Below are 487587 nucleotides of genomic sequence, written 5' to 3'. Positions count from 1 at the left end.
TAGTATATAAATAAAGCATGTTATCCCTCCTCCAGTCCGTTCTCTGCATGCATGTCCAGTCTAAACAAGAATGTTGTCCTCTGCCACTCCCAATTAGAGCTGAGTGTTTTCTGGGCATGTATTCTGTGAATGCACAGGCATCTGTTGGTGCAGAACTTTCAGAGTAGTTTTTCATATGCAGGCGGTCAGGTGTTTTGCTTCCTTGTTGTTCTTGTTTATTATTCAAACTGTATGAATATAAATGGTTCCTTTTCCCTAGTTTTCTGCCTTTGGTCAGACCTGTATTGGTGTGACCTTCATTGTTTGCTTTTTCTTTTGCTTTCAGTTATCTTGGAGGAGAGACGAAGACTCTTCCATACTCTTATCCTTGGATTCCAGCTGACTTGCTAGAATAATGCCTGAGAGCCCAAGTGACTGAGTTGGAACACTCTGTGTGGTCAGCCAGCCCTTTCTCATTTATTCAGGTAAGTGCCAGACTTGATGCAAGTGTCATCATGCAGGGCAGTGGTTTTCTTCCACCTGGGTGAAAATATCTGCAGTGTCAGACAGAAGGCAAAGAAATGGATCAGAAAGGGCTCTGGCTGTAAAGATCCTGGCTTTATACAAGGTTAGCAAGATGAAAGCAAAACAGGCTGTTAGACTAATTGGACCTTCGGGCTGATCCAGCAGTTCCTAAAACTTTTTCTTTGTTCCTAAAACTTATTGTGCGAACTTTGTAACTGTCTCATAGTTTTAATTCAAGTCTAATTTCCGGGGAAGGAAGGAGAGAAAAGGACACCAATGCAGCTATAGCTTTTACTGTTGGAACTTCGCTCTTATGGCCCATTAAATATGTTCCACTAGAAACAAAATGTCTGGAGTTCAGCTCCAGGCTTCTCTGGATAACTAGTGACCAGTCCCATTTCATAGCTTCTGTTTCTTATTTTAAAACTAGGAGTGCTGAAAATGGGTCTGGAAACATGTTGGGTAGCAAATGTTCCATGAAAGAGGTGTCCTTTTCTTTCCTTCTTCACCCCCCCCCCCCCAGGGAAGCCACATCAGTGCCTTCAGGCTGCATGTTGTAGATGAGAAGAAGAATGTCACCTGCTCCCCAAATGTTACCAGCTCACTTTGGTTCTTCCAGCTCCTTAACCAACAACTTTTTAAGCCAAATAATAATTAATCAAAAAGCTATATAAGGAAGAATGATGACACAGCATAGGGAGGGAGTATGGAGCATGTTGCATAGTTAAAGAAATGCAGAAACTGCGTACGTAGAGGGACTATTTGGGAGCCGATAGGCAAGGGCTGTGCTGCATTCTGGGGCCTTCTCCAAACTCCTTTGTAGCCTAATAAACACTCTTCAGTATTCACAGTCATTTCTCACATCATCCATATCAGAGACTCCAGAAAGACCTAGTAAGAGCAGCAGAGATGCAGTGGACCCACCTGTCTCCAGGAGATAATGGTCTGGAGATATGCCCATTTCAGAGGGGGGACTTGTACAAGTCCACAATTGCCAAGTAGATTGTTTCTTTGGATTGCACTAGCGTCAATGGGGAGGGATCCAGAGCACAAGTCATTGTCGTTGTGCTTTACCGAAGTGCCCTCTGCTCCTGTAGGAGAGACAAGCTGTGTGAAAACAACACCTCATAGAAGATCCCACCACTGTTTCAACTTGCATTGCTGCCATTTCCTCCTCCCGCAGAGCAAGTGCAAAAGGATGGTGCTATTTTTACAGCAGTGGAGGGAGGTACAGCTGTAGCTTTCTGACATTCCAGGTAATCTGACTTTTTTCCACGATCATCTGTTTTATAAAATACCAGAGTGGTGAGGGGTGGAGATGTGAGGAAGCCGACAGCTCCTCGTAAGCTGACTCTGAAGTAGCACAGTGATTGAGGGCACATGTGGACATTGGTCAAAGCTTTGGGATTCTCAAAACACAACACCAGAGTATTTTTTTTAAATCCTTAAAGACAGAGCTGGTGTCATAGAAGCTAAAAGCCTGCCTCTTGTGTGGGGAGGGAAAGATCCCTATGGCAACTCATGTGGTGAGGGTGTTGACTGAGGGTGTGTGGTGCAGCCACCTTGCTGAAACTGAGCATGTCTGTACCTGGATAGGAGAGCACCTGAGAATCAGGTGCAGGTCAGTTTGAGCTCCTGAAAGGAAATGTGGGGTCCAGATATTAGGAAGATTATGTATTTATCTTGCATTGTGCTCCTACTTCAGTCTAAATCATTTGGCTCTATCCTGGCTGCTGCTTTTGTTCATGGAAGAAGTGCACTTTGTGCCAGGTGCAAGGGTCTGTTTTTGCCTTTTTCCTTCTTGAGCCACTGCTACCCCTGGTTTGCTCCTACCCCCTCCCAGACATCAGGGATATGGTTTTGTGTGGCACGGAGAGGGGGGATGCAGAGGGAAGGGGAGATCAGCAAACATAACCTTTCCTCCCGTGCACAAAGGGAATTTTATCCACAAATAGAAGATACAACCCATTTGTTTGGTATTTTTTTATTTAGTTGATTCTTTATGAATATTATTATTAACAGTATTTATATACCGCTTTTCAGTGGAAAGTTCACAAAGCAGTTTACAGAGAAAATAAAACAAACAGCTAATGGCTCCACTCCACATACATTGAAAACATTGTATTTATCAGTGTTTTAAAATGTAAGTGTCTATATACAATAAATATTCTGACATATGAAAAATTTTAAAACCCAGCATATTCCAGTGTCAATGATTTCTAGTTATGAAAGAAAAGTCAACATACAATGTTACAATTCTACATTCCTTGCTGCCAAAGCAGTCTTTTTGTCCTTTTAAAATTAGTCTCCAGATAGTTTTGAGCTTATGTGTTTGTATTTAATTGTACAAGATGGAAAAGGTATAGGTCCACACCTATGTCCTTTTGAAATATATATATATTTTTTATCTTGCTATGCTATTCAAAGGACCAGTGCAGAAACTATGAGAGTTGCATGGTTTTCTTATCAGGTTTTTTTTTTAATTATTAAAGCAGAGGTTAAACCAAAACGTGAATAGAAATATTAAATGTTTACTTAAAACATTTATTTGCTGCCTTTCAGTCTCATTTAAGGAGTCAGAAGGCAGTTTACAAATAACGATAAAAAACAAACCATTAAAGCCATAGACACTGAAAAGCAAATCAAACTGGAGTGAACAGGTAACAACTACCAATAAGAAAAATGACTGTGATTCAGCTAACAGAAGGCCAAGCAGAAGAGAAACACCCAACTCTCCTCTTAAAAGGGTGTAATTTAGGAGGCACCATAAGTTGCAGATTGCAAAGAGTGGGGTAAGGTCTCTTTGAACCCAATCGTATGCATGTCTACTCAGAAGTAAATTCCATTCTAGTCAATGGGGCTTATTCCCAGGTAATTGTGGATAGAGTAAGAAGAGTAACAAGGGCTGTCATTGGTTGGCAACCTTCAGTCTCGGATCTTGGATCTCGAGTGTGGATAGGATTGCAGCCTTTATCACGTAGCTCTTCTCTGTTTCCTGAGTTGCTTTCTTTCTTCAAGTTGGTTTAATGCTGATCATTAAACACCTGGCGTACACTAGAACAGAGGCTGCAGCCGTGTCAGGCCTCGGACACTGAGAAAAATCGTTCAGTACATGACTCTAGGTGAACTGAGGAATACAAACACATGTGGGAAAGGACTGAGGTGTCTCTGTGGTCCGTAATCTGAGCCTGGGCCTGCAGTGTCATGCAGCTGCAAAACAAGTGAGTGCAGTGCTAGGGTGCTTTAACGAGATTAAATCCAGATCACAAAAAATAATAATTCCACTCTTTTCTGCATTCATCAGACCTTTCTTGGAATACAGGTTCCCATTGATTCAGCAGGGATTTGGTTCCAGGACCCCGCATGGATACAAAAAACCTTGGATACTCCGCTTTTGAATTGGTATAAAATTGTGTTGATCTGTATTCTGTACAGCAGTGTTTCTCAAACTGTGGGTCAGGACCCACTAGGTGGGTCGCAATCCAGTTTCTGGTGGATCCCCACTCATGTCAATATTTTATTTTTATCTATTAAGAACATAAGAACCGCCCCACTGGATCAGGCCATAGGCCCATCTAGTACAGATTCCTGTATCTCACAGCGGCCCACCAAATGCCCCAGGGAGCACACCAGATAACAAGAGACCTGCATCCTGGTACCCTCCCTTGCATCTGACATAGCCCATTTCTAAAATCAGGAGGTTGTACATGCACATCATGGCTTGTAACCCGTAATGGATTTTTCCTCCAGAAACCTTTTAAAGAAATCCCCTTTTAAAGGCATCCAGGCCAGATGCCGTCACTACATCCTGTGGCAAGGAGTTCCACAGACCAACCACACACTGAGTAAAGAAATATTTTCTTTTGTCTGTCCTAACTCTCCCAACACTTAATTTTAGTGGATGTCCCCTGGTTTTGGTGTTATGTGAGAGTGTAAAGAGCATCTCCCTATCCACTCTGTCCACCCCCTGCATAATTTTGTATGTCTCAATCATGTCCCCTCTCAGGCGTCTCTTTTCTAGGCTGTAGAGGCCCAAACACCGCAGCCTTTCCGCATAAGGAAGGTGCCCCAGCCCCGTAATCATCTTAGTCGCTTTCTTTTGCACCTTTTCCATTTCCAATATGTCCTTTTTGAGATGTGGCGACCAGAACTGGACACAATACTCCAGGTGTGGCCTTACCATAGATTTGTACAACAGCATTATAATATTAGCCGTTTTGTTCTCAATACCCTTCCTAATGATCCCAAGCATAGAATTGGCCTTCTTCACTGCCGCCGCACATTGGGTCGACACTTTCATCGAGCTGTCCACCACCACCCCAAGATCTCTCTCCTGATCACAGACAGCTCAGAACACATCAGCCTATATGTGAAGGTTTAATTTTTTGCCCCAGTGTGCATGACTTTACACTTACCGACATTGAAGCGCATTCTGCCATTTGCTGCCCATTCTGCCAGTCTGGAGAGATCCTTCTGGAGCTCCTCACAATGACTTCTGCTTTTCACTACTCAGAAAAGCTTGGTGCCGTCTGCAAACTTAGCCGTCTCACTGCTCAACCCTGTTTCCAGGTCATTTATGAAGAGGTTGAAAAGTACCGGTCTCAGGACAGATCCTTGGGGTACACCACTTTTCACCTCTCTCCATTGTGAAAATTGCCCACTGACACCCACTCTCTGTTTCCTGGTCTTCAGCCAGGTCTCAGTCCAGGAGAGACCTGCCCTCCATTCCCTGACTGTGGAGTTTTTTCAGTAGCCTTTGGTGAGGGACCATGTGGAACGCCTTCTGAAAGTCCAGATATATAATGTCTACGGGTTCTCCCGCATCCACATGCCTGTTGACCTGATGCTCCCATGGTATGTGACTGCATTGGGGGAAATGTTACAGACCTGTACTTTTAACAAGTTACTATGTATATGCTTTTAGCAATGACAGTCAATGAGACATACTCCTGGGTAGGATTGCAGCCTAGGATTGTGAAAAATTTTCCTGCTGGATGATGTCACTTCCGGTCATGACATCACTTCCGGTGGGTCCTGACAGATTCTCATTCTAAAAAGTGGGTCCTGGCGCTAAATGTATGAGAACCACTGCTGTCAGTATTCATCTTAGAACAGCCAGAAGTGCATGTGGCAGTGTATAACATGAGACGCTTGGTGCTGTAGGTAAGCGGTGAGATAAGGGTAATCTGAGTGCAGATGTCAACACTTCAGAGGAGGCTCATTACAGTTGAGCTTCAGCATCCGCGGGGTTTTTACTAATACTAATGTCAGGATCTGTGGAGGTTGAGGACTGAGGACATTTTTGTGGAGTAACATACCAGTGCAGTTTTCTCCAAAGCGAAACTTGTAAATTTTTTTAAAGTGCTGTTCACTTTCCTTGGGGTATTTTGCCACTAGATGGCACTATTTGCAAATGCTGGGTACCTCTTGGCCACATCTTAGGATCATATATTTGATGCATGTTCCATTGACATTGTTTGTTGGCAACCTTCAGTCTCGAGGGACTATGGTATCGCGCTCTGAAAGGTGGATTTGGAACATCGTCTAGTGTGGCTGAAAAGGCCAATTCGGGAGTGACAATCCCTTCCACAACGGGAGCAAGTGCAGTCTGTCCCTGGTCTGTCTCCCTGGCTATGGGCCTTCCTTCTTTGCCTCTTAGCCTCAGACTGTTGGCCAAGTGTCTCTTCAAACTGGGAAAGGCCATGCTGCACAGCCTGCCTCCAAGCGGGCCGCTCAGAGGCCAGGGTTTCCCACTTGTTGAGGTCCACTCCTAAGGCCTTCAGATCCCTCTTGCAGATGTCCTTGTATCGCAGCTGTGGTCTACCTGTAGGGCGCCTTCCTTGCACGAGTGCTCCATAGAGGAGATCCTTTGGGATCCGTCCATCATCATTCTCACAACATGACCGAGCCAACGCAGGCGTCTCTGTTTCAGCAGTGCATACATGCTAGGGATTCCAGCACGTTCCAGGACTGTGTTGTTAGGAACTTTGTCCTGCCAGTGATGCTGAGAATGCGTCGGAGGCAGCGCATGTGGAAAGCGTTCAGTTTCCTCTCCTGTTGTGAACGAAGAGTCCATGACTCGCTGCAGTACAGAAGTGTACTCAGGATGCAAGCTCTGTAGACCTGGATCTTGGTATGTTCCGTCAGCTTCTTGTTGGACCAGACTCTCTTTGTGAGTCTGGAAAACGTGGTAGCTGCTTTACCGATGCATTCGGAGGTGAGTCCACATCCTGAACCATGACCTGTGTTTTCTTCAGGCTGATCGTCAGTCCAAAATCTTGGCAGGCCTTGCTAAAACAAACCATGAGCTGCTGGAGATCTTTGGCAGAGTGGGTAGTGACAGCTGCATCGTCGCAAAGAGGAAGTCACGCAGACATTTCAGCTGGACTTTGGACTTTGCTCTCAGTCTGGAGAGGTTGAAGAGCTTTCCATCTGATCTGGTCCGGAGATAGATGCCTTCTGTTGCGGTTCCAAAGGCATGCTTCAGCAGGACAGCGAAGAAAATCCCAAACAAGGTTGGTGCAAGAACACAGCCCTGCTTCACGCCGCTTCGGATGTCGAAGGGGTCTGTTGTGGAGCCATCGAAGTCAACAGTGCCCTTCATGTCCTTGTGGAAGGATCAAAGAAGAACAAAGGTGACAGGGGTGACTGCAATAACTACCGTGGCATCTCTCTCCTTAGCGTTGTAGGAAAGTTGTTTGCCCGAGTTGCACTAAAGAGGCTCCAGGTACTTGCAGAGAGCGTTTATCTGGAATCACAGTGCGGATTCCGAGCCAACAGGTCCACCACTGATATGGTATTCTCCCTTAGACAACTGCAGGAGAAATGCAGGGAACAGCGACAGCCACTCTTTATAGCCTTCATAGATCTCACGAAGGCCTTCGACCTGGTCAGCAGGGATGGCCTTTTCAAGATTCTCCCCAAGATTGGATGTCCACCCAGGCTCCTCAGCATCATCCGATCCTTCCATTGACATTATGTCTAGTTGAACATGTTTAGGATCAGAATGCAAGGAATTACGTCACTAAATGAAAACACCTGGACCAAGTGTTTCAAAATCGTATTTCTTATGAGTTTTTCAAGTTGAATGGAGAATGCGCATAAGCAGAGGTGATGGGGCCCAGATTGACAGCATCCAGAGTGGATTCCATCATGTATTGTCACTATGCAGAGCTTCAAAGGGATGCTGAAGAGCATGTGCATCCAGTGACACTTAGGCTGCAACCTTAAACGCACTTACTTGGGAGTGAGCGAGTCCCATTGCACTCAGGGAGGCTTACTTCTGAGTAGGTGGGCACAGGATTATGTTGCAAGCAGGTGTTGCATTAACTAGAAAATGTACAGAATCCTTCAGATGAATTAACCATACCATTGCAATATCAGCTGGGGATCATGAATACTGAAGGCCAATTCTATGCTTGGGGTCATTAGAAATGGTATCGAGAACAAAACAGCTAATATTATAATGCTGTTGTACAAATCGATGGTGTGGCCACACCTGGAGTATTGCGTCCAGTTCTGGTTGCCACATCTCAAAAAGGGCAGAGTGGAAATGGAAAAGGTGCAAAAGGGAGCGACAAAGATGATTACTGGGCTGGGTCACCTTCCTTGTGAGGAAAGGCTACAGCGTTTGGGCCTCTTCAACCTAGAAAAGAGGCGCCTGATGGGGGACATGATTGAGACACAAAATTATGCAGGGGATGGACAGAGTGGATAGAGAGATGCTTTTTTAACCTCTCACACAACACCAGAACCAGGGGTCATCCACTAAAATTGAGTGTTGGGAGAGTTAGGACAGACAAAAGAAAATATTTCTTTACTTAGCATGTAGTTGGTCTGTGGTACTCCTTGCCACAGCATGTGGTGATGGCATCTGGCCTGAATACCTTTAAGAGAGGATTGGACAAGTTTCTGGAGAAAAAATCCATTACGGTTACAAGCCATGATGTGTATGTGCGACCTCCTGATTTTAGAAATGGGCTATGTCAGATGCAAGAGAGGGCACCAGGATGCAGTTCTCTTGTCTTGTGTGCTCCCTGAGACATTTGGTGGGCCACTGAGATATAGGAAGCTGGACTAATGGGCCTATGGCCTGATCCAGCAGGGCTGTTCTTATGTTCTTGCTGACTCAGTAATGCAAGGGAGTTCTTGTTTACATTTTCAAGTTGTGTACATTTTCCAAGTCTTCGTAATAAAATTGAAGAACTGAGATTTCCCAAGATCTCAGCTCCTGAAGCCCATCAGACCTGCTGGTTTCTCAGGTTTAGTTCTTGGGTAGTTGGTGCAGGGTCATCTCAGTGGTGGCTCAGATCTCAGCCCATCTGACCTGCTGGTTTCTCAGGTTTAGTTCTTGGGTAGTTGGTGCAGGGTCATCTCAGTGGTGGCTCCATGACTGTGTAATTGGCTACCTAGGGAGGCGTGCCATGCCCCGGACCCTGTTTTCAAGTGGACTGGAACATCTGCTCTTCAGATTGGCCCCTTTTGTGTTAATATTGTAGTGTGTTGTTATGTAAGGGGAATGCATCTTATCCTATGCATGTTTATTCAGATGCAAGTCCCAGTGGTTTTGGTGGGGATTTACTCCCAGGTGTGTTGCATACTGCTGCACTAGTTGAAGATGTTGAAGTTCTACTGTGGAGATGTTATAAAAGGGAATGTCTTTGAGTTGAGGCTTCTGTAATTCTGGTCTGTCACATACAGTCTAGGAGGTGACCTAGATTTGACTAGCTCCATTGTAATGTAATTACGCTGCTGAGCAATATCTGATACCCTGGAAGAAAGAGGTAAAGTTTATTTTTAAAGGTTATGGATTTGGTTGAGTCACATCATTGTGTAGCACACAGGACAGGAATCTGCAGAAGTCTCTGCTGATAGGCAGGCAGGTATCAACGGACACGTTCAGGCTTCAAGGAGCAGAGTTAAGTTCAAGGCAGGGAAAGGGAATGTTTTGACATTTGTCAGAGTGATTGAACAAAACAACTTAGAGTTTCGTTGAAATAGTACCTTTTCCTTGTTCGGTTTGTCTTTGATGGATGAAATAAATGTGAGCTTCTTATATGAATATGATTAGTTTGCAGAGATTAGCCTTATGGATTCTCCTCCCCCCTGCATTTGTACTTTGTCAGATTGCACAACAGCTCTAATAGGCAGGACTTAAGAGCAGTTTTCAAAAAAATAAAAAAATTTTTAAAAACACACAGGAAAACCTGCTGGCTGAACTGCTGCAAGAAGCTATGTTATATAAATGCTGGTCCTGACTAATTGCAAGGAAGAGGCACAAAGGTTCTCCAGGGAGCAGCAAAGGGTAGCAGGCACCTTCAAAAATACTTTTTTAACCCCTGTTGCTGTATCAGTAGGAGTAGAAATTGGAAGTAGAAGCATGATGGAGTGTGATAGCCCATCAAGCAAGGCTAAAGGAGCAAATCAAGCAGCCCATCTTAGGGGACTTCATATAAAAGTGCTTTTATGCTAATTCCTGAAGTCTCTGAGCAAAGTTGGGAGATCTGGAATGTTTGGTGGCTAGGGAAAGCATTGATATAGTGGGAATAACAGAAACATGGTAAAGTGTGAACCACCAGTGGGATACCGCAATCCCAGGCTATAAACTCTATAGGAGGGACAGAGTGGTGGTGGGGTGGCCATCTGTGTTAAAGAAGGGGTGGAATCCAGCAAAGAAGAGGTTGAAGGCCGGTCTGACTCCACCTTAGAATTGCTGTGGGTTAAATTATCAGGTTTGAGGAGTGATGTAATAGTGGGGACATGCTACTGTCCTCCGGACCAGAAACCAGAAGGGGACCTTGAAATGAGGAAACAGATCAGGGAGGTGTTGAGGAGGGACAGGGTTGTAATCATGGGGGATGTCAGTTATCCTCACATGGACTGGGTCAATTCATACTCTGGTCATGAAAGAGAGACCGGTTTTCTTGACATGCTAAATGACTGCGCTTTAGAGCAAATAGTCATGGAGCCCACCAGAGGACAAGTGACTCTGGATTTAATATTCTGTGGTACTCAAGACCTGGTTAGAGATGTAATGTTACTGAGCCATTGCAGAACAGTGACCATGCTGCAATTAGTTTCACGATGCACATCGGGGGAAGAGTGTCAAACAAATCTAATACCAAAACCTGAAGGGCGAACTTCCCTCACATGAGGAGGCTAGTTAAGGAGAAGTTGAAAGGGAAGGTTAAAAGAGTCCAATCTCTCCAGAGTGCATGGAGGCTGTTTAAAACAACAGTAATAGAGGCCCAGAAGTGTATACCGCAAAGGAAGAAGGGCTTGACTAAGTCCAGGTGGGTGCCCGCTTGGCTAACGAGCCAAGCTAGAGAGGCTATGAAGGGCAAGGAAGCTTCCTTTCATAAATGGAAGTCTTGCCCTAATGAGAAGAATGAAAAGGAACATAAACTGTGCCAAAAGAAATGTAAGAAAGTGATATGGGAGACGAAGAAAGACTATGAGGGATATGTGGCTAGCAACATTAAGGGGAATAATAAAAGCTTCTTCAAATATGTTAGAAGCAGGAAACCCGCCAGTTGGCCCTCTGGATGGTGAGGGAGGGAAAGGGGAGATAAAAGGAAACTTAGGGTGCAATCCTAACCTCTTATGTCAGTGCTTTCCAGCACTGGTGTAGCGGTGCCAATGAGCCGTGTGCTGCATCCTGCAGTTGGGTGTCACTCATGGAGGCCTCCTCAAAGTAAAGGAATGTTTGTTCCCTTACCTCAGAGCTGCATTGCCCTTATGTCAGTGCTGATATAAGGGGTTAAGATTGCGCCCTTAGAAATGGAAGAGAAATTAAATGAGTTCTTTGCATCTGTCTTCATGGCAGAAGACCTTGGACAGATACCAATACCCTAATGACCTTTCTTGACCTAGAAATTAAGTCAGATAGAGGTTAAAAGAAAAGACATTACAGACCTAATGGACAAATTAAAGATCAGTAAGTCACCAGGCCCAGATGGCATCCACCCAAGGGTTATTAAGGAACTGAAGAATGAAGTAGGCGATCTCTTGACTAAAATATACAACTTGTCCCTTAAAACGGTCATGGTGCCAGAGGATTGGAGGATAGCAAATATTACACTGATTTTTAAAAAAGGAAGGAGACCCGGGAAATATAGGCCACTCAGCCTAGCATCTGTTCCAGATAATATGGTGGAATGTCTCATCAAAGATAAAATCTTAAAACACGTAGACGAACAAGCCCTGCTAAAGGAGAATCGGCATGGCTTCTAAGAACATAAGAACATAAGAAGAGGCCCGCTGGATCAGACCAAAGGCCCGCCTAGTTCAGTTTCCTGTATCTCACAGTGTCCCACCAAATGCTTCAGGGAACACGAGAGACAACAGACACAACCTGCGCCCTGGTGGCCTCCCCTGCATCTGGCAATCAGAGGCAGCCTGCTTCTAAAACTAAGAGCTTGCACATACCTACTATGACTTGTTACCCATAATAAACTTTTCCTCCAGAAATTTGTCCAACCCCCTCTTAAAGGCATCCAGGCAAGATGCCATTACTACTTCCGGTGGCAAAGAGTTCCACAGACTGATTACACGCTGGGTAAAGAAATGTTTTCTTCTGTTTGCCCTAACTCTCCCAACACTCAACTTTAGTGGATGTCCCCTGGTTCTGGTGTTATATGAGAGGGAAAAGAGCGGCTCTCTATCCACTCTGTCCATCCCCTGCATAATTTTGTATGTCTCAATCATGTCCCTCCTCAGGCGCCTCTTTTCTAGACTGAAGAACCACAAACGCTGTAGTATTTCCTTGTAAGGGAGATGCCCCAGCCCCGTAATCATCTTAGTCGCTCTCTTCTGCACCTTTTCCATTTCCACTATGTCCTATTTGAGATGTGGCGACCAGAACTGGACACAATACTCCAGGTGTGGCCTTACCACCAATTTGTACAATGGCGTTATAATATTAGCCGTCTTATTCTCAATGCCTTTTCTAATGATCCCAGGCATGGAATTAGCCCTCTTCACTGCCACCGTACATTGGGTCGACACTTTCATTCCACAAGCACCTCGAGATCTCTCTCCTGATCTGTCCCAGACAGCTCAGAACTCATTGGCCCACTGATTCTCAAATGTTTAGCACTGGGACCCACTTTTTAGAATGAGAATCTGTCAAGACCCACTGGACATTATGTCATGACCAGAAATGACGTCGTCAAGCAGGAAAATTTTTGATAATCCTAGGTTGACCTACCCTAGGTCAACCTACCTACTGGGGAGAAGGGCGGGATAGAAATAAAGTTTTATTATTTATTATTATTTAAAAGTCCCATTTACTATCATTGTTAAAAGCATATATTGAGTAACCTGTAAAAGTATGGATGTGTATCAATTCCCCAATGCAGTCACATGCCATGGTAGCATCAAGTCTAATATATTAAAAATAAAATATTGAAATGAATGGGGACCCACCTGAAATTGGCTCACGTCCCAGGTAGTGGGTCCCAACCCACAGTTTGAGAAACACTGTATTAGCCTGTATGTAAAGTTTCAATTCTTTGCCCCAACGTGCATGACTTTACACTTACTTACATTGAAATGCACCTGTCATTTTGCTGATTCTCCCAGTTCGGAGAGATCCTTCTGGAGCTCTTCACAATAACTTCTGGTCTTCACCACTCAGAGAAGGTTGGTGTCATCCGCAAACTTGGCCACCTTGCTGCTTAACCCTGTCTCTAGGTCATTTATGAACAGGTTGAAAAGCATCAGTCCCAGGACAGATCCTTGGGGCACTCCACTTTCCACCTCTCTCGATTGTGAAAATTGCCCATTGACACCCACTCTCTGCTTCCTGGACCTCAACGGGTTCCTAATCCCCGCCTCAGAACTTGGGCCCTAAAAAGAGTGGGGCAAATGTAGTCTCATATGTTCCCTTTTTAGGGATCAGATTAGAACTTAGAAAACTTTTCAGAACTTTCAAAGAATCAGGGGCTTCAGTTCTACCTCCATGCTATTTTGAACTAAATAGTCAACTTAGAGAAGCTATTGAATTTGCACATCAACAGTTCTCTCTTGCAAGGTGGAATTTACTCCATAGAGCCATTTTGTCTAAGAATTCTAAACAATTTTGGCATATTACTTCAGGTTTCTTCCATAATTATGTTTCCCTAGTTTTTCCAATCTCATCATTTATTTGGGAAAATTATATTAAATTAACCTTTTATGATGATTATAAAGTCACTTCTTCTGTACCACTGGCTTCATTCTCTGAAGTACATAGTTGGCCTCCTGTATCTGAGTCTGAAGTAAAGCAACTTCTTCTTTTGAAACCTGGGAAGGCTGCGGGCCCAGACGTCCTTCCCCTTGATATATTCAAGGTTGACCCAGATTGATGGGCACCACTATTGGCAGACCTGTTCACAGTTGTAAATAATACTGGCATTATGCCCAACTCATGGACCCAGTCAATCATTATGCCCATTTATTAAAAAGGGGATAGAAAGCACCCAGGGAGCTATCGCCCCATCTCTTTGCTATCCTCTCTGGGCAATATTTACGCAAAATACCTTTTGGACAGGCTCACCAAGTGGCTGAAAGAAAATAACGTTATTGGCCCAGAACAAACAGGCTTCTTACCTGGTAAATCTATTTTGGATAACTGTTTAGCCCTATCCCATTTAGTGACTAAGTATGCCAAATCTAAAAATTTCCATCTTTATGCTGCCTTCCTGGATTTAAAAGGCGCATTTGACACGGTTGACAGGGAGCTACTTTGGCTAAAACTGGACAATTTAGGTCTGGACAAGAGACTCCTTCTCTTAATCAGGAAGCTCTACTTGGAGACTAGCTGCTGTGTTAAATTAACACCTTGTGGGAAACTTTCGGCCCCAATTCCTACTAATTTAGGAGTCAAACAAGGATGTGTCTTAGCCCCTATGCTGTTCAACATATTTATTAATGATCTGGCTCCTCATTTGTCCTTAGCTGATGCCCATCCTCCTAAATTAGGTAATTTACCGTTCCCCCTTCTGTTGTATGCAGACAATATGCTGCTATTGTCCTGTACGAAAATTGGCTTGAAGCGTTTAATCAACTCGTGTATTAAATACCTAACTTCCAATAAATTGCAATTAAACTTTGAGAAGTCTAAAATAGTGGTTTTCGGTTCCCAATGGAAGCCTACCTCTTGGGCCTTTGGTGGGAAGGTAATCGAACAGGTTAAAGTTTTCAAGTACCTTGGAATTCTGTTTCATCATAGGCGTACTTGGTCACCCCATTGCCAGGCTGCTATTAACTCAAGCAATTTATTAGTTCAAGCTACTTTGCAGGTTTTTTTTACACCTGGGGCAATTCTTATATCCCAGCAGCAGTGCAGATCTTTAAGTCCAAGGTTCTGGCACAATTGCTGTTTGGTACCCCTATCTGGATTTCAGCCATTTCCACTCTAGTAGAACGTGTTCAATCCAGATTCCTCTGTAAGATCTTTGCGGTACCTCACTGCGTCCCTTACGCAGCATTGTGCCTTGAAGCTGGTCTGCATAAAATTGAAACACTGGCCTGGCTGAAATTCTTGAGATTTTGGCTAAGAGTTGGTTTCGAGGCAAATCAGAACATCATGCTCTCTAATATTCTTGCTGATGTTTCTTTTTCCTCTGGTCTAACCTTATTTCACAAAAGACTCCAGCTCCTAGGTTTATCAACTGATGTGATAGGAGGATTACCCATGTCTGCAGCTTACAATCTTATTCAGACCCGATTATTTGATATAGAGAAACAGGATTTGCAAGCTGCAGCCCGTAAGTTTTGTTCGCCTCTATATATTGGTCTTTCAGGGCCCTCTGATTTGGGTTCAAGCTATCTGTCGTTCATGTGTTCACCTCAGATTCGTAGAGCCTTTACACTGGGTAGGTTTAATATCTTACTTACAAATGTACTAAGAGCAAGATTTAATAGACCATTGGAAAGTCCCCAGTCATGTTCTTGCGACCTGATCTCAAAAGAGTCCTTGACCCATGTACTTCTGTACTGTACCCACTATATTGATTTACGCCATCGATTTCTATATCCATTTCTGGAAAGCTTGCATGGTTCAGATACAGACTTGGTCCAGTACTTGTTAGACAGGAGAAATGAGTACCACTCATCAAATGTAGCAAAATATATATTTAAGGCACTGTCAAGGCGTAAATTCCTCTGCATTTCTTTGCCTGATCAATGATTTGTGGCTACCCTGAATGTTTTAATTTTGTTTTCTTGTTGGATTGTTTATGCCAATAAAGGTGGAATGAATGAATGAATGAATGAATGAATGAATGAACAGTTCCTAATCCAGGAAAGGACCTGCCCTCTAATTCCCTGACTGTGGAGTTTCCTCAGTACCCTTTGGTGAGGGACCATGTCAAATGCAGCCTGAAAGTCCAGATATATAATATCCAGTTGGGAAGGGGATGGCTTCTCCAGCCAGCATGCTGGAAACCCACCTTCTCTTGACTGTAGCTGACATGGTACAGTCCATTCTGCTACCTTTTGCTGCTGCATATCTAGACCATGTTTTGGTCATTAACCAATGTCTGTTGGATGAACTCAGTTGCATATATGATGCCTATACAATCAGTTCAGTAATTTGCATATACTTGTCCTCAAACCTGTGTCATCTTTGACTGTATATTTTGGCTTGGATCTCATCAGTGAGGACCAGAATTTCATGAACAGAATGGGAATTTCCCACAATTCCCTTCCGTCCACAGACTGCTCTGCCCTCTGAAAAACTGCTTCTGAGAGTTGAGGAATTACTGGAATGGCATGGGGTGTGACATGGGGGTGCTGCAGGTAGAAAGGGATTTGGCATCATAAGAACATAAGAACAGCCCCACTGGATCAGGCCATAGGCCCATCTAGTCCAGCTTCCTGTATCTCACAGCGGCCCACCAAATGCCCCAGGGAGCACACCAGATAACAAGAGACCTCATCCTGGTGCTCTCCCCTACATCTGGCATTCTGACTTAACCCATTCCTAAAATCAGGAGGTTGCGCATACACATCATGGCTTGTACCCCATAATGGATTTTTCCTCCAGAAACTCGTCCAATCCCCTTTTAAAGGCGTCTAGGCTAGACGCCAGCACCACATCCTGTGGCAAGGAGTTCTACAGACCGACCACGCGCTGAGTAAAGAAATATTTTCTTTTGTCTGTCCTAACCCGCCCAACACTCAATTTTAGTGGATGTCCCCTGGTTCTGGTATTATGTGAGAGTGTAAAGAGCATCTCCCTATCCACTCTGTCCATCCCCTGCATAATTTTGTATGTCTCAATCATGTCCCCCCTCAAGCGTCTCTTTTCTAGGCTGAAGAGGCCCAAACGCCGTAGCCTTTCCTCATAAGGAAGGTGCCCCAGCCCCGTAATCATCTTAGTCGCTCTCTTTTGCACCTTTTCCATTTCCACTATGTCTTTTTTGAGATGCGGCGACCAGAACTGGACACAATACTCCAGGTGTGGCCTTACCATAGATTTGTACAACGGCATTATAATACTAACCGTTTTGTTCTCAATACCCTTCCTAATGATCCCAAGCATAGAATTGGCCTTCTTCACTGCTGCCGCACATTGGGTCGACACTTTCATCGACCTGTCCACCACCACCCCAAGATCTCTCTCCTGATCTGTCACAGACAGCTCAGAACCCATCAGCCTATATCTAAAGTTTTGATTTTTTGCCCCAATGTGCATGACTTTACACTTACTGACATTGAAGCGCATCTGCCATTTTGCTGCCCATTCTGCCAGTCTGGAGAGATCCTTCTGGAGCTCCTCACAATCACTTCTGGTCTTTACCACTCGGAAAAGTTTGGTGTCATCTGCAAACTTAGCCACTTCACTGCTCAACCCTGTCTCCAGGTCATTTATGAAGAGGTTGAAAAGCACCGGTCCCAGGACAGATCCTTGGGGCACACCGCTTTTCACCTCTCTCCATTGTGAAAATTGCCCATTGACACCCACTCTCTGCTTCCTGGCCTCCAACCAGTTCTCAATCCAGGAGAGGACCTGTCCTCTAATTCCCTGACTGTGGAGTTTTTTCAGTAGCCTTTGGTGAGGGACCGTGTCAAACGCCTTCTGAAAGTCCAGATATATAATGTCCACGGGTTCTCCCGCATCCACATGCCTGTTGACCTTTTCAAAGAATTCTATAAGGTTTGTGAGGCAAGACTTACCCTTACAGAAGCCATGCTGACTCTCCCTCAGCAAGGCCTGTTCGTCTATGTGTTTTGAGATCCTATCTTTGATGAGGCATTCCACCATCTTACCCGGTATAGATGTTAGGCTGACCGGCCTATAGTTTCCCGGGTCCCCCCTCTTTCCCTTTTTAAAAATAGGCGTGACATTTGCTATCCTCCAATCTTCTGGTACCGTGGCCGTTTTGAGGGACAAGTTGCATACCTTAGTCAAGAGATCTGCAACTTCATTCTTCAATTCCTTAATAACCCTTGGGTGTATGCCATCAGGGCCCGGTGACTTATTGATCTTTAATTTATCAATGAGGTCTGAAACATCTTCTCTTTTAACCTCTATCTGACTTAACTCCTTGGTTAGGAGGGGCCGTTCGGGCAGCGGTATCTGCCCGAGGTCTTCTGCTGTGAAGACAGATGCAAAGAACTCATTTAATTTCTCTGCCATCTCTAAGTCTCCTTTTATCTCCCCTTTCCCTCCCTCACCATCCAGAGGGCCAACCGCTTCTCTGGCGGGTTTCCTGCTTCTAACATATTTGAAGAAGCTTTTATTATTCCCCTTAATGTTGCTGGCCATGCGTTCCTCATAGTCTCGCTTGGCCTCCCCTATCACCTTCTTACATTTCTTTTGCCACAGTTTATGTTCCTTTTTATTCTCTTCATTAGGGCAAGACTTCCATTTACGGAAGGAAGCTTCCTTGCCCTTCACAGCCTCTCTAACTTGGCTGGTTAGCCATGCGGGCACTCTCCTGGATTTAGTGGAACCCTTCTTTCTTTGCGGTATACACCTCTGCTGGGCCTCTATTACTGTTGTTTTAAGCAGCCTCCATGCACTCTGGAGAGACTGGACTCTTTTTACCCTCCCTTTCAACCTCCTTCTAATCAGCCTCCTCATTTGAGGGAAGTCCGCCCGTCGGAAGTCAAGGGTTTTTGTTAGAGATTTGCCTGGTATTCTTCCCCCAACGTGCACGTCAAAACGGATCGCAGCATGATCACTGTTCCCCAATGGCTCAGTAACGTTTACATCTCTAACCAGGTCCTGCGTACCGCACAAAATTAAATCCAGAGTCACCTGTCCTCTGGTGGGCTCCGTGACTAGCTGATCTAAGCCACAGTCATTTAGCACGTCAAGAAATCCGGTTTCCTTATTGTGACCAGAACACAAATTGACCCAGTCAATATGAGGATAATTGAAGTCCCCCATGATTACAACCCTGTCCTTCCTTGTCACCTCCCTGATCTGTTTCCTCATTTCAAGGTCCCCAGTTAGGGCCCATCTTCCTTGTGTGAGTGGAAGCATCTTCTGTCTATTGCCTGATGAACCCAGCAGCATGTCGTTTGTCTGCCATTTCTTGGCCAAGCGGAGGGAGTAATAATAACCTAATCTGGTTTTTCATTCAGGTTTAAAAAAGCAGTTGGCAACCAGTGAGTCCAAGCAATTCTTTTGCAACTACTGTTTGGTCTCTCCTAAGCACCTTGTGTGTAGCCTGTGGACAGAGTGGTTCATTTCTTTGTGTGTCATTGTATCCCGAGTCAGATATATTGTAGCCATATTCTCTAACACAAAACTATTCTGTCCCCCTTTCCTTGTTGCTGGGAGGTGATATTGTGCGGCCCAAACAGGACAATAGTTTCTTCTAAAGCGAACAGTGTTGGATTGAATTGCAGAGTTAAAGTTAAAAAAAAAATCCTGCAAAAAAACCACCCATTGCTCAGTATGTTTGCCAATATCAGTTAAAGGATATGTGAATGTTGGAAGTCTAGAGCAACCAAGCACATTTCTAATGTTTAGTTCCCCCTATGTCTGTATATATTTCAGCACCTCTTTCTTGTTGGGTGTCTGAGAGAGACTGCCACCCATCTCCCTGTCTGGCAGGGACTAAGGTTGCAGTCTTATGCACACTTACCTAGGAGTAAGCCCCATTTACTTCTTACTAAGCACACTTAGGGTTGCACTGTACAGTGCAAGTGGTTCCTTTATAGAAACACATAGGCAGCCACTATTATGGCACAAGGTTGTCCCCTTGGAGTTTCTTGTTGCAAGACTTGTTGCTTTTCCATGGAATTAAGCCATTTTTGCCCAATGTTGCATATATGCAACAGGGACCAAATGTGTACACCTGTGGGCTGGGCAAAAATGGGTTAATGTTGAAAAATAAATAACCACTAAATAAATAACCAATACATTCAAATAAAGTTTGAATTATTAGCACAGAGAGGAGATTAGGGTGCCTGCTTTTGTAATAGTTAAAAGGCAACAATTGGAGCAACGCTGCTGTCTGAACAAGCTATAGTAAGATTGTACTGCGAAAAGCTTTAGTGGGTTCAAGCTGTTGGAAAAAATTGCTTTCAGTACATCCTAGTCAAGATCCGTTTAGAACAGGTGACGCTCTGTCATGTGCAGCAACGCGTCTGTCATCGGCTCCATTCTCACTCTCTAAGCTGAACAATTTCATTCAAGCTTGTAGCTTGTTTTGTCAAGAAACCAAGAGCCTCATAACTTTGCCATCAAGCGTACAATACCCCAGCTGCCCATAAATTGTTGTGAAGCTGTGTTTTGGTTTTAACTGTTTCTCCAGTTAACTATTGTGTGTCTTTCATATATTTTAGAGGAACTACTGCCACAAAGCTGAGGACATTTCTGCCTAGTTCTGTGATCTGGCCTGGAATCAAGGATACACAAACAGTCCAGTGATTCCTGTATAACATTGCCACCCTGGTACCGTTATTCATTCATTCATTTCATTCATTCATTTTGTACCCTGCCTTTCTCTCTGGAGGGCACCCAAGGCAGCTAACAAGTTAAAAGTACATGAAAACTATAAAATAAAAATAAAACTATAAAATAGACAATAAAAGCCAAACAGCAACTGGTTCCAGAGATACATTTAGCTACATCAGCAAAAGGCATGGTTTGCATTGACTTATTGTCAATTAAGAATAGTAAGAATAATTGTGTACCACTTTTCTACAAGAGCAGCTCACAAAGCAGTTTATATAGGAAAATGAATCAATAAATGGACTTAGCTGGTGCTGGGCAAATGTCATGCAATGCCTCCTGTTACTGACCCTTTTCAAAGGAATTGGTATTATCAGGCAACAACAATTGTGCTGATATGTACAACAGTCAAGATGAGTCCAGAATGGAGTATTGGGAAGTAAATCCCAAAACGTCCTTGCCGGAACTCCCCTTGCACTAGTGCTGTGCCTTGAACTGTCAACACAATCCCATTCATGTCTACTCTGAAGGAAACCCCATTGTGTACAATGAGATTTATACCCAGGAAAGTGGATAAGTGGAGCAGAGCAGTGGTGATGGACATGGGACTTGTTGCTGCCAAAGTTCAATGTGTTTCAGGTTTTATTGGTGTCAGTGGGACAGCTGAGCCTGGGCAGAAATTCCGCTCATTGACATGAATGGGATTATGGCTGGGATGGCACCTGTGGGTTTTCCAGGTGCCTTTGTGATTCTTTGGTGTTTGTGCCCAACACTACATATCTTTTGGTGTCATGGCTCACAAGGTCATACACTAGTTCTAACTTTAAACTGATATCAGGAGACTCCTATGTTCTTTTTTGTTTTTTAAAAGTGCTTGGAATAAATATAAAAAAGTCTATTCTTTCCCAGAATGAGAACTTAACATTTCACTGATTGTGTAACTTTATTCTGAAAAAGCAGAAAGCCAACTGCCTAGACTGATTACCAATGAGTATATCTTCAAAAGATGCAAAATTAACTGTGTGTAATTAAATGCAAGTGCACAAGCTATCACCAAAGTCTACTGAAAAAACTCCACAGTCAGGGAATTAGAGGGCAGGTCTTCTCCTGGATTGAGACCTGGTTGAAGACCAGGAAATAGAGAGTGGGTGTCAATGGGCAATTTTCACAATGGAGAGAAGTGAAAAGCAGTGTGCCCCAAGGATCTGTCCTGGGACCGGTGCTTTTCAACCTGTTCGTAAATGACCTGGAGACGGGTGAGCATTGAGGTGGCTAAGTTTTCAGACGACACCAAACTTTTCCAAGTGGTGAAGACCAGAAGTGATTGTGAGGAGCTCCAGAAGAATCTCTCCAGACTGGCAGAATGGGCAGCAAATTAGCAGATGCGTTTCAATGTCAGAAAGTCTAAAGTCATGCACATTGGAGCAAAAAATCAAAACTTTAGATATAGGCTGATGGGTTCTGAGCTGTCTGTGACAGATCAGGAGAGAGATCTTGGGGTGGTAATGAACAGGTCGATGAAAGTGTCTTTCATCGACCTGTTCATCATTAAGGGTCCATTTCATCATTAAGGGTAAGTCTTGCCTTACTAACCTTATAGAATTCTTTGAAAAGGTCAACAGGCATGTGGATGCTGGAGAACCCGTGGACATTATATATCTGGACTTTCAGAAGGCGTTCGACACGGTCTCTCACCAAAGGCTACTGAAATTACTCCGCAGTCAGGGAATTAGAGGACAGGTCCTCTCATGGATTGAGAACTGGTTGGAGGCCAGGAAGCAGAGAGTGGGTGTCAATGGGCAATTTTCACAATGGAGAGAGGTGAAAAGCGGTGTGCCCCAAGGATCTGTCCTGGGACCGGCGCTTTTCAAATTCTTCATAAATGACTTGGAGACAGGGGTGAGCAGTGAGGTTGCAAAGTTTGCAGATGACACCAAACTTTTCTGAGTGGTGAAGACCAGAAGTGATTGTGAGGAGCTCCAGAAGGATCTCTCCAGACTGGCAGAATGGGCAACAAAATGGCAGATGCGCTTCAATGTCAGTAAGTGTAAAGTCATGCACATTGGGCAAAAAATCAAAACTTTAGATATAGGCTGATGGGTTCTGAGCTGTCTGTGACAGATCAGGAGCGAGACCTTGGAGTGGTGGTGGACAGGTCGATGAAAGTGTCGACCCAAGTGTCGAGTGGTGGAGGACAGGTCGATGAAAGTGTCGACCCAATGTGCGGCGGCAGTGAAGAAGGCCAATTCTATGCTTGGGATCATTAGGAAAGGTATTGAGAACAAAAAGGCTAATATTATAATGCCGTTGTAAAAATCTATGGTAAGGCCACACCTGGAGTAGTGTCCAGTTCTGGTCGCCGCATCTCAAAAAAGACATCGTGGAAATGGAAAAGGCGCAAAAGAGAGCGACTAAGATGATTACGGGGCTGGGGCACCTTCCTTATGAGGAAAGGCTACGGCGTTTGGGCCTCTTCAGCCTAGAAAAGAGACGCCTTAGGGGGGACATGATTGAGACAAACAAAATTATGCAGGGGATGGACAGAGTGGATAGGTAGATGCTCTTTACACTCTCACATAACACCAGAACCAGGGGACAGCCACTAAAATTGAGTGTTGGGAGAGTTAGGACAGACAAGAGAAAATATTTCTTTACTCAGCGTGTGGTTGGTCTGTGGAACTCCTTGCCACAGGATGTGGTGACGGCATCTGGCCTGGATGCCTTTAAAAGGGGATTGGACAAGTTTCTGGAGGAAAAATCCATTACGGGGTACAAGCCATGATGTGTATGCACAACCTCCTGATTTTAGAAATGTGCAATGTCAGAAGGCCAGATGCAAGGGAGGGCACCAGGATGAGGTCTCTTGTTATCTGGTGTGCTCCCTGGGGCACTTGGTAGGCCACTGTGAGATACAGGAAGCTGGACTAGATAGGCCTATGGCCTGATCCAGTGGGGCTGTTCTTATGTTCTTATGACCCAGTGTGCGGCGGCAGTGAAGAAGGCCAATTCTATGCTTGGGATCATTAGGAAAGGTATTGAGAACAAAACGGCTAATATTATAATGCCGTTGTACAAATTGATGGTAAGGCCACACCTGGAGTATTGTGTCCAGTTTTGGACACCACATCTCAAAAAGGTTATAGTCAGAGCTTTTTTTCTAATGGAACGTGGGGGGACGGAGTTCCGGCACCTTTTTTCAGGGGTCCCTCCCCTTTGGAGGCATTCCAGGAGGGGGGGAGCAAAATAGAGGCATTCGCTGGGTGGGTGCTGGGGGGTGCAGGGTGGGTGGGCACCTGGCCCCTGCCTTACCACACAATGACCCCCTCCTGTCCCCAGCTCCAAGCTCTCGCCTGAGCCCAGCCTGCCTCCCCTCCCCCCACGCTCTGCTTCCCAGTGCAGCTTCCAAGCCAGTGGAGGGCGCGGGGGAAATGCGCCGACGCCGAAGAGGAGAATGGATAGCCAGGCAGCCAGGCAGCCAGGGAGATGGGCTGCGGCACCCACGGAACGCCCAGGTACTGGCTTGGCGGAGGAGGAGGGGAAGGAAGCTGGCTGGTGCAGCCCCATGCCAATCTGCAACACGAGCCTAGGCGTGTCTACTCAGAAGTATGTCTCATTGTGCTCAATGGGGCTTGCTCCTGGGAAAGGGTGCATAGCCTTGCAGCCTGAGAGCCCAAGCATGTCTACTCAGAAGTAAGTTCCATTGTGTTCAATGGGGCTTAATCCCAGGAAAGTGTCATAGCCTTGCAGCCTGAGTAGACAGGCAGAGGAGGGGCTCTGAGGCTGCAGTCCCCTCCACACTTTCCTGGGAGGAAGCCCCACTGCCTCTAGTGGGACTGACTTCTGAGTAGACAGGCACAGGAGGGGTTCTGAGGCTGCAGTCCTGTCCACACCTTCCTGGGAGGAAGCCCCATGGACTCTAATGGGACTGACTTCTGAGTAGACAGGCACAGGATTGGGCCCTGAGGCTGCCATCCTATCCACAGTAAGCCCCATTCACTAAAGTGGACTTCTGAGTAGACATGCATAGGATTGGGCTCTTAGGCTGCAATCTTAGGCACTTTCCTGGGAGTAAGCTCCATTGACTAAAACAAGACTTACTTCAGAGTAGACACACCTAGGATTGGGCTCTTAATCCTGGCAGAGATATATATCTGCACCCGTTTTCACATGCTAAGGGCAGGTGAAAAGGGATTATACGTGTGTACAACGTGCTGTCCAGCCTTGCCAGAGATCTTCCTCGTCCTTCCCCCACAAGCATGCCCTCCGCCAGCCAGCATTTGCAGCTCCTGTCCAGCAATGCACAGCAGCTGCTCAGGGCAGCAGAGAACATACAATTGCATGCCGAGTGCCTTCCCAAAGACACAGAGTATTCTGATACCTGAATTAAACCATATTTAATTGCTTGTTTGCAAACGTAGCTGTTTCTATGTGCACCTAAGGACCCCTCTCGTGTAAGAATTCCTTTTTTGTTCTTACTCCCACAGTTGCTTAGAGTAATTTTATTACATGGAACTCATGTAAGCCATTTTCCGGAATCCATCCACTGCTTCCTCTCCTCGAAGTAGTGCCACACTGCATACTACACGCTACAAGTGCACCTGTACAGTATTTTTCCCATGTGTAGAAAAAATAGCTAGGGGGAAGGGGATGTGGAGATTGACAGCCCAATCCTATGCATGTCTACTCAGAAGTAAGTTCATCTTTAGGGGGGAAGCACATAAAAAAATTATTTTATTTCTCCAATAATAAATAAATAAATAAATAAATAAATAAAAGATTAACAAGTTGTGAGTTCCTGCACCTTTTTATTTACAAAAAAAGCACTGGTTATAGTGGAAATGGAAAAGGTGCAAAAGAGTGTGACTAAGATGATTACTGGGCTGGGGCACCTTCCTTATGAGGAAAGGCTACGGCGTTTGGGCCTCTTCAGCCTAGAAAAGAGGCGCCTGAGGGGGGACATGATTGAGACATTCAAAATTATGCATGGGAAGGATAAAGTGAATCGAGAGATGCTCTTTACGCTCTCACATAACACCAGAACCAGGGGACAGCCACTAAAATTGAGTGTTGGGAGAGTTAGCACAGACAAAAGAAAATATTTTTTTACTCAACGTGTGGTTGGTCTGTGGAACTCCTTGCCGCAGGATGTGGTGATGGCGTCTGGCCTGGACACCTTTAAAAGGGGATTGGACAAGTTTCTGGAGGAAAAATCCATTACGGGGTACAAGCCATGATGTGTATGGACAACCTCCTGATTTTAGAAATGGGTTATGTCAGAATGCCAGATGCAAGGGAGGGCACCAGGACGAGGTCTCTTGCTGTGCTCCCTGGGGCATTTGGTGGGCCGCTGTGAGATATAGGATGCTGGACTAGATGGGCCTATGGCCTGATCCAGTGACGCTGTTCTTATGTTCTTAAGCAAGACACAGATGCACCTATTTCTTCGGTGTAGGTTACCTATGTAGAACAATCTGCTGTGACTTTTCAAAAGGGTGATTAGTGCTCTTGATAACTTTTTTCCTCTAAATTAAATGCATTCTGAATTACGTTACAGACCTGCAGTGCTAAGGAGAGTTCCTTCTCTCCCACTCTATTTGCCAGCCTCAGTGTTCCTATCCAGTGAGAGGGATGCAGCTTTGTGGCTACAGCTCACGTGTTGTGTTCAGTTCCTGGAACCTCGGGGGGGGGGGGTCTTGGAAAGGCCCCTCCCTCAGACCCTGGAGAGCCAGTGCAAGTCATAGCTGAGAAGGCTGAGTGAGACAGATGAGAGCTGTGGCTCTCTGTGAGGCAGGCATCTATGTTCCATCCATGTTCCTGTACCACGGTGGCCAGTCTCCCTTGAGAGATGTGGGTTCATGCTCTGGTAGCTGCTCTAGGTCCAGCACAGTCTTGCTGCTCTAGGTCCAGCACAGACGGAGCACAGATGGGTGAAACTCTATATTGTCAACTATAACATCCAGTTCTTGTTTCTTTTTAAAATGAAGTTCTTTTTCTCTTCCATTGCACCAGCTTGTTAAATAAAATGAGAGGAATAAGGAGCAGGTACTCATTTAATCAACTAAAGACCTCTCAAAATACTGTACAGATGAGATATGAATTGCTCCAAATGCCGGATAGACTGGAGCAGTGGCGTTGTCAGAGGAACATCCTAAGACCAGTAGGGTCTCGTGGATCTTGTTGCATTGAAAATTGACAATAAAAGTTTGCATCCCTCTTAACTGACTGGCTAGGGATTGGTTGCTGTGTTTCAGCAAAATCTATTTCTCAGAAGTTTAAGAGAGAAAATATATTTGGTAAATAAAATACAGAGAAGGAATCAAATCTTTGGTTTATATGCTTTCAACTGCAAAATGCTGATCCATAAATGCTCTAAATCATGCATGCTTCAGGGGGAGAGCTTGCTTGCTGAAAAATAAGCACAGGGCTGGAGTGGCCGCAGGGTCAAAGGCAGAGAGACCCATGCTCATTAGGAAGGGGATGGGAAGAGATTTAGGGACTGCTGACTTCTGCTCAAAACAACCAGATGTGGAAGTGACACCTGGGCAACCATAAATCCGTGGCAAACATTATGGCCCACTAAACCGGATTCACTGCAGCCAAAATCAGAAGCACACCCAGGTCTCCGTTTTGCACTGTCACTTTCCCCTTCAACATTCTTCATTCTGCCTGCAGCCTCCATTTCATTACACAAGATACAGTACTTTGGTGTGTAAATGGGGAATGCGTTTCTTTGACAACTGTATTTGTTACATCGCTATTCTGAGAAAGTGCCCAACGCATGGCTAAAAATCAGCTGTGAGGGACTGAAGCCTTAGATCAAGTTAAATCCTGGGTATATAAAAAAAAATTGTTAAAATATCAAGATAATGAGAAGTCAGAAAACAAATTATAGCTGTTATTAATTTTGAATTGTATTCAAACATAGCCCTGATTACAGAGAGATAAAATTCAATTTTATTCTAGGATAATTGATTTATGTATTTTACATTTATTTATAAGATTAGGTAACGGCTGGGAATTCTCAATATAAATCACAGTATGTTCCCGATGGATGCCAAGGTCAGAGCACAAACAGTCCTTCTCTTAGAAAACACATTACTTTTGAGGGAAGAATTGAGTGAATAAAATGAGACCGCAATCCATGGCTGCCCTCATAATATGCACTTAAATTTTATTACAATCTGTGGAATGAAGCAGGTGGAGTATTGCAGAGATGAAATAAAGTCCCTCTGCTGTGACAGTAGGGGTTGTTCATGGCATTTTAACAAAAGAAAGAAGGCTGGTAAAATTTGCAGAATGTGGTGCGACTTTCTTTCTGATGAGTCTTGCAAAAATTAGGCTGGCTATGCAGAAGTGTCTTGTCATGAACAAAATTTGCTGCTGTCCCGAACATATAAATCTGCTTTGGAGTAGTTTGACATTATTTTTAAAAGGCTGCTGCGGTAGATTCATTGATGATTTTGTGTAGCTGAAAACGGGAGAGTTTTCTTCTGTTGAGAGATATGGTATGATACAACTGGATGATCGTGTGTGCAGGCAGCTAAGTTACAGTTGTAGAACTGCTCTGTTTGTGTCACTTGGTACACAAGAAGAAAATTAAAAGGTTCAGAGGTGCTATCCAGAGTAAATAAAGTGACTGAAGACCAGTAAATGCCTTCTTAGGGCGCAATCTTAATGAACTTTCCAGCTGCAATGCAGCCCCAAGGTAAGGTAACAAACATGCCCTTACCTTGAGGATGCCTCCTTGACAGCCTCCCCATTGCAGGATGCTTTGCATGCCACATTGGCACAACTGTGTCAGTGCTGGAAAGTTGGTTAGGATTGTGCCATAAATCTCCAGTTAGCACCCTACCTTAAAGCAGTTGTATTAATAGATTTTGTTATTCCTTCCTTGCAGTTATGATTGGCTTTTATCCGTTATATGTGGTGCTTTGCCATTTTCGTTATAGTCTGTAAGTGGGCGACTTGGCTTATTGTACAGAGATGTTCAGATAGCAGCAAGGCCATTTTTAGGGATAGTTGACTGTTACCTTCCACTGAGAGGTTTTTTGGAGATTATCTTTTTATTGAAGTGGGAGGAAGTGTGTTGGTTCATAGGCAGAATACATAATATCAGCTAAATATAATGAGGGGGTGAATTACACAATAGAATCTAAAACTATGCAAAAAAATAAATAATGCATGTCAGCTATACAATTTACTGTCCCAAATTTTTCTATCTCGTTGTTCCAGCTATGTAATTTGGATGTAGGGATAGGGCCAAAGTTTGAAACAGAGAAGTTCAGAGTTTTTAATGGCTCAGAAAGACTGTCTCCTCAAAACTAAGCAAGCACAAGCCCTTCAGCATTTTCTCCTGAGCTTGATTTGCATCATATTGCAATTCACCCACCAGAACCAGTGACATCCACTATAATTGAGTGTCTGGGAGTTGAAACAGACAAAAGAAAACATGTCTCAATCATCCTTTAATTAGTCTGTGGAACTCCTTGCCATAGGATGTGGTGATGGTATCTGGCCTAGATGGCTTTAAAAGAGGATTGGATAGATTTCTGGAGGAAAAATCGATCACAAGTTGCAAGTCATGATAGGTACGTGTGACCTCCTGGCTTTTAGAAGTAGGCTACCTGAAAGTGCAAGGGTGTCTATTGTGTTACCTGAAAGTGCAAGATGCAAGCCTCTTGTGGTCTTGATTGCTTCCTGAGGCATCTGGTGGGCTACTCAGAGATACAGGAAGCTGGACTAGATGGGCCTTTGGCTGATCTAGCGGGGCTCTACTTACATTTTTATGTCCCACAGCCCTTTTCCTTCTTCCAACCCTACTTGGTTGGAAGACCTACTGGTCCTGACCTTTAGTGATGCCCCAGCATGCTTCAGAGGCAGGCTGCAAATTTAGACTGCAATGTCTTTTTCAGTGCTTTCTTGTGAGGTATCTCTGTCTACAAATCCCCCAGTCCCCTCCCGCACAGCAAAGAATATGCATATCCCAAGAGGGGAATCAGCGAAGGCCTCCCTTGTTGCCTTAGAAACAAACAACCACCAGCACTCCTCTTCTGAACACATTTTGGAAAATTGGTCACCTTGAGGCTGCTAGCCTGCCAGGCTCGCTTTTCTGTCCAAAGGGTGAAGCTCCAAGTCTGCCTGTTTGGCATCTGATGTTTTGTGTGAAGTTGTGTTTTGCTGTCCTCGCACAGCCACCTAGTGCGCCCTGAAATCAAACAGCATTTGGAGATAGCTGCTTTGAGGACCTTGAAGGGGTTTTATTGGCATTTTTGTGTATTTCAGATGATTGTGCAATATGTGAAGCATTTGACATCAACCCAATCGATGAAGTAGCATCTTTAACGTTCTGATTTCAGTCTCCATCTTGGTATCTGCCATGATTTCAGAACCCCTCACCTGCAAGATACCTTAGAGTTCTGAGGTGATGTCCAAGACCGGGATAAGCCATGCATCTCTGGGCCGTCATAACAGCCTGTCGTGAGGGAAACCATTTCCCATTTCTGAGTCACATGAAAAAACTATACATAATAGTGGGATGTAACTGCTACTCCCACCTTTCAGTGAAGGTGACTTCTCTGTGAAGGCTTGAGGTAGTGCTAATTAAAATACAGTTTTCTCCTTGAAATGTAATTTGATCCATTCCTTTGCCATCCTGGTAAGGCTAATATTTGTCTCTAGCCTGTTTTTAAGGATTTGAAGAGGTATTATAGCCTCTGAAGGTTACTAAATAATGGGAGAATTAGGATTCTGTTCATATATAGATAAATGAAAATATATATATTTCAGATTCCAAAAAAGCTTTGTGTGCAATGGCAGATTCTTTCTCATGTTTATACAGAGGTGCCTGGGCCATTGCAGTGGTCACGTCACAGAATGATCTTTCAAGATGCGTTCCAGTTAGGACTTCTGCTCTACAAAAGTTGTCATGGTTGATAGTTGTGCCTGTTTTTGCTTGACCTTTGCTTTCCATGTCATCCTTGGAAGTTGAATATCTATTCCACAAACTAGAGTTTACCTGTGTCCTTTTAAAAAAAATACAAACACATACACATGTTGTTATCATCATTATCATTATTAACAGTATTTATATACTGCTTTTAAATGAAGAGTTTACAAAGCTGTTTACAGAGAAAATCAAATAACTAATGACTTCCTGTCCCAAAAGGGCTAACAATCTAAAAAAAGATGCAAAAGAACACCAGCAGACAGCCACTAGAAAAGACACTGCTGGGCTGAAGAGGTTACTCTCCCCCTGTTAAATAAAAGAGGAGCACCCGCTTGAAAAAGTATCTCTTACCCAGTTAGCAGGTTACACTTACATACGTTGTACGTTATAAATATACATTTATATACTGGTGGGCACTTTCCGTCTGAGGGTTCGGAACCCATGGCTTTGGGTTCCAAACCTGCACTGGAAGTTCGCACCTGACCTCCCGGACATGACCAGAAGCACTTTCCAGTCACATCTGGGAGGCTTTCTGAGGCTTAGGGAAGCCACATGCAGTTTCTTCAGGCCTCAGAACACCTCCTGGAGGCGTGGAAAGGCACTTTCAGTTTTTGCGAAAACTGGAAATTTCTTTCCAACACTTCTGGGGGCTTTCTGAAGTCCAAAGAGGCTGAGTGTGGGCTCCTCGTTCCTCAAAACAGCTCCAGATGCAGCCAGAAGACACTTCCAGTCGCGTCCAGAGATCCTCTGTGACCTGGCCCCGTGGATTTGATTACCTGTGGCTTTGATAATGAGGGCCCACTGTACATATTTGTAGAATTACATACATAAAATACATTTAATGTAATGTACACTATTGTTGTTGGCAACCTTCAGTCTCGAAAGACTCTGGTATCGCGCTCTGAATGGTGGTTCTGGAACAGCGTCTAGTGTGGCTGAAAAGGCCAATTCGGGAGTGAATATACACTATATTAATATACACTATATTAATGAAATATTAATATTTCTGCTTTCATAAATGATGTCTAAGGAAGATTTCTTTCTCTGATCAATAGTGGCAAAAATATCACTTATAAAAGTTTAAAATGTTGGTTGCTTTTTAAAAATTGTTTCTGATGGCCATAGTGAATGTCTGTAGTGGCACTTAATCTGGAATATTAAAAGCATTACGGTGACATCATCACTGTATTTGAAATGCGTAGAATGATTGGACTCTGTGCAGTGCACACACATACGCAGGCTTGTCCTTCCCGGTTGGTCTCCAGACTCCACAACTGCCCAAGTTTCTGGCATGGTTTTTATCCAATCCAGCACCCTGTATTTGCTGCTAGTGAACCTGTGCTAAGGTCAGATAGAAACCCCTTGTAGATGGCAAGATCCCCAAACTCAAGATAGGATTGGGCTGCCTGAAAAACACCTTGTTTTGACACACGATGCCATTGTGGATCATAAGAAACAGAAACATTAGATCCTGTCTTACTTCCCTACTGAACAGTGCAAAAGTTTAATAGATTCACTGGCCACTTTGTTCCCAGGCAGATCTCCCAGTTTCCATCTTTTTTCATGTTGTCTCAGATATGAAACAAGGCAGTTGCAGAATCCACAAGCAAATGTTTAGCATTTGGACTAGAGCAAATACGTACGAATGAAGTGATCGATGTTTGTATGTACTGGTGTTTACATCTTTTCTGCATCTAGCAATTCATAATCTTTATTGTAGAAGTTTTTTCACTGTGTTCTGAGGTTCTATTGACAGTGTTAATAAACTGTTGTTATAAACTGCTAATTCCCAATGAAGCTTTTTAAAAACACTTCTGGATTTTGCGTGTAACGTATCAGAGCTGTAACTTACATGAAAAGTTAAGTGGAAAAATTTTATTTGTCAACATGAAGTTTTCTGATGAATCATTAGCTTACAAGTTCTAGATATATATTACCCTGCCTTATATAGTGATCACAATGTGATATATAACATTGTGGTTAGATATATTAAATACTTAAATAGTTCAACTGAATTGCTGAGCTATATGTGATGCACTCCATGTCCCACTGGGGACACTTGTTATAGTTGCTGAGCAGGTTGTGATTGCTTTTGTTGCAGAGATCTATTTTGGGAATTAATAAACTGCAGATAAGACATTTCTTGGCAATGGGGACCTCAGGTTGACCTCAGTTCCACCCATGTAGGCGTTCTGCAAAGGACAGCTTTGCAACGCCATTATTTCAGTGAATGCTGATTTTTGCTCTCACATCTTGTCCAAGTAATACAATACGTCTTATGTCACATTCATTGTTTGCGTAAAACCTTGCAACTCATTTTTCATTATGCTATGGAACAAAGTCCATAAATTAATCTTCATGACGCAGGTAGCAACGTCCTACATAAAGTAGACATATAACATACTAGAAAATTCTTCATATAGATAGATGTAAGAATTCTTTACCTTTATAGTACCAATTATTTTTTATGGGGAGAATCTTGAAGAGACCATCCCTGCTGACCAGGTCAAAAGCCTTCGTGAGATCTATGAAGGCTATAAAGAGTGGCTGTCGTTGTTCCCTGCATTTCTCCTGCAGTTGTCTACCATATCAGTGGCGGACCTGTTGGCTCGGAATCCGCACTGCGATTCTGGATAAATGCTCTCTGCAAGTATCTGGAGCCTCTTTAGTGCAACTCGGGCAAACAACTTTCCTACAACACTAAGGAGAGAGATGCCACGGTAGTTGTTGCAGTCACCTCTGTCGCCTTTGTTCTTGTACAGCGTGATGATGTTTGCATCCCTCATGTCTTGAGGTACTCCACCTTCTCTCCAGCAGAGACAGAGGATTTCATGCAGCTCAGTAGCAATGATCTCTTTGCAGCACTTTAGGACTTCAGCAGGGATGCTGTCTTTTCCAGGTGCCTTGCCAAAGGCAAGGGAGTCCAGGGCCACGTGAAGTTCTTCCAGGGTTGGTTCACTGTCAAGCTCCTCCAGCACAGGCAGGCACTCAATGTTGTTCAGCGCTTCTTCGGTGACTACATTTTCTCTGGAATATAGCTCAGAGTAGTGCTGCACCCAGCGTTCCATCTGCTGCGCCCGATCCTGGATGACCTGGATGACTGGATGACTGGATGATCCTGGATGACCTGGATGACTATTTTTAAAAAGGGAAAGAGGGGGGACCCGGGAAACTATAGGCCGGTCAGCCTAACATCTATACCGGGTAAGATGGTGGAATGCCTCATCAAAGATAGGATCTCAAAACACATAGACGAACAGGCCTTGCTGAGGGAGAGTCAGCATGGCTTCTGTAAGGGTAAGTCTTGCCTCACAAACCTTATAGAATTCTTTGAAAAGGTCAACAGGCATGTGGATGCGGGAGAACCCGTGGACATTATATATCTGGACTTTCAGAAGGCGTTTGACACGGTCCCTCACCAAAGGTTACTGAAAAAACTCCACAGTCAGGGAATTAGAGGACAGGTCCTCTCCTGGATTGAGAACTGGTTGGAGGCCAGGAAGCAGAGAGTGGGTGTCAATGGGCAATTTTCACAATGGAGAGAGGTGAAAAGCGGTGTGCCCCAAGGATCTGTCCTGGGACCGGTGCTTTTCAACCTCTTCATAAATGACCTGGAGACAGGGTTGAGCAGTGAAGTGGCTAAGTTTGCAGACGACACCAAACTTTTCCGAGTGGTAAAGACCAGAAGTGATTGTGAGGAGCTCCAGAAGGATCTCTCCAGACTGGCAGAATGGGCAGCAAAATGGCAGATGCGCTTCAATGTCAGTAAGTGTAAAGTCATGCACATTGGGGCAAAAATTCAAAACTTCACATATAGGCTGATGGGTTCTGAGCTGTCTGTGACAGATCAGGAGAGAGATCTTGGGGTGGTGGTGGACAGGTCGATGAAAGTGTCGACCCAATGTGCGGCAGCAGTGAAGAAGGCCAATTCTATGCTTGGGATCATTAGGAAGGGTATTGAGAACAAAACGGTTAGTATTATAATGCCGTTGTACAAATCTATGGTAAGGCCACACCTGGAGTCTTGTGTCCAGTTCTGGTCGCCGCATCTCAAAAAAGACATAGTGGAAATGGAAAAGGTGCAAAAGAGAGCGACTAAGATGATTACGGGGCTGGGGCACCTTCCTTATGAGGAAAGGCTACGGCGTTTGGGCCTCTTCAGCCTAGAAAAGAGACGCTTGAGAGGGGACATGATTGAGACATACAAAATTATGCAGGGGATGGACAGAGTGGATAGGGAGATGCTCTTTACACTCTCACATAATACCAGAACCAGGGGACATCCACTAAAATTGAGTGTTGGGCGGGTTAGGACAGACAAAAGAAAATATTTCTTTACTCAGCGCGTGGTCGGTCTGTGGAACTCCTTGCCACAGGATGTGGTGCTGGCGTCTAGCCTAGGCGCCTTTAAAAGGGGATTGGACGAGTTTCTGGAGGAAAAATCCATTATGGGGTACAAGCCATGATGTGTATGCGCAACCTCCTGATTTTAGGAATGGGTTAAGTCAGAATGCCAGATGTAGGGGAGAGCACCAGGATGAGGTCTCTTGTTATCTGGTGTGCTCCCTGGGGCATTTGGTGGGCCGCTGTGAGATACAGGAAGCTGGACTAGATGGGCCTATGGCCTGATCCAGTGGGGCTGTTCTTATGTTCTTATGTTCTTATGACCTCGCCTGCAGCAGACTTCAGAGGGGCAATTTTCTTCTGTGTTGGACCTAGGGCCTGCTTGATACCGTCATACATCCCCTTGATGTTGCCCGTGTCAGCTGCTATCTGTATCTGGGAGCAGAGTTGGAGCCAGTAGTCATTAGCACATCTCCTGGCAGTCTGCTGGACTTTGCTGCGAGCAGGCAGGGCTGTGTTCTTGCACCAACCTTGTTTGAGATTTTCTTCGCTGTCCTGCTAAAGCATGACTTTGGAACTGCAACAGAAGGCATCTATCTCCGGACCAGATCAGACGGAAAGCTCTTCAACCTCTCCAGACTGAGAGCAAAGTCCAGCTGAAATGTCTGCATGACTTCCTCTTTGCCGACGATGCAGCTATCACTACCCACTCTGCCAAAGATCTCCAGCAGCTCATGAATTGTTTTAGCAAGGCCTGCCAAGATTTTGGACTGACGATCAGCCTGAAGAAAACACAGGCCATGGTTCAGGATGTGGACTCACCTCCCTGCATTACAATCTCTGCGCATGAACTGGAGGTTGTCCATGACTTTGTATACCTTGGCTCAACGATCTCCGACACTCTTTCTCTTGATACCGAGCTAAACAAATGCATCGGTAAAGCAGCTGCCACGTTTTCCAGACACACAAAGAGAGTCTGGTCCAACAAGAAGCTAACGGAACATACCAAGATCCAGGTCTACAGAGCTTGCGTCCTGAGTACACTTCTGTACTGCAGCGAGTCATGGACTCTTCCCTCACAACAGGAGAGGAAACTGAACGCTTTCCACATGAGCTGCCTCTGACGCATTCTCGGCATCACCTGGCAGGACAAAGTTCCAAACGACACAGTCCTGGAATGTTCTGGAATCCCTAGCATGTATCCACTGCTGAAACAGAGACGCCTGCGTTGGCTCGGTCATGTTGTGAGAATGGATGATGGCCGGATCCCAAAGGATCTCCTCTATGGAGAACTCGTGCAAGGAAAGCGCCCTACAGGTAGACCACAGCTGTGATACAAGGACATCTGCAAGAGGGATCTGAAGGCCTTAGGAGTGGACCTCAGCAGGTGGGAAACCTTGGCCTCTGAGCGTCGCGCTTGGAGGCAGGCTGTGCAGCATGGCCTTTCCCAGTTTGAAGAGACACTTTGCCAACAGTCTGAGGCAAAGAAGGAAGGCCCATAGCCAGGGAGACAGACCAGGGACAGACTGCACTTGCTCCCAGTGTGGAAGGGATTGTCACTCCCGAATCGGCCTTTTCAGCCACACTAGACGCTGTTCCAGAACCACCTTTCAGAGCGCGATACCAGAGTCTTTCGAGACTGAAGGTTGCCAACTGCATATTTTTTATGACTGTTTTAAAAATCTTAATTCATGAACATCCATTTCACATGACCTTAAGATACAGTTATTTATATTTATGGAAGTATTGGGTGCTTTTGACAGCCTCTTAAAAACACTTTGCGCACTTAGACACTTCTAGTGAAGCAGTTTTGATTCTATAGTTAGGCAGATGTCACCACCAGCTGCTTGTTGGACTCTTAATGAGACTCTGTGAACTGGCTTCCAGATAGGTGGTGCCTTTTGGTAGTCATCCAACGCCTTGAGTTGTGCACTTCTTTGCACAATGGGGATGGAGGAAGAAAGTGCCAGGACCAAAGGAATGAATCTGCTCCCAGCAAAGCGTTGCCCTGCAATTTCTTTCTACTTCCAAAATGCCAGAGTGAGATACTCTGCAGAACAAGAGTTCTTGGAGAGTTCTCAGCGTAAACTGTTAGTGGATCAGAAGGAACCTTTCCAGTTTTGCTGGGATCCTGTGTGGAGCCAGTGCAATGAGGAGGACAGGGTTTTATGCTCTGGTTCACTCCTGTTGCTGCCACTGCATGAGGCATGCATTTCTCTGCTTCCTAGTATTCCCTTCTTGTTGCCCATGTTGTCTTAGTCCTATTTATGTCCTGAAGAATCCTCACTGAAGAGAATTCATGCATTGTCTGGCATTGGGCCTTAAGAAGCTGTTCAGAAAATTAACTGCATAATTCTGAGAGAGATTTATTGAAGTGCCAAGGCCAGTATTCTCAGTTTCTTCTGAATGCACTGAAGTAAACATGTAAAGCTACGATAAAAGGACATCTGCAAGAGGGATCCAAAGGCCTTAGGAATGGACCTCAACAGGTGGGAAACCTTGGCCTCTGAGCGTCCCACTTGGAGGCAGGCTGCGCAGCATGGCCTCTCCCAGCCTGAAGAGACACTTGCCCAACAGACTGAGGCAAAGAGGCAAAGAAGGAAGGCCCACAGCCAGGGAAACACACCAGGAACAGACTACATTTGCTCCCAGTGTGGAAGTGATTGTCACTCCTGAATTGGCCTCTTCAGCCACACTAGACGCTGTTCCAGAACCACTTTTCAGAGCACGATACCAGTCTTCTGATACTGAAGGATGCCAATGACTGACTGTTGGAGAAGACTTTTGAGAGTCCCCTGGACTGCAAGGAGATCGAATCAGTCGATCCTACAAGAAATCAACCCTGACTGTTCATTGGAAGGACAGATGCTGAAACCGAAGCTTAAATACTTTGGTAATCTCTTGAGAAGGGATAACTCTTTAGAAAAGACCCTGATGCTGGGAAAAAATTGAAGGCAAAAGGAGAAGGGGACGCAGAGGATGAGATGGGTAGATAGTGTCACGGAGGCAATGAACATGAATTTGGGCACACTCTCTAAGTTAGTGGTAGACAGGGGGGCTGGCGTGCTGTGGTCCATGGGGTCACAAAGAGTCAGACACGACTTAACAACTGAAGAACAACAATCTGCAGAGTCTCCTGGGACTTTAGATGAGTAAAAAGTTGACTGAAGGGTGTCTTTACATAAACGTGATGTATCTTAATTGATACAGTATTCTCTTCAGTTAAGGAAGGCTGCTCAGATATTACTTGCAAAGGTGTTTGCTTTGAAACATGATGATGACAATGGAATTTGGACTCTTAAAAGCTCAGCATCCCACCTGTGAATGAAGCGGGGACAGCTCGCAACGGGAGGGCTGAGTACAGAGCAGAGGAGGGGGAGGCAAAGGAGCGGAGCGGAAGGGGATTCATAACAGCTGTCTTAGTTTCCTTTCAGCCCCAAGTGTCAGGCTGTATTCTGTGTAAGGCTGACCTGCGCTGTAAACTTAAAATTGGAATTTCTTAGTCCAGTGTTTCTCAAACTGTGGGTCGGGACCCACTAGGTGGGTCATGAGCCAATTTCTGGCAGGTCCCCATTCATTTCAATATTTTATTTTTTTTATATTAGAGTTCATGCTCCCATGGTATGTGACTGCATCTGGAGAAATGTTACAGGCCTGTACTTTTAACAAGCTACTATGTATGTGCTTTGAACAATGATAGTCAGTGGGATAGTCAGTGGAAGAGGAAACTGAGCGCTTTCCACATGCGCCGCCTCCGACGCATCCTCGGCATCACCTGGCAGGACAAAGTTCCAAACAACACAGTCCTGGAACGAGCTGGAATCCCTAGCATGTATGCACTGCTGAAACAAAGACACCTGCGTTGGCTCAGTCATGTCGTGAGAATGGATGATGGCTGGATCCCAAAGGATCTCCTCTATGGAGAACTCGTGCAAGGAAAGTGCCCTACAGGTAGACCACAGCTGCGATACAAGGACATCTGCAAGAGGGATCTGAAGGCCTTAGGGATGGACCTCAACAAGTGGGAAACCCTGGCCTCTGAGCGGCCCGCTTGGAGGCAGGCTGTGCAGCATGGCCTTTCCCAGTTTGAAGAGACACTTTGCCAACAGTCTGAGGCTAAGAGGCAAAGAAGGAAGGCCCATAGCCAGGGAGACAGACCAGGGACAGACTGCACTTGCTCCCGGTGTGGAAGGGATTGTCACTCCCGGATTGGCCTTTTCAGCCACACTAGACGCTGTTCCAGAACCACCATTCAGAGCGCGATACCAGAGTCTTCCGAGACTGAAGGTTGCCAACACACAGTCAGTGGGACTTACTCCTGGGTAAATGTGGGTAGGATCACGGCCTAGGTTTGCTAAAAATTTTCCTGCTTGATGATGTCACTTCTATTCATGACATCACTTCCAGTGGGTCCTGACAGATTCTCATTCGAAAAAGTGGTTCCCGATACGAAGTGTGTGAGAACCACTGCCTTAGTGTGTAGCATTATCCTAGAAATAAGTCAACATTTCTATTCTGAAGCTGTGTTTCTTACCGCAGACAATGCCAGGAATAGCTGGGAGCTGCCAGAGCAGCTGTGGGCTGTCGCAAGCGCACACGGGCAGACATTCCCCAGCCAAATCCCTTAGAGCTACTCCAACAAACCTCCAGAATTATATGCCCCCTCATGCACTGCGTAGTGCATGGGGTGAAAATCCACACAATTCCTGGGCCAAAGTCCTGCCCCAACATCAAGCATCTTTTTATTCACCTCTCATTCGGAGGAGCTCAAAGATGACTTACTTAATTTCTTAATTTAAAATATTTACTTAACCTACTTAATTTCTTGATTTAAAATATTTTTAACTCACCTTCCTTTTCCCAGAGAGTACTTGTAAGGTGGTTTCAGTAAGATAAAAATAGGTGAAACAATAATCAGATTAAGCAAAATAACGCACACAGGATAAAAATATCAGTGGAGGGTCAGAGCAGCCAAGCCTAAATGGAAGCCAAACTCCCCAAGGAGGACAAATATTTTTGATTGACACTGCAATACTGGCAGAGGCGGTGCCTACCTGATACAAGGAGGGGTTTCCACGTGTGGGGTGCTGCTGTGGAGAAGGTCCTCTCCTGTGTTACCGCCAACTAAACTTTGGCTATTGGTGGAGTATGCAGGAGGCCTATTACGTGGTCAGCATTTTATCTGCTTTCTGTTTACTTCAAGATGTGCAAGATCCTGTGCACCTGGTGCTTAGCGCCTGCCTGGAGGGCAGCGGGCCAGACCAGTAACGTGTCTGTTTGCGGGACTGGGGAGGGGAGCCACAGGTCCAAAGGCCAGGATGGCTGCGCTTTCCATTGGTGCCCTGTCATCACTCCCCCATATTAATTAATCCACGGAGCCGAATGCCCCACCTTTGAATTGAGATCTAACGTAAATGTAAATCTTCAATGTAAATGGAGTTCTCTTATCTCCAGAATACAGACAATGCTGTATCCAGCTCCAAATCGGGCTACAGTGGCATATTTGATGTCTTGCGACTCTAGCCTGAGTTTGGAGGGAAAAGAAGCTTTGTGAAACCAAGTGAAAGCTCCATCCCATCAATGGTCCTCAGCCCCCCCACAATTAAGTGCAATCTAGGAAAAAACCCAACAGCCATCCAAGTTTCTAGTTACTGCAAGATCAGCTGTGTAAGAAAATGAAGGTAGAATCCTGCAGCATTTCTTGACTAGAACAGAGAATCTCCTGATTGATTTACACCACCTAAGAATCCAAAACCTTTGGTTTTAGAGTTTGGTTTTTTTGCATTCAACTGGGCATCTTGTTCATTGTTTATTCTTTCCTGCCTGGCTATCCCTTCTGAATTGTAAACCCGCCTGTGCTGAGTTAAGTCACCCTATTCCAGCCATCATTGATGAACCACTCTATCAGCTGTAATTCAGGATCAAACCCACAACCCCCTTTCCTTTTTTGGCCTTCTTCCATCCTCCAGAGAGCTACCACAGTGGCTGAAGTTAGCTTGGGCCGGTCAGCAAGCTACTCTTTTGGACCTCATCCTTTTCTCCAGGCGCCCTTCCTTCCTTCCTTCCTTCCTTCCTTCCTTCCTAGAAAGGCCAGCTGATTCCGTTGCCCTGCTCCCTTCCAGGTTGCTGCCTTAGCACGTGCTAAGGGCTGCTCTGTAGCCCTCCCTTCTTGCCCAGGGAGACTTTGGCCAGTTGGCCCTTTGCTACCACAACCCCGCCACAATCTGTAACAGGCCAAACACCATCATCATGAGCAGATGAACCAACATGGAGATTCCCAGTTCACACTTTTAGCTGCTTTGCTGCACCAGCTTTTCAGGTATACCTTATTCAGGATTATTACCAGGCTATAATGAATGTGGCCACATCAGCTGTTACGACTATTAACCTATATACAAAACTGACACCCACTTATCCAAGTGTTTTTCACTTCTGCAATGAACACTGTGTATCCAGCGCCAAAAAGAAAATTGGAAAAAACAGACAAAAGTAAATAATACAATATATTAATATAATTAGATGACTGTCACAAATGGTGGCAGCAGGAGGGGGAATTTTTCAAGTTCAAACGTACAGGGCTCGAAGTATAATATACTCAATAGCAAGTGGAGACTTTGGGCAGTTGTTTCTGATATGAAGCTATCAATAGAGCTGTGTCAAAACCACAGTTTCAATAGTGAGGTTCAACAGTAAGTAGAACTGTATTCAGACACGTTTGAAATACATAGCTTTATGCTTTAAGATAATGTTAACTCTAACCTTTTGTCCTTTTTGGGGAGAAGGCTTCTCATAGCACCTGCTCAACACTAAGTTGAGCTTTATTCAATTATAATTTCTGACCTTTTGATTTACCAGTAAAATTTTCTTGTTCTGTGAAAATGCAAGTCCTTTTGTGGAAGGGTTTGTCATGACATCAAAACTTGGCATGAATATGAGTGCTAAGAAAACAGGCTGTTTGTTCCCTGGGGAAACTATTCTATAAACTAACTTTGCTTTTATATGCAGTACCCTCCTAGATTAAGTGATTTAGTTTAGCTTGGCCTAGGGCAAAACGTTTCAGGATATTTTAAAAGATCCTGGTCTCTGATTAACACTAGGAAACTGCAGGTAGATTTTTTTTTTCAGTCTTGGCTTCCTTATCAGTTGACTCTGTTATCTCCATTATTCTCTATTATTTCAAAATCCCTTTCATGTGTACACAATCCAGTATGGAAGAAAGAGGGGGAAAGATTGGGCTATGTGCTAGATGTTGGTAAATCGTAATTTCCATTTGTTCTAATCATAGAATCACAGAGCTGAAAAAGGCCTTCAAGACCATTCAGTTCGAACTTCTGCTTCGAATCAGGAAAATCCTTTCTAGAGCATCTCCAAAGGGGGTTGATTACTGGGTTGATTAACAAAATGATTACTGAGCTGGGGCACCTCCCTTATGAGGAATGGCTACAGCGCTTGGGGCTCTTCAGTCTAGAAAAAAAGGCACCTCAGTAGAAACATGAATGAGGCATTCAAAACAATGCAGGGAATGGATAGAGTAGTTAGGGGGATGTTCTTTTCCCTGTCACACAACACCAGAACCAGGGGGCATCCACTAAAATTGATTGTTGGGAAGAGTTAGTACAGACAAAAGAAAATATTTCTTTACGCAGGGTGTAATTACTCTGTGGAATGCCTTGCCACAGGATGTTGTGATGGCATCTGGCCTAGATGCCTTTAAAGGGTGATTGGAGGAAAAGTCCATCACAGGTTGCAAGCAATGATTCAACCTCCTGATTTTTGAAGTAGGGTACCTCAAAAGACCAAGATTTTTTATTCCTAGCGGTTGTACATCCCAAAGATCTCCTACCTAGGAGAAAAGAAATGAATAGTACAGTGGCAACTATCTGAGTTTGGCGCCAGTGGAATAACTGGTTAACCTGTCCCTGATCATGAGTAGTAGAAGCAATGGAAATTCAGGGTAGACGTAATTTCAATTGATTTTCAAAGTGACTCTAGTGCAGACTCTGGAGTTAGGGCAATATGTCCCTTTATACAGTGATGTCTGTTAATGTGATGGAAAGATAATGTGACTGACAGACATAAAAAAGATGAGCTGTTTACAAAATATGAGATACAGTTTTTGCTTCACCCCAAGATACTTGTACATCAGTGCATTGACTTATGAACATTTGTTGTGTCTGGTGTTCAGAATGTTGGACTTTTCATTAGGAGATGTGTGAGGAAAAAAGAGTTCATTTCTCCATCAATTACTACTTTTAGTGATTCAGAACTAATCATTAGTTTTCAGAGCTCATGTTCATTTTCATGTTGATCTGGATTTCAGTGGGAGACCCAGCAAGGCTTCTGCTACGTTTATGCTTTTCTGTCCAAATAATTCAAAGGGTTAACGTGTCAACCATTCGACTCTCTTCAAGGCATCAAACCTGCCAGATTTATTTTCAGTTGCTTTTGGAAGACTAGAACAGATGCGTTTAAATTTCAACAAGGGAGATTTTGACTAAATTTTTGGGAAGAACAGTGTACCTTGGAGGTTGGTAGATTATCTGTCATTGGAGGTCTTTGAGCAGAGGCTGGAAAGCCATTAATCAAGAATGTTGTAGTTGTGGATGACTCACACTGGCAGGGAGTTGGACTCGATAAACTTACCCAAGAAGAACTCTGCTGAACCAGGCTAAAGGACCATCTAGTTCAACTTCCTGGAGCCAGAATCTGGGCTTGCTAGGAAGCACATCTTTCAGTGCAAGGCTTGGCTCTCAAAAGCATGGCATGACCAAAGCATGAACTGTTGTTGGCATCCTTCAGTCTCGGAAGACTATGGTATCACGCTCTGAATGGTGGTTCTGGAACAGAGTGTCCTTTCCAGTGTGCAAAGCCTGGGTAAAGTAGATATGGAGGATATACTGTTTCCCATGCAGCAAATCCCCCCTCTCCACGTCGCTGAAATGGTCCAATGGAAAGGCAGAGGCCAATACGGTTGGTTCCAGCGGCGTCGCAGGAGTTGCCAGAACGTGACTGTGTTCAGCCATGAACTGCCTCAGGGACTCTGGCTCCAGATTTTGCCTCGAAGTTGACTCCTGAAGCCTTTTCCACAACTGGATATAGCCACAAGGCAGTGGAAGTTTGAGGTCAGAGTTTCCTTCTCTCAGATGAGCTGCCTTCCTAGGCTAACGAGTCCCATCTGAACATAAGAACATAAAAAGAGCCCTGCTGGATCAGGCAATAGGCCAATCTAGTCCAGCTTCCTGTATCTCACGTGGCTCGCCAGATGCCTCAGGGAGTACACAAGACAGCAAGATACAACCTGCATCCTGGTACCCTCCCTTGCACCTGGCGTTCCGAGGTAGCCCACCTCTAAAATTAGGAGGTTGCACATACACATCATGGCTTGTAACCCATAATGAATTTTTCCTCCAGAAACTTGTCCAATCCCCTTTTAAAGGCATCCAGGCCAGATGCCGTCACCACATCCTGTGGCAAGGAGTTCCACAGACTAACTACACACTGAGTAAAGAAATATTTTCTTTTGTCTGCCTTAACTCTCCCAACACTCAATTTTATTGGATGTCCCTTGGTTTTGGTGTTATGCGAGAGGGAAAAGAGCATCTCTCTCTATCCTCTCTGTTCATCCCCTGCATAATTTTGTATGTCTCAATCATGTTCCCCCTCGGATGTCTCTTTTCTTGACTGAAGAGCCCCAAACTCTGTAACCTTTCTTTGTAAGGGAGGAGCCCCAGCCCAGTAATCATTTTGGTTGCTCTCTTCTGCACCTTTTCCATTTCCACTATGTCCTTTTTGAGATGTGGCGGCCAGAACTGGACGCAATACTCCGGGTGTGGCCTTACCATCGATTTGTACAATGGCATTATAACTATACCTGTCTTATTCTCAATACCTTTTCTAATGATGGGGAAGGAGACAGGCAAGAGAACACCAGTGGGAACAGGACCTCCCCTCTCCCTTCCAGGCGGATTCCTAGTAAACCTGTACACCTCTTAGGCGTACACCTTAGCCCTTAATATAAATTATCACACATAAATTAAACCCTTTAAATTAAGTAATTAGTTAAACTGCATTAAACTTCCACTGGAACATTATGAGAATGTTAGTTTGCAAAGGCTTTTGTCCAAAAGCAATGAAGAAGAGATCAAACTGCAGACAACCGAGGATAAATGCAGCTTTTTTTGGATGCCGAAGCAACCAATCCTATGAAGCCAACTGCACATGTCAGAGTTGTGCTAAGACCCTAAGTTACATACTGGTTCTGTTCTGGAGATTTGTCTGGAAGTAGAAACATACGGAAGTCAGAACAGCCAAGGCACCCATTGTGCCTGCACAAAAAAGCTCCACAGTGGACTTTTTTGCCTGTGCAAAAATTATGTCCTCAGGTAGGCAGTGATGGCATTAAACAGGTCATAACCAGAAGTAAGCACTTTTTTCTCAGTTAGGAACTCATTGGCTGCAAAAGACAGAAGAGAAAATATGCAAATCTTGATCATGTTTGAAGATATGGGAAAGCCCAATGACGAAGTGGCCCCCTTTCAGCAGTGCTGGCTCAGCCCTGCTCAGCAGCTGAGAGCTTGAGGGCCAGATGTAAAGCTTCAGCAGGCCATATCCAGCCCCTGGGCCCTACGTGGGACCCCTCTGTTGTCTAAAGTAGCTTAATTGACAAAGGGAAATGAAGATCCACCTCCAGGGAAGGGGGTGGAGCCTAGCGCAAGAAACAATGCAAGTTGCTTTGCAATGCCTCTGCTTTCATTTAGCAGTCCTTTTGGGTCTAATGGCCTGAGAGCCTCCACAGCTGTACCAATGTATTTAAATAATATGTCTAAAGTAACAAGGCACTGCGCGTATAAGATTAACTCCCTTTGAGCTTACATCAAAATTGTAATTTAATCCGTTCAAATACAAGTGTTCATCATTAGTCTTAATATTTTAGCAGTATGATCTTAATTTTTGTTCCCTTCTCTCTTCCTTGTTGGCTTCCATGTGTTTGCCTTAGTTTGTGCACCTCCACTTCTTAAAGGTAGCCTTAAGAACATAAGAACAGCCCTGCTGGATCAGATCATAGACTCATCTAGTCCAGCTTCCTGTATCTCACAGTGGTCCACAGAATGCCTCAGGGAGCACACAAGACAACAGGAGACCTGCAGCCTCGTGCCCTGCCTTGTATCTGGCATTCTGAGGTAGCCTACTTCTAAATCAGGACTTTGCACATACACATCATGGCTTGTAACCCATGATAGACTTTTTCTCCAAAAATTTGTCTAATCCCCTTTTAAAGGCATCTAGGCCAGTTGCCATCACCACATCTTGTGACCTTATAGAGCTTCCTGGCCTCTGCTCATTAGCCAAGCAGCATTCTGTAGTATGGACTGGATGGTGTCATTCCTATTCTGTAGCCTACATTGTGGCTGATGTGCTGTAGTTGTTTTAAATGACTTCCAGCCAGTTTGGAGAGATTTGACTCTTCCTTTCAACTTCCTGTTCACTAACTATGTTTATATTTGAGAAGTTTCATCTTTTGAAATCAAATGTGACACGTTGGACTCTCTGGGCAACCCTCTACTTACCTGTACGATAGCGCTGTAGTCACTACCCCAACTGGTTCAGCATCTAACATAACCTTGCATGAGGTTCAGGGCACCACTCCGGAGGAAGTCTAGGGTCCTCTTTGGTCAGTTTCAAGGCAGTCATGCTCTACAGCTCATTTCTTTTCTGATTGCTTTGAGCAGGTGAAGAATGCAGTACTATAGTGTCACCCATTCTGCATCTTTCACATCTCGTTCAGTTTAGTTCCATAGAGGAATGTAGACTTACAGGACGTCGTTACCTGAATGATGTATTCCTAGTAGACATACTTTCAGTGGAGTAATTGCCCCATTCAAATGAGTAATACTTATTTTCAAGTAAATGCGTTAAGGGTTGGGATGGAAACCTTAAAACCTATACATTATTATGTCTAAGTATGTAACAACAGTAAGTCTGCTCATGCAGAAAGAGATCAGTAAATAATGGTTGCTAACTACTATTTAATGTCATTTGATAAACGATATATATACAAATATATGTCTTTTTATAGCAACTGTCATTTTTGAGTCACATTTCCATATGTATATACGCAGACGCCTTCGCTGCATATCGCTGTGTATGTAACTTCAAATTCCTATGAATTAACATAGTATAATCTGTTGTTTAAGGTGAAAGTAAGGACAAGAATTAGTATTTTATAACAGGTGTCCAGTCCTTTGTTGTGGAAAATGCTGGAGTTTCCATTAGTATTAAAATATGTTTTGTATTTACAAAAATCCTGAAACCTTAAGATGTCGATGTGTCTCTTTTAATTGTTTGAATTATGAGAAAATCTCATTTTTGTTTCGGAATACACAAAGGTACTGTTAGATATGTTTTTAAAGATTTCTTCCAGTATAATGTCTGAATCCAAATTCATAAAGAGTTGGAAAAATGAGATGTCTGAGCTATAGGATTCACAGGGATTTCATACGAAGCCTCTTTAATCAGGATAGCACTGTTATTAATATTCATAAAGTCAGCTGGAACACAAATGATAGACCATGGGGCCTGGAAATTTTTGCTTGGTGAATTTATTAAAAGCAGCTTAAAAAATTAATGGAATTCAAGTAAAGTTGGTGAAAATGAAAATCTTATGTTAGCTGAAAAAAATCTTTATTAGAACTTTCTTTAAGACCATCTTGCATTGATATCTTTGGCAGACTTCTTTGGCACTTAGAGGAGGAGGATGCATGAATGGTCATTTAAAAGGATTTAAGCACATTGGCACATTAATTTTTACATGAATAATAAGCAGTTTCCAGAAGCAATTAACTTACAGTGTACAAGATTTGAATAGAAAAATAAGACCATGACATTAAAGGGCAAAGAAAATGTGCTGTACATTTTAAAATTAGTAATATGACTTCTAATAAAATAATTGAATTCATATCTACCAGGAGATATAGTCCTGATGCAGATATTTATCCAATCTGTTTGCTTATTAAAACGTATATTAATATTTTAATAAGAGTAATGCATTTTGTTGCCAGAGACCATGTCCGTGAAGAGGGACTGATTGCAAATGTTCACATTTGTGGTTAAAGCTCTATATTATTATTTGTTAAAATAACAATTTGTTTATCTTCTCTGTGTCTGGGTAGAATGGTGTAGATTTTTCCAGTCTGTTTATGTCTTTGTTCTGCCTAAAATTTCTGGAAATTCTGTTGCACTAAGAGAAGAGGCATATGTGATTTTGCAGTTGTGCAAAGCTTGTTTCCTTCACAATACTGCAATGTTAGTGCTGAGTATAGCTGTTGTTTTGAAGTATATAATGGAAGCTATAAACATTCTCTTTTAGTTGGGTTAAGTTAACCAACTAAGTTTTAAATTTATACATAACCCCAATCCCACTTGAGTAACAGCCCATTCCTGTGCATTCCTACTCAGAAGTTTGTTCCATCATTGTCAATGGACCCTATTCCCAGGTGAGCGTGCATAGGATTGCAGCCTTAATTACTTATGACCCATTGAAATCAGTGAGATACGTTAGTCGTGACTAACTTAAGCTCCATTAATCTCATTATGACTTACTTCTCGTACCAATTTGATTGGGTCTAAAGCGTGACTGACTTGAGCTATATTGTCACATTGTGAATAAAGTAATTGTAGTTATGCTCGTTAAAGTTCTTGTGATATGTGCGTGCCTCTCTCACATAGATAATACTTTACTGGATACCTTCCTACATATGTTTTTATTATACAAAATTAATTTTAGTAATGATGTTATTATCTATATATTTTTTATAAATAATTTTTTTTTACCTTTTCTGTAGGTGTTACTGGTTTTCTAGTTGTCAAATCTACACTGTGATTTTTGTCTTTTCTTTCAAATACTGATCGTATTTTAAGGAATAAGTTGAGACATGTACATAGTCCTATTTTATTACATTCTATTCTAACTGTCAGGCTGATTCTTTGAACAAGCATAAATCTTTCAGAGGATATTTCGGATATTTCCTACCTTTTGGATAGAAAAAAAACTATGTACAAAACGTCTACATACTCATATACTTGCCATAGGTGACTTGATATTTCCATGGGTTTTGGGAAACCATTTCTTAATATGGCCGCACTCTGTAAAGAGGAGTGTTGCACGGTCTTCATGTATGACAGAGAAAATGGTTTTCCTTGTGCAACTGTGTAGGAAGAATTTTGCAAGTTGAAGAGTCCTCCTTAGCCCTTTTTGGATCAGTCAGACTCATTCCCTTGCAAGTCATTGAGCACTAAAGTCTTGGAATGAAGCTTATTCATGCCAGCAATTTAGGAAGGCTGTTGCAATTCATGGTTGTGTTTGTGTATGCAAAAGACAAGTGTGGCTTTTAACCTCCAAAGGTTCTACTGTGTGCTCACCTTGCCGTTTGCCGTTCTTCAAATTAGCGTGCCTGTTTGAATGGCTATTCACAGTAGATATCCAGGAGAGGGCAGCATTTTCCTGTACCAGGTGTATAAAAGAGCATGCCCTGCATAGACTGCCAATGTTTCTTGTAATTACTCCCAGTATATTTGTTGCTTGCTTATGAATTAACTTGCATTTATGGAACTAAATCATTCCAATCATTTAATTACACCTGAGGAGCTGAACTATAATTGCTTGCTTCCAAGTAGGATCTGATATGGCTTGAGCAGTATTAATTTAGTGTTTACTTTTCTGAGTGCTAAAAGCATTAAACTGATTGTGCAGTGGGATTACATTTTACTAATTGCTGGCATTCATTAGCTGGGTAAATGGGGAGGAACTATGACTGTATTCTGTGAAGGGATAAAACTGTAGTTTTAAATAGTATATTACTAGGCACATTAAGGCCCTAAGACATGTTTTAAAAATACTCCAGAGGTTATTAAAGACTGTATTTTCCTCATATCTTGCTATATGAATACCTTATTAAAAGTGCAATTATTATGGACCTTTTTGTGCAATATGTAGGGAAAAGGCTTCATTGACTTAAACACATTTCTTTGATATTAATAATAACCTTCTATATTTTCAGCTAATCCAAAAGTAAATGAGGAACTTAGGAAAAAATTGCCAACTCCAAATCAGCACAGTTACACAGAATTGAAAAAAAGCAAAGTTATAGCTTTATTTGAGGACTTTTGTAAGGAACTCAGACTGCTGAATAAGAGGTAAATATTTTTTTCCCTTGAGAAAGAAGCCCCTTAAAAATACGTGTCTGCTATCTTCATGTATTCTTAAAGTTGAAACAGTAGCAGGCTGCAGAAGCTATAAATTCTTGACTAATAAAATGTAAAATGATTTAATTTGTGCAAAGTGAACTTATTTTGAACTTATTAACCTTTTCAGTGTTCACCCAACTTATGAATGCACTCGTGTTCATTTCATTTCGTTACCTTTCAGGTTCATGAAAATGGCAAAGAGCATACTTCTTAAATTAACAGTGTCAGTGCAGCAACACTGGGTCGAATCCATCTTGCGGACGGGGGTGAGGTGGGGGTGTAGCCTGGTTTTCAACCATTCTGCTTCATTCTCCAGCCCCTTTTGTAGCATATGACAATTTTGTTTGTGAGGGTCCCCAAACCCTCACTAACAGAAATTTGGAGAATGGAGGGGTCTATAGAGGAAAGGGAGAATTGCTGATCATACCCCCCCGCCGCATGGGTGGGAGACAGCGCTTGCACAAGACAAGGTTTAGCTCTGACCCATTACCAGGAATTCTACGTTGACTCCAATAAAATGTTTACATAATTCACCATGTTAACATGATGGATTATGTAACTTAACATAATGAAGAGCTTAAAAATATGAAAACATTTCTTCATGCTACCTGCATATACAGCATATATAAGAATTTTACAGTTCAAAACCCACAGGGTAACCTAATCCTGCAAACATTTGGTATTGCCAGGAACACAGAGTGAGAAGAAGGAATCATATTTGCTTTAGTAGACCTACTTGTTCTGTTCTGTAGTAGTAGTTTTTTGGACCAGGCTTTATTAATACATTTTTAAAAACCATGATTAAATGCAGCAAAGTGCAGAATAAATCACTATATAAACTGGAAAGTGTGAACAAAAAAAATTACTGTGAAAGTCATTTTAGTGTCAACTGTTAAAATAAACAGGGTTTATTGTCCTACTATAAACATTTTTTTGAGTCATTTGTCTTGTAAATTCTCTGACAAATAAGGGCAAGGTATAGGTGTGTTCTGATATATTGTTTTACGTTTATTTATCTAGACTTGGCTTTATTTTAGCTCTGAAGTCTTGGAGCAAGACGCGGTGTCCCTGCCAGATCAAACAAGCTCCAAAATACAAATGGAGGCCTGGTCAAAAGGTAAGAACTTAGGAGGCACTGATACATAACCTCAGGGATTGTGCAATATGAAGCACTGCCTGGAATGCTCTTGTTCATGCTGGTAGGTAAAAGTGGCTTTGGGCAAAATTGTGTGTGTGTTGTATAAACTGCACACCTGTTTGTTTGATTCCAAGCCAGATTTTTCACTTTTCTGTTGAGACTATATATGTAACCCAATCCGTATTTGTTCTGCAGGTCCCCCTCCCTGACCCCTGCCTGCTGCAAATGTATTGGATTCACAGATTTTGGCTACTTGGTACTAACATGCAATGCTGTGTTCTTGCTGAGACGGGAATAAAACTTGGGTCCAGCTGTGCATGTGTGGTATCCTGATAGAAAATGAGTTGCGGCACTGCTCAACCGGAGAGATCAAACAGAACACACTGACCCCATTCCCCCTCCCAGTCAGCTGGAAGGAGCCACTGCCGCGGAGGGATCTCTGGCAGGCAGCTGAGAAGGACAGACAGTAACAATGAGCCAATCCAGTTAACCAGAGTCTACAACTAGGGAAAGAAGCAGAAGGGACGAAGGTTTGAGACGTTCCCTGTAGGTGCAGCAGGGAATGAGCTGGAGACTAGAAACTTGGGGTTTGGGGCAAGAGAACTGTGTTTTGAGGGTTAGCCATGATTCAAGCCAGGATTTTCTGTATTTGTCATCTGGGGCCACTGGAGGAGGCAGGGGCTATGTGAAGCCTGCCTTGGCAGATCAGAAGGCGCTTACTCTGAATGGTAGCCAGCCTGTTGTGGCTCCACACCCTGGGCACGCTGTTCACTTCTCCTGAAGTGGGCTGGTTGTGAATATTTCCCTGTCAAGCCCTGGATTGCTGCCTGGGCAACAGCTGGACTCTGTCTTGGTTCCTGTGCCTTCCTAACCCTGCTTCAGGTCCTTCAGTGTGCTTGTGTCTCCATTGTTTCCTTGGTCCTGCCCTTATACTTGTCAGTGCACTGCCCTTGTCTGTCAGCGTTCCAACCACTTGCCTCCTTTGTTGTCTGCTTAACCCTTTTGTACCAGTCACCTTATGGAGAGATTTCTTCGTTCAGACCTTGACTTTCAAATAATTCTGCTTCTGTATTAACTCTCCTGTGAGGAGGATTAAGCATTTTAACATCTTTAACTTGTTTAACGTTTCTTGACCCCTGTGGACACTGGCCTAGCTGTCCCCTCTGCAAACTGGGCCTGTTCCTCAAGATGTTGTCCCCCTTGCCTGACCCAGAAGTAATTGAGGTGACGTAATGACATCACAGCAATTAATTCTGGTACGCTTAGAGCAGTTGCACACTGCCCTGAGTGGTCACCTGCTTTTTTGTTTGGAAAGAATCATTCAGCCGCTCAGAGTGGCTCACAACTGCTGCTTGTGGCTGCAAGGGGAGCAGGAGAAGGTCTTGCAGCGACGAGGCCCCCTTGCCACTGCAGTACCCTCTCCTGCACCCAAAGCCGCACTGTGCAGCTGCCCACTCTTTCCTCTGTTTTCCCTGCTTGGAATAAAATTGAAAGAAGTGGGCAGCCACTCAAAGCGGTGTGCAGCCGTTCTGAGTGGCTGCGAGGGGAGCAGATGAAGGCATTGTAGTGACGAGGCCTTCGTGCACTGTATCCAATGCAGGATTGTGACCAGCAGCGACTTAGCCAGAGGCAAGGGGAAACTTTTCCCCTTACCCCTGGGGTAAGGGCTTCTGGTGCCTATGGGTCTCCTCGGACTTGCGCCACCTTCTGAGGTGGAAGAGGTTCTCCCCGGGGACGGGGGTTGGGATCCGGCATAACATAATCTGTTTTAACCTGAGCTGACTGTTCTGTATTTAGTAACAGAACTGGATGTTAGAATGTTCACAAGTGAGGTCTTTTCGGTGTCTAGTTTCTCCACAAATGGTCACTCTCCATACTCAACTCTCACATGGAACAAAATTGTTCCACAATTTCCAGATAAATTATTAACACATGGTTCAAGAAAAACTAGGCCCCCTTAATCCCCCAAAATGCAAAGGTGTGCTCGGCCTTCCCTTTTTCTAGCCAATGGCAGAGGCTTCTTCATGCAACTGTGTTTTGGAACCTTTGCAACCAGTTCAACTTTAGTACCTTTAGGGGTCACTATACCCCTAAGAAAGGTTCAAAAGGTTAACATTTCAAAGAGGCCAACTACAAGCATGTCATTTGAATATCCAGTGGAAAATATCTGCCATATTGCAATAAATTTTTATTTTCTTGGCTTGCGCAATCTTTGGACACAGGAGGCCAAGTTGTCAGGTGACCCGTGTGAAGGAAACGTTTTTGATTCTAAAACAGTAAAGTTTCAATGGAAGGAATATTTTCTATACATTGGTTGTGTAGTACAGATCTGAAATTACCTTGGTGTAAGAGACAGTATTTTCCCAATTGTTCACATCCCAAAATCTGTAATCAGTCTGGGAATCAATCACTAATTCCAAATATCCTTTGGACTTCCAAGAAGTGTCCTTTAGAACGTAATATCATATTGTTTTTATATTCTAATTCCCTGAAGACTATTTCTTCTCCCAGATTGGATTCAGCATTGCTGTTGGTCAGAAATAATGAGTGTTGGCAACCTTCACTCTCGAAAGACGATGGTATCGCGCTCTGAATGGTGGTTCTGGCACAGCGTCTAGTGTGGCTGAAAAGACCAATCCAGGAGTGACAATCGCTTCCACACTGCGAGCAAGTGCAGTCTGTCCCTGGTCTGTCTCCCTGGCTATGGGCCTTCCTTCTTTGCCTCTTTGCCTCAGTCTGTTGGCCAAGTGTCTCTTCAAGGTGGAAGAGGCCATGCTGCACAGCCTGCCTCCAAGCGGGACGCTCAGAGTCCAGGGTTTCCCACCTGCTGAGGTCCATCCCTAAGGCCTTCAGATCCCTCTTGCAGATGTCCTTGTATTGCAGCTGTGGTCTACCTGTAGGGCGCTTTCTTTGCACGAGTTCTCCATAGAGGAGATCCTTTGGGATCCAGCCATCATCCATTCTCATGACATGACTGAGCCAACGCAGGCATCTCTGTTTCAGCAGTGCATACATGCTAAGGATTCCAGCTCGTTCCAGGACTGTGTTGTTAGGAACTTTGTCCTGCCAGGTGATGCTGAGAATGCATCGGAGGCAGCGCATGTGGAAAGCGTTCAGTTTCCTCTCCTGTTGTGAGCGAAGAGTCCATGACTCGCTGCAGTACAGAAGTGTACTCAGGACGCAAGCTCTGTAGACCTGGATCTTGGTATGTTCTGTCAGCTTCTTGTTGGACCAGACTCTCTTTGTGAGTCTGGAAAACGTGGTAGCTGCTTTACCGATGCGCTTGTTTAGCTTGGTATCGAGAGAAAGAGTGTCGGAGATCGTTGAGCCAAGGTACACAAAGTCATGGACAACCTCCAGTTCATGTGCAGAGATTGTAATGCAGAGAGGTGAGTCCACATCCTGAACCACGACCTGTGTTTTCTTCAGGCTGATTGTCAGTCCAAAATCTTGGCAGGCCTTGCTAAAACGATCCATGAGCTGCTGGAGATCTTTGGCAGAGTGGGCGGTGACAGCTGCATCGTCGGCAAAGAGGAAGTCATGCAGACATTTCAGCTGGACTTTGGACTTTGCTCTCAGTCTGGAGAGGTTCTCCGTCTGATCTGGTCCGGAGATAGATGCCTTCTGTTGCAGTTCCAAAGGCCTGCTTCAGCAGGACAGCGAAGAAAATCCCAATCGAAATTGGGATAGAAATCCCAGTCAGAAATAATAGGCTGGTACAAAGAATTGTGCTCATAATGTCCTGCTGCTTCTGCTGTCCTAGGACCATTTAGCATTGCTGAGGCTGTGCTTTCCTGTAATCAACTGTAGACAGAATTTAAAACAGTAGTGGCACACAGGACAATATAGTGCAGTTCTCCAAGTGAAGGAAATGCAGGGGGGAGGTAACTATTGGAAAATAAGAGAAGGGTGGAGGGCAGGTTTTGCCAGACCTGGGGTCAGGAACCATTTGGAGGAGGCAACTCTGAAGAGTGGAGAAGGGGCAGAAGCAGGATTAACTCTTGCACTCTCAGAAATGTCAGCATTTCTTTGGTGCAGAGAAGTTCATGCCCTATAACACAATACATCAAGTCCTGGTGAGGGGAGGTTTTTCATGGTCCCAAACACTGAAGAGGTGAGGCTGTCAGAATTGGGAGATGTGTCTCACTGTTCTGCAGAGCTTTCTAAGACCGCCTATAAGCGAGAGGGATTTGCCTCTCCTCCTGGGCTTTCTCTGACTTGGGTGAGAAACTCCATGAGCTTGACAGTCACATAGTTTCTGACTGCGGTACAAGTTTTGTGGCTCTGCGTAAGTTGGAAATCTGAACTGGGGAGGGGGGGGTGATGTGGTCCATCTGTAAAGAGATCAACACCTTTAAAGAGGCTTGTCACCTGAAGCCTCTTTCTGCCACTGCCCCCAAAGTCAGGTCTTCTGACCTGGAGAAAAGGAAGCAAAGAGAGTCACATAGTCAGGGACCACTGCCCCACCCAGAGTGTTGTGGTCCAGGATGAAAGATCACAATCAGCCTCCCCAGAATTTCCCCATGGGTTTCATGGCGTCTGTCTCTCCACATCCTCTCTTTCAGATATCCCCCTTATTCCTGTTCTCTTACTTTTGTGAAAAACAGGAAATGAGATTTATTTTTTTAAATTAGGGAAAGATGCAACACTGCAGGCATCTCAATAGCACTCTGCTTGTTCACCTGGGACAGGTAAGTGCATTCAGTCAGAGCATTTTCTACCACTCAGGTATGGAAAAAAGAAAAACCTTTAGAGGGGAATGTTAGTTGTTGTTGGCAACCTTCAGTCTCGAAAGACTATGGTATCGCACTCTGAAAGGTGATTCTGGAACAGCGTCTAGTGTGGCTGAAAAGGCCGATTCAGGAGTGACAATCCCTTCCACACCGGGAGCAAGTGCAGTCTGTCCCTGGTCTGTCTCCCTGGCTAGGGGCGTTCCTTCTTTGCCTCTTAGCCTCAGTCTGTTGGCCAAGTGTCTCTTCAAACTGGGAAAGGCCATGCTGCACAGCCTGCCTCCAAGCGGGCCGCTCAGAGGCCAGGGTTTCCCACCTGTTGAGGTCCACTCCTAAGGCCTTCAGATCCCTCTTGCAGATGTCCTTGTATCGCAGCTGTGGTCTACCTGTAGGGTGCTTTCCTTGCACGAGTTCTCCATAGAGGGGAATGTAGAAACATTGAAATCAATGATTTGGAAGCGTTATGTGGATGCTCTTTAGAATGCAAATGAATAGAGGGTGGCAGCTGCAGAGAGAAGAGCGGGTGTGGGAGCACCCCATGTCTAGTAGTAAGTACGACCCAGTGATCAGTAGAACTCTGTTGGCTGTTGCTTGCAGTTTTTGAATGTTGCAGAATTCTAGTGTTATGTATTTGACAAACTTGACATGGTATATTCTAGTGATGGCAAACCTTTTGGGCACAGCTTGTCAAAAATTTAGAAGATGCCTAACTTGACTCTGCCAGCATGTCACCTCCCCCCCAAAACAATTATTTACATATTCATTTATTTAAAAAACAAACTGTCCAATCGTATGTGGTGCTCTGCTTTATATAAAGAAACATCAAATAGTTACAAAAATGAAATATAAGTAAAACAAACTCAGTTGTCAGGTTTCGGTGAATGCTGACGTGACACCCAAAATGTCGTGGTGTGTCACCTTGGACATGCATGTCATAGGTTTGCCATCACTGGCATGGTCTTGTCTTGGTGTTGTCCACAGGCTGACAACCAGCTAATTCCATATAACTTCCTCCAGCTGGATATCTTGCTGCCGGGCGCCTGATTCCTTTGTTCCAATAATATCTCTGTCACCTCCTTCTTGTCAGAATTCCAGCACACAACTCCTTATGCATACAGAATCATGTTCTGTAGCACCCTCGCTCATTACCTACTTGTATACCCATCTTTCTACAGCTGCCTCAGCCCTGACATCAGGTTTGGCACTCCAGCATCACTCTTTGTTGACTTGTAGAAATTCAGATCACACCCTCTCGCACCCTGCTCTGTAGCAATTTAGGATTTTTGGACCTGAGAGGTCCAAAGCATTTCTTACTCTTTTGCAGTAACCTTGTACTTACTTGTCTGCACAGATCAGGTCTTTCAGAACTGCATCTTAATTAGATGGTTTGGGTTTATCCCAATGTCTGTGTTAGTAAGTAGAAAATCATGGTCAGAGCTAGAGCACATCATGATGGCATCAATCCATTTTTTAATTGAAATAAGAACTTTTCTTACTGCTCTTGGTAGAGGTGAAATCTGCAGCTCCTTCCACTTGCATCCAAGTTCACTGTGGCCATGTAGGGGCAGATAATTCAATCACCATTGGAAGAAGAAGGGGCATTTTCTATTTTCATTTATGGTTAGTGAATATGGCTCCCATCTGTTTTTTTCTTTCTTTCTATTTCTTTTTCTTTTTTAACAGAGAAGGGGTGAAGGGCAAAAGCACTGTAAAGAACTACAGGAGAGAGCAAGACTCTGGAAGAAAATCGAGCATGACATGTCCCTTAATTTGGCCCAAAGATGTAATGGGGAAAATGGTAGAAGACTGTGAAACAGGCTTCCCAGAAGAAGTGCTTGGAAGTGGCTAAATAGGTTAAGAAAAAACATGCCTTTGGGGTGTCGGTTATGTTTATCATAAGGCTGACTGTGTGTGTTAGTAAAAACAAAGGAAGCTTGCACGGCATCTGAACGTTTCACTGCAATCCTGTTCATATTTACTCAGAAGTAAGTTCCTCTGTGTTCAGTGGAGCTTAATTCCCAGTAAGTGTGTTTATGATTGCAGCTGAAGACTTCCGTTGTGGTGTGTGCTTTTGTTAACTAGAGATTCCTTCATCAGTTGCATGAAATACTATAGTATTAAATCAGTATTTCTGCTTTCAGAAATTTCAGTATTAAAGAAGTAAATCTGCTAGCCTTTAAGGAACCATGAAGCTCCCTTTCAGATTATATTTAGAATCTTTTGGTTAAAACTCAACCTTCCCCCCCTTTATAATCTTCCATCCAGTATGTCTTTTTAATTTTTTTTTACTTTTTCCTCCTCCAGATCAAAGTTTTTATTATAAACCATATTGGGAGGTGTAGAAAGAATTCAGCATCCCATGTATAACTTCCATCCATACCAAAACTGTGCAATACCAAACTCATGGATGTTTTTTGAAATATGTTGAAAATCTGTTAAAAGTGGGTGCTATATTACTGCTAAGTACTATACGTAGATACTCACATATAGTATGTCAAATTTTTGCCAAGTAATCAAGCTCCAGTTCTCACTTTGCCTGATCTCTGGGTCAGTCAGAGGGCATAAGAACATAAGAACAGCCCCACTGGATCAGGCCATAGGCCCATCTAGTCCAGCTTCCTGTATCTCACAGCGGCCCACCAAATGCCCCAGGGAGCACACCAGATAACAAGAGACCTGCAAGGCCTCCTGGGAATTGTAGTTAAGAACATAAGAAGAGCCCCACTGGATCAGGCCATAGGCCCATCTAGTCCAGCTTCCTGTATCTCACAGCGGCCCACCAAATGCCCCAGGGAGCACACCAGATAACAAGAGACCTGCAAGGCCTCCTGGGAATTGTAGTTAAGAACATAAGAACAGCCCCACTGGATCAGGCCATAGGCCCATCTAGTCCAGCTTCCTGTATCTCACAGCGGCCCACCAAATGCCCCAGGGAGCACACCAGATAACAAGAGACCTGCAAGGCCTCCTGGGAATTGTAGTTAAGAACATAAGAAGAGCCCCACTGGATCAGGCCATAGGCCCATCTAGTCCAGCTTCCTGTATCTCACAGCGGCCCAACAAATGCCCCAGGGAGCACACCAGATAACAAGAGACCTGCAAGGCCTCCTGGGAATTGTAGTTAAGAACATAAGAAGAGCCCCACTGGATCAGGCCATAGGCCCATCTAGTCCAGCTTCCTGTATCTCACAGCGGCCCACCAAATGCCCCAGGGAGCACACCAGATAACAAGAGACCTCATCCTGGTGCCCTCCCTTGCGTCTGGCATTCTGACATAACCCATTTCTAAAATCAGGAGGTTGCACATACACATCATGGCTTGTACCCCATAATGAATTTTTCCTCCAGAAACTTGTCCAATCCCCCTTTAAAGGCGTCTAGGCTAGACGCCAGCACCACATCCTGTGGCAAGGAGTTCCTCAGTCCGACCACACGCTGAGTAAAGAAATATTTTCTTTTGTCTGTCCTAACCCGCCCAACACTCAATTTTAGTGGAAGTCCCCTGGTTCTGGTGTTATGTGAGAGTGTAAAGAGCATCTCCCTATCCACTCTATCCATCCCCTGCATAATTTTGTATGTCTCAATCATGTCCCCCCTCAGGCGTCTCTTTTCTAGGCTGAAGAGGCCCAAACGCCGTAGCCTTTCCTCATAAGGAAGGTGCCCCAGCCCCGTAATCATCTTAGTCGCTCTCTTTTGCACCTTTTCCATTTCCACTATGTCTTTTTTGAGATGTGGCGACCAGAACTGGACACAATACTCCAGGTGTGGCCTTACCATCGATTTGTACAACGGCATTATAATACTAGCCGTTTTGTTCTCAATACCCTTCCTAATGATCCCAAGCATAGAATTGGCCTTCTTCACTGCTGCTGCACATTGGGTCGACACTTTCATCGACCTGTCCACCACCACCCCAAGATCTCTCTCCTGATCTGTCACAGACAGCTCAGAACCCATCAGCCTATAGGTGAAGTTTTGATTTTTTGCCCCAATGTGCATGACTTTACACTTACTGACATTGAAGCGCATCTGCCATTTTGCTGCCCAATTGACATTGAAGCGCACTGCCATTTTGCTGAAAGGGCAGAGCCTTTCAACTCTGAACAGTTTCCTTTCTCAGCTCAGCTCAGGCAGGCACCTCCTTAGTTGCTCTAGTTCCTTTCCAGGGACATTCCAGCCAAAGTTAACCTTTTCTTCTCCTTCCCTCTGCTGCAGCCTGGTTCTGCTTGGCAAATGCTTGCAAAGCAGGTCTGTTTTTTGAAACACCAGGATGGGACCCTCCTTCCCAGGCTACAATTCAGTGCACCATTACTTAAGAATAACACCCATGGAAAGCAGTGGGTCTACTTCTGAGTAACAAGGGTTGCAAATATCTCATCTCTCTGCTATGAATTGAATTGCACACTCTCAGTTATGTGTTATGGGTTGTATGTTGTACATAGAGATTCTGGCTTAACACACCAGACACCTTAAAAGGTGTCTTTGATTCATGGTTCTCCTCATGTCCACCTTAAAGGTGGATTTAATTCATGGATCTCCTGCAGTGATTCCCAATCTTTTTCACTTGCTTATCGCTTGACAGCCCATTTCCATAAATTGTACCCTTCATATTAGCAAAATGTTTGTAATTAATAATACAAGCCTTCATCTTCTCCATATGAAAGCCCAGACTTCATGTACTCATCACATATTTTCTCTTTTCATCTGTTTGAAGACCTGAAGTCTCGGCCTTTGCACTGTTTTGCACCAAAAGTGTGCTGAGAAATTCTGGGTGATTGATCACGTTCCATATTATGTTTCAGCTTTTTTACTGGGCTGGTTTTCAATCACTGGTTCATAAATGAACTGATGACCAAAAACTAGCTCTTGGTGGGGCTTTCCCAGCCAACTACCTCCCTTCCTGCCTTGCTGGTCCTTGAAAGGCATTCCTGCCTTGCAAGGCATTCTGGAGCACAACCTGCCTTTTTCTGCCATTATTCCATTCTTTTTCAAGTACCCCTAAAGGTCCTGTTGAGTGTCCCTGGGAGTACATGAATAACAGGTTGGGAACCACTGTTTTACTGGTATGTAGTTTACAGTGCACTTACTCTGATAGTGTTTACAAAACGGTGGTGAAGACCAGAATTTAAAAAGAATAAAAATGTATCTTATGATCTTTTACTATGTTTTTAATAAACTGGAGGCTACAGTTCTTAGGTAACAATTAGTGGTAGGTTATTTTTCAGGATCTGGCCTGGGGTAAAATAAGACAAAACTATAGTCAGACACCCCCCTAAGTTTAACTCCCGACTTATCCGAGGGTCATAGAAAATTCCATGGTTGTTGGCTCAAAACCTGCCGTTGGCTTATCTGTGGGATCGACTTATGGGCGAATGTCTTCGGTGCTTGTCTCTGGGCTCAGGCAAATTGGTATCCTTCAGTGCTTTGTCCACTTTCATTTGATTTGGTATTATGGACAATTTGGACTCCATGGCTCTCAGACTTCTGTCTTTTGGGAGGTATCATTTAGTATGTGTACTTCCAGACAAGGGTTAAGACAAGGGTTAGAAAAATGGCCACATGTTATCTGCACAAATGGGGTGGTTGCATGTCTTATAAACCTGCACTGCAAGTATTTTATTATTAAGGAATATAAAACTTAAATTTAGATCAGGCCGGTCTTAATACAGGTAAGATGAGCAAAGACATAACAAATTTTTCATTAAAACCCAGTTCATGTCCCCTGGGCAGATGCATCAGAGCTGAGATTATTTCGCCTGCATGTTTAATAGACTGTTTTCTCCACAATGACATTTATTGGCTCATTACTGCCTAAAGTAGCCCTAACTTTATTATTAGTATTTTATGGTGCACGTTTCAAAACAAAAACAAAATGCTTTTAAGGTAGAATATATAAAAATAGGATGCTTCTGGGGTGTATTTGTCCTGTTTTATGTTTTCTTTTTTTACATTTCTAAATATGGTAGAATTTATCATATCAAAATGTTAATATATGAATAAATTTGGGTGACAGACAGGATTTCTGTTTAATTAAAGTGTGTCCAGAGACATAACCCTGTTCCAAATTTTTTTTTAAAAAAAGATAATTAAGATTTAGATAATTGATGAGGGCAAATATAATAAGAGTGTGATTATCACAGTAACAAAAGAGTGGGGAAAATTTGGTGTAAGAGCTGCTTTCCTCTCTTCATGTTGGTTTTGATACGTAGGTACTAGTTTGCCAAAGTAAGACTCTACCAGCTACTGTGTTTGGAAATTATGTAATAAATACATATAGATTGTAATGATATCCTGAACCCCTGTATTTAAACTAACCTGAATTACAGTGAGAGATAAACAGAATATTTACTCATCCCTTATGAGCTGCTGCTGATATGTAAATTTATTCTTCTACTTTGCACAAATACACTTTTGAGCTACTGCTTAAACACTTCAAGGTCCTTAGCCAAACAGTTTTAATGATGCCTCCAATATTATGAAAGTGTGACATTTGATGAATACCTTTGTAGTTGTGATACCTGTGGGGGAAATGTAAACAAAACAAGCCAAAAAAGCCCTGCACATCAAGCCATGGTGCAACATCTAGAGATGATTTATAATTTTACTGTTTATATCCATCTTGACATTTTTTATCTGCCAAAGGCAGGTTTCATTTGGATTCTTAATCTGAGATTTATTTGGTGGATCTGGAAGTCATAGCTAGAGTTCCCACAGGAAATGGTCCATCTACCAACAGATTAAATGGCAGTCCTGCAGTTGTTAAGGGAGCTCTGCATTTAACACACATGCAGACTCATTCAGCCAGCACTGTGGAGAAAAATTAAAGTAGTAACCCAGGTTTAGGAACAATGTAGCTAAAAAGTCCCATATTTGCTGAATGACAAAGGGTTATATAGCAGCATTTTCATTTTATTATTCGTGCTTGAATTTCTTGTTTGCTTTGTTGAGTCTGCTGACGAATACTAATAAATGCCTGCAACAATCCAGACGGGAGATGCCTGGCAACAAAGCTATGCGGTGGACCTCCCTGATCTTCTCCAGTTCACAACCTGACCTTTTGAAAAATTGCCTGGGCTAAGCTGCAGAATTTGGGTGTAATGGTTATTGTTAACTCCAGCTTTAGGATTTATTAATTTGTGTGATCAAGACTTACCTATACTTCAAAGTTTCAAAAGACCAAACACAATCATCCGTCCATTAGAACTAACATTGTGTTCCACTGAATTTTCCCCTCCCCCCTTCCCCTTTACCATCTGTCTAGCAATAGTCCTGTTTTGGGGCTGTGTGTGTACATGCACCTATGCATAATCTCAACAATACCTTTTAAAGCATAGGCTAAAAGATCTGTCTAAGAAAAAAAATGATTTATTTCCCAAAATCTAATGCTGGAAAATAATGTGTTAATGAATTGCAAAACTTTAAACAAATACCTAAGGAAGCCAGTGAAATTTACGCAATAACGATTCATGATCACAGTTGACATTCAGTGCTACAGTTATGATTAACCAGCTATGTGAAGAGGTTATCTAGAGCTCTTTCCATCAAACTGGGGAAAAATAATAAAATTTGTGTTCCTGGAATGGAGGAAATAGAACTACTTAATCACATATAAGCCCCATTGAGTTTAATAGGGCTTAGTCCCAAGTTAGTGTTTATAGAATTGCACCCATGATGCCCTGAAGATATTTTTCTATTGTCTTTCTACCAGAACCCGACAGCTCTCTTCATTTCTGTCTCTTCCATGGGCGAAATATTTTATCGGGTGTGTGCATCACAATCTGTGATCATGGTGTTTTATCAAGTAACAAAAATAGGTCTCTTCTTAAAGGAACCTGAAAAATGGGTCTGACAAACAGGGTGGGAAGAGAGGGGATGAGTGTGAGAAAATGCAGTGGCAAGTACTTCGGATTTATTTCTGATGTGAGTGATGAGGCTTCATAGTGAGCAGGGGCCATATGTAGCACCACATTTCAGTGGTTTTTCAGAGAATGAATCCAGAAGCTATTGAAATACTAACTTATAACGCAGAGATGTCGTGCAGCCTTCTCGAGGGACCGTGTAATTCAGACACGTGGGGATGGAGTGCTTGAAAAGGTCCCTTGGTCAGATTGCCTCACATCGACCTAGTAAAACTGTCTCTGCACTGTGAAGACAGATTCTGATGTAGGAGAATTTCAGACAAACAAACCCCATTGGTGCAGTTCCTGGACAGCACCAGTGGTGAAAGTGGTCAGTAATAGATTAATGGATGTGATTTTTATTTATGTGTTGATGCAGTTTTGCAATATGGGGGGAGGGGTGTAAGTGACTTTGTGTCTGAGCAGTTAATCCACAAGGGAGCTGTGCTAGATGCTTCTCTAACATTTCAGTTGGCTCTCAGTTTTTGTTGCATGGATCATCAGCATTGTTCTAAATGTCTCTCTGAATCTGTCTCCAGCTTTCAAAAAGAGAAACTTTGGGAATACAGCACTACACAGTAGTATTTTGGCACACTTGTGTATGCCTACAGGAGACTTTTCTCTCTTTGTCTCCTTCACTCTCTGCTCAAAACTGATTATGTATGACCTTAAGGGCACAAGCCTAACCCCTTCTGTCAGTGCTTTCCAGCACTGGCATAGCAGTGCCGATGGGACGTGTGCTGCATCCTGCAATTGGGTGTCGCTCACGGAGGCCTCCTCAAAGGAAGGAAATGTTTGTTCCCTTACCTCAGAGTTGCATTGCCCTTATGTCAGTGCTGGAAAGCACTGACATAAGGGGTTAGGATTGCACCCTAAGTAAATTAATTGCTATGGCAGCTTTTCCCCCCTTGTAATAAACATGGGTACATTTAGGCATTGTGTCTGAATGCCATCAATAAATCTCAAATAGGAACTTTCCAGGTCCCTTTTATGTTTTTCTTGATCTTCTGGCTGACTCAATATATGTATTGATCAGCCCTCGTCTACAGATACTTGTATTTCTTATTACTTAGGTAAACCCAGGGCTTATCTTATAACACGGAGGCCAAAAAGTGTTGAGTAGTGAGGGAGAATCATGGTGCATAAAGCACTTCTGTGACTGAGAGGACTTGCTAATCATTGATTAGCAGCTGTGGAAAGAGAGAGCTTCATGAAACTGCAACTGTAATACCCTTAATGAGCAGATTGTTCTTCAAGTTTGATGGGAAGAATATTGCAGTCCTTGATCTCTGATCACTCCTGAGTGCTCCATTCAGTACCAGGAAGAGACTTGGATAAAAAGTAGAACCAAGATGTGTCTGTAGTTTACTGGTGAGGGAGGACTGCATGGACTACACCAGTTCATGGTGTTATTTTCTACTATGTGATTCTGGGAGTGTGTACTTTATTCTTGGTGGAACAGGAACAAAAACCATGGGGAACCCAGGTGGATTCTTGACACAAAGTACAAGTATCCACAGTTAGGCTGAGCATCTGTGCAAATGGATCTAATGTTTGCAATGATGAGTGGCAGCAGAATGTCAGTGGAACACACGTACACACTCCACCCATGATGGGCTTGGTGAAGCTTGGCTTGAGGCAACAAGCTCCTCCGTAGCACTGGAGCAGTATTAGCAGCAACTGAATGTGTGTCATTGTTATTTCTCCCTCAGGAAAAAGGATATTGCCACAATTTCAAATAGATTTTGCAGGAACTGACTTCATCTGAGTGTTCTTGGATTAGTCTCTGATTGTCTGCTTTACGTGCAGAACACCTCCTGGCATTATTTCATGGGTACCTTAAAGGTTATACTTAAACTAGCATCAGTGAATGGATAATATTGTTGTGTATTTGCTTAGTGTAACTGAAACAATGAGTTATATCAAAACATTCATAGAATAATAGTTTCATTAAAACACACAGGTAGAATGGGAGATACATGTCTTGGCAGCACTACATGTGAGCGGGATCTTGGAGTTGTGGTGGATCACAGGATGAACATGAGTCAGCAGTGTGATCAGGCTGCAAAGACAGCAAATGCAGTTTTAGCTGCATTAACAGAACCACCGCTTCCAGGTCACAGGAAGTTGTGGTTCTGCTTTACTCTGCACTGGTCAGACCTCACCTGGAGTATTGTGTCCAATTCTGGGCACCCCACTTTAAGAAAGATGCAGCCAAACTGGAGCAGGTTCAGAGGAGAACAACAAGGATGATCAGGGGGCTGGAGGATGAGCCCCATGAGGAAAGGTTGAGGGAACTTGGCATGTTCAGCCTGGAGAAGAGAAGGCTGAGAGGGGATATGGGAGCTCTCTTCAGATACCTAAAGGGCTGTCAGATGGAAGAAGGGAATCATTTATTCTCAGCTGTCTCTGAAAGTAGAACTAGAACCAATGGGTCCAAACTGCAAGAGAGGAGATTTCGATTAGACGTCAGGAAAACATTCAGGGTGGTCCGGCTGTGGGACAGACTGAGAGAGGTGGTGGACTCTCCCTCGCTGGAGATGTTCCAGCAGAGGCTCAACAAGCACCTGCTGGAGATGCTCTAAGGCAGGGGTGTCAAACTCATTTCATACAGAGGGCCAAACAACATTCATGATGCCTGCTGAGGCCGGAAGTGATGTAATTAGCCAGGAAGTGATGTCGTGAAACAGGTCATAACCAAAATCAAGCGTTTTTCTTACTTAAGAACTCATTAGCTGCAAATAACAGAAGAGAAAATATGCAAATCTTGATCATATTTTAAGATATGGCAGAGCCCATTTTCATGCGGGCTGCCCTTTCAGCAGGAACACCTCAGCACTGCTCAGCAGCTGAGAGCCTGAAGGCCAGATGAAAAGCTTCCAAGGGCTGCATCCAGCCCCCGGGCCTTATGTTTGACCCCCTGCTCTAAGAGAATTTCCTGCTCTAAGAGAATGTTCTGCCTAAGACAGGGGGTTGGACTGGATGACCTATTAAGCCCCTTCCAGTTCTGTGATTCACACACAACATTTTCCTTGAACATGTTTAGCATTTCAAGGAATGTTTAGAAGCACCAATCCTTGGGTGTAAATGTAGAACTAATAACCATTCCCTTTCCACAGGAAATCTGGGGGACTGTATGTAGTTCTGTGGTAGTGAGATGTCCAACAATGACTTCTTGGCATCTTCGTCAAACCACATGTTTGAGATTGTTTTGAGGGAAGCCATGTCAGTTGAAACTGTGATTTTAAATGGTTCACCCAAAATCCGTATTTCTTACCTTGGAAGTCTAAATTTGGGGTGCCTGTAATACTTTTCTTTAATTCAAGGTCCACATGCTGGTCCTGAAAGTTCTCCTTCAGCTCAAATTTTCATCTGAGAAGGCCTCCCAACCCGCTAGCTTATGTTCTGTGTTGCTAGAGCAGTGGTTCCCAACCTTTACAAGCCCGCAGACCACTGAGGCAAAAATTGGAATTGTCATGAACCACTTGTGACTGTGGAGAGTCTGGTCTCCGCCCTCTCTGGTGGTCCATCACCCAAGCGTTCCCCCATGGACTGTCAGAGAGGACAGAGAATGGCCTGCCCGTAACCACCACGGCTGCCACTTCAATGGTTGTGTCTGTGGGCAGTCCATTCTCTGCCCTCTTTGGTGGTCCATGGGAGATTGCTTGCATTGCGAGACACTGGAAGTGATCAAAGGTGGGGTTTTTCTTCCTCATGGACCACTTCTCAGAGTCTCATGGACCACCTGCAGTTCCCGGAGCACATGTTGGGAAATGGTGTTCTAGAGCAATGGGAATGAAAGGAAAAAGGTCTTTTCCCCCTTTCTCCCACAATAGTATGTCAAGTGTCCGAAGGAAGGTGGTGGTGGAGGAAAAGAGGGTTCTTTGTTTTCCTGCCACTGGAGCTAAAACAAAGGCATGTGGTGGAGCCTGGAGGCTCTGGTTGGAGGAATCGGCCTGTTTCATGCCTGCTGTTGTTAATGGGGTTGTTATGGAAGGGTTTGAGTAAACCATGCTATTTCAGAGTTGTTTCTGTGCCCAACTGAGGGCATTCTATCTCACCAATTCAAAACTAATTCACATTTGTGGTGTTGGTGTTAGTGCTTGTACTTTGAATTGTCAATATTAAGCAATATTAAATTATTGCTTTATATTGTGTGGTATTTAATTAAATAGTAAAATGTTGCTGTTTTCCAAACAGAAATGTTAGACGTGGAGCAGAATTCTGAGCAAGAGAAAGACAATTACCTGCCTTTTCAAAGTAGTTCATCAAGATTGCAGCAAAGAGGAGAACTGGCCACTCAGACAAACAGTGAGCAAATAGAGCCTCCTGATCAGCCAGCAACTAGTCTGAGCTCTGTGCAAACTGCTTGTTCCCAAGTTTCGCATCTAAATATTGTCGCTGCCTTTTGCACTGACGAAAGGTCAAGGTAAGCAACGAAGTCATTCCAGATTATATTTTAATCATTTTCTTTCAATAGCATGGACAAGATTTTTCGGTGTAAGCCATTGGAAAATGAGTGACTGTTTACAGTTTTTTATTGGAAGAAGACTGCCAGGCCTGTCCCATCCAGCTGAGGCAGGTGCCTGCCTTGGTCACACCTCCACTGCTCCTTCACCTTCTATTCTCTGGATACAAATAGAGAGAGGAGCTTGGAGAGGAATGTAGAAGAATGTTGTGGGCTGGAGCACCAGGGGGGGAGTACCGTCTGATTCTCCACTAAGGGAGCAGCATTTGGTACACTGCTTCAGGTGCCAGGAGTTCATAGATCAGTCTGGAAGACTGGTTGTACAGTGGTCAAGATTGTTTTTAAACAGGAACAGTGAGCACATTCTCAGTTTCTAGTGATACGAAGGGATTAGGATTTAAAAAGGAAAAAACCAAGAATTTTTAATTATCACAGTACAGGTGTTTACCGCTTTGCAATCTTCTGGCTGGGATTACATACATGGTCATGTGGTTGTCAGGAGGCACACATCCCAACCCTCCGAAAGCAAGGGGAGCTCCACTGCCCCCCAGAAGCTCAGACTAAGGGAAACTGTGTCTCTTGCGCAATTTCTAGTTTTCTCCATGAAACCAAAAGTCACGCAAGAGATACGATTTTCCTTCTTCTGAGCTCCACAGAGGCAGCATGCAGATGCGCACTGCCTCTGGGAAGCTCAGAGGGGAGGGGAGCACCCCCTTCCTTGCGGAGGGTCCAGATTGCGCCAAGCTCCACTTGATGACAGGGATCGCAGTCCCAAAGATGATCTATAAAATTAGGAGTGCACTTGCAATGGAAGTCAAAAGAATATTGAGAGTGTTTCAGTGACAGGAGCAAGATAAGGCCATTCTTGGGTAATTGAGTGTTGATTTCAATATTTGTTTTAAAATGTTTGTGTCCCCATTTGTCTGTCACTTATAGTGCACAGCACCTAACAGTATTAAAATCAATCAAGAAATCACACACACAAAACATTACTATTAAGAATACTTACATACTGCTTTTCAACAAGAGTAGTTCACTAAGTGGTTTCCATAGTAAAATACAGGTTGTCCCTCGTTAACCAGTGGGGTTCCATTCTGGATTTTAAAAATCTGGATTAAAAAACAGTGGAAAAATAGATTTAAAGACCCACTTCCATGTTTCTTGCCCCTCCATTGCTCCAAATGAATTAAGGTCTTGCCTCAACATCCTCAGGGATTTGATTCTGGGACTCCCTGCTGATACCATAAAATGTGTTAAATGTGTCCCTTTGCAACTGTGGTTTAAAAACAGGTTTTCTTACTGTTGTAGAAAGGCGGTCAGCAGTTAAAAATGCAAAAGACCCCCTGCCTTTGCCTGGCTCAACTGAAGAATGGAATGACCACTTGCATGACTGTCTATCTACAACAGTAAGAAAAGCAGTTTTTTTTAAACTGTAATTTTAAAGGCATGCATTTTTTCCCTTCTCCAGGGATCAGCACATTCCTTCTCATTTGTGGTGGCCATTTGTACTGAGTTAAATCCATGTATAAAAAATTCATGTATAACAAGGTTGGACCTGTAAGTCAGTAAATGGTTCCCTGTCCCCAAAGAGCTCCCAATCTTTAAAAAACAAACAAACAAAAAGGACAGGAAGCAAATCCTCTGAGCTCTGTAGCTCAGCATTCTCTTTACGTTTTGTCTTCTCCTCTTCCTTTCTCTTCATCCCTTTTCTCACCCTGTCTCCCTAGTCAGGGCTTGCCCCTCACACAGGCAAAGGAGGGAGATCTGTTATAAATACTGTTAATAATAATAATAATAATAATAATAATCTCGGTAGGCTTTCTACAACCATTGCTGTGACCTGAAAGAGCCTTTTCCCCTGTGCTACTGCATGAGGGAGGCCTGAGGCCTTCCTACCAACTTGGGCCTGGCAGACCTTCCCCCCAGTGCTAATGTATGGTGGTGGCCTAGCCTCTCAGCCATGCAGGGTACTGTTAGGGTCCGCTTCTGCTGACCCCCCCCCCCAACTGGAGAACATAGGGTAGCATTAACCCCCTGTGCAACCCTTCAGGGCAGCAGGCTCCCCGTGCCTTACCTACACTATTGTGCACACGTGGCTGCTGCCTCCATTCAGGCTGCCTGACTCACGCAGGCGAGCCACATTTTGAATTTCACGCCCAAGTGTGCCTGGAGCGCCTCGCCCCCCATGCAGCTGGGTGCAGAAGACAAGCCTGCGAGTGCTCCGGATGCCTCAGGCCTCCAGAGCTGCCTTGTCCCCAGCCACACAGGAGATGCGGAGCCCAGTCCTCCTGCCCAGTTGGGCCCTCTCCTCCATGCAGCAGACGGCTGCCATCTTGGACTTAGCATACAAGGTGTGCAAAAAGCTTGACACACACCCCCCGCCGAATATGGGCCTTGGAGGCAGGCTTGCAGTCACAGCAGAGGCTGCAGAGCCGCTCGAGCCTCCTTCCCATGTACCCAGGAGAAGCAAGAGGAGGACGAGGAGAGCTGGGACGCCTCAGCCCCTACTGGCAACTCTGTCCTCACTGCGGTGGCGGCCGCCATTTTGGAGGTGCATATAGCTGCCCAGGGCCAAGAGGCCACAAGCCAGTGCTCATCAGAGCCTCGGTGAGTTCCCCACCGTGCCCAGCCCTGGCGGACGCCCCCCATGGCGAATTCCACCAAGGCCCCAGAGATGCTTGACCCTCGCACAGGGCTTAGCTCCCTGGATTGGGGGGGAGCTCACCAATGCCATCAGGGATATTGTCTAGGCCAGCATCTGCACTGCCATGGAGACCTACCAGAGTCCTGGAGGAGCTCCACCCCCCCCAGCCCTTTCCACTGATCTCCCAGCTGCCTCTCCCTGGATGAGACTGAGGTGGTTCCCCCCCAAAAGGCAGAGGGGACCCAGCGCCCATTGCTCTGAATCAGAGCACACCCCAAGCCCAAAGGACCAAGACCTGGGTGAGGTGGGCTCCAAGACCCTGATGAGGAGGGCAAGATCTCAGGTGAGGAACAGGAGCCCCAGGGAACACACCTCTTCTCAGAGCAGTTCCACAGGCTAATATCTGGGGTGATCCAAGTCCTAGACCTCCGAACTGACCAGGCCCCAGTTGAGGCCCAGGGGTCCAAGACCAAGTGAGGGTCCCCGGCAGTCTTCCCAAGCCAACAGGAGACCCCCCCAGTGGTTCGCAATGCCCCCCACCTTCCAACAGCTGATCAACAAGTGGTGGGCCAACCCTACCAGGGCTCAGGACACAAGCAAATCATCCACAAGTTTCTACAACCTCCCACTCGAGGTCATGGCAGTCCCCCCTTGTGGATACACCATTAGCAGACCTGGGCACCTCTGTCTCCTACCTTCAGACAGCGATGGTTTCCCCAAGGAGACCCAAGGCATGCGGATGCAGGAAAACCCATGGACATAATATATAACTGGACTTTCAGAAGGCGTTTGACACGGTCGCTCATCAAAGGCTACTGAAAAAACTCCACAGTCAGGGAATTAGAGGACAGGTCCTCTCATGGATTGAGAACTGGTTGGAGGCCAGGAAGCAGAGAGTGGGTGTCAATGGGCAATTTTCACAATGGAGAGAGGTGAAAAGCGGTGTGCCCCAAGGAACTGTCCTGGGACCGGTGCTTTTCAACCTCTTCATAAATGACCTGGAGACAGGGGTGAGCAGTGAAGTGGCTAGGTTTGCAGACACCAGTTCCCACTAGTTTGCTGTAAACAATCAAACAGGAGTAGAAGCTGTAAGGAGGTTTGAAATAAAAATTACTTTACTTACTGTTTTAGAAACATGTTTATCCCTGTTGCTAGTACTGGTCCTAGACTTTGGCACAGGGAATCCTATGCTGTCCCCTTTGCATGGTCATGTGCATGTTCATGACATGCTCAAACCCATGCAGTTGAGAGCTCCTGTGTGCTGGAAAGAAGGAAACAAGGATAGAGATGCACCTCCACGGGACAGAGAACCAAAATAAAGGTCTGAGACAGGTAGCCTCTGAGTCATCTGCCTTTTGGACAGTACACTGCACCCCTTTGTCCTGCAGATGGCAATGTGCCCATTTCCCAACAAACTGCACATTGTGTCCCAAACAGAGTGTAACCAGTGTGGAGTGAAGAGGTGGTGTAGCCTAGGGGTTGAGAAACTGAGCTGTGAATTGGGAATTCCCTGGTTCAAATCTCCTCTCAATGTAAGGTTGATAATACTTGCCTCACATTAGTGTTGTAAGGATGTATATTAACAAAATCATTGTGCAGTACTTTACACTTGGATCACTCTCGTGAAATGCTAAGTGGTGGTATGTCCTGTCACTGTCACAGACACAAATATATTATTTTTACACCAGTGTTAATTCGTACTCACAATGAAAGGAAAGCATTCAATCCATTCAGGGACCTTCTGAAGCCTGCAGAGTCTACCTGCGTCTACCCACGGCCTCTGCAGGTTTCAGAATGGCTCTGTAGTGCTAAAAAATGCTGCTTCCATTTTCCCTTGGGAAAATAGAAGTGATGTTTTTATGACTTAAGGCAGGGGTCTCTAAACTTTTTGACCAAAGGACCGCTTCAAACATCTGGCACAGTGTCGAGGGCCAGAAAAAAAAATTAAATATAAAATTTAAATAAATACATTAGAGATGGAAGTTAGATAAATGAATAAATGGGCCTAAATGTCCAGGATTTCTCCAAACACCAACACAGTCCAAAGCACAAACTTAAATGGACCCCCATTCCCCCACCCCACAAGCACAGCTCTGGTTGTGTTTGGTCAACTGGGCCAGAGGCTCTCAGGTTCAGAGGCTTGCCGCGGGCCGCATCTGGCCCCTGGCCCAGGTTTTGGAGACCCCTGTTTTAATGCATTCTGAGGCCTGGGGAGGGCTTCTAAGAACGAATCCTTCACAGATACTGAGACCCCATCTGTAGTTCATGTTTGAAATCCTGGCTGCATCACAGCATTTTAACTGATGAAGCCAGTGAGTGAATCTGGGACCTTCTGTATGGAAAGAATGCACTTTAGCGTTGCGCCCTTGTCCTCCTCTGAAAGTAGCAAATGTCTGGTTGAATGAGAGAACCTTTTGTTTTTAAAAATTTTATTTTATTACAGTTCTACTGCAAACCAAGGAGGAAACGTTAAGCCTGACTTCATGAATTCTTTTCATGTCACTGCGGATATGGACAGAGAAAAGGATGTTGCACTCCTGTTAAAAGAGTTGGACATTCTAAGGTCACGTAACAAAAAGGTACAATAGAAATATTATAAAGCAGCTGTTTAACCAACCCTAATTTTTACTTTTATTGACAAGATAGAGCTCTCTTTTGTAGCAGCAATGGTCTATATTATTTGATTGGTTAATGTTGGTATTTTTATTTGCCCTGACCTTTTTAATTGGTGGCATCAGGAATATATTGGCATAAGTACAAGTGTCCTCTCCTTTCTTGTGCAGTTCTCTCTGGCTCAGGGCTTTTTGGAAATTAGGGAAGGAAGGCAAAACTCATTCAGAACCTTCTGTGGTTTAATTAAACACTCTGAATAACCTCAGTCGGCTTTCGGCCAAGACTGATCAGGAGATAACCCCGTATAACAATAGAACCTCTCTAGTTTGCATTGTTGAAGAAGAGATCCATTGTAGATCACAGAATTTTACATATCAGCAATATTTGTTCCACTTCTCAAAGCAGTCAATCTGGACAACCTCTTTGAAGTAAATAGATCAGATAGCATTTCCCACAAATGTGCTTAGTTATGCTAGGAAAATCTAATTTTCATAATTTTTAAATAGTACTGACAAAATCTGTAGTGAATTGTTTTACAGATATAATGATGCTTTATAATCTAATTGCAGAGTGACTGTTGAACCTCTAAATGAGATAAATTCATTAAGCCCTATGGGTAACAGGAGGAATAAAAATCTCTGTTTTAGACCCCACTACTCAAAAGATACGTGGATTATGCCCAACTGAAACAGGTCTTTGAAGTTAATTCTTTGGGTCCGGTGCAGTGTTGCTAAAGATTTTTTTAAAAATAGTTTGCTTTTTGTTCAGTTTATTAACTGCTTCCTTTTCTATGCAGCAATAATCTCCATATGCTGGCTGAGTTGTCTCACTAATATTTACCATGTGTGGCCATGATCCAGCAATGCGATTGTGGGTATAAAAAATTGGGCATGTGACCCAGTGCATGGGCACTGTTGTTTTCTTTCAAAATTGTGTCTGCCAAAGGGTACACTCTGTGCAATGTGCGAATTTCAAAAGCAGTTTATAAAGCAGCATCAGGGACAGCTGTTTTCTCAGGGATGGGAAAATCCTATTAGGTATATAGATTTGGCCTGTCATTTTGATTTGCTACTTTCATTGGGGAGAGGATTCTTATTCTGGAACTGCTATTCCAATATCTGACATCATACAAAAGTTTATCTAGCAGAGCTGCTACTAAGTAGAATATGTAATTGTGCTCCTATTTTACACTGTGTTTTGAAAATTGCCATGGCCATTTGTGGAGACAAGTTGATGTCCAATCTCTCTGCATTGGTTGGCAACCTTCAGTCTGGAAAGACTATGGTAGAAGCCTACAGCACCCGGTATTCCCAGGTGGTCTCCCATCCAAGTACTAACCAGGCCTGACCTTGCTTAGCTTCTGAGATCAGACATGTGCAGGGTCTCTTGGCTATGCCGCCATCATGTAAGAGCAGGCAGTCCCTAAGGCACCCAGGGCCATTTAGGGATTTAAAGGCAGCACCCTACAGCATGAATTGCACTCAGGAAGACACTGTGCAACTTGAATCCTCTGCCTCAACTTCTCAAGGATGTTTGTTGCTGCTATAATGTTTTGTTCTGCTATTGTCCCTGAATCCCACAGCCAACCAATTCTTCCTGGCCCCTACAGCAATTCATAAGCTGCATTTCCCACACACATCCCCAGTGAAGTGATGACCACACACCACAGTTTATTGGGACAACTCTTCTGCTGACATTAATGGAGCTTTAAAGAGCTTAACTTTGTTGGACTTTGTTAATGTGTGAAATATCAAAATGGGTAGGACTTCCATTTTTGATGGTCTTTCTAGAATAACTTGAACTCAGTCTGTTCTGTTTATTTACTAGCATCCTGATTTTCTTGTCTTAAATGCATTATCAGTGTGTCTTTTAATTAAAGTAATTAAGTAACAGTAATTAAAGAGAAATTGTCATACTCTGTGTGCCAGGAAGATCTTGGTCATCCAAGGTCATCTTGCCCAATCCCCTTCCTGTAGCAGGAAATCCTCCTAGAGTATCTCCAGCAGGTGCCTGTCAGCCTCTGCTTGAAAATCTCCAATGAGGAATTTGATAGCACCTACTTGGGAAGTGGAATTATTCCTTCACTGGCAACACAAGCTATCCAGTTGGGCGCTTTATGAAACCAGCACAAGATATTAAACTTCTTGATGAGACAATGGTAGCTGCAACTGCCAACTTAATGTAAATGTTTTTTGAATTTGGATTACAAGCATTAATAATAATAAAATTATATACCTTCTTTCAACAAAAACATCACAGAGTGGTTTAAAATAGATAGATGGCTAAATAAATAAGTGGCTCCTTGTCGCAAAAGGACTCACAATCTAAAAAAGATGCAGAAAAAGCAGAAGGAGGCAGGCATTCGGAAAAGTGAAATGCTGGGTTGATGAGGGACAGGTGCTCTTCTTCAGCTACATATGAAGAGGTACCTCATTGCCCAATTAGCAGCAAAATAATTTTAAGCTATGCATAATTTTATAGTTATGTGTGCCCGTTGGGCAAAAAGGCGGGGTATAAATTAATAAAATAATAAAAAATAATAATAATAATATAATTTCTTCTTTTTCTAAAGTGATCAGGAAATTGTACTGTAAACAGTGTTTGTTTTAAAAAAATATGTACATAACTACACAAAGAGAACAGATGCAAAAAGCCAGCACTCCTTAGTGCATGGCTTCTCAGACTGGGGAGTCACGATGCCCCAGCCTGTGGGCCCTGGACTCTGCCCCCTTAAGGGACAGGGTCAGAGGGAAGGCAGTGACACGATCCCCAGGATCGCATTGCGCAGGGACTGGCATGCACTTACTGGAGGTGCAGGGAGCCCTGCGCAATGCTCTGCAGGGCTTCCCATGTCTTAGAAAGTGAAAGTGGAGTGTTGGCGCTCCACTTCTGGTTCATAATTACAAACCAGGGGCGGAGCGTGATTGCTCCGCTTTCACTTTCTGAAGCTTGGGGAGCCCTGCCTTCCCCTGCCCCCGCCCCCACTGCCTTCCCCACTCCCCCACAAGGACTTACTGCGGTCCTCAAACTCCCTGCAAGTTTGAGAATCGCTGCCTTCATGTCTTGCTTGTTTTAGCCAGCAAACCAGATTGCTATGCAGGACTGCAGAGAGATTTGGTGGGACCTGGGGAAGATTTGTAGCAGGAGCCCTTTCCGGCATCCGTGCACCATGTCTTCCACTCTCCTGCCCTCTCCTGTTGCCTTGGCAACTGGGATGTGCTTTGGAGCATTTGGGAGCTGTATAGGTTGATTCCAATCAGTTCCCATAGGGTATGCCTGCTCCTGCACACCATTGAAGACTGGGTGATAACCCTACTTGGGGCCCCATTTAACTTGAGGGACCTGGAGAATTATGCCCCACCTCTGCTCTCTCCTGTGGCCCCGCTACTGTGAAAAATTGTTATCCATAATCCAAAGTGCAGGTTGGGGTTTTTGACTTTTTCTTCTTGAACTGCAAACCCCTTGCCAAACCATAACCTTTCTCTGAAAATCTCTTTGGTGTCAAACGTGCTTTGTCATTTCTTATTGGGTGAGGCTGGGGAAACTGCTTCTTCAGAACCGCAAATCTGAGCGTCTCCGAGTTCATGGAACTTGCTGCTCTCAACTTAAACACACAGGCCAGGATGTCGGTCTCTTCTTTGCTGTTTTCCCTGTATGTGAGAGTTCATCCGGGAAACACTCAGAAGTAATTTCAGAATGTGTGAAATTAAACAGGGCATAGCCTTTATAGCCAGACTGCAGCCTGGTTCAGGCCGGGGGGGGGGGGTAGGGAGGGGAAAGGAACCTTTCCTCCCCTTTCCCATTCCCTTGAAGGCCTCCCTTGGCCTTTTCTATAGCAATGGATGGTGAGGATAGCCTGCCAGCCCCAGACGGAAGCATCTGATTGCTGTATAATAGTGGGGGCGGGAGATGGAAGCTGGGAAAGGTCCTCTTTCAGTTCCTCCTGAAACATCCCTTCCCAGTTCAGGGATGGGAGTTGAACCTCATGACAGGTGCATCCACCTCAGCAACATACTTATAACCTGTTGTGGGCTCCTCCCCTCCCACCTTTCATTGTTGTGTTATTGTGTGTGTGTGTTTTAACCTACACTGTACCGTTTCGTGTCTGTCAGGTGCTGTATGCCTTCAGCTTTCTGTAACGAAAGCACAGGCCCAGGGTTTCTTCTTAATTTGCAGATGTCTACATTTCTCTGTACTTAATGGATCCGAACGGTTTCCTGAGGGCTTTGGGGGATTTTCCTGCTGCTAAGGCCAGTGACTCATCTGAGGCTCTGGTTGCCCTCTGGAATAGGGAGTTGGCCAGGGTCGTGGATGAGATTGCTCCTAAGCAGCGTCCGCCATGTAGCAGAGTCAACGTAGCTCCTCGTAGCTCCAAAGTAGTGGCCTAGGGCCCACTATAGGGCCTACTTTGTGGCGATGATGGCAGCGAAGCGTTCCTTCTTCTCTGCCACCATCGCATCTGCATAGAGCCGACCAGCGGAACTGTTCCATGTTGTACGGGGTCTTCTCCATCAGATCCCACCAACTAATCAAGAGGAACACACAGACGTTCGCTGTGACATGTTTGCCAGGCACTTTGTGAATAAAATAGCTCAGATTCACCACAACTTGGACTCCATGTTGACAATGTCTAGTGATGTCCCCATGGCACCTGTCAGTCCTGTTTTGTGGGATTCTTTTCAGCTTGTAGAACCTGAGGATGTGGACAGGATCCTTTGGAGTGTGAGGCTGTCCACCTGCCCGCTGGATCTGTGCCCAGCATGGCTGATTAGATCTGCCCAGGAGGGACTGGCCGAGTGGACAGAGAGGGTAGTAAATTCACCTTTGAATGAGGGGGTGCTACCTCTGGCATTAAAGCAAGCAGTGGTTCGCCCCCTCCTGAAAAAGCCCTCTCTGGACCCCTCTATATTGGATAATTATTGGCCAGTCTCGAACCTCCCGTTTCTGGGCAAAGTGATCGAGCTGGTGGCCTCTCAGCTCCAGAGGATCCTGGATGAAGCAGATTTTCTGCATCCCTTTCAATCTGGCTTCAGACCTGACTTTGGGACGGAGATGGCCTTGTTCGCCTTGGTGGATGACCTACGCCAAGGGCTGGATGGAGGGAGTGCATCCTTGCTAATCCTTTTGGACCTCTCAGCGGCTTTCGACACCATTGACTGTGGTCTCCTGGGACGGTTGGCCGAGGTGGGGATCGTGGGCACTGTTTTGCAGTGGTTCTAGTCCTTCTTGGCCGACAGATCCCAGATGGTGGTACTGGGGGACTCCTGTTTGGCACCCTGGCCCTTGAGGTGTGGGGTGCCGCAAGGTTCTATATTGTTCCCCATGTTGTTTTGCATCTACTTGAAACCACTGGGGGAGGTCATCCGGGGATTTGGAGTTGGGTGCCATCAGTATGCTGATGACACTCAGCTCTATCTCTCCTTCCCACCAGACTCCAGGGTGGCTGTCTCTTTCCTGGAGCGTTACCTGGAGGCATTTGGGATCTGGATGAGGGCGAACAAGCTGAGATTAAATCCGGACAAGACAGAGGTCCTCCTGGTGCAGAAATCCACGATGCGGGTGCTGGACGATCACCTTACTCTGAATGGGGTTGCACTCTCCCTGAAAGATCAGGTTCATAGCTTGGGGGTTCTCCTGGACTCGCAGCTCCTCCTGGATGTCCAGGTGTCAGCTGTGGCCAGGGGTGTCTTTGCCCAGCTTCGGCAGGTGTGCCAGCTGCGGCCGTACCTGTCTCAGGCGGATCTGGCCACGGTGGTCCATGCCATGGTGACATCAAGATTAGATTATTGTAACGCGCTCTACGTGGGGCTGCCTCTGAAGATGGTCTGGAAGCTACAGCTAGTGCAGAATGCAGCGGCTCGTGTCGTTGCTGGAGGTCGGCAGTTTGACTCTGTCATGCCGCTGCTCCAGCGGCTGCACTGGCTGCCGATTTGTTTCCAGGCTGAATTCATGGCACTGGTTTTGACCTTTAAAGCCCTAAACGGCTTGGAACCAGCTTATTTGAGAGACCGCCTTCTTCAGTAGTCTGGTTTGTTCTCTGAGGTCATCAGAGCGGGCCCTGTTGGTTGTGCCGCCATTAAGAGAGATGAAGGGGATGGCGACCAGAAACAGGGCCTTCTCGGTGGTGGCACCTGCACTATGGAATTCCCTCCCCTTTGAATTGAGGGCAGCTTCCTCGTTAGTAACGTTCTGGCAGGGCCTGAAGACTTCTTTATTCAGGAAAGCCTTTGAGGCACCATAAGGGCTGTTTTTATAAATTATGTCTTTTACTGCGTACTTTTAATCTGCTGCAGATATATATTTTATCTTGTTTTAATTGTTTTTAATTTTTTTATTTTAATGTTTATTTGTATTTTACTTTGTTTTGTATTTTAAATGTGATTGTTAGCCACCTTGGGTGCCCTTTGGGGAGAAAGGCGGTATACAAATCTAATAATTAAATAAAATAATAAATACTTAGGGAGATGCCCCTGTGTGCTGAAACTCTTGCCTTATTTTTGGCTGACCTCATTTCCATGCTGAAGGCACTCAGAGCCCGATCCTGTGGTCTGCGGCGTGCCTCCGCGGCACGGACCACAGTTGCAAATGTGGCTTACCGTTGCAAATGTGGCTTACCGCCGGGCTCCCGCCAGAGCTGGCTCAACTCCAGCTGGTGCTGAGCCAGCGTGCGGTGGGCGCCCGGGTTCCATGGCTCAGCGGTGTCCGTGACCACCAGGCTATGGAACGGGAATTGGAGGCGTGGTTGGGGGCATGGGGGAGGCATTCTGGGGAGGGAGGAGACATGGTTGGGGGCGTGGGAGAGGCGTGTTGGGGGCGGGGGAGAAGCGGATCCGCGGAGCCAAGCTCCGCAGGATCCAGGGCGCTCGGGTAGGGCTGCTCGCCCTACATGAGTGCCTTCACTTTAGCGGCAACCAAACAGTCGCCGCTAAAGTGAGTAAACCTATTGCGGAACTGCTTCCCTTACTCGGGGGGACGAGCGTCTCCTTCTCCTGAGGAGCCTCCCGTGGTAGCACGGGAGGTGCTGGATCCGGCGGGAGCCCTCCGTGGAGCCGCCAGGTCCCACAGCTCAGGATTGGCTGCCCATCCTCTGAACTTGCTTTTAGAGGGAATGCTAAACACATGTTCAGGCAGTGGTCATTTCTGGTCTTTTATGAGGACCATCCCTATGGCTTTTCAAGTGTTTTCTGCTGGACTCATGAGGCTACCTGCAATTTTTAAGCTTGCGTGTATCCTTTTTGTTATATTTTAACATAGTGGCCATACTGTTGACCTGGAGATAACCATCTTATCCTCTGTTCAATTCAGCTCCAGGACAACCTGTCGGAAAAGGACAAGGAGCTGAAGGCCCTAAAGCTGAACTTGGAGCTGCACGAGAGAGCCACAGAAGCCAGGATTGCAGAACAGGCTGCAGGTACGGCAGGCAAATGTCTAACAGATGGCCGTGTGGGCCTTGCAGCCTGCGTGGCTGCTGTGTGACATGGCCTAATGAACGTTGCGTCTGTTTGCTAAAGGAGGGGTGGTTTGGCTTTTTTTATACAAGGCTGTTTAAAGTTGCTTAGAAAATAGGTGGATTTAACATCCTGGTACTGGTATTAGTGAGAGCTTTACCTGTAGTCATACTGATTTGGGTATTAAATGCATTGTTAACACCATGTCAATCCAATCACAAAAAGGTTGTTTGTTTTGTTGGAAGGTCCTGAACAAACAAGGGAAATAATGATTACCACTGCCACTACCTTTCAACCGGCAGTTCAAATACCCACTTATTGTTTTCACTTGCTCTATAAAGTTCCCCGCCACACACACCTTTGTATGGGTGACGCTCATGTATTCACCCAGACCTGTTTGATGGGGCAAGAAATCTTGGTTTTTAATGATTGATTTATTAATGATTGAAATTATGTGTTCCAATAACTAATTCCCACCTACCAAGTCTTACAAAATTTTCCAGAAAGTTATCAATGAAATTGGAAATCAACTAATAATTTCCCTGTGGTTTAAGTGATGCTTCCTTTCAATTTTTTTTTTTAAATTATTGCTTTCTTTTACAATTTGGTGGGCTGTTATGAGTTTCATGGTTTTAGAATATTTTGAAGCTGTAATGCTGACAGCACTGAGTTTTGTTTTTTGGTTGTTTTTTCATTTAAAAGGAAATGCTGATATCATAAATTCTCACCAGTTTAATTTCTGAAAAAGTTGTAAAACATTACTGACAATTCCTCTCATTTATATTATTATGTTTAGTACTAGTTGCTTTGTATCATGGTAAACTTTTACATGAATTGTGCAGTGGATCTGGCTGGGTAAGATACACTGTCTACAGGTCATCGGCGATGGTAATGGAATGGAAACAAAATAGAGTAAATTCTTCAGTTATAAAAACATATGGTTGACTTTCTGCAGTGTCACTAATCTTCAATAATTTTGCACACATTTGCTGTGTGTGTGAGTGAGAGAGCATCATAAAATAGGCTAGTCATTCTAAAAAAACACATTAGCAGAATATTTACACCTTAATATTTACACTACAAATTTTAAAAAGTATTTTTAAAGTAGCGCTATGGACTAAAAAAAAAAAAAAAGACCACCATAAAACACTCACCTAGATCATGGTTACGTCTTGATTATCTACCAACTAAACATTTACAGTATGTGAACTGTTTGGATTAAATTCCAAGTTATATGTTTGTTTTGGGGATGTTTGCACAGTGTTTTACCTATGTGTCTATAATAGAGAAATAATTTATTCAACATAGACTTTCCTTGCTCACTGAAGTCCATGGATTCCCCCCCCCCACCCATGAATTTAAAAAAAGTGTCTTGACCAAGAGAGGCTGGGCATCTTGCATTGCCCCCCCCCCCAAACCGGCTCTTATGTGCTGCTGGGGATCTCCGTGTCCTGCCCTTGAAATGGCACTTGGTGCCCTTTCTAGTATGAGGGATGTGTGCTGACATTATACAGAGTATTCTAGCCTTAAAATTCTCAATAGTAGCTTTATCCTACATATACTTGAATTAATTTAGTCTTTTTTTTCTTCGAAAGGAGAATAAAGATGTTTATCATATATTCTATTGTCCAGATTTGATATTCCAGACAAATATTTATAGATTTTTTAAAGATAAAATTTATTGCAATATATCATAAAAAACTTTGAGAGAAGAGCAGTATAAACAATTAAAGTGAGATTTATTTTTGCAATATGACTTTTGCAAATATTAGCTCTCTGCTCCTGTAATAGTTATAATATTTAGCGTTTATATATCAGAGCACTTTACATGTGTTACCTTGTTGGCCTGACAACAACATTATAAGGCGTAAGTAAGAATTAATGTCACCGTATTGCAGATGCAGGGAGTTGCTGAGGCTGAACGAGTGGCTTGTCAGATATGTATGCAAGAAAAGCGTCCCTGGCTTTGAGCATCTGCGTCTGATGTGCCTCTCACAGGTACAGAAGAGAATGTTCTTGTAAGCTGACCATTTGTCTAGCCACTAGAGGCCGCTGTACTTGCTTGTTGTTTGGAGGTCACCTCTCTCAGTTGTGTTTCATACTTCTCATTGTAGAAGGGAAGTCTGCATTGTTGTAGGTAGATCAGGCCCAGGAAGGGGGGTTGATATGGAGTGTCCCGGCATTGCCAGTCTCCCTCCCTCCGAGGCCCATTTCACCTTCCCCTTGCCCCATCCAACCCCCTCCCCCATCCCGCAGTGGACTTGCCTGCTCCAATGGGCCTCCTAGTGACCACTGGCACCAGAGGGAAGGCTCCTAGGTCTTGTGCTGTTGCAGAGAACTTTATGGCACTTTTGTGATAGCACACACTGTTGGAACGCGCATTCCTCTGGCGCAGACCCCCGTTAGGATTGGGCCCCAAGTTTCCAAGATATTAGGCTTCTCTTGTAATGTATACCTCCCTGCAGAGTGAAGACCTGCCTAATAATATGAAGAACTATGCACTGGAATTCAAGCAAATAAAAGCAATCATGTAATGAATACTTGGAGAAAACAGAACCATAAAGTGTGTGTTGTGCCATAATTTAGAATTAATAATCATAATGTCCAGTGAATGAATGGCACTGGCTGTAGATGCCTGCTGCCTTTTTTCTTCTAACATCAGGACTTAAGTATAGCACTGGAAGTGTCTGCTTTGTCAGGAATAGTAAGTAACCTGATCTTCTTGAGCCTACAGATGGCTCGCTGAAGACCAGCACCCTCTTCTGTAGAGCCAGCACCAGTGTTGAACCAATGAATGCACTTTGGCCTCTGTCAGGTGGCACAAGTTCAAATCCCTGTCTCAGCTGACCATCTCTGAAAAAGAAACAATATGAAAAGCGCTACTTTTTGATAGTTTTTTGTGCAGTGAAAAGTTGGGCAGTTGTTTGATACTTTTGCGTTGCCTTGTAAGCAAGTACACTGTGCAAAAAGACTGTGTTCATAAATTTGTTGATTTTATTATTGCCATTGTTAGTGGTATCAACATTTATTTGGCACTTTAAAGTTCATAGAGCATTCTGCATATATCACCTCAGTTCCCCTTACAATGCCATTTAAAGATTATTCCCATCTTGCAAACAAGAAGCTGAGAGTTGGTGACATGCGTCAGCTTATTTGCGAAGATCGTGGCAGAGACAGAATTTGAACCTAGGGCTTCTTGGTTCACATCCCAATCTCTTAGCTACTTTTCTATTAGCTATGTAAACAAATTTAACTTTAACCTTTTTGCTTTCTGTGGCTCAAAATATAATCACTCTGCTGTTGTTTTTTTACCAAGTCCTATATTACCTCCAGCCAGCCAGCTAAAATTGACATGTGTGAACCATGAACCTCCTTTGCAAGTACTAACTTGTTGTGGTTCAGTACTCTTTTATTAGCCCAAGATATAATTGGCTAATTACAAGCCATTGCAAGGATATAATGACGAGGTTCAGACTGTAACTTGATTTGATAACAAATGTGGGGAGGCTTGAGACTACTTGACCTCCTTCCCCATGACCCTTCTCTTGCAAATTGTGGTTTGATGTCCTGGTTAGCTCTAACTCTAGCTAGTTAACCAACCCCAGTTCCCTGTTGCATGCAACATTTGCTGCTTGGAACTACCATTTGTTACTTTTAAAGCGAACACAAACACTTTTACTCTCCTTTTGTGTGCAAAGGAGGAAGAGAGAATGAGAATGTTCAAACCTGCAGCTCTCATAGTCAGAAACCATGATTTCCTATTGCAGGCGCACACCACCAACCCCCCCCCCACCCATGCAAGATACATTCCCGCTTCTCCCGCAGATACTAAAACTGCAGATAAAAGTAAACCCTATACTTACTGTAGCACCAAGTGCTCTTTCTCATGTCTCTTTCTTTGCAGCGCTCCTCATTTGCAACCCTTCCTGTTACAGGCAGCACTCAGCCAGAAGGCTAGAGGAGGAAGACGGCCAGAATGCTAACAGGAAATGGACAGCTTCTTTCTTCCTGTTTAGCATTCTGACTATTTCTCTATTCTACCGTTTTGGCTGACTGCTTCTCATGTTCCTCCTCTAGTGTTGTGTAACAGGAAGGGCTGCAAACAAAGAGCACTGCAAAGGAAGACTGATAAGTAATTACCATGTGGGGGCAGAGAACTGCAGATAAGTGAAACCGTGGATATGGGATCTGCAAGTGTGGAGGATGCCTGTATCTATTTAAAACATTTAGATACAGCCTTTCCTCTTGAAAACTAAGATGGCTCACAATCAGTAAAACACAGTACAATAAATAAAATACAAGAGATAAAATGCAACAAAAATAAGGGATACAAGAGTGAGGTCCCCCCATGACCACATAAACCAATGCATTCTGCACTAAAATGGTCTTCAAGGGCAGCCCTGTGTAGAGTGCATTACAGTAATCAAGTCTTACTGTCACCAGTGTGTGGACCCCTGTGGTCAACTCTAATCAACTCAGGTAAGGTACATGAGCCAGAGCTGGGAGAGTGTCCCCCTAGCCATTGCCACCCCCTGATTATCCGGGAGCAACAGCAGTCTAGGAGGACAATCAAACTGCACGCCTGTTCCTACAAAAGGAGTGCAACCCCATTCAGAACAGGCTGGTAGCCCAGTAGCTGCATCGTAGTTCTCTGGCCCATGAAGACCTCTGTTTTGCCAAATGTGGAGGCCAAGCCTAGGCATGTCTACTCAGAAGTAAGCCCCATTGTAGTCAATGGGTCTTACTCCCGGGTAAGAGTGGATAGGATTGCAGACTTAATGATAGCAATCATAGCACATAAAGATTGCAAACTCACATCAAGCCCAGTCTTTCACTGTTCCCCAATGGCTCTCATTTTCATCTTCATCTTTAAAAGCAGCAATGCAATGAGCTTTGCTGTTCGTTATTACAGTTTTCCTGGGCTGGTGCTGTCATACATGCCTGTTCCTCACCCTCATATATCCCCATGTTGATGAGGCAGGTCATCTTGAGAAAGCATGTCTATCACAAGGTCACCCAGTGGAGATTTGAACCTGGCACTCTCCAGTCCTGCATGGGACCTTTACCCACTGCATCACACTGGCCTTCCTACTTCACTCTTGGGTTGCTAGAGGTTCTCTCATCTATTGCTCCCACATAGCAGCTTTCCATGGCAAAGTGAGAGGCGAAGTTGGGTGCATTTAATGCAGGAAGAGCATGTGGGTGTGGAGTCTTGACCTCCTGCTCTCATCTTGCCCTTCCCCACATATGCTTCATTGAAGCTGAACTTCTTTGCAGTAATTGAGGTCCATCTGGGGGAGGAGATGATCCTGGGTGATGGACTGAAGAAGTGGGAGTTTAGCACCCACTAGTTGTGCACCCTTCTGTATCTTGAATCACACCCTGACACTTGGGTAGGTGCCAGAGGTGGCCGGAGTCTTCTGTCTGCTGCCACTGTGCATAACTTGTTCTGAGGCTCTGTTCTATACCGAGAGTCTGAGCGTTCGGACCTTTGCCATTTGGAACACCCCCTTTCCTAATCCTCATAAGACAGAGATGCGCGTCTCAAACCTCTCGGAGGGCCACCTTCCTATTTGACCAACTCAAGAGGATGGCACTGCTTAGGTTAACCAAGGAGAAGCATTTTTGCTACAATCTCCCTTCAGTTGGGGTGTTTCTCTCTTCCCCTCCCAGGCCCACTTTGTCTCTTGTTACCACAAACTATGTGCTTTCTCCTCTCTGCACCACTGCAGGTTTTCATCCCACAGCAAGCCCTCTTGTCTCTGCACCATCACAGGTCTTGCCCTCAGCTTTTCTTAACCCTGACCTTTCCTCTGCAACTCCATGCCTCAGTCCATCGCTTCTTTTCTGTCTCCTCTCCTTGTTCCCTCTAGGATTTCTCTTTGCTCCCCTCTCTCCATTGTCTCTTGTTGCTCTGCTTTCACGGCCCATTTTTGCTGTTTCTCAGTCTCTTCTCCACTGCATTATTGCTACGTTCAGCATTCATAGCACATAGCGATTTTCCTCTCCCAGCAATCCTACAGCATGATGGTGCACCTCTGAATCCAGAGAGGGAAGAAACCATTAAGCCGTAGTGACACCAGCATTCTTCCAACCCATCCCTGCTTTTGGTGCACTGTGGGTCTTAGAGACGTGGGAAAGGGCTACCTGTAGAGGTGGAGGCACTATTCATTCCAGGGCTTTTCGATTTTGCAGGCTGGGCCTGTGGGGTAACTCAGACCCTGCCCTGCCTTAAAAGGAGTTTTAAGCGTCAGAGCTTTTAGCCAGCTCACTCTATGGGAGGAGTGTTCCAGATAAGTGTTGCCAGACAGTTAATATTTATTGTTTTTCTTAAGATTCCTGGCTGTTGTCCATGTTGTAATTGACAAATCTTTCATTTTAAAAGACTGATAATTGCTACTGTTGTAAATAGGAATTTATTCCTGTTGGAGGAATAATTTTAAACTATACTTTAAAAGCTTTTTCTTCATTGTGTAAAAATTACCTCTATTGCTGAGCCAGCAGGTGATTTGAATATCAATGTTAGAATAGGTGTAAAACATTATTGAACAGTAATCTTAAATTCACAGAAAATCTGGTTAGAGAAACAGAATAACAGCACAATCCTATGCATGTTTACTCAGAAGTAAATCCTTCTGTGCCCAGTGGGCCTTACAATCAAATGTGTATAAGGTTGAAGCCTCAGTAAAAGACTGCTTGCCTACTCAGAAGTAAGCCCATTGAGTCCAATGGTACTTACTGCCAGATGACTATATATAGGATTGCAGCCTAAGAGACTGTGAAAGAGCACATGGTCTAATTTACTGATTGATGCAGAACTCACGTTCTGGAACTCAGGATTTTGACTGAAAATAAAACTTTAATCACGCCACTCTTGTGAGATTAAAATAAAGTAGTATCTAGAAGATATGCATGTATGAAATATGCATGTTGTAGCAGCTCTGCAAGACTTTGTGCAAGTGATGACATTCTGGGATTTTGAAAACGTGAAATTCCTTGAGATGTGTCAGGTGATGATGATCTTTAATAAGAAAATGTGACGTTGGCTGTATTTATGATTTAATGACATAGTAGTTCTCCTAAAGGATGCTTGCTTATCTCTATCAAAGACCGAAGAGGACTTTTCTAATGCCTTGTTTGTCATGAGTTCATAGCTTTCAGGGTTCTGGTGGCAGTATGGTGGTAATTTAGAGGGCAGGCAAAGTTTTAACAATTCCCAGCCTGTTTTTTGTATAGTGTGTGTTTCACATCTCTGTACCTTGACAGACTTTCTTAAATGCCCCTTCAAAATTCTAATTGTGCCTGGAGCTTTTCCTTGAAATACTTGAAGTGGATTAATATAAAAATGGATAAAATGTGGTATGCATTAAGAATGTCAGAAGAGCCCCGCTGGATCAGGCCAAAAGCCCACCTAGACCAGTTTCCTGTATCTCACAGTGGCCCCATCAGATGGCTCAGGAAGCACACAAGGCAACAAGAGACCTGCATCCTGGTGCCCCGCTTTTGTTCTTAAATATTCTTAAAGAACAAATGCATTGTTCTTAAATGGAATGAAAATAGAATGTTATAATAATGATAAATAGGAAACTATTTGAATTGTACTTGAAAGACAAAATAATCCAGTCAGAATCAGGGAGTAAACATTTATTTAGCATTGGTTATTTCCTCTTCCCGTTAAAAGGGCTCTTTTTAATTTAAGGTGTTCATCATGGAAGGGAGACTCCAACAATTTCTTTTAAGCACTTTGGAGACTACTTTTTAGATGCCATTTATTTTTCTTTCTTGCATGTCATCCATTAAAGATTAGCTGTGGAAGGTTGGAGCATGGAGAGATTATGAATGACAGAGCAACTCCTGTGGAATAATAATCAGTTTTTGATATTTAATGCTGTTTGACTTTTGCAGACACATTTCTTATTAACCTTTGATACAAAGAGAAATCCAGGTTCCTGATATCTCATGGAGAAGATGAATTTGAGATCCTCTTCCAATTAAACTGAAATAAGGCCAGTATTGGGCTTTAGCCAAAAGATCTCAATAGTTCCCAACCCCTGTGTTTATAAATCTAAATATGTGTGACATTCTATTTTTAAAAGTATGTAATGAACATAGTTTTACTAATAATTTGGTTCTAAAATAATTCTTTCTATATACAATATGTACTTAGCCTTAGTTTTGTTGTAAGATTGTTACTTTATGCAAATATATTTTCAAAATCTTTCATTAAACAGTGCCTTGATAAATTCAGAACCTTTATTACACTGTAGGTGCTGTTCAGTTCTACAAAAATCAGTTGGGGTTTTGCATGGACTTCTGTGAAAGGTGAATCGTGTCCTGCCGTTGCTAAACTTTCAGTGTGATGATATATTGACGCAAAGAAGTTTTGGCTTGAATTTTTCCGGTATTTATACTAGGAATATGTGTTGGATGGAAATTGTTGTTTCAATTTTTCTTCTCAAAGTTTATGGATACTTTTGTGAATTGTTGAACTTGTCTCATGAATGCAGAGTTGCAAACGTTGATTACATGGAATAGTTCAATGATTCAGTCGTTGATGTGGCTGTGATACCTATGGGTATTTCAATCTAGCACTTAATTACTTATGTTTCTGCTTATAAAGCACACTCCCATATACCCAAAAGAATCCCAGTGTCATCCAGAAAAAATCTAGGCTCTTGGGAAGATCTGTCCACTCACAGCACAATTCAGAATTTTTAAATGTGGTGACAATTGTTTGATGTGTGTGTAAATGGTTGAGCAAATCTCATCAAAAACTGCTGTTGCTAAACAATATTGTACTGTTGTTGATTTTGGAAAGTCATTTGTGCAAAAATTACTCTTTTGAAGCAGGAAAGGTGTGTTTAGTGTTGAACAAGGAGCAGTTTTGACCCAAAAAACCAGTTAGGGGAATGTGGCAGAGAGCAGTGCATATAGTCTCACTTGCATGTTCTCGCTCTCTCTCGCTTTCGTTTTCTTTACATGAATCTGGGTAAACAAGAACACTGCAGTGAAGAGTTTTTCCACTTGCTTATTATTAAACAGTTCAGGTCCTTGGGTAAAATCAGTGTACTTAACCACAACACACAAAGAAATTTAGGAGCAGATGAGTACCTTCAACCAAATATGTACCACAAACACAAAGTAAGAAAGGTGTCCGAATATTCTATCTGTGTTTGGACACATTGCAGATAAAGCAGAGGCACATTTATATGTAAAGAGGTTTTAGTCTATAACTCCTATTAGTGACCAGTTAAAAGTGCTCTATTTGTATTTATTTGTGCATCTCTATAATGCTTCTATTTTTCAGCATGCTCTACTGACATCAGAACAAGGTCTTTACATATTTTTTGTAGGTGTCTTGGGATCTGAAATGACAGTCATTTTAATGCGACCATGATTCAGGTTTTGGGCTTAGTCTGTTTCTGAGAATTATCAGCATTTTGCAATAGGATGTGTGTACAAGCTGATAAGTAACAACGTGTTGTAGTGACACTTGCATTTGTGCATTCAATCTATTTTAGTTTGTGTGTTATTAAGGTACATATCTAAAGGTGATGTCACACATTGCGTGGCACTCCGGGTCAGTACAGTTGTTAAATACTGGAAAAAGCAAAGCAATTTATTCTCTGTGGAACTTTTTCCTCACCTAATTCTTACATAAGAAAATGATTAGTGTGAAATAATTTTAAGCAGATTCATCTTGAAATGAACTAGAAAACAAATACAAGCAAGCAACTTGTTAGAGGAATCTTATGTTCATTGCTTGACCAAACAACCCTTATTTTCCTCCCCTTTTCTTTAAAATAGGGAGCAAAGTGAGGGGTAAAAGGACTTTTTCCCTCCATCTTCTTCTCCCATGACATGAAACTCTCTTATTAGTTTGGAAAAGCTTTATGTTTACTAGAGATATCTAAATATAAAATGTGTCGTCTTGTCTTTCGTGTTTACCATTGTGGGGAGAAGACATCTGTGCAGAGCCATTAGAAAGTGCAGTGATCCACCATCTCTAAGGAAAATCCTCGGTCACACAGAGTTCAACAGCCACTAATCCTGAATACTAAGTCCCAAATCACAAAAAACTCACAATAGCTCATTATTGCAGTAAAGTTTTTTTGTTTCTTTGTTCTGTTTTTTTAAATGTTGTTTGCTAAAGATACCTGAGAAATTATTGAGAACCAAAGTAGTGAGAAACTATCAAAAATGTGCGCACTTTGAAGAAAAAAAATCAAGGTACACAATAGGAAGGTATCAAAATTTTGTTATGTGTGTGCATTTGTGTTTTGATTTTGCTCTCCTGGAGTGGAGAATGGTAGGTATGTTTTTCCATTTAAAAAATGTAAGGGAGAAGCACTTCAGAATATTGTTGAAAAATTTGTAACAAGATAATTTTCAGAGCTTCACATCACACTGTAATTAGTACAAAGCAGAATACAGAGCTATACATAATCATCTTGTTTTAGTGTAGATAGGTCTTACACGGTCTTAAGTTTTTACTTTCTTCGTATGCTTAACATGAGTTCCATAGTAGACATTTAAAAATCCTTACAATTTCTTCTGTGACTCATTTGCGATTCCCTTTCTATATTTACACAGATGACCTCCAGGAAGCCGGCAAACAGTCGTCTTTTCTGGGAAATGTCCTCTCTCTCTCTCTCTCTCTCGCTCACTCACTCCCCTCCCCTCCAAGGTTCTGTTGTTTGGAGAATCCTGAACCAATGTTTATCCTAGAATCCCTCTCTTGCTAGTACTGTATTTTAAAGGTAGTCTAAAAGTGTGGCCACAAGGTTTGCCAACAGAATCAGGTTTAACTAAGAAAATATGTACACTGCTTTGACTCAGTAAACTCATACCCCGAATGGTTCGGCTTCTTCATATTTGCTTTATCCCATATTAGAAAACAATTAGCTTACTAAACAAATTTGAGTATTTGGGGGTGAAAAAATCTACTTTGAGTCTCTCTCATTTGACTAAGAATTACAGGATATCTGATAAGCTTGTTTAAAAATGGACATATCCAAATATTATCGTAAACACCCAATGATTTGTTTTACCTGCAATATAAGTATTTTACTTAGTTGGCTTACATAGTAGCTAATAATATTTGTTAATGTAATTTAACTGCTGTGAACCTTTGCTGAACAAATATTGAAATTTATACAAGTCAAAGAATGAGGATCTCTAATGACTTTTGTAAAGACTTCCGTTTAATAGTTAAAGAGAAAAGTTTATATGACATAGCCAATGTAATTAACAGCAGGTTTTACATTTAATAAAAAGAAAGAAGCATATGTATTTGCTTTATTCATTTCAGCATAATTTGCATTACAGTTATGGGTATTTAATAAGCAAATTCCAGCTAAAATGCTATGTTGATTTTCTAAGTGAACTTTGAAATAGCTGTGTACCTTCCAAAAACTGTCTGTTTACAATTATTATCTGTCTGAAAACTACAAGTGTTTAAGACTTGATGGGTTTAGAGACCATTATCTTTCTGGAAGGGGAAAAGAGAGATTTTGTGTAGTCCTGGTGTTGGTATTGGCTCTAACTGTAGATGTGATATTCAACTGCTATCAGACTCGTAATAACAAGTCATCTAACTGCAGTTCCTGAGCATGCTTATCTGAGAGTAAATCTCATGGAGCTCAGTGAGAATGAATTCTAAGTACACATGCCTGGGATTAAGTTGTAAATGTTTTAGAGGTGGAAATATATATTGTTGAAATCATTTATGAAGCAAAAATGTATATTCAGTAAATTGGTTTGCAGGAGCAGTAGTCATGCTTAACTTTTTCATGGAGAAAGTTTTAATCTGCTTTGGTTGTTCCTTATCATCTTCCCCCCTTTCATATCGTAGCACCTGATGTTGAATAGAGACACATTTTATTCAGTCAGCGTCACATTTCAGCTAAAATGTCACTTTCAAAACAGTCTGCTGGGTTGAGACATTGAAGTAAATCGAGGTGTTCCAGGAGTTGCCAAGATAAACCTCGTTGTTCCAGGAACAACAAGGTGACTTTGTCGCAGGAGTCCTGGACGCTTTTGCCAGCAGTTCCGTTGGGCTGCACAGGACAACTTACAAACCCTTGTTTTAAAGACAGCATCTGGTGGTCTCTGTTGTGTTGAGGGTTGTTGATTGGACCGAAATGGGTTTCTGTGGAATTGTAAGGAGTCCATGCTGTGGTTTCTTGAGAACCTGTGCAGGGGGGTGGAAGGTGTCTCTTGTCTCTTTGCGGAAGCAGCCTCAGCACCTTTGGGACTGCAGCACAGCCAGGTGCACAGATTCCCTCTGGCACTCAGATCTGTGAAAAGACATTTCCATACTGCAGCCCACATTTTTCTTTAACTTTGGGATTCATGACTCTGATCATGGCCCACTTTGCCTCAGCAACCCCCCTGTCATTGGATCCTGAGAGACATCTTGGGCTGATTTAGAGGCAGTGCCAAGCCATGCTTGCAAGGCTTGGGCTCGCTTTTCTGCCTCCCCTTTCATCCTCCCTGGTTCCTGATTTTGCAGCAAGTCCTAGTTTGGCGTGGTATCTGAACTGCCTCTGTCCATGCTTATTTGTCTTCTTGGTGCAGTGCCTCTTAAAAATGAGACCGTCCCAATGAGTTAAAACCAAGAACTACATATGATTAATAAAAAGGAATTGGACTAGAAAAAAACTGGTTGTGTGGAAACAAAATGCAGTTGCTAAACTGCCACTTGAACACAAGAATTTAAAACTATACCAGGACCAAACCAGAGTCTTTAAAACAACAAAAGTCCTCGAAATTGGAGAAATCTGCTGCCAGTTGGCAAGATCCTACATGACAAACACAATGTGGGGCATTTTATGAACTACACAGGAGTTTGTCTGCATGATATCCCCTTCCATAAAATATCATCTATTACTTTGCAGTTCTCATGTTATGAAGTTATTCCTATGTGCAACTTAAAACAGTTAGTTCTTGTCCCACCTTCAGTGGTTTGGGTCAGCCTTTTCCATCTGATGTACTTTTATTACACTAGGTAGTCATAGCATGCTCTGCGTACTTAAGACTTTCTTCATACTCTGATTTCTAGCTTCTTCTTCTATGTCACGCTCCTCCAAATCTTTTCTGACTTGTCATTGTCCTTGCCAGGAAGTGAACAAAAAAGTATTCTTTTTTGTAGTCTTAATTAGTCTTAATTAGTCTTAATTAGTGCTATGCAATTGCAATGTTACTTTGGAGACTTAGAAATAATACTTTTTTTGTTGAAATAGCTTATTTATTGCATTTTTTTTCCAGGGCGCTCAGTGTGTCAATTTTTAGGCAAAGTAGGTTAGGTTGAAAGTGAGCGACTGATATCCTTCATGTCTGAGTAGGAGTTTGAATAGGGTCCAGAATTGTATTTGCTATTCCAAAATAGCTCAAAGAGGGGTCTTGACCACATGAAGCTGCCCTATCCTGGATCAGACCACAGGTCTATCACATTCCGTTTTGACTCTGCAGATTGCTTCTCCATGTAGGCCTTTCCCCAGCACTGCCTGGAGCTTCGGATTGTACCTGCAACCTTCTGCATACACAAAGCTCCTGCACCACTATAATCCCTCCCTGGGAGTGCTTCAGCATTGCATTTTTTACTTGTGATCAGTGTTACCCTTATAGCTGCTTAGTCTTTTCTTCTGCTGCTTCCTAGCCACTTATCATTGTCTTGTCATGGATATGCAGTCAGCCTCCTGCATATGTTGCTTGGATTTCAGAAAAATTCCTGGAGGAATATGGTATAGGACAGTTATAGAGACAAATATTGAAGGGTGGATATATTGTAGTGGTGAAGTGTCTGAATTGTGATTGGAATGTCCTTGGTTTGAGCTTCTGCCATGAATTCACTTGGATTACAACGAAATAATTGAAGTAAAGTGCTTTAAACTCTCAAAAGTGCTCTACAAATGCTAACTGCAGCTATTAAATTTACAGTGTGTATCACATTTCATTGGCAAAGGATCATACAGAATTCTATTGCTTGCTCCACATACCTTACGCTAATCTTAATGCCTTGGTTTTTTGTTGTTTTTTTTTTAAACTTCAGCCCTTTATGCCACATAGCATGACAATTTTCAAGTTTAGGTCAAACTTTTTCTTACAATTCTGTCCCATCCTTCCTGCAAGGTGTCCTTTGTCATTGTCTAGACTGAGAGATGGTATCTGGCCCAAGCTCATCACAGTGGGGGTTTCACAACTGATTGGGAAACTGAACTTGGATCTTCCTGCAATGCAGTCTGACTACTACACCACAGTAGTATTATGCCAAACTACATGAGGATGCTGTCATTACCCACTGTCCCCATTATATATCTCCCTAGAAGGCCTGTGATATGATATTATTCCCCACCCCCTATAAACAACAACTAATGAAGTGGAACAAGATTGGAGGAACTAAGTGCAAGTCATGTCACAAGTTGTCTTTTAGGAGACATTACCAGAAAGGGGGGGATGCAGCTGGCGGCCACATGTCTTTCGTACCATTTAGTTTGGCCCTTAGATGATGCCATATAGGAACTTCTGTTTAAAGAATGAACATACGATTGGATGCTTCACAGCAAAATCCTAACTTGCCCTGGAGCAGGCAGGTTAGCAGGCCTGCGCTGCATCCAGCACAAGTTTGGGGCCAGATGCGGTGCAATTTGAGGCAAGGGGAAAACTTTTCCCTTACCCCGTGTCACGCTACACTGGCCCCAGTGGGTCTACTGCTCCGTGTCGCCCAGTAACAGGGTCAGGATCCGGCATAACCAGAAGATCCTGGCCCTGCCTCCCGCACCCGCCCGTATGTTCAACCTCCTGATTGTAGAAATGGGCTATGTCAGATGCAAGGGAGGGCACCAGGATGCAGGTCTCTTGTTATCAGGTGTGTTCCCTGAGGCATTTGGTGGGCCGCTGTGAGATACAGGAAGCTGGACTAGATGGGCCTATGGCCTGATCCAGTGGGGCTGTTCTTATGTTTGTGACACCCCCGGATCAGCACAAATGACTTGTGCAGGCCTAACCCAGGGGTTAGGATTGTGCCCTCAGTGCCATAGGTTAAATATGTCTAAAAGTCTCTCTAGATTGCACTAGAGACTGTGTTTAGTTCTGGTAAGTGGTAGCAATAGCTTTCTCTCTACAGTAGGGAAGAATTTATCTTGCCTTTGTCATGATCAGTATACAAAACTTGATTATCTCCCCTTTTCACATTTCTGTGTTTAAAATACTTGCTCTATTGCAGCTCTAGTAGAAGAAATTCATTCTGCTCAACGGGAACGTGATGAAGCCATCATGGCCAGACTGAAGTTGGCCAGTGACGAGAGAGATGATGCACAGAAACGAGTAAAGCAATTGGAACAGTTTTTTGAGACGTACGTACACATTTCTTTCTATGTGTTAACTTGTTTAAGTGCACTGAGGATTTGGCAACTACTCTGCAAATAACCAATGAACATGCACATATGTACCAAAAGATGTTTCATGCTTCAGCCACTGTGGATCTGCTCAGTCTTGAAGACCAAGGCCACCAGATCTTATAGCTAACAATTACCCTTTTGTAGGGTTGTGCGTTCCTTCTTCGGTGTAACAGTACAGCCTGAACCGGAAAGGGCAAAATGGCTGGCCAGAGACCTTTTGGGAGATGGGATGAACTGACCATGCAGGGAGTGCTCTGTTGCCTTGTTAATATCTGGATGCTTTTGTTAGCTGAGCCTGTGAGGTGAGAGTTACTTTCATGCTGCTCTAGAAAACAAGAGTCCTACGCAGGCAATTGGCTTATTTGTTGCAGGGTTTATTATGGACTGAGGTCATTTTTACTCCCAAGACAAAAACGAAGTGAATGACTAGGGCTATAAGGGGACAATCCAGCATTGATTTTATTTGGGAATAAATCAGGGAAATGTGACATTCTATACAGGGGTCCTATGCTTGGGCTGTGAGGTTGTCGGTCAGAAGTTTCACTGTATAGAAAATCGATCAAGCCCTTGATGACACTTTCCATCACAGAAGGAGCAATAATCAAACCACGCACTTCATCACCCCCTGCATCTGCTGTGATGTAAAGGTTTCCTTTTTGGGGAGAAAAAGATATTAAAATGGAATAAATTTTTTTTAATGACTGTGTCTGATTTCTTTTGCTGCCTCCACAAGAAGAAGACTTGTTGTATGCTTAAAATGGTGCAACTGCAAATGGCACATCTCCACCCAAAGCATGCCATTTCTCATTCTTCATGCAGACCTGCCACCCTGATTCCCTGATGCGACGGATGCTAAAGATATTCAAGCTTCAGTCAGTTAGAGCTTGAAAACAAATATTAAAAGGCCAGAAATAGAGCTTGCTTCTCCATTAGCCTTATTTATCTAAAAACATCTATACACTACCTTTTCAAGCCTAATGGGAAGCTAAAGGCAGCTTACAGGAATAAACATAATTGGTAAGGCAGTGTCAGAAAACAAAAATCCAGTCATGATCATCAATCGAAACATCAGCTCAGTAACTTTGAATCAGCTAAAGAAAAAAGGCAACCAAAGGCTCAGCAGAACACAAAAGTTTAACTCCCCTGTGGAAGGCCAGCAAAGGGAGAGTAAATTTGGGTCTCAATTTAGGGTGAGTTCTACATGCCGGGCTCTATAACTGATGTCGCCCTGTCATGTGTTGTCACCTACTGTGTATCTAAGGATTGATGGCACCTGCAATTTTTAGCAAGGGGAGAGTAACTGGCCCACCTCACCCCTGCAGTGTCTTTTCTAGTGGCTGTCTGCTGGCGTTGCATCTTTTTAGATTGTGAGCCCTTTTGGGACAGGGAGCCATTTAGTTATTTGATTTTTCTCTGTAAACCGCTTTGGGAACTTTTTGTTGCAAAGCGGTATATAAATACTGTTAATAATAATCATCATAATAAATAGGCAAACTCCTATGGGGAGAGATTGTCATAAAAACATAAAAACTTAAGAAGAGCCCCACTGGATCAGGTCACAGGCCCATCTAGTCCAGCTTCCTGTATCTCACAGTGGCCCGCCAGATGCTCCAGGGAGCACACAAGACAACAAGAGACCTGCATCCTGGTGCCCTCCCCTGCATCTGGCATTCTGATGTAGCCTACTTCTAAAATCAGGAGGTTGCACATACCCGTCACAGCTTGTAACCAGTGATGCACTTTTCCTCCAGAAAGTTGTCCAGTCTCTTTTTAAAGGCATCCAGGGCGGATGCCATCACCAGATCATGTGGCAGGGAGTTCCACACACTAACTACATGCTGAGTAAAGAAATATTTTCTTTTGTCTGTCCTAACTCTCCCAACACTCAATTTTCGCAGATGTCCCCTGGTTTTGGTGTTGTGTGAAAGGGAAAAGAGCATCTCTTTATCCACTCTATCCTTCTTGTGCATAATTTTGTATGTCTCAATTATGTTCCCCCTCAGGTGCCTTTTTCTAGACCGAAGAGCCCCAAATGCTGTAGTCTTTCCTCATAAGGGAAGTGCCCCAGCCCAGTAATTTTTTTGGTTGCTCTCTTTTGCACTTTTTTGATCATGGATCTTCTGATTTCTTTTCCACTTCCCTGTAGAAAGTCAGCAAAAGGTTGCATCCCACTTTTGGCCACATCCCACTTTTTCACAGACGACTCTACTTGGAAGTAAGTTCCATTAAAGGCTATTGAACTTACTTCCAAGTAAATATGTTTAGGATGGGTGTGCCAGTTTTGTTTCATTTAGGGCTGCAGCAAACAAAACTAAAATTGTATAATGTCTGGTAAAAGTTGTGGGTACGTAAATAAATAAATAAATAAATAAGAGCATCTGTGTGCCTGTCACTGGGGAACTTTCTTCATCTAAGCACATATGAACAATTGATCCTTGTAGTCATATATAGCAGTAAACATTAATAACTTAACATTCGGAAGTCGGTGCCAAAGATATGGTGCATTATTGAAAGATGGAATCGAGCAGGTGGCACTTTAATATGTTCAGTGTCATGGTTGACTCTAAAGACTAGTAGAATGAAATTACTTGAGGTTCTAAAGATTTAAAAAGCGAACTCATTTTGCTGCACTCAGGAAATGCTACTGATCAAGCTTTCTGTGTCCCTTTTTCCTAGGCTAGAAAATATTAACCCTGCAGAAAATGACATGGTAAGCCATTCTCTGAGGAGATTTCTGGATGTCAGTCTTGTATCTTAGAGGCTTAAGTTCAATTGAGTGGGTTTCAGGAACTAAGATGTGGGAAAAAGAAGAATTGACACACTAATAATGTACATCTTTGCTGCAGTATGAAAATTCAATAACTTCACTCAGTCAATTTACAATTCGCATGTGCCTATTAATTAAAACCCTATATTAAATAAAATATATTAAAACTTCTTGTCTGACTAACATATAATGCTGTTGGTAGACATTACAGGAATTACTGAACAGAATAAACAATGCAGACACCAGCATGGCTATACGGAGGAGTGGAGCTATAATTGTCGATCGAATATACAGGACCCAGGAACGGAAAAAGAAAATAATCGCTGAAGAAATGAATGCAGTGATTGTGGAGCGAGATGCTGCGTTGGCTCAAGTAAGTCCACATTATTTTATAAAGGATCCGTTGGCATTCCCCTTCTCCTCGTGACTGGGAAAATGAATTGTTTTCCTGGTGAACATTTAGCTTGGTAAAAAACCTTCTCTCACACAAAGCCGTGCTCAAAATTACTTTGGTGGAGGAGGCATAATAAATCATGGGGAGCTTGAATGCTTCCAAGCCGCTTTCCAAAATAATAATATATGAAATTGCTGGGGGGAAAACTGTGCTAACTTTAGGTTATATGAAACTGAGAGAGACAAACTCCAAACACCAAAGGATGAGATTAACATCCAGTATGACCTTGATAAATTCCAGGTCGGATATATAAAGAATAAAATGAAACTTAGCATGGACAGTTGTAAAGTAAAGCACATCAAGAGGAAGGGAATTAAGAAAGAATAACGGTGTATGTAAAAATTATATAAATATAAACTATGTGAAAATAGTTCAAGTGCTGTTATGGGTGAAGGTGTGGTGTTAGAGGTGTATTATAGGACACCACGATGAATCAGCAAGGCTGCACACGCACACATGTAAAAGGGCAACCTTACTGAAGAAGAGTCTCTGCTGCCCTTGTCTCCCCCTCCATTCCAGCGTGAAAAGAAATAGAGTAGAAAGCCGTCTAAGCACGAATGCCTAATTCAGAGGCTGCACTTACTTTATGATGGTATTGATATGATGGGATTGTTCCACTGTGTGGTGGGAAAAGCCTGGGGAGTTATTAGTAGGCACAGTTTTCAGAATGTTCTCAGTTGGATGTGTCAAAAATTGCTCACAGAGGACAGAAAGATATGGAGTAGAGAGGTAGGGGGGTCTGGGGGTCACAGCTGGCAAGCACCCCTAATGTGCATCCTCTTGCAATTTGGTTGGAGATAAGGGAGCCAGTAGTTCCCATGTAGCCTGTACTGACCTCCTTTGTAAATGGGGGTGAGTGGCTGCTAAAGGAAGGATGTGCTGGATGGAATCTGGAGCACTGCAGCAGAACAGGAAGGGGACATGCTTAACAGACCAATGGAAAGAAGGAAAATCCTCCGTGGCTGCCAGAGCCTTGACTGAGGCCTTCCTTATCTCCAGGCTGGGCTTCTGGACTGAAGTATTCAAATTTAAAATTCGAATTTGAAACTGTTAAAATTTGGAAAAAAAGTGCTTATTAATATTATGATGAATAATTATATACCATTTTCCCAAAAGAATAGTTTACAAAGTAAAATAAATCAGTACATGGTCCCCTATACTCAAAGGTCTCACAGTCTAAAATCTGTGTGCAACCAGCATCTTTTAATCCTACTTGCTTGTCTTTGAACCCTTATTCAAAATGTGTTTTTTTAAAAAACATTTTTTTATAGGATAGAACTTAGGCCAGAATCCTAAAACTAGCTCTGTGGGCCCAAAGGGGTGGGTGGAGTTTTTGATCTGCCCACCCCCAAACAGCAGCTTTTCACACCACATAGTAAACTGCTTTTGAAACCAGGCATGAGAATCTGTGGCTTAAAGGAAATAAGTCAACAGTTCCACTGGGTTAGCACCATGAAAAAGACAAATTCAGTGTTAGGAACTGTCAGGGAAAGATTTGAAATAAAATAGCAATGATCATAATCAGGAAATACCCTGATTTTAATTCTAAAGGTAAACCTGTCTTTACAGTACTGGTACTATTCTAGTTACAGGTGGAGACTGAAATTATCCAAGGATTCTACATCCATAGATCTGGCTCAAAACTGGTCCCCCGGACACATGTTGGACCAGACTTGGCCCCACCTGAACCCTCCGAGGGGGTTTCTGAGCCCTCCAGAGGACTTTCTGCAGCCTGCAGATGCAGCATGAATCTGCCTGCTGTCTCTGTGGGCTTCAGACTGGCTCGTAGAGCCAAAATAACCCAAGGGAAACAATGTTTTAATGATTTTTAAGGCAACCATTTTCAACCACTGTACCATGGCACATTGGTGTGCAGCGAATGGTTTGCAGGTGTGCCTTGGGAGTTTGAGGGAGGGCACAATTATTAATAGGGTCATTGGGGGAAGTGAGCCCCTCATCAACAGCATGTTGGGGCTTGTCATTGTCAAAAGACTAGTGGTGTGCCTTGACAATTTTAGTACCTTATCAGTGTGCCGTGAGACAAAAAAGCTTGAAAATCACTGTTTTAAGGTATTCTGAGGCCCAGGGAAGCCCAGGGGAAACTGGAATTCACACAACACAGAAAAGAATTAATTTACATTTCAAATTTGAATAAACTTGAATAAATTTACATAAATGAAATGAGAAAGGGAGTAAAGCCTTTCTAAATGCCTGGTGAGAGACTGATTGATGGATTGTCTGGTTAATGACTGTTTTACATCACAAAAGTCAGCAAGGCTCTTTTTAAATCACTTATCAAAGGGACATTGTTTTTAAAATGGATTTGTTTCAATATGATTTTTGCCATTCCCCTGAGTTTTGGGAAACGGAATCCTCACGAATAATGAGGCTCAACCTGTACTCAAAGCAGTGCACAACACTGAAATAAAACATGCTAACATATTATTAAAGTAGGAGTAGTATCTTAATATAAGTGGGGTGCTGTCGGAAGGTCCTCCTTGTTAGGGCTTTGCTGCATGCAGAACCCATAGATGAAAATGTAGTGCAGTGGACTGCTGGCTCCAGGTGTGCTCCAGGAAAGGCCCAGGAAGAAATAACACAGACAAGGCGGGTGTCCACCACCAAGCTGTATTTACAAAATGTACAGATAAGCAGTCTCTCCAGCAGGAAAACAGCAAGCGTATTTACAGCACAGTTCTCCAACCCTCCGACACAGACTCTTGCTCTTTCCAGCTCTACACAACAACCCACGAAGGTAGGCTGTGCCTACCTCTCTTTTTTATTTCTGAGCACCAATCAGGTTGAGGATGACCTCATCCCATTACCTCATCCTCTCGTGACTGATTGCATCAGCCTCCCAGAGTGCACCTGTCCCACCTTTACATTGACTTGCTTTGTGCTTGCAGTCGCTGTGACTCAACATTTGCCCATGCATATGATTGGTCAGATCAGAGTCACATGGTATACAGTGAGTTACACAGGTTCATACACTTTTGCATGGACTTACAAACACAGGCCCAGACATCAAGGCCTTGCCCTATTCAGACAGCAAATTTTAGGCTTATTGGACCAAATAATCCTGACACTCTGGTCCTGAAAGTTCCTTTTAGAAGGACCCTTTATGTGAGTGGGAGTATCCAATGACAGCCTGCACTGTGCCAGAGAAAAAAAGATGCAGCCCCAAATCTCTAAGAATGACCTACTCTTTAGAAAACTTGGTGGAAAAGGGAGTGGTGACTTGCCTGCCTGGTGCGAAGGTTGCGGACATCACTTCTTGTCTAGACAGGCTAGTAGACAGTGCTGGGGGAGAGATAGCGGCTGTGGTGTATGTTGGCACCAACGACGTGGGCAAGTGTAGCTGGGAGGTCCTGGAGGCCAAATTTAGGCTTTTAGGCAGGAAGCTGAAAGCCAGGACCTCAAAGGTAGCGTTCTCTGAAGTGCTACCTGTTCCACGCGCAGGGCCAGCTAGGCAGGCGGAGATCAGGGGTCTCAATGCGTGGATGAGACGGTGGTGTAGGGAGGAGGGGTTTAGATTCGTTAGGCACTGGGGAACGTTTTGGGACAAGCGGGGCCTGTACAAGAGGGACGGGCTCCATTTGAACCAGAATGGAACCAGACTGCTGGCGCATAACATTAAAAAGGTGGCAGAGCAGCTTTTAAACTGATCCCTGGGGGAAGGCCGACAGGAGCCGAGGGGCATCCGGTTCGGGACTCCTCATTCCTATGGGATGAGGATGGGGAGGTTAGAGAACAACAAGACAAAGGCAGGGTAGGAGAAGAAATTGGGAAAGGTAGGGAGATGGGATGTGATAGACGGTTTGGCACAATGAGAGGATGCGGGGACAAAGGAGCGAATAAGCAGCCCATCCTGGGGCATTCCGTGTATAAATGCTTTTATGCGAATGCCCGAAGTCTACGAGCAAAGGTGGGAGAACTGGAATGTCTGGTGACAAGGGAAAATATTGACATAGTGGGCATAACGGAAACCTGGTGGAATGCGGAGAATTAGTGGGATACCGCAATCCCAGGCTATAAACTCTACAGGAGGGACAGGCAGGGGCGAGTTGGAGGTGGGGTGGCCGTTTATGTTAAGGAAGGGATAGAATCCAGCAAAGTAGAGATTGAAGGTGGGTCCGACTCCACCATAGAATCTCTGTGGGTTAAATTACCAGGCTTGTGCAGCGATGTAATACTGGGGGCGTGCTATCGTCCTCCAGACCAGAAATCGGATGGGGACCTTGAAATGAGGAAACAGATCAGGGAGGTGACAAGGAGGGACAGGGTTGTAATCATGGGGGACTTCAATTATCCTCATATTGACTGGGTCAATTTGTGTTCCGATCATGAAAAGGAGACCGGATTCCTTGACGTGCTAAATGACTGTGCCTTAGAGCAGCTAGTCATGGAGCCCACCAGAGGACAGGTGACTCTGGATTTAATATTGTGCGGTACGCAGGACCTGGTTAGAGATGTAAACGTTACTGAGCCATTGGGGAACAGTGATCATGCTGCGATCCGTTTTGACGTGAACGTTGGGGGAAGAATACCAGGCAAATCTCTAACAAAAACCCTTGACTTCCGACGGGCGGACTTCCCTCAAATGAGGAGGCTGATGAGAAGGAGGTTGAAAGGGAGGGTAAAAAGAGTCCAATCTCTCCAGAGTGCATGGAGGCTGCTTAAAACAACAGTAATAGAGGCCCAGCAGAGGTGTATACCGCAAAGAAAGTTCCACTATATCCAGGAGGGTGCCCGCATGGCTAACCAGCCAAGTTAGAGAGGCTGTGAAGGGCAAGGAAGCTTCCTTCCGTAAATGGAAGTCTTGCCCTAATGAGGAGAATAAAAAGGAACATAAACTGTGTAAGAAGGTGATACTGGAGGCCAAGGGAGATTATGAGGAACGCATGGCCAGCAACATTAAGGGGAATAATAAAAGCTTCTTCAAATATGTTAGAAGCAGGAAACCCGCCAGAGAAGCGGTTGGCCCTCTGGATGGTGAGGGAGGGAAAGGGGAGATAAAAGGAGACTTAGAGATGGCAGAGAAATTAAATGAGTTCTTTGCATCTGTCTTCACGGCAGATACCGCTGCCCGAATGGCCCCTCCTGACCGAGGAGTTAAGTCAGATAGAGGTTAAAAGAGAAGATGTTTCAGACCTCATTGTTAAATTAAAGATCAATAAGTCACCGGGCCCTGATGGCATCCACCCAAGAGTTATTAAGGAATTGAAGAATGAAGTTGCAGACCTCTTGACTAAGGTATGCAACTTGTCCCTCAAAACGGCCATGGTGCCAGAAGATTGGAGGATAGCAAATGTCACGCCTATTTTTAAAAAGGGAAAGAGGGGGGACCCGGGAAACTATAGGCCGGTCAGCCTAACATCCATACCGGGTAAGATGGTGGAATGCCTCATCAAAGATAGGATCTCAAAACACATAGACGAACAGGCCTTGCTGAGGGAGAGTCAGCATGGCTTCTGTAAGGGTAAGTCTTGCCTCACGAACCTTATAGAATTCTTTGAAAAGGTCAACAGGCATGTGGATGCGGGAAAACCCGTGGACATTATATATCTGGACTTTCAGAAGGCGTTTGACACGGTCCCTCACCAAAGACTACTGAAAAAACTCCACAGTCAGGGAATTAGAGGACAGGTCCTCTCGTGGATTGAGAACTGGTTGGAGGCCAGGAAGCAGAGAGTGGGTGTCAATGGGCAATTTTCACAATGGAGAGAGGTGAAAAGCGGTGTGCCCCAAGGATCTGTCCTGGGACCGGTGCTTTTCAACCTCTTCATAAATGACCTGGAGACAGGGTTGAGCAGTGAAGTGGCTAAGTTTGCAGACGACACCAAACTTTTCCGAGTGGTGAAGACCAGAAGTGATTGTGAGGAGCTCCAGAAGGATCTCTCCAGAATGGCAGAATGGGCAGCAAAATGGCAGATGCGCTTCAATGTCAGTAAGTGTAAAGTCATGCACATTGGGGCAAAAAATCAAAACTTTAGATATAGGCTGATGGGTTCTGAGCTGTCTGTGACAGATCAGGAGAGAGATCTTGGGGTGGTGGTGGACAGGTCGATGAAAGTGTTGACCCAATGTGTGGCGGCAGTGAAGAAGGCCAATTCTATGCTTGGGATCATTAGGAAGGGTATTGAGAACAAAACGGCTAGTATTATAATGCCGTTGTACAAATCTATGGTAAGGCCACACCTGGAGTATTGTGTCCAGTTCTGGTCGCCGCATCTCAAAAAAGACATCGTGGAAATGGAAAAGGTGCAAAAGAGAGCAACTAAGATGATTACTGGGCTGGGGCACCTTCCTTATGAGGAAAGGCTACGGCGTTTGGGCCTCTTCAGCCTAGAAAAGAGACGCTTGAGGGGGGACATGATTGAGACATACAAAATTATGCAGGGAATGGACAGAGTGGATAGAGAGATGCTCTTTACACTCTCACATAACACCAGAACCAGGGGACGTCCACTAAAATTGAGTGTTGGGCGGGTTAGGACAGACAAAAGAAAATATTTCTTTACTCAGCGTGTGGTTGGTCTGTGGAACTCCTTGCCACAGGATGTGGTCCTGGCGTCTACCCTAGATGCCTTTAAAAGGGGATTGGACAAGTTTCTGGAGGAAAAATCCATTATGGGGTACAAGCCATGATGTGTACGCGCAACCTCCTGATTTTGGAAATGGGTTAAGTCAGAATGCCAGATGTAGGGGAGGGCACCAGGATGAGGTTTCTTGTTATCTGGTGTGCTCCCTGGGGCATTTGGTGGGCCGCTGTGAGATACAGGAAGCTGGACTAGATGGGCCTATGGCCTGATGCAGTGGGGCTGTTCTTATGGAGTGCTGGAAGTTTGTAACATTGCTAAAGGCTGAGAACTTGCACTCTGCATACACTGATGTGGGGGCTGCTCCTGAAAACTTTCTCTTTTGAGGTTTGTGAGAGCAGAAGGGCTCAGGCCTGAGCAGACCTGCCCACTTTCCAGATTGGTGCACCTCTCCCGTGGTCGTGCCTTACTCCCCTGTATAAGGCCCAGTTCAGCCGCTGTGTCTGTTCTCAAAGGCAATCACACAGTAACTGCAACCAGCCTAATGTTTAGTTTGGCCCTCAGTGACCCCAAACACCTTGACAGGCATTCTCGATATATTCAGTGTATTTCTTCATTGCCAGGCATTTAGGACGGATACAAGGAAGAGTGTACTATGTTTAATAAACGTGCAGAATTCATTACCACAGCATATGGGGATGTGCACTACTTCAGGTAGGTAGACTCTGTCAGTGATACAGTTGTGCAGTGAAACCTCCACGTTCACACATGATGTCTCAGAGGCTGAGGATTCAGTGTGGAATGGCCATCATTGGGAACGTCCAGTGCACCTGACTGGCAACTGTTGAGAACACAGTCGGGCATTAAAAAACACACAGTTTGATCTGATCCATTCAGGCCTTTCTTCCAGCTTGCTCAAATGACGCTGCTGCGTGAGTGCCTACAGTTTCCACCTGCATGGAGGGAAGGGATCATCCCTGGTTCCCAGTCCCCCTTGTCAGAACTCTGGGTGGTTAGAGGATGTTCCTGCGCAGCTTTTCAGGGTGCTGCACATTGGCAGTGCCCGGGGCAGAGGCAGGGTCAGGCAGAACCATGCAAGTGGAAGGGCTGCTGGCTCAGGCCGGAGACTCCTGCAGTCCGACTCCTGCGGCTCTTCTGTCATTTGGAGCTCTCTCTTACAATCCCTCCAGGCTTTGATTTCTGTCCGGCTTGCTGTTTGAAAATGAAGGCTGCTACTTGTTGCTGTCTCTTTTGCGTGGAGGCATCTCTTAAATTACAGAAAAGTTTGTGATTGTGAAGTCGCCATGGGAGGTTTTTGTTGTTTTTGTGTTTAACTTTGCCTTCCACATTTTTTTTTAACACAGAACACTAAAACTGAGCAAAGATGCCGGCAACAGAAGTGGGAATTTTTGCATTGGGTTTGTGGCAGTCCTGGTTTGTTCTCCCTTTTTTCACAGTACGTTCTCTGGGAAGGAAGGGCTGGCATTCCTACTGCTGGGATGCCCCTCGTCCTGGGAGGCAGGGTGGGAACCTCTGCCAGTTCTGAATACTCCTCCCTTGGTGGGGCATCTCTTCTGTTCTCCAGTTTCAGTCCTGCCTTCCAGGACAGACCTCTGTTCAGCCCAGCACGCAACTAAGGGAAAAAACAAAAAAGCACAAGGACGTTGCAGCAAGATAGGGGGAAGGAGAAGCACCCCCACCACCCCCACAACCAGGCTGCACACAGCAGCAGTAGCCCCTGCTTGGATTCAGGCAGAGCGCAACCCCACACCCGCCTCACCAGCGCCAGGGGGGTTGGGTGCCCAGAGAGAGGGCTCCCCAGCACGTTGAGAGCCAGCATGGGCAGCCTCAGCCTCCTCAGGTGCCTGCAGAGGAGCAGTGCGGCGGTGGCGCCATCTCCAGCTTGCCACAAGCAGCTGGCAAGCTAGAAAAGAGACGCCTGAGGGGGGACATGATTGAGGCATACAAAATTATGCATGGGAAGGATAAAGTGGATAGAGAGATGCTCTTTACACTCTCACATAACACTAGAACCAGGGGACATCCACTAACATTGAGTGTTGGGAGAGTTAGGACAGACAAAAGAAAATATTTCTATACTCAGCATGTGGTTGGTCTGTGGAACTCCTTGCCACAGGATGTGGTGACGGCATCTGGCCTGGATGCTGGATTGGACAAGTTTCTGGAAGAAAAACCCATTATGGGTTATAAGCCATGAGGTGTATATGCAACCTCCTGATTTTAGAAATGGGCTCTGTCAGATGCAAGGGAGGGCACCAGGATGAGGTCTCTTGTGATCTGGTGTGCTCCCTGGGGCATTTGGTGGGCCGCTGTGAGATACAGGAAGCTGGACTAGATGGGCCTATGGCCTGATCCAGTGGGGCTGTTCTTATGAGAAATGGTCTCTTGGGCTGCATGTGTGACCGCTATCTGACATCAGACCTTATTGGATGATGCCTGTCCTTGTCTCTGTGCCCTAGGTATGGGAGGGAGTAAGAGCGCATATTTTCTCCCTCCTTGCTCTGGGTCCAGTATCATCAGACAAGGGCTTGTGTGTGAAATCTGCATAAGATCATACAGTGGCTTCCCAGATTTTACCACAATATCACTGCACACAGTGAATTGGATTTTGTGCTCACAGCCCATACTGGCATGCTATGGTCCCATGTTGGCATCTGGTGATGTTGACTGTAGTGAAGGTGTTTGGAGAAAAATAATACACACTTTAAACATCTTTCTCACAAAATTCAGATCTATAAATATGCACATTTAATAAAGTATATTTACTAAACCATCCTGTCGATTCAGCAGAGGTTTCTCAAAATAATGCCCAGTATTGATACCAGTGATATTTCCCTTCTGTTGAGTGATCAGCCCTGTCAGAGAAATTCCCCTGCATCCCTGGGATGCAGACGTGAGCTGGCCCCTGTAGGTAAGTGGGTTCTTGCAGATCACAGGAGGTGATAATGGGGCTGCATGGGGCAAGAACCAAGGCTATGGCTGCGGTTGGCTGATGGTGCCCAGCCTTAGGCAGCAAAGTGCCAGATCGCTGGGCTGCTAGTGAGAAAATGTAGGAGCTAACAAGCTACACAGCTTCTAAGGTACTTTATTTCAGTGGACGGTTTCTACAGTTCCTTCTTACTGGCTTCATACTGTGTCTTCTGTGAGTCTCCAGTTAGAGCCTAGTCTGTATTTGAGCTTGTCTTTCAGGTGCGTTTTGGCACCACATTGCTATGTAATGTAGTAACATTTTAATTAGCCTATAATAAACTTGCAGTTGTGCACTGAATGTGTCTGAAATAGGGTGTTTTGTTGCACTTTGCTCTACTGGCAGACTTGTGAATTCTTTGGCAAGAGGATTGTGGAGTTCTGAGTCCCAGATTTCTCTGTATTTATCTGTTATGCAAGATTTTAACTGCAAGCTCAACACCTTGATAGTGTGATGGGCATTATCATCACTGGGGTTGAATGGAACATGTGTCTATAATCTGAGATCATTCTCTGGATTGCTGAGCAAATATACAAACTACTTTTTCTGTGTGCAAAAACAGATAGAATGGTATAAACTCAAATATTTGATACTACTTTTCGTATGCATTTTCAGGCTACTCAAAAACAAACTACAAAGGCATAGCTAAACATTGACAGCAGTTTCCCTTTTGACTCTTGGACTTTAAAAAGAACAAAGACCCAAAACTCTGAACCACTTACTTTCAGTGGCCAATATTGGTCAATAAAGTGATGTTGTATTGTCCTGTGGAACCTGTTTTACTTTTCTTTGTTGTGCAAAAGAAATGATACATTTGTGAAATGTAGAGCATAAACAAGGGGGTTGTTATGCATCATTTGGTTTCATTGTTTAACCCGTCAATGGAAATATCCCCAAAGTAACTGGGGATCCCCCTTAATTAAAGCCCATGTTCTTAAGAAATTGGTTTGCCAGCAGTGGGCAGTGTGATGAAATATCTCAGAGCTGGTACTGGCCCCCTGCCATTTACACCTTCTGGACAGGAATGTTTAACGTGAGAGAGACTTGGCAGCTGAAACTGGGTAGTGGAGGAAGGGACGCCCAAGGCTCTTTTCTGCGTTTGGGGACTGGGAGACAGCTATCTCCCCTTGCCACATGGGCTTTAAGCAATCTCTTTTGAGCTGCACTTAGTGTGCAGCCTGCCAAAGGGAATCTGTTGTCAGAGAAAACCAATCACTTCATGGCCAGAGTGGCACTGTCTGTTTCATGCTCGCCACTGAAGCAAGAGCGTAATTGGCAAGCAAACCTGGTTTTCCTGCTCTAAGTAGTTTGATCACATCCTGCTTTGCAGGAACTTGCTTTGGACTATTCATGAGCAGAACTGGCACTGGCCCAGCTGCTCATCTGAAACGAACTTGAGTCCCTTTCTTCTGCTCGTGCCACCACTTGTCAACAGCCCTGCTGTTGCTCAGTCACTGCGAGTGCCCAGATTTAGAGCCATGCACTTGACTGCCTGTCTTTGTCGCTTGCAGCTGGCCAGTGAGAACTAGTGAGCGTCAACAGGGCCAGCTTCAGAACAGTCTCTTCTGCCACTCGATTGACCGAAGGGAGGCATCAACAGAGCTCTTTTCTGCCTTTCAGAAAGTGCTCAAGCGTTCTTGCCACAGGCCAGTGAGCATTTCTCATTTGAGAACTACGCCCCTGAGGTGCAGCAAGGGATTTTTCTTTAAAAGCTATTAGGCAAAAAAAATAGAAGACCGCCTCCCCTGGATTTAGGAATCTGTGTGCTGACATGCCGTGGCATTGCCTCACTATCAGGAAATTATTAAAACAAAAAAACAGCCGCCTGATGCTGTTAAGATCTGAACTTGGAGAAGGTTGTCTGCAACTTCACTTTAGTATTTCATTTCTGTAACCTTTTGCAGCTCCTGGACAAATGGTGTGGGTTGGGATAAAGATCTTAAAGTGGACACAAAATGTTTAGCACTTTGTAAAAGGCTTTGAACATCCCCCTCCCCATTCATTAGTAAAGGGTGAGGTCCATGCACAACCCTATTCTATTGTTTGTTCCTTTGCTCAGTTCTTGTATGTGAAGTTATCCTATTTTATCTTCACAACAATCCTTTGGCGTAGTCATGCTGGAAAAACATAGCAAATGCCACAGCTAAACAGATGTATTTGAGTTCAGGCTTCACAGTCCAAGTTCCAAAATATTGGCCACTGTGCCCCAAGTAGTTCTTGGGTTGATGGATATCTGTAAAGGGGAAGATGAAGATCCCATAATCCATCAGTGGCTACCAGTAATAAGGGGAGCGTTTTCCTAAGGAGCGTCTCTATTAATCAGGCTGGACAGCGTGGAACCAGACAAGGTGCGGGAATCGCTGAGTGATTCTCATGCTTGACTGAAAGGGAGCAGCAGGATCCAGATTTAACTGGAACTGACTCCCCACTACTGCCCAATGCTGTTGCCCAAGTTGCTCCCCAAAGCCACTGTTATGCTTAGGTAATGTTTATACTCAGAAATGTCATGGAGTGAAGGGTTAACACACACACCCCCGCAGTGTGGCTATTCTGGAAAAATAGACAAATTCAGAGTTTCCATACTTCCCCCGTTACTGCCTTTAGGTTTTAAAAAATCAAGCGACCCAGTTACAGATCTCCTGTGGGCTTTCCTTCTTCCCCATGACCTGATCCATGAGATGGACTATCTCTTCCCTTTACCTGTACTGCACCTGTCAGTTATTACCTAAATATAGACGGGAGTAAAAAATTCCTATTCAACCCCCGAACAGGCAACCAGGAAATCCCCTCCCCCTGCGCTGTTCGGGGGAGGAAGGGTAGGCTGCTGAGTATGCCTGAATGTGAGGGCGCTGAGTGGGGAGACCCCCAATAGCTGCATAGCTCCTCCCCCCATATCCTTTCATTCAACTTAATGCCCCTCACCTTGTGATTCCTTGGAGATGTGGCAACCTCCAAGCTTGAGGAACGAGTGACCAATTGAACATACAAGGATTCAGCAAAGATTATGAACCTGAAACAACTTGTGTTAAATTTGCTGCTATATAATCTGTGCATTAATTTAAAGAAAAATCATGTTAAAAGTTGCAGAATTGAATTTTTTCAGTAAGCACAAGTGTTGCTTATTTGTTTTAATAAATATTTAAATCAAAGACAATAACACATTTTAACATTGTTACCTATTTTGAGCACCTAGGATGAAATGGGCTAAAAATAGGGAGAAATATTTTGCTGTTCTCCAGACTCTCTGACCAGTTTATTTGACATGACTTTACAGCATCAGCAAAATCTCCTTTCCCTGCTTTATTGTTAATAGTTTTTGAGGCTGATATTAAACAAGAGGAAGCAGAGCCTCATTTGCATTGGAGGGTCAATGCAGTAGATCAAAACCCAGGATTAGCTCAACGGCATTTCCCTAAGAAGGCCCCTCCTTGTCTGGTCGTCCAATGAGTCATTCCTGCCCTTCAAGATGAATAAAGGTGAAGGGGAAATAACTGCAGAATTAAAATCCATTTGGACTGGGTGCTGAAGCCTTCCTTGGAACTGGTGGTGCAGGGCAACTGCCTGCCAGGTGGTATTATTCTTGAAAATGGCAGGAGGGAAGCCATCTTCTTGCTCCATATGAAAGACAAGCCAGGAAGCCTTGACAGGCTGGTGTCTATTAGACTCCTTCATAGAAAATGTCCAGTCTCTAAGTGTGTTGTTAAAAAGATTGATCACGAATATCTTGGGAGAATGAGCAATTTAGCCCGTGTTGAATGCAGTCACCTTGTGCCTTGATTGTGGGGCTTTGGGGATGGAGCTTCTTGTGCTCCCTCACCTGCAAGCATTGCCCCATTCCTTCACAGGCAGGGACGTGCTATTCCCATTGAAATGAAGCAGTGACTGGCACACGAATAACTGTTGTGCATGCATTATTAGACTCAAGCCTGGATCATTTACATTGTCATAGTGTCGGAGCCATTTTGCATTTCTTGACCTACTCTAAATGTATATAGGCACACTGTTTACTTATAGAGAGTCACACCGTTGGCCTACCTAGCTCAGTACTGGCTACTACTCCAATGAAGCAGCTGTCCAAAAGGCCTCCTTGAGCAAAAGTCCGTCATCCAGTTGGACAACAGTAACTGAGGTCCTGTAACTGGAGAGGTCAGGGTCTGAGTTTAGAAACTTGTATCATATTTATCATTTTGAGCTTACCTATAAAGCAAAGTTCATCTGATAAGATGTGAAGCTGTGTCTTACTACAATAAGTACTTGAAGCAATATGTTCAACAGTACAGTTGTGCGTTGCTTAACAACAAAGATGTTTTCCCGCACCCCTGTTGTCAAGTAAAGCCTGACGTTAAGCGAAGCTGAGGGGAGCTGCACTTCCCTCACTTCCAGAGGCACTCACGTCTGCCCACTGCCTCTACAAGGCTCAGGACGGCCAAAACCGGCAAAAAGACGCGACTTCTGGTTTCCCAATAGGATCCAGAAGTGATCTTTTTTGCTTTATAAGGAATGTGGAGGTCCAGGGAAGCCCAGGCCTCTGAATGCCGTATAAGGCAAACAAAGGCATTTCTGGTTTCCCGAAGAAACCGGAAGTTGTGTCTTTTTGCCAGTTTCAGCCATTCTGTGCCTCGCAGAGGCAGCATGCGGATGCTCACTGCCTCTGCGGAGCTCAGAAAAGCCCCCGGAGGTGAGGGGAGTGCAGCTTCCCTCAGCTTCAGAGGCTTGGGGGGTGAACAGGGACCAGCAGCAGCTATTGCATATGCAGCCCGTCACCTTTTGGAATGTCACTAAGCGACATGCAGCTGTATTATAATAGTTTTTTAATGTCACTGGTAGATAAGTTTAACACATAAAACAGTTGCAGTTGTCGTAAGGAACAAGGTACAGAGGAGATATTCATTTATTGGACCAGCTTATTGCAAGGAGGGACATAGCATACAGGTTGCACAGAATTTTCCTTCAAGCATAATTAGTGATTTAAATCAAATTTCACTAGATCAATTTAATTTCAAGAACGTTTTTGAACATTTGAAAAGAACTCTTTTTAAACTCAAGCCTAATCCAAATTGAGTCCTGTTACACTTCCTTATTGTAACCCTGTAATAGAACACAAAACCCCACCATTCCCTTCGCTTCCTCAGACTTACCCCAGTGGGCCAAGGCTACCCAAATTCATAGGACAGAGGTTCCCAAACTGGGGTGTTGTGACACCCCAGCCAGGGGATTTCTGTGGCTGCCCCCTTAAGGGGTGGGGTGACGGCAGCGATGTGATCATCACTATCATCACTGCAACAGGCAAGTGTTAGGAGCCTCTCACAAGCCAAGCAATTAGCAGGTCTGTAAACCCATCAACCCTCTAATTAGCCTGACTGGCTTCTGATTACTGCAAATTGCTCTCTCAATGCAGGGAGCTCACAGGCCATACAACAGGTCCATTTGCAAATGCCCTTGAACAACCTTGGCTTCCAGCTGGAGTCCCCACTCAGCTTGAAACAGGGAGCCAGGCACAACTTACTGAGTGCCAGGGTAGTGCAAGACCAAGTCACTGGGCTACATTCACAACCACTTCCCCCTTTTGTGATCCCAATAATCCACACTGCTGTACATAGATAGGATTTATTAAAGAATAAGAATAACAGAAGACAAGCACTTCCTTCAGGCATCGATTGAGGAATCTTTAAAAAGGGAAAGAGGGGGAACCCGGGAAACTATAGGCCGGTCAGCCTAACTTCTATACCGGGTAAGATGGTGGAATGCCTCATCAAAGATAGGATCTCAAAACACATAGTCGAACAGGCCTTGCTGAGGGAGAGTCAGCATGGCTTCTGTAAGGGTAAGTCTTGCCTCACGAACCTTATAGAATTCTTTGAAAAGGTCAATAGGCATGTGGATGTGGGAGAATCCGTGGACATTATATATCTGGACTTTCAGAAGGCGTTTGACATGGTCCCTCACCAAAGGCTACTGAAAAAACTCCACAGTCAGGGAATGAGAGGACAGGTCCTCTCGTGGATTGAGAACTGGTTGGAGGCCAGGAAGCAGAGAGTGGGTGTCAATGGGTCACCACATCTCATAAAGGACATAGTGGAAATGGAAAAGGTGCAAAAGAGAGCGACTAAGATGACTGCTGGGCTGGGGCACCTTCCTTATGAGGAAAGGCTACGGCGTTTGGGCCTCTTCAGCCTAGAAAAGAGGCACCTGAGGGGGGACATGATTGAGACATACAAAATTATACAGGGGATGGACAGAGTGGATAGGGAGATGCTCTTTACACTCTCACATCACACCAGAACCAGGGGACATCCACTAAAATTGAGTGTTGGGAGAGTCAGAACAGACAAAAGAAAATATTTCTTTACTCAGCATGTGGTTGGTCTGTGGAACTCCTTGCCACAGGATGCGGTGATGGCGTCTGGCCTGGACGCCTTTAAAAGGGGATTGGACAAGTTTCTGGAGGAAAAATCCATTACGGGTTAAAAGCCATGATGTGCATGTGCAACCTCCTGATTTGAGAAATGGGTTAAGTCAGAATGCCAGATGCAAGGGAGGGCACCTTGAGGTCTCTTGTTATCTGGTGTGCTCCCTGGGGCATTTGGTGGGGCTGCTGTGAGATACAGGAAGCTGGACTAGATGGGCCTCTGCCCTGATCCAGTGGGGCTGTTCTTATGTTCTTAACTACAATTCCCAGGAAGCCTTGCAGGTCTCTTGCTATCTGGTGTGCTCCCTGGGGCATTTGGTGGGCCGCTGCGAGATACAGGAAGCTGGACTGGATGGGCCTGTGGCCTGATCCAGTGGGGCTGTTCTTATGTTCTTATTTTCTTTAATTTAAAGATAGCATAAAATGCACAACGAATTAAAATAATAAAAGCTAATTCCTAACACTATCATTCCTCTAAGTCTCACATCAGTAAATCTCAGTCCATAAACCAGCCTTGCCATGGTCAGGGTAGTCCATCTTGGAACAAAGTGGTCAAAGTTGAGGCCCCACAGACCAGAGAAGGACTAAGACAAAGGGACTTTCCAAAAGGTGGTTCTTATAGCAAACTTGAACATAAGAACATAAGAACATAAGAACAGCCCCACTGGATCAGGCCATAGGCCCATCTAGTCCAGCTTCCTGTATCTCACAGCGGCCCACCAAATGCCCCAGGGAGCACACCAGATAACAAGAGACCTCATCCTGGTGCTCTCCCCTACATCTGGCATTCTGACTTAACCCATTCCTAAAATCAGGAGGTTGCGCATACACATCATGGCTTGTACCCCATAATGGATTTTTCCTCCAGAAACTTGTCCAATCCCCTTTTAAAGGCGTCTAGGCTAGACGCCAGCACCACATCCTGTGGCAAGGAGTTCCACAGACCGACCACACGCTGAGTAAAGAAATATTTTCTTTTGTCTGTCCTAACTCGCCCAACACTCAATTTTAGTGGATGTCCCCTGGTTCTGGTATTATGTGAGAGTGTAAAGAGCATCTCCCTATCCACTCTGTCCATCCCCTGCATAATTTTGTATGTCTCAATCATGTCCCCCCTCAAGCGTCTCTTTTCTAGGCTGAAGAGGCCCAAACGCCGTAGCCTTTCCTCATAAGGAAGGTGCCCCAGCCCCGTAATCATCTTAGTCGCTCTCTTTTGCACCTTTTCCATTTCCACTATGTCTTTTTTGAGATGCGGCGACCAGAACTGGACACAATACTCCAGGTGTGGCCTTACCATCGATTTGTACAACGGCATTATAATACTACCCGTTTTGTTCTCAATACCCTTCCTAATGATCCCAAGCATAGAATTGGCCTTCTTCACTGCCGCCGCACATTGGGTCGACACTTTCATCGACCTGTCCACCACCACCCCAAGATCTCTCTCCTGATCTGTCACAGACAGCTCAGAACCCATCAGCCTATATCTAAAGTTTTGATTTTTTGCCCCAATGTGCATGACTTTACACTTACTGACATTGAAGCGCATCTGCCATTTTGCTGCCCATTCTGCCAGTCTGGAGAGATCCTTCTGGAGCTCCTCACAATCGCTTCTGGTCTTTACCACTCGGAAAAGTTTGGTGTCGTCTGCAAACTTAGCCACTTCACTGCTCAACCCTGTCTCCAGGTCATTTATGAAGAGGTTGAAAAGCACCGGTCCCAGGACAGATCCTTGGGGCACACCGCTTTTCACCTCTCTCCATTGTGAAAATTGCCCATTGACACCCACTCTCTGCTTCCTGGCCTCCAACCAGTTCTCAATCCACGAGAGGACCTGTCCTCTAATTCCCTGACTGTGGAGTTTTTTCAGTAGCCTTTGGTGAGGGACTGTGTCAAACGCCTTCTGAAAGTCCAGATATATAATGTCCACGGGTTCTCCCGCATCCACATGCCTGTTGACCTTTTCAAAGAATTCTATAAGGTTCGTGAGGCAAGACTTACCCTTACAGAAGCCATGCTGACTCTCCCTCAGCAAGGCCTGTTCGTCTATGTGTTTTGAGATCCTATCTTTGATGAGGCATTCCACCATCTTACCCGGTATAGATGTTAGGCTGACCGGCCTATAGTTTCCCGGGTCCCCCCTCTTTCCCTTTTTAAAAATAGGCGTGACATTTGCTATCCTCCAATCTTCTGGTACCGTGGCCGTTTTGAGGGACAAGTTGCATACCTTAGTCAAGAGATCTGCAACTTCATTCTTCAATTCCTTAATAACCCTTGGGTGTATGCCATCAGGGCCCGGTGACTTATTGATCTTTAATTTATCAATGAGGTCTGAAACATCTTCTCTTTTAACCTCTATCTGACTTAACTCCTCGGTCAGGAGGGGCCGTTCGGGCAGCGGTATCTGCCCAAGGTCTTCTGCCGTGAAGACAGATGCAAAGAACTCATTTAATTTCTCTGCCATCTCTAAGTCTCCTTTTATCTCCCCTTTCCCTCCCTCACCATCCAGAGGGCCAACCGCTTCTCTGGCGGGTTTCCTGCTTCTAACATATTTGAAGAAGCTTTTATTATTCCCCTTAATGTTGCTGGCCATGCGTTCCTCATAGTCTCGCTTGGCCTCCCCTATCACCTTCTTACATTTCTTTTGCCACAGTTTATGTTCCTTTTTATTCTCTTCATTAGGGCAAGACTTCCATTTACGGAAGGAAGCTTCCTTGCCCTTCACAGCCTCTCTAACTTGGCTGGTTAGCCATGCGGGCACCCTCCTGGATTTAGTGGAACCCTTCTTTCTTTGCGGTATACACCTCTGCTGGGCCTCTATTACTGTTGTTTTAAGCAGCCTCCATGCACTCTGGAGAGACTGGACTCTTTTTACCCTCCCTTTCAACCTCCTTCTAACCAGCCTCCTCATTTGAGGGAAGTCCGCCCGTCGGAAGTCAAGGGTTTTTGTTAGAGATTTGCCTGGTATTCTTCCCCCAACGTGCACGTCAAAACGGATCGCAGCATGATCACTGTTCCCCAATGGCTCAGTAACGTTTACATCTCTAACCAGGTCCTGCGTACCGCACAAAATTAAATCCAGAGTCACCTGTCCTCTGGTGGGCTCCGTGACTAGCTGATCTAAGCCACAGTCATTTAGCACGTCAAGAAATCCGGTTTCCTTATCGTGACCAGAACACAAATTGACCCAGTCAATATGAGGATAATTGAAGTCCCCCATGATTACAACCCTGTCCTTCCTTGTCACCTCCCTGATCTGTTTCTTCATTTCAAGGTCCCCATCAGATTTCTGGTCTGGAGGACGATAGCACGCCCCCAGTATTACATCGCTGCACAAGCCTGGTAATTTAACCCACAGAGATTCTACGGTGGAGTCGGACCCACCTTCAATCTCTACTTTGCTGGATTCTATCCCTTCCTTAACATAAAGGGCCACCCCACCTCCAACACGCCCCTGCCTGTCCCTCCTGTAGAGTTTATAGCCCGGGATTGCGGTATCCCACTGATTCTCCGCATTCCACCAGGTTTCCGTTATGCCCACTATGTCAATATTTTCCCTTGTCACCAGACATTCCAGTTCTCCCACCTTTGCTCGTAGACTTCGGGCATTCGCATAAAAGCATTTATACACGGAATGCCCCAGGATGGGCTGCTTATTCGCTCCTTTGTCCCCGCATCCTCTCATTGTGCCAAACCGTCTATCACATCCCATCTCCCTACCTTTCCCAATTTCTTCTCCTACCCTGCCTTTGTCTTGTTGTTCTCTAACCTCCCCATCCTCATCCCATAGGAATGAGGAGTCCCGAACCGGATGCCCCTCGGCTCCTGTCGGCCTTCCCCCAGGGATCAGTTTAAAAGCTGCTCTGCCACCTTTTTAATGTTATGCGCCAGCAGTCTGGTTCCATTCTGGTTCAAATGGAGCCCGTCCCTCTTGTACAGGCCCCGCTTGTCCCAAAACGTTCCCCAGTGCCTAACGAATCTAAACCCCTCCTCCCTACACCACCGTCTCATCCACGCATTGAGACCCCTGATCTCCGCCTGCCTAGCTGGCCCTGCGCGTGGAACAGGTAGCACTTCAGAGAACGCTACCTTTGAGGTCCTGGCTTTCAGCTTCCTGCCTAAAAGCCTAAATTTGGCCTCCAGGACCTCCCAGCTACACTTGCCCACGTCGTTGGTGCCGACATGCACCACAGCCGCTACCTCTCCCCCAGCACTGTCTACCAGCCTGTCTAGACGAGAAGTGATGTCCGCAACCTTCGCACCAGGCAGGCAAGTCACCATGCGGTCCTCACATCTGTCGCAAACCCCCCTCTCTATGTTTCTAATAATCGAATCCCCCACTACAAGAAGCCCCCGACCCCCCTCCCACCGAGGAGTATCCCGAGTGCGCTCGGATCCGGGCCCATCCCCTGGAGAAGGAACCCAGCAGCCAACCAGAAATCGGAACCAGCCGAACTTTCCAGTAGCTCCGTCATTCCCAGTTGCTCCCTCGTGGTGGTCCCCCATCCAACCTGGAAACCTGCAGCTGGAAGAAATTCCTAATCAAGGTGTCTTTGGCCAATCAACCATTCTGGGAACTGCTATTGCCAGAGATGAGGGCAAGCTGCTCCCCCGTATCTCCAGGAAGCAAGCTCCTTTGATCTGCTCTAGTGAGCGGTTTTCCCACAGCTCTCCAACACACATGGCTTCAGGCAGAAGCCTACACTTTGCATTGACCCAACTTTGACCTTTCTGTCACAATCACGCTGCAGAGAACTAAAGGGCTTTTTAAAACTTACCTGGGGGTCACTACGGCTCTCTGGAGGGTTCGTTCTGCTGCTCTGAAGGGTTTGCTGTTTACTCCTGAAAATGGGGGGGGAGCCACTCCCTGTTTCCATTGTGTTTCCAGTGCCTTTTCACTGTTCACAGGTGTTTGGAGGCACGGAGAGGACTGCAGAGGGGTTTGCAGGCTGCCTAGTCCCTCTGAAGAACCAAGTGACCCCAAGGCAAATTTAAAAGAAGCCCTTTTGTTCCTTTTGCATGAAGATGGTGACAGTCTTGTTACTAGCTGTCCCCTCCCCTGCAAACACAGCATTCCAATCTCTTCCTGACAGTTTGGGAACTGCTGCCATAGGGACTCCATTTAGCATGGTTCCATTTATCATGGGCATTGCTGTGCCTACTCAAGCCGGTATACAGACCCTAATTCAGTGTGGTAGGTGGGCCAAAATGAGCCCCTTCTTCAATCTGGGCTTGACTCTAAAGCAGGGGTGTCCAAACTTTTTGGCAGGAGGGCCACACCATCTCTCTGATACAATGTCGGGGGCTGGGGGAAAAAATTAATTAACATTTCAAATTTGATTAAATTTATATAAATGAATATATTAGAGATGGAACTTATATGAACGAATGAAGGTCTTGCAATAGCTCAAGGCCTGTGAAAGACCTTGCACAAAGCAAGGCCAACCTTTCTTTGCTGCCACTCCTGCAACACAGATGTGAAGCAGGAAACAGTGGAGGATCCCTCGTCCCACAGCTTACACAAAAGGTCGAACAGTTGAGTTCTTTGCATCTGTCTTCACGGCAAAAGACCTCAGGCAGATACCGCTTCCGTAATGGCAAAAGGGAATCCCCTTTTAAAGGCATCTAGGCCAGATGCCATCACCACATGCTGTGGCAATGAGTTCCACAAACCAACCACACGTTGAGTAAAGAAATATTTCTTTAATCTGCCCTAACACTCCCAACACTCTGTTTTAGTGGATGTCCCCTGGTTCTGGTGTTCGATGATAAGGCCACACCTGGAGTATTACGTACAGTACTGGTCGCCACATCTCAAAAAGGACATAGTGGAAATGGAAAAGGTGCAAAAGAGAGCAAATAAGATGCTTACAGGGCTGGGGCACCTTCGTTATGAGGAAAGGCTACAGCGTTTGGGCCTCTTCAGTCTAGAAAAGAGGCACTTGAGGGGGGCCATGATTGAGACATACGAAATTATGCAGGGGATGGACAGAGTGGATAGGGAGATGTTCTTTACACTCTCACATAACACCAGAACCAGGAGAAATGCGCTAAAGTTGAGTGTTGGGAGAGTTAGGTCAGACAGAAGAAAACATTTCTTTACCCAGCGTGTAATTAGTTTGTGGAACTCTTTGCCACAGGAAGTAGTGATGGCATCTGGCCTGGATGCCTTTAAGAGGGGATTGGACAAATTTCTGGAGGAAAAGTTCATTATGGGTTACAAGTCATAGTAGGTATGTGCAAGCCCTTGGTTTTAGAGGCAGGCTGCCTCTGATTGCCAGATGCAGGGGAGAGGACTGGGACGCAGACTGTTTCTGTTGTCTTGTGTGCTTCCTGGGGCATTTGGTGGGCCGCTGTGAGATACAGGAAGCTGGACTAGATGGGCCTTTGGCCTGATCCAGCGGGGCTCTTCTTATGTTCTTATATGAGAACATAAGAACAGCCCCACTGGATCAGGCCATAGGCCCATCTAGTCCAACTTCCTGTATCTCACAGCGGCCCACCAAATGCCCCAGGGAGCACACCAGATAACAAGAGACCTCATCCTGGTGCCCTCCCCTACATCTGGCATTCTGACTTAACCCATTTCCAAAATCAGGAGGTTGCGCATACACATCATGGCTTGTAACCCGTAATGGATTTTTCCTCCAGAAACTTGTCCAATCCCCTTTTAAAGGCGTCTAGGCTAGACGCCAGCACCACATCCTGTGGCAAGGAGTTCCACAGACCGACCACACACTGAGTAAAGAAATATTTTCTTTTGTCTGTCCTAACCCGCCCAACACTCAATTTTAGTGGATGTCCCCTGGTTCTGGTATTATGTGAGAGTGTAAAGAGCATCTCCCTATCCACTCTGTCCATTCCCTGCATAACTTTGTATGTCTCAATCATGTCCCCCCTCAAGCGTCTCTTTTCTAGGCTGAAGAGGCCCAAACGCCGTAGCCTTTCCTCATAAGGAAGGTGCCCCAGCCCCGTAATCATCTTAGTCGCTCTCTTTTGCACCTTTTCCATTTCCACTATGTCTTTTTTGAGATGCGGCGACCAGAACTGGACACAAGACTCCAGGTGTGGCCTTACCATAGATTTGTACAACGGCATTATAATACTAGCCGTTTTGTTCTCAATACCCTTCCTAATGATCCCAAGCATAGAATTGGCCTTCTTCACTGCCGCCGCACATTGGGTCGACACTTTCATCGACCTGTCCACCACCACCCCAAGATCTCTCTCCTGATCTGTCACAGACAGCTCAGAACCCATCAGCCTATATCTAAAGTTTTGATTTTTTGCCCCAATGTGCATGACTTTACACTTACTGACATTGAAGCGCATCTGCCATTTTGCTGCTCATTCTGCCAATCTGGAGAGATCCTTCTGGAGCTCCTCACAATCACTTCTGGTCTTCACCACTTGGAAAAGTTTGGTGTCGTCTGCAAACTTAGCCACCTCACTGCTCAACCCTGTCTCCAGGTCATTTATGAAGAGGTTGAAAAGCACCGGTCCCAGGACAGATCCTTGGGGCACACCGCTTTTCACCTCTCTCCATTGTGAAAATTGCCCATTGACACCCACTCTCTGCTTCCTGGCCTCCAACCAGTTCTCAATCCAGGAGAGGACCTGTCCTCTAATTCCCTGACTGTGGAGTTTTTTCAGTAGTCTTTGGTGAGGGACCGTGTCAAACGCCTTCTGAAAATCCAGATATATAATGTCCACGGGTTTTCCCGCATCCACATGCCTGTTGACCTTTTCAAAGAATTCTATAAGGTTCGTGAGGCAAGACTTACCCTTACAGAAGCCATGCTGACTCTCCCTCAGCAAGGTCTGTTCGTCTATGTGTTTTGAGATCCTATCTTTGATGAGGCATTCCACCATCTTACCCGGTATGGATGTTAGGCTGACCGGCCTATAGTTTCCTGGGTCCTCCCTCTTTCCCTTTTTAAAAATAGGCGTGACATTTGCTATCCTCCAATCTTCTGGCACCATGGCCGTTTTGAGGGACAAGTTGCATACCTTAGTCAAGAGATCTGCAACTTCATTCTTCAATTCCTTAATAACTCTTGGGTGGATGCCATCAGGGCCCGGTGACTTATTGATCTTTAATTTATCAATGAGGTCTGAAACATCTTCTCTTTTAACCTCTATCTGACTTAACTCCTCAGTCAGGAGGGGCCGTTCAGGCAGTGGTATCTGCCCGAGGTCTTCTGCCGTGAAGACAGATGCAAAGAACTAATTTAATTTCTCTGCCATCTCTAAGTCTCCTTTTATCTCCCCTTTCCCTCCCTCACCATCCAGAGGGCCAACCGCTTCTCTGGCTTCTAACATATTTGAAGAAGCTTTTATTATTCCCCTTAATGTTGCTGGCCATGTGTTCCTCATAGTCTCGCTTGGCCTCCCATATCACCTTCTTACATTTCTTTTGCCACAGTTTATGTTCCTTTTTATTCTCCTCATTAGGGCAAGACTTCCATTTATGGAAGGAAGCTTCCTTGCCCTCCACAGCCTCTCTAACTTGGCTGGTTAGCCATGCGGGCACCCTCCTGGATTTAGTGGAACCCTTCTTTCTTTGCGGTATACACCTCTGCTGGGCCTCCATTACTGTTGTTTTAAGCAGCCTCCATGGACTCTGGAGAGACTGGACTCTTTTTACCCTCCCTTTCAACCTCCTTCAACCTCTTATGAAGAGCCTTCCACAGTCCTTGACAATTAATGCAAAGACCCTGCTTCTGGCCACAGCCACTCTTATCTCTCAGGGCAATGGATGCAGGTTGTATTGTATGCTCCCTGGGGCATTTGGTAGGCCACTATACAGGAAGATACAGGAAGCTGGACTAGATTGGCCTTTGGCCTGATCTAGTGGGGCTCTTTTTATGTTCTTATTAGTTTATTCTACTGATTGAAAGAAAAAAAAATTATTATTGGCAAAATGCATCACAAATCCTGGAAAACTTTTTCCCTTTCCTTTTTATTGGTTAGATGTTTTGATGCAGCTAGTGAATAAATATTAAAATATGCAGGTTTTAACTCTTTTTTTAATGTTGTGAGCACATTCTTAATGAAACTTTCATTTAAAGCCATGAATTGTGACAAATTTCTGCCCTGATATTTCTGCCTATATTGCAAAATCACCTGTTGTGCTTGTTCAAACACTAGTGTTGTGGTAAACTTGCAAAATCCATGTCTGTGTTGCATTTGAGCGCACAATGAAGAGCTGTATCTTCATTTCAAATTTCAGTTTTTAATATGGAAGATGCCTCTCACCTTGAGGGCTGCTCCCCTTTTGAGAGTGACTTTCGGTACCATCCCTAAATTTGCATGAAAGCCTGTTAGATTAATGGTTGTTTGACTCTTCTGTGAAGGTGCTAAGTTCTAAGTTAGTGCTAAGCTCTCCGCTGGTTCAGAGCAGACTCCCTAACCCAGTGGTTCTCAAACTGGTGGGTCGCAACCCTTTAAGGGGCAGGGGAAGGGGAAGCAGCAACACTATCCCCAGGATCGCGTCGCTAAGGGTGGCACTGGGGTGCTTGTGACTTACTTTTTACAGTGTAGGGCTGCAGCAGGCTGCAGGAGATGCGGGGAGCCCTGCGCAACCCTCTGCAGCACTCCCCGACACTTGGAATCTGCAATCAAAGCTGGCGCAAAGCACCTCCTGCAAAACGGAAGTGCTTTGCGCCCGCTTCAGTTGCAGGTTCCAAGCATTGGAGAGGGCTGTGCAGGGCTCCCCACACCTCATGCAGCCCTGTCTTCATAAAGTAAGTCGCAAGCACCCCCCCTCGCCCCCCCTTAGCAGTGCGATCTTGAAATGACCACCCAACATTTCAGATGGAACTTCCTGGTCTGGTCTCCCTTCTGGCCTCCAGTTGCCTCCCACGCAGGCTGACAAGCAGCTCCTTCATCTCTCCCTTGAAGGGCAGCCAAGAGGCTTCTTCGCTCACATCAAAGAGCAGGTGGAATAACTCAGCTCAGCTTGTCAGCTGCTTCAAGGTCTCGCCATTCACGGAGCTGCCGGTGGCCTCAAACTGGCGACCTTCTGATGTTATCTGCGGGCTAACGGAGGCTCTACCCTCTAGACCAGACCTCCTGCCCAATAATAATTATCCTCAAAGTTTGAGATCCACTGCCCTAGCCAATTTTGGGAATGAATTTAAATACTGAACTTTGGGAGAAGAACTTTGGGTGAAAACAGAAATCTTCTTACAATGCCATTATCCACAAAGTGAGCAACAGCACACATGCAGCACATTAAAGCTCAGAGCAAATACATGTTGTTGTTTAATCCTGAATGCAACTAGAAAGGAAATGTTGTTGTTTTACCAGTTGCATGCAAGAGCCCCAAAGCCATATGCCGAGCTCCTGGGTTGAGATACCTCCTTGCTTAGGCAGAGCTCCATGCTCTGTTGAACAAATGAGGAATCCATCAAGCAGTGCAAATTGCACAATGATCTGCCAGGGAAATTGGTGATGGTCTCATATGCTTCCTTGATGCCTTTAAAAATCACATTGACCTTTAATACCTTTACTTAGTTGATGTAAAGGTTGACGCAGTTCTGCTTGGGGAAAAAAGGACCACATTCTTGGAGAAAACCACCTTTTCTTTTCTCATTTAAATGAGGTGGAGAAACAATTTACTTGAAAGCAGTTTCACGCTCACATTTCCTCCTTGGAGTTGCTCATAGATCACCCGTTTGAATGACTGCTTTGTTTTATAACTTCCAGTTTTGCTGTTTTTGTTACATTCTGTGCTGTATGTCTTCATAAGAGGAAACTTGTTAAAAGCATTTCATCCTGGGCAAAAGGGTACAGAAGGGTGAGGAGCTTTGTTTTTTATCTCTCTGATATGCTCAAGTCTCAATGGCCAAGGATTTTTCAAGCAGGCATCGCGAAACCCACTTGCAGATTTCAGTCACATTCAGGCTCTGAGGTCTCCCTGCAGGGCACTGGGCAGAGATGTGCTCCCAGCTGCCGCCCTAGTCAGCTGTGCTGCTGTGCTCTTCTTGTGTTTAGTGCTGCCTTCAGTGCAGAAGGTGGGGATGGGTCCTCCCTGCCGCTGAGGTCCTGGAGTGTTCCAAAGTCTCCCAGTTGTGGAGAGTAACCTCTCCGTGTTCAGCATTTTCCGGCAAACATGTGGCAGGTGGGTGGTTGTGTGATCCCTCTGAACTCCTCCTGTGGCTGATCTTCATGGAGAACAGGATGCTCGAAGAAGGCCTTCCACTATTCAGAATGTGTCAGCATTCAAGTGCTATGGACAGTGGATGAATTGAGTCAGGGTTTGTCCCTTACTACTTTTTCAACTTGTAGGCCCATTTGAACTTGAGTGAAGCAATGTCTACCAGATTCCAAAGAGTTATTAGAGAGGACTTGCCCGCCCCCCAAAAAACTGCTTTATCTGTACACCGAAAAGTGTTATCACAAACTGCTTAAAACCTTCCCCAGCACCACAACAGGTTTGCCACCTGGCACGGGAGGAGCCTGTTGTTTTGAGGGTTGCTAAGAGATGCAAAAGGAAACCTGCCTAAACCCTTGACTCCAAGCTCTCCCCCTTCAGCTTGTGCTTCTACAAGACAGCAGCCTTGGCCCAAGACCTCCTGGCGTCTGAGGCAAAGTGCTGCCACCCATATCTGGTGATGGGCCAGCCTCTGCTCCTTCCAGGCCCCGGATTGGAGAAGGAAGATGGGGCTGGAGCAGAAAAGGAAGTGTGGAGGAGCAGCGCTTATCCAACACTGCCCCCCTCCAGTCTGTACTTCCTGTCTAGTTTCGTCCCTCTTCCTTTTCCAGTCTAGGGATTGAGAGGAGCAGTAACCCTGGTGGTGAGTGGGTGGGCAGAGGAGGGCACCCCTCACCAGTCTGCTGCCTGAGGCAACTGTCTCAGTCAGCCTCATTAGGGGGCTGGCCCTGGCAGAGGGGGTGGCAGAAGATGTTCAGCTGCTTCCCCCTTCCCTCTCTAGAGTTTCCAGAAAATCTGCTCCAGAAAACCTCAGCGACAAGATAATGCCCTGAGGTGGGGAGGATGTAGTGGAAAGAGGGACGTTCTCATATTCTGTCCCCCTCCTTGACATGAGGCAGCACAAGCCAAGAAGACGGGTTGGGTCTGGGCCCCGGCCCAGCTGTTAAAACAATATCATCTCCTAGAAAGGGCTGCTTTGCAACTGCTGCCGCATTTCGAGCTTTACTTAGCTCAGGGCAACAGGGCTCGGAATCCTGCATTGCAAGGCTCATCCAAGTCTTCCTGGCCTCAAATTTGGCTGGCAGGACAGTCCCCTCTCACCATGATTCTGTTATGCCCACTGCCTCTAAACCGTCTGTCAGGGAGGAACCAGCAGCCTAATGACCATTTGTAAGTGTTGTGGTCTCCAAAAATAGGATTTGGACACCTTAAAAGGCAGTAGTCTTGCTGAGCAGGTGAGGATAATTGTGTTATACTACACAATAGCACCTGTACTTCCTTGTTATCCACAATTTAACTTTTTCTAAAGCCATGGTGGAAAGAGAATGTGAATTAAAACAACCACTTATGAACAATGTTCTTGTCATGAACAATAAAGGAAGTGCAACTGTACTGTCAATGGTATGCAGAGTTGCTCACCCCTGAGATAGTATAACCATAACCCAGACAGATGGACATGCACATGCAACTGTTCTAGCTAAAAGGCTATGTAGGAAATGTACCATTGTATATATACCTATGTGTATTTGTGCCAGCACAGATGACTCAGTGGTGGAATTTTAGACGCCCAGACTACAAGGAAGAAAAAGACTGTGGAATCCAAACCCCTTCTGCAAGGCAGGAATTCATGCCTGTATCAAACCACACAATTCTTATCAATGCCACAGTCAGAAAACAGGTGCTCCACCACAAGGTTCCTACAAAGCCAGTGGCTCTAACTGACTGTGACCTAGAAGTGCTTCAGTGTGCATTGCAGAGGCTGGGCCTAGAGAAGTTGTTCGTTTTATTGTTATGTATGTTGTGGTGTTTTATGATAGTGTTTAGAGAATCTGAATTTGTTACCCACTTTGAGCTCTGGAAAAGCAGGATATAAACATTTTAAGGAAGTAATAAGCTACAAGTGACCAACTCAATCTCACAAGTGGCAATCAGACCCTATGCAGTTGTGTGGTTCATCCGTGGACGGTAACCCAAGTGGAGAGCTGCATGCTAGCAAAGACTTATGTGGCATAAACAGCACTTACTGTTTCACAGGGGAGCCTCCATAAAGCACATCCATGTGTCCCCATTCTTCCCTGCATCCAACTGCTTTTGCCTGGAAATCTGGGTACAAGGCCTGTTGGGGTGTCAGAAGCTGGAAGTGGATGGATGTTGGGAAGAATGGGGGGGGGGCTAGCTATTACCAACACTACTGTTGGCACCCTTCAGTCTCAGAAGACTCTGGTATCGCGCTCTGAAAGGTGGTTCTGGAACAGCATCTAGTGTGGCTGAAAAGGCTGATTCGGGAGTGACAATCCCTTCCACACCGGGAGCAAGTGCAGTCTGTCCCTGGCCTGTCTCCCTGGCTGTGGGCCTTTCTTCTTTGCCTCTAAAGAGGCAGACACTAAAACTAAACACTAAACACTAAACTAAAACTAAACACTAAAACTAAGTTAAAAACTGAAGTTTTTTAGTTTTCAGTTTTTAACTTAGTTTTAGTGTTGGTAACAGCTACCCCCCCTCTTTCAGGATTGGTTTAGGCTCATTAGACAAAAAAGCTAGACCACGGCGCCTAGCCCAAAAAAGTTCAGTTAAGTTCAGTATGGATTCCAGCCCTGAAAGCCTTAGCATGTTTATCAATCATTTTTGCCGTTGTGAGGGCATAGAGTTATTTATTTATTGAATTTGTATTCTGCCTTTCTCCCTGAAGGGCACCCAAGGTGGCTAACAATCAAGTTAAAAAATACAAGGCAGATAAACATTAAAAGTACAACACACTTAAAAACCATTAAAAACATATAAAATACATGGCAGCAGTCTGAAAGCACACAGTAAAAGACATAAGTTATAAATGCCTCAAAGGCTTTCCTGAATAAAGAAGTCTTCAGGCCCTGCCAGAACGTTACTAACGAGGAAGGTCCTCAATTCAAAGGGGAGGGAATTCCATAGTGCAGGTGCCACCACCGAGAAGGCCCTGTTTCTGGTCGCCATCCCCTTCATCTCTCTTAATGGCGGCACAACCAACAGGGCCCGCTCTGATGACCTCAGAGAACAAACCAGACTACTGAAGAAGGCGGTCTCTCAAATAAGCTGGTTCCAAGCTGTTTAGGGCTTTAAAGGTCAAAACCAGCACCGTGAATTCAGCCTGGAAACAAATCGGCAGCCAGTGCAGCCGCTGGAGCAGCGGCATGACAGAGTCAAACTGCCGACCTCCAGCAACGACACGAGCCGCTGCATTCTGCACTAGCTGTAGCTTCCGGACCATCTTCAGAGGCAGCCCCATGTAGAGCGCGTTACAATAATCTAATCTTGATGTCACCATGGCATGGACCACCGTGGCCAGATCCGCCTGAGACAGGTACGGCCGCAGCTGGCACACCTGCCGAAGCTGGGCAAAGACACCCCTGGCCACAGCTGACACCTGGACATCCAGGAGGAGCTGCGAGTCCAGGAGAACCCCCAAGCTATGAACCTGATCTTTCAGGGAGAGTGCAACCCCATTCAGAGTAAGGTGATCGTCCAGCACCCGCATCGTGGATTTCTGCACCAGGAGGACCTCTGTCTTGTCCAGATTTAATTTCAGCTTGTTCGCCCTCATCCAGATCCCAAATGCCTCCAGGCAACGCTCCAGGACAGAGACAGCCACCCTGGAGTCTGGTGGGAAGGAGAGATAGAGCTGAGTGTCATCAGCATACTGATGGCACCCAACTCCAAATCCCTGGATGACCTCTCCCAGCAGTTTCAAGTAGATGCTGAACAACATGGGCAACAATATAGAACCTTGCGATACCCCACACCTCATGGGCTAGGGTGCCGAACAGGAGTCCCCCAGTACCACCATCTGGGATCCGTCAGCCAAGAAGGACTGCAAAGCAGTGCCCCCGATCCCCACCTTGGCCAACCGTCCCAGAAGGACACCATGGTCAATGGTGTCAAAAGCCACCAAGAGGTTCAAAAGGACTAGCAAGGATGCACTCCCTCCGTCCAGCCGTCGGCGTAGGTCATCCACCTAGTCAACCAAGGCCGTCTCCTTGAAGTCGAAGCCAGGCCTGAAGCCAGATTGAAAGGGATGCAGATAATCCGCTTCATCCAGGATCCTCTGGAGCTGCGACGCCACCACCCACTCGATCACTTTGCCCAGAAACGAGCTAAATGGCTTAGAACAGTGATTTTCAACCTTTTTCATCTCGCGGCACACCGAAAGGACAATAAAATGTTCAAGGCACACCATCAGTGTTTGAACCATTGACAAGGCACACCATGCCGTTGGTGGGGGTGGGCTCACATCCCCCAATGGCTCTACTAATAAACGACCCTCTCCCAAATTCCCGCAGCACATCTGGGGACCATTTGCAGCACACCAGTGTGCCACGGCACAGTGGTTGAAAATGGCTGGCTTAGAATATACAGGGCAACAGTTTTTTTCCCCATTTCCATTGAAAAGACCAATAAACTAGTGCATAGATCAAGTCAAGCTTCCTGGGTGACCTTGGGCCAGTCACTTTCTCTCAGCCTCACCTACCTTACAGGGTTGTTGTGAGGAAAACAGGAGGGGAGCATCTGCGTACACCACCCTGAGCTCTTTGGAGGAAGGGTGGTATAAAAATGTAATAAATAAATAAATCCGGCAGAGATGCTGTTCCTGAAGCATCCCGCTTCAGGTTTATCTTCATCTAAAACTCAAAATTAGCATTCTAGGGCCAAGAGTTCCACTCAACCTTCTTCCTGTGATATATTTAAGTATGTAAGACATTTTTGAGAGGGGAGCATTCAAACATTAAAAAAAAAACCAAACAAACCTACCCTACCATAGTGGGCCGTTCCCTGTTCTAGGAACATTTTTTAACACCTGGTTATATTCATATGAACTACAAAATCGGCAGTGGTTGCACTGTGCAAGTTGAAAACGTTTAGTTCATAGGAAGTTCTGTTGAGACCAGTTATAAGAGTTGATGATTATAATAAAGGCTTTACCGGTCACATTTGTTTGAAGAGTGCATCATTCCAAAATAACTGCACTTGTTACTCATTCCCATTCTGTTTGTGTCCATATTTATCAAAGCTTTTCAGCAGAGGGTGTGCTGTTTCTTGTGGTCTATCTACTTTAGAGTAGCTTTGCTAGGATTTAAAGATGTTTGGAGAATGCGTATTACACACCAAGAAAATCAAGAAGCGACATTTCAGCTGTTGACTGCTCAATGAGCAGTACAGTATGTAAAAAGCAAACAAATAACTTGTGTACCATGTGGCAGCACCTGCAAAGTCTCAAAAAAATAACTGCAGGAGAAGATTAATAAATAATTTGCTAGTGGCTCTGGTGATCCATGGTGCTTATTTCCTGAATGGCTATGATGATATTTTGCAAAGGACAAGAGACGTCCCTGTCCTTTTGTGCTGTAACTGTCAACTTAACATTTAGGCAATAGTCTTGTTTGCATATGGATTTCAGGAAAATCCATTGCAGCTTATTTGAAAACCAGCTCATTAGAATGACATATTGTTTACAGAATTTTGTTTTCCTGTCCATCTACTTGCATTCAACCAAGCAAGAGTTACAGTTATTTTTATTTAAAAAAAAAAAAAAGCTGCCTGTGTTCGCAGCAGGCTCTTCTGCATTAATCAAAGGTTCTTCTGTTTTACCGCTAAGGAATGGTTTGGCAAGAACCAGATTAAGCTATAAATATTTGCTCTGAAATTACAGTAGACAAAAGCGCAGAATACCTATTCTTTACCCAGAATTGATCAAACATACACACACTGCCCCAAATTCTGCCCAGAGAACAAATTGTGCTAATCATTCACATGCAAATAATTCAGCTTAATATGCCCCACTTTGTTGCAAGTTATTTGGGATATTTTTTAAGAAAGTAAAATGAGGAGAAAGTGCATACCACTGGCTGATGAGAGGAAATGGATGTTCACAGAAGTCCTGGCTCATAAAGGTTGTGGAAAGTCTGCCTAGATCTTCAGGGCACAATCCGATCCAACTTTCCAGCACTGACCTAGCCACAATGCAGCCCCAAGGTAAGGTAACAAACATGCACTTGCCTTGAGGAGGCCCCCTTGACTGCCTCCCCACTGCAGGATGCAGAGAATGCCACACTGGCACAGCTATGTCAGTGCTGGAAAGTTGGTTAGCATTGCGCCCTCAGTTTCACATCTGCAGAAGATGCTGAGTTTTGCAAACCTTTTCCTGAGCTTCAGAAGAGCGAAGAACGTGCTTTCAGAACACCTGAGGAACTGTGACCTCATTCACAGTGCCCAGTCCCACCTTGTCATGTAGTTGTGGTTGCAGCCCTTGCATGCTGAGTGCTTTGCTTGCAGTAATTACAAGGACACAATTGCTGCTCATTTCACAGCTCACTATGGCTGCATTAGTTTTTCAGCTTCTAGCACTAGAAGTGCTCGAGAGCAGAGTTCTTCCTCCTCCTTGCATTCTAGGCTTGTGTTCATTTTTCACCACCTAGCATGCTTGCCGTATTAGGCATCTTTCCTGCAACTCAGTGCTAGAAAACATGGTCTCCTCCACTGTACTGATTCTGTGTGGAGGTGGTGTCTCTCTAACCACTGCATCTCTACAGTCTACATAACACACACCATGTGTATACCTTTGAATTTGACACCATTTTCTGTGTAGTTTGACAATTGTTTTTGAATCACACTTCTAGCATGCGAGTGACTTCCCTCGAAAAGTGAACGGCCGCCACAGCATCCAGCGCGCCCTGGGCAGCCCCCACCGCCCAGTAAAGGAAGTAGCCTGCTGCTCAGTTCTCTGGCAGCGCTGGAGCCCAACACGGGACTCAGGATCTGGTGGAGCAGAGCTCTGCTACTCCCTCCCCCAACACGCCTCCGCCTACCCTCCAACACCTCCCTTGCCCCACCTCCCCCCATGCCCCTACTCACATCTCTGCCACCCAGCGGTCCGGGTGACCACCAAGTGATGGACTGTCGGCCTTCTGCTGGCACTGGCCCAGCAAATGGTCACGCTGGGCTAACTCTGGTACTGGGCCAACTCTAAACGCCACGCACATGTCTTACAGCATGTTTGCAACCGTGTGTGCCAGTGGTGAGCTGCCACGCAGAGCTCAGGATTGGGCTCTGAGATCCCCCTGGACATGCACCAGGTTCTCATTCTTCTGACGATTGTCTTCTTGACGGTGTCTGTTGTACAGGGGGGCATCTTGGGAGGAGGATCAGAGGCTCCTGCAGCTGTGAGCGATGCTGCACTCCCTACCGCAGATGAGGAGAGTGGTGCGGCCCAGCTTTGCCACAGAAGGAATTACCAGGATCGTTCTCCAAGCATAAGAGACACAAAATAGTCCAGACAATACCTCTGCGCTCTACCTCTGTCAGCGGTAAATGTCAGGACCTTGCCTTGGTAGTCAGACACCTGTAAGCCCCGTTAGCCGATGACTCTCCTCATATAGCTCATCACTGGAAAGGAGGGAAACACGTCCAGTCCCGGGCTTGAGGGAGGCCCTCTGAAGGCTGGGCCTGGTGGGCTTTCCGTGTTGCAGGTGGGAACAATTGCGGTCCTCTCAGCACTGTTCCAACTTGATCTGCTGCTGATTTCCCCACAAAACCTCCCACTGCATTCCAGACAATCTGGGGGAATAAAAATGGTGGCTCAAGCTTCCTGGCAAGAAGGAAGAAAAAGAATGTAAAGAAAACAATTCCTGATGGTCAGGGAAGTTTGGCAATGCAACGGATTGCCAAGGGAAGTGGCGGATTCTCCCTCACTGGAGGTCTTCAAGCAGAGGCTCGACAAGCGCCACTGGAGATGCTCTAGGAGGATTTCCTGCTACAGGCGTTGGACTAGACGACCTTTTAGGTCCCTTCCAACTCTATGATTCTGTGAATGTAAAGAATTCAGTGGCACTGCAACATCGCATCAGTGGGGCTTTCTTTGCTGCTTGACCCCCCAGTTTGCTGATGAGAATGTTGTGTGCTGACACCAGCCCTGGTGTGTACAATGTGTATGTGCTGTGAAAGTGGAAATCACTGTGTGATGTTCTGAACCTTCTGGAGTCCATTGCACTCCATTGGTCTCCTGTTGTTTGAACAACTCAGCAAAGGTGCGTTATCTGGGGTTTGTAAAGTGTGCATGAGCATACTGAACTACTCTCTGGAGTCCTCTTTATCGTCTTACATGCTTTGTTTATAAATAATTTATTTGAATAAGAGGCATGAAATTAGAAAATTGAATGAATAATAGGACCTCAGTGTAAAACAGCGTTCTTATTTTATATATGAGATGCATTTAAAAAATCCTGGATACGTTTTTTGTTTTTTTTAAGTCTGGTATGGAATTGCACACAAATGTCTGATCCAGATTAAAGAGTAATTAGAATTTTGTTCTGCGGAGAGAAGTGAAATGAAAATAACAGAGGAGACAGAGGAAAATCCTGCAACCGCAATAGAAAACTGAGGGGTGTACATGAAAATGCACATAAATGTGTGCTCTGAGCCACCTAAATAGTTTTTTTCCCCCACCAGAAACACCAATCAACCAAATGCTTATTTTTAATATTGCATATAATATCTCCATATGATTGATCTTTATGAAGGTGCCGTAGCAATACTTGCTAATCAATGTCAGCCAGTGAGGAGGGAGTGGGGCATATATCCTGAGCTCATGGCTGTTTACTATCCCCGAGCAATGGAACTGGTTGTGGATAATGGACTGTTTTCAAGGAATCCTCCTAGCCTCTTTGAATTAGGCTACAGCAGGGGTGTCCAAACATTTTGGCAGGAGGCTCACATCATCTCTCTGTGTCAGGGGCCAGGAAAAAAAAAGAATTTATTTACATTTAAAATTTGAATAGATTTACATTAATGAATTTATTAGAGATGGAACTTATATGAATATGGCCTTGCAATATGAAGGCCTTGCAATAGCTCAAGGTCTATAAAAGGTCTTGCACAAAGCAAGACTGACCTTTCTTTTGCTGCCACTGCTGCATCACAGATATGAAACAGCAAGCAGTGGCGGGAACCCTCGTCCCACAGCTCATGCAAGCGTCAAACAGTCGCCCTCACACTGACAGCAGGTGTGTCGGGCCAGCATGGGCTCCAGCCAGTCTTCAGAGGACCAGAGGCTCATTGGAGACTGGGGGCTCCCCATGGACCAGATTGGGCACCCCCCAGGGCCGCAAGTGGCCCCAGGGCCGGGGTTTGGGCACCTCTGGGCTACAGCAACACTGATGTGAAAGTAACCTTGGGAGGGGGGTTCACTGGGAAAATGGGAGAGAGTCGAACTAGATCCAATATCCCAGGTCCATTAGGTCTGTTTGGCCCAACTCTTGACATGCAAAATACTGATCTTTCTAGAGTAAAAAATGCAGGTGCAACAGACACTATCTATGAGTAGAATACCCTTTGAGATTTTTTTTAACCTTGCTTTTGTTGTCCTTGACATACATTTGCCTTCCCTTTTGACATATACATCTGATCCACTTGCTTGTTTTTGAGGAATGAGGCCACCTATGATGGCATAGTTACTGTCACTTCACTAAAAAAAAAAAAAAAAAAAACACTTGAAGAGATGTATACCCCCTTCATTCTCAGAGTGATCTAAGGCGGCTTACAATATAGTTTAAAATACATTACACTACAAATACACTACAAATACAATACCCCAGCAGAAACTCCTGGCTGCCTGCTAGTTACCTTTTCTCCTCCTCCCTCCCCCCCCCCGATGTCTTACCCAATGGTTGTAGAGCTCCCCCTGTGGAACAAATGTGAGGAGGGCCTGGAACCCACTAAAGGGTTTGCGTAGAATCACCTAATGAGAGAACCAGCTCCATTAAGCTTTGTGCAGATTGTATTCTATTTAATGGGATTTGTACTTCTCAAGTGAGCGTTGCATCAAAAACCTCACCTTTGACTTATCCTAATGAGGTTTGCTTTGTGCTTTTCTTTATCCTGTTCATAAATAGATGTTTATTAGGAGAGAACCAAACATACTGAACAAGAACTGATTCAGCAGTACTTCTATGACTTCTGATTGGCAGGACTTTGAAACTACACTGCAACTTTTTTTCAGCAAGCCAAAATGTTTCTTTTGCTAATCAAATAAAAATTTCTAAAAATGCAGATGTTCTAGGGGCCTAATCCTAACCAAAGATTCCCCCCACTCCGTAAATCTAGGAGGTTTAAAATGGCTAGGCATTAAAAAAAATAATCAGTTCCACAGTCTTGTTGACTGTTTGCCAGAATTCTACAGCAAAGATTTTACATTTCAAAGGAAGAAACTTTAATTTAAAATTCTGGAATAATTAAATAAATCCATGAAGATCATAATTTAAGAGAGGAAAAGAAAATTAATTCTTTTAAATGGAAAAGAAAAGGATAAAATCAATTTAGATAAATATAAGTGCCTTCCAAACATCTGCTGTTCAAAGTACATAATTCACATTGACACCAAAGGTTGGTTTGTGTTTTGACTGGAAGAGTTTGATATTATTTTTGTCTGCAGCGGAAGGAGTTGTGTAGCATCCAAGTGGTGAGATATTTGCCGCCAGCAATCATGATGACTTTGGGACAAGAGGGAAACTGTTTTTTAAAAAAAATCTTGCTTTCCTGTAGGAATCTTTGGGTTGGGAGCTATCCTCATGTACAGATCTTTCAAAAGAAAATAAAGAAAAGGGGAACAGAATAATAAAACAAGTTGGAAATCTGTTAAACTGTTTTTGTCTGGAGCATATGAATGTATTCAGATATGTCTGCTGAGCTTCAGTTTTGATAGAGAGGTAGGATATATATTTGAGAAATAAAATCTACGTGATGACTAGAAGACTACAGCTAAAAGACAGCTCTGGGATCAGCACGCCAAATAAACATGACCATTTTATTCTGCTCATTTGTTATTGAACATAGTCCCTTTCACTCATGGCCTGAACCTGTGTGCATTTAAAAATGGTCCATCCCATTGGGCTGAAGAGGACTTGCCACCTTTGCATGCCTGTTATCAGATGTTTACAGCCCTTCCCAAGTGCAAGAGAGTTTTCCGTGTGGGAAGGGTATCAGTGCAGATGATTTGTACCAGCTGTAGCTTCCAAACGATCAAAATCTTATGTGCAGATTGGTAGGTGCAGGATAGAGAAGGAAGAAAGTGATGAGCTCTGACCCTCAGTTTCATAAGATTCCAGGTCTAATACATTGGGTGTAAGCCCCTTTGAACACTCTCGCTGTTAAGAATATTTATTTAGAATAGTAATTCACCAAGTGCTCATATAGCTAAATAAATCAATAAATTTTTCCTTGTCTCATAAGAGCAGCCCCCTGGATCAGGTCATAACCCTGTCCCTCCCAAAACTCCCCCTCCCCTCTCCCTCCTTGCCCGCAGCATGCCCCATCCACCAACTTACTGGCGCTGGCGGAGCCTTGGGGAGCTGCTGCCACATACTCTATGCCTCTCTGAACATAAGAACAGCCCCGCTGGATCAGGCCATAGGCCCATCTAGTCCAGCTTCCTGTATCTCACAGCGGCCCACCAAATGCCCCAGGGAGCACACCAGATAACAAGAGACCTGCAAGGCTTCCTGGGAATTGTAGTTAAGAACATAAGAACAGCCCCGCTGGATCAGGCCATAGGCCCATCTAGTCCAGCTTCCTGTATCTCACAGCGGCCCACCAAATGCCCCAAGGAGCACACCTGATAACAAGAGACCTGCATCCTGGTGCCCTCTCCTGCATCTGGCCAGTAGCTGGAGGGGGGGCGTTGATGGATCGTGGGCATCATGTATCTGGTCTTTTCAGGGATTACTTATGTTGCAATTTCAAATTGATAGTCAGTGGCAAAAGAAGGGAATACTGTACTTACAAAAAAAGACCAGAGTTTAAATACGCATATTTAAACACATCCACTAAAATTGAGTGTTGGGCAGGTTAGGACAGATAAAAGAAAATATTTCTTTACTCAGCGTGTGGTCGGTCTGTGGAACTCCTTGCCACAGGATGTGGTGCTGGCGTCTGGCCTGGACGCCTTTAAAAGGGGATTGGACAAGTTTCTGGAGGAAAAATCCATTACGGGGTACAAGCCATGATGTCTATGCGCAACCTCCTGATTTTAGAAATGGGTTATGTCAGAATACCAGATGCAGGGGAGGGCACCAGGATGAGGTCTCTTGTTATCTGGTCTGCTCCCTGAGGAATTTGGTGAGCCACTGTGAGATACAGGAAGCTGGACTGGATGGGCCTATGGTCTGATCCAGTGGGGCTGTTCTTATGTTCTTATATATCCTAAGTGTCCATCTGATCAGACACAGGTTTCCTAAGTGGCATGATTAGTTCTTGACACATCCTTTAATGGGTGATTCATCATCTTTAGACTGTTAGGTAGGAAGCTTAAAGTCAGGACCCCAATGGTAGCGTTATCGGAAGTGCTACCTGTTCAGAGCGCAGGGCCAGCTGGGCAGGCAGAGCTCAGGGGTTTCAATGTGTGGATGAGATGGTGGTGCAGGGAGGAGGGGTTTAGATTTGTTAGGCACTGGGGAATGTTTTGGGACAAGTGAGGCCTGTACAAGAGGGATGGGCTCCACTTGAACCAGAATGGAACCAGACTGCTGGCGCATGACATTAAAAAGTTGGCAGAGCAGCTTTTAAACTGACCCCTGGGGGGAAGCTGATGAGCCAAGGGGCATCTGGTTTGGGACTCCTCATCCCTATGGAACGAGGATGGGGAGGTAAAGAACAAGGTAGTAAGAGAGAAGAAGAAATTGGGGGTGGAAGTGTGATGGGGTGCAATAGACCCATCATCTCTCTGACAGTATGTTGGGGGCCAGAAAAAAAGAATTAATTTACATTTCAAATTTGAATAAATTTACATAAACGAATACATTAGAGATGGAACTTATATGAATGAATGAATTTTACTGAGCTTGTTTATAATATACATGAGAACTATAATACAGGCATTTAGAACCACATGAGAACTATGAACTGTTTTGCCACACACCACTTGCACAGTGAAAACATGCAGACCAAGCCAGAAACACATGGAGACACAAGCAGTCACAGGCCAGAGGCTCACTGGAGACTGGGGGCTCCCTGCAGGCCGGATTGAGGTTCCCCAAGGGCTGCAAATGGCCCCTGTGTAAGAGTTTGCCCACCCCTGGTCTAGAGAAAAGGCTCCTGAAGGGGGGACATGATTGAGACATATAAAATTATGCAGGGGATGGACAGAGTGGATAGGGAGATGCTCTTTTTCCTCTCGCATAACACCAGAACCAGGGGACATCCACGAAACTTGAGTTTTGGGAGAGTTGGGGCAGACAAAAGAAGATATTTCTTTACTTAGTGTGTAGTTTGTCTGTGGAACTCCCTGCCACAGGATGTGGTGATGGCATCTGGCCTAGATGCCTTTAAGAGAGGTTTGGACAAATTTCTGCAGGAAAAGTCCATCATGCGTTACAAGCCATGATGTGTATGTGCAACCTCCTGATTTTAGGTTACCTCAGAATGCCAGATGCAAGGGAGGGCACCAGGATGCAGGTTTCTTGTTGTCTGGTGTGCTCCCTGGGGCATTGGATGGGCCGCTGTGAGATACAGGAAGCTAAACTAGATGGGCCTATGGCCCGATCCAGTGGGGCTGTTCTTATGTTCTTAACTACAATTCCCAGGAGGCCTTGCAGGTCTCTTGTTCTCTGGTGTGCTCCCTGGGGCATTTGGTGGGCTGCTGTGAGATACAGGAAGCTGGACTAGGTGGGCCATGGCCTGATCCAGTGGGGCTGCTCTTATGTTCTTATTAGCCACTTTCACAGTGTTTGAAGAAATCAACACAATCTAATTCTGTTTGGTGTTCAGATTCTTTGTCGTGTGAGTGCTGTCATTCGCTCATGTAGGAGAGGAAGGTGATTTTGGTGATTCCCCTTTCCTTCTCTAACCCCCTGCCCCACCCCCAAATCTACTCCAGGGGAACTGGAGAGGGAAAGAAGAATTGCCAAAAACCAACCCCTCCTGCTCTTATGTGAGCACTTGAGCAAGCAAATGCTGGGATACAACTCTGAATTATTCATCATCACTTGATTGAAAAGGTAACATTATTAAGCATTCAGGCATAGCTGTAGCGCATGATCTGCTTTCCAACTCTTATCTGATGTTTGCAAATGTCCAGCTTTTTCTTGGAATTAAGGGCCAATGTACAGTTTAAGGCCACCATGCTTAAAATCCCACTGCATGGCTTCTGTCACCAAATTCTGAGATGTTTGTGTGCAGTGAATCCAAGAATGGCTCAATATAAAGGTCTGTGTCCCTGTGAAGAACTTGGCCCATGCTTCCGTCAGGAGCTTTGGAAAATATGTTGTTAGCCATTCTGGAAACCCTCAGGCTGAAGAGCATAAATGCTGGAAGTAACTGGCAAAAATTCTGGAGAGTATTTCCATCAAGAATTCCTGAGCCTCAAAGAACATAACCAGGTACGATTTTTGCTGTGGCTTGTATAATTAGGCTGGAGAAATGAGTTTGGAGCGCATGTTCTATGGCAGAAGAACCAGGCTTGCACATCAGGATGACGTCAATAAGGTCTTCTATTTATCTAAGGAGAAAAAGTGATCTGAACATTTCCTGAAAGTTACAGTGGAGGATATTTGAAAAGATCAGTTTTCCGTTGTTTACCAGGTTTTTGTACCAACTTACAGACATCAGCAAAAATAATAAAAATACTCCCTTAATGTTGGGTTGAGTAGTGTTTGCTTATTTGCGTTTTGTTTGTGTTACAACAATGCTGCGTTGCTTGTATTTATCACCTTTCCCTGGACACGGTTTGTATTTACAATGAATTCAGCGCTGACCCTGTTCAGGTTTTTCACTGACTTCCTCACAAGTTTTCCAATTTTAAAATCTGTTTCTTGCAGTTCTTTAAATTTCCCCACATAAGTTAATATCTTATAATAAGATATCATAAGTTAATACTAACTAATAATAAGTTAGTGTTATTAACAGTGGGAGTGAAAACTGTACTATTTTATTTCTGTGGCATTTCTGGAATGCAAAGCACTTCACAGTACTTTTCCCACCTGACTTCATGCTTTCAGAGATGCCGTTCTCTCCTTTTCCTATCAGTAGAGGCGAGACCCCTTTAAGGTGTCGCCAGGCTCTGCTGATTTTGCTAAACACATTGCGGATCTTAGGTCTTAAATTCTTCTGTTTTTATTAGTCATCCATCCCCCTCCCCCCGCTGTCAATTCTGCCCTTAAGCCAGGATAGCCATGAATTGCACTTCATGGCCTTCTTGAAAATTGGTATGGTGACGATTGGACTACATTCAGCAACTTGTCCTCCATATTGGTTATTGAGTTCTTTGAAAGACACTCTCTCTTGGACACAACATTAACCATTGTTTCCTCACTACTAAATTAGAATTGCTAGTACAAATGCTTGCTGCTTTCAAATATATTGTTAAATGGGGTCAGATCAGTTCTGCAGTGAGTGTGACCTGTGCAGCATTGTGGGCTTTTGGCTTGTCTGTTTTGGCATTTTCTGAAGCAGTGCACAATCTTGTGCCTTCTTCGTATCTTCTGAATGGGTGTTTTAAGATACAAGTGCACTTTTCTTCAGTATATTTAACTATTTAATGCTCAAATTTCTCTTTGCACTTATTTTTGTCAATAATTCATATAATTTAAATATTGTGTATTGCTGCTGGATCATTATATTTGCATTTTTGTCCATGCCAGGGGGGAGAATGAATTAAACCAAGACCCCCGTTATTGCCTCTTCTGGACCACAATGTGTTTAACTCTGATGTCTGATTGACTGCAATGTGTTGCATCAGAGCTAAACTATATATGGTGGTCTTATTTACATTAATTCATTGGGCTTGTTGGGAGGAAAAAAGAAACTGCGCTGCCTCAGCTCCTCTCCTTAATGGGATTCTTGCCTCGTTGCAGTGCAAACGGCTGGAGCAGGAGCTTCATCATATGAAAGAGCAGAACCAGACTTCTGCAAACAACACGAGACATCTGACTGCTGAAAATAATCAGGAACGTGCTCTGAAGGTAAATCTCCATTCCTTCTTGCAGGCAAATTAAGGTTGTAAGCCCTGGGTGCCAGCTTTCGGGGCTGCATATATCAGTTGTGTACATTTCGGCAGAAGTGAGCTGCGCTGTTTGCCAACAACCCCTTCTTTAAACACAGATACAGCACCCTTCTGTTATGGTATTATTTTGTGGTGTCTGTGAGCACCACAAGATAAAAACAGCCCAGCCATGTTATGGTAACGAGCCTCAAATGCTCACGGCTTCTCTTTTGGCAGCATTCTAGTTTTGCAGCATTTGGGAAACTGTCACTGTTTGCCAAATGGTAACTGTACAAAATGAATATTCTTCAACAGTGTGTATTTGATATGCTTTAGGCAGTGTGTGCTTTATTAATAAGACTGTTGACCTATCCTAGTAGTGACCACGTAGCTGATACTGCTGTTTGCAAAAGGGCCATTATTATTCCTCTCCCTGGCTCTAGGTGAAAAAAAGTCTTGTCAGAAAGGAAAAAAGGGAGGAGACAGGCACAGGAGAATATGCGAGAGGGCTTCAGACTTCCGTTTTAGAAAGGACCTGTCATGGTGTCTCTGGACATCTCCCCTTAGATACCAGAAGACATCCTTGATCAAAAGAATGCTGAAAAATATCCATGTTCTTTCACTTTACTCATGTGTAAAGAAGACAGAAGAGACGTCTCTGTCTGGTATATTAGTTGCAGCTTGTTTTTGCGTTTCCACTTTTTATGTTGTTTCGTCTTTATTCATGCAGTAAGTGCTTAGGAACAAAATATCTATGGTCTTCATTGGTTGCTTTGAGATGTGAAAGCAGTCGTCACCCTTAATGAAACAGACTCCACCCAACTGTCTGAGCTGGGTTACTGTTTTCATTTCCCTAGTCTTAACTTGTCAAGGGAGTGCACAGTCGACCCTGTTGGACACAACAGGACAAAATTGAGGAAAAAATGGATAGAATTGCACTGTGAAGGTGCATTCAGACCCAGGGCGAAAACATGCTTGGTCCTTATGTGTTGGTCTCCGCCTGCTTAAAAACCTCTGCTATGCTATGACGTCTGAATTAGCAAACCATTGATTATCAAGTTCCGGCTTTTGCCCTACCTCAAAAGCCTGCCGTGCCAGGGAGATGGGAGTGAATTTATGAGACTGAGTAATGAACAGATGGAAAATAAAAGCAGACAAGTGGCTGGAAACCAGGGCTTGCCATGTCCAGATTGGACTCAAAGACATACATGTGCATTTGTGTGTTGATATATTTGAATGCACAGCTATTCAAAGTTTGAACATGTATAAAAACAGAGCATGAACACACAAGTCCACTTTTTTATTCTTCTAAGGAAAATGGTATCCTGTTTACAGTGCATATGTCTGGATCAGAAGATACCCCTTTGCTCATGGAAAACTCATGGCTGTATCTTTCTTTTCTTAAACAAAGGTTTTGTTCTGGAAGTGACTTTTGTGACTTAGTAGAAGAAGCCATGCAGGTGATTGAACTAGCCTGCCACTTTGTACTGAGAGATTTTGATTTTACAGATATTTCCACACAAGGTTATCTTTACACAGGCAGCACTATTGACTGAATTAAAATTATAAGAATAATTTTAATTGTGTGCCTAAGCTTCTGTTTCATTGGAGATGGAAGCACATGTTAATAGTATTCTTTAGATTGTTGCTTATGACAAATGGATTAAAGCAGAAGAATCTCAGTCCTTGTGGTCAGGAAGAGATACTTGATCAAGGAAGGTATCTTTCCAGAAGTGAAACAGATGGTGTAAGTGCTGAGTTAATATGTGCTCACCACATGTTGATGACTGAAGTAAGGAAATGTTTAATGAAAGGTTAAGAATAGGTAGCAAGTTCAGATATACAAGGAATCCTACCAGTCTGTCAATTTCAAGTTGATAGAGACCCGTGTCAGTGCTTTAAGATACTAGCCCTAGCTTGGGTTTTCATTTTGTTTGTTTGTTTGTTTGTTTGTTTGTTTGTTTGTTTGTTTGTTTGTTTGTTTGTTTAACATACTCTGTGACTGCAACTATCCTGCACTGTGGATAAGTTTGATAGCCTTTTTTCAAACTTCTAGTTAAAGACAAGAACGGTTTGTAGATGTGAAGAGGTCAATCTGCTTACGTATTTATCAAAAGAACATACTATCCACTACCCTCCATTATACTGTTGTGGCTCTCATAACATCTGTATGAAACCAGTATTTTAGAAAATAGGAGTGTCACTCAAATAGAAGTATAAATCAGTGTCCGTGCTGCATTATTTGTTAGGAAAAAAAAATAAGATGATTTTTTTGGGGGAGGGGGGGGAACCTGATAGTCAACAGGTGGGATATAAATCTAATAAATTTATTCCTCGGCTGTAGATTACAAGAGGTGAAATGTTAAATGTCCTCTTTCCTTTGAAGTGCAGTTTGATGCAACTTTCTTGATTTATCAGATTTCAGTTTCAGAGTCAAGGTTGACCACCTTTTGTCTTTTAAAACTGGATCTGAAAAATACAAAGCAATACATTATATAGTACACATAGTAATGCATACTATACTATAGTATACATAAGTATTAAAGAGTATAAACTCTCTTTAATATCACACTAGTGTGCAGTTATATATCTGGGGCTCTAAAAGGGCTTTTAGAAAGAATAGTGACCAGTAAGTTACCAGTAACCGAATGGAGTTGTACACAGTTGCCTAAGTTATGACAAGCTTAATGAAATGAGACCTTCTCTGCTGTGGCTCCACAGCTGCAGAATTTGTTTCTTAAGGGATGTGCCTGGCTTTCATCTCTAAATAGTATTAGATTATTATTAGTTCTGGGCAAACTGCAGACCATACTCAAAAGTGCGCAGTGAAGTCCCAGAGGCAGTTTTTTGTGAAGGGGGAGAGCAACTTCAGGAGTTCTTTTCAATGAAAGAAAGAAAACCATTGACATACACATCATGGCTTGTAACATGTGATGGATTTTTCCTCCAGAAATTTGTTCAATCCCCTTTTAAAGGCATCCAGGCCAGAAACCATCACCATATCCTGAGGCAAGGAGTTCTACAAACTAATTAAATGCTGGGTAAAGAAATACAGGTGGAGCCTGTTTATCCACGAATTATGTATCCATGGATCTCGCTCAATGCGGGTCCCCTGGACCCACATTGAGCAAAACTTGGCTCCACCTGAGCCTTCTGAAGGGGATCGGAGCTGTGCTCCAGTCCCCTCTGGAGGGCTTTCTGAAGCCTGGACAGACAAAAAAAATGTCACTTCCCAGTTTCACCTTTTAAGGCATTCTGTACCTTAAAAGGTAAAAATATGTCAGCGTTAAAAACAGCGTTTTTAGAAACGCTCCAGAAAACCCTCCAGAAAGGACCGGAGCACAACTCCAGTTCCCTTTGGAGTGGTTAATGGAGCGAAGATCGCAAATTTGAGTATCTGCAAAAGTTGGTATCAGTGGGGGGTCCAAGAACAGATCTCCCGCAGATACTGTGGCCCCACATATATTTTATTTTGTCTATCCAAACTCTCCCAAAATATCCCCAACATACATCAATTTTAGTAGATGTCCCCTGGTTCTAGAGTTATGTGAGAGGTTCTCTCTTATCTCTAGCTCTCTAAAAGAGCTTCTCTCTATCCATTCTATCCATCCCCTGTATAATTTTATACATCTTAATCATATCCCCCTTCAGGCAATTTTTTTCTAGACTGAGGAGCCCCAATCACTGTAGCCTTTCCTCATAAGGAAGGTGCCCCAGCCCAGGAATCATCTTAGTCTCTCTCTTTTGCACCTTTTTCATTTCCACTATATCCTTTTTGGGATGTGGCAAGCAGAACTGGACACAATACTCCAGGTGAGGCCTTACCATCGATTTATACAACGGCATTATAATATTAGCCATTTTATTCTCAATACCTTTTCTAATGATCCCAAGCATGGAATTAGCCTTGTTCGCTGTCACTGCACATTGGGTCGATGCTTTCATTGAGCTGTCCACCAGTACTCCAAAATCTCTGTCCTGACCTGTCAGACAGCTCAGAACCCATTAGCCTATATGTGAAATTTTGACTTTTTGCCCCAATGTGCATGACTTTACACTTACTGACATTGAAACGCATCTTCCATTTTGCTGCCCATTATCCCACTTTGGAGAGATCCTTCAGGAGCTCTTTACAATCCCTTCTGGTCTTCACCACTCAAAAATTTTAGTGTCATCCACAAACTTGGCCACCTCGCTGCTTAACCCTGTCTCCAGGTCATTTATGAACAGGTTGAAAAGCACCAGTTCAGGACAGATCATTGAGACAAGTCACTTTACACCTGTCTCCACTGTGAAAATTGCTCATTGACACCTACCGTCTGTTTCCTGGTCCTCAACCAGTTCCTAATCCATGAAATGCTGAGTTCTGGAAGGGGTTAGGTGAGAAACCACCCATGTAACATACTCTAATGGACTATAAATTGTCTTCAACCACCTAGAGAAAGAGTCTTGGGGTCTCATTCATTGAAAATATTGCCTGAAAGTGCTGCAGCAGTGTCAAAGTCAAACTCAGTAGCAGAAATTATTGGGAGAGGGGTTGAAAATAAAAGCCTACGTATAGCAAAAAAAAAAAAAATTCAGTTAGATTTTCCGTTTTCACTCTGTGTGCCTAGTGGGACACTGTTGTTTGTTCTACAGTACAGTTGTATAAAAGGTGTTGCCCTGAACTCTCCACCCCCAACATGAGCTGCCAGGGTCTTTTCTGTGACCCCTGCAAAACCTCCTTATCTGTAACACTGCTCCAAGTTAATAAACTCCACCTCTGGTCTGCTGTAGACTCCTAGGAGCTTAGGTGGGGCGTGGTGTGCATACGTATTTCTCAAGGTACCAGGCTCTCTCTGCCTGAAAATGTTCAGCTCTTTTGTGGGCCTTGAAGGCTGCAGCTGACAGAAATGGGTGATTGTTCTCCTGAAGAGGAGATCAAAGCAGGCCTGAATGCAGGGACGGCCATAGGAGTTGTGGGGTCCCATTTGGAACGTTTTTGGTGGGGCCCCAGGTTCACAGCCAAGGTCTGTAGAATCTTAGGGATATAAATAGCGTTTATGATAAACTTTATATCTCAATGGCAGAATGAAAAGCAATCAAAATCCTGTGAACTAATGGACCACATTGATCTAAACTCATTTTAATATAAAATTGCATACATGATATTGGCAACCTTCAGTCTCGAAAGACTATGGTATCGCGCTCTGAAAGGTGGTTCTGGCACAGCGTCTAGTGTGGCTGAAAAGGCCAATCCGGGAGTGACAATCCCTTCCACACCGGGAGCAAGTGCAGTCTGTCCCTGGTCTGTCTCCCTGGCTATGGGCCTTCCTTCTTTGCCTCTTAGCCTCAGACTGTTGGCAAAGTGTCTCTTCAAGCTGGGAAAGGCCATGCTGCACAGCCTGCCTCCAAGCGGGCCGCTCAGAGGCCAGGGTTTCCCACTTGTTGAGGTCCATCCCTAAGGCCTTCAGATCCCTCTTGCAGATGTCCTTGTATCGCAGCTGTGGTCTACCTGTAGGGCGCTTTCCTTGCACGAGTTCTCCATAGAGGAGATCCTTTGGGATCCGGCCATCATCCATTCTCACAACATGACCAAGCCAACGCAGGCGTCTCTGTTTCAGCAGTGAATACATGCTAGGGATTCCAGCACGTTCCAGGACTGTGTTGTTTGGAACTTTGTCCTGCCAGGTGATGCCGAGGATGCGTCGGAGGCAGCGCATGTGGAAAGCGCTCAGTTTCCTCTCCTGTTGTGAGCGAAGAGTCCATGACGCGCTGCAGTACAGAAGTGTACTCAGGACGCAAGCTCTGTAGACCTGGATCTTGGTATGTTCCGTCAGCTTCTTGTTGGACCAGACTCTCTTTGTGAGTCTGGAAAACGTGGTAGCTGCTTTACCGATGCGCTTGTTTAGCTCGGTATCGAGAGAATGAGTGTCGGAGATCGTTGAGCCAAGGTACACAAAGTCATGGACAACCTCCAGTTCATGCTCAGAGATTGTAATGCAGGGAGGTGAGTCCACATCCTGAACCATGACCTGTGTTTTCTTCAGGCTGATTGTCAGTCCAAAATCTTGGCAGGCCTTGCTAAAATGATCCATGAGCTGCTGGAGATCTTTGGCAGAGTGGGTAGTGACAGCTGTATCGTTGGCAAAGAGGAAGTCACGCAGACATTTCAGCTGGACTTTGGATTTTGCTCTCAGTCTGGAGAGGTTGAAGAGCTTTCCGTCTGATCTGGTCCGGAGATAGATGCCTTCTGTTGCAGTTCTGTTGCATACATGAACGCCTACACAAAATGTGTAGATTGCCTTTGAAAAGTAAATGGTTATAAAACCACTTGTTTTTGTGACTGTGAAATTATTTTGTAAAAATAATGATTTTATTTTTTGTTTTTACTCTAGTGCAGGGCCCAGTTGGGAGCAGTTGGTCCAGTTGGCTTAAAACTAGACCTACCTTAATGTGTTTGTACCACTGCAAACTCGCCAAGGCTCTAAAGGTTGAACATAATTATCAGCAGATTTTGCATCCAAGGTTTTGACTCAACGCAAATGTCAAGTTGCTTAAAAAAGTCCCTTTAAATGTTTTTCAACAAGAAATAAGTGTGTGTGGGGGCGTCCATTAGCTCACGTGGCCAGCTGGTGGGCAGTCCAAGGGCACTTAAGGAAGCTATTTCCAGATCCTGTTGCCCCCCCCATCACCCTCCATTGTGGAAGCTGCTCGACAACTCACAGCATGGCCACCCCGGTTCCTGCTGGTCTCTCTCTCTCTCTCTCTCTCTCTCTCTCTCTCTCTCACACACACACACACACACACACACACACACAGAGGCTGTGCTTTCCTAAAGCCCTGCAGTCCTCTTTCCCCCTCCCTTCTGCTTCTGCTCCTGCTGTCACTCTGCACCCCATGGGGTGCGCCCCCTCCTCACAAGCCAGTCTTGGCTCAGAGGAGAATTTAAAGAGACATCTTCGGGATGTTTCTGCAAAACGACTGGCTGAGATCGCCAGTCTTCTCAGCTACCTGCCTGCTTTGGGGCTCGCTCATGTCCCTTAAGAACAATGAAGCAAGGGGAGAAAGTTTTGGCTTCTGCATCTTCGTGTGTTGGGAGTCAAGAGAAGCTTTGCGGCTGGCCGGCTGGCTGGCTGGCCCTTCATCTTATGGGTGAGGAGGAACCGGAGCCGGGTGAAGCCTCCTTGCTTCAGTGTTCTTAAAGGACGTGAGCGAGCCCCAAAGCAAGCCTTTCTGTTTCTTGTTTTTAGCAGAAACCGGCAAAACATTTGTAGATTTTTCTCTGTAACCATGAAGGCAAACACTTACTAAGGATCAATTCAGAGATCATACTGAACCGTGGTTGTGGCCTTTCATCTTGAAATTAGAGTGCTTTGAGGATTTTCTTCATCCCCAGAAGTGGATGCAACCTGAGGATCCTGGAGCTGATCTTAAAATGGTTGGGCAGATAGATGGGAAAAACTTGTACAAATTAGAAGCAGCACGATATTGCTGCTTCCCCCACCAATGCACATCCAGGGGTATAATTATTATTATTTGTTATTATTCACTTCATTTGTACCCCACCTTTCCCCCCTGAAGAGACCCGAGGCGGCTTACAATGATCAATTAAAAACACAATTAAAAACATGAATTAAAAACAAGATTAAAAAACACCTTATTTTGGATCTGTTGTGCAAGTGACCCCATTGGCATCAGACCCAGAATTCCTTGTCTGGTGCTGGTTTTTGTCTGACGGTTTGGCATTACGCTAATTCTGTCTGGACCTGCAGGCCCCCAGGCTGTATCCTCTCTCTTCCTTCTGCCTTCACACGTGGCAGTTCCCGGTCTCTTTCCTCATCTGGGGCAAACCATGGTTGCGTGAGCGGACAAACTGAGGTTTGCACATGCCTCAAAGGTGGAAAAGCATCTGGGAGTCACCAGATGAGGGATGGGGAGTCCAAGGGAAAAGCTGGACTTGCATTTGTGACAGCAAGCCATGGCTTTCCATTGCATTTCAGCCAGCTCAATATACCTTTCACAAAGACTTGCCAGCTTCGGTGTCAATTGGTCTTTATTTTCAGTGGCTTTGAACTGTATTGAAACAGCTGAAAATAAATACTTTCTGGCATGTTGTTCCTGGCAGTGACTTTTTGTGAAATGTCATTGCTCTGTAGGCCTGCTGAGTGCTGGCAGTTGGCAAAGTTTCCATTCCACACATCTTTACTTTACAGGTTCTAGGTGTTTTTGTACCATTCCTCCAGCCAGTGCACCCATTGTGGTCGTGGCTGAACAGCCAGAAAGGAGCACAGTTTCCCTGTGACTTCTCCCCATGCATTTTCACCACTGTCTGAATGACTGCATGATGCAGGGTGGACAAGTATACACGCCCTTCCCACCTGATCCCTGTGAACCTGAGCAATGCCATCCTGCCGTTGGAGTCTGGTTCAGACATTTTGCAAGCCAGCATGAGTCTGTGGTTGAGGAAGAGCAGGTGTACCTCCTACCCTCCATCGCACACCACATGATGTCAAGCAGTTCATGAGCGCTCCATGTGGGCATCCAGTTGTATAGATTTACAGTCCTTCCCTCTTTCTCAATTTTGTATTAGTATATCATTAATGTTCCATTCCTGTGTTTCTCATTCTGCTACCCCAGAGGTTACAAGACAGCCAAGACACAAGGCCATCCTTATTTCTCGCCCCCAACATCTCAGGGACCTCAGGTGTGATGTTTTCTAAGCTTTTGCCAGTGAAATATGTGCCATAGCAACAGATGGCTCACTGTCATTAAGTGATCCAATAACAGGTGTCTGGACAGTTGTCCCAATGATATTATGTTACTAGGTTTAGCAGGATCTCATTTCCAATAACATAGTTTATCCACTGCACAAGATGAGTCCAAAATTGCTAAACCTTAATGCCTATTTCTTTGAGGGGGATGATTGTCACAACTGGGCCCCCGTATAGTACATGTAGGGTAACCTTTTCCCATCAAATCTACCCACGTGCTGAGGTCACTGAGGAAGGCACTCCTCTGAGTCACGCTGATCATAGTTAGGTTGGTGGGTACCCAGGACAGGGCCTTCTTAGGTAGCCGAGGGCGCAAGCCTGAGTCACCTGTTGGGCCTGCGCAAGTCCCTTGAGCCAACCTGGAGATGTCGCAAAAGTGCAGGGGTCTGGGGAGAGTGAAATGGGGACATTCTGGGACGAGGGAAGGGCGAGCAGCGGGTGGGCCCATGGCTGGTTGGGCCAGTGAGGGGGATGGAGCCAGGATCTGGCACTTAGGCCACATCCCAAACACACTCTTTAGATGGCACAGATCCGAGAAGCCCCACTGGGGCTGCTGCTGTGTTATCCAAGGTAAGGGGAGTCAACTGTCCTTGCCCCAGTCTGAGCCGCAGCCAGCCCCAACCCGTGCTGGATATGGGGCAGGCAACTGGCCTGCCTGTTCCAGTATGGGTTAGGACTGGGCTGCAAATCTCTTCCTTGTCTCAGAGTCAAGACTGATGATTGCATCACAGCCTCAAGACTCTGAGTCTGGCAGAACAGAGAACCTGTCACTAGTTGGCATTAGGAGGAAACTAAAAATCAGCTTGGGTTATTTGAGGAAACCTTTGATATTGTAAGAGTTACTTGGTCGAGCAGAAATATTTCAGTATCCACTCCGCTTTTTCCATCTGCAGACTATTTTTCATCACACATCCTTGACTGAAGTGTTCACCCAAAATCTCCAGATGACCTCTCAAGGAAGAGTGAAACTTACTTGCTGCCATCTCTGCTTTTTCTCCACAGGAGACCAACAGCTCTGTCATTTTAGAACATTTGAAGTGCTGTATTTACAGATAAGCAACCTGTCCCTATGCACAGTACATTGATTGTACATATCCACAAAGACCTCTGCCTGTACAGAGATCAGTGGCTCAGAGTTTGAGGCATTCCCTCACTTGCTGGGAGATCTACCATCTAACCAATAAAAAGGAAAGGGAAAAAGTTTTTCAGGATTTGTGGTGCTTTTGTCCAATAATAATATTTTTTTTTTCTTTCAATCAGTAGAATACACTCATAAGAACATAAGAAGAGCCCTGCTAGATCAGGTCAAAGGCCCATCTAGTCCAGCTTCGTGTATCTCACAGTGGCCCATCAAATGCCCCAGGGAGCACACAAGACAACAGACACAATCTGCGTCCCAGTCTCCTCCCCTGCATCTGGCAAGCAGAGGCAGCCTGCCTCTAAAGCCAAGAGCCTGCACAGACCTATCATGACTTATAACCCGTAATGAACTTTTCCTCCAGAAATTTTAAAGGCATCCAGACCAGATGCCAACTACTTCCTGTGGCAAACAGTTCCACAAATTAATTACACTCTGGGTAAATAAATATTTTCTTCTGTCTGGCCTAACTCTCCCAACACTCAACTTTTGTGGATGCCCCCTGGTTCTGGTGTTATATGAGAGGGAAAAGAGCATCTCTCAATCCACTCTGTCCATTCCCTGCATGATTTTGTATGTCTCAATCATGTCCCCCCTCAGGCGCCTCATTTCTAGACTGAAAAGGCCCAAACGCTGTAACCTTTCCTCATAGGGAAGGTGCCCCAGCCCAGTAATCATTTTGGTTGCTCTCTTTTGCACCTTTTCCATCTCTGCTATATCCTTTTTGAGATGTGGCAACCAGAATTGGACGCAATACTCCAGGTGTGGCCTTACCATCGATTTGTACAACGGCATTACAGTATTAGCTGTCTTAATGCCTTTCCTAATTATCCCAAGCATTGAATTAGCCCTCTTCACTGCCGCCGCGCATTGGGTCGACATGTTCATCGAGCTGTCCAGAAGGACCCCAAGATCTCTCTCCTGATCTGTCTCAGACAGCTCAGAACCCATTAGCCTATATGTAAAGTTTTTATTCTTTGCCCCAATGTGCATAACTTTACACTTACTTACATTGAAATGCATCCGCCATTTTGCTGGCCATCTCCCAGTTTGGAGAGATCCTTCTGGAGCTCTTCACAGTCTATTCTTCACCAATCTTCACAAAAATTTGGTGTCATCCGCAAACTTGGTCACCTTGCTGCTTAACCCTGTCTCCAGGTCATTTATGAACAGGTTGAAAAGTACAGGTCCCATGAAAGATCCTTGGGGCGCTCCACTTTCCATCTCTCTCCATTGTGAAAATTGCCCATTGACACCCACTCTTTGCTTCCTGGACCTCAACCAGTTCCTAATCCAGGAGAGGACCTGCCCTCTAATTCCCTGACTGGAGTTTTCTCAGTACCCTTTGGTGAGGGACCGTGTCAAATGCCTTCTGAAAGGCCAGGTATATAACGTCCATGGGTTCTCCCGCATCCACATGCCTGCGGACCTTTTCAAATAATTCTATAAGGTTTGTGAGGCAAGACTTACCCTTACAGAAGCCATGCTGATTCTCCCTCAGAAAGGCTTGTTCGTCAGTGTGTTTTGAGATTCTATCTTTGATGAGGCATTCCACCATCTTACGCGGTATGGATGTTAGGCTGACCGGCCTATAGTTTCCCAGGTCCCCCCTCTTTCCCTTTTTAAAAATCAGTGTGACGTTTGCCATCCTCCAATCCTCTGGCACTGTGGCTGTTTTAAGGGAACAGTTGCATATTTTAGTCAAGAGATCCGCAACTTCATTCTTCAGTTCCTTAATAACTCTTGGGTGGATGCCATCAGGGCCCAGTGACCTATTGATCTTTAATTTGTCAATTAGATATGAAACATTTTCCCTCTTAACCTCTATCTGACTTAATTCCTTGGTCAGAGGGGCCATTCAGGCTGCAGTATCTGCCTGAGGTCTTCTGCCATGAAGACAGATGCAAAGAACTCATTTAATTTCTTTGCCGTCTCTAAGTCTCCTTTTATCTCCACTTTCCCTCCCTGACCATTCAGAGGGCCAACCTCTTCTCTGGTGGGTTTCCTGCTTGTAACGTATTTGAAGAAGTTTTTATTATTCCCCTTAATGTTGCTGGCCATGCGTTCCTCATAGTCTCTCTTGGCCTCCCGTATCACCTTCTTACATTTCTTTTGCCACAGTTTATGTTCCTTTTTATTCTCCTCATTAGGGCCAGACTTCCATTTACGGAAGGAAGCTTCCTTGCCCTTTACGGCCTCTCTCACTTGGCTCCTTAGCCATGCGGGCACCTCCTGGATTTAGTGGAGCCCTTCTTCCTTTGCAGTATACCCCTCTGCTGGGCCTTTATTACTGTTGTTTTAAACAGCTTCCACCCATTCTGAAGAGGTTGGACCCTCTTTACCTTCCCTTTCAACTTCTTCCTAACTGGCCTCCCCATTTGAGGGATGTTCGCCTGTTAGGCTGTAAAAGTCACTGAAGGTTTTATCAATATTCAAGACCGGGGAAAAAAATCACTGAACAGGATTATATCCAAAGATATAAGTACCATTGCAACCAATGAGATAAGTTAACAGTGAGTAACCTAAGGCTGCAGCCCTATACACACTTACAGGGAAATACGTCCCATTGAAAAAATGGGATTTACTTCCATGTGAAGGCTTGTGCCCCCTTTTTGATTTCAATGGCAGTTAGACTTGACTATAAAGCAACTGCACAGACCTTGTATCTCCTTTGTGATTTGTTATTTTGTCTCAGTGAACTATGTTGTGTGAGGAAAGAGAAGCTCTCAGTTCATGTTGGTCTTCCATAAGGGTCTGTGCACAGATACAAACCATGCCTCCTTTCCCACAATTCAGACCGAATGCAGTCCCACTGTGTGGAAGATATTAAAGTCATGCAAATACTTGGCGATCTCAGCAGAGACTATATGAGGCTGTGTCGTCCTTGCAGAACCTGATTGCTCACTCCTGGCGTGTGCTTTGATTTGAGTATTTAATTATACTTATACAAAAATGAATTATTCAGGAGGAAGCAATAAGCTCAGAGAAGTTCTTCTCCTCTGATCGCTATAAATGCAGTGCCCCGGCATTCCCAGCAAAGAGTTCAAGCTCCACTAATTTGAATATTCACTTAGCAATATTGTGATTCCCAAACTTTTATCTACCATTAGAGAATAATTTAAATGTAGCTAATAGAAAAAGCATTAAGAATATTATAGTATTGTATTGGCAACCTTCAGTCTCGAAAGACTATGGTATCGCGCTCTGAAAGGTGGTTCTGGCACAGCGTCTAGTGTGGCTGAAAAGGCCAATCCGGGAGTGACAATCCCTTCCACACCGGGAGCAAGTGCAGTCTGTCCCTGGTCTATTAAGAATATTAACACTGTGAATAAACTAAAGATAGTTCAGGATGGCAGCAGAATTAACTGAACATGCTTGTTCAAAGTCTTCTAGTTATGACACTTCGTCATGAACACCGTCTGTTCCCGTCCTAGTCCCAAATTTGCAATTAAAAGCCCAATCCAGGAACTGGTTAACCTGATGCATGGGGTTTTTGAAGTAGACTTTATTCCATAATCAGTATGGGGGAAACAAAAGTTGAATTAACTCACTTCAGTATTACAGGATGTGGGATTGGGCTGCAGCATTATAAATTAAGCAGTGAAGCATGGTAAGTAGAAAGATAAGAGTGCAAAGTCAAGGCCAATTCATGAAGCCAGAGTTGATCGGGAACCCTTAGGAATAGATTTGGAGGGGGACACGAGGAAAAGGGATATTGGCAGAAACTACCTGTTCCCCCCTTGAATAAACAGAAGATGCTGTTAGGATAAACTCATGGAAGAGCAGCATGCACATCTTAAAAACAAGTAAGCAAATCTGCACAAATAGCAGCATGTAAGTTCCTTCTTCTAAATAACTACAGTTTGAGCTATACTTTGCATCTGATCACCCTATCAATGATTGCCCCTGCAACCCTCCTCCTATGGGCAGGAGGTCTGGTCTAGAGGGTAGAGCCTCCGTCTGCCTGAAGATAACATCCACAAGGTCGCCAGTTCGAGGCCACCAGCACTGTGCGACCTTGGAGCAGCTGACAAGCTGAAGCCGAGCAATTCCATCTGCTCTGAGCGTGGGAGGATGGAGGCCAGAATGTGAAGCCAGATCAGAATGAAACACCTGAATGTAGCAGTTCTTGAAAGAAAGAACCTTCTTTCAATTGTAAAAATCCCTATTAAATAAGGATTTATTAAGGATCCCTATTTAATAAGCCTGCCTATGTAAACCGCCTTGAATAAAGTCTTGAATAAAGACCAAGAAAGGCGGTATATAAATACCTGTTGTTGTTGTTGTTGTTGTTGTTATTGTTATTGTTATTGTTATTATTATTATACCTACTTCGCAAGGAACATTCCCACTGAAATCAAGCTTAAATTATAAATTATTATGTTTCAGCTTTTTTACTGTGCTGGTTTTCAATCACTGATTCATACATGAATTGATGACCAAAAACTAGCTATTGGTGGGGCTTTCACAACCAACTACCTGCTTCCCTTCCAGCCTTGCTGGCTCTGCAAGGGATTCTAGAGCAGTACCTGCCTTTTTCTGCTATGATTCTAATCTTTTTCAAGTACCCCCAAAAGTTCTGTTGGGTGCCCCTGGGGGTACATGAACACCAGGTTGGGAACCACTGTTTTACTGGTATGTTGTTTACAGTGCGCTTACTCTGATAGTTTTACAAAAAGGCGGTGAAGACCAGAATTTAAAAAGTTAAAGAATAAAATGCATCTTATGATCTTTTACTGTGTTTTTAATATATTAGAGATGTACAGTTCTTAGGTAACAAATACTGGTAGGTTATTTTTCAGGATCTGGCGGGTAAAATCAGACAAAACTATAGTCAGACACCCCCCTAACCCCCATCTTATTCAAGGGTCATATAAAATTCCATGATTTTTTGCTCAAAACCTGCCCTTGACTTATCTGTGAGATCACTTATAGGCGAGTCTCTTTGGTGATTTAGCTTACTTCTACGTAGAATGCATAGGATTGCACTCTAGAGTAAGGTTTAGTAAACTGAGGGCCCAATCCTGTCAAACCTTCCAGCACTGATGCAGCCATGCCTACAGGGTCTGTGCTGCATCCTGCGGGGGTGGGGGTCAAGGTGGCCTCAAGATAAAGGAAGATTTGTTCCCTTACCTCAGGGATGCATTGCTGCTGCATTGGGGCTGGAAATTTGGATAGGATTGGGCCCTTAGTGGAATTACCTCTGAGTAAACACTCATAAGCTCGCATGGTACAAAACTCTAAGAATCAGAAGTGACCTGAATACACTTTGGATCACAGCCTTAGTTGTAAGGTACATAGTTGTTAAGTCCTGAAATCTAGTGACTGTAAACATGGAGTGTTTGATGGTTCAGACATTCATGCTGTAAATCTACACAGAATATAAAAATGATTGTGTTTTTGTGTGTTGCCTGGTTTTTGTTCTTTTGTTGGAGTATTAAAAATAGATATTAAATTTTATCATTAATGCAGTGCATGGTCTCTCTTCAAATCCCCTTAATTACAGATTGACTTCAAGGATTAGGCAGCATGGATTTTAATTTTAACTGAAACAAAAAAGGAAAGCTCCTTAAAAATTGTTCTGGCAGATCCATTGTCAAGCCACAAAACAATTTAAATGTCTTTTGACATGTGAGCCTGTCAAATTCAAAACATTAAAACAAAGTTAAGTGAACCTTTAAACCTAAATTGTGTCATGTCGTCTTCCAAATGTTTTATTAGCTATGACCTTGCCGAGGAATGTCTGCCGCTCTCAGCCTTTTGTTTTTTCAGTTTTTCTTCTGGAAAATAGATTCACACTCTTGCTGGGTTTTGTTTACATTGTGAGGAAGATGACATCAGCCCTTCTTGGTTCCTCTCTTTGGTCGCTGGAGAAAAAACTTGCCTGGCAGAGCTGACTTTATAGTAGCACCAGAAGCCACTGAAGTCACTCTTGCTTCCAGCCAGCAGGACTTGAAGACATAGCTGTGCAGGCTTCATTCCAGGCTGCCATGGAGCAGATGTGAGGCCAGAAAAAACATTTTTAACACACAGATGCTGAAATGCAGGTTTTCTTGTTCAGTTTCTAAAGAAAATCCTCCAAGCCTGCAAGTGTGATGCATTTGTCAAAAATAAAATTAGCCTGTCTTCTTAATTCCTCTTAGTAACAAGTTCTTATATGCTGCTCCTGCTGCTACCATTACTGATAGTATTTCTGTTCAGTCTGACAGGCATGTATAATGCTCAACGAACATGTGGAAATACCACGTTTGTACCAAAAATGTTCACAGATTTAACAAATAAGCATTTTATTAAATTTGAAGTTACGAATGTTCTAAAAGCTGAAGGAATGAGGTAAACCAAGAAAGAAACAGAGTATTTCTTTATACCGAGGGCATTATAGGAGTGCTAAAGACTACAATTCTGAAACTGGCTATTCCAGAGCAAATATACTCAAGTCAACCTGATTACTAAATATCTGGTAGTTTCACGCGTATAAAGAGAAGTTTGCTGTCTTGCTAGATGGAAAGTGCGATTTCAGTGCTTTGCGCAGTTCCAAGGATGGCTGGGCCAGGGTGGTCTATTTTGTCATCATTTAGCAAGAGATCTGTGTAGTTGCCATAATCTTAGGTAGTCATTTGGAGTTGACATCAGGGATGCAATCTGATAGCTCCTGAAAACTGAGGTGAAATCACCAGGTGTCAGGAATTGTTGATCAGCCAGCTGAAATCAGAATAGAAGGAGTCCCAAGGTGGATTTCAAGGTCACCAGTGTCTGAATAATGACATAAGAACATAACTTAACCAATGAAATCCATGTTTAGATTCTGGACACCTTGTACGTCATCCAGAGATGGCGGCTGCATTTCAGCTACTATGCATACAACCCTACTACCCTCAGCCACTACACATACAACCCTGACAGACAGTTCTACAGCTTTCTTGATTTCTGGCATTGTTATAAATGTAGAAGGTTCTTATAGATATGAAGGCTCACTGGGCTTCCTGACAATGGAAGTGAATGCCTGGCTCTTTCCCAGGCTGTTTTAATGCAGAGTTGTATACTTGAGGGATCAAACTCTATGTGTGAAGAACCTTGTTACTGGCCCTTAAGGGGCGGGGCGGGGAGGGGGAGGGGGAGAAGGCAGCAACACGGTCTCCAGGATCATGCCGCTGCTGGGAATGGGGGGAATTTCAACTTACCTCCCCCTGTGCCGGCCTCCGGAGAGGGTGGTAGGGGAGCTCTACAGATGCCTCTGCAATGCTCCCCAAGCTTTAGAAAAGTTAAAAAATACGAATCAGAAACCACTTCTGGTTTCCAAATTGGAAACCACTTCCAAAAGAGACTTCCAAATAAACACCAATGCAATTATAGATAAAACAATACTAGTGCATAAAAACAATTTAAACATAGCAGTCTCCAGTGGCTCACAATTAAAATTACATGTCATAAAAAATCCAACCCCCAATGTCAGCAGTCAAAGGTTTCCCTCAATAAGATGGTCTTAGGACATTTACCAACATATTGGCAGCATCTTTTGTTTTCGCCTAATAATGCACAAATAAGTAGAGAGCGTAAGTAGATGAGTAGAGAGCATTTGGGTTGCAACACCAACAGAGCCCAAGCAGTGTGCTAGTTGGTCAGGTTTTGGTTCCTCCTTCCTCTCACCAGTTAGCACACCCCTGAATAATGCACTGATGTTGCTACTCAGCCTGGAAATGGAAGTTTTTCTGACTTTGTTGCAAGTAAACAGTAGCATCTTCTGTCATTTAGCACATGAATGTGCAGCTTATTTTAAGACATGAAGCCATTCAACTGCATAATCTTCTAACTAGTGATGTCTGCCTGTATCCTTCTGTTACAAGGATCTCAGAACAAGTTCACGCTACTGTTCTAGTTAACCTGTTAACCTGGTCCTAAAGGCGCACGAAGCTCCATGCCTGGGGCATTTGCTCCATGAAATGAATGGGAGGTCCGCCACGGAGTGCAGTTTAAGAATGCTTCCCCTTCACAGTTCTAAACTTAGGGCCCAATCCTATTCTGGTGTTTGATATATTCCCTCTAGCTAGCTTTAGCAGCTCATACCGGTTCTTGAGAAGGGCATACTATTTCTTACAGTACACTACCATAAAACAGATATTTGTTCAATATTCCCTCTCTTCTTGCACAAGAACCAACACACTCAGGGCCCAATCCTATGGTCCTCACCGCGCCTCCACAGCGCAGACCACAGTCTCAAACATGCTGTAAGTCACGTTTGCGGGGCTTACCACGGGCGCCCGGGTTCTGCGGGCTGTGGAACAACAAACGGAGCAGGGACAGGGGTGTTCCGGGAAGGGGGGAGTCCAGCATGACGTGGGGAGGGGGGCATGCCAGAGGCGTGCCTGGAGCGGGCAGGAGGAGGAACCGCGGAGCTCCGCTCCCCAGGATCCTCGGCGCTCGTGGAGGCTGCGTGCATTACATGAGTGCCTTCATTTTAGTGGTGCCCTTTGGGCGCTGCTAAAGTGAGTAGCCCCATTGTGGGGCTGCCTCCCTTACCCGGGGGAAGGGGACGAACGTCCCCTACTCCCGAGGTGCCTCTCGCGGTAGCGCGGTAGGCGCTGGATTCGGCAGCAGCCCTCGTGGTGCTGTTGAGCGGGGGCTCCCTGGGCGGCTCAGGATTGGGCTGCCCATTAGGATTGGACAGTCAATTCTTTATCTTATCTTCTTTTATCTTTTGGAGTTTGTCGGCCACTGCAAAATTCCCTTCCTTGCATTTTATAGCTACATTTGAAATAGAGTGCAGGTGTATAAGTAATTAAGGGAACTGGGGAAGGCAAGACTGCTCTGATGCCAGAGACCTTAACTGACAACTTCAAGAAGTAGCTGTGTGAGGGCCCAATCCTAGCCAACTTTCCAGCCCCGGTGCAGCCACAATGCAGCCCTGGGGTAAGGGAATAAATGTTCCCATACCTTGAGGAGTCCTCTGTGAATGCCTCCCCACCACAGGATGCAGTGCACACCCCCATTGGCGTGGCTGCACTGGCACTTGAAAATTGGGTAGGATTGGACCCTTAGTTTGTTGTGGCAAAACCAGCAAAGAAACTTGTGGTACCTTAAAGACAATCAAATGTATTGCGGCCTCTGCTTTCATAGCCTAGAGTCCATTTTATCAGATGTGTGAGGTCTTATCCTCAGTTCCTCTATACATGGGTAAAGGAGGAAAAATGTAAATTCAGTCTATAGAATTCTCAGGGACTGTACTATTTGCATTTTATGACCATCTTTCCCCACAGTTCAGAGGCAGAGGCACTCACACTAGCACTGAGGATAGTGCTTTATGCAACAAGCAAGACAGGCCTCCTGCCACAATAAACTGCTTTGTCTGTACAGTGCCACAAAACTGTTCTTTTGTCTTTAAAGAGAGGAAAGTATTTTTGCACACCTCCTGGAACCCTCTTTGCCCTCACACGTGTAACTCCCCAGGCCTCAAAGGGGGCGGCCATGAATTAAAGAGGCCTGGCGTTTGGAAAGGAAAAGGCGTCAATACGTCCACTGGGTTCAAGGGGTTCGCTGAGTGGGGCTCTTGCTGGTGACCTCTGTGCCTCAGAACTGGAGTGCTTTCCAAGAAATTTGTGCTCCAGATAAAGTAGTTGCCCTCCAAAAAATTTACATGACTAATTCTAAGTTGGCTACATTTGAAAAGAAACTTTTAACAAAGAATTATTTGCTTGAGATTTCCTAGACAATACTTTAAGCCCCAAGTTATTTTGAGGTGTTGAAAGGTGAAACATTTGACATTTTCTTCCTAAGCTCTCCTTTTAAAAAGAGAGGGCGGGAAAGAGGCCCAGCCACGCTGGAGCGCAGGCTGTTTGTGGTTGTCCCTGACAGCGGCTCCCCTTGTAAAACACCTGTGTTTGCTCTCCAGCTTTTCTCAATCTGCCTGGAAGTGGCCAAAGAATGACACGGGCAGAACTGCCTGGTGGCTGCCTTGTCTCTGCAGCCTGAGAGAGAGAGGCAGAAATCCCGCAGCTAATCATTAACAGCGCTTCTGACCCCAGCCTGAAATATTTTGAACTTTTCTGTTTGGTGAACAGTAAACGTCCTTCTCCCCATATGCTCCGTCCCAGTTTAAAGTACATGTAGAATTCTTGGAGGGGAAAAAAATGAAATTTCAGTTGAAATACTTTTAACATTTTTTAGCAAAGAGAAGAGTATCCATTAAAACAAACATGATTCAGATGCTTTTAAATATTTACAGTTTTGAAAAATCATGTTTTTGTTCAGTTGCACTTTGGTTACAAAACTGCAGCCCTGCCTAGTCATGAGGTCATTTTTCTTTGCAATCATCTGCATCATATTAATTCTCCAGTGAGCCTGAAATTCAGTTTATTGTGAGCCACTGTGGTTTTTGTGCGGATCTTCTTGTTTCTTGTTCCTCCCTTTCATACTCAGTTAAAATGTTTTGCTTAAACGCTGGTTTTATAAAATGTTAAAGGAAGTCCAATAGAAGTGTATTTGCATCCTGTTTTCTGCTCAGCCAAGAACTTGTCATCACGCCAGAGGAAAGGCCATTTTTGTCAGTTCCCCCCTTACCCACAAAGCCAACCACCACCATTTTCCTGAGGGTTCCTCAACAATTAGCAGCAGATTTTCAAAGTTGTAGGAGGCTGGAGAGGGAAAGGGGAGACTAATGAAAATTGCCCCCATCTTCTGTGACTGAAGTTTCTTCTAGGAACAAAGACCAAGATTGGTATACATCCCAATAAATATAATCTTGGCTTCAGGACACGGACGTTATATTTTGTCTTAACATCTCTTATAATTTATTTGTTTACTATTTTTATGGAAAAGCCATTGCTTTGATTTTATGTATTTGGTTATTTTAAAAAACTTATTCTGCACCTTTCCACCCACATGGATCTTTAGAGCAACTTACTTACCAGCTAAAATCACAATAAAACCACAATTTAAAAAACCAAAGCAATGTAAGGGAGTGATTGAGAGCTCAGATTTTTCATGGTGAAGGGGTCCTACCAGCACTCCTCACCAGTCCCTCCCTTGCCCAAGGCTTACCCTTGAGTAGGAGAGATCAGTAATTGCGGGTTGATAACAGAGACCCAATTCTGAAGATGCAAATCCTTCATTGGTGCTTCATCTTTAAGACAGTGGATTATTATCCTGAATATACTTGAGAATGTATTTTGCCCTTCAGGATCAAAGGATGTTGGTCCAATCTGTAAGCTACACTCTCCATACTCTTCAGTACAGGCAGATGCTCTGCACTAATAGCCACACTTGTCTATTGTGAGGGGTCTCATGCTGGCTTGAATGGTCCCATCAATAGTTCGCTCCTTTGTGACAGTACATTTGGGGAAGGCAACGACTGCAGGCGGAAAGACTAACTGGGGCTAGTCAAGCCTGCTGTGAGCTGGGCCCAACCTTTGGAGATGTTTTGATCTCAGCTCATGACAGCTTTGTGTCTTCCAAGAAATAAGAGCCCTTCCTTTCCTTACTCCTCCCTGCAAATGTTCAAGAGTGAATGGACAGGGAGCACACTTTGTGCAGACCTTCTGCTTCTGACTTTTGAGTTTTTCCACAATGCCTGTTTGTGTTCGTTGTTTAAGAAAAAGTAATAATAATGTTAAAGTATTGAACACAACAACCTGCTGCACAAGGAATCCAAGAAAAGTCAGACTCTGGTTTTAGGCCTGGAAGTAAGAACCTGTTGCAATTGTTGCAGTTCATTGCATGTGTGAATGAAACCATGAATGAAATTCACCAGACAGTACAATCCTCTGCATATCTACTCAGAAGTAAGTCCCATTGAGTTCCATGGGGCTTTCTCCCAAGAAAGAGATTGGATTACAGCCCAAGTCTAAAATTCTCTCCTTTAATTGAGTCTCTGCTTCATCCCCAATTGACATCTCCTGCCCCTTTCTTCCCAGGGGTGTCAAACATAAGGCTGCAGGTGGATACAAATGCACAAGCTCTGTATCTGGCTGCCGTGATGATTGCGCTCTCCCAACACCACCCTCAGCTGTTCTCAATTGCTAAGCTGCAAAATGAGGCATTGGCAGAGGTGAAGCTGCAAAAAGGCAGCACTGGGGGAGCCCAGTTATCACCACGGCCACCCTTTCAGCAGCAGCACTTCTGCCGAGGCCCTGGCAGGGAGCGATGGAAGGAGGCCTTCAAAGGCAAGGAATGTAAGGAAAAGCGGCAGACCAAGAGAGGTGGCAAAGGGGAAGCTGCTGAGGCTCTGGGAGAGCCCAAGTGTCATCTGGGATGCCTTTTCAGCAGCACTGCTTTGGCCGAGCTGAAAAGGGACACCTTGACTGAAGCAGCACTGCTAGGACGGCACTCAAGGTAGCTGGGGTCTCCCAGATCTTCAAAATATGATCAAGTTTCACAGATTTGCTCTGCTATCATTTGCAGCTAATGAGTTCCTAAGCGAAATTAGTATTGTAATTAGTCTGTGGAACTTCTTGCCACAGGATGGGGTGTTAGTGTCTGGCCTGAATGCCTCAAAAGGAGATTGGACAAATTTCTGGAAGAAAAGTGCATCACAGGTGACAAGCCGTGATAGGTATGTGCAACCTCCTGGTGTTAGAAATAGGCAACCTGAGAATGCCAGATGCAAGGGAGGGCACCAGGGTGCAGGTCTCTTGTGGGCTCCGTGAGGCATCTGGTGGGCCACTGTGAGATACGGGAAACTGGACTAGATGGGCCTATGGCCTGATCCAGTGGGTCTGTTCTTATGAAAAAAGAAGTGCTTATTTCTGGTCATCATCTGCTTGATGATATCACTTCCTGCTTAATGACAGCACTTCCTACTGTAGCATGTGCAATGAATTCTGCTTGACCTACGGTATGAAACAGGTTTGACATCCCTGGTATACCCTATTTGTGTTCTTCTGAGTTGCTGCACTTCAGACAATCATTTAAAAAGTGGTCACTTGTCATGTAACTGTTGTTTGATCAGCTGGTTGTCTGTAACCTCCAGCTGTTTTGGAGAATCTTGGTCTGTAGTAGCAAGTCAGTGGCAAAATTCTTCTTAACATTTCACAGAGGACCAGATCATTAATAGACTGGAGTGCTGACATGCACATCGTCCCGTGGTGAGTTTCTGCTTGGCAAGTGACTACCTGTGTCCACCTTGTGTGTCATTTGCGATTGTCCTGAATGACGATGTCAAATGTTCACTTTTTTCTTTCTTTTTAATCCATTTCCTCATGGTCTGGCAGGAACTTCTTCTGTTCCAATAATGCAATATGGTTATTACTCTGATAAGGAGATTACCCCAGTTGATAAAGAATAGCTGCTCACTTGAATGAACTGAAGAGTCTGAGATAAGTTGTGTATAATAGGCAATGCCTGATGACTGTTGGTTGTTAAACAGTCAAGGAACTGATATTGTGTTTCATAATTCAAACTGAAACAAATATAGGGAATGATGGTAAACCGCTGGGTTAATCAGTTTGCATCCAGTTCTTGATACAGCTATCCAGTTCCATAAAGCATCTGTTTAGTGAATTGGCTGTTACATTTTTAACTAATATATTTCTTTAGAGATTCAGGAAAAGATCAGATGAATGTAAAGTATAAAACTGATGGAAAAGGGTTACATTCTGAAAGGTGTGTGTTTGTGTCCTACCAAGATGAGACAGACTACATTTTTTTTTGTGCACAATTCATAAGAACATAAGAATGCTGGATCAGGCCATAGACCCATCTAGTCCAGCTTCCTGTATCTCACAGTGGCCCACCAAATGCCCTAGGGAGCACACAAGACAACAAGAGACCTGCATCCTGGTGCGCTCCCTTGCATCTGGCATTCTGACATAGCCCATTTCTAAAATCAGGAGGTTGCACATACACATCATGGCTTGTAATCCATGATGGATTTTTCCTCCAGAAATTTGTCCAATCCCCTTTTAAAGGCATCTAGGCCAGATGCCATCACCACATCCTGTGGCAAGGAGTTCCACAGACCAACTCGTATTCATATTCAGGGACTGTTGGAATGTTCAGCAGGGAATATTTTCACACCAATTTAGTTTGAATAGTTTTAGGACCACCTCAGTGGATGCAGGAACTATTTCATACATTTCAATTAAAACAATGAATTAACATGGTTGAGACATGCAGCATACGTTTATGCAAGAGCATGTTTATGCAAGAAATAAATCCCACTCGATTCAGCAGCGTTTGCGTCCAGTAAATGTGCTTCGGATTGTAGCCAGTGTTCAGCATATTCAAGTCGTGTTGATTTCAGTAACAGTGTTAGGGATGTAAAATCACTGGACTTGAAAATACTCAACAGCTGGATCACACCCCTCTGATGAGTCACTCCAACCGCCTCACCAATGAGGCTTGTTTTTCATGCTGACTGGTGGCTTCAGTGTTTGCCATAGCTTGTTTTCAAATCCTAGCATGTCGTGCTTGGGCTGTAATCCTAAAAATAACTGCAGCCTAATCCTATTGGGCAGTGGTCTTCAATTTTTTCATGCCATGACCGGAATGAATGAGACTGGGAACCCCCGTCAATCCCGGTCCCCCTTCTGGGATCCTATCTGCCCACCCCTGCCCATGTTACACCCTCCCAACACTGTTCACTATAGCCAAATATTCACATTGGAGAGAGCAGAAAAAGTTACTATGAAACCTAGCACTAGTAAAAACTATTTTTGCACAAATGCTAAGAACCAGAGCAGGACTAAGACACCAGTTTGTGGTATCTGAAGGGTACACCACATGCCTCCTGCTTTGCGTGGTGGTGCTCCAGTCCAGCAGTCTTCAACCTTTTTCATTTCTATAAGTTGCTGTGACCCCCCACAACTGAGGCTTCCTGACCCGAAGGTTGAAGAACACTGCCATTGGACATTTGCAAAAATGGATCTCGTTACCTGCCACTATAAGAGTGACTGACATTGTGAACATCATGCCACTGTTGTGTCTGTTGGAGATCCAGGCGCAAATGGCCAGAGCCCACCAGAGACCGACCCAAACCAGAGCAGAGAAGGTACATAAGAACATAAGAACAGCCCTGCTGGCTAAGACCCTTGGCCCATCTGGCCCAGCTTCCTGTATCTCACAAAGGCCCACCACCAGTGGCGTCACTAGGGTTCGTGTCACCCACTGCAGGATGCCCCCCATGCAGTGGGTGGGCAACACCCCAGGTGGTGGGCGTGGTGATGTACCATCACTGTGCCCCCACTGGTTTTTTGGCTGTACCTTTTGATAGAACAAAGATAGAACACCTTCTGCATGAAATTACGCATTGATTGATGTATAACCTAATGGTATTATTCCTCCAAACTATTATTCCCAGAAACTTTGATTTTAGTGATTTTGGTCACTAGTGGTGTCATACACTCCCCCCCCCCCCCGGTTGTCAGCTTACTAGCACCTTATTATAGCAGTTCTCAAACTTTTAGCAATGGGACCCACTTTTTAGAATGACAGTCTGACCAAGTCCCACCAGAAGTGATGTCATGGTGGAAGTGACATCATCAGGCAAATTAAAATAAATAAGTATAAATAATTTAAGTAAAACAAATAATTAAATAAGCAGAAACCAGCCCTGGTCCACCAAGTGAATTTCCTCTGTAGCCTGCCTGCAATAATCCCCCCCCCCCAAACCAGTAAGGTTTTCAGCCCTACCCAGTGCCCAGTTCAATTGAAGAACTTTGTTTAAACCAGATCTCTGTCAGGATCCACCTGGCTTTGCAAGTCTCAAAAAGGTTCACCTTATCAGTTGAAGCCTCCGTTTTGATCCTTTTAGTGGGGGGAGGGAGGCTGCCTTCTGGAGCATTTGTTGAGCTCCAGTTCCATCAGATCAGGACCATTCTGGTGGCTTCACATTCCCCTTTGCCTGGCCTGACCACCAGCCAGGCTTACTCATGAGTAAATGCGACTTTCTCGTTTAACTTTGCTTTCCATAGGGCTCAATATAGTCATCTGCTTGGAGGTGAGCTGGCACATGGAGGCAACCCAACCTCCGTGGTGTCTTGCACAGAGAGCCTTGCGTTGGCCCAGCTGGGCTGACACAAAGCTCTGGGGTGGGCAGGGAGGAGGTGGGAGGGAGGCATTCCAGGATGGGGGGAGGGTGAGTGGTGGGCGGCCCTGGGGGTAAGTGGGTGGGAAGCAGGAGGTGGGGCTGGGTCCCAGCAGTTATGCTGGATCCCAACCCCCATTCCTGGAGCGTTCGGAGTGGCTTCAAGCCACTCCCTTCCCCTTAGACTTTTGCCACCTCAGGAGGTGGCGCAAATCTGAGGAGACCCATAGGGGACAGAGTGGCTTACCCAGAGGTAAGGGAAAAAGTTTCCCCTTACCTTTGATTTAACCACTTTGGGCACCTATCCTTGCACTGGACACAGTGCAAGCCTCTTGTCTTGCCTGTTCCAGCGCAGGATAGGATTGCGCCCTTACTTACACTAAAATGCATCTGCCATTTTGCTGCCCATTCTCTCAGTTTGGAGAGATCCTTCTGGAGCTTCTCACCCTCTCTTTTGGTCTTCACCCCTCGGAAAAGTTTGGTGTCGTCTGCAAACTTAGCCACTTAACTGCTCAACCCTGTCTCCAGGTCATTTATGAAGAGGTTGAAAAGCACCGGTCCCAGGACAGATCCTTGGGGCACACCGCTTTTCACCTCTCTCCATTGTGAAAATTGCCCATTGACACCCACTCTCTGCTTCCTGGTCCTCAACCAGTTCCCAATGCAGGAGAGGTCCTGCCCTCTAATTCCATGACTGCGGAGTTTCCTCAGCTGGTGAGACTGAGAAGGTGCTAGCAGTGGTGGTCAGGAGAGGAAGGGGTGGCAAGTGGGGAGGTCAGGGGACAATTCAGGGTCATGAAAGGCTGCATTTCCGTGGCAGAAGCACAAGCCAGATCCTATCCTGCTCTTCCCGCCCATTCTGCCCCTGCTTCTCCTCAGACTTACACCAACAAAAGAGCTGGTGTCGGTCGAAAGAGAGCAGCATATGGACAGGTAAGTAAAAATTATTTTCACTTGCCTCTTCCAGGCCGCCTGGTGACCTCCCCTCCCCCCACAGCATGTAGCCCACCTTCCTGGCTGCATAGCATAAAATGGCAAGGAACAGGATTGGGCTGCCCGTCCTGCGGAACACTTTGGGCCACTGCACGACCCCCAGATTCTCAGCACAATTACTTTAAAGTGCAGTCCACGGAAATAAAGAGGTTCAGGATTGAGGTGGTGCAGAATAATCGTTACTTATTAGTATTAAAGTTAGTTCAGTGATATTGAGAGACTTTTTCAGAACTTCCAGTGCGATATCTGACTGAGGCAAATGACGCCAGGCATATGGTTTGAAACAATCTGTATTGTCTTGGGATAGAATATATTTCAAATCACACACCCAGTATCATTTAAATTACCTCATATTCTGGGCATACCTTGAGGTGTCACAAACTCTACCAAATGAGAAATGACCCTTTTAGTCTGGAAGTTTTGCTCATCAACTAGTTATTATTTAAAGTGACCATTGGCTGTCTTGCTTACTCAGTTGGGAAAGAAACATGTAAATATTCCCTTACAGCAGTCCAAATTTAATGTTTGAAAACTAGTTTTGAAAGGGGGTTGTGGGTGCAACTTATAGATTTGCTTTCCTATGGCTCATAAGTTATTGATATTAAAATGACCAGAGCTCAGTTTTAGAGTTATGTAAAACTTAGAAATTGCTTCTCTGAAATAAACAATTGCAATGTTATCATAATTATTGCAGCCTTTACTCTGGCCAAGATGTTGTTGTATTTGTTCTTTCTTTCATCATGAGATACCAATAAAGGATCCTCAATAGAAATGTGAGGCTCGTACTGAAACATGATTCTTAAGTACAGATAGTGAGAAGTGGTTGTGAATCAAACAGTAATTCTATGTTTCTACCTGTAAGAAGCAAGCAGGAAAATATTTCTAGGAGTGGTATATTGTATAGGCCACTCCAATAAACACTAAAAGTACAATCCTATGCATGTCTTCTCAGAATAATATCCACGGAATTCAGTGGAACTTACTCCCAGGTAAATGTGTATAGAATTGCAGCCTTGGTCCTAGGGAACTGTATATGGCAGTGATTATAAGGACTAATTTTTGAGTAGACGTACACAGAACTGTACTACAGGTTGAGTATCCCTTATCCAAAATTCTGCAATCTGAAATGCTCAAAAATCCTAAAACCTTACCACCCTGTGGGTGCAGTTCCCACCTCAACACCCTTGAGTGGAGCTAATTTTCCTGCACCCAGCTGAGCAAAACCATGCCTCAGCATGCAGCGTCCATCTGATGAAGGAAGAAACAAAAGGGTGGTGCTATTCCAGAGAGGGGAGAAAAGTTCAGCTGCTTCAGGAACTTGCATGAAGGCAACCACGAAAGTGGACAGCAGAAAGTGAAGTTTGACACGTCTGGGCACTGTTGCTTGACAGTCAGTCTTGTGGATGTTGGAGGGGCTTCTTTCCAGGGGAGGTGCACACCACAAAACTGCAGCTTATACAAGCTTCCAGAATCCACCCAAAACCTGAAACACTTGTGGTCCCACACATTTCAGATAATGGACACTCAACCTGTAGTAAGTGCTGCTAAGGGTTTTTGGTGATAACTAGTCTAATATAATTAATCAGCTCAAGTTTAACATCCCCAGATATATCGATCCACTTTTGTAAAAATTAAGTTTTTAAATTGATCTCTCTCTCAGTTTTTGCATTTAAAAAGTCACATCAAGTAGGAGAAAATTAGGTTCTGGAAAGTGGTTACATTAGTGCAGTGGTTCCAGTGGCGTAGCTAACGGGGTGCAGGGTAGCAGTTGCATGGGGCGTCAAGCATTGGGGGGGGGCAACAAGCTGAGCTTGACTCTAGTGACCAAAATTGTGAAAATCTTGGTATGTATGATGAATACATAAGAACATAAGAACAGCCCCACTGGATCAGGCCATAGGCCCATCTAGTCCAGCTTCCTGTATCTCACAGCGGCCCACCAAATGCCCCAGGGAGCACACCAGATAACAAAAGACCTCATCCTGGTGCCCTCCCTTGCATCTGGCATTCTGACATAACCCATTTCTAAAATCAGGAGGTTGCGCATACACATCATGGCTTATACCCCGTAATGGATTTTTCCTCCAGAAACTTGTCCAATCCCCTTTTAAAGGCATCTAGGCTAGACGCCAGCACCACATCCTGTGGCAAGGAGTTCCACAGACCGACCACACGCTGAGTAAAGAAATATTTTCTTTTGTCTGTCCTAACCCGCCCAACACTCAATTTTAATGGATGTCCCCTGGTTCTGGTATTATGTGAAAGTGTAAAGAGCATCTCCCTATCCACTCTGTCCATCCCCTGCATAATTTTGTATGTCTCAATCATGTACCCCCTCAGGCGTCTCTTTTCTAGGCTGAAGAGGCCCAAACGCAGTAGCCTTTCCTCATAAGGAAGGTGCCCCAGCCCCGTAATCATCTTAGTCGCTCTCTTTTGCACCTTTTCCATTTCCACTATGTCTTTTTTGAGATGCGGCGACCAGAACTGGACACAAGACTCCAGGTGTGGCCTTACCATAGATTTGTACAACGGCATTATAATACTAGCCGTTTTGTTCTCAATACCCTTCCTAATGATCCCAAGCATAGAATTGGCCTTCTTCACTGCCGCCGCACATTGGGTCGACACTTTCATCGACCTGTCCACCACCACCCCAAGATCTCTCTCCTGATCTGTCACAGACAGCTCAGAACCCATCAGCCTATATCTAAAGTTTTGATTTTTTGCCCCAGTGTGCATGACTTTACACTTACTGACATTGAAGCGCATCTGCCATTTTGCTGCCCATTCTGCCAGTCTGGAGAGATCCTTCTGGAGCTCCTCACAATCACTTCTGGTCTTCACCACTTGGAAAAGTTTGGTGTCATCTGCAAACTTAGCCACTTCTCTGCTCAACCCTGTCTCCAGGTCATTTATGAAGAGGTTGAAAAGCACTGGTCCCAGGACAGATCCTTGGGGCACACCGCTTTTCACCTCTCTCCATTGTGAAAATTGCCCATTGACACCCGCTCTCTGCTTCCTGGCCTCCAACCAGTTCTCAATCCACGAGAGGACCTGTCCTCTAATTCCCTGACTGTGGAGTTTTTTCAGTAGCCTTTGGTGAGGGACCGTGTCAAACACCTTCTGAAAGTCCAGATATATAATGTCCATGGGTTCTGCCACATCCACATGCCTGTTGACCTTTTCAAAGAATTCTGTAAGGTTCGTGAGGCAAGACTTACCCTTACAGAAGCCATGCTGACTCTCCCTCAGCAAGGCCTGTTCATCTATGTGTTTTGAGATCCTATCTTTGATTAGGCATTTCACCATCTTACCCGGTATGGATGTTAGGCTGACCGGCCTATAGTTTCCCGGGTCCCCCCTCTTTCCCTTTTTAGAAATAGGCGTGACATTTGCTATCCTCCAATCTTCTGGCACTGTGGCCGTTTTGAGGGACAAGTTGCATACCTTAGTCAAGAGATCTGCAACTTCATTCTTCAATTCCTTAATAACTCTTGGGTGGATGCCATCAGGGCCCGGTGACTTATTGATCTTTAATTTATCAATGAGGTCTGAAACATCTTCTCTTTTAACCTCTATCTGACTTAACTCCTTGGTCAGGAGGGGCCGTTCGGGCAGTGGTATCTGCCCGAGGTCTTCTGCCGTGAAGACAGATGCAAAGAACTCATTTAATTTCTCTGCCATCTCTAAGTCTCCTTTTATCTCCCCTTTCCCTCCCTCACCATCCAGAGGGCCAACCGCTTCTCTGGCGGGTTTCCTGCTTCTAACATATTTGAAGAAGTTTTTATTATTCCCCTTAATGTTGCTGGCCATGCGTTCCTCATAGTCTCACTTGGCCTCCCATATCACCTTCTTACATTTCTTTTGCCACAGTTTATGTTCCTTTTTATTCTCCTCATTAGGGCAAGACTTCCATTTACGGAAGGAAGCTTCCTTGCCCTTCACAGCCTCTCTAACTTGGCTGGTTAGCCATGCGGGCACTCTCCTGGATTTAGTGGAACCCTTCTTTCTTTGCGGTATACACCCCTGCTGGGCCTCTGTTACTGTTGTTTTAAACAGCCTCCATGCACTCTGGAGAGATTGGACTCTTTTTACCCTCCCTTTCAACCTCCTTCTAACCAGCCTCCTCATTTGGGGGAAGTCTGCCCGTCGGAAGTCAAGGGTTTTTGTTAGAGATTTGCCTGGTATTCTTCCCCCAACGTGCATGTCAAAACGGATCGCAGCATGATCACTGTTCCCCAATGGCTTAGTAACATTGACATCTCTAACCAGGTCCTGAGTACCACACAATATTAAATCCAGAGTCACCTGTCCTCTGGTGGGCTCCATGACTAGCTGCTCTAAGGCACAGTCATTTAGCACGTCAAGGAATCCGGTCTCCTTTTCATGATCGGAACACAAATTGACCCAGTCAATATGAGGATAATTGAAGTCCCCCATGATTACAACCCTGTCCCTCCTTGTCACCTCCCTGATCTGTTTCCTCATTTCAAGGTCCCCATCCGATTTCTGGTCTGGAGGACGATAGCACGCCCCCAGTATTACATCGCTGCACAATCCTGGTATTTTAACCCACAGAGATTCTACAGTGGAGTCGGACCCGCCTTCAATCTCTACTGGATTCTATCCCTTCCTTAACATAAAGGGCCACCCCACCTCCAACACGTCATGTTATATACCATCATGTTATATATCATTGGAAAGGTAATTTAATGCTGAATGCAGTGCAACAAGCTGCACCAGAACTTCTGTATTCCATCAAAACATATGGCCAATTCACCAGAAAATGAAAACACAACTGGCTTATGGAACAAAAAGTGGATTTGCTTAACTCCAATCTGACCTATAAGACTGATTGCTCTGAGTGCCAATGTTATTATGACACCACATGGAACCAATAACTTTTTATTTATTTACTTAATTAAATTTGATTTTATCATGCACAAAATCTTCTTTGACCCGAGGTAGTAGATAGATGCCTTAGCTATGCCACTGACTGGGGGGAGGCAGCAGAGCAAGTGGGTGGTGAGCTGCTGGGGGGAGGGGGTGAGTTCTTCCCAATTGTTACTTTTTAAAAAGCCCAAGTGTGACGTCACTTCCGGTTGTAACCACTTCCGGGGCAACATTTTGAACTTGGCACCTGGCTACACAATTATTAGCTATGCCACTGAGTGTTTCTCACACATTTAGCACTGGAACCCACTTTTTAGAATGAGAATCTGTTCAGGACCCACCGGAAGTGATGAAAAAAATTACGGAACCAAAGAAACCAGCTACATAGCACATTCTTTGTAAACAGGAGTAACAGAATATCTGTAGGTATGCAGTTTTATTTGGCTATAGGGGAAGGGGTACTTTTAATGTCCAATGTATCTAGAGGTTTGAATTCTCAAAGCCCAGCTCTGGCAAATAACAGAGGCAGTTTGAAGCCATGATTTGGATATTATCATTAATGATACAGACCATGCATTTCATTCTAATATTCCACAGTTTTTACAGTTCCAAGAAAAAATATGTACTGCTAACTTTAATGTGATGTATTTAACTTTGCCTTTGCAATGACATAGGGGGGAAAAACAGTAATTAGAACCTTGGAAATGAATCTTTTTGTGTATTTATGTACAAGAGAAACAGACTCATTACTGGCAGCATCCCATACCTGGTTCAGTTTTTCTTGAGTGTAGTTTTGGCTTTTTTAGGCGTGGTGGTGGTTGTGGTGCTGGTGGGGCGTGTGTGTGTCTTTAAGAATCCTGCACTGCAGTGCTACTAGTAATAGTAGTCATGGCTGTTAACACAACAGCAACATTCACCCCAGGCTGTTGATAAGTCATGCAAATCACATTAATCTAAACACTGTCACCAAGATCTTTTTCTTCCTTTAGAAAGGAGTGACTTTTGATAGATTGATTTAAATCCAGTAACCCACTGCTGATTCCCATTTTAACCTTTAAACTGTGATTCAACTGTGACTTTTATTTCCTTAGGAACACGGAACAGTCAGTGCTACTGTTCTGGCAGCACCGTATGTTTCTTGATCACGTCAATTGAGAGAAGAAACAAATTAGTGCATGTTTCCCCCTGAAATTCTTCCTTTCCTATTCTGACCTTGAAATTCAAAATTTGGGTATTGATGTCTCCTTGTACTATGATAAAAAGATGGCAAGAAGAAAACAATGAATCTGCTTATATTTAGCGATGACACTTCAGCAAACCCCTTTCAGCCTCCAGTTGATGGATTACCTCCTGGGATCCGTTTATACTAAAATCTTGCCTTTGTCCTCTTTATCCCTTGCTCACCATTTCATTCTTTGCATGTCAATTATTAACACTGTGACGTTGCTTGTTGCTGCAGTAACTTTGTTTCAATGCAACTGTTGCCCGGTGAATTTTGTTGAGAGCTTGATTGGCTCATATGCCAGCATTGTATGAAATCCATCAGGAAAGAACCATAAATGGACAGCCAGCAGTCGCTTAGAGTTTTATTAGACTTCTGTTCTTATTCTATATTGTACTTACCATTTCCAAACCCTCATATGCCCCTTGGGTCCTGTCAGCATGCCTTGGTACAGTGAAGATTTGCGTATTAGGGGTGTTGGGGGTAGAGAGGGCGTGTGTATGGCATGAATGGGGCAAATATTTTAAGTGTAATCATAACGTTTTCCAGACTCACAAAGAGAGTCTGGTCCAACAAGAAGCTGACGGAACATACCAAGATCCAGGTCTACAGAGCTTGCGTCCTGAGTACACTTCTGTACTGCAGCGAGTCATGGACTCTTCGCCCACAACAGGAGAGGAAACTGAGCGCTTTCCACATGCGCTGCCTCCGACGCATCCTCGGCATCACCTGGCAGGACAAAGTTCCAAACAACACAGTCCTGGAACGTGCTGGAATCCCTAGCATGTATTCACTGCTGAAACAGAGACGCCTGCGTTGGCTTGGTCATGTCGTGAGAATGGATGATGGCCGGATCCCAAAGGATCTCCTCTATGGAGAACTCGTGCAAGGAAAGCGCCCTACAGGTAGACCACAGCTGCGATACAAGGACATCTGCAAGAGGGATCTGAAGGCCTTAGGGATGGACCTCAACAAGTGGGAAACCCTGGCCTCTGAGCGGCCCGCTTGGAGGCAGGCTGTGCAGCATGGCCTTTCCCAGTTTGAAGAGACACTTTGCCAACAGTCTGAGGCTAAGAGGCAAAGAAGGAAGGCCCATAGCCAGGGAGACAGACCAGGGACAGACTGCACTTGCTCCCGGTGTGGAAGGGATTGTCACTCCCGGATTGGCCTTTTCAGCCACACTAGACGCTGTGCCAGAACCACCTTTCAGAGCGCGATACCATAGTCTTTCGAGACTGAAGGTTGCCAATATAATATATATAATCCATAACCACTGGGACCTTTTCCATTGACTTCCATGATTGTGTCATATGTAATACAAGCAATGCAGCACCATACTGGAAGAAAACCAAGGTCTGAATCCCCCCTCCCACACACACACACACACACGTCTCCATAAGACTATGTAGTAAATATTACTTAACTGAAGTAGTTAGGGGACATACGTTCATATTATGTTCTAATTGCTAGAATGTGGGGAATTATCTGCTTGCATTGCCATTTCATTCCCCAGGAGTACTTGACAACATGTGAGAATAGACTATGCAATATATCCATCCAGTGTATGCATTTAGGATATTTAGCCATTTGTTTTATACACTTTTAAAGGAGGCTTATCCAGAACCAGGTGACATCCACTAAAATTGAATGTTGAGAGGGTTAGGACAGACAAAAGAAAGTATTTCTTTACTGAGCGTGTGGTTGGTCTGTGGAACTCCTTGCCACAGGATGTGGTGACAGCGTCCGGCCTGGACGCCTTTAAAAGGGTATTGGAAAGTTTCTGGAGGAAAAATCCATTACAGGGTACAAGCCACGATGTGTATGCACAACCTCCTGATTTTAGAAATGGGCTATGTCAGAATGCCAGATGCAAGGGAGGGCACCAGAATGAGGTCTCTTGTTATCTGGTGTGCTCCCTGGGGCATTTGGTGGGCCGCTGTGAGATACAGGAAGCTGGACTAGATGGGCCTATGGCCTGATCCGGTGGGGCTGTTCTGATGTTCCCTCAGTGGCAGACCTCCCCAGCCCCACGCCCCAGGGCAAAGGTCCTTGATGGTGACCCCCCACAGTATGTTGCCGTCCCCCAGCTTGCAAATCCGCCCCCCCTTACCTGAGGCTTACAGAGCCTCGTGCGACCACAGACTGCATCGGGGAAGCTTCCTGAGGCTTCTCCAAGGCTTTAAACTGCTTCTGGAAAAACAGTTAAGAGCATAAGAACATAAGAACAGCCCCGCTGGATCAGGCCATAGGCCCATCTAGTCCAGCTTCCTGTATCTCACAGCGGCCCACCAAATGCCCCAGGGAGCACACCAGATCACAAGAGACCTCATCCTGGTGCCCTCTCTTGCAGCTGGCATTCTGACATAACCCGTTTCTAAAATCAGGAGATTGCGCATACACATCATGGCTTGTACCCCGTAATGAATTTTTCCTCCAGGAACTTGTCCAGTCCCCTTTTAAAGGCGCCCAGGCCAGACGCTGTCACCACATCCTGTGGCAAGGAGTTCCACAGACCGACCACGCGCTGAGTAAAGAAATATTTTCTCTTGTCTGTTCTAACTCTCCCAACACTCAACTTTAGTGGATGTCCCCTGGTTCTGGTGTTATGTGAGAGTGTAAAGAGCATCTCCCTATCCACTCTGTCCATCCCCTGCATAATTTTGTATGTCTCAATCATGTTCCCCCTCAGGCACCTTTTTCTCGGCTGAAGAGGCCCAAACGCTGTAGCCTTTCCTCATAAGGAAGGGTTACCAACCCCATCGGAAACCTCAGAGAGGCTTCTGCAGGGTCCTAAAGGCTCCTGCCCAGGGTATTCGCCCCATCATCTACAGTGGGAAGTCTGCCACTGGCTTCCCTCATTCCCTTGGTCTAAGTCCAGTGTATTCACACAGCAGTGAGAGCTCATAGTTTTTATTAGTCAATCAGTGACCGTCAGCTGTGGGTTGCCCAAGAAGTTGCTACACACCTTGCTGGACCAAAGTCCAGGAGTTTTCACAAGTCCAATTAATACAGGAATCCATGTGCGTGTCATGATTGTGTGAGGCTGGCTTTGACCTGGGTCGCAAGGTGACAAAAAATGAAATCATGGACCAAAACAGAGACCCAAATCTTTTACTCTATTTGCTCTGCTCTGAATATTGGCACCCCCCCCCTTGCTTTACAATTACAGGTGACAGCATAGATCAGAATCATGGCTATTAAAAAAAAATAACTCAGGCAAAGAAAGATAGGAGGGAGGTGAACCTCTCGGTTATCACTCTTTACCGGTGTGATTTTTATATGTAAAAGGGTAGCTGAAATGTGTTATTGATTAGCTAATCCAACTATTTTATATATACCAGCCTTATACCAAGTAGGTTTCTCCCTACTACAGTGTTTCTCAAACTGTGTGTCAGGACCCACGAGGTGTGTTACAAGCCAATTTCAGGTGGATCCCCATTTATTTTGATGTGTATTTTATTTTTAATATGTTAGACTTGATGCTATCATGGTATGTGACTGCATGTGGGGAAGTGTTACAGGCTTGTGCTTTTAACAGGCTACTATGTATATGCTTTTAACAATGATAGCCAATGGGGCTTACTCCCAGGTAAGTGTGCCTAGGTTTGCAGCTTTTGGGATGTTTGGGGAATTTTTCTTTTAACAGTTCAGCGACTGCTTCGGAGAGTTAGGAGGGTTCTTCTTTATTTTAAATAAATTTTTGAACGTACACTTACTGCAAATTTTTAGTATACTTAATTTGTTTTTTTCTGTATTGAAGGTGTTAAAAATTTTCCTGCTTGATGTCACTTCTGGCCATGACATCACTTCCAGGTTAATGTCATCACTTTTGGTGGGTCCCCACAGATTGTCAATCTAAAAAGTGGGTCTTGGTGCTAAAAAGTTTGAGAACCACTGCCTACTATATTTTCTTCTCAGCTATGTACACAACCATGTTGTTGCTCAGAAGCATCAAAGACAATTTGGGAAGGTTTGCATTTTGTATTTAGCTGCATGTAAAGCCGAGAAACCTATGCACTGAATTTTTATCATCTCAAGTTGTATTACGTGTTAATGTAAACTTCTGATTAGGCTCATGTTATTGTATTTTAAACAAGGTCTTTTGGTTTACCAGTGGAAGAGGGGAGGAAGTTTTGGGGGGAAGAGCATCATTTCTAAAATAGAAGTCTGATATAAATCCTACATTTAGGTTGTGTTTTACTTTTATGCTGTGAATTTACTTCATGTTTTCTTATATTCTTAATAATAATATTTAACACATAATAATGATGCAACAACAAATCAGCCATTTAATTGTTTTACATTACAGTTTACAGTTTGGAGATGGGTGTGTGTTTCCTTTACGATTTTGCGAGCTGTAATGAGCTTTGTTTTGAATAGTAATTATGTAAGTAGTTCAAAGCACAGCACAGTGTTAAAAAACCACTTTCATGGCTGCTTTGTGGGCTGCTGTGCATGTTGGGTTTATGATTGCTTTCCTTGTCCTGTAACGTCTCTTAATTGAATTGATCTTGTCCTTCCTAATGAACACTGAACTTGCTGTCAAGTTTATCTGCTTGAAAGCTGACTGAACAGGCTGTTTATGATGAGTCTGCAGAGACTTAAAGATGCGGGGGACATGGAAGGGTGACTATTCAGCCTGCCTTAATCCTTGTTTTCACTTAGATGGTGCCTTTAAGTGTGATTTAATTAGAGAATAGACTTAGATTCCTGTAGATGTGTTCTTTGTTGAAATAGTATGAACTGAGGTGTGTATATAAAGAAATTAAAATTTCTTTTTTATATATATTTTTAAATGAATCTTAATAAGACAAAACAGTATGAATTAAAATGGGATCCAGTGAAAATAAAGCATTTTACAGTACTGTGTTCATGCAGTATGATACATTCTGGGATATTTCTAACAACATTCGTAGCCCCTCAAAATGTAACCTGGATGTTGCAGTAAAAGTAAAAAATGTGATGAGCTAACATTTGCACGAGAAATTTGGCACTCGCAGGCAAATTTTGTGAATGCCTGAAAACTTGGATGTACTGATTAATGATAAGAATCACCTAAATGTGACTGTCGGTATCCGCCCTGCGTATATGGAAAAAGTGGGGCTTTCTCTTCCTTCCCCTTCCAGGCATTCACCAGATTCATCTGGGATTATCAGCTTTTTCATAGGTCATCTGGCACTAAATTTTGAACATTCACAGTCACAAGGATGAAAGATTATTTTAAAAGTTCTATTTAACATTTTTTGGTTAATCTTAAAAATGTGTTGTAATAATTTTTCTTTTTCTATCAATTTTTGTTCAGAAATGCCCAATTTAATTAGAGAAAACAAGAAAGAATGTTATAGCTTCTTAGCAACTAAGAGATTTATTGTAACATAAAGTTTCAGGGACTAGTGCCTAGCTTCAGAAATCATGAATGACAATAAATTTCTTAAGCTGCAGTCCTTTACATATTTATGTGGAAATAAGTCTCATTGAACTCAATTTGGTTTACATCTAAGTTGACATGACTAGGTTTGCATTATAAATCTATAAGGTGTCATAAAACTTTTGTTTTTGCTGCAACAGATAAACATGATTACCTCCTTTTAATTTTGGAAATATGTCAAAAAAAAAAGCTCATTAAAATAAACATTGGATAATGTAAGAAATCTCATTAAAATAAACATTGAATAATGTATTTAGATTCAATTACAGTATAATTTAATCCCATGCATGTCTCCTCAGAAATCAGTCCCAGTTATTTCGATGGGACTTACTTACATCTGCAGTTCTATATAGGATTGCAGCCCCAATGTGCTTAAGCAGTGACCTGCTGGCTCACTCGTAGCCACTAAAGCACAGGCCACTGAAGCACCACTGCTGGCTCACTGGTAGCTGGCTAAAGCAAGAGGCACTTGCCCCGCCTCCAGTTTATATTTCATTCCTTTCATATTGTGCAGTCAAGCTCTGCAGTGGTGTGAATTCATTTTGCTGAACACAAATGTTGTAGAGCAGGTGACTTTATGTATAACTGTAGTGGCAGGCATCCAGTTGCAGAACTGCCTGAAAGAGCAGGTTGCAGAATCATTGATAAACTGTCAGGCCAGTTTTGCCCTGAAGAGACCCCTAGCCAAATACAGCATTAGATGTAGTTTACTGAAACATGCCATGGCTGTCTAAAGCATGCGCAGCATTCCAGATACAAAGAGCTCTTCCTCAGAATTTTGTGGAACTCGTGACTTGAATCATGTTGTGCAAACGTTAAATATAGTTCAATCAAAGTGGTTTTGCATCTTACATTCTTTGCACCAGCAAAGCACTGTCTAGAAGAAGCCACTTTTGTACACTGCTGTTAATGCTTGCTTGACATTTTGACCCATTCCAAGGCCCGCTCCCCAGCATGTAAATCTTTAGGGTGGGCTATTCGAAGGGCCATATTAGTGCAACATGGTAAACCTTGCAGGTAGGTAGCCAGCACAAATATTTAGAATGGGGCGGTCTGGCACTCAAAATGAAGATAAAGGCTATTTCTTGAATATGCAGTGAACTGTGCTTTGGTTATTGAAACCCAGAGATGGATGTTTTCCTGCCTTTGTCACCTGTATTTTTGATAGGAGATAATTACTGCAAAACAGCTGGCTGTTGGTTTTAGGGAGCATCAATTGTTCTCCTGCCCCAGCTGTGGGCTCTAATAAGGACTGTCAACACATCTGTTTCAACAGCTGGTAATTAACAAAAGCCTAATTGCTGCAACTCTTTTAACATCCAGTCCATGAAAAGAGTAAAGATGCGGAGGAATATTATTGACTTTGTCCTCGGCACTTTTCTAGGAGCAGCTCTCTTTCTTTCTCCTCTCCTTCCTTCCTTTCTCCCTTTTGCTTTGAACACCACAGCCTTTGTCTGTGGCATTGAATGGCAGGAGAACACAATATGGTAATCCAGAGCTTAAGATTTTCAGATCTTTGTTGGTGTTTCTTATTGCAACACTTCTTTGCTAAGTTGCAAGATAAAATGGATCAAAAGCATTTTGTGCAGTTCCTTGCCATAGTCCAAATCCACCGCAGTGGGCCTTCCGCAAGAGACTGCCCTGCTAGAAACTGCCCTGGTCTCTGAACAGAAGACGGATGATGTGTGTCTCCATCGTGATAGATTTGGACCCCTCCCAAAAGGAATTAAGTCACTCGGGAGTTGGCCTGTCAGTAATTCCTCTAGCTGTCCCAGGCACTTCAGGACAGTTTGCCAGAAGTTTTCAACTTATAAAGCTAATTGATTTTTAATATAAAATAAGTGTGACCTGGGAAATTCACAAAACATTTCATCCCACTGATCAGTTCATAGGAAGTACTCACTTTTTTGTACAAATTCCTTTCAGCAGCACACAAGCAATGAGTGACGTGTGACCTCTAATTTTCCATGCAAACGTTCTGAATCTACTTACGCAATGAGCATCCATCAGGTGTCATTCCAAAGCCCATCGTTTACAGGGAACACTGATATATGGTATGATTTACCACCACCACCACCCCCAAGGTTCATTGATCTTAGAATGCAAACTCCAAGCCTCTTGCACAGTTTCCTGCACCTTCTCCATTTATCTGATCAGGCGTGGCTTCAGATTCCATTGCCCTGAGAGATGAGAGTGGCTGTGGCCAGAAGCAGGCTCTTTGCATTAGACCCTGCAGTAGCAGGACTGTGGAAGGCTCTTCATAAGAACATAAGACGATCCCCACTGGATCAGGCCAAAGGCCCATCTAGTCCAGCTTCCTGTATCTCACAGTGGCCCACCAGATGCCCCAGGGAGCACACAAGGCAACAGACACAACCTGCGTCCCGGTGCCCTCCCCTGCATCTGGCAATCAGAGGCAGCCTGCTTCTAAAACTAAGAGCTTGCACATACCTACTATGACTTGTAACCCGTAATGAACTTTTCCTCCAGAAATTTGTCCCATCCCCTCTTAAAGCCCTCCAGGCAAAATGCCTCACTACTTCCTGTGGCAAAGAGTTCCACAGACTAATTACACACTGGGTAAAGAAATATTTTTCTTTAAAAAGAGGGGATTACTCAGCAATAAGGAGGAGATTCAGTGGTGTAGCTAATGATCGTGTAGCCAGATGGAAGCTTAAAATGATGTCCTGGAAGTGTTGTCACAACCGGAAGTGATGCCATACCCAGGCTTTTAAAAAAGTGACAATTGGGGGCACCCCTGCCTCCTCCCCAAAGAAGCTGGCCACCCTCTTACTCTGCTGCCTCCCCCAGCCAGTGGCATAGCTAAGGTATCTGTCTGCTACCTTGGGTCAAAGAGGATTTTGTAGCCCCTCCCCACGGCAAAATCAAATTTATTTAAGTAAATAATTGTGCCCCTTATTGGTTAGAGATGCTGTGCAGGGGTGAAGAGGGATAGTTATTCTCCCCCTGCTAAATATAAGAGAAGCGCCAATTTTAAAAGTGCCTCTTTACCCAGTTAGCAGGGGTAACTATATTGTGATACATGTAAATGAGAGTTGACTCATATTAACACCTTACTGGTTCCGTGCTGTATCATAGTAACATCTCATTGGCTGACAGAACAATCAGTCTCATAGGTCAGTTTTGAGTTAAGAAATTCATTTTTTGTTCCATAAGGCAGTTGTGTTTTCATTTTCTGGTTAATTGGCCATAACTTTTGATAGAATACAGATATTCCAATGAGGTTTGTTTCATTGCATTCTGCATTAAATTACCTTTCCAATGATATATAACCTGATGGTATTATTCGTACATACCAATTTTTTTCACAATTTTGGCCACTAGTGTCAAGCTCAGCTTGTTGCCCAGTGCAACCACTACCCCTTACATCCCCTTAGCTGTGTCACTTCACCTTCCTTCTAGTACTCCTGGCTGTCTTTTCAGAAAGGGTGTAAAATGCACCTTTCTCCACCTTCAGTGGGTTGCTGTGAGAGGGGTGCATGCCACTTGGGGCCCAATTCCATTTTGGCCCCAAGGAAAGAGGGGTAGAAACAAAGGGAGGGGGTTGTGGCCCAACAACTGCGATCCTCCAACCAGGCCTCAGAATTCAGCAATAAGGAAGGGGTTGTTGCCCTTTTCCCATTCTTCCTCCACCTCCACCTGTCTCCTGATGGAGCCCCAGGGGAGCAAACACAGAACTCCCCTCAGGGTGGCCTGTCCAGAGACCTCTCATCAGCAGCTCTGAATGCCTTATGACACCCTGCACCTTTCCCTCCCTGAACTGTTTCTCTCCCCACATTCAACTTTACCTGGTCCAGCTGCGGTGTTAAAGGTCAGCACTGCCCCTCTTCCTTTCCCAATCCAGGGGGTGGGAGGAGGAGGAGCAGTGATGGAGGTGAGTGGGTGGACAGTGGGGGGTGCCGCCCTGCCAATCCGCTGCCTGAGGCAACACTCAGCCTTGTGGGTCCCCTGCCTACACCTGATATCATTGGCTGGTAGTCAGGGGGTGGTGAGACACAGTGACATCAGACTACATGTTGTGATGCATGTTACATTTCACATGAGAGATGTTACAAGGGGGAGTGAGTGAGAGAGAGAGAGAGTTTGCACGCAGACTCTGGGATTCTTACGACATCTGGTCTAGTCCTGAATTCACTTCATTGGCCAGGCACTGGTTCAGACTCATAATTGGGCTTTAGGTCAAACTGACATGGATCTGATACTACAGTAAAACTCAGGTCTCAGTCTTCTGTTGAGTACCTACCCAGAAATTGCACAGATCCCAGTCATTTCCCTCAGTGAACTTCACGGCTATTAAGGCATCATGAGAGCCTCTGTATGAGAGCTGATGGCTTCTTCCACTTTCATCAACTGGGCAATGTAATGACATAGTTTCCATTTAGCAATATTGCAGTTAAATCTAGCAAATTATGTTTTAATGCCTTCATTTTGTTTTTGCCAGAAATCCATTCATTCTTTGCTGCTCATGATGACTTGATGAAACTTGCTTCACTGACACTTCAGCTGGCAAATGTTTTTGGTGCAGTCGGTTCTCGGTTGTCTATCAGTTATGTCGAAATATAGAGGAAACTCTACCTGGTGCTTGCCACTCACTGAATGGAGATTGCCCAACTTTGGAGACGTTTCTGGCGTGCTGCGTTCCCTTCAGCAGGTGTTCAGGAGCTGAACGGGAAGGTAGTCACAGTGACAGCAGGCGAGAACCTTTGAACAAACAAAAACAAAGGGTTGGCAACAACTCCAACTACAGGAGGGCATCGGCATGTAGGGGAAAGTTGACTCTTGGATTTTAACAGGCTGTAAGTTTGCTTTGAAGGCTTTGGTCTGGAAAGGCAGATTTCAGCGCAGAAGCACTTTTCAAGCATTCTGCCAAAAATTTTTTAAAAGGGGTGGAAAATTTGAGAATATCCTTGAAAGAGCTCTTAGGTTTTGTTTTGTTTTGTTTTGTTTTTTCTCATAGGTTTTCCTCATTGGTCCCTAAGGCTCTGGTGGGCCACTGTGAGATCCAGGAAGCTGGACTAGATTGGCCTAATCCAGCTGGGTTCTTTTTCTGCTTCTTTTCAAGGCCTTGAAAAGAAGGGTACCTCCATACACAGCCACTGCTCCCCTGTACAGTTACAGACAATGTCCCAACAATTCCATCCAGCACATTCATAATTTGCATCTATGTGACCAGCTTTTTTGCTTTATTCTTAACTTCAAAACATTTCAATCAGCTGTCTCCAAACAGAGCGAGTTCTGCCTGGAGCATGTTCTGGAGGGCTCAAACTCACTCAGACCTGCTTCGCCACCAAGACAGGAGGTCCACCCCCCCACCCCCCCCACCCCCGTGATGGAGAATGTGATGTGTACGTGGAAGGCCTCTGGTTAAAAGGATCTAAAAGGAAAGGCTTCACTGATATCAAGTGTGGCCTTTCCAGGTGGTCTTACAGGAGAACAATATTTATTGTTGCTGGAACTTTCAGGCTGTTTCAGCTCAAGTGCCAAGATATTCTAGCCAGGTTTAGACAGAGTCCACTGAAGTGGCAGGCCTGCATGTGGAGAGCAGCTTAGGGCTGAGCTGATGTGCTCCTCCACACATAGGAAACCAGCTTTCTGGGAGAAAGATTCTAACCTAACACTCAGTCTGGCATGCAGAGGATTGTGTGTGTTTGTACATGCGCATGGACATACATGTGTGAGTTATATCTGGACTTTCAGAAGGCGTTTGACACGGTCCCTCACCAAAGGCTACAGGAAAAACTCCACAGTCAGGGAATTAGAGGACAGGTCCTCTCATGGATTGAGAACTGGTTGAAGACCAGGAAACAGAGAGTGGGTGTCAATGGGCAATTTTCACAATGGAGAGAGGTGAAAAGCGGTGTGCCCCAAGGATCTGTCCTGGGACCGGTGCTTTTCAACCTCTTCATAAATGACCTGGAGACAGGGTTGAGCAGTGAAGTGGCTAAGTTTGCAGACAACACCAAACTTTTCCGAGTGGTGAAGACCAGAAGTGATTGTGAGGAGCTCCAGAAGGATCTCTCCAGACTGGCAGAATGGGCAGCAAAATGGCAGATGCACTTCAATGTCAGTAAGTGTAAAGTCATGCACACTGGGGCAAAAAATCAAAACTTTAGATATAGGCTGATGGGTTCTGAGCTGTCTGTGACAGATCATGAGAGAGATCTTGGGGGTGGTGGTGGACAGATCGATGAAAGTGTCGACCCAATGTGCGGCGGCAGTGAAGAAGGCCAATTCTATGCTTGGGATCATTAGGAAGGGTATTGAGAACAAAACGGCTAGTATTATAATGCCGTTGTACAAATCGTTGTACAGGTAGACCACAGCTGCGATACAAGGACATCTGCAAGAGGGATCTGAAGGCCTTAGGAATGGACCTCAACAAGTGGGAAACCCTGGCCTCTGAGCGGCCTGCTTGGAGGCAGGCTGTGCAGCATGGCCTTTCCCAGTTTGAAGAGACACTTGGCCAACAGTCTGAGGCTAAGAGGCAAAGAAGGAAGGCCCATAGCCAGGGAGACAGACCAGGGACAGACTGCACTTGCTCCCGATGTGGAAGGGATTGTCACTCCCGAATCGGCCTTTTCAGCCACACTAGACGCTGTGCCAGAACCACCTTTCAGAGCGCGATACCATAGTCTTTCGAGACTGAAGGTTGCCAATATATAATATATATATATATATACAAATCGATGGTAAGGCCACGCCTGGAGTATTGTGTCCAGTTCTGGTCGCCGCATCTCAAAAAACATAGTGGAAATGGAAGAGGTGCAAAAGAGAGCGATTAAGATGATTACGGGGCTGGGGCACCTTCCTTATGAGGAAAGGCTACGGCGTTTGGGCCTCTTCAGCCTAGAAAAGAGACACCTGAGGGGGGACATGATTGAGACATACAAAATTATGCAGGGGATGGACAGAGTGGATAGGGAGATGCTCTTTACACTTTCACATAATACCAGAACCAGGGGACATCCACTAAAATTGAGTATTGGGCGGGTTAGGACAGACAAAAGAAAATATTTCTTTACTCAGCGTGTGGTCGGTCTGTGGAACTCCTTGCCACAGGATGTGGTGCTGGCGTCTTGCCTAGACGCCTTTAAAAGGGGATTGGACAAGTTTCTGGAGGAAAAATCCATTACGGGTTACAAGCCATGATGTGTATATGCAACTTCCTGATTTTAGAAATGGGTTATGTCAGAATGCCAGATGCAAGGGAGGGCACCAGGTTGAGGTCTCTTGTTATCTGGTGTGCTCCCTGGGGCATTGGGTGGGCCGCTGTGAGATACAGGAAGCTGGACTAGATGGGCCTATGGCCTGATCCAGTGGGGCTGTTCTTATGTTCTTATGAGTGTTTTAACATTCAACCACGTGAACCCGCAACTGCCCTGTCTGAAGTGGAGCAACCAGACACAGGTGTATCATCTTCATGAGAAGGAGACCTTAATCACAGGCAACTTGCACCCACATCTGCGGCTGGGAATGTGTGCTGACATCTCTGCTTCATCAGGATTTCACCTGCATTCTACACATTACATTGAGGAGATTAGCTGCAAGCCTAAGGCTGCAATCCTATCCATGCTTTCCTGAGAGTAAGCCACATCATATTGGCAACCTTCAGTCTCGAAAGACTATGGTATCGCGCTCTGAAAGGTGGTTCTGGCACAGCGTCTAGTGTGGCTGAAAAGGCCAATCCGGGAGTGACAATCCCTTCCACACCGGGAGCAAGTGCAGTCTGTCCCTGGTCTGTCTCCCTGGCTATGGGCCTTCCTTCTTTGCCTCTTAGCCTCAGACTGTTGGCAAAGTGTCTCTTCAAACTGGGAAAGGCCATGCTGCACAGCCTGCCTCCAAGCGGGCCGCTCAGAGGCCAGAGTTTCCCACTTGTTGAGGTCCATCGCTAAGGCCTTCAGATCCCTCTTGCAGATGTCCTTGTATCGCAGCTGTGGTCTACCTGTAGGGCGCTTTCCTTGCACGAGTTCTCCATAGAGGAGATCCTTTGGGATCCGGCCATCATCCATTCTCACGACATGACCAAGCCAACGCAGGCGTCTCTGTTTCAGCAGTGAATACATGCTAGGGATTCCAGCACGTTCCAGGACTGTGTTGTTTGGAACTTTGTCCTGCCAGGTGATGCCGAGGATGCGTCGGAGGCAGCGCATGTGGAAAGCGCTCAGTTTCCTCTCCTGTTGTGAGCGAAGAGTCCATGACTCGCTGCAGTACAGAAGTGTACTCAGGACGCAAGCTCTGTAGACCTGGATCTTGGTATGTTCCGTCAGCTTCTTGTTGGACCAGACTCTCTTTGTGAGTCTGGAAAACGTGGTAGCTGCTTTACCGATGCGCTTGTTTAGCTCGGTATCGAGAGAAAGAGTGTCGGAGATCGTTGAGCCAAGGTACACAAAGTCAAGGTACACAAGCCACATCAAACACAATAGAACTTACTACTGAGTAGACATGCATAGGATTGTGCCCTATTTTTGTTTTCTGTCTATTGTTGTAGCTGATTGGCTTAAATCCACTTACTCCAATTCTCTTCTCTCTTCCATTGCCATGAATTAGGAGCTATTCTTGTGCAATGATGCCAGGCCAGCATGTCTGTAAGTGAAAGGATAGTCCGGACCTTTGCCTGCTGACCTTTATCCTAAAAGGATATCAGGTGTGACACCTCTCTGAAGAATCCTGCTGGTAATCTGGTGGGGAGTGGGTGTGTCTGCCACCAGCATTTCCTTCCAGCCTACCCTTTCAATTGCACTTCACATGATACTGAAAATTGTCCAGGATGTTAATTATTGGCCTCTTGAACAACCCACCTATATTGGGATTGCAGCCTGCTTTTCCCAATCTTGAAGACCCACAGTCTTCACCAACAGTACAGTATAATTATAGAACGTGCCTTGATTTGGCTGACATTCTTGAGTTCTGTGGCTTCTATTTGAAAGTCTGTGAGCAGCACTGAGTTCAGGCCGTAATGGCTCAACCAGCAAACAGAGGGTTTTAACTGCAAAGAATGCAGGTTTTTCTGTTCAGAACACCAGACACCGCAGAACCTCGCGTTTAAAACAAGCCAACTTAGGGAGAAAACTCAGGGTGGCCTCCTTACTTCTGTCTTCCACCAGGCACTCCGTCTGCAAATGAGAAGGATTCCTCTCATGCAAGGACCGCTTGCAGGGTCAGGGCACAACTTCAGTGGAGGGAGTTGCCATTTGCAGAGGGAAAACCCAGCAAAGGGAATGCTGATTGGGGTACTACCTGCTACCCCTTAGGTTTAAAGTGAACTTGAAGGTGCAAGGAAATGTAGAATGCAGGCGTTTTGTTGTCTCAGTGCTTCCCAGTGGGCCACTGTGAGATGGAGGGAGCGGGACGAGACGGGCCCTGGACCTCACCCAGCAGGGCTCCTCTTGTGTTCTTGTGAGCTCTGTGAACTCGATACTGCCTACTTTGTAGTGTGCCTTCCTCTGCCTACTGTGGTGTGGGTTCACACCTCTCAGGCGATTTGCAACCCGATCACCTTCTCTTGTATTAGAAATGCCTTCCGTGGACCTGGACGGGGAAGTGTTGAAAAAGGTTGTGATCCTACAGGAGCTAACAGACATCGTCACGTTGGCTCTCTGAATGGATCACGACGGAGAGTCCCATCTCTCTGAGGATTTCCCTGAATCAGACTCCTCTGGGAGTCATGCCTATTATAAAAATTATTTCTTTAACTAATATTTTTTCTTTAGTATTTACTTACCACTATTATTTTTTATTTCCACGTTAGGAATTATGAACTTGCAAGCAGTGATGTTGTAAATTAATCATGCTTTAGATATTTAAGTGGAGCACAGTTCAAGCTAGCATTCATAAAATGCCGTAGATACTTGTCTATAGGGTGAGAAATTTCTGCTGATAAATTAAGCTTGGATCGTCTCCTGGCCTTACCTGTGTGTCACTCAGGGCCAGGCCTATTCAGGCAGGCAGGGGGGAGCAGGAGGACAATGCAAGAACTCGCTGCTAAGCTGCCACTGGGTCCCCTAAGCGCCTGCCAGCCCCTGCCCAGGCAAGCAGCATTAACAGCAGCAGGGGCTCCCACATCTTGTCCGCTGAGCTGCCACAGGTTCCGCTGATGGCAGGCGCTGCAGCAGCCCAAGGCGAGCCAAAGGGAGAGCCAGGCAGGGAGGGAGGGAAGTTTGCGTGCAACGTTTTATTCCCCACTGCTGCCAACTGCAGGCTTTTGGCAGCATCCCCCTCGCCCCTCCGTTCACCTTTGGTCTCTCTTGCAGTCATCACTCCTTCTCCTGCCCCCTCCCTTCCAGGGCACCAGTGTGTGTGAAAGTGTGCAACTAAGATGATTGCTGGGCTGGGGCACCTTCCTTATGAGGAAAGGCTTCGGCGTTTGGGCTTCTTCAGCCTAGAAAAGAGACGCCTGAGGGGGGACATGATTGAGACATACAAAATTATGCAGGGGATGGACAGAGTGGATAGGGAGATGCTCTTTACACTCTCGCATAACACCAGAACCAGGGGACATCCACTAAAATTGAGTGTTGGGCGGGTTAGGACAGACAAAAGAAAATATTTCTTTACTCAGCGTGTGGTCGGTCTGTGGAACTCCTTGCCACAGGATGTGGTGACGGCGTCTAGCCTGTATGCCTTTAAAAGGGGATTGGACAAGTTTCTGGAGGAAAAATCCATTACGGGGTACAAGCCATGATGTGTATGTGCAACCTCCTGATTTTAGGAATGGGCTATGCCAGATGCAAGGGAGGGCACCAGGATGAGGTCTCTTGTGATCTGGTGTGCTCCCTGGGGCATTTGGTGGGCCGCTGTGAGATACAGGAAGCTGGACTAGATGGGCCTGTGGCCTGATCCAGCGGGGCTGTTCTTATGATCTTAACTACAATTCCCAGGAAGCCTTGCAGGTCTCTTGTTACCTGGTGTGCTCCCTGGGGCATTTGGTGGGCCACTGTGAGATACAGGAAGCTGGACTAGATGGGCCTGTGGCCTGCTCCAGTGGGGCTGTTCTTATGTTCTTAACTACAATTCCCAGGAAGCCTTGCAGGTCTCTTGTTACCTGGTGTGCTCCCTGGGGCATTTGGTGGGCCACTGTGAGATACAGGAAGCTGGACTAGATGGGCCTCTGGCCTGCTCCAGTGGGGCTGTTCTTATGTTCTTAACTACAATTCCCAGGAAGCCTTGCAGGTCTCTTGTTACCTGGTGTGCTCCCTGGGCATTTGGTGGGCCGCTGTGAGATACAGGAAGCTGGACTAGATGGGCCTATGGCCTGATCCAGTGGGGCCGTTCTCATGTTCTTAACTACAATTCCCAGGAAGCCTTGCAGGTCTCTTGTTACCTGGTGTGCTCCTTGGGGCATTTGGGGGGCCGCTATGAGATACAGGAAGCTGGACTAGATGGGCCTATGGCCTGATCCAGTGGGGCTGTTCTTATGTTCTTAACTACAATTCCCAGGAAGCCTTGCAGGTCTCTTGTTACCTGGTGTGCTCCCTGGGCATTTGGTGGGCCGCTGTGAGATACAGGAAGCTGGACTAGATGGGCCTATGGCCTGATCCAGCGGGGCTGTTCTTATGTCCTTAACTACAATTCCCAGGAGGCCTTGCAGGTCTCTTGTTATCTGGTGTGCTCCCTGGGGCATTTGGTGGGCCGCTGTGAGATACAGGAAGCTGGACTAGATGGGCCTATGGCCTGATCCAGTGGGGCTGTTCTTATGTTCTTAACTACAATTCCCAGGAAGCCTTGCAGGTCTCTTGTTATCTGGTGTGCTCCCTGGGGCATTTGGTGGGCCGCTGTGAGATACAGGAAGCTGGACTAGATGGGCCTGTGGCCTGATCCAGTGGGGCTGTTCTTCTGTTCACGTGTGAAAGTGCCCGAGGGGACACAGGGAGCATGTGGACCACCAGGAGCCCCCCCCCCATGTCTGGTCAGCACACCCACGACCCTTCTCCAGGCTGCAGCTGGTGCTCAGGAGTCTGCAATGAGGCACAAAGGGCTCCGTGAAGCCTGGGCTCCCTCTGAGGAATGCCTGCCCTGCCTCCCCAAATGGGACTGGGGGGGGGGAGCTCTGCCAGCTGTGTCACTGACCTGCCGCCTCTCCCGTTGCTATTTCAGCCATTGATACCCCCCTGGGGGCCCCTCCTCACACCCACCCCCCAGTTCTGCAGAGCAGGGGGGCAACAGAGCGCTTCCCACTTTGGGAGAAGCAGAGGCAAGGCCCTCCCCTCCCTCCCGTCCACTTTGGGGAAGGGATGGGGATGAGAGACCAGACCCCAGGTGGCCAGAATGGATAAGGTGACAGGTGTGTTTTAGAAGGCTGTGCGATGATTGGTGGTGGTGTGAAGGTATATGGGAGAATTTTGTGCCTAAACAGCTTTGCTAAAACTGGTTTGAGGGCAGTTTTGGTGTAATGGAGTGTCTGGTTCAACAGGACCCTTTTCTCTCATGTTCTTTCTGACTACCACCCCCCTCCCCCCAGCGACTGTGGGATATGCCAGGAAGAGTTAAGGAATGTGGTCTAGTGAGAGGTTGCCACGGAAAGGGACTGGAGGGAGAGAGAGAGAGAGAGAGAGAATGAATACACACACACACACACATTCCACTTTTGTAAGAAAATAGCACAGTACGCACTGCCCATGTGAGTGTGTAATGGATTAACTGTGCCATGGAGTTGGAATAGGAAGTCGTAGCTCATGACACTGCGTCTAAAACCAGCGTTTATTTTGGGCACTCTGCAAAGAACCACCACTGGAGCAGTGCAGGTCCCCCATCCTGGCATTTCCTTTCCTGCCCTAGCATCTCCTCCTGATGGCAGTGCTGCTTAGCTAGGCTCAGCTGCAATCCTATCCACATTCACCTGAGAGTAATCCCACTGGATTTACTTCTGAGTAGGCATGCATAGGATTGGGCTCTCATTCAGCCATTTTTTTTTTTTTTTTTTTTTTGCTTGCTTGTGGGGAAGTCTCTGCAGCCTGGGTTTACTAGCTCTTTCTGATACAATAAACTTGCCAGATACACTGAAAGGTGACCCTTGTTTTTTTTTCTAACACGTCTCCTTAACTGTATTTCAACCCCATGGAACACAAGCCCTGCTCTTTTCAGCACCACCACCCCCCATAAATTGCAGATATCTCTGTGCTGTCTCTTATTTGAATGTTTGCATCTGACATAATGTGGGTTTTAGAGGGTTTTAGAGGTCATGTGATTTCATTTATTTTTTAAGAGGGTGTGCAGACACCTGCCTTCTCCGTCCCATTGTTTACAGTGCACTTACTCTGATAGTGTTTACAAAATGTTATGAAGACCAGAATTTAAAAATGAATAAAAATGTATCTTATGATCTTTTACTATATTTTTAATAAATTAGAGACTGTACAATTCTTAGGTAACAATTACTGGTAAATTATTTTTCAGGATCTGGCCTTGGGTAAAATCAGACAAAATTGTAGTTAGATACCTCCTCCCAAGTTTAACCCCCATCTTATCTGAGGGTCATAGAAAATTCCTTCCCTCGACCTGTGAGATTATCTGCAGTAATACATGTTTTCTGTTGTTCTGGATGAACCAAGGGAAAAAATTGAGCAACTTTTTAAGATGTCTGGGTGGGAAGAGCATAGTGAAGGATTAAAATCTATATTGTTAAAAAGATCCAAAAAGGTCCAACGGTTCATTCTATAACTTTGTCAGGGAAGGAGCCGGGTGGGACACGTTGCTAGAGAGGTCAGAAAGAGCTGGAAAGATGCAGCTGTTAACTGCTTTTTCCTCTCTACGCTCGTTCCCTGACAAAGTTCTGAAAAAGTTACAGAATGAAACGTTGGGCATGGCACGTTAAACTGTTAGATTATTGCTGACCATGAAAATCTACAAACAGTCATAAACTGACCAACTGTGTATTTGTAGGGGAAATTGCTGGCAATGCAACAAGAAAGAGAGATGGCTGTTCAGCAATACAAAAAACTAGAAGAGGAGATCCAGACACTTCGGGTTTATTATAGGTAAGTTGTAATATCGAATAGTGTGATCATATTTTTCAATTGAATTATGATTCCAAAGTGCTTAAAAATGTGCAGTTCAAAGAAGAGCTAATAATATCTCTGCATTCCAGTGCACTTTATCAGATACATTATTTTCCATTAATAATTTCCGTCGTAACATGCTTCAAACCTATATGACAGAACAGAAAGTTGCAACATTATTAATACTGTTATTTCTGAGGGCAAGACTTGGTTGCTGTGGGATTAGAATCAAACACATGATCCATGTGGATCACTGACAGTGTGAAAGCAAACTGTTCTAGAAAATTGCCCATTGTTATGATGGGTGAGATATATATAGAGAGAAGTCTTGGATATTGCAAGGATCCCAAGGGAGGATCCAGGGCAACTGCCCCCTCACACCGCACCATCTCCTACACTGGAATCCCTGTCAGGGGGTAGAGCAAAGGTTTTTGCTCTTGTTGCAAAAGTACCCCAAGTGCTGTGCTTTCCTTTTCTCTATAAGAGTACATGAGAATCATTTGCTTCTATGGAAGCAAATAAAAGAATGGATTCTTTTGCATGCTGTTGGAGGATAAACCTGAGAATTCGCTATTGCAAAAGTGGAAGTGGGTCACGGTCACTGAAGAAAGGAGTTTGGAGCATCAGGGAAACCCGCAGAGGGGGCTGTGAGCCCCTCAGACCCTTCAGATGGCTGGTGCTACCCCCCAAGCCCCCCCAAGTATGTTTACAAGCTCCTTGATTGTGGGATAGCTTGATTGCTATGGTTCCTTTGCTGCAGTCATTTCTGGGCTGCTTGCCTTAAAGGGAAATGGCCCTCTTCTGGTGGGTTGTGACCCACTAGTTTGAAAACCACTGGCCTAGACAATAATTCATGTCTCTAGGCAGATTTCCCAGTTTGCCTTCTACTGAACCTGATGCTTCTTCTTGGCTAAAATCCTTCAAAAATCATTCCAAAGGCAGCATAATGAGGTCACCTCTCCTGCTGTAGGAAAAGTCCACGAGCTCTGCTCCCCTTTGATTGTACTGCTGGGCAGGCAAAGAGATTTGAGATTGGGAAGGAGGGAGGGTCGTTTATTGTGTCCATCTTCAACTCAAACCCATTGTAGAAAAAACTGCCACATTCTGATAGATTCATTCCAGGCTGGCAGCCCAATCCTATCCACACTTTCCTGGGAGTAAGCCCATTGACTCTAATGGGACTTACTTCTGAGTAAACATGCATAGGATTGGGCTCGTAGTCACAGTGGCAAGTGAAGGTACTGAAGGAACAGGAAAAGCTAAGAAACTGAATGTTCCTCTTTGTGCCCATGTGAGTTCTTGGAAGGGGACTGGACACATCCAAGGAGGAGGAGCCTGCTGGCAGCTGTGGGGTCTCCCTTTTCAGTGCAAAAGAGTTCCAGTCAGCAGCACCTGGGAAGCATTTTCAGTCTGCTCCACACTGTTCCCTCCACTCCCCTGCTAGTCACCTATAAATATGAACACTGGTGCTGTGACAGTTGGCAGTTGCCAAGTCAAAGGTGCTGCAGCCCATTTGCGTCAGGAGGCGTTCCAGTGAAAATGGCCACATTCCAGAATATGGTTTTATCTGGAGATTCCTGCCATTAAATTTGATTCCACCTTTCTTGGAAAAACAAAAAATGTTTATAAAATTAACAAGAGCCTATTTTATGTAAGGCAAGAGGAGTGTAGAGGAAAAAAATAGCCAGGAATTAGCTCAGCCCCATAAGCCAAGAAAAAGTTGGCAAAGAATGAAGAAAGGCAAGTTTTTTCTTTGAACTGTGACTCAGGAGAGGTGGCCATTTATCCTCATTCAGTGCTTGAAAATCATTCCTGAAACAAATTTTGCATAACAGTTAGAAGTTACAGTGTTGCCAGTTTAACTACTCTAATTCTCTAACTGCTGCATTCCCTGGATGGTGATTAATGCAAATCATAAAACCCTCGATAATATGCAAAGGTGGTATTAGTATTAGAATAATCCACTCTGCTGTGGAATGAAACCACTAAAGCTACAATGACATCCATAGTGCATCAAAAGAGGGTTTCTTAATAACAGGGTATACAACTTTAGTTTAGCTTTAATAACTTCCAAATACCACATTGTTCAATCATATACGTTATGATTGTCATACATTCACATTTCCTAATTAAGGGCCTGATCCAGAGCTGGCACGCACTGTTGCAAACAGACCATAAGACACATTTGGAGCCTTACCAAGGGCCCAGCACCAGAACTAGCCAGCTTCTGCTCTGGGCCCGCGTTCCACTGCCTGCTGGCTTGCCCAAATCGCCAGGCGACAGAGAGGTGAGTAGGGTTTTGGGGGGAGGCGTTCCAGGGTGGGGGGAGCTGGGGAAGGCAGGGAGTAGGGAGTGGGGCGGGAGGGGGTTGAGACCAGTGGAGCGCAGCTCAGCGCGGTCCAACGCTGGACTCCTTGATTCTGTGCCAGCTAAAGAACCATTGCAGAATCAAGTTGCCCCATCATGGGGCTACGTACCTTACTCGGGGGAAGGGACAAAAGTCCCCTTCCCCTGAAGAGCTGCTGCAGTCTGCCCAGCACACGTTGGATGCTTCAGTAGCCAATTTGGCACCATAGCAGCCTCACACACCAGGCAGTTCAGGATTGGGCTGCCCACCTTATAGAACAGGGGTGTCCAAACTTTTTGGCAGGAGGGCCACATCATGTCTCTGACATGGTGTCAGGGGCCAGGGGGGAAAAAGAATTAATTTGACTATATTTACATAAATTTACATAAATGAATACATTAAAGATGGAACTTATATGAAAGAATGAATTCTACTGAGCTTATTGATAATACAAATATTTCTAGGCAGAGACATGTCTTAGCGTGGCAAGGACACAAGAGGAAAATATTTCTAGGCAGAAACTCATTCCAGCAAGGTAGAAACACAGGAGGAAAGGTTTTCCACCAACCCTCCCCCCCAGCACTTTACAAAAATGCACAGAACCAAGCATCTCAGAACCAACAGAGTCCCACCATTTGTGGACTGCAGGAGGCACACACTTGCCCAGATACAGCAGGACACAGAAGTTAACCCAGAATAAAGATCTCACAAGCAACAGACAGAAAGGGGGGGAGGACGTTTCTGACTTGCAGGAGACACACACCAGGAGTAATTTAACCCAGAATAAGGATCTCACAAGCAACAGAGGGAAAGGGGGGATATTACTGACTTGCAGGGGTGGGTGGATATTACTCCACCCACACCAGGAGTAAGTCAACATGGAATAAGGATCTCACAGGCTTCTCCCTCCCACGCAGCACTGCCCTCACCCACCAAAGCAAGCCAAGCCAAGCCAGCATGTCACCCCGTTGCAACGCCCTCCCACTCAGCAGCCCCCCACCGCACCAGGCTAACAAACCCTCAACTTCTTCCCTCAGGTCCTGCCCACTCCACTCCCCACACAGAGCAAACCAAGCAGCACACTCAAACACGGTGATTCCTCAGCCCCCCATCCCAAGTGCAGCCTCAGCCCTGGCCTCCCCACTGGTAGGTGTGTGGTGGATGGGCGGGGCTTCTGCTGGACTCTCCTGCACGCAGGAGAGCTCTGCAGCCAGCAGTCCCCTCGCTACCGCTGCAACCAGCAGTCGTATCGGGCCAGCAAGGGCTCTGGCGGGTCTCCAGAGGGCCGAGTGCCTGTTGGAGATGGGGAGCTCCCTGGGGGGCTGGATTGGGGCCCCCTGCGGGCCACAAGGGGGCCGGGGTTTGGGCAGCCCTGTTATAGAATATAGCAGAATTGTTGTTTGCGGTTGTTCTCTTGAAATGAAGCACTTCAGATTTAATTTCATTTGAGTGCCTTGTGTTTTCATTACACAATAATTAAGTGCATATGGCCTTGTTTGTCCTTGAGTGTTTTGTTGTGTTATATGACCACACCATCTATTGAGATACGTTTGAGTTTGAGTTTAACACTGTTCTACATAAACACTGAGTTGGATCCCAAGGGATGCTGGCATGAAGAGAAAGTACTTTTCCTCAGGCAAAGAGAGACTCGCTGGTAGCAGTGGCATCACTAGGGAGTGCGGGGGGTGCAGGCCGCACCGGGTGACACTCACAGGGGGGTGACATGCACTGGGGGTGACGCTAAATCACAGTGGTGAGGAATAATCCCATCGTGTCCTAAACCGCTGGATGCGGAATGTCCAGTGGAAGGCAGTGCAAAAAACGGGAGTGAAATATCTCCTTTCCATCAGACGTTATGGCCAAAAAACTGGAAAACCAAAAATACATGGAGCCCTATAGAAAGTGAAACTGAGCCGTATCGCACGTTTACTCGCGAGTAGGCAAACTTGCCTTAGTCCGTCAGAAAGGACAGGCTGAGAGGAATCCAACGACACCAGAATGTTCCTGACCCAATGAATGCAGCCCCCAAAAACACCTGAGAAGGAAGCCCCTCCCTCCAATCAGACAAATGTATTGAGCCCTATGGAAAGCAAACCTAAGCCAAGCGGTCATGTTTACTCATGAGTAAGCAAACATGCCTTGGCTCTGGTCAAGTCAAGAAAAGGGGAATGTGAGGCCACCAGAATGATTCTGATCTAATGAAATTGGAGCTCAGCAGATGCTCCAGAAGGCAACTTCCCTCCCCCTCCCACTAAAAAGGATCAAAACAGAGGCCTCAGCTGATAAGGTGAACTTTTTTGAGACTTGTAAAGCCAGGTGGATCCTGACAGTGATCTGGTTTAAACAGAATATCTTAAATTAAACTGGGTACTGGGTAGGGCTGAAAAACTTACTGATTTTTTTTTTGGGGGGGGGGGGATATTGCAGGCAGTCTTCAGAGGAAATTCACTTTGTGGAACAGGGCTGGCTAATTATTTGTTGTACTTTAATTACACAGGCTTACAAAATTGAGGATCAGAAAAGTTTTTCCCCAACTTTGTGGTGGTTTGATATGAATTTGGGGTGCCGATTCCAAAATTGACATCTGTTTTGCCCTATCACGTCTAGTTTTGCAGATCTAATATAGCCTCATTAGTGAATGGTTCAAGCAGCTTCCTCATGAGGAAGCTGCTTCAACCATTCACTAAAGAGGCTATGCCGTGTCTCCAAAACTAGACATGATAGGGCAAAAAAGATGCCATTTTTGGGATCAGAACCCCAAATATACCCAGGAATTGGTGTAACGTTTAAGGAAGCAAAATGTGTGTTGACCTGTGTTATTTATAATTATTTATTTTAATTTGCTTGATGATGTCTCCTCTACCATGACATCACTTCTGGTGGGTCATGAACAGACTGTCATTCTAGAAAGTGGGTCCTAGTGCTAAAAGTTTGAGAACCGCTGCAATAAGGTGTTAGTAAATTGACAACCAGGGGTGTGTGTGTGACACCACTAGTGACCTAAATCACTAAAATCACAGTTTGGAAGAATAATACCATCATGTTGTGTATCAATCAATGTGTAATTTAATGCAGAATGTGTTCTATCTTTGTTCTGTCAAAAGGTACAGCCAAAAAATCAGTGGGGGGCAGAGCAATGGTACATCACCACCACCACCCCCTGGGGTGTTGCCCCACCTACTGCATGGGGGTGACTCACTGGCCTCCCGCAGCGGGTGACATGAACCCGAGTGACGCCACTGGCTGATAGTTCCACTGACTCCCCTAACTCCTCTCTGCCGCCTGCACCACAATCCATACTGTTTCCCAGAGTTGGTCCCCAGGGGGTTCCCTTCACAGATCCAGGCCCCCTCTCCCCAATATAAAATGTAGTTCTTTGATTTCCAATCCGTTCCATAGTAATAAATATATGCTATGAGTGTTCAAATCAATACATTTAAAAATTCTTCTCCATTTTATATAGTAAAATGATTCCCTAATGATGATTGTGAAGGCCTTGTTTAGACAAGCCAATTGCTCATCTTTATGATAAGCAGTAGAGATGAGTAAGTAGAGGAAGGGTCTCTCACATTCATAGTTGCTGCAAGGCGGCAGGGGTGTGCAAGCGCATCTCTGCGCCCCTCGTCTCTGGGAGGAGGGACAGGTTCCCAATGATGTGCCAAAGTGGAGAGGAAAAAGAACGCTTCCGGCTTCATGTATTCTGGACAGAGGTGCACTCACGGTGGAGGCCGTAGAATAGGAGATCTTCAGAACCAAAAAGCAAGGCCGTAAGAGGCTTTGCTGTTCAAGACATTTGGCTGGCTCTCTGACCTTCAAACCAGGCCTGCTAAACTGGTTGGCATATCTGATGGATGGTTGTCCAGACCCATTGAGGCCACAACTGCAGCCTTTAGCAAGCAGGTGCCTCCTAGTCCCGCCTCCCCTGTCTTGCCTTTGGCTGTCCTTCAGCTTCTCCTCCGATCACTGACTTGCTTTCACAACTCCATCTGAAAGCTCAGCTTCTGCCATTCAGTAGTCAGAGTCGTTCAGATCCTGCATTCTGACCCAGGTGCCTCAGACCTCCTGAGAATGGAGAACAGAACTTGTGTACACAGGTGCCACCTTGCACTTCTTTCGCACGGCCAGTCCAGAGCTCACAGTGGCAGATTGCAAGATCCGCCACCATAAGCCTTTGCTAGAACTGGGCTGTTCATGGCCTGATGTTTCATACATTGTAAAACTGCCAGGCTTTATAAAAATATCATCTCTCTAGCTCTCTTTTTGTCCTTGTTTTTTATCCAAACATTGGAGATTAAAGCCAAGTAAAGGAGAATGTATGTCCATGAATGTCTGGGAGAGACAGGGGAATGCCTGAAGAAGACAGAGGGGAGTCTGAGGGAAGACAGAGGGGAGCCTGAAGAAGATGAGGGGAGTGGGTGGCAGCCCCTGCGAGCCAGGCCCAGAGGAGAGGGGATGTGGGAGAGCCACGCTTCCTTCCCTTTCCATGGGTCACTTGATGCAACTCTTGCCTAGGAGTCCCTTCTGTTTCCCTGGTGCCTGCCAACCAGATTCTTGGCCCTGAACTTGTGCTGTTCCCAGACTAACTACTGTAAGTCTATTCTGTCAAGGAAGGGAGGCTATTGCTCTGGCCTGGACGCCTTTAAAAGGGGATTGGACAAATTTCTGGGAGAAAAATCCATCTTGGGTTACAAGCCATGATGTGTACGTGCAACCTCCTGATTTTAGAAATGGGCTATGTCGGAATGCCAGATGCAGAATGTCTGCCAGATGCAGGGGAGGCGATGTCTGCCAGATGTAGAATTCAGAATGCTAGATGCAGGGGAGGGCACCGGGATGCAGGTCTCTTGTTGTCTTGTGTACTCCCTGGGGCATCTGGTGGGCCGCTGTGAGAGACAGGAAGCTGGACTAGATGGGCCTTTGGCCTGATCCAGCGGGGCTGTTCTTATGTTCTTAACTACAATTCCCAGGAAGCCTTGCAGGTCTCTTGTTATCTGGTGTGCTCCCTGGGGCATTTGGGGGCCACTGTGAGATACAGGAAGCTGGACTAGATGGGCCTTTGGCCTGATCCAGCGGGGCTGTTCTTATGTTCTTAACTACAATTCCCAGGAAGCCTTGCAGGTCTCTTGTTATCTGGTGTGCTCCCTGGGACATTTGGGGGCCACTGTGAGATACAGGAAGCTGGACTAGATGGGCCTCTGGCCTTATCCAGCGGGGCTGTTCTTATGTTCTTAACTACAATTCCCAGGAAGCCTTGCAGGTCTCTTGTTATCTGGTGTGCTCCCTGGGGCATTTGGTGGGCCGCTGTGAGATACAGGAAGCTGGACTAGATGGGCCTTTGGCCTGATCCAGTGGGGCTGTTCTTATGTTCTTAACTACAATTCCCAGGAAGCCTTGCAGGTCTCTTGTTCTCTGGTGTGCTCCCTGGGACATTTGGGGGCCGCTGTGAGATACAGGAAGCTGGACTAGATGGGCCTATGGCCTGATCCAGAGGGGCTGTTCTTATGTTCTTAACTACAATTCCCAGGAAGCCTTGCAGGTCTCTTGTTATCTGGTGTGCTCCCTGGGGCATTTGGTGGGCCGCTGTGAGATACAGGAAGCTGGACTAGATGGGCCTATGGCCTGATCCAGTGGGGCTGTTCTTATGTTCTTAAACTACAATTCCCAGGAGGCCTTGCAGGTCTCTTGTTATCTGGTGTGCTCCCTGGGGCATTTGGTGGGCCGCTGTGAGATACAGGAAGCTGGACTAGATGGGCCTATGGCCTGATCCAGTGGGGCTGTTCTTATGTTCTTAAACTACAATTCCCAGGAGGCCTTGCAGGTCTCTTGTTATCTGGTGTGCTCCCTGGGGCATTTGGTGGGCCGCTGTGAGATACAGGAAGCTGGACTAGATGGGCCTGTGGCCTGATCCAGTGGGGCTGTTCTTAGTTCTTATGTACCTAGGCAAGGACCTCGGGGGCAACAGGAAGGCCATAAGAACAGCCCCGCTGGATCAGGCCGTGGGCCCATCTAGTCCATCTTCCTGTATCGCACAGTGGCCCACCAGATACAGGAACCTCAACTAGATGGGCCTATGGCCTGATCCAGCAGGGCTGTTCTTATGTTCAGTTGCTGTCCTCTTAAGCGTATGAGGGCATAAACCTAATCCCCGGGTTAGGCCGGCACAAGTTCTTGCACCAACCCAGTGGTGTTGCAAACATGCCTTAAGGCATGTTTGCGTTGACTCAGGAGTTGGGGAGATCCATGCCACATCCAGCCCCAGGGGGTAGTTTTGCATCGGCTGAGCTCTGCCAGCTCAGGGGTCTGAGGGAGGCATGGGGAGGGCAGGAGGAGGTGTTTTGGGGTGGGGGGAGGGTGGGCGGCGGGAGTTCCCAGGGTGGAGAGTGGGAGGTGGGGCCTGTCAGATCCTGGCCCCGCCTCCCACTCTCCACCCTGGGACAGCACCTGAATGGATCTGACAGTTATGCCAGATCCGGACCCCTTCTCGGGCGGTGAGGAGTGGCCCCTGGTCACTCTGTTCTGCTTGGATCTGCACCACTCATCAAGTGGCACAGAACAATTGGGGCCAGTGTAGCACAACACGGGGTAAGGGGCACATTTTCCCCTTAGCTCAGGTTGCGCCGCTTCTGGTCTCAAACTTGCACTGGTGCAGCGCAGGCCTGCTGACCTGCCTGCTCCAGTGCAAGTTAGGATTGTTCTGCATGTTGCTGACTTTCAGGCAGCCAGTGGGCACACGCTTGCAAAACGCTGGTCCTGTTTGCAGTTAGAATGGAAGAGCAGGATCTATGCTCAGTTTACTGGCAATGATCACTTTGCGGCGTATTTCATGAATTATGCCTCTGAAGTAGAGTAGACTCCATCAGGGAGCAGTAGCATATACATGACTGGGCAATGCTGACTGCAATTCCATCATTCTTTGCATCCCACCTTTCTTAGGTTTTGTGCATATCACAGAGTGCAATCCAGGTGTAGCTAATGATCATGTAGCCCGGTGCCAAGCTCAAAATGCTGCCCTGGAAGTGATGTCGCAACTGGAAGTGACATCACGCCCAGGCTTTTTTAAAAGTGAAAATTGGGAGGAACCCACCTCCTCCCCCCAGCAGCTTGCCACTTAATTGCTCTGCTGCCTCCCCCCAGTCATAGCTAAGGCATCTATCTGCTATCTGGGGTCAAAGAAGATTTGTAGCCCCCTTCCCCCCCCCCCCGAAAAAATCAAATTAATTAAGTAAATAAATAAAAAGTGTGCCCCTGAAAGGTTCAAGGCACTGTGCTGGGGTGAAGAGGGATGGTTATTCTCCCCTTGCTAAATATAAGCAGGGCACCACTTGAAAAAGCGCCTTTTATCAATTTAGCATGGTAACTGTATTATGATACATGGAAATGAAAACTGACTAATTTTAACACCTTATTGATTTCCTGCTGTCTCATGGTAACATGTCATTGCATCCAGGCCTGGGAGGGGAGGTGGAGCCAGGATCCAGCACTCATGCCAGATCCTCGCTCCCTATCCCAGCTGGCCTGGCCTTACCCCCAGCTGCTCAGATCTGTGACACCTCTTTAGGTGGCGCAGATCCAAGTAGCCACATGGGCAGCTGCCACATGACACGGAGTAAAGGAAGTACCCAGCCCTGCTCTGGATGCAGCGCAGGTCAGCCAACCTGCTTGCTCCAGAGTATGTTAGGATTAGGCTGCCCATCATAGTCTACAAGTAGTCAAAAGCTTTGTCCTACTTGACAGATGCCTTTCTATCACTAATCAAATTACAAAGCTCTGCATGACTGGCTTCTTGCAACCGGTGAAGGAGTGGGAAGGAGGCACAGCCTGAATCCTGAGAATCTGGACTGGGCTTCCTGTGGTCAGAAGTGACAATGTCTTTGCTTTGCAGAGCTTCCTACCTGATACCCTGCAGTGCCTGTCTCTTAATTTTAGTACAGTGATTTTCAACCTTTTTCATTTCACAGCACACTGACAAGGCAATAAAATTGTCAAGGCACACCATCAGTTTTTTGACAATTGACAAGACACACTGCGCTGCCAGCTCACATCCCCCAATGGCCCTACTAATAAATGACCCTCTCCCAAACTCCCATGGCACACCTGTAGACCATTTGTGGCACACCAATGTGCCAAGGCACATTGTTGATCATCGCTACTTTAGTTGTTCCCTTATTGCCTTGCTGAGGCCTTCCCTTCCATCCTCCCAGTCCTTGGCCACGAAGCCAACTATTACAGTCAGGTGGTGCAAATTTTATACTACTTCTAAACAGAGAAGTTGGACATATTTTTTAACGAAACCAAACCATCACATAAGTCACGCAGCCCTGCTCATTAGCATTGCTCTAAATCGTTCTAAATTAGCTTTTGTTGCCTGTCGTAAATTTTTATTTCTACAATGCAAAATGTTTTGTATCTAATCCCAAACTCTATCCCTTTAGTAGATATCCCTTTAAATTTTGATCTGCACATTTTATATTGACATGAGATAAGGAAGCATACTTAAAGATAGTATTTTCAAGTTAGTATTTTGAATAGACTGTTTATTTCTCCTGTCCTTTCATGTCTGCAGACCTATTCTATATATTTTGGAAGAATTATAGGTAAAAGAAAATATGCATGTCTGCACCCAGACAGAGCAAAGTTTCAACCCTGATAATGTAGCTGTTCAGATTTCATTTAATACCATACAGTTTGTTGAATATTAAGATTATTTTCTTTGTTCATACCGTTTTGGGGATGTGTTTGAAGTATACAAATGAGATTTGCTTGCTGCAATAGATATATATTTTTTTCTACTAGCTCTCAGTACAAAAATTGTGTGTGTGCGTATATTTCTTTTAATTTTTTTTTTACTAGCACTCAGAATAGAAAAGGTATGCAAGCTTGACATTCTCATTTTTATTCTTCAGATTGCCTGCTCCACAAAAGAACCATCAAGTGTGTACAGGGTGGGAGGCTAGAGGCGGGGAAGGAATTATCTTTTCCTGCCTTGCCATAACGAAGAGGTCTTTGTTTACCTACTCTGTGCCGTGGGACACAATGTGATATGTCTCGATTTATTCTCTTCGTATGAAAGAACCTAACCCAGTGTAACTTGATATGGTGCAACTCAAGTGGGGCAGAGAAAAAGTAAGGAAACGCCAAGTGTGCTGTTTGTACTTCATTATTAAAAAGAAAAACCAGAGACTGCTTAGGATGCCCTTCTAGTTACCTGAGTTTCCAGAGTGTTCCAAAAGGGAGAAAAGTGAGTTTGGGTCTTTATAGTTTTGGGTTCTCTTCATTTCTCCATGTGCTTTCACTAAAACCCTAATTTAGTACCTGCTAATGCACAAAACAGACATTAAAAGACATATTTAGACATTTCATGATTGCCAAAGGGGAGAGGTGCAGGGAAGAGGACTCTTAGCACAATACAAAGCAGCCTCTGCACCGGTACAACGCGCTGTTGCAAAAGTGCCCTAAAGCACTTTACTTACTTACTGCCCAATCCTGATCTGCCCAGAGCGCAGCACAGCCGCTGTGCCGAAAATAGCTGCCGTGGCATCCTGAGCCCCACCGGGCAGCCGCCGGTGGCAGACTGAGGCAGCAGACCTGACATGGAGGCTCATGATCCGGTGGAGTGGAACTCCAGCAGCCCATGCCTCCCTCCTGTCTCGCTCCCTCCTTTGGCATGCCTCCTCCCCACCCTCTCCAACCCTCCCTCCTCCTCCCCCTGCCCCAAAACACCTCCTCCCTGCCACCACTCACTTTTTTGCTGCCCGGCAGTCCACATGGCTGCCGAGCCACGGAGCACCAGTAATCCACCGGCACTAGTCCAGCGCCGGCCGGCACTGAGCTATCACCTGTGCTGGACCAGTTCTGAGAACTGCAAACGTGCTTTACGGTATGTTTGCAACACCGCCAGCAGAGCGCCAGTGGTGCAAACTCAGGATTTGGCTCTAACTTACTTACATCTTGCTTTATGTCCCTGGTGGGCATTCAAAGCCTCCAGAAAGTCAATAAAAACATTATAATATAAAAAATATAAACATTAAGATTTCCTGAAAAACAGTATGCAATCTAAGAATCTCATTAAAAGCTAGGAACAAAGAGCAGAAAACCAACAGAAAACACTAAAAAGAACATAAGGCCATAAAACTAATGCATAAAACCTTTATCAGTGTTAAAAAGCCCAAAACTCGGAAGGCGAGAGTAAAAAGAAATGTCTTTTAAGCCCTGCCGGAAAACCTCTAAAGAGGGAGCAGCAGAGGGAGACCAGCACACACTGGATGTGGTAAGTGGGGAGGGATGTGAAGGTGGCGATAGGGGTGGGAAATGAGCAGATCCCCCTTCTCAGGCCCAAACCATTGACATGGCGCAACAGGGAGTCGCACCAGCTATGTAGCCCGTGCAGGTAGAAGTTGCCCTTTGTGGCTACTGGGGCTTTCCCCAGGGCAGGGGGACAAATGTCGCCTTACCTTGCGGAGACCTCATGCAAAATTTCCCTGCTGGGTGCAGTGTAAGCTGCAGTGGCACCGCTCCGTTAGTGCAGGGGAACTGGGCTAGGATTGGGCTGTCACTCTTCTTCTGACCACTGTAGACAAGAGCACATTTTTGATTACTGAGGGGTGTGTGTGTGTGTGTCTATTCCCTCATCCACTGCTCTTCCCCTCTAAACCCCTCCCAACCATTTCTAATTCCTGACCTCTCTAGGTGGGCTTGGAAGCCACACGCTCGCTTGGTTGGGGGGAAATGGCTTTGAGCGAAACAGTTTCAGTTTCCCATCTTTTGGAACCGTGTTTGAAACCCCTGAGCCCACCTTTCGTCAGAGTTTTTCCCAAGAAAATTTTCTGCAGAAAAGCTGTCTGCTCCAGTAAGCAGGGGTCAAAGTCATTCCCTTGACATCACTTCTTCAATGTTCTCCTTCAATGTTCATCTGATGTTCTGTCCTGACTGGATGAGTAACATCACATTTGGCTCCCATCCCATCCCAGATGCCTGAAGGACTCTCGCCTCCTGCCCTGCCCTGCCTTGTGCTGCCACCACTAAGGTCCAGGGCAGACCTGACATTTTATTTAACAACTACCCCATCTTGACTCTTGCTAAAAGAAGAATAAATATGAGGACCAGAACTCACTCTAGAACTAATGAAGGAACATATTCAGCGGCCTGATTCATGAGATTGCTGCTGTTGTTTGATTTTTCTTCCTTCTTCAGTTCATGGACGTGGCAGTGGGACAAGCGTGTTGGTCACAAACACCATGTGGAAGCTCAACAAATCTCGCAACTCTTTTCCTCTCTTGTCTCCTACATTACCGGTCATGCTGCATTGTATATTCATGATATTTACTGTTTGCTGGCATTGATGTGACATGGATATTCATTAGCTGGTCAAAAATAATATTCTGAGGTGCCTGAAGGACATTTTTTTTGTAAACCAGGACATGAAAAAACCTATTGAAAATACTGGTTGTATCTTTCCTTGACATGTTTAATGGATCTGAAATTTGACCGTGTCTCTTGCAGAGTCTTTTGCTAAATTTAACCATGTGGACAATTAACAAATTATGCGGTATCTACCACAGATTGCTGGCTGGTTTTACTCCTTGTTCCCGTATGTGGGGAATCTGTTTTTAATGGCATATTACAAGGTTGGAACCTCAGATTTGTCCAGACTGTGTTATGTGTTATTTCATTTACTTGCATCAGAAGAAGCTTCTTTGAGGTCTTTAGCCTATTCTTTGAGAGGATAATAGTAAGAAAGAAGAGCAGTGTTTAGAGGCAGGCCAGTGTGAAGTCACAATGGGGTGCCCACTGTTCGAAGATAGAAGAGAACAATCGTATCTCACAAGCTTATCTGTGTTTCACCACTACTGGTATTAAAGCCCATGATGTTGTGGATAATGCGAGTAATCTTATCAGATCTTTAGATTTCCATGGCGGAGCGCTGTGACCCCAGGTTTCTTACAGAATGGCCTTTCCGAAATGTGGTGTTCCACAGGATTTTAATTTAGTCACCTGAGCCAGACTGACCAAATCCTAAAGGAGAATATGCTGGCTTGGGATACATCTTCATGCAGATGTAGTGTGGAAAGGGAGGCTGGCAGAGCACTGGGTGTAGGAATTGCATTGCTTGACATTCACAGGGTGGGGGTATGGTTTTTTCACCTGATGGGGTTTGGGTTGTCTTTCATGGTGTGTCACGTGAGATGCTCTGGCAGGGAGCTGTAGCCAGTGGTGGCCTCTTGCTTCCTGTGCCATTCCCTGCACCCATTTCTGATTTTCAGTGATTTTCCTTCCAGAGGTCCCCCCCCCCCCCGCATCTCTCAGGAGAGGCTTTTGGGGAGATGCAGGTGGAAGGAGGGAATGGGAAATCCCCTTGGCCCTAGGGGGCTTCCCGAGGTCCAACTCAGTGATGCACCAAGACTGCCATATTTATACAAATGATAAATAAGAAGCTGGTTATAGTTGCACAAGAACTTTGTTGTGTAAAAACCAGTGCAAGTATTTTCTTCATTTGAGTGCAGTTTATGAGTGGAGAAAGTGGTCAGGACTTGGACAAGCAGAGAACTCTGGGAAACCCTTTTCACCCGTGTTTGGCTCAGAATGTAAAATCTCAGCACCACATTGTGAGAGTTCTAGTAAATCCTGCAATGAACATTTGTCTTTGCAAGTACACTGAGGCCATGACCCCAACTACACCTAGTAGTAAGTTGGTCCCCTCAGTTGGAATTACTTTCAGGCGAATTTCCATTAGGCTGCAAACATGATCTCAGTTCTTTTTGGAGTTCTTCTATCAGCGACGACGTCTTTCACTGGAGCCTTCAAACGGCTTTTCAGGCTCGGAGGCGTTTGAGCTCAGGTGCTGAGCTGAGAGCTGGTGAAAGAGCCTCCTGCCTCCATGGGGCCTGCCCCATTTTTTCAGAAAGTTGCTTTGTGTCCTACAACTTTTAAAGTATGTGCCTGTATTTAAATGCCTCACAATTCTCTAAACCTGTCATGGCCGACTGCTAGTGAATGTGCAAATAAAAGAAACGACCTAAAATAACATTCGCGTTTTGACATCTGCCCAGAGATGCTCTGGGAGTCAGAGTGATCCCATTAGCTCAATGTGATCCCATTAGTTGAATGGCTCTGTCTGCGTCCTTTCATCTCAGGAGCAGTTCTCACATTCCATTTGTCAGTACTTGATGAGGCAGGCAGGCTGCTGGAATTCTTCTCCTCGAGACAACAGTCACTCACCCTGGTCTGTTTTTAACACCCGCCCCCCAGATCTCCACAGCGAGCTCTTCTTCAGCAGACCCCAAAGGTGTGTTGCATTTCAGACCTACATGATGTATTATCATAGTGGCTATTCTTTGTGCTTGTGTTTGTGCGAGCGTGTGTCCTTCCCAGAGCTTTGTACAGCTTTTAACAACCTTATTGTTTGTGCTGCCTTGACAAAGAACGCCTTTCATCCCCAAAACGTATCTTGGGTTGACAGTTGTTCAGTCTCTGTCCTTTGGACTCTCCCCTTTTCTTTGCAGAATGACTTTCTTACTTCTCTTTCAGAAGAGAAATGCCAAGTCTGTATTAAGGATTGCCTTCTGAGGAACAGCCAGCTTGCGTCAGGGACCAGGCAGTTTTTAAAAAGTTCAGTGCCCAGTCATGGTTCCCCCCAAATAGTGCATCTCAACATCCGCCTCTTAAATTCCTTTCCAAAACATTTGTTTACATGAAGCACAAATGCATTGGGTGGAAATCTTTTCATTGAGAACTGTGGAGTGATAAAATTCAGAGGAAACAAACCAAGTGTGTGAAATAAAACTAGAATTGAAATGTGAGAAAGCAAACAGCACCCTCAGCTACATCTAACACTGGTGTTTCTAAGCTCCTGCGTACAAAAAGGCTGCCTTCCATTTTTCAGTTAATGAAAAAATTAAAATGTTACTTTTCTACCAGTCAAGGCACATGTAAATTGTTTATTTCAGAGAATCCATAATTATTTATTCTTACCTTGAGAATGTGCATCTCTCTTATGTTAAATTTGGTTGTGACAGGTCTGCTGCAGGAAATACTATGAAGATTAAGGGTGCAATCCTAAAGCGTCCTCGGGCCAATGCAAGTGTCTTCCACCAGCCCAGGAGGGTCACAAACGTACCATAAAGCACATTTGTGCCTCCTCTAGAGTCGGAATCCAGCCTCCTCATCAACTCTGACAGGGAGGGTTGTGTCGGCTGAGCTCAGCCCACACAAGGGTCTGGGGCTGGCGAGAGGGAGGCATTCCAGGGTGTGGGGAGGGTGGTCCTAGGGGCAGGCGGGCAAGGCTGGGACCTGGCAGTTATGCCGGATCCAACCCCATTTCCTGATTAGTGCGGAATGGCTGCAAGCTTCTCCTCTCTGCGCGAACTTATGCCGCATCCAGAGGTGGCGCAAGCCCAAAGAGACCCATTGGGCTTACCAGTGACATACCTGAGGGTAAGACCCAGTGGCTTACCCAGAGGTAAGGGGAAGAGTTTCTGGCGGAGCTGCTTTGGGCCCCTATCTTGTGCTGCATACAGCACAGGCCTCCTGGCCTGCCTGTTTCATTGTGCTGTAAATTATCTTTGAGAGCACTAATATCAAAAACATGCTGCCAACCAAAGAATACATTGCCATGCAACCTCAGCAGGATGAGGAACTTTGGCCAGTAGTGGTGTCACCCCCCTGTGCACCTGGCGGCCCGCACCCCCCTGGTGATGCCACTGCCGCCCACCCATGTTTGAAAGTATCTGGTTGGCTGAAGACACCGGCTCCAGGCCAGGCTCAGAGCTTGGTCTCTTTTCAGTGGAACGATAGTGTTTCCTTGGGTACAGTCGCTGCCTTAGAGCCCAATCCTGTGGTCCGTGCCGTACCTCCATGGCGCGGACCACAGTCACAAACGTGGAAACATCTGCGGGGCTTACTGCCAGGCTCCCGCCAGAGGTGGCTCAGCTCCAGCTGGCACTGAGCCACCGCCTGGTGGGCACCTGCATTCCGCATTTCGGCGGTGCCTGCCACCACCAGGCTACGGAACAGGGAATGGGGCGTTCCTGGGGGCATGGGGGAGGCGTTCCAGGGAGGGGGGAGGTGTGGTTGGGGGCGTTCCCGGGGCAGGGGAGAGACGGGTCCATGGAGACGAGCTCCGCAGGATCCAGGGCGCTTGGGTAGGGCTGCTCGCCCTACACGGGCATGTTAACTTTAGTGGCAACCAAACAGTCGTCTGCTAAAGTGAGTAGTCCCATTGTAGGACTGCTTCCCTTACTCAGGGGAAGAGGATGAACGTCCCCTTCTCCTGAGGAGCCTCCCGCGGTAGCACGGGAGGGTCTGGATCCAGTGGGAGCCCTTTGTGTAGCCCTGGGTCCCACAGCTCCAGGCAGCTCAGGATTGGGCTGGAGGTCTGGTCTAGAGGGTAGAGCCTCCATCTGCCTGAAGATAACATCCACAAGGTCGCCAGTTCGAGGCCACCGGCACCGTGCGACCTTGAAGCAGCTGACAAGCTGAGTCGAGCTATTCCATCTGCTCTGAGCGTGGGAGGATGGAGGCCAGAATGTGAAACCAGATCAGAAAGAAACACCTGAATGTTGTGGTTCTTGAAAGATAGAACCTTCTTTCAATTGTAAAAATCCCTATTTAATAAGGGATTTAATAAAGCCTGCCTATGTAAACCGCCTTGAATAAAGTCTTGAATAAAGACCAAGAAAGGCGGTATATAAATACCTGTTGTTATTATTATTATTACCGGAGCTTCCTCCCCAGGCTGGTTATTCCTGTGAAGACAGCACCATTCTTGTGGTCAGGGGGTCTCTCACTTCAGGACCTCGTCAGTCCAAGTCTTGTCGAGGATACGCGGCCATTCCCTGGGACAGCAGGCATTAGTCATATCACCCCAGATTTGGAAGCGGAGGAGAGGCAGCCTGCTTGACAAGGCCCTTCATGGTGGGTACAGAACTTGGGTCTTTGCAGGACATTGGGGTCTCTCGACACTGAGAAGCGGAGGGGTAGGGGCTGTAGCTAAGTGCTGGAGTGCAGGCTTTGATTTCAGAAGGTTCCTGATTCAGTCCTTGGCGGAACTGGGAAAGATTCCTTTCTTCGCCCCTGGAGAGCTGCTGGTGCTCAGTGAGGAGCCCACTGAACTGGATGGGCCAGTGGCAGTTCCATGTAGGGCACATTCACCATGCCGGGTACTCTGGAGGATTGTTTGCAAGTGGCAGCTGGAGCATGGCCAGGGGAGGGAAGAGCCATGTGGGGAGCCCTGCTACCTGGGCCAAGAGGCACCTTTCAAAGGGGTGCTCCTCTTCTGGTTCGCTGCGGGAGAGCAACGGTTCCTCTTTGCCCAAGAAGGGTGTCTTTTCCAGTGGCCGTTTGCTGGTGTCCCTTCTGCGTCTTTTTAGATTTTGAGCTCTTTGGGGACAGGAAACCATTTCTTGATTTATTTTGCTATGGAAACTACTTTGTGAACTACTCCTGTTTGAAAAACGGCATATCAATAGATATAAATGATAATTTATATTAACATATAATATTTTTAAATGATAATTTTAAAAATGTGTCCAGGAAACCAGCTGAGTATAGAGTCATATGTAAAATGAGCAGGTGCCTACCCTTAAGAACATAAGGAGAGCCCGCGGAATCAGGCCATAGGCCCATCCAGTCCAGCTTCCTGTATCTCACAGCGGCCCACCAAAAGCCCCAGGGAGCACACCAGATAACAAGAGACCTGCAAGGCTTCCTGGGAATTGTAGTTAAGAACGTAAGAACAGCCCCACTGGATCAGGCCATAGGCCCATCTAGTCCAGCTTCCTGTATCTCACAGCGGCCCACCAAATGCCCCAGGGAGCACACCAGATAACAGGAGACCTGCAAGGCCTCCTGGGAATTGTAGTTTAAGAACATAAGAACAACCCCACTGGATCAGGCCATAGGCCCATCTAGTCCAGTTTCCTGTATCTCCCAGCGGCCTACCAAATGCCCCAGGGAGCACACCAGGTAACAAGAGACCTGCAAGGCTTCCTGGGAATTGTAGTTAAGAACATGAGAACAGCCCCACTGAATAAGGCCATAGGCCCATCTAGTCCAGCTTCCTGTATCTCACAGCGGCCCACCAAATGCCCCAGGGAGCACACCGGATAACAAGAGACCTGCAAGGCCTCCTGGGAATTGTAGTTTAGAACATAAGAACAGCCCCGCTGGATCAGGCCATAGGCCCATCTAGTCCAGCTTCCTGTATCTCACAGCGGCCCACCAAATGCCCCAGGGAGCACACCAGATAACAAGAGACCTGCTAGGCTTCCTGGGAATTGTAGTTAAGAACATAAGAACAGCCCCACTGGTTCAGGCCACAGGCCCACCTAGTCCAGCTTCCTGCATCTCACAGCGGCCAACCAAATGCCCCAGGGAGCACACCAGATAACAAGAGACCTGCAAGGCTTCCTGGGAATTGTAGTTAAGAACATGAGAACAGCCCCACTGGATAAGGCCATAGGCCCATCTAGTCCAGCTTCCTGTATCTCACAGCGGCCCACCAAATGCCCCAAGGAGCACACCAGATAACAAGAGACCTCATCCTGGTGCCCTCCCTTGCATCTGGCATTCTGACATAGCCCATTTCTAAAATCAGGAGGTTGCGCATACACATCATGGCCTGTAACCCATGATGGACTTTTCCTTCAGAAACTTGTCCAATCTCCTTTTAAAGGCGTCCAGGCCAGACGCCATCACCACATGCTGTGGCAAGCAGTTCCACAGACCAACCACACACTGAATAAAGAAATATTTCCTTTTGTCTGTCCTAACCCGCCCAACACTCAATTTTAGTGGATGTCCCCTGGTTCTGGTGTTATGTGAGAGTGTAAAGAGCATCTCCCTATCCACTCTGTCCATCCCCTGCATAATTTTGTATGTCTCAATCATGTCCCCCCTCAGGCGCCTTTTTTCCTGCCTGAAGAGCCCCAAGCACTGTAGCCTTTCCTTTTGTTATGTTACTCTTTTAATGAAATCAGTGTAGACAACAAACATAATTAACACTAAGGAAGTAAGTCACAGCCTGGCTGGAGTTATTCCAACTGTGCCTTCCCTGCCCCAGAAACGCTTCTCTAGGGGCATCATCCAGGGTTCTGAATGCTGCTTTTGTCTTCCTGGAAGCCTTTGCCTTGCAACAGCTCTTAGTGCAAGTTATTACAATTCTTTTTGCATAAAGCGGGTCATTCAGAGTTCATCTGGAGGTGGGGCAGGCAAGGCAGGTTGGGGGACAGTCCGAATAGATCCATTTCAATAATTAAGTCATGCATTTTTTTTCTCAACAAAACCTGTATGTCGGGTTTGGCCAGGTGGGAACTGTTTTCATGCCTGTTATCTTTGTCAAAAGGAATATTATGAAAATAAGGAATTGCTGTATGTATGTTAACTCTTGAGTAAGCAGAGGGCTGACGCCAGGATTGCTACTGTCGATGGAACAGTAACTTAGGGGCCTGTTATCCAAATATGGACTGGAGTATCTCTTGATTACCTGCCTGTTAACCCTGTACAAGGTGATTGTAGAAAATTAATCTTAGAAATTATCTAGTCCAAATATGGACTTCTGTAACTTCTCAAATTACAGAAAAATCAGGGGGAAAGGAAGCACCAAACACAGGCCTGTTGTGGCTGGGAAACAGCTCTAAGAGACTAACCTGCATGTAACAAAACCTAAGACCCAGATAGGGATTTTCAGCAGAGAAACAACAAGGTTTCACTCTTTCCACCACTTCATTCCAAAGCACTCTCCCCCCCCCCAGGCACTTTTCCCCTTGTGTTGGGGTCATGTGGCCCATAGAAGTTGTGAGCCAGAACAGGGTTTGGCACCTCTCTCCACTTCTCCTCTCAAAATCCCCCCCTGCTTTCTCCAAAGGAAAGCAGACGTTGGGCTTTTGTTACAAATGTTCATGTGCAAAGCAATTGTGAGGCTCCTTCAGAGGTGTCACCAATAGGAGAAAGTTGCTGCTCTCTTCCTCCTCATAAACCTCCGGCAACTTTCCAGAAGACTTTCTGATGTGACACAGAACTCTATTGTTCCAAGGAAAGGAAACAAGACAGACCCACAGGGCACATGCAAACCCCTAAGCATGCTTCCAAATTACAACAAGTTTGTAAGGCTTCCATGCAGGGGCCATGTCCCCTTTAAATTCCATTAAGTACATGGTGGTGGTAAATAAATAAATAAATATTTATTTATTTAATTATATATATATATATATATATATATATATATATATATATATATATATATATATATATATATATATATATAAAGCCATCTTAACATTGTCAAAACTTAGTGGATTCAGATGCCAATTTCCTGACTGTTGAATTCATGCAACTTGCAGTTACTCCTCTAGTTAAAATGCTTTGGGCAGTCTTCAAAAGTTAGCCAGTGGCTATAAATCCAAAGATTACTTGAAACACTTCCAATGGCCCTGGTCCTTTGGATCCTTCCATACAGTGAATTCAAAAAAACAAGAAAACACTCAAACCCTACACGTTCTAATCATCTGTCCCTGGAACGCCAAATCCCTTCATTTCAGTTACAGTTTTCATTGACAAACTTAAGAGCATAAGAAAAGCCCTGCTGGGTCAGGTCGAAGGCCCACCCATAGAGTCCCACCAGCAGCCTCCAGGGAGCCCCAAGCAAAAGAGAAAGGCCACGATTGCTCCCCTACACCTGGTGTAAAAGTTTGCATTCTGCACTAAATTACATGAGGAACAGCAACCAAAGGCCCAAACTCCAGCAGTTGGCACAGTAGATTGTCAAGATGAGAAGAGAGTGACAATGCGCATTTACCTGGAACTAGTTCCATTGAACTCAGTGATACTTACTTCTGAGTAGACGTACCTAGGATTGCACTGCAAACTGCACTTTGCGTTGAACTAGGATATACAGCCACAGTATAACTAGAATAATAGCTGTATTGTTATTCTCTGGAAGAAAAGATTTATTTCATCCTAGGGTGCTGAAAAGGACTTAGGACCCAATCCTGTCCAATTTCCCAGTGCCGGTGCAGCTGTGCTCATGAGGTGTGCACTGCCTCCTGTGGTGGGGAGGCAGTCACAGTGGCCTCCTCAACGTATGGGAACATTTGTTCCCTTACCTCGTGGCTGCATTGCAGCTGCACCAGTGCTAGAAAGTTAGACAGGATTGGGCCCTAAAACAGGAAAGACCCAAAGGGCCCAATTGGGCATTGGCGGTTTCGCCAAGTACTTGGAGGATCCTGGGCCCCGTCCCCCTGACCCCTACCACAGCTGTGAGCCCCAGAAGGTCATGTTTTGGGCAGGCTGGTGTACCTGTGCTGCAGGTGCCTTCAGATGTTTTCTGAACAAGTTTCTGAGAAAGATGCAGCAAAGGTGACTAAAATGCTAAGAAAATGAATTGAAAAAGGCTTCAACAAGTAGGGAAGGTCAGCGTAGACAAAAATAACTGAAAACAGGCATAATGGATCTGTCTAAAGCAAGCGTGACGGGAATGATGTTGAATGAGGAGACTTCCCAGCATCTCAAAGAAACATTCTGAAGGACTACAGATGTCTGACAACCAATTCAAGTGCTTTTTCACTTAACACATAATTGACGTTGCAATGGCTAACTACTTCAAAAAGTTTAAAAACTTCCCCCATCCCTTTAAGGGGTGGGAAAAGGGGGAGGCAGAGACACGATCCCCAGGATCCCCTTAGGTTCGTGTCGCTAAGGACAACAGCAGGAGGTGCGGGGATCCCATGCAGCCTTCCAGAGGGCTTCCCAAGGCTTGGAATCTTCACAAATAGCAAGCGCAGGCCACTTCCGGTTTACAAGCGCAGCCAGGGGGTGGCTTGCGCTTGCTCTTTCTGAATATTCCAAGCCTCAGGGAGCCCTGCAGAAGGTTGCGCTGTGCTCCCCACACCTCCTACCGCTTGCTCTAACACACAGTAAGTAAAAGCACCCCCCTTCACCCCTTCTCCACAAACACTTACTTTGGGAGTAAAGCTCCTAAAAAGTTTGAGAACCACTGATATAGGGGATACAGCCACCAGTGGCCCCACAAACCAGTGCCTTGTTTTTGAACATCTATGAACCATTTAACTTGACACAGTAGAAAACCTGGAGGTAGATGACCTAGGAAAGGAAGAGCACAGCAGTTGCTTGGCTGTTTTGACATGGAACTTTTTGCCGTCCTGGACAAGCGCACAAAGATGCTCCGGACTCTCTCTCTCTCTCTTCCCCTCCCCCTCCCTCCTTCCCAGCCACTTATTCTTGCCACATCTGACCCTGCTATGACTGCAGCTTCCATGCTTTGGCGTGCTCTTGCGCATAAACAATGCCACTGTGTCTCCTGCCATCCGAGTGCCATTTTGGCAACTCAGGCTACCTTGTCAGCAGGGCAAGAACAGCCCCAGCACTGTTGCTGGAGGAGCGTGGAATGCGGGAAACTGCAAGCAGGGAAAGCAGCCAGTTTGGAACGACACTTCGTATTGTTCGCTCTTATAGAAGCATCTGTGCAACCCAGTTCATTTGACTGCAGAGTCAGACTCTGATGTGTTGTCTTCCCATCCTGTTAATTCAGATCAGCTTCAACTGATTTGGTTGCCCATCAGTGTGGAGGCTGCACTTGGACCTGCATGAGAGATCAGCTGGAAGTTGGGTCTGTGTCCTACCTGGCCAGTGCAGACCAGGCACGGCTGTCTTGATTCTGGCCAGAATTGCTATTGTCTTGAGAGGGCAGGATGCCAGGTTTCATTCTCTAAATCAGGGGTGCCCAAACCCTGGTCCTGGGGCCACTTGCGGCCCTCGAGGCCTCTGAATGCAGCCCTCAGGGAGCCCCCAGACTCCAATGAGCCTCTGGCCCTCAGGAGATTTGTTGGATTTGTTGATAACCCGATGCAACTGCTCTCAGCTTGAGGGAGACTGACCTCTCGTGTGAGCTGTAGGATGAGGGCTTCCTCTACTGCTTGTTGTTTCACGTCTGTGATGCAGTAGCAGCAGCAAAGGACAGGCCAGCCTTGCTTTGTGCAAGGCCTTTTATAGGCCTTGAGCTATTGCAAGACCTTCATTCATTCATATAAGTTCATCTTTAATATATTCATTTATGTAAACTTATGTAGATTTATTCGAATTTTAAATTTAAATTAATTCTTTTTCCCCCGGCCCCCAACACAATGTCTGAGAGACAATGTGGCCCTCCTGCCAAAAACTTTGGACACCCCTGCTCTAAATGACTGGCACTGTTTCCAGAACTGTTATCCAAATGATATTCTTGCCATAGCCTTGGGCACACTGAAATGTTCCTAGTCTCCTGACATGCAACTTGACTGTCAGATTTATATCATGCTTCAGGTTTGCTTATGACCTTGAAACCAGTGTCTGTGCTAGAGATTGACAGGAAAAGGCCTGCCCTGCTGAGACTCCTGGATCCTGTGCTTTTCCCTGATGGAACCAATTTGAGTTGAGGACTGTGGGTCTGTGGAGAGCCTGAATGGGACTGCGCTTCAGTAGGTCTGTGGTCAGTCTTTTGGAGTAATTCCAGACAGCAGTACTAAAGGGCTGCGGCTCGCCATCTGTCTACTGCATTTCCTATTGAGCTGTGATGGTTTCATCTTCCATGTGATGTGTCTGTGCAATCAGGAACTGTTACCCTGCACATGCCCAATCTTGTCTGATCTTGGAAGCTAAGCAGGGTCAGGCCTGGTTAGTACTTGGATGGGAGACCGCTTGGGAATACCGGGTGCTGTAGGCTTCTACCATAGTCTTTCCAGACTGAAGGTTGCCAACCATTCATTCATGCAATAGTATGTTAGCAGGATCACTCAGAAACTGTGCCTTGATCACAGTCTGATGCATGTGGTGATGAGTTACACACTCCTTGCATCCAGAAAGGGGCTGCAAAAATGAATAATTTGAAAATGCTTCTAAAAATATGTGAAAATAATACATTTCAGTTTACGGGACCATTTCAAATGAAGGTTTTGCTGCGCCCCAGTTCATAACAACACGTGGAGGCCTTGGTGTCCTGCTATGTTCTTGACAGCATAACAGAGTTCAAGGGCCCTCACCTCTTCTGCTGGGAGTCCCCCCCATCTTATCCCCCTCCTTTTTCCTGGCAGCAGTGGCAGTGGGGGGGGGGGTCATTAAGGGGTATCTATTATGACCTCCATACCCATATGCCCCATAGTTTTGGGTTGCCCTGCACAGCTCTGAGCTGCATACACAGTAATATCCAGTCTCGAATGGAGACCATCAGGTAAGTTTGGAAATAAGAAAGAAGAGACACTGGGAGCAGGCAGGGGGAGGGACCAGCTCATGCCAGTCTGGGCTCAGCTATGGTGGGGTTAAGGCTCAACTTGTCTACAGCAGTGTTTTGGAAATCTCCAGTATGTTGAGTGCCATTACAAAGCAGCTCCACCTCTGCTCGCCGTCCCAGAATAGTCCTGCTCTCCCTGTCCAAACATGTTATCAGACTGTGGTTGAAGACTGGATGTTGCTGAATTAGTTTAATGGAACCAAAGTACCATAGAACAGACCTAGCAAGATATTAGCTGCGTGCAATATGCTGGGAATGCAGGAGCCCTGTTGGGTCAGGCCAAGATCCATCTAGTCTGGTGCTCTTTTTAACAACAGTAGTCAGCTAGGTGCTCCTGGGAAGCATACCATGAAGACAGCAACCCTCGTCTGTAAGAAGGTGATACGGGAGGCCAAGCGAGACTATGAGGAACGCATGGCCAGCAACATTAAGGGGAATAATAAAAGCTTCTTCAAATATGTTAGTAGCAAGAAACCCGCCAGAGAAGCGGTTGGCCCTCTGGATGGTGAGGGAGGGAAAGGGGAGATAAAAGGAGACTTCGATATGGTAGAAAAATTAAATGAGTTCTTTGCATCTGTCTTCATGGCAGAAGACCTCGGGCAGATACCGCTGCCCGAACGGCCCCTCCTGACCGAGGACTTAAGTCAGATAGAGGTTAAAAGAGAAGATGTTTCAGACCTCATTGATAAGTTAAAGATCAATAAGTCACCGGGCCCTGATGGCATCCACCCAAGAGTTATTAAGGAATTGAAGAATGAAGTTGCAGACCTCTTGACTAAGGTATGCAACTTGTCCCTCAAAACGGCCATGGTGCCAGAAGATTGGAGGATAGCAAATGTCATGCCTATCTTTAAAAAGGGAAAGAGGGGGGACCCGGGAAACTATAGGCCGGTCAGCCTAACATCCATACCGGGTAAGATGGTGGAATGCCTCATCAAAGATAGGATCTCAAAACACATAGATGAACAGGCCTTGCTGAGGGAGAATCAGCATGGCTTCTGTAAGGGTAAGTCTTGCCTCACGAACCTTATAGAATTCTTTGAAAAGGTCAACAGGCATGTGGACGCAGGAGAACCTGTGAACATTATATATCTGGACTTTCAGAAGGTGTTCAACACAGTCCCTCACCAAAGGCTACTGAAAAAACTCCACAGTCAGGGAATTAGAGGACAGGTCCTCTTGTGGATTGAGAACTGGTTGAAGGCCAGGAAACAGAGAGTGGGTGTCAATGGGCAATTTTCACTATGGAGAGAAGTGAAAAGTGGTGTACCCCAAGGATCTGTCCTGGGACCGGTGCTTTTCAACCTCTTCATAAATGACCTGGAGACAGGGTTGAGCAGTGAGGTGGCTAAGTTTGCAGACGACACCAAACTTTTCCGAGTGGTGAAGACCAGAAGTGATTGTGAGGAGATCCAGAAGGATCTCTCCAGACTGGCAGAATGGGCAGCAAAATGGCAGATGCGTTTCAATGTAAGTAAGTGTAAAGTCATGCACATTGGGGCAAAAAATCAAAACTTTAGATATAGGCTGATGGGTTCTGAGCTGTCTGTGACAGATCAGGAGAGAGATCTTGGGGTGGTGGTGGACAGGTCGATGAAAGTGTCGACCCAATGTGCGGCGGCAGTGAAGAAGGCCAATTCTATGCTTGGGATCATTAGGAAGGGTATTGAGAACAAAACAGCTAATACTATAATGCCGTTGTACAAATCAATGGTAAGGCCACATCTGGAGTATTGTGTCCAGTTCTGGTCGCCGCATCTCAAAAAAGACATAGTGGAAATGGAAAAGGTGCAAAAGAGAGCGACTAAGATGATTCCTGGGCTGGGGCACCTTCCTTATGAGGAAAGGCTATGGCGTTTGGGCCTCTTCAGCCTAGAAAAGAGGCACCTGAGGGGGGACATGATTGAGACATACAAAATTATGCAGGGGATGGACAGAGTGGATAGAGAGATGCTCTTTACACTCTCACATAACACCAGAACCAGGGGACAGCCACTAAAATTGAGTGTTGGGAGAGTTAGAACAGACAAAAGAAAATATTTCTTTACTCAGCGTGTGGTTGGTCTGTGGAACTCCTTGCCACAGGAAGTGGTGATGGCATCTGGCTCGGCGCCTTTAAAAGGGGATTGGACAAGTTTCTGGAGGAAACATCCATTATGGGTTACAAGCCATGATGTGCATGTACAACCTCCTGATTTTAGAAATGGGCCATGTCAGAATGCCAGATGTAGGGGAGAGCACCAGGATGAGGTCTCTTGTTATCTGGTGTGCTCCCTGGGGCATTTGGTGGGCCGCTGTGAGATACAGGAAGCTGGACTAGATGGGCCTATGGCCTGATCCAGTGGGGCTGTTCTCATGTTCTTAACTACAATTCCCAGGAAGCCTTGCAGGTCTCTTGTTATCCGGTGTGCTCCCTGGGGCATTTGGTGGGCCGCTGTGAGATACAGGAAGCTGGACTAGGTGGGCCTATGGCCTGATCCAGTGGGACTGTTCTGATGTTCTTATGTCCCATTGCTTCCTCCCCCCCCCCCCCCGCAACTGGTGTGCAGATGGAGGCAGGCAGTGTCTGAACAAGGAGGTTCTGTTTAGGTTCCATGGCCATCCCTAGACCAGTCCCTCATGCATTTGTCTCACCACTTTTTAAAGACATTTGAGCCAAGTGGCCATCACCATACCTGGTGGCTAGAAATTCCAGTGGTTAATAATTTATGCCCTGTGTGAAGGAAGACTTATTTTTGTCTGTCCTGTATGTGCTGCCAGGCCATTTCAGGGGTTCGGCCCAAAGTCTTGTCTCAGGAGAGCGGAAAACAGAGTATCTCCCTTTCCACTTTCTCTGCCCCATTCACAGTGTTTTAAACCTCTATGGTCTGCCACCCCATTGCCTCAACAAAAAAACCCCTAACGTGCCACTCCTTGAATGCTCTGTGTTGGTGCATTCCTCACCCAGGAAATTTGGGCTTTTAAACAAAAGCATCTTCATTCATTTATAATTGGGCCATTTTCACTCACAGAAGTAAATATCTTCCATCCAAAAGATGAATTGAAATGCATTCCTTTAAGCAGTTGGCATCAGGGCAGTATAATGTCTGAACAAATTATGCAGATAGAGAGAAGATAAAGTTTCTTTTAAGAGTCCTTTAACATATCAGTTTGATAACCACCAAAACACCTTTACTGCCATTAAATATTTACCAAGACTTGGCTTTTGAGAGAGGGGCAGTTCAGAGCAGTGCGCTTGGCTCCATGCAACGCTATTGATTAGCTATCAGAAGGACATCGTTAATGAATAACTGTGGGCATTACTGAACATTCCACATTCCTGTCCAACCTTTTTCTCTTTCTTACCTGAAGATAAGTAGGCTGGAACTGAGACCCTGCCACAGATTACCCAAGAATACCTATGTGAAGAACAAAAGTTGCAGAGACAAATCCATTGATCAGTGCTGAAGTGGCCTGTTCTAGTGGCTGTTGTCCTCACTGCTGGACTTTAGAACCCTGCATGTTTGCATTTAATTAGAAATAACACACCATTTACAGCTCACGGTAGCTATCAATATCACATTGGAATTGATTTCCGCTCCGTATCCCAAATCACTCTTTCCTTCAAACTCATTTTTAAAAAAAGCAGCCTGCAAAATGAGTCATATAAATTTTAAAGCAGAGTAAACATATTCCCTAGAGATAATGAAAGTAAAGCATGTGTGCCTGCATGTGTGTGTGTGGGAGAGAGAGAGAGAGACGTGATTGTAGCATGTAATGTGCTGTTGTCAAAGGGGTGTTACTTTTAGCAAAGTGGATGCATCATTGAATTCTTTACTTTGCAGAAATAATACAAATCCACTCACCTTTATGCTGTATGAAGGAGATGGCAGGTATTTTCATTTCAAAAAACAAAAAGAAAAAACATTTTATCTGCCTCAAATAAGAATTTGGTATTCTGCTGAATCTGTAATCATCTGTCACAAATTTGTAATGAATGTCAGGTAAACTGTCTTTGGAGTATACATCCCTGTGCATGTTTAGTTGAAGTCCTGTTGTGCTTAATGGTGCTTACTCCCAAGAAAGTGTGCATATGGTGCACGCCAGATGTAATGTAATACTTTCCTGGGAATAATGGCGGTTACTCTCAGGAAAGTATGCATATGATTGAAACCCTAAAGATGGTGCATACAAGCCTCTGCTCTGGATGCATTCAGTGCAAGCAAGAGCAGTGGGGGGGGGGGGGGGAGAGACTGACACAATCACAAGCCTTGTTGCCACTGACATTCTTTGTCCACATGATGGACTTCTAGAGGCAAAGTCCATCACGGGTTACAAGTCGTGATAGGTCTGTGCAGGCTCCTAAGCACCACAGACACCTGCTTATAAGTCAATCTCACAGATAAGTCAAGGGCAGGTTTCTGAACCAAAATCATGGAATTTTCAAGGACCCCTGATAAGTCAGGGGTTAAACTTGGGGGGGGGGGTCTGACTACAGTTTTGTCTGATTTTACCTGAGGCCAGATCCTGAAAAATAACCTACCAGTAATTGTTACCTAAGAACTGTACAGTCTCTAATTTATTAAAAATATAGTACAAGATCATAAGATGCATTTTTATTTTTAAATTCTGGTATTCACTACCTTTTTGTAAACACTATCAGAGTGAGTGCACTATAAACAACATACCAGTAGAACCGTGGTTCCCAGCCTGGGGTACATGTACCCTCAGGGGCACTCAACAGTATTTTTAGGAGTGCTTGAAAAAAAATTGAATAATGGCAGAAAAAGGCAAGTAGTGTTCCAGAATGCCTTGCAGAGCCAGCAAGGCAGGAAGGGAGGTAGCTAGATGGCTGTGAAAGGCTGTGAAACTTAGAACACATAATAGTTAATTTTTGATAATCAATTCATGTATGAATCAGTGATTGAAAACCATAACAGTAAAAAAGCTGAAACATGTTTTGGAAAGTAGTCAATCACCAAGAATTTCTCAAGACACTTCTGGTGCAAAACAGTGCAAAGGCAGAGTCTTCAGTTCTTTAAACAGATAAAAAGAAAAACTATGATTAATACATGACGTATGAGTTTTCATATGAAGGAGATGAGGGCTTATATTAATATTAATTACAAACATTCAGCTAATATGAGTGGTTCAATTTATGGAAATGGGTTGCCAAAGGTGAATAAGGTTGGGAACTACTGAAGGAGAACCATGAATCAGATTCTTCTTTAAGGTGCCTAATGTGTTAAGCCAGAGGCTCAACATATAACATACAACTTAGAACGCATAACTGGGAGTGTACAATTCAGTTCATAGCAGAGAGACAAGCAACAAAGAATTACTGTAAGTGCAGCTGCACATAAGTGCAACCCTATTTACTCAGAAGTAGACCCACTGCTTTCTATGGGTGTTATTCTTCAGTGATGGTGCACTGAATTGTAGCCTGGGACTTTGTTTCAAATGGAAATGAGAATGACATCTTGTTGTTTAAAAAAACAGACCTCTGCAAAATGCAAGCATTTGCAAATTGGAAGGAGGCTGCAGCAGAGTCTTCTAAAGAGAAGGAGGCTGGCTTCCAGTGGAAGTCTCAAGAGCAGTGAAAAGGTTAACTTTGGCTGCAGCTTTCCAGGGGTTGCCTTGGAGATTAACAATCCTAGAATTATCTCTGCATTGCCTGTGCCCCTTGAAGAGCAATGCTGCTTGGAAAGCAACTTTTTCCAAGTTGCTTGAAAAGCTCTGCCCCCCCCCCCCCGAGTGACGTGATTATCAAGGCTTGATTTATTGGTAAAAATTTCTCACCCTGTAAGCAAGTATCTACGTAGTCTACCTCAGAATGCCAGATGCGGGGGAGGGCACCAGGACACAGATTGTGTCTTGTTGTGTACTCCCTGAAGCATTTGGTGGGCCACTGTGACATACAGGAAGCTGGTCTAGATGAGCCTTTGGCCTGACCCAGAGGGGCTCTTCTTATGTTCACATCTACAGTATTCATGAGCAAATTGTTGATTATCAGACATGTAGATGCAACAAGATGAGTGGCTGTAGTTCTTTTTGGAAATTAGAGAAGCGAACTGTGGCACTCCAGTCTGTGGGTGGAGGATCACATTCTTTACGGTTCTTCTTCATCTCAGAAATTCCTTGCAAGTAGAAAACTAACCCCAACAGCCCAATCCTAGCTGGGGCTGTGTTGTCATATCAACAGCAGAACATGGTTTCTGGCACTGCACTGTGAGCACCACCGGCAAATAGCGACAATACCACAGGCTTGCCACTGAACCCAGCTGCTCCTGTCACTGATGGTAAGCCAGGGCAGGAGCAGAACACAGTGAGAACTGGGGCATGGTGGGGACCGGCAGATGGCTGGGATCAGCAGCAATGGTGCCCCCCCCCCCCGGTCTTTACCCAGACTAGTGGCAGCAAAAGAGCTGGTGCAAATCCGAGTAGACCCATAAGGGTCTATGGCCTGGCAGAGTAAGGCAAGAAAAAGTTTGTTTTGCTTACCTCTACCCCACATGGTCCTGTTGCTAACAGGATGCAGCAGAGCCTGTGCCCCAGGACTGGGCCTGGAGTGGGGTGTCTATCTCAGTAAAGCCTATGAGTGACAAAGCAGTAACTGCTCTCCGAGACGGAGGGCTGCAGCCAAAGCCAAATTTGGTGTGACCTTTTGTGTGCTTTTGGAAAGGAGGTCTGGTCTAGAGGGTAGAGCCTCCGTCTGCCTGAAGATAACATCCACAAGGTCGCCAGTTCGAGGCCACCGGCACCGTGCGACCTTGGAGCAGCTGACAAGCTGAAGCCGAGCAATTCCATCTGCTCTGAGCGTGGGAGGATGGAGGCCAGAATGTGAAGCCAGATCGGAATGAAACACCTGAATGTAGTGGTTCTTGAAAGAAAGAACCTTCTTTCTATTGTAGAAATCCCTACGGGGATTTAAATAGCCTGCCTATGTAAACTGCTTTGAATAAAGTCTTGAATAAAGACCAGGCAAGGTGGTATATAAATACCTGTATTATTATTATTATTATTATTATTATTATTATTATTATTATTATTATTAAAGCAAAAATTGCCAAGAAAGACCGGCCTGAAGCCTCTCTTGAGTGTTCTGAAAATCACTGTTCACAGTCATTGCCAAATGGTGGATAAGAAGCCTGATCCTGTACTGGTTTTCTCAGTAGTAAATCCCACCGTGACTGCGACTGTAACATTCAGAACACAACTGCAGGCACCATGGAATTAACAACTGAGAAGACCTGCCTAGGATCGGACATCACCGACCCTTAGGTCTCCCCGGGTGCCTTAAAGATGGGCTAGTGACACCTTCTGCTTCCTGCTTTGAGTATTATTTTGAAATGCTGGAGTATTTATTCTTCCCTTTTTTGTGAAATGTAAGTCAATATATTTTTATCTGCTACTCTCCCAATGATTTTTGAGTGCCTCTGTTCTGTGTATTCTTCATGTCTCTTTATACATTATTTATAGTTTCAAAATGTCTTTATTTAATTGAAAAGGAACTTCACACCATTTTCAAACAACCTCAGGTGGTCGGTGTAATGACATACCACTACTCTGACCTTTAACTTTTAGATTTCTATTAAATCAGCCTCATTTTACTTATGCATGTGGGTGGGTTTTAATTTCTGTATGATATAGTGATATAGTTATGTGGTCCTGTTTTCTGCAGCAGAGAGAAAGGGAAAGAACTGTAAAGCCAATACTCTTTATGCAGAGTTTGTGGCTAATTCGCTGCCTGCTTTTCGAATCTCAAAATAGGCAAACAATTCCTTGCTTGCACAGTCATCATCTGGACATGCGCCTTCCAATCACCTTGTCAGCTGTGACCTAAAATTTGCAAACAAACAAAAATTTGAAAAAGAGCAGTGTAGGATATAGTGTTTATAATCTAATTATAATGATTCTAATTCTGATTATTAGAATTTAATTTAAGAAAAAATCTTAATACAAGTTTGTTAATACAAAATCCCAGTTTCGCTCTTAAGCTTAGTTGGTAGCCTTGGGCAAGCTGCACTTTCTCAGTTTGGCCTATCCCACAGGGTGGTTATGAGGAAAGAACAGGATAACATGTCAAGTTTAATAGCAAGTTTCTAGAAGAGAAATGAAATTTCACAGGGAATTTCTGCATGTCTGATTGGCTTTGGACACTCCTCCAAACTGGCAACACAGGAAAATAAAGCTTGTTTCCTACTCCCTGCCCTTTGGAGTTGCTTCTTCAGGGGGTGGGCTGGTGGAGGAATGCCCAATCTGCATCATGAGGACATCTGTCTCACCAGTGGTGTTATAAGAGATCCGGGAACACAGAAAGAAAAAGTGCAAATCACTTGTGCTTCCTTTGTCTCTTTTCACGGGAGTGTCCTCAACTGTACAATGGAAAGAAGAGTGATTTCCACCTCAGGGTTGCAGTGAGGGAAATGGATAAGATACAGTTAAGATTTTTGCACATTAAAAAAGCAACAATTGATTGTTGGATGATTTTGGTTCAGCTTTGTGATAATTCAATTTTTCAACCATTTGCAACAATATTTCCATCTTCTTGGGTTGTATTTCATGAAGCTCATTTTGGCCATGAAATATTTTAACATATCTAAAAACAATTCTTCTGCATGCCGGACTTCAGGGCTGAAATCTCAGAGCGCCAGTTGCCTATCACTAAAACTCCTGCCTTTTCTCCTCAGCCTGCACCAGTCTTTGTCTCAAGAAGTGAATCTTAAGGAACAGTTCAACTCCACTCTTATGACATACGAGAAAGCTCTGAAAAACAGAGAGGAGATTGTGTCCCTGCTGCTTCTTCAAAATGAGGAGCTCTCGGCCCAGGTTCAGCAAGCCGGGGAAGAGAGAGCAAACAGAGAATTAAAGTTGCAGCAAGCTTTAGAGACTTCACAAGAGGCCAGTGAAAAGCTTCAAAAGTGAGTCTGTTCCCTTTGTTTTCCAGAAATGCCGTATGTAAACTGAAGGGGGGGATTCCTTTTCCCGTGACACAAACCAGAGGTGGAAGTAAAAGGAGAAAAATCCCTAAACTTTCTAAAAGTGGGTCCAGTCTTGTTCAAACAATTCCCAGGCTCCATATCAGAGCCACGTCTGTTTTTTCTAACTTCTTTTTAACTTTGAACAACAAAAACAATGATTGCTTGTTTGTATAACAGTAATCCAATACTATAATCCAACATAGTATATTACCATACTATCTTCAGAAGAGCAAGGATCCATATATATATTATCCTTTACTAAATAGTTTAATATAGGCAGGGCCCCGTATCTGTAGGGTTACACAAAAAATACTATAATGGGTGTGCAGAGGGGTCTGGATCCTCGGATCACTAAATTAGCAGATACTGGATCTGCCGGTATGGGGCCGGTATTTGCTTTTTTAAAATTTAAAAAAAAAAAAGCACATGAAATGGACAAAAATCACAGTGGGGGACAGGGGATCTCACAGTCCTTGCCGTAACTTGTGCTGTTGGAGGAAGGAAGGGTAAAGAAGGCAACTTGTTCAGCCCTACCCTTCTCCTCTCCTCCCATGAATGTCTCCCTGCCGCCAAGTGGAGGTTTGTTATATGGCTGCCTGTACTATAACAGTGTGATGCCTTGGGAAACCTTCCAGTTGGATCCCGGATACTTTCTCAATACTGCATGGAATGGGATTGGTTAACAGAAGTGGGGTAGAAGCCCCCCAAACTCTGAGAAGCCGTGGTTGATGAACAACAGGAATAAATGTGTAATAGAAATCTGAAAAAAATTCGCTGGTTAACCAGCTGCCAGTTAATGAAAACACCCACTATCTAAACCGCCCCCACAATGCAGCTGCAACAACACAACATACACTGCATCCTCTGGGGTGGGTCACAGAAGCCTCCTTGAGTTCTCTTACCTGGGGCAAGCCTCTGCCGCCCCAGTGGGTCTCCTTGGATCTGTGCAGTGGTGCAGCTAATGAACATGCAGCCCGGTGCAGAGCTCAGAATGATGCCCTGTAAGTGATGTCACAACTGGAAGTAACATCAGATCTGGGCTTTTTTAAAGTGCAAATTGGGGGGAAACTTTTTTCCTCCCCCCAGCAATTCACAACCCACTTGATCTGCCACCTCCCCCCAGCTAGTGGCATAGCTAAGGCATCTAAGAACATAAGAACAGCCCCACTGGATCAGGCCATAGGCCCATCTAGTCCAGCTTCCTGTATCTCACAGCGGCCCACCAAATACCTCAGGGAGCACACCAGATAACAAGAGACCTCATCCTGGTGCCCTCCCCTACATCTGGCATTCTGACATAACCCATTCCTAAAATCAGGAGGTTGCGCATACACATCATGGCTTGTACCCCATAATGGATTTTTCCTCCAGAAACTTGTCCAATCCCCTTTTAAAGGCGTCTAGGCTAGACGCCATCACCACATCCTGTGGCAAGGTGTTCCACAGACCGACCACACGCTGAGTAAAGAAATATTTTCTTTTGTCTGTCCTAACCCGCCCAACACTCAATTTTAGTGGATGTCCCCTGGTTCTGGTGTTATGTGAGAGTGTAAAAAGCATCTCCCTATCCACTCTGTCCATCCCCTGCATAATTTTGTATGTCTCAATCATGTCCCCCCTCAGGCGCCTCTTTTCTAGGCTGAAGAGGCCCAAACGCCGTAACCTTTCCTCATAAGGAAGGTGCCCCAGCCCCGTAATCATCTTAGTCGCTCTCTTTTGCACCTTTTCCATTTCTCTTTTGCACCTTTTCCATTTCCATCTATATGCTACCTGGGATCAAAGAAGATTTTGTAGCTCCCCCGCCCGACAAAATCAAATTTAATTTATTAAATAAATGAAATGTATGCCCCTTATTGGTTAGAGTGCTGGGCAGAAGAGGGACAGTTATTTTCTCCATGCTAACATAAGAGGAGCCCCACTTAAGAAAGTGCCTCTTTACCAGTTAGCAGGAGTAGCTGTATTATATGGAAATGAGAGCTGACTCATATTAACACCTTATTGGTTCTGCGTTGTGTCATAATTACATCTCATTGGCTCCCAGAACAATCAGTCTCATAGATCAGTTTTGAGTTAAAGATATCCACTTTTTATTCCATAAGGCAGTTGCATTTTCATTTTCTGGCCATAACTTTTGAAAGAATACAGATATTCCAGTGAGGTTTGTTTCACTGCATTCTGCATTAAATTACCTTTCCAATGACATATAACATGATGGTATTATTCCTACATACCAATTTTTTTTCACAATTTTGGCCACTAGTGTGAAGCTCAGCTTGTTGTCCCCCTAAAGCTTGTTGCCCAGTGCAACGGCCGCCGTCTGCACCCCCTTAGCATTTTGCTGTCACAGAACCGAGGACAGCAAGGGAAGGGAGAGGAAAGAGAAATGGGAATAGGATCCTGGCACACACCAGTGCTGCTGGGACCCACCCTCTTTCACTTCTTGTGCCTCCTTTCTACCCCCTCCCCACTCTGACACTTCCCTGGCTGCACAATGAGTGCATTGCATTACATTGTGATGGCACTTTCAGAATGGCCGCTGGCAGCGCACTGCATGTGCCGCCATATGGCCATTGGCAACATTGGAATGTTTGTTCCACTATTGTAAAGAACAGTCAGGATCAGGCTGAGAGTGTCCTCCATGCTGCCTCTCTTCCCTCCTTCCTTCATGAGGACGTGTTGGAATGGCGACGCTCCACTTCCTGCCACACAAGGCCCCCTTAAGTGAGGAAGCAGAACATGAGTTGGGAAGGAGAGTCATTGTGGAGGAGGCCCTGTTGGGTAAGAAGGGAGCAGAGGAAGCCCAAGGGTGGGAAAATCTTGGTTAACTGGCTCATGGTTGGTTGGCAACCTTCAGTCTCGAAAGACTATGGTATAAGCCTACAGCACCCGGTATTCCCAGGCGGTCTCCCTTCCACAGTCAGGCAGAATCCCTTGTTCCCTGTGCATGCTGGAGGCCACAGTTTTTGCTGTACTGGGAAAAACAAAGTCAGAGCAATTTTTAAAGTTGTTTGGGGAAAGAAGAGAGGCTGGGATAAGTGTGCCCTCACTAGATAAGCCAGTCCTCACCAGACACACTCCCTAGTATGGCCAGATTCCAGGCTAAGGCAATACTCAGCTGTGAGTCCAGCTTCTTGTTCATTTGCAGCAGTTCCATCTGGGACGAGCCTATTTGTCCCGGTTCTCCCTTTTTCAGGCAACTGCAGCAGCAGCTCCTAAGCTCTGACTCAGTGCTGCTTTCTCCCAAATGTCAGCCAGTCAGGTGCTCGGTTTTAAGTTGCATTTCTCCAAAGCAGAATTTTTAGACTGCCATTTTCCCAAAGCTCTTTTTCTGATCAATACTTTGATCTTGTATTTCATGGACTGACATCATAACTTTCTTTTTTAAAGCTAAACTGATTGGTCCCTTAGAGTGCATTTCTACTAAGAAGTAAGCCCCATAATCAAAGGGGCTTACTCCCAGGCAATCTTGGCTAGGACTGCAGCCTCACTTTCATGTATACATGTTGTGCCTCGTTATCCACTGGTTTGGCATCCATTGATTTGACTCTCCACTGATACTGGAGTCCACTATTAACTGCCTTGTAACAAGGAGAAAAGCGCCAAAATCCCATTTCCTACCTTCGTGCTGCACTGCACTGGTTGCAAGCTTCTCAGGGTTAAAGATAGCTTTAAAGACCCACTGCTGGGTTTCTTGCCCCTCCATTGTTGCCCCAGAATGCATCAGTATAGAGCAAGAAACCTTGAAGTGAGTCTTTAAAGCTATTTTTCCACTAAGTTGTTATCCACTGATTATCTTATTTTAAAGGGTAAGTGAAATAGATAGTGCTCCTGGGTGGTTCTCTCACTGCAAAAAGTCACGGTTTCCCACATGATGCTACTGCAGTGGTTAAGTGTACATGACTTGCTGTTCCATCAGATTATTTTGCCCTTGTTTACCACACACAGACACACACCAGGACATACCTTTCCAGTCTTCTGTTTGCCATCACCTCTTACCTTGTTAACTTGATGTATATTCTCCAGCATTGCAGATGGAATTTGCTCCAACAAACTAAGACTGGCTTTGGACATTCAGGGGAACAAGAGGAGCATTATTCTGCCTTGTGCTTTGTGCAACTTATGATTCTCTGTCACATCTAGAAGAGACTTTATTTGATGTCCGTCTTCTGATGTGAGGGGCATCAAGTGCCTCCCTCTAGAGGGAAGTGGATGCTTGACAGAGAGCATCTTAGAAGCATTTGCGTTTCCTGCTCCTCATATCTTTGGACACCCAAAGCCTTCTGACACAGCTGCCTTTCTGGAACCAAAAGAGACACAGTTATATGGTTTTGCTAGCTATTAAGCTCTGCCAATCCTGTTGTCTGGATCATTAGTAAAAACAACCCTGGCCAGCAGCCTCTCCACAGTTCTTGCTGAGTTGCGCCTCGCGTCTTTGCCTTTTTTGCTCCCTCCACCACAGGTTGCCCTTCTTAGTACACAGTATGAATTTTTATGACATCTCCAATGTTCTTTCACTTTTTGTAGAGCCAAACTAGCTGAAACATTGTGATTAATGGCAGAAAACCCTTGTGCCTTCTAACAGTTTCCATGCACAGAGTCTCTCATTGTTCTGCTCCTTAGAAGCCAACTCCTACTGCCAAAAGGGCAGCCATGGGGCAGCCCAATCCTGAGCTGCCCGGGGCCCCCAGGCTCAGCAGCCGGATACTGTGCGCCCTGGGCTACCGTGGGAGGCGCCACTGGGTAAGGTAAGCAACCCTGCAATGGAGCTACTCACTTTACAGTCAGGTAAAGGTAAAGCAGCCCTGCAATGGGGCTACTCACTTTATGGTAAGGTCGGCGGTAAGGTAAAGGTGCTTGTGTAGGGCGCGGAGCCCTCCACAAACAGCTTGGATCCTGCAGAGCGGAGCTTCGCAGTCCCACCTCCCTCCCTACCCCCGGAACACCTCCCACCTGCCTCCCACCCGCCCACCCCGCCTCCCCGTCACGCCTCCCCCGCCCTCTCTCCACCCCCTGCTGGCCTCCTCCTCCCCAGAACACCTCCTCCCTGTCCCCACCCCCGCTTACCGCAGCTTGGTGGTCCATGAGACAGCCGAGCAGCGGAGGTTGGGTGACTGCTCCGCACCGGCCAGTGCTGGGCTAGCACGGTGGGACCCCGGCGGAGAGGCTCGCAAACGTGCCTTAGGGCACATTTGCAACAGTGTTCGGTGGCGTGAAGCCATGGCCGCAGCACAGGATTGGGTTCTTAGTCTGTTGCAGCAAAAACAGGGTGGAGTCCTATGGCATGTGCATTAGGTCTCTGCTGAGGCAAAGGACTCTTTGTGGTTGTGTTTCTCTATTGCTGTAGTTTTTTTTTCTTTGCAATTTTTTCTTTAAAGTTCAAATTCTTAAATTTGAATTTTGTGAAATATTTCATTTGAGGCATGCCCATTTTTCACACAGAATTAACCATTCTATATTACTGATTAATTTCTATCCCAGAACAAGTCCTGTTGAACTCTGGCATTCTGCAAGGTGAAAAGGGCACGGTGTGGTCAGTTCTGCTCTTCCGGGGCATAAGGAATGTCTTAAAAAGAAAGGGTCTAGCAGAAGATGGAGCATCTTTACAGAGTGCCGCTTGTGCTCTGCTGAGTGTTCCCAGCACCTGACGGAGGCTAAAGGAGCTCTCCAGGGCAAATGCAGGGCCTGGCTGCAGCTCTGTGGTGTGGCCCACCCAGCACTCCTGCCTTCTCACCCAAGGTATTCTGGCAACTGACAAGCCCTCCCTTTTTCAGGATACAAAACTGACAAGCCCCCCCCCCCCCCTTGAGGAAGTCAGGATACTTTCAGACCTGGAGCTGCACTTGGAAGCCTGTTCTTTGTTCCCTTTCCTTTTGAAATGACACTACCAACACCATTCCTTGTTTCACATAACAGCTCATCAGGAAAGAGATATATGGCTGGCAGGAAAAACTACACAGGAGTTCTACCTAATCACAGGGTGACTGTACGCGCTATAAATGTGGACATACATCCAAGAGCAAATAAGTGTTGTCAGAGTTAAGTTGGCAACCTTCAGTCTTGAAAGACTCTGGTATCGCGCTCTGAATGGTGGTTCTGGCACAGCGTCTAGTATGGCTGAAAAGGCCAATTCAGGAGTGACAATCCCTTCCACACTGGGAGCAAGTGCAGTCTGTCCCTGGTCTGTCTCCCTGGCTATGGGCCTTCCTTCTTTGCCTCTTTGCCTCAGTCTGTTGGCCAAGTGTCTCTTCAAACTGGGAAAGGCCATGCTGCACAGCCTGCCTCCAAGCGGGACACTCAGAGGTCAAGGTTTCCCACTTGTTGAGGTCCATTCCTAAGGCCTTCAGATCCCTCTTGCAGATGTCCTTGTATCGCAGCTGTGGTCTACCTGTAGGGCGCTTTCCCTGCACGAGTTCTCCATAGAGGAGATCCTTTGGGATCCGACCATCGCCCATTCTCACGACATGACCAAGCCAGCGCAGGCGTCTCTGTTTCAGCAGTGCATACATGCTGGGGATTCCAGCTCATTCCAGAACTGTGTTGTTTGGAACTTTGTCCTGCCAGGTAATACTGAGGATGCGTCAGAGGCAGCGCATGTGGAAAGCATTCAGTTTCCTCTCCTGTTGTGAGCGAAGAGTCCATGACTCGCTGCAGTACAGAAGTGTACTCAGGATGCAAGCTCTGTAGACCTGGATCTTGGTATGTTCCGTCAGCTTCTTGTTGGACCAGACTCTGTTTGCGAGTCCGGAAAACGTGGTAGCTGCTTTGCCGATGTGTTTGTTTAGCTCGGTATTGAGAGAAAGAGTGTCAGAGATTGTTGAGTCAAGGTACACAAAGTCATGGACAACCTCCAGTTCGTGTGCAGAGATTGTAATGCAGGGAGGTGAGTCCACATCCTGAACCATGATCTGTTTTCTTAAGGCTGATCGTCAGTCCAAAATCTTGGCAGGCCTTGCTAAAACGAACCATGAGCTGCTGGAGATCTTTGGCAGAGTGGGTAGTGACAGCTGCATCGTCGGCAAAGAGGAAGTCACACAGACATTTCAGCTGGACTTTGGACTTTGCTCTCAGTTTGGAGAGGTTGAAGAGCTTTCCGTCTGATCTGGTCCGGAGATAGATGCCTTCTGTTGCAGTTCCAAAGGCCTGCTTCAGCAGGACAGCGAAGAAAATCCCAAACAAGGTTGTCGCAAGAACACAGCCCTGCTTCGCTCCGCTTCGGATGTCAAAGGGGTCTGATGTGGAGCCATCAAAGACAACAGTGCCCTTCATGTCCTTGTGGAAAGATCTGATGATGCTGAGGAGCCTGGGTGGACATCCGATCTTGGGGAGAATCTTGAAGAGGCCGTCCCTGCTGACCAGGTCGAAAGCCTTCGTGAGATCTATGAAGGCTATAAAGAGTGGCTGTCGTTGTTTCTCCTGCAGCTGTCTAAGGGAGAATACCATATCAGTGGTGGACCTGTTGGCTCAGAATCCGCACTGTGATTCTGGATAGACGTTCTCTGCAAGTACCTGGAGCCTCTTTAGTGCAACTCGGGCAAACAGCTTGTCAGAGTTGTTGTCAGAGTAGTGGGCATCTTATGTTGCCCTAGAGGTCAGTGGCAATGATTTCCAGAAAAGTCTTGCCTGCCACCTGCCTTGCCCCTGTTCAGACCTGGACTTGCAGCTACCACACCTGCCAGTGCAGCAGTTGCCTCCCACAGCAGCAAGCAGGAGGTGCTGCATTGCGTACGGGCCCTGTCAGATGACAAACGGTTATTCTATAATGAGGCCATTATGCCGTGACTGTCATTTAGATATCACTTAATTCCTAGTGACAGTCAGCTGCTTATTGACTCATTTTAGAACAATGACAGCAAAGGTCTTTTTGAGCAGGTCACAGAGCCTTGTGTGATATTCTTTCTTTTTCATTTGTTTTAGCAACTGTTGTGAAACTGCTTTCTCAGTTCAGTTTAGCTCTGGTATGTCGTGCGTGGGGCATTCCTCTGCATTTTGACCGAGTGCTTGGTAGGTTTCCCTCTGCTCAGTGGGAATGGGCTTATTGCAGCCAGCCCATTAATGGTGGAATGACCATCTAGGCCAGAGATTTGGAAGAGGGATTGAGGGATTGTCTGTCACGCCCCCCCCCCCACACCACTGGCTGACTGCTTGTGCCTTTCCTCGTCCCCACGGCAGAACTTTTGTCAACCCCTCCCATATTCCTGGGCAGTGTGGCAGCAGCCGTAGGGCAGGCAAGGAGAAGATGAGTATGGGGGTGGGTGGGAGGCAGAAGGCTGAAAAAGGACAGGGGCAGGAGGAGGCTGGCAGGAGGGGAAAGTCAAGGGAGAGGAGGAGGAGCGTTGCAAGTGGGAGGGGAACTGGGGAAGATGGAAGGGGCCAAGTGAGCATGCCGTGTCCTCCATCTCACTTGACCACCCAGTGTCCCGGGGGGCAGGGGCTTGATCGGGATCTAGGACTTACTCTCAAGTAAGTGTGCATGGGGTTGTGGCCTTGATGCTACACATTTTCTATCTTTTCAAGTCAGAGAATGAGCACACAATTGAGGGTACACTGTGGCCTCCTTGGAGAATACCTTCAAGCACATGTCTGGACCAGTGTATGGATCTGCAGGAGTGTCAGTGTTGCACTTGCCAACTGAGGAGCTGTCAGGGGAGAAGGCGTTTTGTCAGGCTCCAGCGGAGGCTGTAATGTTTAAAGGAGCCCAAGACCCCCTGAGGGAGGGGAGGCTCCGTCAGATGGAAGGGACCAAAATCTGAGGTGTGAGTGAGGCACAGCCTTGGGTTCCTTTTCTTTATGGAAGACGTGGGGTTTGGAGGTGAACCTGGGTTTTCTAGTCATTCTGGAACAGCTTCAGCCCAGTTTCACCTGTGGCTCAGTCTCTCCACCAGCTGGGATAAAGACTTTGGCAGCCTCTGTACAGTATTTCCCCTTGTCCTGGAATGGTGGAAAAGGCCCCAGAGCACTTCTCTGCATTTCCCTTTCCAAGAATAATCTTCTGGAAACCACAGCTTTGTTACACAGGATTGGACTAGCCTGTCCATGGAGCTTAGAGCTCAGACTAGGAGCCGTCCCTGAGAGAGTAACTAGAATGCCAGGTGTGTGGGTCTTGTGTGCTCCTGGAGGCAACTGGTGGGCCGCTGCAAGATACAGGAAGCTGAACTAGATGGGCCCATGGCCTGATCCAAAGACAACTTCTTTGCAAGGGTACAGAAGTGTCATCTTGGAAGTGAGATTCAGTGATGCAGCACAGGATCTCTACTGGACACCCCCAATAGCCCTGCCCTGCCCCCTCTTTCTCCTTGCATTCTTTCAGCACCCCTCTCACCACTCTGGTCCCTCTTACCCCGCAACCCTGGCAGCCTGCTGCCAAGCTCCCCTGCCCCCTCCCCGTCTGTCACTGCCACAATCATCTTCAACCCCTCGGGCTCACTACCATGAAGCTCCCTCAGCACCTGCCACTCCCTGCCCTCCAATAACCTTAGCAACCCCCCACCCCCTCCTTTCACCACTGTTGTCATCCTCCCAGATGGTGTTGTCTGCTGCCATTTTAAATGGCAGAAAGAGTGCAAGGATGAAGGGGAAGGAGGACCCTCTAGGCCTCCGGTCTCCGCCCTCCTCTCCCCTCTCACATTCTCTACCTTTTGAAATGGTGAGAGGGAGCAGAGGGCACCAGGAGGGGGGTGAAAGTGGTGGTCAGTAGTGGTGTCCTGCCTGGAGCTCCAGAAGAATTAGGAGTGCCATCTTGATCTGTTCCCCCTACACTCCTGGTGAGGCTTCTTTTGGTTTTCACTAAGTCAAGGGAACCATCTTATATGGCAAGTCTCCAAAGAACTACAAAGACAAAGAAGACTGAAGAAGCCAGCTCTCCTCTGCCCCCTGCACCTCAGAGCTCCCCTCACAGAGAGTGCCTCTACTCATCTCGCCCTCCATCTCGCCCTGACCCTCACAAGTGACTTTGGGGGGAGACACTGGGTGCTGCTGTGAGAAGAAGGGGCAAGGAGGGAGCCTCTTGTCAACTTTCTTACACTCAGAGTTCTTTGGATGCAAAACTCAGGAGTTGCACATACAAGGACAAGATACAGGCGTGCCCCTATATCCACGGCGTTCCATTCTGGAATGCCCCGTGGTTAAGTGAAACTGCAGATACAGGCAAAAGCCCCCCCCACACACACACACACACCTTCCAGAGGCGAGGGGATCTCCTCTCCCCTCACCTCCAGAGGGTTTTCTGAGCCCAGAAGCGTCTGCGCACATCTGTCCATGGCCTCTGCTGGGCTCAAACTGACACTTAGGGTGCAATCCTAGCCTGCACTGGAACAGGTATGCCAAGAGGCTTGCGCTGTATCCAGTGCAGGATAGGGACCCAAAGTGGCTCAGCCAGAGGTAAGGGAAGACTTTCCCCCTTACCTCCAGGATAGGCACCCTGGCCGCTTAAGGTCTCCTCGGACTTGCGACACCTCCGGAGGTGGCACAAGTTCAAGGAGAGTGGAGCAGCTTCAAGATGCTCCAAACTCCCAGGGAACAGGGGTTGGTTTCCAGCATAACTGCCGGGTTCCAGCCATGCCTTCCTCTGCCCACCCACCCACCCCTGGGGCTGCCCACCCACCTTCCCCCGTCCCGTTTAAAAAAAAAATAACAGAAGTGATGTTTTTAATGCCTTATAAGGCACTAGGAGGCCTGAAAGCTTTCCCCGGGCCTCCTAATGCCTTATAAGATATTAAAAACATCACTTCTGGTTTTTTGAAAGAACCAGAATACACGTACACGTATATGACTCTGAAGAGTCAGTCTGAGCCCAGAAGAGGCTGCGGATGGACATGCACGGCCTTTGCTGGGCTCAGAAGTCCCTCTGGGGAGCAGAGCAGAGTAGGAGCACTGCTCTGACCAGAGAGCGCTGCATCTGGGTTAATGACTGCATAGCCACTCTTAGGGAAGCACCCGATTTCTGCTCTTGTGAACGGGTGTTAGAACAATTTGCTGTTATGATGAGTAGTCATGTATAGACCAGGTTATCTCAGGGGAACCGTTCTTGCTTTGCTGTAATCCTCCCAAACCAGGAATGCCATAATGAACCTGAAGATGTTCCCAGAATCATGCTCTTTTGTTCCTAGCATCAACTTTTCTGAAAAGAATTAATTCAATCTGACATGCTTAACTACTTGGGAAAATGTCTGCCAGGTTAGTTAATGCTTGAGTCAGCCTTCTGAGCCCATAGAAAAATTAAGCAGCTGGGCAGTCTTCTGACAACAGCAGCCTGACCTTTTTCTCCAGGAATGGTGGAAATGCTCTTCCTGCATCTTCCCAGCACCCACAGGCAGCCACCCCAGCTTATAATGCAAACTGAAAACAGATTAAACAGCTGAGTTTGTGGACAGTAGGTTTACTTGGAGCTGAAAACCCTTCTGTGGCACTGTAGAGGTTCCATGGACACCTCTGGGAAGGCCACAGCAAGCAGGTCTGACTCATCAGCAGGGAGGCCAGACTGAGGACTCGCCATTTATGTGTAGCCTCAACAAATTTGTATGAATAGTATTTTGCAATTAACCATGAACTACTTTTGTCAGTCTTTATTAACAAGACAGGGAGAATATAAAATATCCTGCATTTTAAAAAAAAAGAACCTGGAGTATTGTGTCCAGTTCTGGTCGCCACATCTCAAAAAGGACGTAGTGGAAATGGAAAAGGTGCAAAAGAGAGCGACTAAGATGATTACGGGGCTGGGGCACCTTCCTTATGAGGAAAGGCTACGGCGTTTGGGCCTCTTCAGCCTAGAAAAGAGACGCCTGAGGGGGGACATGATTGAGACATACAAAATTATGCAGGGAATGGACAGAGTGGATAGGGAGATGCTCTTTACATTGTCACATAACACCAGAACCAGGGGACATCCACTAAAATTGAGTGTTGGGAGAGTTAGAACAGACAAAAGAAAATATTTCTTTACTCAGCGTGTGGTTGGTCTGTGGAACTCCTTGCCACAGGATGTGGTGACGGCATCTGACCTGGATGCCTTTAAAAGTGGATTGGACAAATATCCAGAGGAAAAGTTCATCACAGCTTACAAGCCATGATGTGTATGTGCAGCCTCCTGATTTTAGAAGCAGGCTATGTCAGATGCAAGGGAGGGCACCAAGATGCAGGTCTCTTGTGGTCTTGTATGCTCCCTGGGGCATTTGGTGGGCTGCTGTGAGATACAGGAAGCTGGACTTGATGGGCCTATGGCCTGATCCAGTGGGGCTGTTCTTATGTTCTTATGATTGCTGTACTTAAAGGCTTCCTTTTGTCCCTATTCCCTTCCCATTGTGTTTTTTTTTTGGGGGGGGGGGGGGTTTTCTGGGTAGGTTTTGTTTGTGGGTTGTTTTTTTCTTCCCTGAGAAGATTGCTATTTTTATTTGTGTTGGGAAACCATGTCTCTGTGCCCAGGTATAAATCCAAAGTGTATTGTTTGCATAAGACAAATATGAAAAGCAATGTGAGCAGAGAGCATTTCCTGGTGTTCCTGGTTTTCTGCTGCTTTTAGCTATTAACAGTGAAATGGCCCAAGAAACTTTTCAAGGAATGACACATACATTTGAGAGCAAGCACTTCCTTCTTTTATATTGCTCATCAGTTTAAACGCAGCGATAAATGATCGCTGATGATGATCCTTTGAGGTTCCTTTGATGATCCTTGCAATAATTATTCTATAAATCTTTAAACACTGGATGGTTTTGCAAGAAAGTCGGACAGCAAAAGTTCAGTAACGGCCATATCTATTGTTTCAGGACATAACAATAATTTTGTTCTGATTCATGCAACCTCTGGGCTCCTTGCAGCCACTTTTGTCCTGACCGTTCCATCTTCTTTGGAAGAAGTCAGAAACGTGAAAGTGTGTGTAGCACTGCCATCGCCTAGGAGTGGTTTGCAGGAGTGCATGACACTCCAGTTTATGGTCAGGTGTTTTCTTCATGCACAAGAGGCCCAGCAAGGGCTGATGAGGACAGTGGCCACTGGGAGAGATGAGATGAATCAGCCTCCACTCTGTCCATTCGTTCATCTGCCTCCCTGTTAATTTGCTTAACTGTCAAATGTTATGGGCAACAGGTGGTCATCCTGTGGTGGAAACAAAGGCATTTTGCTGTTGCAACAGGAGCCATCTGAGGAGGTCACTTCTGGCTCCGTAGTGCTCATGAACCTTGGTCCTCCATGGTCCTTCTGCAAGATTGTTGCTGCTAGTCTGGGCCTCTAAGTCATGCAGCTTCTGTGAATCTCCCAGTTCACTCTTACACATGTATAGGTACTTTCTGATAAGACTTGGGAATGGCACTGCCAACTCTAAGAACAACCCCACTGGATCAGGCCATAGGCCCATCCAGTCCAGCTTCCTGTATCTCACAGCGGCCCACCAAATGCCCCAGGAAGCACACCAGATAACAAGAGACCTCATCCTGGTGCCCTCACTTGCATCTGGCATTCTGACATAACCCATTTCTAAAATCAGGAGGTTGCGCATACACATCATGGCTTGTACCCCGTAATGGATTTTTCCTCCAGAAACTTGTCCAATCCCCTTTTAAAGGCGTCTAGGCTAGACGCCAGCACCACATCCTGTGGCAAGGAGTTCCACAGACCGACCACACGCTGAGTAAAGAAATATTTTCTTTTGTCTGTCCTAACCCGCCCAACACTCAATTTTAGTGGATGTCCCCTAGTTCTGGTATTATGTGAGAGTGTAAAGAGCATCTCCCTATCCACTCTGTCCATCCCCTGCATAATTTTGTACGTCTCAATCATGTCCCCCCTCAGGCGTCTCTTTTCTAGGCTGAAGAGGCCCAAACACCGTAGCCTTTCCTCATAAGGAAGGTGTCCCAGCCCCGTAATCATCTTAGTCGCTCTCTTTTGCACCTTTTCCATTTCCACTATGTCTTTTTTGAGATGCGGCGACCAGAACTGGACACAATACTCCAGGTGTGGCCTTAACTCTGACTGAAGCTACTGTGTACCTGGAGATGATTTTTTCCCAAAATGACATAATGTCATTAAACAGCTCCAGAATAGCCTCAGTGCCTGGAGATTGATGCTGATTCCTAGAGACTGCAGGCAATCTCTGAGGGTTGGCAACCCTATCTGAGAGCCCTACTTCTCCAGTTCTATAAATTAAGCTGTTCATATTCATTTCAGTAAGTTAAATCTTGCATCTACTATATGTAACAGAGGAGGGGTTGTGCATTGTGTACGCATCAGAAAGGCATTATAGGAATTATTTTAATTTTTAAAGATTCAGTTCTGGAGGTTTTCGGTGCATGCAGGTTGAGACTAATTATTCATAAGGGTTCCATTCCAAGCACTCACCTGGATGGCAAAAATCGCAAATCAGTTTAAAAAACAATTTAGCAAATCAATTTAAAAAACAAAGTTCCTTTGCTCCAGTGATTTAAAAACAGCCTTGCTGACCTTTGTGATGTAAGAGAAGAGTCTTTAAGAAGACAATCCATCAGCGCTTCACTCAGCCCCTCCCTTCACCAATGCAAAATGATCACCTTTCTTTCACATGCTCAGGGGGAAGGGAGGGGTCCGCTGGAGAGAGAAGGATTGATGAATTGTCAGCCAGCTGCCCTCTCTCTCTCTCTCTCTCTCATTAACGAGACTATTGTTAAAGGACTGTTCAGTTTTTAAAACTGATTTTAAAGGGGTGCATTTTCCCCTTCTCCAGGGATCAGCACATTCCTTCTCATCTGCAGGGACCATTTGTGTTGAGTCAAATCCATGAATAAATAGGCTGGACCTGTATGTGTATCTGCTTTTGCACCGGGAAATTGCTTGGATACTGAAGGAAAAGCTGTTGCTTTTCTGGACATGGACTCAAAAATTGTGCTTAATGCATGTGTTAAACTGGGATGCCAGTTTAATCACTGAAGCTGGTTGCAAATGTTTCTTCAAACAGTTGTGGTTTACCTATCATGAGTCTGTGTTCCTAGAGGTACTTTGAAATACCATCTGAATAAGCAAAAACCATTTATAAAGTAATTGCCCACTAGCCTGTTTTGAAACATTAAGTACAATCTATATTTAGAATTATGAATACTCCTGATTGCTTCTTCTTTTTTTAATGCTGGCAGAAATAAATGTCCTTGGTAATTACCAGGTGAACCAGAATGACTTTGAACTGAATGATAATAGTCCATCAGGAATTTGTCACCAATTGTCAAAGCACATTTAGTTTGTATCAATGGGACTTTGTTCCTTTTCTGATACCAGTAATATGGTACTTGTGTTTCTTTAAATCATTCATTCATTTTCATTTCCTCCTTTGAGCGACTGACAAAATGTCATCTATGAGTAGAGGTGCTTGTTTCCGATGAGTAAAATAGGATTACAGCCTAAGGGCCCAGTCCTATCCAACTTTCTGCTCTGGTATAGCTACAGTGCAGCCCCATAGTATGGGAATACATGTTCCCATGCCTTGAGAAGCCCCCGGTGACTGCTTCTCCACCACAGGATGCAGAGCACACCCCACTGACACATCGTCACCAGTACTGGAAAATTGGATAGGATTGGGACCCAAGTCTAACTGAACATAATTGGCTTAATTCTGAGCAAGGTAACTTTCAAACACATTTATAAGTATTGGGGTATCTGGAGTCAAATAGCCAGTCCCAGATGGGGGGACCTGAAAGACACTTTAGTTTTAGTGCTGGCTTTGTCAGGAAGGTGGGGTACAAGTCTCTTTTGTGTGGTGCTGCCACAGGTATAGTGGAAATGGAAAAAGTGCAGAAGAGAGCAACCAAATGATTACTGGGCTGGGGCAGCATCCTTACCAGGAAACGCTGCAGCATTTGGGGCTTTCCAATCTCGAAAGATGCACCTGAGGGGGGACATGATTGAGACATACAAAATCGTGCAGGGGATGGACAGAGTGGAGAGAGAGATGCTCTTTTCCCTCTCGCATAACACCAGAACCAGGGGACATCCACGAAAGTTGAGTGTTGGGCGAGTTAGAACAGACAGACGAAAATATTTCTTTCCCCAGCGTGTAATTAGTCTGCGGAACTCCTTGCCACAGGAAGTGGTGATGGCATCTTGCCTGAATGCCTTTAAGAGGGGTTGGGCGAATTTCTGGAGGAAAATTCATTACGGGTTACAAGTCATGGTAGGTACAAGTCATGCAAGGTAGAGGCAGGCTGCCTCTGATTGCCAGCTGCAGGGGGCACCAGGACGCAGGTTGTATCTTGTTGTCTTGTGTGCTCCCTGAAACACTTGGTGGGCCTGTGGGTCACTGAAGACCCACTATGTCTCACAAGGCAGCAGCTGGGGCCCAGAGGGTCTCCAGCTCCTGTAGCAATCAGCTGGCCCCAAGTTGCCTCAGAAGGGTATGTGGGGGAAGGGGGTTGCTCCACCCAGTTCCTTCTCCCCACAAGCAGAGGCTTCCCAGCTGGTTGGTCACCAGCAGCCTGGCTTCCCTGCAGCAAGCTGTCTCTGCTCTCCTCCCTCCCTGGGCCAGCTTTTATGCCTGGAACTGGCCCTCCCTTCCCCAGGGTGTTAAAGGAGCAGTCCCAGGCCCTTCCCTCCCTGTTCTCCAGGCCCTGGGCCTGAAGGCAGGTCTGTGCAAGCCTCCCCAAAGGGAAGGAGGTCGCCCTGGGGCTGCTGCTTGTCCCTTTCGGGTCTACACCCTCAAGCCACCAGCAGGTAAGTCAGGGGTCCCTGACAAGGCCACTGTGAGATACAGGAAGCTGGACTGGATGGGCCTTTGTCCTGAGACTCTTCTTCTGGGATGAGAGTGGAAGCCAGGTCATGTCCTGAGGAAGTGGTCAAGAGTCATGTGATGTTCCACAGAATACGGAGCTAACCTTGAATTCGGATTATTTAGGCTTCAGTCCCCTTCCTGAGATTATAATAAAAACATTAGAATTGCCTGGTCTTTGTGCATTGCATTCCATAGGTTCTAATGCAACTTTATTTCCAAGTCGATGTGCTGGGATTGTGACATTATGTGGGTATGTGATTATATGCGTTGGCTCGGTCATGTCGTGAAAATGGATGATGGTGGATCCCAAAGGATCTCCTCTATGGTGAATTCGTGCAAGGAAAGCGCCCTACAGGTAGACCACAGCTGCGATACAAGGACATCTGCAAGAGGGATCTGAAGGCCTTAAGGATGGACCTCAACAAGTGGGAAACCCTGACCTCTGAGCGGCCCGCTTGGAGGCAGGCTGTGCAGCATGGCCTTTCCCAGTTTGAAGAGACACTTGGCCAACAGTCTGAGGCTAAGAGGCAAAGAAGGAAGGCCCATAGCCAGGGAGACAGACCAGGGACAGACTGCACTTGCTCCCGTTGTGGAAGGGATTGTCACTCCCGAATCGGCCTTTTCAGCCACACTAGACGCTGTTCCAGAACCACCTTTCAGAGCGCGATACCATAGTCTTTCGAGACTGAAGGTTGCCAACATGATGATGACATTCAGGTAGAATGTATATAATCCAAAATCCAAACTAATCCAAAGGCCAGACGTTTTTGCCCAAGACTTTTTTTCAAGTGCAGAAAGTGCCAAGTGCGGGCCGAGCGGGAATCCCCTTGTCAGCTGCAGAAGGAGCACCTGTGAATTCAAGGAGCACCTGTGCAGGGTTTTCCATAGTATGAATGTTAGGTTTTGTGCTCATTCCCACGTACAGTGCAGGTACAGGCTGTAAGTTTTGTTCTTCGTGGTGTGTACCTGTACAGATGTGTCAAGCAGACATTCGTATGGCTACCAGTGAAAGAGCAAGAGGAAGCATTTCTCATATTTATGCAGCTATTCCAAAATCCAGACACCTTCCCATCCCAAGCAGTGATACCGAATGTGGGTGTGGGTGTGTGATGTTGCATTCCTTTGCATAGCTACACATATAAAAAGTTATGTTGTGTGATTTTAAAATATCAGGAAAATTAGGGACCCAACAGAAATTGTAGAGTTTGTCTAAAATTATTTACATAAAATATTTCCCTGCTTTAAATGCACAACCTCATTTTAGTAAAAGTTAAGCTTTCATTTTACCAAGAAATGCAATGCTGGTCAGGTTCAATAGACATTTTTAGGTTCAGAACAAGGTTAACATCATTTCACATTTAACAGATATCGTTACTGCCACATTGCCACTTTTACACTTTTAACATGAAGACTCAACACTCTTGTATCGTGTTTCAGAATCTGTTTTATTTCATATTTATGCTAATGAGCTGTTTAGAAATCCTTATTTTTTTATGTGGCCTTGCTGTCGCATGAAATGTGCATGTGAAATTGCACCGGAGTTCGGTCTTTCCAGAGAGGTCAGCATCTTCTTCCTCTGAGAGTAAAACTAATCTGCCTTCTGAGGAGAGGAATTGTGTGCGTTTCACACCCCTGTCCAAGACATTCCCCAGCACCCACTGGAGGGTATAATCTTCCCCAGAGTAATCTGAGCAGTGCAGTTCAAGAACAAGAATGAGCCTTGGAATAATCGCCCCACAATGTGAGGTGACCCTCAGGCAGGGGACTGACCGGTTGCCCATATGGGTTTGGGGAGAGGCGCTCTGAAGTTCTTTTTTGACACAGCTGTGAGAAGAATGTGGCTCAGACCCAGTGGTCTTGCTGGAGTAGAGTTGGCAGAGGAAGCCAGGAGGGGAAGGGAATTTCGCACCCGGGTGTCAGAGCTGCAGCCTCATGGAGTCGAGCTGAGGGGAATGCCTAATGACTGGAAGAATCAACCTTGGCCATGAAAACACAAAGCCCTTTTCATCAATTCAAACTCGCACTCTAAAGCTGCAGATGGTCACCTCCAGCATTGCCTATTCAGGGGGAGGTTTTATCAAATGGCACTTGGCTGAATACTAATAGATCAAAACAAAGATTTAATTACATAAAGATGGGTTGTTCATTTTTAAATGAGGATACAGGTCAGTGTCTCAGAAAAGGATCATAGGAGTATCTTTTATATGTAGGTCTAAAGTCTTTCTGAGATTTTTAACTGCAAACATATTAAAAGTACAGAGTGTATTCAGTAGAGCACAATGTCTGTTAAATAGGAAACAGGCTCAAAACTGGGTTAGTGAATACTGATGCTGGTTCTCTTTTAAAACAAAAAACAGAAAAACACTATGTAATTCTAATACAAAATTATGCAGGGGATGAATAGAGTGGATAGAGAGAAGCTCTTTTCCCTCTCACATAACACCAGAACCAGGGGACATCCACGAAAGTTGAGGGTTGAGAGAGTTAGGACAGACAAAACAAAATATTTCTTTACCCAGCATGTAATTAGTCTGTGGAACTCCTTGCCACAGGAAGTAGTGAGGACAACTTGCCTGGATGCTTTTAAGAGGGAATTGGACAAATTTCTGGAAGAAAAGTTCATCACGGGTTACAAGTCATGGAAGGTATGTGCAAGCTCCTGGTTTTAGAGGTAGGCTGCCTCTGACTGCTAGATGCAGGGGAAGGCACCAGGATGCAAGTTGTATCTGTTGTCTTGAGTGCTCCCTGAAGCATTTGGTGGGCCACTGTGAGAAACAGGAAGCTGGACTAGATGGGCCTTCAGCCTGGTCCACCAGGGCTTTTCTTATGTTCTTACGTGAATTTGCTTCTGGCTGCTGTTCTTCAAAACATGATGCAGCTTAAATATGTTATCAAATGCAATTTATGCCCTTAATTTATTCATAATGGGCCTGGTTGATAAATTATATGTCATTCCTTTACAGAGATAAAACTATGCAAAGGAAGTGCTATGAATTTTGCTTTCAGAAAATGACTGAAATCTGAGAACTCCTTTTTAAAAAAAAAATTGCAGGAATAAATGATTCTATTTTACACCCTTTAGTTTTCCTCAGTATTATGTCAGTGCCATTTCATTGAGTTCTCTGGCTTTACATTGGATATGTCAGTTTAATATTTAAGGTTAATGTGGAAGTTCAGTTGGAACTAAATTGTCCACTGGCTAATTAAAGACTGTTCCATGGATGTCAATACAAGGAGTTTGGGTCTTCACAACAAGGCCGTTCCTGGGCTTCTCAGAAGCCATTCTGATGCCCACTTAGTCTGGCGTGTGACCTGCAACCCCTCCCCACCCACTACTGGCCAGTTCACTCAGTCCACTGTCCAACCCTCTGCTCACACACTTGGAGGACAGAGATGGGAGGACTGGCCTCCTCCTCACTGCTTCTAGTAAAGGGGCTGAAGCAGAGACTGCTGGGGGGAGAGGTCCTGCCCCCAGAATTCTTCCTGTCAAGCCATGTTACAGAAACACAACATGACAAGGAAGGCAGTAACGATGGGAGCAGGTGAGTGTGTGCAATAGTAGTGAGTACGCAAATGTGTATGTGTGTGCTGGTGGGTGAAGGAATGTCGGGGTGGGCAGCGAGTGTTGGCAGCTGTGGGTGTGGACTGCAGATTGCCAGGGGCTGCCACTGCTCCCCCAGTATCCCATGGCACTCAATGAGGGAAGAGAGCTCAGTTTCAAACGGGGGTGACTGCCTAGCTTCCAGTCCACTGCGGAAGGCAGCCAGCTGACTCAGCCGCCGTAGAACGCTTGCGCTTTGGCCTGGTTGCTTCTTCTGTTTGGATGAAAGAGAAGGCCTGGGTACGTGGGGCACAAAATGTGTGTTGTGCACAGGGGATCAAGTTCCTGAGGAGTTTTCTGACTGTGAAAAAGCTTTTGTGACATACTTGAGATCAAATCAAACCATTCCTTAGCTGGGGAATTTGGCACCCGTTCCTTTCACCAGTTCTTGGTCTCAAGACTAGTTTATGTTTCACAGTGAGGATTTTAAGCGCGACATATTCCAGGGGCACTGTTTGTGTGATTATCCCTTCTTGTGGACTTTTGCAAGTATCATATGACCTTGCTGGGCAGGTGCCCTTTCTCCAGACTGCAGCAAAGTACTGTGAAACTGCAGGGTGCAATACTGGTGATGCAGGAACAGGAAAAAGTCTGAAACTGAAGAAAGGAAGGTTCCCAACACACAAGGTGGAGAGATTGTCTTTAATTGGCAGATAAGCTATGGAATATGTGCATAAAGGGCATGGTAAAGTCACTGGATTTTGTGGCGGTGGGTGTGCAAACTCAGTCTGCCTTGGGGATTAAGGGTTGTGTAGAATTAAGACTAATTGCAATGTATAAAGGAGGTTGTGTGTGATCCAACTGAGAACTTACAAAGTTTATTTAGGTATTTAAGACTGATTGCACACATCGCAGTTGTTTTAAACCCTTCAGTAATCCCAGTTATTACTCCACTCTTGAAAATTCATTTGTACAGAAAGGGCTTTTTTCAGGAACTGTCATGTGCAGCGTAGTAGTAAGTTATAAAGAAAGTCAACCATCTACTAGATCAATTATCACGGGGGTACAGCTCAGGCCATGGGCTCTGTTGGGCTCACCAATAGATTTTCATAGTAGGTCTGCTGATTTAAAGACATGTTCTTAAGAGTTGTTATGGCCTGCCTGCTAGCAGAGTCTCAGTGAAAGACATGCAGTAACCAGTCATGAGCACTGAGTCATGTTTAAGAAATAATCTGTACAAACTCATCACTGTAACCTTCCTGTCCCACCGTTTGGATCAAAACAAATTAACAACCACCTTAAAAATGACTATATGAAGCTGCCTTAGCCCACAGGTCCATTTAGCCCAGTACTGACTGACACGTGTTGTCTCTGGTCTCGAGAAGGCATTTTCTTCAGCCTGGCTACTTTTTAACTGAAGGCACCAGGAACTGCAACCTCCAGCAAAGGTTGTGTGCTACCACTGAACTGTGGATCCTTGACTATCTGTGAAGGTCTTTTCCTCCAGACATTGCCAAGACCTCATCCTGAGTATCCCTTCGGAGTATAATGACCTGACTCAGGCTGGACTTCAGTGATGGGAGGTGCTGAGATCCAGCTTTCTCGTATTTATTTGTTTTCAGTGAGACGCTTCACGTAATTGTTAATGTGTCGCTGTTGTTTGTTTGAAGTCTTTTGAAATAGGGCCATCTAGAAATGCAAGTAAGAAATCCTTCTGAATTTGTCTCAGGATGCTTCCAGATTTTATTCAGAACCACCTCCAGTGTGGCTAGTTCACAAACTCTTCTTGAGCAATACAGTGAAAATATTACATTCAGAAAACGTTTACAGTGTACAGCTTTTCCAGCTTACATGAAAGATGAAAAGACAAAGCAGGAATTCTCTTACTGTTTCCTCAAATTGTTATTTTAGTTGCTGTAGTTACCTGAAGAGGTCAAGAAGGAGTGATCCTTCCAGATGTAGAGCTTAAGCACATTCCTGACTGAAAATACCAATTCAGGCCCTTGATATCATGAACTTTCACATTGTATCCAGATAAAAATGCATGCACAGATGGAGACTAGAGTAAGAGATTAATAGCACAATCCTATGCATGTTTACATGGAAGTAGATTCCACTGTGTGGAATCAATGGGATATGGGATGTGTGCTTCAGATAGTAGTTGAAATCAACTGCTTTTAGACAACCTTAATAATGTCATTCCCCAACTTCCTGGTCACTGATGTTTGTGGTGAATCTTGCATCCTGGTGATGGATCTCTCTCCATTTTAACAAGAACTTATGAAGGTTTGACTTGTGCCACTCAAACATCAGAATCAATCTTTAAAAATGGACTGAACGTATGAATTGTGCAATCCCAGATTCAGACCTCAGTCTCAGTCTCTCATTAGACTGAGAGACCTCAGTCTCTCGTTAAACTAGTAGCTGCAACTCTCAGAATTAGCCGGGGCTCCAGGAGAAGTCCCAGAGCTGCAAACCTGTTCTCTAAAAGGGAGTGTGACTCTGTCAAGGATAGACTGGAATTTCAAGTGGATGCCCCAGTGGTGGCACTTTCTTCCTCTGCAGTCCTTCCTTCCTAAGGGGAGGGAGGGCCTAAGACCCAGGCAACAAGTGTGTGAAAACCATACTGAGGATTAATGTTGTGTCCATTTCCCACGCACTGTGCGCCTCAGCAGCCAACTCTGTCATGGCAGGAGCTGCCTATTTATGGACAGGATTACTGGCCACTTCTGACCCAGGCGTGTCTGAGACCACCAAGAACAGACTCAAGAAGATTGTTCTGGTGGCAGCTTTTGCTGCCAACTCCTCTGTAGACGTCATGCACTTTAATGCCAGGGCAATCCCGTCCAACATCATCGCCTGGCACAACATATGGTTACGGCAGTGAGAGGTGCGTCCCAGCTCACAGACTCAGCTTGTGAGTGTTCCCATCACAGGTTCTAAGCTTTTTGGATGGGCCTTGGAGCCCCTCTTGGTCAAGGGTAAGGACAAATGTCAGACCCTCCCAGATGGAAGGAAGGCAGCAACAACAAGTCATTCCCTTTCAGCCCTTCCGACAAAGCTCTTAACCTGTGACCAAAGTAAGCCCAGAAACACGTTGAACAAGAGCAAGGTGTTTTCCATGCACAGGTCTCCAGGGGAGCTGCTCCCTCACAACCAAAAGCAACAAAGACAAATGCAATACCTGATGCCAGACCCATCAGCGTACCCCACAGGCCATCAAGGGGCATCTCGCCATCGGGGGCTGTCTCCTTGGGTTCGCAGGTTGGTGGCAGGCCACCACCACCACCAGTACACGGGTCCTGGAGAGAGTAACCAGGGGATATGCCCTGGAGTTTGCCAAAATGCCCAGGAGCAGATTTGGGAAGGTGCCAGTGTCCGGGGATCCCCTGCAAACACAGGCAGAAGCTTTTGTTCATCCAGCACTTTCTTGATACTTGGGGGCCAGAGCCAGTCCCATTGAGGCAACAAGGCTGGGGAACCTGCTTTATGTTCTCTTTGGTCCCCAGAAAGAATGGGAACATGAGGGTGATCCTGGATTTAAAGTGATTTCTCAGAAAACGCAAATTCAGGGTGGCGATCTGGAGATCCATCACCACAGTCTTGGAAGTCGGCAGCTTTATGGCCTCAAAAGATCTCTCAGGAGCCACGCCCCAATTCTCCCAGTACACGCCCAGTACATGGGTCCTGGAGAGAGTAACCAGGGGATATGCCCCAATTCTCCCACTGAGCCACTGCCACTTCCTGAGGTTCTGCTACAGGGTGCGTCATTTCCAATATCAGGTGCTTCCCTTTGAGCTGACAGTGGCACCACGGGTGTTCACAAAAGTCCTGGTCGCACTGGTGGCACGCCTGCACCAGCAGGGGATCTTCTTGTACCCTTACCTGAACAACACCTTGATAAAGTCCCTCTCCAGAATGCAGGCAGTCCATGACATTCGTCTCACAATGGACTGTCTGAATAGCCATAGGTTCAGGGACAGGGAAAAGAGCTGCAGCTTCCAGATCTCCCTGTCCAAAGACAAACCACGAAGTCTCACAGCTCCTACAGGTCAAACAAGCAGATTGACTGGACATCGTGTCCTGGGGCTGATGGGATCGTGCCAGGACGTGGTGTGGTGGGCCCAGTTCAACATATGTCCACTACACCACCTGTTACTTCCCTTTCAATGCAAAATAGAAACATAAGAAAATAAGAAGGGTCCCACTGGATCAGGCCTATCTAGTCCCGCTTCCTGTGTTTCACTGTATTTCACAAGTTTCATTTTTCACAATTGAGTGGACTATTTTAAATCCATTCTATATTAACCTTGTTGGGAAATGTCTTGTATATCTGTTAAGACGCCACTTTGTGCAGTGGGATTAAACATGCTGCTAGGTGATTCATCAAGCCTTTAAATAAGATGCAGATTAAAGAGTTCTGTTGCATAAAACACTCTCAATTTCACTGGGGAAGGTCTGGGGCTTGGTGGAAAAGCCCATACCTGGTGTGCAGAAGCCCCCTGGGATAGTTTGTGGCACCTGCAGGCAGGGCTGTGAAAAGGCACCTGAGGAGCCTCTGGAGAACCCACATCTGCCCGTCAGTGTTGCTCAGCACTTCTCAAAATGTGCACCTTGACTTGGTGTGACCCCTGCAGGGCTCCACCAGCCAACCACCATCTGCTCAGTGCTGCGTCACTCTGCCTTGCATCAGCTCTCTGGGGCTCCCCCAGACTCCACTTAGGAACATGAAGGGCTCCAGAGGCTGAAGAAGAACTGCTGGTGCAGTTTATCTTGGGGTGGAGCGTTCGAGGTCTTTCAGTTCCTCTGTGATGTGTGCTGAGCAATACGTCACCTTCTCCAAGGACACACCATCATCTCCTGGTTTTGTGTACATAAAACTCTTCTGTCCAGTTTTCCCCCCCGCACAGAAGACTTTCATGCACAGGCGGCCAGGATTTGCTGCTCCTGCCGAAGAAGAGCTACTTTGCTTTGTTAGGCACAATAAGGAGCCTTGGAGTGTTTTTAAAACAGACATTTTTTTTCCAGCAGTGGGAGACACACTGGCTTCCCAAGGCCTACAAGCAGAAGACTGTCTCAGGTTTTTCTTCTTCAAGAAGTCAAGGACCTCAGCAAGATTCCCACTTTCTCCTAGCACTTTGCCAACCTCCTCTAAATAGTGGCTGTCCCAGAGAAAAGAGCATTCAGTGTTATACATATATACAGCATTGAGCTGCAGGTCAAAACCACATGCCAATTTAGTGTCTAGACAGCTTCTAGGGTATAATGTACAGAAACTCAGATTGATTACAGAACAGTCCCTTTTGAACTTTTCATTGGTCCCAGGTTCTCTGGAAAACGATAAGTCATTGCAAATGAAGAGAGGAAATGGTAACATCTTCCTACCTATAAACCAATTTTTCACTGTATTGCAGGTTGCACAACAATAATAAAATCTTCTGATAAGACTACAGGTCCAGCCTATTTATACACGGATTTTTTATACACGGATTTGACTCCCCATGAATGGCCCCTGCAAATGAGAAGGAACATGCTGCTCCCAGGAGAAGGGGAAAATGCATCCCTTTAAAATCCCAGTTTAAAAAACTTCTTTTTACTGTTGTAGAGAGATAGTCATGCAAGTGATTACAGGTATAAACTAATTATCCACTGATTTTTTTCCGGGGGGAGTGTCCCGTCCAAATATTCCGTCTCCCTTCTAATGCCCGCTTTTTGGCTAATTAGCACCCTCTTTTTATCTCTAGAAACAACAGCTGTGGTGTACAAAGAAACAAACACAACTCTTTATTGGTTTGAGCAATTAACAAGAATTTATTGCTACAAACACATACACTCCCTGCGCTTCCTCTTGTTCAGAGGCTTTCTCCTCCCCAAAACTCCACTTCACTTAGTGGGTAAAGGTCTGAAGCCTCCAGTCCAAGTCCAATCCAATCTCCCAAAGCACAGTCCAGTCTTCTGCAGCAGAGTCCCTCCTCTGGGTCCTCTCCAGCAGAGTGTCTCCTTCAGCAGGGTCCTGGCAGTCCTCTCTTCTGTGTCCTCTAGCAGAGTCCCATAGGTCAGGGGTCCTGTAGGTCTGGGACAGGGGGTACCACAGGTCCGGGTCCTGTAGGTCTGGGTCTCTCTCGGTCAGGTCCCTCTGGGTCAGGTGTAGCTCTTTGCTCCTTCTGAAGCTGCCTTTTATCCTGAAGCCCCCTTGTTAAGTCCAAATTAGGCTCAGGTGAGCCATCTCTTCAGTCCATGCCCATTCAAAGTTCCATCAAGGTCAAATGAAGCTCAGGTGTTCATCAGAGTCTCCATTGGCCTTGATTGATTACAGTTGTGGAGCCAGCCCTGCCCTGCCCAGAGCTGTCAACCAGCTGTCAGAACATGGGAATCACTGTCAACACCACTTCATCCACCTGATGATCTTCTGATCTTCCATTACAGGGGGGAATCCACAGATTTTTCTATCTCAAAAGGGAAACGGTCCTTTAATAATGCGGCTGACAATTCATCAATCATTCTCTCTGCATTCTCTCTGAAAGAAGGCTAAATGGCAGTGATTATCACCTCTGGGGCTTCTGGTGAAGGGAGGGATTGCTGCCTCCTAGTGAAGCCAAAGCGCCTGGAGAGAGACAAATTGCCTCTGTGTGCATTTCAAAAGGTCAGCAAATCACCAGAGCAAAGAGACTTAAAATTGTTTTTAAAATTGATTTGCTTTAGTGCGTTTTTTGCCATCCACGTGAGTCCTGGGAACGGAACCCTTGAGAATAATGAGGCGCAACCTGTTTTGAGCACAAGATATCGCCAGTTGTTTTGCATTTGTAGTACATAAGTCGATACATCTTTCAAGGTTACATGTATGTTGTGATGCTGTTGCATTTTCCTGAAAATCCAAGTGGAATGTTTTGTCAAAAGGAAAGTTCAGTTTCTGAACTTTCTGTGCTACTCTTTGCTACAGGACCTGGTGATGGCACCTGATCTAGATGCCTTTAAAAGGGGATTGGACAGATTTCCAGAAGGAAAGTCTACCTCAGGTTACAAGCCGTGATGGGTATCTGCAACCTCCTGGTTTTAGAAGCAGGCTACCTCAGAATTCCAGCTGCACCAGACTGCAGGAACCTTGTTTTCTTGTGTGCTTCTGGAGGTGTCTAGTGGGCCTCTGTGAGATTTAGGAAGCTGGACTAGATGGCCTTCGGCTTGATCCAGCAGAGCTCTTTTGATGCTCTCTCCATTTTCAACCTTAGAATAATATGTGTGTTCCTTACATGTCTGGACTCACTTCCTGCACCACTGGGTAGAATGTTTCTGTGCAAGTGTGCCAGGCCTTTGTTGAACCATAAGCCAAGGCCCAAAGGAGGAGGAGGATGCAGTATATTTCTTATGCATTCCAGCATGGGTGTCCCGGCCTGGGAGGAATTGATGCAACCTGCAGCATATGATGAAGAAGCTTGACTATTCTGGCCCACAGCAACCTGCTGATGGGCCAGGACTGCAGAGCCTTGTGCTGAGAGATGCTGTGGCTGAAGAGGGTTTTCCAAGGATTGCCCCAGAAGACCGAGAGAGAGTGTGTGTTTGGAAACCTGAGATAAGAAGTTCCAGATACATTCAATATCCTGACTAGTTTGCTCACCAGTCAGTCCCATCTATCCAATGCATACTAAAAGTATGTTTTCTCTTCACAAATTAATTTCTCAGTTTTCTCCCAACTTATTACTACTTATTACTTATTGTTCCCCAACTCTTTATCTCTCCAACACATTAATTTTCTCCCCAATCCCTCCAAATAATTTCCTTCAATTTTTTCCCCCAAAATAGTGATTCTGTACATATTCCTCCTTTCAAAATCAGTTCTCCCAAAATTCTCCTCTTCAAAATCCATTCCCCCTCTTCTTGTACAAATCAATTTTGCCTTCTGCTGTCCCAAATCCTTTTTCAAAATGCATTCCCTCCTCTTCCATCTCTAATGTATTAATTTATTATTTACTATTTAAATTTATTGATTTTCTGGCCCTCAGCCCTCTGTCAATTATATGATGTGGCCCTTGTGCTGAAAAGTTTGGATACCCTTGCTTTACAGACATGAACTATGTCTGTGGACTAGAACTCATCTGTAAATTCTTGTTCATGGTCAACTCCTGGATAGCCTTTTCTTTTGAGTAGAGGTGTTTTGCTTGTTTTTTCTTAAAAATACATAAAAACACAAAACACTGCCATTTTTTGTTTAAAATATCCAAATAAAAACACAAAACACCACATTTTGGTGTTTACTATATTTTCCGGAAATTAAAATAGATTACAAGCATACTAAGGTTTTCATGGCTGAGTGGATTTAAAACCTAATTTAACATGTTGCTTGAGTCTTTAAGCCACAGATTCAAACACATTATAGGATCAGGTCCCAAGTTTTACTTTCAGCTGTTTTCACAATCACAAAATGAAACGTTGGGACTAGATCCCTTAGCTTGTTTTAATCTGTGGGTTAAAGACTCAAGCAACATGTTAAATTAGGTTTTTTAATAGATTACTTTTCAAGTTAGAAATAATACTATCGCTGCATCTGCTGACACAATTCCCTATATTCACCTACCTAGTACACTTTGAAAGTATTTAAAATTAATAAAAATGAGAACTTGAAATAAACACACACAACACCACTTCCTGCCTTTCAAATCACAGAATCTGCAAAAAAGGAAAACCATTTCCAAAAACCCCATTTCCAAAAACTAGTGAACTTTGGGGGAGTATGTGTTGGATTGTGCAAGGGACATCAAGCATGACAAGTGACATTTATCTCCTCCATGTCAACAAATACCACTCTAAGCCATTGTGCTCATCTTTCTCCAAAGGCTTTGGGCTTCCTCATTATTTAGTTCTAACAAGAAGAGCCACATCAGGCAGCCCAATCCTAATGGAGCTGCCAATGCTGTAGTAAAATAGTGTCAAAACAGCAACTACTGTATCCCACAGGACCAGGGAGGCAGCCGGAGTTCTCCTCAATGTAAGGGAACATTTGTACCCTTACACCATGTAGCTCAATCACTGGTGCAGATCCGGGTAAAACTTGTAGGGTTTTCAGACACAGGAGGGAAGATAGGATGAGGCAGGAGCATAAACATCAGAACATAAGAAGAGCCCCACTGGATCAAACCAAAGGCCCATCTAGTCCAGCTCCCTGTATCTCACAGTGGCCCACCAAATGCCTCTGGGAGCACACAAGAGACCTGCATCCTGATGTCCTCCCTTACATCTGGCACTCAGGCAGCCTACCTCCAAAATTAGGAGGCTGCACACACTGGCATCGCAAGAGGGGTGTGGGCCGCAATGGGTGACGCACCCTGGGGGGAGGATGCGCTAACATTGCGGTTTCAGGAGTTAGCCTGTCATGCCATACACCATTGGCTGCGGAATTTCCAGCAGAGTGCAATGCAAAAAACGGAATTGAAATCGCTCCTTTCATTCAAAAGTTAGGGCCAAAAAACAGAAGGAAAAAATGCATGGAGCCCTATGGAAAGTGAAAGTGAGCTGTAGCACGTGTTTTCTCAAGAGTAGGTGTACTTGCCATAGTCCATTGGAAGGGCAGGCTGAGAGGAATCCAAGGACACCAGAATGGTCCTGATCCAATGAATGCAGCTCCCCCAAAACACCCGAGAAGCTCCCCCTCCCAGCTGTGAGTCTGAGCCCAAAAGGAAGCCACTGGTCGCGTTTACTCACAAGTAGGCGGACTTGCCTTAGTCAAGGCAGGCTGAGAGGCTCCAAGGATGTCAGAATGGTCCTGATCCAATGAATGCAGCCCAAAAAAACATGGAGAAGGAAGTCCCCCCTCCCAGTTGCGAGTCTGTGGAGCTCTATGGAAAGTGAGGCAACCTCATGTCGCGTTTACTTCCATGTAGGCAGATGTGCCTTGGCTGGTGGTCAGACCAGGCAAAGGGGAATGTGAGGACACCAGAATGGTCCTGATCCGATGGAGCTGGAGTGCAACAAATGTCCAGAGGCAGCCTCCCCCCCCCCACTAAAAAGGATAAAAAAGAGCCTTGAAATAGAAGCACTTTAAACTGGGCACTGGGAGGGCTGGAAATCTCACTGACTCTTTTTGGGGGGGTTGTTACTGCAGACAGACTGCAGAGTAAGCTCCATTGACCACTATGGGACTTACTTCAGAGCAGACATGCATAGGGTTGGGCTCACAGGCTGCAATCCTATCCACAATTTCCTGAGAGTAAGCCCCATTGACCACTATGGGACTTACTTCAGAGTAGATATGGCTAGGATTGGGCTCACAGGCTGCAATCCTACCCACACTTTCCTGAGAGTAAGTCCCATTGACCACAATAGGATCTTCTGAGTAGAGTCTTCAGAGTAGATTCACTTGATGGAACAGGACTGGCTCCCCCTTATTTCATTATTTCTTTTATTTTAATTTAATTAGAATTATTTATTTTAATTTGCTTGATGATGTCACTTCTGGCCATGACATCACTTCCAATGGGTCCTGGAAAGACTGTCATTCTAAAAAATGGGTCCCAGTGCTAAAAGTTTGAGAACTGCTGCAATAACGTGTTAGTAAGTTGACATGGGGTGTGTGTGTGTGTGTGTGTGAGACTCTATAAGTTTTCAAAATCACTAAAATCAGAGTTTGGAGGACTAATACCATCATATTATATATCATTCAAGGCGTAATTTCATGCAGAATGCAATGAAACAAACCACATTGAAATATCTGTGTTCTAACAAAAGGTACAGCCAAAAAACTGTTTGGGGCGGGGCGATGGTACATCACCACGCCCACCTGGGGCATTGCCCTGCCCACTGCATGGGGTGACGCACAGGCCTCCCGCACCGGGTGACGCAAATCCAAGTGACGCCACTGGCTGCACATACCCATCATGGCTTGTAACCTGTGATGGACTTTTCCTCCAGAAATTTGTCCAATCCCCTTTTAAAAGCATTTAGGCCAGATGCAATCATCATATTCTGTGGTAAGAAGTTTCACACTCTGGGTAAAGAAATATTTTCTTTTATAGGTTCTCAGATTATCATAGCTGGATGCAACAGCACTCATAGTTAAAATCTCTGAGTCTACTGGCTATGAAATACCAAAACTCATCAAACAAAACTAATTTAATGACTGGTAGACCCAGAGATTTTAACTGAATATTTTCTTTTGTCTGCCCTAACTCTCCCAACACTCATTCTTAGGGCACAGTCCTAACCAACTTTCCAGCACTGCCATTTTCCAGTTGGGCAACTGCTGCATCCTGCAGTTGGGGGGACAGTCATGGGGGCCTTCTCAAGGTAAGGCAATGTTTGTTCTCTTACCTTGAAGTTGCATTACCCTTATGTCGGTGCTGGAAAATGTATTAGGATTATGCTCTTCGTGGATGTCCCCTGGTTCTAGTGTTGAGTGAGAGGAAAAAGAGCATCCCTCTATCCACTCTATCCATCCCCTAAATAATTTTGTATGTCTCAATCATATCCTCCTCAGGCTCCTTTTTTCTAGACTGAAGAGCCCCAAACACTGTAGCCTTTCCTCATAAGGGAGGTACCCCATCCTAGTAATCATTTTGGTCAGTCTCTTCTGCACCTTTTCCATTTCCACAATATTCTTTTTGACATGTGGCGACCAGAACTGGACACAATTCTCCAGGTATGGCCTTATCATCGATTTGTATAATGGTATTATAGTATTGGCCGTTTCATTCTCAATACCTTTTCTAATGATCCCAAGCATGAAATTAGCCACCTTGGGTGCCCTTCGGGGAGAAAGGTGGAATACAAATCTAATAAATAAATAAATAAATTAGTCTTCTTCACTGCTGCCGCACGTTGGGTCAACACTTCATCAAGCTGTCCACCAGCACCCCAAGATCTCTCTCCTGATCTGTCACAGACATCTCAGAACCCATCAGCCTATATATGAAGTTTTGATTTTTTGCCCCACTGTGGATGACTTTATACTTACTGACATTGAAGCACATCTGCCATTTTGCTGCACGTTCTCCCAGTTTGGAGAGATTCTTTTGGAGCTCTTCAAAATTCCTTCTGGTCTTCACCACTCAGTAAAGTTTGGTGTCATCCTCAAACTTAGCCACCTCGCTGCTTAACCCTGTCTCCAGGTCATTTATGAACAGGTTGAAAAGCACCAGTCCCAGGACAGATCCTCGGGGCACACCGCTTTTCACCTCTCTCCATTGTGAAAATTGTCCATGGTCACCCACTCTTTGTTTCTTGGTCCTCAACCAGTTCCTAATCCAGGTGAGGACCTGCCCTCTAATTCCCTGACTCTGGAGTTTTCTCAGCAGCCTTTGGTGAGGGACCATGTCCAACGCCTTTGAAAGTCCAGATATATACAGGTTGAGTCTTGTTATTCACAAGGGTTCCAACTCACTGGATGGCAAACTGCATTAAACTGCATTAAAGCAAATCGTTTTAAAAACAAAGTTCCTTTGCTAGGTGATTTTAAAACAGCCTTGTTGACCTTTGTGCTGTAAAACAGTCATTAAGCAGACAGGCCATCAATCAGTGTCTCTCCAGGAACCTAGAGAGGGTCACTTGCCTCCAAGCTGTTCTAAGTGTATTGTCAGCCGGCTACCAAGGAGGCTATTGTTAAACAACTGGTTTCCTTTCATTTAAAGGGCCCTTTTGATCCGGTTGAGATGGAAAAATCTGTGGAAAAATCCATGGGTGAAAAATCTGTGGATAATTAGGTTATTCCTCTAATTGCTTGCATAACTGTCTCTCTACAACAGTAAGAAAAGCGGTTTTTTTAAAACTGTGATTTTAAAGGGATGCATTTTTCCCCTTCTGCAGGGATCAGCACATTCCTTCTCATTTTCAGTGGCCATTTGTGTTGAGTCAAATCTTTGTGTAAAAAACAAGGTTGGACCTGTAACGTCCACAGGTTCTCCTGCATTCACGTTCTTGTGGGTCCAGGAGCCTCTGCTATTGTCTCTGCTTTCCTCCCAGTCCTGAACCAGCCTCCTACCCAACCTCTCCCTGCCCTGTTTTGCCCCCTCCTTGCCCTCCCCCCACCCCAGACGCCTCCCTGCTGCTCATTGAAGAAGTTACTGCCACTGCCTCCTGGGTCTCTGAAGTGGGTGGGATCCAGTGGATCCAGTGGATGCAGTGGGTGGGGCAACACCCTGGGTGGTGGGCATGGCGATATACCATCGCTACACCCGCTGGTTTACACCCCCTACACATCGCTGGTTTTTTGGCTGTACCTTTTGATAGAACACAAATATTCAACATGGCTTGTTTCATTGCATACGTACATGATGGTATTATTCCTACAAACTGTGATTTCAGTGATTTTGGTCACTAGTGGTGTCACACACACCCGACGGGGGTAACAACCTTATTGCAGCAGTTCTCAAACTTTTAGCACTGGGACCCACTTTCTAGAATGACAATCTGACCCACCAGAAGTGATGTCATGGCCGGAAGTGACATCATCAAGCAAATCAAAATAAATAATTGTAAATAATTAAATTAAAGTAAGACAAATAAATAAGGGGAAGCCAGCTCTATTCTACCAAATGTTCTCTGTAGCCTGCCTGCAGTATCACCCCCCCCAATCAGTAAGGTTTTCAGCCCTAACCAGGGATCAGTACAATTTAAGTTCTTGTGTTTAAACCAGGTCACTGTCAGGATCCACCTGGCTTTTTTTTTTTTAGTTTAAAAAATAAAAAGATTCGCCGTACCAGTTCAAGCCTCTGTTTTATTCTTTTTATTGGGGGAGGGCTGCCTCCTGGAGCATTTGTTGAGCTCCACTTCCCTCAGATCGGGACCATTCTGGAGGTCTCGCATTCCCCTTTGCTTGGCCTGACCTGACCAGATTCAAGGCATGTTTGCTTACTTGTGAGTTAACTCCTACTCACGAATAAACAGTTTTGCTTTCCTTAGGACTCAATATATTCACCTGCTTGGAGGGAGGAACTTCCCTCTCACGGGGTTTTTGGGGGCTGCATTAATCGGATTGGGACTATTCCAGTGTCATTGGATTCCTTTCAGCCTGCCCTTTCTGATGGATTAAGACATGTTTGCCTACTCACGAGTAAATGTGTGATCGGGCTCAGTTTCACTTTCCATAGGGTTCCATGCATTTTTGTTTTCCAGTTTTTTGGTCATCACTCTTGATAGAAAGGAGATATTTCACTCTAGTTTTTTTCATTGCATTCTACTGGAAATTCCACATCCTACAGGATATGACGTGATGATATTATTCCTAAAAATCACAATTTACTGCATGACCCCCTGCATGCGGGCCCCCCTGTGTGGTCCGCAACCCTGACCCTCCCTAGTAACACCACTGCCCCACACCGATGAAGGAGGGGCCCAGTGCATTCGTTTCTGCTCCTTGGAGACTGTTTCCAGTGAGCTGGCTCCATTTGTCTGTGGCAGTGAAGACAAGAGAAAGTCTTGTGGCACCTTAAAGATTAATAACCTGCTGTGGATTCCAGTCCATTTCATATGATGCATGTGTTGTGCTTGGTAAGCTGCTATGTGTTGTAAATAGTGAGGACAAACGTCCATGGAAATGGAAGAGGTGTAGTTCATGAGGCATAAATGCAAAAGATAAGCACAGTGACAATTCACAATACCACTTTTTGATAAGAAAACCTTCCTTTTCTTACTGAATTAATCCACACATATAGCATGACAGGTAACAGTTAATATGATTTGAGCCTGAACAAATAAAACCAAACCTGCTGTTTAATTCTCACTCTAATCGCAGTGATACCTTTCAGGTCTTGATATTCTGACAAGCGCCAAGATGCAGCAATCAACTTGCAACACAGACTCAGATTCCTGCTCAACCTTGTAACGGGGAGGGGCAGTCTCCCCCAGTTCAATATAACACAGGACTGTTGTGACAATCCCATAGGGCAGCGGTGCCTAAAATCATGACAGTGGTCCGCCAAAAATGCGGTCCTGTCCAGCCCGCAGCTTTTGGTTCTGCTCCGGCACGGCTCTTTCTCCTGGCCGACCAGGGCACCAGGACCCTCTAGTCGTCACATCTGTTGCCCAGCATCCCAGAAGGCTGCACGACAGGATGTCTGAGCAGATGCGACTGCCTGGAGCATCCTGGTGCCCACATCTTCCAGGAGAACAAGCTTCTCAGGAGAGGAACCAAAAGGTCTGCTCACCACATGGAAGGATTCCTTGGACTTGTGGCAGCGATTTCACTGGCACAGGTCCAAGGAGACCCATTGTGGAGCAGGAGGCTTACACCTTCCCCTGCAGGAGACCTCACTGAACTTTCCAAGCATTTTTTAAAGGCAGCTCTGCATAGAGCGTGTTTCTGTGGTCCAACCCAGACAGTGAGATCAGTGTGTGCAGTCACAGTATCTCTGGTATCTTTGGCTCCTCTGTACTCCCATCTCTGACATTAGTGTTTTGAGGACAGTGACCCAAACAGCCTGGCCATTTCTGCAGAAAATTCCACTCTGCACAGAGGGGGAAGTCCAGGGGACTTCTGCATCCCTGCTTGGAGTATTGTTGAAAGAAAGGTACTTTATACGATTCTCAGTAAAAACTCCAGCCTGTCTCTTTTTTAAGGCCAGGGCATGCTTTGGAGGACTGCAGCTTGTGCTTGGCTTGAATCGCTTTGGTGTCAGCATCTAGAAAAAGGCTGAACCATTGTGTCAACCCTTCCAAGGGTGAAGCAGAAGTTAGACTGGCCTTGCATTCCTGGCACTTGGTGTGGTCTGCCTCATTTTGACGATAGCCATCGTCATTCATTGGAGGAGTAAGAGCCCTGATGGTTCAGCCTCACTATTTTCAATGAGGCCTGACGGTTTCAGAGTAAAGCAGAAGACAGCAACTTTCATCCTTCCTTCAGGGATTTCTTTCAAGCGCGGGTGCCTCTTCCTTGACTTGTCAGCTGGGGTGTTCCCTGATGTGGGTTGCTCTCGGCTCCCTTCACGTGCTGATTCTTCAGGCTTTTATATGAGCCCTCCAGACTTTGCCTTCCTCCTCTCCTACTATGGGCCATGTAGTTATTATTTTTAAGTGTTTAAATAGCATTTTGGTTTGCTGGCAAGTGTTAATGGGTCTTGTCCTTTTACTAAAAAGAACGTGAAAATGGTGAGTTTTGGTACATAAAAAGTGTTTCGTCAGTGAATGCCCTCTCCTCTTGTATGTTTCCTCCTCACGCAATGGATTGCTGTGTGTGCATATTGTGGGAGAAACACACTCATGCGCTGAAAGTAGCTGAGAAGGCAAAGATTTGCTTCCACAGCTTAATCCAAATACTGGTGAATGTCCAACCTCTTTTCCCAGCTGCTGAGAGTGAAGGTGTGTGTGAGTTGGACCTATATAGGAAGCAGGGCGGTGGGAAGGATTTGGGGGCAGGTGATGACATGCAGCTGAGGCTTGAAGCCTTTGGGGCTAGTTTGGAATACCAGAAGTGTGTGTTGTGAGCACTTGTCTGCCGAGGATGGGAGAACGGCACTTAGGCTGCTCAGAAGGAAACACTGGAAGGGCTGAAGCGCTCACCTGTGTAGAGGTGAATCTTGGGAGATGGATGCTAGATTCGAAGGGCCAAAAGCCACATTGCAGCAAATGCACACTGTGACCTTTTGTTTTTGGTTTGGTGCAGTATTTACAAAAGCTAGAGTGAGCACAAAAAGGAGAGAACTTTGCCCCCACTGTGGTTACCACCGCAACTGCGACACACACACAGCCCAGATGCTGTTTTTATTGGGGAAAAATGGTTGCTGCCTTTCATGAAGCGGCTACAGTCAGGCCTGGAACGGTGGCAGGGACCAAGTGCTAAAGGCCCCTGCCCCTCCCCCCAACCTGCGCTTTTTCTCTGTTTTGGACTCCTTCCAGTGCACTATTTACAAAAAAATTTAAGGCTCACACTTTGCATTTGACCTAACGTGTAGGTTGGACCCCTTAATGCATTTTTAAAAGAAGTTACATAACCTGAAAAAAAGTTTAACAACTTTTACTATAGGTGCTCAAAGTTTTTGGCAGGAGGACCACAACATCTCTCTGACACTATGTCGGGGACTGGGAAAAAAAGGAATTAATTTACATTTCAAATTTGAATAAATTTACATAAATGAATATATTAGAGACAGAAAATGAATGAATGAATTCAATCCAGTTTATGATTCCATTCACCCTAATAAGGGGGGGGGGAGATCTTCATGCCAGTTTATGAGCTCATTCATACACACAAACGGGGGGGATCTTCCACACTTTCACACACATACACCCGCCTGCCCTCCCTCCCTCCCTCGTTTGCTTGGGTGGTATGTGCTTCTGCCTGGCCACCCACTTGCCCGCTTAGCTGCCTGCCTGCTCGCCCAGCTGCATGCCTACCTGCCTGCCTGCCCACCTAACCACCCTTCCTCACTAGCTAGGGCAGCATGTGCTGCTGCTGCTGCTGCTGCCTGTCTGCCTTCCTGGCCGGCGGCTGGCCAGCCAACCAGCCCTCCCTCCCTCGGAGGCATGTGCTGGGGGCTGGGCTGGGCTGGGCTGGGCTCCCCTCCCTTATGCGGGATCTCTCTCTCTCTCTCTCTCTCTCTCTCTCTCTCTCTCTCTCTCTCTCTCTCTCTCTCTCTCCTGCACTCCCCTGGCTCAGGTTGCAGGAGGGGAAAGGAGCCCAGCCCAGCAGCAAGGCAGGGAGAGACCTCCCCTCCCGCATGCAGGATCTCTCTCACTCTCCTGGCTCAGTTTGCAGGAGGGGAGGAGAGCCAAGTGGAGCCCAGCCCAGCCCAGCCCAGCCCATGGGCAGGGCAGGGAGAGACCAGCCGGCAAGCGTGCAGGGTCTTTTATAGTGGGAAGTAACGCGAGGCCTGCAAGTCTCACGTTACGTCCCACTATAAAAGGCCCTGCACACCGCTGGGCTTGTCTTTCCTTCGCTGCCACTGAGCTCAGCGACAGCGAGGAAAAGCAAGGCGCGGAGCTTGTGCGGCGGGCCAGCGTGGGCTGGGGTGAGGGCCGAGTGCCCATTGGAGATGGGGGGACCCCCTGGGGACCGGACAGGGACCCGCAGCGGGCCGCAAGTGGCCCACGGGCCGGGGTTTGAGCACCCCTGCTATAGAATATAGTTTTTCCTGGTTGTCCCTCAATAATAAAAGTCAGGAACATCTCCATTGGAGAACACAAACCTCAGAGGTCACAGAACTTTTGCGCCCTATAGAACTCCACAACATCTCAACATTTGTGTTCTCTTTCGCATTGAAACTTTGTATAGTAAGAAGTGCAATAGTGGTCAGCCTGTATCTTTTAAGTCTTGTATTACCAGACTAGAATGGTATTTTCTAGTTGTGTCTATTAACAGTGAGCTTGCACAGTTAGCCAAACTATCTGTACCAGAGTAATATTGTTCTCTGTTTCATCATAAGGAGCCACACATCAGGTACAGATAGGCAGGAAATGTGCAGTAAAATATTGTCTACATCAGAATATGTGGCCAACTTCCTGGCTTCTTTGCCAGTCAGTCTCAAATTTTTGGTTTCCAGCAGGGTTTGAAGAGTATGAAAAGTATGGTTGGAATAGTATGGTTCCTGGTGGGGTTTGCAGACCCACCTGTTTCATCTGGCCTTTGGGGAGGGAGGCACTCCTTAGAGACCCCTTCTTAACATTTATGTTGTCCCGATCATTGCTGCCATGAGTGAGGCATTCCCTAGTCAGTACATGAAAAGAACTTCACATTTCTCTTTCAACAAAGTCAGCTGACACCAGGCAGAAGTGCAGTTAACGAACAAAGGAGGAATGTGACATTATTTTCAGATGTAACAACCAGTACAGTGGCAACTATTCATGTGCAAAAAAATGTGCTTGCACATGCGCTACATGCACAGAGGAAAGAATTGTGCCTTCAGTGTGCTAGATGTGGGCTGCACAGGATGAACTGCATTTGCCCCACTCCGGTCCTGATGCAGCTGCCTTTCCTCAGTAGCTGCCAGCAGAGCAGCCTGCAGACCGCCTTCCGCTGCCCGTGCAGCTCCCTGGGGCAGGGCAAACGTTTCAGTATCGCAGAGCATGGAAAAAATAGATAATTGTGGATAATCTTGGGCATCATTTCCTGGTTCTCACTGAAAATCCTTTTTGCTTCCCCCTATCCTTGCCTATGCCTGTTTTTGAATAGTAGATTCCTAATCTAGTTTCAGGGATAAAGTGGTCTGAATAGTGCAATAAAAAGCACAGTTGGAGAGAGCCTCAGATCTCCTGGAAAATGTGAGAGTTTCGATACTCATTGTATGTGCCTGTGATTATTCGGCATTGCAGCTCGCAGCAGAGCAGGTAGGTCTCTGCTGTCGAGTTTTGTCTCACCCATTGGAGAAAAGGTGCTTGTACTTAAAATTCTTCAACTTGCACATTTGGTAAAACTTTATTTTCTTTTTCTCCTGTATTAATGTTTCATTGAACTTCCTATGGCAAAAAAGACTGTGCACTTAATGTCCTGCACATGCCATGGAATATGCTCCCCTCCTCTCAATATGTGCCTTTGTGCCATGTGTGTGTTTTTTGGAGAATCTTCAGAAAGGTTTGCGTAAAACACAGTAAACTGAGGAAATGGCTAGAATACACTGTTAGTAGAATGCTGGCCTGAAAGTCGTGTAGACAGAACTGCATGATAAATTTAGATTGTTGGAACTGACTGTCTGCTGTTCAGGATGAAAGAACACACTGAATTTTGGAGCATGCAGTCCATTCGATTGCCACAAAGATGAGGCGAACACGACCTTCGTGGCAAACCCCAGCTCTGACCTTTTATCAACAAAGACTGGGGCCACAATTCTGTGAGTCTCCACGTTCCCCCTAGATGCTCCCCGAAATATAGGAGTGTGGAGACTGGCCACACACCCTTTGCACAGGCCATAACTCAGACGTACTATAGTTCGTGCTATGCGTGCAGAACTTTCAGGTTCAGTCCCCAGCACCTCCGGTCAAATGGTTTCAAATAGGAAGGCTGGGAAGAACCTCTCCCTGAACCTTTGAGAGACACTCTTGTTCTGCTCACTGGCCTGACTCAGAAGACAGTTTCGAATGTCGGTTCCATGTGACACCCCCAATCCATGAGGTGAGCACCTCTGCACATGATGACTGCGGTCAGGAAGGTTGACCACAGTAGCATAATTTTAGAGGCATCCCTCTCTCCGCAGTCATGTGTGCTCTCAGGGCCCCGAAGGAAATCCTGCAAGTTCCTATACATCATAATCATTATTGAAAGACTTGGCTCTACTGTAATCAATGTGTTTTCTTCACAAGAACAAATTATCTTGCACTTCCCCAGCTGAAAAGCAGTGCCCTTTGGGGGTGATGACAGTTCCAGAAGTAGGGAAACATGGGAGGCACTTATACCAGCTTGTCTCCTGCGTGAAACTGCGTGAACAGAACAAGCAGTCAGTGAGTAGCACGGAGGTGACAGGCAGGTGACCCAAAAATTATGCAGGGGGTGGACAGAGTGGATAGGGAGATGCTCTTTACACTCTCACATAACACCAGAACCAGGGGACATCCACTAAAATTGAGTGTTGGGAGAGTTAGAACAGACAAAAGAAAATATTTCTTTACTCAGCTTGTGGTTGGTCTGTGGAACTCCTTGCCACAGGATGTGGTGATGGCGACTGGCCTGGACGCCTTTAAAGGGGGATTGGACAAGTTTCTGGAGGAAAAATCCATCACGGGGTACAAGCCATGATGTGTATGCACAACCTCCTGATTTTAGAAATGGGTTATGTCAGAAGGCCAGATGCAAGGGAGGGCACCAGGATGCGGTCTCTTGTTATCTGGTTTGCTCCCTGGGGCATTTGTTGGGCCACTGTGAGATACAGGAAGCTGGACTAGATGGGCCTATGACCTGATCCAGTGGGACTGTTTTTATGTTCTTATGTTCTTAACATCTCGGGCTAGATGCCCTTTAGGGCACTGTGGCAGAAGACAGGAGGAGGAAGCCTCATTCATTCCCTGGGAAAAGCTGGACAGTGCCCTGTTGTGTTCATTAGCCCCTGTGACCCAGCCTCAGTTTTGTAAAAGGTGTTCTACATTAAACCGTTTGCATGAGTGTTTGGGCCTTTTCAGCCCAGAGAAGAGGTGCCTGAGGGGGCACGTGACTGAGACATACAAAATTATGCATGGGAAGGATAGAGAGATGTTCTTTTCCCTCTCATACAACACCAGAACCAGGGGACATCCACTAAAATTGAGTGTTGGGACAGAGAAAAGAAAATTACTCAGCGTGTGGTTGGTCTGTGGAACTCCTTGCCACAAAAAGTGGTGGTGGCATCTGGCCTAGATGTCTTTAAAAGGGGATTGGACAAATTTCTGGAGGAAATGTCCATCACGGGTTACAAGCCATGATGTGTATGCGCAACCTCCTGATTTTAGAAATGGGCTATGTCAGAATGCCAGATGGAAGGGAGGGCAGCAGGATGCAGGTCTCTTATAATCAGGTGTGCTCCCTGGGGCATTTGGTGGGCCGCTGTGAGATACAGGAAGCTGGACTAGGTGGGCCTCTGGCCTGATCCAGTGGGGCTGTTCTTATGTTCTTAACTACAATTCCCAGGAGGCCTTGCAGGTCTCTTGTTATCTGGTGTGCTCCCTGGGGCATTTGGTGGGCTGCTGTGAGATACAGGAAGCTGGAGTAGATGGGCCTATGGCCTGATCCAGTGGGGCTGTTCTCATGTTCTTAACTACAATTCCCAGGAGGCCTTGCAGGTCTCTTGTTATCTGGTGTGCTCCCTGGGGCATTTGGTGGGCCGCTGTGAGATGCAGGAAGCTGGACTAGATGGGCCTATGGCCTGATCCAGTGGGGCTGTTCTTATGTTCTTAACTACAATTCCCAGGAGGCCTTGCAGGTCTCTTGTTATCAGGTATGCTCCCTGGGGCATTTGGTGGGCCGCTGTGAGATGCAGGAAGCTGGACTAGATGGGCCTATGGCCTGATCCAGCGGGGCTGTTCTTATGTTCTTATGGTCTTAAACCACGTGGAGAAATTGTGACTACCTGACGTGCATTCAATTCGAGCCCCTACATAGCTCAACCAGGAGAGCAAGTGCAGAGATATGTCAAGTGTCAGCAGAGACTTGGTGTTCCACCCGCCATTTCAGCTGCACCATGCAGTGGGGTCTCCCAGCCTCCTCCATGAATGTGACATGAATGTGACCTCCTCCAGGCTGTGACATGGTGTCTCTAGGATGCTTCTCACACCAGTTGCCCAAGTCCTGGATACGCTCGGGAGCCACGAGTTCTGGAAGATGGTATCTGCTACGGGGCAGGGGCTGGGTTAACACCCTCCTCTGGCGGGGCCGGGTCTAGGGTGGCAGGTTAAACGTTTCTCTCAGCTTTTGTGCTTCCTGCCTGGGGAGCGCTCCTGCCACAGTCACGCTTTGTTTCCTATCATGGCCTCCCTGGGCGTGTTGGTCCAGGGCAAACACTGTCTCTTTCAGGCAGGGCATTCCTTACATTTGTGTCCTTTTCTTCCCTTCCATCCCCCCCCCCCCAGGTTGCAACGGCTGGTGGACGTCCTGAGGAAGAAGGTTGGAGCCGGGGCCATTCGGACAGTGATCTGAGTGAACACCCTGGGCTGGGGAATCGGCCACATCTGGTGCCCAGGCTGCTTCATTCAGCGCTGTGTAAACACACCGGCCTTAACTCAGCAAACAGTTGTGAGAAGTGGGACACTCCAGCAACATTCCAGGCCCTGATAAAATCACATCATAAATGTTTAACCATTTGGCTGCCAGGGTCTGTGGTTTGTCCAGCGGCATTGCAACGAACCCTTCATTTACTTTGCTGCAGATCTATTTGGATACAGTTTGTGCATCTTTGAAAGGGGGTGGGGTGGGGTGTATACGCATGTTCTGTGGACCACTCCTGTACAGAGCATGGTCTGCTGCAACACATCGAGAGGGCTTGCTGCTGCTGCCTGTTTAGGGTACTGAGGCTTGCAGGGTTCGTCACGAATCCTGAAGCCACTGAGCCCAGTAGAAAGACTTAAAACTTTCAGTGCTTCTGGCGTGCAAGACGTACGTGACTTACGAGCTCAGATCAAAATGATCCGGGGCGAATGTCTTGGGAAGATCGTGTTCCTTCAGGAACACCCCCACCTTCCAGAGTGCTGGCACCCCCACCAGTTGCTGGGGCCAAAGCTGCACTGGACCCTCCATGATGCCCCCCTCCAGTGCTCCCATGGCCACCGGCGCTGGAGGTTCAGCCGTTCGGGCTCTCTGTTGGGCCCTTGACAAGTTCCCCACCTTGCCGACCGCTGGCACCGCTGTGTTGGTCAGTGAGAGTCACCCACGTACAGACACTGGTGGGTGGGTAAATACGCTCTTTGGGGGAGAATTCTGGGACTGAATATATTTCAAGTAGAAGGTATTTCCAGTCAGATTTGCACGTTCTTTTGGTGTCTGTCTTATATTTGTCAGCATGTGGTGATAGTGGGAGAGTACCTACAATTGTGCACAAGGAGGTGTGTCTGCCTCTGCCAAGCAAGCAAACTGGCATTGAGCTTTAATGCAGTTGGGCCCAGCTGCCAGCGGAACATGCATTCCGCTGGCAACGCCTTCTGCAATGCAGCAGTCAAGGGCACTTTGGCAGCACGGAGGGTGGCGCATTGCAGGAGCACATGCTGGGAGGCAGAGCCTTTCCACCTGTGTCGTCAGATGATGGAGGACCTGCCAAGGTGGGTAAGATGGCCAGAGAGGCAGAAGAGGGTGAGGGAGGGCAGAATGGGGGCAAGGGGGATGCGAGAAGAGAGGGGTGCCGTGGAGATGGCACCAGGTCCAGTCTCCCCGCCCCCTTTCCCTCCTCTTACTCATGCCAGTGAAATTACTGGCACAGGTCCAAGAAGACCCACTGCAGAGCAAGAGGCTTATGGAGGCATCAGGGGATCTAAATCCCCTCTCCCCTCCCAACTGTCTCAAATCTCTGCCCCTCCCCAGCTGGATACGTGCACTACTTCTCAGCACAGCTGCACCAGCTGGAGAGGGGAAGAGAGTCCACCCTACCAGTTGCTGTTCTTCAAAGTGCCCAGGTGAGTTCTTCCTCCTCTCGACTGTCATCTGACTGATTTTGTAAAAAGAGATTAGAATAAAACAGAATAAAGGCAATGGATCCAATGTTAGAAATATTTCTGTTTGCTAGGAGTTAATAATTCCTGCTTTCTTTAATTCATGCCTCCCTCTGTATCTATGTGTGTAGCCGTCAGCTTCTCGGTCCATTTCACGCATCCGAAGAAGTTGGCAGTTCCTCCTGAAAGGCAAAAAACATTTATTCTCTGCGATGCCACCACACTTTTGGTCTTCAAAATGCTGCAGACTTCTGGGGCTATTCTTGGCACAGCACAGGCGAATGTGGCTGCTCTTGAAGGGAAAAGAGACCAAAGAAATCTGCATAAGATTCCAGCAGCCTTAATCTTATATCCCCAGCCCTGCTGCAAAATTCATCCTTGAGAATCCCCACACAAACCCCAAGGTGGGTCTTGGTCTGTTCCGCCAAAATCCATTGACTTTTCTCCACCTTCACATGCAGTGGATTGGTTCTTATGCAAGATGCAGGCAGGCTCAGGCATCAGCAGGTTTTGCTGTCTTCCTTCAACTCTGCTGTCGTCCTTGGGCCTAGTTCTAGATTGTTGGCCCCTCGGGGCAGGGACCTGAATTACCAACTGTTGTACAATGCCATGTACATAGATGGCCCTATATAGATAACAAACCCTATTATTGCAAAACAGTGTTCATTTTACCTCATAGCAGCAAAATAACTTTTGTCTTGTGGTCAGCTGGATAGCTGCAAATAAAAGTGCTCTAGGAGGATGGGACTCAGCAGGAAAGAGGCACTGCTTTGATGCAGTGACATAAGAAATGGCAACAAGGGCTGCAGTGCTTAATGCACTATATGGAATTCACACACATTCTGCTGTACAGTACAGAAACTGCTGTCCCACAAATGAGAGTATCTACTCACACAAGGAGGTCATCCTTGCCCATTCCTCCTTTTTTCTGCGGCTCCCTGCAACCTCCAAAAACCTACTCCTGAGAATTGGAGAACCTTCCAAAACAGGATGGCAGGTGACAAAGGGGGCTGCAGTCGGAAGGGCAATGATCCGAAACCAGGCCTCGTGCATGAATGGAACTTCTTTCACTGGCAGAACAATCCAGCACTAGATGGCAAGCACTGTCTGACAGAAGCATCCCTGTTTCACCACAAAAAAAGAATGCCTCTCCTAAGGTTGCACCACTTCTAAGGAGGACTAGTAGCCTAGTGAACTAAAACTCATACTGCTCATCTAAGGACAGCCCAATCCACCGCAACTCCCATGTGGCGAAGCAGAAGTGCCAACATGGTGTCTCCCATGGGGGAGTTTAGGCCGCCTCCTCCTCGTAGTAAGGAGTTTGTAGTAAGTAAGTTTGGCCTCCTCCTTCTCCTAGTAAAGGAACAATTGTTCCCTTGCCTTGGGGTAAGCCCATGCAAGCCTGCTGGGTCTACTCAGACCTGCACCAGCGATATTGCTAGTACACAGCCACATGGACCCAGGAAGGTGGATTGAGGCTGGGAAGGGGGTGAGGTTTTAGCGTGTGTCACTGCCACTGAAACTGCCCCCTTCCCAGTACCAATCAGCACCAGTGCTGCCCCATTCTGCCCAACCCTTGCCTTCTCCCCACCCTCTGCACATACCAGTGCTGGCCAGTATCCAGGCACTTGTGCACAAAGCCCGTTGCCTACCACTTGTGACCAGGCCACACACTTCAGCACATTGCCTTTTGCAGCAGCCAGAAAGCACCGTGTGTTGCCAGGATGCGTGTCCTGGTGGCATTCGGTGCCTCTCGGCCATAAGATTTCTTTAACTGGATGACTGCCCTAATAATACTCATGCTTCATTTTAATACCACACATTTCATGTGTTTCACGTGCAGGGTCTCTGTAATCCTTAGAAACAGCCCTGTAAGGCCAGGCAGAATCAGCCTCATTTTGCCGCCTGAGGCTGAGAGGGCGTCTGAGATTCCCAAGTGAGTTCCTGGCTGAGGGAAACAGTGGGCCACTCATGCTCAGCCACCACATGGGTCCCACGCCCTGCTCTGGCTCCTCAGATCTCAACTGGGATTTGTGCTTCAAAGGTTGAGAGCAACCAGTGAGCTCTGGGATGTTCACCAGTGAAGGCATTTGCTTGCAGATGGCTGAGGCTGACCGCTTTGTCACCTGTTCAACATGATGGGGGGGAAACCAAACTGGGGCTTCTCCTCCCAAAGAGGAAAAGGAGTGATCCTGCGCAGCTGGCCTGGCACGGGATCTCTCTCTCTTGTGTGAGATGATTTCTAATTGCACACTAATAATGATGATTCTTCCTCCTTCTCAGGGTTCAGAGTAGGAGTTTTTTTCACGGGCAAAGATAACAAATTTAATTACCACCACGAGAAGTGTCACAATTGCTTCAATGCTACATGGAGAGACTGTGTACTTCTCTGCAGGTTGCACAGCAAGTTGCAGGCCATTCTTGGTCCATGTCATGGTAAAATATGTAAATAGCATCACGTTGCCTCCGAATAAGAACATTAAAGCTCTTCAGCACTGTAATTAGATTCATGGTAAGCCTTCCCTAAGCCCTCACTAATTAACTATATTGCAACAAGTCAACTTGAACAGAAAAGAACTGAGGACCTCTAGACACCCAACAGCGTTCCCCTTCAGCCCCAAACCGTACCTGGACCAAGGGAGTCCCTCGACACTTGTATCCTCTTGCGTCTGCCCCACCTTTTCAAGGAGGATAGCAAAGGCCTAGAATGCCTCCCATCCAGAGGTTGACTTGTGGCCCTGTTCGATCCAGCAGTCACGTCACCAGAACACGCTTCCTGGCTGTCACAAACATGACAGCACCAGAGAGTGTGGTGTGGCCAGTGGCTGAGTCTGCATGATAATGGACCAGAAACACCCACCACCACAGGTAAGGCTGCACAGGGGGGGTGGGACAAACAGGCAAGAGATGGGACTGGGAGGAGGGTGGATCAGGCCCAGCAAGGGGGTAGGTTGGTGGCAGCAGCTTCTGCTGAATCCTAACCCCCTTCCTGGGTCTGATCTGCCTTCACGGGTCAATGTAGACTTGTGCTGCACAGGTCCAAGTAGACCCAGGGAACTGCCATGGGCTTACACCAGGGCAAGGGAACGACTGCACCCTGATTTCCAAGGTGGCCGAAATTCCCCTGCAGGTATTGGCAGACACCACGGTGTCACCTCTGCATCGCCATGTGGGCAGTTGGGCAAGATTGGTCTGTTACTCAGCCGGGCCATTGCCTCCTCCATGCAGTGGTGCTACCGGAGGGCAGTGGCTGAGCAGTTCCTGCTTTAAGCAGTGCCACTGAGGCCGTTTTCTCAGTTCCAGTGAATCTGTTCTGCTCTTCAGACAAAGGGCTTCTTTCTGCGCCTGGGCCCGTGGCTTGATTCAGCCTCAGACACTCTCCTTGGCAGCCAAAGGTCATCACCCCCCATTTCAGACGGACGGTTCACAGTCCAGCGTGTGAATGGAATGCTCTGGATAATGCCCTAAAACATGCTTTACATGCCACACATTGATTCATGCACTGCGCACTCCTGCCAGGGCCTGGCCATCCAGCAGAGGCCCCACGCTGCCAGCTCACAGCCTCAACCAGGGTGTGATAGGAACACCCCCACCCCCCCACACACACACACTTCTGAAGGAACCGGGGCTTGCTTCCACCCCCACAAACAGACACTTGCTATACAAGTAGTTCCCCGCAGCGGTGTAGCTAAAGGGGGTGCAAAGCACTAAGTTTTGCAGGGAGCCTCACCACAGCATGGAAGGCTCCTTCCTTTCGAAGGAATTTCAGGCAGTGGGAGCAAAATGGAGGCGCACGCCCAGAATGACTTTGAAGGGAGGGGGTCCCCTTGGTATGTCCATCCTGGGATCCGCCCTCCCCCTGGGGCTCTACAGGTGGTCTAGACATGGCCCGAGCAGCGGGAGACTCACCCCTTCTGGGTACGGACCACAATGAGCGCCAATTACTTTGGAATATGCTTTTCATTCTTGTTGGATGCTTGACATTCACCTGGCTGGCGTTACACCATGGAGCCTGCTGGGCAAGGGTTAGCCGCTCCCTCCAGAATCAGTGCCCATTTCTCTAGGAGCCCACGAGCCCCGGTCCTTGCCAGGCTCCTCTAGTTGCAAGGCAGCACACCCCAAGGTCCACGAGTTGCCATTAACATGAGCTCCAGCACCGCCACCCAGGATGTAGGTGAAGGCAGCCAGCTGTTGGAGGGTGGGGCTCGGGAGGCCCCGATACCCGGTTGTCCTTCCCAGCCCCTAGGGAAGGGGGTTCCTGGGGTGCCCTTTGGGTTTCCCCCACTGAGCCTAATCTCCCTCCGGCGAGGGGTTGCCCCTCTCCAAGGCTCCCCGGCTGCTCTTCCTCTTCCCCAGTTCACGCCTCTGAGGACAAGGTTGTGTCTCCTCCCTTCCCTCTGCCTGCTGTGCTCCTTATGAACCCGCCTGCCAGGCCCAAGGGCTCCACCCTTTCTGGCCATGTGATCCTTCTCAGCTATTGAGGGTTATCTGGCCCTACTCCCAGGGTGTCCTCTTGCCTGGGGGCTGAATCCTGAAGGTACTTATCCGCTTCCCTGACTGCTGAGGGTCCTTCCCTCCTGAGGAGTCCCTCCTGCCCATGGACACCTGTGCTGGCAGAGCTGGGCCCTGGTGACACCCTTGCACGCTGCAGTGAGGCTCCCTGCAAAACGTAGTGCTTTGCACCCCCTCGAGCAACACCACTGGTTTCCAGGCTAGCATCACATGTAGTGCAAGTGCTGAGTCAAAACCACGTGCAGTGGTGGGTTCTGCACTTGGGTCCCATCCTAATATGGCATGTGTAGGTGGAGGGCAGTTTCCATGCTTGCTCATGATTGCAGCATTCAGACAAGCAGAGCTGTGTTTTGCACTGCAGCCAAAGGACAGAAGCCAGCTCATTTTTCGAATATAAAAATACTGGTATTGCTAAGATTCTATTACTCTAGGACTTGGTCCTGACTTAGCCCGAGGTCTGCATAAAAATGCTGCCAGGCCCCCGTTTTGTTTTGCTTATCCCACTTCATTCTTGAGGGACAGAGGAAACTTCCCAAAGTTTCTGGTTCTTTTCCTTCAGGGCAGCTCGTGGTCTTCAGCAGTCTAGACTTTTCATTCTTCGGTTCTGCTGGAGCTGCACGTGTTCCACGAGGCTTTTAAATAAATAGTTGGAATGGTTGAATGATTTACATTGCCAGCGCCTAGCTAAATATGTCGTCTTTAGAAAAGATGTGGTTTATTTTGGCATGGTTTAAAAAACTCAAATATTTTAAACATTTGTTAAGTTCAAGCCTGCACATTTGAACCAGCAGTATGTGCTCCAAAATTGGATCTCAGGTTACCTGTCTCTTACCCTTTTGTAGATTGTAATCCTTTTATTAAAATAATCTTTGAAAAGGCTGCTTTAAAAACAATCCAAAGCGAAGGATTGTCACTGCATGAGTGCGAGTCAGAATTGAGAGTAAACTCAAAAATGGGGGAATTCTATAGAACTTGCTAGTCAAGATCTTTGTGGTTCTTTGGGTATTTTTGCCCAGCATGAATGCATTTGGCTGGAGATCCTATGCACGTTTTTGGGAGAGTAATTGGGGCCTGACCCTATCCAAGTTTCCAGCACCGATGCAGCTGGAAATGTTCCCTTACCTTGAGGAAGTCTCCATGACTGCCTCCCCACCACAGGATACAGTGCATGTTGCATTGGTGCTGGATAGGATTGGGCCCTGAGTTATTCAATGGGACATACATTTAAATAGTCGTGCACTCTGGTTCAGGGCTGGCCCATCCACGAGGCCAACTGAAGCAGTTGTTTCAGGCAGTAGACTGGTTAGGGGAGTGTCCAGCTCTGTCCACCAACTTGCCTCCACTGCTTCACTTCCTCCCTGGATTGGAAAAGGCAGCGGGGGGCAGCGAGGAAGCAGAAACGTGGAAAGCAGGAGAGTGCTGAGCTGGAACAGTGGAGAGGGGAGGAGCAGAGGCTGACCCCTCATCCGGGGAAGGGGCAGCGTTTGGCATGCCACCTCAGGCATCAGGTGGGCTTGGACTTGCACCCAGAAGGCCTCTTTAGAGACAGACAATGTGCCCAACTCATTCCTGATTCTCCTTGTATGCAGAAGGAGAAGACTGTGGAGCAACTGAGTCCTAACTCACTTCTGGTGTGGCAAAGCAGCAGAGCCAGCGCATCCCACAGCAGAAGATTGGGCTCTGCAGGCCTCCTGGGCAAGTCGCAGCAGCCAATATGGCTGACTTTGGACCTGTACCAGCTCTATAGCTGGCGCAAATCTGAGTTGACCTGTGCAGGTGAATCAGACCCAAGAAGGAGGTGAGGAGCTGCTGCCAAGCCCCTCCAAGCCCCATCCACCTTCCTCTCATCTCTGCCCATTCTGGCCACCCCCATCCTTGATCCGCCAGCATAGCGGCCAGGGAGGATTGGACTGTAAGTCAAAGATTCCACATAAAAGTACGTGCTCCCACAAGCATGTGACTCCCCCACTGCTGTGAGCCTTTGTGAATGCACTCAGTTGCCCACACAGGGGACCGGCACCTGCACCTGCTGCAATGCGATTCAGCCCGTTCCTCCATACCTCGCAGATACTGCCAGTGTCTGCAAGACCAGCTGGGCAAACTAGATTTCCTGCTTGGAAACACGGAGGGAACCAGGCATGGCTGTTGCCACAGCTGGCCGTGGAGGCAGGTTCCTGGTCAGCTGCCAGCCCTCTGGCACATGGCTGCACACGGGAGACTGTGCCACATGAGCACATCATGTATTATGCAATCATGTTTCAGTTTGGATTTTGTTCCAGCCTATTCAAGGGGCTCAGGAGAAGATGTGGATTCCACAGAGAGATCAAAATAAATCTCTTCTCCCTACTCAGGAAATTCCTAAATTTTACTGGAAGTTGTACTCTTTCATCCCTTGGCTTTTGTTAGCAGAGTTATGGTACATTTACCATCTATTTTATTGCTTCATTCAGATGGACTGACGGGGTGAATTCCGACTAAGTGCAGTGGATTTCTGACACAGACCCACCGAATTGCTTGGCGGGCACCTCTCCAAAGCCTGCCCGTGCAGTGCCTTCCAGTCCCAGCCGGAAAGCAAACAAACCTCTGACCTGCGGGCCGAGAGTCGAGCGACGGTTCTGGTGAATGTGCCAGGGGACAGGCAGTGTTGACCAACAGTTTCAGAAGCAAAACAGCTGAAAGGGAATTCCAAAAATTAAGATACATGATACCAAAATGTCTGGGAACTGCTGAAACTTGTACGTCTGGAGACCTCGCGCTTTGTTTGGCAGTATTTGACTTTCGCAGATGTTGCCTGATTGTCTTGCAGCCCTTTATGCCACCTGTGGGTGTGTCCTCACTTTCCTATTTATAAAAAGCAGCCTCTGAAATATGAGCCATCAGCAGGCAGGATTTTGAGACTGTGCTCAATAGGCTGCAATCCCCTTCTTTTTTTCTGCAAATAAATTAGCAATTCTTGCTGGGGTGGTTAAGGTCACTTGACAGTGTGTGGTGCCCTACCTCACTCAGCGACCCAGGAGCCAGCGCAGCCTAGCGCCGCTGTGCACCGCTTCTCAAGCACAAAAACCAGCTCAGCGCCAAGAGGGGAAAGGTTGCTGCCACCCTCTTAGGGTGCGACCTGCAGTGCAAATGGGTCGCAAGGTGAGCAAGGCAAAGGACCATAAGGATGTGTGAGGCATCAGAATTCTCCAGGCACCATCGCTCTGCCAACTGCCAACACGGACCCCTCCAGGCACTCTGGAGATGCTCGGGCGCTTGCCCAGCCTGCTGCCCACGCCAAGGAGAAAGAGTGACTGTGCTGGCATAAACCAGGGCTCCAAAAAACCTCCTGTGAGAGGGGCAAAACAGGACAGGCTCTCTGAGTATCTGCGAAATCAGGGGCATCCCACAAAAATGATGAGGAAGGCTGCTGTTGTAAGCTTAGGCACTTCGTCCAGAGTCAGTTTTCCCTGAAGAATAGCAGCTCTGTGCCAACAAGCCCCAGATTTGTTCTCTGAACCCCGTCATTAAACAATTTCATTGTTATGCGATCCTTACCTTTGTGTTTTGTTGGTGTTGTCATTAGGAGGCCCCAGAGGCCTCCTGTGGGTTGCCCTGGGCCTCCATAGGCATCAGAACAGCCCACAGAAGCATCCAGAAACCACCTCTGGTTTGCACAAGCAAAGCACAAGTAGTTTTCTAGAAACCTCTGGTTTCTGCTGGCCATTCTGAGGCTGTGGACACTCAACACAACACAGAAGAGGCTTCTGGGGCCTCCTAATGAAACACCAACATCAGCAACACAACACCAAGGCGTTTCAACTACTGTACAGTAAACCAAGGGGGGACTGCTATACATGCAATCTGTCATTGGTCAGAACATCGCTAAGCAACACACACCTCTGCATATAAATATTCATCATCATCATCAATAAGAACATCAGAACAGCCCCACTGGATCAGGCCATAGGCCCATCTAGTCCAGCTTCCTGTATCTCACAGCGGCCCACCAAATGCCCCAGGGAGCACACCAGATAACAAGAGACCTGCAAGGCTTCCTGGGAATTGTAGTTAAGAACATAAGAACAGCCCCGCTGGATCAGGCCATAGGCCCATCTAGTCCAGCTTCCTGTATCTCACAGCAGCCCACCAAATGCCCCAGGGAGCACACCAGATAACAAGAGACCTGCAAGGCTTCCTGGGAATTGTAGTTAAGAACATAAGAACAGCCCCACTGGATCAGGCCAGAGGCCCATCTAGTCCAGCTTCCTGTATCTCCCAGCGGCCCACCAAATGCCCCAGGGAGCACACCAGATAACAAGAAGACATGCAAGGCATTCTGGGAATTGTAGTTAAGAACATAAGAACAGCCCCACTGGATCAGGCCACAGGCCCATCTAGTCCAGCTTCCTGTATCTCCCAGCGGCCCACCAAATGCCCAGGGAGCACACCAGATAACAAGAGACCTGGTGGAGACAGGTGTGAGCAGTGAGGTGGCAAAGTTTGCAGACGACACCAAACTTTTCCGAGCGGTGAAGACCAGAAGTGATTGTGAGGAGCTCCAGAAGGATCTCTCCAGACTGGCAGAATGGGCAGCAAAAGGGCAGATGCGCTTCAATGTCAGTAAGTGTAAAATCATGCACATTGGGGCAAAAAATCAAAACTTTAGATATAGGCTGATGGGTTCTGAGCTGTCTGTGACAGATCAGGAGAGAGATCTTGGGGTGGTGGTGGACAGGTCGATGAAAGTGTCGACCCAATGTGCGGCGGCAGTGAAGAAGGCCAATTCTATGCTTGGGATCATTAGAAAAGTTATTGAGAACAAAACAGCTAATATTATAATGCCGTTGTACAAATCAATGGTAAGGCCACACCTGGAGTATTGTGTCCAGTTCTGGTCGCCGCATCTCAAAAAAGACATAGTGGAAATGGAAAAGGTGCAAAAGAGAGCGACTAAGATGATTACTGGGCTGGGGCACCTTCCTTATGAGGAAAGGCTATGGCATTTGGGGCTCTTCAGCCTAGAAAAGAGGCGCCTGAGGGGGGACATGATTGAGACATACAAAATTATGCAGGGGATGGACAGAGTGGATAGGGAGATGCTCTTTACACTCTCACATAACACCAGAACCAGGGGACATCCACTAAAATTGAGTGTTGGAAGAGTTAGGACAGACAAAAGAAAATATTTCTTTATTCAGCATGTGGTTGGTCTGTGGAACTCCTTGCCACAGGAAGTGGTGATGGCATCTGGCCCGGCACCTTTAAAAGGGGATTGGACAAGTTTCTGGAGGAAAAATCCATAATGGGGTACAAGCCATGATGTGTATGCGCAACCTCCTGATTTTAGAAATGGGTCATGTCAGAATGCCAGATGCAAGGGTGTTATGTGAAAATCCCCTTTTTCCTTTTAAGTTGTGATTTTATATCTGGTTATAAGCCAAGCTTCTCACAGGTCCAATTTCCAGAACCCTGGTAAGAGTCACAAGTTTACACAACCTCTACCTCTCCATGCACACAGCAACAAAGACTGTAGCAACAAAGACTAGCAATGCAAAAGTGTCTCCTGATCCAATCACTGTTATGCAAACCCATTAAACCTCAACACACAGGACAATCAAGTCAAGTCACATCCCCATCTCCCAGTCAAGGGGTCTGGAAGAGTATCACTGTAAATCATTGCTTATATGTCTCATTTGTTAATCACTCTTAAGTACCGTATGCAAACTGTCCCGTCCCCCCCCCCCGGAGGTCAGCCATGGCTGGTAGCTGACTTCCTGATCTTGCATGCTCTACGTGTCCCACTGTGTGTAGTGAACATGCGCATCCAGGACAACTCTAGGCCACATCCGGGTCATTCAGGTCAGCAAAAACCCTTTTAAGAGAAGGCTGGCACATGCTAGCTCTCTCTCTCTCTGGCTGCCCTTCCAAGGTAGAGGTCCTCCACCCCCCATCCAACTGCTTCTCAGGACAGGTAACTATATGCGTCTGGAATTCCTTCCTTTCTCTCCCCGCCCCTCCTTTTCTCCCCTTCTCTCCCCAGCTTTAGTCAGCAACTGGGTTGGCAGATCAGGGACCCGTAAAAACCATTCCCTACAAACCTTCCCTTTTTCCTAATTTCTTCGGATGCACCAAATACTTTCCACATGCAACCACCATAAAGCTAGGCACACTTTTCAAGTACTAGAACCAAGAAATGTGCATTATGTTTACCTGTGTGTTTTTGTAATAAAAATATAGTCTTTGATTGAAAGTTATCTTTCTCCCAGCCTCCTCTTTAAGCAAAAAGGAATTTTCTCTGCATTACGCCATCTTGTTATCTAGCCTGTGATCCTGAAGTTTCCAAAAAGGGTAGTGTACTAATTCCTCTAAACGAAACAGCCCTCTTTTGGTAACAAGGGAGGGCACCAGGATGAGGTCTCTTGTTATCTGGTGTGCTCCCTGGGGCATTTGGTGGGCTCCTGTAAGATACAGGAAGCTGGACTAGATGGGCCTATGGCCTGATCCAGTGGGGCTGTTCTTATGTTCTTATGGTCAGGAAGCTTTTAAAGTGTGAGAGTATCTACTCTTGTGGGCCCCACTTGGGCCAGCCCCAAACCTCCTGTGGCAGCATGCCAAATGCTATCCCCTGATCAGATGATGCACCAGCCTCTGCCAACGCTCCAGCTCAGTACTCACCTCGTGTCCCGTCTTTTCTTTCTCTCTGCCCGCCTCTTCCTTTTCCAGTTCAGGGAAAGGAAAAAGGAGGAGAAGGAAGGCAAGTAGGTGGACAGAGATGGGCTCCCCCACCATCTGCTGCTTTAGGTGACTGCCTCAGCTGGCCTCCTGGATGGGCCGGCCCTGGATGCCATATTTGTATTCTGAAATGGTGAATTCCTCCGAGGACTGGACCACAATGAGCTCTTTACAGACATGTGGTCTGGCTCTTCCAACGAGGAAAGAGGTGGTCTCTGCTAGACTTGGTTTAACAGAAGGAAAGGACTGAACTGGAGAACAAGAAGGACTCAGAGAGCTCTGCAGGAGCAGCTTCCGACCAGCATGTTGTGCTGCTAAGGGGGGGATTTAGATAATATCTGGGCAAGAACTGAAATGACTGCAAGGCGGGGGTGGGGAATTGGAGGCCTGCACGAGAGCAGACCTTCTTATGGCATTTAACAGGAAATGGAGCTCAATATGGAAAGTCTGAAATGAGAAATATTCTGCCTGATGAGAGCCGTGCTTTTGACAGACAGCTAATGACTGGAAAATTGCAGTCCTAACGTGATTATTGGGAAAGAGGTAGGCTGCTGCAGGGGCTTTCCATCAGGTGAGGAGGGAACAGGAGCAGTTGGCCGGGTCTTCAGGATGCCAGACGGGGGGGGGGGGCGGAACAGTTTCATTAGATGCAGGTAGAACTCCACTTGCGGTGGGGGAAGACCTGCTGCGGTCGCTTGCAGCGGCTGGACGGACACACACCCCAGCAGCAACGGCAGAGCCGGCTCAGTGAAAACTCAACAGTCTTGCAGCTGAGGGTCGATGTCGCAGGAGAGCCACTGGCCTCCTTGGGTGCAGGCTGCTGACACTCCTTAAGACGGCTGTCTGGGCTGCAGTTTTTGGAGACCCCCCTGCCCCGGGCCTCAGCTGTAGATTCTGTCAAATAAACCAGGTCCAGTTTTTCCATACCTAAGAACATAAGAACAGCCCCACTGGATCAGGCCACAGGCCCATCTAGTCCAGCTTCCTGTATCTCACAGTGGCGTTTTTTAGCCGTTTTTTCCTCAATGCCTTTTCTAATGATCCCAAGCATAGAATTGGCCTTCTTCACTGCCACCGCACATTGGGTTGACACTTTCATCGACCTGTCCACCACCACCCCAAGATCTCTCTCCTGATCTGTCACAGACAGCTCAGAACCCATCAGCCTATATCTAAAGTTTTGATTTTTTGCCCCAATGTGCATGACTTTACACTTACTGACACTGAAGCGCATCTGCCATTTTGCTGCCCATTCTGCCAGTCTGGAGAGATCCTTCTGGAGCTCCTCACAATCACTTCTGGTCTTCACCACTCGGAAAAGTTTGGTGTCGTCTGCAAACTTAGCCACTTCACTGCTCACCCCTGTCTCCAGGTCATTTATGAAGAGATTGAAGAGCACCGGTCCCAGGACAGATCCTTGGGGCACACCGCTTTTCACCTCTCCATTGTGAAAATTGCCCATTGACACCCACTCTCTGCTTCCTGGCCTCCAACCAGTTCTCAATCCACGAGAGGACCTGTCCTCTAATTCCCTGACTGTGGAGTTTTTTTAGTAGCCTTTGGTGAGGGACCGTGTCGAACGTCTTCTGAAAATCCAGATATATAATGTCCACTGGTTCTCCCGCATCCACATGCCTGTTGACCTTTACAAAGAATTCTATAAGGTTCGTGAGGCAAGACTTACCCTTACAGAAGCCATTCTGATTCTCCCTCAGCAAAGCCTGTTCGTCTATGTGTTTTGAGATCCTATCTTTGATGAGGTACTCCACCATCTTACCTGGAATAGATGTTAGGCTGACCGGCCTATAGTTTCCCGGGTCCCCCCTCTTTCCCTTTTTAAAGATAGGCGTGACATTTGCTATCCTCCAATCCTCTGGCACCATGGTCGTTTTGAGGGACAAGTTGCATATTTTAGTCACAGGCCACAGCAAGTATAAACTCACTCTTGTCTGAAGCTGATTTTTTACATCGGAGCATGAATTTGAACTGTCAAAGATGATGTGGCCAGTTTCTCTTGAACACTGTAGGAAAGAATGCGTTACGTTCTCATTTAGAATATGCACATACCACTTTTCAGCTGTAAAGGTTCACAAGGCAGTTTGCACCGCAATGGAGTCAGGATGGTTTCCTGTCCCAAAAGGATGATAATCTTTTCAAAAGGCTCAAAGGAAGCGCCAGCATGTGGCCCTGAGAGGTGTGCAGTGCTGGGCTGCATGTTGCTTTTGTGGGGAAAAGCCTGAGGCTTCACAAAGCATTTGATGTTGCATTTCATTATGCACCATTTCTTTTCCCTCTGGCCAAGACACCTGTATGCTATTTACTCACAAGTAAGTCCAAGTCAGCAAAGGTCCTTCCCAATGCTAATTAAAAGTTTTCTGTTTCCTGGTTCTGGCCATTTTATTGCTTTATGTGAGATGTGTGATAATATGCCCTTATGATGATATTGAACTTCATTAATCTGCCACACAAGGGGTAAATAACAAACTTATTAAAGGGCAACACATCACTAATCCTCCCCAGGCAAAATGAGCAGGAAGCAATCATTTGGTCAAATATTGCGAACAGGAAGCTTTAATATAAAGCACAGTAGTCTTTAACAACTTTGTGTCCTTTATTGCAGCAGAAGGTGGGGAAGATTCTTATGTTCTTAAGATGAAGACAATGAAGTGACAACAATGACATCATGAATTAGGATTTACAGAGCCCGATCCTATTCCCTGCCCTGCTATAGTATGCAGCTGTGCCAGAAAGGCATGCACTGCATGCTCTGCTGGGGGGGGGGGGGGGTCGGGACTCATAGGCAAATGGGAGGTAAGTAAAAAACATTTTTACTTACCTCCCTGTAAGCAGTCTGCTGGCCGTGGCAGCAGGCCCTTTGCAGTGACACCTCAAAAATGGTCACTGGGGCGCTCCCTACATGTTGTTGACAGCCAATTTAAAGCAACTGGACACAGTCCTGCTGCCATAAATCACAGGACTGAATTGGGTCATAAAGAACAAAAGGACAAAGCACTTTGATGATTTGATAACATGCTGATTCCAGTCTCTGCAGTATCCTCATGGGGTTCAGTGGGTCGTTCTTTGAGGAGCCCAGCCACGGAGCGATGCAGAGGATTCTCAGTGGCCTTGAACGAGCTACTCATCTCATAATAATAAATAATAATAATAAACTTTATTTATGTCCCGCCCTTCTCCCCGAAGGGACCCAGGGCAGCTACAACATATTAAAAACATTAAAAACATAATTTAACCGCAAATAAAAACATATTAAAACACATTAACAGATACCCATAAAAACAGTAGTCAGATAAAAAGAGCAAAACACAGCAAATCATAGAGGAATCAGGCCTGTAAAAATACTAAAAGATATAAACAAGATGTTTAAAAAAAGGCCATGAACTCAGAAGGCTTGTTTAAACAAAGAGGTCTTCAGGCCTCGCCGAAAAGGCTCAAGAGAGGAAGCCATTCTCAAATCAAGGGGAAGGGAGTTCCATAACGTTGGTGCCACTACCGAGAAGGCCCTATTTCTTGCCGCCGCACCACAAGAATCTCATGGGGCTGATTTAAGTGAGCAGTAACACTGGTAAAGTGCTCTTTGGCAGTGCTGTATGGTGCCCAATCAAAAATTGGGATGCGCAGAAAGGGTTTCCTTAGGGATGGTGATACAGTTTAAGGGAATGGAGGTGAGCAGCCACCTAGGTCCCTGCCCCAAAGAACTTACAGCCCAAGGAGACAAGAAATGAAGCGAGTGAGGCTGAGAGGCTGCCACATAAAAGCAACAGAGGTAATCTTGTTAGCTTAGCTTTGTATTCTGATGCTCTTAATTATACTGTAATGTGAGCCAAAGGATTACCAAGTACTAGAAGAGCAATGGCTGGGTGGTTCTGGCTGGAATGCTGGCTGCCAGTGCGTGAGCGGAGGTTCGAAGGGGGAAGTGGCGTCGCCTGGCTCCGTCACAGGGACAGAAGGGAAGCTGCTCCTGGCACAGAGAGAGAGAGGCCTGGACAGTGCAGGAAGGAAGCGCTGGGCAGATGTGACGCAGGACGTGATGCGTGGAGGGATCCTGTGAGGGGTCGGCAGGGACAAGGACCCGCAGGCAGCATGACTGGGAGGCGTTGCTGCACTGCCATCCAGCCCCCCCCCATGGCAACTACTCAGATCGGCCCCCACTTTTTGACCTCTATTTGAAGCATTAGAAGCAGGCAGCACTCGGAGCAGCTGCCTGCCTCTTGTGGAAGTGGAGCTGCCACTCCCAGAGCACAACCACTTCCGCCCAGAATTGATGGTGGTGCTGTCATCACGTTACTTCTGGGTCGGGGCAGCATTTGCATTCCTGACTCCTGAGCGGCAGAGGAACCAGGAAGTCCAGTGACCCTTGGAAAACACAGGCAGAGCTGCTCGCCACAACACTCTGCTTCTGGGACGAAGGAGCAGGTGCCTGAGGGCACAGCCTGATGGCAGCTTCCAGTGCTGGTGCCATCCCAGTCACATGGCACGGAGCTGCTTCGAGGACCAAAAAGTGGGGTATTAATTTAGAATATTAATATATTAATGTGGGAGGCAGGAGGTCTCTCTGGGAAAATCCCTGCACACATGCGGGTCAAGCAGTGCTCCTGATCCTCTTAATAAGTGCACTTGGCAAATGGATTATTCCAGTTTTACTGCCATGGAAGAATCCTGGAACTGTAGTTTGCTGAGAGTGCTGACAATTCTCTGTTGTGGTTATTCTGGAATTTCCAGGGGGAGGAAATGCCTTGCCTCCTTATTAAGGATCCCAGGCCAGAGAACTACGTTTCCCAGGTTTCCTGTGCACAAAGGAATGCCTGGGAGTCACATCTATGATGTAAATATGCCTGAAGATGTATCCTGGGAGCAAAAGCCAGCAGACGCATTCTGACCTGGCGGAGGCATTTCCATGTTGCCGGCATTCAAATGCATCCTTGACTTTATTTAGAGATTAGTCCCATTGCTATGCTGGGTACTCAGTAAGCTGAAGATTCTTCTGGGGATTGTTGTTGTTGGGGAATTTGGGCAGGGGAGGGGCAGAATTCTGCCATAGATTGCACCACTTTATTCTAAGGCCACAATCCCAGCAAACCACAGATAATAAACCCTGTTAAAAACAGTGGCGTTTTCTTCTGAGTGAACATTCTCAGATCAAGGCATGAGAGCCACTTCAGCAGCCAGGGGCTTTATTGCCCTGGAATCACATTTCCAGTTAAAAGAAATGCCAGTGCTGACGAAAGCGGGGTCTGAAGGAATCAGAAGCGAGAGACTAATTTCTCCTTGTCCACCAATGTTCAGCTTCATTACATGGCAGCTTAAGAGGAAGTGTAGACTAGTGGTTTACGCACCGCTGTGACTGAGTCAACATTCAAGTCCTGGCTGGGCTTGGTCAAGTCAAGAGGTCTTCTGCCAGCCCAGTCGTGAGCATGTTTATTCTGACATCCATCTTATTGACTTCAGAGGAATTTGCACAGACCTGTGTAGGACTGTAGCCTGCAATTTTCCTTCTCAAGCAGTCATACAAGGCTCACAGTGCAAGCCTAGCAAAGAATGAAGACTGAAGGGCGCAGCACCAAAAGCTGCTGATGACCCAGCAAATTGGGCAGGTTTGGGGCTGTGTTTAAACATAGATCTGTCCGCTTCTATAGGAAGCAGAGTGACCTGATCAGGAGTGCAGAATCCTCTCCTCCGCCCCCCCCCCCGCCACGGGTTCTGTCCCAGCAACCCCTCTCACCGAGCTCTTTTCTCCCAGCAAAATACACTTTTGGTGGGGCTCAGATGAGGACTGAAGCAAGGTGTGTGAAGGCAGAACAGACTGGGAAGTGTTGGGTGCAGGAGGTGTCTGTCCTACTCACCTCTACAGCTGTTTTGCAGCTTATAGGGAAACAGAACCCTTCTTCCTGTGTAATTGACCAAGTTCTGTGTTTGAGCAGCTATAACTGTGGTCTAGTAATGTCCTATCTAGTTAGGCCCTTAAGCAAGGTTAATGCACCTAGTCCCAGGTGATGTGAAGAACTGCTCAGACCCAGAGTGCACATACACACACACACATGTACAGAGAGAAAGAGAATCCAGCCCGTTGACTTTCAAGGTGCTGACTCACCCAAGCAGCAGCTCCAGGGCCACGTCTGCAAGGCTAATTCCTCTGAGAGGAAACACTTCATCAGATTCAGAAAACAATCACAACACTCTGGTCAGGTGTGCTCTTCTTAAGTAATTTCAAAACTAAAAATAAGGACCTTTAAGTCCTCTACCTGGGACCAGAAAAAGTGCCCTCCCCTGGAATGTCACCTTCGCTTGAACCGGGTTGCTGAGACAGAAGCACTTCAGTGCATTGTTCCCTGACTCCGCCCACCCACCTGCTTATCTAACCTGAGTCACCACTTCAAGGCCTGTGTAGAGCCTTGCAACTTTTGCAGCAATGAACCTCCAGCTTCACCAGCCTGATGTGACCCTCCCCCCAGGATGGCACTGGGCGGGTCAGGCCTTTGCTGGTCTTTAGCAGCACTTGCAAAGCCTGCTGCCATGTCAACTGATGCAACCAATGCACCTTCCTAATGTTTAAACGTGCTGCGGGTTCTAGCTTGAACCATCTCGCTCAGCCTTCCTCAGTGCTGAGTGCCTGATCGGGTGCAAAAACCCACCTGCTGAAGAGGAGCTTGAGGAACGTCACTGCAAGGGCAGGAGCCACAGCTGCTCAAGAGTATGTGGAACTCCTTACCACAGAATGTGGTGTTGGCATCTGGCCTGGATGCCTTTAAAAGGGGATCAGACAAGTTTCTGGAGGAAACCAGAACTGGACGCAATACTCCAGGTGTGGCCTTACCATCTATTTGTACAATAGTATTATAATATATTATAATTATGATAGTATTATAATATGTAATGCTAATGTGCAAGATTATCTTATCCCCTGGGGGCTGGGGATAAGAATAGGCCCTCAGTTTGGCTGTACTTGTTGTAAGAGGCGACTAAACAGCCAACAGTAGATGGGACTGCTTAGCCTGGGAAGGCAGCTCATCTGAGAGAAGGAAAACTCTGATCCCAAACCTCCACTGCCTTGTGGCTACATCCAGTTATGGAAAAGGCTTCAGGAGTCAACCTCGAGGCAAAATCCGGAGCCGGAGTCCCTGAGGCAGTTCATGGCTGAACACAGTCACGTTCTGGCAGCTCCTGTGATGCCGCTGGAACCAACCGTATTGGCTTCTGCCTTTCCATTGGACCATTTCAGCGACGTGGAGAGGGGGGATTTGCTGCATGGGTAACAGCCTATCCTCCATACCTACTTTACCCAGGCTTCGCGCACTGGGGAGGACACTCTGTTCCAGAACCACCATTCAGAGCGTGACACCATAGTCTTCCGAGACTGAAGGATGCCAACAATGTGCGAGATCCCTCAAGGAGCTGGGATGTGGTGTCAGCAGTGGCCCCTTTAAGGGTTAAGGTCTGGGATTTCAGCAGAGAGTGTGCTGCACAGCTGCAGCCAGGAGAGGCAATGAGGTTTCTAGGGATAGAAGGGGCGCCTGATGCAGGAAGGATTTGTGGGTAGTGGAAGGAGGAAAGCTGGAAACGGGTTTAAAGGAGTAATAGACTGAGGAACTAATGGCTAATGGAACTGCTGATGAACTGATGGGTGAATGGACTTCGGAGACAGACTGCTGGAACAGACTGCTGGAGACATTGGCAATTGGTGTGTGGCTGCCATGCCCAAGACCTGCTGAGGACCGAGGGGCTGCTGAATGGTGGGAGGAGCTGCTGGCAGGAGAGGGGAGGAAGGAGGACCTCTGCAGGTTGAACAGGCGAGCGACCCTGGTGGGGGGTCCAGCAGTGCTGCAGGCCAGAAGTAGGGCCATTGTTGGGGGGGGGGGAAGGGGAGCTAATTAGCTGAAAATGGGCATAATTCTCTAAGTGAAGCTTGGACTGGGAATCTGGTAAAACATATTACCGTTTGTTCTCAATGCCTTTTCTAATGATCCCAAGCATAGAATTGGCCTTCTTCACCACTGCCACACTTTAGGTCAACACTTTCATCGATCTGTCCACCACCACCCCAAGATCTCTCTCCTGAGCTGTCACAGACAGCTCAGACTTCATTAGCCTATGTGGAAAGTTTTGATTCTTCGCCCCAATGTGCATGACTTCACACTTACATTGCAACACACCTGCCATTTTGCTGCCCCTTCTCCCAGTTTGGAGAGATCCCTCTGAAGCTCTTCACAATCCCTTCCGGTCTCTACCACTCAGTAAAGTCTAGTGTCGTCCACAAACTTGGCCATCTCCCTGCTCACCCCTGTCTCCAGGTCATTTATGAAGAGGTTGAAGAGCACCAGTCCCAGGACAGATCCTTGGGGCACACCGCTTTTCACCTCTCTCCATTGTGAAAATTGCCCATGGACACCCACTCTCTGTTACCTGATCCTCAGCAGCAGCCCTCCCATAGACTTCTCTAGGGCAAAAGCCGCAGGCACTGGCCGCTAGGACCCCACGGAAGCCTCCGATGGAGGCGGAAACTGCTTTTGGTGTCCCAGAAGCACAGTTTAAAGCGTCAGGAACCTCACAGAGGTTTTCCCGACGCAGCTGGAGCCTCCATGAGCCTCAGATGAGTGGGGGGGGGGCTTTTCGAGCAAGGGGGCGGTGACAGCCCACGGGGGGTGCCATCGCGGACCTTTGCCCCGGATGTGGGGCTGGGGAGGTCCGCTGCTGCTGGTCCTCGTTCAGTTCCTAATCCATGAGAGGACCTGCCCTGTAATTCCCTGTGTGTGGAGATTTCTCAGCAGCCTGGGTGGAACACTTTCTAAAAATCCAGATCTATGATCTCCACCTGCCTCCCTCGCAGGCAGCACGTGCCTCTGTGCCACCTGAATCTGACCCCAAATGATACCTCAGTCCTTGCTGTGCTTCTGTGCATGCTGAGCAATGAGCAGGTTGCTCCACAAAGGTCAGGGTCACCAGACCCTTCAAGACTGGTCTGTACTAGTTTCCAGGAATCAGCATCACTCCTCAGCGACTATTGAAAGCTGCCCCTGTGGTGTTAATGGGGCTGCCTTAGCAGAGATTTGAATCTGAGCAGACCTGGGTTCAAATCCCACCTCTGCTAGACACTCTTTCGGCTGGTCTGGGCGGGTTTTTATTGAGAGCTCCATCCATGGCTGCAAAACCGATATCTTAGGGGGCTCCCTTGGCCTCCCTGGACTTCTGAGCCACTTTCACAGAGGCGGGAGCGAGTAGCGCTGAGCACACCTCGCGGCCTGGAGCTGCAGCTGCGATTGAAGCATGTTCTCAAGCAGTTGTGTGGTTTGTAATGGTCTCTTTCTTCTCCAAAGGAGTTTGAGCAGAGATTGGGACAAGGCATGCTTGCAGTGACCTCCCCTCCTGCCTCGCTGCTGCACTCACCACCTCACCTGATTGCCTGGTGTTCCCCTAGTCCAGTGATTCCCAAACCTTTCAGCATCGGGGCCCACCTACAAAAGTTTTGCTTTACCAGCCACCCAAGCCTCTGTGGCTAGAATGGTGATGGGGCAGCAGTGCTCCCCACCCCCAAGGAGCAGGTTGTTTGTGCACATCACCAAATCTGCCCTGCCAGTTTTGTGAACCACCAGAAATGGGTGGTTCACAAATAGTTCACCTACTATATAATAGTATATAGAAATAGTTCACCTACTAATGGACCCAGGACCCACAATTTGGGAACCACTGCGCCAGAGTGATGGGAGGAGTTCCCCGGGTAGTGAATGCAGAGAAAGAGAAGACATGAGTGGAGGCGTCGCATGTTGCTTTGGACTGCCCTTTCTGAGTCCCAGGCATATGTGGCCACATTGAGCTCAACGGCTGTCTGAGTAAATAGTGTAGGACCAAATTCCTCCAGCTTTCTTCTAGTGGTATGAATGATGGTTGTCTTGCTGTTGTGGGGTGGGGGGAGGGTCCTGATTGAGAGATCATTCGCAGCAGCTCTTCTGAAGATCCCTTCACACACACACACACACACACACACACACACACACACACCCGCTTCCCTGAGCATCAAAAGGAGATGATGCCTGATTAACTATTTTGAAACCAATCGGATGAGCAGAGCTCTCACAAAACAACTTTTTATACGCTGTAATTGAAAACGTGTTCTGGCCCCCAGAGCTGAAAGGGTTTTTGAGGGCAGAGAGGAGACAGGGACAGATCTGGTTGCCATAACAACTTGCAGCTCTTTTCAGGCCATGCTCTCCCTCCGCACACTCCGGCCAGCCCCCTCCAGCCATTCATGGACAAGTACACCCATCTGTCAAACTTCAAACTGTCCATCCAGTTACTTGCACTTGAGTCCAGACTTTCTGCTCCTCTTTAGGCCCCCCTTTGATGGGCTTTTCTGTAAGACCTCTGTAAGACTGCATCCTAAGCAGTGCCAAGTGCCTTCACATGAGAGCAACATATTTTTGTCTGCTCATTATCAGTTAAAACCCTCATTTTAATGGCAACCCTCCTTATCCACAGGGGTTTTGTTCCTGGAACCCACACAGATACCAAAATCCATGGATGTTGGGTTTCTGCTGGGGCAGGGGGGGCTCAAGTCCTCCAAACCCAACCAGAGCTGTGCTCCAGCTCAGTCCAGAGGAACTTGTGAAGCTTTCAGAGGGCCAAAAACCCCAACTTCCAGTTTTTGGCCCGCAGAAGCCCTCAGAAGGGCCTCCAGAACCAACCGGAGCAGAGCTCCTCGGGTTCAGAGGAGTACAGGTGACACTTTCGCCCTCAGTTCAGAATCCTCTGGTATCCAAATCTGTGGGTATTGAACCCAGGGATACAGAGGGCCACCTGTATCTTCTTGCCAATGTATCCCAAAATTCTGAGAGTTGTCACACAAGTCTGAATTTTTTCTGAAGTAAAACTAGAAGCACCAGGGAAAAAGACTTTGGTTTGAGAGTGTGTAAAAGTAAGAATTAGTCAATCCTGATGAGCTCCCCTCTTGTTTTCCACTCTGTTTCACTGCAGGGCTATTCACATGTTCAGTTGTACAGCTTCTGTATAGTGTACGCAGATGGTTGATCGTGCCACACATACAGGTAAGTCACAGACTATGCTCAACTCACATATGCAAAATCTTTGCCCTGCATTTGGGGATCCAGCTCCTGGGTTCACTTGAGAATGAATGCATGTACGGTCATTCACACAAGAATATGTACATGTATAACAGGGGTGCCCAAACCCCGGCCCGGGGGCCACTTGCAGCCCTCAGGGACTCCCAATGTGGCCCACAAGGAGCCCCTAGTCTCCAATGAGCCTCTGGCCCTCTGGAGAATTGCTAGAGCCCATGCTGGCCTGACACAACTGCTCTAAGCATGAGGGCGACGGTTCAACCATTCATGTGAGCTGTGGGACGAGGGCTCCTTCCACTGCTTATTGTTTCACGTCTGTGATGCAGCAGCGACAGCAAAGGAAAGGCTGGCCTTGCTTTGTGCAAGGCCTTTTATAGACCCTGAGCTAATGCAAGACCTTCATTCATTCATATGAGTTCATTCTAATAAGTTCCATTAATATATTCATTTATGTAAATTTATTCAAATTTGAAATGTAAATTAATTCTTTTTTTCCCCGGTCCCCAACATAGTGTCAGAGAGATGATGTGGCCCTCCTGCCAAAAAGTTTGGACACCCCTGATGTATAAAAACAACTATATGCAATACAACATCATGTGTGAATAGCCCCAGTATGAGTCACTGTTGTGGGCATTGCACCCTGAAGAAGGCCAAGCCAGAGCAGCAATTCATACTGAGAAACAACAAATACCCAGATGATGCAAGTATACATACATTGCACACACTTCTACATGCACACACAAAACCATTTTGCAAGTACGGTACCTCTTATTGGCAAGGCATCCTCAGCCTAACCTTCTGAGGTGTGCAGATACAGGCTGAGTACACTTCATTACACATTTCATTACAGTTAGTGAGTTGCATCCTAATTTGCTTTCCACTCCTACAAGGGTGTGTGTGATTTTTTTTGGGACAATCCCCCCTTCCTGTTGCAGCCCCCCATGCCACATTACCCCACAAAATGGGGACTCTTCAGGAAGGAAGAATTGGCTAATATCTTTGCAAATGCAAGTGTCTTCATGAATCAACAGACTTGCTTCCAAGTAAATATCCTGGAGATTGGGGTGCAAATGAAATCAGAACAGTGAGGTACTTCAGGCACTGAAAAGCTCTATATAATAAAATTACAAGAAAAAATAATAATGCTTTGTTGTTTACAGGAATTGAAGCTATCTTTACACTTACAGTCCCTTCCCAAGGAAGCAGAATCTCTGCAAATCGAAAAAAAGGAAAGGCCAGAAACATTCCCCAGGCTTCATTCCCTGCCTCTCCTCCCATCCCTCTGAATCCACAGAGCTAAGCAGCCCAGGAATGCTTAGCCATTCATGGTGCACTGAGGTGTGTGGGGGGAAGACTTGCACTCTGCCTTCTCACGCACTGAAGACAGAAACAGATCCTCTGCTGAGATGAGTGGATGAGTTGGCTTCCTCCTTTGAGACACTGACATTGCAGCGCCTTGTCCCTATGGGATGGCTGGCCTTCCCCAAACTTGTTTTTATCATGAAATGACTCGATGGTTCTTTGTAAATTCACTTTTATGACCATTTCTGGAAATGCAAATGAATTGGAAAACAGTATGAAAGGAAGAGCAAACTAAGAGGTGACAGCAATGGGGGTGGGTGGGTCTTCTAAGATCCTGGCTCATCCTGGCTCCATCCTGCCTGAGAACCTGTGGATTGAAGCAGAGGTACTTTGGAGTCTGAAAAGTGCCCCATTCATAGACCTCACACAACTAAAGCAAAGGACACCTGCTGATGCCTTGCAATTGTTTTTCAGGAGGTGGGTGTCTGCCCAATTAACAGCAACATGATCTGAGAGACACCAGTGATAATCCCAGGCCCTGGAAGTCACAGGGAATCTGTCACCTTTAATTGAATTCATGGGACTCCAAAAAGCAACCTTCGTTTTTTGAGGAGGGGAGGGGAGGCTGGAATAAGATCTATTCAACAGCAATATTTTAGAATTATAATTATACCGTCTCATGATATTTTGCTGTGTTCTAGCAAATAAACATTTGGACATGAAAACTGTGTTGACAGCTCAGCACTGCAAAACATGGCAATGTGTTAGCTGTACTATGTGTTTGTTGTGATGCAGACACAATGACCCTCACTGCCACAAAAGAGAAAAAACAGAGAAGAAAAAAAGAGTTTAACTCAGTTTTTAAACCAGGAATCAAACAGAAAAAGTGTGGGCTGCCGTCCTACACATGCTGACCTTGAGCAGCCCCCTTCAAGTGAAATGGGATCTATTTCTGGGTAAACAGAAATTAAACAACACTGTTGCTCTTTTGTGGTACCATCAGTACCATGAGGAAGAGAAACAGGGACCCATTTTTTAAAAGACTTATAAGATGTTTCCTTTCACTGGACAAAGGGTTATTTATATAAAGAAAAAACTTGGTCGAAAGATTGATTTCATAATGCAGACGTGCATCAAAATCTCAATTTGTAGAAAAATGTATTCCTTTGGCAGTCGTGCAATCACAAAACATTAGTAACACAGAAGAATGTTTCCCTGAAAGTGCTGAAGACAATTCAGAACTCAGCAATCATCCCCAGCAGCAGTGGGAAAGAAAAGTCTTGGCGACTGCATCAAATAGTATGCACTGCAAAGGCGTCTGGGTCGGCTGGTTCCTGGTTGCCCAACGTGGAGTTTAGCCAAGAGGTCTCTTGTGAAACTCTGTCTGGTATTTGCAAGGACTGCAAGTGGACCAGGACCTTGGCTTGGCTTTGGTTTTTATCTGAAGGACACCCCAGCTGGAAGAAAAGACCGTCCTTGACGTGCAGCACGTTTTAGAAACTCTGGTGAAAGATGTGAGACATAAAGGGTGGGATTCTTCCCCTCTATGCACTAGAATGAAAAATGGAGGGGGGAAAGTGCAGTTGTGCCTGACACAGAACAAAAAGGACCACTAGCTGAACAAGGCAGTCCTTATCATTTGACCTTCCCGCAGTATTTGCAGGGTTTTTCTCCCCTCCTCCCTCCCAAGAGCTTCCTAATCTCTAACTCTCATAAGGAGTCTATGCAGGTAACAGAATTAGGCAAAAGTATTAGTGTGCCAGATACTGAGGGCCTAGCATGGAGCCACTCTAAGCCTCTTCTCCACGCCCCCCAACATAATCCTTGGAGGTTCAGAAGGCCTGATATCCTTTTCTCTCGCTTCCTCCACCTCCCTCCTTTATTTTGCTCTCCTTTCACACCAAATCTTGCAACTTGCTGAACATCTTAATTCCCTTTGCGCTCTGAGCAGTTGAGCCAGAGAAAGCCCCAGGGTGGCGAAGGGGCTCTGCAGCCGGGGAAGCCTTTTCAAGCCTTCTGGGCTGGCCCCTGCCTGTCATTTCCAGGAACAAACAACACTTCCTGTTGTCACTCTGGGAGTGGATTGCAGCAGGGACCCAGATAAAGCCCAGTCTCTGGGCGATCTGACCCCCTCGTTGCCACGCTGTGCAGATCAGCCAGATGTTTGTGGGCAGGCCAGAAATGGTTGCCAGCAGGGCTGGGTTCCTGCTGGGAAAGGTGCTGGGTCTCCAGCTGCACCTGCTCTCCTAGAAGTCCTCCCCAATGCCAGATGGGAGATGAGGAGGATGGCTGGGGGCAGCGCATGACTGGTGTTACCTGTTGAGGAGACTGGCAGTGCGCTCTGCTTGTGTGCGAAGCCGTATTTTGACTGCATGAGTTCCCTCCTTCCAAATGTGCTCCTGGCTAAGCCCAGGCACAATCTGAAGAAGATGTCTCGAGGCGTCTTGCTTCTCTCCCCACTCCAGATTGGGGCGCATCCAAAATGGGATGAGGAGGAGTGGGGGACCTCAGGAAGAAATGGCCAGCTAGTGAGCCGCACCTGGCTATTTCTCAAGCTCACAGTGACCCCACCTGCTCCCCGGTCAGTTCAGGGCTGGTCCATGCGGGTTGACGGCTGCGGGACAAGCATCTGTCTGGCGAGACTGGGAATGCAGCCTCTGTCTGTCTGTCTGTCTGGACAGTGGGGGTGGAGTCAGGGAACGGCTGGCTCACTGGACAGCAGGGGTGATTCCCCACTTCTTGGGGGGGGGGGAGCTGGGTAGGGACTGTCCAGAGGCATCCGAAGCAGGGCTGTGGCCAGCACACAGTGGGACCCACTGGGAGAGGAGGGCCTCCTTTGGCCTCTCTCTGGCCTCTCTCGTCCTCCCTGCCAAAATGGAAAAGGTGCAAAAGAGAGCGACGAAGATGATTCCTGGGCTGGGGCACCTTCCTTATGAGGAAAGGCTACGGCGTTTGGGCCTCTTCAGCCTAGAAAGAGGCGCCTGAGGGGGGACATGATTGAGACATACAAATTATGCAGGGGATGGATAGACACTCTTTTCCTTCTCACATGACACCAGAAGCAGGGGACATCCACTCAAATTGAGTGTTGGGAGAGTTGCCACAAAAGCAAATATTTCTTTACTCAGCGTGTGGTCGGTCTGTGGAACTCCTTGCCGCAGGATGTGGTGCTGGCGCCTAGCCTAGATGCCTTTAAAAGGGGATTGGACAAGTTTCTGGAGAAGTTCATTGCGGGCTGCAAGTCAGGGTAGGTCTGTGCAGGCTCTTGGTCCGAAGCGGCTGCCTCTGATCGCCAGGGCAGGGAGGCCACCGGAGGCAGGTTGTGCCTGTTGCCTCGTGTGCTCCCTGGTGGGCCGCTGTGAGATGCAGGAAGCTGGGCTGGGGGCTCCTCTTCCGGCCTCTGCCCTTCCTCGGCCGCCGCTCTCGCAGCCAGACCCAGGCGGGCAGCGGACTGGCCTGACGCGCACGCGCGGCCACGGGGCCCTGCCGCAGGCCCCGCCGCGGCCCGCTCAGTGGAGCCGCGACCCAGCAGGGCAGGCCAGAAGCGCCGCGAAGGACCAGGCCAGGCGGAGCCCCCGCGGGAGGGCGGCGGGACGTGCCAGGGCCTCTCCGCCGGAGCCCCCGCGCGCCCTGATCCCCGCGCGGCCCACTTGAGCCTCCGCCCCGCGCTAATTCCCCCGGAGTGGCGCCCTGCTCTTTTCGCGGCTTGGCCCCGTCGTCCCGCCGCCCGCCTTTGTCCGCCGGCTTGGAAGCCGCGCGGGGGGCGGGAGGGACCCCAGCCAGGCGGCTCCGTTCGGGCGCCCAGCAGGCAGGCGGGGCAGAGCCTCCCCGCGGAGTGGCCAAGCTCTGCGCGCCTGAGGGCGCGGAGGCCCTGCCAGAAGGGCACCGACCCACTCGTGGCCTGCCAGCCCCAGTTCACACGTGCGTTTGCAGGTCACGGCTTGCTCGCTCGGGGCTCGTTCCCACACGCAGGCCTCGATCTCAAACGACCCTCAGCCACCAAGGCCCCGCTTCCCTGCAGATCACACCTTCAGCTGCCAGTCACAAAGCGCGGAGTAATAAAATGGTGCGCACGTGTGAACCTGCTGCAGGGAAACGCGAGTCCACCTGAGGTCTGCCCAGCAGCGCCTAAGCAGGTGGAGTTCGTAGGCGTGGAGTGCTGAGGCATCTCCGTGCCCAGGCCTCTGCGTGTCTACTCAGAAGTTAGTCCCCTGATAGTCAGTGGGGCTTACTTCCAGGTAAGCGCGGGGAGGACTGCAGCCTTCATCCGAGACGCCACCAGCCACAGGCTCCCGAGTTGGAAACGCGGGCTGGAGTTCCCAGTAAGGCGGGAGGCAGGCACGGGCTCCTCCTCGTCGGGATCGGGCCCAGAAGCGGTGCGGCTTCGCTTCCTTCCAGGCCTGCCCCCCCCCCCGTCTTGGGATCGATTCCTGAGCGGCGGAGCCGGGAGATCCACGAAGATGTCAGGCTGGCTGGCTGGCTGCGTTAGGGTCCACCCGAACCCGGCCCGAGCCGCCGCCATCCCCGGGGAAAGCCCGAGGGCGACCCCGACGCGGGACTGCTCTCTTCTCACAGCACCCAGCACGTCCACGAGGGAGCGGGGGGAGGCGAGGGGGAATAAGCCGCGAGGCCGGGGAGCTCCCTTTCAGGCCCGCAGGACTGGCCAAGCCCGACTCCTCCGCGGATGCCTTGGAAAAGCAGGGCTCGGAACCGCGGGCTCCTCGGGAGCAGGCCTGGCCGCGGGAGAGCCTGGTCTGGGGGGGCGCTTCGCTGAGGCTGCCACTGGCTCCGCAGGCAGGCCTCGATCCGAGCACTCTCCCTGGCTGGGAGTGAGCTGCGGGACGCGCGGCGGGGGGGAGGCAGGGGAGGCAGAGCCCCCCCCCCGGCGCTCCTCGAAAAGCGCCACCGCAGCAGAGTGCGAACACTGCCTCCCCTGCCTCCCCGCCCACCACACCCTCCGAAGGGTCTCCCTTCCAAGCGAGCCTGCCCGGGTCAGTGCTCGCAAGCCGGCCTGGGGGGGGAGCGGCTTCCCACCGAAATGAAGGTCCGCGGGAGCCTTCCGATGGCGGGAGGACTCCGGCCCGGCTCCTGCTCGCCCTCGCTGCCGCTCCAGGTGGGTCAGAACGCAGGCACGGGAGAGCCCCGGGCCAGCCGGGCCCGCTTCCCGCCCGCCAGGCGCCTCCGGAGACCTGCACCGGTGCCCTCCTCTGCCCCTGGCATTCTGAGGGGGTATCGGACCAGGAGTTGCCGGCAGCGGTGCCGGACTCTTCCTCCGTCCACCTGTCCGTCCCCTTTTAGACACCCAGGCCAGGCGCCATCACCACTTCCTGTGGCAAGGAGTTCCGCGGACTAATTACGCTCTGGGTAGAGAAGCATCTTCCTCCGTCTGACCTAACTCTCCCAGCACTCAACTTTAGTGGCTGTCGCTGGTTCTGGAGTGGCGAGAGAGGGGAAAGAGCCTGCATCATTCGGAGGGCCTCGGTCAGGCGCCTGCAGCACGAGGGCCTGGTCGGCACCGGTGACAGCGCAGCTGGGCCCGCAGCAGCCTCGGGCCACTGGGACAGCGAGGGCGCTGCGAGCTCGATCACCGGCCAAGCCACGCTTATGGGGAGGGGCCCGACCCTGCAGGGAAGCAGGCCCGCACCCAACAAGTCCCGCTTTCCCGCCTGCTGCTTTCCTGCCTGCCCGGAAGAGGACTGCGCTGGCGCAGAGGCGCGGGGCGCCGCAGCGGACTCTTCCCCTCGGGCGGCCCTGGTTGTGGGGACCCTGGGGCCTCGGGCAAGGCGCCTCGCTCTGTCCGGCGGCAGGCTCTGCGCCGCGGAGCCTGCCCGGGCTGACGGCCCAATCCTATGCCTGCCTACTCAGAAGTAAGTCCCATTAGAGTCCATGAGGCTTACTCCCAGGGAAGCGGGGCTAGGACTGGGCTGTCAGAGGCCGCCGGCCCGCCCGCGTGGGCTCCGCGCTGGAGTGTTTCCGGGCGCCGCGGGGCTTCGCGGGGCTCCCCGCACTTGGGGTGGCGGAGACTGCGCGGCAGCAGGAGGGCCACTTAACGCCCCTTGTTCGTGGCCCTGCGGGAGGGAGCCCCTGGCGAAGTCCCCCTCCCTCGACGCCCGGCCCGGCCCGTCTGGCGGGGGGCGCTCTCGGCTCCCCTCCTCGGCGGACCGGGAGTGTTCGCCTGCTCCGATGCTGGAGGCTGCCCGACGCAGCTCCCTGCCCGGAGGGACGGCCGCCTGCCCCGCGATCTGCTGGCCTCCCGCGCTCCCTGCGCACGCAGCCCGCGCGCCGGGCACGTGGAGAGCGCGCCGTTCTTCGGCGAGCAGGCGGCGGAGCGAGGCCGGGCTGGGGCCTGCCTTCCCGGAGGCCGCGCCGCAGTCCTCCGAGCGCGCTGCCGGACCGAGCCCCTTGGAGGACCCGGTGGCTCCGGAGGTCAGGCGGGATTTCGCGGAGAGGACGCTTCGCAGAGCCTCCTCCCCCTCCTGCAAGAACATCAGAACAGCCCCCCAGAGGCCCACCTGGTCCAGCTTCCTGTATCTCGCTGCGGCCCACCAAATGCCCCAGGGAGCACACCAGCTAACAAGAGACCTGCAAGGCCTCCTGGGAATTGTAGTTAAGAACATAAGAACAGCCCCACTGGATCAGGCCATAGGCCCATCTAGTCCAGCTTCCTGTATCTCACAGCGGCCCACCAAATGCCCCAGGGAGCACACCAGATAACAAGAGACCTGCAAGGCCTCCTGGGAATTGTAGTTAAGAACATAAGAAGAGCCCCACTGGATCAGGCCATAGGCCCATCTAGTCCAGCTTCCTGTATCTCACAGCGGCCCAACAAATGCCCCAGGGAGCACACCAGATAACAAGAGACCTGAAAGGCTGTCTGGGAATTGTAGTTAAGAACATAAGAACAGCCCCACTGGATCAGGGCAGAGGCCCATCTAGTCCAGCTTCCTGTATCTCACAGCGGCCCACCAAATGCCCCAGGGAGCACACCAGATGACAAGAGACCTCATTCTGGTGCCCTCTCTTGCATCTGGCATTCTGACATAGCCCATTCCTAAAATCAGGAGGTTGCGCATTCACATCATGGCTTGTACCCCGTAATGGATTTTTCCTCCAGAAACTTGTCCAATCCCCTTTTAAAGGCGTCTAGGCTAGACGCCATCACCACATCCTGTGGCAAGGAGTTCCACAGACCGACCACACGCTGAGTAAAGAAATATTTTCTAACTCTCCCAACACTCAATTTCAGTGGATGTCCCCTGGTTCTGGTGTGATGTGAGAGTGTAAAGAGCATCTCCCTATCCACTCTGTCCATCCCCTGCATAATTTTGTAGGTCTCAATCATGTCCCCCCTCAGGCGTCTCTTTTCGAGGCTGGGAACGTGCCCCAGCCCCTCAGTCATGTTAGTCGCCCTCTTTTGCCCCTTTTTGAGATGCGGCGACCGGGACTGGACACAAGACAGCTGAGAAGAAGCGCCGGCGGCCCCGAGCGCGCAGGCCTCCCTGCCCGGGAGCCGGGCTGGGACCTGCTCTGCCCCGGGACTCCTCCGCTCCGAGAAGGGCTCGGCGTGCCCCTGGCGCCTGCGAGGATGGCGCGCAGCCCGCGGGGCTCCCAGGGCAGGCCCGGCCGCCGGCGCTGCTCAGCCGGACACCGAGCGAGGAGGCGCAGAGCAGCTGCCGGTCCTGCTCTGGGCGAGGCCGGGGCCCGGCTGGTCTCTGCGGCGCGCGGGCGCAGGGCAGGTGCCCGCAGCAGACTGTCCCCGGGGGCGCTCGTGCACGCGCGCCACTTGGCAGGCAGGCAGGCACGCGTGTTGCGGGCCGAAGCCCAGAGGAAGGGAAGAGGAGAGCCGGGCCGGGATTCGGCCAGGCGGCCCAGGCCGGCGCCCTTCTCGCCCGGCTGCCACCTGCCGCCCGAAGGGGCCGCGCAAGCGGGCCGGGTGCCTGCAGACCCGTCGGCCAGGCGCCCGCGGGCGGCGCAGCGGAAGCGAGCCAAGCGCGGCAGCCGCGTCCCGAAAGGCAGCGTCGCTTCGGACTGCACGTGGTCAGGCGGAGACTCCCTCCGCCTCCACGCTGCCAGCCAGGGTGGCCGCTCAAACATCTGGGGAAGCCGCTGTTGGAGCTGGTGCAACTCCGTCTGCGTCCACAGGTGGCAGCATACTGACTTGAAAGGGTTCAGCCATAGCCCAGTGACCCTACACCTCCCCTGTCCCCTTTGGCTGACCTGTGTGGGGGCCTGGCCCAGACCCTATAACTTGCCCTCTCTTCCTCACCGACCACTGACCAGACAAGGTGGCATCCAGCAGGGCTCTGCTGGCGACGCCATCTTGACCACATGGCACATGCAGGACGAGGCAGCTTTATGGCCTTGTTGTCTTTAAGTTAGTGTGCCTCTGATCATAATCAGATGCTGTAACATAAGCTACTGAGGAACTCTGAGTAAATGGCTTCTTTTGCAAACTTCAACCAGCCATTGCCATTGTTTTGTCCTTCTTGATTAGCAGTCAGCCAGAAAGGGGGCCCAGGAACCAAAGGAGGGGCCCAGAAAGTTCCTGGGATCTGACATTTTCCTATCTCACCGGAACTCGCTGCCTGTGCATGTTGCGGGGCATGGCCATGTGCATGAAGTGTCACTGCTGCTGCAAGCCATGCGCACCAGGGCCAGGAATGCATCCTAGATGCTCCTTAACACACTGTCAAATCTGGGAGGAAACTGGCCTGCCACAGCAGCTCTTTGGCTTGTGGATCCCATAACCATGAAGGAGTGTAGAGAAGCTCAGGGACCCGGCTGTGGGGCTGCAGCTGCTGCAGAAGTCCATTTTGATCCATTCTAAACAATGCTGTTTTTCTGCAATTGATTTTCTATATTTCAAAGATTTTGGAGTGACTGAGGCGTGTGTTCGGTTTTTCAAATTACTTCATCTAGCTGCCAATGCCACATGGTTGGGTAGACCTGGCCTCTGCATCAAGAAGCCTAGTAGACTTGAGCTCCAAAGACTATTGTGGCTCCCCCTTTGGGGAGGGGACCAGTTGAAACTTTGTACCCCCGCCTAAAATTCCTCTCATAGGCCCTGGCTAGGGAACTCCTGCCAGTTTTCGCTCCCATGGGACTGACTGTTGGAGGAATCTTAAAAATTGGTTTCCTCTTTAGGGGGAAGCAGAGTAGCTTTAGCAGCAGATCCCCCATCCCTCTTGCTGGGTAGCAACCCAGGGAAGCTCCCACACCCGGCTGACTGCTAATCAAGAAAGACAAACAACAATGGCTGGTTGAAGTTGCAAAAGAAAGTCATTTACTCACAGTTCCATAGAAGCATGTTTACAGCATCTGATCAGAGGTTCACTAAACTTGAAATAGCAAGGCCCTAAAGCTGCCTCGCCTGCGTGCCATGTGGTCAAGATGGCGGCACCAGCAGAGCCCTGCTGAGTGCCATCTGAACAGGTCAGTGTGGAAGAGAGCAAGAGAGGGCGTGCACGGAGCAGAAGGGAAGGTTATAGGGTCTGGGCCACACCCCCACATAGGTCACCAAAAGGGGACAGGTAAAGAGTTGGGTCACTGGGCCATGGCTTAACCCTTTCAGGACAGTATCCTGCCACCTCTGGACAGCAGACAGAGTTGCTCCAAACTCCAAACTCCACTGAGGAGGGGATGCTGCTCCTCCTGACCTGGTGCCCCTGAGCCAGGAATTTTATCAGGGTTCTTTTGGTTCTTTTGGTTCTTTTGGGCCCCTTTGCAAAGGGGGAGGGGTGAAACAGAGTGGGGAAGGGTGGTGACAGGAGAGTAGAATAGGGGCAGGGAGGGGCGAATCAGGGTGGGGGGAGGGTAGAGACATCTGGAAAAGTCTTTGGAGCTCAGATCTACCCACCCATGTAGCATCAGCAACTAGATTCAGTAATGTGGAAAACCAAACACGCTCCTAAGCCTCTCTCAAATCTTTTAAATATAGAAAATCCTGCAGAACATGACCATCATCATATTTAGGCTCACACTAGAACGGAAAGTGTCCTGTGCAGACCAAAACTTGCTTCTGCAGCAGCTGCAGGCCCACAAGCTAAGTGTCCCTATACTCCTTCATGCTGAACCAAAGAGCTACTGCAGCAGGCCAGTTCATCCCAGGTTTGACACTGTGTTAGGGAGTGTCTTGTCTGCATTCCTTGGCCCAGCAGATATGGCCTGCCAGGAGCTGCAGCCGCTTGTCTCCAGCATCCCTTGTGGGCAACAAGTCTGAGTAGACAGGAAAACGTCAGATGCCAGGAAATTTCTGGGCCCTCCTTTGGCTCCTGGGCCCCCTTTTTGACCCTGGGTCCCGGTACAAATTGCCCCTTTTACCCCCTCTCCCGGGCCCTGTCCTGGGTGTCCTCCAGCACCCTCCCCCGCCCTGCTCCAACACTCTCCTTGGAAGGAAGCGGCCTTCGGTTGTCCAGCGGGCGCCCGCCAAGACCTGAATGCTCCCTCAGGAGTCCGCGAGGCTGCCGGCTCTCCTGCAGTGCTGGCATCCCCGCTCCCTCCTCAGCCGCAGGTCGGCCTTCCTGTGGCCAGTCCAGTGGCGTAGCCAGACGGGGTGCAAAGCAGCGCCTGAACGCAACCTGCAAGGGGCCCCCTCCTTCGGGGTTATTCAGAGGCGAATGGAGGGGGAGGGGTTCCTTGCACTGCGCGCTCAGGCGTCTGCAAAACCGAGCGCGTTGCCCCCCTCTAGCTACGCCACCGATTGGGGCTTACTCGCGGGTCAGGACTGCGGCCCAGCTCTGTACCTGCACACTTCTAGTAAATCCCGCCGTCTCCCGTGGGACTTACACCCAAGTAACCGAGCAGAAGACTGCAGCTTTAGGTGGCTGTGAGGAGGCATTTTCAATTACGCCGCTTCCCCTGCTTCGTGCCTGGTCTCCAGCTGTTCCGCGCCTCTCCTTTGCTCGTTTCCAATAGAAACGCCCGCAAGCGGCCAAGCATCCGGCGTGGCACTCGGAATACATTTCCCGCCGCCCCCCACTGGGGCTCCCACGGGTGGAGGGCGCTCGCTTGCAGAGACACCCTGTTTGCAAAGCACCCCACCGGCGTCTGCGTTCCTGGGAAGCGGAAGCCTGCAGAACGAGCGCAGGAACTTCGCTTCTTCTCGGCGTTTTCTTGTGTTATCCGGTTGTCACCAGTTGCGGTGTCTTCACGGTTCTGAAGCAAAGACCGTCGCAGTTTCAATTTTGGTGGGTTTTGAGATGTTGACATTTGCTCTCCAAGAGCCCAGTCCTAAGCACGTCTGCTCACAAGTACGTTCCATTCTAGTCAATGGGGCTACTCCTGGACAAGTGTGGACAGCATCGCAGCCCACATTTCTAATATTCTTAAAAGGTGGTCGTTTTTTTCATTGCAAGCGTACCAAGCAATGAAAAAAAACTGCCACCTCTTAAGAATATAAGAACTCACCTGGAGTCTTTGAGCTCTGAAGACAGTTGATGTTCTCTGTTCATCTTTTGTTTTTGGACTTTTGATTTGGAAACGGAAAAGAAAGAAAATCACATCCTTGGACAGTTCTAAGCGTTTCTGACGGGCCACGCTGGTAGATCGATGAAACGACCGGTGGGCTTCTGTGTTGGGAATTAAACCCCCCCCCACACACACACACACAGAAGAGCCTTTTGACTTGATCTAACAGATTTGGAAGGGGGGGACCCTGTTTCAGAATAAATGGCTGTGGGGGCTCCCTTGAGACATTCGGACTGTGGCTGAGGTGCGCTGCTTGAAGGCTTGCCCCGGAAGTCTGGTGGAATCGCTGCCCTCCTTTCTTTCCTTCTTCTGTCTCTCATCTTTTCCGAATTTGGAGCTGCTTCCATAAAGAAGAGGGAGCAGGAATACCCTTCCTTCAATGGTGGGGGCTCCGGAGTTCCTGCCTAATTGTTGCATTGTCTTTATGAGTGTGTGGGATGGAAACAGGAGATTTGTTAGCAGTAAAGCAAAGAATCCCACGAAGCGGCCTGATTTTGACCTCTGGGGAGTTACATCCAAACCAGGGCTGGGACGGGCGGGAAACAGAGCCCTGCGCCCGCGCCCCGGGGTGCCCGCTCATCTATCCACGGAAATCCTCCAGACCAGACGAAGGAATCACGTGTCTCGCCGAGTAACAACGACCAGTTCTACTGAGGTGAGCGGCACTTGTTTCCGAGGAGACGCGAAGCCTGGCAACTGCATCCCCAACGCAGCTGAGCCGAAACAGCGCGGATTTAAGCTGCTGGAGGCTCCCTTTCGCTGCAGCCCTGAACGCAGCGCACTCGCGAAGCTGGAGCCGGGATCTGCAGAAACACTCCGGGAGGGCGACCGATGGCCCGCCCCGCATTACCCACCTTGAGGTTTCCTTTGCATTCGCGGGGAAAGTAGCGGAGCGACCGAGGCCTCCCGCAGCGTCAGGGCGGCCTGAGAAGGCGCTGCTTTCCGGGGAACAGCTGAGAGTCAGTGGAGCTTCCTTTCTGTCGGAGGCTGCAATGCCACCCGCACTATCCCCACTGATTACAATGGGACTAACTTCTGAGTAGTCCCATTGTAACATGTAGTCTGAGTAACATTGTAGAATTAGTTAGTGAGACCCTCTAGGTCTGGGCTGGAATCCTGGTTGCAGTTCCTCTAAGGAGGTGGCACCCTGGGGCCTAGGCTGCTATCCTATACTTCCCTGGGAGCAGGCCCCATTGAATACACTCTGACTTACTTCTGAGTAGACAAGTCTAGGCTTGTGCTGTGAGAGGGTGTACTTGGAAGCCAGTCTCCTCGGTTTCACCCTAAACCCCCCCCCCCAATCCTGGGGAAGAAAAGCCGCAGGCCCCCTGGCAACCAGTCCCCCGACTGTCCTCCTTCAGGCCTCTCAGGAACAGTCCGGTGCCCAGCAACGATGCCGCGGAGGGAGGCGGGGAGGGCGCTTCTCCACCGGGCGTTTTCATAACGAAGAGGAGGCTACCCCGGGCCGGGGCTGGTCTGTCCAAAGGTCAGAGCCGGGAATCTCCCGCACGGTTCTGCTGGAGCAGGCGGGGGAGGGGCGGAAAACACCGCCTGCGGCCTGAGAAACTCTCGTGGGGGGGGGGGCGATGTGGCCTGATCTGCCCTTGACTGTCACTCGGTCGCACGCAGGGCGCTGCAGAAGCACTTCGTGGAAAGATCACCCGAGGACAAAGGCCACTTTCCATTTCGTCAGCGCGCTTCGCCCTCCGCCTCTGGCCCGCGGGGAGGGAAGGCTGCAGAGCTGCCCCGCCGACTGAAAGCGGCCCCGCAGAACCCGAGTCCAGGGGCTGCTTCATTCTGCGTCTCCTGGGCCCTTGGCCTTTAAAGAAGAAAATCTCTCTCACACACACACACACACACACACTCTTGTATCCCTGTTCAGTCTGATCCTAAGCAGGTTTACTTGGAAGTAAGCCCCACTGAATGCAAAGAGGTTTACTCCCAAGCCAGTGCAAACAAGATGGCAGCCACTACCTTTCTTGGGGAAGTAAACAATTTGTGAGCCGCCTAACTGTCCTAGATGCAGATATTCGGGAGCCGCCCCTTGAGAACCTCTTCCACACCATACATTGTATGCATTGAGTTTGGAGCTGCAGTTCTTACTAAGCAGAGTATTCGAGTGAACTCTGTGGAATTTCCTTCTCAGTAAACAATAGGCTGTAATCCTAGCAGAGCCGAGTTGCTTTGCAATCGGTTCTGAAAGGGGGAACTCTCTCTTCGGTACGGAGGAGTCAGTGACTAACTACATTTGACATTCCGCAACCTCCAGTTTTTCATTCGGGTTCAGAAATCAATTCATAACAGTTTCAGCGACAATTTGGCACCTGGTTTTGTTTTCTTTGCAAATATCTGCTCAGTTCCATTCAGCGCGAAGGCAAAAGTACTTGGATTCTGAACACTCGCCTCAGAAGCAATGCAAATCCATTCAAATCAATAAGAGGTTCCCCATTGACCTCAATAGGATGTGGATTGCATCCAATACAAATCAGCTTGAGAACTGGTTGTGCTCCCTTGGAAAGGGGGGGGAAGAGGAGGAAGCTGTTTTTCCAGGTAGTCCCGACCTGAAACACATTCAGCTCAAGCTGCATCTCCGAGCATGGAATGAGGAGTATTCAGGGCTTGGGGCTCACAGCATTTTAAAATTTAAAGCAAAAGTAGCTGTAATCGGATGTCTTTGCAGCAGTTCCGCTACCTATAGAGAAGTACACGTTGATTTTAATGAAGCTTCTTCTCAAGTGGGGAGGGCAGGATCACACACCTATAACCCGAGCAAATTAAATTTGGAAGGGCACACGGCAGCTCAGACAGACACGTCCAGGCACAACAGTTTGCGGCGCTTCTTCCTAAAAGAATTAGGCAAGGAGGCCAGCAGGTGCCCTCAGCAGCCAGAGCAAAAACCGAGTACTCTGAAATCGTGTTGCTTCCGTCTCGGGTCTTCTTCTTGAAAGCTGGTCCTTGCGGAGAAAATGTTTATTTCACAAACCAAATTGGTCTGAAGAAGCAACCAAGACTCTCTTTCTTGAAAACAAGACATTTAAATTTTGAGACAACACTGGAGTGCAAACAGGATCACATTCATATCCTGTTTGACGCTGCTGTCCTGTGCACATTTACCTGGGAATACGCCTCATTAGCGATCATTGAACTTACTTCTGAGTAGACACGCATAGGACGGAAATAACATTTTCCTCAGTTTACAAAACAACATATTGAGATCTGGCAGCAAGCCACGCTGGAAAGCAATGAGATGAGCCTCTGGGTGACGGGTGGGGGGGGAGCTGCACGGCTAAACAAAACTACTACCGACTCCTAGAAACATGTCTGGGGGTTTCTGAACAATTAATTGCCAGGGGAGAGGGCGTTACAAATGCCCTTGTCTGGGGTGTTTGTGGAAATGCTCCCTGCCCTTCCTTCCTCCTGCCTCCCTAGCCGGGTCTTTTACACCAGCCGAAATCCAGTTAGCGCACTTAAAGGCTTCAGTAATGTGCTGAATTACTCCCTGTTTGAGTTTAATGGAGTTAAATGAGCCTGAATGATGGCGACAGTTTTAACTGTCTAGCACGTGGTTTGCTAAAGAAAGGAGCTGCCTTTGAAAGGGAAAGACGTTTCCTGGACCCAACTGGTGAAAGAAGCAAGCGAGGTGCCCCCCCCACCATCGGAATTTGCCGTGTCCCTGGTGCCCGAGAGACACTGAACAGGTTACAAATGTCCCCCAGCAGCGAGGGGCTCAGGCTGGAGAAGAAGGATCGAATCTGGGGGCGAGAGCAAACACTCCTTCCCCTCTCTGCGCCTCCGAGGAGTTGAGGCTCTCGCCCTTTCTTCCGCTGCTGAAGATTCCCCCGGGCAGAAACCAGCGGGGCGAGAGCTGGCCGGGCAAGGAACGCGCTCCCTTCCCTTCTGGGGGCCTAAAGTGGGCCTCGCCTCCAACTCAGCGCCGCTTCCGCGGTGGAAGTATGGACTGGCCTGCCCTCCCTCCAGACCGGAGCTTCTCTTCCCCGCGCCTGCTCCGCCGCCAGGGAAGGAACCCGGTGGCTGCCTTGACCACCCTCGCAGATCCGCCCCAGGCGTGTTCACGTGGAATGGAGAAACTGGCCTGGGGAGGTCCCTGGAGTCCCGGGCAAATGGGGGAAACCCGCCCGCGGAGCTGGGCCCTTCCAGGTGCCGACAGGCGCTCCAGCCTCTGATTAAGCGTAAAGGTCGCCTATTGATTGCTTTTTCCGGAGGGCTGCGCATTAACCCTCTCGCAGAAGCGCGCGCTGGTTATTACTCCCGGTGTCATTGAACACGCGCAAGTCTCTCTCTCTCTCTCTCACACACACACACACACTCCAATGAATGTATTTTATTACACAGGGTCCCCATACACCTTTCCAGTCAATTACAGAGCCTGCACTCTACAGTGGAAAGCGGCACCCCAAAGCCCACCCATTTTATAATAATTGCTTCTTTTATAGAAGAAGAAGAAGAAGTGGAAGAGGAGGAGGAGGAGATTTCACATATACATCGTGGAAAATAATCAGTGGGCGTTGTTGGTCAGGGCCGGTGAAAGGGAGATGCAGGTGGTAAATTGTACGGGGGGGCATGGTCAGAAAGGGGCAGAGGAGCCAGAGGTGGGGAGCCAGGAATTTCCTGGGACCTCAGAAAATGTTTGCAAACATTGTATGGAGACTGACAGTCACACTTTGTGTCAGCCCACAGTTTTACATACCATAATTTGAGAAATTAGGATCCAACAATGGTATGAAATTATGACTCAAGGGGGAAGGGGCCCCAAAGGAATTTGGGTCCCCTGAGAAAATGCCTCTCAGAGGCCTTGGTGGTGGTTGCCAGCTGGGAAGGGGCCATCCTTCTGCCTGGCGCTGGGCTGCTGCTCCCGGTGGGTCCAGCAGCAGCTCTCAGCCCAGCCGGACTCTCCCGAGAAGCGACGAGTCCAGGACTGGCGCGCGGGGGCGGAGGGGCACTTCCGGGTTTCAGCGAGCGGCTGGGGGAAGCGGAGGCGGCCTCGTTTTCAGGCCCGCCCGACCCCTGGCTGCGCTCGCTGCGTCCCCGCAGTCTCCGCATACAGCTCGGGAGAACCCAGAGGCAGCACCTGCCGAGCCCGGCTTGGTCTCTGAACAGACGCGGGGCTGTCCTGACTTCGAGGCCTGCAAACTGTCAAAAGCATCCTTGCCTTCCTCGCCTGGGCTCTGCTCAGTTCACCGGTTTCCTGCAGGGCGACAGTCACACTGAACTGAGCGGGCCGCATCGCTTGGCTTTCTAGAGCGGGCAGCGTTGGGTGCGACCAGTTGATCGGAAGCTCGCCCCGAATCGGGCATAAGTCATAGCGCGTTCAGTGGGGCTTACTCCCAAGGAAGCCTCACCACTCCGTTCCAGGCACGTCCACTCCGGGCGACCGGGACTGCCGCCTCGGCCGGAGAGGCCTTTCCCTGCAAGTAGCAGAGCTCCCTTCGTTGTGGCTCCCACGGGGCTGATTGCCGGGGAGGGGAGACAATTAGGTGCTAATTAGCTGAGCGCCTTTTTCTCCGGCGGCCCCCCATTAAATTCGTCTGGGGTCGCAGCCGTGGGGGGGGGGGAGAAAGAGCCACGCAGCTCTTCCGATGGACTGCACCCCGAGAAGGCGAAGAGATGCAGGAAGGCAGGAGAGGCCTCCAGTCCTCCAGCCCCGAGTCGAGTGTACCTGCCACAAAACGGGCCATTTTACTGGAAAGCCTCGTTTCATTCCTTGTTAAGGAAAGCAGAGCCGCCTTTGGCCGCTGCTGGCTACTAAACACACCCGAGGCCGAGGCCGAGGCCTTTGCAGGCTGCAGTAGAGCGACCCTTCCTGCCAATGCCTTCGATCAGCCCCAGAAGGGACTTACTCGGAACGGGGGGGCGGGGCTGCTGGAACCACACCTGGGGCCGCTTTCGTTAGCTGCTCTTTCGGGTTGTTGAAGGGAAAACTGGAGCGGAAGGCTGGGCCTTCGGGCGCCCCACTGCCCCGGCTCTGGAAGGCGCCCGCTGCCTCGTGACCCAACACGTCCACGGGCAGAACCCCGGCCCTCCCCACCTCTCGGCCAATATCGCAAAAGGCACCGCAGGAACCGAAGCGTTTCCGCGAACTGGCAGCGGCCGCAGAGGAGTTTCCACCCCGCAGGGCCATCGGAACCCGGGGCTGAACAGCGAATTCCTCCCGCGCCAGGAAGAGGGCAGCGAGCGGCACCTTTCCCTGCCTCCGTTCCCCCTACTGTTTCAATGGACGGTCTTTTCTCTTCCCTGGTGAAAGAGTCAATAGAGGCAGTCCACCTTTCATACACGTCTCATACTCAGCGCGTGTGCGTGGAGGGCCCGCTCCTTCAGCACAGTGGCCCAGTGCATTTAATTGGCCAGCCCAGAAGGGGGGAGGAAAATACCCCCCCGTGGCCCTTCTTTTGTTTCCCGCCCCGCTCTGCCTCCTCCTGCCGCGTTTCAATCCATATGGGAGCAGCCGCTCTCTCGGCAACGGGACCCAAGAAAATAGCCCCCCAAATCGTTCATGGACAACATTCGATTTATTCAAGTCCCAAATGGCCCAGGACCGAGGGGGGCGACACACTCCACGGCTGGGGCCCCCATCCAAAAATCCAAACATTTTCTCCATTACAATCACATTCATTTATTATAAAATTAACAGGTTTCATTTCCTTTAAAATGGTGGCTGTCATTTTAAAACCGTCATGGAATCAAACCAGTTCAAGCTGTAAAGAAAGAGAGTATAAACCATGCAAATAAATTAAGAACACTGAGAAAGTGGAGCGGGGAGGGGGAAGTAACGAAACCAGCACGGAGAGACCCGCCCGCCCGGGAGGAAAACACGCGCGAGAAACGGGGCAAGTGCATCCACACCTAACAACGCGAGAATTAAGCGGCCACAACAAATCCGGGGAGCGGGGGGGGTGAGGAAGTGGGGGCGTGCTTGGGGACCTGAGGAGGGGGCAGAGAGAAAAATCTCCCTCCAGCCTGGAGTATCTGGGGCCAGACGGGCAGGGAAAGGGGTCCTGGCGTGGCTGACTGACAGCTCGCGGTCCGCGTGGCCGGGAGGGTCCTGCTGCAGGAGCCCCCCCCCGCAGTAACAGCTGGGGAACGTGAAATGCCTCGAAGGGGCTGTGACCTGCCTGACTGGGTTGCCCGGAGCCCGATCCCGGGCCCTGGCGGAGAAAGAGCAGTTCCGCGCCTCTGTGCTGGAGGCGAGGGGGTCGGAATCCAGCCCGACGTGCGTGCGACCTGCACCTCTGAGGCGCCAGTTGGGGGGAGGGACGGCATTCTCGCCAGGGGTTCCCCGCCCACAGAACCCCCTCCTCTCCCAAATCTCCAGGGCCCGCGCCCCCCCCCCCCCAGCGGAGCTACTTGGTTGTCCCCGAAGGCTTTTGGGTTGGACTGGAGCTCGACGCGTGAACCGGGTTTCGAGCCGTGCTGGGGAAGGCGCGGCTCCTGGTCCGCCCGGGCATTTGCGTGCGGAAGGCCCGGGTCGGGCCCGGCCGGAAGGGTCTCCGGTCCCAGGGCTGGGGTGGGTCTTTGCCGCAGCCTGCCCGAGCGGAGCAGTGGGCCGGCAGGACCGAGGGCGAGCGCCAGGCCGCCCCCTGCTTCCCGGTCAGCTGAGAGCCCCTCAAGGCCGCAGCTCGAGCGAGAGGACCGCGAGGGGGGCGGGCAGCGGGGGCAATCACCTCCGACCCCGTCGCGGGCCGGGCGGAGACCTTCCTTTCCTTCCCCGGCCGGCTCCGGGCGGGGAGAGCTTGCTCCGTGCCTGCCGCGCGGCCTTCCGGGCCAGGATCACGGCATCCCGCGAAGTGCCAGTCCAGCTCTGCCCCCCTCCTGCGCCGAGGGGGCGGACGCGGCGCCGGCTAGGAGGTGTTGAGGACGGGCCTGGAGTAGACCCCCTGGTAGTAGGAGGGCTCCAGGGCCGCGGGCTCGATGCCCCTGCCGCCCACGGAGGCGCCGCCGAGGGGCAGGCCGGCGCCGTAGGAGGAGTACTGCAGCGCCTGCTCGTAGGCCTTGAAGTCCAGCTTGTGCTGCTGCTGCTGCTGCTGCTGCTGCTCCGGGGCGGACATGAGGCTGTGGATGGAGAAGGGGTGCGTGAAGGCGTAGTGCGGGTCGCCCTTCAGGTGCAGCGGCGGCTCGTGCGGGCCCAGCGCGTGGCCCGCGTGGGCCAGCGAGGCCAGGGCCGGGCCGGGGGGCGCGGAGGCGGCCGCGGCGGGCTTGGGCTCGTGGCCGTCCAGGGCCGGGGGGCTGCCGCCGGGGTCGGAGGGCGCGGCCTCCAGCTGGGCGCCCTTGCGGGGCGGCGGGGAGCCCTGCGGGGCGCCGGCGGCCTCCTTGCGGGCCTCGCCGCCCTTGGGCGCGCCCGCGCCGGGCTGCTTGTCGCACTTGAAGCGCTTCTGGCGGCGCAGGTAGCAGCCGTTCTCGAACATGTTGCCCGAGTCGGGGTGCAGCGTCCAGTAGGAGCCCTTGCCGGGCTTGTCGGGCGAGCGCGCCACCTTGACGAAGCAGTCGTTGAAGGAGAGCGAGTGGCGGATGGAGTTCTGCCAGCGCTGCTGGTTCTGCCGGTAGTAGGGGAAGAGGTCCATGATCCACTGGTAGATCTCGCTCAGCGTCAGCATCTTGCCCGGCGCCTGCTGGATGGCCATCGTGATCAGCGAGATGTACGAGTAGGGCGGCTTGGCGTGCGGGTAGCTGCGCTTGAAGCCCTTCGCCTCGCGGCCCGGCCCGGGCCCGGGCCCGGGGCCGCGGCCCAGGCCCGCCGCGGGGTAGCCCCCCAGGGGGCTCATGCAGGCCGGCCCCACCGCCCCGTAGGCGCCCAGGCCGTTCAGCGACGAGGCCTGCGGGCCGCCCAGCGCCGGCCCCACGCCGCCCGGGCTCAGCGTCGCGCCCATGGGCACGCCGCCCACGGCCGCCCCTCCGCCGCCGCCGCCGCCGCCCGGGCTCAGGCCCGCGTAGGACATGCTGAAGGACGCGCCCGACGAGGCCATCCCGCCACCGCCGCCGCCGCCGCCGCCCAGGGCGTTCATGCTCATGTAGGAGTTCATGGCGTTCATGGAGCCCAGGCCCGCGTTCATGCTGCTCACCGGCACCGTCGAGTAGGCCTGCGGGGGACACAGGGGTTAGACCGGCGGAGACTCCTCCTCGCCTCCCACTGCCCACAGTCGCCCCCTCCCACGAAAGGGCTCGGCCCCCCGATCTGGGGCCGAGGGGTCCGCGCTCCCCGACCTCCAGCACGTCTAGTCCCGGACTAGAACACAGCGCTCTCGCTCTCCCTCCCTCCGCAGGACGGGCTCCGCGGGAGGGCGAGGAGCCTCCGCGGCATCGGCCAGGCAGCGAAGGGAACGATCCGTGCCAGGCTCCTTCCCTCAGCGCCCGCCCGGAGCCCGCGCTCCCCGTTCCGTGGGCAGACCGCCGGTTCCCCGGACCGGACAGGCTGGGCCAGCCTTGTTCGACCAGTGAAGAGACAGGGCGGGGGGGGGGCTGCTCCCAGTGACCTCCACTCCCCGCCTGGCGACGGGCGAAAGGCAGGCCGAGGCCTGCAAGCGGCTGGCTCGGAGGAACCGAGAGGACCGCCAGGCAGCCGCTGAGCCCCCGCAGCCCCGCGAGACAGCCAGCACCCAAAGGGAGAGGAGAATCCTCCATCCCACCTCTCCAGAGAGACCCCTGCCCAGGCCTTCACCGGGGGTCGCGGAGCAGGTGGAGAGAGGGGGAGAGAAGTCCGCAGAGCCTCCTCCTCCTCCTCCTCCTCCTCGCTGCCCACGCGGCCTCCGTCCGGGCTCCCCCAGCACGCCTTTGCGGGCGCCTTCGGAAGGCCTCGGAGCAGCGTGGGGGAAACGCCTGGACGGAGGCCTTTCCTTCCTGAAGAGCTGCTGCCCTTCGCGCCCTGAACCGAACCGAGAGACCCGCGCGGAGGCCGCACTCGGGGCCCCCGTTTGGCAGACATGCACACAGACCCGACACACACGTGTGCTTCCGGGACTCGGCTCCAAAGACGGCAGCCCCCATCGCAGGGCCGGACTCGAGAGCCAGGACTGGGGCCTGCGAGGGAGGGCTGCGGGCGCGGGAGCCTCTCCTCCGCGGGGGACGTGTGGCGGGGGCGGGGAGCCCCAGACCAGCCCGTCCCAACCACGCAGGCCAGGACGCAAAAGTGGTGGGCGCTCCCGCCTGGCCAGCTCTGCCTCTGGGCCCGCGCAGAGCCCCGCAGCCTCGGGCAGCGAAGGAGGAACCTGAAACAGAAAGAGCCGGCGGCGCGGGTGCGGGACGCGCCCGGAGGAAGGAGCGTCCTGGGCATCCTGACGAGAGCCGAGGGAGGCGGCGGGGCGACATCCTGCTGGGCCCGCTGCTGACTCGGTTTTAAACCAAGGCTCAAAGGGAGCCCTCGGCCGCACTTGCACCCGGGGAGGACGCAGCGAGCGCGCCCGGGCAGGGGGCGTTTTCCTGCCCGTCCTCGGCTGCCCCGCGCCCCACGTTCGTTCCCGCTTCTGTCCTTTCCGCGCGAGGCCGCTGGACCCCCCCCCGTCAGCGCGAGGCCCCTGGGGCTTCTGCGGCCCCCCCGACCGGGACTGTTCCTTGGTCCTCTTGGATCTTCCCTTTCGGTTCTCAACGGGGAGCGTGGCTCTGAAGGGACAATGCCGAGCCGGCGCCTGGGAGAGTCGGATCCGCCTCTGCAGCGCCACCCGCCGGTGTCAGGAAGGACGTTCCCTTCCCAGAACGGCCTCCCCCCCACCCCCAGGACCGTGCGGCAAAGTACACACAAGCGGGGATTTCGCCGGAGGGCCGGTTGAGGGGTGGGGGAGGGGCGCTGGCGACAGGGCCCGGGGCTTTCCGCGGGGGGGGGGACTGTGGCAGCCCCCAGACCCGCGGCACCGGCGCCGAGCGAGGCCTGAATGCGACTGGAGGAGGGAGGCGCGCTGGCCCGCCTGCACTCCTTCGGGGGACCCCCGACTCCCCGCGCAGCCCCCAGTGGGGGCTCGCGGCTGGGCTGCCCCAGGCCCCGGCGGGACGGCGGGCCACGAGGCGGTCCCTTCCGGGTGGGCGGCCAGCTGTGAGCCGGAGCAGGCGGGTGCCCCGCTGCTTCCCCGAGGACGGAGCCCGCTTGGGCCGAGCCCCGCCGCCCGCCCGCCCGCCCGCTCACCTCCTGCGCCTCGGCGGCGTAGTAGCTGCTCCAGTCGCCGGTCTCGTGCCCTTCCATCTTCACCGAGCCTAACATCCTGGGCGGGCGCGCCGGGAGCAGCGGCGGCGGCGGCGCGGCGCCCCTTCTGGCGAGCGGAGCCACCCGAGGCCGGCGGGCGGGCGGGCGGGCGGGCGCGCCACTGGCCCGAGTGAGGAAGTGCGGCTGGGCGCGAGTGGAGTTGAGCTGATGTGGATCTTACGTCGCGCCGCAGCGCCCGCCTCCGCCCCCGCCCGCGCGCCGCCGAGCGCTCGCACCTACCAGCCCGAGGTGCACCTGCCAGCCGCGCGGGGCGGGGCGGGGCGGGGCGGGGCGCCCGCGACCCCCGCCGCGCTCGAGTCGCAGAGCGGCCTAATTGGCTTCAGCGCGGGGGGCAGGGCGGAGGTGAGGGAGGGGAGGCTGCGGGAAGAGCCCCTCCGGGCCCATGCAAAAGCGGGCGGGCGGGCGGGGGGCAGCGGAGGGGAGGGGAGGGGAGGGGCAGCCCTTGGGGCTGGACAGCAGCCTGTTGCTCTGATTCCACGTAGCGGACCCCCTCTCCACACCAGCACTGCCAGCTGTCTCAAAACCGCCCCCCCCCGTCAGCCGGTGCCCCCCTCCTTGGCGCTGTCCCCCTGCCGACCAGAAGCCCCGCAGACGTGCGAAGGGCAGGCCCGGCAGCCTCCCCGGCCGAAGGAGGTCTGAACGCGGATCTCCCCGCCTGGAAGCGTCACTTGGCCGTGAGCCCAGGTGAGTCACTCCGGCCACGGCCACCGCTTCCCTCCCTCCCTCCCTCCCTCCCTCCCTCCGCCAGCCCCGCAGCTCGCCTGGAAATGGTCACCTTAGGAACGGCCGGCCGGCAAAGAGCGGGAGAGCCCCACCGGCGCGCTCCATGGCTGCGATCCAGGGCGCCGAGGCGCGCGGAGCAGGAGGGCCTGTGCGCCCAGGCTGAGTGGGGAGCAGCCTGGCCCCGGAGCTGAGTGGGACTCACATGGGGGGGGGGCGAGTCGCGTGTGAAACCGCAGCCTGCAAACCGCTCGTTACATAAAGACTCAACAGACTTTAATAGGGTTACTCTAGAGTAAACGGGCCGCAACCAGAGCGCGCACCTTTCATTGCCCCCAGCATCAGAGCTGGAGATCACTTGGAAAGGGGTAGTCGGTGGTAGACCGCAGGGCAGGGGCTCAGCTGAAGAAAGGGGGAGAGGCAGGGAGGTGCCTGCTCCGTCCAGCCCGCGGATCCTCAGCCTGACCCATGCCCTCCATAAGCGGTGCGGGGACTTGAACCTGTGGCTGCGACCCCAGAGTTGCTCGCGTCCGCTTGGGCTGCCTGTGGGCACACCCCAGCGCTGGTGTCGCCAGGGGCTCCGGCTGCGACCCGAGCGAGCTCTCCTGGCAGGAGCCCCGGCGGGACCGCGAGACTCGCGGCAGGGCATTGCTGAGAGTTGCGCTGTCCTTGAGCTCGGCTGGACACTGATTAGGATCGCACTGCGGCCAGCTCGGCCGTGAAGCGATCCCTGCCGCAAACCGATTTCAGAGCGAGCATCTCGGTCTAAGGGCAGTGTCCGCGTGGCCCCTTCCCTTCCTCTCCAGTCCCACCCTTGGGAGAGAAAAAAGGGCCGGACCGTCTCCAGGAGGGTGGCGGTGAATTTGGTTTTGGTTTTGTGCGGTGCGGAGCGGCGAGGGAAACGGGCTGCAGACCTTCCCAGCCTTGGAAAGGCCGTCGCAAGACGGGGGCAAAAGGGACTCCACTCTCCGCACGGGCGCCAGAACGGGAATGTCCTTTTCCAGCCCCATCTACAATACCATGAGAACCGGAGTCCCATAATTACACGGGAACTTCCTTCCGAGGAAGCGTCTTCAGAATCACATGCTCCCGGGTGGGATTTCTGCTCATTTATTTCTAATTATCTCACGGGAGAACTAATGAGGCTTAAATTCGGACCAAAGCCTTCCGTTTACATGGGCTGTAAGTCTAACTATTCGTTTCTTCGTTTTCTGGCACTTCGTTAAATTTTCTTGGAGGGAGATGTCTAGAACTCCTGAGCTGCACCTGCGGATGTGAGCTCTGGAGCGCTAGAAATAGGCAATAGGAGAGTTTATGATTTTTGAGCCCCAACATAGGTTTCAACTTGTCAACGAACTCGGCCTCTCTTCCTTTGTCCCGTCCCCTGCCCATCCCCTTAAATAGAATTAAGTTAAATTCTTGAAACAAACAAATGTCTGAAAGCAGCAGGAGAACAAGGGACGAAAATGTGCCCTTAAAGGAAATAAAAGATAAAAGCCCCGCAGTACAAACTGCTTTTAAACATGGTTGGCCACACTGGAAATGGAAGGTTCGTGTTGAGATGAGGTGCCTCGGAAACGCGCAGAGAGACTTGTGTTGAGGCAGGTAGAATTTGCTCAGGACTTTTAGAGATAGATAGATAGATAGATAGATAGATAGATAGATAGATAGATAGATAGATAGATAGATAGATAGATAGATAGATAGATCCTGTCTGCAATTATTTGCTTTTGTTTGTAATACGATAGGAACATTCTGGCCCTACTATGACCAGGAGTAAATTCCCTTCCCATTATTGGGGGTAAAGATATCCACTCTCTAGGCATCATCCAGGCCACGCTCCATTACGGCGTTGGGGACTGGGGACTTTTCCAGAAACGCAATTTCAGCGCCAGACTGACCATGTTTTGTTCAGCAACACCTTCCACAGATTTTAGCAGGAGGGTCTTTCAGCCTTTAGGATTATGGCGTTACTTGGAATTTAAATTCTATAGAAAGTAACTGTACAGTAGTTGAAAATAAATTCCATTGATTTGAACGAAGCTGACGCCAAAGTAATAAACAAATGAATGAACAAAGACGGGATTCCCAACCTAAGTGGGATATCCTTAGAATTTAAATTCTCTGCGGAGCAATCGGATTCTAAACACCTTTACTGGAAAACAAGTTCCATGGATTTTAATGGCACTTAAATCCTAATTAAAAAATGCGAACGGTCGCAGCCTGAAGCTTGGGGCAACTACAGAAGTTCTGGGGAGTTATTAGTTAGCGGGGGGGGGGGGGATGTTCACGAATTTAACAGAAGCTTCAAAAATTTCCTCCCCAGCGTGTTAACTGCTTGAAATATATTACATGGAAGGAGAAACAAAGAATGCATCCTCCTCCTCCTCATCTTGGAATCATTTCCCAGCCTTGTACAATAAACTCTGGAGCCAACGCAGAACACCAGGCGATAAATCGGCCGACCAAAACCAGGGAGGTACAAGGAGCCCTTGGAAGGGCCACGCTGTTTGATCTGGTCTCTCCGCCGGGCCAGGGGCCCCCCTCCTTCCCCCCAAGGTGCGGAATTCCCGCTGCCGGGCGGGTGCTGCGAGCGGGTCGCGGCCGGGGCGGGGCGGGGCGGGGGGGGGCAGCTGCGGCAGGTTTGCGCAAAGTCACAGCGCCGCCTGTTGTCCGGTGGGAACTCGGCGCGCACCTGCCCACTTCCAGCTGCTCGACCTCTCGCGGGCCGGCTCCAGGCGACGTCGGTGGCAGCCCCGGCGGCGGGAGGTGGCGAGGGCGTCGCTGCGAGACAGTCCGGGACTTCCCAGGCAGAGACAGGAAGCCCCCCCGCTGCTGCGCGGCCCCCCTGGCGTGAGAGCGGGCAGTGGCGCCGGGCGGGGATCGACCCCCGTGAGCCGGTCTCGGGGAGCGAGGGTCCCTCCGCCTGGGCTGGAGTGGCGCTGGGGCGCCTGGCCTGCGGGAGAAGAACCTTCCCGGGCCAAGGAGCGACCCGGAGGAGCCTCCGGGCCCCTGCAAGGCGGCCCCCTGGCCTGGCCGGCGCCTTCCTCGGGGCCAGCCTCGCCTCGGTCCTCGAGGAGGTGCGCGAGGCGCCTGCAGCGCCGGGGCTTCTTGGCTCGCCTGGCGGTGTCCCTCTGCGGGGCCTGCGCCCCACTCGGGCCGGGAGGTGGGGGCTGCCGCACTCCACGTGCCCCGGAACGGGCGCTCTGCGGCGACGCGCCAGGCGGGCCAGCGGTTTCCTTGAACTCCCCGAGCCCGGGAGCTCGGCGGGCTTCTTGCTCCTTGGGGGGGGGGGGGCTGCTCGGCAGGAGACCTTTGCTCGAAGGCTCTGGCCTGGGCTGCCCGTCCGGCCCTAGGGCCAGGAACCAGCCCCTCCGGCCCTGGCGGGCTTTCCCCCTCCCGCATGCGAGTGCTTCGCGGTGAAGGCGGGACGGGAGTCCCCGCCGGCCCGGGACAGGCACGTGGCGGTCGGAGTGCGGGACGGGCGACCCTCTCCTCGGGAATCGGCGTGGCCGGGAAGATCTCCAGAACGGGGCCTCGCTTCGCCCCCTGCCTCCGAGTGCCCGCCCCGCCCCGCCCCGCCCGGGATCCCCGACGGTCCGGAATTTCGCATCGTTAGGAGTTCGCGAGGAGCCGGGCCTGCTTCTCCCCACACTAGCCGGGCGCCAGCGGTGCAGACCTCTCGCTGCCCTGTGAGCTCCCGCAGCCTCTGGTGGGCCATTCGGAGATGCGAGAAGCTGGACGAGGCGCGCCGCCTTTGGCCCGATCCAGCGGGGCTCTTCTCGCCCAACAAGACGTCACCGTGAGTTTTCAGGCAGGGATCTCCCGCTTCTCCTTCTGCAGCAGCACCAGCCCAGGTGCGTCTACTCAGGAGTCAGTCCCCTGGTGTTCAGTGGGGCTTACCCCCTGGAAGTCTCTAGGATCGCAGCCTGAAACTCCTTTCCCCAGAACCTCTTCCTGCCTCTTTCTCCCTCAGACCCCGATGCCCAGCGTTGTTCCTCGCTGTCTGCTGGAAGAGAGTCGCCTGGATGCTTGTGTCCTCGTCAGGCAAGGGCTTTCGTGCTGCAACCGCTGAACAATCGTAAGGAAGGCCGCGGAGGAGCCGCGTTAAAAGTAAGCCCCGCTATGTTCAGTGGGACTCACCTCCAGGCAGCTGTGCAGGATCGCACCCTTGCTCAACGCTCCGTCGCCCCCAAGCCTGCAGCTCAGTCCGGGCTTCCTTCAGCATGGAGAAGCCACCCCTCCCCCCTAAAATGACCCCCCCCCCCGCGCGCGCCCGAGTACAAACCAAGAAGGAGAAGCAGCCCTTCCCTTTGCCGCTGCAAAGGATGCGCCAACTCTCCAAACATTCGAGGGAAAGAGACAGGCCTGGGGAGGCCTGATCCCCCCCCCCCCCGCACTCACATGAAGCTAAGCAGGGTCAGGCCTGGTTAGTACTTGGATGGGAGACCGCCTGGGAGTACCGGGCGCTGTAGGCTCACACCATAGTCTTTCCAGACTGAAGGTTGCCAACCAGCATCTGGTCCCCCAGAGAATACTGCTGGGTGCTGGGTGGACTTGGTTGCGGTTGTGGAAGGTTTGCGGGGTGGGGGGAGGGAGAAGGACTGTGGCTGGACCAAAAAGGAGAGAGTGGCCTGCATTTCAGTCGCCTGCATGAGCTCCGTGCTTCTCACACTGCGCGTGACGCGCCCACCCCATTCATTTCAATATTTTTTTTTAATAGACTCGATGGGTTCTGCTCCTGGGAAAACGTTACAGATCCGTACTGTTAACAGGCAACTATGAAGATGCTTTTGACTATGATAGTAAATGGGACTTGCTCCCGGGTGTGTGGGTTGGATTGCAGCCTACCATTGTTAAAAATTTTCCTGCCTGATGATGCCACTTCCGGTCATGTCATCACTTCTGGTGGGTCCTGAAAGATTCTCTTTCTAAAAAATGGGTCCCAGTACTAAAAGTTTGAGAACCACTACTTTAGCTGATTATGAGGGTCCAGAGGTTCTGAAATACATCCCAAGGTAAGGACACTCCATTAAAAAAAATAAAATTAAAAGTTGAACTTGCCCAACTTCCCCATCTCTTTCCAATCCCCTGCTTGCCCCACCGAGTGACTCTTGACAACCCAGGTGTGAGAGCCCCGTCTGAGCAAACAGAAAACTCCCTCTCCTTTCATAGATGAGCAGCTGCAGTCGTGGCCAGGTTTTTTTGGGGGGGGGAGGGGGGTGTTGGAATGTTTGTGAACATCCCATGCCTCGCTCCAGCTCAGCCAGCGGGTGTTTCACCGGATGCTACTGAACTTCCCAGGACTGGGGATTGAAATGGAAAGACTTCCGATAAATCCTCCTGCAGGAAAGAAGAACAGGAGAGCTGCGTCCGTGTCCCGTCCCCCGTGTGTGTGCCTGGCAAAGAAGCGGGGTCGACAGCGCAGGCAGGAACGGAAAGAAATCAAGATTCTTGAATGTTTCAATGTAAGTTTCAATGTCAGTAAGTGTAAAGTCATGCAGATTGGAGCAAAAAATCAAAGCTTTGCATATAGGCTGATGGGTTCTGAGCTGTCTGTGACAGATCAGGAGAGAGATCTTGGGGTGGTGGTGGACAAGTCGATGAAGGTGTCGACCCAATGTGCGGCGGCGGCAGTGAAGAAGGCCGGTTCTATACTTGGGATCATTAGGAAGGGTATTGAGAACAAAACGGCTAGTATTATAATGCCGTTGTACAAATCTATGGTAAGGCCACACCCGGAGTATTGTGTCCAGTTCTGGTCGCTGCATCTCAAAAAAGACATAGTGGAAATGGAAAAGGTGCAAAAGAGAGCGACTAAGATGATTGCTGGGCTGGGGCACCTTCCTTATGAGGAAAGGCTACGGCGTTTGGGCCTCTTCAGCCTAGAAAAGAGGCACCTGAGGGGGGACATGATTGAGACATACAAAATTATGCAGGGGATGGACAGAGTGGATAGGGAGATGCTCTTTACACTCTCACATAACACCAGAACCAGGGGACATCCACTAAAATTGAGCGTTGGGAGAGTTAGGACAGACAAGAGAAAATATTTCTTTACTCAGCGTGTGGTTGGTCTGTGGAACTCCTTGCCACAGGATGTGGTGACGGCATCTGGCCTGGACGCCTAAAGAAGGGGATTGGACAAGTTTCTGGAGGAAGAATCCATTACAGGATACAAGCCATGATGTGTATGAGCAACCTCCTGATTTTAGAAATGGGCTCTGTCAGAATGCCAGATGCAGGGGAGGGCACCAGGATGAGGTCTCTTGTTGTCTTGTGTGCTCCCTGGGGCATTTGGTGGGCCGCTGTGAGATGCAGGAAGCTGGACTAGGTGGGCCTGTGGCTGGATCCAGCGGGGCTGTTCTGATGTTCTTAAGATTCGGAGCTGAGCAGGGAGACGCCAGGCCGCAGCTCCCCCGCCTCTCTGCTGCGGATGCCCCTCGCCAGCCGTCCAGCATCACTGCAGCTCCTGCGCTGCGGCGGAGAGTTCGGGTGGCTGCAGAAGGAGGCGCGTTCTCGGGTCTCTCGCTGCGCCTGCCTCACGGGCAGCAGCGGCGGAATCGAGAGTTGGGCGAGGGCGAGGGAAGCCCCTGCCCTGCCGGCTTTCTCCCTCGCCCCAGGGCCTTCCCTTCCAGCGGCGCCGCTCAGCCTTAGCATCCCCACAGCGCGCCGAAGCCTCGGGGGAGCCGTCGGAGCGCGCAGGCGAGGCAGGGCCGCTGCTCGCCCCCCCCCCGCGCCTGAGTGACATCGCTGCGCGGCTGGCTGGGCTACGCGCCACCTGGAGGGCCGGCCAGCGCATCGCTCGCTCCCCAGTGAATTGGGGGGGGGGCGCGAGTCAGGACCCGTCAGATCGCTGGGAAAGCCTGGAGAGCGAGTGTGCCTGACACACAAGAACATAAGAACAGCCCCACTGGATCAGGCCAGAGGCCCCTCTAGTCCAGCTTCCTGCATCTCACAGCGGCCCACCAAATGCCCCAGGGAGCACACCAGATCACAAGAGACCTGCAAGGCATTCTGGGAATTGTAGTTAAGAACATAAGAACAGCCCCACTGGATCAGGCCACAGGCCCATCTAGTCCAGCTTCCTGTATCTCACAGCGGCCCACCAAATGCCCCAGGGAGCACACCAGATAACAAGAGACCTGCAAGGCATTCTGGGAGTTGTAGTTAAGAACATAAGAACAGCCCCACTGGATCAGGCCATAGGCCCATCTAGTCCAGCTTCCTGTATCTCACAGCGGCCCACCAAATGCCCCAGGGAGCACACCAGATCACAAGAGACCTGCAAGGCATTCTGGGAATTGTAGTTAAGAACATAAGAACAGCCCCACTGGATCAGGCCACAGGCCCATCTAGTCCAGCTTCCTGTATCTCACAGCGGCCCACCAAATGCCCCAGGGAGCACACCAGATAACAAGAGACCTGCAAGGCATTCTGGGAGTTGTAGTTAAGAACATAAGAACAGCCCCACTGGATCAGGCCACAGGCCCATCTAGTCCAGCTTCCTGTATCTCACAGCGGCCCACCAAATGCCCCAGGGAGCACACCAGATAACAAGAGACCTGCAAGGCATTCTGGGAATTGTAGTTAAGAACATAAGAACAGCCCCACTGGATCAGGCCACAGGCCCATCTAGTCCAGCTTCCTGTATCTCACAGCGGCCCACCAAATGCCCCAAGGAGCACACCAGATAACAAGAGACCTGCAAGGCATTCTGGGAATTGTAGTTAAGAACATAAGAACAGCCCCACTGGATCAGGCCACAGGCCCATCTAGTCCAGCTTCCTGTATCTCACAGCGGCCCACCAAATGCCCCAGGGAGCACACCAGATAACAAGAGACCTGCAAGGCATTCTGGGAATTGTAGTTAAGAACATAAGAACAGCCCCACTGGATCAGGCCACAGGCCCATCTAGTCCAGCTTCCTGTATCTCACAGCGGCCCACCAAATGCCCCAGGGAGCACACCAGATAACAAGAGACCTGCAAGGCATTCTGGGAATTGTAGTTAAGAACATAAGAACAGCCCCACTGGATCAGGCCACAGGCCCATCTCGTCCAGCTTCCTGTATCTCACAGCGGCCCACCAAATGCCCCAGGGAGCACACCAGATCACAAGAGACCTGCAAGGCCTCCTGGGAATTGTAGTTAAGAACATAAGAACAGCCCCACTGGATCAGGCCATAGGCCCACCTAGTCCAGCTTCCTGCATCTCACAGCGGCCCACCAAATGCCCCAGGGAGCACACCAGATCACAAGAGACCTGCAAGGCTTCCTGGGAATTGTAGTTAAGAACATAAGAACAGCCCCACTGGATCAGGCCAAAGGCCCATCTAGTCCAGCTTCCTGTATCTCACAGCGGCCCACCAAATGCCCCAGGGAGCACACCAGATCACAAGAGACCTGCAAGGCCTCCTGGGAATTGTAGTTAAGAACATAAGAACAGCCCCACTGGATCAGGCCATAGGCCCACCTAGTCCAGCTTCCTGCATCTCACAGCAGCCCACCAAATGCCCCAGGGAGCACACCAGATCACAAGAGACCTGCAAGGCTTCCTGGGAATTGTAGTTAAGAACATAAGAACAGCCCCACTGGATCAGGCCAGAGGCCCATCTAGTCCAGCTTCCTGTATCTCACAGCGGCCCACCAAATGCCCCAGGGAGCACACCAGATAACAAGAGACCTGCAAGGCTTCCTGGGAATTGTAGTTAAGAACATAAGAACAGCCCCACTGGATCAGGCCATAGGCCCACCTAGTCCAGCTTCCTGCATCTCACAGCGGCCCACCAAATGCCCCAGGGAGCACACCAGATCACAAGAGACCTGCAAGGCTTCCTGGGAATTGTAGTTAAGAACATAAGAACAGCCCCACTGGATCAGGCCAAAGGCCCATCTAGTCCAGCTTCCTGTATCTCACAGCGGCCCACCAAATGCCCCAGGGAGCACACCAGATCACAAGAGACCTGCAAGGCCTCCTGGGAATTGTAGTTAAGAACATAAGAACAGCCCCACTGGATCAGGCCATAGGCCCACCTAGTCCAGCTTCCTGCATCTCACAGCAGCCCACCAAATGCCCCAGGGAGCACACCAGATCACAAGAGACCTGCAAGGCTTCCTGGGAATTGTAGTTAAGAACATAAGAACAGCCCCACTGGATCAGGCCAGAGGCCCATCTAGTCCAGCTTCCTGTATCTCACAGCGGCCCACCAAATGCCCCAGGGAGCACACCAGATAACAAGAGACCTGCAAGGCTTCCTGGGAATTGTAGTTAAGAACATAAGAACAGCCCCACTGGATCAGGCCAAAGGCCCATCTAGTCCAGCTTCCTGTATCTCACAGCGGCCCACCAAATGCCCCAGGGAGCACACCAGATAACAAGAGACCTGCAAGGCCTCCTGGGAATTGTAGTTAAGAACATAAGAACAGCCCCACTGGATCAGGCCAAAGGCCCATCTAGTCCAGCTTCCTGTATCTCACAGCGGCCCACCAAATGCCCCAGGGAGCACACCAGATAACAAGAGACCTCATCCTGGTGCCCTCCCTTGCATCTGACATGGCCCATTTCTAAAATCAGGAGGTTGCTCATACGCATCATGGCTTGTAACCAGTAATGGATTTTTCCTCCAGAAACTTGTCCAATCCCCTTTTAAAGACACGCATGTGGACACACTCACACGCACTCCCACTGACTCCAAGGCAAGGCGGCTTCCAGCACGTTCATCTCGAAATGGCCACCTAGCCTAGGCTGCCAGGGAGAGGGCTCTGGCACACCTGGGGCTGGCGCCTGCCTCCTCTGCCTTTCCGGCAGCCTCAACCTATTGCTGCTGACTTTGGGGGAAGAGCCCACTGTGCGTGGAGACCTTCGGCCCTGCAGCACGTGTTTCTCTTCAGCCACAGCAGACGGACTGCAGTCCTGGACCCGGAGTAAATCCCACTCAACACCGAGGGGCTTCTTTCTGATTTCAGCACATATAGAACTTGATTTTCCATTTGGTCCTTCCAGTCGTACCAGAGAGTCCAGTTTCTCTCCCTGTAATACCAAGATCCAGTCCTAGCAGAACCTTCCTGTTTCCCTTAACCTGTGCTGTTCAGAGGATCTCTAATCAGGCTGGAAAAACCAAATGGAAAATTAAAGGTGCAGAGCAATTCTATACATACTTAAATCAGAAATAAACCCCATGGTGTTCAGTGAGATTTACTGAGATCCCCCTGGATTTGTGTACCCAAAACAAACCCAGTACACAATTTCTGTAACATAGGGAGTTAGGTCAAGTTCTGCACACATATGGGAGTCCTCTCCACTTACAGGCTGGCCCCTTGAGCAACAGTTCTTATGATTTTCCAGGGAGTGCACAGAAACTCACAGAGCTGCTTGATGGAAGCTGCACCAGCTGTGCAGCTGCCTGCTTAGATGAAAGGCTGCACATGGTTCTTCCCACTCAAATGACACCCTGTGGGAGGGAGGGAAGGAATCTATCAGGTGGAAAATAAGGTCTACGTGATTGGTCTCATTTATGTGGCAGCAGTATTCACACTGCGGCCACATGCACATGGGGCAGAACTGTGCAGAAGCAGCTTACACCAGTTTCATGCGAGGCTGCATTCCTACGCGCCCCCCCCCCCGTCAAAGTATTGAAAAGATAATATTCATGCCTCTCAAGCTTCTGAGTTTTGCAGAAATCTTTTAAAGAAGGGTGCTTTCTAAAACTGAGGAGCACATGCCCACATTCAGATTGTAGGACCATATCTTCTTCCATCGTGTCAGTATCTCCCTTATTCTCCAGCAGGGTTGCCAACATTTTCACCAGTTTGTGCTTCTGCACCACTAACAGCAGCTTGGTTTAGTGTTTCTCTCCGTTTTGTGAAAAACATCAACTGCTGATTTCTTCAGCTCAAGTAACTATTAATAATAATAATAATAATAATAATAATAATAATAATAATAAAGACCAAGAAAGGCGGTATATAAATACCTGTATTATTATTATTAATAATTATTATTATATTTATATACCACCTTTCTTGGTCATCAGATTTCTCCTCAGACTTTATTCAAGGCGGTTTACATAGGCAGGCAATTTAAATCCCTGTAGGGATTTTTACAATTGAAAGAAGGTTCTATCTTTCAAGAACCACAACATTCAGATGTTTCTTTCTGATCTGGTTTCATGTTCTGGCCTCCATTCTCCCACACTCAGAGCAGATGGAATAACTTGGCTCAGGTCTCAGGGTGCTGGGTGGCTTCGAACTGGCAACCTATGGATGTTATCTTCAGGCAAAGTCTCCAAGCAGACTAAGGGCCCAATCCTATCCAATTTCCCATTGCTGGTGCAGTCATGCCAATGGGGTGTCCACTGCATCCTGAGATGGGGAGGTGGTCACAGAGGCCTCCTCAAGCAGTTGCACTGGTGCTGGGAAGTTGGATAGGATTGCGCCCTAAGGCTGCAATCCTAACCTCACTTTTCTGGGAGTAAGACCCATTGAACACAATAGGACTTACTTCTGAGTTGACCTGGTTAGGCTTGTGCTCCAAGTTATTTTCCCCCCATGAGAAGTTTACACCCCTGTACGTAGCAACAATGCTACCAACACACAAACATCAGAGGAAAAAACAAAACTTGGCTACATCCAGTTCATGATTAATTTGTGGAGTAAACTATACCACAGGTTTGGCCTGCCTGGGAACTGTAAGAGAGGCTGCTCCCGGGTTGATGAGTGCTACAGCTGTGGCATGTCACAAATCTGCTGTTCATTTTGTTGTTGGTTAAGCACAGCAAAAGGTTCCTCATAAAATATTAAAAATAACTTGGACCAAAACCTGGAGACCATTCATGATGTTATCACCTTTATCTAAACACCTTTTAAGATCTACATCAACTTTTCAGTTTGGGCTGTTAAGGAAATGCCTCTGTTGAAATTGGCAAAAAAGGAAAGCTAAAAACTCAGAACCTGGAAGGAAGACACATTTGACCAAAGCGCAACCTTTGATTGGCAAATACTGTACACTGAAGGGCTTGGACAAGCCTGCAGGTATTTGTTGCAAGCTGGTGCTACAGAAAATAATTACAGGGCTGACCACACTCCAAGCACTGAGCATCTCAGCAGGCAATTGGGTGGTGAAGGGACAATCTGGTCAGTCATTCACTGCAGTGGTGTTTCTGCCACCTTTCCAAAGGCACCCTGTGTCTAAACAGCTGCATTACAACCTGAAATCAACACGGAAGCTGCCCCCATCACGCCATTCCATGACTGGTAGATTTCTTCTGATCTTCGCTTCTGGACCTTGGAGAGCTGCATGTGCAAGAGAATGATACTCACCTGCAGGGCAGCAAAGGAGTTCTTGTCTGCAGATCCTTGCAATTTCACACTTATATTGCAGTTTTGGAGTGCGCAAAGCACTTCACTTGAATTACCTTGATGCAATCCTTACAACCACCATGCTGCAAGATTACACAAGTGTGGTTATCCCTACTTTGCAGATGGGGAACAGAGGCAAAGGGGGCCTGGTTTGCCTAAGACCACCTGGTGACTTTGTGGCAGGGCTGAGTTCTGAAGCATGGCAGTCATGATATGCAGCTCAGGCTCTCATCTCAGCTACCACCAGACCAGACCAGCCTGTGTTAAAGGCACAGAACAAACATGGGTTGGGGGAAAAAAGTGGACCTTGGTGGTTCCACTTCTGGCATCCAGATGTGAAGGAAAGGCAGGGATCTGGTATCTTTAAGAGCTGCACGGAAGAGGACGTTCTGAGAGGTTTTGTTAGTCCTGAAAAGGAAAGAAAAATATACATTTGTACAATGGTATACTTAGAACTGTGGCTTACTTGAATTTCCCATCTAAGAATATACCTGGGGAAAAACTGGCTGTCTATTTGCTGGTGGCAAAGACCTGGGACGAGGAGGACGATCATCCCTGCAGATGGACAGGCAGACAATATTTTTTAGAATAGCAAGAAGAGAAGCTCTGATGGTCCGGAGAAGCGTGGCTGGTGACCAGGAGGAGAGGCTTTGTGAAATGTCTGACAAAAGTGTCAATACCACTGATGGGACATATCCACAGCCCAATCCTAACTTGCACTGGAACAGGCAGGCCAGCAAGCCTGTGCTGTATCCAGCAAAAGTTTCAGGCAGCAGAGGCTCAGCCAGGGGCAAGGGGAAACCAGGGAGAGCCACTGCAGTCCCAATGGGGTTACTCAGGAGGTGGCACAAATCTGAGCAGCCCTGGACTGCCCCAGGACAGGTCCTCTCCTGGACTGAGAACTGGTTGAAGGCCAGGAAACAGAGAGCGGGTGTCAGTGGGCAATTTTCACAATGGAGAGAGGTGAAAAGCGGTGTGCCCCAAGGATCTGTCCTGGGACCGGTGCTTTTCAACCTCTTCATAAATGACCTGGAGACAGGGGTGAGCAGTGAGGTTGCAAAGTTTGCAGATGACACCAAACTTTTCCAAGTGGTGAAGACCAGAAGTGACTGTGAGGCTGGCAGAATGGGCAACAAAATGACAGATGTGCTTCAACGTCAGTAAGTGTAAAGTCATGCACATTGGGGCAAAAAATAAAAACTTTAGATATAGGCTGATGGGTTCTGAGCTGTCTGTGACAGATCAGGAGAGAGATCTTGGGGTGTGGTGGACAGGTCGATGAAGGTTGATGAAAGTGTCGACTCAATGTGCGGCGGCAGTGAAGAAGGCCAGTTCTATGCTTGGGATCATTAGGAAAGGTATTGAGAACAAAACGGCTAATATTATAATGCCGTTGTACAAATCGATGGTAAGGCCACAGCTGGCGTATTGTGTTCAGTTCTGGTCGCCACATCTCAAAAAGGATATAGTGGAGATGGGAAAGGTGCAAAAGAGAGCAACTGAGATGATTACTGGGCTGGGGCATTTGGGCCTCTTCAGCCTAGAAAAGAGGTGCCTGAGGGGGGACATGATTGAGACATACAAAATTATGCAGGGGATGGTCAGAGTGGATAGGGAGATGCTCTTTACACTCTCACACAACACCAGAACCAGGGGACATCCACTAAAATTGAGTGTTGGGCGGGTTAGAACAGACAAAAGAAAATATTTCTTTACTCAGCGTGTGGTTGGTCTGTGGAACTCCTTGCCACAGGATGTGGTGATGGCATCTGGCCTGCATGCCTTTAAAAGGAGATCAGACAAGTTTCTGGAGGAAAAATCCATTACGGGTTACAAGCCATGATGTGTATGTGCAACCTCCTGATTTTAGAAATGGGCTATGCCAGAATTGTGTTGCAAAGGAGGGCACCAGGATGAGGTCTCTTGTTATCTGGTGTGCTCCCTGGGGCATTTGGTGGGCCGCTGTGAGATACAGGAAGCTGGACTAGGTGGGCCTTTGGCCTCATCCAGTGGGGCTGTTCTTATGCAGGTTGCCTGGGAATGAGGCAACCTGGCCCCGCCTCCTGCTCCCTTCCAGCCTGCTCCAGGAATGCCCACCGCCTGCCCTGCCCTCCCCTGCCCCAAAATGCCTCCCTCCCACCTCCTCCCCAGCCTCCCCAGGCCCCTGTGCTGATCAAGCTTGGCCGATGCAAACTCACCATCCCTGGAGCCTGTGTCAGTATGGGGAGGCCAGTGCACATTCGTACACTAGCCTTGCTTCCCCTGTAGTGGCACAGAAATGCTTGACAACACTTTTGAGACACTCCCAGGCTGGCACAAGGGACTTGCTTTGGTCCAGGGCAGAGTTTGGATTTCCTACACAGAAGTCATAGCCACAGCTATGGAAACACAAATCCCACACACAAAACATGTGCCCTGAGAACATCAGCACCCATGGCAGGTAGGGCTGGGAAAAAAAGGATAAGATCCTGGCACAGGCTGTTTTCATGCAGATCCACCACCTCCAGCCCCCTCCCTGCCCCAAACCTCCCCTGAACTGCCCATGACCCACCCCCGTTGCCACCTTACCTGCTCTGGGATAGGCGGGTCTGTTAGTGGTGAGCATGAGCTGCTGCTGGCTGCACCAGTGGCTCTGATGAACTTGCAGCAGCAGCACTGGTGTGTTACCTGAAAATCCCCTTTTTCCTTTTAAGTAGTGATTTTATATCTGGTTAAAGGCCAAACTTCTCACAAGCCCAATTTCCAAAAACCCTGGTAAAAGTCACAAGTTTACACAACGCCCACCTCTCCATGCACACAGCAACGAAGTCTTTAGCAGCAAAGACTAAAGAGTAAATTGTTGCTTAAGTGTCTCCTATGGTTGTATTATTTACATCAATCACTGCATATTGTAAGTTCCCCCAGCCAGGGAAGCCAGCCATCAGACCCACTGAATTTTGCTGATATGCTGATAAGGGATTTCCTGACCCCGAACACCCTGGTGGGTGGCAGTTCTCCCTCAGCTCAGCGTCCAGCCCCTCTCAAAAAAAAAAATCCTTTTAAGAGAGGACTCCGGCCACATGTTCTCTCTCTCTGGCTGCCCCTCCAAGGCAGAGGTCCTCCTCCATAGGACTCTCCACCCCCCCATCCAACTGCTTTTCAAGACAGGTAACTATATCTGCATCTGGAACCTTTTCCCTTCTCCCCCCCTTTTTTTCTCCCCTTCTCTAGTTAGCAACTGGGTTACGCAGACCAGGGACCCCTAAAATCCTTCCCTACAATCTTTCCCTTTTTCTAATCTTCTCGGATGCACCAAATACACTCTACATGCAACCACCATAAGCTAGGTACACTAGATGCAAGTACTAGGACCAAGGCTCATCATTTTTCATGTGCATTGTTTACCTGTGTGCTTTGTAATAAAAATATAATCTTTTACTGAAAGTTATCTTTCAGTCTCTTTTCAAGCTAAAAGGGAATTTCTCTGCATTACGTCTTGCTATTGATTGATTGATTGATTGACTTGATTATGTCTTGTTATCCAGCCTGCGATCCTGAAGTTCCAAAAGGGTAGTGTACTAATTCCCCTAAACCAAAACAGCCCTTTTTGGTAACAGGCAGACCTAGGGGGGCAAACACCCCAGTGCTGACCCTCTGGGGGCAGCTCCACCAGCCTCACCCCTCCCTGCCCCTGTTCTTTTCTTAAAGGTGCTCATGATCTCTGCTGGAAAAGCAGCTGAATGCTCAAAGGCACCCCCTGCACTCTTCTCCTCTCCTCTCCTCCAGCCTTGACCAATCCCAGGACCCCCAGGGTGAGGTGGTGCTGGGAAATGGGAGGGGATGAAGGTTGTGGGAGGGAGTCTGCACAGAATGGGGGACTCTCCACTGACTGAGAAGCAGTTGACCTGCTTCTGCAGCCCTGCCCCCCTCAGCCAATTTCTGTCTACTCAGAAGTAAGTCCCATTGCATTCAATGGGTTTTACTCCCAGGTAACTACATAGAGCTAAGGTATTCAATCTGTGCATGGGGCCTCCCTAGGGAGGCGTGGCATCTGGGGGGAGAGGTGGCTGTAGCTGCTCAGCTCAGCTGCACCTGCTGCCTCCCTACTTGCTGTGGCTGTGAATGAGGTGGGTGGGGCAGTGTGAGGTGGGAGAGCAGGCTGGCTCATCAGCACAGAGCAGGATCCTGGCAGGCTTCAAAGGGGGGGGAAGAGAAACAGCGCTTTCCTCTGCTTGGGAAGGAGGGAGCCCAGCCTGCTTTTGGGGGGAGGTGTCCAGATGCACCAGCCTGCATCCCTCCGTCTTGCCTGGGGGAACAGAGGTGGCATCTGCATCTGCTGGGGTGTATGTGTATGAGCATGCCCCCCATCTACTTTGGGGGTGAGTTGCAATCTTGCTCTGTGTGGCTGCAATCCTTTCCACACTTTCCTGGGAGTAAGCCCCATTGACTCAAATGGGACTTACTTCTGAGTAGACCTACATAGGCGTGGGGTCTGTGTCAGCTTAAGCAAGGATCCTCACCTTTCTCTTTTTCCTCCCCCTTCAAAAAAGAAAAAAGCCACTCTTGATGGCTTTGCCTCCAAAAAATTTTTAAAAATAAAAATACCCCTTCCTTTTCAGCAAACCCCCTTTTTCCTCCTGCCTCCTGGGGGGGAATTTTCCATGTTGGCTGCTATTGTAAGACAAAAGGCACAATCCTAGCCAGGTCTACTCAGAAGTAAGTCCTATTGTGTTCAATGGGACTTACTCCCAGGAAAGTGAGTTTAGGATTGCAACCAAACAGCCTCTGGGTCTCGGTTTGCATCAGTTTGCAATTAGCAGATACACACAAAACAAGGTCTTCCTCTCCCCCAGCAAATTCATCACTCCCTCCTTTCCAAAACCCCCCAGGTGTGCTGATAAACTCAGGGCAAAATCCTAACCAGGTCTACTCAGAAGTAAGCCCTATTTTGTTCAATGGAGCTTACTCTCAGGTAAGGATTGCTGCCTCAGAGTGCTGGCAGCTGTTTTTTGTTTCTAGTGTATAATTATAACACCTTCATCCCCATTTTGGGGCTAACTGAGGTATTGTTTTCAAATAAATGTGCTCAGGATTATGATTTATGGGCAACGTCTTCCATTGCATTTTAAAGATCCAGAACACTTTAGGATGCAGTTGTCTCCGAAGAATGCTTTTGATCAGGTATTTTCAGAGTTCATAATGCTACTGAACACAGAACTGTATGTGTGGGAGATGTGCCAAGATTGTAAAATATTCATGACCCTGTGACAACATAGGGCCCAATCCTATCCAATTTTCCAGTGCCAGTGCAGCTATGCCAGTGGGGCATGCACTTCATCCTGTGGTGGGGAGGCAGACACAGAGGCCTCCTCAAGGTATGGGAACATTTGTTCCCTTAATTCAGGACTGCACTGCAGCTGCACTGGTGCTGGAAAGTTGAATAGGATTGGGCCCTAAGGCTGCAATCCTAATCTCACTTTCCTGGGAGTAGGACCAATTGAACACAATAGAACTTACTTCTGAGTAGACTTGCTTAGGATTGTGCCCTAACAAAGTAATGTGGCACAAGTTTTTGTAAGCTAAAGTTATTTCATCTACTATTTTTACATTGCTATCTTCTATAATACAGTAATAATAATAAATTTAATTAATTAAATAAATCATGGGGGGGCATGTAACGTCCATGGCAGGAGGAGGCCCCTTCCCTGGGGTCAATACTGAGTGCAAGGGGCTTACCCGGTCGAGGAGCAGAGGTCGGCAGTGAATTAATGGGCGGGAAGCAGGTATGGTACTTTACACAGCCAGTTTAATTAAGTCAACCTTTTTACATTCATGGGGCTCGTTACTTCACAGCCCACCATAGTCCAGGCGGACTTGTGTCATCGTCGTCATCGTCGTCATCTGATGATCCGGCTCTGGACCCGGCCCTCCCAGCTCCTTGGTGGTTGTAGTCCAAGCCTCCTGGCCCTGTGCCGGGGCTCTGGACGGTTGGAGGCACACACCCATCTCGAGAAACACGTCTCCAGGGCAAGCCCTCAAGGTCTGGGTAGGCCCTGGGTCAGGGAGGTCCCTGCCCCAGCCTCCTCTCTCTAGAGCAGACCTTAGCCCTCTCCCTATGGAGGCCTCTCTCTCCTTTCCCTTTGGCTGGGGAGACTTTTCCCCTCTGGCCTTCTACCCCTCCAGAGAGGAGTGACCTCCCTCTTCCCTCTCCAGCTCCCTTATGAGGCTTACCTCTGGTCGGCCTAGCCCCACCCTTCCTGACCACGTGTCTTCCTGCTCCCAGCTGTTCCCTGTCCCGACTCCCAAGTAGGTGTCCTGCACAGGCCCCCAGTTCTGATGACACTTGGGGCTTACTCCCGAGTAGACCTCGCCTCCAGAGGAGACCCCTGTTCCCAGGGAACTCCTGGCCACCTGGGCTGGGCCCAGGTGACAGCGCCAAAATGTTAATTTGCCCCGGGTGACAGATGGGCTAGGTACGCCACTGAGAAACAGGTAATTTATGAAGCTTCTGCAGCCTTTCCAAAGGCAGGCTCTCATCAAGGTCCCAGGGGACTGGACCATTGACAGGGGAACCCCTCCAGAAGCTAAATGCAGGATGAATGATTTCTGACATAAAAATAAACTCCAAAAATCTGCCCCTGCCTTACCTGCTCCAGTGGGCGTGGCAAGGTCCAGGGACAGTTGGCGAGTGCTACTTCTTGCGGCAGTGCTCCCAAACTGGCTGCAGATGGCGCACTCTGCACATGGTCAGTGGCCATTTTGCAATCCGGTAAAGGAAGTGAATGTTTATGCTTGCAAATTCTCTTGCCCAGCTAAGGCCATTTTTAATCTCAGAACAGGCTGAGAAGTGATCTCCAAGCCACTTCAGGAGGTACACATGGACCTCGTCTGCAACCAGTATGTGTTGTTCCCTTGTACCATATTGGCTCTCAATAACACACAATTAGATAAATTGAAAATATGCTTCTATTTGGACGTCTGCCTTCTATTTTAATGGGAACAGACTAAAGATCAGTTGATGCCACTGACCCCAAGTGAGAACGTAGCCATATTGTGAAACATCATTTCACAAAAACCATCATGCGCACTCGTGCAATCAACACCAGGAATCTTTCCAAACAGAGATGCATTTCCTGGGGAGAGTGGCTGGTGGACCAAACCTGAAGGCCAAGCAAGGACACTGAGGGTAGAGGCCAACGATGGCAGAGGTTCCCTCCTCCCTCCATCTTAGCAATGTCAGGTGTCCAAGAGGAGGCTGTAGGCAGCCCACTGTCATCAAATTACTATGGGAGCAAAGGAACAGCTTCCTTCCACCTGCACTGTTTTCAGCAGTGGCAGCACCAGGACGAAGATATTGGGGGCAAGGAACGGGCAAAGTTCAGTTATGGCTGGGGTCTCTAAGCCTTTCAGCCAAAAGGTCACATCTAATATCTGGCACAGTGTCGAGGGCTGGGAAAAAAATTAAATATAAAATTTAAATAAATACATTAGGGATGGAACTCAGATGAATGAATGGGCTCAAATGTCCAGGATTTCTTCAAGCACCATACACTGAAATGGACCCTTATTCCCCCACCCCATAAGCACAACTCTGGTTGTGTTTGGTCAACTGAGTGAAAGGCTTTCAGGGGATCAAAGGCTGGCTGTCGGCCAGACAGAGGCTCTCTGCGGGCAGCATTTGGCCCCCGGGCCTGGGTTTGGAGACCCCTGATTTATGGGGACAGGGAGGAGCTTTGACCCACATGTCAGATTCCTGGTTACAGAAGCAACAGCATTTTTCACACCAATCCCCCATTCTGAGCATATTTTCTTTGAGGTCAGCAATACAGATTTTGGCGAGTTAACTGTCAAGTCAGCATATTTAGGATTGTGGACTTATTTCCATTTCCAGTTCAGTATTTAGCAATGGGCAAGAGTGGAGAGTGGAGTACTTGCCCCCAACCTGGCACCACTTAAGTTTGTCATATGGCCAGTGCATGGTTTCAACGGGATTGCTTGTGCATTTTCCCATTTCCTGAGGGTTCCCGGTGCCAGCTGTCCATTTCAGTAGTGATGCATTAACTTTTCCCTGGCTTTGAAAATGGCCTAGTAACCTATTCCCTGGAATGACAAGACAGAGAAAAGGAGACAAAGCCCTGAGCACTTTCACACTTTCTAGCAGGAACGTGAACTGGAGTCAGGTGATGTGAGTCCAAGTTGCAAGAAGACATGTTCTTTGCTGACTTGAGTCACCTGCGTAGATGACTGGCACAGATTCAAGTCAGAGGCCACTGACTCTGAAATAAGCCCCACACATGCAGACCCGAATCTGTTTGTGTTTGGATGTGCTTGCTTGTTTTTTTTCATGGCATGAAAGACCTTGTGGGGCCATCATTCAAACTGGGTAAGCAGCAGCAGAAAAGGAGCCAGGAGACAGGGAAGGGTTAATGTTTTGCATTGAGCAGGAGATGGGGGGAGGGAGGCAGGAGCAGGTTCTCTTGTCTATCTGTGAAGGAACCAAAGATCAGCAGAATGATGGGTAGTCTTTCCCCCCCCCCCCCCAGACTAGGGAGGCAAGAAGGAGCCCAAGGGGTTTCTTGCCTTAGGATTGGCAGGAAAGGGAAAAAGGAGGTGGGGAAGTGGTTCCTCATGGCTCTGACTGTTGCTACCTGGGAAGAACCTGCCTCACTGAATGACAGGCAATGGGACTACTTATGAGCAGAGTTGCAAAGGATTGGGCTGTACTGCCTCCCAGCTGCTGCCACAACCCTTTTCCCAGCCCCGCTCTCCATGTGCTCTGGATGGGGGCAGGGTTATAACTTCCAAGGAGTCCGCCAGGTAGAGTGAGAGTTTTGCTCACTCTACATGCGCACGTGCTCTCTCCCTCCCCCCATCCCTGCCAGAAGCACCAAGCCTTCTTTCTTCCTGCGCATGAAAAAAGTTGCAAAAAGGGCATCAAGCGACCCCCAACTGCAGCCAGACTCGACAGAAAGAGGACAGGCCAAACAGCAGAAATGGTGCATCCGAAATCTCCTGCCTGCTCAGCCCCAAATGACACCAGAGCCAGCAGCAGCCTGCACAGCCAGCCCCAGGGCGCGCAGGAGGGCAATGGAAGGCGCTGCACACAGGCCCGCCAGGCTTTTTCCTGCCTGGTGTCCTGTGGCCGTCAGCGGCTGGCCCCGCAGGTGAGTTACTGGGCGGGGGCAGCAGCAGCCTGCAGGGAGGGGCCGAGCTCTCCAGGAACAGGAGCTGACGGGGGGACCTTCAACCACATTTGCACGCCAGGGCTGGGAAAATGCGAGGGGGACCCCGCCCCCAGCCACGGCCCTGCGGGGGCAGGGCTCGCTCCGCCCGTCCAGCCTCCCGGGGCTTCCCAGCACCGAGGCGTGCGGCGCCCCGCAGCCCGGCACTGGGGCTCCTCGGAGCGGGGTGCGGTCCCCTCCCCGGCGCAGAGCGGAGAGCCCGCCCGGGCCTTCTTCCCTGCCGGGCCGGGCCGCGCATCGGGCGCCAGGCGGGGCCGTAGTCCTGCGCGCCCCCGCGGCTCCTCCGGGGCGAGGGGCGCGCGCCCGAGAAGGGCCAGCCCGCCGCCCCCCGCACGGCCCTCCCCACGCCTCCTCCTCCTCCACGGCTCAGGCCCCGGGAGCGGCGGGCAGCTCCGCGGGCGGGCCAAGAGTCGTTCCCGCGCCGGGGCTGCGGCCCCGCACTGCCGTCCCGTCCCGTCCCGTCCCCTCCCCTCCCCGTCCCACAGCGCCGCCTGCCCCGCCCCGGCAGAGCCGGGAAGGCGGCTCCGTTGCCCGGCGACGGCGCGCGTGCCTCCCTCCCTCCCTCCCTGGCCGCGGCTCGAGGGCGTCGCCTCCGGGCCTCTTGGGCGAGGCGGGTCGCGCCGGGACCGAGCGGGGGCGGCCCCGCTTCTCTCCCTGCGCCCGCCCGCGGGAAGGGCCCCGCCGCCTCCGCCCCCCCGGGCCTGGCTGTTCGAGGGGCGGCGCGCCCGCAGCGCTGGGGGCCGGGCCGGGTGGCGCTCGGAGGGGCCGCGTGGCCGTCCCGCCGGCAGGCCTGCCTGCCTGGCGCACGCCCCCAGAGGCTGCAGGCCCGCGCCAGGGCCGCCCGGCTCCCGCAGCATGGCCAGGAGGCGCGAGCACCTCGGGCTGAGCTACCTGGAAGAGCTGCGCCTGGCGCGGGCGCGCGAGGACGTCTGCAGGGAGTCCCGGCTGCAGTTCCTGCAGTTCCGGCGGGAAGCCCTTCCTGCGCCCGCGGCCCCCGGCCAGCCCATCCTGAAGGGCCAGGCGGCCCCCCGGCCCCCGCAGATCAGGGAGCCCTGCGCCAGCCCCAGCTCGGGAAGCTCTGTCCTCCTCCCCCCAGCCCCAGATGACTCCTCGGAGTCCGGCACGTCCTGGTATTCCAGAAAGGTCCGGATCCGCTCTGTCGCAGACCCCGTGAGCCCAGGCCGCCCAGCTCCACGGAAGGGGCCGCCCAAGGAAGAGGGTGCCGACAGAACAGGCCGCGAAGACGGGAGCGACGCCAAAGAAGACAAACCTCCAAAGGTGGCCGTGGCGATCGCCTCTTTAGCAGGCACCAGCAGAAAAGTCACCATGCTAAAGAAGCCAGAGTGCCCCGCAAAGTCCAAGTACCAAAAGGTGGTTCGTGCACGATCACCATTCAAAAAACCTCCCACCTGTCCGCCAAAAGGCCAACCGGAGGCTGAAAAGCTAGAGCAGAAAGCAACCTTCCAGCTCCGAATTCCCAGACCCAGCATTGTCACGACAGAAAGCGCTGATTCCATGGCCTCCACCTCATCTGAAAAATATTCCAGGATTTCTGACGATCTGCTGAGACCAAGTCTGCTAAGTTCAGTACTGGAGCTGGATGAAACGTACAGTAGAAAAAGTAGTGACACATCCAGTGTGAGATCAGAATACGCGGGAGAGGGCATCAGTAGATCAGACATTTTAAAAGTACACGAGAGGTCCTTCCCGCGGGGCAGGTTCTACTCCTACTCTTCTGTTCAGAAGATGCCTTCTGGGGTGCATCCACGGTCTATTGATGAAATAATTGCCTCCCTGCGATCTACGTCTCCAACTCCATCAGACCTGAAGATCAAAGAACTTCTGGAAAGTATTCTTGGGCAAGACTACACCATCAATTTAGAAGTAGGTGAACTAGAACCAGCAAAGTATTTTTGTTGCAGACTTCTCATACGAAAACTGCATTTATTTCAAAGCCAACAGTATGTTCAAGCTGTAGCCCCATTGAGCAGGCTAGGGTGCTACAAGGGAGCAAGTGAGACCTCCTCCCTTCTCTAATCCAACACTGGATACATCGTGGGCCCAGCAGGCCACTGTGGATGGGAGTGGGCTGTTAGTCCATGTGTACACAGAAGCCTCTGTTGCCGATGGTTTCCTTAGGCACACTGAGGCTCAGGGCTCCCTCAACGAGTAACTGTGTTCTGCAAGCAGCATTCTGGGGAAGGCAGTTCCGTGAACGTGAAACCAGGCCCAGAATGCCTCTCCGCATGACTTTCGTGTTAGAATAGGATGCACAGACAGTTGTGTAAAGTGTTATGGGTGTTATTCCCAAGCTGTGTAGAGCTCCAGCTGAGAGGCATTTGATGGATCATCTAAACAGCAGCTTGCTGTTGGCAGGGTTTCTCCAGCAGCCTGGGGGCTTGTCCCACGTTGGGTTGGCAGGATGCTAGTCACTGCAGACCTGCACAGTCTTCAGGGTGTGGCAAATGCTCCTGTTTATTTCCAAATGAATAAATGATAACTGTAGTTGAGCTCTTGACTTTGAAGAAAGTTGACCGCTTTGCTGAGCTGTTGTGCTCACAGGCTGCTCACAGACCCTATTACACTGAATGGGATCTAAAGCACCCTATTACACTGGAGAATGGCAGTCATTGGCTGGACACATCGGGAACAATCCTAACCCACTTTTCGGCACCGACATAAGGGTGATGCAGCTCCGAGATAAGGGAACAAACATTCCCTTACTTTGAGGAGGCCTCTGTGAGTGCCACCCAACTGCAGGATGCAGCCTATGTCCCATTGGCACCACTATGCCAGTGCTGGAAAGTCGGTTAGGATTTAGGCCATCTAGTCATAGCTGCTTGTTTGTTTTGCCTTTCTCATCATTACCAACAAATAGGCATTACACACCTGATGTCAGATTTGTCCAGACCCCACATGTTTTTTTCATTTTGATAAATACTAAAGAGTCAGGGGAGGGCACAACAAAGAAATTGTCCATTCATTTCTCAGTTGGAGTGTGAGCTTGAGTAAAAATAAGAGTAATTCATAATGTCTAACCAAGATATTGTGCCAGCCCATTGGAGCATTACCTCCCTCAATGGTGTTTTATCAGGAATGTTGAAAAGAAGTCTGTTGTAAGGATTCACTCTCGGTTTTGCTGAGTGTTGCAATTTTATTATAATTTTAAACTGGTGGCAGTGCTGTTGCCTTGAAAGCCTGTTGCTGACTCTAAACTTTCAGAGTTACTAAAGATATACAGTATATTGGCCTTCTTATCCCTAAGGAAGGGATGCACGTTCTACAAACATCTTCAGTTTTGTAGGGTTTAGCATTCAGTAACCTGCGGTGTCACTTCTGTTTCCTATAACAATGGTTATTGGTAGCAATTATAAGGGAAATGATTATTTCAAAAACAACCATTTTCATAATTCTATCAGCATGCATAGATTTTTACTAAATGTGAAGTTAATACTGAAGCAGGAGAAAAAAAATGGTCCACAGATAGAATTTTCCTTTAAGCTGGTGTCTTTCTAGTCAAATTCCTAAGGGCCCAGTCCTATCCAACTCTCCAGCACCAATGCAGCTGCAATGAAGCCTTGAGGTAAGGGGGCAAACATTCCTTTACCTTGAGGAAGCCTCTGTGACTGCCCCACCCATGATGCAATACACACCCCTTTGCTAGAAAGTTGGATAGAGTTGGGCCCTGAGACTTGTTATCAGGAGTAACAGCACCCAGTGACCACCCAGTGTCAAATCCAGGCCTGGATCTAAAGAGCAGCCTGACTATTTGCAGACCCACAAGAGGATTTTGGGCTCGTTCCTCAAACACCGGCTCTTTACCTCACGTGAAAAGTTTTTTGTTTTTTTTAAAGAGAGTTTTAAATGTAGTTTGGTGGTATGTTATATTCAAAGGAAAATGGGAAGCTGGGAAGCCCAAGCCCTTGAGCACATCAGAAGTAGCTCCTCAGATTCTGACCCTTGTACAGTTTTACTTTTAAATGTTAAAATGGTCAGGATTTGCAAACTGCTGCCATTGGAGTATGCCATTCTGTTACTAGTTTCCCACCCCCACAATGAGAATGGGCAGCTAGTGCATTTTATCTTTTCAGTATTTGTAGCTGTAAGGGGAGCTCCTTCTGAATAAAAACAAGGAGAAGCCTGGAACTCAGACAAAATTAGTGGCAGAGGTGGGGGATGCCAGATAGAAAATTTGACCGCTAGGAAGAGGTAGATAGCATTGCAGTTATGTTATAGGAAGGAGGTCTAGATCTCTGGATCTGAGATGGGTTAAAGCGGTGGCAGAGGTAGGGCATCTGGCACCCAGGGCCATGACATTGGTTGTCACCCACTGGAAGTGTCTAACCCGGAGGTAATTATGGTGATGTGATGACATCACTGCTAATTACTTCCAGTTTTACGGTGTTCTCAGAGCTGTTGCAAGCATTTTTTCTTTGATGTTAAAAGCGAAAAAAGCGGTGAGCTGCTCACAAGTGCTCCAAGTGCCCGCAAGGGTGTGTGTGCAGGAGAAGGTACTGCGGCAGCGAGGAGGGCCCCTTATCACCACAGTACCTTCTGCCCTCCCCTTGTAGGCACTTGGAGCAATTGTGAGCCACTCTGAGCAGCCAACCGCTTTGAGAAGTTCTCAAATATGTTATAGAGTTTGAAGGATGAGAGCGTCAGAGGTTCTTAATAGTTTTGTTTAAAATATACATGTGTTTCCCCAAGTACTTAAGAATATAGTTCCTGCTTAAGCATTGTGTTTGATAATTCTTTTCAAGTAGAATTGAAATGCATAATGCAAGATGTTCTTTTCACTGGCTTGGCTGACACTTTTTTCTATTCTTTCTGCCAAACAGATACCAGCTCTGCTTCCAGGAGAGACTGAAACAAGAGATGAAATTCTGACCTATATTCTACAGGTAGATTCAGTATTATCAAACAATGCTAAAACATACTTTCTTTGGCTGATGACATATGAAGTGTACGGTATGAAGTATAGAATTGAAAAGAAAATAAATTATCAAAGTTTGCACACATGTTTGCCCGCACACACACCCGCACTTATAATTGCCCTTTTAGTATACTCTCCATTCTGGTGGGAGGGGGTGAATCATCATAAATCTTCACTTTAGGCCTTCCTCTCAGGTACTCTCCAAGTATAAAATTGGATATACTTGCAATTTTACAGCTTTTGTGGCTCCCTCTACCTTCTAGGGAAGTCTCCCATTAAAGATGTTCCAGATTCATTGATGCCTCATTCAGCTATGTTACTGGACCATCCACCAGTGATCTGTTTCATCCAAGTGTTGACCAATTTACAGCTATATTGTGTAATCCTGTAACTGGATCATTACAATTTTGTGCTTTCTAACTTTTGTGTTATTTTTGTACCATTGAGCCACCAGCTGGTAAAACAGAAATGGAGCCAAGTGAATTGGAGTCTCCAACTGAGGAAGTCACAGCAGAAAAAACAGAACAGAAAGAAATGGTAAAATTTAAGATGTTCTGATAAAAGGATGCTCATTTTTTTCTAGCATGGGAAAGGGCTGCTCTCACAAAGCTCGTATTAGCTCCAGGAGCACCAGGTAGTAGAACCATAATCCCTCTGCACTCTGGTTGGGTTTGTCAAAGTCTGTTCTTCCTATTGATAAGACACCCCCAGTATTTTTTAGAAGCTGTAAACAACTCGGTAGCCATAAGGTGTGACGGTTGCTATGTGGAATATGTACCTTGTGTTTAGGTCTAGCATGGCAGTGAATTTACACCAAGAACTCAAGAGATTCAGCATACATGTTACAGAACACATTGAATTCAACAACATTCATATGTTTGTGGAGCTTATGGCCTAATCCTGTCCTTGTCTAGTGCAGGGAGTTGATCGTGACCCTCTTGGCTCTTCGAACAATCCGTTCTCATTGGTCCATTTTGAATTAAGGAAATTTTTTTTTGGTTACGTAAGACAGTTGATTTTTGTTTTCTGATTTTTTTGGCCATAGCTTTTGATAGAATGGAGATATTTCGCTCCAGTTTGTTTTACATTCTGCTGTAATTTACACATCGAGTGTTATATAACAAGTTGGTATTATTCCTACAAACTGATTTTAGCGATTTTGGTCGGTAGTTCCTGAAACCCCTGTGTGAGCATCACCCAATGTGGTCCACATCCCCCACACCCCCCTAGCGACACCACTGTTCCTCCATCACTCTTGACAGTTTCCTTCAATTGTCTATTGCTTGTGGCCACTGCATTGTTGTCCTTTATTGTCTTCCCAGGATATATCCAGAAGTACACGAACAGGGAGCTCTTTCCCTGAAGTCCAGCAGGAAGCCCCTAAAGAAGAAGACGATGACATTGCTGAAATGGAGGTAAAAGATGTATTGCAAGTGCTCCTTGTTGCCGCTCTTCCTTCCTTGTCTGATGTTGTTCTTGTCCAACTTCTGGAGTGCGCCATATTTTCTCTCTTCCTTGAATTCTATGTGCTAGGCATTTTGGTGCTCAGCATAGATCTGAATGCAGTCTTAAAATGTGGTAAGATTCTTTTTAGTTGTCAAGCTGATGACTGTCTAGTGATGCTCAGGCCTACCTTGGCCACTCAGAGTGGAATCAGATTGTTAAGATTCTTTCCCAAAAAGTGGCAAACTAAAATTTATTACGGCCATAGGTTAAGTCATCCTAATTAGAAAGTCAGGAAAGAGCACACTTTGATGAAAAGAACACATTTTGATGCATGTTCCTGACTTCAGGAGGCAAAAGCCGACTCAGTCATGTGGCAGTGGCACGGCTATATTGGCGAAGGGGGGTAGGGGTTTGATGGTATTGAACATTTTCATTCTGCCAAAGCTAAAAAGAAACTGGAAATTATCCCTGGATTTCCTGGAGGCTGGCAGAAGCCTCCGTGCTGACAGAGGAAGAGCCTTGCGTCGGCCTAGCTGGGCCAATGCAAGACTCTGGGGTGGGCGGGGAGGAGGCGGGAGGAAGGTGTTCCTGGGTGGGGGGAGGGCAGGTGGTGGCGGCCCCAGGGTGGGCAGGGAGTGGGAGGTGGGGCTGGGATCCAGCAGTTCTGCCAGCCTTCAGGATTTCCTGGATTTTACTGCCTCTGCATATTGGCCTTGCCGACTCTTGACTTGCATTGGCCAATGTGCAGCTCAGAATTGTGCTATAAGGAAAATTAAAATGGTATCTGCACTAAAATGTTGCTTTTTAGCCAGAAGAAGTAATGATGGAAACAAATAGAAGGCAAACAGCACCTACTGTAGCAGGACCTTCAGGAGAGGTCTCCAGCTCACATGAAATTGAAGGTGTCACATTTTTAGAGCCTGAAAAGACAGAGGGATTAACTGCTTCTCAAGTGGAAAAGGTTTTGAAGGGAAAAATTGCTGAAGGACTCCAGGTAAGAGAGAAACCATTTTTTATCAATAATAATAATAATAATAATAATAATAATAAACAACTTCATTTATACCCTGCCCTTCTCCCCAAAGGGACCCAGGGCGGCTTACAACAGATTAAAAACAGATTAAAACATAATATTAAAAAACAGATAAAAACATTAACATATTAACAGATATCATAAAAATGGTAATCAGATAAAAAATCAGGTACAAGGAGCATAGAGCAGCAGATCATAGGAATCAGGCCTGTAAAAAATACTAAGAGATGTAGAAAAGATGTTTAAAAAGATGTCAAAAATGTAGAAAAGATGTTAAAAAAGATGTTAAAAAAGATGTAGAAAAGATGTTTTTACAGTTTCCACAAAGATGTAGAAAAGATGTTAAAAAAGATGTTAAAAAAGATGTTAAACTCGATGTCACCGTAGTATGGATCACCGTGGCCAGGTCTGCACAATCCAAGTACGGCCGCAGCTGGCGCACCAGCTGAAGCTGACCGAAGGCCCCCCTAGCCACAGCCGCCACCTGGGAGTCCAGGAGTAGCTGCGAGTCCAGGCGGACCCCCAAGCTGCGGACCTGCTCCTTCAGGGGGAGTGCAGCCCCATTCAGAGCAAGCCGATAGTCCAGTACCTGCATCGAGGATTTCCGAACCAGGAGAGCCTCTGTCTTATCCGGATTTAATTTCAGCTTGTTAGCCCCCATCCAGATCCTCACTGCTTCCAGACAGCGCTCCAGGCCCTCAACCGCCACCCTGGAGTCTGGAGGAAAGGAGAGATAGAGCTGGGTGTCATCAGCATATTGATGACACCCCACTCCAAACCCCCGGATGACCTGTCCCAAAGGTTTCATGTAGATGTTAAATAGCATGGGGGACAGAATTGAACCCTGCGGCACCCCACACCTCAAAGGCCAGGGTGTCGGACAGGCATCCCCCAGCACCACCATCTGGGACCGACCCTCCAAGTAGGAGCAGAACCACTGCAAAACAGTGCCTCCAACTCCCAGCTCGGCCAATCGGCCCAGGATACCATGGTCAATGGTATCGAAAGCTGCTGAGAGGTCCAGCAGGACCAACGGACACACTCCCCCTGTCCAGTCCCTGGCATAGGTCATCCACCAAGGCAGTTTCCGTCCCAAAGCCTGACCTGATAACCAGATAATCTGCTTATCCAAGACCCTCTGGAGTTGGGATGCCACCACCCGCTCAATTACCTTGCCCAGAAATGGGATGTTAGAGACTGGCCGGTAGTTGTTCAACACAGCGGAATCCAGGGAGGGCTTCTTCAGGAGGGGGCGAACCACCGCCTGTTTCAAAGCGAGTGGCAACATCCCCTCCATCAAGGAAGAGTTGACCACCCTCCCTGTCCACTCAGCCAGTCCATCCCAGGCAGCTCTTATCAGCCAAGCCGGGCAAGGGTCAGACAGGCAGGCCTCACACTCCAAAGGAGTCTGTCCACATCCTCAGGCTGTACAAGCTGAAAAGAATGCCACAATACTGGACAAGCTGTTGCCAAGGGTACAGCGTCAGACATTGTCAATGTGGCATCCAAGTTGTGACGAATTTGATCAATTTTATCTGCAAAATGTTGTGCAAGCATGTCACAGCGGCTGACCATGTATTCCTCCTGGTCTACTGGAGGGGCCTGCTGAAGGAGGCCCCGTACCACACGGAACAGCTCTGCCAGACGGCTATCAGCAGACGCAATGGTAGCAGAGAAGAACGATCTCTTCGCTGCTACCACCGCCACGGAGTAGGCTCTGTAATGAGCTCTACTCCGTGTCCCATCAGATTCATCTCGAGTTTTCTGCCACTGTCGCTCTCCTGCCCTGTTGCTTCATCATTCGCAGCTCCTCAGTGAACCAAGGAGCCGCTCCGAGTCTGCGACGAGGCAGAGGTCGCTCCGGAGCAATCTCATCCACTGCTCTGGTCATTTCCCCATTCCAGAGGTCAACCAGGGCCTCAGATGAGACACCAGTCTTGGCAGTGGGAAAACCCCCCAGAGCCCTCAGGAAACCTTCAGGATCCATTAGCCTCCAGGGGCGGACCATCGAAAACGGTCCCCCGCCTCTGTGGAGGTAGGAAGTTGCAACGAACCTAAACCTTACCATGAAGTGATCTGTCCATGACAACAGAGTGATCTTGATCTCCTCCACATCCAGATCACTGTCCCCGTGCCCAGCTGTGAACACCAGGTCCAACACATGTACTGCAGAATGTGTTGGGGCCAAGATCTTCTGGGACAGGCCCATGGTTGTCATGGCGGCCATGAAATCCTGAGCTGCACCTGCTGCAGGGGCCTCGGCATGAACATTGAAGTCCCCCAGGACTAACAGGTGGGGGACCTCCAATGCCACGCCCGAGATCACTCCAGTCAGCTCAGGCAGGGAGACTGTTGGGCAGCAGGGCGGGCGGTACACCAACAGAATCCCAATCCTGTCCGGTGCTCTCAACACAACATGCAGGCACTCGAACCCAGCAAACTGCTGGACAGGGCACCTGGTAAGAGAGATGGACTCACGATAGACCATTGCAACTCCCCCTCCCCGTCCCTGCACTCTTGGCTGCTGCAACACCTGAAAGCCTGGTGGACAAAGTTTGGAGAGACTAACGCCTCCCTCCATGTCCAAGCAGGTCTCTGTAATGCATACCAGGTCGGCTTTCTCATCCAGGATTAAGTCCCGGATGATACAGGTCTTGTTATTCACCGACCTGGCATTCAGAAGCAGCAACTTCAGATCCAGGGACTCACTGCCAAGACCACCAGACGTCCGAGAATTGGGGGAAGGACCAGAAGGGGAGATGATCTGCCTATGATGAACTCCCCTTCTCCTGTAACGGCCTGTCCGACCCCCACCGCCATATCTCCCCTGGCCCGTCACTCTCTTGATAGTGGCACCCTTCCCTTCCCCTAAGCTCCCTCCTAAGAAAAGACACATGTGGCGAGGCCCACCTTCTGAGACTGGCCTATACAAAGAGAGACACCCAGCGGGACTGCTTATAAAAAAGATAAAAACAAGGCAAGCCCAACACCGGGTGTCTCACAGGCGGATCCTCTGCTGCAAAAAGACTGCTGCTCCTCTCTCCCCTGCCTAAACAGAAGGGGAGGATATCCGACCGCTGTTTTACAGTTCGTTGACCAGGGAGGGCACCAGATCTTCCGGGCACGAGCCCCGGGCTAAGAGCCCTTCGGCAAGCCCAGCAAAGATGTAGAATACCTGGGGAGGAGGAGGAGGAGGAGGAGAGCAATCAGGCGAGCAGGTCGACAGGCTTGCAGGCTCCAGCCCCAGCCGGCCAGTCCCGCAGCTGAACCTAATGGGCCTTTCCAGATATTGCCTCTACTCTACTATTGCCTCTACTAGAAATTATCACTGCTGTGAACATTTACTACTACCAAGCCACCTTGGGTGCCCTTTGGGGAGAAAGGGGAAATACAAATCCAGTAAATAAAATAAAATAAAATATTTAGTGCTAGTCCTTCTGACAGCATAGACACACCAGTGATGAAGTCATCTGATCATCTTGGGTGAACCAAATAGAAAATGAGTGACCCTGTTTTGGGATGAAATGACCCTGTGGTTGCTTACTTATCATTATTACTAGCAGTGTTAATAAGAATATTTAAACACGTTGACCAACTTTATCCAAAATTCCAAAATATGGAGTATTCTGAAATATGGAACCTTTTTGACCACCAGCATGACTTTCTTTTTTAAAACTTTTTTGCCTAAAGAAATGACATCACAAACTGTGCTTCGTGCACAAATCTTGTTTCAAGCACAAAATTATTAAAAATATTGTATTAAATTACCTTCAGGCTATGTGTTTAAGGCTATGTGTATGAAACATAAATCAATTTTGTGTTTCGGCTTGGGTCTCATCCCCAAGATCTCTCATTAGATATATGCAAGTATTCTGATATACGGAAAAATCTGAAATCCAAAGAACTTCTGTCCCAAGCGCTTCCGATAAGGGATGCCCAAACTGTAGACCGCTTTCCAACAAAAAGAAGTTCACAAAGCGGTTTATATAAAATGTGAGCGGCCATCGGTTTGGCCCTTTCACCCACTCATGCAGTTCCTGGTTTGCTTAAAAGGACTGTGTGAGGAAGGTGCACGGCGAGTGGGTAGGGAAGTGGGGGCAAACATAGGGTGAAGAGCAGGCGAGTTCCATCACCTGCCTCATGGATGAGCTGGCCCTGATCCCACAGACCACCATACTAGTCACTCTGTCGAACAAAGAGAGATGAGATCAGTTAGATGATCTCCATGCTGACTCCTTGAAATCATCCACATCAAAGTGCTCACAGTCATTCTGTGGAATATTCTGTTCTAGAATCTTTCCAGGTAGTGACATCAAGCTGACTGATCTATAGTTTCCAGGATCCTTCTTTTTAAAGAAGAGAAAGACAATAGTTAATTGAATTCATGCCAGAAAACTCAACCCTACAGGGAAAACCCATTGAATTTAGGCTTCCGCAGCACACCAGGATGTGGGAGGATGGCTCTTCCTGTGTAGGCTGCCTTTTTTATTCAGATGAGGGGTCTTTCACCAACCATCTCTTTTTCTCCTTTGCACCAGCAGCACGTGGAAATGCTGCTAACACGGAAACTTGGTTTCAATGCTACTAAAAGCCTGTTTATTCATTGGTGCCGTGAATCCCCAATCTGGGGATTGGGGTGGCTCATTGAAGCAAGGCAGGATTTGCTGCATGAGCAGTGAGAGATGATATCCACCAAATCCCATTTAGCCATGAGTAGTGAGCAATTGGCAGCAACTGGATTTTTTGCCCCAATGTGCATGACTTTACACCTACCTACATTGAAACTCATCTGCCATTTCGCTGCCCATTTTCCCAGTTTGGAGAGATCCTTCTGAAGCTCTTTGCAATCCCTTCTGGTCTTCACCACTTGGCAAAGTTTAGTGTCCAGTTTAAAGATGGGCATGCCATTAGCTAACCTCCAATCCTCTGGCACTGTGGCCGTTTTAAGGAACAAGTTGCATATTTTAGTGAAGAGACTGGCTACTTCATCTTCAGTTCCTTAATAACTCTTGGGTGGATGCCATCAGGGCCCATTGACTTATTGATCTTTAATTTGTCAATTAGGTCTGAAACATCTTCTCTTTTAACCTCTATCCGACTTAATTCCTTGGTCAGGAGGGACCATTCGGGTAGCTGTATCTGCCCGAGGTCGTCTGCCATGAAGACAGATGCAAAAAGCTAATTTAATTTCTCTGCTATCTCTAAGTCCCCTTTAATCTCTCCTTTCCGTTCCTCACCCTGATCTAGTGGGCGAACTGCCTCCCTGGCAGGTTTCCTGCTTCTAACATATTTGAAGAAGCTTTTATTATTCCCCTTAATGTTGCTGGCCATGCGTTCCTCATGTGTTCCTTCCTCCTCATTTCAGGGAAGTCAAGCATTTTTGTGTCAGATTTGCTTGCCACTCTTTCCGTGTCGTGCGTGGCGAAACGGATCACAGCATCATCACTGTTCCCCAATGGTTCAGTACGTTTACATCCCTAACTAAGTTCTGAGTACTGGTTGGTTGGTTGGCAACCTTCAGTCTCGAAGGACTATGGTATAAGCCTACAGCACCCGGTATTCCCAGGCGGTCTCCCATCCAAGTACTAACCAGGCCTGACCCTGCTTAGCTTCTGAGACCAGACAAGTCTGGGCATGTGCAGGGTAACAGTTGCTGCAGTACCTGAGTACCTGTAGTACTGCATTCTGAGCACTACACAATATTAAATCCAGAGTCACCTGTCTTCTCCTGAGCTCCATGGTTTCTTTCCACAGTGAGGACTGCTGGCTTACATTTATTTTCTTCATTCTGTTTTATAACCACTTGCCAGTCCAGAAGAGCGTTGATGGCACAATTCTGTGCGTGTTTACTCAGAAGTAAGCGCTCCTCAGTTTAACGGAACATCCAAGAATGTGTTTATATGTTTGTAGCCTAATCTCTTATACATCTCTTTTGCTTATGCCAAAATGGAATGGGGGTTCCACGCACCTCCTCATTGTGGGGAGCTGGATGTCCTGGGGCTGCAGTAAGAACATTTCCATAATTTCCCAGGGAGTCCTTTGTCTCTTTGGTAGCTTGCCCTTGGTAGCTTTGGTAGCTTGCCCAGCTTGCTACCCACCTGGTTTGCATGGGCTCTGGAGTAAAGGTAGTGCTCATGCCCCTTCCAAAAACAAACATTGAATCCACTCCTGGTGTCACCCCGCCAGGGTGTCACTTGCTAGCACCTTATTGGTTCCATGCTGTGTCATAATAACATCTCATTGGCTCTTTGAACAATCAGTGTCATTGGTCTGTTTTTAAGGAAATTGTACATTTTGTTAATATAAGAGAGTTTCATTTTTGTTTCTGGTTTTTTGACCATAACTTTTGATTGATTGGAGATATTTCTCTCCAGTTTGTATCTTTGCATTCTACTGTAAATTGCACATAGAATGGTATATAACATGATGGTAGTATTCCTAACAACCACAATTTCAGTGGGTTTGGTCAGTAGTGGTGTCACCCCCCCCCCAAGGGTGGTACCCAGGGTGGTACCAGTGACTGTTAAGTTTATTCTGCAACTTTGGAGAAGGACTTTGGCAAAAGCTTTTGGAAGTTCCAAGTCTGTGCCTACCAGAATGTATCTATTTGCTTGTTCATCCCCTTAAAGAACATCAAAGGCTGGCAAGGCTTTTTGTGCTCCTCAAGGCTGCTTTTGGACCTTTATAATTCTCACTTTGATATGTCTTTCATTAATTTTCCTGGGATGAGCTGATGAGTCTGCAGGTGGCAGTGGTTGGATCCATGTGTAGCAGTGGGCAAGGCAAGGGGACCCGAGCTTGAAAATCAAGCTTGGAAATCAGTTTTTAAAAAAATGAAAAATAAATTATTTCTCCCAGCGTGCCTGGAAAAATAAGCTCATGGGGGTTTGTTTCTGAACTGTAACCAGTCAGATTCTGCAGTCCCCAGCTGAGAGATTTCAGAAAGTTTCTAGTTGTTGTACTTTCACTTTTTTACAGATTGACTTCACTGTCAAGTTTTGTTCCTTTATAGAAGCCGCAGTTCTCAGGCGTTCTGGAAGTCCAAGGAAAAGCATTTCCAAAGATGCCACCAGCTGAAATCCAGGAAAGTTTGGAAGAACTTCAGGAAGAGCAGCCTCTGTCCTTGCTTTCTACCTGGACTTCAGATATCAAGTAAACTTAAAAATATTTCCATTTTGTTTACTGCTACCATTTACTACTACATTTACATTTAGGGAGCACTTTTCAAGCACTTCTGATACATTAACCTATTGTGTTCTGTCCGGGGGGCGGGGGGGCACAGCAATCTGTGCAAGCTGCTCCTTACTTGGCATGGGTTCCCCAGTTATTTTCTGTGGGTCTTGCTTTGGTATGTTTTCAAAGATGTCGCCTAGCTGTCACCTGGAGCATATTTCCTTGACCGTAAGTTACCTAACATTAGGTAATATCCCTTTAGCTGCCTTGCGTGCCTTTTCAAGAAGAAGGGTGGGATAGAAATCAAGTAAATAAATGAAATTCTGTGGCAAACTTTGGAACTCATTGGTGTGGGATCTGGCTTGGTATGGAGCTGCCAGTCGTGATTTGCCTGGTATCATTTCCTTCCACTTTTGCACTTGGTTTGCATTCCTTCTGCACAACAATCTCTCCTGGTCAGGCTTGTTTTGGACTCTCCTGAGTTGCTCCTTCACTTTATTGATTTAGGAAAAAACACTTTAATTATGAGCTTTTGTTGTGCTTCAAGCCCTGAAAGGTTTCTTGGACATGGAAGAGAGCCTTTTTATGGCAGGTTGGAAGTTTGTAAAGGGAGATTACTTTCCATTAAGCCACTGAGAGCAGAGTCAGGGGAAAAGAATGCCAGAGTTTATGAAAGAGTCCTATTGGCATTTAAGTGACCCTGTGCATGCCACATTGCTTATCTGCACTGCTTTCAGTTCATTTGGTTAGCAAGGTTATATATTAAGACAAATAATGACAGCAGACAAGCAGTATTTTGCCTTCAATAAAAAGTTACTGTCAGATTATCAATGGTGCAGAAAAAGCATGATTTTGTGGGGGAAAAGTTACTGAGTGCATTAAGGGAGGTTAATGTAGGCCACACACATAGTATTGGTTTTTCTTGTCTTCTCTTTCAAAGGATGATAAATAGACTGCTTAAGGTAAGGGTGTGCTGTAACAACACAGCCTTTTACCTGCAACATGCCCTAAATATTTTCATTTTGTTAGGAGGGTTTCAATTTTTGTCCATTTAAATGAATCAATCCACCTCTGGGGATTAGGCACAGGGACGCCCAAAACACAGGGTCTCACTGTTTGGTTCTTAGGTAATATAAAACTAACAGCAAATCACATTGAACAGTTTTACAGCTGATTACCATATTTATATAATTAAGGGCGCAATCATAACTGCACCTTATGCCGGTCCAAGTCCCTTGGACTGGCATAGGAGGGTCACAGACGTGCTGTAAAGCACATTTGCGCCTCCCTGGGAGGACGCCGCTTTGGCGCATGTCGATACACTGATGCGCGGAGTCTGGCAGATGCCTCCATGGCAGCTTCCTTGCCATGGCTTGTCTCGGCGCGTCTGCGCCAACTCATAAGAACATAAGAACATAAGAACAGCCCCACTGGATCAGGCCATAGGCCCATCTAGTCCAGCTTCCTGTATCTCACAGCGGCCCACCAAATGCCCCAGGGAGCACACCAGATAACAAGAGACCTCATCCTGGTGCGCTCCCTTGCATCTGGCACTCTGACTTAACCCATTCCTAAAATCAGGAGGTTGCGCATACACATCATGGCTTGTACCCCATAATGGATTTTTCCTCCAGAAACTCGTCCAATCCCCTTTTAAAGGCGTCTAGGCTAGACGCCAGCACCACATCCTGTGGCAAGGAGTTCCACAGACCGACCACGCGCTGAGTAAAGAAATATTTTCTTTTGTCTGTCCTAACCCGCCCAACACTCAATTTTAGTGGATGTCCCCTGGTTCTGGTATTATGTGAGAGTGTAAAGAGCATCTCCCTATCCACTCTGTCCATCCCCTGCATAATTTTGTATGTCTCAATCATGTCCCCCCTCAAGCGTCTCTTTTCTAGGCTGAAGAGGCCCAAATGCCGTAGCCTTTCCTCATAAGGAAGGTGCCCCAGCCTCGTAATCATCTTAGTCGCTCTCTTTTGCACCTTTTCCATTTCCACTATGTCTTTTTTGAGATGCGGCGACCAGAACTGGACACAATACTCCAGGTGTGGCCTTACCATCAATTTGTACAACGGCATTATAATACTAACCGTTTTGTTCTCAATACCCTTCCTAATGATCCCAAGCATAGAATTGGCCTTCTTCACTGCCACCGCACATTGGGTCGACACTTTCATCGACCTGTCCACCACCACCCCAAGATCTCTCTCCTGATCTGTCACAGACAGCTCAGAACCCATCAGCCTATATCTAAAGTTTTGATTTTTTGCCCCAATGTGCATGACTTTACACTTACTGACATTGAAGCGCATCTGCCATTTTGCTGCCCATTCTGCCAGTCTGGAGAGATCCTTCTGGAGCTCCTCACAATCACTTCTGGTCTTTACCACTCGGAAAAGTTTGGTGTCGTCTGCAAACTTAGCCACTTCACTGCTCAACCCTGTCTCCAGGTCATTTATGAAGAGGTTGAAAAGCACCGGTCCCAGGACAGATCCTTGGGGCACACCGCTTTTCACCTCTCTCCATTGTGAAAATTGCCCATTGACACCCACTCTCTGCTTCCTGGCCTCCAACCAGTTCTCAATCCACGAGAGGACCTGTCCTCTAATTCCCTGACTGTGGAGTTTTTTCAGTAGCCTTTGGTGAGGGACCGTGTCAAATGCCTTCTGAAAGTCCAGATATATAATGTCCACGGGTTCTCCCGCATCCACATGCCTGTTGACCTTTTCAAAGAATTCTATAAGGTTTGTGAGGCAAGACTTACCCTTACAGAAGCCATGCTGACTCTCCCTCAGCAAGGCCTGTTCGTCTATGTGTTTTGAGATCCTATCTTTGATGAGGCATTCCACCATCTTACCCGGTATGGATGTTAGGCTGACCGGCCTATAGTTTCCCGGGTCCCCCCTCTTTCCCTTTTTAAAAATAGGCGTGACATTTGCTATCCTCCAATCTTCTGGCACTGTGGCCGTTTTGAGGGACAAGTTGCATACCTTAGTCAAGAGATCTGAACTTCATTCTTCAATTCCTTAATAACCCTTGGGTGTATGCCATCAGGGCCCGGTGACTTATTGATCTTTAATTTATCAATGAGGTCTGAAACATCTTCTCTTTTAACCTCTATCTGACTTAACTCCTCGGTCAGGAGGGGCCGTTCGGGCAGCGGTATCTGCCCGAGGTCTTCTGCCGTGAAGACAGATGCAAAGAACTCATTTAATTTCTCTGCCATCTCTAAGTCTCCTTTTATCTCCCCTTTCCCTCCCTCACCATCCAGAGGGCCAACCGCTTCTCTGGCGGGTTTCCTGCTTCTAACATATTTGAAGAAGCTTTTATTATTCCCCTTAATGTTGCTGGCCATGCGTTCCTCATAGTCTCGCTTGGCCTCCCCTATCACCTTCTTACATTTCTTTTGCCACAGTTTATGTTCCTTTTTATTCTCTTCATTAGGGCAAGACTTCCATTTACGGAAGGAAGCTTCCTTGCCCTTCACAGCCTCTCTAACTTGGCTGGTTAGCCATGCGGGCACTCTCCTGGATTTAGTGGAACCCTTCTTTCTTTGCGGTATACACCTCTGCTGGGCCTCTATTACTGTTGTTTTAAGCAGCCTCCATGCACTCTGGAGAGACTGGACTCTTTTTACCCTCCCTTTCAACCTCCTTCTAACCAGCCTCCTCATTTGAGGGAAGTCCGCCCGTCGGAAGTCAAGGGTTTTTGTTAGAGATTTGCCTGGTATTCTTCCCCCAACGTGCACGTCAAAACGGATCGCAGCATGATCACTGTTCCCCAATGGCTCAGTAACGTTTACATCTCTAACCAGGTCCTGCGTACCGCACAAAATTAAATCCAGAGTCACCTGTCCTCTGGTGGGCTCCGTGACTAGCTGATCTAAGCCACAGTCATTTAGCACGTCAAGAAATCCGGTTTCCTTATCGTGTCCAGAACACAAATTGACCCAGTCAATATGAGGATAATTGAAGTCCCCCATGATTACAACCCTGTCCTTCCTTGTCACCTCCCTGATCTGTTTCCTCATTTCAAGGTCCCCATCCGATTTCTGGTCTGGAGGACGATAGCACGCCCCCAGTATTACATTGCTGCACAAGCCTGGTAATTTAACCCACAGAGATTCTACGGTGGAGTCGGACCCACCCTCAATCTCTGCTTTGCTGGATTCTATCCCTTCCTTAACATAAAGGGCCACCCCACCTCCAACACGCCCCTGCCTGTCCCTCCTGTAGAGTTTATAGCCCGGGATTGCGGTATCCCACTGATTCTCCGCATTCCACCAGGTTTCCGTTATGCCCACTATGTCAATATTTTCCCTTGTCACCAGACATTCCAGTTCTCCCATCTTTGCTCGTAGACTTCGGGCATTCGCATAAAAGCATTTATACACGGAATGCCCCAGGATGGGCTGCTTATTCGCTCCTTTGTCCCCGCATCCTCTCATTGTGCCAAACCGTCTATCACATCCCATCACCCTACCTTTCCCAATTTCTTCTCCTACCCTGCCTTTGTCTTGTTGTTCTCTAACCTCCCCATCCTCATCCCATAGGGATGAGGAGTCCCGAACCGGATGCCCCTCGGCTCCTGTCGGCCTTCCCCCAGGGATCAGTTTAAAAGCTGCTCTGCCACCTTTTTAATGTTATGCGCCAGCAGTCTGGTTCCATTCTGGTTCAAATGGAGCCCGTCCCTCTTGTACAGGCCCCGCTTGTCCCAAAACGTTCCCCAGTGCCTAACGAATCTAAACCCCTCCTCCCTACACCACCGTCTCATCCACGCATTGAGACCCCTGATCTCCGCCTGCCTAGCTGGCCCTGCGCGTGGAACAGGTAGCACTTCAGAGAACGCTACCTTTGAGGTCCTGGCTTTCAGCTTCCTGCCTAAAAGCCTAAATTTGGCCTCCAGGACCTCCCAGCTACACTTGCTCACGTCGTTGGTGCCGACATGCACCACAGCCGCTACCTCTCCCCCAGCACTGCCTACTAGCCTGTCTAGACGAGAAGAAGAACTCAAGCGGCAACAGTAGGTGTGGGGGGTGGGGAGGAGGCAGGAGGGGGGTGTTTCTGGGCAGGGGGAGGGCGGGCGATAGGCGGCCCTGGGGGCAGGCGCACGGGGAACCTGGGGTGGGGCTTGGACCTGGCAGTTATGCCGGATCCCAACTCCCGTCCCTGCTGAGAATGGAGTGGCTTCAAGCCGCTCCACTCTCCTTGGACTTGCACCACCTCCAGAGGTGGCGCAGGTCCGAGGAGACCCATTGGGGCCAGCAGCCCTTACCCAGGGGTAAGAGCTTCCCCTTGCCCCTGGCTGAGCCTCCTGGCTTGCCTGCTCCAGTGCAGGTTTGGATTGCGCCCTAAACTTATTAATGCTCTGTCGTAATTTGCAAATTGTAGAAGCTAACAAAATTGCAACTTTTTTGTTCTTGTTTGGAAAAACATGTAGCTTAAAGATTGTATTCCGAAAGAAAACAGGAAAGGATGGTGTAATGAGAAGCAAAAAGACTGTTTATAGCATTGACCGTCTATGAACTGACTCCCTAGACCATCACGGGCTTTCAGGCTTATCTGGCCCTGAAGATAGTGTGTGCTGACATCAAGCATGTCTCCTCTCTCTTCAGCTGCGTTGTTCATTTCCAGTGCAGGGCAGCAGGATTTGCGGTTCAGATGGCTTTTAAGCACTCTCCTCTTGTGGAAGAGAATGTGAGGCCTGACAGTGAACAAGCCAATCAGGACAGTGCTCTGCAATTCAGCAGAGTACAAGAATCTGTTCCACACTGTCAAGACGTTAGAATGTTATAGCCCTACTTCATAATTAGGCCTAGTATTAAAATATTTCAATTCTTACATGTAAAATATGTTTTATTTTAAAATTCATTTCTGGTTAGTACTAGAGAATACATATTAGTCTAATGACAGGATTGGTGAGCTGGTTAAATACTGATCTTTGTTTTAGGAGACGTGAGAGAGAGAAAAACCAAGTGGATGGTCCTGTTCTGACTTGCACGTGTTGGGGGTGGCAGCTTGTGAGGGGCACATTGGTCCAGGAAGACCCAGATGTGCCTGCAGGAATAGGCACAGAGAGGGGCTGAATCATAAACTTCTGTTTGCTCACTGTCATTCTGAAATCCTGTGGCGTTCCTGCCTATCCATGCTGTGATGTGATGTGGTGGTGCTGAAACAGCCTCTGCTGCATCCAGCATGGGAGGACTGGCTGCTGGAGGTCCCTTTGAGGTAAGGGGTCCATGCCATCCCAGTGAGTCTATTCAGACCTATGCCAGCTATATAATTGGCTCAAGTCAGAATGGACCCGTGGAGGTGGATTGGGCTCAGGAAGGAAATTAAGATCTGGCACATGCCACCGCTGCTGAACTTACCCCTTTCCTGGGCCTGTTCTGTCCCCTCCCTGCCTGCCTCGCCCCCTCCCGTGCACAGTCCTGCCTGGGGCGGTGGGCGCCTGGTGCATGGCTGCACGGAGCCAGCTGCTTGCCTCTTCCAGCAGCAGCCAGCCTCTGGGCTTTGGTGTGTCACTGCAGCCAAAAAGCGCATTACGCCACCAGAACACTAGTTCCAGTGGCCTAGCGCCACAATAGGGTTGGGTCATAACGCAATTAAAAAAATAGACCAGAGGTTACTGAAGTCGGAACTTGGCTTCGTGGAATATTTTACATTTGACCCTGGGCGACTTTTGACCCAATCCTATGCTGTAGTAGCAGTGTCACAATGTTTGTCCGGCCAATTTGGACTGTCAGGCGCTTGGTGACAGACCGAAGACCAGGTCCACAGGTGGGAAGGTCAGAGCCTTCCTGCTCGCACCGGCGCCTGCAGGGACCCCTGCTGGACAAGGTGAATCTGGTCAGGGGAAAGGCTGGGGAAGGGTAGAAAGCGGCAGGGGGAGGGTGGCAGTGGGGGCATGGACTGGGTGAATGAGGCTTGGGAGGGGGACAGGATTGGCAGCAGTGGTGCACACTGTATCCTAACCCCTTCACGAGCCTGCTCCCCTGGCATGGATCAGCACGACTTGCACCAGTGAAACTGATGCATTGCAGCTGCTGGGGCGAACCCAAGGGCAAGGGGCCAAGTATCCCCTCATCCTGAGAAGACCACCAGCAGCTGAAATTCCCCTTTCGGTGCCCTGCATCACCTCACAGGAATTTAGTTAGAATTGGGCTGTTTGATCCTGAATCTGTTCAGCTGGGAACTAGAGCTATTTGTCTCTGCGGACTTCATTTTCATTAGGGTCTAGGTTACAAACAAAAAAACAAACAAAAAACTGCAGACTCTGTTTGAACTAATTTCCAGGTCGAAGGGAGATCACTTTGGAATTGGTCAGTACCTGAATGGGAAAGCATAAAGATCTCCATAAAGGATAAATGGAAAAGAAGTCTAGGGGCCCCCCGTAACCACAGATCCCATATGCCCCCCTCCAGATGTGAAGGGAGCTCTGTTTTTAATACCTTAAAAGGCGTTAAAAAGTCTCCTCCGGTTTCACAGAGGAACTGGAAGTTGTGTTTTTTTAAAACGTTGGGCTTAGTTTGAGTCCAGCAGAGTCCACGCATGGACGGAAGCGGCCTTTGCTGGACTCAGAGGACCTTCTAGAGGCAAAGGAAGTGGAGCTCCCCTTGGCTGTGGTGGGTGGGGGGAGGCGTTTGCCTGTACCCGTGGTTTCCTGTAACCGTGGGGGGTTCTGGAGTGGAACCCCCATGGCTATGGGTGCATGCCTGTATAATGAAGAATTTGTGTGGATGAGGTGTTGAGATGACTGCATTTCTGGGGACTTGCGACAGTATCGTAAAACCCTAACATGTTGTGGAGACTTCAGCCCTATTCAGAACTTACAAACTGAGTGGGCAGAATCTGTGTGATTGGGGGAGGCGGGGAGAGCACACCAGTGAGTTCTACCCCAAAGTACTCACGGAGCTCCCTGGTGTACAGTGTCTGTGCCGACTTTCTCCCCATGATCTGGAATGTGGTTTGTCTGGCGTGTCCTCTGCCGTCTCCGCTTCCCAATCCAATGGACGGAATCTAAACAGGACTGATTTTGACTAACTGACTGTGCAGAAAGTCACTTTTCAGATCTAATTTTTAACATGACTGAGGGCCCAACCCTATCCAATTTTCCAGTTCCAGTGCAACCACAATGCAGCCCCAAGGTAAGGGAACAAATGTTCCCATACCTTAAGGAGGCCTCTGACTGCCTCTCCACCACAGGATGCAGTACATGCCCCATTATCACAGATGTACCGGCACTGGAAAATGGGATAGGACTAGGCCGTCAAGCAGCAATTTTCTATTCTGTTTCTAGATTCCTAAAGTGCTGATGGTTTTTCTTTTCTTTTCAGAGATGTGAACTACCCACTTATTCACCACCTGTGTGTGGCTTATCCTAGAGGAGTTTTGCCCATTCACCTGCATCTTGCTTCTAGAGTACACCACACTTTCAACAAAAAGGGCCATTGTATTTCGCTGCCACCAGTGAAGATGCCCTGTTACCAGTCAGACCTCAGAGAGTTCTTCCCAGTAGCTGCTGCTGTGGAGGAACAGCTTGTCAGAGAAAGGTAGGAGCATCCAGCATTCTGTGTGTCACGGCAGAGGGAATCCTCCCATGGAGCTGTGTGTTGTTGTGAATGCAGCAAGCAGTTGCCCCTAAGAAGGCTGAAGGTCAACCTGTGTGTAATCACATTTCTGATTTTAAAAAAATGTCCAGTAACTTTGAAATTTGCCTTTTGGAAGGGGGCAGTTTCCTACCCCAGGGTGTCCTCTCCCCAAACCCAAATGTGACTGGCTGCAGGACTTTGTACTTTTTGGACATTGTCACTGTTTAGCTCAGCAGTTTTCAAGCACTGTGTTACGTGAATGGTCTGCAGGAGTTTGGGGGAGGGTCTGTTAGATGAACAGAAAGGTGGCAGCTCTTTTCACATAAGGCCCCTGAGCCTTTTGTTTGACACTCCTGTGCTAATAGGTCAGAATAAAATCCATTAGATGCTTCTGCAGTTTGCTACAGAAGCTCTGTCTGTATAAGAAAGGAGGGGTGGCTTTCTCCTGTCTCCACTCCTGTTGGAGTGGAAATTTGGAGGGAGGGGGCTGCAGAAGGAAGAAAGGCTGGCAAAAATCCCCCCCACCCGCACAAATAGAGCTTATTCCAGGAATGGAAGAAGCACAGTTTGCATGAAGCAGCTTCTTTCAATTGCAACGAGAATCAATTAGCAGTGCTACATATGAAATAAATTATGCTTGTAAAGATAAACTTATAGAAATGGAGAGTGAAAGAACTTGTGAATCGCCAGTAGGTGTCACTGTTAGCATGTACTAATAATGAGAGCAGACTACTACTGACTCAGTTACCTCCTGGAGCACATTATATCTCTAATATCTGTATGCATGTCTGTCAAGGCTTCTGTGTGTGTGTGTGTTTTTTTTTTCTCTCAACAGCATGGAGCTGTCCATGCTGGCATTTCTATTTAATTTCACTTCCTCCTCTTATTCTGGCAATTACCAGATCTGACTAAAGCTAAAGACACATAATATTTTCGGTTAAATTTATATGCAGATATACTTTATTTCTTGAGTCCTGACAGAGGGGAGTGCTGTGTACATTTTTAGCAGAGTACCGATCTCTACCCTCTCCCCAAATCCACAGCACCTATTTTGTGTGCATGGTTTGTTCTTAAGAGCCTGGATTGAAGCTCTGGTCCGTTTTAGTGATGTGTCATTTATCATTCTAAATACTTCTCGACAATTGCTGTTTGACGATATATATTAATTTTGCGTTGATGCCTCTCTCTCTTATGACGCCTTCCTTTCTGCCCTGTTTTACTGTGGTGACCAACCTCTCCTCCCACCCCAGCCTTGGCCATTTCCTTGATCTTGAGTTAATCTCTAACCTCTCTGTCTCTGAGCGTGCTGTGACAGAGCTCCCCTGTCACCATGTGTCCTTCAGTGTGGTTCCCCCAATTCCGCAAGAGTCCATTGTTACAGGGACTTGCTCCAAAGAATTCGCTTCTCTCCTGTAGCCTCCCTGCCCACATCCTGTGGCTTGTTTGCCCTGCTCTCCATGCAGTCTGTTCATTGTCTTCAGTGCCAGCCTTCGTCTTCATCCACTGAGATTCACCTTCTCATCCTTCTCTTTGACCATCTTCTTGAACAAACTGCGTTACTGCCCTTCTCTGACAACCCCAACTCTCCACAGCAGTGGTTATCATACATTTAGCAGCAGGACCCACTTTTTAGAATTAGAATCTGTCGGGACCCACCAGAAGTGATGTCATGACCAGAAGTGACATCATCAAGCAGGAAAAATTTTTACAATCCTAGGCTGCAATCCTACCCACACTTACCCAGGAGGAAGTCCCATTTACTATCATTGTTAAAAGTACAGGTCTGTAACATTTCCCCAAATGCAGTCACAGACCATGGTAGCATCAAGTCTAATGTATTAAAAATAAAATATTGCAATGAATGGGACCTAGTGGGTCCTGACCCACAGTTTGAGAAACACTGCTCCACAGGGAACCTCTATGACTCCACCTTTGAACTTCACACCTGTGAAGCCTGGCCCTGTGGTGGAGTCTCCCCTCCTCACTCCTTGTTCAAAACTGCCTTGCTCAATACCGAGACTGTCCACTCTCTTGCAGGTCTCCCCCCTCCTCTTCTGCCTCTCTGAGTTCTCTCCTCTTTCCTTCTCTCTTACCTGATCATCTGACTGTTCTCAAGACATGGGCCCCACTCCGCCATTGGTGCCATCTCTCCTGCAGCCATCCCATCTCTTCCACACATTGGATTCCACCCACCACTCCGCAGAAGCCACCCTCCCAAGAAACACCAAAGATCTCCTCCCTGTTAAGCCGAAGGTCTCTCTTCCACCATGCTCCTTCTTGACTTCTGGGCTGCCCCCTTTGGCTTTCTTGACTTTGGTTTCTGCCGTTCTTCCCTCAGGTGGCTTTCTTCCCACCTGCCCTTCTGCGTTCCCCTGGAGCCGTCTCCTCCTCCTCTGACCCTCTTTCTGCTGGGCTCCTTCCGGGCTCTGTCCTCAGCCCCTGCGGTTCTGGCTCTGCACCCAGGCGCCATGTCCTGTGGTTTTTAGCGTGCCAGCAGTGTCCAGCTCCACCTCTCTGCCCAGAAGTGTCTCCCTTCATCTGCAGCTCCCACTGTCTGCCTGACATTTTCAGTTGGCTGTTCCACTGTTGCTCCATAAGGCAGAGTCTAAACTTCTGATCTCCCCCCACCCCCACTCTCTTTATCTGCTGCAGATTTATCCACCCCCACCCCCCATGGGGCAGGCTGAAAGTCTTGGCTTCACCTAACTCCTCTCCTCCCTGCTTGTCACCAAGCCATGTTGTTTCTCACGCTGCAGCAGTTTTGCACCCTAGTCCTCTCCTGCTTGGACCACCGAAGCCTCCTCCTCACAGTCTCACATGGGCTCCTCCTAGTCCTGCCTGTCACCTCTGTCCAGTGCTATACTGTGCTATACTCTGTCCAGCACTCTTCTCATTTGTTACGGAGTTAATGCCTCCTCACAGGCTTCCTGCCTGCTGCTCCTGTCTCCAGCACAAGGTCCTGGTCCTTCCCTGCAGAGCCCTCCACGGGGCCTCGCAGCTCTGATGACCTGCCCACGCCCTTAGCGGCTCTTCCAGCCTCACCATCCTCAGCCGGCCAGGGGTCTCCCACTTCCTCGGCCAGCTGCCCTTTATACATGGAGCCCTTTTTGTATGGATCTTGCTGCCCTTCATGCTTGAGACATGCAGAATTATGCAGGGGATGAAAACAGTGGAGAGAGAGATGCTCTTTCCCCTCTCACACAGCACCAGAACCAGGGGACATCCGGTAAAATAGAGTGTTGGGAGAGTTAGGGCAGACAGAAGAACATATTTCTGTACTCAGTGAGTAATTGGTCTGTGGAACTCCTTGCCACAGGATGTGGTGATTGCAGCTGGCCTGGATGCCTTTAAGAGGGGATTGGAAACATTTTGGGGGGGGGAAGTCCATCATGGGTTGCAAACCATGATGGGTATGTGCAACCTCCCAATTTTAGAAGTGGGTTACCTTAGAATGCCAGGTGCAGGGAGGGCACCAGGATGCAGGTCTCTTGTGGTCTTGTGTGCTCCCTGAGGTATTTGGTGGGCTACTGTGAGATTCAGGAAGCTGGACTAGACCCAGCGGGGCTCTTGTGTTCTTTTGTGCTTATGGACTGTCCTCCTGGCACACCTGTGGGAAGCTGCACCCCCACTCCATGCCTTCCAGTTCCTGATCAAAACCCATTTTTCTCATAGTCCTCCTCATGCCCTCCTGCAACTAACCGAGTGTCAGTCAGTTAGACTGACAAAAGAGTTGCATAGAGGCTTCCCCTGCTCACCTTCCCTGTCTCCAGCCCTCTGTTATCTCCCCTGTCTGGGCTGAATAGCATTCATGATGCCTGCTGAGGGCCAGAGGTGATGTCATTAGGCAGGAAGTGACCAAAAATAAGCACTTTTTCTCACTTAGGACTCATTAGCTGCAAATGACAGAAGAGAAAATATGCAAATCTTGATCATATTTCAAGATACGGCAGAGCCAAATTTTCATGCGGGCTGCCCTTTCAGCAGCAGTAACACCTCAGCACTGCTCAGCAGCTGAGAGCCTGAGGGCCAGATTAAAAGCTTCCTCGGCCGCATCCGGCCCCCGGGCCTTATGTTTGACACCCCTGCTCTAGACTGTCCTTGGAGCAGGGACCTGACTTTTCACTCTGTGCTCAGTGCCAGGCACACTAAGGGGGTGATATCCATGCACACTAACAATGGATTGAGCTTCAGAGTTCTCTTTTCTTTCTGTTGGTCTTAGACTAGAAGGAACCACATGGCATTTGGATGTGATCCCCAAGACTGGGACAATCGGCAAAGAACAAGGCAGTTGTGAGAAAAGGCTGATTTTTCATAAAGAGTCTAATTTTGGCTGCAATCCCAGCCACACACTCCTCAGAGTAAGCTCCATTCAACAAAATAGGACTTACTTCTGAGTAGACCTGGTTAGGATTGTGCCCTTAGTGACATTCTTGTCTGGATAAATTACATTTGCATATCAAAGATTTTACTGTATGTTGTAAAATTCAAAACATAAAAACTCTGAACAGCCGATCCATTCCCATCTTTTTTTTTGGAGGGGGGGGTTGGACTCTCTGGTATTTAAAGTGACAGGTTAAGCACAAATGTCAGTGGGGTTCAGCAGCATCTTTCCCAGTATAGAAGGGATTTGAAAAGTACAGAAAAGCATTTGTCTCTTTCCTGGTCGAGTAACACTCTGTGTATTTGGACTGGGAAGGCAGATGGACAGCACTTGCATATTGTAGTGGCCATGCATGTGCACACTGCAGGGGGACCCCTCCAGGACAGAGTCCTGTACTGGATGCTGCAGCCACCCACCTTGGTGGCAACAAAAAGGCATTGGCTATGGAGTCTGCACAGCCAACGTTTTCCTGGTGGGAGGAGGTGCCTGCTGTGTCCAGGAGTCCTTCCCAGGCTGCCACTGGGGTTGGGCCACTGTCCTGTGGACAAGTCCCAAGTAGAAAAAGAGGTGTGTGGCTCTTAGGGACCAACTAGTGTATTGTTTTAGAATGGTCTTTTGTGGACAGCAGTCTGTCAGATGTAGGATCCTGCTGGCTCGAAGAGGACGTGACGTCACCAGCAGTTCTTTTACTCAGCCTCAGCTCTCCCTATTAGGTGGATGGTGCTTTTTGCATGCTGCTACTGAGATGCTGCAAAGTCTACTCATTACATGGGGTTCTCCTTAGGTGTGTGCAGATTCAGTCGGAGGAAGACGAATGCCCCTCTCCTTATACATCTGACCTTGCAGAAGCATTTGGAGGCCCGCAGCAGGAATGCCCTTTATGTCCTTTGAAGGAAGTTTCCATTGCTTGATGAAATTGAAATTGATGCTCAGTGAACTCTTGCATGAATGTGTGTGTGTGAATGTTTCTTGACATGCTCACTTATAGACTGTGTTGTCTTGTAGTACTAAACTCCAGTGCCCTCATCTTGGTTTAGAGGCTTCGAGAGCTAGAATATGACTTCTATGCATTGTGGTCCTATTCAGATACCCTTGTCATGATCCATTTGTCCTATGACTGTAAAAATGAGTGTTGGGAGAGTTAGAACAGACCAAAAAAATATACCCAGTATGTAATTAATCTGTGGAACTCCTCGCCACTGGATGTGGTGATGACGTCTGGCCTAGATGCCTTCAAAAGGCAATGGGACAGATTAATGGAGGAAAAGTCCATCGTGTTTGACAAGCTGTGATGAATGGATGCAGCCTCCAGAGGTAGCCTCTCTCTGACTGCCAGGCGCAAGGGGGTGGCAACAGGATGCAGGTATCTTGTTGATGTACGTGCTCTCAGAGGCACGTCTGGTGAGCCATAGTGGGATGCAGGAAGGTGGACAAGATGGGCTCTTGGCCTGACCCAGTGGGGCTCTTCCTATGTTCCTTTGTTGCTTTGTGCTGTTGCAGTTCCCCTTCCAGCAGTGCAGGGCGCATTCTGGTGGCATGAGAGCCAGGCTGCTGTCGCAGACAATGAATGGTGCGATGCGCGGGGCAGGAGCTCTGGAAAGCTCTCCTGGCCCTGGCTGGTAGGGAGGGCCCTGGGCAGGGGGAGGGAATAATGAGACATTTTGGGTGAGGAGCCAGGGGTGTTTTGGGGCAGGGTGGGGTGGATCCGGTGACAGCCATGTATACAGGATCCTCTCTTCCTTTTTTCATCCTGCAGTGTCCCCAGGTCTGCTCAGACTCATACCAGCTGTATAGCTGGTGTGGGTCTGAGGAGGCCAAGATCTCCCCAGATAAATTTTTATTTTCTAGCTGTATTTTTCCCCAAATGTATTTTATAGCAGCTTTACAAATAGCCCGGTAGTTTACTCAGAGTTCATTTTGTTGCAGAATTTGTGATGAAGGACTTCCTGCTTCAGAAGTTCACCAGTGCAGTCAGAAAGGTGGAATTAATGTCTTACCTTCACCGTCACCAGAAAGTATCCCAGAATGGCAAAGGATTGCTGAATTTTATGTTGAAAAACCAAAACTGGAATTGTTAGGAGAGAAAGTAAGACTTCGTTTCACTACGTACCTCTGATAATGGTATCTTTTGTCATACTCCTGCAATTTTAGATGTGACATGCTGTTGGCTTTGTAGATGGTTTTTGTTATACAGAGGTGCTCCCATATCCATGGGGGATCTGTTTCAGGGACCCCATGCAGATACGGATACAGGGACCCCTGTCTCTGAACTCCATGTCCACTGAAGTTACTTAAACTAAAAGTTCTTGCTATGTAGGTCACTATAAGCAGACAAGCTTACAGTGACACACAGACTGCCTCCCGACAGCCTGAATGCTTGAAAAAACCAAATTGAAGTTCACAGGAAGCAGAAGTTAAAGACGTTTCCTGTTAAGCTCGATTTAGTTTTTTCAAGAGTTCAGGCTGCTGGAAGGACGTCGGTGTGTTGCTATCAGTTTGTTTGCTTATAGTGACCTGTGGAGCAAGAATATTTTTGGTCCGGTAAGCATTTAAATAATATTAGTGGATGTGGGGGTGCACCTCCCGATCCGTGTATGATTGAAATAGTGGATGCTGGATCTGTGGATACAGGGGCCCACCTGTATTTTCAGGAAAGCAAAGATACGTAACTTAAACATCCCTTGAGTAAGATATCCAGTCTTAAGGTGGAAGTATTACTAGATCAGCAACTGAATTTTTTTCAGTCATGATTCTAGGAATTAACAGCTCAATCCTATGCAGAATTGCCCTGGTAGGTGGGGAGCATTACGACAGTGGAAGTGACTTCTGCTGTTGTAAAATGACTGTGGATGGTGTGTAGGGCTCTTTCAGCGGCCGTTTTGCATGTGCTGCTGCAAGAGGCAGCAACACCGCAGTTCCACTTCCGGACTCCAACACGCCCATTAGACTGTGTGAGTAAAGGGTGGGTTGCAATGGGGTCAAGGAAAGAGACTGAAAGCTTTCATGCACTTGCCTTGATCTAGAAAATTTAGAGAACTTTTACATGCACATCAACTTAGGGCGCAATCCTACCTTGGGCTGGAACAGGCGAGCCAGGAGACTTGCGCTGTATCCAGTGCGCAATAGGGCTCCACAGTGGCTCAGCCAAAGGTAAGGGAACTCTTCTCCTTATCCCCGGGTAAGCCACTACACCCCCTGTGGGTCTCCTTGGACTTGCGCCACCTCCTGAGGAGAGTGGCTTGAAGTTGCTCCACACTGCTTGGGAACGAGGGTTGCGATCTGGCATAATAGCCGGATCCCAGCCCCGCCCGCCTACTCCTTGGGCTGCCCACCCCCCGCCCTCCCCCCACCCCGGAGTGCCTCCCTCCTGCCTCGACCCTCCTAAGCTGGCACAAGGAACTTGTGCTAGCCTAAGTCCTACTTAGGATTGCACTGTCAAAGTTGCATCCCAGTCACCCTGTGCTTCTCTGCTGTCATGGATGGCAGTCTTGTTTTCCCAGCAGTGATCACCTGTTAGGCAGGAGGTGCCACCGCAAGAGGACTTTTGGCAGCAGGTCGTGAGATCTCTTTAGGAACTGGGCTGTTCTAGTCAGTGCTGTATTGTGAAAGCACTTGGTATGTGGTACGATGTATGCTGCCTTTTCCTGTGGTTTCCTGCATTGGCACCATTGAATGGAAATACTGAGCTTATTCAGAAGAAAGTGTCTTTACGATCTCAGATGAGTTGCAGAACATTCCAAATAACTATTCTTATCTATTCTTGGTTTGAAGGTTGAACTTCACCCAGCGTCTCTAAAAATGTTTTGGACACCAGCACCACAAAAATTCTCTGCTCCTCTCTCTGTTATGAAAGAAATCTTGTTTTCAAAATATGAGGTAACATTTGTACCATATTGGGAAGCTGTGTGACATTTCCGTTAACGGGACACTCATTTGTCATTCAGTTGGTGCAGACAGAAGTTCTGAATCAATACGTTCAAGTATAAATGTAAATTAAAGAAATAACTGCTATTGCTGTTCTTGCATTTAGATGTGTAATGGCTTTGAATTAAACGGTAATGAATGGGCTTTCAGCAGCCTGTGTGCAGCACTGCAGGTGCTGAGGCAGTTGCACCTGGGAGGTCTTCTCCCACAAGAGCCTTAAAGCAGGGACTTCCACTTTTTGTGAAGACCAGAAGTCCCTGTTTAAAGGCTCCGGCAGGCTTCCTGCATGGCGCCCCCCCCCCCCGCATGGCAATTGCCCCCAGGCCCTCCTTAGCAGCGCCACTGGGTTGTGGAATTTGTTGAATCCAATGAAGTTTTAATTTTACAGTTTAAAATGCTTTGTAGAACCACAGCCTGATATTTAAGAAAGAATGATGAGTTGTAGTGTTACCTACTGCTATGAATAGTCTTTTTCTTTTTTTTCTTTTGCAGAGCAATTGGATCAATGGTGTTATATGTGAAGACTTCTCTTGCGATCTTCGAGAAGAAGAAGAATCGGAGTCTGAAGATGACTTTGACAATTTGCTTTCTGTGTGTATTGCTGCAGTGTGCCTTTCAATGCAAAGTGTGATCAGCTTCATCACTCAGCAGATCAATTAGCATGATTAGAATATTTTTCAGCACTTCCTTCATTGAAACTGTCAGTTTCTGCCTGCCTGCCTCAACCTTTCTTGGCATCGGTCTCGCAGTCTCTTTATTGGGCTAGAAAAGCATCAAGATGACACCGGCCATTGAAGGAAGACCATAATGTCCCTCTTGGGCCACCCTTCCCTCTCTTTTCCACTACTACTGAGGGACTATTGAGTCCCTCTGGGTTTCCTAGCAATCCCAGAGCGAGTGGAAAGAAGGAACAAGTTCTTTTTTCAGTGTAGTTCTTCTTGCTTTTGACTTTCTTGTCCTGTCTCTGGCATCTGAGAAGCTGCGTGCCATTTCTGGCTCCTCCCTCAGTCCACTAGCAGGATAAACTCAATTACTTCGCCCCACTTCTCCCTGTGATGGTGTTATGGTAGCATTTGGTTAACTGAGATGGGCCAACGTCCTGTGGCCAACTGAGAAGGAAGTGGGCGCAAAGTGCCTCCTGCAAAACAGAAGTGCTTTGCTCCCACTTTCTCCAAACGTTCCAAGCCTTGGGGAGTGCTGCAGAGGGCTGTGTAGGGCTCCCTGCACCTCCTGCAGCCTGCTGCAGCCTTGTCTTCATAAAGTAAGTCAAAAGCCCCCCCTCGCCTCCCCCATACGGGCGCAATTCTGGGAATCACTTATTATTATTAATTATTAACAGTATTTATGTTTAGTTAACTTTTAGTTAACTTTTAGTTAACTTTGTGAACTAAAAGTTCACAAAGCGGTTTACAGAGAAAAATCAAATAACTAATAATCACTTCTCTGCCTCTCTCCTTCCCCCGCTCTTTAAAGGGATGGAGGAACCTTTACATGAACTGGTGGGTCGCAACCCACCAGTTTGAGAACCATTGAGTTACACTACTGGGGTGTGTAACCAGATGGCCCAGGAGAAGTAAGTAAAAATCACTTACTTACATCCCCGTAAGCCTCCTGCCCTCCAATTTCAGTGGCACATGTTTGCATTCTAAATCTAGTATACATGTAATCGTTATTACAGGAGGCAGGAGGTCTGGTCTAGAGGGCAGAGCCTCCGTTTGCCTGAAGGTCGCCAGTTCGAGGCACCGGCACCGTGAACGGCGAGACCTTGAAGCAGCTGACAAGCCCAGCCGAGTTTTTCCATCTGCTCTTTGGCCGCCCTTCTAGTGAGATAGGAAGGATTGTCAGCTTGCGTGGGAGGAAACTGGAGGCCAGAATGCGATACCAGATCATAAAAGGATCCATCTGAAATGTTGTGGTTCTTGAAAGACAGAACCTTCTTCAATTGTAAAAATCCCTGTAGGGATTTAGTATAGCCTGCCTGTGTAAACCGCCTTGAAATTAAGTCGGAGGAGAAATCTGAAGACCATGAAAGGCGGTATATAAATACCTGTATTATTATTATTATTATTATTATTATTATTATTATTATTATTATTATTATTAGAAAAAGTTGTCTTATTAAGATAAAAGATCTGATTTAGTTTAACAGTTATCATTTTGTTCTGTTTTTGTTTATAGGGGATTACAGTCAGTAAGAGATGTTATTCCTGCCCACAACTTGAGGCAGAAGAACTAGAGGTATTGTAATGTTTAAATTATTTCTGTTTCAAAATACCAGTTTTGTCCTCAGTGTAGTTAAATATTTACATTATGATTCAGTTTTAAAAATCAGTACAATGTTGAAAACAATGAGTTCTGGGTGTAATATTTGGAACATTAAATCCATTGTGAAAGGCAGGTTGTGGACCCCGTTGAGGACTGTTCCAGAGCGTGTATTTGGTTGACAACTGAGGTCCCCTTCTCATCTAGTTCTTGTCACTGTGGGAGCAAGTTGCATGTTGCTTTATTCTCTCCGGACGACACTCTTCACCTCTGATCCCAAGAGGAAGAAGAACAGCATATGCAGAATGTCTGAAAAAGGATGCACACATTTTCATGAGCATACATACTTCATGCATCATTGTAGAAAACCCATAGCACTCAGGTGTTCCCAGGCTTGCTGGGGCTGCATTGCCCCCAGAACCAGGAAGTGATTGATGATGAGGTGAAATGTGTCACGGAGAGACGTCATTGCCATTTGCTTCCTGGTTTGAAGGCCTCACGCGAGCCTCTCAACGGTGGGGAGAGGGTCAGGGTCTGCAGGAAGGCTTTTTGCAGCATGTCTTTTTTGCACACTGCAGCTCTGCCTGCTGTGCTGAGCCTCCTGCTGCAGGAGGCTCACGCTGTGGTCTCCCTACTGGGGCAGCAGGCAGCCCACGATGCCCGGCAAGTGCCCTGTGATGCCCCAGGTGTTGTGACACACAGATGTAAGGGAAACAGTTGAAGAGATGTGTGGAACCATCTTAGCACACATGTTGATGCGTGTCTGCAGGTCCTTTAGTCAACAGTGGCAGCAGTGTATAGATACCAGTGGGGATTAATTTTGAACTCTAATTAATTAATTGACGGGATCGAGCAACTGCAGGAAACTGTAGTCCGCTGGTTCCCAAACATTCCTGCGTCACAACCCACCTTGTCATCTGCAGTGAGTTGTGATGCCGTTGGGCAGGATGATTCACTGGGAAGCCTCTGGAGCCCTCTTCCTGGTTGCTCCAGGCCAACAACCTCCTCTGTTGGCCTCTGCGGGTGTCAGAATGGCCCACAGAAGCATCAGGAAGCTACTTCTGATAAAACCGAAAGTTACCACCAAAAACTCCAAGTAGCATTTGGGCCGTTCTGAGGGTCGTTGACCTGGCATGACCCAGGAGAGGGCTCCGGAGGCTCCTCAGTAAGTAATTCTGGCCAGCAGCATCATGACATAGCACAGAGGACGAGGTGAATTGTGGCGCTGGAACCCTTCAGCACGTACCGTTCTCTGGTCTTCACAAGTGTCTGCCTGAGGTCACTGCATTTCTTTGGCATCAAGAGCCAGTGAGTGCGACCTGGCTGCTGCCACAAGCAGCAAGTGGCCAGGTCCATGCAAAGATGGACACCCAAGCAGTGCTTGGATTGGGAGGGGCTGGAATGGGGCAGTGGTGAGTGGAACAGGAGATGTGGCGGGGAGGATCTGACCTGGGAAGGGGGCAGGTTCGGCAGCAGTGTTGCCCGCCAAATCTGAATGTTCTTCCCAGACCTGATCTGCCTGCATATGTCTGACTTGCATCAAGTATATAGCTGATGTAGGTTTGAGTTGACCCATGACGGCTGCTGGAGCTTACCTTGGGACAAGGGAATAAATGTTTCCATATCCCAAGGAGGATAATTGTGTCCTAGTGGCAGAATCCAAGCAGCAATTCGTGAAACATCTAAACTTTCCCTCGTTCTGTACCTCCATAAAAACATGAGCGCTGCTGGATCAGGCCGAAGGCCCATCTACTCCAGCTTCCTGTGTCTTCCTGTGGCCCACAAAATGCTTCAGGAAGCAGACAAGACAATAGATACAACCTGCGCCCTGGTGCTGGTGCCCTCCAGTGTTGGTGCCCTACATATGCACATACCTACTATGACATGTAACCCATGATGAACTTTTCCTCCAGAAATTTGTCCAATCCCCTCCTAAAGGCACTGAGCAAGATGCCTTCACTACTTCCTGTGGCAAGGGGTTCCACAGACTTAACTGCACTTCCACAGACTAACTAAATAAAGAAATATTTTCTTTTGTCTGTCCCAACTCTCCCAACTTTAGTGGATGTCCCCTGGTTCTGGTGTTATGTGAGAGAGAAAAGAACATCCCTCTATCCACTCTATCCACCCCCTGCATAATTTTGTATTTCTCAATCAAGTTCCCCCTCAGGCGCCTGTTTTCTAGACTGAAAAGCCCCAAACACTATAGCCTTTCCTCAGAAGGAAGGTGCCCCAGCCCAGTAATCATTTTGGTTACTCTCTTCTACACTTTTTCCATTTCCACTATATCCTTTTTGAGATGCGGCGACCAGAACTGGACACAATACTCCAGATGTGGCCTTACCATCGATTTGTACAACGGCATTATAATATTAGCCGTTTTATTCTTGATACCTTTTCTAATGATCCCAAGCAAAGAATTGGCCTTCTTCACTGCCGCCGCACATTGGGTCGACACTTTCATCGACCTGTCCACCACCACCCCAAGATCTCTCTCCTGGTCTGTCACAGGCAGCTCAGAACCCATTTACTTACATTGAAATGCATCTGCCATTTTGCTGCCCATTCTCCCAGTTTGGAGATCTCTCTCTGGAGCTCTTCACAATCTTTTCTGGTTTTCACCACTTGGAAAAGTCTGGTGTCGTCCACAAACTTAACCACTTCACTGCTTAACCCTGTCTTCAGGTCATTTGTGAACAGGTTGAAAAGCACCGGTCCCAGGACAGATCCTTGGGCCACACCGCTTTTCACCTCTCTCCATTGTGAAAATTGCCCACTGACACCCACTCTCTGCTTCCTGGACCTCAGTCAGTTCCTAATCCTTGAGAGGACCTGTCCTCTAATTCCCTGACTGTGGAGTTTCCTCAGCAGCCTTTGGTGAGGGTGTCAGTCACCTTCTGAAAGTGCAGGTAAATAATATCCATAGATTCTCCCGCATCCATCTGTCCGTACCTCTGCTTCAAGATGTCTCCACTGGAGGCTACCTAACCAATTCAGTTCATGAAAGTTTTGCTGGATTCTGTTCAGTGTTACTTCTCTCTCTGTCGCAGTTAGAAGAACAAACCATTGCACCTTGAGTCCGGAAGTTCCAAAATTTGCCATATCTGCTGACCTAACAGCTTCTCTCTGTCATCTACCACAGAAGTGGTTATATTGGCACATCTGCACATGAGGCCTGTACAAAGGTGGCTCCTATTCAGACCCTTGATGCATCCCCCAAGTAAATTACTGCTCATCAAGGATCATCAGGAACGGGAGGCGGATGGCGGGGAGGCTGCGAGACGTTGTGGACCTGGCTGTGGTGGTTTTGCAGGCCTCCCTGCCCCTTCTGTCTCCTAGGACTTGTGCCAGTTAACAGAGCTGGTGCAGGTCTGAGGAGACCTATACTGCGGAGCCCAAGGCTTACTGAGGGGTAATGGTAATTCTCTTTCCCCTTTTCTCCCCCCCCCCCGCTGGATACAGTATTTTTGGTGTGGCTGCATTAGCGGGGGAAGAATAGGATTGGTCTCCTATTGTTTCTGCGCACAAGATTCACAGATCTATAGCTAGAGGCGAGCAACTTAGCGTCTTTTGTTTTTTGCAGGCTGATGTGATTAGAGGATCAATGAGTGCGCCAGAATTGACATCATACAGAGACAAAACAATTTTCAAGCTGGATACAGATTTCAAAACTGCTATGGAGGATATGAATGTGGTGAAGGAACATGTTGCAGCAGAAATTAAAGTTATGCCCTCGGAGGCTGAAGTTCTTCCGGCGAAACCTCCGATGCAGTTTCTTTCCCCCAGGAAGCCCTCCCCTGGCCCTGAGAGGCGCCCCCTGAGTGCAGCTGAAGATGGGGCTGCCGATGAGGATTCAAGCCGAACAGATGTGATAGTATCTCCCAAGAAAGATCTGTTTTCCACCAAGGTGGAGCCCCCCAAAAGTATTTTGGATGCAGATTCTCTGGCTGAGGTATCTCGGCAAGCTGGGATTAAGTACATTGTTTTCCCAAAGCAAATCCACTCACGGAAATCAAAGAAATCTGATAGATTTCTTACATCTGAAAGAATAGGAATGATATGCAAGGAATTAAATCAACCCCCAAGGATTCTGCTAAGGTAAAGTTTTCTTTCTTTAAATAATATTAATAACAAAGGACACATAATTGACCTTATGATAATTTATTTAATTAAATGTATCTACTAAAATCAAATCAAATCAAAACCTTTATTGGCATTAACAATAATACCAGGATGTTAAACAGAGAATTTACCATGTACATTAGACTCAACTTCTTGAGACATTTCTTGAATATATACAATAAAAGTACTTTGCCATGATAGTCGCTAAACTCTCGTTTCTGCCAGTTAGTAAATGTCTAACCACGTCATTTTCAGATCCACTGAAAGACTTTTAAAAAGGGTATAAATACTGGCTCCGTAGATCAGGATAGTAATCACAGTTTAATAAAATACGAGGGAGTGTCTCAATAGAACCTGAACCACAATGACGTACTTTGGATTGTTGAGCACTGAACCTGGCTTTCATCTCATTTGAGGGGAAAGCGTTGAATCTGGCTAGGGAAAACACTCTGTGCTCCTGTGTTTTTGTTAGAAAATTTAAATAATTGCTGCCCAAATCAGCTGCCTAGGATAAGCCGAAGTGAAGTGGGGAGCAAGTTTTTTTGGCCTTGGCTAAAAGCTCTTGTTTTTCAATGTCCCTTAGAAAGACATTGAATTTTCTTAGAAAGAAAATACTCTGATCTGAGAAGGGATGACAATTTACCTATAACACCTTCATTGCGGGTTAAGAAAGGTTGACGAACCACAGGGGTCTGGACGGAATTCAAAGGCTGATTCTGCTGGCCAGGGGGTAAGAAGAGGAGATGGCAGAATAAAGGTAGGTGATCACTTAGACCCGGTTGACCAACAGCAGAGTTTTTAACTAGTGGTAATAATGGCCCAGGCATTAATACATCCTTGGGGTGAAATGAAAGTAAAATCCCCAGAGCCTTTAAATTCTGGCAAATCGTTTAGCCAGGTTAGACCCCAGCGCATACAAAATTGGACCAAGAGGAGGCCAGACTCATTGCATAACATGTTCCTAGAACACCAGTTATTTAAATTGAGATCGGGAAAGTCTGAATCAAAAGCAGAGTCAAAAGCATGAGAAATACTTTGAGGACCTTGTCCAATCCTTGCATTCCTATCACCTGTCACCAAAAGCCGGGCACTAGGAAATGTTAGAGCTAACATTTCAGTGACCTGATTCAAAAAATCCCATCGTTCTTTCCTTACACACTTGGTTTGGGAAGGAGGGATGTAAACGTTAATGAGAATAATATCTTGTTCAGTGAAGGATAACTTAATTGCTAATGCATTACAAGGGCTGTTTGCTAGAAATACCTGTTGGGCTTGAAAAGCCGATGGAATTAGAGTGCCAAGACTGCCAACCTGTCTTTCTTTAGTGTGACATTTAGTTGCTGAAAGTTCAAAAACCGAATAGCCCTCAAATGTGACAGGAGAGGACATCCACATTTCCTGTAGGCAAATTATGTCATTCTCCTTGAGAGTTTTGAGGAAATCACCGTCCTTTAACTTGGTCATCCATTCTGCTACATTCCAAGAAAGTAACTTAACTGGCCTGTTGGTACGTGAGTGGTCAGTTGTAATTTGGCATCAATTAGGGCCAGTGTCTAAGAGAGAAGTTTCCATCTCTGAAAGCAGAAGATCCTGGTTGTTGATGTAGATAGGAGCATAGAGGTCAGCTTTAACATCAGCCAGACAGTCAGTAATTTTATTCTGTACTTCCTGGGGTAGGTCCGTGATGATTTGCATGGCCTTTCAGTCAATCACGAGCCCATCAGACTCTAATTGATCCAGTAATGTGCTGATGGGTAATTCTACATTTGTTGTTTCCTTATCAGTAGAATTATTACTTGATGCAGTGATGATAGCCTCATCAGTGATGATAGTGAAGATAGACATAATGGCAGGTCTGAAGTGTAACAGTTGATGTTGTTCTGGCACCTCCTTCAGAGTGTAATCTGATTGCAAGGAATCCATGGGGACTGCAAAGTCCCTCATATCGGTTAGGGGATCATGCAGGTGAGGGATTTCCTTGAACCATCCTTCCTCTGCTGATCTCATCTCGTCAATGTTCTTAAGTAATTCTTCTCTGACCTTCTCCAAGACATTTACAACTCCCTGTTGTTCAGAATGGGGAAGTTTTTTGGTGGCATTCGCCGCTCAGTTGGTTATTTCCTCCTCCTCCGGGTCAAGGTTTAACAAGAAGGCTTCAATAGTGTCTCCAGGAGCTGGTCCACACTCAGAAAAACAATCAGAGGCTGGATTGTTGAGGTTAGTTCTATTTGGTGTCCCGTTACCTGTCGGCCTCACTGGAAGGTTGTTTTGTGATGACTCACAGCTTGCCAGAATGTTTGAAGCAGAGGTAGAGTAGCTCCTTGCTTCCTTAGTTGTAGGCCTATTGTCCGTCAGATCTGTGGGGTTGATCTGGTTGTCCAAGCTATTTCATAGCTGTGCTGGGTCAACACCATAAGTTTGTCCAGTTCACCATTATTTAGATCTCTTTCTGGAATGCTATGCTGTTTTTTTTTGCTCACTACTGCAAGAAACTTGTGGAAGCTTCTCAGGCATCTGGGTAAAGTTCACAGAGTTAGCAGGAGTTTGAGAAGGAACCAAATTAGTAGGTGGAGATGCTTGTTTCCATTTAAGGAGATATGGGGGAGTATAGCTGTCCTTTGCAAACACCCTCCTTGGATTTATTTGTAAAGAAGCCAGGAATTTCCGCATCCTTAATAAAGTCAGAGAGATTGTAGGGGATGTAAATGTTAAATGCACTCTTTTCTTGTAAGGTATATCAGTGAGCCAGTAGACCTTTTCCAGATCTACTTTTAAGGGCTCTATCTGAAGTAATTTGCTCAGGGAAGAAATTACTGCACAATGATTATTCCACCTGTTCCTGTTAATTAGAGAGTGCCCTATTTCCATGATAACTTGGTTAGGTTGGAAACAGCATGAATTTGAAGTAAAACTACTACCATGAGTAGTCTCTGTTGCTTTTTCACTTACAGGATAGGGAAGGGCCCTCTTGAAGAGTCATTCTCAGTTCCTGATTGAGTCTGTTTTGGGGAGCACGAAGTTTTCATGAAACAATCTATTGTATTAAAGTGGTCCTGTAGTGAGTCGAGCTGGCAGGAGATTTGACGAAGTTTTTGAAATACAGCATTAATTAGCATGCCGGAAGCTATGCAGTGTTCTCCCAGCAGTGATAAGAAGGACAAGTTACTAGGCTCAACTTTCATTCCAGATGGTGAATGTCTGTGGGCTGTTGTTATGTCATTTGTTCCCTCCTTTGGTAGTCTCATCTTAGGGGAGCTTGTTTGTGGCACCTGGATGAGGTTATTGGTTTCAGAAGCCTCACCTATTGAACTGTTATCTCTGGCTCCCTCAGTCACAGACTCAGAGCCCAAACAGGCGTACCTGTTAGTGGAGATAGATTTAGAGTCCTGGTTCTCCACCACTGGCTTCATTCCCACTAGAACCTCCTCCAAGCAAAGTTGTTTTGGTGCCTTGCTGGAAGCACTTGGGGAGTCACTTATTCTTCACTGTCTTTTCTTTCAGTTAAGGCTGAGTGACTAAATCACTGAAATACGTTGTTGCAAAGCTTATCCAAAGGCTGGGTTAGAAATTACTAGGTCTCAGATGTGAACTGATAGGCGAAACTCCGGTGACAGCTGCTGACCGTCTTGGAAGCTTTGCAGGAGACGGGGGGGGGGGGGGGAGTAGCATGAGCCTCTGGGCTAAGAGCCCTTTGACTCTTGCCCTTCTGGCAAGCCCAGCAGTGGAATAAGATACCAGGCAATGAGGAGCAGGAGAGCAATCAGTCAACCAGCCCCCAGCAGGCTAGTCCCTCAGCTGTGCCCAACGGGCCCTTCCCTCTGTCTCTCTCAGGAGACTCGCCAAATGTATCTACTATGAGTAGAGGTGGTTGAAAATGATGTTATTTACCTTACTGTGAAGTAAGTACATTGGGTTCAGTAAGGCTTGGGCTGCAATCCTATCTTACTGGAAACAAAACCTCTAACTAGGGGATACTCTTCAGAACCTTATGACAGCTCAGCTTTGCTCTGCTTACCCTGCACTCGAATGAACTCTAGTGATTTCTGAGTCCGGGTAATTGCGTGGCTCAGAGGCTGTGAGAGAGTCAAGGAGGCAACATCAACTTGTGGGCAGGGTTTCCCCAGGAGTGTGCCTGAGAGTCCCCATGCAGCAGAGGGTACAACGGGCTGGACGCTGAAACCTTTGCACCAAAGTAGTGCCCAAATGCCCCAGCAGGTGGCGGGTGGGGTGCTGTGAGAGCCCAGGGGCTCAGCGCCTTGTATTGCACTGGGGCCCCCGCATCCTGGCACTGCCACTCTTGTGGGAGTAATGGCAAGAGTTCTTAGGAGCCGCCCTAGTCCCAGGCTGGGTGGCCGTTGGAGTTGATTGGAGGCGGGAAATACTGTCATATGGGGAAGGATTTGAACACTGTGTTCACAGAGGACAGTTACACTTTGGAGATGTCAGTGAGGATAAAAGCCTCAACATGCTTTGAATGCGAGAGGGAAAAAAGATGGAAAAGTCAGTGCTGCTCCTTGTATTGCAAACTTCTAAAATTTGTGGGTGACTCCACAATTATTCAGCTGCCTATGAGAGTAGAACAATTGCTTTATTGTACCAATGATAAGCTTGTTTTTACAAGGCTCTGCCATAAACATAAAGTTGATATTATCCTGACAAATGTTTGTTAAATATTATATGTGCCTTTATTTGTTTATTAGAGTTGTAGCAACAGGTTGATCTTTTGTCACTATGTTAGTGATAAATGTATTGATACATTGTGACTGTGACTTTGCCTCTCCCTCCTTCCCTTGATTCAGGGCTACATCTGTTGGAGAACTTCCTACTTACAATAAATTCCGTATCAAAGTGTCTCAAGCAGTTCGATGTTATCGAAGTCCCAGCCTTCCTTCTTCCTTGGATTTTGAAAAATTTGCAGAAAAGCAAGGTGGGATTCCAGAAAACCTGAATGTTTATACTTGGATCAGAACCGTCTGGAATACTTGGTTTGATGAGCTGTACCCACCCAGTAGGCCATCTAGTGAAGATAAAGATAAACCAGCATTGGATAAAAAGGAGAAAGCTGTAACTGAGGAAAAAGCAGTTCCTGTCTTGGAAGACGAAGCAGACGTTCCTCCAGAGTTTCAGGCTGAGATAGATAGAATAACGCTGCAGATAGAAGAAAACCCGTCCTGTGCGTTTAGCTATTGTAGACGTGGAGCAATATACCGGAAAACAGGCAAACTGAAGGCAGCTATGGATGACCTGGAAAAAGTTTGTATAATTTGTCCCAATCACTATCATTTGTTACTTTGCGGAGTAGTTGTGTTCCTGGTGGTGTCAAATAGGTTCAAAACGGGAAAAGGGCATCTCTTGTCTATGCAGGCACCAGAATCCTGATGGGCTCCTGATCTGTGACTTTCATCAGTAATTTCCAGCTGTTGGACACTACTAGGTGTTCTGCAATTGAATTCTATGAGTCAGCTGTGCAGTGGATTTGTTGGATTCAGTCATTCTTTATTTCTGACAAGTGATATAGCTGCATTCAACCAGTGGCTCATTGGCTTCTGAGGCCAGTTAATCTACCAGTTAATACAGTTTGGATCTTGTAATCCACGGATTCTGCATCTGCGAATTTAACTCACTGCGGGTCTCCCGACCTGTACCTCTGAATGCGACTGAAGCTGTGCTCTCGTCGCGTCCGGAGGTTGTTCTGAGGCCTGACCCCAGAAAGCCTTCTAAAGCTTCTGGAAGGCCTTGGAAAGGCACTTCCAGTTTTTCAGGGGGGAGTGCTTTTCTGAGGCCTTCTGAACCCCACGGAGACCGCACCTTGTCACCCTGAGCCTCAGAACACGCTCCAGATGGGACCAGATCACAACTCTGGCTGCATTCAGAGGTCTGGCATGCCCCGACCTGCGGGTTTCGGCATCCATGGGGGTTTTGGGATTGAACCCCCACAGATGCCAAGGCACAGCTGTATTAGCAAAGGTAGGGGGTGTCTTGCATATTATTGATGGCATTCACAGACTGTGCCGGTGCTGCTTCAGAGTTGGATAAGCTGGGAATGAACATCTGGGCTTAGAGTAATCTTAGGGCATCAGAGACTAGAGAACTGCAATCTGAAGTGACACCATGGAGGTCCTTTAATACTTTGTCCCTGCCATGGTTCCATTCTGGATCTCACACAGGTGCCCTCTAGGAGAGCCAGTGGAAGTTGTCACTATTGTCAATAGCACAGGTGCGTGCGTGTGTGTGTGTGTGTGTGTGTGTGTGTGAGAGAGAGAGAGAGAGAGATCCTGATTAGAACCAGGGCAAAGACAAATCAAAGGCTTCCAACCCCAACATGGTTTCACTCCAGATCACTAGCTTTCTGGCATGTTATTTTTAATGAAAACAAAGAGTTTGGATGCATGTTCTTTGTGACATGTAGTTGACACTTTGTAACAAGTATTTGTGTAGTTTCCCTCAGAATGCACTCCTATGCACACTTACCTGGGCATAATTGGCCATGTTTCCCATTGAACATAGCAGAACTTACATCTGAGTAAGCATGCATAAGCACCATGTTACAAGTATGTGAGAAACTGTAATATAAAACGGCATAGCTGCCAAGTATGTGGGGAATTTGTATGGTTGCAGGAAAATGTCCCAGGGTAACAGTGGAATGATTGAATAATCTTCATGCTAACTAATAAAATGTTTGTTTCATTTCCTTCATAGGCAATAAGTTTAGAACCCATGCTGGTTAACGCTTATTGGCACAGACATTTGCTTTTCCTTTATCAAGATAAAATTATTCCAGCATTAGATGATCTTAATTTTATTATTAAATGCAACAAAAACCATACAGGCAAGTATCTTTGCAACATTGTCTTCTCAAACCTGGTTCTTAGGAACCTGTGGTCATGTGTCTATATCAAGATAGCCTGATGTACAGAACAGCTCTGTTTATCTAAACTTCTGGTTAGCGAAGCCTGCCAATATCATAGCATGCGCCATAGGAGAAGATGGTTATCAATGCCACTTAAGTGAGGCATCTTCTCATGTGGTGGAGAAAAGGGGGGATTCCTTTTCCAAGATTATGACAGTTATTTGCAAGGTTGCTGTGTCCTTGTATTAAAGTAATACTTTAAAGCACGGCATACCCGGGGGGTCAAGAAGGACAAGTGCCCCCAGGTGGCACGCCACTGCCACTGCCATCCACTGCCTATTTTTTTCTGTTTTTATTCCAAAGTGAAACAAGCTGATGTTGCTGCCGGCTTGCTTTGCTTTGAAAAAAAACAAATCTGTGCCGCTCTGATGCCTCCTCCTGCGTCCCCCCTTTTTTAAGGGGGAAGGGGGCGACCTTAGATTGGCATGGAATTGCACCAATAGTGGCTGCAAGATCTGAGGGCCACCCCCTTCTTCCCCTTTAAAAAAAGGAAGAAGAAGGTGTGACCCTCAGATCGGTAGGATAATACTGGAAGTAATTGCAGTCATGTCATCATGTCATCACAGTTACACCCAGTATTATCCTACTGATCTGAGGACTGCCCCTTCTTCTTCCAGTCAGGGGGACTATTTTTATGCACTGCTCCAGGGCAGCAGGACAGCCAGCCTTGTTCAATGTATATTTTCTCATGCTGTCCTGTATCTGAGCACTTCGGGTTATTCGCAGTACATCAAGAGATTGTTCCATGCCCAAAAGGACTAGTGAGTTTCATGTCTGAGGAAGAATGGCATCCTCATCTTCCTAGTGAGAAAGGTGGTATATAAATAATAATAATAATAATAATAATAAATAATAATAAATAAACATCCTGTGGTCTTGGTGCCACTTTGGACTTTTTGGCACCCCCGGGTAGACACAAGCAGGTAAATAATGCAGGCTTTGGAAAGGAATCGGGCCTCTGCCCTGTCAAACTGCTGCCTGCTCCTGGAATTTGGGCTGCAGTGTCTTCAGTATTCCTTGAGAGACAGTTTCCAGGAAGGGGATGGATATTCTGAACTGCTGCAGTGAGCCTGCTGTATTTATGGGTCCTGTATATGTGAATTTAACCAAATGCAGATTGAAAATGTATTTGGAGAAAAAGATTCCACATACCCTGCTGTAGCCTCCCCATTTCTCTCCAGCAATCTTGTTTGCGAGTTACACAGTTAATGATACAATTAATGCAATTTTATGTAATTTTGGGCGCAATTCTGCTCCTCATTTGTGCTGGCGCAAGACCTTTGCACCGGCCCAGGAGGGCCGCAAACGTCCTTGGGAGGAAACCGGGCCAGCGCTCAGAGAAGCGCCGGCCTGCAGATGCCAACGTAAGCCTCAGCACTAGCTTCCTCTGAGCGCCTTGTGTTGGCCTCGCTGTGCCAACGCAAGGCTCTGAGGTAGACGGGGGGGCGGGGAAGAGATGGGAGGGAGGCAGTTCCTGGGCAGTGGGAGGGCGGGCGGGGAGTGGGAGGCGGGGCTGGGATTTGGCAGTTATGCCAGATCCTAATCCCCGTTCCCAGGGAGAATGGAGCAACTCCAAGCCTCTGTGCTCTCAAGAGGTGGCGCAAGTCCAAGGAGATCCATAGGGGCCAGCGGTCCTTACGTGGAGTTAAGGGGAAAAGTTTCCCCTTGCCTCTGACTGAGTCACTTATGGCCCATATCCTGGCTGGAAACAGCACAATCCTCTTGGCTTGTCTGTTCCAGCGCAGGATAGGATTGTGCTCTATCTATGGTCTTGAGCATCCGTGTTTTTGGGTATCTGTGTGGAGTCCTGGAACCAAACCCTTGTGGATATGGAGGGCTCACTGTATTTGGAAATAGTGACCTGTTGAATGGGGGTGAACAACCTGAAACCATATCCAGGTAAGACAGATGTGCTTATGGTCAGTAGGTCAGGTTACTTGGAAAGGGAGATTCATCCTGTTCTGGATGGGTCCTCTTTCCTCTGAAAACACAGGGCACAGTTTGAGAGTGCCTCTGGATCAGGCTTTGCCCCCTTAAGACCCAGGTGGCACATGGCCAGGAGTGCCTTGACACCACTCTGTCTCACCTGCCACCTGTGATTCATCCTTGAAGTGGCAGATCTGACCACTGCCACACATGACTTAGTGTTAGGGTAACCCTAATCCTAACCCTGTTCGATTTCTGCAAGGTGGGGCTGCGCCAGAGAGCGTTCAGAAGCTGCATCTGGTACTGCTTGCATCTGGCAGGTGTCTCTTGAGGCCTCTGCAGGGGAACAATGACTTTGATTTTGAGAGTTAATCGCTGGCTCTCTGTTTGAGTCCAGGTACAAGTCAGGATGTTAGTCAAGAGCTGTAAAAGTCCTCAGTAACTTGGGCACTGTCTCCATGGGAGTCTGCTCACCTAGTACGATCATCAGGGCAGCTGTGTCTGTCATGCTGATGGCAGCTGAGTTTTGCCTCACCTGTGTGTGGGAAGGGCCCTTTCTTAGAGCTGTCCCCAGGCAGGCTCTGGAGCCCTCTTCCCTGGGAGGGTCAAGCTGACACATCTCTCCTGCCCTTTGGAGCCACAGAAAAGCTAATAGTTCCTCCGGGCTTAGTGTAGCAGAAGATGGGCAGTCATCGAGTCTGTGGATGTATTGATTTTATGCCTTGCTTTTGTGCTGTCCCTCTAGTTTTGCTTCTTTTGTGGTTATTGTTTTTATGGTGGTTATAGCTGGTGTACATCCTTTATCTTACCCACTTCTGGATCACTTCGGTGAAAAGCAGGACATGCATCTAATCAATTGCATTTGTGACATATTTGTCCAAAAGGTGGGCCACCACTGCCCAGATGTGACACAGATTACTTTCTCTGCTTTTCTACAGTAGTAATGATAACTCATGTAAAGAGTTTGGAATGAATTACTTTGGTTGATTGGGTGCTAAAAGTTTTTAACAGAGAAAAGTAAGCATTTTTTTTTTGGTATGGATATAACTTGACATTGATTCAAAAGAATATGTTGTTGCTGAGGTTTCCATTATTGCCTGATCATTAAAGACTTCACACGTTTGGATTTCTGTGAAGTGCTTTAAAGCATGCCATTGTGCACACTTGGATTATTGGGGCAAATAAAAAGTATGTTAATGAATATTTATTTTTATATTTTTATTGTGTAGATGCATATTTGTCAAGAGCTGCTATTTTCAGAAGACAGGGAAATCTTTCATTAGCAATTATAAATTATACTCTTGCTATGAGATTAAGCCCTACAGATGATGAAATATATTACAGGAGAGGTGAAATTCATGAAGAAGTAGGTGATATAATAATGGCTATGGATGATTATGCTAAAGTAAGTATCTCTAATGTCAGTAGTTGCTCAGTAGTTTAAAGTAGTTTTGGCTGTGTGGCAAAATGAATTTCATCCCTTAGAAAATATGGAAAAAATGACTTTGTTTTCTGTAGCTTTTTGATCTGCATTCTGTTGGGAACTAGTTTTTCTCCACACTAACCTTCAAGTTTAAAATGGTGCCAGATTCCTCTGATCTCATCTCTGACAGGAATCCAGATAGGAAGACTTTCCATGCGTTAATACCCAGACCTCATCTTTCCCAAAGGGGGGAACATGATTGAGACATACAAAATTATGCATGGGAAGGATAAAGTGGATAGAGAGATGCTCTTTACACTCTCACATAACACCAGAACCAGGGGACATCCACTAAAATTGAGTGTTGGGAGAGTTTGGACAGACAAAAGAAAATATTTCTTTACACGATGTGTGGTTGGTCTGTGGAACTCCTTGCCACAGGATGGTGGTGACGGCATCTGGCCTGGATGCCTTTAAAAGGGGATTGGACAAGTTTCTGAAGGAAAAATCCATTATGGGTTACAAGCCATGATGTGTATGTACAATCTCCTGATTTTAGAAATGGGCTCTGTCAGAATGCCAGATGCAAGGGAGGGCACCAGGATGCAGGTCTCTTGTTACCTGATGTGCTCCCTGGAGCGTTTGGTGGGCCGCTGTGAGATACAGGAAGTTGGACTAGATGGGCCTATGGCCTGATCCAGTGGGGCTATTCTTATGTTCTTAAGACTTTCCATGTGTTAATAGCCAGGCCTCATTTTTCCCAAAGGCTACAGAGAAAAATGTCCTAAATTCTAAGGACCGAGAGCCATAGAACTTCCTAGTCAGAAATTTCTGGTATAGACCTTTCCGGGAGGGGGGGGGTCAACCAAAGGTGCAACATAGTAGAATGACTTAGGGTGCAATCCTAACTTCGACTTATGCCGGCCCAAGTCTCCTCCGGAGGAAGCCAGGCCGGAGCTCCCAGAAAGTGCCTCTTACTCAGTTAGCAGAGGTTTGGCAGGGCAAGGGAATTAGGAAATTGGGGAAGTAGGGATGGGGGAAAGAGGAAAATCCTATTTGTTGGGAGTCTTGCAACTGGAGATTCTATACAGAATTACAAAAGTAGGTTCCATCATACGTGCTGGTCAGAACTTTACGTCAAGTAATTCAGTTTGGAATTGGTGCTTGCCTTTCATGGTTGGGGAAAAAAGCCTTGGGGCCAAACTAGGTGCTGCTTGCTGACGTTTTTATGAAGGGAGGCCTGTGCTTCCTCCTCCAGGATCTGCCTGGGGCCTGTTAGCAAGAAGTCTAAGCCACAGGCGCCACGACACCCCCAGCACGTGCCAGGGCAGCATATGGTCTCTTGAGGAATGCCCAATCAGGCCTCAGTGTTGCAGGCAGGGAGGGGCTAAGCTACCCTTTCTGCTCCTGTACTTTTACAGGCGGGCTCTTGCTTCTGGGGAGCAGCTGGAATGTGGGCCTTTGCTTTGCCAGCGTTCTGCTCCTTCAGCCTCTTTCCCTCAGCCACCTGCTTCAGCTCAGGCCTGCTGGGATTGTTTTTAAGGTACCTGTGATCTGAAGGCCTCCACCTCTTCCTATTTCCTCCATTCCCCCATTTTCAAGCCTTTTGCAGTCGGGGCCCACACCTCCCACCTCACTCCCGTCACAGCTGGTGTCCCCTGCTCCTTGTGAGAGGGAGGTAGGACAGTCCACTGTCTTCCAGATCGGTGTGCCCATGACTTGCCTGTTGTCTTTGCTGGCACCAGAGGTGGCGGGGGCAAGCAGCGGGGGCCGGCCCTCTGTGCAGGTTCCAGGGCCAGGGATCCCAGTGGCAGTGGCCTCAAGCCCAGGAGAGCAGGGGAAGGGCCGTTCACTGTGTCCTTGGCCTCTCTGGCTGCAGTGGGTAAATCTGTTGTCTGACATAGAGATTTTTAAATAAAAAATTGAAGTTGGAGCTTGCAGTCAGGAGTGGAGAACTGGCAGAGGGTAGGGTTGCCTAAAGTTTTCCCTTGTCACCATTTGCCCATGTTAAGTACACCTTTCCATCTTTACCTTGTCTGCTGCAGGGAGAAAATCAGTTGGGGGGGGGGATGGGACTCTGAAGGAAGTAAAAGAGATGCTCTTCTTGCTGATATTATTTGCTTAAAAGGTTCATGCTATATGAAGAAAAATGCTAAGATTTAAAGATCTAATTTGTGATGCCTTGAAGGCCGTACTTCTCCAGTAGAATTTATCACCTGATAAATTCTGTGGACAGCAGACCATTATACTATTTGACAAACTACATTTGAAACTTTGCATGCTATTTACAAAATAAAGACACCTCAGCACACCAGGGCCAAACTGGTTGGGTGTGCTTGAGTGTGCCACGTGCTCCTTGGCTTCCCATGGAAGCTGCCTACAAGTGTAGACCTGAGTCCTCAGCATCCTCTGCAGGATCGGTTCACTTCACGAAGGCTGATGCTTAGTCTAGATGCTAATTACATTTCATGCTCTAGTATGAGTTACTGTTATCACTGGAACCTGTTTTATTTCATCGGGAAATTAATTCCTATCTTTAAAAGGAGAAAGAGGGGGGACCCGGGAAACTATAGGCCAGTCAGCCTAACATCTTTTTTTTTAAATCTATGACCCACTTTAAGCCAAAATAAATGTTGTTCTTTACATTTTTCAGAATTCTCATGAATACAAAAGCAAATACCATGATTATGCAAATGTTGTATGCATTATTATTATTATTATTATTATTATTATTATTATTTTCAACTTAGTGCTTTTACTATAACCCCAGAAGAACAGATGCACTTATGAAGCACGGAATATATTTCTTTGAAAAAACTGCCTGGAATACTGCGATTAGTGATTTTACAGCTGTAATTAAAGAAGATCCAGCAAATGCTGAAGCCCGGTAAGCACAAATTATGTGTGTCTCGAAGCCATTGCCATTGATTTCTGAAGCATCTGTTTAATGTAAGCAGCGTTGTGCGACACACATGCCTGCGCTGGTGCTGGCTGTTGCAAAGTGCCATCAGGAATTTTGTGGGGCACAGCAGTCTGACAAGCTGGTGGGAGGGTCATGCTGGCCTGCACAGGCTGGCACAAGGAGCAGCGTGCACCAGATACAATCAGTTCCCACCAGGCAGTGCAGGGGCAGGTGAGGGAAGGAAGCGGGCTGAACAGGGCAGGGGATAGTGGTGTTGGGGGCAGGGGTGGGCAGGTTGGGCCCGGGAAGGGGGTGGGATCAGTGGCACCAGCACCGTCAATACCCTCTCTCCCTTCCCAAACCTGATTCTATGGCACAGGTTCATTCCAATCTGTGCCAGCAATTTAGCTTAGCTCAGCTCTGAGTAGACCTCCTTGTGCCATACCCCTTGGCTTACCCCTGGGTAAGGGAACAAATGGTCCCTTATGCTGAACAGACCTCCTGGACCCCCTCCAATATAGTATGAAGCAATTGGCATTTTGGTGCTACTGCATCAGCGGGGGGGGGGGGTGACGACAACAGATAGGATTGGGCCCAGTGCCTGTGTTTTTTTTGTGTTGATAACCTCTGAGCGTGACATCCCTGTTTTTCCTCTATGCCATCTGTGGGTGCATGAGGGAGAGAGCTGTGTGTATGAGAAACAAAGTGCATGACTTGTATGATTAAATATAGGGGGGAAATGCAGCCTAGGGACAAGATGGGCCTCTGGGAAGATGGGCCAGCCAGGCCTCAAGGCCAGTGTCCAAGGTGGGCAGCTGCAGCATGTTCCCTGACAGCCTCCTTTATGAGCTGGAGCATGTGTGCACACAGGTGCATGGTGCTGAGTGCCTGCTGAAAGGGCATGGCCCAGGCCAGTAACATGATCCCAGACTCAGATCCACAGGCAGAGGAAGGTTACATTTTTTATCAGAGCAAGACCGCCTCCCCCACAACTATATCAGGTTGCCTTTGATGGGGTATTACCTTCTCCAAGGAAAATCCGTGGGTAACTGCACCTTGCTTGCATAGACCCTGTGACAAAAACAACCTCCTAGAGGCTTCCTAACTTTGGAAGAACAAGTTGTGAAAAGAAGGATCTCTTTTCCTCTCGCTGGAAAGGACAGTTCTCGCTGTCCTCACAAACTCAGTGGCCAGATGCAATCAAGGAGGCATGTGGATGGAGCAGTTGGTCTCCTGAGCTAGTTGTTGTACCCTCCTGACATTGGTCTCCTGAGCTAGTTGGTGCAAGAACAAAAGAAGCACCATTTGGGTCTGGGGGTGAACCTTCAAGGGCCATCAGGTCACAAAAGAAGGTGTCTTGATGAGCTTACCTTGCAGATGATCCTGTAGGAGTCTGTGGGAGGGTGACCCACAGCACCAGGGGAGCAGTGATGGGGACTAGGCTTCTTCTGGTTTTGTCCAGTGATGAAGTTGTTGCTAAGCAGCTGGGCATCACAAGACCACACGGTGAACACAGCTGACCATTATCTCCCTGATGGGCTGAGGTGGGGCATTCAAAAGGGGGAAGAAGAGGCTCAGTGGAGAGAGAGAAGGGTCAGTGGAGGAAGCATGAAAAGAGGAGGCCTGGTCAGAGGGGAACGGTTTGGAGGGAGGGCTGGAAGATGGAAAATAGAGTGGAGGGCTGCGGAAGGGGGGGTGAGGAGGTCTCAAAGGCAGCAGGAAGAAGGCCAGGCAGGGGGGATGTGGGGGAGGAGGAGAAGAGGGAGAGAAGGCTGGAGGGAGAGGACAACTGGCCTGGAGGTCCAGGGCAGCCAAGGAAGGACCCGGAGCTCCCCAGCCACCTTGAGTGGCTCTGAAGGCTCCGCTTCCTGCTCAGACAGGGGTCAACGAGGTCCCAGGAAGGGGAGCTCTGTGAGCCTCCCGGCACGGAGTCCAATGACAGAGAGACTTCCCAGCTCACTTGCCCCTGGGTCCTCTCTGCCCTCGCACCTCTGTCTGCAGCACACCTGTGCCTCCAAGACTCTTGGTGCCTCTGTCTCACTCCCCACCCTACAGTGTAGAGTTCTCCCTGTGGGACGGGGCTGGGAAGTGAGGCCCCCACTGGGAGAAAAGCGATACCAGCCAGGGGCAGCAGACTCCTGTGTTTTTGCCTCTTGCCTCCAACCTTCAGAAGTGGCTCCCTGGCAGAGTGCAAGAGGCTGTCTGAGGAAGAGGGAACGGGAAACCCCATTCCATGTGCTGCGCCGCTCAGGCATGTTATGCTCTGGGTCCGGGCCATTGGGGCACAATGCATGCATTGCACTGAAATTGCATTGCATTCATGCCTGCATTGAAACGGCATCATTTTCAAAACAGAAAACTGTTGATTGTGGCATGACAAGGGGGATGCATCTGACTTTGTTTTCTGTCTAGAACTTTTCGAGGAAGAGCATATATTAAACAAGGGAAGTTTGCAAATGCTGCTGAGGATTTTGCTGCTGCAATTCACCTGAACCCTCTGAACTGGATAGCGTATTACCACCGAGGCTGTATTTTGAGAACCCTGGATCCAAAGCAAGCCCTGCAAGACCTCAGCGTTTCTGGTATGATGCAAGGATTTCACGCTTAGGTGAAAACTGCAGGTTATGGTGGTTTTGATATTTGTAAAAGAAAGGATCAGTGAGAGTGACAATGTATACCTGTGTGCTGCAGGCAGAGGTGGCCCAAGGTGATCCACCACCCTATTCTTAGCCCTGACCTCAGACCCCACCACCTCCCTTCCCCCAACCCATGAGGAAGGCAGTACTCCAGCCCCCTCCTCCTTTACATTGCTCCTTCCTTGCACTCGGAGCTGGTCCCGCACTTCCCGCAGTGTTAAAAGGACCACGAGAGGAGAGAGAGGCTGGGTTGCTGCTTTCCAGTCTGCCTCTGGGAATAGGAACCTGCTCAGAGCAGCCCCTGAAGGGCAGAGGGGGCAGTCTCATAGGAAAGGCAGGCGGAGTCTGTTTGCTGATCCCCACAACTTTTTTCCCCCCTTGCATCAAAATTCTTGGGTCTGTATATGGGTGCAATGTTTCATATTCAATAATATGATTATTCTTGAATAATTTTTTAATAATTAAGAAAATCAAGCCCAAGAAGGAAATGTGATACTTGCCAGAGCAATGGAAGGAAACTAAAATAAAAAGAAATGCCGTGAATGATGAAGGCCCAAATCCTATCCAGTTTTCCAGTGCTGGAGCAGCCGTGCCAGTGGGGTGTGTGCTGCATCCTGTGGTGGTGGGACAGTCACAGAGACCTCCTTGAGGTATGGAAACGTCTATTCCTTTACCTCAAGGCTGTATTGCGGCTACACCAGGGCTGGGAAGTTGGATAGGATTGGGCCTGAAGGCCCAGGCTTGCTCTGAGATAAATAGGATTATTTTAAAAAGTGGAATTAGTAAAGGGCATATACAAATAGCTAATTATCCTGATATTTTCTTCCTTCCCCAGTTTTCCTCAGTGACAATTATGAAAACCTTGGTGCTTTCCTTCACCGGGGGATCTTGTATGCAGAACTGAGGCAGTGGATGCTGGCAATCTGCGATTTCAGAAGTGCCATCAGGTTGGACAGGTGTGCTCTTTTCATTTGCCTGCTTCCTTTATTGCTTACTTTTCAGTTCAAGAGCCGCCAAAGTAATCAGTCAAGTAAGAGGGGGGAGGAGGTGGGAGGGGTGGGTCCAGCAGCCACGGTGCTTGCCGGATGTTATCCCTTCTGTTTCAAACCTCTCTGCCCTTTGGAGAGAGACCCTTAGGAGGTCCCAGGGCCTATGTAGAGGTAAAGGTTTTGTAATTACCTCCCATGTCCCTTGGGGCACCCCCCCCCCACTGCTGGATGCATTATGGACCCTTTTGGGGGAGATAGGATTGGGGCCTTAGTCCAATTATTAGGGGCTGCCTATTCAGCTTCCAAAAGTGCCATTTTACCTGCTAAACATGTAATTGCGTCAATGTGCTGAAGTCAGGCCAGGCACCAGGTTGATAGGAATCAAGATCATTCAGGATGTGGCCATAGCTCAGTAGCAGTGGTGTAGCCAGAGTGGGGTGCAAAGCGTTAGGTCAGGGGTGCTCACACTTTTTTGTCTCGAGAGCTACTTTGAAACCCAGCAAGGCCCGGAGATCTACCAGAATTTTATTTACAATGTTCGGCCATCATTTGTTATACATTTACAATGTTCGCGCCATATAACATATAACATTTATTGAGCATTAGGTTTTGCTAACCCTAACCCTAACCCTGCATTAGGTTTTGCAGGGAGCCTCACCACAGCGTGCAAGGGGCCCCTCCCCTGCCCCTTCGGAGCCAGGCGTATGCCTCCATTTTGTTTCTCCCTCCTGGAATGGCTCTGAAGGGGAAGGGGAGGGGCCCCTTGCATGCTGCGGTGAGGCTTCCTGCAGAACTTAGTGCTTTGCACCCCCTCTAGCACCCCACTGCTAAGTGGTAGAGCAGATGCTTTGCACATAGAAAGATTCCACCTTCCCTCAATTTCTGACTCCTCCGTGGAGGGCAAGAAAATGCTAGCCTGGAATTCCAGAGTAGATGACCTTGATCCGCAGGCGAGGACCATGGATGTGGGTGGTCAGCTCTGCTCAGCAGGCATTTTACCTGCATCCTTCGAGGAAGGAAACTTGTGCACTTGAGCCTCTGCATCCACAAAAGGTGAAGCAAGCAAGCTGCACAGGGCCACCGACTAGTTCTTTGACTGCTTCTCTCACAACCTTTGACTCACCTCAGAGGGCAGGTCCTCTCCTGGATTGAGACCTGGTTGAAGACCAGGAAACAGAGAGTGGGTGTCAGTGGGCAATTTTCACAATGGAGAGAGGTGAAAAGCAGTGTGCCCCAAGGATCTGTCCTGGGACAGGCGCTCTTCAACCTCTTCATAAATGACCTGGAGACAGGGTTGAGCAGTGAAGTGGCTAAGTTTGCAGATGACACCAAACTTTTCCGAGTGGTAAAGACCAGAAGTGATTGTGAGGAGCTCCAGAATGATCTATCCAGACTGGCAGAATGGGCAACAAAATGGCAGATGTGCTTCAATAGTAAGTGTCAGGTCATGCACATTGGGGCAAAAAATCAAAACTTCACATATAGGCTGATGGGTTCTGAGCTGTCTGTGACAGATCAGGAGAGAGATCGGCGGCAGTGAAGGCCAATTCTATGCTTGGGATCATTAGGAAAGGTATTGAGAACAAAACGGCTAATATTATAATGCCGTTGTACAAATCCATGGTAAGGCCACACCTGGAGTATTGTGTCCAGTTCTGGTAGCCACATCTCAAAAAAGACATAATGGAAATGGAAAAGGTGCAAAAGAGAGCGACTAAGATGATTACTGGGCTGGGGCACCTTCCTTATGAGGAAAGGCTATGGCATTTGGGGCTCTTCAGCCTATAAAAGAGGCGCCTGAGGGGGTACATGATTGAGACATACAAAATTATGCAGAGGATGGACAGAGTGGATAGGGAGATGCTCTTTCCACTCTCACATAACACCAGAACCAGGGGACATCCACTAAAATTGAGTGTTGGGAGAGTGAGAACAGACAAAAGAAAATATTTCTTTACTCAGTGCATGGTTGATCTGTGGAACTCCTTGCCACAAGATGTGGTGATGGCATCTGGCCTGTACGCCTTTAAAAGGTGATTGGACAAGTTTCTGGAGGAAAAATCCATTACGGGTTACAAGCCATGATGTGTATGCGCAACCTCCTGATTTTAGAAATGGGCTATGTCAGAATGCCAGATGCAAGGGAGGGCACCAGGATGCAGGTCTCTTATTATCTGGTGTGCTCCCTGGGGCATTTGGTCGGCCACTGTGAGATACAGGAAGCTGTACTAGATGGGCCTATGGTCTGATCCAGTGGGGCTCTTCTTATGTTCTTTTGTTCACCATAACCTCAGTGCAGAAGGAGGCTTAAATTGAAAGTAAACCTCAAAGCAAGGCTGGGTATTGCTGAGCTTTTGGTGGGGTTCCAGCCAGTGGAAGCTTTGTTCAGTTGCTGTACTTTCAAATGCATCCCAAGCCAGTTGTGAACGCATGAGCTGCTCTGCCATCCTATGGGAAGGAGAAGGTGCTGCTGCCCTTGCTGTGGGTCATGGGGTATGGGGGATAGGACTTCCATTATTTTTGCTTTAATGTGCAGTGGAATGCGTCTGTTGCAGCAGTCTGTCTCAGAGGTGTAGCCAGGCCGGAGTCTGAGGGGCACCTGCTCTGGGTGCTATGCCAAGGGGGTGCCTGACTGCCCCCAGCGTCCACCCTAGTTACAGAGGAGGCGCTGGCAGCTTCACCCCCCCCCCCATTGAAGGGGAGCCTCCACAGGGGACGGCACAGGGGGCACAAAGCTGCTGCAGCAAGTTGCCCTCCTCAGGGAAAGGACTTGGAAGTGACATCACCTGACAGGACATCTCATGACGTCACTGCCCTGGGCGGCAGGGCAGCACATTATGCCTCTGATTTGTATTTTGATTATGTACATAATGTTTTAATGCAGTGGATGTGAAATTACTTGCAACACAAATAAGTGGAGTAACAGAACTCACACCTCTCTTTTTAGGATGCTCACTGAAGCTTACATAAACATTGGGTTGATCTACTTGTTACACTTGGAGCGTCATTTCGAATCGATTGCAGAATTCACTCAAGCCATTCAAGTCAATCCTTTGGATACCAGACCATATATGTGCAGAGCTCAAGCCTATCATAGGGTATTGGTTCTTTAGCTCTTCCTAAGGATTTCAGTGATAGGGACTCAACATCTAGCTATGACGTATATTATTAAGAATACAACCCTTATCTGCGGGTTTGGATTTGAATCACTGTGGGTTGCGAACCTGCGGTGGAGGGCCTCACCTGATCTCCTAGACGTGACTAAAGAACACCTCTGGTTGCGTCCAGAGGTCCTACTGGACCAGAACTGCGGATGTGCTTATCCATGGGTTTCAGTGTATTGAGAATAAGATGGCTAATATTATAATGCCATTGTACAAATCGATGGTAAGGCCTCACCTGGAGTATTGTGTCCAATTCTGGTCGCCGCATCTCAAAAAAGACATAATGGAAATGGAAAAGGTGCAAAAGAGAGCGACTAAGATGATTACTGGGCTGGGGCACCTTCCTTATGAGGAAAGGCTATGGCGTTTGGGCCTCTTCAGCCTAGAAAAGAGGCGCCTTAGGGGGGACGTGATTGAGACATACAAAATTACGCACAGGAAGGACAGAGTGCATTGAGATGCTCTTTAGACTCTCACGTAACACCAGAACCAGGGGACATCCACTGAAATTGAGTGTTGGGAGAGACAAAAGAAAACATTTCTTTACTTATGTAATTATTCTGTGGAACTCCTTGCCACAGGAAGTGGTGATGGCATCTTGCCTAGATGCCTTTAAGAGGGGATGGGACAAATTTCTGAAGGAAAAGTCCATCATGGGTTACAAGTTGTGCAACCCCTGATTTTAGAAGTGGATTCCTCAGAATGCCAGTTGCCAGTAAAAATTTCCAAGGTAGCTTGCAAGCTATATTGACAGCAATGTAAAGGCCCAGATCATAACCCACTTTCCAGCACTGGCATAGAGGTCCCAATGGGACATGTGCTTCATCCTACAGTTGGGTGGCATTCACGGAGCCTTCCTCAAAGTAAGGGAATGATTGTTCCCTTACCTTGGAACTGCATTGCCCTTATGTCGGTGCTGGAAAGTGGGTTGGGATTGCGCCCAAAATCATATAAATGCATACTATGTTTTAAAAGCATTGTATATAGTAATTGGTGCTACATTAATCTACAGGCCAGTAAGGAATGAATTATCTTTGCCAGACACCTACTGTCTAGAACTGGGCTCTCCAGCCCTGGCCTGTGGGCCTGATCTGGAGAACTTTTAGTTGTGAACTTTTAGTTGAAAAGCGGTATATAAATACTGTTAATAATAATTAATAATAATCTGGGGTTTGTGGGAAGACTTCACCTCCCGTGAGCGGTACTTACTGTTCCGCCACATTGCTGCTTATTTTCCCAACAGATCGCTGCACAGGGACGCACTGGGCAGTCACTTCTGCCTGGACATCCTGCTGTGCAGCCTGCTGTGATGCTGGGCAATAGAATTACTGCCCAGAGCATCTCTGTGCAGCGATTGGCTGGGAAAATAAGCAGCAGTGTGGTGGAACTGTAAGCATGGCTCATGGGGGGGGGGGTTTCCAGACACAGCAGTCTTCAGTTTGGAGACTCCTGATCTAGAAAATAGCTCAGATTCTATGCCGACGGAAGGTTTGAAAACTCACTGCTTGCCAATCGTGCAGCTCGTGCGTCTAAAAATGTAGGAGCTTGTAGAAAGAGTCCTGCACACCACACTCTTAAATTACAGGGATTCACAGCACCACCACAATTTCCATTGTGTCTGGAGTCAACCTTAGTTCACTCATCTTCATGCAGCCCTTGGTGGCTTCCAAATCTTTGTTCAAAACAGCAGTTCATTTCTGGCTAGAAGTGCGCATGTCCATGTCGGGGAAACATGAGTTTGATTTAAGGAAATTGATTTAAGGTGGAGGTGTGGGGTTAGGTGGGGTTAGGAGGAGAAAAAGAACAAAGATAGAACCTCAAAGGTCATGTTTTAAGGAAATTCCTCACATTCCTAACATATCACATTAATTTGTAGCACATCAGTCCGTGAACGGAGGATAGAATAGATGGATGTAATTTGAATGCGGTGGAAGTAAGTGGAAATCTGCAGCCCAATCCTAGGCGGCATTGCTGCTGCTGCAACTCGCATTCCAGCGGCAGAATGTGCTTTATGATGTTGCAAGTGGCAGTTGGGAAGCTTGTGTACCCACATGCTTCTGGACCGCCACTGGAGATGCCACAGAGCTCCTGTGCATGGTGGGGGAAGAAGAAGGTAAGTCAACGGGGTGGGTGTACCCTAGCAGAATGAGGGGAGGGCAGGGGGCTTGTTGGACGCGGGAGGTGGCTTGCACAGGTGACTTGCTCCGGATGCTGTTCTCTTCAGAGTGAGCCAACACACCACCTTTGTCTCTTTGGTCTTGTCCAAGACAGCTAAAGAGCTGGGACAGATCCACGGAGACCCACTGGTGGTTGAGGGGCTTACAGAGAGGTAAGGGAAGATATTTTCCCTTTCCCCTCCTATACCTCCTGATTGTTGCCTCCCCACCACAGCATTCAGTGCATCCCGTTTTGGAGGGGGAAAGCCAAGGATGGGGACCTTTAATGTCCAGACTGGGGCAAGATGCTAAATGTGCAGCTGCTGCTGAGATGTGTGATGATCTTCTAGGCAGCCCGCTAGAAGCTGTCATTTGGCATCACATCAGGTTTGGTCCTCAGTGTTCAGGAAGATGGGGAAGTTTCTTGTATATGAGAATAATGATGGCCTGAGGCTGGGAATGATGAGCGTTTCTCTTTTTGAACATAATAGATCCATGATTTAAAGAGTGCAGTGAGAGATATAAACAGAGCCATTCATCTCCAGCCCAATTCACCCCATTTGTGTTTGACAAGGTAGGAAATTAGTATTTTCAATGATACATCCCTTCAGTTTTTCTTTTGTTTCTTTCCCCGTTCCTTATTGTCTGTCTGCATCAGCAATTGTCAGCCCTTTTCATCTCACAGCACACTGACAGGGCACCAAAATTGTCAAGACACACCATTGGTTTTTTGACAACTGACAGGGCACATCACACTACTGGGAGGGGGCTCACATCCTCCACGGCCCTAATAAATGTACCTCCCTCAAACTCCTGTGGCGCACCTGTAGACCAGTTGTGGCACACCAATGTACCATGGAATACTGGTTGAAAACTACTGGTTGCATCATCACTATGTATATTAGGAAGCCTCAGTAGTAGTGGTGTGTGACATAGAGTTCTACATTGCAGGAGAGGGTCAGTAGCTGTCCAGAAGATCCCCTGGTCAAAACAACCCTCCTCATCCCCCCAAGTGGTGTGAGACAAGGAGTGCACCTGCAAACTCCTCCCAGCGCCTTGACAGCCAAGCTGCAGGCACAAACCTTCAGCAGCTGGAGCTTCAGGCTACAATCCTATCAGCGTGTGGTTGGTCTGTGGAACTCTTTGCCACAGGATGTGGTGATGGCGACTGGCCTGGACGCCTTTAAAAGGGGATTGGACAAGTTTCTGAAGGAAAAATCCATTACGGGGTACAAGCCATGATGTGTATGTGCAACCTCCTGATTTTAGAAATGGGTTATGTCAGAATGCCAGATGCAAGGGAGGGCACCAGGATGAGGTCTCTTGTTATCTGGTGTGCTCCCTGGGGCATTTGGTGGGCCGCTGTGAGATACAGGAAGCTGGACTAGATGGCCGGGCCTATGGCCTGATCCAGTGGGGCTGTTCTTATGTTCACACTTTTCTGGGAGTGAAATTGACTCCATTGACTGTAATGGGACTTCTGAATAAACATGCATAGGATTGGGCTCTTAGCCAGATGACTGAAGGCAGTGCAGCGAGATTGCCCCAACCACTGTAATTCACACGGTCCCCAAGGCAGCAGCCTGAACCCCACCTCCTTGCAACATGTCTGCCCTGCGAATCACTGATCCCCCCCCCGCATCCTTCTGGTCTGCACCTCTCCATCTCAGAGGCTCTGGCTGCAGGCAGAAGAAAGGGGGATCACTGGCTCTTCAGGTATTTTGCTCAAGCCTCCCAGGGGTTCCTCGGGTGCCCAAGTCGACCAATAAGCAGGCACCTCAGCAATGTACTTAAAAAGAGTTTTTTAAAGCATGTTTATGTTAGTCAGTAAGAGGAGCAGTGGCTCGTGAGCAGCACTAGGATTCGCGTCACCAGGTGCGGGAGGCCTGCGTGTCACCCCATGCAGTGGGTGGGGCAACGCCCCAGGTGGTGGTCGTGGTGATGTACCGTCGCCCCACCCCCACTGGTTTTTTGGCGGTACCTTTTGTTAGAACACAGATATTTCAATGTTTGTTTCGTTGCATTCTGCATGAAATTACACATTGATTGATATATAACATGATGGGATTATTCCTCCAAATTCTGATTTTAGTGATTTTGAAAACTTGTAGTCTCTGTCACACACACACACACACCCTCCTGTGTCAACTTACTAACACCTTATTGCAGCAGTTCTCAAACCTTTAGCACTGGGGCCCACTTTTTAGAATGACAATCTGTCCAGGACCCATTGGAAGTGATGTCATGGCCAGAAGAGACATCATCAAGCAAATTAAAATAAATAGTTATAAATAATTAAATTAAAATAAAAGAAATAATTAAATAAGGGGGGAGCCAGTCCTGTTCCACCAAGTGAATCTACTCTGAAGTAAGTCCTATTGTGGTCAGTGTGACTCACTCTCAGGAAAGTGTGGGTAGGATTGCAGCCTGTGAGCTCAAGCCTATGCATGTCTACTCAGAAGTAAGTCCCATAGTGGTCAATGGAGCTTACTCTGTAGTCTGCCTGCAATAACAACTCCCCAAAAGAATCAGTGAGATTTCCAGCCCTCCCAGTGCCCAGTTTCAAGTTCTTCTATATCAGGCACATTAAGATAAAGACCCTCCTGGCTTTGCAAGTGCAAAATAGAAAACTTTCCCCTTACCAGTTGAAGCCCTTTTTTAGTGGAGGGAGGCTGCCTTCTGGAGCATTTGTTGCACTCCAGCGCCATTGGATTGGGACCATTCTGGTGTCCTCACATTCCCCTTTGCCTGGCCTGACCACCAACCAAGGCACGTCTGCCTACTTGCGAGTAAATACGACCATGAGGCTGCTTTGCTTTCTATAGGACTCAGTAGACTCACAGCTGAGAGGGATGGGACCTTTCAGGTGTTTTTTTGGGGCTGCATTCATTGGATCAGGACCATTCTGGTGTTGTTGGATTCCTCTCAGCCTGCCCTTTCAGATGGACTATGGCAAGTACACCTATTTGCGAGTATGACTCACTTTCACTTGTGATATGACTCACTTTCACTTTCCATAGGGGTCCATTCATTTTTTCTTTCTGGTTTTTTGGACATAACTTTTGAAGGAAAGGAGCTATTTCAATTCTGTTTTTTGCATTGCATTCCGCTGGGAATTCCATATCCAACAGTGTATGGCATGACGGGGTAGCTCATAAAGCCGCAATTTTAGCACATCATCCCCTAGGGCACATCACCCCCCCCAGCACGTCACCTGGTGCGGCCCACACCCCCTAGCGACACCACTGAAGAGGAGATCCCACCTGCCTAGTGGAGGGCTGTGTTTCTATCGCCCCTGAGAGTCACCCAAGGAGGCTGTCATGTGTAGATGAGGAAGTGGGCCGTGTGTGGTTGTCACTAGTTGGCAACCTTCAGTCTTGAATGACTATGGTATAAGCCTACAGCACCCGGTATTCCCAGGCGGTCTCCCATCCAAGTACTAACCAGGCCTGACCCTGCTTAGCTTCCGAGATCAGACGAGATGGGGCATGTGCAGGGTAACCCCTTCTCCTTTCCATACAGCATTGAGGCCATGGGGAGTGGCCAGGTCATCAGGTTCCTTCCAATAGAGACAAATAAGGATGGCCCTGGAGACCCAACAGGTTTCTGGGAATACAGTTAGTGAAGAGCTCCTCTCCAATGTGGGCCAAGAGGTAGGAGCACCACACTGGCAAGGAGCCATTTTATATTGACAGCAGTATTAGCACAGTACAATTACAAATAATTGTAAATTATTTTACAAAATATTTAAATATGTTTGTTGTTAAGAGATTGGTAGTTTAAATCCTGTGAATAGTTTCATAGACATTTCAAGTAACTCATATCTACTGAAATGCTTTATTACAGGGGACACTATTTGCTTGAGTTGAAGGACTATAGACTCGCTAGTTTCTGTATTCACCAAGTTGCACAAATTGGCGAAGGTACAGCATCCATCTCTCTCTCTCTCTCTCTCTCTCTCTCTCTCTCTCTCTCTGTGACAGCGTGGTTGGATCCTAAGAGCTGCTTCAGACTCAGGGCCCGAAGACTGGGAGCACCTCGTGGGCATTGTGTTTTTTTTGAAGACCTGCGTGCTGTATAGCGGGCCACCCTTATCCATGGTCTCAGCACCTGCAGATTGGACTAACAGTGGCTGCCAGCCCGTGACTGGAGGGCCTCAGAATGCCTCCAGGTGCAACGGGAAGGCACTTCCGGTTTGCCAAAAAACAGAAGTACCTTTCAGAAGCATCTGGGAGGTCTGAGGTGCTGGGAGGTCCTGCAGCCTCTCTGTGCCTCTGAGGCTTCTGAAAGGTACATCCGGTTTGCCGGCAGCCCCCCCTCCCCCGTTGCAATTTCACTACCTGTCAGTATCTACAAGAGGTCCTGGAATGGATCGCTGCAGATCCGAAGAGCCCACTGGACTGCAGTCTTTTTTGAGACGTTCCCTTGGGTTCAGAAGTGATCTGACATATGGGATAGACTGCTTTTTAAGAAATGTAACTCCAGAGGGTCACTTTGGATCCTGGCCAATAGTCAGAGATTACGGAAGTCATTTAAAATATAGTCTGGTCTTATTATCGCAAGAGCCCAATTTTATATTTCCCCCCCCCCCATGATGTAACCATGCCCAAAATGAACATGCTTTATCCTTTGGAGGGGGAAAAGAGATGATGATGGTGATGTTGGTGAAGGATATTTATAAACTGCTTCATGAAGTGGTTTGCATAGCCAAGCAAACAAAAGTCAGCAGCCACTGGGAAAGGCGCCCTGTTGGGGTCAGTGCCCCCCCCCCCGCTAGATAGAAAAGGGCAGCTCTTTAACAGGAGCCTCTGCCCAGTGAGCAGGGCATGGAAAGTCTCTTCTTCCCAGGCTCCAAGTCACCATCTTGCCCTTCACAAGCCACATCTTTTTGGAATGTGGAGCAAGTTTCACAGATATCCAGTTTTGGGAAATGGAGGTTTTTGACAGTGGTTCCTAACATTTTTCCCCTTGTGTATCCCTCGGCAGCCTGTTTCCATAAATGGTACGCCTCATATTAGCCCCACAAGGTATTCTAATACAGTTCTGCCATTGTTCTTCTTCAAGTACCACTAAAGGTCCTGGCAGTGCCCCTGGGGATATGCGTACCCCAGGTTGGGAACCTCTGAGCTATAATATGAAAAGGGGACTTTTTGTAGCCACATTTATACTTAGCCTTGATCTCTTTTTAAAATTGTGCTTCAATAACGGTCTAATCTACCTGCATTTACCCAGCAGAATGCAAAGTAACAAGTGCTCTGGGGGCCCTGTGGTGCCCTTTCTCCGTCCCGCAGGCTCCTTCGGGGGCAGCCTTGTGCAGGCAGCCCTTGTGCAGTCGTTTTGCCAGAATCACAGCAAGGCCATCGAATGCGCCCTGGAAGCAGCCAGGCAACAGCCGGATCCGCCCACGTTTCTTCTGCTTGGAAAAATCCAGATGAAGGCCAAGAAGTACAAGGTCAAAGAGACCCTTTTCAGTGGGTGTGGCCTTGCAGCACATTCTGATGTGCAGGGTGTGCATCTTTTTGAAGCCCTCATGGCCATGTCCCACTCAGAGGCAACAACAACAATGTTAATGTTAAACCTTTTAACTTGGAGCTACGGGCATGTCTCAGACAGAGCTTCAAGCGGGTGCCAGCTGTTCGTGGGGCTTTGCTAGAAATAGTCTGAGATGACGTTTGATCCCCCTATAATGACCCTGTAGTCACCCTATGCAGCTACACTTCCATGCTTACCCTACAGCAGTGGTTCCTGAACTTTTTTGATAGGCAGCTCCCTTGACCTACTGGACCATTGGTTGTGGTTCCCCATTAGAGCTGTAATCCTATGCTTGCTATGGGGTGGCGGGTTTTTCGCAAGGATTCCGCATCTCCCCTGGCTTATTTCCATGGGTCCCTGGGAGTCACGGCTCACAGTTTGAGAACCACTGCCCTACAGGGTTGTTGTGATGGCAGATGGATATCAGGAAAAAATTCCTGATGGTCAGGGCAGTTCGGCAGTGGAACAGAATGCCGAGGGGGTGGTGGACTCTTCCTCACTGGAGATCTTCAAGCAGAGGTTCAACAAAAGTGTTGACCCAAGTGGTGGTGAAGAAGGCTAATTTGTGCTTGGGATCATTAGAAAAGGTACTGAGAACAAAACGGCTAATATTATAATGCCTTTGTACAAATCAATGGTAAGGCCACACCTGGAGTATTGTTTCCAGTTCTGGTCGCCGCATCTCAAAAAGGACATAGTGCAAATGGAAAAGGTGCAAAAGAGAGTGACTAAGATGATTACGGGGCTGGGGCACCATCCTTATGAGGAAGGGCTACAGCGTGGACGTTTGCACAAAGAAGAGTGTCTGGGAGTGCAAACATCAGTCAATTGTTTTTTTTACACACTTTTCATTCTAGGACGCTGTTGCCAGTTTTAAGCAAGCCTTGAAACTACTAACTGGTTCTGCCAAAAATGTGCCTAACACATTCGAGGCCGCAGAGATGTTTTATTTTATGGGTCAGTGCTACATGGAGCAGGTTTGTTTACTAGAGGTACGTGTTTCTTAGAGATCTGCTTTTGTAGTTTTAGTAACTGAACGATTGCTGAGCAGAAATAATTGTGTAGCCAAAATATTTTAAGTTGGTTTGTTAGATTTAGAAATGTATTAAGACTCCTACAAGCATGTCCACCTGCAAGGTTGTTTAATGAATGGAGGGAGGGGCGATAATTTGAGAGCTTTTTTCTAGGCGACAGCAGCAGATCAACTCTGCCTTGTAGCTCCTACTTCTGGGATCTCCTGACCCAGCCCAGGTAGCTCTTTTCAGTCCCTGGAAAGTCCAGGATCAGGAAGGAGAAAGGGGAAAGTTGACTTGCTACTCCCCTACTGCTTGGCGAGGATGGGACCTTGCCCTGACATTGAAAGAAAGGAAAGCCAGGAGATGTGGTCCTCTCTGGGGTATGAGGCCTTATTTTCTGCCCTCTCCCTTTGAATCTCTGGCTGTTTGTTCCATCAGGCACAGGTGCCTTGGGAAACCCCATGGGCACGCAGTGCAGCAATGCAGTGGGCCTCTGTGATGTGGTAGAGACGGGTTGCTCTTTTGAGTGGGCCCATTTTGCTGGGAAATCTGCGGTTCTGGACGGGATCCACTGAGCTTGGTTGTGACTGGGTTTCTTTCAGCTCCCTGGATGCTATGGAGTTTACTTAAACCTGTTCTTGCTCCCACTGATGAAGGCAGGGGAAAGAGGGGCTTGGCTGGGACTTTTCTCGATTTCCTTTTCTTAGGCATATAGTTTTGTCAGGGGTGGGGGGGCAGTATTACATTCTGATTACCCAAAAAAAGTAATCAGCTTCTTTTTACTTCTCCAACTTCAGGAGAAGGCCTGAACTGGCATGCATGGCAGAGGCCTGGACCTCCAGTGTTTGCCTTTCGCTGTCAGGGAAATAGTATGCATCCTGCAGAGGTTTCTGCAGGGTTTGTAAAAGCTGGTGCCCATGTTGTCAATGAAATACCTCATAGAGGGCCACAGAAAAGCAAGGTTGTCATAAGAACATAAGAACAGCCCCACTGGATCAGGCCATAGGCCTATCTAGTCCAGCTTCCTGTATCTCACAGCGGCCCACCAAATGCCCCAGGGAGCACACCAGATAACAAGAGACCTCATCCTGGTGCCCTCCCTTGCATTGGCATTCTGACATAACCCATTTCTAAAATCAGGAGGTTGCGCATACACACATTGTCATTGGAGAGTGAGTTTCTCATCTCCTACACATTCACCGTTTCTAGGGGACCCTACCCACAGCCTTGCTTATACCAGCCCCTCCCCCTTTTAGGGCTGTTCTATTGTCTAAGTAATTAAGTGGCTTAATAAGTAATTAAGTGACACAGCAAAATAAAAATACTGTTCTTGAAGCAGCAATACAAACCTTTAGAAAGTCAAAAATGGCACACCCAGGAGTTGAGTCACTTGCTACTGATGATGATGTCACAAATACTAACCAATGGGTTCCCGTGGCACTTGCACCATCATGCTGCATTCAGCAGGGGCCGTGCATCTCAAAAAGGATATAGTGGAAATGGAAAAAGTACAGAAGAGAGCAACCAAAATGATTACTGGGCTGAGGCACCTTCATTATGAGGAAAGGCTACAGCATTTGGGGCTCTTCAGTCTAGAAAAGAGGTGCCTGAAGGGGGACATGGTTGAGACATACAAAATTATGCAGAGTGGATAGAGAGATGCTCTTTTCCCTCTCACACAACACTAAAACCAGGGGGCATCCACTAAAATTGAGTGTTGGGAGGGTTAGGACAGACAGAAGAAAATATTTCTTTGCCCAGTGTGTAGTTAGTCTGTGGAACTCCTTGCCACAGGAAGTAGTGATGGCATCTCGCCTGGATGCCTTTAAGAGGGGATGGGACAAAAAGTCCATCACAGGTTACAAGTTGTGATAGGTATGTGCAAGCTCCTGATTTTAGAAGTAGGCTACCTCAGAATGCCAGATGCAGAGGAGGGCACCAGGACACAGGCTGTGTCTGTTGTCTTTCTTATGTGTTCCCTGAAGCACTTGGTGGGCCACTGTGAGATACAGGAAGTTGGACTAGATGGGCTTTTGGTCTGAGCCAGTGGGGCCCTTCTTATGTTCTTATGGGCTGCATTTTTCTGGCAGCGAGAGGCTGTGGTTTGAGAGCTGGGGCAGCCCACATAAATGCTACCTTCAGCAAACATGAGTGGACCCCTTGCTGTCAGTGAGGAGTAGTTGCATCTGTGTTGCCTGGTCGGCAGGCCACCTGTCGTGGCAGTAACAGCGCTTTGGATCAGAGCATGCTCAGTTTGTTCTTGTTTTTGCCCACCCCTGATTTTCTCCAGACAAAGAGCTTCACAACTTATCTGTTTTCTTAAACACTTTGAAAAGGACCCAAAGAGATTTGCATCCCTGCTTATCTCCAATCACTCCTATCAAAATGTTTGGGAAGAAAACAGTGGAATGACTAGTGAGAACAGGACCAGCTACCCCAGAGGTTCCCTCAGTGCGCCCTGCTTCATGTTGGTGTTTTCGCCACGTTGAAAGACGCTGTTCAGGGACTGCTGTCTCTTTGCAGGCCTTCGATGCTTTCAGCACTGCTGTCAAGGTGCACCCCCGTTACGCAGACGCCTATTACGAGCGGGGGCTCTGCAGAGTGCAGCTCCAGCAGGCAGGAGCCATCCTCGACTTCAACAAAGTGCTGGCCCTTTCACCAAAATATTTTCAGGTAACTGCCGACTTGGATTTTTGAAGCTGATGAAACAGAATTCAGTGCTCTTGATACTTTGTTTTAAATGGTACAAATCAAAGACTGAAAATTTGTGGAAAAGTCCATTCTAGTTCATCAATTTTAAATTCAGCTTTCTTTGCCAACCGGTGCCCCTTCCTACCTGCACATGTTCATCTCTGTTTAAGCACTCCCAAAAACAGAACTGTTTTCATTTTCCTGTAACAATGTGAGCTGCTACTCCAGAGTGGAGCAACCTGCCCTTCCAGCAGCCAAGGCACATCTGGAAATCCCGCCCTCTCACATCTCTGGACCCTTTTCTATCAGGCTTGTCCTCGTTGCAGCCCACACGAGGGTCTTGACTCTACAGTAAGAAGCACTCACAGGCATGCAGATTTCTACCTGCCTCTATTCCCAACCTGGTCTTTTCTGGTTCCCACATGCCGTTAGCCTCCATCTTTGCTTCCCCCATGTGTTCTGCCTGGTGCTTCAGACTCTCACCTCCCTCCCTCACTTTTTGGTCCTTACCTAGGGCATTCCATTTATTGATTTTGCTTTGTAAATCACTTTGTGAACTACTTGTTGTTGAAAAGCAGTATATAAATATTCTTACTGTCATTGTCATTGTCATTCTTAACAATAATTTAGTACAGCTATTTCAGTGGAATTTGACCTAGAGAAATGTGCCACACTAGCTATAAAGAGAGGTAAAATCACAGAAAGAGATGGCATTGCAATGCCAAATGGCCAAATGATAGTCTAACCAGAAGCAAGCCTATAAATATCTTGGCATTTTACAACTGGATAACATCAAGCATGAAGAAGTGAAAACCATTGTCAACAGCTGGGCTATACGAGTCATAAGATATACTGCTGGAATAATTAATTGGACTCAAGCTGATTTGGATACTTCGGACCGGAAAATTTGGAAACTTATGACAATACAGTATGCGCTACATCCATGTAGCAATACAGACAGATTGTATTTGTCTCAAAAATCTGGCGGCAGAGGGGTTTTGCAAGTAAAACAAACAGTGGAGGAAGAGAAACATGCATTGGCTGATTATGTAAAAGAGAGTCAAGAACAAGCACTGGTTGAAGTAAAGAATAGAAACTTACTAAAAGCTAAGCAGACAAAATAGGAGTATAAGGAAAATGCTATGAAAACAATTGAAAGCTGGAACAATAAAGCACTGCATGGCTAATATTTGGAAAAGATCAAAGACACAACAGATAATGAAAAAACTTGGCTATGGTTAACATCTGGAACCTTAAAGAAAGAAACAGAGTCCTTAATATTAGCAGCCCAAGAGCAGGCTATTCGAACAAATGCATTAACGGCCAGAATTGAGAAATCATCAAATGATGCAAAATGCAGGTTGTGCAATGAATCCGAAGAAACAATTGACCATATACTTAGTTCCTGCAAGAGGATCGCACAGACGGATTGTAAATCCAGAGCGAATACAGAGGCTCAAATGATCCATTGAAATTTATGTGGAAATTACAACATCAAAACAGTCAAGAATTGGTGGGTGCAGAAAACAGAAAAAGTGACAGAAAATGAGAGAGTGAAGATCTTGTGGGATTTTCATATACAAACAGATAAAGTTTTGGTGCACAATACATCAGATATCACAGTAACAAAAAGAAAAATTAAGTGATCATCATCGATATAGCAATACCTGACGATAGTAGAATTGACAAAAAAGAACATGAAAAAATTAGTAAATATAACAACAACAACAACAATAATAATAATAAACTTTATTTATACCCCACCCTTCTCCCTAAAGGGACCCAGGGCGGCTTACAGCATGTTAAAAACAGATTAAAACATTTAACAACAGATAAAACCATATTAAAAACACATTAACAGATACCATAAAAACGTTCAGAAAAAAAGTCAGATAAAAAGAACATAAAGCAGTAGATCATAGAGGAATCAGGCCTGTAAAAAATACTAAAAGATGTTAAAAAGGCCATGAACTCAAAAGGCTTGTTTAAACAGAAGGGTCTTCAGGCCTTGCTGAAAAGTCTCAAGAGAGGGAGCCATTCTCAAGGGGAAGGGAGTTCCATAACGTTGGTGCCACTACTGAGAAGGCCCTATTTCTTGCTGCCGCCCCACGTACCTCCCTAGGCAGCGGCACTTGTAAAAAGGCCTTCTCTGATGACCTAAAAGGATGAGCCAGATTATGCGGAAGTAGGTGATCTCTAAGATACCCTGGCCCAGAGCAGTATAGGGCTTTAAAGGTCAAAACCAGCACGTTGAATTGGGCCCAGAAACGAATGGGCAGCCACATGGGCAGGCCACACCTGGAGTATTGTGTCTAGTTCTGGTTGCCGCATCTCAGGGGGGACATATTGGAAATGGAAAAGGTGCAAAAGAGAGCGACTAAGATGATTACGGGGTTGGGGCGCCTTCCTTATGAGGAAAGGCTGCGGTGTTTGGGCCTCTTCAGCCTAGAAAAGAGACGCCTGAGGGGGGACATGATTGAGACATACGAAATTATGCAGGGGATGGACAGAGTGGATAGGGAGATGCTCTTTACACTCTCACATAATACCAGAACCAGGGGACATCCACTAAAATTGAGTGTTGGGCGGGTTAGGACAGACAAAAGAAAATATTTCTTTACATAGTGTGTGGTCGGTCTGTGGAACTCCTTGCCACAGGATGCGGTGATGGCGTCTAGCCTAGACGCCTTTAAAAGGGGATTGGACAAGTTTCTGGAGGAAAAATCCATTATGGGGTATAAGCCATGATGTGTATGCGCAACCTCCTGATTTTAGAAATGGGTTATGTCAGAATGCCAGATGCAAGGGAGGGCACCAGGATGAGGTCTCTTGTTATCTGGTGTGCTCCCTGGGGCATTTGGTGGGCCGCTGTGAGATACAGGAAGCTGGACTAGATGGGCCTATGGCCTGATCCAGTGGGGAGGGCCTATGATAGATGGCCCTATGGGCCTATGGCCTGATCCAGATGTGGCCTATGTGGCCATAGATGGGCCTATGGCCTGATCCAGTTAGTCGCTCTCTTTTGCACCTTTTCCATTTCCACTATGTCTTTTTTGAGATGTGGTGACCAGAATTGACACAATACTCCAGGTGTGGCCTTACCATAGATTTGTACAACGGCATTATAATACTAGCCGTTTTGTTCTCAATACCCTTCCTAATGATCCCAAGCATAGAATTGGCCTTCTTCACTGCCGCCGCACATTGGGTCGACACTTTCATTGACCTGTCCACCACCACCCAAGATCTCTCTCCTGATCACTGACAGCTCAGAACCCATCAGCCTATATGTGAAGTTTTGATTTTTTGCCCCAATGTGCATGACTTTACACTTACTGACATTGAAGCGCATCTGCCATTTTGCTGCCCATTCTGCCAGTCTGGAGAGATCCTTCTGAAGCTCCTCACAATCACTTCTGGTCTTCACCATTCGGAAAAGTTTGGTGTCATCTGCAAACTTAGCCACTTCACTGCTCAACCCTGTCTCCAGGTCATTTATGAAGAGGTTGAAAAGCACCGGTCCCAGGACAGATCCTTGGGGCACACCGCTTTTCACCTCTCTCCATTGTGAAAATTGCCCATTGACACCCACTCTCTGCTTCCTGGCCTCCAACCAGTTCTCAATCCACGAGAGGACCTGTCCTCTAATTCCCTGACTGTGGAGTTTTTTCAGTAGCCTTTGATGAGGGACCATGTGAAACGCCTTCTGAAAGTCCAGATATATAATGTCCACGGGTTCTCCCGCATCCACATGCCTGTTGACCTTTTCAAAGAATTCTATAAGGTTCGTGAGGCAAGACTTACCCTTAAGCCATGCTGACTCTCCCTCAGCAAGGCCTGTTTGTATATGTGTTTTGAGATCCTATCTTTGATGAGGCATTCCACCATCTTACCCGGTATGGATGTTAGGCTGACCGGCCTATAGTTTCCCGGGTCCCCCCTCCTTCCCTTTTTAAAAATAGGCGTGACATTTGCTATCCTCCAATCTTCTGGCACTGTGGCCATTTTGAGGGACAAGTTGCATACCTTAGTCAAGAGGTCTGCAACTTCATTCTTCAATTCCTTAATAACTCTTGGGTGGATGCCATCAGGGCCTGGTGACTTATTGATCTTTAATTTATCAATGAGGTCTGAAACATCTTCTCTTTTAACCTCTATCTGACTTAACTCCTCAGTCAGGAGGGGCCGTTCGGGCAGCGGTGTGGACACCCCACTCCAAACTCCCGGATGACCTCTCCCAGTGGTTTCATGTAAATATTAAATAGCATGGGGCACAGAATTGAGCCCTACATCTCCCCGCACCTCAAAGGCCAGGATGTCAAGCAGGCATCCCCCAGCACCACCATCTGGGACCAACCCTCCAAGTAAGAGCAGAACCACTGCAAAACAGTGCCTCCAACTCCCAACTTGGCCAATTGGTCCAGAAGGATACCATGGTCGATGGTATCGAAAGCCGCTGAGAGGTCCAGCAGGACCAACAGGGACGCACTCCCCCTGTCCAGTCCCCGGCATAGGTCATTCACCAAGGCGACTAAGGCAGTTTCCAACCCAAAGTCTGGCCTGAAACCAGATTGAAAAGGATCCCGATAATCCACTTCATCCAAGACCCTCTGGAGTTGGGCCGCCACCACTCGCTCAATTACCTTGCCCAGAAACGGGATGTTGGAGACTGGCCGGTAGTTATCCAACACAGTGGAATCTAGGGAGGGCTTCTTCAGGAGAGGGCGAACCACCGCCTGTTTCAAAGCGAGTGGCAACGTCCCCTCCATCAAGAGTTGACCACCCTCCCCGTCCACTCAGCCAGTCCACCCCGGGCAGCTCTTATCAGCCAAGCCGGGCAAGGGTCAAACAGGCAGGCAGATGGCCTCACACTCCAAAGGAGTCTGTCCGCATCCTCAGGCTGTACAAGCTGAAAAGAATCCCACAACACTGGACAAGCAGTTGCCAAGGGGACATCGTCAGACATTGTCAATGTGGCATCCAAGTCGCGACGAATACGAGCGATTTTATCTGCAAAATGTTGCACAAACACGTCACAGCGGCTGACCGTGTATTCCTCCTGGTCTACTGGAGGGGCCTGATGTAGGAGGCCCTGCACCACATGGAACAGCTCTGCCAGACGGCTATCAGCACACACAATGGTAGCAGAGAAGAACGATATCTTCACTGCTACCACCGCCACAGAGTAGGCTCTGTAATGAGTTCTACTCCGTGTCCGATTGGATTCATCGCGGGTTTTCTGCCACTGTCGCTCTAGATGCCTGCCCTGCCGCTTCATCATTTGCAGCTCCTCAGTGAACCAAGGAGCCGCTCCGAGTCTGCGACGAGGCAGAGGTCGCTCCGGAGCAATCTCATCCACTGCCCTAGTCATTTCCCCATTCCAGAGGTCAACCAGGGCCTCAGATGAGACATCAGTCTTGGCAGTGGGAAAATCCCCCAGAGCCCTCAGGAAACCTTCAGGATCCATTAGCCTCCGGGGATGGACCATCGAAAACGGTCCCCCGCCTCTACGGTGGTAGGTAGTTGCAACGAGCCTAAACCTTACCGTGAAGTGATCTGTCCATGACAACAGAGTGATCTTGATCTTCTCCACATCCAGATCACTGCCCCCGTGCCCAGCTGTGAACACCAGGTCCAACACATGTCCTGCAGAATGTGTTGGGGCCCAGATCTTCTGGGACAGGCCCATGGGTTGTCATGGCGGCCATGAAATCCTGAGCTGCACCTGCTGCAGGTGTCTCGGCATGAACATTGAAGTCCCCCAGCACTAACAGGTGGGGGGCCTCCAATGCCACCCCCGAGATCACCCTAGCCGGCTAAGGCAGGGAGACTGTTGGGCAGCAGGGCGGGCGGTACACCAACAGAATCCCAAACCTGCCCGGTCCTCTCAACACAACATGCAGGCACTCGAACCCAGCAGACTACTGGACAGGGCACCTGGTAAGGGAGGTAAATATCAGGATTTAAAAATTGAAATCCAAAGATTCTGGTGCTAACCAGCAGTGGTTATCCCAGTGGTGATTGGTACACTGGGTGCAGTTCCAAAAACGCTTGAAGCGCATTTATAACATCTGAATGCTGACAAAATTACGATTGGTCAAATTCAAAAAACTATCCTGCTTGGTTCAGCACACATCATTTACAAATATATTACGACGTCCTTGGCCCCGACATCAGGTGGGGTCCGACTAGTAATTAACGCCAAGTCCAGCTAAAGAATGGGCAGCTGTGATATGCAAGATAATAATCATAATCATAGAAGAAACATTGCAATTCTGGGCAAAACTATAGAGCTTTCACTCCAGCAGATTGCAACAAAAAAGCAGGCTGGATAAACAAGGTCGAAAAACGTAGTCAACAAATGCAAGATTTAAAAATAACACTCGAATTAATAAGTAAAAGAGTAAAGAAAATTAAAAATTGGACTGCACCAGGTGATGATGAACTGCAGGGCTTCTGGCTTAAACATCTGACAATCTCCATCAGCACCAAGCAAAAGAGTTTAATCATATTTGTCCAGGAGGCACTTTGGGCAACGGTTAACAACTGGCAAAACTCACCTTATCATGAAAGATCCAGCAAAAAGTGCCATTCCAAATAATTATAGACCAATAACCTGCCTGCCAATCATTTTTAAATTATTAACTGGTACAATAGCAGATGAAATATTGCAACACTGGTAAGTCAAGAAGCAGTTTCCAATTGAGCAGAAATGAAATTGCCCAAACAGCAGAAAGACCAATTGCTGATTGACAAAATGATTTTAGAAAATAGATTTGTTTTTCTCTTCTTGCTAAGTGTTGAGGGATTGACTACAAGAAGGCCTTTGACTCATTGCCTCACGCAGGGATATTGAAATGTTTAGAAATAACAGGTGTCAGCAAAAATACTCAGGCATTTGTAAAAAAGGCAATGAGCATGTGGAGTACACAGTTAACCATCAGTGGTGAGACTCTTGCTCAAGTGAACATCAGGAGAGGCATCTTCTGCTCTACATGAATGATTTGAAGTTGTATGGAAAACCCCAATCTGAAGGAGAATCACTAATAAACACTGTTCATATATATAGTAGTGATATCGCAATGGAGTTTGAACTAGTTAACTGTGCCGCGTTAATAATGAATAGATGGAGAATAATAAAAACAGAAGGAATAGAATTGCGCAATGGAAACAGTATTGAGAATTTGGATAAGAACATAAGAACAGCTCCACTGGTTCAGGCCACAGGCCCATCTAGTCCAGCTTCCTGTATCTCACAGCGGCCTACCAAATGCCCCAGGAAGCCCAAAGAGATCTGCATCCTGGTGCCCTCCCTTGCATCTGGCATTCCGACATAGCTCATTTCTGAAATGAGCACATACACATCATGGCTTCTAACCCATAATGGATTTTTCTTCCAGAAACTTGTCCAATCCCCTTTTAAAGGCATCCAGGTCAGATGCTGTCACCACATCCTGCGGCAAGGAGTTCCAAAGACCAACCACATGCTGAGTAAAGAAATATTTTCTTTTGTCTGTCCTAACCCTCCCAACACTCAATTTTAGTGGATGTCCCCTGGTTCTGGTTCTATGTGAGAGTGTAAAGAGCATCTCTCTATCCACTTTATCCTTCCCATGCATAATTTTGTATGTCTCAATCATGTCCCCCCTCAGGCGCCTCTTTTCTAGGCTGAAGAGTCCCAAACACCGTAGCCTTTCCTCATAAGGAAGGTGCCCCAACCCAGCAATCATCTTAGTCGCTCTTTTTTGCACCTTTTCCATTTCCACTATGTCCTTTCTGAGATGTGGCAACCAGAACTGGACGCAGTACTCCAGGTGTGGCCTTACCATCAATTTGTACAACGGCATTATAATATTAGCTATTTTGTTCTCAATACCCTTCCTAATGATCCCAAGCATAGAATTGGCCTTCTTCACTGCCGCCACACATTGGGTCGACACTTTCATCGACCTGTCCACCACCACCCCAAGATCTCTCTCCAGATCTGTCACAGACAGCTCAGAACCCATCAGCCTATATGTGAAGTTTTGATTTTTTGCCCCAATGTGCATGACTTTACACTTACTGACATTGAAATGCATCTGCCATTTTGCTGCCCATTCTGCCAGTTTGGAGAGATCCTTCTGGATTCCTCAATCACTTCTGGTCTTCACCACTCGGAAAAGTTTGGTGTCGTCTGCAAACTTTGCCACCTCACTGCTCACCCCTGTCTCCAGGTCATTTATGAAGAGGTTGAGAAAGAATATTATAAATATATGGGTATACTTCAGGCAGATAACATCAAACATACTGAAGTGAAAAGAAAAATTGAAAGTGAATACATGAGAAGGGTCAGAAAAATCCTAAATTCCACCCTTAATGGTGGGAACACTACAAGCCATAAATACCTGGGTTATACCTGTCATTAGATACACTGCAGGAATAGTTGAATGGACACAGGAGGAGCAAGAGACATTAGACTGCAAGACCAGGGAGATAATGACCATCAACCATACTCTGCACCCTCGTCGTGATGTGGACAGGCTGTATCTTCCTCGCAGCTCGGTTGGAAGAGGAATGCTACAAGTGCATCAAACCGTAGAGAAAAAAAGAGGCCTTGACAAATACATAAAGGATAGCCAAGAGGAGGCACTTAACATGGTTTATAACAAGAAATGATTAAATACCAACGAAACAAAGCAGGCTTATAAAAAAGAACAGATAAAGAACTGAGTGGAAAAGTGGGAAAATAAGCCACTGCATGGACAATACTTGCAAGACATTACTGGGAAAACAAACATCACCAAGACCTGGCAGTGGCTCAAAAAGACAACTTGAAGAAAGAAACCGAGGGTCTAATAACGGCTGCACAAGAACAGGCATAAAGAACAAATGCAATAAAAGCAAAAGTAGAAAAAATAACCACAAACAGCAAGTGCCTTCTGTGCAAAGAAGCTGATGAAACAGTGGACCACCTAATTAGCTGCTGTGAAAAGATCACACAAACAGACTACAAGCAAAGGCATGACAAGGTAGCAACAATGATACAGTGGAACATCTGTAAGAAATACAAGCTACCTGCAGCCAGAAACTGGTGGCACCACACAATGGAAAAAGTCACTAAAAATGAAGGTACTAAAATATTATGGGATTTCCGACTACAGACTGACAAACACCTATCGCACAAAATACCAGATATAACTGTAGTCGAGAAGAAAGCAAAACAAGTCAAGATCATCAATACAGCAATCCCAGGGGATAGCAGAGTGGAAGAAAAAGAGCTGGAAAAAGTAACAAAATACAAAGATTTACAAGTAGAAATTGAAAAGCTGTGCAGAAGACCAAAGTGATCCCAGTGGTGATTGGTGCCCTCGGTGCTATTCCAAAACACCTGGAAGAGCACTTGGAGAGCATCAGGGGCCCAGAAATTGCCACCCACCAACTACAAAAAGCAGCTGTACTGGGAAGAGCTTACAACTTGCAACGATATTTATAACAGCAGAGTAGGACAAAAAGCAGGCATCTCAGGTCCTGGGGGAGGACTCAATGTCTGGATAATGCAAACCAGTCAATAACGTCTACCTGACTGTGCAAAAATCTCATAATAATAATAATAATAATATGAAGAAGAGTTTCCAAACTAGAAATGAGAGAGAAGCATTAATGCATCCGACATCTTACTTTTTCTTTTGCCATAAACAACCACACAGTGTGGAGTTTCCCAGTTTCTTCCTTTCCACAGTCCTGATCCAAAGAGCTTTCCTCAGCTGCTATTGCAGCCCAATCCAACTGAACTCTCCATATGGCCATCTAGCAGTGCCAACGTGCTGCCCACTGAATCTTGTGGGGGGGGGGTTTGGCATCTGGAGGCCTCTTTGGGGAATTGAGCATTTGTGTGCTTGCCTTGGGGTAAACCCACTCTTGCCTGCCAGGTCTGTTCGCACATGTGTCAGTTCAACAGCAGCTGGCATAAGCAGTCCATATGGGGAAGGAGCTAGGATCCTGGTGTGTGCTGCCACCGCCAATCTGCCTTCCTCCCCACTCCATCTCCTCTCCTCACCCCATTCTGCCTCCTCCCTCCAGTCCCCTGCATGAACTTACCAGCACTGGTGGGCATTCCTGGTCCACTGGCTTGTGGACCTGACTGCTCTCTTCTTGGGACGGTGACCTGGCTGTGCCAATGGCTTGCCGCCTTTTGCGATGGCCATAAAGGGCCTTACACCACCAGAATTAGTGTTCCAATGGCACAAGGTTGGGTTAGGACTGAGTGGAGGCTGAGGATGAGCAATCAAGGATCGTAACAGCAACTGTGCCCCCTCCACACATCAGGAATGTGAAACACGTCTGTGGAAGTTCCACTGCTGCTACTTGCAGGTGTGTTGACACTCAGAAGTGGGGGCGGGGGGAGGCCACTGCTACATTGGTAAGATCCCCCCCAAACATTTCAAACAATGTCTGGCCTTCCAGATTTAACCCTCAGTTTTGAGTAGGGAGTTCTCAATTGAGCACAAGCTTGTAAACTCGGGTTCCACATGAAAGGTGCCTTTGCTGCAGCTGGCAGTCTGTGTGTTGTGGAGCACAGAGACTTGTGTGTGCAGTCTGCCGCAGCTTCTCTCTGGGCGGGAGAGGGTCCCTTCGGACCAGCTGCTCTCCCTTCCCTGGTGGGGGGCTTCTGCACAATGGCATCTTTGCTCCAGTCAGTGGGAGGAGTACCTCAGCCAGGCCACTGTCCCTCTGCTGAGGAGATGAAACCTTCTCCGCATCGTCCCTTCTGTCTCCAGCTTTTGAGAAACATCCTTGAGTCTTGCTGTGTCTTATTTGCCATTAACCTGGCTGATTTGAGTCAAGTTCATAAGTCATTACAGTTAAGTCAGAGTTGTCAACATGCGGAGCTGTTTATCCTTCTAATAAACATGCAAGACAGCGTCATGTGCATACACAAGCCTGTGAACATCCCCCATCCAGTTCTGCTATGTAACATGTTTCCCTTCTTCTTTAAAGGCCTACTTAAGCCGTGCTGCTTACTATGGAAGCAAAGGGAGATTCTCCAAGGCAATTGTGAACTGTACGGAAGCCCTCAAAATCTATCCCAACAGCGTGAGAGCCTTTCTCTACAGGGGAGCATTGAAATTTTACAACAGGGTAAATGTGTCTCCTCCTATCTGAGCATTTGGAGCAAAGCTCTTGAAGTCCTGCGGCCACTTGGAAGTGCATCTGGGGCTCCCTGGTGCCCATTAGGACCGTTGCTTCATTATAAAGGCCGTTAGTACTAGATAACACACATGCTGATCATAAGAGTTGTTTTACAAAATTAAAATCCTTGCAGCCAGATGATATTAAGCATTAATTTATAGATTCAGTGGTAGTTTGTTCTAGAAAAAACAGCTGTGACATAAAGTAGGTGAAAGAAGGAACATAAGAACAGCCCCACTGGATCAGGCCATAGGCCCATCTAGTCCAGCTTCCTGCATCTCACAGCGGCCCACCAAATGCCCCAGGGAGCACACCAGATAACAAGAGACCTCATCCTGGTGCCCTCCCCTGCATCTGGCATTCTGACATAGCCCATTTCTAAAATCAGGAGGTTGCACGTGCACATCATGGCTTGTAACGCGTAATGGATTTTTCCTCCAGAAACTTGTCCGATCCCCTCTTAAAGGTGTCCAGGCTAGATGCCATCACCATATCCTGTGGCAAGGAGTTCCACAGACCAACCACACGCTCAGTAAAGAAACATTTTCTTTTGTCTGTTCTAACTCTCCCAACACTCAATTTTAGTGGATGTTCCCTGGTTCTGGTGTTATGTGAGAGTGTAAAGAGCATCTCCCTATCCACTCTGTCCATCCCCTGCATAATTTTGTATGTCTCAATCATGTCCCCCCTCAGGCGCCTCTTTTCTAGGCTGAAGAGGCCCAAACGCCGTAGCCTTTCCTCATAAGGAAGGTGCCCCAGCCCCGTAATCATCTTAGTCGCTCTCTTTTGCACCTTTTCCATTTCCACTATGTCTTTTTTGAGAACTGGACACAATACTCCAGGTGTGGCCTTACCATCGATTTGTACAACAGCATTATAATATTAGCAGTTTTGTTCTCAATACCTTTTCCAATGATCCCAAGCATAGAATTGGCCTTCTTCACTTTGGGTCCACACTTTCATCGACTTATCCACCACCACCCCAAGATCTCTCTCCTGATCTCTCACAGACAGCTCAGAACCCATCAGCCTATAGGTGAAGTTTTGATTTTTTGCCCCAATTTGCAAAGGAAGTGTCTTTGAGGAAGACTCTTTGGCCATGAGTGGTAGAGAAGTCACCTAGATTTTTCTGTTCTCTTTGTGAGTCCTTTCCAGTTCAGGAGCATCCGTGGGATCCTTCCAGTTATGTGGGGAGGGCTCAAGTTTGAGGCCAGTGCATCCTCCCAGTCTCTGAAGAGCTTCTGAGGTTGTGTTGAGCTCTGTGATGCAGCTTCCTTGGATTCCTCCTCAGGTCATCTGGATGGTAAAAGAGGGGGAACTTTCAGGCACAGCACAACTGAATGTTTGGTGTGTTCTTCTTATTACTAGATCTATGGGAACACATTGCTTTAGTATAGTGTTGGAGGACATGTGCCATTGGAGGTTGGTAACTGGGTAGAGAAGAAGCAGCAGCAAGTAGGAATAAATGAGCAGTTTTCACAGTGAAGTAAGAAGTGAGCCCCCCATCTGCTTTGTAGCCACTGCTTTTTAATTTATTCATAAGTGATCTGGAGAGGAGTAAGAAGTGAGGTGGCCAAGTTTTCAGATAACACCAAACTATTCAGGATGGGGGCAACCTGAATGAATGATGAAGAAAGTCCAAAAGGATCTCTCCAAACTTAGTGAATGAGCAACAAAGTGGAAAATTTTGTTCAGTGGCAAAAGTGTAAAGTGATGCATTTTGTGGCGAAAATAATCCCAGTTTCACAGAAATACTGGTGATGTCTGAGTTACTGGTGAGTAACCAGAGAAGAGATCTTGGAGTTATGGTGGGTAACTCAATGAAAGCACTGACTCAGGGCAAATGCCATCCTATGGATCATTAGGAGAGCACTTGAAAAGAAAACTAGCATTATCATGCTCTTATGCAAATCGGTTGCCACATTTGGAATGGTATGTACATTTCTGGTCACCGCAACTCTGAAAGGATATTGCAGAGCTGAAAAAGATGTGGCAGAGGGTCACAAAAATGGCCAGGTGGTTGGCACATCTTTCTTACAAGGATAGGCTGCCTACAGCGTTTGAGACTTTTTAGTTGAGAAAAACAGCGATCAAGGTGTGCATGATTGAAAAAATTATTCATGATGTGGGGGGCGATAAAAAGAAAACAAAAGTTTCTGCGCCCAGCCTCTCTCCTTTGTTGACTTACTGCCCAATCCTATCTCCTGCCATCTTCTGCCGTGGAGTGCTTGCTGTATGCAGTGATGGGGGTGGGTGGGGTGGCAATCAACTGGCCCATGAGAAGAAAATAAGAATAGTTTTTACTTACCTCCTGGTAGGCCTCCTGGTTCCCAATGGGTCTCCTCATACATACCAGCTTTTTTTTTGGCATAGGTTCAAGTAGAGGAAGGAGATACTGGGCTGGAAAAATGGGGATAGGATCCTGGTGCACACTGTTGCTGCCAAGATCCACCCCTCTAGACCCTGAACCTCCCCCAACCTGAACCTCCTCTGACTCACCCCTACCACCAGCTTTCCTGCTCTGGTATAAGCTGGGTCTGGAGGGCATGTGGCATCTTCCAACACACATGAAGAGCAGAAGTGCATCATTTACTCTGTCACTGCAACCTTTAAGGTGATAGGTCGCAAGATTTGCTGTCATAAAGGCCCCATCGGATTGGGCCATAAGTTCCCTACACATGTACCAGTTAGGTTCCAGGGGTCTGTGCATAAGTTGAAAAATATGCAGCTTGAAACTCCCAGCAATTGCCAGCCTGGTGCTCTTGCACTTGCACAAAACCACCACCAAAAGAATTAGTGTGCCAGCGCAAAAATGCAGACGCAGCTGTCCAGAACACGGATGCCCATTACTGGGGAAGCCAGCGTACTCCGAATGTGGTTCTTCCAATTGCTGTTCTAATTAATAACCATTGTTGTGACATTTCTCTACACAGGTTATATCTATCATGCTTTCCCTTGACACTAATAGTACTGTGCATTTCCCCCCCTCCCCAGACTTATAATCACGCCATTGAAGATTTAAGCAGAGCTATAGCCGTGGACAATGTTTGTGTTTTGGCGCATTACAATAGGGCAATTTCTTACCACCAACTGAAAGACTATAAAAAGGTATGTTTCATTTTTTTTAGTGTGCAATTACACACCATTGTTCAGCAGTTTTAATCCTGTTTCTGAGCACTACTACGCCACTTTTACTTTTGATGATCATGCCTTCCATCAGTTAACTTATGCCAGTGGTTCACAGATTGCATTTACTGGCTCTGATCCAGAGTTCTGCACCGACTTCCTAAACATGCAGGTTTTCCTATTCCAGCAATGGGGGTGGTGGTTGTGTCCATATTGCTCTGCGTGAATGAAGCAGCTCCCCTCACTGAAATGCATGGGGAGCCCCTCTGACCAAAGAACTTCTGTGGGTGCCCTCGTGGTCGCAGGAGTTTGGGCATTCATGGCGATGGATTCCTGCAAACCTAAATGGATTTGCTATGATTTCTGGCTTTGTGCTGATCATGATGCCCTTATTAGTCAACAAAAAAAGCATCTGATATTATGCCTTTTTTATGCTTAAGGCATTCTGTAGGGCCATGTTAAGGCCACTTTCAAAACCAGTTTGGAGGATAGTGAGCCCGTATAATTATAGATGACCCTCCTTAGCTACAGGTTTGGGACCAATGGATTTGATTCAGAGTGAGTCAAGAGGGCCTCCCTGTACTTCCTGAATGTGACTGGAAGAGTCTTCCAGTCGCTGCCTAGGAGAGAGGGCTTCTGAGGCCTGGGGCTGCTCTGCAAGGCCTGTCAGAGACCTCCAAAAGGCACTTCTGGTCTCCAGCATTGTGCAGCCTCACCAGGTCTCAGAAGGCCTCCCAGATGTGACCAGAAGGTAGAGGCATAGGTATTATGTTCTTATAGTGGGCCAACCTGCTGACTCGGTTATCTGCGGTTTCGGTATTGCCAGGGGTCTGGGAACAGATCCCCTGTGAATACCAGGGTCCAGCCGTATATAACAGAAGCAGATTCCTGGAGCCTTTGTTCATCTGTATAGCACCCAAGTCTTTAATCAGATGAAAGATTGTCTTCCTACAGGACAGAATCCCCTGCTGCAGCAAATGCTTGCATGGTTTTTCACTTCAACCACGATCTTATTTTTATAGGCTTTGAAAGATTATGGGATTGTCCTTCTTCTTGAAGCAAACAAGGATCTCGTTGTGAAAGTGTTGATTAATCGTGGATTACTCTATGCAGAATTGAATCAGCATGCTTTTGCACTAGAGGTATTAGCATGTTCCTGTTTTTATTTCTTCAGAATAAGTTTTATAGATTATCTTTCCCCTTTAGAAAGGCAAAGAGATTAAGTGTGCAATCCTAACCTGTGCTGGAATGGGCAAACCAGGAGACTTGCGCTGTATCCCCTGCTAATTGGGTAAGAGGCACTTTTTCAAGTGGGTGCTCCTTTTTTAGCAGGGGGAGAGTAACTGGCCCTCCTCACCCCAGCAGTGTCTGTTCTAGTGGCTGTCTGCTGGTATTCTTTTGCATCTTTTTAGATTGTGAGCCCTTTTGGGACAGGGAGCCATTTAGTTATTTGATTTTTCTCCGTAAACCGCTTTGTGAACTTTTAGTTGAAAAGCGGTATATAAATACTGTTATTAATTAATTATTAATTATCCAGTGCAGGATAGGGGCCAAGAGCAGTTCAGCCAGAGGCAAGGGGAAACATTTCCCCTTACCCCTGGGAAAGGCACCCTTTCCTCTTTTGGTCTCCTCAGACTTAGAGGAGACCAATAGACTCCTCCAATTAGAGCAGAGAGGCTTGAAGCTATTCGATTCTCCCTGGGAACAGGGATTGGGATCCGGCATAACTGCCAGATCCCAGCCCCGCGGGCCCGCAGGGCCACCCACTGCCCGCCCTTCCCCCATCCAGAAACACCTCCCTCTCTCCTCCCCCCTGCCTACCTTTGGTCCTGCCTGTGCTCACGCAACCTTAGGGTAAGGGTTAGGCGCTTCTTTGAGCAGCGGCCCGGCTTCCTCCTGAGGAGGCGCAAACATGCCTTACGGCACATTTGCAGCCTTCCTAGGCCAGCGCAAGTCCTAGGCCAGGACTTGTGCCGGCCCAATTGAAGAGCAGGATTGTGTCCTTGCATTCTAAAAAATCACAAACATACTAAAAATTAATCACAGTACATTGTGTGGCACATTAAAGTTGTAGCAGCTGGCAGAATGAATAGCTGTGATTTCATTTGCTAGGTGCAATACCAGAAAAAATAATATAAGAATAACACAACCTCCTGTATGTTGGTATGGTCATGCAAGTATGGTCAGACTAACGCTTGATATTGATTTAGAATTACACTTGACAACAGCAAATTTATTCTCAATCAGCAGTTAAGTTGCAACACCCTCCCTCCCCCTGCCCACGAATACAAATAGAAAAACAAATTTGGAAGCAGCACTTCTTGCAAACCCCAAATGCAGAAGGAGGGGGAAGCCCCACAAGTACCCCAACTCGCTTCTCGCTTGAAAAAGACATTACTTTCAAAACAGGTTATTCACAGAGGGATCAAAGCTGAGGCTGAAACCCCTCAAGACTTACTCAGTGCTGTCCTTTGCCTTTCGGTTCTGAGTCTGTCAGTGACAGACTCTGTAGTTGTGGGGAAACCGCCCTTGGCCAGCATCCAAAGTCCTCAGCCACTTGGTGACAAAAGGCCTTTCTTTGCCTCACCAGCTTCGGCTTTCACGGTTATGTTGCTGAGCATATGGACAGTTGTGCGCCTGTCACAAGCACTTCTTTGATAGGGTCTGCTGCGTCAGTGCATCACAAGTACTCTCCTTCTCTGTTCCTAGGACTTTTCAGAAGCAGCGCTCAGCAGACCAAAAGACAGTTGTCTTTCTAAAGTTATTGGAATCTGCTGTCACAGGTAACTTTAGATACCGATTGGTAGGAGTTTTGAAAAGTGTAAATAAAACCAACCAGAAACCAAAATGGAGTTAGGTTAGACAGCATGTGTGTTGGGAGAGAGGAGGTTTATAATGGCGTGGTGACTTTTGATATTAAATAATAAAGTAGGGCTGGTTTAGACAAAATGCCAAACCGGAATTCAAGTCCTCCGAACAAGCTTTTAAGGAGCACTGGTTTCACATGCCTCCTCCTCCTTCTCCCACCTCCCTTTACACTCAGCAATTCTCACCCTCCTTTCCAAGATTAAGGCAAAGCATAATCTTGAAATTTTAACAGAACCAGCAAACTACAGCTTGTGCTTGCCCTGGAAACCTGCACTGGAAACTAGAGTTTAATCCTGGTTTCCAATACTGGTTTACTGGGCAAACACAAACCATCATTTTTTAATATTGAAGAAATCACAAACTGTGGTTTGCCCCGAACCAGGATAGGAGGGAGTGAGAAGAGGAAACATACAAGCCCACACAAACACTCACTCTCTGTCTCTCCCCCCCCCCCCCCGCTTTATCTTCTAAGTGGGCATTCAAAGCAACTATGTAAGGAGAACAGGAAACACACAAGCCCAGTGCTTCCTGAACCCAGGGGGTTCTTATGACAATTTTTTGACATGTTTTGTTGTCAGATCTGAGCCAACTCCGGGCCCAATCCTATCCAGCTTTTCGGCACCGGTGTAGCAATGCAGCCCCAAGGTAAGGGAACAAATGTCCTCTTACCTTGAGGAGCCCATTGTGACTGCATCCTCACCACAGGATGCAGCACTTGCCTCATTGGCTTGGTTGCACCAGCACTGGAAAATCAGATAGGATTGGGCCCTTAGTCAACTGATGCAAAATGTGATTCAGGTCTAGAAAGGAAATTCTGATGTTTGAATAAATAGATACTATAAACCTAGATGAAGTAAGCCATGTGATGGCCTGCTGGGAGGAGATGATGGAGAGGTTTTGAAAGTGACTAGAGTCACGTGATGCCTGCTCTTCCCGCTGCTTGCTCCCTTCTTAGATGAGCCCACTTTATAGTCGAGCAAGAAGGTATTCCACAAACAGGTGTCTGAGTTTACCCAGGAGGGGCTGCCTCCTAGCATTCTGCATTTTCATGAAAACATTTCTGGACCAGAAACCAACCAGGTCTACCAAATAGGTTTTGATCTACCAGATCTGCACAAAGGCACCTTCTGAGGGCAGCTTTTGTTCTTGCTGCAAATTTTCAGCACCTTAAATATTCTATTTGTATTTTAGGTTCCAAAAGTGGTTGTCATGATATTTGCCATTGGCAGTAACATCATATGTGACATCAAACATTGCTAATACTGTAAGGCACTAACTTCCAAACACATATTGGCTTTAGGCTCCAGAAATACGAAGAAGCCGTGGCTTTATTTTCCAAAGTTCTTAAACTAGACCCCTTTTGCCTGGATGGCTACATTGGACGAGGAAATGCATACATGGAATATGGGCACGAGGAAGGCACTGCACGGGCTCAGAAAGACTTCTTGAAAGCCTTGCATCTGAATCCCATGTGCCTGAAGGCCAGGCTTTGCTTAGGGTACAATTTGCAGGTAATATTGTCTGTGTAACTGAATCCTATAATATCCGGCTGCAAATAGAAGCAACATTGAAGTTAATTTGAGAGTTCTTTGTTCAACGGTTTCAGTGGCAGTTCACCTGTAATCTTTAACAAGGTTTGCCTGATTTTTAAAAGGATGAAATAGCCGGCACACACTATGGAATTATGAGTCAGCTCTTCTCCTTCGTCTCACACCTAGAGCAAGCCTGTTGTGAGTCAGCAGAACAGGCGGATGCTGTCAGAGTTATGTCGGACCTGTTGGGTCTAGCAAGTGTGCCAACTAAACTTTGAATGTAGCACAAATATGTACTTAATTCTCTAAATATTCTAAATACATATTCTAAACTATGTACTCAAAGCTTAATTCAGGGCTTTCAGCATGACCATCCTCTTGACATTTTAGACACTAAGGATCCAGTCCCATCCACCTCCGCCACACCAATGTAAAGGTGCCAAAGAGGCATAGGCTGCATCCAGCAGTGGGGGGTGGGAACGGACATAACCTGAGGGTAAATGGGAGGTAAGTCTAAAACATTAATCCCAGTAATCCCTGGGGTGGCCTTCTGGTGGTGTATGTCACCAGAAGGAGAGCAAAGGGGGGAGGTTCGGAGAGGACAGGACAGGATCTGACATGCTCTGTTGCCACCAGATCCACCCCCTCTCACCTCCTCCCTGCCCCCAGTTCCTCCCCCTCCCCACCCACCTCCCACCCTCACCCCTGACCTACCTGGTGCAGAGAGATCTGGCAGCAGCACTGCTGTCTCCAGCTATAGCACTTGCAAAATGACCACCAGTGGACCTCTGTGTCTGCCATCAGCAGCTATTTCCCAACAGCAGAAGTCACTTCTGCCCAGCACTTCAATCCTAGATAAGATTGTAGTGCAAGATGCCACTCACCTCCTATTGCCTTTTTGACAGTGATATCTCCTTTTATACACTGGAGAAAAAGTTCTGGAGGTGTGCCCTGCTCAGTGCTGGGTCTGAACCCAGCGTGACTGTCCTTGGCCAGAACGCCAGATGTGTGGAAGCTCAGTTTTGAAGGCAGCTGTTGGCTTCATGATTGATTCTCCAGCCCTGATGTCACTTCCATGCAAAATGTGAAAAGGACAACTGGAGCGCGGCTGTTACTTCCCCCATCCGGTTGGAATGGCTTCCGGGTTGGCTCCTTGCAGGTTTCCACTCCAAGCAAAGGTTTAAAGAGATCAGGTGGCCTTTTAGTATAGCTGATCCTACTAATTCTTGTGTTCATTTGCTTTAGGCCCTTGGCAAGTTTCAGAAAGCCTGGAGCCAGTTTTCAGCAGCCATTCACATCGATCCCAGCTGTCACCTCGCTTATGATGGGCGGGCGATTGTCTGTCTTCAGATGGGCGACACTTTTGCGGCCTTTCAGGATACAAATACTGCACTCAAGGTGACTGTTGTGCTCTTCCTGGCCGGCTGTGGTGCCCTGTCAAGGCGGGGCAAGTGGGCTCCTCGGACTGCCTCCCTGTCCCCTCACAGTGGCGCGCTTTGCTCTGCTCCCTCCACCAGGCCCCTTTCCTGTGCCCACCCCACTCCTTGACTTCTTCACTCTCAAGTTCTCTTTACTCTCAAGCTCCTCCACCCCAGAGCTCAGAGCACTGTACTTGATTCTGTCTCCTTCTTTCGTTCTCACAACTCCCCTAGGAGGTCGGGGAGGCTGAGAGACGGTGACTGGACCAGGTCCCCCAGCAAGCTCCACACCTGAGCTGGGATTTGGTCTTCCAACCCTCTGCCCACTTTGCCACATGTCTCTCTGCCATTCCTTCTTTATGACCCTCTTTCCCTGGATGGATTCCGGCTCCTTCCCTGGCTTGCTGTTTGCACACTGCCTGTCAGCGCCGCCTTCCCACCAGCCCTCCAGGCTCTGTCTCTGGCTCTTCTTGGCTCACACACCACAACCCTAAGATTTGGCACACCTCATCTTGTGACTCATCAAACCGCCAACTTGCTTCCATCTCACTCTTTCCACTCTCAGGAACATGCAGCCCCCAGTCCAACAAGAGCAAGCTGTGCGTGGGAATGGATTCCAAATGCAGGTCACTCTTCCTGGTGGATTCTTAGACGCATCCAAAAAAGGAGGGGGAGAGAAAAGCCCTGTCGTGTCCCTCCCAGCCCTGCTCCGGTTATACTTGTCTCTGGTCTCTGGACTGGGACCATAAATTGAAGCTCATTGTCCAGAGTCAACAAATATTCTCTGTTCCTCTCAGATATTTCCTTTATGAGTTTTCATATGACAGTGTCTCTGATTATGCTTTAGATCACTACCAATGCAGAGCTGCTCACCAATCGCGGTGTCATTAACCAGTTTATGGGGTATTTGAGTTGTGCCATGAAGGACTATCAGCAGGCCATCACGACTGACCCTGGCTATGCTCTGGCTTACTTCAATGCAGCAAACATCTACTTCTTCAACAGGCAGTTTCGGCAGGTAGGTCCTGTACTCACAGACTTTCTAAACACTTTTAGGGGGGCATAGCAATGATTTCAGCAAAGCACCTTTCCATCTTAAAAAAGATTTGGATCATAACTCCTGCATGACAGACTTGACTTTTAAAATTCAGGCACGGCAACTGGGAAAGGTCCCTCCGTACAAGTCTTAGGGTGAAGGAGTGGGGATGTGAGTGATGCCGGAGGGCTGATCAGGGCAGAGTGCCCAGTCGTTCCCACCCAGTACACACTCCCCCACTCAGTGGCATCACTAGAGGGGTGCAGGAGGTGTGGGCCGCACTGGGTGACGCTCCCAGTGGGAGGGGGGGGGCACGCACTGGTGACCAAAATAGCTAAAATTGCAGTTTTTACAAATAATATCATCATGCCATATAACTTACAGTGTGAAATTTACAGCAAAATGCAATGAAAAAAAACAGTAAAATATATCAGTTGTATCAAAAGTTATGGACAAAAAAACAGGAAAAAAATGCATGGAGCCCTATGGAAAGTGAAACTGAGCCATATTGTGTGTTTCCTCACAAGTAGGGAAACTTGCCTTGGTCCATTGGAAAAGGCAGCCTGAGAGGAATCCAACAACACCAGAATAGTCCTAGTCCAATGAATGCAGCCCCCAAAGAACACCCGAAAAGATAGTCACTTCCTCCAAGCTGATGAGCCCCATGGAAAGCGAAACTAAGCCACACAGTCGTGTTTACTCACGTGTAAGCAAACGTACCTCGGCTTGTGGTCAGGCTAGGCAAAGGAGAATGCCAAGGCACCAGAATAGTCATGATCTGATTAATGTGGAGCTCAGCAAATACTCCAGAAGGCAGCCCCCCCCCCACAACTTAAGAGGATAAAAACAGGCTTGAGCTGGTAAGGTGAATTTTTTATATTTTAGACTTGCAAAGCCAGGTAAGTCCTGATAGTGACATGGCTTAAATTGAACTGGGCACTGGGTAGGGCTGAAAATCTCACTGATTTTTTTGTGGCTGGGGGGTGTTATTGCAAGCAGGCTATAGAGAAAATCCACTTGGTGGAACAGGGCTGACTTCTTATTTAATTATTTGTTTTACTTTAATTATTAATAATTATTTATTTTAATTTGCTTGATGATGTCACTTCCAGCCATGACATCACTTCCAGTGGGTCCTAGACAGATTGTCAGTCTAAAAAGTGGGTCCCAGTGTTAAAAGTTGTGAAAACCGCTACAAAGGTGTTGGTACGTTGACACCCTCGCGGGGGGGGGTGACACCACTAGTGACCAAAATCACTAAAATCAGTTTGTAGGGATAATATCATCATGTTTTATATCAATCAATGTGTAATTTCATGCAGAATGCAATGAAACAAGTCGCGTTGAAATATCTGTGTTCTTTCAAAAGGTGCAGCCAAAAAACCAGCCGGGTGGGTGATGGTACATCAGGGAGTTGCCCCGTCCCCTGCATAGGAGAAGATTCATCGTGGGGGTGACGCACTGGCCTCCCGCACTGGGTGACATGAACCCTAGTGATGCCACTGCCCCGACTTCCTTTAACTGGGAAGGGAGGGTAGCTGAGTTGCTGCCACAATCCAAAGCCACGGGGGGCAAAGCCTCTCTCAGGTGCATGGAGAGCCTGCAAAAATCCCAACTGCAAAAATCCCAAGCAGTGGACAGCAGCGGAAGGGGATGGCCAGAGAGACACGGCTACGTGGCTTCTTCCTGAACGGACTGGGGTCAGACAGGAAAAGTGGCAAAAATGATCTGGTCTGAAAAGCTTGGGAACAACAACAACAACAACAACAACATTATTATTATTATTATTATTATTATTATTATTATTATTATTATTATTATTAACCATATTTATATACCGCTTTTCAACTAAAAGTTCTCAAAGCGGTTTACAGAGAAAAATCAAATAACTAAATGGCTCCCTGTCCCAAAAGGGCTCACAATCTAAAAAGAATAATGATATTCCCCATCCATAATAATGGATAATGATGATGATGATAACAAGAACTTTATTTTTACCCCGCCTTTCTCCCCGAAGGGACTCAAGGCGGCTTACAACAGGTTAAAAGAGATTAAAAACATAATTTAAAACAAATAAAAACATATTAACACATATCATAAAAACAGCAGTCAGATAAAAAATAATCAGGTAAAAAGAGCATAGAGCAGCAGCAAATCATAAAAGAATCAGGCCTGTAAAAAATATTAAAAGATGTTAAAAAGGCCATGAACTCAGAAGGCTTGTTTAAACAGAAGGGTCTTCAGGCCTCGCTGAAAAGTCTCCAGAGAAGGAGCCATTCTCAAGTCAAGGGGAAGGGAGTTCCATAACGTTGGTGCCACTACTGAGAAGGCCCTATTTCTTGCCGCCGCCCCACATACCTCCCTAGGCGGTGGCACTTGTAAAAAGGCCTTCTCTGATGACCTGAGAGGGCGAGCCGGATTGTACGGGAGTAGGCGGTCCCTAAGATACCCTGGCCCAGAGCAGTAAAGGGCTTTAAAGGTCAAAACCAGCACCTTGAATTGGGCCCGGAAACGAATGGGCAGCCAATGCAGCCCCCGGAGAAGCGGACTGACAGAGTCAAACCGCCTACCTCCAGTAACCACACAGGCTGCCGCATTCTGCACTAGTTGCAGTTTCTGAACCGTCTTCAGGGGCAGCCCCACATAGAGCGTGTTACAGTAGTCTAACCTCGATGTCACAGAGGCATGGATCACCATGGCCAGGTCAGCACGATCCAAGTATGGCCGCAGCTGGCGCACCAGCCGAACCTGAGCGAAGGCCCCCCTGGCCACAGCCACCACCTGGGAATCCAGGAGCAGCTGCGAGTCCAGGTGGACCCCCAAGCTGCGGACCTGCTCCTTCAGTGGGAGTGCAACCCCATTCAGCTCAAGCCGATAGTCCAGCACCTGCATCAAGGATTTCCAAACCAGGAGAGCCTCTTTCTTATCCGGATTTAATTTCAGCTTGTTAGCCCCCATCCAGACCCTCACTGCCTCCAGACAGCGCTCCAGGCCCTCAACCGCCACCCTGGAGTCTGGAGGAAAGGAGAGATAGAGCTGGGTGTTATCGGCATATTGATGGCACCCCACTCCAAACCCCCGGATGACCTCTCCCAGCGGTTTCATGTAGATGTTAAATAGCATGGGGGACAGAATTGAGCCCTGTGGCACCCTGCATCTCAAGGGCCAGGTTGTCAAACAGGCATCCCCCAGCACCACCATCTGGGACCGACCCTCCAAGTAGGAGCGGAACCACCGCAAAACAGTGCCTCCAACTCCCAACTCGGCCAGTCGGCCCAGAAGGATACCATGGTTGATGGTATCGAAAGCCGCCGAGAGGTCCAGCAGGACCAACAGGGACGCACTCCCCCTGTCCAGTCCCCGGCGTAGGTCATTCACCAAGGCGACCAAGGCAGTTTCCGTCCCAAAGCCCGGTCTGAAACCAGATTGAAAAGGATCCAGATAATCCGCTGATAATACAGATAAACAACAGGGAAGATCATTGCAAAGGAGGACGAGGCACCCCTCTTTCGACAAAATGGAGAAAAGGGGACGGGTGTGAAAAGGCTGGTTAGGAGGTCCCAGAGCAGGTTCAGATTCAGCAAATCACACTGTGGCCAAAAGACAGCTCTCCCTCTGTGCATTCGGGCTGCTCCCCCCCCCCGGCTTCTGGTCTTTTCTCCCCAAGGGAGGGGGCACAATCCACACTGAGCATCGTATCCTCCAACTGGACCAGCTCAACCTCATACTGGGAGGTGCACCTCTGGTTTTCTAGCTAGTGGGCAGTAACCCTGCTTTATCGAGCGGAGGGGTTATGTGGTTATTTTGGACCACATAAGTGGTCCAAAAGTGGGAGTGTTGGGTGTCTTGAGGCCTCTGGTGGGCCTCTGTGAGCTGGATGGGCCCTTGGCCTGATCCAGCAGGGATCTTCTGATGTTCTTAAGGTAAAACAATGTTCTTCATTTTTTTCCCATGATATTTGTGAGTAATAAAAAGCTCTTCTAAATTATTTCAAATGGTACATACATATTTCATTCATTTTCTAGGCCTATGACTATTATTCCAAGGCGCTGGTGCTGGATCCAAAAAATGAGTCTGCCTTTCTGAATCGAGCCATCACAAACACACTGCTAAGAAACTTTGAAGAAGCGAAAGCCGATTTTGAGGAGGCCGTTTCCCTTTCTCCCTTCTCTGCAGCCATCTACTTTAACAAGGCAAATCTCTACAACACGTTGGAGGACTATGAGCAGGCGGAGAAGGACATTTCAAAAGGTGCTCAGAACAGAACTTCTCATGTCACTTGTGCACTGTTCTTTTCATTAAATGGGCATTAAGACTGACTGGCACACCACAGCAATACCTTGGATAGCGCAGGCAGAGCCCAGGTGTCCGTAGCTTGGAAACTCGGGCATCGCGACACTCCGGTCAGGGAAGCTCTGTCACTGCACCTGAAGGTGGCCACAGGACAGTACATGATCCCACTATTGCCAGGTGGAAAAGGTATTTTTTGTAACTTGCCAGGGGTCTCTCTGCCTCTCCTGTTGTCAATCATGATGGGACAAAGAGCACTACAATATACCATCCCTAAACCATCAGAAATGCAAGCCTTGCACAGCCTAGAGACTACCAGGAGTGGACTCACCCAGTGTTGCGCTGTACATGTCCAGTGCCCCAGTACCAATGAGGTGTGGGCAAGTAGCTGATCAGCAGTGTCAGTTTTGACAGCTCCAGTCACCTGTTAGATGCAGGTGGGGGAACAGAACTGACCCTGATATCTCCTTTATCCCCTTCACAAACAGGCCATCAGAACAGTAGGGGAAGGTCTTTGCATGCACTGAGCAGAGGCATCATGCAGGACTGTGAACTTGGGCCAATGGCATTGTTTGTTTCCTTACCTGATACGTTCCCTGTTACGGAACATCCTCCTTCTGGAGACTCACAAAAACACGACCAAGAGGGTATCCGAAAGTGAAGGTCATGCACATTGGGGCAAAAAATCAAAACTTCACCTATAGGCTGATGGGTTCTGAGCTGTCTGTGGCAGATCAGGAGAGAGATCTTGGGGTGGTGGTGGACAGGTCAATGAAAGTGTCGACCCAGTGTGCGGCGGCAGTGAAGAAGGCCAATTCTATGCTTGGGATCATTAGGAAGGGTATTGAGAACAAAACGGCTAGTATTATAATGCCATTGTACAAATCGATGGTAAGGCCACACCTGGAGTATTGTGTCCAGTTCTGGTCGCCGCATCTCAAAAAAGACATAGTGGAAATGGAAAAGGTGCAAAAGAGAGCAGCAAAGATGATTACTGGGCTGGGGCACCTTCCTTATGAGGAAAAGCTACGGCGTTTGGGCCTCTTCAGCCTAGAAAAGAGACGCCTGAGGGGGGACATGATTGAGACATACAGAATTATGCAGAGAATGGACAGAGTGGATAGAGAGATGCTCTTTACACTCTCACATAACACCAGAACCAGGGGACAACCACTAAAATTGAGTGTTGGGAGAGTTAGAACAGACAAAAGAAAATATTTCTTTACTCAGCGTGTGGTTGGTCTGTGGAACTCCTTGCCACAGGATGCAGTGATGGCGTCTGGCCTGGATGCCTTTAAAAGGGGATTGGTCAAGTTTCTGGAGCAAAAGTCCATTACGGGTTACAAGCCATGATGTGCATGTGCAACCTCCTGATTTTAGAAATGGGCTATGTCAGCATGCCAGATGTAAGGGAGGGCACCAGGATGAGGTCTCTTGTTATCTGGTGTGCTCCTTGGGGCATTTGGTGGGGCCACTGTGAGATACAGGAAGCTGGACTAGATGGGCCTCTGGCCTGATCCAGTGGGGCTGTTCTTATGTTCTTATGAAGCAAGACCTCTTTGATTGGATTGTTTACTGGCTGGGGCCTGGGCCACATTGAGGGTTTTTACAGTGTAGTCATAGGCATGTCTACGCAGAAGTAAGTCCAATTGCCTTCCATGAGAAAGTGTACGGATTGCAGCCTAACAGTCCACTTTTATCTCAGGCTTACTGTGGCAGATCCCATGATCTGTGGGATGATTTTGATATATGATAAATATAAAAATAAATTAAATATATATAAATATAAATGGATGATAAATCCAGGACAACCACGAACCACACACCTCCACAACCCCGCACACGGGGCAAAGCTCTGCAACGGTGTCCCCCCTGCGGGCTGTCACCACCCCCCTTGGGCAGAAATTCCCTCTCCCCACTACCAGAGGCTTATGGAGCCTCATGCGACCTCCTCCCATGCTGGGGAAACCTCTGTGAGGTTCCCCGGCACTATAAACTGTGCTTCCGGGAAGCTGGAAGCACACTTTCTGCCCCTGTCGGAAGCCGCAGAGAGGCTTCCATGGGGCCCAAGAGGCTGGCGCTCGGGGCATTTGCCCCAGCTCAGCCTATGGCAGGCACGCAACTGGTCCAGGATTGGTGGTGCAAAAGTGATGTTGCTGTTGTGCGCTCCAGGCCTGCCAGCACAAAATGGCCAGAGACCTTGTGCATATGAGAGCGGCTCACAGTGCCCTGCTAGATCAGGTAGGTTGGCGATAGAGCCAGTTCGTGGGGGGGGGAGGGAATTGGGAGCAGTTTGGGTTGGGGAGCAAGCCTGGCAGGAGCATTTTGGGGTTGGGAGGATCTCAGTGGCAGCCTTACTCACATAGCAAGATCCTAGCCCCTTTTCCAACCCTCAGCTACCCCTGAGTCTCCTCTGTGTTATGCCAATTAAATAGATCTAACAAGAACACTGAGGGGCCAGGCAGCCTACGGGGAGATAAGGAACAAAGATTTTTACTTGCCTCACCTGGGTTGTCTGGTTGTTGCCCACCACAGCATGCGGTGCCTGCTTTGTCACAAGAACATAATGTAAGAAGAGCTTTGCTGGATCAGGCCAAGGCCCATCTAGTCCAGCTTCCTGCATCTCACAGCGGCCCCATCAGATGGCTCAGGGAGCACACAAGGCAACAAGAGACCTGCGTCCTGGTGCTGTCCCTCACATGTTCTTCTTAGAACCCCCACGGCTACGGGGGCATGTCTGTATTTGTGTCCTTACGTAGCTATAGTTAATATGACCAAACTGTGCAACTGAAAGCTGAGTTCTCAGCAGATGCTTGTCACGTGCACCTAACAACAACTGTGGCTATTTTCACAGCACTGTCAATTCAGCCTTATGACGCCCTGCTGCATAAACTGAGAGCCGATATTCGTGGCAAAATGGGCCTCATCAAAGAAGCTGTTGCTGATTACAAGAACGCCATCAGTATCCAAGAGCTGATCAGCAGTGAGTGAAAAGATAAGATACTTGTCAACTCCCGTGTCGCAGCAAGACGGCTGGCAGTAGCAAGACTTTTCCAGGTTATGATGAGGACCGCTGAATTTTGCTGTTACATGTACAATTTACATGAATGTATTTGCTGCTGTAATTTATTGTCACTTGTAGATGAATATCTGTACATATTTTATTTGTATAGCTAAATAGGAAAGTTTAAATGAATAATGCTCTGCAGAACTGAATCACTTAAAGGTATGCATTATGTCAGCAAGTAGGATGGTGTGCTACTTGCTTCTCCCCAGTAGCGTAGTTAGAGGAGGTGCAAAGCACTAAATTTTGTATGGCGCCTCACCATGGTGTGCAAGTGCCCCTACTTCTCCCCTTCAGATGGCTCTGAAGGGGAGAGGGAGGGGCCACTTGCATGCCACTGCGATGAGGCACTGTGCAAAACTTCTAGCTCTAGCTGCAGTACTGCATCCCACTGTCTCTGGGGTCTTGGACCTGCAGGGACATTGCAAGCACAATCATATCCAAAGCCCCACCCACTCCACCAGTGTGTGCAGGTGCCAGGAGAAGCGAGTGGGGTGCAGGAAGAGCTGGCACAGACCCTCTTGAAATGTTAGAACACCCTTCAAGTTAAAATTCCCCTGTTCTACCAGTAGATGGCAGCATAGAACTTCTGTTCCTCTAGTCGAAATGGCAGCTTGAAGGCTGTGGTTATAATGTTAATGTTTTTGTTACATTACAAATATTGCTGGCATTTGTTTAGTCTGGTGCCAGTATATTGGCTTTGGAAATATACATTCAATGTTTCTCTTTATTATGGAGTCCACAAGTTGTTGTTTTCACTCCTTTTCAATATGCAGTATAAGATTCTTTGTTTGAAATAAAAGTCAAGATATGAAAGAACCAGAGTCCCAAAATAACGAATAATGTCCTGTGTGGATTTCACACCAGCCAGAATGGGACGCATTATTCTCTTCAAGGAAGTCAGAAAGGAAATATTGGCAACCTTCAGTCTCGAAAGACTATGGTATCGCGCTCTGAAAGGTGGTTCTGGCACAGCGTCTAGTGTGGCTGAAAAGGCCAATCCGGGAGTGACAATCCCTTCCACACCGGGAGCAAGTGCAGTCTGTCCCTGGTCTGTCTCCCTGGCTATGGGCCTTCCTTCTTTGCCTCTTAGCCTCAGACTGTTGGCAAAGTGTCTCTTCAAACTGGGAAAGGCCATGCTGCACAGCCTGCCTCCAAGCGGGCCGCTCAGAGGCCAGGGTTTCCCACTTGTTGAGGTCCATTCCTAAGGCCTTCAGATCCCTCTTGCAGATGTCCTTGTATCGCAGCTGTGGTCTACCTGTAGGGCGCTTTCCTTGCACGAGTTCTCCATAGAGGAGATCCTTTGGGATCCAGCCATCATCCATTCTCACAACATGACCGAGCCAACGCAGGCGTCTCTGTTTCAGCAGTGCATACATGCTAGGGATTCCAGCACGTTCCAGGACTGTGTTGTTAGGAACTTTGTCCTGCCAGGTGATGCCGAGAATGCGTCGGAGGCAGCGCATGTGGAAAGCATTCAGTTTCCTCTCCTGTTGTGAGCGGAGAGTCCATGACTCGCTGCAATACAGCAGTGTACTCAGGACGCAAGCTCTGTAGACCTGGATCTTGGTATGTTCCGTCAGCTTCTTGTTGGACCAGTCTCTCCTTGTGAGTCTGGAAAACGTAGTAGCTGCTTTACCGACACGTTTGTTTAGTTCGGTATCGAGAGAAAGAGTGTCGGAGATCGTTGAGCCAAGGTACACAAAGTCATGGACAACCTCCAGTTCATGCGCAGAGATTGTAATGCAGGGAGGTGAGTCCACATCCTGAACCATGACCTGTGTTTTCTTTAAGCTGATCGTCAGTCCAAAATCTTGGCAGGCCTTGCTAAAATGATCCATGAGCTGCTGGAGATCTTTGGCAGAGTGGGCAGTGACAGCTGCATCGTCGGCAAAGAGGAAGTCACACAGACATTTCAGCTGGACTTTGGACTTTGCTCTCAGTCTGGAGAGGTTGAAGAGCTTTCCGTCTGATCTGGTCCGGAGATAGATGCCTTCTGTTGCAGTTCCAAAGGCCTGCTTCAGCATGACAGCGAAGAAAATCCCAAACAAGGTTGGTGCAAGAACACAGCCCTTGCTTCACGCCACTTCGGATGTCAAAGGGGTCTGATGTGGAGCCATCGAAGACAACAGTGCCCTTCATGTCCTTGTGGAAGGATCTGATGATGCTGAGGAGCCTGGGTGGACATCCGATCTTGGGGAGAATCTTGAAGAGGCCTTCCCTGCTGACCAGGTCGAAAGCCTTTGTGAGATCTATGAAGGCTATAAAGAGTGGCTGTCGTTGTTCCCTGCATTTCTCCTGCAGTTGTCTAAGGGAGAATACCATATCAGTGGTGGACCCGTTGGCTCGGAATCCACACTGCGATTCTGGATAGACGCTCTCTGCAAGTACCTGGAGCCTCTTTAGTGCAACTCGGGCAAACAACTTTCCTACAACGCTAAGGAGAGAGATGCCATGGTAGTTGTTGCAGTCACCCCTGTCGCCTTTGTTCTTGTACAGCGTGATGATGTTTGCATCCCTCATGTCTTGAGGTACTCCGCCTTCTCTCCAGCAGAGACAAAGGATTTCATGCAGCTCAGTGACGATGATCTCTTTGCAGCACTTTAGGACTTCAGCAGGGATGCTGTCTTTTCCAGGTGCCTTGCCAAAGGCAAGGGAGTCCAGGGCCACGTGAAGTTCTTCTAGGGTTGGTTCACTGTCAAGCTCCTCCAGCACAGGCAGGCACTCAATGTTGTTCAGCGCTTCTTCGGTGACTACATTTTCTCTGGAATATAGCTCAGAGTAGTGCTGCACCCAGCGTTCCATCTGCTGCGCCCGATCCTGGATGACCTCGCCTGCTGCAGACTTCAGAGGGGCAATTTTCTGTGTTGGACCTAGGAACTGCTTGATACCATCATACATCCCCTTGATGTTGCCGGTGTCAGCTGCTATCTGTATCTGGGAACAGAGCTGGAGCCAGTAGTCATTAGCACATCTCCTGGCAGCCTGCTGGACTTTGCTGCGAGCAGCTCGGAGGACCTGCAGGTTGCGCTCACTGGGACAGGCCTTGTATGCTGCTTGAGCTCTCCTCTTTTCCTCAATGACTGTTGTCAACTCCTCAGAGTGGGCTTCAAACCAGTCTGCCGTCTTGTTGGTCCTCTTGCCGAATATGGACAAGGCGGTGTTGTAAACGGTATTCTTGAAATGTTCCCATCTGTTGGATGCATTTGCATCGGCCGGGCCTGGAAGAGATTCCTCAAGCGCTCGTGCAAATTCCTCCACTTTTCTCTGATCCCGGGTCTTGCTGGTATCAATGCGAGGTCTTCCTTCCTTTTTCGTGTGATACAGTCGCTTTGTTTGCAGTTTCACTCTGCTGCACACCAGGGAGTGGTCAGTGTCGCAGGCAGCACCATGATAACTGCGTGTGATCTTGATGCTGGGAAGGCTGGAGCGTCTGAAGAGAATCAGGTCGAGCTGGTGCCAGTGCTTTGATCTTGGGTGTCTCCAAGAGACTCTATGTTGGGGCTTCGTGTTGAAGAATGTGTTGCTGACACAGAGACCGTGATGACAGCAAAACTCTAGCAGGCGTTGGCCATTTTCGTTCATCTTCCCAGTGCCAAACTGACCTAAGCAAGTGGGCCACGAACTGTTATCAGCACTAACTCTAGCATTGAAATTGCCGAGGATGAACAATAGCTCTTTTACAGGGATCTTCTTGATAGTGGAAAGGAAAACAGTCTTGAAATCAAATTCCTGCTTTTTTGTGGTTTGCTGGCTTGACTACTTCCAGATAGTGCTGACCCAGAAAACAAAGAGTGGGCCAGGCTTCTGCTCAGAGGAATCGTGGTCGTCTCATCCTGGTGCCCTGAAACTCTTCCAGTAGTAGCAGGATATGCAAGGGAGCCAAGTAGATCTGATTTTGTTTTTGGTCTAGCTTGGAAGTGCAACGGTTTGTCTACCACCAGTCACCCCCGTCAATTCACTGGCGCTAGTGGACAGTGACCTTTCCACTGGCCTGATGCGTGGCCACCAGCCAGTGCTCTGGTGGCCTTGTTGTGTTTGCCAGTGGAACGTCACTTCATTTTTTAAAAAACAGTATTTGAATATGTTCATAGAATTGCCAAAGGATTTTCAGGAACATTCAGATTCAGTATGGTTGTACATTTTGCATCCAGCAATGCATTATGTAAATTATACTCTTTGTGTGCATGTGTGCACACCAGGGTGGCAGCTTGAATGCACAACTGAGGCCAAATTATGCATTATTTGTCTGCACAAGACGAACAATGATTAATATATTAAATGTGTCATTTGATCCAGGTGTGCTTGGATATCTTGTGCAAAGAACAGCCATTGGAGATGGGGGGGGGCTCTGTGTTGCGACCACTTTGGGGGAGGCTTTGACCTGCTCCTGCAGTAATCCCAGGACCAGACTGTGGGCCTGTGACTGCTCTTTCTCTGGGGCGGGGGGGGGGGGAGCTCACACTGGTACCAAAGAGTTATACTAGTATAGTTTTTTTGTTCTAAAGTTGTTCTGTTTCAAAATGCAAATCTGTTGCCTATAATCTTGTTAAGAAACATTATATTCATTTAATTGGTAGGGGAGACATGAATCAATTAATTAGAATTTTGAAAAACTCAGCCAGCACTATGTTCAGCATAGGAAATAAGGGCACCTTGGGGCTAAAATGTCCAAGAAATCCTCAAGGGGATCAGAGTGGTATTATGGGGGCTTTTTCAGCTTAATATGTACATTCCAAGAGTGTAAATGCCACTGTGTATATATCTGTGAAGGAGAAGAACAGCTTTGCTCTTCCTCTCACTCTCCCCAGTTCTGTTTACAAGACACTTTGCACAGTTGCTTCCCCCTTCCCAATCTTGTGCTCTGGTATGGCTTGACATCAGTTGCTGGTGCTGAAGTGGTCCAAGTGAGATAGCCAAGTTGTTCCTGGTCAGTGCCACCAGTGGGCACCAGCAGAAATGAGCATGGCATTCTAAAGTTCATCTGAGTGAGCCAAGGTGGTGTTATTCCTCACCCAAAAACTGGAGTGGACTCCCTTTTTCTTGTGGTTAAGGATTGAGATGTGTGTGTATGAATGCTGCTGCTGAGTCAAGCCACAGAGGACACGGGGAGGTGGACAGCCTTTGGTCACCTCCTGCTAAGCCAGGCCTGCAGCCTTTCTAAACATACTTACTTGGGATTCAGCCCTGTTGGACACAGAGGAGCGCACCTCTGCAGTTAACACTCCTGGGATTGCACTGCTAGTCCTGGAGAAGTGCATGCATGGGAAATAAAGCAAAAAAAGAAAGATCTGTCCTATTGGATTGCAGTTGCAATATGTGAGCTCAGCTATCCCAAAGGAAAAGAAAAAAATGCAGTTCAGTCAGTCTGGCTCTTACTGTGTCCAACAGAAAACAGCAGCAAATAGATTATTAGATTAGAACAACCAAGGATGCCAATATTAATTCCCTGCCGATAGAATTGAGACAGCCTAATTATTCCTTGCAATCCATTAGGCTGATTATTGACATCCTGCTATGGCCAAGTAGAAATTGGTTATGCAGTCAAATGCAGACAATATTGAGTTTGCAAATTGTTGCCATCCTCTGGTCTAGAGGTTCAGCTTAAAAGTTGAAGAACAAAGTCTGTTTAAGAAAAAAAAAGCAAAATGTGATTTACAGTGGAAAAAGATCAGTTTTAGAATTCATAGTATCACTTTGTTGACATTTTTCTGGCTGTGTTCCTTGTGTCTACACCATCTCATTTATTTTTTTTTTTTTACTACAGTGAAAGTATCTGTATTTTGGAGGATATGTGCCCATTAGGCCGGCACATGCTCATAAGAACAGCCCCACTGGATCAGGCCATAGGCCCATCTAGTCCAGCTTCCTGTATCTCACAGCGGCCCACCAAATGCCCCAGGGAGCACACCAGATAACAAGAGACCTGCATCCTGGTGCCCTCCCTTGCATCTGGCATTCTGACATAACCCATTTCTAAAATCAGGAGGTTGCACATACACATCATGGCTTGTACCCCGTAACAGATTTTTCCTCCAGAAACTTGTCCAATCCCCTTTTAAAGGCATCCAGGCCACATGCTGTCACCACATCCTTCAGCAAGGAGTTCCACAGATCGACCACACGCTGAGTTCCGACGGGCGGACTTCCCTCAAATGAGGAGGCTGGTTAGAAGGAGGTTGAAAGGGAGGGCAAAAAGAGTCCAGTCTCTCCAGAGTGCATGGAGGCTGCTTAAAACAACAGTAATAGAGGCCCAGCAGAGGTGTATACCGCAAAGAAAGAAGGGTTCCACTAAATCCAGGAGGGTGCCCGCATGGCTAACCAGCCAAGTTAGAGAGGCTGTGAAGGGCAAGGAAGCTTCCTTCCGTAAATGGAAGTCTTGCCCTAATGAAGAGAATAAAAAGGAACATAAACTGTGGCAAAAGAAATGTAAGAAGGTGATAGGGGAGGCCAAGCGAGACTATGAGGAACGCATGGCCAGCAACATTAAGGGGAATAATAAAAGCTTCTTCAAATATGTTAGAAGCAGGAAACCCGCCAGAGAAGCGGTTGGCCCTCTGGATGGTGAGGGAGGGAAAGGGGAGATAAAAGGAGACTTAGAGATGGCAGAGAAATTAAATGAGTTCTTTGCATCTGTCTTCACGGCAGAAGACCTCGGGCAGATACCGCTGCCCGAACGGCCCCTCCTAACCGAGGAGTTAAGTCAGATAGAGGTTAAAAGAGAAGATGTTTCAGACCTCATTGATAAATTAAAGATCAATAAGTCACCGGGCCCTGATGGCATACACCCAAGGGTTATTAAGGAATTGAAGAATGAAGTTGCAGATCTCTTGACTAAGGTATGCAACTTGTCCCTCAAAACGGCCACGGTGCCAGAAGATTGGAGGATAGCAAATGTCACGCCTATTTTTAAAAAGGGAAAGAGGGGGGACCCGGGAAACTATAGGCCGGTCAGCCTAACATCTATACCGGGTAAGATGGTGGAATGCCTCATCAAAGATAGGATCTCAAAACACATAGACGAACAGGCCTTGCTGAGGGAGAGTCAGCATGGCTTCTGTAAGGGTAAGTCTTGCCTCACAAACCTTATAGAATTCTTTGAAAAGGTCAACAGGCATGTGGATGCGGGAGAACCCGTGGACATTATATATCTGGACTTTCAGAAGGCGTTTGACACGGTCCCTCACCAAAGGCTACTGAAAAAACTCCACAGTCAGGGAATTAGAGGACAGGTCCTCTCGTGGATTGAGAACTGGTTGGAGGCCAGGAAGCAGAGAGTGGGTGTCAATGGGCAATTTTCACAATGGAGAGAGGTGAAAAGCGGTGTGCCCCAAGGATCTGTCCTGGGACCGGTGCTTTTCAACCTCTTCATAAATGACCTGGAGACAGGGTTGAGCAGTGAAGTGGCAAAGTTTGCAGACGACACCAAACTTTTCCGAGTGGTAAAGACCAGAAGTGATTGGGAGGAGCTCCAGAAGGATCTCTCCAGACTGGCAGAATGGGCAGCAAAATGGCAGATGCGCTTCAATGTCAGTAAGTGTAAAGTCATGCACATTGGGGCAAAAAATCAAAACTTCACATATAGGCTGATGGGTTCTGAGCTGTCTGTGACAGATCAGGAGAGAGATCTTGGGGTGGTGGTGGACAGGTCGATGAAAGTGTCGACCCAATGTGCGGCGGCAGTGAAGAAGGCCAATTCTATGCTTGGGATCATTAGGAAGGGTATTGAGAACAAAACGGTTAGTATTATAATGCCGTTGTACAAATCTATGGTAAGGCCACACCTGGAGTATTGTGTCCAGTTCTGGTCGCCGCATCTCAAAAAAGACATAGTGGAAATGGAAAAGGTGCAAAAGAGAGCGACTAAGATGATTACGGGGCTGGGGCACCTTCCTTATGAGGAAAGGCTACGGCGTTTGGGCCTCTTCAGCCTAGAAAAGCGACGCTTGAGGGGGGACATGATTGAGACATACAAAATTATGCAGGGGATGGACAGAGTGGATAGGGAGATGCTCTTTACACTCTCACATAATACCAGAACCAGGGGACATCCACTAAAATTGAGTGTTGGGCGGGTTAGGACAGACAAAAGAAAATATTTCTTTACTCAGCGCGTGGTCGGTCTGTGGAACTCCTTGCCACAGGATGTGGTGCTGGCGTCTAGCCTAGACGCCTTTAAAAGGGGATTGGACGAGTTTCTGGAGGAAAAATCCATTATGGGGTACAAGCGATGATGTGTATGCGCAACCTCCTGATTTTAGGAATGGGTTAAGTCAGAATGCCAGATGTAGGGGAGAGCACCAGGATGAGGTCTCTTGTTACCTGGTGTGCTCCCTGGGGCATTTGGTGGGCCGCTGTGAGATACAGGAAGCTGGACTAGATGGGCCTATGGCCTGATCCAGTGGGGCTGTTCTTATGTTCTTATGTTCTTATGAGTAAGGAAATATTTTCTTTTGTCTGTCCTAACCTGCCCAACACTCAATTTTAGTGGATGTCCCTGGTTCTGGTGTTATGTGAGAGTGTAAAGAGCATCTCTGTATCCACTCTGTCCATCCCCTGCATAATTTTGTGTGTCTCAATCATGTCCCCCCTCAGGCATCTCTTTTCTAGGCTCTATTCTTTAGCATGCGGGTAGCCCTGTTCTCCTGACTAAGGGCCCAATCTTATCCAGTTTTCCAGTGCCGCTGCAGCATGCACTCCATCCTGTGTTGGGGAGGCAGTCACAGAGACCTCCTCCAGGTAAGGGAACACTTATCCCTTTACCTGCAGGCTGCATTGCAGCTGTACTGGTGCTGGAAAGTTGGATAGGATTGGGCCCTAAGGTTTGAAGGCAAATCAAGATGCCCAGGTGATCATGACTTCACCTGTGAGGCAGGACAGTGACATAGTGGAATCAGATGGTGCCTGGGGGTCCTCTCTGCTCATGACACTAACTTAGACTGACAAGTGCGAAGGATTCAGCCCACCCTTTGGGCAGAAAGGTGCAGTTGCCGGCAGCAGCCAAAATCTGGTATGAGTAAGATCAGACTAACTGCCCAATCCCGTCCTCGCAGTATGTGGCAAGGTCCCCACAGTGAGGCAGTGAGGCCTCCCCTCAGCCATCACAACTGTATTTTAATCCCGTCCCTCCTTCAATGGCTTATTCTTAAGTGTCTTTCAAAGACCAATCTGCCTTGGCAGGCCTTGTAGTGGCTTTGCTGTGACCTGCCACTTGAAATTGTATTGATCAGTCTGTCCTGGTTTGCTGTTGCTGCTGCCGCCTTGTTTGCATTTTAGAACTGTATAAATACAAATACAGTGTTTGTTAGGCACTGGGCGGCCCCAGGGGCGGGTGGGAGGGGAGCAGGAGATGGGGCTGGGACCCGGCAGTTAGGCTGGATCTCAACCCCCGTTCTCGGGGAGCTTGAAGAGACTTCAAGCCGCTCTGCTCTCCTTGAACTTGTGCCACCTCAGGAGGTGGCGCAAGTCTGAGGAGACCCATTTGGGCCAGGGTGTCCTACCCAGAAGTGACCTCTGGCTGAGCCACTTTGGGACCCTATCCTGCACTGGATACAGTGCAAGCCTCTTGGCTTGCCTGTGCCAGTGCAGGACAGGATTGCGCCCTTAGTGGATTTGCATGATGATGTCTCCATTGGATCAGGACTTTCATGTTGTGGTTTTAGTCTCACAGTTCATTTGTGCACCCCCCCCCCCCCGGAAATTAGCACCATTGCTTCATTAGTTCATGAAGAAGCCAGAAAAAATTGCTGCGAAGCAGTAGCATCCCAATGTTTTCTGCGCTGTTCTCTCCCTTTTTTAAAAATTTTTTTTAATTTTTCCAAAAACAAAAATAACAAACACACATAACACAATACATAAAAACAATATTAGACAGTGCAAGATATCATACATCACTATAACTAATAAATCATTACGTATTTCCTAATCCAGTTCCTCCTCTACATTAGCCTCTTAATATCATTTATCATTTATCTATCATATCATATATAATATATCATATATATAATACATTCATCTAAATACCCTATCTTATACTTCTACAACTTTATGTTCAACCAAGCATAAAATAATTTTCATTACTCAACCTATATCGGTTTCAGAGTTGATCCAAGTTCTCTAAAAATCTGTCCATTTCCACCACATTCATTATTTCCTCTATTAATTCATCTTTCATTGGGATTTTTGTGTCTTTCCAGTATCTAGCATATAAAATCCTCACAACAATTAGTATCATAATTCAATCTCTAACATACTAAATTCTAACAACTTTAAATATCCTAATAATTACATATATCATTTCTCTGCCTATAACATCCAAAATTAATATATCCTCATGACTAAATACATAAACATATACATAAACATCCAAAACAATATCACCTAAATTAATTCTAATTCATTAAAATTAACCTCTAAAATTCTAACATCTATTAATATCATAATTTATCAATTCCCCTGGAGGCTGGGGATAAGAATAGGCCCTCAGTTTGGCTGTAGTTGTAAGAGGTGACTAAACAGCCACCGGGTAGATGGGACTTGTTAACCTGGGAAGGCAGCTCATCTGAGAGCAAGAAAACTGATCCCAAACCTCCACTGCCTTGTGGCTACATCCAGTTATGGAAAAGGCTTCAGGAGTCAACCTCGAGGCAAAATCCGGAGCCGGAGTCCCTGAGGCAGTTAATGAACACAGTCACATTCTGGCAACTCCTGCAACACCGCTGGAACCAACCGTATTGGCCTCTGCCTTTCCATTGCCTTTCCATTGCCTTTCCATCAGCGATGTGGAGAGGGGGGATTTGCTGCATGGGTAACAGCCTGTCCTCCATACCTACTTTACCCAGGCTTCGTGCACTGGAGAGAACACTCTGTTCCAGAACCACCATTCAGAGCGCAATACCATAGTCTTCCAAGACCGAAGGATGCCAACAACAATTAATATCAAGCTATTTTTATACATATTACATATAACCTAAAAAGCTTATATAGCTTCTCATTAACATCTAATAAATTTTAATTTCTAACATACAAAATTAACACATTACTGTCTTTTTATCTATTCCCTTGTCTCCAACCTAGATATCCACTAGTCTGCCAAATCTCTTCTCTACTCTATTCTCTAGACTTTAACTTTCCATCTTTTTTTCTAACAAATTTCACATGAATTCCTCTTAACAGAACATGGTTTAATGTACTCGCTCTTCTTGCTAAATCAACATCTTGATGAGTCATCTCCTTCACTTGATCATTCCAATCTATGTCAGTTGGTTGAAGTATTTCTTCTTCCTTCACTTAATCAATCCAATCTGCATCAATCAGTCGAACTATTCCTTCTCCTTTCTGGTCTGGTGACTTTTGAGTCTTTATCTTCCAAGCTATCTCCATTAACATTGTCTCTTCCAGTTGTTTGTTTTGTCCTGTCTCCAGTGTTTTGGATTTATCTTCCATTTCTTTGCTCTTTTGTTGATCCTCTCCTGTTGGTTGCATATTAGAATCATTTATCTGTTGAATTAAGATTTCCAGGTTAATTTGGATTTCTAAATATTGATTTGCTTGTTGCTTCCCCATTTCCAGTACTTTTTCCATAATCCTTTGTTTTTTCTCATGTGGTTTGGATATAACATCTTTAAGTTGCACACTAAGATCATTTAGTTGTGTAGTTAACACATCCAAACTAGCTTGAACCTGCAGATATTGATTTGTATGTTGCTGTCCCATCGCCACTAATTTCTCTATATTGTCTTGTATTGTCTGCTTCCATTGTTTCCCTTTCATTTCCTCTTGTGTTAGTTTTCCCAAGCTGGACTCTGGGGCAGGAGAGCTCCTAACCTTTCCTCCTTTTGCTGTCATCCTTTTTCTTCCTTCTTATATCTTCTTTCTTCTTACTTCACTTGTCAAGTCCTGTTCTTGTCCTTGTAGTGTCTTTTTTAATCCACTAGATGTCCCTGATGTTCTTGTTTCTGTTGTTTATATCTTATTTCTGTTATTTGTTTCTATGTCAACCACATTCCTTTCCCGGAGATAATCAAAGCAATGTAAACAATCAACCACTTTTGCAAAACAAAAAAATAAATACAGGGCTCCAGCTGCTCTCCACAGGCACTCCACAAGCTCTCCACAGGGAAACGAAACTGAACACTCCACAACAATAATTGTATTCCAAGATGGTTAATTTGTAATCCAACAAATTTTAGATTTATAAAGTTAGAGTTATGCACTCATATTTCCATAACAAGCTCAGCAGATCTCCTCCAAAGCTTCTTCTCACATCAACAAACAAATAAGCAGAGAAAGCCTCCCCCTCCTTCCTCTTCTCCCAGGAGGGGGAAAGCCTGCCCCTCCTTCTCTCAGCTTAATCAGGCAGTCAATTAATCAATTAATGCCAGACACACACAACAGAAAAACACTCACTTGCTTCTTTCAACTTCCTCCCCTGCTTGGAGCCTTCGGCTTAATTTCAACTTGGAATCCTCACCATCACCAACATCAATGGCTGGGTTCCCTTGGAGAAAAAACAGTCCCTGGCTGGACCCTTCTTCTCCAAAACCGTACACCATCTGTAGGATCAAGGCCTCTCCTGACCACTGATCCTCAGATCTCATCAGACCCACGATTCTGGGAAGAAAAAGCTTTCCGTAGCAACTGTTACCCTGCACATGCCCAATCTTGTCTGATCTTGGAAGCTAAGCAGGGTCAGGCCTGGTTAGTACTTGGATGGGAGACCACCTGGGAATGCCGGGTGCTGTAGGCTTATACCATAGACTTTCGAGACTGAAGGTTGCCAACCAGCGTGCTTTCCAAGAGCTTTCCAGGAACTCAGAAAAACACAACCACTCAGCCACCTCAGGCTCCACCCCCCTCCTCTCACCTTTCTAAAGACCTATTTGGTAACATTTTTCCAGAGGCTCAGTGCAGCTGCAGCCTCATTCTGTCCAGTGTGGCCAAGGAAAGCGCTACTGAGGCCTTTCCTACGCTACCAGCACTTGAATTGTTTCCTTTTGTTGAACTTTTGCTGCTTAATAACACCAGACACCAGAACAACACATAACACCAGAACCAGGGGTCATCCACTAAAATTGAGTGTTGGGAGAGTTAGAAGAGACAAAAGAAAATATTTCTTTACTCAGCATGTGGTTGGTCTGTGGAACTGCTTGCCACAGGATGTGGTGATGGCGTCTGACCTGGACACCTTTAAAAGGGGATTGGAAAGGTTTCTGGAGGAAAAGTCCATTACGGGTTACAAGCCATGATGTGTATATGCAACCTCCTGATTTTAGAAATGGGCTATGTCAGAATGCCAGATGCAAGGGAGGGCACCAGGATGCAGGTCTCTTGTTATCTGGTGTGCTCCCTGGGGCATTTGATGGGCCGCTGTGAGATACAGGAAGCTGGACTAGAAGGGCCTATGGCCTGATCCAGTGGGGCTGTTCTTATGTTCTTAACTACAATTCCCAGGAAGCCTTGCAGGTCTCTTGTTATCTGGTGTGCTCCCTGGGGCATTTGGTGGATCGCTGTGAGATACAGGAAGCTGGACAAGATGGGCCTATGGCCTGATCCAGTGGGGCTGTTCTTATGTTCTTAACTACAATTCCCAGACTGCCTTGCAGGTCTCTTGTTATCTGGTGTGCTCCCTGGGGCATTTGGTGGGCCGCTGTGAGATACAGGAAGCTGGACTAGAAGGGCCTATGGCCTGATCCAGTGGGGCTGTTCTTATGTTCTTAACTACAATTCCCAGGAAGCCTTGCAGGTCTCTTGTTATCTGGTGTGCTCCCTGGGGCATTTGGTGGATCGCTGTGAGATACAGGAAGCTGGACAAGATGGGCCTATGGCCTGATCCAGTGGGGCTGTTCTTATGTTCTTAACTACAATTCCCAGACTGCCTTGCAGGTCTCTTGTTATCTGGTGTGCTCCCTGGGGCATTTGGTGGGCCGCTGTGAGATACAGGAAGCTGGACGAGATGGACCTATGGCCTGATCCAGTGGGGATCCCTGCTCACTCAGAGCCACCCCTCATCTCAGGCAACAACTTTTTTCCACTCATGGAAACCAATCTTTGGTTTCTCCCAAGCAGATCTAATTGGTGGCAACTGTAGCTTCCTAAAAAGAGGGACAGTGTGGCATTAATTCTACCCTCCCTTTCTCCAGGTTGGGGAGGTCTTTAATGAAGCATGTATTTTTGCACAGGGCATTTTACATGCAGGATAACATAAATTAAAACCTCATCAGGCTTTTATAACTAATCAGTAATTAAAATGTTAAAAGATGCTCTTTATTTTTCATTTGCATTAATTCAAAAGTGTCTCATTTAGCAAGCTATGCCCTCTTTCCAAACCACTGCTTTGCAGAAATATCACAGTAGAATGACTTCTACTGAGAGGAGAGACATTTAAATTACCTGGTGCCATCCAAAAAAGCAGTAAACCACCTGGCGTGTGACGCCAACATGGCACTGACCTCCTTTGGGAAGGGGGCTTCATCGAAACCTTCAGTATGGCATGATATATAGTGAACCATCTGTTGAAAGAGAAGTTAATTGCTCCGGAACAAAAATCACAGTTTTGCAAATTGGCTGTTGGAAAAGTAACCAGTAATTATTCACATGGAGTTGAGATCGAAGCAGTGTTGAAAGTTAATAATAATAATAATAATAATAATAATAATAATAATAATAATAATACAGGTATTTCTATACCGGCTTTCTTGGTCCTCAGATTTCTCCTTAGACTTTATTCAAGGTGGTTTACATGGGCAGGCAAATTAAATCCCCGTAGGGATTTTTACAATTTGAAAGAAGGTTTCTATCTTTCAAGAAACCACAACATTCAGATGTTTCTTTCTTGATCTGGTCGCACATTCTGGCCTCCATCCTCCCACGCTCAGAGCAGATGGAATAGCTCGGCTCAGCTTGTCAGCTGCTTCAAGGTCGCACGGTGCCGGTGGCCTCGAACTGGTGACCTTCGGATGTTATCTTCAGGCAAATGGAGGCTCAACCCTCTAGACTAGACCTCCTGCCCTTGTTCTTGTTGCCAAGTTTCATTGTGCGCAGTGTGGCAGAATCTGTAAAAGCCCAGCGAAAATGATTCATTTAACAAAGGAACACAACTTTGCGGTAAAATTGTGGAAGAAAATGAGAGGAGTGCTGTATTTGTACCTCCCTCCCAAATCTGAAACTTCATATATCCTTAAGAATGGACAAGGAAATTACAAGGCAACTTAGAGCCCAATCCTATGGGTTCGAGCCCCAGCAATATGCTCATACCACCAGCTCATACCACCAGCTCTGGGTATTACAAACATGCCGTAAAGCACTGTTTGCAGCACCCTGTGAGTAAGTGGTGCCAGTGGAGAGGCCTGTGCCACTCTTCCAGTGTCACAAAGGAAGACCTGGCCGCTGCCAGCGACTAGATCAGTGCCAGGCAGTGCAAGGGCCTGGGGAGGTTGGTGGGAAGGCATTCCAGGATGTGGGGAGAGCAGAATAGGGAGAGGAACCGGCCATGGAGGGGGTCTACTGGCAGAAGCCTCCACCAGATCCTATGCTCCTGTCAAGCTTGGAAGCCCGACGTGGTTACTGAAGTCTGCAGCAGTGATTTAGCTGGCACAGACTCAAGCAGCCTAATTGTGGGGGCAGGGTTTTACGTGGGGTAAAGTTCCCTTCCCCCGAGGAGACCTCGAGTAGCCTCCCTCTACCTCTGTATCTTGGGCTGCTCAGATGATATTTGCAAGTCAATATCTAGATAAAAGCAGCCATGCAAAACTCCTGAAAATCCTCTGGTGACTCTCCAAGTAGCTCTGATGCCACCAGATTGCGGTCTTTGGTGGCAGCAGCTGCCAGTCTTCTGAGGAGTGTCTGTCAAGCAAAAACCAGCTCAAAAGAAATGTTTCCATGTGAGGGAGGGGAGGCAGCTCTATTGTTTTGTGACATTTCATTTCATTGCAACTGCCCAGTTGTGCCCAATCAGTTATCAAAGTTGTGTTCAGTCAATTAACATTTAAGTGCCCTTTCCTGCCCAAGGTCTCACAGGACATGAGCCCAGCCTGCTTCTTAATTACATGCCTCACTGGCCACTTCTTGATGGGAATATTTGTTTTCAGCGAGCGACTGAGCGAAGTGGCTGCTTGGGGGTGAGTGGCTATGGGAAGAACCACAATGAGGGCCAGGGCCTGAAAGGCTAATCCCTTAGGGGCTTCTCCCCAGCAGTGACATGAGAAAGGGCAGGGGCACTCGGCTGTGTATCATGGAATGACCCTTCCTAGTGAGGCCTGCAGGCTAAGGGCTCTGTGGGAAACCAGTGTACGTGAGGAGCCACCCTGGAGAGTGGCAAAATGGTGCCCCAGCCACGAGTGGGCTGGTCGTTCAAAGGACAAAAGAACAGCCCTGCTGGATCAGGCCCAAGGCCCATCCAGTCCAACTTCCTGTTTCTCACAGTGGCCCACCAGATGCCCCAGGGAGCACACCAGATAACAAGAGACCTGCATGCTGGTACCCCTCCCTTGAACCTGACATTGGGAGGTTGCCCACTTCTAGAACCAGGAGGTTTCACATGCCCATTGTGGCTTGTAAGCCATGACGGACTTTTCCTGTAGAAATCTGTCCAATCCCCTTTTAAAGGCATCTAGGCCAGGTGCCTTCACCACCAGTGGCGTCACTAGGGGGTTGCGGGGGGTGCGGTTGTTGAGTACGCAGACGGCACCACTGCTCCAGAGACCCAAGGTCAGGCAGATACTCCCGGGAAATAACGAGGCACAGACACGGCAGTGCTCCAGCACCAGATGTCCTTTTACTGAAGTACGTACAATATGTGCAGTGCTAAGGCAGGACAGCAAAGCAAACAGCAAAGATAGAACTTTTCACAATCTCTGATCACCAATTCCACGGATGTGGCTTCCCGCAGAGACTCCACATAACATCTCCCTGTACAGTAACACAGTAACATCTCCCTCCACATAACAGCCTGTACAGGCTCAAATATATACTGGCCCTGGCCAATGGGAAGCGGGTGACCGTATGACTCATAGTCTTGTGACTTGGTATTGCATCAGCCAATCCCATGATGCAACAGGGCTACACTGCATGTATTCAGGCCAAGACATCACCTTGCCCTATCCAGCCTGTAAATTCACATAGGCCTGGGGCATATATCACAACAGGGCCACACTGGGTGACGCGCAAGGGGAGGTGATGCGCACTGGGGGATGATGCGCTAAAATCGCAGTTTTAGGAGCAATCCTGTTGTGTCATACACCGTTGGATGCAGAGTTTCCAGCGGAATGCAATGCACAAAACCAGAGTGAAATAGCTCCTTTCCTTCAAAAGTTATGGCTGAATGACCAGAAAGAAAAAAATGCATGGAGCCCTATGGAAAGTGAAACCGAGCCATATTGCACGTTTACTCATGAGTAGGCAACCTTGCCTTAGTCCATCTGAAAGGGCAGGCTGAGAGGAATCCAACAACACCAGAATGGTGCTGATCCAATGAATGCAGCCCCCCAAAAACACCCGAAAAGGAGGTCCCTCCCTCCCAGCTGCGAGTTTATTGAGCCCTATGGAAAGCAAAGCAGCCTCACGGTCGTGTTTACTCATGAGTAGGCAGACGTGCCTTGGCTTGTGATCAGGCCAGGCAAAGGGGAATGTGAGGATACCAGAATGGTCCCAACCCGATGGAACTGGAGCACGACAAATTCTCCAGAAGGCAGCCTCCCCCTCACTAAAAATGGGCTTGAACTGGTAAGGGGAAAGTTTTCTATTTTGCACTTGCAAAGCCAGGTGGGTCTTTATCTTGATATGCTTGAAATAGAAGAACTTGAAACTGGGCACTGGGAGGGCTGGAAATCTCACTGATTCTTTTTGGGCGTTGTTATTGCAGGCAGACTACAGAGAAAATTCACTTGGTGGAACAGGGCTGGCTCGCCCTTATTTAATTATTTTTTTCCTTTTAATTTAATTATTTATAATTATTTATTTTAATTTGCTTGATGATGTCACTTCTGGCCATGACATCACTTCCAACGGGTCCTGGACAGATTGTCATTCTAAAAAGTGGGTCCCGGTGCTAAAAGTTTGAGAAGTGCTGCAATAAGTTGTTAGTAAGTTGACACGGGGTGTGTGTGAGTGAGAGAGACTCTACCAGTTTTCAAAATCACTAAAATCAGAGTTTGGAGGAATAATCCCATCATGTTAATGTATCAATCAATGCGTAATTTCATGCAGAATGCAGTGAAACAAACCACATTGGAATAGCTGTGTTCTAACAAAAGGTACAGCCAAAAAAACGGGGCGGGGCACATCACGCCCACCACCTGGGGTGTTGCCCCGCCCACTGCATGGGGTGATGCGCAGGCCTCCCACACCAGGTGACGCGAATCCTAGTGACGCCACATCCTGTGGCAAGGACCACGTCCACATGGCATTGCCCCGGCCTGTTTCCCACAACACTGGGACGGGCCGGCCCTGAGCCACAGAGGCAAAAGGTGTGCTGGAGGGAGGCGGTGCACTTTCTGGGCCAGGCTGAATGTGGGTCTTCTGGTATCTCACAGTGTGATCGGAGGCAGGTGAAAACCTGCACTTGCATCATATTTTGAGATATACCTTTATGGCTCTCTTTTCTCTCTCCGTTTTGAAAAAAAATATTCATTTCCGTTTAAATTACCTCAAGACTCACACCAGTCAGAATTGGGTTAAGTTGCTGCTGTGCAGCCTGGGTGCTTGGTGGTGCTCTGGAAAGGTGGGGCAGTGCCATGGCCCTCAGGTGGAGTTGCAGGTCAGGACTCCCCAGGTGGCATCTCTGCTTTGAATCCTCCCTTGAGGGTCTTGGGCAAGCCACTTACCCCTCCCTCCCAAGGATCTGAGCTTGTTGCGGGAATTCCACCATGATAACGTGTGAAGTCCTGTGCAGCTGCAGCAAATGCAAACCATTGTGGAGTCAAGGGAGTCATGGCTCCCTCTGTGCACTCCCCAGCTGGTCCCCCATGATCCGGGGTGGAATCTTGCTCGGCCCAGCAGGCTGCGGGCAGCTGGCTCAGGAAACAGACTGGCAGAAAGAGCCACTGCTGTCTTGCCTCCTGCAGCCTCTGGAGACTGGCAAGGTGGCCACCCTCAGACCAGGCGAGGTGGATGTTCAAAGATCCACAGCACTGACACGGAGCGAACACAACAGTGTCAGAAAGTGGGACACAGAACAGGCTGAGACCTGACGTGGCCTGTTGCTCATTCACTCGTTCACAAACTATTTCAAATAAGGAAAAAGGTGAGGCTGCAGTCCCGTCTCTGCAGACGCGTGTGGCCTCTGGGAAGCCAGTGCCTCGGGAACTAAGTGCCAGGTAAGGCACGAGAGTTTAGCATCTGGGCGAGTTCAGCAGCAGGGCGAGGAGGCCAGGGCCCCATACACCGCCCTTCCTCTTCCCTTGAGAAAAGGGCTGCTATCCAGTGTACGGTTTTTAAAAGGACCCCTAAATAAATCAACAACAACAAAAAAGCTATGCAGTCAGACAGCCAGCAGCAGGGTGGAGGCTATCCAGTGTTCTGCATCGAGTGCCACATGTATGATTATATGCCTCTGGGGCATAAGTCATGGGTGTGTCCTCGGTGCAAGGAGCTCCAGGGTCTCAGGGAACGCATCCGCTCCCTTGAAGCCTTGGTGGCCGACCTGGAGAAGCACAGGCAGGCAGAGGAGGACCGTGGGGAGACTTCCGGGGACGATCAGGCTTCGTCCCAACCTCAGGCGTGCAGCTCCTCGGCTGCCCGGGTGAGAAGTCTCGGGACTGGAGGACGTCATCCTGGAGAGGAGGGAAACAATCCCCTAGGGGGGATCCCTTCTCCAGGGGATGGGCCCGTATCCGAGCGCACTCGGGATACTCCTCGGCAGGAGGGGGGTCGGGGGCTTCTTGTAGTGGGGGATTCGATTATTAGAAACATAGAGAGGGGGGTTTGTGACGGATGTGAGGACCGCATGGTGACTTGCCTGCCTGGTGCGAAGGTTGCGGACATCACTTCTCGTCTAGACAGGCTAGTAGACAGTGCTGGGGGAGAGGTAGCGGCTGTGGTGCATGTCGGCACCAACGACGTGGGCAAGTGTAGCTGGGAGGTCCTGGAGGCCAAATTTAGGCTTTTAGGCAGGAAGCTGAAAGCCAGGACCTCAAAGGTAGCGTTCTCTGAAGTGCTACCTGTTCCACGCGCAGGACCAGCTAGGCAGGCGGAGATCAGGGGTCTCAATGCGTGGATGAGACAGTGGTGTAGGGAGGAGGGGTTTAGATTCGTTAGGCACTGGGGAACATTTTGGGACAAGCGGGGCCTGTACAAGAGGGACGGGCTCCATTTGAACCAGAATGGAACCAGACTGCTGGCGCATAACATTAAAAAGGTGGCAGAGCAGCTTTTAAACTGATCCCTGGGGGAAGGCCGACAGGAGCCGAGGGGCATCCGGTTCGGGACTCCTCATGCCTATGGGATGAGGATGGGGAGGTTAGAGAACAACAAGACAAAGGCAGAGTAGGAGAAGAAATTGGGAAAGGTAGGGTGATGGGATGTGATAGACGGTTTGGCACAATGAGAGGATGCGGGGACAAAGGAGCAAATAAGCAGCCCATCCTGGGGCATTCCGTGTATAAATGCTTTTATGCGAATGCCCGAAGTCTATGAGCAAAGGTGGGAGAACTGGAATGTCTGGTGACAAGGGAAAATATTGACATAGTGGGCATAACGGAAACCTGGTGGAATGCGGAGAATCAGTGGGATACCGCAATCCCGGGCTATAAACTCTACAGGAGGGACAGGCAGGGGCGTGTTGGAGGTGGGGTGGCCCTTTATGTTAAGGAAGGGATAGAATCCAGCAAAGTAGAGACTGAAGGTGGGTCCGACTCCACCGTAGAATCTCTGTGGGTTAAATTACCAGGCTTGTGCAGCGATGTAATACTGGGGGCGTGCTATCGTCCTCCAGACCAGAAATCGCATGGGGACCTTGAAATGAGGAAACAGATCAGGGAGGTGACAAGGAGGGACAGGGTTGTAATCATGGGGGACTTCAATTATCCTCATATTGACTGGGTCAATTTGTGTTCTGGTCACGATAAGGAGACCGGATTTCTTGACGTGCTAAATGACTGTGGCTTAGATCAGCTAGTCACGGAGCCCACCAGAGGACAGGTGACTCTGGATTAATATTGTGCGGAACGCAGGACCTGGTTAGAGATGTAAACGTTACTGAGCCATTGGGGAACAGTGATCATGCTGCGATCCGTTTTGACGTGCACGTTGGGGGAAGAATACCAGGCAAATCTCTAACAAAAACCCTTGACTTCCGACGGGCGGACTTCCCTCAAATGAGGAGGCTGGTTAGAAGGAGGTTGAAAGGGAGGGTAAAAAGAGTCCAGTCTCTCCAGAGTGCATGGAGGCTGCTTAAAACAACAGTAATAGAGGCCCAGCAGAGGTGTATACCGCAAAGAAAGAAGGGTTCCACTAAATCCAGGAGGGTGCCCGCATGGCTAACCAGCCAAGTTAGAGAGGCTGTGAAGGGCAAGGAAGCTTCCTTCCGTAAATGGAAGTCTTGCCCTAATGAAGAGAATAAAAAGGAACATAAACTGTGGCAAAAGAAATGTAAGAAGGTGATACTGGAGGCCAAGCGAGACTATGAGGAACGCATGGCCGGCAACATTAAGGGGAATAATAAAAGCTTCTTCAAATATGTTAGAAGCAGGAAACCCGCCAGAGAAGCGGTTGGCCCTCTGGATGGTGAGGGAGGGAAAGGGGAGATAAAAGGAGACTTAGAGATGGCAGAGAAATTAAATGAGTTCTTTGCATCTGTCTTCACGGCAGAAGACCTCGGGCAGATACCGCTGCCCGAACGGCCCCTCCTGACCGAGGAGTTAAGTCAGATAGAGGTTAAAAGAGAAGATGTTTCAGACCTCATTGATAAATTAAAGATCAATAAGACACCGGGCCCTGATGGCATCCACCCAAGAGTTATTAAGGAATTGAAGAATGAAGTTGCAGATCTCTTGACTAAGGTATGCAACTTGTCCCTCAAAACGGCCATGGTGCCAGAAGATTGGAGGAGAGCAAATGTCATGCCTATTTTTAAAAAGGGAAAGAGGGGGGACCCGGGAAACTATAGGCCGGTCAGCCTAACATCCATACCGGGTAAGATGGTGAAATGCCTCATCAAAGATAGGATCTCAAAACACATAGAGGAACAGGCCTTGCTGAGGGAGAGTCAGCATGGCTTCTGTAAGGGTCAGTCTTGCCTCACGAACCTTATAGAATTCTTTGAAAAGGTCAACAGGCATGTGGATGCGGGAAAACCCGTGGACATTATATATCTGGACTTTCAGAAGGCGTTTGACACGGTCCCTCACCAAAGACTACTGAAAAAACTCCACAGTCAGGGAATTAGAGGACAGGGTCTCTCATGGATTGAGAACTGGTTGGAGGCCAGGAAGCAGAGAGCGGGTGTCAATGGGCAATTTTCACAATGGAGAGAGGTGAAAAGCGGTGTGCCCCAAGGATCTGTCCTGGGACCGGTGCTTTTCAACCTCTTCATAAATGACCTGGAGACAGGGTTGAGCAGTGAAGTGGCTAAGTTTGCAGACGACACCAAACTTTTCCGAGTGGTGAAGACCAGAAGTGATTGTGAGGAGCTCCAGAAGGATCTCTCCAGACTGGCAGAATGGGCAGCAAAATGGCTGATGCGCTTCAATGTCAGTAAGTGTAAAGTCATGCACATTGGGGCAAAAAATCAAAACTTTAGATATAGGCTGATGGGTTCTGAGCTGTCTGTGACAGATCAGGAGAGAGATCTTGGGGTGGTGGTGGACAGGTCGATGAAAGTGTCGACCCAATGTGCGGCAGCAGTGAAGAAGGCCAATTCTATGCTTGGGATCATTAGGAAGGGTATTGAGAACAAAACGGCTAGTATTATAATGCCGTTGTACAAATCGATGGTAAGGCCACACCTGGAGTATTGTGTCCAGTTCTGGTCACCGCATCTCAAAAAAGACATAGTGGAAATGGAAAAGGTGCAAAAGAGAGTGACTAAGATGTTTACGGGGCTGGGGCACCTTCCTTATGAGGAAAGGCTACGGCGTTTGGGTCTCTTCAGCCTAGAAAAGAGACGCTTGAGGGGGGACATGATTGAGACATACAAAATTATGCAGGGGATGGACAGAGTGGATAGGGAGATGCTCTTTACACTCTCACATAATACCAGAACCAGGGGACATCTACTAAAATTGAGTGTTGGGCGGGTTAGGACAGACAAAAGAAAATATTTCTTTACTCAGCGTGTGGTCGGTCTGTGGAACTCCTTGCCACAGGATGTGGTGCTGGCGTCTAGCCTAGACGCCTTTAAAAGGGGATTGGACAAGTTTTTGGAGGAAAAATCCATTATGGGGTACAAGCCATGATGTGTATGCGCAACCTCCTGATTTTAGAAATGGGTTATGTCAGAATGCCAGATGCAGGGGAGGGCACCAGGATGAGGTCTCTTGTTATCTGGTGTGCTCCCTGGGGCATTTGGTGGGCCGCTGTGAGATACAGGAAGCTGGACTAGATGGGCCTATGGCCTGATCCAGTGGGGCTGTTCTTATGTTCTTATGTCCACAAGTTCCTGGAAGTAAGTCCCATGGAATTCACTGACAGCCCAATCCTAACCCACGCTGGAAAGGGGAGGCTGGCCGGCCTGCTCCATAGCCAGTGCTGGCTTGGGGCTGCTTGCGGCTCAGCCTGGGGCAAAGGCAATTCATCCCCTTTAACGTGGCAATGCTGGAGGTGGCGCAGATTGGAGCAGCCCAGAGCTGCTCCAGGTCACCCAGCACTGGGGGTCACCCTGGCCCCTCCCGCCTCTCAGCAGCAGCCCACCCTTGGGCCCACCCACCACCTGCCCTCCCCTTAAACCCTCCCCATATCCACCCCCCCCCCCAAGCTGCCATGCCAGCTTTCCCAGGCCAGTGTTTCCCTACCCAATCCAGGTCTCAATCCGGTGACAGCAGACTGGCGCATGCCCTTCCGTCAGCACAGTCTGCTCTTGAGTCGTCGCAGAAGTGCTTTACACTTTTGCAACATTGGGAGGCCAATGGACATGTGGCGGCATATCTCAGGGCCAGGATTGCACCCTGAAACTTTCCTACGAGCAGACATGCACAGGACTGCACCGAAGCCCAGCTTTTCTGCTGGAACACAAAAAGACTTTAAACCTGGCTGCCCTGGCCTGTTCTCTCTCTGAGGTCTGAGCAAATAATTGTACATCTGCCATGGCAACAAGCTGGCTGACACTGAGCTGCTAATGACCACAACTAGGTGTGGGTGCCCAGGTCAGGCCAGGAAATCTCCGCCTCGTGCCAAGTCAGGATGTGACTCCAATAGGGAGAAGCTGCTCTGCCCTCCTCCCAGCTCCTGTTTAAAATGCTGCCTTTCAAGCCTGCTGCCCACCAAAGACATCACTTTGTTGCCCCTTCTCTAAAATCCCTCCCTGAATCCTAATTATGATTATGTGTTTAAAAAAATAATTTATATGCATAAAATTTATATTTTATGCAAACAAACAAGACCTTTTGCCACAGGCTGACAGTCAAAATAGACAGACACACGAAGGAATGGGGGATGAGGAATTACTGCAGTTTGGACTGTTCTTTGTATCTGGAAGTTTAGCCCTTTGACTTTTGCATTCTGACTCTCAAGTTTTGACAAGATGCTCTGGAGAAGGGGGAGGGGGAAGAAGGGGGAGGGGGCAGGGGCTGTTGGAAGAGACAAGAAATGGGGTGTGTGTGTGTGTGTGAGAGAGAGAGAGAGAGAGAGAGAGAGAGATCTTGCCCAGCTACAGGCTACAGCAGCAAAGGGGCAGGGTGGCTTGCAAAACAGGGGAGAGGATTCAGTGCTTGCAATCGATCAACCACCTTTCACCTGCCCCATCCCTTTGTCCCTGCCCAGGTTTGTCCTTCCCCACCCACCCTACCCCGCCACTGCCATATCTTCTGCAGCAGGGACCAGCAGCAGTGTTGGAGCAATGCCGCCTCTTGTGGTAGCATGTCAGGATATTTTGGCCCATCCTGTTGGAAATTTGCTATCTGAAAGCCCGGACCTGTGCATGTATGTAAGCCCAAGGTCAAAGTAAGGCTACCTGTATGTGAACCACATGACCCTGAGGTGACCAGTCCTGACCATGTAAATGTGCTGAGTCACTGTAACCATGCAGCCTCAATGTATGTCTATGTGAAAGGCACAGGTGCATTCTGGGAGGCTACCTGATTGGTCAAGGTAAATATTCTTTTTTGTGTGCAAAGTTTATTTATTTATTAAATAAGGATGGTAAGGAAAATGGGTTAAACGTAGGGCTGGGACTAAAGAGGTTACACATGAGGATATTGGCCATAGATTACAACATGTCTTAATCCAAAAAAGAAATCAACAAGGACTGAAAAAAAAATAGTCATTGGTACAAAAATTATCATATTTGTCATAAACTGAGTTAAACAATAGTGATTGTTTAGTTAAATCATTAATTAGTATAATGACAAATATGGTCAAGGTAAATATAAAGGGGGGCTGCCATAGCCTACCCTTGTGGATCGTAGTGAGGAGTCGGAAGAGCATGGATCGATGTGGGAGTGTCTGAAGACTGTGCTTGCTGTTTTGCTGCCGGTGAGGCCTGCTATCTGTACCGCTTGTAAATACAGCTTGGTGGTGGACACCTGCCTCGCCTATGTTTTCTTTACTTCTTCGAACAATCTCAGATCACTGTCAGTGCCAGCAGTCTGCTGCACTATATCAATGTCTATGGGTTGTGCACATTGCATAGCCCCAACACAGCACTCCCAAAATGACCACAGATGGAGCACTCTATTTGCAGCCATTTTATGAGAATGGAAGTCTTTTCCACTGTCATAAGAGGCTCAGCATGGCCAGTGGTGTAGCTAGGGTGTGGCAAGTGGGGACATCTGCCCTGGGTGCCACTTGAAGGGGGGCGTCAGGCGTGGACTAAACCACATTCTACGGATGGTGCATTTCCGTACCATGGCCAAGGATGCATTTCTGTGCCACAGCCAATGGTGCATTTTTGCACCAGCTTCAGAGGTGGAATGAATAAGGCTGGCTTCCCACCACATGATCTCCCCTTCTCTATCTGGGTAGGGGTGCAATTTCAGTGCTTGCCAAGGGCACCATTTTCCCTAAATGACAGCCCAGTCCTCAATAGGACTGAGCTGTAAGTCTCAGAACACCCTCCCCAAGTCAAACTCTTCCACAGGCTCCCTCTGGCGTGCAGAGGTCATTTGGTTGGAAAAAACCCAGAAGCTTCATCGCCCAGAGACAAGTGCATTTTCAAATTGTCCTTCACTGAGACATTCACTTTTTCCTCTAATGATGAAAAACGGCCCACTCCTTACGGCTGCCTGGAAGCGAGATGTTCGCAACCCTTGACTGCTGGACTGAGTTATGGAGATTGGGGCTGCCAGCCCAGTGCACAGCCAGTTGGTGCTCACTGCCACAGCTCCTTTGAAGGACTGTGGTCACATTCACAGGGGCCTGGGAGGTGAAGAGGTGCCCTGGGCTCTGAGAAAAGTACCAGGCTTCTCACTTAGCAGAAGTGGATAAACTTGGATGTAGACAGAGCCAGACTCCTGTAAAGGGTGTGGGTGATCACTCATTTCTAATGAGTTCCTTCTGACACGTGAGGATTATTTAGGGTAGCAAAGCCAGAGAAGCCTCCTTCTGATGAATGCGGAGATGCAGTTTCAAAAAAGACTTGCAAGAATTAGTACCCCATTATGCCAGTGTTGGGAAAGTGCAGCAACCCTGGACGGTTGTGTGTTTGCATGAATTATATGCCATCTGTTGGCCAATCTTGCCTTTTCATGGTGAGTGGCTGCTTTGTGTGCCTGTGTAAATAGACACACTCCTCTGATCCACATTCATCCAGGTAGTTACAATTCCATTCTAAGTCACACAGCACATCCATTTGAGTCTACTGAGGGTGAAAGCAAAATAGAAACATCCGCTGTTTTATTATGTAGGGCTGACTGTCCTAAGGCCTCTTTCTGAATTAAGCAGTTGGTGCTGAAAGCATTTCTTCACAGCAGCCCTTCCTTAAAGAAAGCACCTTCAAGAGGAACGAGGGGAGTAAAGGGCACTCATGAGGAAGCCCTTTCCTGCAGTCTGGGGTACCAGAATCAAGGGCAAGATCTGAGGGGAGGAGCAACACTCGGTCTGGTGCAATCTGTGTTGGCGGCAAAGATGAGACTGAGGGCAAACTGAGGCCAGCAGCTGTGCAATTCTGGCAAAGCATGGGAACTGGAGTGCAGTCACCCAGGACAAGCTGAGGACCACCACCAGAGAGTGCGCGCAGGACGGCAGGGCAAGGCTGAGGAGCATGTTGTAGTGGCCGGATGCAACAAAAGTCCTCAACTGATGCAGCTGATAAACCAACATATCCCCTGGACAACAAAGGCAATACAGTAAAACAACGTTGGGTAAAACAATGTTCCTAGTTAAAAATCTATCAGTCTTTCTGGAGATTAACAACCCAATCCTATGCATGTCTACTCAGAAGTAAGTTCCATTAGTGTGGGGCTTACTTCCAGGAAAGTGTGGATAGGATTGGGGTGTCTGTAAGTAAGTAAGTGCGCAATCCTAACCAAATTTCCAGCACTGACATAGCTGTGCCAATGTGGCATGCTCCGCATCCTGCAGTGGGGAGGAAGTCAAGGAGGCCTCCTCAAGGTAAGGGCATGTTTGTTACCTTACCCTGGGTCTGCATTGTGGCTAGGTCAATGCTGGAAAGGATTGCGCCCTAAGTCATCGGCCTTACTCTCCAGTACCTAACTCAGGAGAGATCTAAGCCTCACTTGAATGCCTGACCGCGTCTTTTTTCTCCTGGGACAAGACAAGCAGTCAGCGAAACATACATTTAATTCAAATGACATCTTCACTGATTAGTCTGTGACCAGACCCTCTGAACAAGCTGCCTTTTGCTTGGCGAGAGCCTTCTCTGTTTCAGTCAAACAATTCTCTTGGCTGCTTCTTGCAAATGTTTTAGGTGACTGTTGTCTCCCATCTAGTTCCAAAGCCATCCCTAGTTCTTGTTTGGGGAGCGAGGAGGAAAGTTGAATTTCCCAGCAGCCCCCTGCAATTGATGGTACTAAGGGGTGGGGTCAGGGCAGGCTAAACCTGAGCACTGGGATGAAAATGAAAATGCACACATTTACATGATAGTGTTATCAGCCAGGAGACAATATGTGGACAATGCATGAGGTTTTTATTTTTTTCTTAATGCTAACCAGGATAGAGAGATGCTCTTTTCCATTTCACATAACACCAGAACCAGGGGACATCTACTAAAGTTAAGTGTTGGGAGAGATAGGACAGACAAAAGACAATATTTATTTACCCAGCAAGTAATTAGTCTGTGGAACTCCTTGCCACAGGAAGTAGTGATGGCATCTTGTCTGGATGCCTTTAAGAGGGGATTGGACAAATTTCTGGAGGAAAAGTTCATCACCGATTGCAAGTCATGGTAGGTATGTGCAAGGTAGAGGCAGGCTGCCTCTGATTACCAGATGCGGGGGAGGGCACCAGGACACAGGCTGTGTCTATTGTCTGTGTGCTCCCTGGGGCATTTGGTGGGCCGCTGTGGGATACAGGAAGCTGGACTAGTGGGCCTTGGGCCTGATCTAGTGGGGCTCTTCTTATGTTAAAGCTCCTAATTGTCAAGCTGATTCCAAGTTGATTGCTTGGGGTTTTCCTGTTTTGGTTTGCTTTGACTTTTTTTTAAAATCTGTTTTCTTGGGTATTGTGTGCTGCTTTAAATGGAATAGAAAGCTACCCTGTAAGAACTTTAAATGAATAAAAATTAATTGCTAGCTCATACTCCCCAAAATAAATAAAATAATCCAAACAGGCACAGACTGGATACATCAACAGTCAAAAACCTGTTGGAAGCAAACCAGACTAGATGATGGAAGTTCAACCAGGAGGGGGCTACACTTGCTGCTCTCTAGAATGCCTTCCACAATGTTGGGGGTGCAGAGGGAAGGCCTCTCTTGGCTTTTCTTGGGGGGTGGGGTCAGTTTGCTTCCACTCCACATGGCGTCTGAGGCAGGATCCCTCAGTTGTGGATCTCAGTTTCTGGAAAGGTTCATGCACAAAGGCGAGGCCTTTGTGTTTATTTCCTCCCCAAATACGTGTCATGCATTTTGCTATGCTTGAGTTTGAAATCATAAGCTGAGCACTGTCAAGAAGGACTCACTGCACAGTGTTTGGGAGACTCAATGAGTAGAATTCGCCAGTGTCCAGGAAGGGCCTCTCACTCCCACCCCACCCTCAGCATTCATGAGATGTTCTTTCCGGCCTACAGGATTGCCTTCCTTACCCTCTATTAGTAATTGAGACTTCATTTCATTTATACCCTCATTTATACATCCTCTTATAGGATGTGTCTGCTCTGCCCTGTTGTTCATTTGTTATGTGCTCTGAGACATTTCATTTTTTCCCCCTCTATGATAGTTAGTAATTACTATAGTTAGTAATTTGCTGGCCTTGAAAAATGCAAGACTTGAAACAGAGATGAAAATAGCTTCAGCTGCGGTTGGCAATGGCAGAGCTCAAAGCCTCATCATTGTGCGATCACCAGACCCTCTAACTCTGCAGGTAATAGGAAAGAACTAGTTTTTCATTTTCCACAACAATATTTTCAGTGCTGTAGAGAGTAACAGCCCAATCCTAGCCACACCTTCCTGGGAGTAAGCCCCACTGACTCTAATGGGACTTACTTCTGAGTAGACATACATAGGATTGGGCAGTAAAACGGTTGTTCTGAACAAACTGGTCATGTTCTTGTGTTGACTCACATTGGGGTAGGTAAAATACAGACCCCAGTGCAGTTACTTCAATGTAAGTTTAGTTTAAGTAAATGCAGGATGCTGTCCTTTCATTTCACCTGAGTTTCATTTTCACCAAAGAGGGAAAAGAGGCAGAAGCGGCCGTGTAATGTCCATAGCTGGCAAAGACCCCCATGCAACAGAAAGCAGAGGCCTTACCCTGGGACGCCCAGGCTTCTTATGAAGCCTGTGCCACGTGGCTGAAGGCTCTGGGACCCACTCCCAGGGAGATGCCCTGTCTGGGGGCCCAGTCCTGGCAGTACTTGTGACTTACCCCTGAGAAGGCCCCTACCCTTGAGGAGGCCCCTGCTCCTGAGGAGACTGTGGCCACTGGGGCTGAGCCCAGGTGACAGGCTGTTATGGCAAAGAGAAGGTTGTTACCAAAAATGGCTGCCTGATGTCTGGTTCGTGCTCTGGGGGGACGAGGCATCGTCATCGCCCCATGAGCATCTCCGTCCCTGATGGCAGGCCACTGAGCCCAAAGCCTAATAGCCAAAAGCAGAGCAACACACAAAATGGCTGAAAACTACTTTCCTTATGAAAGAGCAATCTTGCTGGGCTGGCTGAAGCCGGGCTTGGGCCTCAATGTGTTCACACTTTGGAATGCAGCTTAGATAACAGTACCAGGCAACTGCTGGAGATAGGCGTTCACACCTTGGCAAATGTTGAGACAAGACACACCTGCATCCCCCAGAAAACTCTGTGACCTTTATGCTTTTACACTTTTAGAGCAAAAAGCACACAGATGCAATACTGAAACAAGGTAACCTGCAACCCACATATAAGGGGACATAATAATCATATACTCATCATAGAAACAGGCCACTGGAGACTAAAAGGGCTGCTTGGTTTGAGTAAAACTTTTAAGACTCTTAAAGACCGAAAGCCTTAGCTTTGCAGAGAGCCTCGCAAGGTTTCTCAAGGTTTCTCCTAGCACATAGGAAAGGAATGCAGATAAGACAAGGATGTGCAGGTGGAGACAGCCTGAGTCTTCTGTACTGATGATGCTACTCTAAAACCTGTCAAAACAATTGCATAATGGGCTTGAAACTAGACATGGGGCTGCACCACACAGACAAAAGAGAGCCCTGGTTGTGCTCCACATGTGCTGCCCGGAATCCTGGAAGGGCGGGACTTCTCCTTTTGCAAATTCTTGCACTATCCCTGCAATTGACGCTGAAAGTCCTGCACTTCCAGGTCTCACAGGAGCATGCAAGGAGCACGGGACGGGGGGGGGATGAGGCTGCTTCGTGCTCAATCCAGGGGGAAGCAGATCATTGCTGCTTGCACTGGCAGCAGGTTGGAGGGGGCAGCAATGGCAGACTCAAAGCAAAAGGCACCCCAAATTCAACTCCCCCTTTGGGCTCCTTGCAATCTGATGCAGCCTACATTGGGTGGCCTCATGGGTGGACCGGCAGTGCCCAGTCCAAATAAAGAGTTGTTTAGAGCATAAGAACATAAGAAGAGCCCTGCTGGATCAGGCCAAAGGCCCATCTAGTCCAGCTTCCTGTATCTCACAGCGGCCCACCAGATGCCCCAGGGAGCACACAAGACAACAGGCACAATCTGCCCTCCCCTGCATCTGCAATCAGAGGCAGCCTGCCTCTAAAACCCAGAGCTCCCACATTCCTACTATGACTTGTAACCCATAATGGATTTTTGCTCCAGAAACTTGTCCAATGATTTTCTTTCCACTCCACCTGTACTGCAGTCAATACTTTTCTGGCTTCACCCTTCAGAGCCCACATCTGCCATGGGGAAGCTAATTTGCTCGGCCTGGCTAGTGCAAGGCACTTAGTGAGGGGGGGGTCTCTCTCTCTCTCTCTCTCTCTCTCTCTCTCTGCTGGACCGCTTTGCACACCATTTTGGAGAGTGTGCTCAGCATGGCCTCTCTCATATGCTGGCAAACACGGCCAGTTTGGTGACATGAACAAGGACCAGTCCAAGCCGTTAGCGCAGGTGCTGTCCACACTTGTGTCTAAACTCATCCCTTAGAAGAAGCAGCGTGAACAAAACAGAGCACTGGAGGCGGTGCAGTCGCTGCTTCTTCTCAGGCCTGTTAACTGGCTGTGAAAGGGGGAGCTGGAGAGACTCAGTCGGGTTCTGCCTTCTCCTCCTACTGATGTGGCTGCCAGAGGAAGATCTACTCTAACCACATCTTTAAGAAAGGCAAAATAGAATAAAGTGATTAACAGAAATGATATAATAATAGCTACTCACCTACCTCTGGTGCTCATTAGACAACATAATTGAGAATTTCCTGGAAATGTTTAATGGGCCCCTTTTATTTGATTTTTTTTTTTTAATGTGCAGGCAGTAGAAATTTTACATGGAAACATCTCTATGAAGTGGCAGAGCTGGAACATAAGAGCTGGACAACAAAGAGGTTTACTGTGAACAATGTAAAAGAGTAACAGCACAATCCTATGTGTGCCTACACAGAAGTAAGTCTTACTGAGTCCAATGGGTTTACTTTACTCCCAGGTAAGTGTGTATACTAGGACTGCAGCCAAAGCACTTAGGATTTGCAGGACTGGATCTGTTGGGGCAGGAGGTGTGGTCTCATCCTTGAGCTACCTGTACTGCCTGAAGAACTAAGGAGGAACAACTGCGATCTTGTCTTGGTTGGGAGGCAGATGCCAGGCTGGGAGAGAGATGCCAGGCTGATAAGCTGCTATCACCTGCTGTGGCAGGATGTAGTCAATGCTGAGTGAGCCACTGCAGCAAGAGAGGGGGGAGTGTCTGAGAAGGTTGATTGGCAAACAACTGAGAACAGCCTTGAGGACCTGCCTGGGCTTGCTCTATGGCTGCCGGCAGAAGCTCGATGGCACACGGCCGGCAGAGATAACTACACCGTGAAGGCAGCATCTGGTGACTGAGGGGTCTGTGAGTCTCTCCACAAAATACATGGTAAAAACCCCATTGAAAGGGTAGTCTGCCTGTGTCAACCTCCTTGAATGCTGTGCAAAATCAGAGAAAAGCGGTGCAAAGATAGCTCTGTGTGGTGTATGTACAATCTTTGGAAAATACCTTGAAAAACAACAACAAAATTACTCTGGTTCATTCAGTCTTTTAAAATAAGTTGACATTTACCAGCTGACATTTGATGTATGTGTTTGAGTTTCCAGAGAGTTTCCATTTCAGTGAATAAACATGTTTGACTTGCTAAAGTACTAATATTCAGAGTTTTGAATCTGATTCCAGTGTTATGTTAAAGAGAAAGGTCCTGTTTCCGAGAAGGAGGATTGTTTTGCTCAAGGGTCTTTCACGCCAGAAAAGAGCACCTGTGTGAGTGATACTGTTACTTAGTAACACACAAATATTCATGGGCTTCAGAGAGGAAGGTTGCGTACTAGTGGCAAAATGAACCGCGTCTTTGGTCCTCTCTCCTGTGTGCATGTGACATAAGCATTCATTTGTACGAGTCAACACCCCATAGCTTTTTTAAAAAATGGACTTCCCTTTCATGAGTAGGCTCTATCTGGAGTCCTGTCTCTGAGATATGCCAGCATATCTCCCTCCACATCAGCACAATGACAGCTCCATCAGCACAGAAGTCCACCTACTGATGTGCGTACCACTGACACCAGTGCAACACCGAAAAAACCCAACACGTTTGCATGACTTGGGATGCCAGCACAATTCTGCCAGTAAAGAGGACCAAAAGGGAAGGAAATCAGCACAAGAGGCCTCAGCACATGTTGTATTCTAACCACCACTCAGGTGATGGACATCAGGAAAATGTCAGTGCTGGCACAGGTGGGGATAAACCCAGAGATAACATGGGAAGGGGAAAATAGTAGATAACCGCTCCTGCCAACCCTGCCTTTCTCAGGGAGGGCAAGCATGTGGCCCCTCCCACACAAACACCAAAACTTGCATGGCCACCAGAGGTAGGGCTGTTGGATGGGTCAGTGGTAGGGCTGGCAGTGAACATGTGGCAGCAGCTGACTCATGAGTGCATTTGCCATGGAAAGGTGTACATCTAGGGTGGGCCTGAGGAAGGAACCAACCCATACAGAACAACAAAACTAGCCACGGACTGTCACACAAGAAGTCAACAAGCTGTTCCTCCCCAAGCAGAAACAGGGACAGTGAGAGATCAGGAACAGGTACTGGAAAACACGGGCTACCCCTGCTGAATAAGGCTGGTGGGGTTGAATCAATTTCTAGCAGGATCTCATTGGCTTGAGAAAGCAATCAGGAGCCATGGAAGAAAGAGGTCTGGAAACAGCAGGCTGTTCTGAAAAATGCCCCTCCTCTGTCCTGTTTGATATATCCAAATGCAAATTCCATCCACAGGTACAGGCAACCAGGCCCCACAGTGTTCCTCCTGCCTGCTGCCATACAGCCATGTAGCCACCCACACACCTGCCTCCACCTCAGTTGCTGTGACCACGGCAGGCACCTCAAGTTCCTTTGCGCATTTTGAACACTGCATGCGCACAACTCAAGCTCAGAGAGGCTGGTGGCACACGACAGCAACAGGCATGGCAGGAAAAAATTGAGCCAGTCATCATTTGGGCAGAAGGTTTGGTGACAGGGATGTAGGACAGAAGACACTTGGTCTCTGGCTACACTGCCAGGGGTGAAGACAAGTGCTGGAGCCAGCACTCCGCACCCCCTCCTCCTCCGACCGCGGGGCACTTCAGCGCGCAATGCCCATCCCTGCATTTGTTCTTGTCGTAGAAGACAATGTTTTTAAGAATCCTGCCCATGCTCAATGTGCTGTGCACATACCCCATTAAAACATGTGCCCTCTATTACTTGTGCTGACCTCAGATGTTAAGATTGTACATCCATCTTAATTAAATTACTTTTTCTGGTTCCGCATCAGAGCTTAGCAGATCCACAGTATTTCAAATCTGGCCATGTGCTTCCATTCTCAAAGTGCATTCCAATAATTGCTGCTAAATATGATATATTGCATTTGATAGTCTCATTAAGATAGTTACACACATATTTTTCAAAGAAGAGAAGTTAATAAAATTCATTAAGTGCTCTTTCAAACCCATGCAGGAAAGCAAAGCCCAAGCCCTTTTCCTGTGGTTGGAAGCCTGACTGACTCTGTGTTCTGCCAGATTCCCACTCCAAGCTCTGCCTGGAGAATTATGCCCACTTTAAGCAAATTAGCTCCCCTTCTTTCCCCCAACAAATGACCCTGGTTCTGCCCTGCAGTCCTGCTGGACCCCACCTCCAGGGTAGCTCACCTGTTCAACCTACAGAGGTCCTCTCTCCTGCCAGCAGCCTCCAGCCACTACAGCAGACCCTTGGTCCTCAGCAGGTCTTGGGCACAGCAGCCACACACCAAACTCTAGTGTCTCCAGCAGTCTGTTTGAGAAGTCCCTTACTCACAAAGTCAGTCAGAGTATCCAAGTCAAAGTCCAAAGTCAATAAGCCAAGTCACAGTCCGAGGTCAGATTCCAAAGTCAATAAGCCAAGTCAGTCTCCTCTCCAACCTACACTCCCTCTACAACCCACAAACTCTTCCTGCCTCAGGTGCTCCTTATATCCCTGAGGGCCCTATTGCCTTCCAGTGGATGCAGCTGTGCAGCACACTCTGCTGGATGCCCAGGCCTTACCCTTAAAGAGGCCACTGCTGACACCACATCTACCTCCTCACCTGATCTTCCTGGATTCCAATACACTCTGATCTTCTCCCCCATCTGTCTGCCAAAGGGGGAGGGAGGAGAGTAATGGCAAACAGCACCTGGCAAGAGGCAAATGAATACAGGACACCTTTGTAAACACTGGGAAGGTATTCAAACAAATAGTGGGGGTTTGTTGATTAAGCAACTTGGCCCCCCATAAAAAGTGCTCTTGGCACAGAAAGCCACTAAGTTAAAGTGCTTTTGAAGAGTTCTAAGGGTAGAAAGTGGTAAAATGGCAGATGTGTTTCAATGTAAGTAAATATAAAGTCATGAAATTGGGGCAACGAATCAAAACTTCACCTATAGGCTGATGGGTTCTGAGCTGTCTGTGACAGATCAGGAGAGAGATCTTGGGGTGGTGGTGGACAGGTCGATGAAGGTCGATGAAAGTGTCGACCCAATGTGCGGCGGCAGTGAAGAAGGCCAATTCTATGCTTGGGATCATTAGGAAAGGTATTGAGAACAAAACGGCTAGTATTATAATGCCGTTGTACAAATCGATGGTAAGGCCACACCTGCAGTATTGCGTCCAGTTCTGGTCGCCACATCTCAAAAAGGACATAGTGGAGATGGAAAAGGTACAGAAGAGAGCGACTAAAATGATTTTAGATTTTTAGAAATTATTTCAGAAATGGGCTATGTCAGAATGCCAGATGCGAAGGAGGGCACCAGGATGAGGTCTCTTGTTATCTGGTGTACTCCCTGGGGCATTTGGTGGGCCGCTGTGAGATACAGGAAGCTGGACTAGATGGGCCTATGGCCTGATCCAGTGGGGCTGTTCTTATGTTCTTAACTACAATTCCCAGGAGGCCTTGCAGGTCTCTTGTTATCTGGTGTGCTCCCTGGGGCATTTGGTGGGCCGCTGTGAGATACAGGAAGCTGGACTAGATGGGCCTATGGCCTGATCCAGTGGGGCTGTTCTTATGTTCTCAACTACAATTCCCAGGAGGCCTTGCAGGTCTCTTGTTATCTGGTGTACTCCCTGGGGCATTTGGTGGGCCGCTGTGAGATACAGGAAGCTGGACTAGATGGGCCTATGGTCTGCTCCAGTGGAGCTGTTCTTATGTTCTTAACTACAATTCCCAGGAGGCCTTGCAGGTCTCTTGTGATCTGGTGTGCTCCCTGGGGCATTTGGTGGGCCGCTGTGAGATACAGGAAGCTGGACTAGATGGGCCTATGGTCTGCTCCAGTGGAGCTGTTCTTATGTTCTTAACTACAATTCCCAGGAGGCCTTGCAGGCCTCTTGTGATCTGGTGTGCTCCCTGGGGCATTTGGTGGGCCGCTGTGAGATACAGGAAGCTGGACTAGATGGGCCTATGGTCTGCTCCAGTGGGGCTGTTCTTATGTTCTCAACTACAATTCCCAGGAGGCCTTGCAGGTCTCTTGTTATCTGGTGTACTCCCTGGGGCATTTGGTGGGCCGCTGTGAGATACAGGAAGCTGGACTAGATGGGCCTATGGCCTGATCCAGTGGGGCTGTTCTTATGTTCTCAACTACAATTCCCAGGAGGCCTTGCAGGTCTCTTGTTGTCTGGTGTGCTCCCTGGGGCATTTGGTGGGCCGCTGTGAGATACAGGAAGCTGGACTAGATGGGCCTATGGCCTGATCCAGTGGGGCTGTTCTTATGTTCTCAACTACAATTCCCAGGAGGCCTTGCAGGTCTCTTGTTATCTGGTGTACTCCCTGGGGCATTTGGTGGGCCGCTGTGAGATGCAGGAAGCTGGACTAGATGGGCCTGTGGCCTGATCCAGCAGGGCTGTTCTTGTGTTCTTAAACCATGCAGAACAGATGGGCAGAGAGAGAGAGAGAGAGAGAGAGAGAGAGAGAGAGAGCCATGTGCATGCGCAATGTCGGCAAGGCGCAGGGCAGAGATGACAGACCTTGCCATGAGATCTTCTGCTGACTGAAGGCAGACTGGGTGGAGCATACTCCATGCTCGACTCATTTCCACACTCACTTGGCTTCCTGAAGGCAAGCCTGCACCCGAAGCATTCCACATTCATCCTTCACCTTTCTAATAGGCAGGTGTGCTGATGCCTGCTGTGCGAGAGCATCAGCTCCATAATACCCATTTGCTGAGTAAGTACTGAGGTAATAATATCTCCCTTCTATGGTGCCATTTACATATTTATGACACCTTTATATTAACACCTGCGTATTATGATGTGTGAAAATGCTGTACTCATCACTGGACTTTTCATGGTAATTCTTCATTAACCATCCATCTTTTTTATTTTCACTCCGCTCAGACTCTGACAGCAACATGATCTGTGACTTTTCAAACTAAAGGAACAGCCACGAAGCCCAGGAAGTGGCTGCAACCATCTGTTGGAGAGCCAACTCTTGGGTGGGCGGGAGTCAGAGTATCACCTTGGTTTTTCATTGGTTGGCAACAGAGCTGACGTAAGAAGAGCTGGCAGGAGCCACTGAGGACAGTGTGGGTGATGTTTCTGACACATCACAAGTATTGGGCAGGTTCTATGACCACCTTCCACAGCTCTGGGTTTCCTACTTGCATGCCCCGGTCTAGGTTTAGGCTTGTAGAGGCCTGAGCTGCTTTGACAAACTGAGACCCTGAATTAGAGCATTGCTATTGGTTATTCCAGTTCTATGAATGAAGCACAGTGGTGTGAAGGAAACAGCAGCCCAGGACTCTTCCTGTCCTGGAGACAGTCACGGCCAGACTGGCTTTATCCCAGCAGTATTTGGCTCATGGACTGTGCACATATCTGAAGAGGAGACACTTCTCCAGGGAGCAGCTTCTCTTTGTAGCCTTCGGGGACAGTTCTGGCCCCAGGGCGGTCCCTGAAGAGGATGTGCAGAAGGAGCCAAGACACTGAACCGGAGATTGTGCTTTGGGGAAGAAGACACTCCAATGCTGGAAGCAGGAACCAGAGAGTTCGTAGCCACCAAGTCTGAGACTGACCCGCGCACCTTGCGGTTGTGGGAGGGCAGATTTAGTTAGAAAAATCCAGACTGGAAATGTTCAGGCCACCTGTCTGCTTATTTTCACCAACATTTCCACAAGCAGAAAACATTCAATGTGTTATTAAATTACCTGGAATTGCAAGTAGTGAAATTTTTAAAAATTAAAATCTATAGTCAGCTGTGTAATTATGTAAGATGAACAGAGGATACTAATAGCTATTGTTGGTGATGCCGTCATTGAAACTCACTCACTTATAAATGCGACTACAACAAAATTGCTTTTGTTTTATGTGTTCCTTCATGGTGCCCACAGCAAAGCCACAGGTGTGCTTTGGGGAGCTCAGTGCCTTGGGTGATGAAGTGGGCAGTTCTAGACCAGTCACTGTCTAGTTGGAGGGACCCTGCTGGTGGAGAACAAAGGGACCCTCTTCACCTTCATCATCACCTTTACTCCTGTGCAAATATTTTTGTGCTGCTTGGTGTTCTGCAATCACCTGGCTAATATTTTCTCCCAAAGCTTTGTGCAGGGAATGGGGAGGGCATTTTGCACAACACTAAACATGATGCGATGTTGTGATGTGAGGCGGAGTTTCTAGGTTCCTAGGTATCCATTTGGACCCAGAATGCTTTGTGGATGGGACCCAGGACGCATAGCATGTCGGCATGTTGTGCGTCTGTTCCAGATGCAGTGAAGGAGACATTCTCGGGTGATACCAGAGGTTGTTTTGTATGCTCTGAGAGGTGCCTGGCACGGTGGGTGTTCAGTGATGTCCTTAACCCTGCATTGTGTCGCAGGCCTTCATGCTTGAAATCAGTCTAGAGAATGCAAGAAGCAGTTGTGGGGTGGACACTGTGGGAAGTTTCCAGGGAGTCGGCACTGTCGATTCCTCTCCTAATGGCGAACTTGACACCAGTCCTTTCACAAAGGGATATGATGCATACCAAATGCTCCCCTGTCAAACAGGTATCGGGTGCTGAGTTGAGGAGTGAGAGTTTAGAGGTGGGGACCAAGAAACATGGATTCGGCGCCACCCAGGCACAACTTGCACACTGCATAGAATCTCCAGTTCTGACTGAGGCTGTTCCTGCAGATATTTTTTCCCCAACCAGGCTGATCCTGGCAGGGGAGTAACCCTACATGTGCAGGCCTGGCATGGATTATGGAATGACAGAGTCAAGTTAATCAATTCCGGTCTTTGCCAAAAGTTTTCAGAGAAATGCCAAATAACTGCAACTTGTTTTTAGTACATGACTTTTTTACTTTGCAATTTATGACCCAATTCTAATGGGCCTTTACACCAGTGGAATGCTCATTCCACTGATGGGAGGGAGGCGTTCCTGGGTGGGGGGAGGGCGGGCAGTGGGCAGCCCCAGGGGCGGATGGGTGGGGACCGGGAGGCGGGGCTGGGATCTGGCATAACTGCCGGATCCCAACCCCCGTTCCCGGGGAGATCGGAGCGGCTTGAAGCCTCAGGAGGTGGTGCAAGTCCAAGGAGACCCATTGGGGCAAGGGCACCTTGCCCAGGGGTAAGGGGAAAAGTTTCCCATTAACTCTGGCTGAGCCGCCTTGGGCCCCTATCTTGCACTGGATAGAGCGCAAGCCTCTTGGCTTGCCTGTTCCAGCATAGGGTAGGACTGCGCCCTAAGCTAACCTTCAGAGCAGCAGCAGTAAAGTTCAACGCGGTCCCTCACCAAAGGCTACTGAAAAAACTCAACAGTCAGGGAATTAGAGGGCAGGTCCTCTCCTGGACTGAGACCTGGTTGAAGACCAGGAAACAGAGAGTGGGTGTCAATGGGCAATTTTCACAATGGAGAGAGGTGAAAAGCGGTGTGCCCCGAGGATCTGTCCTGGGACTGGTGCTTTTCAACCTCTTCATAAATGACCTGGAGACAGGGGTTAGCAGTGAGGTGGCTAAGTTTGCAGACAACACCAATCTTTTCCAAGTCGTGAAGACCAGAAGTGATTGTGAGGAGCTCCAGAAGGATCTCTCCAAACTGGCAGAATGGGCAGCAAAATGGCAGATGTGTTTCAATGTCAGTAAGTGTAAAGTGTAAATGCACATTGGGGCAAAAAATCAAAACCACATATAGGCTGATGGGTTCTGAGCTGTCTGTGACAGATCTTGGGGTGGTGGTGAACAAGTCGATGAAAGTGTCGACCCAGTGTGCGGCAGCTGTAAAGAAGGCCAATTCTATGCTTGGGATCATTAGGAAGGGTATTGAGAACAAAACGGCTAATATTATAATGCCCTTGTACAAATCTATGGTAAGGCCACACCTGGAGTATTGTGTCCATTTCTGTTCACCACATCTCAAAAAGGACATAGTGGAAATGGAAAAGGTGCAAAAGAGAGAGACCAAGATGATTACGGGGCTGGGGCACCTTCCTTATGAGGAAAAGCTACGGCGTTTGGGCCTCTTCAGCCTAGAAAAGAGGCGCCTGAGGGGGGACATGATTGAGACATACAAAACTATGCATGGGAAGGACAAAGTGGATAGAGAGATGCTCTTTACACTCTCACATAACACCAGAACCAGGGGACATCCACTAAAATTGACAGTTGGGAGGGTTACGACAGACAAAATAAAATATTTCTTTACTCAGCGTGTGGTTGGTCTGTGGAACTCCTTGCCACAGGATGTAGTGATGGCATCTGGCCTGGATGCCTTTAAAAGGGGATTGGACAAGTTTCTGGAGGAAAAATCCATTACGGGGTACAAGCCATGATGTGTATGTGCAACCTCCTGATTTTAGAAATGGGTTATGTCAGAATGCCAGATGCAAGGGAGGGCACCAGGATGAGGTCTGTTGTTATCTGGTGTGCTCCCTGGGGCATTTGGTGGGCCGCTGTGAGATACAGGAAGCTGGACTAGATGGGCCTATGGCCTGATCCAGTGGGGCTGTTCTTATGTTCTTAAAGTCATCCTATCTGGATATTTGCAGAGCAGAGTAGAAGAGCAGCTTGCAAGACTGTCCTCGCTGAGACACCAAACCCTTTTTGTTGTCTTTGCACAACTGACTTTCAATATTGCTTGAACATTCTGATCCTGTTTCATTTCACGTCATCAGGGTGGCTGATAGTTCTTGGCACTGCCTGCTGAAATGCAAGTTTGGCTGCTTTGTGACAAAGCACTTTCCAATGAACTGAATGGGGGGGGGAGTTTTCAGTGCTCTTTAACATTGCATTAGAACAGCTCCCCAGAATGTTGAGGAGATCTAAGTAGGGCACGGCACATCATTTGCATTTCCTGCTTGTGTGCATAACGGACCTAGAAGAAATCAACACAAAGCATGACACCAGGTTGTGCCACTTAAAGTCTTCTGGGGAGGTTTTCATACCCAGTATAAATGCGAAGCCGCCAGTTCACCTGTCTGCTGACCCTGATTTCTTCTTCATGTGGTGTCTTAATGCTGAAATCGGGGCATGATCTGCAGCTTCAAGGGAAATGCATGTATCCAGTACTGGTTGATATTAGAGACTTGTTGTGGCTCGTGCAACTGAACTGGCAGTCATTTCAACCTTCCGCAGGATGCAGGCTCCAATCCAGAGATTTGCAGCAGCCCTGATACATCTCTCAAATTCCTGCCTAATGGGCTCCTTCTTCCTATTGCAACCCCTGGGGGCTGGGGGCTAAGAATAGGCCCTCAGTTTGGCTGTACTTGTCATAAGAGGCAACTAAACAGCCACGGGGAGATGGGACTCATTAGCCTGGGAAGGCAGCTCATCTGAGAGAAGAAAAACCCTGACCCCAAACCTGCACTGCTACATCCAGTTATGGAAAAGGCTTCAGCAAACTAACCCGACATCTACATAGCTGTGTTCTCTACTTAGCTGTCTCCCCTGGGGGCTGGGGATAAGAATAGGCCCTCAGTTTGGCTGTACTTGTCGTAAGAGGCGACTAAACAGCCACCGGGTAGATGGGACTCCTTAGCCTGGGAAGGCAGCTCATCTGAGAGAAGGAAAACTCTGATCCCAAACCTCCACTGCCTTGTGGCTACATCCAGTTACGGAAAAGGCTTCAGGAGTCAACCTCGAGGCAAAATCCGGAGCTGGAGTCCCTGATGCAGTTCGTGGCTGAACACAGTCACACTCTGGCAACTCCTGCGACGCCGCTGGAACCAACCGTATTGGCCTCTGCCTTTCCATTGGACCATTTCAGCGACATGGAGAGGGGGGGATTTGGTGCATGGGTAACAGCCTATCCTCCATACCTACTTTACCCAGGCTTCGTGCACTGGAGAGGACACTCTGTTCCAGAACCACCATTCAGAGCGCGATACCATAGTCTTCTGAGACTGAAGGATGCCAACTTCCCATTCCACTTCCTTTCAGTGGCAAAGATCCCCTTGCACTAGCAGAGGAAACTTCCTCCAGTTTGAAGACACAGACTTTCAGCTCAGCCAAGTGCACCCAACAATTCTCCATGTGCAATGAGATGCATGTAAACATGGAACTACCTCATCACTGAACAGGATTCCCCTTGTGGATGTGGAAATTCCAGGTCACATTGGAGCACCTGCACATGCATTTCTTCCTTGAAAGGAAGCATCTGCAACATTTTTCCTTTGAAGTTGAAAGTTGAGCTACTGCAAAAACCTGTCTATGGGGTGAGTTTCTTCTCTCCCCTCCAGCTCAACTTAAGCAAGTAGGTTGCTTACTTACTATGAAGCAGAACCTTAAGCCATCACTTAGTCGCACATGCTTAGCCAGTGGCGCCAACGTTCAATTGTCATGCTCAAAGCGATCTCCTCCTTTCTCCTCCCATCCTCTCCAGTTGGAAATTCTCCTGGTCTGCCAGAATGCTGTACACAAACAACTATTATTAATCTATTCTCAGCAATCTATTAATGCAATTTCTCTGCATTACGCCGTCTTGTTATCCAGCCTGCGATCCTGAGGTTCCAATAAGGGTAGTGTAATAATTCTCCCCTAAGCAAAACAGCCCTTTTGGTAACAGAGATGGTGCTCCAACTTGAGCCAGACAGTGTTTTTTTCTGACGTTATGCAGCTGATCTGTAATTGCATCACAAGAAAGAATAAACTGTCAAAGTCCCTGTGAATCGCAGGAAGCATTTCATCAGATTCTCTGCTCAGATAAGGAGTGTAGCTGCTGTTCACATTGCAGGTTTCCTGTGTGGATGGAAGTTATCCAGAAGTAAATGATGTGTGAAGAGGCCCTCTGGCCCTAATGCGTTCTGGGAGTCAATGAAAGGGGAAAGCAGCAACGTGATCAAGCAGTTCCATCAACGCCTGTGATGTGCTGCTAAGAACCGCAGAGCACTGGACCAGATGAAACCACATCAGCCAACCCCTCCCCCGCCCTTTGCAACGATGCAGCTGTGCCAATGGCGTGCAGGCTGCGTCCAGTGGGGGGGAGGCGATCAGGAAGCCTGGAGAGTCAGGAAAACTACTGCTCCCTTGGCTCTGCACAGGCCTCCTGGTGGCCTGTGGGCCTCTGCAGACCGACACCAGCTGTAGAGTCAGTGCAAGTCTGAGGAGAGAAAAGGGGCCGGGCAGGGCAGGTTCAAGAAGAGGAGCGTTTTGGTGCTGCGGGACCCAGCCCCTTTCTCTCCCTCCCTGCCCTGCCCTCCCGCTCCTGCGGACAACACTCCCCTGCCACAAACGCATCCTGAGCAGCAGAGCTTCCAGGAACTGCTATCGCACGCCGTGCCTCTTGCAGTTTGCGGCAGTGACTGAAACCAGGCAGTGGCAGCCCCGCTTTCCTGCCACCGTAAAGGGCTTTGTGCTGCTGGAACCTGGTGAGTTCCCAAACCCACGACAGGGCCTGCTTTCTCAGCTCCTGTCGATGATGTGATGAGTTGCTTGATGGAGGGTCGGAAAAGTTTGCCTTGTGCGGAATTCGCATCATCTCACACTCAACTTTTTTTTTTTAAAGTCATCTCTTGTTCTTTCCTCCTATTTCTTCGGCATCAAGAAAGTGAAACTGTCACAATTGGGAACCCATTAAAATGACAGCATAAATACACAGCTCTCTGTGAAAAATCACAGAGATGTGGAAAAGAGTTTGAGAAGAAAGAAAGAAAGAAAGAAAGAAAGAAAGAAAGAAAGAAAGAAAGAAAGAAAGAAAGAAAGAAAGAAAGAAAGAAAGAAAATGACAGCTGAAAGGTCCACATCCCATCCTTCAACAAGAGGTACCAGCAACTGTCAGTCATCACTTCTGAAGAAAGCATGTGGGAACTTGAAAAGGAGCTGAGGATGCTGAACTTTGTCAGGGAATTGCAATAAGGGCCCATGTGAAAGAACCCAGGAACTTGCCAAATCCCCAAGATAGTGCAAAGCTGCATCTCAGAGTAGTAGTAAGAAGAGAGTTTGCTTATTTAAAAATTGCAAATGGGTTAGAGCTGGGCAGCAGAATGCTAAATACTCGTAAAACAGCTTGTGCATTCCTCCCACCCCCCCACGATGATGGCTGGTTAATGACCCCACCCCAGGTTTGCATCTTCTCTCTTTTCATGACCAGGAGCGGCATTGCGACGTTCTGTTTTGTATTTTTCAGGGCTTGGAGATCAGATACAGTGTTCAGTGGGGAGCTGATGAGTGGAGGGCTGTGCTTTGGATCAGGCTGGCCATTTCAGATCTGGGATGAGCTGGTTCTAAGTGCACCCAGGCTTGATAACTCCTTCCACTGCTCTCTGCTTGGGGCACTGACATTTGAAAAGGTCAGCAAGAAAGACCCTTTAGCTCATAATTGGGAACCAGAAGAGCTGAAGCAGTAATATTAGATTAGATTCAAAAGATGCTCAGTATGTTAACTGGATTCTTTCCAGAATTCTAGGAAGGGTATTGAGAACAAAACGGCTAATATTATAATGCAGTTGTACAAATCGATGGTAAGGCCACACCTGGAGTATTGTGTCCAGTTCTGGTCGCCACATCTCAAAAAACATAAGAACATAAGAACATAAGAACAGCCCCACTGGATCAGGCCATAGGCCCATCTAGTCCAGCTTCCTGTATCTCACAGCGGCCCACCAAATGCCCCAGGGAGCACACCAGGTAACAAGAGACCTCATCCTGGTGCTCTCCCCTACATCTGGCATTCTGACTTAACCCATTCCTAAAATCAGGAGGTTGCGCATACACATCATCGCTTGTACCCCATAATGGATTTTTCCTCCAGAAACTCGTCCAATCCCCTTTTAAAGGCGTCTAGGCTAGATGCCAGCACTACATCCTGTGGCAAGGAGTTCCACAGACCGACCACGCGCTGAGTAAAGAAATATTTTCTTTTGTCTGTCCTAACCCGCCCAACACTCAATTTTAGTGGATGTCCCCTGGTTCTGGTATTATGTGAGAGTGTAAAGAGCATCTCCCTATCCACTCTGTCCATCCCCTGCATAATTTTGTATGTCTCAATCATGTCCCCCCTCAAGCGTCGCTTTTCTAGGCTGAAGAGGCCCAAACGCCGTAGCCTTTCCTCATAAGGAAGGTGCCCCAGCCCCGTAATCATCTTAGTCGCTCTCTTTTGCACCTTTTCCATTTCCACTATGTCTTTTTTGAGATGCGGCGACCAGAACTGGACACAATACTCCAGGTGTGGCCTTACCATAGATTTGTACAATGGCATTATAATACTAGCCGTTTTGTTCTCAATACCCTTCCTAATGATCCCAAGCATAGAATTGGCCTTCTTCACTGCCACCGCACATTGGGTCGACACTTTCATCGACCTGTCCACCACCACCCCAAGATCTCTCTCCTGATCTGTCACAGACAGCTCAGAACCCATCAGCCTATATCTAAAGTTTTGATTTTTTGCCCCAATGTGCATGACTTTACACTTACTGACATTGAAGCGCATCTGCCATTTTGCTGCCCATTCTGCCAGTCTGGAGAGATCCTTCTGGAGCTCCTCACAATCACTTCTGGTCTTTACCACTCGGAAAAGTTTGGTGTCATCTGCAAACTTAGCCACTTCACTGCTCAACCCTGTCTCCAGGTCATTTATGAAGAGGTTGAAAAGCACCGGTCCCAGGACAGATCCTTGGGGCACACCGCTTTTCACCTCTCTCCATTGTGAAAATTGCCCATTGACACCCACTCTCTGCTTCCTGGCCTCCAACCAGTTCTCAATCCACGAGAGGACCTGTCCTCTAATTCCCTGACTGTGGAGTTTTTTCAGTAGCCTTTGGTGAGGGACCGTGTCAAACGCCTTCTGAAAGTCCAGATATATAATGTCCACGGGTTCTCCCGCATCCACATGCCTGTTGACCTTTTCAAAGAATTCTATAAGGTTTGTGAGGCAAGACTTACCCTTACAGAAGCCATGCTGACTCTCCCTCAGCAAGGCCTGTTCGTCTATGTGTTTTGAGATCCTATCTTTGATGAGGCATTCCACCATCTTACCCGGTATAGATGTTAGGCTGACCGGCCTATAGTTTCCCGGGTCCCCCCTCTTTCCCTTTTTAAAAATAGGCGTGACATTTGCTATCCTCCAATCTTCTGGTACCGTGGCCGTTTTGAGGGACAAGTTGCATACCTTAGTCAAGAGATCTGCAACTTCATTCTTCAATTCCTTAATAACACTTGGGTGTATGCCATCAGGGCCCGGTGACTTATTGATCTTTAATTTATCAATGAGGTCTGAAACATCTTCTCTTTTAACCTCTATCTGACTTAACTCCTCGGTTAGGAAGGGCCGTTCGGGCAGCGGTATCTGCCTGAGGTCTTCTGCCGTGAAGACAGATGCAAAGAACTCATTTAATTTCTCTGCCATCTCTAAGTCTCCTTTTATCTCCCCTTTCCCTCCCTCACCATCCAGAGGGCCAACCGCTTCTCTGGCGGGTTTCCTGCTTCTAACATATTTGAAGAAGCTTTTATTATTCCCCTTAATGTTGCTGGCCATGCGTTCCTCATAGTCTCGCTTGGCCTCCCCTATCACCTTCTTACATTTCTTTTGCCACAGTTTATGTTCCTTTTTATTCTCTTCATTA

General features: G+C 47.3%; 2 protein-coding genes and 2 pseudogenes across 6 annotated transcripts; 3 read left to right on the top strand and 1 right to left on the bottom strand.

The window, feature by feature from the left end:
* Positions 1-329: 329 nt before the first annotated feature.
* On the top strand, positions 330-273938 carry MIPOL1 (mirror-image polydactyly 1). Of its 5 annotated transcripts, none has more exons than XM_066631516.1 (14): positions 330-464; positions 1602-1760; positions 49748-49883; positions 50972-51051; positions 67901-68129; positions 73256-73391; positions 80731-80836; positions 96100-96229; positions 98951-98984; positions 99244-99414; positions 142460-142567; positions 194929-195023; positions 229336-229566; positions 272331-273938. In XM_066631516.1, the coding sequence occupies exons 4-14, from the start codon at positions 51033-51035 to the stop codon at positions 272395-272397; spliced, it is 1326 nt and encodes a 441-aa protein (XP_066487613.1). In that variant the 5' UTR covers positions 330-464; positions 1602-1760; positions 49748-49883; positions 50972-51032; the 3' UTR covers positions 272398-273938. The 5 variants fall into 5 exon arrangements, with proteins under 5 accessions (XP_066487613.1, XP_066487612.1, XP_066487614.1 ...); XM_066631515.1 differs by having other exon boundaries at positions 50955-51051; XM_066631517.1 differs by lacking the exon at positions 1602-1760 and having other exon boundaries at positions 50955-51051.
* On the top strand, positions 219983-220102 carry LOC136637663 (5S ribosomal RNA; annotated as a pseudogene).
* A 42895-nt stretch (positions 273939-316833) lies between the features above and the next one.
* On the bottom strand, positions 316834-320177 carry FOXA1 (forkhead box A1). The gene is made up of 2 exons (XM_066636021.1): positions 320103-320177; positions 316834-318069 (listed from the first exon to the last, which is right to left on the bottom strand). Exons 1-2 carry the CDS (start codon positions 320175-320177, stop codon positions 316834-316836), a joined length of 1311 nt encoding a protein of 436 aa, XP_066492118.1.
* Positions 320178-452826: 132649 nt separating this feature from the next.
* On the top strand, positions 452827-452946 carry LOC136637457 (5S ribosomal RNA; annotated as a pseudogene).
* The last annotated feature ends 34641 nt before the right edge of the window (positions 452947-487587 follow it).

This window comes from Tiliqua scincoides, chromosome 1 (genome assembly GCF_035046505.1).
Source record: "Tiliqua scincoides isolate rTilSci1 chromosome 1, rTilSci1.hap2, whole genome shotgun sequence".
NCBI lineage: Eukaryota > Metazoa > Chordata > Lepidosauria > Squamata > Scincidae > Tiliqua > Tiliqua scincoides.
The sequence above is the reverse complement of the archived record's forward strand: the minus strand, read 5'-3'. Positions and strand labels throughout refer to the sequence as shown.

What these genes read in the sequence shown, in the direction of transcription:
- MIPOL1 (XM_066631517.1), top strand. An exon ending in GATTGCAGAACAGGCTGCAG is followed by an intron (nt 80,837 to 96,099) that starts GTACGGCAGGCA and finishes GCTCTATTGCAG; the next exon opens with CTCTAGTAGAAGAAATTCAT. An exon ending in ATCAGGAACGTGCTCTGAAG is followed by an intron (nt 142,568 to 194,928) that starts GTAAATCTCCAT and finishes GTGTATTTGTAG; the next exon opens with GGGAAATTGCTGGCAATGCA.
- FOXA1 (XM_066636021.1), bottom strand. Translation starts at nt 320,177, where the DNA reads ATGTTAGGCTCGGTGAAGATGGAAGGGCACGAGACCGGCGACTGGAGC. An exon ending in ACGCCGCCGAGGCGCAGGAG is followed by an intron (nt 318,070 to 320,102) that starts GTGAGCGGGCGG and finishes TGTCCCCCGCAG; the next exon opens with GCCTACTCGACGGTGCCGGT.